Here is a 576,716-nt window from a genome sequence, read left to right on the forward strand (position 1 = left end):
AACCCACAGGGACTCTTTCTGGCCACAAAAGTGATGGAAAAGTTGTTTCAAGGGGACTAACACCTGGACTGTGGCATGCCGGAGGGGGATCCATGGCAAAACTCCCATGGAAAATTACACAGTTGATGCAGAGTCTGGTTTTAATCCATGAAGGGCATAAATCACCTAACATTCCTAAATCACAATGGATATGGATTGACACCTGACATATGACATATTGACACCTTGACATATGGATTGACACCTGTCCTCAGAGACCCTGATACACACTGACATGAGCAGAATAGGGACTGTTCCCCCTACGTAGGGTCACTTGGCAGATATGGATTGACACCTATCCTAGGGATCCCTGATACACACTGACACAGAGCAGAATAGGGACTGTTCCCCCTAGATAGGGTCACTTGGCAGATATGGATTGACACCTGTCCTTAGAGACCATGATACACACTGACACAGAGCAGAACAGAGACTGTTCCTCCTACATAGGGTCACTTGGCAGATATGGATTGACACCTGTCCTCAGAGATCATGATACACACTGACACAGAGCAGAATAGAGACTGTTCCCCCTACATAGGGTCACTTGGCAGATATGGATTGACACCTGTCATCAGAGACCATGATACACACTGAAACAGAGCAGAATAGAGACTGTTCCCCCTACATAGGGTCACTTGGCAGATATGGATTGACACCTGTCCTCAGAGCCCCTGATACACAGAGCAGAATAGAGACTGTTCCCCCTACATAGGGTCACTTGGCAGATATGGATTGACACCTATCCTAATGATCCCTGATACACACTGACACAGAGCAGAATAGGGACTGTTCCCCCTACATAGGGTCACTTGGCAGATATGGATTGACACCTGTCCTCAGAGACCTAATTGTGTAATAATGGTAATACTATTACCTATTATATAATATTGGCAGGGGCAAGGAAATTCCCTCTAAATAGATGGGTATAGGCAGAGAGTATGGAGACCGGAGTGATAAAGTGTCAATAATACAAAGTTAAATGTATCACAGACACACAGCCTCCCTTTCTCTTAGCTAGTTTCCAGAAATGCTGGATAGGTAGAAGGGCTATAAAGACTCAGAGGTCTGAGAAGAATCCTCTAAACTAGCCCTAATCTCCTTAAACACCTTCAAGGGTGATGTAAGCTAAAGCTCAATCTAAACGTTTAGATGACTGCCTGATTTCCCATCACAGATGCTGGCTAGGAATAACAGTGTGCAAGACAAAGAGTGGGTCTAAATGCCCATAGTGCAGTAAAGTGTCCCTAGTGAAGTGAAAAAGAGAATAATGAGCTGGCGCCCAAGAGAATAACGAGCTGGCGCCCTATCAGGGAACGTGTATATGGCATAGATTTTAGGAACCGGGAGATGGAAAAAGATGCTTGGTCGGTCCTCCTACTTCAAATTTGGGGCACTGCGTGTGCAATCCAATGTGCCACCATATAGGAGTGGTGTGTTAAGTAGTACTATTCCTATCAGTTTAATCCCTGTTATGTGCCTTTTTTTTGGTTTGGTTTTCAAAGCCACAGTGCAGCACCAGAGGGCCGAAAAATTAGACATGTACACATGCCTGAAAAATTAGGTATTGTTGCAGCCGCTGCTGTAGCAGTGGCCATAAAAATTGATGTTTGTTTCCCAGGCAGAAAGTGCCCTAAAACATTGCGGCTTGAACCCTAATTGGTGGCGGATAAGTCATGCAAGTCAACCGGCATTCAGAGCTAAAATACAGCAGCGTGTGGACCATTTTTAGCCCAAGGCAACTCATCTCATCAGGCCTTTTTTAGTCGAATGTATCGCCCACTGTCAGTCCCTTTGGGATCCATCCCTCATTCATCTTAATAAAGGTGAGGTAATCTAGACTTTTTTGACCTAGGCGACTTCTCTTCTCAGTGACAATACTTCCTGCTGCACTGAAGGTCCTATCTGACAGGACACTTGAAGCGGGGCAGGCCAGAAGTTCTATCGCAAATTGGGATAGCTCAGGCCACAGGTCAAGCCTGCACACCCAGTAGTCAAGGGGTTAATCGCTCCTCAGAGTGTCGATATCTGCAGTTAAGGCGAGGTAGTCTGCTACCTGTCGGTCGAGTCGTTCTCTGAGGGTGGATCCTGAAGGGCTGTGGCGATGCGTAGGACTTAAAAAGCTCCGCATGTCCTCCATCATCTTTAAAGCGTCCTGTCCTTGCCGGCATGGTCTTGGGAGGAGGAGGATGACTTTCACCTCTTCCCCTGTTAGATTCCCGTTGTGCTGTGGCATCACCCTTATACGCTGTGTAAAGCATACTTTTTAATTTATTTTGCAAATGCTGCATCCTTTCCGACTTGTTGTAATTTGGTAACATTCCCCCCACTTTCTGCTTATACCGGGGGTCTAGTAGCATGGACACCCAGTACAGGTCGTTCTCCTTCAGCCTTTTTATACGAGGGCCCCTCAACAGGCACAACAGCACGAAAGACCCCATTTGCACAAGGTTGGATGCCGAGCTACTCATTTTCCTTTCCTCCTCCTCAGTGATCTCAATGAAGGTATGTTCTTCCCACCAGCCACGTACAACACCACGGGTACCAGATAGGTGACAATGAGCACCCTTGGATGCCTGTTGTGGTTGGTCTTCCTCCTCCTCCTCAAAGCCACATTCCTCCTCTGACTCCTCTTCCTCAAAATCCTCTTCCAGCGTTGCAGCAGGTCCAGCAAGCGATGCTGATAAGGCTGTTTCTGGTGGTGATGATGACCACAACTCTTCCTCTTCACGCTGATCTACGGCCTGATCCAACACTCTTCGCAGGGCACGCTTCAGGAAGAAAACAAATGGTATGATGTTGCTGATGGTGCCTTCGGTTCGACTGACTAGGTTTGTCATCTCCTGAAAAGGACGCATGAGCCTACAGGCATTGCGCATGAGCGTCCAGTAACGTGGCAAAAAAATTCCCAGCTCCCCAGAGGCTGTCCTAGCACCCCGGTCATACAAATATTCATTAACAACTTTTTCTTGTTGGAGCAGGCGGTTGAACATTAGGAGTGTTGAATTCCAACGTGTCGGGCTGTCGCAAATCAAGCGCCTCACTGGCATGTTGTTTCGCCGCTGGATATCTGCAAAGTGCACCATGGCCATGTAGGAACGCCTGAAATGGACACACACCTTCCTGGCCTGCTTCAGGACGTCCTGTAAGCCTGTGTACTTATGCACAAAGCGTTGTACGATCAGATTACAAACATGTGCCATGCACGGCACATGTGTCAACTTGCCCAACTTCAATGCCGCCAACAAATTTGTTCCGTTGCCACGAACCATTTTGCCGATATCCAGTTGCTGCGGAGTCAGCCACTTTTCCACCTGTGCGTTCAGGGCGGACAGGAGTGCTTGTCCGGTGTGACTCTCTGCTTTCAAGCAAGTCAAACCCAAGACGGCGTGACACTGCCGTATCCGGGATGTGGAATAGTACCTGGGGAGCTGGGGGTGTGCCGTTGATGTGGAGCAAGATGCAGCAGCAGAAGAGGACTCAGCCGAGGAAGTTATGGAAGAGGATGGAGTAGGAGGAGTAGAGGAGGTGGCAGCAGGCCTGCCTGCAAGTCGTGGCGGTGTCGCCAACTCCTCTGCAGAGCTACGCATTCCATGCTTGGCAGCCATAAGCAGGTTTACCCAAAGCGCAATGTAGGTGATATACCTGCCCTGACCATGCTTTGCAGACCAGGAATCAGTGGTCAGATGGACCCTTGCCCCAACACTGTGTGCCAGACATGCCATTACTTCCTTTTGCACAATCGAGTACAGGTTGGGGATTGCCTTTTGTGAAAAGAAATTTCGTCCGGGTACCTTCCACTGCGGTGTCCCAATAGCCACAAATTTTTTGAACGCCTCAGACTCCACCAGCTTGTATGGTAAAAGCTGGTGGGCTAATAGTTCAGACAAGCCAGCTGTCAGACACTGGGCAAGGGGGTGACTTTCTGACATTGGCTTCTTACGCTCAAACATATCCTTGACAGACACCTGACTGTGGGCAGATGAGCGGGAACTGCTCAAGGCGAGAGACGGAGTGGCGGATGGTTGAGAGGGGGCAAGGAGGACAGCAGTGGTTGACGTGACTGAAGATGCTGGACCAGGAGGAGGATGGCGCTTTGAGTTTGTGTGCTGCTTGTACTCATGTGTTGATCCCATAGGCGTTTGTGATGTGCGATCATGTGCCTACGCAAAGCAGTTGTACCTAGGTGGATGTTGAACTTCCCACGACAGTTTCTTTTGGCACAGGTTGCAAATTGCATCGCTGTTGTCAGAGGCAGACACACAAAAAAAATGCCACACTGCTGAGCTCTGCAATGATGGCATTCTGGTGGTGGACACAGCATGCGTTGATTGGCGTGCTGTCGGGCTGACCCCGGGTGCCGATGCATGCTGTCTGACTGTGCCACTAGCTCCTTTCAACGACCTCCCCCTGCTTCCTACTCGTCTCCTCCTCCTCCTCTCTGTCTCCCCATCTGAACTTTCGCCCTATTCTTCTTCTTGCCGAGCGGGCACCCACGTGACATCCATGGACGCATCGTCATCATCAACCGCTTCACTTGTATCTGACAACTCAGCAAAGGAAGCAGCAGCGGGTACAACATCATCATCATCACACCGTACGTCCATGTGTGTAATGCTGCCTGCCTGAGATATATCCCTGTTATCTACATCCTCTGGCAATAATGGTTGTGCATCATTCATTTCTTCAAACGGATGTGTAAATAACTCCTCTGACATACCAAGTGAAGCGGCTGTGGTGCTAGTGTTGTTGGTGGCGGCAGGCGGGTGAGTGGTATCTTGAGAGGTGCCCGAAGCTAAGCTGGAGGAGGATGGTGCGTCAAGGTTCCGAGCGGAAGCTGTAGAAGATTGGGTGTCCTGTGTTAGCCAGTCAACTGTCCTCAGAACTTTTCAAGTTCAGGGTACGTGGCTTCTGAAAACTGGGCATTATTCTAGGGCAAAAGGGAATCACAGCACCACAACCACGATGGCCCCTGCGGGGTGGCCTGCCTCTGCCTGTCATTTTTTTTGGATTAGTGGTACTATGCGTGCAAGCTACTGTGCGACCAGATATGAGTGGCACTGTGCAGTGGCAGAGTACACGCTGTAGGCCTGACACACCCGCTTGAAGACAACTAACTGCTATTCAATCTATAATAGTGAGAAAAAAAAATGTTTTTAAATCAACGCTATTGTGACACCAGATATGAGTGGCAATGTGCACTTGCAGAGGTTGGCAGAGCACACGCTGAAGGCCTGACACCCGCTTGAAGGACACTGACTGCTATTAGCTTACAGTGAAAAACTTTTTTTCTTTTTAAAGGCACGCTATTGTGACACCAGATATGAGTTGTAAAGTACACTGGCAGAGGTTGGCAGAGTACACGCTGAAGGCCTGACACCCAGATGCTTGCAGACAACTAACTGCTATTAGCTTACAGTGAAAAACTTTTTTTCTTTTTAAAGGCACGCTATTGTGACACCAGATATGAGTTGTAAAGTACACTTGCAGAGGTTGGCAGAGTACACTCTGAAGGCCTGACACCCAGACGCTTGCAGACAACTAACTACTATTAGCTTTCAGTGAAAAACTTTTTTTCTTTTTAAAGGCACGCTATAGAGACACCAGATATGAGTGGCAAAGTACACTGGCAGAGGTTGGCAGAGTACACACTGAAGGCCTGACACCCAGACGCTTGCAGACAACTAACTGCTATTAGCTTACAGTGAAAAACTTTTTTCTTTTTAAAGGCATGCTATTGTGACACCAGATATGAGTGGCAAAGTGCACTTGCAGAGGTTGGCAGAGTACACGCTGAAGACCTGACACCCGCTTTAAGGACACTGACTGCTATTAGCTTACAGTGAAAAAACTTTTTTCTTTTTAAAGGCACGCTATGGAGACACCAGATATGAGTGGCAAAGTACACTGGCAGAGGTTGGCAGAGTACACGCTGAAGGCCTGACACCCAGACGCTTGCAGACAACTAACTGCTATTCAATCTATTACAGTGAAAAAAAATGTTTTGTTTTTAAATGCAAGCTTAAGCTATTGTGACACTAGATATGAGTGGTGGCACTGGGCAAGTGGGCACAGTATCCACTGTGAGCCTGACACAGAAGCTGGCAGGCAGGCAACTGCAATTACATTACACAGAAAAAAAAAAAGCAGACTGATGTTCTAGCCCTAAAAAGGGCTTTTTGGGGTGCTGTCCTTACAGCAGAGATCAGATGAGTCCTTCAGGACTGTAGTGGACACTGAATACCCTAGCCTAGCTATCAATTTCCCTATCAAATGAGCAGCAGCTACACTTTCCCTCCTCTATCTAAGAATGCAGCTCCAGAATGAATCTAAAATGGATGCGGTACAGGAGGTGGGAGGGTCTGGAAGGGAGGGTCTGCTGCTAATTTGCTGGAATGTGTCTGCTGACCGTGAGGCACAGGGTCAAAGTTTACTCAATGATGACGAATAGGGGGCGGATCGAACCGCGCATGTGTTCGCCCGCCGTGGCGAACGCGAACACGCTATGCTCGCCGGGAACTATTCGCCAGCGAACAGTTTGGTACATCACTACTCAGCAACACCAAAAGACCCGGAAGACCACGGAAAACAACTGTGGTGGATGACCGAAGAATTCTTTCTCTGGTGAAGAAAACACCAAGATCAACTTGTACCAGAGTGATGGGAAGAGAAGAGTATGGAGAAGGAAAGGAACTGCTCATGATCAAAAGCATATCACCTCATGAGTGAAGCATGGTGGTGGTAGCAGGGGCGGACTGACCGGTCGGGCACTTCGGACATGATCCGAGGGCCCGGCCGGGAGGGGGGCCCGCCATCAGGGGGCCCGGCCGCCCCTTTAAATGCTGCAGCCGCCTGAGCGCTCTTTTAAGAGCCTCAGGCGGCTGCAGCTTCTCACCTCCCCTGTAGCGTGACCGAGCTGCACTCCGGTCCGCGGTGCCCGGCCGGAGTAATAGGAAGGTGCACAAACACTGTGCACCTTCCTGTCAGTCCGGCCGGGTACAGGAAACAGAAACTCCTGTTCCGCGCGGGAGGGGAGGGAAGGGAGGGGAGTGGTGGGCAAAAAGAGAAAGGGAGGGGAGGGGTGGGCAAAAAGAGAAAGGGAGGGGAGGGGTGGGCAAAAAGAGAAAGGGAGGGGAGGGGGGCAAAAAGAGAAAGGGAGGGGAGGGGATGGGGGGGGGAAAGAGGGAGGGGAGGGGGGGCAAAAAGAGAAAGGGAGGGGAGGGGGGCAAAAAGAGAAAGGGAGGGGAGGGGGGCAAAAAGAGAAAGGGAGGGGAGGGGGGCAAAAAGAGAAAAGGAGGGGGCAAAAAGAGAAAGGGAGGGGGGGCAAAAAGAGAAAGGGAGGGGGGCAAAAAGAGAAAAGGAGGGGGGGCAAAAAGAGAAAAGGAGGGGAGGGGGGCAAAAAGAGAAGGGGAGGGGGGCAAAAAGAGAAAGGGAGGGGAGGGGGGCAAAAAGAGAAAGGGAGGGGAGGGGGGGGCAAAAAGAGAAAGGGAGGGGAGGAAGGCAAAAAGAAAGGGAGGGGGCAAAAAGAGAAAAGGAGGGGAGGGGGGGAAAAGAGAAAAGGAGGGGAGGGGGGCAAAAAGAGAAAGGGAGGGCAGGGGGGCAAAAAGAGAAAGGGAGGGGGCAAAAAGGGGAGGGGGGGCAAAAAGAGTAAAGGAGGGGAGGGGAGGGGGGGCAAAAAGAGTAAAGGAGGGGAGGGGGGCAAAAAGAGAAAGGGAGGGGGGCAATAAGAGAAAAGGAGGGGAGGGGAGGGGGGGCAAAAAGAGAAAAGGAGGGGACGGGGGACAAAAAGAGGAGGGGAGGGGAGGGGTGGGCAAAAAGAGAAAAGGAGGGGAGGGGGGGCAAAAAGAGAAAAGGAGGGGAGGGGGGGGCAAAAAGAGAAAGGGAGGGGAGGGGGGCAAAAAGAGAAAAGGAGGGGAGGGGGCAAAAAGAGAAAAGGAGGGGAGGGGGGGCAAAAAGAGAAAAGGAGGGGAGGGGGGCAAAAAGAGAAAGGGAGGGGGGGCAAAAAGGGGAGGGGAGGGGGGCAATAAGAGAAAAGGAGGGGAGGGGGGCAAAAAGAGAAAAGGAGGGGGGCAAGAAGAGAAAGGGAAGGGAGGGGAGGGGGGGCAAAAAGAGAAAGGGAGGGGAGGGGGTAAAAAGAAAGGGGGTAAAAAGAGAGGGGGGGTAACGGGGGGGTAAGAAGAGAGAGGGGGGGGTAAGAAGAGAGAGGGAGGGGGTAAGGAGAGGGAGGGGGGTAAGAAGAGAGGGGGAGTAAGAAGGGGGTAAGAAGAGGGGGAGGGGGGAGTAAGAAGGGGGTAAGAAGAGGGGGAGGGGGGAGTAAGAAGAGGGGGGAGGAAAGAGTAAGAAGGGGAGGGAAGAGTAAGAAGAGAGGAGGGGGGTAAGAAGAGGGGGAGGGGGTAAGAAGAGGGGGGGCGGGAGTAAGAAGGGGGTAGCCTGCAGCTCCTCTGGGTCCTTCTTGCGCGAGCACAGATCGTTTCCGCGGTTACCACGGCAACGTTACGGCTCTGGCGAAAGTAAACTCTAGCCCTGGAGCTACGGGCTAGAGTTCACTCTCAACACTGTGACCACCAGGGATTCCTGGTGGTTGCAGTGGTGAGAGTGAACTCTAGCCCCATAAACACACTACCCCCACACACCATACACATTCACACACTGCCCCCACACACACCATACACATTTACACACATTGCCACACACACACACATACACACATACACTGCCCACCCATACACACACAGCCCCCCATACTAACATTGCCACACACATACACAGCCCCCTCATACACACATTGCCCCACACACCCTACACATTCACACACTACACCCCCTCACACACACTACACCCCCTCACACACACTGAACCTTTCACACACACTGCACCCCTTACACATTGCACCACTGCTCCTATACCCTACAACAGCCTCATATCCCAGCAGACCCCAGGTAAGTTGTCAAACTGTTCTTAAACGGTTTGACTACTTACTCTGGGAGGGGGCCCGGCCCTCCTTGCACCATAACGACTACACAGAGCAGTAGTGGTTATTGTGCATGGATTATTTCTTTAAATAATCTCCAAGTGCCCCAGTAGCCAGCAAGCCAGCCAGCCCACAGGCCAGCCAGCCAGCCCACAGGCCGGCCAGCCAGCCCACAGGCCGGCCAGCCAGCCCACAGGCCGGCCAGCCAGCCCACAGGCCGGCCAGCCAGCCCACAGGCTGGCCGCTGGCCAGTAGCCAGCCAGCCAGCCCACAGGCCACCAGTTAGGCTTACAGCCAGCAAGCCCACAGCCTGTATGGCTGCCAATGGAACTGGTTCTCTTGTATTTATTGATGATGTGACTGCTGACAAAAGCAGCAGGATGAATTCTGAAGTGTTTCGGGCAATATTATCTGCTCATTTTCAGCCAAATGCTTCAGAACTCATTGGACGGCAGATGGACTGTACACACAGGCATACTGACATACATACAGACACACTAACACATACAAACATACTGACACACACACACACAGACATATTGACACACACTGACATACTGACACACACACACACACACAGGCATGCTGACACACACACACACAGGCATACTGACATACAAAGACAGGCATACTGACACACACACACAAACTGACATACATACTACATTTAAGCCACTAACCAGGTTCTTACCTTTTTCTGGCGGGTGGTTTCCTTGGGGTCCAGCGGCAGGCTGAAATAAAGATAAGATTTTACTATATTTAGTGTTTTTAGCACTGTTGGGTCAGGAATACACGTCTGTTTTTTCTGAATGTATAGTGTTCCTTTAACAATGTTGCACAGCACTTCCATTTCATTTTCCCTGGACTCACAAATTATTTAAGCAATGGTAATGGGATTCATACAGTGGGATTCCTTGCTAAGAATCACAGTTGCAATTAAACCCTTCACAGACTTTTGCCCATACAAAGGTACATATTTCATAGTTTATTCGCCTCACACACACCTGGTAATGAATTTATCATCACCTTTCCTTAGAAATATAAACCTAAATGATCACTGGATGCATGTCCAAATCAGGGCCGGTGCAAGGATTTTTGCCGCCCTAGGCAAAAGAAAGATTTGCCGCACCCCCCCCCCCCTCCCACCCACCCCCCAGTGACATTGCAATGCCCCACCCATATGATCTGCATATGAACTAACGCCAGTGCTGCACACAGTGTGTGTTTACATTAAAAAGCCTGCAGGGACAAACTATAGACACCAGAACCACTTTATCAAACTGCAGTGGTTCTGGGGACTATAGTGTCCCTTTAATGTGAGGTAAATTGGAGATTGGTGTCACTAATAATATACAATCAGATAAGGATGGTGATGGACTCTGGCTGCAGTCTGGCTCCACTGGTCTGGTGTAGAACAGGATATCTGGAGACTGTTTGTACCTGTGGTCAAAAAATTAAATGTTCTGGGAGAACGGAAGCAGCTCAATTTTTTGGGGCCCCTTACATAGCTCAAGGTCTGGGCCCCAGCGCCTGACGGTGAGTATGCCCATAAGGCCCACCCATAAGTCCACCTACATGTTCCACCCATGAGTTCGCTCGCAGGGAGTGGAGTGTGTAGGGGATGTGTTATGTGTTATTGTAGAGGATCTAATGTGTGTGCTTATGGAATGTAGTGTATAGGGATACCAGTTTGTGTAGGTGATGCAGTGTGTTTGTATGTAGTGGAAGCAGTGTGTTTTTTGTAAGGGATAGAAAGCAGTGTGTGTTTGTGTATAAGGGATGCATTGTGTGTTTCTTGTTGTGTGTAAGGGATGCATTGTGTGAATCTGTGTTTGTATGCATAAGGGATGCAAAGTTTGTTTCTTTGTATGTAAGGAATGATGGTGTGTGTGTCTGTAAGGGTTGCGTTGAGTGTGTGTAAGAGATGCATTGTGTTTCTGTGTGTATGTGCAAAGGATGCATTGTCTTTATGAGTAAGGATTGCATTGTGTGTGTGTAATGGATGCATTGTGTGTTTCTCTGTGTGTAAGGAAAGCATGTTGTGTTTCTGTGTGTATAGGGATGCATTGTGTGTGTGTTTCTGTTTGTGCGTAGAGCTCCCTGTCCTGCCCCCTGTCCTATAGAGCTCTCCCTTCCATCCCTTAGAGATCTCCCCTGCCTTCCATCCCTTAGAGATCTTCCATCCCTTAGAGATCTCCTCTCCCCCCCCCCTCCCTTAGCGGTCTCTCCTCACCCCCTCCCATAGTGGTCTCTCCACCACCCCCTCCCTCCTTTAGTGGTCTCTCCCTCCCCCAAGTTTTCCTCAACCCCCCCTCCCTGTGTTCTCATCTCCCCCCTGTGTTCTCCTCTTCTTCTCCCCCGTGTTCTCCTCCTCTTCTTCCCCCTCCCTGGGTTCTCCTCTTCTTCCCCCCGTCCCTGTGATCTCTTCTACTCCCCCCTGTAATCTTATCTTCTTCTCCCCGCTCCCTCCCTGTAATCTTCTATTCTTCTCCCCCCTCCCTGTAATCTTCTCCCCTCCCCCCTGTAATTTTCTCTTCTTCTCCCCCCTTCCCTCCCTGTAATTTCTTCTTCTCCCCGTAATCTTCTCTTCTCCCCCCCTGTAATCTTCTCTTCTTCTCTCCCCCTCCCTCCAATCGTCTCCACTCCCCCTCCCTGTAATCTTCTCCACTCCCCCCTCATTCCCTGTAATCTTCTCCCCCCTGTAATCTTCTCCACTCCCCCCTGTAATCTTCTCCCCCTCTCCCTCCCTGCAATATTCTCCCACCCTCGCTGTAATCTTCTCCCCCTCCCTCCCTGTAATCTTCTCTTCTTCTCCCCTCCCTCCCTGTAATCTTCACATCTTCTCCCCCCTCACTGTAATCTTCTCCCCTCCCCCCTGTAATTTTTTCTTCTTCTCTCCCTCCCTGTAATTTCTTATTCTCCCCGTAATCTTCTCTTCTCCCCCCTGTAATCTTCTCCCCCCTGTAATATTCTCTTCTTCTCCCCCTCCCTCCAATCTTCTCCACTCCCCCATTCCCTGTAATCTTCTCCACTCCCCCCGTAATCTTCTCCCCCCTCCTTCCCTGTAATCTTCTCCCCCCTGTAATCTTCTCTACTCCCCCCTGTAATCTTCTCCCCCTCTCCCTCCCTGTAATCTTCTCCCCCCTCCCTGTAATCTTCTCCACTCCCCCCTGTAATCTTATCCCCCTCCCCCCCCTGTAATCTTCTCCACTCCCCCTCCCTGTAATCTTCTCCCCCCTCCCTCCCTGTAATCTTCTCCCCCCCCCCTCCCTGTAGTCTTCTTCTCCTCACCTCCCGTCCCATGTAGTGTGGCCGAGCCGAGCTCCTCTCCGGTCCGCAGTACAGGAGTTTCTGTTTCCTGTACCCGGTCGGACTGATAGGAAGTGCACACTTCCTGTTACTCCGGCCGGGTCGCGGACAGGAGAGGGGCTCGGCCACGCTCCAGGGAACGGGAGGTAAGGCAGTGCGGCAGCCGTCTGAGCACTCTCTACAGGTGGCTGCAGCATTCAAAGGGCCGGCGATGGGGACGCAGGGCGCCCCCTCTTATTTGACGCCCTAGGCGGCTGCCTAGTTCGCCTTATAGGAAGCGCCGGCCCTGGTCCAAATACCCGTCATCCAGATTCAACAAGCCGTACATGTTGTAGATCGTGTCACATGGTGGCTATATTTTATTGCTTATTTTTCTTTCTTTTGTGTTGTACTGTGTCTTTCATGATATATTTTAGTGTCTATATGTAACTTATTGATACCAATGGCTACTTATTGTGAATTGTAAGTCTAATAATAAAAATAAAACATATTTAAAAAAAATGCTGTACACAGTAACTAATATAGTTTGTTTTTTATCATCAAATTTACAGCACATTATGTTCACATCCATCACTTTCTCTCAAACACTAAAATGTTTGTGCTCTAACTGTAGATCACTATGTTATCTATTCCCACTTGCTGTTAAACTGATACTCCAAAATGTGGAAATATGATCAAAGAGTGCTGACTGGAGTTGAATGAAAAGTATTACAAGCCTCTAATTATACTGTGTCACGTTACAAGTATTGCTTACACGGAAATATGACTTTGTCAGCACCACAGGTTTGCTAGCCAAATGGCTAATTAGTGTGATAGGCAGTATTGTAGGGGTAAAATCCTTGTCACTGCAAGTTATAGAATCCTCCGTTAGAATTTGTTTGAAGTGCCAGAAGTTGTTGATATAAAATGTTAAATGAAGAAAACAAATTGGTAACATGAAAATAAAGTGAAGTGAACCTGCCATGTGATATTCAACTTAACATAACTCAGTCCCAAGTGCACTGAATACATCTTATATCACAGAGATACACGATGTATTCAATGTAACATTTTTAGATATACTTACTCTTCTGTAACCAGTAATATGCCAAGCAGGGGAAGTGGTCTGCCAGGGATGACAGGAAGGAGAAGGGTGCATAAAGCACCCCATCCCGTGGGTTACTGTTTGTAGTAGTGTGGCAACGCAGGACCCTTCACCCCGTACTAGAAGAAAGTGAGCGGCAACTGCAACAATTAACCCCTTAAGGACCAAACTTCTGGAATAAAAGGGAATTATGACATGTCACACATGCCATGTGTCCTTAAGGGGTTAAACAGGCATCGGGCATACACATGACTAATTGTTTAGATACATTCATATGTAAGTCACTATGTATGTCTGTGTTTGTATGTGAGTGCATATATGATTGCATGTCTATGTATAAAAAGAGAGTAAAGGGTAAAGTAAGGTTAAGAAATGCATACAAAAGTATTTAGTTAAAGGAACACTATAGGGTCAGGAAAACAAACATGTATTCTTGAGGCTAGCCCCCTTAAAAGTTAATAAAATTCACCTTATTTCCAGCTGCGCGGGTCTGCCGGCGCTAGCTCCGCCCCCTTGGTGACATCATCAGAATTGACGATTTCCCCTTAGGAAAGCATTGGATTGGCTAAAATCGTGGCCAATCAGCACCTCCTCATAGAGATGCATTGAATCAATGCATCTCTATGAGGAAAATTCAGCGTCCCCATACAGAGCGTGGAGACATTGAACAAAAGTGCTGCCTACTGTGCAGCACTGAGCCAGTAAGCACCTCCAGTGGCCATCTGAGGAGTGTCCCTAGGGGCAATGTAATCACTGCCTTTTCTCTGAAAAGGCAGTGTTTGCGTGAAAAAATCCTGAAGGAAACTATTATACTCACCAGAACAACTACATTAAGCTGTAGTTGTTCAGGTGACTATAGTGTCCCTTTAAAAGACACTGTTTGAGGGTAAAATTGGCTAAGAAACAGAAATCTGAAAGGTGGGAATAGGGGAAACACACCAGAAGGATCTGGAGAGACACAAAGGGATGAATGGGTATAGTGTGACAGACAAAAGTTTAAAACTGGGAGAACTGTTCTAAAATACATATCTGCCCTGGATGTCAAATGACCGAGGTACAGCTCTGTCTGTAACATTAAATCCAAGTCCACCCGAGTCTTTCATTTGCTCTGCTTGGGGATACTAAGTGTGTGAGGTCTCTTCTGCTCTCTCTTGCCATAGAATCTTCCAAAAACAATTAACTGACAGGTGGGATAAAACTGATTTTAAATATGTTTTTTTCCCCGATCTATACATTTACAAGCAAATCTGCCAGTACAATGTATAGATACAAAGGTATGCTCGTTTAAAAGAGCATAAGTTGTAGGTTCTGTGACATCCTTTAAGGTTCTGTGTATCCTTTAAAGCAGAACTGGCACTATGAACCTCCCAAGATGACATATCTGATCTCCTTAAAGAACACAGTACACGTATCCACCATTTAAATGTTTTTCCTGAAAATCCCCTTTCCTTTTTAATATCTCTCCAATATGCAATCCTTCCACTTTTTAGCATTGTTTTTCATGTTTCTTTCTCAATAACCCTCTCTCCCCTTTTTAATCTATCTATCCATCCTTCTTTTTCAAAATAAACCCTTAGCTATATTGCCACAATGTCCCTCTTCTTTTGTGTCTCTTTCCAATACCTCCTTCTGCCCTTTTTTTGCTTCTTCTTCAGTAGCCCATCTCCCCTTCCTATTTTCCCAGTTTTAATGGCTCCTACCTTTTTTTCTATTGTAGCGTGTCTGTGCACTTCTAAATCTCTAATACTCCTGTTCACCAATCTCCAAATTCTACATTAGTGCTCAGCCATAAAACTGTTCAGCTAGCAGTAGCATGCACCTGGGCCCCTTGCAGTTAGCAGGTTCAAAACAGGAATAACCATAAACTGACCTTAGACGGCCGCCTTGGCCCCAGGAGTGGACTGAGCCCCAGAACATTGAGTTTGCTTGTTCACATTCACAATCCCTACATGAAGAATGAAGAGGAGCCCCAAACTAATAACATGCCTAGGGCCTGTAGGATCTTAATCCTTCTCTTGTTGGGGAGTTCTTAGCACTCTCCTCAACCTATTACTAATTGTAAATATTCTATACAAAAAAATAAATGATATGGCTTAAAATGGATTATAATGTAGGAGCATGAGAAGAAATGACAATGAAAGAAATGTCCTCCATGAAACAGAAGTAGAAAATGTTGCCAGATCCACCATGTTTTATAGGACAGAGGAAGCAAATGATAACTGCTGCTCCCAGGGGCGGACTGACCGGTCGGGCACTTCGGACATGGTTCGAGGGCCCGGCCGGGAGGGGGGCCCGCCATCAGGGGGCCCGGCGGCACACTCTGAGGGGGCCGGCCGCCAAATGCTGCAGCCGCCTGAGCGCTCTCTTAAGAGCCTCAGGCGGCTGCAGCTTCTCACCTCCCCTCCCCTGTAGCGTGGCTGAGCTGCTCTCCGGTCCGCGGTGCCCGGCCGGAGTGATAGGAAGGTGCACACTGAGTGTGCACCTTCCTGTCAGTCCGGCCGGGTACAGGAAACAGAAACTCCTGTTCCGCTGTGCACTTTCCTATCACTCCGGCCGGGCACCGCGGACCGGAGAGCAGCTCGGCCACGCTACAGGGGAGGGGGTAAAAAGAGAGAGGGAGGGGGGTAAAAAGAGAGAGGGAGGGGGGGTGGTAAAAAGAGGGAGGGGGGGTAAAAAGAGAGGGGGGTAAAAAGAGAGAGGGGGTAAAAAGAGAGAGGGAGGGAGGGGGGTAAAGAGAGAGGGAGGGGGGGTAAAAAGAGAGAGGGGGTAAAAAGAGAGAGGGAGGGGGTAAAAAGAGAGAGGGAGGGGGGTAAGAAGAGAGAGGGAGGGGGGTAAAAAGAGAGAGAGAGGGGGTTAAAAATAGAGAGGGAGGGGGGTAAGAAGAGAGAGGGAGGGGGGGTAAGAAGAGAGAGGGAGGGGGGTAAGAAGAGGGAGAGAGGTTAAGAAGAGGGAGGGGGGTAAGAAGAGGGAGGGGGTAAGAAGAGGGGGGAAAGAAGAGGGAGGTGGGGTAAGAAGAGGGAGGGGGTAAGAAGAGAGGGAGGGGGGTAAGAAGAGAGAGGGAGGGGGAGTAAGAAGAGAGAGAGGGGGGTAAGAAGAGAGGAGGGGGGAGTAAGAAGAGAGGGGGGAGTAAGAAGGAGGTAAGAAGAGGGGGAGGGGGGAGTAAGAAAGGGGGTAAGAAGAGGGGGAGGGGGGAGTAAAAAGAGGAAGGGGTGAGTAAGAAGACGGGGAGGGGGGAGTAAGAAGAGGGGGGGAGGGAAGAGTAAGAAGAGGGGGGAGGGGGTAAGAAGAGGAGGGAGTAAGAAGAGAGGGAGCGTGGAGTAAGAAGAGGGGGGTAAGAAGAGGGGGGAGTAAGAAGAGAGGGGGGAGTAAGAAGGGGGTAAGAAGAGGGGGAGGAGGGAGTAAAAAGAGGAAGGGGGAGTAAGAAGAAGGGGGAGGGGGGTAAGAAGAGGGAGGAGTAAGAAGAGGGGGAGGGGGAGTAAGAAGAGGGGGAGAGTAAGAAGGGGGAGTAAGAAGAGGGGGGAGTAAGAAGAGGGGGAGAGTAAGAAGGGGGTAAGAAGTGAGTGAGGGGGGAGTAAGAAGAGGGTGGTAGTAAGAAGGGGGGTAAGAAGAGGGGGAGGGGGGAGTAAGAAGAGGGCAATTGCCCCCTCCCCTGTCCGCAGGCACCGTGCGGGCAGCCGGCAGGGGAGGGAGGAAGAGAGGACCCGGGAGCTCAGCCTGCAGCTCCTCTGGGTCCTTCTTGCGCGAGCACAGATCGTTGCCACGGTTACCATAGCAACGTTACGGCTCTTGCGAGAGTAAACTCTAGCCCTGGAGCTACGGGCTAGAGTTCACTCTCAACACTGTGACCACCAGGGATTCCTGGTGGTCGCAGTGGTGACAGTGAACTCTAGCCCCATAAACACACTGCCCCCACACACCATACACATTCACACACTGCCCCCACACACACCATACACATTTACACACATTGCCTCACACACACACACTGCCCACCCATACACACACAGCCCCCCATACTAACATTGCCACACACATACACAGCCCCCTCATACACACATTGCCCCACACACCCTACACATTCACACACTACACCCCCTCACACACACTGAACCTTTCACACACACACTGCACCCCTTACACATTGCACCACTGCTCCTATACCGTACTACAGCCTCATATCCCAGCAGACCCCAGGTAAGTTGTCAAACTGTTCTTAAACGGTTTGACTACTTACTCTGGGAGGGGGGCCCGGCCCTCCTGGCACCATAACGACTACACAGAGCAGTAGTGGTTATTGTGCATGGATTATTTCTTTAAATAATCTACAAGTGCCCCAGTAGCCAGCAAGCCAGCCAGCCCACAGGCCGGCCAGCCAGCCAGCCAGCCCACAGGCTGGCCAGTAGCCAGCCAGCCAGCCCACAGGCCACCAGTTAGGCTTACAGCCAGCAAGCCCACAGCCTGCCAACCACAGCCAGCAAGCCACAGCCTGCCAGCCAGCAAGCCACAGCCTGCCAGCCGCAGCCAGCAAGCCAACAGCCTGCCAGCCGCAGCCAGCAAGCCAACAGCCTGCCAGCCGCAGCCAGCAAGCCCACAGCCTGCCGGCAGTAGCCAGCAAGCCCACAGCCTGCCAGCAAGCCCACAGCCTGCCAGCAAGCCCACAGCCTGCCAGCCACAGCCAGTAAGCCCACAGCCTTACAGCAAGCCCACAGACTGCCAGCCAGCAACAGTAATTAAGGTAAGAGGAGCCAACTTGGCCTAGGTATCAGCGAGCTATGTTGTGTTGCTATATTGTGAATAGGAACCAGAGTGTTGGAGAGACACCCCTCCAGGCCCCATTAGACTCCATTGTAGTCTCTAATGGAACCTGGAGGAAATTCTTTCTAACACACTCTCTAAAGGACACTGAGATAGAGTAGTGGCCCTCAGAGTACACAAAACACAAAGCTTTGGCGAAAAGCAAACATATTGCCTCCCCTCCAGAACTGCAGGTTCAGCCTGCACTGACTGACACGCCTCAGGCTGTCAAGGATGGCGCGATACCACCGCGCAATAGAGCCCTGGCCGGGCAAAAAAAGGCTAAGAAAGGCTAAGAACAAAAAGAGTGTCAGGATAGAGTAATCCTCCACACCAACACTTACAGTTTGACCAGCAATAATACTCGCCTCCGTGTCATTAATAAAATCATGACTTTACGTCATGTTAATAGTAAAATCTTGGAATTATACACCATATTACATCATAGCCTCGTTTTCTTGATTGAGCCCAGCAATGGCAGGGTGGTTAGGGAACGGATAACATAGGGATACATATAAAATTGGCTCTATGTCGAGTTTCACAGATATGCTTATCTTGCATTGAAAATAATTGGAGTATCAAGAATGGCTAGTGAGAGTTTATGGCAGAAGGAGCAAAACCTGGGTATATACAGTTAATGCAGGATCTTCCAAAGGCGGTTCTCTTTATTTAATCTGATTAAATATTTATTTTTATATATGTATTATCATCCTATGTGTATAAATCGTTACATACTAGGAGGCAATCTCAGCCTGAAATGCAAGGATACACAGATCTACCAATGTGCTAGATAGCCCATGTTGACACATACAGAGTTTTTCGCTAAAGTGAAACTACAAAGTGACTTTTAAATTTTAGGCCAAAGTAGCTGAACTGAAAGCATAGCTGACAGATGATTTTTTTTAAATTTGGAATTAAATTTGAAAATTCACTTTGAATTCTTTAGTGAATAACCCAGTAATTTTTTTTAGTGACCTGATGGCAATATGATAAGACAATGCCATTGGTCCTTAAAGGAATACTATAGTGTCAGGAATACAAACATGGGCCCAGCCCTCCCCTCTCCATGGAGACAAAAGGGTTAAAACGTATGGTTTCTCAAACACTGCGCCGGTCTTGACGCGGCTGGCCCTGCCTCCATGGCTGAGATCAATTTTGATTATTTCCGCCAACACAGTGTGTTCCCATAGGAAAGCATTGGGACGTTATGGCACATGTGTGGAAAAACTGCACCAATCAGAACCTCTTCATAAAATCAATGCATTTTTATGGGAAGCATTCACGCTGAAGATAGGTGATGCACACTGCCTCTAGTGACTGTCACTAGAGGTGTAACTAGGCAGCAAGGTGTGTTTACAGTGCTAAGCCTGCAGGGACAGGCTTATAGACACCACAACCACTATATTATGCTGAAGTGGTTACGGTGACTATAGTGTCCCTCTAAGCAGTTGAGAAAGGCAATATTTAGGTAACAATGTGTGTTTCTCATCTCCCATGTCTGTCCCACACATGTCCGTGTCAGTGCTGAGTATACCATGGTAACACTATCCATACAGAGAGCGAGCCGTTTGCCCAAATCAAACATGTCGGCAGCGCACCGAGCCCAGGGGTTGACTGTGGTAAGAGCAGCGCTCGACCGGCGGGCGGTTTTATTTATGGCCGCATCCAGTGCACCGTGCAGCTATCCGTGAGACCTGCGGTCAGTCTGCCCGCCAGGCAGCGGCTGTACGGGCTGGGTACGGGCGGACGGGGAGGGAGGACACCGGAAGTTCCGCCCCGCCGCAGCGGAAGTGTGCTCGGGTGCTGGGAAGCCGGTCGGTGCGACTTTTCTAGATAGACTGAGAAAGTGCTGTGAGAGCAACATGGCGAACCCCAGCCCGGCCAGCAAGCCCTCCAACCCCGGCAACCCCAGGGTGTTCTTCTTCACTGAGTGTGCACCTTCCTGTCAGTCCGGCCGGGTACAGGAAACAGAAACTCCTGTTCCGCTGTGCACTTTCCTATCACTCCGGCCGGGCACCGCGGACCGGTGAGCAGCTCGGCCACGCTACAGGGGAGGGGGTAAAAAGAGAGAGGGAGGGGGGTAAAAAGAGAGAGGGAGGGGGGGTGGTAAAAAGAGGGAGGGGGGGTAAAAAGAGAGAGGGGGTAAAAAGAGAGAGGGGGTAAAAAGAGAGAGGGAGGGGGGTAAAAAGAGAGGGAGGGGGGTAAAAAGAGAGAGGGGGTAAAAAGAGAGAGGGAGGGGGTAAAAAGAGAGAGGGAGGGGGGTAAGAAGAGAGAGGGAGGGGGGTAAAAAAAGAGAGAGAGGGGGGGTAAAAAGAGAGGGAGGGGGGGTAAGAAGAGAGAGGGAGGGGGGTAAGAAGAGAGAGGGAGGGGGGGTAAGAAGAGAGAGGGAGGGGGGTAAGAAGAGGGAGGGAGGTTAAGAAGAGGGAGGGGGGTAAGAAGAGGGAGGGGGTAAGAAGAGGGAGGGGGTAAGAAGAGGGGGGAAAGAAGAGGGAGGTGGGGTAAGAAGAGGGAGGGGGGTAAGAAGAGAGGGAGGGGGGGTAAGAAGAGAGAGGGAGGGGGAGTAAGAAGAGAGAGAGGGGGGTAAGAAGAGAGGAGGGGGGAGTAAGAAGAGAGGGGGGAGTAAGAAGGAGGTAAGAAGAGGGGGAGGGGGGAGTATGAAAGGGGGTAAGAAGAGGGGGAGGGGGGAGTAAAAAGAGGAAGGGGTGAGTAAGAAGAGGGGGAGGGGGGAGTAAGAAGAGGGGGGAGGGAAGAGTAAGAAGAGGGGGGAGGGGGTAAGAAGAGGAGGGAGTAAGAAGAGAGGGAGCGTGGAGTAAGAAGAGGGGGGTAAGAAGAGGGGGGAGTAAGAAGAGAGGGGGGAGTAAGAAGGGGGTAAGAAGAGGGGGAGGAGGGAGTAAAAAGAGGAAGGGGGAGTAAGAAGAAGGGGGAGGGGGGTAAGAAGAGGGAGGAGTAAGAAGAGGGGGAGGGGGAGTAAGAAGAGGGGGAGAGTAAGAAGGGGGAGTAAGAAGAGGGGGGAGTAAGAAGAGGGGGGAGTAAGAAGAGGGGGAGAGTAAGAAGAGGGGGAGAGTAAGAAGAGGGGGTAAGAAGTGAGTGAGGGGGGAGTAAGAAGAGGGTGGTAGTAAGAAGGGGGGTAAGAAGAGGGGGAGGGGGAAGTAAGAGGAGGGCAATTGCCCCCTCCCCTGTCCGCAGGCACCGTGCGGGCAGCCGGCAGGGGAGGGAGGAAGAGAGGACCCGGGAGCTCAGCCTGCAGCTCCTCTGGGTCCTTCTTGCGCGAGCACAGATCGTTGCCACGGTTACCATAGCAACGTTACGGCTCTTGCGAGAGTAAACTCTAGCCCTGGAGCTACGGGCTAGAGTTCACTCTCAACACTGTGACCACCAGGGATTCCTGGTGGTCGCAGTGGTGACAGTGAACTCTAGCCCCATAAACACACTGCCCCCACACACCATACACATTCACACACTGCCCCCACACACACCATACACATTTACACACATTGCCTCACACACACACACTGCCCACCCATACACACACAGCCCCCCATACTAACATTGCCACACACATACACAGCCCCCTCATACACACATTGCCCCACACACCCTACACATTCACACACTACACCCCCTCACACACACTGAACCTTTCACACACACACTGCACCCCTTACACATTGCACCACTGCTCCTATACCGTACTACAGCCTCATATCCCAGCAGACCCCAGGTAAGTTGTCAAACTGTTCTTAAACGGTTTGACTACTTACTCTGGGAGGGGGGCCCGGCCCTCCTGGCACCATAACGACTACACAGAGCAGTAGTGGTTATTGTGCATGGATTATTTCTTTAAATAATCTACAAGTGCCCCAGTAGCCAGCAAGCCAGCCAGCCCACAGGCCGGCCAGCCAGCCAGCCAGCCCACAGGCTGGCCAGTAGCCAGCCAGCCCACAGGCCACCAGTTAGGCTTACAGCCAGCAAGCCCACAGCCTGCCAACCACAGCCAGCAAGCCACAGCCTGCCAGCCAGCAAGCCACAGCCTGCCAGCCGCAGCCAGCAAGCCAACAGCCTGCCAGCCGCAGCCAGCAAGCCCACAGCCTGCCGGCAGTAGCCAGCAAGCCCACAGCCTGCCGGCAGTAGCCAGCAAGCCCACAGCCTTCCAGCAAGCCCACAGCCTGCCAGCCACAGCCAGTAAGCCCACAGCCTTCCAGCAAGCCCACAGACTGCCAGCCAGCAACAGTAATTAAGGTAAGAGGAGCCAACTTGGCCTAGGTATCAGCGAGCTATGTTGTGTTGCTATATTGTGAATAGGAACCAGAGTGTTGGAGAGACACCCCTCCAGGCCCCATTAGACTCCATTGTAGTCTCTAATGGAACCTGGAGGAAATTCTTTCTAACACACTCTCTAAAGGACACTGAGATAGAGTAGTGGCTCTCAGAGTACACAAAACCCGGGAACCACTAATATGGTACAGCCGGGTCGCAAAGCTTTGGCGAAAAGCAAACATATTGCCTCCCCTCCAGAACTGCAGGTTCAGCCTGCACTGACTGACACGCCTCAGGCTGTCAAGGATGGCGCTGTGGTGGAATCTCGGTAAAAATAAATTTAGTAGGCCGAGATTACCACGTGGCATGTGTACGTGCATATGCTGACGTATCGATCAGTTGGTTGCACGAGGCAAGATACGATCAGTAGTGTACGGAGCATGTGCAAGAATACAGGATATAGTATTCCCCTCCTCCATTGTGCTGGACAAGCCATGCGGTCAAACAGGAAGTTAATTCTTATTTGTGTTGATTGGTTAAGAGAATGTGCGGGTGGAGCTTAATATGGGAGGAGTTATATGCCTATATAAGGAGCCTGCACTATTGTCCGGGGCTCAGAACTTGTGGTATTTTGGTGACGCTAGTCCCTCTGAGTCCCGATCGGTGATCCAATAAAGAATCTCTTCCTTCCTGAAGAAACCTGTGTCCATCTCTCTGTGCTTGGCTTCCGTCAGTTTCTCCGGTATCATTTGGTGCATTGGCCGGGAAGCTCATCGTTCAACGGTAGCTGAGAGGCAGAGGCGTGAGACGGTCTATCTTTGCCCACGTTCTCTACGGCTGCACCCCTGAACTTCTGCGTGGACCTCCCTTCGTCTCGGCGCCACTGGGCCGTTGTCCAGGAGATCATCGGCCTCTACGTGAGAAGTGCTGGGGTGTCCCCGTCGATGAGTGTGAACTCAGGTTCAGGAACGAGGAGGTAAGACAACTGCTGTTTTAGACGGCAGGACCCACTAGGGGTATACCGATTGTGCGGTAGGCCCAAAGGGGTTTTGAATCTGTGTATCTGCCCCCTCTGTCGGAGGGAAGGAGCGAAGGCGCACCGCTCGATCGAACGCTCTTTAGTCAGACCGTTTGATTCTGTTAGTCAGGCGGGGCTCTGGTGTAAATAGCCCTAGCCGGACACCGGTGTCTTGTCTAGACTAGCGTTCTAGGGTGTACATTTTGTTCGCTAGGTCGGAGGGACCGGGAGACTAAGCGGCGTCTGTGTAAATTCGGTTCGCTAGCTCTCATCCTATCTGGGCTAAGTGGGAAGGCGTGTAAATTTGGAACCCACTAGACTTTTGATAGTGCGACTAAGAGGCGTCTGTGTAAATTCGGTCCTCTAGCTCGCTATATATGTGGTGATTGGGCAGTGTGGCTAACCAAAACGTATGTACATTGTTTTTAGGTAGTCCATTCAAGGTACTGGCCAATAGTTTAGTTGGGAATTGTAAATGTGTTAACGATTGTTTTAGTAAAGTGTATATCTTGTTAGATAGCGCGAGCTCAGCCGTCTAGCGAGAGTGTTAATAGTGTGTTGCTGTATTATAGTGCACGGTACCATAACCCTGTATATTTACTGACATTGTATATAAGTACTAATCATTGTCGTCAATTGCATGTTTTAACACCATAACCACTAATAATTGTATTGTGACCTTAACTTGTGCTTTGACCTATGCTAACCGTACTGTAACCGCTATTTGTAAAAGACGATGTTACTGGGGTGTGTTATAGACGGGTAATTCATATATAGAGAATTATAGCGTGGGTGACTGTATAGTTACGCCAAAGGGCATAATATTGATTATATAGTGACTGGTGTAACAGCTGTGTGTGTACGGGAATTCCCTGAGTGTTTATTGTTATTGTGTACGTTTCACTTGGTAACTGTACCACGTGGTGCTGTTGCCAGAGGAAACGGGTGTGACTGTTGAATAGTACGCGTGTATAGTATTCGTTGTCGACGACGTTCCATTGTTAAGTATGGGTACGTCGCAGTCAACGATTCCGGATCCCTTAGGTTGTATGGTGAAGAATTTTAAAAAGGGATTCAAAACTTGTGATTTTGGGGTTAAGATGTCTCCTGTACGTTTGGTTACTTTGTGCACTAGGGAGTGGCCTACTTTGGTTGCGGCATGGCCGCCACGTGGCAGTTTGGATCCAACTCTGGTACAGCGCTTACACGTGGCTGTATCAGGTAGGCCTGAACTTTACGGCCAGTTTCCTTATATTGATTGTTGGAGACAGGCCGTAAATGACTCGCCAAAATGGCTTCAGACATGCCACGAGGAGCAGTGTCGCCTCATGGTAGCTAGGACTTGTTCGTCCACTAGGACTGGTGTTAGTCCCATTTTGGACACGCCCCCTGAGTCCGAGATCCCTTTGCCGCCCCCTTACTTTCCGTTAAGAGGAAGTGACGCAAACGCAGGAAGTCCTGCACCCCTCCCCTCATTACCCTCATCCACTTCCGCTTCCTCCTCCAGTACAGGATCCACCCCCCCTCGTACTAAATCTCCCCTTCCGGAACCAGAACCCACCCCCATTAGAAACGAATATCCTGATTTGGCGCCACTTCAGACTTCCGGTCAAGCTTCATCTAGCTCGACTCGAAGTGTTTTATTTACAACCTTTTCCCAAAACCAACCTCCCACATCCCCATACCCTCTCTCTCCCCGACCGGAATCCATGACTGACGCCCCTCTACGTAGCCCCATCCAAACCCGACAGTTGACTGGTGCCCAACAATTAAAGCACTATCAGATGCCTCTTCGTCTCAATCCCGGGTCAGCTTATATCGATGCCGCAGGTCAAATGGCACACGCTGACCCAGTCTTCGTATATGTCCCATTCACCACAACCGACCTTTTAAACTGGAAGACCCATAATTCCTCGTATACTGAGAAACCACAAGCCATGACTGATCTGTTCACCTCAATAGTACAGACGCATAATCCGACATGGGCTGATTGCCAGCAGTTATTAATGACTTTATTTAACAATGAGGAAAGGACAAGAATAAATCAAGCAGCCATTAAAGCATTAGAAGATAAAGCCCGTACTTTAAACCAAGCCAATCCATCAGCATGGGCCGCAACACATTATCCCAACACTGATCCCGATTGGAACGTAAATGGTGCTGACATGGTTCAACTCAGAGCCTATAGAGACGCTATAATTGCTGGCATGAAAGCAGGAGGAAAGAAAGCCATTAACATGTCGAAGACAGTTGAGGTGATTCAGAAAAGCGATGAAGCGCCCAGTGTCTTTTATGACCGATTATTGGAGGCATACCGCTTGTATACCCCCTTTAATCCGGAAGACGCAGATAATTCCCGAATGGTGAACTCCGCCTTTGTCAGCCAAGCTTACGGAGATATTAAGCGCAAGCTACAAAAGTTAGAAGGGTTTGCAGGTATGTCCATCACCCAACTAATGGAGGTAGCAAATAAGGTTTATATGAATAGGGATACAGAAAGTAAGAAAGAGGAAGAGCGCAAGATGCGTAAAAAGGCTGATATGCTAGCGGTAGCGATCGCAGGCGTAGATAGACGGGGCCCGGATAGAGGCGATAGTAGATGGAATGAGGAACCTCTAAGTAGAAATCAGTGCGCTTACTGTAGGGAAGAAGGGCATTGGAGAAATGAGTGTCCGCGAAGAGAACAGTCTGAGAGAGACAGACCTAGGTCAGGTTACGGAAACTTTAGAGGCAGAGCGAGAGGTAGAGGAGGCCCCGGAGGGAGTAATGGTTATAGAGGGAGTAATGGGAACAGAGGAAGTGTTAGGGAAGACAGATATATTCCAGCAGCGCAAAGGTCCCGCGATAGAGAAGGTAGGGACTTTGTAGGATTGGCTGACACGGTCATGGAGGACTATTGATACCGACCGGGCTCCATCCCCCTTGGTCGAGCGGAGCCTATGGTCGATGTATCAATAGGGGGAAAAAGGAGTGCATTCATGATCGACACTGGTGCTGAACATTCAGTGGTGACTAATCTAGTTGCTCCTCCATCTGGAAGGACTATTACTGTGATAGGAGCAACTGGAAGAAGTGCTGAAAAACCGGTTCTTAAAAGTCGACTCTGTACATTGGGAGGCCACGTAGTAAAACATCAATTCCTTTATATGCCTGAATGTCCAGTCCAATTGCTGGGACGTGATATGCTATCAAAATTACAAGTGCAGATTACGTTCCTACCAAATGGAACAACATCCTTAAAGTTTAATGGACCTTCAGGTATTATGACTTTATCCGTACCAAAGGAAGAAGAGTGGCGACTTTATACAGTGTTGACTAGCCAAAACCCTAGGAGTGATGAGACATTATTCAACATACCAGGAGTTTGGGCAGAGAACAACCCACCAGGACTGGCCCGCAATATTCCACCTATAAAAATTGAACTAAAACTTGGGGTTTATCCAGTAAGCCTAAGACAATACCACATCCCGCAGAAGGCTAAGAAGAACATTCAATCCTATCTGGATAAGTTCATACGGTATGGTATCCTAAAATTCTGTACTTCCCCCTGGAACACCCCATTGCTGCCTGTTCAAAAGCCCGGTACAGATGAGTATCGACCTGTGCAGGACTTGAGAGCAGTCAATGATGCGGTTGTTAGTATACATCCAGTCGTGCCCAATCCATATAACCTGCTTGCTTTAATTCCGGGCGGGGCTACTTACTTCACAGTCTTAGATCTCAAAGATGCCTTCTTTTGCCTCCGAATTGCCGCAGAAAGTCAATGTATTTTCGCTTTCCAATGGGAGAACGCTGTAACGGGCTCAAAACGCCAAATGACCTGGACAAGACTGCCCCAAGGGTTTAAAAATTCACCTACCCTATTTGGTTCAGCTCTAAGTCAAGATCTACTGGATTTCGAGTCCATCCCAGGAGAGTGTGTATTGTTACAATATGTAGATGACTTGTTGATAGCAGCAGTTACAAAAGAAATCTGTCAGCAAGCAACGCACGATCTACTACACATTCTCTGGAAGGCAGGATACAAGGTGTCTAGAAAGAAGGCTCAGTTGTGTTTGCCAACCGTCAAGTATCTGGGATTCCATATCTCTGAAGGCCAAAGGATTATGGGGCCAGAGAGAAAAGAAGCTGTCTGCCAAATACCAATACCCAAGAATAGAAGACAAGTGCGAGAATTCTTGGGGGCAGCAGGCTTCTGTAGGATATGGATTCCCAGCTATGCGATACTGGCAAAACCTCTGTACGCAGCCATCAAAGGTACAGAGCACGACCCCTTCTTATGGACCCAAGAACAGCAAACGGCATTTGAAGATGTGAAGAAGGCTTTGATGAGTGCCCCAGGATTAGGTCTACCTGATCACACACGACCATTCTACCTATATGTACATGAGCAAAGAAGAATGGCTGTGGGAGTATTGACACAGTACTTGGGATCATGGCAAAGACCTGTTGCCTACATGTCTAAGCAACTGGATGCAGTGGCCAGCGGACTTCCACCTTGTCTAAGAGCCGTAGCTGCAGCCGCCCTGCTAGTAGCTGAAGCCGATAAACTCACTCTGGGTCAAGAACTTTATGTACGAGTCCCACATGCAGTACAGACGTTGTTGGATTACAAAGGAAATCATTGGTTTAGTAACAGCCGTATGACCAAGTATCAAGCAATGTTGTGTGAAAACCCAAGAGTGCATTTAGAGACTGTAAATACCTTAAATCCAGCTACCCTTTTGCCACAACCTACTGAAAGTCAACATGATTGTTTGGAAGTAATGGATGAAGTATTCTCAAGTAGACCAGATCTTCGTGATTTTCCCATCCAGAACCCCGATGTTCAATATTACACCGACGGCAGTAGTTATGTGAAAGAAGGGATCCGCTATGCAGGATATGCAGTAACAACAATAGACAAGGTGATAGAAGCTCGGCCACTGGCAAAAGGAACATCAGCACAAAAGGCAGAATTGATAGCACTGACACGAGCGTTACAATTGGCTGAAGGTTTAAGAGTGAACATCTATACGGACTCCAAGTATGCGTTTTTAACCACTCATGCCCACGGAGCTTTGTATAAAGAAAGAGGACTACTGAATTCAGAAGGCAAAGAAATCAAGTACGCAGCTGAAATCCTACAACTATTGGAAGCAGTGTGGGAGCCGAAAGAAGTCGGTATTATACATTGTCGAGCGCATCTGAGAGGAGATGGTGATGTAACCAAAGGAAATCGGATGGCAGATAGTGCAGCTAAGCGTGCTGCTGAATCAGGAAGACAGGAGTATGTGGGGCATATAGCTGCTCTAATACCAACCCCACTGTCTCAATGGACTCCAGTTTATACAACTCAAGAAGAGGAGTGGTTAAAGACTGAACCGGGAAAGTATTTGGAGAACAAGTGGTATCAGCTAGAAGATGGAAGAATAGTTATACCAGCATCACTAGCAGTAGAAATTGTCCAGAACTATCATAACGGGACACATTCTGGGAGAGACAGTACAGAAGAATCTCTCAGGAAACATTTCTACATACCAAGATTGTCCAACTTGACTCAGGCCATTGTACGTAGATGTGTAACGTGTGCTAAAAATAATGCAAGACAAGGACCAGTAAAGCCACCAGGAGTCCAGTTTATGGGGGGACTCCCCATGTCCGATCTACAAATAGACTTTACAGTGATGCCTAAATCGGGTGGACATCGTTACCTGTTGGTAATTGTGTGCACCTATTCAGGCTGGGTAGAAGCATGTCCTACTCGTACAGAGAAAGCAGGAGAAGTTGTGAGATTCCTGCTACGAGAAATAATACCCCGATATGGACTACCCTGTTCTATAGGATCGGACAATGGTCCAGCTTTTGTTCACCAGTGCCTACAACAACTGACTCATATGCTTGGTATAAAGTGGAGGCTTCATACTGCATATAGACCCCAGAGTTCTGGTAAGGTAGAGAGAATGAATAGAACTATTAAGAACCAGTTGGCTAAAATGTGTCAGGAAACCCAACTTAAGTGGAACGTTCTCTTACCTATAGCTCTATTGCGAATCCGCAGTACCCCTACCAGAAGGATGGGCCTCTCTCCTTTTGAAATCATGTATGGGCGACCACCTCCCGTACTTGGTAACTTAAGGGGGGATTTGAGTCAGTTGGGAGAAGGAATTACCCGGCAGCAGGTTGTAGAGTTGGGTAAGACTATGGAGGAGGTACAGAAATGGGTACAAGATAGATTACCTGTGAATATTTATCCCCCTGTTCATAGTTATCATCCAGGAGATCAAGTGTGGATTAAAGAGTGGAATAATGTGCCGTTAGGGCCCAAGTGGAGAGGTCCTTATGTTGTTCTTTTGTCTACCCCTACAGCGATAAAAGTAGCCGAAGTGACTCCGTGGATACATCACTCCAGGGTTAAACCAGCAGCAGTCGATTCTTGGCAAGTTATAGCAGATCCAGAGAATCCCTGCAAGATCCGGTTGAAACGCACTACTCAGTCGGAGTAACGAGGAATTATTGTGGATTACAAATTTTATTATTTTTGGGATTTGGTGTGTGAGTGAGAAGGCCATAATAAAGCCTGTCCGCTTACCAACACATAGTTTATAAGCCAGGAAAGTCTCGAAGGGACACCTGTGAAGACGAGCAGAACTCCATTCCCTGCAGCCCTCACATCCTGGAAGCTGAGGCGCCTTCGCACGGATGAAGACTGAGGATGACGGCGAAAGATGTGCTTTTGATTGTGTTTATTTATATGTGTTTTTATATTCAGGAAGGTAGAGGTACCGACACTCCTAGCTGTGAGGTATGCATTAAGACTACGAGAACAGGTAACCATATTTCCCAAACCCTAATTTGGCATTCACAATACGAGTGTAAAGGAGATGTATCGAGATGTAGATACCTAAATATAGACTATAGTGTGTGCCATTTAGGAGTAGGAGAACCTAAGTGCTTCAGTCCAGAGTATCAACCTCGTACAATTTGGTTGACTCTCAGGAATGGAGATCCTCAGGGGACCCTAATTAATAAGACGGTGTTAGAATCCGTATATTCTTCGGGTGTTCTGCTATTTGATGCATGTAAGGCGATATCAAGTGGTAGAAAGCCGTGGAATGTATGTGGGGATCTTAGATGGGAGAGGACGTATGGATCTAACGATAAATATATTTGTCCCAGTAGTAAAAATAAATATGTGAGTCCTAGATGCCCAAATAAAGACTATAACTTTTGCCCATATTGGTCTTGTGTGGGGTGGGCGACTTGGGGACAGACAGTAGATAAAGACATGATAGTGACTAAGTTGCCGACTAGCCCTTATTGTAAGTCTATGGAATGCAACCCAGTCCATATACTTATAAATAACCCCGACAAGTTCTTAGACAAATATGGAAATTTATTTGGGTTTCAGATATACGGGACGGGTTTAGATCCTGGGACATTATTGTTTATAGGAATAGAGACTGATACGGTATCCTCCCAGACTCATCAAGTATACCATTCCTTTTATGAAGAGATGAGTATAGATAATAAGATCCCCCATAATGCCAAAAACCTGTTCATAGATTTAGCCGAAAGTATTGCCGGTAGTCTTAATGTTACCAACTGCTATGTGTGTGGAGGTACTAACATGGGAGACCAATGGCCTTGGGAAGCAAAGGAGGTAATGTCCGGTTCTGAGGCAGTTGACCAACTAATATCTACACAAGCCGATTATCATTTGAGTGTTAGAGGTAAATCTGAGTGGAGATTAAAGACCTCCATCATAGGTTATGTTTGCATAGCAAGGAAAGGAATAATGTATAATACTTCTGTAGGAGAATTAACTTGTCTAGGGCAAAAAGCTTATGATGATGATACTAAAAATACAACTTGGTGGTCGGCTTCAAATGTCTCAGAACCATCTAACCCGTTTGCTAGATATGCCAGTTTAAAGGATGTGTGGTTTGATCTATCTATCACATCTACCTGGAGAGCCCCAGCAAATTTGTACTGGATCTGTGGTAAGAAAGCCTATTCGGAGCTGCCACAGGACTGGGAAGGGGCATGTGTGTTGGGTATGCTCAAACCATCCTTCTTCTTGTTACCTATTGAAACAGGTGAGACTTTAGGTGTTAAAGTGTATGATGTGAATCATAGGAAGAAAAGGGGACCCCTAGAGATAGGCACCTGGGAAGATAATGAATGGCCTCCCCAGCGTATTATAGATTATTATGGGCCAGCCACGTGGGCAGAAGATGGTACCTTTGGTTATAGAACCCCTATTTATATGCTCAACCGCATTATAAGATTACAGGCGGTGGTTGAGATTATCACTAATGAAACATCACAAGCGCTCAATCTCCTAGTGAAACATAATACCAGGATGAGGACAGCAGTATACCAGAATAGATTAGCCTTGGATTACCTTTTGGCAGTAGAGGGAGGTGTATGTGGGAAGTTTAACCTAAGCAATTGCTGTCTTCAAATAGATGACGAAGGGCAAGCAATAGCTGAGCTTACTAGCCATATGGTTAAACTAGCGCATGTGCCTACTCAGGTATGGAAAGGGTACAATCCAAGTAGTTGGTTTGGTAGCTGGTATGAGTGGTTTGGAGGGCTTAAGGCAGTGGTAGGTGGAGTCCTACTGATTTTACTGTTGTGTCTACTCCTACCGTGTCTTATACCCTTAGTAGTTAGGTCTGTGCAAAGCCTGATAGAAAATATAGCAGAGAGGAAGGCTGCTGCACAGATAATGGCGATATATAAGTATAAGGCTCTAGATCAGGGAGAACCAATGCAGGAAGATGAATGTTGAAGATTCACATCATAAGATAAGTCTGGTCTGGTTCAAGGTAACTTGCGGTGTAAGCAAAACTAAGGTTATGTGATGCCTCAAGTAATTGTAAAATATCAAGAGGCATCAAAGGGGGGAATGTGGTGGAATCTCGGTAAAAATAAATTTAGTAGGCCGAGATTACCACGTGGCATGTGTACGTGCATATGCTGACGTATCGATCAGTTGGTTGCACGAGGCAAGATACGATCAGTAGTGTACGGAGCATGTGCAAGAATACAGGATATAGTATTCCCCTCCTCCATTGTGCTGGACAAGCCATGCGGTCAAAAAGGAAGTTAATTCTTATTTGTGTTGATTGGTTAAGAGAATGTGCGGGTGGAGCTTAATATGGGAGGAGTTATATGCCTATATAAGGAGCCTGCACTATTGTCCGGGGCTCAGAACTTGTGGTATTTTGGTGACGCTAGTCCCTCTGAGTCCCGATCGGTGATCCAATAAAGAATCTCTTCCTTCCTGAAGAAACCTGTGTCCATCTCTCTGTGCTTGGCTTCCGTCAGTTTCTCCGGTATCAGCGCGATACCACCGCGCAATAGAGCCCTGGCCGGGCAAAAAAAGGCTAAGAACAAAAAGAGTGTCAGGATAGAGTAATCCTCCACACCAACACTTACAGTTTGACCAGCAATAATACTCGCCTCCGTGTCATTAATAAAATCATGACTTTACGTCATGTTAATAGTAAAATCTTGGAATTATACACCATATTACATCATAGCCTCGTTTTCTTGATACTATAGTGTCAGGAATACAAACATGGGCCCAGCCCTCCCCTCTCCATGGAGACAAAAGGGTTAAAACGTATGGTTTCTCAAACACTGCGCCGGTCTTGACGCGGCTGGCCCTGCCTCCATGGCTGAGATCAATTTTGATTATTTCCGCCAACACAGTGTGTTCCCATAGGAAAGCATTGGGACGTTATGGCACATGTGTGGAAAAACTGCACCAATCAGAACCTCTTCATAAAATCAATGCATTTTTATGGGAAGCATTCACGCTGAAGATAGGTGATGCACACTGCCTCTAGTGACTGTCACTAGAGGTGTAACTAGGCAGCAAGGTGTGTTTACAGTGCTAAGCCTGCAGGGACACGGCTTATAGACACCACAACCAACCACTATATTATGCTGAAGTGGTTATGGTGACTATAGTGTCCCTGTAAGCAGTTGAGAAAGGCAATATTTAGGTAACAATGTGTGTTTCTCATCTACCATGTCTGTCCCACACATGTCCGTGTCAGTGCTGAGTATACCATGGTAACACTATCCATACAGAGAGCGAGCCGTTTGCCCAAATCAAACATGGCGGCAGCGCACCGAGCCCAGGGGTTGACTGTGGTAAGAGCAGCGCTCGACCGGCGGGCGGTTTTATTTATGGCCGCATCCAGTGCACCGTGCAGCTATCCGTGAGACCTGCGGTCAGTCTGCCCGCCAGGCAGCGGCTGTACGGGCTGACTGAGGGCGGACGGGGAGGGAGGACACCGGAAGTTCCGCCCCGCCGCAGCGGAAGTGTGCTCGGGTGCTGGGAAGCCGGTCGGTGCGACTTTTCTAGATAGACTGAGAAAGTGCTGTGAGAGCAACATGGCGAACCCCAGCCCGGCCAGCAAGCCCTCCAACCCCGGCAACCCCAGGGTGTTCTTCGATGTGGAGGTGGGAGGGGAGTACGGTAAGTGCGAGCCGTGCGGGGTGAGTGGCCATTCATACTCGGAGTGTGCTCAGTCACTGCGAGGCCGGCCGGGGATCCTATCAATGGACCCTCACATCCCATGTGTTCACTGTGTGTGAGGACAATCAGACATTGGACAGTGTATCTCCTAATAACTTCTACATTGGGCACACTGAATATAGGAACAGCATGGTTATCCACTAAATAGAACATTTAGGAACATTTCAGATCATAATAGCCAAACTGGAAATATGTATTAAAAAAAAAAAAAAAAGGTTAGCTATGCTTTCCAGTTAGCCATTCTAGCCTTAAAGGTAAACTATAGTGCCAGGAAAACAAAGTTGTATTCCTAGCGCTAATGTGCTCGCCCAGTATCAGAAAATCTTGTTGTTCCAAATTTCTGATAGTCCAATATAAAAGTTACACAAGATAATTTCACCTATTTTACATCTACATTAATGGACTAATATGGATATATATATATATATATATATATATATATATATATATACACACACAGTGGTGTATCCTGGTTTTGTGCTGCCCTAGGCATCACAAAACTCTGGCACCCCCTCCCCCGCCCGCTTTCTAAATACACATACACACTCACTGACAGACACATATACAATAGCTAACAGACATATACACTAGCTAACACACATGCACACTTACTGACAGACACACATGCACACTCACAATTTGTAAACAAATTTAAAATTCAGTCTCCCCAGCCTCCCTACCTTTATGAGTGCTGGGGTGGATTCTCGTTTTCCAGTGGGGCTGCTGGACGTTTTCCAGTGGGGCTGCTGGACAGTCACTGCAAGCGGCGAGGGAGCCCTGATCCTTCTGTTCAGCTCCCTCACGTGATGCCGGAGTGATGTCATTTTCCGGCTCCGGCATCACTGCGGTGTGCACGAGGGAGCTGAACATGAGGATCAGTGCTCCCTTGCCGCCCACCCGGAAAGTGCTGCAGCTGCGAGTCTCAAGGGACCCTGAGGTGGCCACCTTGCCAGCTCCTGGGCCCCCCCATGACTAGAGGCTGGCAAGGCATTTGCCAGGTTGATTGGGGGGGGGGACGTTTTTTTTTTGCCACCCAAGGCAAATGCCTTGTCGGCCTTGCGGTAAATACACCCCTGTGTGTGTGTGTATATATATATATATATATATATATATATATATAGCCTTGCACTCCTACTTACAGTTATTTGACCTGGTTCTTGATTGCACTAAATGTATGAAAGAAAAAAATCTGCACTTCCAGGTAGCTTTCTTAGGAACTTCTTTTACTAAAAAGCGTAACAGTCAACGTTTCAGTTTCAGGAATTTTTATCAGGACAACCACAAGTGATATACTACAAAACAAACATTTAAATAAGGCAGAAAATCAATTACGTTTCAGCTGTAGGGTGGGCTGGCATTCTGGATACTGAAATCAGCTGTCTGCATAATAAGTCACTGAATCAATTTCAGTGAAGCAATCTATCCCCATAGAAACCTGGATGCGGATGCGCCGTTCAACGCTCCCGTGCTGTCAAAGTTAGACCCACTGCTTTCTTTATGGGAAAGAAACAGTCCTATGGGAAAGCATTGGATTGGCTAAAAACCGGCCATTCTGATGATGTCACCAAGGAAGCGGATTTGGGCGGGGCCAGCGGCTGCAGACCCACGCAGCGCTGGAAATAAGGTACGCAAATGCGCTGGAAGTTCCCCGTACAGATGTATAGTTTCAACACTCAGCACAGCGGTTTCCTACCATGCGCAATATCCTGATAGGAAGCATTGGATAGGCTGAAATCAGCCATGGTGGTGGTGCCAGCAATGAGGAGACCTATGCTGCGCTGGAAAAAGGTGAGTAAAATCACCTTTTTAATTGGGGATGAGAGGGGCCGGCGATTACAAAACTATAGTGTCAGAAATACATGTTTGTATTCCTAACACTGTAGTGTTACTTTATCCCGTTAAGGACACATGACATGTGTGACATGTCATGATTCCCTTTTATTCCAGAAGTTTGGTCCTTAAGGGGTTAAGTAGGAATTAAATGGGTTCTCCAAAAAAATCACTATTTAGTAAATGTATCACCAATGAAAATATGCATTCATTTAATTGTGCATTTCTTTCATTTAGGATCATATGTAGAAACAGCTTGCAAAAGCTGCAGATCTTTTGTTTAAAGCCTTTTCAAGCCCTCCCCTTCAAGCCCAGACTTAATGTAGATGTCTATTGAGCTTAGCATCCTAGTTAACAGAATTGGTTGTCTGACTGCCAGGAGGCTTAACAAGGTTGAAGAGAAACTCCAACCACCAGGACCACTTAAAGTGGCACTGTCACTGTCTAGGGACTTTACGTATTTGCCAAGACCCCCGGCAATGATATCGCTGCTGGGGGTCCGGGGAGCCCAAATGGGGTGGGCAGGCTAAGAGGAGAATTACTTACCTGAACCTGTTTCTTGTGGGTACTGACACCTTCTTCCTTGGAGTCCTCTTCAGAGCGCAACGAGCCAATATCATTGCTTTACTCTTGACCTTGCATGAAAGTACAGCATTCAGGTCTATGGAGGATCCCTCAACACTATGGAATCCTCCATAGATAAAGCCAATTCCATACAGCTGGGGGGAGGGGGTTTTGATTTGATACTATTTACATAGTGATTTGCTGGGCATAAGGAAATCATAAGGACCCATGTCTTTTCTTCTACGGGCCATACACTTTAGCTCTAGGTGACTGCATCTCACTAAGAACCAATTCAGGTTTGGTTTGGGAGTGTGTGCCATTAGTGGCAGTAGTATTTTCATCTTGAAGACCGTTATTCATGATATCGTCTGGCACTTCCAAAAGTTTGCCACAGTAATTTGTAACTGACTATTACAAAATACACAGGGTAATGAATATGTCCTGGCACTGGTAGCAGTATTAAACAGTTGAGTGGTGGGATGGAATTGCTTTTGCCATCATGTCTGAAATATTTGGTTGTGATTACCCCTCGCCCTTCATTACTATAGAATAGTACTTCAAAGCATACTGGAAATGTGTGGTTTGGCCAGTCTTTCGAATCAGGTAAAACTAATCGGATATTTATTCTTATGACAGCGTGACTGTTTCTTTCATTATTTTATTATTATATTAATTTTGAAACATTTGTGGGTGTTTATGAAATCTAGTTGTAGAATAACTAGCAGGTGTATTCCATAGATTTCGACTGTGACTTTAATGCTTCTCTCAAACTAGTATTATTTTTACCATACTCCTTTTAAGTAGTAAATTGATAAGAATGGAAGGACTGATGTCAAAGTAATACATTTCCAAAGAAACTTGTTTGCATAAAAAAATATATTTTTTTTGTCCTTTCCAGCTGGCCGTGTTGTCTTAGAACTGTTTGCTGATGTTGTACCCAAAACTGCAGAGAATTTCCGAGCTCTGTGTACGGGGGAGAAAGGTATAGGACCAACAACCGGAAAACCCCTGCATTTTAAAGGCTGTCCTTTTCATAGAAGTAAGTTATGATTTTATTTGTTGATTTAAAAAAAATAATTATATATATATATATTGAGAAGAATAAGTTTGTAGACCTTTTGTTTCTCTTGTTATGTGTATATAAAGCAGTTTTAAAAATATTAATCGGCTTTTACAGATCAGTGATATTTTTTTTACATTTATTTTATTTTTTATTTTTGCAGTGCAATATAGAATGACATATAGGCCTGAGGTGCCCCAAAGGCAGTCCTCTGGCTGAGCTGTACTGTATATTTGACATGCACAATTTTTTTAATATAGAGAACAGAAGGATAACAGCAGTTACTTCCCTCTATGCCACATTTAGGAAGAGACATTCTACAAGAGGGTTAAAGGACCACTATAGTGCCCTGAGGGTACCCCCTCCCGCCGGGCTCTGGGGAGAGGAAAGGGGTTAAAACTTACCTTTCTCCAGCGCCGGGCGGGGAGCTCTCCTCCTCCGATCCTCCTCCTCTCCTCCCATTCAGCTGAATGCGCACGCGCGGCAAGAGCTGCGCGCGCATTCAGCCGGTCTCATAGGAAAGCATTATCAATGCTTTCCTATGGACGCTTGCGTGCTCTCACTGTGATTTTCACAGTGAGAATCACGCAAGCGCCTCTAGCGGCTGTCAGTGAGACAGCCACTAGAGGCTTTGAGGGCTGGATTAACCCATTTATAAACATAGCAGTTTCTCTGAAACTGCTATGTTTATAAAAAAAAATGGGTTAACCCTAGCTGGACCTGGCACCCGGACCACTTCATTAAGCTGAAGTGGTCTGGGTGCCTATAGTGGTCATTTAAGCATAGAGTGGAGCAACAAATTAACATTAGACTAGCCAAGCTTTAGGTATATGTTTTACAACAGACTATGAAACTGGCAGTGTCAGCATATTGATAAAGTAGGTTTGACAAGCTAGTGATTCAAAGCTAGGTTACGGAATCACTGGGTGCAGATATAATGCAGCTATGCATGGTATGACTCAAAAAGGAAAGTACCAGATTCAGTATAACTATTAGGCATGTGCTTCAGTATAAGGTATAAGGAGTTCACTCTGGTTTGGAGGGCTCAGTGCGTGGTCGTCTGCTTGCTTAGAATCACAGTTCCAGCGGTGGTCCAAAGCCCTGCCATGCTGCGATGTCGTCAGCCAATTCCCTCTGTGGGGTAGTCGCGTGTGCCTTCCAGCAGGTCACGGTAAGCCGTTGTCGCGGTCCCCCTGCGCTTTCTGCATCTTTCACCCGTGCGGGCTTCTGCATACCGCGGCATCTGGGCTGCTAGCTGTTCAGTTTGTTGTTTAGCCCCGTGTTGGCTGAAGTGAGCGTCCAGGCGCCGCAGGCTGTGTTGGGGATGCTTGGTGCATCGGGACTGCGTTCGCTTTTGCCAGCCGCCATCCTCCGCCATCTTGGATGTACCTTGCTGCCTCATGGTGATCGGAGGTAGTGTTGGCCGGCTGCCTGTGGCACCCAGCGAGGACCGGGATAACCCCCGCCGGTCCAGAGGGGGGGGGATTAGAGGTGAGTATGGTGAGGTTTCCATCTGTGAGGTTACCAACCAGGAGAGCGGCCGCCTCTCCCTGGCTCGGTCGCAGCTAGGCTGAGGCTGAGGCTGGAATCGTGGGGACCCGGTGAGTTGCGGGTACAAGATTGGTATTAAAACATTTTCCTGGGTCTCCCCCACTCTGTAGTCACCCTCCCAGCGATGTGCGTGCAATGATTTGGGGTATATCCCCCGTTTTAGTGGCTGGCTTGCAGGAGCTATCGTGCAGCACGTCCACTCTGCTAGGAAGCTAGGCTCCGTCCCCAGATCAGTGATATTTCAGATCGATTGCCAACATTTTTCTAGGTCCATAGAAAGACCTCGAAATAAACTTGTGGATATTTATTTGAATAATCTTAATGCGTCTAGATCAGGGATGTCGAACATGCGGCCCCCCCAGATGTTGCTGAACTACAACTCCCATGATTCCCTGGCTCTCTGTTTCATTGAAAGAATCATGGGAGTTGTAGTTCAGCAACATCTGGGGGGCCGCATGTTCGACATCTCTGGTCTAGATAGTTTTGTTGTTTATAGATCACCATCTTAAATTAACGGTTTGTCACTGATTTACTAGTTATCAAGAAATTCATGATCCAAGGTGGGGATTTCTCAAATCAAAATGGAACTGGTGGAGAGAGTATATATGGAGAAAAATTTGAAGATGAAAACTTCAATTACAAGGTACCATGTTGTTCTGAATCAAATGTAGAAATTCATTTAACATATATTTTTAAAGCACTATTGCAGGTTTTGCGCTGCTGCAAACTCACTGATCAAATATCTGCCATTTAGGATTTAAATCACTTTTATTTCTGTCTGTGCAGCTTTATACACCCCTTCCTGCGTGAGATTTGCAGCACAGTGTGTTTAGTTTTGTTATTTCCTGTTCTGTTAATTGAAATTTAATCATATACAGGAGGCTGTTTCTAGCTGTAACAGGCTATGAACAGAGCAGGAGATGAAACTGATGCATTTATAATGGAAGCTAAAAATTGTTAGACTCTCTTTTTCAGAAATTTGTAGGGTAGCTGTGTGGGTCTTTGCTAGGATAGGTGTGACAAGTACTACATAAACCGGAACAAAAATAATTAGGCAGAAATAACAGAAGTGAGATTGCAAGGGCATAAACTATACACAGATTACTTCATTAAGATCACATTGTTTTGGTGCTTAGTGTCCATTTAAGTTGTATGCATTATCTGTTGTTTACCTGTACACCATTGGTGGCTAACCTTGCTTTGCATATTTTTGTACTTAATTTTCTCAATTTGTTGCTCAACAATTGGCTGCCTCATCAGCTTGCTAATACAGTCCTTACAGTAACATTAATCATCCCCAAATGAAAAAGCTCAATTCACCTTCAGTCCAACACCGCTATGTATTCACGTTCGTGGGTGTTACTCTTATGTAACACTCGTTCTCCCCCCTTTTTTTTGCATTCTTTTTAGGGGGTGAATTTACCCTGCCATGTGACGCCTCCACAAGCAGGGTAAACCTCTATAATGCTGGCTTCGTGGTCAGCATGCTGACTTCTGAACGGAGTGAAATCAGGCACTCTGTTCCTATGCTTCCTAGTCATGCATTGCTAGGGAGTTACCATGGCAACCACAAAGCATGCGCTATGAATTACTATGCTTGGGGAGCAGGAGGACCATCTGTGGGAGTCTGCTGAAGAATTGACTGACCTGTGTGAGAGAGACATATTTTTAAATATGATTTTCTTTCAATCTGTACATTTACTAGCACAATTTATAGATTAAATGTTCTGCTCTTTTCCAAGAGCATAAGTGGTAGGTACCATGACAGATACTCTTTAAACTTCTGCATCAGGATATGCTGCTTTTCTTAAATTGTATTGGCATATCAAACGAAAGGAAACCGTTGATTACTTTGCAATGCTGGTGAAATTCGTGTGTGTGTGTGTGTGTGTGCGCGCGCGCGCTCTCGTTCGTTCGTTCGTTCTCCCCTCTGTTGTATTTTCTTCACTCTTCAAGCAAGCAACCAATACCCAGAAAATCACCCCCTCCCGGTAAAAAAAAATTAAAATAAAAAAAGCCTCAACGCACAATCAAACTACTGCCCTTTTACAATTTCCCTCCAAGGCCCCTGAGAAAGTTTTGTATACAACATGAATTTCTCTGAATCTGACTTTCTATTTGAGCTACTTCAGTCTGGATTTTGCACTGGTCACTATGTCCAAACAGCCTTGACCAAAGTATATAATGACTTAATTTCTTCAAAATCCAATGGTCACTACTCCCTTCTAATTCTTCTTGACCTCTCTGCTTCTTTCAAAACTGTTGATCATCCGTTTCCTCGTTTTTATCCTTCACAACTTCTGTCTTTGAGACTCTGCTCTTTTCTGGTCCTCCTATCTCTCCCAGCGCTCTTTTAGTGTTTTTTTTTCTTGTTCTTCCTCACCTCAGAAACGCCTCTCTGTTTGTGTTCTCCAAGGTTATCTTCCTGTTCTCAATCTACACTGCCACCCTTCGTATACTAATCTGTTTCTTTAGCTTCAAACATGAGTCCTAAGCTGATGATACACAAATCTGTCTTCGCCTGATCTTTTTTCATCCCTCTTAAATTGTGTCTCTAGCTGCCCCTGCTGTTTCTAACTGGAGGGCAGCTCACTTTAATATACCCAATTTCTTCAAAACGTCTCATGCTTCTTCCTTCAAACACTACTACTTCTGTGTCTGTCTCCATCCATGTTAACGGCACTACCATCCGCTCTACCTCACAGGCACATTGTCTTGGAGTTCTCTTTGATTCCAAGTTCTCCTTCACCCGGTACAACCAGTCAATCACCAAATTCTGCTGCCTTCTTCGCAGATGCATGCGTATATATTTTATTTATTTTTCTCTTGAAAGACCCTTTGTGCTCTGTAGATATAATTTTAATTGACTATTCTAAATCGAGGCTGCTTGTCCCAATAGGTATCACAACATTAAAACCTGAGGGTGCACCTTCACTGTAACATATTGTTACATTTTCACTTTATTACCACGCTCAATAGACAGGATAATTGTAACACTTTCTCACTCTTCTAGGCATATACTATATAGCCAAGGGAAAAAGAAATTACACCCTCCTTTGAATTTGAAGGTTTTACATATCAGGGCATAACAATCATCTGTTCCTTAGCAGGTCTTAAATCTAGGTAAATACAATCTCAGATGAACAGCACATTACATATTTTACTGTCATGTTTTATTTAACAAACATAATGCCAAAATGCGAAGCCATGTATGAACAACAAAGTACACATTTACTGCTTCCATATTGGAATTAGGAGGCTAGGTAGCAGACAGGTGCTGCTAATAAAATTATCTTGATTAATCATCAGCAAGTGTGATCATCTCTATAAAAAACAAGTTTTAGTAGTTTGCTGGTCTGGAACATTCAGGTGCGTGTCAACACAATGCCAAGGAGGAATGACATCAGCAATAATCTTACAGCAGCAATTGTTGCTGCCCATCAAGCTGGGAAGAGTTATAAGGCCATTTCCAAACAATTTAAAATAAATGAGTACAGTAAGAAAGATCATTCCACAGTGGGAAAATATTCAAGACAGTTGCCAATCTTCCCAGGAGTGGACATCCCAGGAAATTCACCCCAAGGTCAGACCGTGCAATGCTCAGAGAAATTGCAGAAAACCAGAGAGTTACATCTTAGACTCTAAAGGCCTCAGTTAGCATGTTAAATTACATGACCGTACAATTCGGAAAAGTCTGAAGAAGTATGGTTTTTTGGAAGGGTTGCCACTAGAAAGACTCTTCTGTCTAAAAAGAACATGGTAGCATGGATTTGGCTTGCAAAGTTGCATCTGAACATACCACAAGACTTCTGGAACAATGTCCTTTGGACAGACGAGACCAAACTGGAGATGTTTGGTCATATTGCACAGCACCACGTTTGGTGAAAACCAAACACAGCATATCAGCACAGTGGTGAAGGGGTAATTATTTGGGCTTGTTTTGCAGCATCAGCACCTGGGAACCTTGCCGTCATTGAGTCGACCATGAACTCCTCTGTATACCAAAGTTTTCTCCATTCGGCCATTTGTGTGACAGCTCAAGCTTGAACAAAATTGGGTCTTACAACAGGACAATGATCCAAAGACCACGAGCAAATCTACAACGGAATGCCTGAAAAAGAAAAGACTCAAGGCATTGCAACGGCTCAGTCAAAGTCCAAACCTCCATCCAATTGAAATGCTGCAGGACATTTAGAGAGCTGTGCATAAACAAATGCCAGCAAACCTCAATGAACTGAAGCAACGTTGTAAAGAAGAGTGGGCCAAAATTCCTCCACAATGATGTGAGAGACTAATCAAGTCATACAGACAATGATTACTTAACATTATTGCTGCTAAAGGTGGTTCTAGAAGAAATCATAAGGTGTACTTTGTTTTTCACACATGGCTTCTCCATTTTTGTTTTCTTTGTTAAATAAATCATGACACAGTGTAATATGTCATGTGGTGTTCATCTGAGGTTCTGTTTTTCTAATTTTAAGACCTGCTTAGGAACAGATGATTATGTCCTATATGTAAATCCATAGAATTCAAAGAGGGTGTACTTCCCCATGACTGTACAATTATTTTGTGGATAAAAGGAAACCGCTTATTTCCAGGTAGGGTCAGTACACTTTTGTGTTAATTACACGACTATATTTTTGCCTTATGATTCAATTATTGGGGTAAAGCCTTTAGACATCCCTGTTCTGTCCTTTTGGCACAACTTGTTTCTTACTTTCTTAGGATTTTTTTCTTAAAAAAATTGTTGTTCTATCTGACTCACCTCTTTAAGAATTCTGTAAAACGTCACTGTTCCTACCAAACGTCCTTCCCTGCTCCATTAGACTCTCACCCAATCTCTCTAAAAAAAAAAAAAAATTAAAAGAAGGCTTTAAAGGACCACTATAGGCACCCACACCACTTCAGCTTAATGAAGTGGTCTGGGTGCCAGGTCCAGCTAGGTTTAACCCTTTTTGCTGTAAACATAGCAGTTTCAGAGAAACTGCTATGTTTATCTATGGCTTAATCCACCTCTAGTGGCTGTTTCATTGACAGCCGCTAGAGGCGCTTCCGCGCTTCTCACTGTGATTTTCACAGTGAGAAGACGCCAGCGTCCATAGTAAAGCATTGAGAATGCTTTCCTAAGGACTGGCTGAATGCGCGTGTGGCTCTTGCCGCGCATGCGCATTCAGCCGATGACATCAGAAGAGGGAGTAGAGTCCCAGCTCCGAGGGAGCCCGGCGCTGGAAAAAAGGCAAGGAATTAATCCCCTTTCTCCCCCTTCAGCGCCACGGGAGTGGGACTCTGAGGATGTTGGCACCCTCAGGGCACTATAGTGCCAGGAAAAAGTTTGTTTTCCTGGCACTATAGTGATCCTTTAAGAAGGCTTCCTCTCCGGGCAACTGTGTCACCCAAAAGTCTTCATTATATACTTTCTGTAGCAGCTCACTTTTTTCTCATATATGAAACACATCGTACCGTTACCGCTTGTGTAATTTTTACCATCAGCACCTTATGTTCCTATACATGAACTGGTTTTGTTGCAACTAGTTGTTTGTTAGTCCACCTTTTTTACAGGGCTGTGGAATTTGTTGCCACTTTATGAATAATATGTTATCACCGTAACAGTTTTAACAAATGATTGACATGGTAAATCTTTACATTTTAATTGGGTTGTAACTCCTTATGCAACACAAACATGATGTACCCAGGTTTTGCTTATTTAACAACCCCCTTCCTTTTTGATAAACTGAAACACTCCATAAGACTAATGCTATTTAAGTTGAGCATTTGACAGACACTCAGTTAAACTGGAGTGACCGTACTTTTGTTATTTGAAGCTGATGATACCACTTGTTAAAACATTCCTTTTTTTAAATATATTTTATATCTTTATATACCTGCAGCATGACAAAGAGGGTTTGCTTAGTATGGCCAATGCTGGTCCAAATACTAATGGCTCTCAGTTTTTCATCACAACTGTGCCCACCCCCCATTTGGATGAGAAACACGTGGTATTTGGTCAAGTGCTGAAAGGATATGGCATTGTTAAAATGTTGGAAAACATTGAATCGAAGGAAGAAAAACCAGTGAAGGTAAGTTATTGTACAGGTGTAACATTATACTAGCTTGATGAAGCAATTGTATAAACTCACTTGCTGTTCTCATTTGTCATCTTCATATGCTAGCTATAAAGAGAGACCATAGTTAGAAGTGTAGAAGAAACAGCTTGATTTCCAATCCAATCCAATGTCTTTTTGTTCTATATATAATAAAAAAAGTATATTTTTATTTTTATATATATATACTTTTTTTTATTTCCCCCCTATACAATTCCTTCACTGTAAAGCTATGCATTAAAATACACCTAAGCTGACTCTGGGCTACTACAACCATGCCGCTGCTTTCGTTGGTAATGTAGGTAATGCATTAAAGGAAAATTATAGGCACCCAGAACCACTTAATTTCAATGAACTGATCTCGGTGTCATGTTCTCTCTGCTTTGACACTGTAGCTGAAAACGGACTGTAATGCTTATATTGGAGGGTTTTAAATGTCTATAGTTGCAGAACCACCAGAGCCACGTCTGATGAAATAGCAAGGTATCGTTATCAGATGGTCTCTGAGAAAGTGTTTATAGAAATCTTAAAAATAAACTTTATATATTTGTATTGTAGTTTTTGCGAATCTTTTTGAACAGTACATTTGCAAGCTGCAATAGGCATGTTGACTTGGCCATCTTGTGGTGTGATAGTTAGTATAGGCATTAATTTTGTTCTAGTTTGAAACAAATGTGATTGCAGATCCTTTGAACTGTCAAATGCATGTTCTGCAAACAGAATTTCCCCCTTTTTTCCCCTTGCAGCCCTGTGTTATATCAGAGTGTGGTGAACTGAAAGATGGGGATGATTGTGTGATACCGCCATTGGATGGATCTGGTGACACCCATCCTGACTTCCCAGAGGACTCCGATGTTGAATTAAATGATGTAAGTTCATGGAATCAGATTCCATTTCCATGTACTTGTCTTATTTGTGTTTGCCAAATATTGATTAATAAAATATGTAGTTATTTTGCAACCTGCTTGACTTACTGTCAAGACTATTCACTGAAAGGTAAATTGTCAGAAATTCAAAGTGAATATCAAATTTTAGGTTACTGTACCCAAATTAAAAAAAATAAAATACAAATAAATCTCTAATTCAGCTATGTTCAGCTTGGCTCTTGAGATTCTTAGATTTCCTGATGTTTTACACTTTGAATAACCTTGTCTGTATAAATATGTAGTAAAGCTATGAAGTGTTATGCCTGTACAGAATATAACTTCTATTTTAAAGTGTTTTTACACTTTATGTTTTCATTAAATGTTTGTATTTTAGGTATCCAAAAAAGTTACCTGTTTGAATGAATTAACTAAATTGCCCACCAAGCAGTTTTGTTTTAACCTGTAGTATTTCTCCTCTAATATCAGGTTGGGAGAATTACCTCCATTGCTGAGGACGTAAAGAGCATTGGAAATAACTTTTTCAAATCTCAAAACTGGGAGATGGCAACAAAGAAATACAACAAGGCCCTAAGGTACAAATTATACTGCTGCAAAAATAAAACACAAAACATCATATATGTACATTGCTGGTACCATTAATTTAAATAAAATCTAGAACTACCACATTTTACTTAATACAAGTCATAATCTGTACCATTTTCAGACAAACTGCATCAGTATACAGTGTGTGTTTATAATTGATAGGCCTGGTGAATCTTTTTGTGAAAAGCGAAAAATTGACAGAATAAGCTCAATTGTTATTGATGAAGAAGTCTGTGGAGTGCATCTTTTTTTTTTTTTCTACAGACTGTATGAAAGCCAAGTTAGCCTGTGGCATATTTTACATTTCATTCTTAGAGTTCAGGACTCAGTGAATCAATGATATCCTAGTAAGAGAGAAAACATTTCCTAGACTGAAAATAGCTGCCCTGTATAAAACGTAATCTCCGACACAGCTGAATGTTGTTCGTTTTTTTTTTTTTTTTTTTTTTACTGTAATATTTGAAGCAGTCTTTTGCAGTGGTGATGTAATCGTTTGGTTTTCTCTATTTTAACAGATATGTTGAAAGCTGCAAAGATGTGACAGGTGATGATAATATAGCTAAATTAAATCCAATAGCTGTGAGCTGTAACCTGAATATTGCTGCCTGTAAACTCAAGATATCAGACTTTAGAGCTGCAATTGAAAGCTGCAATGAGGTAAAATACTAGTATGAAAATAGACCTATGCAATGCAGACCTTTTTTGTTTTGGATTGAAAACTGCTCAAAATAATCTATACACAAAGTAGAGACTACAGATGCTCAACTGAGAGGAAGCAGTGCTCAGTACATTTCACCCAGGAATTTGTTAGTACCCAGAAAATATTACCCTTCGGGCCATTTATATCATCCACACTGGAAAACTGTCGTGCAGTACGTTATTTTGGTACCAATGTCACTGAAGTGGTCATGGTGCGTGCTTGGAAGTAACCCTTTAAACTGGAGCTCCTCTTCAAGAGAAATAGACATTTAGTTGCACATTGCCACAATTCTTTTGCGAGTTTATTTTCAATTATTTGAGATAAGCTTGGGCATGTACATAAGAGCTGCAAAGAACATTGTTTTTTAAATTTAATTTTTGCATTGTGTGGTTAGGGTGTGTGCGCTTCTTTCCATTCTGTTCCAAATAAATAAAATGGCATGCCCTTGAACAGCATTGTAAATCGAGAAAAAGGCAGGGGTCTGAAATGCTTGTACTTTCTTTTACACTGATATGGGTTCATACACTAGTTGACCTATGGCCACTGGAGTAATTAAGGTTTTATTTGCACCCTGCATAACTTTTTGGTGCTGCAGTAACCACATCCTGAATCCTACTTCATCCATTTATTTTTGGTGAAGAGCGCATCAATGGAGAAGTTGATGAAGTGGGTTGACGTTGAAGTAAAAAAAGAGGATTTTTATAATTAAATGCATTCTCTTTTTGATATCTCTAAAAGAAGTTGACAAAGAGTGAAATAAACATGTAATCTACTAAATATGTGGATGACACCGACAATTTTAAGCAGGTGAACTTTTAAGCTCATGTTGTACTATTAAAATGATAAATGTATAGTTTTAGAAAGATGCTCTTCCCAGCCATGGAAGCCAGAGGTGAACTGGATGACCATGTAGTCTGCCACTATGCATTCAAGGCATCTCAAAACTCTCTTGAAGGGTTAGCATACTTGGGGATTTTTTTCCAATTCTGCTATTTTAGCCTTAAATTCGAAATTCACTTTGAATTCCGGGTAATTCTTTTTCTAGTTTGGTACCATTTGAAGGGAAACTTGGCTCACGAGAACAACTACAGCTGATTGTAGTTGTTCTGGTGTCTATTGCCTGTCCCTGCAGACTTTTTGCTGTAAACACTGCCTTTTCAGAGAGGCAGTGTTTACATTACTGATTATTAACATCTCTAGTGGCAGTCAGGGCCGCTAGATGTCTTTTCTGGGTCAGTGCTGCACAGCCACTGAGTTTAACGTCTCCACGCTCTGGATGGAAATGCTGATTTAATGCAGCTCTATGAAGAGATGCTGTTTGGCGCAGGGCTGTGTTTCAGTGTGCATGCACAATTGCTCCAAATGCTGAGATTGTCAGAACGGAGATGGGGCCACCTATGGCAAGATCAGCGCAACATGGGAGAAAAAAGTAAATAAAATGACCTCTTTTTAAGAGAGGGGGCCAAGGACCTAAATAGTTATTTTACCACTAGCATCTGTAATACATGTTAGTGTTCCTGTTATTGTAGAGTAGGAAATGTGGGTACCATACTTATGATTTCAAAAGGTCAAAAAGAAAATGTGAACACTTAAATTATCCATATGTTAACATTTCGCCTATACAGTTGGCTAGAGGAATTCCTATCTCCTGTGTAGTGGCACTGCTGTTGGGTAATTGAATCCAGGTCCACATAGCTCTTTAGTGTGAGCATCAGTGTTAATTGTGTCGACTAACCATTTTAGTCGACTAAAATTGAAACTAGACTAAACCTAAAATAATTCAGATGACTAAAATGGCATTTAAGTCAAAAGACTGACGAAAACTAAATTAAAATTTCCAGCCAAAATTAACACTGCACAGTGGGGCTGTGGAAGGGGCAAAAGAGACAGACCAGGACTTGGGAGAGAGACACACAGAGGGGGTGGGGAAAGGACAAAAGAGACAGAGGCTTTAACTAAACAGAACAAATCTACTAGAGATTTAGTAGACTAAAACCTACTGCAGATTTAGTTGACTAAAACAATTCAGGTGACTTAAATGGCAGACTATTCCCCAGGCAATCAGTATTGGCAAGGTCGTTGGGCTGCTGCCATATTTTTTTATTTATTTTTTTGTAACCTACCATCTCAATTTCATTATGCTAAAAAGGATGTTTCTGTGGTTTGCCTTGTGAAAATATTTATATGGACACTAGTATCTTTGATGCATTATCACATGTAATATGAAGCAGATTTGATATGTAATATTTTGTGCTGTTTACTGTAGGCACTTGAATTTGATCCATCGAATACCAAAGCACTTTACAGACGGGCACAGGGCCGGCAAGGCTTGAAAGATTATGAACAAGCACTGGTAAGATGGGTTGGTTTAATCACTTTAAATGTATTTATTGAGATTAGAAAGATTACTTTTTTATTTTTACCTGCTTCCATTTTGTGTTTTAGGAGGATCTTAAAAATGCTCACGAGTTGGCACCGGATGACAAAGGTAAAGTAGTCTACTTGTTGGATGACAACTTAGAATGTGTAGAGTTTAATGCATCTAAACCATTTTGAGCTGTGTATTCCAACTGGAAATCCTCAGGATCCCATTCAACCCGTAAGATCTTTTTTTAGCAGCTATCATGTGTGAAATCCCATTGGACCTTTTATATTGCCTACAAGAAATGTTTTATACAGCCAACCTTTCTTTTATTGGCTGTCATTATCAGGCAGCATAGCCTTGCTAATGATCTATTGGGAGGAATTGGAGGAAGTAATAGAAAAGAGTTTGAACTTTAGCAGGTCATAAAAGGCAAAGTGTGGCTCCCATTAAATTGAGATTTGTTTACCCCTTCATGAAGTATTGGCTCATTGTTTGGGGGATTGGAGAACTACAGTCACTCTAGGGATTGCTATATCACAATATTCCCCTGAGTATAATCACTAGCTCTTATAAATGCTGTTCCGGCTACGCTCTCTGGACTAGGAGAGGTCTACCCACTGGAAGCTGGATCCTGGGTGGGTGGAGGAAGGCAAGACCCCAACCAAGCTGCGGTGGTTCATGAAGTTAACGGTAGTTATCGTGTTCCAGTGCAGTACTTATGGTACTAGGAAGCAGCGATTGACGGAGGTACCCAGTCGGGGTGCCAGGCGGTCTGTCACAGGATGGTTTTGGTACTGCGACATAGTATGGGTGTAGCAGAGTAGAAGTATTAACTGCAATATCTCCGCTGGTAGACTTAATCATCATTCAAGAGAAGCGTAGCGCGGCAATTCCCATCCCATTCCCCAACAACTGGACGATACATGGCTTTGGAAGTCAACTGGTTTTTATTGAGCCACAGCTGGCTTTTATACAATTCCCCATGCAAGGGGTTTCTTTAATGACATTCCAGGGGCTTTCCCCTGGTGGACCTTGTTGGGGACAGGGAACAAAGACATTTCCCATGATCCTTTTCTGTACTTGGAAGATAATTGCGTAAGGACAATTCTTTATTATCTCCCAAGTACATAAAATTAAACAATATTTTAAAACATCATAACTCCCATAATATTATTCAGAACTCCACGAAAGACACTTCATCGAATAGCCGGGATCTGAGCACCCAATCTGTCGAAATACTGCTGATCTGTTTGGTAGAACAGGAACGCCATTCAAGGGAAGTTTAGACTGGTTAGCCATGAGGCAAAGCCCCAAAACAGTTCCATGCGGTTGGATGCTTTGAGTGGTCTTCTTTTGGGAGTCCTCATGATTAAAATAACGAATAAGTGTTCATGAACTGGGTAGCCATGTGCCTGATGTTCGTTCAATTCAGTAGAATGCCGACGAAAGGAAACGAGCGCACGAACAATATGGAAGTTCAGCGGTGTTCGCAAGGTAGAGCGTCCGATTATAGTTCCATGCGCAAAGATGGCAGCCGCCACGTGTTTGGTTATATGAACGGCGGCCACCCATCCGACTACTTAGAACCTTGCAGTTTTAAGGTGCTACAGTACTCAATTGGAGGCACACAACTTCTCTGGGTGGTATCCCTGTTCGGTGGTTGGTTCGACTGACTAACAATATGTCCGTATTCTGTTCATGACATTTAAATAGTCAAATCTATGTAGGATAGGATCTACAGGTGGCAGCCGGGATTGCCACATGCCCCTTTGTTTGTATTTTGGACAGGCGCTCACACCTTTTTCTCTAAACTGGAGGTAATGAATAGCCAATATGCTTGTAGAAAGTACAAGTAATTTACCTTCATTAGTCAATGGAAAATGGTTTATATTCTTTGTTTTTGAGTTTAGCCTCTCCGTCGCAAGTCTTGTTTTTTGTTAGGCTAATTTGGCGATTCGCTCCCCCCCCCCCCCCCCCCCATTTAAATACAAGGACTGAACTAAATAGCAAGATTATGTACAAAGCGTGCTTCAGCAGCATTTACTTGGTGGTTGCCCTAGTTTATAATCGAACCTGTGGTTTAGGGATTAGCCTCCACTGTTTTATTGCCCATGTAATGCCTTCAGGCACTCCAAACTTTGTTTCCAGTCCTTAAGGCATGTTTTTTTCCTCTGTATCCCTGTAGCAACAGAATTGGGAAGGGCCAAAATCTTGGACTGTAGGAGTCCCTTGAGAACTGGGTTTAGAACCGCTGGTCTAGATGCAGGAATAATTTGTCCGGCATAATATACATGACCGTATGCTTTCTTATAAACGTTTTGGCTGGTATTTTAAATATGCGACAATTGAACAACCCTAATTACCAGATTTGTTGTTTCTTGCAGCAATCAGCAGTGAAATGCTACGGGTCAAGCACAGGATCAAGGAACAGAAAGCAAAAGAAAAAGCTGTATATGCAAAAATGTTTGCATAGAATTTTTTTTTTATTGTAAAGTCTGCATGGAACGTATTGACAGGATGGCTTCTGCTGATTTAAGGAGACACTTTTACAAGAAAAGAAGCTGTCGGATAAACCAAAAAAGCAAACTTTTTTGAGCCCAAGAGATGTAGTTTAATGGTTTTCAAACGGTTATAGTTTTTCCTTGTTTGTTTTTTTTCATTGTGACACTGCATGAACTATGCAAATGTAGGATGTGCAGTGTAGCATTTTACTTGGTGTGACTTTTGTTATTCTGCAGACCGTAATACTGTTTTGTTTTTTTTCCCGATTTACTTAAAGGAGCTTATTTTCCTCTGTGCAACTTTTGAAAGCTGCAATTGGTTACTAGCATTTTTTTTCCTTTTTATTTTACATAAGAAATGTTTACCGTTCCTCTTAATAAAGACTGTTAATGCTGCAAATGTCTGTTTTGTGAAAGTAAAAACAAATGAACTACTGATTAAAGTGATGTTTCAGTTTAGGCACCATAACATACCAGTATATTGGTCATGGTGCTATTGTGCTATCCCTGGTCTGATACTTAGTGAAACTGTTTGCTCAAAACTAGTGTCAATGAAGCGCATATCTGGCACCCAGCTAAGCTACAGCTGTAAGCTATTACTAATGTTCTACTTCAGCATTCGCAATGTCAATTTCATCCATATTTTAGAGCCATTCTGGAGGTAATCGCCTGCCACCTAATGGCACCATAATTACTAAATCAACAAGGGTGCCTAGACTTCTTTAGTATGCTGCGTTTTTTGTCTAAAATAGATTTGCCAACCACTATTGGAACATTTCATGTTGGTGGTAAAATGTTTAATCATGTTTGTTAATGATCTAAAGTAATTTAACCCCTTAACGCCGTTACGGCGTGCTATGCCGTCACGGGTTAAGTGGGCTTTAACGCCGTTATGACGGCATAGCACGCCGTAACGGCTTGCAGCCCCAGGAGGTAAGTTATACTTACCTCCGCCGCGATCCGCTTCGGGATGACTGCCTCACAGCCCAGGCAGCCCTCCCACGGAAAATCAGGCCCCCGGGGGCCATGTGATCGCTCTCAAAGAGCGATCACATGGCCCCCTATAGCTGGCTGTGGATATGCCAGCAGGGGGACTGTTTGAAATATCAGACAGTCCCCCTGCTGGTGGGAAGAATTAAAAAAATAAAATTAGACATGTGTAAAAATAAAATAAATGCATTTTTATTTATATATATATATATATATATATATATATATATATATATGTAACGTCATACAAAGTGTATTTTAATATAAGTATATATATTAATATTAAAATACACTTAGAATGACATTACATATATATAATATGTATATATATTATATATATAATAGATGTACATATATATATTATATATAAATACGTATAATTAAAATAATAAATAAATTAAATAATAAAATAAATAAATAAAATATTGAAACAAAATTTAATATAAATTATATATGCATATGTAATTTCATTCTAACTGTATTTTGTTATTAATATATATATATCGGTAACAAAATACACTTAGAATGACATTCTATATATATCTATCTATATATAAAATACAAATAACCGCAAATATATATATATAGATAAATACATATAATTACATAAAAGATTACATCAGTATACACGTAGAATTTAAATACCTATAAATGCATATATATTAAAATTCTACATGTATATTTAAATAATCTTTTAACGTAATTATGTGATTTGATTAATTAAAATTTGATTGACATGCATGACAACACAGGGAGAAAGTGCAGAGAATTTAATTTGCAAGCACTATATTTGACCCTGTAACTCTCCAAGACACCATAAAACCTGTACATAGGGGGTACTGTTTTACCCGGGAGACTTCGCTGAACTCAAATATTCGTGTTTCAAACTGGTAAATTGTATTACAACGATGATATTTTAAGTAAAAGTGACGTTTTTTGCATTTTTTACAAGCGAACTGCACTTTTATGGTCTATATTATTGTTGTAATATGTTTTATTGTTTTAAAACTCTAATATTTGTGTTTAGTGAAGTCTCCCGAGAATAACAGTACCCCCCATGTACAGGTTTTATGGTGTTTTGGAACGTTAGAGAGTCACATATAAGGCTTGCATTTCATTTTTTTCACATTGAAATTTGCCAGATTGGTTATGTTGCCTTTGAGAGCGTATGGTAGCCCAGGAATGAGAATTACCCCCATGATGGCATACCATTTGCAAAAGTAGACAACCCGAGGTATTGCAAGTGGGGTATGTGCAGTCTTTCTTAGTAGCCACTTAGTCACAAACACTGGCCAAATATTCGATTTTTGCTTTTTTCACACAAAAACAAATATGAACGCTAACTTTGGCCAGTGTTTGTGACTAAGTGGCTACTAAAAAAGACTAAACATACCCCACTTTCAATACCTTGGCTTGTCTACTTTTTCAAATGGTATGCCATTATGGGGGTAATTCTCATTCCTGGGCTACCACACCGTCTCAAAGGTAACATTACCAATCTGGCAAATTTCAATTTGAAAATGTAATGTTCTATATTTGACCCTGTAACTTTCCAAAACAACATAAAACCTGATAATGGGGGGTACTGTTGTACTCGTGAGACATCGCTGATTACAAATATGTGCATTTTTTTTGCAGTAAAACCTAACAGTATTATGACATTCACAGTTAAAATGTCAGACGGAAATGCAAATTTAAAAAAAAATCTTATTTTCTCACATTTTTTTTACTTTTATTCATAATAAATGATGTTCCATATATGAATAGTTAATGATAGATTAAAGCCCTGTTTCTCCTGAACAAAATGATATATAATAAGTGTGGGTGCATATAATTTGAAAGAGGGGAACTACGGGTGAACAGACATATAGCGCAAATTCCAGTTTTTGTTTACGTTTTGTTTTGATCAGAACGTGCACTATTGACTCCGTCCTGAAGGGGTTAAAAAGCCAGGAGCATATAATTCTAAAAATTACATAAGTATCACTTACTGGTGTAATGTACATAGTTACATAGCTGAAGAGACTTGCGTCTATCAAGTTCAGCCTTTGCACATTTGTTTTTTTGCTGTTGATCCAAAAGCTGAATGTTCACCAAAGAAATTGCGACAGTGCTGGCATACAACTTTAATCATTTATATCTAAGTAAAGTTTACTATTTACTTGAAGGTCTTTCTTGCAGGTGTTGCCATCTTCGTTGTGGTATCTATCTTTAACTCTGGGCACTTTCTCCAGGAGCAGTGTCAGTCATGCTGTTCTGTATTGTACTTTTGCACATCTACGTAAGATCCTATGAGATTGAAGGAACCTCCATAGATCTACACTCAGAATACACAAGCTGCCTGTTTCAAACTAGCAACGGCTTCGAGAATTGGCAAAGCTGAAACTCTTCTTAAAAAATAAATAAAATTGCTGTTGTAGGATTTGACCATTGGTCAAAGATTACACACTCCACCACCGTCAACTAGTATTTTAGAAAGATTTTTTCTGAAGTACTGAAATAACCTTTTAAGTGTTCACCATAACTAGATATAATGCAGATCAGTCTTGGGGTGATGTCCTCCCACTTTGTGTCAAACGGAGCAAGTTGTGGGGAGGATAAAAAAAAAAAAATACTTACAGTAGCTAAAACCTGCCCCTTCTGTTGTGGCATTGTTAATGCAGAAGTTTGCAGAGTTGTATTATCTCAGTCCAACCATGGATTTCATTGATATAGTGCTGCTTTTGAGACTTAAAATGCCCTTTTATTGACATTCACCTGTCACCTTGGAGGGGGTGTGGGGGGGGGCGCACTACAGGGAGTTCTAGTGCCAAGAAAACAACCTTGCTTTTCTGGCACTATAGTTTCCCTTTAAGTGCTTAGTGTCTCTTTTTTAATGTGAGAAGACTTGGCACAGCTGTTGCAATTAGTTTGAAATTAGACCTATTTTACAAATCCACTTGAACACTGTTAAAATAGTATTTTGGTAATTTAAGTTTACCTGGAGGAATTGAATAGAAGATATCTTAGAAAAGGCATTGGATTATCCATGCTTTGAAACTCCTTTAGTAAAAATCAGACTTTAAAAAAATCTAAATTATGAAATAGGTATATGCCTCTCCTGCAATATTAATTTATTTAAAAGATAAAAAGAATTTAATAAAATCTTTCTGTTGAGAAATAACCACAATAGGCTACACCTGCATTATATTTAAAGCTGACCGCATCTAATGCTAATTATTCTACTTTAATTAAAAATAGCAAGAGGGATTTGGGTAGAGCTTAAAGGGAAAATCCAGTGCCAGGAAAACAATCAGTTTTCCTGGCACTGGAGGGTCCCTCTCCCTCCCACCCCCCAATACCCGGTTACTGAAGGGGTGAAAACCCCTTCAGTCACTTACCTCAGGCAGCGACATGTCCCACGTCGCTGCCTGCTCCTCCCCCGCCGCTCCACCTTCTTCCTCCGTCGGCCGGTGGGCGAGACTGATCCCGCCCACCAGCCGAGGAGACCTAATGCGCATGCGCATTGGCGCACTACATAGGAAAGCATTGAAAATGAATTTCAATGCTTCCCTATGGGGAATAGAGCGACGCTAGAGGTCCTCACACAGCGTGAGGACATCCAGCGACGCTCTAGCACAGATAATCTGTGGTAGGGACCAGGAAGTTCCCTCTAGTGGCTGTCTAGTAGACAGCCACTAGGGGAGGACTTAATCCTGCAAGGTAATTATTGCAGTTTATAAAAAACTGCAATAATTACACTTGCAGGGTTAAGGGTAGTGGGAGTTGGCACCCAGACCACTCCAATGAGCAGAAGTGGTCTGGGTGCATGGAGTGTCCCTTTAATTTTCAATCATTACCATTATAACCAGATGTCGAATTAATAATGAACATGAATTCATTATTTCACAGAAATAACTTCACAAAAACAATTAAGTCTTTAAAAATATCTGTATTCATTTTACATCATCTTAAAAGTAAGAAAAAAAAATGTCGAGCATATAATGCTCCTCAGAATTTTTAAGGCTTTGTAGTAAACTGTATAATACACCTTCCTGAAGCCATTGCCCTGCCCATAAAGCACAGCTGCTAGAAAGCAACAACACGTTTTAAACCAGGAAATCAGACATACACCCCACATTAGTAAGTTAATGCAACTCCGTCATCAAATAGGAAAAATCCTAAAACACTTACAGATTCATTTTGAATTTCATTAGAAATTACATTTCCTTCGAAACAATGATCCCATGACGCAGATTTGTTTAATCAACATTGTTTCTGCGTTTACAGTCCATTGTAAGCCGGACCTCCTCCGCCTTCTGGAACAACCCAGTTAATATTCTGACTTGGATCTTTGATGTCACAGGTCTTGCAGTGGACACAGTTCTGAGCATTGATCTGTAACCGTGACCCTTCACCAGATTCCAGAGGAACATACTCATATACCCCTGAAGAGAAAAGTAAACCACATTAATGATATGGTACAGCAGCTTAATGACGCAATACATCATAAGTATACCTTTAAATATAGTGCATCAAAATGGAACGTCCCTCTTAAATGACTGCAGAGTGACGCTAATGCAAAAAAGCAGAGCATAGTTGCATAGGGTCCTTAGGAACCATATTGTGTTTCTCAAATAATTAGGCATTGTTATGACGTGGCTGCTCCTGTTATAATTTAGTCTCTCGCCTTTAACATGTCAAATACACTATTGTAAAAGGCAGAAAAATTAATACAATGGCCAGTTATATATAGTCTGAGTGCAGGAAAAGCTAATCTTACATTCATGCATTGCACAGACGTACTGTATGTAAACCTTGTAATTCTATAAACATTTAATTTTAATAGAGTCCAACATACAATTGTATTTTTCTCGGTCATAATACTTTCCATTTTTATGCCATGCTTGTACCCTCCCCAACTACCCCTAAACCCCCTCCCAATATAAATAAAGAGACTTGTCTACTACTCACCGGCTGGGCAGAATCTCTGCTCTGGCCCATCATATATGGCAAGATTTCGGTTTACTGGTATGCTGTCGTCCTTTAGCGTTAGATGTGGGGGTTGGTCATGGTCGTGGTTAGTGCCACTGAGAGCCACTGATGACAAGAGGTCAAAACTTAACTTCCCATCAGGCTTTGGATATTCAATTGGTGTGCAGTCCTTAGCAGGTTTTAACTGATCACTGTCCAAACCTTGTCAAGAAATGAGAATATGAAGGAATATTTCACAAATGATTCCTATAATGAGATTTTGACTGAGCAAGTGCTATGATGTTTTACTTACAGAGAGAAAAAGTAATCAAAAAAATGCATCTTGAGAATATTTATTCTGAGCCCTGACTTCTCCCCAATCGGTCTCTTATCTAGTGATAGGCCAATTATTAGGGACGCTATTCAGCATGTTTCCAATAATTGGTATTGGACTTGTTATTTACAGATCTTACCAATAACTTACCAGCCAAAGAGGTGCCAACTTGTGACCTCACGTCACCCCTCCCTGTGAGTCCTTGCATGCGGAGCAGTGAGACCGTAAATAATCAAATATAACTTACTGGGTTGGCTGCCTGAGAGTGATACACTCCTATCAGAAACATAACTGCACATGCTGGGATTTCAGTGATCCAAGCATGTACTGTCTGCCTGACAGGGAAAAGTGATTGCTGTTCGCATGTTCAGTTTTAATGCCAGATTTGTACAGAAAATGTTTTTCTTTTTCAAAAAACTTTAAATGTACAGAATATTGGCACTGGTTATCAGAAATGGTCCTGAAAGCTGACCAATAATCAATCGGCTCTGGAAAAATTATATATGCCGATCCCTACTTTATCCCTCACGAAGGCATCTGCTTTTCTTCTGCAACTGCCCCAACTGCTTTCTCCTAAGCATCTCTCCAGTCGGCCCCTTCTAAAGCAGAAAGACAGAGAATGATTTCTCTATGCATCTACCCAGTTTCCAGAAGCGACTCCCCAATCTGCCTTTTTTTATTTTACAAAATTTAGGCAAATAAATATTGAGATGGAAAAAGCACCTCCTCATTTACCCTGGAAACTCATAAGGTTATTTACTGTACGGAAATTAGATTGTGACAATAATTGTAAAAAAATAAATAAATGAGGGAGATAGGGGGAAATCAAGAAATGTGACTCCATTTAGAATGATACCTTTATGTTTTAGTGTCCAGGGTTCCTTTCCTCTGAGTATCCAGTAGAAGATTCCAGTGTAGATCATTCCACCATACAAACCCAGAGGTCCATGGCAGGAAGGTCTGATATTCCTCACTGAATAAAGTTCCTTCCAAATCCAGGACTTTCTCAGTGCTTCTTCATACTCTGGAACATTCAGGCCTATTTAAAGCAGAATGTAAAAATTAAGCACCAGCTTTGGCAAAGAAAAAAAAAGTATATATATTTATGTATATTTCTGTCTTTACATATGTCGATTTAGAGTTATTAGTTTATAGCCTAATCAAAATGTTTAACAACACAGGTTTTGAAAAGGGATTTTAATGACCATGTTGATACTCAACTACAATGAAAGGCCACTCTAAGCACCATAACCACAACAGCACTCTGCATTAGTGCCCAGAGTCCACTGGTTCGAGTCAAATTCTTTTTAGTTTGACATTTACCTGGGTTCCCAAGGCACCCTCAGTCAGGCACCACTTTACAGAATACTTCTATTTTAGCAATATCAATGTTGTCCCAACTATGGAAAGAACTCATTCAGAGTTTAATTTGCCACTTTGGCCTATGAATTCTATCCAAAGATGGACAGAAAGTTAAAGTTTTACTTACCGTAAATTTATTTTTCCTTAAGATTAGAGGCAGTGCACTAAAACAGGGATTTCCTCTAATCTGGATCGGAAAGGCAAGCAGGTAACCAACTTTTAATCCTGTAGACTCCTCCCAGTATAAAACCACCTGGAACCCCCAAAACCCCAGAAAATACAAAAGCCAAATAACTGCAAAAAATCCTTTAATAAATTAGGGTGGGAAATATATTTCACTGCCTCTAATCTTAAGGAAAACATTTTTTTACAGTAAGTAAAATTTGAACTTTTCCCTCCAGATTAGAGGCAGTGCACTACAACAGGGATAAACAAACAATCCCCTAAGGGTGGGAAATTTCACATCACCCCGGCTTGTAACACCTTACACCCAAAAATAGAATCCTCAGAGGCCTGTACGTCTTACCTATAATGTTTGGAGAAGGTATGTAGAGACGACCAAGTTGCTGTATTGCAAATTTGGGAAGGAGAAGCCGAAGCTCTTGAGGCCCATGAGGTAGCAACAGCTCTGGTAGAATGAGCCCTTAAATTCAGAGCAGACATCTGAGAAGAATGGTATGCTAATACAATAGCTTCTTTAATACATATTGCCAGTGGGCCTTTAGAGGCCATAAGACCTTTTTTTTTTTCCTTGGAAAAGGACGAACAATCTGTTTGATCTCCTAAACGAAGTAGACCTTTCCATGTAAAACTGCAGGCAGCGTTTAACATTCAGGCAATGGAATTAATGTTCCGAAGGATTCTGAGGGTTCCAGCAAAATGTAGGGAGAACAATTTCCTGATTTATATTAGTTGAGGTGGACACCTTAGGAAGAAAAGACGGATGAAGTTTCAGGACCACCGTATCCTGGTGAAATACTAGGAAAGGAAGAGAAGAGGACAAGGCCTGAAGTTCACCCAGACGTTTAGCAGACGTCACTGCAACCAAAAATACTGTCTTCAATGTAAGAATCTTCAGACTGACAGACTCTAAGGGTTCGAACGGTGTCTCACAAAGAGCCGAGAGGACAATAATTAAATCCCAAGGGGGAACCAATTGCCCGATGGTAGGAAGGATTCTAGAAAGTGCTCTAAAAAAAATTATAATCTGGAAATAAGAGCATCCAAAGCCATTCTCGAATACTGAAAAAACGAATAGAGATGTGGACCTTCAGAGTAGCAGGACGAATGCCTTTAGCACACCCTAATTTGCAGAAATGTCAAAATCTGAAGAACAGAAGCCGATAGAGGATTGAACCCCACATTATAGCACCAAGAGCAAAACCTTTTCCTAATTCTAGTGTAAACTAACGAAGTGGAGTCTTTTTTTGCTGCTAATTGCAGGGCTCGAGTCCTGCAGGAACGCGTGGGAACGGCGTTCCTGCACTTTTCCCACAGCAGGAACGCCGTTCCCATTACTAGTCCTGCAGGACCCAGGGCTGGCACAAGCGGCTGCCAGAGCAGGGGGAGCACAAATCCGAATCCCCTGCCTCTGACTGGGGACTCGGATTTTTAACTCACCTCTCCCCCTGCAGTCAGTGGAGTCGTCCGGCCTCTCCTGATGATGTCAGTAGGAGGGGGCGTGACTTTCTCTGCTCTTCTCACAGGACCGCTGGGGAGCAGAGGAAGCCACGCCCCCTCATCCTGACATCATCAGGAGAGGCCGGCTTACTCCACTGACTGCAGGCTGCAGGTTCCAGATCCTGTCCCACCCCTCCTGGCCCAAGGTAAGCCTCAGGGAGGGGGGAAGGCACTTTAGGTTGTTTTTTTTTTGTCCCTTTCCCCAGTCCCTGTCCCCCTCCTCAGGCCCTGTCCCCCTCCTCAGGCCCTGTCTCCCTCCTCAGGCCCTGTCCCCCCTCCTCAGTCCCTGTCCCCCCTCCTCAGTCCCTGTCCCCCCTCCTCAGTCCCTGTCCCCCCTCCTCAGTCCCTGTCTCCCACCTCAGTCCCTGTCCCCCTATTTAAGGCCCTGTCCCCCCTCCTCAGTCCCTGTCTCCCTCCTTAGTCCCTTTCCCCAGTCCCTGTCCCCCTCCTCAAGCCCTATCCCCTTACTCAGTCCCTGTCCCCCCTCCTCAGTCCCTGTCCTCCCTTCTCAGTCTCTGTCCCCCTATTTAAGGTCCTGTCCCCCCTCCTCAGTCCCTGTCTCCCTCCTCAGTCCCTGTCTCCCTCCTAAGGCCCTGCCCCCCCTCCTCAGTCCCTGTCCCCCCTCCTCCAGTCCCTGCTCCCTTCATCAGCCCCTGCCCCCCTCCTCAGCCCCTGCCCCCCTCCTCAGCCCCTGTCCCCCTCCTCAGCCCCTGTCCCCCTCCTCAGCCCCTGTCCCCCTCCTCAGCCCCTGTCCCCCTCCTCAGCCTCTGTCCCCCTCCTCAGCCTCTGTCCCCCTCCTCAGCCTCTGTCCCCCTCCTCAGCCTCTGTCCCCCTCCTCAGCCTCTGTCCCCCTCCTCAGCCTCAGTCCCTTCCCTCAGCCCCTGTCCCCTTCCTCAGCCCATGGCCCCTTCCTCAGCCCATGGCCCCTTCCTCAGCCCATGGCCCCTTCCTCAGCCCATGGCCCCTTCCTCAACCCATGTCCCCCCCCTCCTCCTAAGCTCCTGTCCCTTTTTCCACAGCACTGTCACCTTACTTAGCCCCTGTCCTCCTCCTCAGCCCCTGTCCCCCTACTCAGCCCCTGTCCCCCTACTCAGCCCCTGTCCCCCTACTCAGCCCCTGTCCCCCTACTCAGCCCCTGTCCCCCTTACTCAGTCCCTGCACACGAGCATCAGCCCCTGCCCCTCTTCCTCAGCCCCTGCCCCTCTTCCTCAGCCCCTGCCCCTCTTCCTCAGCCCCTGCCCCTCTTCCTCAGCCCCTGCCCCTCTTCCTCAGCCCCTGCCCCTCTTCCTCAGCCCCTGCCCCTCTTCCTCAGCCCCTGCCCCTCTTCCTCAGCCCCTGCCCCTCTTCCTCAGCCCCTGCCCCTCTTCCTCAGCCCCTGCCCCTCTTCCTCAGCCCCTGCCCCTCTTCCTCAGCCCCTGCCCCTCTTCCTCAGCCCCTGTCCCCCTTCCTCAGCCCCTGTCCCCCTTCCTCAGCCCCTGTCCCCCTTCCTCAGCCCCTGTCCCCCTTCCTCAGCCCCTGTCCCCCTTCCTCAGCCCCTGCCCCTCTTCCTCAGCCCCTGCCCCTCTTCCTCAGCCCCTGCCCCTCTTCCTCAGCCCCTGCCCCTCTTCCTCAGCCCCTGCCCCTCTTCCTCAGCCCCTGCCCCTCTTCCTCAGCCCCTGCCCCTCTTCCTCAGCCCCTGTCCCCCTTCCTCAGCCCCTGTCCCCCTTCCTCAGCCCCTGTCCCCCTTCCTCAGCCCCTGTCCCCCTTCCTCAGCCCCTGTCCCCCTTCCTCAGCCCCTGTCCCCCTTCCTCAGCCCATGCCCCCCCCTCCCCCCTCCTAAGCTCCTGTCCCTCTTCCTCAGCTCCTGTCCCCCTCTTCAGCCCCGTGCCCTTACTCAGCCCCTGCATACAAGCGTTTCATTTTTTTGGGGGTGAGGGGGAGGGGGGGGGGCGGGGAGTGGATCTTGGGTGAGTTCCTGCACTTTTTTACCCAGGACTTGACCCCTGGCTAATTGGACAACCACTATCAATGCCTTGATCTCAGCATCTGGCATTCGGATACCAGGCTGTTAATTGGAATGTTTGAAGGGTGTGAAGCGGAACCAGCTTGTGTTCCAGAATTTTCTGACATAAAAAGAACCAACTTCTTCGAGGCCAGAAGGTAAGGGAAGTATTGCCATCATCCTTGATCTGTCCTGGGCGATTTTTTGTAGAATACGTGGGATGAGGATAACGACATCGCATCCAGGAAGTCGCGTTTACAAAGGCTACTGCGGTTGAATTGTCTGGCCTTATGTGAGTGTGACGACCCATCAGATGTCTTTTGAATAAGAGAAGTGCCAACCAGATGGCTTTTAGTTCCTTGTAGTTTGAAAACTTCCTTGCATCTTGCAGATTCTTAATACCATTTGTCAGCTTTGTACCCATGTGAACAACCCATCCCATACTTACATAGTTACATAGTTAGATAGCTGAAAAGAGACTTGCGTCCATCAAGTTCAGCCTTCCTCACATTTGTTTTTTGCTGTTGATCCAAAAGGCAAAAAAAAAAAACAAAAACCCAGTTTGAAGCACAATTTTGCAACAAGCTAGGAAAAAAATTCCTTATTGACCCCAGAATGGCAGTCAGATTTATCCTTGGATCAAGCAGTTATTACCCTACATTGAAAGATTATATCCTTGAATATTATGTCTTTGCAAGTATGCATCTAGTAGCTGTTTGAACATCTGTATGGACTCTGATAAAACCACTTCTTCAGGCAGAGAATTCCACATCCTGATTGTTCTTACAGTAAAAAAACCTTTCCTTTGCCTTAGACGAAATCTTCTTTCTTCCAGTCTAAACGCATGGCCTCGTGTCCTATGTAAAGTCCGGTTTGTGAATAGATTTCCACACAATGGTTTGTATTGGCCCCGAATATATTTGTATAATGTTATCATATCCCCTCTCAGGCGACGTTTTTCTAAACTAAATAGGTTTAAATTTGTTAACCTTTCTTCATAGCTGATATGTTCCATTCCTTTTATTAATTTTGTAGCCCGCCTCTGCACTTTTTCTAGTGCCATGATATCCTTCTTTAGAACAGGTGCCCAAAATTGCACAGCATATTCAAGATGTGGTCTTACCAGTGATTTATAGAGAGGCAAAATGATATTCTCGTCCCGAGAATGAATGCCCTTTTTCATGCATGACAATACCTTACTGGCCTTGGCCAGTACTACTTGATGCATCTGTAATTATAAAAACAAAATTTTAAAATCTGAACGAAAGATCTTCTGAAAGGAAATGTGAAGTCATCCACCAATGGAAGCCTAGTCGAGTCGAAGAGCTTAAATTTATGGACTGGTCTAGGGAATGCCGTTTTCCTATCCCAGGACGAGAGGATATTCTTCTGCAATGGTCTCATATGTGCCTGGGCCCAGTTTACGGTTGGAATTGTGGCAGTGAACAGACCCAGAAGTCTTATAGCTTCTCTTATAGTGCAAAACTCTTCTTTTGCAAGTTGATAATGGTGACCATGATTTTGTTTATCTTCTCCTCTGGAAGTAAAATCTTCATTTCAATAGAGTCTAAAATGAGACCCAGAAAAAGGACAGAACAAGATGGGGTTAACTCTGACTTGTCTGTGTTTATAATCCAACCATGTTTTTGGAGGGTGATAGTAGACCTTCTGATGTTTTTCAGTAGTTGTAGCTCTAAAGACGCTATGAGTAACCAATCGTCCAGGTGCAGTACGATGTGGAGACCTTTTTTCCGCAATTCTGCTGTGATAACCATGAGTAACTTGGAAAAGACTCATGGAGCCGAAGAAAGGCCAAAGGGCAAGGTTCTGAATTGGAAATGCAGAAGCCGATCCTGATCTTGTATTGCAAATCTTAAAAACCTTCTGCTGTTTGCTGCTATGGGTATGTGTAGATAGGCATCTTGCAGATCGATGGAACATAGCCACGAACCTGGTTGAATGTGAGGTGGAGATGATGTTTTCCATGCAAAAAAAATTCTTAAGCACGAACCGGTTTACTAATTTTAAATCCAGAATTGGATGGAAAGAACCATCTGGCTTTTTTTACCAAAAATATTCTTGAATAAGAACCTCTGAATTCTTCTCCTTTTGGAAGAATTTCTCTCACATTTTTCTGCCATAAGACCCAAATTTCTTGGAGAAGAACTGATGCCATATCTGGGGAATGTACAGTTGAACAAAGGAATGTTCCTGGAGGAAATTTGAGAAGTTCTATACAATAACCTCTCTGAACCACTGACCAGACCCAACTGTCTGTAGTAGTCTTCTGCCATACTGCCTTGAATAACAGAAGTCTGCCACCTACTGTTATAGCGTCATAATCTTTTTTCTTTTTTTTTTCTTGAAATTTCCTCTTTCCCTTATTCTGAAAGGAAAATTGCCTTCTTTGATTCTTCTTATAGGAGAACCTTCGATAGGAATCTCTGTAAGAACGTCTGTTTTTGTTGAAGAATGGTTTGTTCCAATTTTTCTTCTTTTCGTCAGGCAAGGTTTTCCTACATTCCGCCATACATTTTAGCAGGTTGACCAGTTGCAAACCAAACAGCCTACCTTGTTCAAAGGGAAGATCACACAACAAATTTTTAGAAGCAGAGTCAGCAGACAAGCTTATGAGTCATACTGGTTACATTAGAGAGTAACATCATTTTTGCTGAAAATTTCACCGTCTCTGATGAAGAGTCAGCCAAAAAATCCACAGCCATCTTCACATTCCTCAAAAGTTTAACTTGATCGTCTCTGGATTCACCCATATAAACTTTCTCCAAAGTATCCAGCCAACATCTTTGAGCTTTGGCTACCGAGGTGAAGGAAAAAAAAAAAAAAAAAAAAAGCAAAAAAAAAAAAGCTTCTTTATGCTAAATTCTGCTCGTTTGCCCATCGCATCCTGGAGCCCACTGGAATCTCCAATAGGAAGTGTGTTTTTTTCCCCTAGCTGTGCAATTGGTATATCCACTTTAGGTATGACCTCCAGCTGCTTGACAGGTTCTTCTTTAAGTGAAAAAAATTGTTTTGAAAAGCTTGGATACAAAAGCTTTCTTGGCCGGAGATTTCCATTCTCTAAGCATCAACTGCTGTACAGAAGGGTGAATAGAAAAATACGTAAGCTTTCTCTTCACAAACTTAAGTTTTCTTCCTGTGAACCTGAAGGAGATTTTTCCAAATCCATGAGGCTATAGACATCCTTGATGAGTTTATGTAGATACGGTTCCTGAAAGAAATATTCCCCGTCAGAGGAAGCACTGGATTCTTCGGAAGAGTACTCATCAGAAGATGATGATTCAGAGCTCATTTCCAGAATTTCCCATCCCGACTTCTTCCTTTTAAAAGGAGGAGAACCTGGTTTGGCTCTTTTCTTAGGGTTTGACTGAATGGCAGACTAGGCTGATAACAGAGCAGCTTCCTTTATATCCACCAAACTTTTCTGCATGCTATTCTGGAACCATGACATGAGAGACAAAACTTCTGTCTTTTTAGCTTCTTCTGAAGCCTCTTTATAGCAATTGCCACACGCTTTCTTTTTGTAGTCATCTGGTAAAGGCTGTGAACAAGTGGCATACATCAAATGCTTCGTTCTGGCTAAGCTTCTCCCTTTTTCTCCAGGTTTATCTGTCTTCTCTAATTTAAACATACTGGAAGAGAAAAGAGAAAGAAGAATTTGTTTTTTGTTTTTTAAAATTTTTAAATAAAATAGAAATTTAATCAGGCAAGACACATTAATGAAAAAACTAGAGCAGTCTTACCTTAATGGCCTCTGATTGTGCTGGAGGGCAGGTGAGTGCACACTGCAACAGGAATGCGAGAACCTGGCAAGCAGGGAGTTGCTGCTGGGTAATGTAGTTCCCTGGTCCTGAAACACAAGGATTTTCAAATTTTCATGCCTGATTTTTAAGAGATTGCTTCGCGCATGCGGAGCGCTCCGCGATCTCTAGATGGAACGCAACCGGTGGGATGCATTCCATCTCCAGCACAGCGCACCTTCGCCATTTCCGACTGAGGATCCGAGGTATAAAACCCGGTGAAACGCCGGCGCCCGGTTTACGTTCCACCACAAAATAAGGACAGAACTTGCCCTGAGTTGCTAAGGACAGAGCCATCCCTGGAATCTACCAGCTCACCTTCTCCACGTAAGTTGCCTCCTACCATGCCGAAGGCAGGCAGGAAACTGGGGATTTGGGGGTTACAGGTGGTTTTATACCTATAGGAGGAGGAGTCTACGGGATTAAAAATTGGTTGCCTGCCTGCCTTTCCGATCCAGATTTGAGCAAATCCCTGTTGTAGTGCACTGCCTCTAATCTGGAAGGGAAAATGATATTGCTGATGCGGAAGTAGGAATTTCCACTTTAGTGATATGTGTAAAAGGGACAGGACTGCAAGCAGGGGAGCCCAAGTGACTGACAAAGTGTATCTTACTATAGACAAAGTGTGTTCCAAGTACAGTTCTCCATTATTACAGTTTTGCTACAACCATGTTACATTTTCATTTTAAACAAAACCAAATAATGAAAGAACAAAAAGGGATAGATGGGAAGGACAGGTTAACACCATGATAACATCCAATTCACTAATCCAGCCTGTTTGAATTTAAGTTGCAGTCAGTTGATCCATTGGGTTGTTTTCATCAATCTTTGCTCTGACCTCTCTAAGTGTGGGGGTTGATACACTCAACCAAGTTGCTGGTTGTTGCTGCTATGGACCTCCTGGCAGCCAATGTGATTTTATTAAATTTCTGAGCTCTCCTGGTTGAGCACTCTAAGTTGGGATAATAAACATTCAGGGATCAAATTCACAAGGCATGCAAAAAACACTCAACATATTCTCCACTAGCCTATGCCTTTTGTTGTTCCATATGAAGTTATCAATGGTCCCCTGAATGCCCTCAATATCTCTTTTTGTGATTAACACTGGGAATGCCTGGAATACAAAAAGCAATTTCGGAAGAACATTTACCTTTATACTATGCCCATCCAAGATATTGGTCTCTCTCCCTATACTTCCAGGTCCCTCCTGATTTTTTTGAATCAGAACAGAGTAGTTCGCACTAAAAAGTGTCTTCTAGTCACTTTTAACCTTACTTCCCAAGTATCTTACGGACAAGCTAATCTGTAGTTATTTGTTTGACCAAACCAGTTCTGTATCGGCAGCTGACAAATTCATAGGGATAGCACTAGATCTGTTTACATTTACTCTATAACTTGAGACATATCCAAAACTTTGAACCATTCAAACTGTGGATTTAGAGAATGTACAGGGTCAGTAAGGATAATGTCATCAGTATATGGTGCTATCTAAAAATATTCTTGTCCCACCATAATGCCCTTTATTAGAGGATTCGTCAGGTGAAGAAAGGTCTCCAAGGAAAGTGCAAACCGTAAAGTTGAGAGAGGGCACCCCTGCCTCGTCCACCTGGAGTTAGTAAATGGAGTTGAACCTGCCCCTGGGAGAGTGAATTGTGCCCTCAGGTCCATATGTAAAGCTGTGATAGCTCCCATAAATAGTGGGGAAAAGCTCAAGTGCTCTAGCAATCCAAACAGGTATGCCCACTACACTTTGATAAACGCCTTCTTTGCATCAGAGGAGCATAGCAGTTGTATATCATACATTGTAAAATTAAACAAGGAAGAGAAAACCAACTATAAATAAAAATATTTAAACTATGCATACTTATTTGAGATATCCATGTACGGTATATTTGACATTTGCAACTGAGAGATACAAAATCCCAAAGTGTAAGATTAGGTTATGCTGCGAGTTACAAGGATTAAAAAGGTGACAAATGAATCAAAGAACAAAAATTATTTTAGACCTTGAGTACTTGACTGGAGATTGTCATCAGATAGTTGTTTAAAGATGGCTTCTGCGGCCAGCATACCACTCTTCATAGCAGTGTGAGTCCCTTTAATCTTAGGTACATTCATAAAGCCTGGACTGCACCCTACAAAAATTCCACCTGGGAAGGTGAGTTTTGGTAAAGACTGAAAGAGAAGAGCAAATGTACAGCCATGAAACCACTGTGATTAGGCAGAAAGAAAGTAACCAAAAAATGTGCTGGTTTTATGTGGCTCACACTTATGAGTATAAAAACTCAAATATAGACTTGCATTGACGTTGGGTGGCATATTTAAAACATTATAATCAAATCTGAGGTAAAAAAATAAAAATAAAAAATTTAATTTTACTTACTGTAGATTATTTTTTCCTTTGTATAGTGGCAGTACTTGTGGAATGTTCTTGTTTATGTTGGATAAATACTCCCGGAAATAAACTCGAAACAATAAAAAAAAAAAAAAAAAACCTCCTCCCCCTCCTAACTTGATCCCTTACTGAACACTCCAGCCATAGCAAGAAACAACATGGAGACCAAATGCTGCAAAAATATTAAACTTTCATACCAAACATTAAGGGAGATCTGTACTGACACTAAGGAAAACATTTTTACGGTAAGTAAAATTTCTGATTTTCCCAACACATAGCAGCAGTACCTGTAGGATTATAGTAAGATCTTGACTAGCGACTTCAGATAGAGATGTGAGGGAACATTCACAAGCAGATACGTCTGACTGAGAAGACCTGCTTCTCTTACATCTTTTTATAGGTCTGTCCTGGACAGATACAGCCTCATTGGATTTTACAGTTAATTCATTAAAAGACTCAAATGTTTGTAAGAAATTCTCTTGAAACCAGGTTAAGAAAGACTGAATTTCTATGTGCTTGGACTTTTCTAGCAATTCAGCTTCGCATTGATTACAGGTTTTCTTTTTGCATTGATCTGGAAGTGGAGTAGCACATTCAATAAAAAATAAATGCAGTAGGCATTTTGTCTGCTTTTTCTAGTTTGTCAGGTAAGGCAGGGCTAGACATCTGGAAAACACATGCAGAATACCCTGGTGTCAAATATAATCTAGGTAGTATGACCACTGGAAGCTTTTAAGGAAAAAAAAATGACCCCACCTTAAATCCCTCAGAACTGTGTGCAGGGGCTGCTGACATGATTGACCTATTCCCCATCACCCATAACCCTGCAAGTGTAATTATTGCAGTTTTCATAATTTGCAATAATTACCTTGCAGAGTTAAGTCCTTCTCTAGTGGCCATCTACCAGACAGCCACTAGAGGGACTTCCAGCTTCTTAGACAACTTTTGGTCGTCTACATGACCCTGGACGTCCTCATGCTATGCAAGAGAACCTCCAGCGTCGCCGGACTCCCCATAGGAAAGCATTGAATTGCGCATGCCCATTAGGTCTCCCCCGCCGGCGGATGTCAAAGGGGGAGGAGTGTGGGCAAAGCCTGACTCAGCGCCGAGGGACATCGGTGCTGGATTCAGGCAAGTGTCTGAAGGGGTTTGAACATGGGATGGTGGGCACTCCAGGATTCTCTAATGCCAGGAAAATGGGTGTGTTTTCATGGCACTGGAGAATCCCTTTAAATATTTCTATGTATTCTTCTTGCTTAAACGTCATAGTAATGTGAACAATATGCAGGAATGCTGCTTCCGAACATGAATTGTTTACTACCTGTACACATTATTTATTACTATGGCCTACTACAAACCTAATAAGGTTACCTGAAACCCTCCTTCATTGAGGGCTCTAGCTCCATAACCAATCCTGGTTCCACCCTCCAGTGTAGGTATAACACTGGGATGGTGCTTCCATCTCTGAAATTCTCTGAAAGGGTTCACATATGGGTTCTGATAATCTAGTCCAACCTGAAAAGACAAAAAAACAAAACAATGAATGAAGAGGAGCTGCTACCCAATGTACGTAACTTATAAAGTACAGTTCTTTAGTGGGTCAAATGTTATAGTCTTTTTACTGAATGACAATTGCAAGAAAAAAATAAAATACAATTATTCCTGTAACCCAACTTCTACAAGCCGTGAGAAGCTTTGAAGTCATGTCTCTTGCAATTATTATTCCTGCCTTATATTTTGACCAATTTATATAAAAGCTACAAATGTACCCCTCTTGCTAGTCTCTTAAAATAAATATATGGCTCTAAGTTTCCATATTTGTCAGCCCGTGGTTTAACAACATGTGTGATAAGGTTGAAACACACTCTAGAATATCTTACTCCTAAAAGTGTATGACCAGAAACCATGTGGATTTAACATGTTTGATTATAGGCAAATCATAAAAATCTGTTAGTCTACGTTTTAGGTTGTAGATATTCTGCTAAATGTCATTGCTTGTTACATATCTATAATAAATATTTTGCAACCTTTTAAAATCATTTCAAATGAAGGTGTAGCTCTATGAAAATGCTGTTCCATACAAAAAGAAAACATTCTTCAGCAACAGTGAGAAAAACATTGAACATTGAAACCAAAAATAGAGTTCCCTCTACAATGCCAGGAAGGTAAAAACTTGCAAATGCTTCTTCAAGATTAGGGAGATGAAACATGAAATGTTGTCGTGTCAATGTAGGTTTATATTGCTACACAAGTGAATACGTGTCAATGGAGTAGTTAAATCATTATTATTTATAGAGCGCCAACAAATTCCGCAGCACTTTACAGTGGGTGGACTAATAAACATGTAGTTGTAACCAGACAAGTTGGACACACAGGAACAGAGGATTTGAGGGCCCTGCTCAATGAGCTTACATGCTACAAGGAGTGGGGTAAAGTGACACAAAAGGTAAGGATAGTATTAGACTAGTGACAGTTGTAAGAGAGGAATCAGTCAGGTGCTATTAACAGTTTAATTGATACGCTTTTATGAAGTGGGGTTTTAATGATTTTTTGAAGGAGTGGAGACTGGGTGAGCATCTAACGGAGGAGGGAAGTGAGTTCCACAGGGACGGTGCAGCCCTCGAGAAGTCTTGAAGGCGAGCATCTGAGGTGGGAGTATGGACAGAAGATAGAAGTCTTCAGCAAAGCGTAAGGGCCTAGATGGGACATACTTGTGTATTAGGGAGGATAGATCGGTGGGAGCAGCATTATGAAGATTTGAAAGCAAGAACCAGAATTTTAAATTGAGCCCTATATCTTACAGGAATCCAATGTAGGGACTGACAGAAGGATGAGGCGTGGGCGGACAGGAAGAGGAGCCTCTCCGCTGCATTCATTATGGACTGTAACCGGGCAAGTTGGGAGCACATAAGACCACTGAGAAGCGGATTACAGTAGTCAAGGCGAGAAAGGACAGTGCAATTAACCAGCACCTTAGACGAATCTGGCGTTAAGTAGGGTCGGAATTCACAATTTCTTTGAGATGGAAGCAGCAGGATTTGGCGATAGGCTGAACATGACGCGTAAAAGAGAGGTCGGAGTCAAAGAGAACATTTAGGCAGAGAGCCTGTGTAGTGGAGCTGATGTTAGCACAGTTGACTTGGAGGGAGACAGACACAGGTAGCAACACTTGAGGGAGGACCAGAATTTCAGTTTTGGTCAAGTTGAGTTTAAGGAAGTTGGCAGCCATCCAGTTAGGAATAGCAGAGAGGCAGTCAGAGACACTATTCAAGAGGGACGGGGAGAGATCAGAACATATAGATTTGCGTGTCATCCGCATAGAAATATTGGAAGCCAAAGGAGCTAATAAGTTTTCCCAAGAGAGGCAGTATAGATAGAGAACAGTAGGGGACCAAGGACTGAACCTTGGGGGACACCAACAGAGAGGAGTTGGGGAGAAGAAGCAGAGCCAGAGAAAGAAACACTGAAAGAGCGCTGGAAGTGGTAAGAGGAGCACCAGGAGGGAGCAATATCTTGTAGACCGATATTGCGGAGGATGAGAAGAAGCTGTTGATATTCAACAGTGTCAAAAGCCGCAGAAATGTCAAGGAGAATAAGGATAAAGTAGTGACCACGAGATTTTGCAGCAGGTAGATCATTGGATACTTTGGTCAGTGCCGTTTCCACTGAGTGCTTAGCGCGGAAACCAGACTGAAGCAGGTCTAGCAGAGAGTTGGACTTGAGGAAGTCTGTCAATCTTGCATACACAACTCTTTCAAGGATCTTGGATGCAAAAGGCAGTAGCGAGAAAGGACAGTAGTTGGATGGGGAGTTAGGGTCAAGGATGGGCTTCTTTGGAATTGAGGTTATAGTTGCATGTTTGAATGGTGATGGAAATATGCCAGAGGAGAGAGAGAGAGAGAGATTGAGAATTTTAGTGAGAATTAGAGAAAGAGAAAAAGACAGAGTACGGATGAGATGGGAGGGAATTGGATCTAGGGAGCAGGTGGTGGGGAGGGAGGACTGGAACAAAGCAGAAACCTCTTCCACTGTAGCATAGAACAGCAGAGGGAGTGAAGTTACGGGAAGTATTGTAAGGGGAAGAAGAAAGATGAGAGATCTCTTCCCGGATTGTAGAGATCTTGTCAGTGAAGTGAGTTGCAAAGTCTGAGGCGGTCAAGTTAGTAGGTGGAGGAGGAACAATAGGGAGAAAAAGAGAGTTAAATGTGTGAAATAGTCGTTTGGGTTTGTGGGAGAGTGTGGTTATGAGGGTATTGAAGTAATTTACTTTTGCAGAGGAAAGAGCCAAGCTGTATGAGCGCAGCATACATTTATAGTGGAGAAAGTCAGACTTTCTCCAACAGCGTTCAGCAGTTCCGGAGCATTTTTGGAGGTATCGAGTCAGTAATAAAAATATATTATATTCTGTTTGCTTAATATATTGTTCTCTGTCTGCAAATACCTGTTGCCTCAAAATAAATAAATACATTAAAAAAATATATATATATTTTTTTTCATTGAATTTAAAAATAAAATTAAAGTACCGTATATGTAAGAAAATGAGAAAAAACACAAAACAAACATTCCTACATTTCGTACACGACAGGATCATCCATCCAGATACATGCACCTTTAGTCAGGCAGTGTCTGAAATAATCTTCTCTCCTTCAACTCCTGCACTTGAACGTTTTTCACATTTTTCTACACTTTAAGAAAAATTATATTTCCTTTCAATACTTGATAAAAGGATTAAGTTAAAAAATGTCTATTGTTTAGGTGACAATCCTTTACAAATGTCACACTAGGGGGCGCATCTAGCAGCAGAACAGTGCAGATGCTATTACTTGAGCAGCTTGCCATCATAGCTCAAATCTATTATTTTTTAAAGGGAAATAACATTTTTCCATTCCTACTTTGACACACACTGGCTGCAGGAAGCCAAGAGGATCCTGCGGATGCCTTTTGTTTTTAAGTCGTGACCAAAATCTCATGCCGGCAGCCTCAGAAGAGAGGCACTTTCAACAGAAAGCAATAGAGGCTTTGGTGTGTACTCACCTGATTCTACACCAGGCTGTGATGAACAGCCAGTCATGCCAAAAGACAAGCGAGATATCGGTACCCTACTTCACTGTATTCCACAAACTAAAGGAGACTTGCCAAAAGATTATCTCACAACAGTAAGCACTGCCACAGCAGACCTAGATAGTTCAGTCCCCAAACAGGATATCTACAATTTATTTGCACACATTAAAAAAATTGTTTGCAGCCTACACGGCTTTGGTGAAGGTGTAAGTACAGGCCGTTACTACCAGTGTTAAAAGCCTTGGAAGAGAACATCATGTATTTCAAGCAGAGTATAAACACCTTAAGGGAAATGATACAGAGACTGCAAACCCAACATTCTTCAGTCACCATGAATAAAAAAGGTTGTCAAAAGAACATTAAAATAATATTTTTCTACTCTCTTATGATGGAAGAAATGCCACATTTTATTAGGCAATTAGCAGTTACACTGCGACCCACAAAACAAGCCAAACCATTTATCACTGATGGTGCCTTTTGCATCGTAAAGTTTCCCCGTGTGCCAGCTTCTGATCACAAAGACATTACTCTATGCCATTGAACACTTCAAAATAAAAATACATTTAATAGCAGCTCTCCAGACATAAGCACCCTTAGACTTACATTCTTCAATGAACTACATCGTAGAGCTTGGCATTGGCAGAAGTCAATGCAACCCATTACTAAGAAGCTTTGGAAGGTAGGTGTTTTTTGCTGGAATGCTTCCATGTAACTTTCACTCTCGATAGCAGGAAAATTATATAACGCTACCAACCAGACAGAAGCATTCATTGTTTAGCCCTTGGCTTTGGAGATGGAATACAGGAACAACTGGGGCTTTACCCCAACCATACCTAGAAGGTGGATAATGTGACTGCTTTTACACCCAGAAGGTGACAGGACCCTGCAAAGTAATTGTAAATGCCTTGGTTTTCCATATGTATTTGTTATGTTTCACTGTTTTACATCATTTTCAACTTATACCTTCTAAGTAACTAAACGTAATGCTCTGGGAGGCGTCTGTGCTGATATTACTTCATAGGTTCCTATGTGGTGTCACATTACTCATTTGTTTATCATTATCACCTACAAAAATTTAAATTAAAAAGAATCCCACACAAAAGACTTTCAAAACCTACCACAAACCCCAGTGCAACAAGTGGCTCTCCCTCATTAAGGTGATACAGAAACGATCCTCCATAGGTATGTCTATCCAAAGGCCAGCCCACCGTGTGCTCCACCAGACCAGGCTTCCACTTCTTCTCATCAATAATCCACAGCTAAAAAAAGAAGAGCAAAAAACAAACCCAGAAAAATGAAATTTTAAAATTGGAAACATGTACTGTGCAGCACAACACATTTACAATGCTATGAACATCCTGGGAGTCATCTTACCTTATGTGATTAGATTCCAACAGGGTTATTTACTAAAGTGAAAAATCCAAGTGAATTCGGAGCGAAGTTCATATTTTAGGCCATAGTAGAGAAAATGAAAGTATAGCTGACAGAGAATTTTTCCAGTTTGACTATTTTGACCTTAAATGTAAAATTCCCTCAGAATTCTCACTTTAGTGAATAACTCTATAAGTTGTCCTCCCAATGCCATCTACTCTGTTCTTTTGCCTGCTCCTCAAACCCTAGCATGCCAATTTTCACACATACATTCTAAACCATTTCTCTCAAAGAGGACATTAGCGGACGGTCTCATCTTATCTGCGCCCAAAGGAAAAACCTTCTGTACCAGTGCGAAAAGGCCAGAGCAGACCGGTGCCGGGAGGACAACGGAGTGATTAAACCATTTGAAAATGTAAGATGACGCCCAAGACCTCCGACCCCTATAATTACATAATTGAGATGGCATTGTTAGGGGGGGGGGGGGGGGAGAATTCCTTTTAACAAAATGTAACTTTAAAATATATAAAGCAGCAGCTAAACACGGCAATCAATACAAAAAATACAAACATAAAACATACAATTGTTTCAAAATGCAGCCTTATTTGTTTTATGCTATGTATCTTGGTGTAATTGCCCCAAGGAAATGGGGTTATTATAAAAGTTCAATATATATATATATATATATATATATTTTTTTTTTTTTTTGTTAGTAGCAGATGTTCAGCATTATTATGGCTTGACAAGAAGCCTGAAAACTGCAGTTTGGAGGACGTGTTTGACCTCTATTATAATAATAAAAAAATATATAATAAATAATAAAATATATATATATATATATTTTAGTATAATATTCAGTGAATATGCCCATTAACCCCCCCCCCCCCCCATCTCTCTCATATATTGCAACAACACATATTATATACCGTGTTTTAGAGGACAAAACAAAGTTTACTTTGATGTGACATATACATATATAATTTCTCATTTACTATTAAAAAAAACAAAAAAAAACAAACATTTTTTTCCCCCCACACAGTTTTGGCAATAATAGCGTGTGTATAATATGTCCAGCTTATGAAAAGTAATTAAAAAAATAAATTAAGTTTCTGTGTATTGGTTTATGGAGTGCATAATATGTGCAGGATTTAAGTTTACTTTAAAAGTTAGAGGTCACAAAATATAAGACCTACAATAAAATTTCAATGTGAAACAATTTTAGAAGTGGGTATGTTTGTCTTGTAACTTTAATAGCCATCACAGAAAATAAAATTGCCACACAAAAGCATACATTATATAAAGAAGAAATCACAGGCCATTTAGCCAAGATTATTATTTTTTTTAAAATTCTTTATTTTTATTGTGCATGAGATAACATAACAGCTGACGATGCCACAACAGCATGGTACAAGCTCAGTAACGCAGGATTTTCACATAAATGGCATTGAGTTATAGGCACTTTTTGTATTTGTATGAGGATAATCAAGCTGGGTACATACATCTAATTGTAAGTCACCAGAGTGACAAGCGGTAACCTCAGTACGCATATCGTAGTGAGCATTGCGACAGTGACTATGATGTATCGTAATGAGGTGTAAGTGTTGATTGTATGACTTGTCTGGTTAATGCTATACAGCTAACTGGTTTAAGATAGCCATTAGGATGGCATGCTGTGTGTTTCCGAGAGTTATGCTGAGCATATTGTAAGTGAGATACGACAGACATGAGAGTTGGTAATTAGTTAAAACCTTAACTTGCTTGCATATGTGTTTGAGTCTAGTTACTGTTAGCATTAGAGTGATTTAAACTATGAGTGAGACCCCCCCTGTGATCCCCTGTGTGAGCCAACGTGAGAATATAAATTAAAGAAGAGAAATTAAGAGAGTCTTTAGATAAGGTAATTGTGTGAGTTCAATTGGGGCATATAAAGAACTGTTGACAATGGGCACTTTGCCTGGTGTTAGATCTCAGTCACTGTAGGGTCAGCCGATGCCTTGTTGGGGTTGGGTGCTTCCTCTCAGCGTTGTTTGTCGCAGCCCGTGCCGTCTCCCCGGTGTGTGGGAGGTCTGAGCTCCTGTGCCGTGCAGCAGTGTGGTTGTCGGTAAGTATAGTGCCCTCCTGGCCGAATGCTGCGCTGGGGTTACCTGTCTTAGGCTGGGGAAGCGCCATTTTTGCCGTCTTGCTGCAGTTGCCTCTCTGGGTCTTTCGCCCCTCAAGATCGCCTGTTGGGTCAGGCTGGTCTTGCCCCTTTGGTGCTTAGGTCGCTAGTGAGGGTGTCGTGGGGGTCTTCTCTTTGGTATCTTCCGGAACCCAGGCCCCAGTCTGCTGTTGTTCACCCTGTGGCTCGGTTGTGGTCTCAAGGGGGCACTCTGCTGTAGCTTGGCTTTCGTAGGTGTATTGTCAGGGGGAGCTACTGCTTTCCTCTATTGGATACCTCGTGGTGAGGTGCACGGCCCCTCGGCAGTGTTGTGTGCGCCGGAGGCTGCAACTGAGCCGTCAACCGCTGCCAGAAGGAGGTGAAGATGGTATTGAGTCGGTGCTCGGTTTCCAGCCAGGCAAATTGTGTACAGGCTGTGAGGGCGGTATCAGCCATTTTTGGAGGCTTTATGGTGGCAAGTGTAGATCTTATTTTAGTGGTCGCTTTCCAGGGGTATCTTGTGGAGGTAGACCGGGATAACCCCCACCGGTCCAGGCTCAAGGCTTGGAGCTTGGTCGATCGTGGTGTTAGGAGAGCGGCTGTACCTCCTGTGCCCGCCGTCCTTACAGGCCTCACCTTTGTGTCGGGTGAATGGAGGTTTGGTTAGTTGCTTATTCAGTATCAGTGTGTACCCCTCGATGTCACCACACTCTGGGTAGCCTTTCTGGCCCGACTGAGTGCCCGTTTTGCTTGTAAAAGTCAGCTTTTTTGCCGTGGTTGTCAGGCGCTACTGTGGTCTTCTCTGTTCCACGGTCAGGTCCCGCCCCCGAGCCAAGATTATTTTGACACTTTTTATGCCATTTCACCGCCAATCTCTGCTAAATATTGTAGTAAAATAGTTTTTTTGACATAAAAACAAATAAGATTTTTTTAAAATTTGTATTTTGTAAACCTAGTGTGTGCTATTCCTGTACAAAACCCCATATGGTGTTCAGCTATATCTGCTGAGTACAACGATACTCCCATTGTATGCCTTTGGCAGTATTCTATGAAGCTACAATGCCATATAAAAGAGACCAGGCTATTTAAGTTTCTATAGTTGGAATTTTCATAGATGGATTTGGTGGGCCAATGTCTGATTTTGGGGCATTTCATTTCAGAAAGCAGACATTCCTGGGTATCTTATATGACGTATATTGTGCCTTAACTTGCCGCCATGCTTTCACCAATTTATGGCAAAGTTTGTGGTGAGAAAAAAAAAAAAGAAAAAGAAAAAAGGCTTTTAAAAATTTATTTATTTATTTATTTTTACCACACGTTGCATTTTTGCTTTGTACTTTGCAAATTTGATCTGTGCCATTGTCATAAAATCAAATTATGCTCAGTTACATCTTATGAGTAAAACAATATGTCCAATGTATGACACAGACACTATTTTGTGAAGTTTACAGTACTGTAAAAGAGATGTTACAAGTTCAGGTTTTTAACAGTGAATTTTCATAGATGGTTTTGATGAGTTTATGTCCCATTTTGGAGTATGTTAGCAGGTTGCTTATTCCAGCTACCCCATAAATGCATACCACTTCTAAAAGAAGACACCCCAGGGTATTTCAAAAGGCATAATTTGAACCTTAGCGTGGGATAATTATTTGGCTAGGTTGTATTAAGTGTAGCGGTAACATGCTTTCTTTCTGCCTTTTTGACACACACAGTTTGTACTGTATATTTTGCAAACCTTATGTGTGCCATGGCTGTATAATACTTCATATATTGCTCAGCTATGTCATCTGAGTATAGCAATAACCCCACATGTACCTTTGCCATGTAAATGTGGAAGTTGAAGGGGCACATTTGAGACACAGCCATACCAGTTTTTTTTCAAACTTTACATTTTTGCGATGTGTCTATGTCCCATTTTGGAGTATGTCAGCAGGTTGCTTTTTCCCAAATATCCCACAAAGACATACAATTTCTTTAAAAAAAGAAAACAAAAAAAAAAAAAAAACACACAACCTAGGATGTTTCAAAAACGTTTACCAAGTTTAGAGGTAACAAGCATTTTATTTCCTATTTTTTTTTAAATTTAAAACATTTTTTTTTTCTGTTCACCCTTAACTAGCCTAACAATAAATACCCTAATTTCCCCACTAACTTCTACCCACCTAGCTAAATAAATAATTTATAAATATTTTAGGGACTAAATAAATTTAACCCCTGAGGGCTAAATAATAATAATAATAATAAAGTAATAAAAGTTAACCCAGCAGTAAAAAAAAAAAAAAAAAATCAGATCACAGAAACACAGGGTTTTCTACACGATTTGTTTTACAACAGTGCACACTACAAAAAATGTTCCACAAAGTGAGGGCATTCATGGAAAAAGGGATAGTACTGAAAATTAACCCTTCAAATACCTCTTTAAGGCCAATTGCATACGTCTGTGGTTCACAGTTCTCTCTTAGATTGAATTGTTTGTACAACTGTTTGGCAAGGTGCCCGTGGCAGCCTTCACCAAAGATAGTAACTTTTGCATGTAGCTCCAAACCTCGCTCAAACGTACCCTAAAAAATAAGTTAAATGTGTTATTGAGATGAACACAATGTAACAAGCTTAGGCCTACTTTAGTTCCAATTTATTGTATGTGCTGAAACACACAATCATGTCTGCAGTTCAACCTGGAACAGATTATGGTCACATGGGAACAGTCTTTATAGAGCACACAAGACACCTGACTACTCAAGTTTAAATAGAACTGGTGTTGCCAGGTCTGGAAAAGAAAATCAAAATAGTGTTTAGAAGATAACTATAACTAATACATCTATAAAATCGAAGGATGAATTAGAATTCAATGAATTAAGGTCCTAGAGCCTTAAGCCAAAATCAATAACATGGCTTTTAGAATACAGCGAGGATGCTACAGATCTGTATGTGTTTGCTTTATTAACTATATTGAGAACAACAGGCTATATACTAGGAACTTTTCTGACAAATCTTAAGGGAACATAATTGAGGCACCTGGATAGAAGATGTGAGAGCCCACAACAAAATATTTGATATCTAAAATAGAACACTTGTTCCAGGTGCCACACACAAGCTGGTATTACCTTTGGGGAGCCATCTTTCTGGATCCCTACATCATTAGTTGCTATGCCTTTAACGCTTCCATCTTCATGGAAAAGTACCTGAAAAGAAATACAATTAGTCATGTATTAAAAGGATTGATAAAATATAGAACCATAAAAAGCAACAATTATCTGCAGACAGAAACAAACATACCTCTGCTGCAGCATATCCAGGATAAATTTCAACTCCAAGTGATTCAGCTTGTTCTCCAAGCCAGCTAACTAGATGCCCAAGACGCACAATATAATTTCCATGATTATTCATCGGAAGGCCTAAAGATTATGGTGAATAAACCAATTACACAGAAATGTATGCACGTAGAACACAATTTTATCAACAATGTTCTTAAGAAATCTGTAACTGATAAATGGCCAATCATTGACTGGAAGAAAGTGCTTTATTGTTTAGCTGGAGATTAGAAGCAGATGATTTTGTCAGTTTCAAGGACAATATCTTTCAGTGGAAACCAAGTTAAATGGTTTAATACCTGGAAGGATAGGCACAGGTATCCTGTGTTTTTCAGTTAATATCCCAAACTTGTCTCCTGTTACTGGGGTATTGAGTGGAGCCTGATAAGAATAATAAAAATGAAATAATAAAATATCACTTAAGTTTAGCTGATATGATGATCACTTCTAATACAAAAATTGAGGAACAAAAATTTACACAATAATAATAATAAAAAATCATGTGAGAGCCATTTAAGTCTGCCCTAATACACAAAAAGGAGCCTATATATTGCAATGATACCATATATTATATAATGAAAAAAACTCTATGGACTATGATCACTGCATTTACTGGAATAGAAATTGTTCTAACACTAAGGGCACATCGGCAATTATTGCCAAAAGGCCTTTTTAAACAGTATGACAAAACCACAGAGAATCTCCTCCATCATCCTAAGCCCACCCTCTCAGCTGGAGCTTTGCTTCCTCATTGTCTGTCCAAACATTCGTACAGTATGAGAAGGCATTGTGCACTCATGTCATTCAATAAGAGGCAGAGTAAACTGGCATATAGGAAGAATCAGGCACGCTCATGTGACCATCTACCCAGTGATACTGTATCAATCTGACAGTGCTGATGGGACTGCTAAGATTTTTTTTATATGACCAAATTCTCACATGTCCCTTTGCTATCTCTAAATGCTTGGATGTATGGGAGAGGTAACTGCAACCATGTTCAGGACTATTTAATAAAGCCAGCAAAAGTCTATTGTCTATGAGGAACCCAAAACCCTACTGATTACAACAGAGCTTCACATGCCATCTACTGAATAATGTGGGATGTCAAACCGGTATTAATAGTACCAGTCTGCAGCTTCTTGTATTCTTTCGGCATTTTATTGTACCAGTAGACATTCCTGGACACAGTCACATCTGTAGCTGACCTCTAATTTTAGATATTTGTTCTAATGCATATTGATTTGACTTTTTCCATATAGTCATATAAAATGTATATCAGGGGTGCACAAAAGGTAGATTTCCCAGGTGTTGCAGAACTACAGCTGCCATGTATGCCTTTAACATGCTTTTACAATGACAAAGCATCATGGAAGTTGTAGTTTTAAAACATCTGGGGATCACTTCCTTAATTCAATGTCCAACTGAAAACACAACACCATAAACAAAGTTGTGAGAAAAAATAATTTCATTTCAGCGTGTAATTGCTCAATTACGAACAGCTAAAAGCCTGTGTCTGCTCAATGACAAACGACAGCAGCAGGTTACATACAAGATGGACAGATAATTGATAAAAAAAAAACCATTCTTAGACTGTCATTTGCATCTTAAAGTGCTTTTTTTTTTGCCTTTCATTATCAGTGCAAATGTTTTGGAGTTATATCTTTAATTAGTCAGCATGCACAAACATTGTGCAAACAGCAGATTTATTTGCTCAGCCTATAATGTTCACCTTTGCTCACAAGAGATCATGTGAACTCCACATTTAATCACTGAATGTGCACAAGGCCTAAGCAGCCTTCCAGACTGATCATCACAGAGATGGAATGCCTGAAGGTGAATCTTTGTTTGGGATTCAAGGCTCTTTTATGTGCTATGAGTTGATCAACAGTTAATGAAGCACTCCAAGCACCATACAGCCCTCTGTACAAACACTATGACAACTTACCTGGAGTATGCTGGGCCAACATGGCTTTATGTGGCAAGACACAATATAGACAGACACTCCTGTACTATCTAAGCCAGTTTATTAAAACACAGGCAACATTTAATGCCTTATAAAGATAATTTATCAAGCTTTCTCAGGCTTGGACCACCACTTGTGTTTCAATAAATTGCCTTTATCTGGACGTGGAATTCCTGGTCTTTGGAGATTGTCGTTAAATGGAGTGAAGAAGCCCTGGACCATGTGGCACTTGGTTAGTGCCTACATACACATGTGCTTTCTGTGTTTTATTAACAGCAACAGGGTTTGGCTCATAGATATTATGCTTTACACAATTTCTGGTTCACTTTAATTTTGATAATCAGGATCACAACAAATGTCAACATCTTAAACAGGTCATTACATGCCTTCTACAAACTGAAAAACAAAATCAAAACAGCAGTGTGACAGTGTGGACATACCCCTCTTTCCTTCCAATCTGGGAAAAGTTCCTGCAGTGCCCTGGGCTCCAGACAAGCTCCCGACAGTGTGTGTGCCCCAAGCTGGGCTGCTTTCTCCACCAGGCACACGCGCACCTCTTTATTGGATTCGGCTGCAAGCTGTTTCAGGCGTATCGCAGCAGAGAGTCCAGCTGGACCACCTCCCACTATCACCACATCTGCTTCTTCTGCAAACCTTTCCATGTTTACTCCTGCCGGCAAAATATGTCAAATGAAAATTAGTATAATAGTCACCTTGGTTTCATGTAAACTGGAAAATACACTAGACACCATTATAATAAACAAAGAAAAATAAACAAATATAAGAATGCTTTAAAGTAGCATAATTGATTAACAGTTTTAAAGTAAATGGGAGGTCAACACAAACATTTATGTTTCATGCTTCTATTTATCAAAAACAACATGACTGAACTTTTCCAAGCATCAACATGTTATTTTCATTTTTCTTGCTGGAAGTATTTTCAACCTAAACATCTATGATTTCAGATGATTTCCACTTGTATATTAAGCTAACGAAGTGCTAAAAAGCAACAATTAGTACTGTATTCCAATTCTAGATTTGGCACATTGTTTTTGGTTTACCAAATAAATTTGCAGGTTCAGGTTCCTTAGCAAAGCTTTCTTTAATTTATAGCACACATTTTGTGTGCTGAAAAACCCCAACTAGGCTTATACTCGAGTCAATTGTCTGTATTATGGCAATTATGGCGGGGTCATAGTGCGGCTCTCGCGAGACTTACACTGTGAGCTGACAGAGGTGCTGAACGGACCGGCGCGGAGGAGGAGGGAGCTGCAGGAGAGGTAAGTAAACGCTCGGCATCCCCCCCCCCTCCTAAACAGTGCCCATCCACTGGACCACCAGGGAGTGAGAGCCCCCCTCCCTGCCATGTATCAAGCAGGGAGGGGGGACGAAAAAAAATTAAATAATAAAAAATAATAATTAAATGAAATAAAAAATATTTTTTTTTTATTAAAATAATAAAAATAAAAAAAACAATAATAAAATTGCCCACCCCCCACCAAGGCTCTGCAACACACACACACTGCACTCATACACACACACTGTAAATAAATATTCAATTAATATAATTTTTTTAGGATCTAATTTTATTTAGAAATTTACCAGTAGCTGCTGCATTTCCCACCCTAGTCTTATACTCGAGTCAATACGTTTTCCCAGTTTTTTGGGGTAAAATTAGGGGCCTCGGCTTATATTCGGGTCTGCTTATACTTGAGTATATACGGTACTTATTTATAAAATACTTGACTACGAAGGATACATTGAGATTTCTCATGTTTTTAAGTATTTTCCTATGAACTAAGCCTTGGGGTAGGTACCTTCCCATCTTTTGTCATGTTCTCGAGGACAGATGGTGTAGTGTGTGGTAATGCGTGGCACAGAGGACGAAGCCCATCTCTTGACGCAAGAAGTCTGTAGACCATTCTTCAAAGGTGTTAAGTGATGCAGACACTGATGTACTGTGTGGAGGAGGAAAAGTAAAGTCATATTTAGCAATCACTAACATATTAAAAGAAAAAATTACCAATTCCAAATATTATACAATACTCCTATAAAGGAAAGAAACTGGTTAATGTAGCTTGACATTAAACAAACACTCTAAGCACTATAGCCATTACAGCATGCCCCCCTTCTCAAATGAAAGGAATCAAATCACTTTTGAATGGTTTATTTTCTAACCTGGGGCCTGCTAGATGCTGCTAAATGCCTACACTACTAATCGCTGGAACTTCCATCAGCTATCCTGAGCTAAGCCCTGTTGGGCTAACTCATTGTCTGACAACAATCAGTTTACACTCTCAGCCAATGAGAAAAGACCATTACAGGGCTTAGTTCAGGGGAGCTAACAGAAATGAGAAAAATAAAATTAATGAAGCGCTATAGATGTGTTCTGACGTCAAATAAAATCACCATTTTGTTGGAGTGTATTAAATGCAGATGTTATCTAAAAAGTATAAATACATAAAAAAAAAGTATCAAAATGATATGAATATAAAATGCACAAAACATATACAAGATGTATACAACATACACAGAAATTCCTGCAGAGGTGTGAAGCGGAGACAGACAGAGCCCAGGTAAGAAGTCAAAGAAGGGGGGGGAGGGGGAGAGGAGGCAGAGCACTCTTTGCATTAGTGTTAATGGTGCTTGTAGTGTTCCTTAAACAATTACTTCATGGTGTTATTTGCAAAATATTTAATAAAGTGGATCAGTGACTTCTCTGGAAGTAACAGTTCCTTATTCCCTCACCACAGTAAAGGAAATTGACGCATTTACCAGGATAAGGAATGCAGAGGAAGTAAGTGAAACACACATACATTTGTGATCAGAGAGACTTTCCCACCCCATGATCCGTTGTGAGCACTTGCACACTCAAGCATTACTTCAGTAGTATTTGTGCGCACACTACAGGGGTTTACGGAATTTCCATGCAATGCCAGTCAAAGACTGAGATATAGAGACAATTTTTAATTTATTTAGTTTATGTTGAATTAGTATACAACTTATGAACTGACAGAGATAATACTCCAATTATAAAACTTAAAAAAAAATATATATTATATGATGAAAAATGTTCTAAAGTTTATAATTGGAGTATTGTCTCTGTCAGTTCATAAGTTGTATACTAATTCAACATAAACTAAATAATTAAAAAATGTCTATATAACCACCCTTATCCCAAAGAAAACAAAATTAATATACATTAATAGACTGCAATCACTTAGTAAAAGGATTTGTGAAGAAATGACAAGTGGATTGCAAACAGTAAGCCTTGATATCCTAATTATCTTCCATGCCTGTGAGTGGACCGGGCTGCCATTCCCTTCCCTGCCTGTGAGTGGACCGGGCTGCCATTCCCTTCCCTGCCTGTGTATGGACCGGGCTGCCATTCCCTTCCCTGCCTGTGTATGGACCGGGCTGCCATTCCCTTCCCTGCCTGTGTATGGACCGGGCTGCCATTCCCTTCCCTGCCTGTGTATGGACCGGGCTGCCATTCCCTTCCCTGCCTGTGTATGGACCGGGCTGCCATTCCCTTCCCTGCCTGTGTATGGACCGGGCTGCCATTCCCTTCCCTGCCTGTGTATGGACCGGGCTGCCATTCCCTTCCCTGCCTGTGTATGGACCGGGCTGCCATTCCCTTCCCTGCCTGTGTATGGACCGGGCTGCCATTCCCTTCCCTGCCTGTGTATGGACCGGGCTGCCATTCCCTTCCCTGCCTGTGTATGGACCGGGCTGCCATTCCCTTCCCTGCCTGTGTATGGACCGGGCTGCCATTCCCTTCCCTGCCTGTGTATGGACCGGGCTGCCATTCCCTTCCCTGCCTGTGTATGGACCGGGCTGCCATTCCCTTCCCTGCCTGTGTATGGTCCGGGCTGCCATTCCCTTCCCTGCCTGTGTATGGACCGGGCTGCCATTCCCTTCCCTGCCTGTGTATGGACCGGGCTGCCATTCCCTTCCCTGCCTGTGTATGGACCGGGCTGCCATTCCCTTCCCTGCCTGTGTATGGTCCGGGCTGCCATTCCCTTCCCTGCCTGTGTATGGACCGGGCTGCCATTCCCTTCCCTGCCTGTGTATGGACCGGGCTGCCATTCCCTTCCCTGCCTGTGTATGGACCGGGCTGCCATTCCCTTCCCTGCCTGTGTATGGACCGGGTTGCAAGGCTGTCATTCCATACCCTGACTGTATATTGACCAGGCTGTCATTCCATACCCTGACTGTATATTGACCAGGCTGTCATTCCATACCCTGACTGTATATTGACCAGGCTGTCATTCCATACCCTGACTGTATATTGACCAGGCTGTCATTCCATACCCTGACTGTATATTGACCAGGCTGTCATTCCATACCCTGACTGTATATTGACCAGGCTGTCATTCCATACCCTGACTGTATATTGACCAGGCTGTCATTCCATACCCTGACTGTATATTGACCAGGCTGTCATTCCATACCCTGACTGTATATTGACCAGGCTGTCATTCCATACCCTGACTGTATATTGACCAGGCTGTCATTCCATACCCTGACTGTATATTGACCAGGCTGTCATTCCATACCCTGACTGTATATTGACCAGGCTGTCATTCCCTTCCCTGACTGTATATTGACCAGGCTGTCATTCCCTTCCCTGTCTGTTTACAGACATTTGCTGTGAATTAAATCCCACTGCTATTCTTTTTCTACGTGACCTTGCCTTCATAACAACTTTATTACATGCTGTACTGAAAAAGATACTTGTAATAAAAAGGTATATTCTATAATTTAAAAAAAAGAAAATGGGGGGCGTAGCCTGGCAGCCGCACAGAGTGGTCGCACACACTGAGAGCTCCGCACAAACGGGCTCCTAAACGAGAAATAAAAGCAATTCAGCGACTCAAAACCACGATCCCTCGACACCCCAACACCGGGAGGCATCTCCAATTCGCAACAAAGTGGTGTGCCCGACCGTGACCGGTGGAAAAACCCGGAGGATAGTCCGAGGCCTATAAGAGGCCTAACAGCAGCGCATGAGAGGGAGGCGGCCGATCCCTCAGCCTGCAATCAAGCACTCACCCGGGAGGACCTTCCTGCACCTTCTCCCCCCCCCCGGCCGGTGGGGGTTATCCCGGCAAATCTCAGCGGTGTCACACTAGCTAAGCTCCTACTAGCATGCACTCGGGTCTACCCACCTGTGAAGACCAAGATGGCGGACGCCTCGTGCAAATAACTGCTTCAAACTAAGCGACTGACCCTGCAGGAGAAGCTTGAAGCTCTACTCACAAACTTTTGAGCCACATTGGCAGCACGCCAGCACAAGCCTAATGGAGCCCAGCCAGGACTTCCCTTGCCACTCACCACAGAGCAGCCTGCGACTTCTAAACGACGCCCTGGGGCGGCATTACCACTATGAAAGAAAACACAGAGGCCACGGAGCCGGAGAACCCACCGGGCACGACCCAGCAACCACCCTAAATCACTGTTCCAACTGGAAAAAGCACCTGGGCACAATTTACCTCCACGGGTGACCACAACTCTAAGGGGTTGGAAGCAACCACTTACAGGACATCGAGCAGCGACTGGTGAGCCAAGGGGTACCTCATGCACGAGACAATACAGATCTCCCCCTGGAGGACTTATTAGCGGCTTTGATGCAATGCCCAGACAGGGAGTAGGGTGAAAAATCCCTGAGCAGGGAACAGCTTGCCTACCGGATACCGACAACCTGCTATACCAAGGGACTACCCGACAATAATTGACGCTAAAGTAACGCTAATTAATGTCAGAATGATGTACTTTCTAAGTGTCCTAAGCGTTCTCTTTTTTATATTTGTGGCAAGAGCCCTGACGCTAATGAACTTATCTACTGGCCATCACATGTTTTACCGTGATATTCACTCAGCAGACACTAGCTCATGTAATTTGTTCAGCATACGTTTATCAGCTTATGTACTCGTCAAGCATACATATGATATCACTTTGCCAATTGACCCCTATCTAGCAACCATAGTCTACACGGGTACATAGAGATGGGGTCAGCTGCCTGATTAAGCCTATATAATTTTACTCTAGTGTTTTTTTTTTACATTATGCTGTCTACACAACCAAGACCTAGAACACAACTCCTCCATCTACGAGCCAGCACTAGCACTGTGTTTTTCTTACTTGAATAATTAACGCATGTACCTAGCACGATCCATACTGCTAGCCTGTTTAAATTCTCTGTATAATCTATACTACAGGAAATGTCCCACTTAAGCTTATACTCACATGGCTTCCAAATCCTTAAGTCAGCAGTGTCAATATCTCTCAATTCCGACCCTATATTACTTTATAGCTGACACAGAGACTTCTCTTGAACCCATCGTTTCTTATAATATAAAATGTGCACCATTAATGTATGCCTAACACATGTTTATAAATGTTGAATTGACTGGCGAGCAACTGCTGTTGTGGCATTCATTGCATGCCTATTTGTTTTTCCGCAAGCACAATAAAATAAAGAATTTATAAAAAATAAAAAAAAAATGGGCCATAACAAGTCATACGAAAGTTCAAGCTGGTGGTCTACAAATCACAGGAGAATGTTCAGCCCAATCATGCATTGTTCTACAATATAGGCAGAAATGCAAAGTTAAAAAAGTTTAATTCTACTACTGGTAGTTTGTAAACATGTAAGCTGTGATACTGTCTACATAGTGATAGATAGATATATATATACACACACACACACACAATTCCCAGTCCCATGACCTTTCCCCTACATTGAAGTGTGGCCAGCAGGGGCAGAGACTGAATTACTGTTTGCAAGGGCCAGAGAAGGACACATCCTTTGCACACACTGTATTTTTTATTGATGTTTATGCAATATATGTATATAGGAATAAAGCACCCTAATCACACATACACACACTGAAGCTCTGACCACAATTATCCCTTCCATATCCCACCCTGCAAACAGCAGCTGTACATGAATGCCACAAACCAGTGTTACTAACCTGCTACTTACGGTGGGTTTACAGATACTGAGTGACAGGTGCTGGAGCACTTACCTTGCAGTGTGTATTTGGAGAGCGGCAGCATGATGAGCTATGTCCCAGGACAGAGGGCAATGCCTCTACTAACCTCCCACGCTCCCACAGTATTCTATGATCCTGCTGCTGTGCGCACTGAACCTCAGCAACGCATAACCTTCTAGGGAGCTCAGGGCGCATGCGCCGGATAGACTCGCAAAGCTTGACGGGAAATGTAGTGCTGTGACATTCTAATGTCAGTCATTGATCACAGAAAAGGACTTTAACCATAGAGATGCGCTTAGAACCAGGAGACTCAGAGAACACCTTGTTTAGTCAGCTGACACGCTGTCATAATAAAATAAATACACTGACCTCACTGTGCCTTGTTGAAGGCTATAAAAAAAAAACTAGGAGTGTGTATCCTTGTTTATTTGTTCGTGGCACGCAGCACCACCTAGGTTATATAAATAAATTGTATTACTCTGTGCTGTCATTGGCTCTTTTTTTTTTTAAATTGTAACAATAATTGGGTATATGCACAATTGATTCAAGAATCCCAAGTTAAATGTTGCATGTGTTTTTGTGTGCAGTGTACACAAGGGTGTATTGTTAAAATATTCTGGGTCAATCCTTGAGTTTCATGGTGCTGGATGGAAAGTTCTGGTCACGTTCAACGACTGCGTTTTCATTGGTACATCGTGCTCCCTCAAGTCTTTGGTATCATTCAATGCCTCACCATCTTCTCTGTCACCCCTCTAAATAGTACCCTGTTTGGTGGTCCTAGGACCGAGAGCGACCTCAAAGAAGTTTTACTGTATCGCGTCAACTTCGCAATTGGATCTGTTGTTCTAGGTGGTTTGTGGGTTGCTCCTGGTCAGGCGCACCAGGCCTCTGCAAGTACCCAAACTTGTTTCAAATGAGGAACCCAAAGGATGTTGGATAGCCTTTTAAATTCAGAGCTTCTAGTTTAAATTTAAAGGATCACTATAGGGTCAGGAACACAAACATGTATTCCTGACCCTATAGTGTTAACACCACCTTCTAGCCACCACCACCTGGGCCCCTCATGCCTCCATAAATATAGTAAAATCTTACTGTATTCAAGCCTGAAACTGTAAATCTGCATGCTGTTAGACTCAGAAAAACAAGCAGTCTGCTGACATGTGGTAACCTGATCCAATCACAATGCTTCCCCATAGGATTGGCTGACACTGACAAAGAGGCAGATCAGGGTCAGAGTCAGCATGATTCAAACAAGGCCCTGGCCAATTAGCATCTCCTCATAGAGATGAATTGAATCAATGAATCTCTATGAGGAAAGTTCAGTGTCTGCATGCAGAGCGAGGAGATACTGAATCATAGGATGCTGTGCACAGTGCTGCCCTGTGCTCTGCTGACAGCAGATCTGAGTGGATAGAGGCATATTATGCCTCCATCAACTCCGAAGTCCCTCGTGTTCACTCTGAGTGAATGCAACTGGAGGTGTTCCTAGCTTTCAATGTAAACACTATTTTCTCAGAAAATACAGTGTTTACATGAGACAGGCTGCAGGGAGCTATAGTTCTCACCTGAACAACCTCATTAAAACTGTTGCAAATAATGTTAACCTCTCTTGCCTAAGTAGCAACAGTGTATCGGTAGTAGTGACACGTAAGAGAGATCTGTACTTTGAAGTAAATAGAGGTAGGATAAGTGCAATTCTGTTTAGCTCATGCACACAGCACGTATTCCCCCATGAGTTACCCAGACACCTTGAAGGATATTACTCCTGGCTACACTCAAATAAAACTATTGTGGTGGAATCTCGGTAAAAATAAATTTAGTAGGCCGAGATTACCACGTGGCATGTGTACGTGCATATGCTGACGTATCGATCAGTTGGTTGCACGAGGCAAGATACGATCAGTAGTGTACGGAGCATGTGCAAGAATACAGGATGTAGTATTCCCCTCCTCCATTGTGCTGGACAAGCCATGCGGTCAAGCAGGAAGTTAATTCTTATTTGTATTGATTGGTCAAGAGAATGTGCGGGTGGAGCTTAATATGGGAGGAGTTATGTGCCTATATAAGGAGCCTGCACTATTGTCCGGGGCTCAGAACTTGCTGTATTTTGGTGACATTAGTCCCTCTGAGTCCCGATCGGTGATCCAATAAAGAATCTCTTCCTTCCTGAAGAAACCTGTGTCCATCTCTCTGTGCTTGGCTTCCGTCAGTTTCTCCGGTATCATTTGGTGCATTGGCCGGGAAGCTCATCGTTCAACGGTAGCTGAGAGGCAGAGGCGTGAGACGGTCTATCTTTGCCCACGTTCTCTACGGCTGCACCCCTGAACTTCTGCGTGGACCTCCCTTCGTCTCGGCGCCACTGGTCTGTTGTCCAGGAGATCATCGGCCTCTACGTAAGAAGTGCTGGGGTGTCCCCGTCGATGAGTGTGAACTCAGGTTCAGGAACGAGGAGGTAAGACAACTGCTGTTTTAGACGGCAGACCCACTAGGGGTATACCGATTGTGCGGTAGGCCCATAAGGGGTTTGAATTGTGTATGGAATCTGCCCCCTCTGTCGGAGGGAAGGAGCGAAGGCGCACCGCTCAATCGAACGCTCTTTAGTAAGACCGTTTGATTTGGTTAGTCAGGCGGGGTCCTGTGTAAATAGCCCTAGCCGGACACCGGTGTCTTGTCTAGACTAGCGTTCTAGGGTGTATATAACGTTCGCTAGGTCGGAGGGACCGGGAGACTAAGCGGCGCCTGTGTAAATTCGGTTCGCTAGCTCTCAACCTATCTTGGCTAAGTGGGAAGGCGTGTAAATTTGGAACCCACTAGATTTTTGATAGTAATCGACTAAGAGGCGTCTGTGTAAATTCGGTCCTCTAGCTCGCTATATGTGGTGCTTGGGCAGTGTGGCTAACCAAAACGGGTGTACATAGTTTTAGGTAGTCCATTCAAGGTACTGGCCAATAGTTTAGTTGGGATTGTAAATGTGTTAAAGATTGTTAGTAAAGTGTATATCTTGTTAGATAGCGCGAGCTCAGCCGTCTAGCGAGAGTGTTAATAGTGTGTTGCTGTATCATAGTGCACGGTACCATAACCCTGTATATTTACTGACACTGTATATAAGTACTAATCACTGTCGTCCATTGCATGTTTAACACCATAACCACTAATAATTGTATTGTGACCTTAAATTGTGCTTTGACCTATGCTAACCGTACTGTAACCGCTATTTGTAAAAGATGATGTTACTGGGGTGTGTTATAGACGGGTAATTCATATATAGAGAATTATAGCGTGGGTGACTGTATAGTTTCGCCAAAGGGCATAATATTGATTATCTAGTGACTGGTGTAACAGCTGTGTGTGTACGGGAATTCCCTGAGTGTTTATTGTGTTATTGTGTACGTTTCACTTGGTAACCGTACCACGTGGTGCTGTTGCCAGAGGAAACGGGTGTGACTGTTGAATAGTACGCGTGCATAGTATTCGTTGTCAACGACGTTCCATTGATAAGTATGGGCGCGTCGGAGTCAACGATTCCGGATCCCTTAGGTTGTATGGTAAAGAATTTTAAAAAGGGATTCAAAACATGTGATTTGGGGGTTAAAATGTCTCCTGTACGTTTGGTTACTTTGTGCACTAGGGAGTGGCCTACTTTGGTTGCGGCATGGCCGCCACGTGGTAGTTTGGATCCAACCCTGATACAGCGTGTACACGTGGCTGTGTCGGGTAGGCCTGAACTTTACGGGCAGTTTCCATATATTGATTGTTGGAGACAGGCCGTAAACGACTCGCCAAAATGGATTCAGATATGCCACGAGGAGCAATGTCGCCTCATGGTGGCCAGGACTTGTTTGTCCACTAGGACGGTGGTTAGGCCCATTTTGGACACGCCCCCTGAGTCCGAGACCCCTTTGCCGCCCCCTTACTTCCCTACAGGAAGAGGTAACGCGAATGCAGGAAGTTCTATACCCCTCCCCTCATTGCCCTCATCCACTTCCGCTTCCTCCTCTAGTACAGAATCCACCCCCCCTCGTATTAAACCTCCCCTTCCGGAACCAGAACCAACCCCCGTTAGATCTAAATATCCTGATTTGGCGCCACTTCAAACTTCCGGTCAAGCTTCTTCTAGCTCGGCTGGGAGTATTCTATTTACTAACTTTTCCCAAAATCAAGCTCCCACATCCTCATGCCCTATTTCCCCCCGACTGGAACCCATAACTGACGCCCCTCCACGTAGCCCTATACTAACCCGACAACTGACCGGTACCCAACAACTTAGACATTATCAGATGCCTCTTCGTCTGAATCCTGGGTCAGCTTATATCGATGCCGCAGGTCAAATGGCACATGCTGACCCAGTCTTCGTATATGTCCCGTTCACGACTACCGATCTCTTGAATTGGAAGACCCACAATTCCTCGTACACTGAGAAACCACAAGCTATGACCGATCTGTTCACCTCGATAGTTCAGACACATAATCCGACATGGGCTGATTGCCAGCAGTTATTAATGACTTTGTTTAATAATGAGGAAAGGACAAGGATTAATCAAGCGGCCATTAAAGCGCTAGAGGATAGAGCCCGTGCTTTGAATCAAGCCAATCCAGCAGCATGGGCCGCAACACATTATCCTAACACCGATCCCGACTGGAATGTTAATGGCGCAGATTTGGTCCAACTTAAAGCCTATAGAGACGCTATAATTGCTGGCATGAAAGCCGGAGGGAAGAAAGCTATTAACATGTCGAAGACAGTTGAGGTGATTCAGAAAAGTGATGAAGCGCCCAGTGTCTTTTATGACCGATTATTGGAGGCATACCGCTTGTATACCCCCTTTAATCCGGAAGACGCAGATAATTCCCGAATGGTAAACTCCGCCTTTGTCAGCCAAGCTTACGGAGATATTAAGCGCAAGCTACAGAAGTTAGAAGGGTTTGCAGGTATGTCTATTACCCAACTAATGGAGGTAGCGAATAAAGTATATATGAACAGGGAAACAGAGACAAAGAAAGAGGAAGAGCGCAAGATGCGTAAAAAGGCTGATATGCTAGCGGTAGCGATCGCAGGCGTAGATAGACGGGGAACAGATAGAGGCGATAGTAGATGGAATAGGGAGCCTTTGAGTAGGAATCAGTGCGCGTATTGCAAGGAAGAAGGGCATTGGAGAAACGAGTGTCCGCAAAGAGAGCAGTACGAGAGAGACCTACCTAGGGCAGGTTACGGAAACTTTAGAGGCAGAGCGAGAGGTAGAGGAGGCCCCGGAGGGAGCAATGGTAATAGAGGGAGTAATGGGAACAGTGTCATGCCTTAACTATGGTATCCTCTTACTTCCTGGTTCCACGGAGCCTAGCCACACCCCTTTATGACACGGTCTCCTTATTTAATCCGACCGCACCAGCTGATCGACGCTGGATTATTGAACTACGTTCCGTACTCACGAACCGGCTACAACTTCGTTGTGAAAGCCCTCTGTTACCGGACCGGACTGGAAGACTTCAAGTTCCCTTCACCTCTCCTCATCCACGACTAAAGCTGAACTCTCTTCACTCATGATAACCGCCTCTGAGGAGATCTCGGGAACCAGTGTTCTATGTGCCGGAAGCTAAGTAAAACCTCTGTGATAAGCGTTGCATCTCAAAGCCGTTATTTCCTGTCTCCAAAGTCCTTCGATAAAACAAACCAGTTACAGCTAACTTTAACTCATACTCTATATCAGTTAGCTGCATCTGTCTTGCTTCAGTTAAATACTATGGAACAGCTATTGTAACTTCTTATCACCTAATTCATTAATACTACTAAGAGACTCTTTCTGATTCAGTGTCTGCTAATTACTACCGTTTACTACTTAAAGCTACAGTGCCTGTAATTGTGGACTTCAGTTACCGTTTACTACTTAAAGCTACAGTGCCTGTAATTGTGGACTTCAGTTATCGTTTACTACTTAAAGCTACAGTGCCTGTAATTGTGGACTTCAGTTATCGTTTACTACTTAAAGCTACAGTGCCTGTAATTGTGGACTTCAGTTATCGTTTACTACTTAAAGCTACAGTGCCTGTAATTGTGGACTTCAGTTATCGTTTACTACTTAAAGCTACAGTGCCTGTAATTGTGGACTTCAGTTATCGTTTACTAATTAAAGCTACAGTACCTGTAAATTGGACTTAAAGTCAATACCTTTCACTTTTTATAATAAATATTCAAACTATAAGAAATATGCAGTTGTGTTCCTTCATAACAAATGTTTAGACGTGACAAACAGAGGAAGTGTAAGGGAAGATAGGTACTATCCAGCAGCGCAAAGGTCCCGCGATAGAGAAGGTAGGGACTTTGTAGGATTGGCTGACACGGTCATGGAGGACTATTGATACCGACCGGGCTCCATCCCCCTTGGTCGAGCGGAGCCTATGGTCGATGTATCAATAGGGGGAAAAAGGAGTGCGTTCATGATCGACACTGGTGCTGAACATTCGGTGGTGACTGACCTCCATCTGGAAGAACTATTACTGTAATAGGAGCAACTGGAAGAAGTGCTGCAAAACCGGTTCTTAAAAGTCGACTCTGTACATTGGGAGGCCACGTAGTAAAGCATCAATTCCTTTATATGCCTGAATGTCCAGTCCAATTGCTGGGACGTGATATGCTATCTAAGTTACAAGCGCAGATTACGTTACGTTACCAAATGGAACAACATCCTTAAAGTTCAATGGACCTTCAGGTATTATGACATTATCCGTACCAAAGGAAGAAGAGTGGCGACTTTATACAGCGTTGACTAGCCAAAACCCTAGGAGTGATGAGTCCTTATTCAACATACCAGGAGTTTGGGCAGAGAACAACCCACCAGGACTGGCCCGCAATATTCCACCTATTAAAATCGAACTAAAACTTGGGGTTTATCCAGTGAGCCTAAGACAATATCACATCCCGCAGAAGGCTAAGAAGAACATCCAATCTTATCTGGATAAGTTCATACGGTATGGTATCCTAAAATTCTGTACTTCCCCCTGGAACACCCCATTGCTGCCTGTTCAAAAGCCTGGTACAGATGAGTATCGACCTGTGCAGGACTTGAGAGCAGTCAATGATGCGGTTGTTAGTATACATCCAGTTGTGCCCAATCCATATAACCTGCTTGCTTTAATTCCGGGCGGGGCTACTTACTTTACAGTCCTAGACCTCAAAGATGCCTTCTTTTGCCTCCGAATTGCCGCAGAAAGTCAATGTATCTTCGCTTTCCAATGGGAAAACGCTGTAACGGGCACAAAACGCCAAATGACCTGGACAAGACTGCCCCAAGGGTTTAAAAATTCACCTACCCTATTTGGTTCAGCTCTAAGTCAAGATTTATTGGATTTCGAGTCCATCCCAGGAGAGTGTGTATTGTTACAATATGTAGATGACTTGTTGATAGCAGCAGTTACAAAGGAAATATGTCAGCAAGCAACGCACGATCTACTGCACATTCTCTGGAAGGCAGGATACAAGGTGTCTAGAAAGAAGGCTCAGTTGTGTTTGCCAACTGTCAAATATCTGGGATTCCATATCTCTGAAGGTCAAAGAATTATGGGGCCAGAGAGAAAAGAAGCTGTGTGCCAAATACCGATACCCAAGAATAGAAGACAAGTGCGAGAATTCTTGGGGGCAGCAGGCTTCTGTAGGATATGGATTCCCAGCTACGCGATACTGGCAAAAACCTCTGTATGCAGCTATCAAAGGTACAGAGCACGACCCCTTCTTATGGACTCAAGAACAGCAAACGGCATTTGAAGATGTGAAGAAGGCTTTGATGAGTGCCCCAGCATTAGGTCTACCTGATCACACACGACCATTCTACCTGTATGTACATGAGCAAAGAAGAATGACTGTGGGAGTATTGACACAGTACTTGGGATCATGGCAAAGACCTGTCGCCTACATGTCTAAGCAACTGGATGCAGTGGCCACCTTGTCTAAGAGCCGTAGCTGCAGCCGCCCTGCTAGTAGCTGAAGCCGATAAACTCACTCTGGGTCAAGAACTTTATGTACGAGTCCCACATGCAGTACAGACGTTGTTGGATTACAAAGGAAATCATTGGTTTAGTAATAGCCGTATGACCAAGTATCAAGCAATGTTGTGTGAAAACCCAAGAGTGCATTTAGAGACTGTAAACACCTTAAATCCAGCTACCCTTTTGCCACAACCTACTGAAAGTCAACATGATTGTTTGGAAGTAATGGATGAAGTATTTTCAAGTAGACCCGATCTTCGTGATTTTCCCATCCAGAACCCCGATGTTCAATATTACACCGACGGCAGTAGTTATGTGAAAGAAGGGATCCGCTATGCAGGATATGCAGTGACAACAATAGACAAGGTGATAGAAGCTCGGCCACTAGCAAAAGGAACATCAGCACAAAAGGCAGAATTGATAGCACTGACACGAGCGTTACAATTGGCTGAAGGTTTAAGAGTGAACATCTACACGGACTCCAAGTATGCGTTTTTAACCACTCATGCCCACGGAGCTTTGTATAAAGAAAGAGGACTATTGAATTCAGAAGGCAAAGAAATCAAGTACGCAGCTGAAATCCTACAACTATTGGAAGCAGTGTGGGAGCCGAGAGAAGTCGGTATTATACATTGTCGAGCGCATCTGAGAGGAGATGGTGATGTAACCAAAGGAAATCGGATGGCAGACAGTACAGCTAAGCGTGCCGCTGAATCGGGAAGACAGGAGTATGTGGGGCATATAGCTGCTCTTATACCAACTCCACTGTCTCAATGGACTCCAGTTTATACAGCTCAAGAAGAGGAGTGGTTAAAGACTGAACCTGGAAAGTATTTGGAGAACAGCTAGAAGATGGAAGAATAGTCATTCCAGCATCACTAGCGGTAGAAATTGTCCAAAACTATCACAACGGGACACATTCTGGGAGAGACAGCACAGAAGAATCTCTCAGAAAACATTTCTACATACCAAGATTGTCCAACTTGACTCAGGCCATTGTACGAAGATGTGTAACGTGTGCTAAGAATAATGCAAGGCAAGGACCAGTAAAGCCACCAGGAGTCCAGTTTATGGGGGGACTCCCCATGTCCGATTTACAAATTGACTATACAGTAATGCCTAAATCGGGTGGACATCGCTACCTGCTGGTGGTTGTGTGTACCTATTCAGGCTGGGTAGAAGCATGTCCTACTCGTACGGAGAAAGCAGGAGAAGTTGTGAGATTCCTGTTACGAGAAATAATACCCCGATATGGACTACCCTGCTCTATAGGATCGGACAATGGTCCAGCTTTTGTTCATCAGTGCCTACAACAACCGACTCATATGCTTGGTATAAAGTGGAGGCTTCATACGGCATATAGACCCCAGAGTTCTGGTAAGGTAGAGAGAATGAATAGAACTATTAAGAATCAGTTGGCTAAAATGTGTCAGGAAACCCAACTTAAGTGGAACGTTCTCTTGCCCATAGCTCTATTGCGAATCCGCAGTACACCTACCAGAAGGATGGGCCTCTCTCCTTTTGAAATCATGTATGGGCGACCACCTCCCGTACTTGGTAACTTAAGGGGGGATTTGAGTCAGTTGGGAGAAGGAATTACCCGGCAGCAGGTTGTAGAGTTGGGTAAGACTATGGAGGAGGTACAGAAATGGGTACAAGATAGATTACCTGTGAATATTTATCCCCCAGTTCATAGTTACCACCCAGGAGACCAAGTGTGGATTAAAGAGTGGAATAATGTACCGTTAGGGCCCAAGTGGAGAGGTCCTTATGTTGTTCTTTTGTCTACCCCTACAGCGATAAAAGTAGCCAAAGTGACTCCGTGGATACATCACTCCAGGGTTAAACCAGCAGCAGTCGATTCTTGGCAAGTTACAGCAGATCCAGAGAATCCCTAAAACGCACGACTCAGTCGGAGTGACGAGGAACCTTGTGGATTACAAATTTTATTGTTTCAGAGATTTGGTAAGTGAGTGAGAAGGCCATAATAAAGCCTGTCCGCTCACCGACGTATAGTATATAAGCCAGGAAAAGTCTCGAAGGGACCCCTGTGAAGACGAGCAGAACTCCATTCCCTGCAGCCCTTACATCCTGGAAGCTGAGGTGCCTTCGCACGGACGAAGACTGAGGATGACGACGAAAGATGTGTTTATGATAATGTTTTTATATGTGTATTTTTATATTCAGGAAGGTAGAGGTACCGACACTCCTAGCTGTGAGGTATGCATTAAGACTACAAGAACAGGTAACCATATTTCCCAAACCCTAATTTGGCATTCACAATACGAGTGTAAGGGAGATGTATCAAGATGTAGATACTTAAATATAGAATATAGTGTGTGCCATTTAGGAGTAGGAGAACCTAAGTGCTTCAGTCCAGAGTATCAACCCCGTACAATTTGGTTGACTCTCAGGAATGGAGATCCTCAGGGGACCCTAATTAATAAAACAGTATTAGAATCCGTATATTCTTCAGGTGTTCTGCTATTTGATGCGTGTAAGGCGATATCAAGTGGTAGAAAGCCGTGGAATGTATGTGGGGATCTTAGATGGGAGAGGACGTATGGGTCTAACGATAAATATATTTGTCCCAGTAGTAAAAATAAATATGTGAGTCCTAGATGCCCAAATAGAGATTATAACTTTTGCCCATATTGGTCTTGTGTGGGGTGGGCAACTTGGGGACAGACAGTAGACAAGGACATGATTGTGACTAAGTTGCCTACCAGCCCATATTGTAAGTCTATGGAATGCAATCCAGTCCATATACTTATAAATAACCCCAACAAGTTCTTAGATAAATATGGTAATTTATTTGGGTTTCAAATATATGGGACGGGTTTAGATCCTGGGACAGTATTGTTTATAGGGATAGAGACTGATACGGTATCCTCCCAGACTCATCAAGTATACCATTCCTTTTATGAAGAGATGAGCATAGATAATAAGATCCCCCATAATGCTAAAAACCTGTTTATTGATTTAGCCGAGAGTATTGCCAGTAGTCTTAATGTTACCAACTGCTATGTGTGTGGAGGTACTAACATGGGAGACCAATGGCCTTGGGAAGCAAAGGAGGTAATGTCCGGTTCTGAGGCAGTTGACCAATTAATATCTACACAAGCCGATTATCATATGAGTGTTAGAGGTAAATCTGAGTGGAGATTAAAGACCTCCATCATAGGTTATGTTTGCATAGCGAGGAAAGGAATGATGTATAATACTTCTGTAGGAGAATTAACTTGTCTAGGGCAAAAAGCTTATGATGATGATACGAAGAATACAACTTGGTGGTCGGCTTCAAATGTCTCAGAACCATCTAACCCGTTTGCTAGATACGCCAATTTAAAGGATGTGTGGTTTGATCTATCCATCACATCTACCTGGAGAGCCCCAGCAAATTTGTACTGGATCTGTGGTAAGAAAGCATATTCGGAGTTGCCACAGGACTGGGAAGGGGCATGTGTGTTGGGTATGCTCAAACCATCCTTCTTCTTGTGTCCTATTGAAACAGGTGAGACTTTAGGTGTTAAAGTGTATGATGTGAATCATAGGAAGAAAAGGGGACCCATAGAGATAGGCGCCTGGGAAGATAATGAATGGCCTCCCCAGCGTATTATAGATTACTATGGGCCATCCACGTGGGCAGAAGATGGTACCTTTGGTTATAGAACCCCTATTTATATGCTCAACCGTATTATAAGATTACAGGCGGTGGTTGAGATCATTACTATCGAGACATCACAAGCGCTCAATCTTCTAGCGAAGCACAATACCAGGATGAGGACAGCAGTATACCAAAATAGATTAGCCTTGGATTACCTTTTGGCAGTAGAGGGAGGTGTATGTGGGAAGTTTAACCTGAGCAATTGCTGTCTTCAAATAGATGACGAAGGGCAAGCAATAGCTGAGCTTACTAGCCATATGGTTAAACTAGCGCATGTGCCTACTTAGGTATGGAAAGGGTACAATCCAAGCAGTTGGTTTGGTAGCTGGTATGAGTGGTTTGGAGGGCTTAAGGCAGTGGTAGGTGGAGTCCTACTGATTTTAATGTTGTGTCTACTCCTGCCGTGTCTTATACCCTTAGTAGTTAGGTCTGTGCAAAGCCTGATAGAAAATATAGCAGAGAGGAAGGCTGCTGCACAGATAATGGCAATTTATAAATATAAGGCTCTAGATCAGGGAGAACCAATTCAGGAAGATGAGTGTTGAAGATTCACATCATAAGATAAGTCTGGTCTGGTTCAAGGTAACTTGCGGTGTATGCAAACTAAGGTTAAGTGATGCCTCAAGTAATTGTGAAATATCAAGAGGCATCAAAGGGGGGAATGTGGTGGAATCTCGGTAAAAATAAATTTAGTAGGCCGAGATTACCACGTGACATGTGTACGTGCATATGCTGACGTATCGATCAGTTGGTTGCACGAGGCAAGATACGATCAGTAGTGTACGGAGCATGTGCAAGAATACAGGATGTAGTATTCCCCTCCTCCATTGTGCTGGACAAGCCATGCGGTCAAGCAGGAAGTTAATTCTTATTTGTATTGATTGGTCAAGAGAATGTGCGGGTGGAGCTTAATATGGGAGGAGTTATGTGCCTATATAAGGAGCCTGCACTATTGTCCGGGGCTCAGAACTTGTTGTATTTTGGTGACATTAGTCTCTCTGAGTCCCGATCGGTGATCCAATAAAGAATCTCTTCCTTCCTGAAGAAACCTGTGTCCATCTCTCTGTGCTTGGCTTCCGTCAGTTTCTCCGGTATCACTATAACATACTAATAAATCTCAAATGTATAGTTATAAAGTGCAAATCCTTGTAGGTAGTAACCCAAGATATAGCGGTAAAAGAAAAAAAAAATCTGTTGTGGTCATGCACATTACACACGTCTTCAAAGTTCAGAGATAAACTCTTCAGCAAAACTGGAGGCAGCCTTATCGGGTAAGTAATTCCCCATGTAAATAGAGAGTGTACATATAAGATTATGCTAGACTATCCGCACCCCAGAGTGGCCAAGAGTTGCTAGACCTAACGTAAACACAATCACTGGTCCGCAGCCACTAACCGCTAACTGCCTCCTATATCTGAGACTAACTAAATCATTCATCCCTTATCAGGTCCTACATTGATTCACCCAACACCACACCACATAAAAAGTGTGAAAATACCGTGCAAAACGCCCGACGCGCGTTTCGGTGCTGCTAGAGTGCGCCTTCATCTAGGGCTAGTGTAGTGTACTCTGCAAGTACCCTCCTGTACTCTGTTGTCTCCTGGACTGCTGGATAGGGCACAGAACTGGGAGGAACGGTCTGGAGGCGGAATATGTGATTGATTATAGGGGGAGGTGGTGGTTGGGAGCCATGTACAAGTCCTCAGTGACTGGGTTGTCTGTCACATGGTTTGCAATGTATTGCTGCTTGTAGGTAGTAGATTCACTGTGTCAATCAGGGCCGCCATCAGGGCATGACAACCATAACAGTTGTCATGGGCCCGGCGGTCCTGGGGGGCCCCGAGCCCCACATACTGCTGCAGTAAGTAATGGCTGAGCTGGGGAGTTAAACAATCTCCCCAGCCAGCCTGCACTCAGCAAGGGGCCCGCACAGCCGTCCGCGGGCCCCTGCTGCTCCTAATCATGTCCTCCGTGCAGGGCACACTGAGGGACAGCTATAGGGGCCTTCCAAAGACCCCACTAGGCTGCCCCTCAGTGTGCCTGTCTCCAAACACAGCCTCACTGAGCTGCCTGTAACATTGCTCAGGGCAGCTCCGTGCAGCTTGTTCTGCAGGAAGTGACATCATCAGTCACAGTGCAGAGTGAGCTGTGCGGAGCTGCCCTGAGCAGACTTACAGGCAGCGTGTCAGCATTGTGAGGTTCCTTCAGAAGAGGACCACCAGAGAGGTAAGGTTTGGGAGGGTTTTGGGAGCCTCTACCCCCCCTTGCTCCCACTGCATCCCCTACCCCCTTGCTCCCACTGCATCCCCTACCCCCTGCTCCCACTGCATCCCCTATCCCCCTTACCCCCCTTGCTCCCACTGCATCCCCTACCCCCTTGCTCCCACTGCATCCCCTACCCCCTGCTCCCACTGCATCCCCTATCCCCCTTACCCCCCTTGCTCCCACTGCATCCCCTACCCCCCTTGCTCCCACTGCACCCCCTACCCCCCCTGCTCCCACTGCATCCCCTATGCTCACTGCTCCCACTGCATCCCCTATGCCCCCTTGCTCCCACTGCATCCCCTACCCCCCTGCTCCCACTGCATCCCCCTACCCCCCTGCTCCCACTTCATCCCCTACCCCCTGCTCCCACTGCATCCCCTACCCCCTTGTTCCCACTGCATCCCCTACCCCCGTGCTCTCACTGCATCCCCTACCCCCCTGCTCCCACTGCATATCCCCTACCCCTCTGCTCCCACTGCATCCCCTACCCCCTGCTCCCACTGCATCCCCTACCCCCCCTTGCTCCCACTGCATCCCCTACCCCCTTGCTCCCACTGCATCCCCTACCCCCCTTGCTCCCACTGCATCCCCTACCCCCCTGCTCCCACTGCATCCCCTACCCCCCTGCTCCCACTGCATCCCCTACCCCCCCTGCTCCCACTGCACCCCCTACCCCCACTGCATCCCCTACCCCCCTGCTCCCACTGCATCCCCTACCCCCCTGCTCCCACTGCATCCCCTTCCCCCCTGCTCCCCCTGCTCCCACTGCATCCCCTACCCCCGGCTCCCACTGCATCCCCTACCCCCCTGCTCCCACTGCATCCCCTACCCCCCTGCTCCCACTGCATCTCCTACCCCCTGCACTGTGCGCAATGGTAGGGTTTCGCTTTTGGTAGTGGCTAGTGGGCTACCCAACTGCTCCCACTGCAGCTCCTATTACCCTTTGCACCCACTACAGCCTCTATTCCCCCCTGTACACTCTGCAGCCCCTTCCACTCACACCCTTTACAGCCCCTTCCTTTCGGCACCCTCTGCAGTCCCTACCCCTTTGCACGCACAAACATAAAGTAACACTATAGTTACCAGAACAACTACAGCTTAATTTATATTATACAGCTTAATGTAGTTGTTCTGGTGAGTATAGTCTACCACTGCAGGGTTTTTGCTGCAAAGACTGCCTTTTCAGAGAAAATGCAGTGTTTACATTGCTGCCTAGGAACACCTAGGCGCTTCCTGTGTCAGTGTTGCAAAATGTGCAGCACTGACATTCAACATCTCCATGCTCTGCATGTCGACGCTGAACGCTTGTCATAGAGAAGCACATAAATATATATATATATGTGCGCAGAGGGCCCCCTGCTACCTGTACGACGAAGTGGGGGCCCAGCAGCAAACTCTGTCCTCCTTTCCAGCTGCTCTCTGTCTAACTTTCCTGCACCCTGCGGCTGCCAGAGCGTTGCCACGGGTTACTATGGCAACGCTCCGCACAGCACACAGGCCTGTCTCGTGAGATTTAGTCAGAGAGGAGCTGGAAAGGAAGACAATGTGTGCTGCTGGGCCCCCTCTTCAATGTACCGCGGCTGGCTCCCTCCACCATGCCACTGGATCAACAGGAAATGCGATCTCCCCCCTCCCTGGCACAGAAAGAACCAGGGAGGGGGGAATAAAATTGAAATATACACAAATAAATAAATAAAATAATACTCCCCTCCCCCCCTATTTTACACACACACTGAATCCTTACAAGCACACTCTGCACTACACACACACTACATTCACTCAACACACTCTGCACTACACACACTACATTCACTCAACACACTCTGCACTACACACACACTACATTCACTCAACACACTCTGCACTACATTCACTAAATACACTCTGCACTACACATACACTACATTCACTAAAACACTCTGCACTCACTACAAACACTGCATTTACTAAACACACTCTGCACTACACACACACACACACACTACATTCACTAAACACACTTTGCGCTACAGACACACTACATTCACTATACACATTTTGCACTACACACACACACTACATTCACTATACACTCTGCACTACATTCACTATACACTCTGCACTACATTCACTAAACACACTCTGCACTACACACGCACTACATTCACTAAACACACTTTGTACTACACACACACTACATTCACTATACACACGTTTCACTCACTACAAACACACTACATTCACTACAAACACACTACATCCACTACAAAAACACACACTCTGCATTCACTATACACACACCTGCATTCACTACACACACACTCTGCATCTAATGCATGCATACAAACATTACATACATTACACAAACGTACAATCTGCATCCACTATATACACTGCATCCATGACACACATACTGCATCCACTATACACACTGCATCCACTATACACACTGCATCCACTATACACACTGCATCCATGACACACATACCGCATCCACTATACACATTCTACATCCACTATACACACTGCATCCATGACACACATACCGCATCCACTATACACACACACACTTCATCCTTGTGGGCGGACTCGGGGCTGGCCCCGGGGGCCCAGATCTTGAGCTGTGTCAGGGGCCCTAAAATTTCTGATGGCAGCCCTGGTGTCAATGAATGGCACTCATTTCTTTAGCAACCAGAATTCGTAGCAGCTGGATGTAATGTCATCTTGAAATCCATCTGTCGACCCCTGGGACTGTGGGCTGGTATAAGTTCAAGTCCAGTACACAGCTGCACCAATCCAAGGAGCGAGGTCACCAGGAGGGGAGCAGCAAGTAGTATGGCCAAGCAGTTTGCAGGTAGAGGAGCTATCTGCCTCTGTTTCCTCTACCCTGTCTGACAGGAAGTGTTCACTGAGAGCAGTTACTCGCCACATTGGCGAGAGCAGGTACCGAGGTGGATGAAGAAGAGACAGATGGAGGGGCTGAGGGGTGAATTGAGACACATGGAGGGACTTGAGGAGAACAGATACCGATAGATGGGGGATTAAGACACATGGAGGGGCTGGGGGGAATGAAACACATGGAGGGGCTGGTGGAGAATGAGACACATGGGAGAAAATGAGACACATAGAGGGGCAGTGGGGGGTAAATGAGAATCTTGGAAGTGCTGGGGGAGAAGGAGTCACTTGGAGAGGCTGAGGGGGGATGAGACACATGGAAGGGCTGGAATGGGGAAAATGTGACACATGGAGGCGTTGGGGCGGATTAGACACACAGAGGAGCTGGGGAGCATGAGACATAGAGGAGCTGGGGGAGAATGAGACACATGGAAGGACTGGTGGTGCGAAACACATAGAGAGACTGGGGGAATGAGAAACATGGAGGAGCTGGGGGTGAAAATGAGACACCTGGATGGCCTGAAGGTTGAAAACGAGACACATGGAGTGACTGGCGTGTGAGAAAATGAGATACATGGGGGGCTGGGAAGGGCAATTTTTGCACCGGGGCTTGGTGGTTTCTAGTTACGCCTCTGGATGTAAGGGCTACTTTTTTATGTATTTTACTTCTCTTAACCCCTTAAGGACCAAACTTCTGGAATAAAATGGAATCATGACATGTCACACACGTCATGTGTCCTTAAGGGGTTAAAGGATCACTCCAGGCACCCAGACCACTTCAGCTTAATGACGTGGTCTGGGTGCCAGGTCCAGCTAGGGTTAACCCATTTTTTTATAAACATAGCAGTTTCAGAGAAACTGCTATGTTTATAAATGGGTTAAGTCTTCCCCCAAATCCTCTAGTGGCTGTCTCATTGACAGCCGCTAGAGGCGCTTGCGTGATTCTCACTGTGAAAATCACAGTGAGAGCACGCAAGCGTCCATAAGAAAGCATTATAAATGCTTTCCTATGCGACCAGCTGAATGCGCGCTCAGCTTTTGCCGCGCGTGCGCATTCAGCCGACTGGGCGGAACGGAGGAGGATCGGACGCAGAGAGCTCCCCGCCCAGTGCTGGAAAAAGGTAAGTTTTACCCCTTTTCCCCTTTCCAGAGCCGGGCGGGAGGGGGAACCTGGGGGTGGGGGCACCCTCAGGGCACTATAGTGCCAGGAAAACGAGTATGTTTTCCTGGCACTATAGTGGTCCTTTAACAAAACTTGACAAAAGACAGAGCTACTGCTGTCATGTTTTGTCAATACCCTCACTCAAAGGCATTGTCTATGGAGTCTCCAGGGGTCTTGTGGGATTCTCTTTAGATATCAGTGTTCTACTTTCGCAATTCGAAACATGCAATTCAAAGTGATTCAGAAATGTAAGGCCCAACTAGCCAAACTGAAAATAGCATTGACTTGTAGAATTTTCCAATTTTGCTATTTTGGCCTAACATTTTGAAATCCACTTTGAATTGTCAGCAATTCTCTTTTTAGTGAATAACACTGAATGTCACATACACTCTCACTGACACTTCACTGACATATAAACACACACACAGTCACACCAGTTTATACACACACCAATTTAGACACATACACCAAGTCACACACATACACACACTTACACCACTTTTAAGGGATTCTGGTTTACAGGCAGGGGACAGGTGGGATATCAAGTCATGTCATAGCATGCCTACAATGTGCTCAGGTTTATGCTTGGGGACAGGTGGTCATATTACAGTAACTGTGTGCACTGAGCAGCTGAAGTCACTCTCCCTCAGCGCGGAGCAGCCACCAGTAAGTATGATGCACTGAGATGAAGAATAGGGCACTCAGTGGGGAAGATTACTGCACTAGGGGTTGGCTAAAAGGGGGGTGTGCAACGGCCCCGGTCCCAGACAATAGGTGCCCACTAATTATTATTATTATTATTATTATTCACATAGCTCCAACATACACGAATCAGCTACAAAATTAAAACCACTGACAGGTGAAGTAATTAACATTCAAGTGAACAGCCAGTTCTTAAACTTCATGTTTTGGAAGCAGGAAATATAGGCAAGTGATAAGATCTGAGTGACTTTGACATGGGCCAAATAGTGATGGCTAGGCGACTGGGTCAGAGCATCTCTAAAACAGCAAGTCTTGTGGGGTGTTCCCAGTATACAGTGGTTAGTACCTACCAAGAGTGGTGCAAGGAAGAACAATCGGTGAACAGGCGTCGGTGTCAGGCATGTGGGCAGCGAAGGCTAGCCCGTCTGGTCTAATCACACAAAAAAGCTACCGTGGCTTAAATTGCTGAAAAAATGAATGCTGGCCATGATAAAAAGGTGTCAGAACATACAGTGAATTGAAGTTTGCTGAGTATGGGGCTGCGCAGCCACAGACCAGTCAGCGTGCCCATGAGGACCTCTGTCCACCACTGAAAGTGCCTTCAATGGGGATGTGAGCATTAGAACTGGCTAATGAAGCAATAGAAGAGGTTTGCCTAGTCTGATGAATATCGTTTTCTTTTATATTAGATGGATAACCTGGTGTGGGTGCATTGTTTCCCAAGTGAAGAGATGGCAGCAGGATGCACTATGGGAAGTAAGTAGGCCGCCGGAGGAGTGTTATTCTTTGGGCAATGTTCTGCTGGCAAACCTTGGGTTGTAGCATCATGTGGATGATGGTACTTTCACACATACCACCTTCCTAGAGATTATTGCAGATCATGTACACTAACTTCATGGCAATGGTCACAGTACACACTGCACAGCACTTTAATGGGGGCTCTGTCATTCCTTATACAGATACTGAACATGTAAGTTGCCCAAACTACCTTCCCATTTTTATTTTCCATTTACAATATTACGATGTCTCCCACTCTCCACTGACTGAGCTTGGAATATACAGGTTAGCCAATAGTTTGGGCCTACCACAACAGGGTGAGTGTGGAGATGCAGCCCCCCACCTTACATGCTAATCTGGCCCTGGTTGCAGATTTGGAGCCCAGTTGTGGTTAAGCAATACATAAAAAATATATATGTTTTGCCTCCAGCCATGGACATTATTGACCAGAAGTGCAGCTGCAAAAATCTGCTACAATGAGTATGTGTATACCAAACATGCCAAAACAAAACCAAACTGCGGTGGAAGTGTGTAAAAACAACCAGCAGCCACTGCCGGGCACTATGACAACAAACCTACAGAGAGAAAATCCAGAGACAGGCCAGGCAAACAACCATAACCCAGATCAGTCCCAAATACATCTTGTCAGATTACACAACTAGATGAAAGCCCATGCTGTCCATCACGCGATATAAGCCAGCTCAGATTTATAGTCATAGTGTGTGTCAGTGCTATGATAATGTACGCACACATTTCTAGGCAAAGCTGTGACATTTGTGACTTTTCTTTTTTCCTATAACTTTTATTGAGGCATGTGATTATAGGGGTACAGAAAAAAGATAAGGAGACTTTCAAGAGGTGTACAGGATGGGGTCATCATAACAGATTATCAAAGTCTCCTACGCTTATCAACCTCATTTTATTTTATGTATAGGAAAGTTTAGACAGTACGCTTTGTCACTCTATATTCATGCTTGCTATGTCTAATGAAGGTGTATACATGTATAGTTAAACACTACAGTACAACGTGTTGCTTGCAGGCATAATGTACTACTAGTGAGTGTAGTCAGTTCCACACCACGTTTTGTATAACGTTGTTGCTGATCTCATGCTTATCCATATCTGGAGCTGTACAAACAAAGCAAGGTAAACAAAGCAAAACAGAGCCCCCTGACTGCACGTGGCTTACAGACTAGATTTTGAGCCCTCAATGCAGCAACATGTCTTAATGAGAATTGCTCATATTATATAGGGGTTGCAGGGGGAGAGCAGTGTCCTAACAATAATTGTCAGTAGGTTGTTAACCGAGATTATGTGATGATCAGGCTATAGTGACTGGCATAATCACTGCTAGGAGTAACTGTTTACACATAAGGCATATACCGTATAACAGAGTTCAATAGTCAGCGTGTGGTTGTGGGGTAACCTCAGGCAGTCTCTGATAGGCACTCAGCCCACTCCAGACTTCAGAATTCGCCGCTGCATGGCCAGCCGGTCCTCCCTGTCGCAGCGATTCCAGCTATCACCGATGATACAGGATGGCTGCAGAAGTATGAGGCTAATAAGTGCAGGCACAGGAGGGGATTCAGCTGGGCCCCCCGTCGAGGTGTAGGTCGGTCTCATGTCGATGTCGGTCTCATGTTGCGGCCTGGAGAGATGCACTGCTGGGATTTTCTGGCAGTTGGAAGCCGGTGGCAGCTGTGGGGTGTCCGTTTGTTGGTACCTGGTCGTTTTGCCATAAGTCGTGGGCGTCTGGGCTTTGCATGTTCCCCTGCTAGTTGCGATGCACGTGGCGTCCGCCATTTTGGGTAAGGTGCCCAGGCCGCGGATCAGTCTGCAGATGTTGCTGCTGGGCCCGGGTTGCTTTGCTGCCTGCGGGGTCACAGGATGGGGACCGGGATCACCCCCGCCGGTCCAGAGGGGGGGGAACGGGGCCAGGACCTCGCCGGTCCGGTCCTCCGGCCGGGCACTGTCAGGCAGGATAGCGGGGCAGCGGCCGTCCGCCCCGCTCACCGCCGAAGAAGGCCCCATCTGGGGTGGTAGTTTCTCCCCCAGGGGACTGGAACTCGGATAGTCAGCCTCTCCCTGGGTCCAGTGGTCCCAGCACACGGAGGGTCGGTGCTGTCGGTCTTTTATCTCAGGATAAGCCATGTTTTAAAGCTGAAATCGCCGAAAGGTGCAGGAGCGGAAGGTGCTTGCGACCGTCCAGCTCGGCGGTCCGGCCCCGCCCCCTTCCTATAACTTTTAATCTTATGCAAAGCTGAGACTTTTTTTTCTACTGCATTTTTTCCATTCACCAGTTACGATACTTACAACCACTTATCTACACAATACACACTGTGTCCCCCTCCACGGTCTTTTATTAAATATTCACTTCATGTACAATTAAAAATAACACACATGCTAACTTTAAATAAAACTGTGACAAACAGTGACAGATTCAAACAAAGACAGAACATGTACAGCGCTACTGAATTCGTTGGCGCTTAATGAATTGTAATATTAATATTGGGTGGTTGGTTGAACTCTAGATCTACACTACTAATACCTTTTACTTTCTTTTTGTATTTGTAGGGATTCACAAAAATTATATTCATCTAAGCTGGTATACTTGTGTATTAATGGACCCTTGAAATAGCTGTGAAACATGACACCAACAATATTGCTAGATTATGATTTTTTAAATATATATATATATATATATATATATATATATTTTTTTTTTTAAATAAAGTTTGGCAAATAAAAAAAAGTAGCTAAACACAAATAGAAATATCCCATTGGTTGAAAACAGCTCGCGCTGTGATTGGCTACAGTCTGCCCGCGCTGTGATTGGCTGCAGTCTGCCCACGCTGTGATTGGCTGCAGTCTGCCCGCGCTGTGATTGGCTGCAGTCTGCCCGCGCTGTGATTGGCTGCTGTCTGCCCGCGCTGTGATTGGCTGCTGTCTGCCCGCGCTTGTTGTGAAGTCTGTTTTACTTGTGCCCTCCGATGACATGGCCGCTGCTGGCAGGTCCGAGCAGACTGACCCCCAGGAATTGCGGGAGGAGGTGGAGCTGCAGATTGATGATGTGAGGAGCCTTATAGCAGGTTGTTGCCCGGTCTCTCCAGACTGGGTGCAGGGCGGCGCTCCATAGACTCCGGGATAGGACTGAGAATAGACCGGGGATTCTATCTAAACCTTCACAAACCACTGCTCAAAGTATAGCAGCTTCGAGTTACAGCTTCTAATGTGCACACTGCTCTAAACAGGCTATTCATAGGACCATTATATATATATATATATATATATATATATAATTTTTTTGTGTGTGTGTCCCTGCAGTGGTACCCAAACTAATAAACACTGAATTCCATGCATGTATTATACTATTAGAATTTAAGGGCATTTTTTTTAAGGGGGCAGTGAAGGAGAAAGTAAAAATAAGGAGCATTTGAGCTACATCTCTTGTTAAAGTATGCCTTTCCCTATAAGCTTCTTCTGAATGTAGTGACACCCCCATCCCTATAACTCACTGCCGTGTGGGAGGAGGACTTCCTGAGTTTGCTTTCTGATGAGCAGTAAGATGATGTTTCTGTTAGCTTATAGCATATAACATAAGGCCTGCGACTAATGAAAGTATTTAGAAAATTGGGCAGACTAATTGGGCCGAATGGTTCTTATCTGCCGTCACATTCTAGATTTTTCAAATTGACGAGTAGATGGTACATAACTCTGGTGCTCCTAAATTCCATCTATCAGTATTGAGAAAATGCTGGGAGGGGGCCCTTGCTACATTTGTGGTGGAACTACATACAAATAACACCTGTAGATTTGTTCAGGGAGACATAACCAGGATAATGGAGAAAGCATCACCATTCAACCCTGAATCTATGCTACTTCACCACATAACTTGACATTAAAAATGCTGATGCTCTCAGCCTACCACAGAATTCTAATGTTTCATAAATTCACATTATCAATGTGGCTTCCTACCATTTAAAATAAATCATGGGAAGGTGTCTTTAGACTCTAAATTCCTTAACAATACTTTGAGTTATCAGATTTATTGTGCTTAGAGCGCCCATTTCATTTTTGATGTAAAATATTTTTTTTCTTCCTTCCAACTTTAAACACAATGCTTTGTTTAAACCACTTCTCTGCTTTTGTTTCAATAGGTTGCTTTCTCACTTACCAAACTCCTGGAGTCTACTTCAGCAGTTGCATCCCAGGTGGAAGAATTGGCAGAAAAATGTTCAGCAAATGCACGCTTTTTGAAGGCCTGGAAAAATCTTCTGAAAGAGGGTTATCAATCCTTGAATGCAACAAGCTAGTTTAAAATGGAAACTGTGTCACTCTCTTGTACCATGGAAACAAGGGGAAATTAGACTTTGTACATTTTTTTTGTCTCACAGTGATTGTAATTTATTCACTTGTTAACTTTGTGTATCAAGCTACTTAGAACAAACAGTGCACATTGATTGTCTCCATTCTCATTCTGTTTAAAAAAAACTGTATTCACTGTAAAAACTGTATTCACTATATATAATGATACAAATGAAAATTAGGTTCCTGTAATAGTTATGAGATATTAAAGAGTTCAAAGCACCAAAATATGCCGCACCTCCTAAGTGCTAATACAAAATGATCATTTCATAATGATAAAATCTTTATGTAATACTCATACTGGCTGTGTTGTAATTTCAGTGAAATTCCAACCCATTAAAAAGATATACTGAGACAAAGTATATCTGTATTTTTTTCCTACGCCTGACATGTCTTGACACTGGTTGTAGCTATCACCATCTAACCGTGTCCGTCTCCAAGCAAATTATGCAGAGTCCCCAGACGGTGACAGTGCCGCTTTAATATCTTACGTGGAAGAAACAGAACAAGAAAGAACCAATGTCAAGATCCAACAGAGATATGTGGTGAAGAGGATTTGAGTAACGCCATAATGTACATGAGAAAAAGTAGCATGATAAAGAAATGAAAAAAAGAAAGTTTGTGTGTAGGAAGGAAAGAGTGGATGATGAGGTGCAGGTTGTCAAAAGCAGGAGCAGAAATGGCATGACATACTGTCCTTAATGAATGGTATGAAGATGGGTAGAGTAAATACCTACTTATTTAATATCTGGCAAGCAGATGTCATAAATACTGACCAGTAAAGATTGGAAATCTGTAAATCCATAGTGTCTTGTGCCCTTTTTCTATTCAACATGGCAGTATATGTGTTATATGTTTAGCTATATTTTCACTGTAAAACGCATTTGACCTAAGAATTATGTGGTCTCTGTACTTGTAACACTTGAACTGTATGGAAGATTTTAAATTTTAAAATCTAAATGCTGTCTCTCAAATCTTTAACCATATATGACATCAGATGCCGTATGCTATTTCCCATTTTAGGTGATGTGTCTTACGCTGTGTAGTGTGTGGCTCCTAATCACAGGTCAGCTCTGGGACATACTGTGCATTAGGGACGTGCATGGGCAAAATGTTCGGTTCGGCTCAGCACATTGGGAATTAGGCACTTCCGAAAATCTGGATTTTGGCAATTCGGCACTTCGGTTTGGCACTTCTGAAATTCAGGACTTTGGCAATTCCCCTAACCACCACAACCACTTGAACATTTAGGGTTAGATTCCTGTCATCATTCCCGTAATTTTCCCTCCCTCTCCTATTTTGCCACTTTTCAGAAATCCTAAGCACTTCTGAAATTCAGCATTTCGGTTCGGTTCGGCACTTCCGAAATTCAGAAACATCTGAATGTCCGAATTTACATTCGGAACTAAACGAATTGCACAGGTCTACTGTACATATCTCTGTTTGCCTGATAATTGTGTGAGTTACACTCTTAATAGCTGCAAATAACAAGTGCCACCGACTATTGGGGCATATATTTTTTTATAAACTCCTGATATGTGCAGTGTGATTGACTAGTGAAATGAGATAGTCATATCCTTTGCCGCTTTACTCACTCTGCAGGCCACTTTAGAAGATGTACAAACTATAATATATTAACAAAAAGCTTTAGTGTTCCTGTATCTGTCTAGACAGGCACCGCCCCGCCCAGTTTGGTATAAAGTCATTAAAAATGTCTTTCTTTACTTATCTTGTTTCGTGCTTGCCTCTCCTCCTCCCGTGGCATCATGGTGGAGGAATGGCCTTCTCCAGAGTCAATTCAATCCAATGCTCCTCATAGTAGAAAATCAATGGTTTCTTATGGTTTCTGCAGTCACGTGACAGAGTTTTACTGTGTTACTGCGGCAGGAAGTGCCAATGGCGGTGTGTTTAACCCTGCAATGTAAACATTGCAGTTTTCTCAGAAACTGAATGTTTTATATAGCAGTATTAAACCTACGGGCTATTACACACAAGCTACTTCAATGAGATTATCTGGATGGCCTTTAGTGGCCCTTTAAATATGGCTACCCTAGTGAACATAGGTAAGTTAAAATATGTACTTTAACTAGGCATTCATTTATATGTACAGATTATAGCTTAGAATACAAAGAGGCTAGCTAGCTATATTACAATCAATCATTTATTGTAATAAAAATGTATCAAGTTATTATGGTGCCCTGACTGCTTTAATGTTATGCATGCAGGGAAATGAGAGAGGGACTGTCTAAACCAGGGCTTCCCAAACTTTTATGGGCCGAGACCCACTTTTCAAAATGGTAATTTTTCGAGACCCACTTGCTTTTAATGCATATTTTAAAAAGTGAACACCATAGCAATCCGCTTTAGAGGCATACAATTGGCACACCATAGCAATCCGCTTTAGAGGCATACAATTGGCACACCATAGCAATCCGCTTTAGAGGCATACAATTGGCACACCATAGCAATCCGCTTTAGAGGCATACAATTGGCACACCAAAGCAATCAACTTTAGAGGCATACAATTGGCATACCATATCAATCCGCTTTAGAGGCATACAATTGGCACACCATAGCAATCAGCTTTAGAGGCATACAATTGGCACACCAAAGCAATCCGCTTTAGAGGCATACAATTGGCACACCAAAGCAATCAACTTTAGAGGCATACAATTGGCACACCATAGCAATCAACTTTAGAGGCATACAATTGGCACACCATAGCAATCCGCTTTAGAGGCATACAATTGGCACACCATAGCAATCCGCTTTAGAGGCATACAATTGGCACACCATATCAATTCGCTTTAGAGGCATACAATTGGCACACCATATCAATCCGCTTTAGAGGCATACAATTGGCACACCATAGCAATCCGCTTTAGAGGCATACAATTGGCACACCATATCAATTCGCTTTAGAGGCATACAATTGGCACACCATATCAATCCGCTTTAGAGGCATACAATTGGCACACCATAGCAATCCGCTTTAGAGGCATACAATTGGCACACCATAGCAATCTGCTTTAGAGGCATACAATTGGCACACCATAGCAATCCGCTTTAGAGGCATACAATTGGCACACCATAGCAATCCGCTTTAGAGGCATACAATTGGCACACCATAGCAATCCACTTTAGAGGCATACAATTGGCACACCATAGCAATCCGCTTTAGAGGCATACAATTGGCACACCATAGCAATCCGCTTTAGAGGCATACAATTGGCACACCATAGCAATCCGCTTTAGAGGCATACAATTGGCACACCATAGCAATCCGCTTTAGAGGAATACAATTGGCACACCATAGCAATCCGCTTTAGAGGCATACAATTGGCATACCATTGCAATCCGCTTTAGATGCATACAATTGGCACACTATCCGCTTTAGATGCATACAATTGGCACACCGTGGCAATCAGCTTTACAGGCATACAATTGGAACATTATGTCAGCTTTAGATGCATAAAATTGGCCCACTATAGCAATCCGCTTTAGATGCATACAACTGGCATACCATGGCAATCAGCTTTAGATGCATAAAATTGGTACATCATGGCAATCAGTTGTAGATGTATAAACTTGGCACATCATGGCAACTTTAAGTGCATACAATTGGCGCGCCATGGCAATCAGTTTTAGAGGCTTACAATTGGCACACCTTGGCAACCAGCTTTAGAGGCATAAATTCAGAACATCATGGCAATCAGTTTTAGATGCATAAAATTGGAACATCATGGCAGCTTTAAATACATAAACTTGGCACAGCATGGCAATAAGCTTTAAATACATAAACTTGGCATATCATGGCAATCAGCTTCAGAGGCATATGATTGGCATACCATGGCAAACAGTCAGATGCATAAAATTGGCACAACATGGCAATCAGTTTTAAAAGCATAAAATTGGCACACCATGGCAATCAGTTTTAGATGCATAAAATTGGCACTCCATGGCAGTTTTAGAGGCATATTTCTGGGATATTATGGCAGTTTTAGAGGCAGAAACTTTGTGTGCATGTATGGGTGTATTTGTATGTACTGTTGCCATTGGAATGTAGTGGTGTACTTGTTTTTAATGTTTGCGTCTGAATGCAAGGGTGTTTGTATGTAGTGTCGGACTTGAAATGCAGGTGTGCTTTTTGAGTGTTGGTGTTTGAATGAAGGGGTGTTTGTAGATAATTTGCCGGGGTGTGTTTGTATGTAATGTTTGCGTTTGCAGTACGTGTGTAGTAGATGCAGTGTGTGTGTGTGTGTGTGTGTGTGTGTATGTAATGGATGCAGTGTGTGTATTGTGTTTATAAAATATACATATACACAATGTGTGTTTGAATGTAAGCATGTTTTTTTTGTATGGAGTATGTGTGAAGTGTATACACATATACACACACATACAGAGACACACACAGACACACAAATACACACCCTGACAGCAATACACACAATGACACCTAGTTTCCCACACCTAGATAAACAGACACTCATGTACACAGATACACACTGACACACAATACACACACAATGACACAAAAGGACACACAGATACATATACACGCAGAGACAGGAGGTGAGTGTGACAGTGTGTGGGAGAGGTGAGGGTGACAGTGTGGGAGGGAGTGTGTGTGCTGGTAACAGTGTGGGGGGCAGTGTGAGGGCAAAGTGAGAAAGGAGAGAAGGCATGGGCAGGCAGGGGGAGAAGGGATGGCACAGGCGGGGGGAAAGGGTTACAGTGTGGGGGCCAGGGGGAGAAAAGGCTACAGTGGCAGGGGGAGAAAAGCTTACGGGGGGCGGGGGTGAAGGGGGTGACATGGGGGAGGGCAGGGAGTGAAGGGGTGACACATAGGGGAAGGCAGGGAGTGAAGGGGTGACACATAGGGGAAGGCAGGGAGTGAAGGGGTTACATGGGGAGGGCAGGGAGTGAAGGGGTTACATGGGGAGGGCAGGGAGTGAAAGGGTTACATGGGGAGGGCAGGGGGTGAAGTGGTTACATGGGGAGGGCAGGGGGTGAAGTGGTTACATGGGGAGGGCAGGGGGTGAAGGGGTGACACATAGGGGAAGGCAGGGAGTGAAGGGGTGACACATAGGGGAAGGCAGGGAGTGAAGGGGTTACATGGGGAGGGCAGGGAGTGAAGGGGTTACATGGGGAGGGCAGGGAGTGAAAGGGTTACATGGGGAGGGCAGGGGGTGAAGTGGTTACATGGGGAGGGCAGGGGGTGAAGTGGTTACATGGGGAGGGCAGGGGGTGAAGGGGTGACACATAGGGGAAGGCAGGGAGTGAAGGGGTTACATGGGGAGGGCAGGGAGTGAAGGGGTTACATGGGGAGGGCAGGGGGTGAAGGGGTTACATGGGGAGGGCAGGGAGTGAAGGGGTTACATTGGGGAGGGCAGGGGGTGAAGGGGTTACATGGGGGGAGTGCAGGGGGTGAAGGGGTTACATGGGGGGGCAGGGGGTGAAGGGGTTACATGGGGGAGGGCAGGGGGTGAAGTGGTTACATGGGGGGGCAGGGGGTGAAGGGGTTACATGGGGGGAGGGCAGGGGGTGAAGTGGTTACATGGGGGGGGCAGGGGGTGAAGGGGTTACATGGGGGGAGGGAGGACATGGTCTGGGGCTGTGTCCTACCTGTAATAAATTCCCTGGTGGTCACCTCTCCGGTCTGAGCTCCGCCGGGTGCAGAGCTGCAGACAGTGTAATAAAAATCTTGCGAGCTCCCAGAGTGTTGCCATGGTAACGCTCTGGGAGCTCGCGAGACTTCTATCACACAGTCTGCAGCTCTGCACCCGGCGGAGCTGCAGACCGGAGCTGCTGGGCAGACTGACTGGAGGGAGCCCGGCGGCATACAGGGCAAACCGCCGGGATCCCTCCTGGTGTCAGTCTGCTTACCTGACTCCCCGGCGGCCCTGGATGTGTGGGTCAGCGCGACCCACTGGGAATCGCCCTGCGACCCACCAGTGGGTCGCGACCCACACTTTGGGAACCGCTGGTCTAAACAATATATAATAAATTCACTGCTTAGTATATATACCCCCAATGAAAGGCTATATTCATAAACAGCTTGGAAAAGTTGCAGATTTCTTGTCTGAAACCTTTGTAAGCCCTCTCCTAATCCAGTTTAGACTTTCTAATGCTGTCCAATCACAGACTTCCCAATGCAGTTTAATGAGATGTGTTTGCAACAATTGCCTGAACAATTGCCTCTTGAGTTTAACTCCAGTGAGCTAAGGCAGCTACCAGGAAGTAACAGGAGCAGATGTCTGACAGCGAGGTGGTGAAACAATGTTAATTTATAAAACTGGCAATTTGTGTTGAAACCTGCACGTAAAAAAAAAAAAAAATAGAGGAAAAAACAAAGAGGGCACATTCTTCACACATAAAGTTCTTCAGCAAAGGCACTTATCTGAAGTAGTAATTTTTTCCTGTAGTCAATGCAGCATTCCGTAGTGAAACACTGCACATACTGAATTTAACTCCTTTGGTGATGGAGATTGGAGAGACACCACCTCCAGCAGCGCCATGGGTTCTAATCAGCCAGTCAGGAATTTAACGTAAAGGGACACTCCCATTCCAAGTTGCTGAAGGGGTTTAACCCCTTAAGGACACATGCCATGTGTGACATGTCATGATTCCCTTTTATTCCAGAAGTTTGGTCCTTAAGGGGTTAAACCCCTTCAGTGACTTACCGGAGTCCAGAGCCAATGTCCCTCGGCGCTGGTCCAGGGTCCGCCCACGCTCCTCCCCCTCCGTCATCCAGCGGGGGAGACCGATTGCGCATGTGCGGCCGCCAGCGGGGTGAGACCTAATGCGCAAGCGCATAAGACCTCCCCATAGGAAAGCATTGAAAAATGCTTACAATGCTTCCCTATGGGGATTTTAGCGATGCTGGAGGTCCTCACATAGCCAGGAAGTGCCCTCTAGTGGCTGTCTAGTAGACAGCCACTAGAGGAGGACTTAACCCTGTAAGGTAAATATTGCAGTTTATGAAAACTGCAATATTTACAGTTGCAGGATTAAGGGTAGTGGGAGTTGCCACCCACACCACTCCAAAGGGCAGAAGTGGTCTGGGTGCCTGGAGTGTCCCTTTAAAAGATATTCAGGGCATATCACATGACAGCATCACCAAATGGTTACCAAGCTGCTACACCCTACACATTTTGTCCATAAGGGCATGGTATGTTGGCTTAAAACCATTCAGTCATACTTTCATTTGATATGCTGTGAATATCTTTTATCACATTGTACAGCACAGCAGAAAGTTTTGGCACTTTATGAATAATAATTGTTAAGTGCAAAAAAGTTGCATGCGTTTTCCAATCTGCTGCACCATATTTTTATTTTTTTGTATTATAGAGTGTCAAGAACATGCTTTGAGACCACATTGTATCTGGATCAATTGATTTTTTTTCAACACCTGCATTAATTGGTGGTTTCTGAGTGCAGTTCATTCAGCACGTTAGGGGGTTATAGCCTAAACTGTTTTATATGATTTTCTGTTCTTTTGCTATATCTCTATATATTTGTATCAATGTATATTAGGACTGGGAAATCCTTGTAGGACAGTACCTCTAAATGCTGTGTTAAGTACATTTTTATAAATGTTGGTTATTGCACTTTAAGTTAGAGCCAAAAAGTTTAAAGTATATCGGAGCGCCATAGAGAATATATATATATTTTTTTGTAATTCTTTATTTTCAGTGCAAAATGTGAGGATTTCACAAACTTGTGCCGCAATGGCTATGGTAAATTATTAACATTATAAATTGGTACAAAGAAGACATCTGCATGGTACATTAAGCAAATTTTTTGGTTATGACAGGGCTCGTGGGTTGTAACGGTATGTGGTCGCTTGTTAGTAGGAGTGAGTATGTCACTCTATAGTCGCTAGCACCACTAACTTAGCCTGGTTTTATTGGTTGGTAGTGGATGTCGGGTCTAGTGGCTTAGGCTTGGTATTCGTTAGTGTCCTCTACTTGGTGGCATTCTCGGGGTAGACTCCCCGTGAGTTACTAGGCTAATTGTGTGCGTCTATGGCGTAGTTGTGTAGGTTTATGTTGTGTGGTGGCTCGCTAGGCTAGGTCTATTTGTGGGTGGTCTAATTGTATGGCTAAGGTCCACTCTTATAAAGCTACAACTAGGGTGAGTCTATTGACGTCAATGTCAGAGCCTGTAAAGGTGGTCTGTCTGTACTATCTAACGATGTCCTTGTTAATGTGGGTCGTTTGTTAGTGCGGAGTCATTTGGATTGTGTGAAGGCTCCGTTGCTTGCGGTTCCCCTGTGACCCTGGGGCTGGGGGGGCGGGGGATGGAGGGGTAGTAGTAGAGCTCCGGAGTGTGTGTAACCGTTTAGCGGAGTGTGTGTAACAGTTTATCTTAGGTGTTGGGGCAAACTGGAGAACTGGAAATGTCCCATTTCCCCCCAACCGGGGTTGATAGAAGTTGGTATTGAGTCAGGTCGTAGCTTCGTGTGGTCCTCTGTGGTCTGGGGCTTCTCTGCTGCTTCTCGTTGTTCCCTGCCCGGGGCCTGGGGTTACGTTTGTGCATTGGTTCTTTAGTCCCAGTGTTGTTAGCAGTGCCAGTCCCTCTGCAGGGTCTGAGATTTTGTAATGTTTTCCTTCTTTAGTTATCCAGAGGGTCTTCGGTGTCGCCCACCTGTAGTTAATGCCTGCTTCCTGGAGGGTGACTGTGATTGGTCTCATTGTCTTACGCCATATGAGTGTGTCTCTGCTTAGGTCCTGAAATAGGGAGAGTTGACAATTCTCGAACTTGTAGGGGGTCTGTCCTTGAAATGCCGCCATTAGTCCCATCTTATCAGTCATGGTGCAGCAACGCAGGATGAGGTCCCGTGGCGCTGACGCGGGAGCCCAGGGTGATTTTGCTATTCTGTATATGCCATCAAAAATAAACTGCTTGGCCCACTTGGATGGTAGGACTGTCACCACTAGGCGCCTGACGGAATGGGGCAGCTCTTCTAGTTGTATGTTCTCTTGGACTCCCCTTATTTTTACGTTTTTCCTCCTGCCCCTGTCGTCTAGTATATTAAATGTCTGGCCATCGAGGCTTGTGTTGATTTTAGGCTCAGCACAGTTTCCCCCAGGGTTTGGAGATCCTGTTTCAGGTCTGCCAGGCCTGTTTCAGTCGCCTGTGTGCGGGCTGTCACTGACTGTACCTCCATGGTGAGTGCTGCTAGGTCCTCTTCCCACATTTGTTTTAGGTTTTTCTGCAAGCCAGTGAGCATTTCCTGGATGTCTCTTTTGGAGGCTGGTGTGTGGTCCCCTGCTGTCGGCGTTGCCACCGGGGGGGTGAGTATTGGAGAGGAGCGTGTCAGGGTGGTCTCCTGCCATCAGCGTTGCCTCCGGTGGGTGAGTATTGGAAGGGAGAGTGTCTGTGTGATCTCCCTCTGTTGAGGAGGCTGGTGATGTCTCACGGGGCGCCGGAGTCATTGGTGTGGAGGGGGTTTGCAGCATTAGGCTTATGTCTCGCTGCATTTTTCGGGTTGGATGCGGGTGGCTTTTGCGATATTCGCCCCATTTCACTTGCCTCAGGTAGTCCGTAACAGTCCGGTGTGTATCGCGGGCTGAATCCCCAGGCGAGCTCTGACGGCTGTCCGCTCGTGAGGTAGGCCTTGTGGCCTCGTTTTCGAAGTTTTCTGCCCGGGATAGAAAAAAAGGGCATCTGTGGGTTCAGCGGGCTATGCTGGAGCCGACCCACTTGGCAGAAGCTGTGAGTCTTGTAGGATGCTGTGGATTTTTAACAGATTGAGTTGTTTTCCTCCGGAGCTCTGAAAAATGGCGTCTTCTCCGTTCAGGCTCCAAGCTCCGCCCCCTAGAGAATATTTTTAAATGCCATGGGGACTTGTAATACGTCTCTTAAAATTAAAAAACACCCAATTTAGGGAAATTTTTACTCCTTTCGCTGCTACACTTCGATGTATGCCCTTCACCACATCTCAAATACAACTTAGCACAAATAAATCAAGAAGTGGAGCGATATTTAGGTGACAAACCCCATACCACATGCATATAAAATTAATTTATACTGAATTTATTCTCATTATATATGCATGTGGTATGGGGCTTGTCACCTAAATATTGCTCCACTTCTTGATTTATTTTTGCTATGGTACTTTACGTATTCACGTTTTATAGAAACTGTACCAGGAAGAGTGGCTAGAGTAATAAATAAAAAAACAAAAAAATACTGAACAGTTTTAAAGCATGAAATTACAAAAATGCTTAAATAATATTTATTATAAATATTAGATTTGAATGTTGGTTAAGTATAAAGTTTTCAACTTTAAAATCAATGAATTTTCTTTCCAACTTCTATACCCTTTTCCACCAGCAGATGTCGCTTTTACTCTGTCTTTCTTATCTTACTAGCTACTAAACTTTTTCATTTTGATCACTTAACTCTTCCTTCTTTTTCCTTTAGTATTTCTTTAGTGGCTAGCAGATTTGATTAGAGCAACTGTAAGTATAAATCTAAAGTATGTTCAATGAGAATATCAGATTTTAACCAAAATAACCAAACTAAAAACATGGTTGAATTGGGAACATTTTCTAGTTCAGCTCTCTTGACCGAAAATATTAAAGTATACCTATATATGCTCAATCCTCTTCTTATTTGAATCATCCTACTCATCAGAATCATATATATGCTCTTTACAGTTGCAAACATTTGAATATGAATTTATTAAGGCAATTAATAATATATCATTAACATAAGTCTTTAATCCTATTGCATACGTAAAAAAAATAAAAATGAAAAGAACCTGATAAAAATTGCTTTCCACCATTATTCATAATTTGATCCTCAAGATAAATGCAGAAGCTCTTGACCTTTTCTCCGACCAAGCAAAGGACAATCATTTATCCATGTGAAATTGATGAAAATCTCTCAAGTATTCTCATTTGTAATATAGGTCTAAAAACAACAGCAATGAAGTATATAAAGTCTATGGTCACTCAACTTTGAGTGAGCACTGGGTTCGAAACATGAGTACGGTCAAGGGATGCTTCGGAACTGCAGTATGCTTCTACATATATATTTATTTTAACAGTTCTCATATAGACTGTTCTATATTAGATGTAGATTTTTTTTCCTTATGAAATAACTTTATCTACAAAAATGTTAAAAAATATTTTTTAAAATATAATTTTAGAAGAATATCTATAGCTAACATAATGAAATGAACAACGAACGTTTTCAAAACATTCCTTTTAGACCATGGATTTGAAATGTAATAATTTGACGAATAAGTAACAACATTTGACAAAGTAGACGAAAAAATATTTTCTCCACAAACCACACTAAACATTGTTCATTTTACTAAATGTTAGCCATTTCTTTTTATTTTTGTTCCCAGCTTTAATTTTTTTTCTTGTACTTAAATTTTCTTGTGAATGTTTACTGTTTGGCATACAAATGTCATTTGCCAGTACAAAATTAGTCAATGTAAAAAACAATATATTGATATCATTGCCTTAATGCCAATCATGAAGCTCCAGTAACTTGTTTTGAACGTGGCTCATCTTTGAGTGGATTCTTTATTAAGTTCAATATGGACTAACACTTGAATCATCAGCTTCATTTAAAGGTCACTTGCTGCAACCTATCATGGCCTTTGTTCCTTGTAATACATGTTAGGTAAGAAAAGGGGTCCAGCTGCTGAGACATTAAAGAATCAATGTCATTCTTAAAATCCTAAAGGAACACTTTAACTTTAGTAATATAAATGCTTATTCCTAACGCTAAAGTGTTCTCTAGCCGTTTTGTTTACCTCCCACCCAAATGAATTAAATGTTTAATTACTATTCCTCCCACACTAAGGTGCTCTCTCCACAGCTGGTCCCGCCAATATAGCTAAGGAGAAAAAGCATTGGAAAGCTAGTGCACAGCCAATCAGATGTTTTTTTTTTTTTTTAGACCGTCTCATTAAAAGACAAGTTTTACATGGCTACATTAAGATGAAGTGGCCTGGGTGCCAATTAAGTCCCTTAAATATAATTTTAGTTTTAGCATATGCCATCTCTTTGTATTTTGTAATTCATGTGTGTTGTAAAGTTTGAAGAACCCACTTACCTACCTTTCCCAATGCCACTTCATTAAAAAACTGTGATATACTGGGGTTTAATAATAAATACATGATTTTGAATAAGGAACAATGTGCAGGATACCTCACACAAAAGTAGAAACTTCTATAATATAAAATGAATTTTATCACAAGTGTGCACTACATTTATGTTTCCATGTTTAAAAAAAAAAAAAAGAAAAAAAAGAAAAGTAATTATAGAAAGTCGAGGACTTTTGTCATCTTTATTCTGTTATTTTGAACTGAATTCCTTGAATCTAAATCATACCTTTTAGCTTAAAAAAAATGTAAACATTTTGAGTTGAGCAGCGGGCTGTGCGCAGGCTGGCATGAGTAGATCACTCTAAAGTCAATAGGAGTATTTTTTGTATGAAAGAAAAAATTCAAAACTCCTCAAAACCTATTAGGCCTAACTCATGCGCGTCTATACAGGCAAAATTATAAAATAACCAAATCTTAATATATTTGCAATCCTGAAAAATATTTTTTTTCCATTTGTTTTAATTAGAAAAGTATAGAAATTTGCCAACTTTAACTTTCTCCACATATTAAAGTTTAGTCCAGGCTGAACACCAAGTAGTCCATGATGCTTCACTGTCCACCATTTATAATGTGTGAAACCGTCAGACGAGTTCTTGTTTGTGCTTATGTACAACTAAGTCTAGTAGAATGTGTTGAGACTGACACTTCAGAGTCTGTATAATGTCCAGGCTTCCTTATGTCAGGAGAAATGTCTTGCAGTGGCCACATTTCTACCCAGAAGAATGAGGGGGTGTAATCCTTCTGGCTGGTTTTATTTCCACCAGATTGTCTCTGTTTATAGTTATTCCAGATTTGATTGATCATCTCTTTAAAAGGTCGTGTTGTTATAGTGTACAGGATTGGATTTAAAGCACTGTTAATAGGCAATATGAAGATCACTACCCAGGAACTGATCGAACCTAGAAAAAAAAAATGCAGATATTATACAATATGCAACAAGTATATTCATTGAATATACAATATATCCAAATTATTGTATAGAAAAAAAACAAAGCAAAAAATGAAAAATCAGCACTGCTTCTCAAATATATCTACCTAATCTATCGATCGATCGTGTGGAATTTTAAAAATAAAGTCTACTTGTCCAAGGGACTATAGTACTAACCCAATCTACTTGTCCCGAGTCAAATAGTTTCAATTAGAAAGATTGGAGCCCCAGCCAAAACTCCACATCTCTGTATACACACTGTAAATGTAGGAAAAAAAAGCTTTAGCGTATTTCATTATTTTAGGTCATAACTTACCCAAATGCACCTCATCCCTCTGTACTGTGTCTTATTCACAAGTGTACCATTATCCTTCTTTTTCTTCACACTGACTACAATAATTAAACATGCTAAAACACTTGATACGAATGCAATGTAAACTCTGTTGTGACTACAGTGTTACCACCCAATTAGATGTCATTCCAATGTACTTGCATCCCTCTTTCTGTACAATGTTTGTGAGGTGTACCTATGCCCCCTTTCTTTGTTCCACTGATCTTAAATAAGTATGATAAAATACTTGATAGCAATGCAAGGTTGTGCCTAGTGTGCCTATGTCTCTCCATATAGTGTATGGAGGTAATTCTATATTACCTTTATTTTATCCAACTAACCTACAATAATTAAATACATTAACATACTTAATAGAAATGCTATGTTAAAATCAGACTGCAGTGTGCCTATATACCTCCATATAGTGTCTGAGACACTCCCAGGTGTATCTATATCTCCTCTAATTTTTCTGCTGACCTACAATAGTTAATAGGGATGTGCATGGGCAAATAATTTGGTTCGGTTCGGCACTTCAGCAATTCGGGACTTCAGCAATTCGGCACTTCGGTTCGGTTCGGTTTGGCACTTCCAAAATTCAGCACTTCGGTTTGGTTTGGCACTTCCGAAATTCTGGACTTCGGCAATTCCCTTACAATAACCATACCCTAACCCCTAACCCTACCCCTAATCCTAGTAGAGTTAGGGTTAGGGGTTAGGTTAGGGGTAGGGTTAGATTCCTGTCATCATTCCCTTAATACTCTCTCCCTCTCCTGTTTTGCCACTTTTCAGAAATCCAAAGCACTTTGGCACTTCGGCACTTCAGCACTTCGGTTCGATTCGGCACTTACAAAATTCGGCAATTCGGTTTGATTCGGCACTTACGAAATTCGGCACTTACGAATATCCGAATTGCAGATATTCGTCTGAATTGCTAAATGCATATAAAATCTGTACATAGGGGGTACTGTTTTACACGTGAGACATCGCTGAATACAAAAATTTGTATTTTATTGCAGTAAAAGCAAACAGTATTATGACATTCACAGTTAAAATGTTGTGCAGAACTAAAAAAAAAAAAATTCTTAATTTCTCACAAATTTTTTAATATTTTATTCATATTAAATTATGTTTCATAGCTAAATATTTGATGTTAAATGAAAGCTCTATTTCTTCTGAATAAAATGATACATAATAAGTGTGGGCACACTTAATTTGAAAGAGGTGAATTGCGGTTGAACAGACATATAGTCAAATTCCAAGTTTTGTTTTGATCAAAACGTGTACATTTGGCTCAGTCCTTAAGGGGTTAATCTTATGATAAATTGCAAATTGTATTCTGTTTCAATCCAAAGCTAAATATTTATCTAGATGATGGAAAAACTTCAAACAACCTATAAAATAAAGTTGAAAAAACACTGAGAACTTAACATCTGCAAATTAACACCAAACACATGTTAAATGGAACTCAGTGATAACAGTGAGAAACTCTTACTATAACTCTCATAAACTGAACCGTAAATACAGCTTGTTTAAAACTATTTGGTGTCTTAACAAATGGTAATATAGCAGAGAGATAGCAGAAAATTAGGATTAATTAATTGTCAAAAGCAATTTATACCAGATGAGAGGAGGCAAATCATATACAGTGAAAAATCCCAATCTGGACTGGATAAAGTTTCCATTTATTGGGACAGAAAATGCAGCAGAAGGATTTCTCTGCCTCTATTTTTCAGGTACCTGGGAGCTCACACAATCTCTATTCTTTCTCAGAGTGTGCTACTTAGAAAACAGGCTGTCCATCTGTCCTGCCATCCATTCATGTATCTATCAATCCATCCACCCATTCATGTATACATCCATCCACCTATAAATATCAGCCTCTGATTCTCATTCAATGGTAAATAACTGTTTTGCACTAATTGTCAGTATCTTTATTTTAGTGAATACTTTTTTGAATATTTATATACCTGGAATTTCTACTTGAAGCAAGGATAGAAGTTTCAAGATGAAAATCGGAATCCAACATAGAGCATCCGTGAAGACAATGAAGAAGAACCGTTTTGCCAGCGTCATTTCTTTTTTGATATGATTGTGTATTTCCGTTGCCATTATGGCAGTTCGGTGAATACTATAAAACATACTGCTGTATGAAAATACAATGATAATAAAAGCTGCCAAGTTCACTCCTGTTGGAATAATTTTGAGAAGAAAAGTTTAAGGATCCATATATTCAAAAACAAAAAAACTGGCCACAAATGGTGGGCAGATACTTGTAGAATGTACATATTTCACAAAGTGTAGACCATATGTAGGATAGGAGTTACTATACCATTTACTGTACAAGGACTTCAAAGAGTGTTATATAAACTGTTCTAATAATATAGACAATCACTAACATTTTTCAAACGTTTCCTGCTTTAATAATTTTTAGTAAACTTACCCCTAAATAATGTGACAAATTTAATGGATATTCATCACATGGACATGTGAAGGATATTAATAAAATGTTTCCTTTAATTAAGAGACCCATGCCAGACAAAATGTCTGGATGGTTACAATAATAAAGCTAAGAATTCGTAAATCTTTATTTAGGAGACAAAAACTTCACGAAAGGCCAAATATACATGAAACCCAGAAAATACACACCTAAAGTGAATCTCTTTTAGTTTTTAGAACTTGGTTTCAAATTGTTTTAGTTTATCTCCTAATTATCTGTCTAAGGCTTAGATTACTCACTGACTGCACTCTCTAGTCCCCTTTTGTTCTAACTTATTTCCTATATTAGTCTCATATCATATAAGAGTTATTTACTAAAGTGAGAATTGCTGGGAATTCAAAGTTAATTTCAAAAAAAGGACATGGAATGAAATGGAAAGTAACGGAAATGAAATAAATTTATCCTTGTTAGAGTTAAAAATAACCACATTTTCCCCTTATATAATTGATTTTAAATAAACTATGCACTATTTTCTCGAGGGATGATGTTTGTTCATTCTACAGAATACACAAATAATGACCATTATTTTTATAAAAAGAAAGAGGATCTAGATTTGAAAAAGCAAAAGAGATATCTGGTTAAAAATGGATTAATATACAATTATAAAATTACTTGACTCCTTTATATTGGCTAGTTAGCATCCTTACCTAGAAATATAATGACCGAGTATATCTGGGCTGCCGTACTTTCTGGTTTCTCAGAATGAAGTGGAAAGCAGACACCGTTAGTTCCATAATAGTTGTGAAAAAAAGTTTGGTTACTTAAGGGTATGAAGGCAATAACAAACCCAATAATCCATATGAGTACCAGCATAGTAACTGTTCGGAATTTACCGGGCTTCAGACATCGGAAAGGGTACACTATGCAGATGTATTTTTCCAAAGTTAAATACGTAAGAAGCAACACAGATACTTCAGTGGACAAAATAGCTAAGGATCCCACCAGACGGCATTGCATGCTGTCCATCCAAGCTTGAGCATTTTCGTTGTATTCCCCACGATATTTAAGATCATAATATCCAATGACAAATAGGTAAACTCCCATTAAACAGTCAGCACCTAAAATATAAACAATTTCATGTCATTTCCTTTAAGTAATGTCTAAAAATTAGAAATACATTTACATATTAAGATAATATGTAATTATTACTGATTTGCTATTGGTGTGCTATTTTAGTTATTTTATGTTTACCACTATTTAATGTGATCAGAAATATAAAATCATATTATTTCTAATGTAACTGCAGAATGCCTTAAAACATTTTTAGAACCCTTTGTTTAAAATATTACACCCTTTAAAAATGTGTATTATATTTTTGGTTAGAATAAACTATTATACATGCATTTTTTTTTTATTGATGCTCTCACTTCCTAACCTGTTCCTCTGGCACTTGATATTGTGCTCGACCAGTTATTGCTTCCTATAAAAGGGTACCTGTCATGACGAATACAACTTAATTTTAACCCCTTAAAGACACATGACAGAAATATTCCGTCAGGGTTCCCTTTTATTCCAGAAGATGTGTCCTTTACGGGTTAAACGATAGAGAATAAAAATTCCAACTATACATTGGGCCAGCAGAATTGATAGCAAATTTCAAGATTTCTTTAAAAGCAGAGGTTAAGCTGTTTACACTTGTTATGGGAAGCAATTCTGTCCTTCCGAATCAGGGTATGCATGACACACAGCAACTGTAACACCCACTGAAAATATGATTGATGCTCTCAGCAGGAGACATGGGTAATGGAAATAAATTATAATATGAACTTTTAATAGTATTAAGGGAAGAAATTGTATACCATAAGTCAAGCCAGATGGTTATAAAACTGCAAGTGTATATCTGGTATGTGAGCGCTCCAATATAGATAAACAATTAATCATAAAATAAAATAATGATGACCACTATAGCTAGCAACACCACAATAACCACCAAAATGGAAAAAAACAAATAGAAGAACAGGCATATACACCGGGTACATCTATCTAAACAAATATACTGTGAACATATATAAAATATGTAAAAAACCTGATTTATTGTATAAAAAACAAAACGTAATAATAATAAACAACACCTCAAATGTCCAGATCAAATCTCTACAAAGTGGATAGTATGGGGCCCCCTGTTCGTAGTTATTTTCCACAAATAAGCTGATGCTGAGGACTGGAGATGTGCACATGAAAAATATAATTAGTAAATTCAGATATACAAAATGTATTCCACAGAAAAAATAATCAAGTTAGAGATAGTACCCAAATGGATGCACCGTCTCAAGTGGAGGGAGCTCGTGAACCGACCAAAATACCGGGTCAGGACTAAGGGGGTTGCGATTAGGATGTCCCCAAATGTGAAATCATATCCACAAGATATAGAACACTATGGGGATTCACCAAGGCAACTTACCCTGTTCGTCCAACCTTCGGATAAGGTAACGGGAGCACACCAACTCCAAACAGTGGGAGGTGCAAACGATGCCGTTCCCGCCAGGCCAATCGCCGAAAATCAATGTCCGATCGTGAATGAAGGACCGGATGGGAAAACCAAGTCAATCGGCGGTGTGGTGCACATCTCCAGTCCTCAGCATCAGCTTATTTGTGGAAAATAACTACGAACAGGGGGCCCCATACTATCCACTTTGTAGAGATTTGATCTGGACATTTGAGGTGTTGTTTATTATTATTACGTTTTGTTTTTTATACAATAAATCAAGTTTTTTACATATTTTATATATGTTCACAGTATATTTGTTTAGATAGATGTACCCGGTGTATATGCCTGTTCTTCTATTTGTTTTTTTCCATTTTGGTGGTTATTGTGGTGTTGCTAGCTATAGTGGTCATCATTATTTTATTTTATGATTAATTGTTTATCTATATTGGAGCGCTCACATACCAGATATACACTTTTCTAGTTCAATTACACAAGTCGCTCTCCTGTATGTGATGCAGCCCTATTTTTATTGATTTTATTGGGTCGATTCATTACCCCCACCCTCACTGTCAGTTCCTTTATATTTACACTTGTATAAAACTGCAAACCTCTATCTATCATGAGAGGATAACTTTAATATACTTAGGAAAGCAGCATCACAATGTAACCTTTTATTGTACACTGTATTTGTTACTGTGGTTATGCCTTTCCTTACATTTGGAATATATTTCTCTGCTCTGTCCCATCTTTTGGCTTGAAGAATGGCACATGGAACCCATGGGCCCCTGTAAATGATTGCCACTGCCTGAAATCTCTAATAAAAAATAGAATGCACAAATGCCTCATGAGCAATTAGAACCAATCATTTAGCCTCAGCCTAATACACAGGGTTAATTTTATACAGCAATAATTGACAGTATAATGATACAATCACATAATATTAGCCTGTTATGGCACATCATTCAAAATCTTTTGTAGGTTTTGATATAGGGTCTAAAGGGATACTTTGGCACACCCCCTACTGTAAGTAGTCATACCATTTTTCACCAAGGGAATCTTTGCAGGTGAGTTACTTTTTATTTTTATTTTTCCATGCATTATCTTTATAATGAACTAAAATAGGGAGTATATGTTTACCTCATAGTTCCCCATTAATTATACATCAAAACTTTTACATCAGAAATCTATTCTCTAGGACTGGGTCAGGTGGCAGATTGTCTATTGCGGCCAAAAACGGCAACTCTTACAGTTGTCAGGTGAGACTCCTAGAAGGTGCAGTTTTAGCAGCAGTAATTTCTTTAAATCCCTGTTTTTGCACAAGTGAGTTAAACCAGAAGCTTCTTCATTTTTGTTTTTTTTGGACCCAGCAGCAGCAATAACGTTCCTTCTTAGCTTTTAGTGGGACCTAAGCTGCACCATAGAATAGGTAGCTTATCGTGAGAATTGTAATTCAAGCAGAAGTTGGAGAGTGGTATGTGTCCAGTTCCCGTGGTTCATTTGGAAAAGTAGTCTAAGGCTATTGTTTATGTTATGTAGACCTATTAATCAGCATGCTTTGCAGTATTGTATACACTCTGTATGCCAAATGTTTTCTAAATAAACATGTTCTTACTACTTACAGCACAGTGAGATGATGGACGTGGCATGGAGTTTGTTCTCCGATCTGATGTAAGGCCGTGTACAGATGACAAAAATGTTTCCAAAGCAGGTTATCACAGAAACAACCCACACAAACACTCGTTGAACAATACTTGCTAGCAGGTTCTCTAAAGATGAAATGCCATCCGTGTTTGGCTTACAGTTCCGAACATGGGGAGCAAATCCACAGTACTGGAATTTCTTAAAATAACTGCCAAAAACATCAGAACAAAACAGGCTTAATATCATGCAGCTTTATCTTGCCGATCACATTAACTGATAATTTCATGTTTACAATAAACAATATATTAAAGTTGATCTATTACTAGGCAGTTTTCCCTTGTGTTTGGGTATTAAACAAGCATATCTGCTAGAAAGCCATTCACTTACTTCAGCCATCATTCACCGATAAACAAGCAATTGATTCCTATGTAGACTTGCCAGCATGATAATATCTAACTGATTAAACATTTTGTAGGATCATTCATCAAGGAATATTCTGCAGTCTAGTGGCAGTCACAAGTTCAAGGAAACCTACATATTTGTTTTTGAAAAATATAGTTGCAAACATTGGCTTTATTTCTAGACTTTTTGCAGAAGGGACAAGCCGTGAATTGCTATATCAACCCTTAGATATGTATACATATAGTACAGATCATGATAACCTACAATCTAAAGTATTTGTACACACTTATTACTTGTTATAAAGTAGACGTAGTATACATATTAAAAGTAAATACAATGTCCAGCATAATTGACAGGTACTAGGGGAGGGCATAACAGAGAGCAGGATAAATGTGCACAATACACCACCAAGGGTAGAAGATACTTCTAGAGTTCTAGAGTGAGGGTACAGCTGGATACCATCACTGATATACAGGTATACAGGTGCAAAATAGATTGCAGCAGTGGCCCTGGTTCAAGATTTTTTTTTGCCTCCCCCTCTCCCAGAGCAAGGATGGTCAAAAGATCATACATATCCCACGATGCGTTGCCAGCTGGGAATCTACCATTTGCCCATCTTTGCAGGGTGGACATTGTTTGTATGTTTAAATGTAAGCATGTTTTTGTATGGAGTATGTGTGTGCGAATGTGGGGTCGATGTATGTGTAGTGTTGGCATTTCAATGCATTTGTGTTTATATGTACTATTGCCACTTGAAAGCAATTGAATAGTTGTGTATAGTGTGTTTGAATGCAGGGGTGTGTTTGTATGTTGTGTTTGAATGAAGGGGTGTATTTATGTGTAGGGTTTGGTGATGGAATGCAGGGGTGTGTCTGTATATAATGTTGTTTTAATACAAAGGTTTGTATGTAGTGTTGATGTTTGATTGCAACTGTGTGTTTGCATGTAATGTGGATGTTTGATTTCAACGGTGTGTTTGCATGTAGGGCTGGTGTTTGATAGGAGGGGTGTGTTTGTATATAGTTTAAATGCGAATGCAGGGATATATGCACCTATAAACATATGCAATCACACACAGATACACACTAATATACACTCTGACGCACACATATACCCACACACAGATACACATTGACCCAAGCACGTCTCAAAATACATATTTGTAGTCACCCCTCTGCCTCCTTACCTTTTTGGCGCAGGAGGGTGGCTTTCGGATATTATCATGTGACCTTAGGTGTTATACCAGATGCACTTGGCAGGCATCTACCCCTTTATTAAGGACCTTTTTAGACAACCTTTCGGCTCACCCTGAGCCTTTGTAACACAGACGACCTGGCATACCCCAGACTCCTACGGGACTGAATTCTTGAAACCAATCTGTCCCAATGGATGATTTTCTAAACATTTTAGAGGAACTCCACAATAGCGTGCATGGAATCAGAATGGTGTCCTTTTCTCTTTCCTCGTCAGAGGCATCAGAAGTACACTCTGCCCACACACAAATAAGTGCGTATCTCTGCACCTTGATGTCCACTGTGGTGACAAAAGCAGATTTGGCAACTCTTTTGGTGTACTTACATGGTAAAATCTGGTTGATCTGTATATAATAGGGCAGAGGTGGAAGTGGAACATAAGGGTGAAAGGAGTTACCGAAACCCTGGGCACTGAAAATGTGGAGGGGATACTCACTGAACTATTCTGGACAATATTGGGGGAAGAAGCTCCACCATCTTTTGTAGCACATAGAGCATTACACCCACAGTACCTGGAGGATGCCCCTAGGGACATTAAAAGACCTGATAATGAATCATCCCACCTGGAACAGCTGTGTCTCTTTTTCATGATTTGCCCCAATAACGCTAGATGCCAGGAATCCATCATCACCCTGTTACAGGAAAGATGGATCCAATACAAAAGATCAGGCAAAAAAACACTTTGATATGTCTGAGGTGGCCTGAGGAGATAACAAACTTTCTGACTTGACTGGAGCTGACTGAGATCTCAGTCCGAAATTGAAGGGAGGCCTTAATTAAGACCTGCTGCTAGATGCCGACGGAGTGTATCTCTGTCAGGCCCAGGGCCTCAGAGGAGGACAGACTAATCCCATCCGGAGGAGTAGGTCTTTGGGGTCACAGCCCTGATGGTGCTTTAAATCCTAGGCAGCTTAAAGGGAAGCTGCACCTGATACCTGTCTACCACCCATCTCAGATGGAATTTACATGATTCCATTACCCTGTTACCCACCTGGAGTAGTTGACTACTGGAGGGAGTTTTTTCCTGTCAAAAAAAAGACGCCCTAACTCACAAACAGTGAGGCACGTTTACCTCATACACAATAAAGACATATTACCAGGCTTTAGAGTGGCAGGACTTAATGTATATATATAAGGCATAGAGAAAAGTCAGATACAGACCAAGGTCAGGCTTGGGAGACAGATGGATTAATAAGAATAACAGAGCCAAGAGTCAGGGATATCATAATACAGAATATACAATTAAATAAAACCAAGTTACCAGAAATACCATGAAAATAGGAATGCATATACGGAATTTAGATTTAAAACACATACACTTGATCCAACTAATAGATAATTTTAATTCACTTTGTGGTTTTTTTTTTATGTACTGAGATAATGGAATAGGGTCCACGTATAAATATGTTAAGGTAATAGAAATATAATACACAATATAGATAATTAACACTATTAAGATCATAAGATATGTTAAGGTAATAGAAATATAATACACAATATAGATAATTAACACTATTAAGATCATAATAGGGTATTGACTGTGGTGAATGGTGGGAATTAGAGATATATTTTTAAAATTACAATGAAGGTGAATGTCTAAGAAATCAATATAGAAATACTTCTAAAAACCAAAGGGATTGGGATGTGATAGGTTTATCTATATGTACATATGTATATATATATATATATATATATATTTCCTTTTTCCCTTTTTTTTCTTCTCTCCTTCCCCCCCCTTGTTTACTCCCTTCCACACAACCACGTCAGCAACTGTGTTCTAGCTAGTAGCTCTACTTTGGAGTGGCTAGACAATGTATAATCCAGGGGAATATTATCCAAGGATTATTGTAAATTGGCGACCCTGTTTTCCTTTTAGGGACACGGGTTCATTTGTTTGTGTGAATGTGTGCATCAGGGGCATATGGAGAAGGAATGGGAGGGAGGCTTTTAAAACTATTACTGTAGACCATAAAGGACCAGTAATGATCTATGAATATGGTTAGGGTCTTATCTATTAATGCCCAGGGTTTCAATACCCCTCAAAAGAGAGGATATTTATATGATACAATTAGAAAAAATAAAATAGACCTATGTTTCGTCCAGGAGACACATTGGCAGAAACAGAATAGTAAGTACTGGAAATTCTCCAAATTCCCAGTAATCTTCACATCAGATTATAATAAAAAGAAGAGAGGAGTTGCAATAATAATTTCAGCATATACTAAATTTGAACTTATTATGGAAAAAAAAGATAACCAAGGTAGAAGTTTGATCTTGATTTGTAAATTAAATGAAGAAATATATACATTAGTAAACTTATACGCAACAAATATCTACTCCAGTAAATTGTTTAAATCGTTTTCTAATGAAATCGAGAAAATCAAAAAAGGAACTCTATTAATAGCCGGAGATATGAATGTTACACCAGATGTAAAAATGGATAGAACACTAACTAATAAGAACAATCATTATACTAGAAAAATAATTAATAACGCTAGATCATTTAGTAATACTATGATAGAACATGATCTTTATGATATCTGGAGGGTTCACCACCCTAATGACAGGGATTATTCGTATTTTTCTCATGTACATAAAACCTATTCTAGAATAGATATTTATTTAACAAATTCGTATAGTTTACAGAAGTTTGAGAATTCTAATATCGATAATATATCCTGGTCAGATCATGCACCGATAATAACTAATATCAAACAAAAAATTGACACCAAGGTAATTACACCTTGGAGGATGAATGATCAAATTCTAGACTCAGTATCTGGCCTAAAATATTTGAAAGACCAAGCAGAAGAATTTATAAGATTCAATGATAACAAAGAAGTATCTAATAGCACTCTCTGGTGTACATATAAATGTTTTATGAGGGGAAACTATAAAAATTGGAGCAAAACTGAAAAAAGATCAGGGGAAAAATTTAACGGATCTTTATATAGAATTAGCCATATTGGAAAATACTAATAAAAAAGACTTCAATATATTAAGATTAAACAAAATTAAACAAATACAAACTCAAATTAAAACCAGTCTATCAAATAAAGTGAATAATGCAATTATAAGGTTAAAACAACTCATGGAGAAAATAGAATGAGTAACATTTTTTCTGATAAATTAAAATTTAAAAAAAGACAACAAAGGATTACAAAGATCAAATATAATAATAAAGATCACTTATCACCAATTGACATAGGGGAAGTATTTGGTCAATATTATAAGTCATTATATAATCTCCCAAAGATCTCTTTAACGATCTCTTTATCTTTTTATCTACCTGTAAATTACCAAAAATTAATGTAGAACAGACTAAAGATTTACAATCCCCTATATCCATGACAGAGATTACTCACGCTATAAAAACACTCCATAAAGGGAAAGCTCCTGGACCAGATGGCTCAACAGATTCCTTTTATAAAACATGTCTTACTCCTATTGCTTCTCTTCTTTTCAAAGTTTATAATGAAGTGAGAGATCAGAAAAAGTTCCCCAAGGAAATGTTACAAACAATGATTACTCCTATATTAAAACCAGAGAAAGACCCACATTTTGTATCGAATTATAGACCTATTTCGTTATTAAACATTGATATAAAGATCTTCTCAAGGATATTAGCTGATAGAATAAAAAAAATCGTCCCGACTTTAATCCATATTGCATCTGACTGGTTTGATGTAAATAATGGCACATGCCAGGGATGTCCCCTGGCCCCATTGTTATATGCCTTAACTATAGAACCACTTGCCTCAGCCATTAGACTAGATCGAAAAATTCAAGGGATTCATCTGGCCACTAAACAAGTCAAGGTTCTATTATATGCAGATGATATAATTCTAACATTAACTGAATGTGAGGACTCACTATATCAATTTATGAAATTAATTGAGAACTATAGATCTATTTCTAATTATAAAATCAATGTAAATAAAACACAGGTAATATATTCCAACTTACCTGAACAACAACTTCTAACTTTAAAATCTAAATTTCCATTCACTTGGTCGAGTGATAGTATAAAATATTAGGGAGTAAAATTAAGCTTTGACTGGAATCAAATAATTAAAATCAACTACTACCCATTGCTCAAAGATATGAAAGACACGTTACTTAAATGTAATAACTTATACGTATAATGGATAGGGAAATCTAATGCGGTTAGACACTATTTACTACCTAAACTTGAATATATAATGAGAACCATTCCCATGAAAGTCCCAAAAGACATATGAAAAGAATATCAAAAAATATTCTCACAATACCTCTGGGGAAAAAAAAAAATCAAGAATAGCCCTGAGATATATAACTACAAAATTTATGGATGGCGGAATATCATTCCCAGATGTATATCAAGTACATGATGCAATCATGCTCTCTCATATCTTAGAATGGAATAACTATAACAATGTTGACAATTTGTGGATAGACCAAGAACAAATTTCGAGTAATATATCTGATATTAAACTATTATATTGGATTGATCTTCCAACATTTAATAAATTACAAATTAAAAACAAGATAATATTGGATATTTTTTCTAATTTACAGATCCGGAAGAAAAAAATACAGATTATAGAACATCTAACTATAAATTCACCAATTGAAATAATACAAATATATATAGAGGATATTAACATTAAAAAATGGAAGGACAATGGTCTCGTAAAATTAGCTGATATTTTAAAACCAGACCTTCAAATAAAATCGTTTCAACAAATTCTCATAGATACAAAAGGTCTTGATAATGAACAATTTACATATATTAGAATTAAACATTTTATACAATCCAATCCAATACACAATATCTCAGTTATAGATAATATTCTTAACATAGAACATAAGAATAATATGGTCTCAAAAATAAATAAGGTCCTATATCGTAGATACAATAAGAGAAAAATGAAATCTATGTTGAAATGGGAAAACGATATTGGAAATGAGTTTCCATTGGATCAATGGAAGGAATCATTCGATTTGCTTAGGAAAGCGATACATAGTATAAGTTTGTATGAATTACAGATTAAATTGGTTCATAGGTGGTATATGGTTCCAGCGAGAGTGCAAGATTCCACCCTCCCACAGATCCTCTCTGTTGGAGATGCTTAAGATGTAACGGAACGTTTAGACATATATGGTGGGATTGCTATGCCCTCGATCCTTTAAAGCAAGCGACATCTACAATAATCAATACCATTCTTAAAAAAACAATGGACCTCTCTCCACAACTATTCTTGTTACATATGAATATCCCTACTAAAACTAAAATTATAAAATATTTAATAATTCATATTCTAATGGCGGTTAAAATCTGCATCGCCAGATATTGGAAAACTGTAAATATTCCTTCATGGAGAGAGGTGGAATCTCAAATAGGATATCAACGTTTAGTGGAGAAACAGGTATATAGAAATCTTAATATGACAAACAAATACATCAAGATATGGGAACCCTGGGCAACTGAGATATCCACTAACCAATAACGTAGAGTACACTAAAAGAATACTGGTCCTTAAAGTCACAAACTTCCATTATATGTTTCCTAATGACTTTGGTGCACTGTGTGAATGAGTACTTTTTTTTTTTAATGTATGTTTTACACGTTTAGTTCGATAAGATACGACTAAGGGAGCTAGGTATCAATCTATTGGCTAATATAGATTATGATGGGGTAATTGTCCAGATATTGATGCCCCATGGCCGGTCTTACGTTCAATAAAAATAACACAAATAAAATAAATTTCAATGAATCTTTATATAGAACTTTGTTATATATAACAACATATGATGAATTGGCATCTAGACTATTGCTAAGCGGTATAAACTCATGGGACAGAAGCCTTTCTGATGTAAAAAAAAAAAAAAGAAAAAAAAGAAAATAGGAATGCATTCTCTGTATAGCAAATACCATGACAGGGCAATGCAGAGAGGTCACAAGGGCTTAATATAGTCCCTTATGGCCTCTGATTGGTTTGTGTGACTTTGTGTGACCAAAACGAATGCAACACGGTGTGTGGGCAAAGTGGGCAGGGTGTCCACACAAGAGGCAGGCTGCGACTAGGATTAAGGGAGGAAGAGGCGGAGCGTTCTGCATTTTTGCCAATGTCAGAACTGCATCCAATGTCATTGTGTCCAGCATGGGGATCACCAGATTGGAGAAGAGCACCCACGACCTTTAGGAGATGTCCAGAAAGTGCAGCAGGTATGACAGTTCCAAACCATCCATAGGTAGTATGTTTTTTTGGAGAGTGTTGAACCCGGATGGATGGGACTATGCTCACTATTGTGCGCTCTACGGGCACTATGCATGCTCATACATACAATCGGTGGAACACTTTGGGCGGATCTGTAAGGGAATATATCACATAGAGTAATAGTGTAAGAGAAAATAAAATAATAAAGAATCAAGAGTAAATACTCACAAACATGGAGCCAAATATAATCCTAAGGCTCTCATGAATAGCGCAGGAGGACTATTCCAGGACGTCCTCAATCCTGCTTCCTGATGGATTAGATGCAAGTAATGGATGAAAAAAGACGTCTTTTCAAAAGAATATATCTATGTGCTACTGATACATAAAACGATGTATGTAGGATATCTCTATATGGGTACTGTCTAAAGCCAGATCAGACCCAATAATAAAGTCCCAATAAAATTCAGTCCAGTATGTCATAAAAAAAGTCCAAATGGTACCTTTGGTAGCTTCTGTACCAGTGCCGATACGCGTTTCGCCCCTATGGGGGCTTCCTCAGTCGGTGTGATGTTCTAACGGGTCCTCTTCACTTTATGTACCTTGTTGCTGGCGTTCATTTCCGGATTCTGTCTGTCAGCTCGTTACTTCCGGGTTCCGGCGTTGTGCGCACGTGGAACGCAACGTGCGTTCCAACCTGTACGTCGTGCGCTCCACTTCCGGGTCGCACAGAGTGACATCTTAATTGTTGCGACCCTTGCGTCTCTGGAACGCACGACGTATCAAATGTGCGTTCCAATACATAATATCTACCCAGATGGTATATAGTGTAGTCATAGTGGTACATATTACAGTGTCTGGTCTCCAAAGGAAAATAGCAGTATTAAAAAACATATATAAAATGATCGAATTAATATTAGTAAAATATACCCAAGTAACTATTAAATATTGGTATATAAAATAACATTTGTTCTAAACTTAATAATCTTATATATAAAAATATAAATAAAAATAAAATCTAAAGTTTATACTATTTAAAAAAAGTGACACAATTCAAAATCTGAATTAAGACCATGTGGTATTAAAGTATTAAAATTAAAGATAAACTTCATTTCCTCCTTCCCTAGTTTGTTAATATAATCTCCACCTCTCCAATCTTTTTTCACTAATTTAAGGGGACAAAAAAAATAGATTTTCTGGGTTTTGGTTATGGTATATCTTGAAGTGATTAGAGACGCTGTGAGTTTCTAGTCCCTTTTTAATGTTCCTAATGTGTTCTGAAACTCTCACATTAACGCATCTAATGGTCCGTCCTATGTATATCAAGTTACATGGGCACTTCAAAAGATATATAACCCCTTTGGAATAACAGGTTAGTTGATCTTTAATGGAAAAGGTAATATCTGTAAATTCCTTAACTTCTGTTATATGCCCCCTCATGAAGAGGTTCCGTTTTTTGCCATTAAAGCACTTCTATCAAACACTGAACACATAGGGAACAGCCGTGGTTCGAGGATCTGTGCGTGGAGAGTGCCGAAATGAGGGGATCAGTGTTCGAAATATACCAACAACTGCAGAAGCGGAGATAACGAGGAGGACCCCTATTTAAATAGGAGAGGGAAAGACTTTTATGGAACACTTTCTCTGATTCTCAGTGGGAGAAAGCACTGCCTTTTCAGCATAAAATCTCTGTTAGCTCTCTGTTTTAGAAAATTAACTACAACCTAATGTTAGTCTGGTATCATACTCCAGAGTGGGTACATAGGATCTTCCCAGTTCCCACAGTACCAGACAGATACTGGAGATGTGGGAGAGAGGTGTCAAACATCAGGCATATTTGCTGGGAGTCTCCCAAGATAAGACCATACTGGCAAATGGACAAGAGGGTTCTGACCGACGTTTTTGAGAGCCAAGCCCCGTTCGCGTTTGAAAATGTGTTGCTATATATCTCCCCTTTACTCATTTAAAAATATAAGAAATAAATTATGCTAAATGTAGCTAAGTCCATTGTCTCTGCCCTCTAGAAGAGTCCCAATGTACCAAATAAGGAGCTATGGTTCATGAGGAAATTGAGGCTGCAGGAGCTATGAAGGCCAATATCTTGAATACGGAAGCGAAACACATGGAACAATGATATCCTTGGACTGCTTACAATTCTCGCATAATGGGAACTGAGAGGAACAAGGTCTTGCGTAGGGGAGGGTGTGAAGGAAAACCCAAGTGTCCAGCTGGAGAGGGGAGAGAGGAAGGCCAGGGTTTTATTTACAAACCTAGATCATATATATTCTCTTTCCTCTCTTCCAACTCTTCTACCTAAAGCAAATATTGTGATAACGAAGGTGGAGAGGTTGGTGACCTGAGTGAGTAGGGGGTGTGAACAAGAATTTAGAAAAATAAACTGGTTTAGGGAGCAAATTATATTGCTAAAGGAGTGAATAATAAGAATATGGTAGAGCTCAATATAACAAAAGATCACTTAGAACACACGCTACTAAAGCAAGTATTTATAAAATATATCTTACATATGTGTTAGATTTCTTAGTGGCATAAACATTCTTCTTTGAATATTTGGAATCTCAATTCCCTCCAGGCTTCTGCAATAAAGAAAATGAAACAAAGAAAAGTGAAAACTGTCAAAATGTGTAGTATATTGGACAATATATACTGTATAAGGAAATGGGGATGAAAAGAGAGTTGTTATATGCAAGGATTTAAAGTGGAGGAGGCAGTATAATAAAACAGTGCTGAAAGTAGTTGGACCTAGATTACATATGAAGAGGCTTCAATAAATGGAAAGATTACATATTAGTGGCACTTTCTAGGTCATTGTGACCATATATACAATATTGTCAGGCCGGACACTACCATAAGGAAGCACAGGAGCTCCCTTAGGGCACCCTCACAGGGGGCCACAAAATTGTTAAGGGCATATTTACAATGTTGTCACATGCCTACTTTAAAGAAGTAGTGGTTGCTTACAGCCCGTCACATTTCACCAGCAGTAACAAGGTACTACTAGCTGTTGCTATCCTCTGAGGGACAAATATTCACATGTAAAGGCAAAAATCCTCGCACCGGCCCCGAATATTGTGCGTTTCACATTTGGCAATATTTCTATGAGATCAGTAAGTAGGGCCTGGGATTGAGGGCACAATTCCTTATAACAGAGGTCTATTTCTGGACTGCATTCACTGTGGCTTTGGCTATTTGTGCCTTTCAGTGGTAGTGTAATCTTCTTGATTTGCCTCAGTGGATATATTTTGATTCAACTCACCACACATGTTTTTAATACTGCTCTTTAGATTTATTTTCCTATTGTCATACAGTTCATGGTTTATTTAAAAAAAAAATCAGTAGGGATGTCAGACTTTTCACTTTGAATACTTACAAAGATTTGAGTTTAAGAACATAGTCAAACTGATCTGCTTGTATCTTCTGGATGGGGTTATGCGAAATGTTCCTGTGAATATGAAAGAAGAAAAAACTCAATTGCAGTACATTGGTATAAATTCATAATAATGGCTTTATGAAGAACGTCTGTTTTATAAGCTAAGTAAATGTTTTTGTAAACATTCTCAACTTACTGTGCAATATTTAAAGAAGACATACAGGGAGTGCAGAATTATTAGGCAAGTTGTATTTTTGAGGATTAATTTTATTATTGAACAACAACCATGTTCTCAATGAACCCAAAAAACTCATTAATATCAAAGCTGAATATTTTTGGAAGTAGTTTTTAGTTTGTTTTTAGTTTTAGCTATTTTAGGGGGATATCTGTGTGTGCAGGTGACTATTACTGTGCATAATTATTAGGCAACTTAACAAAAAACAAATATATACCCATTTCAATTATTTATTTTTACCAGTGAAACCAATATAACATCTCAACATTCACAAATATACATTTCTGACATTCAAAAACAAAACAAAAACAAATCAGTGACCAATATAGCCACCTTTCTTTGCAAGGACACTCAAAAGCCATCCATCCATGGATTCTGTCAGTGTTTTGATCTGTTCACCATCAACATTGCGTGCAGAAGCAGCCACAGCCTCCCAGACACTGTTCAGAGAGGTGTACTGTTTTCCCTCCTTGTAAATCTCACATTTGATGATGGACCACAGGTTCTCAATGGGGTTCAGATCAGGTGAACAAGGAGGCCATGTCATTAGATTTTCTTCTTTTATACCCTTTCTTGCCAGCCACGCTGTGGAGTACTTGGACGCGTGTGATGGAGCATTGTCCTGCATGAAAATCATGTTTTTCTTGAAGGATGCAGACTTCTTCCTGTACCACTGCTTGAAGAAGGTGTCTTCCAGAAACTGGCAGTAGGACTGGGAGTTGAGCTTGACTCCATCCTCAACCCGAAAAGGCCCCACAAGCTCATCTTTGATGATACCAGCCCAAACCAGTACTCCACCTCCACCTTGCTGGCGTCTGAGTCGGACTGGAGCTCTCTGCCCTTTACCAATCCAGCCACGGGCCCATCCATCTGGCCCATCAAGACTCACTCTCATTTCATCAGTCCATAAAACCTTAGAAAAATCAGTCTTGAGATATTTCTTGGCCCAGTCTTGACGTTTCAGCTTGTGTGTCTTGTTCAGTGGTGGTCGTCTTTCAGCCTTTCTTACCTTGGCCATGTCTCTGAGTATTGCACACCTTGTGCTTTTGGGCACTCCAGTGATGTTGCAGCTCTGAAATATGGCCAAACTGGTGGCAAGTGGCACCTTGGCAGCTGCACGCTTGACTTTTCTCAGTTCATGGGCAGTTATTTTGCGCCTTGGTTTTTCCACACGCTTCTTGCGACCCTGTTGACTATTTTGAATGAAACGCTTGATTGTTCGATGATCACGCTTCAGAAGCTTTGCAATTTTAAGAGTGCTGCATCCCTCTGCAAGATATCTCACTATTTTTGACTTTTCTGAGCCTGTCAAGTCCTTCTTTTGACCCATTTTGCCAAAGGAAAGGAGGTTGCCTAATAATTATGCACACCTGATATAGGGTGTTGATGTCATTAGACCACACCCCTTCTCATTACAGAGATGCACATCACCTAATATGCTTAACTGGTAGTAGGCTTTCGAGCCTATACAGCTTGGAGTAAGACAACATGCATAAAGAGGATGATGTGGTCAAAATACTCATTTGCCTAATAATTCTGCACTCCCTGTAGAGGGTACTTCACTAAACTCTGAATTTCAACATACAAAATGGGACAAAACCATCTGGTGCTGAATGTGGATATTCGAATTGCAATATCCGGACATTGTTCACACTATTTAACAATGTCCAGACTTTGCAGACCAGACTTTGCATGAGCCTAAATATGGTCCAGATTTCAGATGGAGAGAATGCTAACAAATGGTTAAAAAAATCTTTGGTGGTGTGAGGACCATGTAGCTGCTGGCCAGTGGTTGCGAGCCAGCTGCCAAGTTACAAAGTGTAAAAAAAGAAAAAGATAAGCTTATGAAGTCAACAGGACTCCAAATTCCTGTAAGGGAGGTTTTACACCTCCCTTATGCCCCCAGTTATCATGCAGATATCACACAGTGAGCAGCCTGTGGTTGCTTGCTGTAACCAAACACTAATGACTGTGTAGCCATTGCTGCCCAGTCATTAGAAAGGCACATGGGAAGGGGTCTGTAAAATAATAAGGGGGAAGGTAGGGGTTTTAAATTATATAATAGGGGTAGACAGATTATGTCCACCCCCACCTGTGGTAAGCAGGGTATTTAAGAAAAAAGAAAAGCAAAAGGGGGGCATCCTATTAAATTAAGCAAGATGTTTTTTTTTTTATATACCCCCACAGGTTATTAGATTTATTGCTCCCCCTCTCAATTTTATTAGGCTGATGGTGGCTAAGCAGGATTATATATTGGGGGGTGACTAACTTCTAGCCACCATGAGGGTTAGGCTGGGGAGAGGACAATAAGCAAAATGTAGGGGTTTGATAGTGGTAAATAATATTATTAAACCTTGTCCACCATCAATCAGTGGGGACTGAGGTAGACTGGATAATCCCTAAATCCTGGACTGGTAGGCGTGTCTTGAGGACTGATTTTGAAACCACTGCTCTAGACCTTCAGGCCCAATAAGCGTCTCTCTCCTCAGCAGACCCAACTGACAAGACACCTATTACAGACCCAAACTGACATGGTTTAGAAACTTGCAGAATATGACAATAGGCTATATATAAGTTAATATACATCTAATAAGCATTGAATATTTGCTATTGTAATCACAATTTACCCATTTATCATCTTAATATCTGATACCACTGTCCTACATTGTTGTGTCCTTTATATTTCAAAATGTGGATATTTGCTGCTTTCTGCTTCAGCTTTATACTGATTGTACACTTTCACAATATAAATGTATTTTCCTATTACCGAATTCCAAGTTCTTTATCTGCTTATTTAGCTTTGGCGTTTATCTTTTCTAATATCAGGACATTTTAAAATTATGTTATTTTGGGGTCAACATACTTTATAGTGCGTTTCATTTACAAATACATAAACATGGTTAGTAATTACTTTCCTGCAAATGGTGCACGTTTTTCAGTTGAATAAAGTAATCAGCATACAAAATAAATAAATAATCTTACAGTTGTGATAAATCTTTAATATCTTTCAGTAACAAAGGAGGAAAGGTTTCAATTCTGTTATTAGCCAAGTCACTGTAAAGAAAAACATACAATGGTTAATATGATTACTCTATAAGATGGTTAATTCAAAAACAATGAATTACAGTTAATTTCAAACAAAAAGAAATTAGCAAAATGTAAGCCAAAATAGTTGACATGGAAAAACTCTCATGGATTCTCCTGGACATTGTCACAGATTGTATAGTAAATCAATTCTATAGAAGCAGACAGCAGGATTTCCCTGCATTTAACGCTAACGATTTATAATAATGAGCATCTAAGGATAAAGCATCTGTGAATATTGTTATCATAATTTGACGGTTTTTCTTTCTACAAATAATAAAAACCATTCCTTGAATGTTCTATATAACATGTAATGTAGCTTAATCTGCCGTTATTATATTATAACATCTGATTGCATTAACATTTACTATTTGTAGTGCTGCTCCAAGTAAGACTTACAGCTCATCAAGCATAGTGAGTGATGAAAATGTGTTGTCGCTGATTGTTCTGATTCTATTTTTCCTTAGCACTCTGTAGAAACAAAAATAAGGGTTACATAAGGACTGGAACATTGCAGTAATAAGCTCTTCAAAAGACAATGACATCTCCATGATCCAATGCATTTTTCACGTTATGCTCATAGTACATTATAATGCTTAATTAGCATGGCCTGATACAATGTTATCTTTTTAGTAAGAGGGATCGTTGCACCACTGGAACTAGCTGCTGGTTAGTTTATTATAAATGTAAACAGTGCTAAATTAATGCTTTTACAGCACTATGGGCTTAACGCAATAAGATCATATGGGGAACTGATTCTCCATATTTGTTCGCTAAGGTCGGTGAATTTAAGTAACCTTGAAAAATATAAAACTGATTTTTTTTTGGTGTGTGTGCATGTTGTTCCTTTAATTTGTGTTTTGTATGCATTTTGGTATTTATGCATTTTGTGATATCAGATGCTTCAAATGTCCCTGTCAGGATCCCGCGGGCGGCTGCGAGGGGAGGCTGCAGTCCGCTCGCGGCACTCACCCTCTAGCCGTCCGCGGTCCCCTTCCTGTCATGTGTTCGGCGGGCGGCATCCTCCCAGCCACGGATGCCGCCCGCGTCTTCCTCCAAGTCCCCCAGCGGCAGCATGTATGACGCTGCACGCTGGGAGACCGCCCAATTTGTTACACGCCGGGGTCAGTCACCTGACCCGGCGTTAAAGGCACAGTGCCTCAATCACAGTGGGAGGTTTAGATATCTCCCACGTGTGATTGTTAATTCTGATTGGAAATTATCCAATCAGAATTAACCTTCTGGTTTAAATACTTACCTTTCCTGTTCCTCCCTGCCCTGTTGTGGTCTTTGCTTTATAGTATTCATTCTGAACGTGTGCTTTCTGGTTACGTACTCTCTGGCTTGTTATACTGACTTTGTGACTTTCTCCTACCCTTTGACCTCGGCTTGTTTCTCGTTATTCTGTTTTCTGGTTCCCCTTACTCGGCTTGTCTCCTGACTATTCTGTGTGTGCTCAACCCGGCCACTCTAAGGACCAGTACTGCACACTTTCTGTGTGTGTGTCTGTGTGTGTGTTAGCGTGTTGGGTTCCCCGAATCGTGACAGTCCCCAAGTAAAATTTTTGCTGGGAAGCATTCATAGTAGCTGTAAGTGATAGTATTATTATCAGTTGTGATATTTTTATTACATTTGTAAAATTATGTAGCAATGTGTATCTGTGAAGTGATTGTTAGTGGATACTTGATATGATGGAAATGTACCATATTTGTATGCAGTGTATTGTTACAGACTGTGTCACTTCTATCCTACTGCCTCCCATGTCATTTTTAATTGACAGTTGATTGATACAGCTGACAAGAAATAGGTTAATCAAATTACATTAAATGTATATGAGGAGCCAATCTATGAAACGTGATAAGGTAAAGAACGTTCAATTTACATTTATGCAGGTGCATATCAGTTCAACACTAAGCATAAGAAGTGTGCTGATATATGCAGATCCGTTACATTGTACGGGATTACTTGACTATTCCTCATGTGTTATGGAAATATGCAAATTGGATATTTAAATAGAAATATCCAAATTGGTTGTATAAATTATGCATACTATGCTTTAAGGAGTTCCATTGAAGATATACTTAGATTACTTTATTTCTTTTCTACCGGTAAATGTTTCTTTCAACTCTAATTTAGCCTTAAAGAGATAATATCAATATAGCAAGCTTTTGGTGTCCTACTTAGAGCCTAGGGATCTAGGGCATTGGAGCATTGGCCATCTAAAACATAAGTTACACAGAAGGGGGAGCAAGCTTGGAAATGTTTTTGTCAGATAGTTGGTACTAGACAGTGCAGTTTTGATAGTTATGAGGCATTGAGGTGATCATTAACTATTTTGAAGAGATGTGTTTTGAGTTATCATTTGAAAATGGTAAGAGAATGATACAATTGGAGTTTACATGTTAGTGAGTACTAGAAATTAAAATTACTAAACGCCATATTATATCATGTGAAAAGAGGGCTACCCACCTTAAAGTAGCCAACACAAAACCTATTCTAAAGTAGTCTTTAGCTTTCCTACAAATGTTAGGCTAATAGATCACACCCTGATTGTGGGTCTGCTCTGCATTCACCAATCCAGCTTTAGAGCCAAACTTGATAAGACATTGATATAGCAGCACATCTAATGTCAAATAAGTCATTTTACATGTTTTATAGTGCTTAAACAAGTCATTGAATATGTACAATGATAATTCATTGATTGAAAGAAGTGGAGGTAATGTGTGACTGCACAAAAATGGGTCATACAGCCTACCCCATCCTTCTAGCCTTTCTCTATAACCTTCCACTAGCCTTTCCCATCCCCATCCACTTCATAGGCTTATTTAACCCCTTAAGGACCAAACTTCTGGAATAAAAGGGAATCATGACATGTCACACATGTCGTGCCCTTAATTGGTTAAAGTGCATGGATCCTTCCTGTCAATATACTGTATTTAAGTTAGAGGAATATTAAGATATATTTGATGCATTGAAAGCCAGTATACTAGTTTGTTTGGACCATATTCATGAATAAAACCAGTGATTGATTGCCCATTCACCTGTCATTTCTTCCTACTATGATGACCTTCTCTGACATAAAACAGAGTAAAGTATGGTTTGTACACCCGAATCCCAGAGCTCCATTGCAATGTGTATAGTATGCATGAGTGTACCACACAGCCACACTACAAAAAAACTCACAATGATGTATGGGTGATAACCTCTTCTGAGTGACTGGAATGTAGCAGCATTAACCCAGGAAGTAGTTTTCAAAGGCTACTAGTACCTAAATAACCTTTGAGGCACAGCACATTGCATCAACTGCATAGTAAGGAAATTTCAGGCAACGGCACCAACCTATAACTATTATTTTCATCCCTTTACTTATTGCATATTTTTTAATGTATTTTCTTTAAAGGAATTAAAATGTGTGTCACCTTCACCCTGGAACTACCGTTACATTTTACACTCTTTATTTATTTAAGGAGTTATCGGTTTTAATACATATCCAAATAAATGCAGAGTACAGCCATTAAACAGTATAAGAGTATCGTCATTGAAGAGAATATGACCCAAAGACCACATTATCGCCCAATGTATAGAGACGCATTAATATGTACAATGACAGAAAGTATTTAGGGAGGAAGGAAGGGAGAGGAGGATGGGGAACGCCACTTCTAGCACCGCTTCATCGCCTCATCAAAATACCACTGGCGCAAGGACAGACTAAACTAGGAAAATCATGCCCTTAAATTTTATTAAAAAGAAACAGTAGTTTTAATACTATTTTTGATACAATATTATATACTATATACTACTATAAAAATAAACTATGGAATACTATATATACATAGAAAAAGTATAATGCTTTTCTAAGCCAAGTAATTTTACATAATGAGAAATAAATGTTTCATTTTAATAAATTTATATTCATGCAGTCACCAGACACCACGGCCCTAAATCTTATTTACACCCAGAGATATAATTGCATTTTGCAGCGGAATTACTTACAGAACAGTTAAGGTTGCACAAGAATTGAAAGTCGTATTTCTTAAACTGTGGATATTGTTGCCTTCAAAATCTCTGAAATAAAACAGTCAAACACTGAAGAAAGATATATAGTATATGGAATCAAACATTAGCTACAACTCCCATAATTCCCTGTAATTCACAGAACAATGATAGATCAATTGATCCACAGTTTGCCGTATGCATTAGTATTCATTATCTTAAAAAAAAATATCTAGCACAGGAGGCGTGTTCTCGCAATAAGTCATTCTACTGGAATGCTGATGAAAGATGCTCGGCAATGCTTACAGCCACATTTTTCTAAGCATGCAATCAGATTTTAGATTAACAACCTCCAGCTGTTATCGGAATAGAAAAACTTCTATTGCTAACAAAGAGAACAGAACATTACTGCAACTTTTTCCAGATTTGTGTTCAGGAAGCTTAATGTACTATACTTTAATTAAAACCAACATTAGCGTTTTGTTTTATTTTCCCATCATGAGGAAAAGATATACTTCATACCATGAATACTTACAGCCAGTTTAATTTAGGCATGTGTTGACATAAAGGTTTATCAGGCAAACGACCAAGGAAATTGTCAAGCATTACACTACCAGGAAAAAGAAAAGTAAAAACAAAATGTTTTAAACAGTGTACACAGTAAAGCAATAGATTATCTTTAAGGAGGGGTATTTATGCCAAAAGAAAAAAATGAATATGTTCTAATATGCTCTTTATTAATAATAGGGGAGATTTATTAAATTGTCCTGTTGTAACAAGTGGGCTAAACACTTAAAGTGAGATAAATGGAACCAGAAGGCACATTTTTGACACACTTTTTTACAGAACACTTTAATAAATATCTCCGCTAATGCCCTACTAATTGTACCTCTGCTTTTCACACACTCACAAATAATATAGCAATTAAAAAAAGTGTATTAAATACAACTCTTAGTTGATCGTGGGAACTGCCTATCCTTTACAAGTTGCACATGGCGCAATCTCATTGATCGTGGCGTGTACATGCTGTTACTGTCTCACTTCTAAGGTTGTCCAAAAATACCCTCACAAGAAGCTGTCACAGCCATAGGTGCATTGTGACAACTTGTCACAGCAATCCTATATCCTGACTGACTTATTGATAGATGATCTGAGGCCGTGCAGTGCATGCTGGGATAAGTAGTCCAGATCTAATCAACTGAACATCTGTTGCTAATGATAACATATATGGAATGAAATCATCAATATTAGACATTTTTATTGTCCAAAGAAGATTACTTAATTTTGCCTTCAGCATACCATTAGATAAAGGGACACTATAGTCACCAGAACAACTACAGCTTATTGTATTTGTTCTGGTGCGTATATTCATTCCCTTCAGGCTTTTTGCAGTAAACACTGTCTTTTCAGAGAAAATGCAGTGTTTATATTACAGCATAGGGACACCCCCACTGGCCACTTCTCAGATGACTGCTAGAGGTGCTTCCTGGGGAAGTGCTGAACACTGTACAGCACTGCCATTCAGTGTCTCCACCATAGAGATGCATTGATCTGCCTCCTTAACATCCTCAGCCAATCCTATGGGAAAACTTTGTGATTGGCTTAGAGAATCACTTCTGATGATGTCAGCCAAGCAGGCAGATCAGGAGCAGAGCCAGCAGCTGCAGAATTGAACAAAACTAAAATGTAACTATATAAGAGGAGGGGGAAGGTAGGGGGGCTAGATAGTTTTTTTTTTTTTTTTTACACTACAGGATCAGGAATGTTTTGTATTCCTGGCCCTATAGTGTTACTATATTTATTTAAATAATTCTAAGTAATGCCAAATAAGAAGGCATACTGTATGTGCTCTAAAAGAGCCTAGTTTTACTGCACCCAACCGCAGAGAGTCTGCAATGGAGACCATTGGGAACTCGGTGCCCTATGTAAATATAGGCCTCCATTTAATATTTTGGACAATCTTTTCAAATAATCTATCAACAAAAATAGTGACCTGTAGAAATATAATTCTAAAAGTTTATCCAAAAATATTAAATGATCTGAAAATCTTATTTAAATATATTAAATTAGAGAGGATGATTTAAGTCAAATACAAGTTGAATTCTCGTGAATTTCCATTGCACCAGAATTCTCTGCCATTAGCTGTACTAAAGCTGGGCTTTTAGACCACATATGCCTTCTTCTTATTAACAATATTTATCAATAGGGACATAACACTTATTGTTAATAAAGAAGCACTGATTACAGTACAGGAGCAGTTCTCATATTTTTAATTTTTTGCTTCAAAACTTCTATTTAATTCTGTTATTTTACAGCTGGCTGCATCACTTTATTTGAACTACAATGCATAATATATTTTTAAACACATTGCATTTTTAAAGCAAAAGTACCATTTACATATTATCAGTAGACTTGTGCATAAATGGGTTTCAGCTGCTATGAATTAATAAATACCTATTAATCAGTGCCAAACAAATGGATCTATCTGGGATTTACCTATGGAGCCTTATTCATTGAATAAAGACCCAACGTGTAAAACTTGAATGGATCATTTGTGCACAGATTAAAAGGAATTTGCTTATTATTTCATTTGTAGCAGTTGAAACTCATTTGTGCACAAGTCAAATAATTATTAACGCAAGACCCTCACAGTATTTGTTAACTCTTCACTGAGAAAATGTATTTTATTTAAATAAAAAATGTCAAAGATATTCATTACTTACAGAAGAATTAGTGAATTCAGGCCTTGGAATGTTTGTGGAGAGATCCTGGTAATTTTGTTATTTTCTATTATTCTGTTAAAATGTAAAAGCGATAAAAAGGATATTTAAATACAAACAATAATTTTATGCTACTTTTTAATACTAATAGAATAAAATATAACATATATTCAAAATAAAAGTAAAAATTATTTTGTATGCAAATATTCATATGTACTAATGTTAACATGTGCAGGACATAATCTCATTTCTAACATTGATGGTCAGTGGCCTCAGGTCTCAACCAGAAGAGATGAAATTGCTCTCCAGTTAAAGAAAAATATGTCTTTTTTTTTTTTTTTTTAACAAACCTTCAAATTTAAATGACTCTAAATCATAAATAGAGGGTGCAGAATATATTGATCCACTATAGAGAATGTACAGCTGAAAAATAGTTGAAATAACATTCCTTGGTTTAAGTAAAAAAACACTGCTACAATTTTGTTTTTTAATTCATCTGATTGTGTGTGCAACTACAGACTCCTCATTACAGATAGATGCCAATAAGACATTTATTGCTGTCCAGTCCAGCCTCCACATCTCAATGCTGGGCAAACGGAAACACTGTATATTTAAAAAAACCAAATTAATCATTGTGTATTATGTAAAACAGATTCACTATCTTGTATAAAAGTTCTGATGCTTACGTTCATTGGTGCCCCCATATACAGTATAGATTGTCACTTACATGGTTATTCCGACCCTGATAACCATTCCAGTCCACTCTAGTGTTTATGATGGTTGGAGTACCCTGGCTCCATTCCCTTGTAATGGGGAAAACCGTTCTACAACTGTTGGAAGCTCAATTTCACTGTAACAGAAATTACGGCATCTGGCTTCTGCAGAACGGCAGAATCCGGGTGCCAATGCTGCCGCTCATTCATTATCTGAAAACATCAACTAGCAGCTCTCAGGCAATGAATTAGGTTCTGAGCATCAAAATTTGTACAGAGTTGAAATCAACCAGGCCATAACTCTAGTTCTATGATACAGATTAAGGTATGGCGCGCACATAAAAATACACTAATAACTTTATCAGGCTAACTAAAATCGCTAACTAAGAAAACAAATGGGGATTCAGTTCCACCATATGGCCATATTGCGTTAAGCCCACCACTATGTCACAGAACCCCAATAGTATCCTAAATAGTGGTGGGCTTAACACAATATGGCCATATGGTGGAACTGAATCCCTATATTTTGTTTCTTAGATAGGCAACTTTAAGTAGCCTGATAAGATTATTAGTGTATTTTTATGTGTGCGCCGTAACTTAATCTGTATGAATATTGGTCACTAAGGCAGCACTCTTCATGCAGAATGCATGTTTCAGTTGTGCCCTTAATCATTTTTGTCATAACTCTAGTTTTAGGCTGTCTTATGACACCACAATGACCCTGGTAGGGGTGGAGATAAAGGATATCGTTTAAAAATGAAACGCTGCACACACAGACTCTAGGCACCATAACTACTTTGAATTAAGTGGTCACAGTACCTGGAGTAACTCTTTAAAGATATACAGTCATACTCCCAAATAACCACACACATGTACACATTGATGCACCTAGTTACATATGCACACATACATACTCATGCAGTATGCATTTAACACTTATTTACAGAGCCCATTTACAAAATACATACAGCAGGTGGAGTGAAATGAAACTATTGCAGCACATTAGAACATAATGAAAGAAACACAGTTGTGTTAGGAATACAAAGCCGTATTCCTTACTCTATAGGGACTTTCTGTCACCCCTACCCCTGTAAAGGGTTAAAAAAACATGTTTTCACTTACTCAGGGCCAGATTAAGTCTTAAGTGGGCCTGGTGCTGACAATTATGATGGGGCCTAATTACAGAATCCTATCGACCAAAAATACTCCCAAGCGTCATGTATCTGATGGAGATGGTGTTAGAGGGAAACTCAAAGGATGCAGCTATAAGAATACACATACTCTATGCTAATCTCTCTCTAATTTATGATTTCATCTTTCAAGTAAATCCATACCCCCTAACAGCAGTGTCCAGTGAAGCAGGAATTCAATGGGCGGGGTAAAAGGGTGGGCCACTGACGCGAATCACGTGACCAGAACTGCCAAAAGGGGGCGAACATGCCCAAAAAGGGGGCATGTCTGTCCAAAGAATTGGACGCCCAGTCCCCTAGTCTTGCAGTGTCTCAGTGTCCTCATTTCTCCCCATGTCCCCATGTCTCAGTGTTTCCATTGTCACTAGGATACTAGGAGACACTGAGAGACATGTGGACACAGTGAGACATGTGCACACACTGAGACACCAGGGGCCACTGAGACACCAGGGGACACTGAGACACTTGGGGACACTGGGAGACATGGGGGCACTTGTGGATACAGACATGGGGACACTGGGAGACATGGAGACACTGGGAGTCATGGGGACACAGAAACTAGGGACACAGACACTGGGAGACTAGGGGACACTGAGACACTAGGGACACTGGCTGGGAGACATGTGGACCCTGGGAGACAGATATTTGGGGACACTGGGACACATGGGGACAATGAGACTCTAGGGACACTGAGAGACATGGGGACACAGACTGGGGGACTAGGGGACACTGGGAGCTGTGGAGACACTGAGACACTAGGGACATTGACTGGGAGACATGGGGACACTGGGAGACATGGATACACTGTGTCCCTAGTGTCTTCCAATGCTCCTATGTCTCACAGTGTCCCCTAGTGTCTCAGTGTCCCCATGTTTCCTTGCTGCCTTTCCCCCCTCATCCTTCACTTCCCTGAGCTGTTGTCTGTCTGCAGACTGGGAGCTGCTGTCTGAACTCCCTGTGCTGTTTAGCTGCTCCCCCGTGGGTCAGTGAGTAGAGAAAGGCAGGGAGGGATATGCTGTAACTTCCTATCCCTGCTTCTCTCCACACACAGTGACCCCTACTGGCTGGTGCTGGTATTGCAGAGTAATCTCCATTTATACTGAGAAAAATATCTGCATTTGTATTGCCGGGATTACTGCAATACCGGCATGGCCAGGCAGCCCCAAATACCGGCTGTGCTGGTAAAATACCAGTCAGGTGACAAACCCAAGAGTAGTGTGTAAAAAAAAAAAAAAAAAAAAGTAAAAAATATTTTTTTATAATTTTTTAAATGGGCCTATTCCATGGGCCTGGGCCTGGAGCTGCAGCTCCATCAGCCCCTATGTTAATCCGGCCCTGCACTTACTTGATTCCAACACCAATATCCCTCAGCTCTGGGTTAGGTTCCAGCTTTGCTGATGTCAGCCAACGGGGGGAACCTAATACGCATGCGTGGCAAGCATTGCGCATACATTAGATCTTTCCCATAAAAATCATTAACTCGACGCTGTCCTGTGGAGTTTTTGGGCACGCTGGATGTCCTCATGTAAAGCGTGAGGACGTCCAGCTTCTTTTTAGCCAAATTTCGTAAAACTGCAGGAAGTGCCTCTAGCCATTACACAATCAAAAAACACAGCTTGCCTGGTCACATGCTTCACTTGGGAATTACAAAGTTAAAATAGGCAAACTTAAGACAAAGCTTACTTGTATTTTTCTTGTGAATTCCTAAATTTATGGTTTAGTGAATAATCCTGACTGTGCTCGCAGAGGTAAGATACATGTAAACAGCAATATCAAGCTGTGTGTATAGATATATACACTCTACACAATATTGTTAAAATATTTGTATTAGAACCCAATAAAATTTACTTTGGGGCCGATCTACTAAGCGCTTACACTTTCAAATTACTAACAATATAAAGCTGCGCTCAGTAAACCTTCATGTACTCTATTCTGCCTATTCACTAAGGCGGCCCAAAATATTTGTATCACTATTTGCCCTTCCTTAGATGTGGGCAATTGCATACAATGTTACAGTGAAGGTATTGGTTTACTTTTATCTTATGGTCTATATTGCCAAAGTGGATCAGTCTGCATTTTAGCAGTGCTGTGAAAATTTTTTTCTGTTTGGTACAATAATGACCGAAAGAGAAATTCAGACATTGACCCCTTGCTCATTACTCCTAATGAAGTATCAGCTACACATGATTGATGAATAAAATATCATATTTCAACAATACATGTCATCAGGGCTGACCTTAGGCATTTGGGCGCCCTGTGCGAAACATCTTTGCAGCGCCTCCACCCTTCCCCCCCTGTCATCCATGTATAGTGTGTGTATAGAAGTATAGTGATTGTATAGGGGATTTATTAAATTAATAATGATTTAAAAATAAATATTCATTACACACACATACACACACATACACACACACAGAGTTACAGGCAGACAGTCACACACACACACACATTTACAGGCAGACAATTACAAACACACACAGGTACAGATGGACAGTCACGTACATACAGCCACATATACAGTGTCACACATACACCATTACATGCAGACAGTCACACACACAGGCAGACAGCCACGCTAAGCCCTGCCGCATGCTAAGCCCCGCCCCCGCCACTATGATTTTTTTTTTTTATCCCGGGTGGAGAATAATTAAATCCTCCACCCGGGTGGAGAATAATGAAATCCTCCACCAGGGTAGCCGGCAATGTGTGAGTTGTGTTGGCTGTCAGGGCGCCCCCTGCTCCATGGCGCCTGTGCGGCCGCACAGCTTGCACACCCCTAAGGCCGACTCTGCATGTCATTGAGTATTCTTAGAAGCATATTGTATAGAAGCATATTGAAAACCCTGTTCCCAATTATTATGCAAATTCTATTTAAGTGTCACAAAGATTACATTTTTTTTTTAGTTTAACTCATGGATGTCTCAGGACTCTTTTGATCACTGAAAACAATCTCAGACACCTGTGATAATTAGATTGCCAAGTGAGCCCAATTTAAGGAAAAACTACTAAAGGAGGGTGTTCCACATTATTAAGCAGAGCACCATTTTCATGCAATATGGGGAAGAAAAAGGATCTCTCTGCTGCCGAAAAGAGTGAAGTAGTTGAATGCCTTGGATGAGGTATGAAAATATTAGAAATTTCACAAAAACTTAAGCATGATCATTGCACTATTAAGAGATTTGTGGCTGATTCAGAGCACAGACGGGTTCATGCAGATAAAGGCACATTGAGGAAGATTTCTGCCAGATCCACGCATCGGATCAAGAGAGCAGCTGCTAAAATACCATTACATAGCAGCAAACAGATATTTGAAGCTGCTGGTGCCTCTGGAGTCCCACGGACATCAAGGTGTAGAGTCCTCCAGAGTCTTGCAACTGTGCATGAACCTTCTATCCGGCCACCACTAACCAATGCTCACAAGCAGAAACGGCTGCATTGGGCAGAAAAATACATGAAGACTAATTTTCAAACAGTCCTGTTCACTGATGAGTGCCGTGCAACCCTGGATGGTCCAGATGGATGGAATAGTGGATGGTTGGTGGACGGCCACCCTGTTCCAACAAGGCTGCGATGTCAGCAAGGCGGTGGTGGAGTCATGTTTTGGGCCGGAATCATGGGAAGAGAGCTGGTTGGCCCCTTTAGGGTCCCCGAAGGTGTAAAGATGACCTCTGCAAAGTATGTGGAGTTTCTGACTGACCACTTTCTTCCCTGGTACAGAAGGAAGAACTATGCTTTCCGTAATAAAATCATCTTCATGCATGACAATGCACCATCTCATGCTGCAAAGAATACCTCTGCATCAATGGTTTCGTTTGGGGATAAAAGGAGAGAAAGTCATGGTGTGGCCTCCATCCTCCCCTGACCTCAATCCTATTGAGAACCTTTGGAGCATCCTCAAGCAAAAGATCTATGAGGGTGGGAGGCAGTTTGCATCCAAACAGCAGCTCTTGGAGGCTATTCTGACATCTTGCAAACAAATTCAAGCAGAAACTGTCGAAAAACTCACAAGTTCAATGGATGCAAGACTTGTGAAGCTGCTATCAAATAAGGGGTCCTATGTTAAAATATAACGTGACCTGTTAAAATGTTTAAAAAGTTAAAATGTTGTTATAAGTTTAATTGAAGTAGCTTTTGATTTCAGTAAATATGCTGCAAACACAACAAATGACAATTTTTAATTCTTTACAACTTATAAACCTATAAAGTGTTTTGAAACTTACTGTGTGTAATAATTTGGAACAGTGCATTTTAAGTTTTTTTATGTTATCATTAGGAGGTTTGTTCAATAAAATTTGAATTGTACTCTTAATAGTTGATAACATTAGAATTATGCTGACTGTTATTTACATCAATTATTTAGGTAAATTAGAAAAAGAACATTTGCATAATAATTTGGAGCAGGGTGTAAATATGCTCAACAAAACCTAGATGCCAGGTTGCCATGGCAACTAGAAATTTTGTCCTGCACCTGAGTTTGGTTCAGCGGCTGTGCAGAATGGAGATGGCCAGCTGAGGGAGAATGAAGGCAGCAGCGGGGGAGCTGTAGTCTTCCTGCTCTTCTCCCTTATGCACCTTGTATGAGAAAATGTGTGTAAATCTGTTTGCCAGTGAGTGTATGTATGTTTGTCAGTGAGTGTGTGTGTGTCTGTCAGTGTGTGTCAAATCAGTGAATGTCTGTATGTCTGTCAGTAGGTGTGACTGTTTAGGTGACCAGCCCCCCTCTGATCGCATGGGTAAGGTGTTTTTACTCACCTTTTTCCCCCATGCCACGTAGGTCTCGCTGTGGCTGGCCCCTCCTCAGTCTCAATCCAATGCTTTCTAATGCATGTGCCCAATAATCTTGGAGGCTATGATGCCTGACAGAATTTTTCATGTTGTGGGGAGCCAGATGATTGGTCAGTAGTTAGATAGTGTTGTTTCCTTGTGAGGGTCCATGACCAGTATTGTTCTGCCATGTGTTAGCCAGCCAGGTTGGGAGCCTGTTGCTAGTAGCTGGTTCATTTGTGCTGCTAGGCATTCATACAGCATTGTTCATTTCTTTATTCAGTAGATGTTGATTATTGGGGAGGGGAAGAGGCACCTTTCCCCATGGAAGTCACTTTTTAGCATGTCTTTTTGCAGGGCGCATAGTCACAGGGCTGGAGGCTGGCAAGCAGGCCCCTCCAAAAATTTGCTAAAAAAGGGGAGTTTGCCACATTGATCATATCAGGGGGCTTACCAAATCATTGTTGGATATGTCCCACAATAATGGTGACTGACTCATGTTCTGGGAGCATGCAGTCATCTGCTTTCAGGTCTAGTGACCACAGGGCCTTGATATTATGTGATACTTCTTAGCGACTGCTTCTCTAGTGTATCTGTTCAGTTTGGTTACCAGTGCTGTCATTCTTTGCTTAGGTGTTTCTAGTGTATCTGATATGGGCATACTCTTATATTTTCTCAGTAGCCACGACATATCCTTGATCTTTCCACATCTGGGAAGTTGATCCAGCTTACTAACTTCCTCACATGTAGCTTTTATCTTTTCCTCCACTCAATCTCCATAGCAATGTTTCTCCTTCAACTCTTGTAGTTAAGTAGTTGAAAGGACCACTAATGCCGTGGCATATATGAGCTTGTCGGTCTTTGTGATGGGATTGTGGACAGTGCCTCATTAACTGCTGCTGGCATATTCTCTGGTGGCAAATTTACAGTGATCTTTGGTAATCTTGTCCGGTGATTAAGGACTGCTAGTTTTTATGATTATCTTTCTTATATCTGCTGTTATGCCATCTTGGGGCAGAGTTTCAGGTTCGTTCAGTTAACCCTCTACAATTATAGGTGATGGTATGGGAATTTCGTCCTCCCCATTGCTCATACATGTTGTTTTGGGTAGTTCATCTAATTCCAGTTTTGACACAAGCTTCCTCTTGACAATTTTCAAATGTTGTGTGACTAGCTGTTGGTGCCAGTGTACATGAAGGTCTCCTAGTCATCAACATTTCCCACATACGTTCCATTTAGCCCCTCTCATTAGGTCTGTCTGTTGTAGTAACAGTCCAGCAGGTTTAGGTTCTCACCTCTGACTAGGACCTTGTTAATCTCGGCAACATTCAGGCTGGCATGACTCTCTTGGCTCGTGTTACTCTCATAATATTGAGGTGTGCAGGTTCATATCATTAGGTGTTTTGCCGATGGACTGGTATATATATATATATAAATAGCCCCAAGTGGAAGGAGTTCCCAAGTAAAAGGGTTAATCTAATAAAATAGAGAAAAATACTCAAAAAGCTGGAGTAATCCAGACTAGCTGAGTATAGTACTGGATGGGTAGATAGATAATTTACTATAAGATATAGGTACTGAGTAATCTGAATTGAGTAATAGGTATTAACTCAACCTAGTGTAATCCAGCCTTAAATGGCTCACCTCCAGATAGATCCAGTGATACCTTGGTACCTATTCGCTCCAGAGATACCCACTGGGTACTGACTTTATTAGGCAATTGGGTACAGGTCAAGTCCAGTGGTTAGAGCGTATAGAATAGGTGTCTGTCAGACAGCTGACCTAGGTATCTGGAATGGGTCACTAAGAAAGTCTGGATAATAGTTTACGCCGAATTGTTACTGATTAACTCCACTCTACAGGGACTTAGCAGCTATTTCTAGTGTCATATTTGTACCTAGATGCTAAGGGTTTATCTACAGTGGTGAAGATGCATGCCACCCCTAACGCCGATACAGGACTCTGATTTAACCAGTCACTTACAACCATACTATCATAGGTGTGGTGTAGAGTGGAGTTAATCAGTAACAATTCGGCGTAAACTATTATCCAGACTTTCTTAGTGACCCATTCCAGATACCTAGGTCAGCTGTCTGACAGACACCTATTCTATACGCTCTAACCCCTGGACTTGACCTGTACCCAATTGCCTAATAAAGTCAGTACCCAGTGGGTATCTCTGGAGCGAATAGGTACCAAGGTATCACTGGATCTATCTGGAGGTGAGCCATTTAAGGCTGGATTACACTAGGTTGAGTTAATACCTATTACTCAATTCAGATTACTCAGTACCTATATCTTATAGTAAATTATCTATCTACCCATCCAGTACTATACTCAGCTAGTCTTGATTACTCCAGCTTTTTGAGTATTTTTCTCTATTTCTACTATTAGGGGTTAAGCCCCAGGACACCCCTGGAGTGTCCACTAAGGTGCGGTTCCACCGGTGTAGTGGTTCCAATTCTCTGGACCCATTTTCACAAGTGGAACCTTTCTATCTATTAATCTAATAAAAGCAGGCATTAGTTTGCCAGGATAGGGCCTGCCACAAATGGGATATATTGGTGTCGTGGCAGGTTTATGCAAAACATGATCATATAAAGTGACTAAATCCTATTGTTTTTGCCCACTTCAGGTGTTTAATGAATATATTTATATACATTTAACAAAATTATAAAAGCAACACTTTTGTTTTTGCAGCCATTTTGCATGAGCTGAGCTCAAAGATCTGAGACTTTTTCTATGTACACAAAAGGCCTATTTCTCTCAAATATTGTTCACAAATCTGTCTAAATCTGTGTTAGTGTGCTCTTCTCCTTTGCCGAGATAATCCAGCCACCTCACAGGTGTGGCATATCAAGATGCTAATTAGACAGCATGATTATTGCACAGGTGTACCTTAACCCCTTAAGGACACATGACGTGTGTGACACGTCATGATTCCCTTTTATTCCAGAAGTTTGGTCCTTAAGGGGTTAAGCCGGCCACAATAAAATGTGCAGTTTTACTGTATTGGGGAAGTCCAGAGGGGTCCAAAAACCAGTCAGTATCTGATGTGACCACCATTTGCCTCACGCAGTGCTACACATCTCCTTCGCATAGAGTTGTTTAGGTTGTTGATTGTGGCCTGTGGAATGTTGGTCCACTTCTCTTCAATGGCTGTGCAAAGTTGCTGGTTATTGGCAGGACCTGGAACATGCTGTCATATACGCCGATACAGAGCATCCCAAGCATGCTTAATGGGTGACATGTCCGGTGAGTATGCTGGCCATGCAAGAACTGGGATGTTTTCAGCTTTCAGGAATTGTATACAGATCACGCTGCAACATGAGGTGATGGTCGTGGATGAATGGCACAACAATGGGCCTCAAGATCTCGTCATGGTATCTCTGTGCATTCAAAATGCCATCAATAAAATGCACCTGTGTTCGTTGTCCATAATATACGTCTGCCGATACCATAACCCCACCGCCACCATGGGCCACTCGATCCACAAAGTTGACATCAGCAAACCACTCACCCACATGATGCCATACACACTGCCTGCCATCTGCCTTGAAATGCCTTTGGAGACAGCTTATGGTAGAGAAATGAACATTCAATTCACGGGCAGCAGCTCTGGTGGACATTCCTGCAGTCAGCATGCCAATTGCACGCTCAGGGCCGGTGCAAGGATTTTTTGCTACACAGGCGAAGATGCATTTTACCAGCCCCCTTCCCCCCCACCCGCAAAAAAAAGTGCGTCTTCACCTGTGTGTCTTGTAACCGCCCCCCCTTTTGAATTTCTTACTTTCTTACCCTCTTTACTGTTTCATATCCCCTCTTTTGAATGTATTACACCTATTTAGTGCCTCCTGTGTTTGTCTCTTACTTACACCCATTCCCTTTTTGTGTCTCTTACCCCCAACCTCTTTCTTAGTTTTTTTCTCCACCACAGTCCCTCTATGTGGCTATTTCTCCCTTTAGTCCGTTTTGTGTGTCCCTCCCCTCCAGATCCCTTTGTGTGTCTTATCTTCCAAGCCATGTAGACATAGATATGCAGGCAAAAATACATACATACTTACACGATCATAGAGGCACACAGACATTGTTTTTCAGGCACACAATCAAACAATGTCGTACAGGTATACTGTCATACAAACACAGACATAATCATACAGAGACATACAGACAGAGAGATACAGACATACAGAAACAGTCACACAGAGACATACAGACAGTCACATGGAGACATACAGGCAGCGACATGCACACATACAGAGACATACACACATACAGAGACATACACACATACAGAGGAACAGAGACATGCAGGCATACAGAGGCATACATGCATACAGAAACATACATACAAAGACGTAAAGGCATGCAGATACATACATACATACAGACACATACACATACATGCGTACAGAGGCATACATACAGAGACAGACATACAGAGACAGACATACAGAGACAGACATGCACACAGAGACATCCATACAATACATACATACATGCACACAGAGACATCCATACATACAGGCACACAGAGACATACATACAATACATACACAAATGCACACAGAGACACACATACAATACATGCACACAGAGGCATACACACAATACATGCACAGAGAGTCATACATACATACAGGCACACAGAGAAATACATACATACTTACATACAGACACATACACGCGTACAGAGGCATACATACACACATGTGTACAGAGACATACATACAGAGACAGACATCCAGAGACAGACATGCATACAGAGACATCCATACAATACATACATACATACATACAGGCACACAGAGACACACACACAATACATGCACAGAGACACACACACACACACACACAATACATGCACACAGAGACATACACACAATACACGCACAGAGAGGCATACATACATACAGGCACACAGAGAAATACATACATACATACCTGCACACAGAGACATACATAAATGCATACATGCACACAGAGACATACATACATACATGCACACAGAGACATACATACAATACATACATACATGCCCACAGAGACATACATACATACAGGCACACAGAGACATACATACAATACATACACAAATGCACACAGAGACACACATACAATACATGCACACAGAGACATACACACAATACATACATACATGCACACAGAGACATACATACATGTGTGGTACACAGGGAGCAGGGATATGATGTCATTCATATCCCCGCCCCCACAACACAGCCTGCGGCAGACACCAGTGAAGGAGGCTCCTCGGGCGGCAGTAAGCTGGGCGGGTGGTAAGAGGCTGCGTTGAGGGGAGGCGCCTGGGCCGCCTTATGGTAGCTCTGGCCCTGTGCACGCTCCCTCAAAACTTGCAACATCTGTGGCATTGTGCTGTGTGATAAAACTGCACATTTTAGAGTGGCTGATTAGACAGTAATCATGCTGTCTAATCAGCATCTTGATGTGCCACACCTGTGAGGTGGATGGATTAAACTCGGCAAAGGAGAAGTGCTCACTAACACAGATTTAGACAGATTTGTGAACAATATTTGAGAGAAATTGGCCTTTTGTGTACATAGAAAAAGTCTTAGATCTTTGTGTTTAGCTCACGAAAAATGGGGGCAAAACCAAAAGTGTTGCGTTCATAATTTTGTTCAGTGTACAGTGGGACCTCGGTTTACAAACGCCTCGGTTAACATAATTTTCGGTTTCCAAATGAAAATCCATTGAAAATAATGTCTCAGTTTACAATTTTTTTTCGCAATACAAAGCAAGTTTCCCCAGGATGCATTGCACCTGGGAGGTTTATAGCACCTCCCCCTGCATGCTGGAGCCTGTGGGTAGCACGTGGTGTTGTGTATGAAGGTGTTGGAGCGGCTTTTGCATCGAGTTTTGGAGCCATTCTGGAAATTGTTTGCAGTTGTTTTGGGACTTTTTGGTGCATTTCTCAAGCGGTGGAAAGGTACGGAGCTGAGCTTCGTCATTTGCATGCCTTTTATTGTGTTTTCTGCATTGTGGGTTGGTTTCCATGCCAGCTCATTTTGACTTTTTTCTGACCTCCAGAACGGATTAATTGGTTTTCAATGCATTCCTATGGAAAACCGCGTTTCGGTTTACAAATTTTTCGCAATAAGAAACTTCCCTGAGAACACATTAAATTCGTAAACCGAGGTCCCACTGTATATATATATATATATATATATATTCATTAAACACCAACTCCAAAGCTTACAAGATTTTTTATTTTTATCACTACTTCACAGAACCCCAATAGTACTCCAATAGTGGTGGGCTTAGCACCAGTGGCGGATCCAGAGCCTGATCTCGGGAGGGGCACTTGTAGATTATTTAATAAAAATAATCCTAGCACAATAACCACTACAGCTCAGTGTAGTAGTTATGGTGCCAGTAGTGCCAGGATCCCACCCCGGAGTAAGTAGTCATACCGTTTAAGAACAGTTTGACAACTTACCTGGGGTCTGCTGGGATATAGGGCATAGGAGAAGTGGTGTGTGTTAGGGGTGAAGTGTGTGTGAAAGGTGCAGTGTGTGTGTGAGCGGTGAAGTGAGTGTGAGTGCGTAAGGGTGGCAGTGTGTGTGTTAGGGGGCAGTGTGTGTATGGGGGCACTGTATGTCTGTGTGGGGCAGTGTGTGTATGGGGGGCACTGTATGTCTGTGTGGGGCAGTGTGTGTATGGGGGGCACTGTGTGTATGGGGGGGTCGTGTGTGTGTGTTTGGGGCAATGTGTGTATGGGGGGGCAGCAGGGTGTGTAGGGCACTGTGTGTGTATAGGTGTGCAGTGTGTGCGGGGCAGTATGTGTATGGGGCAGTGTTTGTGGGGCAGTGTGTATGGGGACAGTGTTTGTGGGGCAGTGTGTGTATGGAGGCAGTGTTTGTGGGGGCAGTGTGTGTATGGGGTCAGTGTGTGTAGTGTTTGTATGTGGGGCAATGTTTGTGGGTCAGTGTGTGTATGGGGTCAGTGTGTGTAAGGGGGAAGTGTGTGTATGGGGCAGTGTTTGTGGGGCAGTGTGTGTGTGGGGCAGTGTGTGTATGGGGACAGTGTGTATATGGGGACAGTGTGTGTATGGGGACAGTGTGTATATGGGGACAGTGTGTGTATGGGGGCAGTGTTTGTGTGTATGGGGGCAGTGTTTGTGTGTATGGGGGCAGTGTTTGTGTGTATGGGGGCAGTGTTTGTGTGTATGGGGGCAGTGTGTGTATGTATGGGGGCAGTGTGTGTATGTGTGGGGTCAGTGTGTGTGGGGTCAGTGTGTGTAGTGTGTGTATGGGGTCAGTGTGTGTATGGGGTCAGTGTGTGTATGGGGTCAGTGTGTGTATGGGGTCAATGTGTGTAGTGTGTGTATGGGGTCAGTGTGTGTATGGGGTCAGTGTGTGTAGTGTGTATGGGGACAGTGTGTATATGGGGACAGTGTGTGTATGGGGACAGTGTGTGTATGGGGACAGTGTGTGTATGGGGACAGTGTGTGTATGGGGGCAGTGTTTGTGTGTATGGGGCAGTGTTTGTGTGTATGGGGGCAGTGTTTGTGTGTATGGGGGCAGTGTTTGTGTGTATGGGGGCAGTGTGTGTAGTGTGTGTATGGGGTCAGTGTGTGTATTGTGTGTATGGTGTGTGTATGGGGTCAGTGTGTGTATGGGGTCAGTGTGTGTAGTGTGTGTATGGGGTCAGTGTGTGTATGGGGTCAGTGTGTGTAGTGTGTGTATGGGGTCAGTGTTTATATGGGGACAGTGTGTGTATGGGGACAGTGTGTATATGGGGACAGTGTGTGTATGGGGACAGTGTGTGTATGGGGACAGTGTGTGTAGTGTGTGTATGGGGACAGTGTGTGTAGTGTGTGTATGGGGTCAGTGTGTGTAGTGTGTGTATGGGGTCAGTGTGTGTATGGGGTCAGTGTGTGTAGTGTGTGCATGGGGTCAGTGTGTGCATGGGGTCAGTGTGTGTATGGGGTCAGTGTGTGTAGTGTGTGCATGGGGTCAGTGTGTGTATGGGGTCAGTGTGTGTAGTGTGTGCATGGGGTCAGTGTGTGTATGGGGTCAGTGTGTGTATGGGGACAGTGTGTGTAGTGTGTGTATGGGGACAGTGTGTGTAGTGTGTGTATGGGGTCAGTGTGTGTAGTGTGTGTATGGGGTCAGTGTGTGTATGGGGTCAGTGTGTGTATGGGGTCAGTGTGTGTAGTGTGTGCATGGGGTCAGTGTGTGCATGGGGTCAGTGTGTGCATGGGGTCAGTGTGTGTATGGGGTCAGTGTGTGTATGGGGTCAGTGTGTGTATGGGGTCAGTGTGTGTAGTGTGTGCATGGGGTCAGTGTGTGCATGGGGTCAGTGTGTGCATGGGGTCAGTGTGTGTATGGGGTCAGTGTGTGTAGTGTGTGCATGGGGTCAGTGTGTGTATGGGGTCAGTGTGTGTATGGGGTCAGTGTGTGTAGTGTGTGCATGGGGTCAGTGTGTGCATGGGGTCAGTGTGTGCATGGGGTCAGTGTGTGTAGTGTGTGCATGGGGTCAGTGTGTGTATGGGGGCAGTGTATGGTGGGCAGTGTGTATGGGGGCAGTGTATGTTGGGCAGTGTGTATGGGGGCAGTGTGTATGGGGGAGGGGAGGAGGGAAGGGAGGCTTTTTAATAAAAAAAAAAAAAATGTATTTAATAAAATATATTTATGTCCCCCCTCCCTTCTTACCTTTATTGAGGAGGAGGGGGGACATTTCTGGATCCCTGGTGGTCCCAGTGGGGAATCCCTGGTGGTCCAGTGGTTCCAGTGAACTCTAGCCCGCGCTCCAGGGCTAGAGTTCACTCTCGCGAGATTTGGAGCGTTGCCGTGGTAACCGCGGCAACGCTCCAAATCTCGCGAGAGGAGGACCCGGAGGAGCTGCTGGTAACAGCTCCCGGGTCCTCTCTCCCTCCCCTGCCGGTCGGCTGTCAGTAATGTGCCTGCGGACCGGGGAGGGAGATCACTGATCACTGATCTCCCTCCCGGTCCGCAGGCACATTGCAGGGCTGGCGCTTGGGCAATGCCAGCCCTGCACTAGCCGGCAGGGGAGAATCTCGGGGGGGGCAATTGCCCCGTTGCCCCCCCCCTGGATCCGCCAATGCTTAGCACAATATGGCCATATGGTGGAACTGAATCCCCATACTTGTTTTCTTACATAGGAGATTTTAAGCCTGATGTGATTATTAGTGTGTTTTTATGTGTGCGCTGTAACTTAATATGTATCATGTATGAATATTGGTCACTACGGCAGCACTCTTCCTGCAAAATGCATGTATATATATATTCATATATAGTCTGCTTTAACCCCTTATGATCGGAGGGCGTACTATTACGTCCTTTTAAAAGCGTCTCTAAACGCCGCAGGGCGTAATAGTACGCCCTCCGGTTTTTAGTAACTTACCCGGTCGCCGGCGGTCTCACGGTCTTCCTCCTCCGGTCCCTCCCGGTCATGTGAGAGTGAGGTCCTTGCGAGGCCTAGGCCTTGCGAGGTATAGCTGGCTTCTGTATTGCCAGCAGGGGGACCAACTGTAATGACAGTTGGTCCCCCTGCTGGCTGAAAATAAAATCAAATAAAGTTAAAAGTGTAAAAAAAAAAAAATATATATACTTAGATCATATATATATTATATATATATATATGATCTAAGTATATATATACACATATACACACATACACATACACCGTCTAGGTGTATTTTAATATTAATATGTATATAATTATATATATATATTAATATCAAATTACACGTAGATTGATACTGATTAAATATATATATAATTATTGTTATATATATATTTATAAATAATATAAAAAAAAAAATATGTAAATATGTAAAAAAATAAAATTAAAAAAATTATTAAAAATAAAATATAAAAAAATATATAGATGTGTTTTATTTCGTTCTAACTGTATTGTGATATTAATATATATATATTTATATCAAAATACACGTAGAACGAAATAATATATATATCTATATACATATACCTATCACCTATCACTTATATATACCTATATATAAATAAAAATATTAAAAAAAAAAAAAATATATATATATATATACGTATATATACACATATGTATATATACATATATTAATTCTACACATATATTTATGTAATAATTTTACATAATTAGGTATCCTAATTAATTACAATTAGCGGGACCTGCCTGACCGGCCACCCATGCCGAAAGTATAGGGAATTTAATTTGCTAGCACTATATTTAACCCTATAACTTTCCAAGACACCATAAAACCTGTACATGTGGGGTACTGTTTTACTCGGGAGACTTCGCTGAACACAAATATTAGTGTTTCAAAACAGTAAAATGTATTACAACCATGATATCGCCAGTAAAAGTGACGTTTTTTGAATTTTTCACGCACAAACAGCAGTTACACGGACGATATTATTGCTGCAATACTTTTTACTGTTTTGAAACACAAATATTTGTGTTCAGCGAAGTCTCCCGAGTACAACAGTACCCCTCATGTACAGGTTTTATGGTGTTTTCAAAAATTACAGCGTCAAATATAAGGCTTGTGTTTAATTTTTTTCACATTAAAATTCGCCAGATTGCTTACGTTGCCTTTATGACCCTATGGTAGCCCAAAAATAAAAATTACCCCTATGATGGCATACTATTTGCAATAGTAGACAACCAAAGGTATTGCAAATGGGGTATGTCCAGTCTTTTTTAGTAGCCACTTAGTCACAAACACTGGCCAAAATTGGCGTTTTTTGAATTTTTCACACACAAACAAATACTAACGCTAAATTTGGCCAGTGTTTGTGACCAAATGGCTACTAAAAAAGACTGGACATCCCTTATTTGCAATACCTTGGGTCGTCTACTATTGCAAATGGTATGCCATTATGGGTGTAAATTAATTTCCTGGGCTACTATACAGTCTCAAAGGCAACGTAACCAATCTGGCGAATTTCAATTTCAACTGTAACACGCTATATTTGACCCTGTAACTTCCCAAAACACCATAAAACCTGTACATAGGGGGTACTGTTTTACACGTAAGACTTTGCTGAATACAAATATGTGTATTTTATTGCAGTAAAAGCAAACAGTATTATGACATTGACAGTTAAAATGTCATGTAGAACTAAAAAAATCAAAAAAATCTTATTTTCTCCCATTTTTTTCATATTAAATTATGTTTCATAGCTAAATATTTGATATTAAATGAAAGCCCTGTTTCCCCTGAATAAAATGATATATAATAAGGGGGGGTGCATTTAATATGAAAGAGGTGAATTACGGTTGGACAGACATATAGCGCAAATGCCAGGTTTTGTTTACGTTTTGTTTCGTTCACAACTTGTACATTTGGCTGCGGTGTTCAGGGGTTAAATAAACAGATGCTTGCAAACGTCATGAAAAACAAATGCTTGCAAACGTCAGCATTTTCAGTACCTCACTTGTTTATTTTCTATGACATTTTGAAATTCATGATGTAATCCTTCAAAAACACCTGAAATGGATTATGCGCTATTCTGGGGATTAAAGTATTAAATATTTGCAGACTCTATATCATTCAAGAGACATAAGGGATAAACAATATCAGACACTCTGCAATGATGCCTCACATCCCTATCAATTTCTAAGACATGAATAAATTCCACATTTTCTAATTACCCGGAACATGATTTGTGTAACTGATACTTTAAAATATTTAGAATGATACACATAATCCTGTATAGTGTCCAAACGTAGTAGGTCAGAAATATATTTAACTACTTAAGGACGGAGGCAGTTGTACAAGTTCTGACCAAAACAAATCCTGGAATTTGAGCTACATGTCTGATCAACCAGAATTGACTTGTTACGTATTAAATGCACCCACAATTATTATATATCATTTTGTTCAGGAGAAATAGGGCTTTCGTTTCACATCAAATATTTATATATAGAACACAATTTAATATGTTGAAATCTAAAAAAAAAAGTGTGACAAATTAAGAAATATTGCTATTTTCCAAATTCTGCATGGCATTTTAACTGTGAATGTCATAATATTGTTAGCTTTTACTGCAATACAATACACATATTTGTATACTGTGATGTCCCACGGGTACAGGTTTTATGGTGTTTTGGAAAGTTACAGGGTCAAATAAAGAGCTGGTCAATTTCAGTTTTAACACATTGAAATTTGACAGATTGGTTTGCTGGGCTTATGTTGCCTTTGAGACTATATGTCAGCCCAGGAATGGAAATTAACCCCATCATGGCATACCAGTTGCAAACGTAGAAAATCCAGGCTATTCAAAATGAGGTATGTCCAGTATTTTTTCATAGCCAGTTAAAAACCCTGCCCAAAGTTAGAGTTCATATTTTGTTGCATTTTTCACAAAAAAAAAAACAGTTCATCAATACAATATCATCTGCATTATACCCATCTTCATTATAGGTTTTACTGCTCTAAAACACTCATATTTGTATTCAGAGATGTCTCACAAGTACAACAATCGCTCCCATGTCCAGGTTTCATGGTACTATTTGCCCACTGGCAGCACTAGCAGCCAACGGACAAATTGTTAAATAACCCTCTGCAGCAAAAGTGTTAACCATGTAATTGCCGGCCAGTACTTGGTAGTCTCCTCCACATTATTTTTTTATATAGTAAAAAAAATAAGCCTATAAGGGTCAATATGCACCCTATATTAGTATAAGTAAGGCTGATTTAAAAAAAAAAAAAAAATACTGTTTAATTTAGCAGATGGCTAGGCAGCACTGACCAGTAGCCACATGGTTAGTCATGGAGCCACCAAGTTTTTTTTTTTTTTAACTATTAGCCTGCTAGCTGTTAGTGCTCCCTGCGTCCAAATATTTTGAATTTTTAAATTCTGTATTTCAGCCATCTAGCAGCATTTGATTTAGCTTAAATCTGGACCATATTTGGAGTCATATTGAGCCTACTCTGCAATATCTGGACAAGGCTGAATAGAGAGAATAATTGAAACATTGAAAGAGCAACATTTCTGTAAAGTAATAACATAAATATTTATAGACAACGCATTTAGGGAACTTTTGACTAGCGTGTTTATACCCAATTACTGCTTAACAGAGTGCCATTTATCAATGTTATTGGAACAAATGTCTTACCAATGTTAATATTGTTTTGGAAATCTCACTGGAAATTAATGATACAAGAAACAAGCCAATAAAGAGTAAAACAAAACTATTATTTAGAGTGAAGAGGCTGGATTTGTAGCTTGTTGAATATTGTCAATGTTGGCATCTGATCTATACCTCGTGAACGGAGTGTACTCTGCAACTAAGCCTCTCATGTTCAGTTTAAATGTCCCATCTAATGAAAAGGAATACGGAGCATTATATTACTTAGGTCACCTTGGTGATAACATATACTAGTGTTTTCCAACTCCTCAAGGCACTACAACGGTTCAGGAATATATATTTCCTAATTCTTACGGGGTTAATGAAAATGAAAACCTTGAATTGTTGTGCTTTGAGAAATGAGTTGGGAATCAATGGCAATGCCATGCCTCCCAATACAGCATCCAGAGAATTGGGAGCCGATGGGAGGGAGATAAAGGGGGCAGTCAGTGATGTAATTGTGTCACAAGCTCCACCCCAAGAGGGGCGGAAACACTGGAAAAGGGACATGTCCGTCCGGCTTAATGACAGGTCAGCCTGGAATGAATGCAGGCCTACTGAGGGCAGACACAATTTTAGTGCTCCCTGTAGGGTCCTTGTGCCCTAATGATAGCACATGTGCATCTATTGGTACACTCACACTATGATTGTTCAAAAGCTGGACACTAGGGAACTAAGGCTGGACAGGACCCAAAAATCAGGACTGTTCCACTGAATTTCGGATAGTTGGGAGAAATGCAATGCTGATGAATAATGAACATTTTATTTATACTTTTCAAACATAATCTATACCTACAGCCATTCCAGCCGATGAAGGTCTTCAAACACTCCAGGTTTAAGTGTAGTTATCATGTTGTGACTTAAATACCTGCACATGGGTGATGAAACGGGAAGATAAATTGACAAATACTCAGACAATTCATTTTTGTGGATGCTTCCCAAATGCACTTATTTATAGTTGCTAAAGCAGACACGGGCAGCAACACTAATGTGATAATTGCTGAAAATTCAACATGAATTTCAAATTTAAAATGAGAAAAAAACAAGCAGCAAGAGAGGTGAGGACGGGCAACAGCTCAATTAGCCTGCCCTTCGGTGGGTCCCCGCTCAGATCTCAAGCTGGTTTTAGCTCAACTTGTGCCATTACAGAGAGAACATATCTGAAGCATATCAGACTGGTCCCACCCGTACGGGCAGTCCAGATCCGAAATGCCAGCAAGTTCTCTCTGCATGAGAGATACGGCAACTCCAGACGATCGGTTCAACCTTGTTAGGTATCATCCGTGAGGTATAGCCAATATCCCTCTAGGCACCGTGAGCAAGGGGTCCACGTCTGGATTACCATTTAAACTTAAGGAGAGAAAAAACAGGTAGCAAGAGAAGTGAGGACAGGCAACAGCTCAATTAGCCTGCCCTTCGGTGGGTCCCGCTCAGATCTCAAGCTGGATTTAGCTTAACTTGTACCATTACAGAGAGAACATATCTGAAGCATATCAGACTGGTCCCACCCGTACTGGCAGTCCAGATCCGAAATGCCAGCAAGTTCCCCATGCACGAGAGATACAGCAACCCCAGAGGATTGTTTCAACCTTGTAAGGTATCATCAGTGAGGTATAGCCAATATCTCTCTAGGCACTGTGAGCAAGGGGTCCACGTCAATTTGCCCTATAAACTTAAGGAGATAAAAAAAACACTCCTTAATTGTAAAGGGTAATCCAGACGTGGACCCCTTGCTCACGGTGCCTAGAGAGATATCAGCTATGCCTCACTGATGATGCCTTACAAAGTTGAAACGATCGTCTGGGGTTGCTGTATCTCTCGTGCAGAGGGAACTTGCTGGCATTTAGGATCTGGACTGCCCGTATGGGTGGGACCAGTCTGATATGCTTCAGTGATGTTCTCTCTTAAATGGCACAAGTTGAGCTAAAACCAGCTTGAGATCTGAGTTGGGACCCACCGAAGGGCAGGCTATTTGAGCTGTTGTCTGTCCTCACCTCTCTTGCTACCCTTTTTTTCTCTCAAAATTTAAAATAGCTGAACTGAATACAGACTTGATTTGGAGAATTGTTCTAATTTGGCTATCTTGGCCTAATTTTGAAATACATTTTCAATTCACTTTGAATTCCCAGCAATGCTCACTTTAGTGAATAACTGCAAGGTTTTATAACAGTTTTGACCTTTTTAGAAACAAATAAAAAATTTTCAAATATTAAAAGTTATGCGCTAAACTGTGATGATTGGACAGTTATGGTGATTTGAAAGTTGACATTTAGGTCAGAATCACTGAACTGAAGATTTTGTTCCCTCCAAATTGGATTCATTAAGATCAGTTTTACTCAATGGTTATCTAGTCTCCACAATTTTATGTTAAATGAAAAAAAAAACTTCACTTTTTAAAATGCTGCACAAATGTATTGACTTCTATTGAGTTTACTTTTATGCGTAGTTTGTTTTGCTCTCAACGGAGCACGTGTGCATAAAATGATGTTTGTGCTTGTGGACTGTGACTATAAGACTATGTCTAGACATGTTTTTAATAAAATATGAAACTCATTGTTTCCTAGCACTTACAGCTTTGTCAAGTTGTGGAGTCCTCTAAAAGCGTACATGGATACAGTCCTGATTTTATTATGCTGCAGATACCTAGTGGGAATGAAAGACAATGATTAATGTATAGCCCTAGCAATTTGGAGCTGTATATATTTCGCTGAACACTAGGTGGAGCTAGAGAATATGTAAAAGTACACCATGCAGATGGATATATTTAAAAATACATTTAATTTTGTAAATTCCTGCATCAAAAATTATTGCATTTTAAACATAGCTCTGCACAGGTCATGTGCATGATATTCTGTCTGTCTTTGCAAAGTTGTAAATTTGTTTAACATCAGTTTCTTTGGTTTCTCAAAGGTCATGCGAGAACATAAATAAATACTCTGTGAGTATGCAACAGCTGGCGTCAAAGGGGCAGTACTCTTCATGCTTAAATATATGCAATAAGCCTGGGTTTTCTGTTTGTAATCCTATGCTTTAAATGCTTTTCATTTGCTATCTTTTTTTTTTAAATCTAGTATGCCAACAGATTCCACAGCACTAGATTCAGTGAGAGAGGGAGGCAGGGTATTTGGTAATGTGTCTTGTTCTGAAAACTGATGCAAATATGTAGAAGGAGGAATTCACCATAGGAATGTATCTGCTGTGTACACTAGTTTCCATGGTGATTGCCGTACCACTTTACTCTGCCCTTTGCCATTTATATTTGTCAAAACACTTTGACAAATCTGCCCCCTAATGACATTTGTAGATCAGACTCTGGATTGAGATAATATACCACAGAACGTGTCCTAGTTTGTACTTATTTCTTTGATGACACAAAGGCCTCTATTTATAAGTTCCTGATGCAACGTTTTTCTGTTTGTATTGATTAAATTACTGCCGGTAAAAATCTAAATAGAGAGAAATGGCTTCATCTAATTTACAACTAAAAGGGGTTGTTATAGGTTTTTTGCACTAGCAGCCAATAGGAAATGAGTTGCAAAAGTCTATGTGGGTCAATATGATCCCCACATTAGGTTTAACACCTCCCTTATGTCTTTTCCTGCCATGCATTGTTTGAGGGCATGTATACTAAACGGTGAGCATCCACCAGCTGCTAACTGTCATGAATCACTAGCCCCCAGTCAGCAATAAAATATTAGGGGGGGCAGGGTCTGTCTCAGCCAAAAATCATTTGTGAGATCCCTCTCTACTTATCTCAAAACAGAATGCACCTGTAATCATTGTTTATTATATTTCCTACCTTTTCTGTTTTAAATGTATGTATGTGTTGTGTATTAATATTATTTTGTATTTTTAATATTATATTGTAACCTCTTTTGTGACGATGCAGTGTTAGTGTGGCCATGACATACTTGAAAACAAATTAAATCTCAATGTATCCTCCCCAGTAAAAGATTTTATAAGAACAAAAATTAAAGAAACAACTATTACACAGAGATCAAAGAAACTCAACACTTTAATTAAAGTTTATTCAACATTAATTCATAGAACAGAAAGAACAGCCTGTATACCAGGATTCTTTTCATAGTTCAATTTAATTCAGTGTTTTAAGCCTATTATTAATATGCTAAACAAATATGAATAAAGGAGTGTGAGACACACCGTGCCATTTTGTTGGTGGGAAAGAAAAGTGGAACAGCCACACCCAATGTTTTTTTAAGATTCAAGGATTTCAACAATGCCGGAGTTTTGCATTTTAAATACACACACACATGCACGCGCTTTATTTTACTTAATCTACATCGTAGCATTTGCTATGGAGGAGATTACGGAGATATGAACCAAAGGGCCTTATGGCTTCTTCAATTGCACAGGCAGTGGACAGAAGGAATATGATAAAGTGTGTCTGGGGCTCCCCACCTCCTGGGCTATAGCTATGTTTAATGCCATACAGCCCTTCTAAACAACATTCAGGCTGGTAATTCACCCAGTTTCATTCAAAGTGCATATAGTCACAAACAAAGCCTATATGATTAATGAGGTACATATGGGAAAGCTAAGAGTATCACTGCCAGCAATCAAGGAATGCTCCTGGTATAGGTAAGCCCACATTACATTTAATGTTATAAGGTTGGAATGTAATATAATACTAGTACTTACATTTTTCAAAATTCAAAACTAGATTATCTTGCTGATTCTTTACTAATTGATAGAATATTCCACACGGGCCTTATTCTAATTTCTTAGAGTTTGTGCAGGTGCACTAATACAACTTAAAAAATTATGGCAGCGGTGAGGGCGGGGCTTAGCGGGCGCTCAGCACAGGCGCCATTTCTGGAGCTCCACGAGCTGCGCACCGAAAAACGGGACTTACCCGCTAACCCACCGGGCAAACACCGACGGGCACATCTCCATCGGCTGCAGGAACCCGAGAGGCACGCTCCGATGCCTTTTTTTCACCCGACGGGCACAAAATCAAAACGACGGCCTCCCAAGGCCTTTCACACAGTCGGCCTGAGAGCCACGCCGCACACTTCCGCAGCCTGGTGGGACCCGGACTGGCTCACACCCGACCTCCAACAAACAGAGGTACAAGGGACAGGAGAGATGGGCAGAAAATCCCATAAATCACAGGCACATGCCCCCCAAGATACACAGGACATAGGCATGCTGCTCCAACGTCCACGGCCACACAGAGAGCAGGAACAGACTGAAACAGAGGCCTGTGCCCACCAGGGGCAGGAAGGGGTGAGTGATACTGCACAAAAGTCACCCCTAGCGGAGACCCAAACCACGCATACCCCGACTACCTCAGAACCTGCGACCAGGCAGGACATAGACAACTTGTTTGACCGCATCCAAAAGCTCTTTGCTGCCGACATAGCCGCAGTGCGGACTGAAGTACGGGCAGTAACCGCCCGGGTCCAAGCAACAGACGCAACTATAGCCGACTTACAACGCCAAATTGCGGCAGTAGGAGACTCTGTCACTCGGCTGCAGACACAGCACTCTGACACCTCCCACAGAATAGATGCACTTGACGAAAGGACACGCCAGAAAAATAAAAAGATCAGGGGAGTAGCAGAAACCGTGTCAAACGAGGAACTACCACATCTCATCAGGAGAATGGTGACTAAGTTACTCCCAGCGAAACTAGCCAAGCAATTCACACAAGATGGGGCATACCGCATCGCCAAGTCCCCTAGGGCACCACCCACAGCTCCAAGAGACATAATACTGCGCTGTGGCACGAGACAAGACAAACAAGCCTTACTAAGAGCTATGCATAAGCAGTCACCTCTGGACTTTGAGAACCACAAGATCTCACTGTTTCAGGATCTCCACCGCTCCACCCTACTATGGAGAAATTCTATGAAACCCATCACCCAACGGCTACAAGAGGCTGGCATACAGTACCGCTGGACTACGCCCAGAACCCTTACAGCACTCACAGAAGGAGGACAACACAAGGCCACAGACGTGGCAGAGGCGGCCACCTTCCTGGCAGCGGTCGGTATCAGCGATGACCCGCAGGAGCGGAGGGCCCGAACCACTTCTGGGACTTGGAACGTGGACAATATAACCCCTTTTACTCCCCGGAATGGACAGGGAGCAGTTACATAATGTGACACCTTACTCTACTTTACACTTTGTTACAAATTGCTAAGTTCAGATTTCTGTTCCTTTTGTTTTATACTCGCCACCCCGTTCTCACCTGTTCCCAACACCTTGACTGCACTGACCTGACTGGAGCTCCAGAATAACCTGTGCTAAAGATAGTCCAAACCCTAGCGACGACACTCATGGTGTTCACCGCAAAATGATCTCACAACACTTTCCTCCCCCCCAGACATCCCCTGTGGTGGGGCATTATGCAAAAGCCTAAGCACACTGGGACACAATCTAATGCCTTTACACTCTGACAGCAACCATTGCACACTACCGGTGGATATAGGCTTTGGGTTCCCACGCACTCACTAGGTCTCACTAAATACATGCATCCCCCACAGCAGGAGACGTAGACCATAGGATACACACTGGCCCTAAACAGACCGGTCTGGCTCCCAATAGCCGACTATAACACCCCCTCGAGGGCACTACACCTAGTCGCCATACAACCATGGGAGCCCCTCACGCTAGACTTTAATTTAGATAAATAATTTGACTGTTAGTCCAACGGTTAGTTACTCCTGACTCCTCTATTACGCCTAATTACTATTTAAAAATGTGCAATGTTTATACAAGCCATGCTTTGTTCTACTATGTATGTCAATAATTGACTTGCCCGTGCTGTCGTGGCATTGCAAGTGCGCATGTTACTGAGTTGATGCACAAAAAAATAAAGAATTATAAAAAAAAAAAAAATTATGGCAGCAATATCACAATTATACATGCATGATTTCCATGTTTTTTTCATTGGTGTGCTTTCAAAGAAGTGGTGATTCACTTTTAGTGCTTTTTTAGAATACTTTTTTTGCAGCACTATATAAAAAAAAAATAATAATTATGAAATACAAGCCTCATGGTTGAGACTTTGAATTATTAAATTTCTTTGGTGTGCTGAAATGAACCTCTTGTACCATGACTTCTCATATCACCATTTAATATTACGTCAAAGTGGTCTAGATAACTCCATGGAAGCTCTGTAGAAGACAATATATCACTTTTGTATGTGACAGCGTTTCATTGTATTTCTCTCCATTAAATCATAAGAAGTAAAAAAAAAAAAAAAAAAAAAAAGCAGAGAAACATATTTTAAATTGCCTCTCTCATGCTCAACAAAGTTTGATGCACTTCCAATAGTGGCACTGTGAGCAAGGAAGGGATGGGAGAGAAACGGCATAATAGTAACATGCTTGTAAAATGGCCCATGGAGTTTAAAGAGCCTAATTTTCCCATTTCCTTGTGGACATGTGAATGCTGTAGAGCTGCATGAATTATCTTCTCAATTCTAAATCTGACACTTGCAAGTTAGCTGAATTTCTAGAGAGTACTCATTGAAAAACGACTTTTACTGTTTATCCTAATGCTGTCACGATTGTTGCTCATCTGTTATATCTGTAGACCATTGTCTGGGTTTTCTGTAATATTAAAAGCTCATTATGAAAATTTAATAATATAAGTATTATTTTTTCAGGGTTTATTCACTAAACTGCAAATTGTAGTAACATGAATTCAGAATGGCAGAAAGTAAATAGAAGTAGCTGGTGTGGAAAAATCATACATATTACCTATTGTCAAAGCGTGATTATTTTAGCTTTTAATTGTGAAGTCAATTTACTACAGTTCTGAGTTTAGTGAATAAAATCCACAGATTTAATATGTGCCCAGACCTGCAAGTAATATGATATGGAATTCTTTACTGGTAATGTTGTATGTAGCTCTATCTGAGGCCTGTTCTGTGAGTTGTAATATAACAATGACACAGAATATCCTTCAGTGGAGGCACGTTACTATAATGCTTTTGAATAACACTTACCAGCACTCTGAACTTTGATGAAAATGTATAGTTTGATATGAACATTAAAGCCTTTTTACGTCAGGCTAAGTGAGAAGCACATTATAATTGTTATGTTGTTGAAAAAAATAATATATACGTTCTTTTGAAAAACCTCTCTCAGATCTCACACTTCACATTATGACTTTGCAGGCCAGTTATAAAAAAATATATAACTTTTCACATGTTTAAAAGGGCCACTATATTCACCAGAACCATTACAGCTTTGTTCTTGTGTCTATAGCCTGTCCATGCAGTTTTTTTTTATAATGTAAACACTTTTCAGAGAAAAAGATAATACTCAGATGGCCACTAGAGGTGCATCCTAGTACAATGTTGCACAGTGTTCAGCACTGGCGTTCAGTGTCTCCATATTCTACATTTAGGCACTGGACGTTCACAAAAGAGATGCATTGATTCAATGTATCTCTGTGAGGAGGTGCTGATTGGTGCAGTGCTGCATTTTGCTGCTCATGTGCAACAGCCTTCCAATGTTTTTCTATAGTAAAATATTTGAATTGGCTAAGATCATAAAGTTTGGTGAACTTAGCCATTAAGGGGGAGCCAGCCACGGCAAGACAAGGTGTGTAAAAACACCCTTTTAATTTGATGCAAAGTGGGCCAGGGACCTAAATAGTGAGTTTAACAGTATAGTGTCAAGAAAATGTTTGCGATCATGACAATTTAGTGTTCCTTTAAGTTATATGCAATGTATAACGTCTCTATGATAAAAATATGAAGCATACATTAAGAAATATAAAATGATGTTGGAGTGTTCAACAGAAAACAGAAATTCATAAAGTAGTCAGGCACTCAAATAAGTCTTTTAAAACAGCATTGTCACCAAAAATAAACTTTAATTTAATCTGTTTCTTTACAGCTCTCTGTGTCTGATTTTTTTTTCTTTCTCTGCAATTCAGATTTCAACAGATACACAAAGAAAAGTATGGACTACTTTTATTGCGTATAGCAGTCAAAACGAGACAATTAAGCAATGTCCCTTTTCAGCTGCCAATCCAATTTACCCTTAATTAATCAGTAAAATCAACCTCACAGAAGGGCAAACTGCAGACATCCTGGGCAGAGGGGAACAACATGGCTGTGTCCACATCCTGAGATCCAGGAAAATGAGTGGAGCCTTAATAATTCAAAAACAAAAACAAGGTAGAATCATCTAAAGGTCGCTACTGCTGATCTAAGCAAATCAAATTACACAAGTTTCTTTACTTGGGTATATGCATCTACAAAGAACTATATTTCAGACAATAATACAAAGTTTTAAGAAAACACAATCTGGATCTTTTCAAACACTTTGATTTGTAGAATGTATCGTGTGAATGAAGTTTCTATTTTTAACATGTATTCCCCTTTATTATATATTTTTAATTCCGCTTGCTAATGAGCCTATGTACTAAATGTACTGTGTAAATGAACTTGCCCCACGTATTACTCCTACAAACTACTTACCAATTACCATAATCTCTTGCTATAAATTCTCCAAACAGCATTACTTTGTAGTAGATTATTTTAAGTTCTAATCTCACTGCTTAACTATTCCTGTATGACATCTGCGATATGCTCTTTCAATCATTTTGATATGCTGATGTTAAACAGTGAATTTGCCAATTCACAATTCAGAAAACAGTTCAGATATATCATGAGTGTTTCTGGGCTTATTTCAAACATTCTGAAAGGATTACATATTGCTTTGGAGAAACTGCCTAGGTTATAAAGTGAGTTCAAAGACAAATCAGTGGTTAAAACCTTTCTTTATAAGAAATAATCTAAAAAGTTCTTATCAGTGAAAAACTACCAGACAACACACCTTTAAATTACAAGAGCCTGTTAAGCTAGTTAAGCTAGTTTAGAACATCAATCACACGGATATCAACTAATGGACCACATGAAAGTGCCTTCACTGATATACTACCACATGTTTTTAACACAACATCATTTAATAATAAAGATATGTTTAAACTCATGACAAAGGAGTGATTAAACTTCACTTTCCCTTTCTTTCCAGTTTTTGTACAAATTACAACAATATTCAGATTCTCAAAAAATATTGTAAACACATGACTGTTCATTTTTTTTTTTGTCCCTGCAGACGAACCCAGCTAATTTCTCCTGCAAAATCCTTTACTACTTGGTTTATAGCTGATTTTCAATTCCCATGTTGATTAAAAATGGTAAGATTTTTAGCCCATTTGGTGGAATTGCATTTGAGACAAAGCAACACTTCGATAAAGTGTTGGTTGTTAAGGACTACATATTTTATTAACAAATAATGACTTAGAGGTAAAGAGTTAGAATTAAGCACAGATATTACTATTATAGATTTAGGCTACTACTTTTTTTTATTACGTATTATATTAAAATCATATGTATATAAATATATATTTTTGCCAGAAAATGATTTAGGTGTACATAATAGGGTTAGAATAGCACAACAGGGTTGTGGGATTTAAGTCTATAAGTACATTTTTGTAACTGGAAATTATATGAAATGGTTCAGAGATATTTGTAGTAATTTTAAGGCTAAACATTCCATTATTAGGTTAAAAGGATGCTCTAAACTCCATAAACACTACAGCTCATTGCAGAGGCTATGAATCTGAGAGTCAATGGGCTGATTTTCGTCCCCTGGTTTTCCGTAAAAATGCATGCAAATATTAACTTTCTTATAGCTCATTTATAGTAACCAGATATGAAAAGACACAATACTTTGACTTACAGATTGCGCAAATCTGGAAATAGTTGAAATCCATAGCTATCAAGTTTCGTCAGCATGTTATTCTGCAAGGACCTAGGATATAACAGATACATACACAGTGGTAAATTCATTCTCAGGCATAGACAGCACACAGTAGGATAGCGACTGAAGTTAACCCTCTAACAGCAAAAGACAAAAACAAAATGCTTTTGTAATATCTAGTCTTTAAAGATCCATTATCGAACCATAATGTCTGCCTAATTTAATATTAGCTTTATAACTTTACCAGAGCTAATTTAAAATGACATACATGGTTTAAGTGGTCAATGGTCACTTTTGAATTTCGACTTTTTGGAAACAATTTGCAATAATACGCAAAAATGGATAGCTTATTAATGTGTTAAACTTTCAGCATGGAGCTCATCAACACATGCACTTCTAAAGAAGGCATTATAGGTCTTCTTTAACACTTTAACCCAGGAGTGACCAAAAGTTAGATCTCCAGATGTAGAACGGCAGCACGAAGACTGGCTCGGCAAGGGCTAAAATTTAAGTAGTATGAAAATATTTAGATTTTTCATGTGGGATACATTTTTGTATTTCTAATGCTATATGTTTCTATAAGGGCCTATTGCAATTTATGCATCTAATATTTTAAATCACTATGCAGTAAGCTATGTATGTCATTCTAAAATACTGTTAAACGTTTTCACAAGCAAAGTTGGACATCACTAGGTTAAGCCTTTTCTAATTTGGTTTTACTTTGGATTACATTTTAAAAGTCATTATGTAAAGTCAAACAAGAACATGGCATGTGTACATCAATATTAGCTGCTGCTCTATCTTCTAACTGAGGACAATGTGAATATCATACGTTTTTGTTAATTAGGAAGGTGCATTTAGCAGTGAACAGAATGTCCATAGGTTGTATATTTAATTAAATACCCATGTTAATTGCCTTGCCCAGTTCTGATGGTTCTGTTTCTCTGTCCATTTACTCTCATACATTAAACATATAGAGACCTACTATAATATAGTAACATTATATCAAAATAAAAGTTAAAATAATTTGTTCATTAATGTTCAAATTCTCTATTTCATCATTGGTACAGCAAAACAAAACTAGACATTGAAATGCTTTATCCTGACATGTAAAGAAGCATCCACTCAACTGATAGTATTTATTGTATTTGACAACACAACTAGATGTTTATCTTTACTGCTGTTGATGTACAAAACCCGGCTGACAGATATGAAATCCCAGATGATGACACTTTGTTACATGATTATAACGGTGAATGTCTCTACAAGAGGCAGACCCACAATGCTGAGGCAGGAAGAGATAGGACCTGACCGCAACAAAGGAGCCGGGATCTTAATAGAAATGAGCATTTGATAAGCTGAGTTCAAGATTAGGTAACACCCAGTTTCAACCAAAGGCCACTCAAGGTTGACATTAAAAAGGTAAAGTCTTAAAAGAAGTATTGGTTGTGACGAAAGCAACCCATGTTTCTTTTCAACTGAAAAGTAAGAATGTCAAGTAGCAAAGAAATTTTAATAAAATCTTTAAAGGACCACTCTAGTGCCAGGAAAGCATACTCGTTTTCCTGGCACTAGAGTGCCCTGAGGGTGCCCCCACCCTCAGGGACCCCCTCCCGCCCGGCTCTGGAAAGGGGAAAGGGGTAAAAACTTACCTTTTTCCAGCGCTGGGCGGGGAGCTCTCCTCCTCCTCTCCGCCTCCGTTCCTCCCCGTCGGCTGAATGCGCACGCGCGGCAAGAGCTGCGCGCGCATTCAGCCGGTCACATAGGAAAGCATTCATAATGCTTTCCTATGGACGCTTGCGTGCTCTCACTGTGATTTTCACAGTGAGAATCACGCAAGCGCCTCTAGCGGCTGTCAGTGAGACAGCCACTAGAGGAAATAGGGGAAGGCTTAACTAATTGATAAACATAGCAGTTTCTCTGAAACTGCTATGTTTATAAAACAATTAGTTAACCCTAGCTGGACCTGGCACCCAGACCACTTCATTAAGCTGAAGTGGTCTGGGTGCCTAGAGTGGTCCTTTAACACATAAACACATAAAAAAATAAATAGCAACCTTAAAAGGACACTATAGTCACCAAAACAACTTCAGTAGCTTAATGAAGCAGTTTTGGTGTATAGATCATGCCCCTGCAGTCTCACTTCTCAATTATCTACTATTAAGTTACCAGTTATATCACCTTGTTTATGCAACCCTCGGCACACCTCCCTACATGTGACTTGCACAGCCTTCCTAAACACTTCCTGTAAAGAGTCATCTAATGTTTATACTTTCTTTATTGCAAATCTTGTTTAATTTTGAATTTCTTATCTCTTGCTCTGTTATTAGCTTGCTAGACCCCACAGTAGTCTCTAGTATGTAATTAAAGTTCAATTTACAGAGCAGGAGATTAAAACTTTTCAATTAAGTTACATCTGATTGTGTCAGTCACAGCCAGGGGAGGCTGCATAAGAAACAATAGTGATTTAACTCCTTAATGGCAGAAATTTGAGCAGTGGAACTTCAGAGTCATGATCTATACACACTAATCTAAAGTTGTTTTGGTGACTATAGTGTCCCTTTAAAGTACATGGGCCACTAGCTTTGTGTAGGCTTCTTTAAATGACTATGAAACCAAAATACAGGCTGTTTTTTTTAACTGCCCCTTTTGGCTGTCTTGTACTAGGGGCCGCCATCTTGTTGTTGAGCCATCACAGCCTATTTTACCATGTAACCAGGTAAAATAAATGTAGCTTACAAATAAGCAAAGCACATCTTTCTTTGATACTATTTTAATTAGACTAAACTAACAAAAGTATTTTTATAATTCAGACATTAGCTATGATGTACTAATGCAATCCATTTATTTCTGGAAATAACAGACCTTTATTTTATTAACAAAATAAACCCCACAGGGCTATTCAGTAAGTGAGAATGTTTGGAAATTCACTGGAAGCATAACAATGTGGACATTTTTTTCCAATTCTCTCTGTCAGTCTGATTGACAACTAGGGGGTGAACCATAATTTAATTATAAAAGTTATGATTTATCATAATGTTCGCACTTCAGCCTTATTGATGTGGAGTAGTCTTTGAAAAGTTACATCTATGTTTTACATAAATTCTGATTAATAAATGTATAATTCTAATTATTCCAGTGTATTGATTTTAGTTTTTATTTTATGATCAGTTACTTTATATACACATCAGAATCCCTCCTAGAAGTTGAAAATTAGTCATTTCATTTTTTTAAACTTATAATATATATTTCCAGCAAGTTTTTTAGGTTTACTTCTTCCAATTTCAGCCATTGTTTTTCTGGAATTGACTCACTGGAGCGTTAAATTCAAGTTCTAGCAAACTCATAAATCAGCTGGAATAGGGAAGGTGGAATACACAGACGAACAATGTGAAGGTCTAATATTCTGCATTTTCTTTAAACCGTACCTTGTGTGTATTCCCAGAGCAAACTGTACAGTACATTGGGTACATCTCGTGATATATGAGCATTGTCTTTGTAAGCAAATGAGAATCACTTGGCTCTATTATGCTCTTTATTTGACATTAAAAGGTTCCTTTATCCTTTAACCATTTTTTCTTCTCAGTTTGATTTGTTAATGTAATTTAAATAGTGCCAATATATACCTCAGCACTCTACAATTATAGAAAGGGGCTATCTGACAAAAATAAATGGACATAATGAATATTGACAGAAAAAAAAGGTAATGAAGGCCCTGCTCCAACAAACGTATAAGCTATGAGGAAAGGAAAACACAAGAGGAGAAATAGCATTTCAGAGAGGAGGACAGATTGACGTATAAGGACTGGGAAGAGGTACTCTGTCGGAGTACAGGAATCCTGTCACAGAGGGCTATTGAAATGGAGAAGAGCAGGGTGACTAGATTTTGAAAATAAAAACCAGGACAATCGCAAAAAAAACAAAACAGAGAAATACATACACACTAGAAGTTTTTAACGTATTCCTGTCCACATCCGCTTCCTGGTACTCAAATGAGTGTCTTTTTGTGCAATGCACAAAAATATCAATTATCAATAAAATTAAGCTTATATTTACTGGTACCTCCAACTAATACAATATATACACATACACAGACGGCTGAATAAACACACACACACACACACACACACACACAGACTGCTAAAAACATACACACAGACTGCTGAATACACACACGCAGAGACTGTTAAATACACACATACACAGGCTGCTGAATACATACACACATGCTGCTGAATATGCACACAGACTGCTGAATATGCACACAGACTGCTGAATATGCACACAGACTGCTGAAGACACACATACAGACTGCTCAAGACACACAGACTGCTGAATACATACACACAGACTGCTAAATACACACATACTGCTGAATACACACAGACTGCTGAATAAGCACTAACACAGACTGCTGAATACACACACACACTGCTGAATACACACACACAGACTGCAGAATACATACACACACAATCCTGAATACGCACATACACAGACTGATGAATACACACAGACTGCTAATTCATACACACATGCTGCTGAATACACACACACACGTACGCATGTGGAGGGTGCAGTGTGTAGGGGTTCAGGGTGTGGGAGTCAGTGTATGTGGAGGGTGCTGTGTGTGTGTGTCTGGGGAGATAAGGGAGAAAATGTATATATTTAAAAAACAAAAAAAACTTTATATTACCCCTCCTCCCTTCTACTTCTTACATTTGGCAGGGGATTAATGGTCTTTTCAAACACTGGGGGTCAAGTGGTGGTATGTGCAGTTCAGCCTGCAGCTCCTCTGGCCTACCTACTTGCGTTCTGCCTCCCAGAGCCTAGCTCCCTACCTCCCTCTGCTGTGGCAAACTGCCTTTTGGCCAGTGAGGGATATCTTTAATCTCCCTCACCGGCCCAAGAAGGCAGATCACAGGGCCAGCAAAACATTAATGCGTCCTAAGTAAGTTTCACTGGATGCTGGGACATATCGCCAAAAACCATGAAAATCCCAGTAAAACTGGAATTTCTAGTCAACCTGTAGAAGAGTCACTAAGTAAGATGGTAAGCTATCCTAAAGAGGTGTGTTTTCAATTACTTCTTAAAGGACTGTAGGCCGGGGGGGAGGTAGTCAAATCCTGCAGTTGTGAAGGTTACCTACAAAGTGAAGGGAATGAGATGAGTTGTGTTTGTTAAAGGACCATTATAGTGCCAGGAAAACAAACTTGTTTTCCTGGCTCTATAGTGCTCTGAGGGTGCCCCCACTTTCAGGGTCCCACTCCCGCCGGGCTGAAGGGGGTTAGACACTTACCTTTCTCCAGCGCTGGGCTCCCTCGGCGCTGGGGACTGTCCTCCTCCTTCGGTCGTCATCGGCTGAATGCGCATGAGCGGCAAGAGCCGTGCATGCATTTAGCCAGTCCATAGGAAAGCATTCTCAATGCTTTCCTATGGACGCTGGCGTCTTCTCACTGTGAAAATCACAGTGAGAAGCGTGGAAGCGCCTCTAGCGGCTGTCAGTGACACAGCCACTAGAGGCTGGATTAACCCATTTGTAAACATAGCAGTTTCTCTGCTAATCCTAGATGGACCTGGCACCCAGACCACTTCATTGAGCTGAAGTGGTGTGGGTGCCTATAGTGGTCCTTTAAGTAGGCTAGTGTTAACAGTTTAAAGTCAGATCCTGAAGGGTACAGGAAGTCATTTTAATAATTGGGAAGGGGATGAGGTGTGGGAATGGTGGTCAGTCAGAGAGATGAGCCTGGCGGTAGCTTTCATTATAGACTAAAGAGGGGCAATGTGGATGAGTAATGAGTTGCAAAAATCAAGATCAGAAATTATGACTGCATGAACAAGTACCTTTGTTCTGTGTTGCGTTAGAAAAGAGCGAATGAGGGCAACATTTTTACAGTGAAAGGTACAGAATTTGGAGACAGACTTGATGTGAGCAGTGGTGTATCCTGGTTTTGTTCTGCCCTAGGCATGCCAAAACTCAGACACCCCGCCCCCGCCTGCACCACACCCCCGCCATCAGCCCTGCCCAACCTTCTAAATACACAGACACGCATACACTAGCTAACAGACATACACACTCACTAACAGACATACACACTCACTAACAGACACACACAAACTAACAGACACACACATAGTAACACACTCCCTGACATACACTCACACACACACACACACACACACATAGTAACACACTCCCTGACATACACTCACTAACAGACACACACACACACACACACACTAACAGACACACACACACTCACTAATAGACACACACTCTTTAATAGAAACACACTCACTCACTAATAGACACACACACACACACATTAACACACTCACTTTTTCTTTAAAAAATTAAATCCCTCCAGCCTCCTTACCTGTGGGAATGCTGGGGGGGGGGGGGGGGGAGCGGGTTCACCCTCTCCCTGAGGTCTAGTAAGGCTGCTGGTCGGTCGGGCGGCACTGGCGAGGGAGCACTTTCCCCTGAGCTGTCTGCTCAGCTCCCTCGCGTGCCGCAGAGTGATACCAGAAGCCGGAATAACGCTCTGGGGAAAGTGCTGCCTCGCCAGCGCTGCCCGACCGACTGAATTGTCAGTTAGCCTCCAGGCTAACTAGACATTTGCCCTGGGCATTTGGGGTGGCTTTTTTGGCCGCCCCCTGGAAAATGCCGCCCCAAGGCAAATGCCTTGTTTGCCTCGCAGCTAATACGTCCCTGGATGTGAGGAGAAAATGTAAGCTCTGAGTCTAAAGTAGCAAACATGCAGGAAGACAGATGGAGGACTATTTGAGGGATGAAAAATGAGGAGTTCAGTTTTAGAAAGATTTAGTTTTAGAAAATAGGAAGACATCCTGTTAGGAATAGAAAAGTGGTAGTTTCTGATACGTTCCAGGAGGCAGGAGAGAGGTCAGGGAAAGAGAGTTAGATCTGAGTACCATAAGCATATAGATAGTATTGAAATCCAAAAGAGTTACCAATTTACCAAAAGTTACCAATAGAGGCATTCTAAATGGAAAATAAAATAGGACCAAGAACATAGCTTTGGGAAACACCAATTGAGGTGGGTATGCCAGTGGCAGAACTAATACAGAGAGAGAGCCCTGGTGCAAGAAATGTGTTTTCGCCCCTTCTAGTGCAAAGGTGTCCTAAAAGTAGTTTCCCACCTGTCGTACAACTCCCATGATGATACACCAGCTAAGGATCTAGCATTTACCCATCCTTGCCATATTGTATTTATGTTGCAGTTAGTGTGTTTGAATGTATGCATGTTTTTGTTTGCATGTAGTGTTGGTGTATGTTTGCTGGAATGCATGCACATACATTGCGACATACATGCATACTTACATAGATAAACATACACATTGACACACACTGACACATATGCACACTCAGATACATGCATTTACACACACTGTCACATGCACAGAAGGATACACACTATGACACATGCACATACAGACACACATACATACAGACACATAGAAACAGACTTCCCTGTCATTCTTTTATGTTTTTAGCCACCTTCTTTTTAACATACCTTTTGTGTACAGGAGTGTGGGGCTATAGCAGACTCTCTCCTTGTCATTGTCCCCCATCTCTGCCTCCTCCTCTTCTCTGCCTATTGCGCGGACTCTCCCTGAAGCTGGATAGAATCTGCTAAGATTAAAGGAATACCCATCGAATGTCCCTTAGGGCAGTGTTCCCCAACCCCCGGGCCGCGGACCGGTACCGGTCCGTGGATCAAACGGTACCGGGCCGCCCAGGGGTGTGCGAGCCTGCCAGCTAATGCAGGGCTGGCATTGCCCAAGTGCCAGCCCTGCAATGTGCCTGCGGACCGGAGGGGAGATCAGAGATCTCCCTCCCCGGTCCGCAGGCACGGTGCTGGCAGCCGGCAGGGGAGGGAGAGAGGACCCAGGAGCTCTTACCTGCAGCTCCTCCGGGTCCTCCTCTCGCGAGATTTGGAGCGTTGCCGCGGTAACCACGGCAACGCTCCAAATCTCGCGAGAGTGAACTCTAGCCCTGTAACTGGGCTAGAGTTCATCTCACCACCACCGGACCACCAGGGAATCCCCACCGGACCACCAGGGACTAAGAAATGTCCCCCCTCCTCCCAGTAAAGGTAAGAAGGGAGGGGGGACATCAATATATTATATTTAATTAAATAAATTAAAAAAAGCCTCCCTACCCTCCTTACTCCCCATACACACACTACACACACAGCCCTACACACACTGCCCCACAAACACTGCCCCATACACACACTACACACACAGCCCCACAAACACTGCCCCATACACACACTACACACACTGCCCCCATACACACACTACACACACTGCCCCATACACACACTACACACACTGCCCCATACAAACACTACACACACTGCCCCCATACACACACTACACACACTGCCCCACAAACACTGCCCCATACACACACTACACACACTGCCCCACAAACACTGCCCCATAAACACTGCCCCATACACACACTACACACACTGCCCCCATACACACACTGCCCCATAAACACTGCCCCATACACACACTACACACACTGCCCCACAAACACTCCCCCATACACACACTACACACACTGCCCCGCAAACACTGCCCCCCATACACACACCGCCCCAAACACACACACACTGCAACTCTCACACACACTGCCACCCTCACATACACACTGCACCGCTCACACACACATACACACAATTTTGAGTCTATGTCTTTATGTGACTGTGTTTGTGATTTTCTGACTATGTATGTGTCTGCGTGTTTTTTTAATATATGTGACTGTTTTTTTTTTTTGTCTTATTAAATCAAAACAAGTGGGCCACGGAAAAATTATCAAATGTTTACCGGTCCGCGGCGATAAAAAGGTTGGGGAGCACTGCCTTAGGGCATAGTTCACCCATGATTGGCCTCTCAAGCGTGCAGGTAGTAGTTCCGCTGGGGTATGCATTTTCTGCTAACTCTTTGACCCTTGAATAAACTGATAAATAGGAGTCTACTGGCATTTGGGCTACTCCAAACAGTTTTTTTTATGTTGACATTTTGATCCATACTTCAATGTCAAATATGCATGGTGAACGTATAGCAAGCAGCAGCAATGTCGAACCTATGGCACCCATGCCACAATGGACATAGAGAGGTCTCTCTCCTGGCACACTAACAAAAATGAATTACGTCACAAGTATTCAGGTACTCAGGGCTGGCATGAAAGTAAGGCAGCCAGACATTAGGCTGTGGTCTGTTCCACCGCCTGGTGCAGTTCTAGCGCTCATTGAGGGAGTCAGAGAATAATGAGTAACATGGTCTGCACCAGGTGTAAACCTTTCACTCCACTACTAAATCAGAAGGTTATCATTGTTAAGATTACTGGACCACCAAGTATTTGGTGTTAACCCACATGCCCACCATGGATTTATTACTAATCTCCGTGGACCACAAGATAATCATTAACTTCCACTTGACCACCAGGTTGTTATTATTAATACCTACTGGACCACCAAGAAAGAAAGCACATTTCCTTCAAAAAGGTAAGCATGATTGAAAGCAAAACATTTTCCTATTTTTAGTTAAATTAAAATAAACATCCATTATACATATCACCCACAGGGTGACATTTTCATGTTTATTTGCAGTATTGGCACTTTGACATAAATAATCTGGTTTTGAGTTGCAGTTTGAGTGCAAAACAGTTTGTCACTGTTGTACGGTATTCATTTCCAATAAATGATTTTCACCCAAGTATGACTTTGGTGATTTTGTCACTTTTATTGTCTACTATGATACTGGCAAGTCAAATTGCGTAAATTAAGTGTGAAGGATATAAAAGACCACACAAGAGAACACTTGCTAACTAGATCTTGTAGAGTTGGCAGGGTTTCTGAGAGTTTAAGGTGAAGAATTTCCAAGATGACACCTGTCTTACTTTTTCATAATACCAGGGACGTTTTGGTGCCATTTGATTGGCATTCAGCCAAAGTTATGTTCAAATGAATGTCACTGCTAATATTAGATCCATATGTCAACAACTGTGACTCATTCGTGTGGTTTCCATTCGGTCAACAGAGAATACAATGAACCTCAGAGGAATTTTATAACCTGAGCCAAGCGGATACAAATTGAGCCAAATGAAAGTAGCTGAATTTGCTAAAACAGATTTGATGCCAAGTGAATAGACCCCAGAAAGTATATTAATGATTCCTACTTCCAGTACTAGCTCAGACACCTTAATATATTCAGTTCAAACTTTTTAATATATTACTAAGCAGTCTGTAAAACAGTAATCTGCGCATATACCACCTGCAAAATAGCTGCATGTGCACGCATTGCATATTCATTCATTGCAGTGTTTGATGCTGCCTCGGGTTGGGGTGTCTGTGAGCAAGCCGAACCATTAATTTGTGTATGCCAGTTTGTAAGTAGGAAGAAGCAATATTAATGTAAGTATATTTTTTAATGCATACATATGCTGCAGATTTTGCAAGGACAAGTTGTGGAGGAAATGTCTAACTGCCTGAAGGTAATATTGTATTCAATACATTTAGAGTATGAACAGGCGTACTTTGATACTTTGTAGTAATGAAGTACATTTCACATTACTTGTGAACTTTGCAAAATGTATGTTTCTTATTTTATAGTTAACGTATCATTTGCTATCATATTCATTCATTGATCTTTGCCCACTGGGTGCCTTTGCTAACTTTAGTGCCCTGCACTACAATCTACACTCCGATAGGTATCTTGTTCAAAAATATTATTTGTGCAGCAATGGGATATAATTTATTTTATTTTAATGGGATATAATAGAATTTATTTTAGAGGCTGGGAAGCAGATGGTGAATTTAGGATTGTACATTGAGGTCTGGCTGATCATTCTCTATAAAAATATTTTTTCCCTGACTTAATGACTGAGTATTTGTACAGAGTCTGCATGCCATGTCATCCCATTCAATTTCTCCAGCCGTGGCTAATAGCAAATGACAGTCTCAAAATAAATCCATACTAATTGATGGTTCATTGAAAGAATGACTATTACATTTTATTTTAAGCCATTTTATAATGAGCAAGTGAAATATTTAATAAGAAAGCGTCTGAGACAAGTGGTAACCAGTTTTTTTTAACAACCCTAAAGACAATACTCCGGCTTGTGCAACTAAATGTCTAGCACTCATATTCAATTTAACAACTTAAAGGAACACTATAGTCACCAACACCACTACAATTTAATGTAGTGGTTGTGGTCTATAGCAGTGTTAATTTTGTCAACCAGCAATTTTAGTCAGATTTTAGTCGACTAAAATCTTTGAGATTTAGTTGACTAAAACTAGGCTAAAACTAAAACAATTCAGACAATTAAAATACAACTAAAACTAAAATCGCTTGTTAGTCAAAAGACTATGACTAAATTAAAGAAAAACAAGTTACCCGAGCTCTCTCCTTAATCCCTATGTATTTTTAATCAAATGGAGGTTTTTTAGTTACCTCCAATGGCCATGAGAGGATAAGCCCACCTGCCAATGTCAAGGCAGACCCCCCAGGTGGGTCCTAACTCTAACTATTCACCTTGCTTCCTTGAGCTTGTGGCAAAGATCTCCAATGAGACAGAAAGGGGTATTTTTTTATATACACCCCTATATATTAATTAACCCTTAATAGGGAACACATGGGATGGGCGGCTGCATTGTAACAAGGCTGAGTGATACAAAAAATGGATACAAATGCAGAAAGATAACGATATATGACTAAATTAACACTGGCTAATAAGACACATGGAGGAGGGAGGAGAATAAATGAGACACATGGGGGGCTGAGGGAATGAGACACATGTGAGAGCTGGGGGGACAAAAAGAGACACAGAGAAACTGCGAAAGGGGCAAATGAGACAGATAGAGGCTTTAATTAAACCCATTAGATTTTATTCGTGTCAATTAAAATCTACTGGAGATTTAGTCGACTAAGACTATAACTAAAACTAAATTAAAACTTGCCGCTAAAATTAACACTGGTCTAGAGCATAACCCTGCAGCCTCAGGGAGAAAAAACAGTGTTTACATTAGTACCTAGTAAGAACTCAGATGCCCACTAGAGGTGCTTCTAGTCCAGTGCTGCAGAATGCAACACAGGCGTTTAATGTCTCTACACTCAACATTGAGGTGTTGAACATTCCCCATAGAGATGCATGATTCAATGCATCTCTATGAGGAGATGCTGACTGGTACAGTGCAGCATTTTTCTGCGCATGCACAAAAACCTTATGGGAAAGCATTATATTGGCAGAGATCATCAAGATTGATGATCTCAACCATGGAGGTGGAGACAGCATGGCATGTGAAAAAAAGGTGAGTAAATTTACCTTTACCATGCAATTTAAAGATGTATAGTTAGTTAGTTTAACACTATAGTGTCAGGAATATATGTTCGTATTATTGATACTATAGTGTTCCTTTAAGGTTTGGCATAAATGTGTTTTACTTAGGAACTAGCTACTTATACCCCAGGTCTTGGAGGGTTCAATTGCCTCTAGACCACAGGAGATAGGGTGCCATGTAGCTTTGCCCTTACCTAGCCCAACTGCAGTCAGAGCCAGCACATATAGTTGGACTAATCGACCTCTGATTCTATACTTCCAGGACCACTCTTTTCTAATTTTTACAGAAGGAGCTTGGGTGGTCTTGTATGTCAAAACATATAACTGGGTTATGCACATAGGTGGTCAGTCAATCACTAATATGGAATATATACTAATAAAAAGAGGACCATGCGGGAGGCTCATATATCATCAAATAAGAATATAATCTGACCATCCATCTACCTTCACAACAGACTGGAGCGAAAACTGACGTTCAGAAACAACACCACAGCAGCTATAGCCTATATGCCACTATGTCCCTATACACACTGTAGTGTATGGGAAGGTAACTGATAAATGCTGACTCTCATGTTAATTATACATGGCATCATTTCAATACAGAGAGCAGCTCAACATTTGATATATTAGTCTGTTCGTGTATTGTAAACTCTTCTTAACCTAGAAGGAGTTTGTGGCAAACCTAGCCACTGTGGAACTATAATCTGGGAAGGTTGTCTGGAGGCTGTATTATGTGCCATGTATATTTGCTGTGTATGTGTTATGTTAGGGCGATTCGCATGCTGGCAGCCGTAAGCTACCAGCATACAAAGACTTCGTTCGACGAACAGCGGTGACTTAAGCCGTTCGCCGAACGAATAAGGGCTCCCCTGATAGACCACACACTTAGGGTCGTGTGGCAATTGTTAACCGATTGCAACAATGTTGCAATCGGTAATTATAGACTATTCTGGGTGGCCGTCGTTCGACTACCGACCATGCGGCGGTCGGCCATCTTGGATTCGTCTATTTGGCAGCGGTGCTTGGTCGTCGAGTGCCTGGAACCAAAAACGGCTACTCGATGATGCGAGCACCGCTGCACTTCCAAGCCATTCGGGAGCCCGGTTTTTCGGTAGAATCGTTCCCCTGGATATGTTCGACAGATTGAGGGGAACTTCTATGTAAAGTTATATTTGTGCGGCGTTCGGTCAATTCCGCCGGGATCTGAGCGGTATTCTCACGAAAGGTGCGCTCAGACCCCAGCTACCTGCCGAACGTTCGGTCATTTAAATCTACCGAATAAAATGTGAAAACCGTATTTTAATATAGATTGTCAGTTCTGCTGCACGAGGGGATAATCCACTTAATCGTCCATTTTAGTGGGTGTATCCTTCTCGTGCAGCACAGCCTGTTGGGAAAGTTACAATGTATGATGGGAGAAATCCCCTGGATTTACTGTCTGGAAACCCCTTGCATGGGGAACTGTATAAATATGCCAGCTGTGAATAAAACGAGTTAGTTGACTCCCAGACTGTGTTTCGTCCGGTTATTGGGAGGATTTGGGGATTTGTCTTACCCTTCAGCGCTGACTGTGGATGTACTCGTGGAACCAGCGGAGATTGTGGTCTTTAATACCTGCCCTCCGCTACAATTGGTGGCAAGCGACGGGATCCGACCTTACAGCCGAAAGAGCGCAATTCGTGCAAATCGTAACTGCTGAAGGAGGAAAAGGGAATGGCAAGCAGAACCCAACGAAAGAACCGACTACCGAAGTGAATGGAGACGGATTATTCTAAATTAAAGAAACAGACACTAAAAGATCTACTGGAAGCCAGGGGTAAAGTAGCCAGCAGCAAACCTAAGGCTGTACTAATTGCCGAGCTAATGGAGGGAGACCAAGCCCGCAGCGCTACACCCCCAGTAGTCATGGAAGAAACGCTCTATGAGAGAGAAATGAGGACCAGGCTGGCATTTTTACCACAGCCTATATCAGCGGACATGATGAACCTAGTAATGGCGAATGTGCAGGAGTACGTGATGGCACACAGCCCACAGTATGCAACCCCTCGGACCGGGACCACGACCGAGTCATCACACAGCCAGGTACCACCCAAAGTTCCTTATCAAGCATTTAAAGTATTTTGCGAGGAGAAGGAGGAAATCGATGGGTTTTTACAAGATTTTGAGAGGCTGTGTGATTTACATGACTTGGCACGACCCACATGGGTCCCCCTGCTGGCAAGCAGACTAGCAGGGCGGGCAGCCGATGCATACCGCGCTGTACCCAGCGAGGACAGCAAGGACTATGAGAAAGTAAAACGAGCGATACTAGACCGGTACGCCATCACCCCAGAAGCCTACCGGCGAAAATTTAGAGACCTAAAGAAACCAGAGAAAGACTCACATGCCGAGTGGGCACACAAGTTAGACCAAGCATCCAAAGGGTGGATACAAGCGAGCCAAGCCACGACCATGGAAGGATTGCGGCAGTTACTACTGCTGGAGCAATTTTTTGATGGACTAGCTCCAATGACCCAAGAATGGGTAAGAGACAGGAAACCTCTCACCCTAACCGAGGCGGCACAATTGGCCGACCAGCATTTTGACGCAAGGAGACATCAGGTAACCCTCTCCAAGGGCTACCCACGACCCACGGGGTCACCCAGCACTCCCATTACCCCAAGTCCCACTACAACCCCTTTTCGCACGGCCCCAGGGAATGTACCACCGGCTTCCCGGTACAACGGCCGTGCCAATATCCAGTGCCACTCTTGCAAACAGTGGGGGCATATAGCCCGGGAATGCACCCAAAACCGGGGCAGACCCACCTGGAACCAAGCCCGACCAAACCCAGCCCCAAGGGCTGCAGCCCACTATTATCAGCGGGAACCAGCGGCCCAAGAACTGTGGAGTGTACAACCGGAGGAACCACTAGGAGTATTACATGAGGTGATGTCGGTCAGAGCTACTGACAACAGACAACATCATCGGCAGCTGGTAACGCTGGAGGGGAAAGAGTTACAGGGGCTTCGCGATTCCGGAGCCACCCTCACTTTGATTGCACCCCACCTAGTTTCCGGGACCGCTCACACTGGGGGATCAGTGGCCGTGAGGGTAGCAGGGGGAGCAGTGTACCGTTTGCCCACTGCTAAAGTACATTTGAATTGGGGTGTGGGGGAGGGAGTTGTAGAAGTAGGTCTCATGCAAAACCTACCTGCGGATGTGGTACTGGGGAATGACCTAGGACAGATGACCTCTGCTTTTGTTCCCCAAGCTCCCTACCAAGAGGCACAACCAGTCACCACCCGGCAACAAGCCCGCACCACGGCTCCACCTACACACTCTGAGGCTCAGGTAAGAGACCAAGACCCTCACCCGATACGTATGTCCTGGGATACCCCAGCTAAGTTTGAAGCCGAGGTAAAAGCAGATCCCACATTACAGGTGTATAGGGACAGGGTACGCAATGACCAAGCGGGGACAGAGGGGGAGCGGTATACGTGGGAAAAAGGGCTACTATATCGCATTGCAGAACGAGGAGTGGGGGGGTCCGCCACAGTGTCTACCAAACAGTTAGTGGTTCCCCAAAAGTACCGGCCCGAGCTACTTAAGATTGCGCACGATATACCCTTATCCGGACATCTAGGGGTGACTCGCACCCGATATAGATTGACACATGCATTTTTCTGGCCAGGGATTTCTAAAGATGTGAGACACTACTGCACGTCCTGTGATATATGTCAGCGAGTAGGCAAAAGAGGTGACCGCCACAAAGCGAAATTATGTCCCCTCCCGATCATTTCCGAACCGTTCAGTAGAGTGGCCGTAGACATAGTGGGGCCACTATCCAAACCCAGTCCCTCCGGTAAAAAGTATATCTTGACGGTAGTGGACTATGCCACCCGATACCCCGAGGCCGTAGCTATCTCAAATATCCATGCCGAGACAGTAGCCGAGGCATTGATGAAAATATTCTCCCGGGTAGGGTTTCCCCAAGAAATAATATCTGATAGGGGCACCCAATTCACCGCCGAGGTCACTCAGCAACTATGGAAAATATGTGGCATTAAGCCCATAATAAATTCCGCATACCATCCCCAGTCCAATGGTTTATGCGAAAGATTTAATGGTACGTTAAAGCAAATGCTCCGTACGTTTGGGGAGGCACACCGAGACTGGGAACGTTTTCTACCCCATTTACTTTTCGCCTATAGAGAGGTACCCCAAGAGTCCACCGGATTTTCCCCGTTTGAATTGTTATTCGGGAGGAGGGTGCGGGGACCATTAGATCTCATTAGAGAGCATTGGGAGGGAGAGAGTAGCCCAGATGGAACCCCTATCGTATCCTACGTGCTGGAGTTCAGGGACCGTCTGGAGGCGCTGACTCAGGAGGTGCGCACCAACCTTCAGGCGGCCCAGCAACGCCAGCGCCGTTGGTACGATAAGGGAGCCAGGGACCGCAGCTTTCAGGTGGGACAGAAGGTTTTGATTTTAAAACCTGTCCGCACAGACAAGCTGCAGGCCATCTGGCAAGGCCCATACCAGGTGGTGGAACAGAAGTGTGACACCACCTACGTGATTGGCCCCTGCTCAGGGGTAGGGAAGAGACGCATGCTCCATGTGAACATGCTCAAACCCTACCATGAGAGGATAGAGGACGTGGCGGCGATATGCGCCTCAGCCTCGGAGGATCAGGAGAATTTACCCCTACCCGACCTATTGGAACCGGAGGAGCAGACCGAGCCCTCCAAGGGGGTTCAGCTGGGGGAGCGGCTAAGCCCACAGGAGCGTGCCCAGGTACAAGAGTTGATCGTAGCGAAAGGAGCTACCTTCTCCAATTTACCAGGGTACACTCAGCTGGCCACCCACCGAGTTGAAACCCCAGGACAGCTACCCATGCGGCAGACTCCGTACCGCGTTCCTGAAGCCGTCAGGGCTCACATGGAAAAGGAAATAGCGGAAATGTTACAGCTAGGGGTGATCGAGCATTCAGATAGCCCCTGGGCATCGCCGGTAGTGTTGGTACCCAAAAAGGACGGCACGACACGTTTCTGTGTCGACTACCGGAGGCTAAATGACAAAACGGTGTCTGATGCCTACCCGATGCCCCGGATAGACGAGCTGCTGGATAAGATGGCACGGGGTCAGTATCTCACTACCATAGATCTATGCAAAGGATACTGGCAGATTCCACTAGCCGAGGATGCCATCCCTAAGTCGGCGTTTGTCACCCCGTTTGGCTTGTATCAATTTAGGGTCATGCCATTCGGGATGAAAAACGCTCCGGCAACCTTCCAGCGGATGGTAGATCGGCTACTGGATGGATTCCAGGAATACGCCTGTGCCTATTTAGACGATATAGCTATATTCAGTCAGACCTGGGCCGAACATCTACAACACATAGGGGCCATACTCGATCGCATTGGAGAGGCAGGATTGACGCTGAAACCCAGTAAATGCCATATAGGGATGGCAGAGGTGCAGTACTTGGGCCACAGGGTGGGAAGCGGGCGACAGAAACCCGAACCTGCTAAAGTAGAAGCGGTAGCTAAATGGCCAACCCCTAGAACGAAAACCCAGGTGTTAGCATTTCTAGGTACCGCCGGGTACTATAGGAAGTTTGTACCCAATTATAGCGCCCTGGCCAAACCCCTGACTGACTTGACCCGTAAAAATCTTCCTCGACAGGTTATCTGGGCCCCAGAGTGTGACCAGGCCTTCCAACAACTAAAAACGGCACTAATCAATGCTCCAGTACTGAATGCTCCTGATCCAACTAAACGATTTCTTGTCCACACAGACGCTTCAATGTTTGGATTGGGGGCAGTGCTGAGCCAAGTTGGACCTGATGGCGGAGAACACCCCGTAGCATACTTGAGCCGAAAGCTATTACCACGCGAAGTAAGCTACGCCGCCATTGAGAAGGAGTGCCTGGCCGTGGTGTGGGCCCTTAAGAAATTACAGCCCTATTTGTACGGACAACCTTTCTCCCTACTCACAGATCACAACCCGTTGGTGTGGCTTAACCGTGTAGCAGGAGACAACGGCCGGCTGCTGCGCTGGAGTTTGGCGCTGCAGCCCTTTGACTTTACGATACACTATCGCCCAGGGAAGCAAAACGGTAACGCCGACGGGTTATCTAGACAAACTGAACTTGAAAAGTGATCTGTGAGTATTTTCCCGGACCTCCCCAAGCCGATCCGTTGGGATCAGACTGTGTATGCCGGCTTGATTTTGGGGGAGCATTGTGGCAAACCTAGCCACTGTGGAACTATAATCTGGGAAGGTTGTCTGGAGGCTGTATTATGTGCCATGTATATTTGCTGTGTATGTGTTATGTTAGGGCGATTCGCATGCTGGCAGCCGTAAGCTACCAGCATACAAAGACTTCGTTCGACGAACAGCGGTGACTTAAGCCGTTCGCCGAACGAATAAGGGCTCCCCTGATAGACCACACACTTAGGGTCGTGTGGCAATTGTTAACCGATTGCAACAATGTTGCAATCGGTAATTATAGACTATTCTGGGTGGCCGTCGTTCGACTACCGACCATGCGGCGGTCGGCCATCTTGGATTCGTCTATTTGGCAGCGGTGCTTGGTCGTCGAGTGCCTGGAACCAAAAACGGCTACTCGATGATGCGAGCACCGCTGCACTTCCAAGCCATTCGGGAGCCCGGTTTTTCGGTAGAATCGTTCCCCTGGATATGTTCGACAGATTGAGGGGAACTTCTATGTAAAGTTATATTTGTGCGGCGTTCGGTCAATTCCGCCGGGATCTGAGCGGTATTCTCACGAAAGGTGCGCTCAGACCCCAGCTACCTGCCGAACGTTCGGTCATTTAAATCTACCGAATAAAATGTGAAAACCGTATTTTAATATAGATTGTCAGTTCTGCTGCACGAGGGGATAATCCACTTAATCGTCCATTTTAGTGGGTGTATCCTTCTCGTGCAGCACAGCCTGTTGGGAAAGTTACAATGTATGATGGGAGAAATCCCCTGGATTTACTGTCTGGAAACCCCTTGCATGGGGAACTGTATAAATATGCCAGCTGTGAATAAAACGAGTTAGTTGACTCCCAGACTGTGTTTCGTCCGGTTATTGGGAGGATTTGGGGATTTGTCTTACCCTTCAGCGCTGACTGTGGATGTACTCGTGGAACCAGCGGAGATTGTGGTCTTTAATACCTGCCCTCCGCTACAGAGTTAAAAGACTTGCAAATATCAACAACCTGTTTGCCTTGTTCTACTCACATCATGGTCACATTGGAAGAGACAGCAGGGACAGCGCGTAATTTGGCTCCGTCACAATCAAGTTCTAAGCCTCGACACAAACACTGCGCTGGCACCGAACCAAGCACTAAAAAGGAAAAAAGATAGGAAGATTAATCCAGAGGGCAATAATTAAAGGCCACATTGAGCGGAGATAAACAACTTTTCGTATGGATTTTAATAATTAATATTGCCGGTGTATCTTACATTGATATTACTGAATTTATGGCTGGACTGATTTGTTATTGCATTTAATGTGGAATAGGATAATCAGATATAGTTTACTTCTCAATTCATAGATCACGTCACTTAGTAGTCTAGTTCTACATATTTTAGTTACAACTATAGATTAAAATTGATTTTAATTAGGTTTTTAGCTAACAATGTGAAATTAGTATTTTTATTTGTAAAACAAAAGTTAATAAAAAAAAAATTATATTTAAATCTGGATGTTGAGGGGGAAATTCCAAAATGTCTTTGGTTTAAATTTTTTTTTATTTACTAACTAGTGAGCCTTTGGCGAGATACAAATTAGTTATGTCCAGAGCTTGAGCTCCCAATTAGAAACCACTGATAATGGGCATTAAAATCCTGGAAACTGCAAAGCCATTTTTTTTGGCCTAAGTGCCACACCTAGTGAGAACAGGTATACAGTGAACTACTTTCTTACATGCTACTGAAAGTGAAAGTAAAAATAATTTTAGTTAAAAACAAACAAACAAACAAAGGGGTCCCCAGAATCCAATAATACTACATAGGGGCTCAGTGATGTGTGGCTTCACCTCATTGTGGCAGGGTGAAGGCTAGGGGTCCCAGAAGGTGCCAAGTGTCCTGGACTCCTAAAACTGACCACCTATAAGGAACCTAATAATGACCTCTATGGCAGCCTGACATGCATTCATGCCAGGCTATACTTCCAGTTCTTTGAGCAGACACGCCTCCTTTTTGGGCATGTTCGTCCCTTTCGGGAGTTCTGGTTACATGATGCGCATCAGTGGCCCACCCTTTTACACCGCCCATTGACTTCCTGCTTAACTGGACACTGCTGTTTGGGGTTATGGATTTACTTGAAAGATGAAAGCATGAATTAGAGAGAGATTATCATATTTTAAGAGAATCTGAGTTTTCTTAAAGCTGCAAGAAAAGAAGGGGAGCGGTCAAGCATAGGGGTTTAGTGTCCCGTACCTAACCCACAAAAAAAGGTCACCTAGACTGGAAAAATAGGGGATAACCCTCGGGAATATAACTGCATCCTATGAGTTTCCCTCTGGCAACATCACCACCAGATACATAACGCTTGAGAAGTATGACTGTTTTAGTGTTTTTGGTCGATACGATTCTGTACTTAGGCTCCTCATAATTGTCAGCACCAGGCCCACTGGGCTCTTAATCTGGCCCTGCCTCTATACATGGTCCAGCAGATCTATAACCTCCCAGTCCCCTAGTGACCCACAATAAGTGGGCTCCGGAGATCCCCAGTCACATGGGCCTTTAATGTGACCCCCCACAGTGTTGCTGCTTGGAGCTCTGTATTCCCCCACAGATTACTTTTAGTAACCTAGACAGTTAATTCTGCAGATCATTAAAGGACCACTAAAGCCTGAGAGCAGTGGCCCTGTACTTTTAACCCTGGAGTGTAATACTCTGTAGTTTTTTTTAGAAACTGCAATATTTACATTGCAGGGTTAAATCTACCCCTAGGGGCTGTCTTCCAGACAGTCACTAGAAGAGCTTCTGTGGAACTGACCGAGAAAAACTTTGTCACATGACATGGCAGTCCCCATAGAAGAGCAATTATTCAAAATTGTCCTATGTGGCAGCTTGGATGAGCGTGCACCTTTCACCATGCATGTGCACCAGGTCCCCAATGCTTTTTTATTAAAGGGACACTATAGTCACCAGAACAACTACAGCTTAATGTAGTTGTTCAGGTGAGTATAATAGCTCCCTTCGGGCATTTTTATGCAAATACTGCCTTTTCAGAGAACTCTCTCTCGTCCTCTTCTGTTAGCATAAGAGACAAGCCAGGAAATGTTGAACTACACTATTTGGTTTAAAATATTTTTTTATTGCAATTCAGTAGAACTAAAATATAATTCCTGTGGTTTTCTGTAAAATGCACTGTTGACCATTAAAGTATTGACGTAGTGCCACTGAGTGATGTTAAAATTCTCTACGGCTTGTTTACAAATAGCAATAATTCTTTTGCGTAGGTTTAGAAAATTTAATATAATGATAATGTTAATGTTTCCTCCATGTATTACATTGATTAGTGAATCCTAAGTAAATCCTCCAATGAACCTATAACAAAAACAATGTTAAACCCCTGTGTGACATGTCATGATTCCCTTTTATTCCAGAAGTTTGGTCCTTAAGGGGTTAAACAAATAATTTCTAGATGGGGCTATTTGCCCATTATATAAAGCATATCTTTATTTTCAGTGCCACATTAACATAAGACCTATTGAAGCAGATGTTTCATGCCTATGCATCACAATGGGCCAAGTTGGTTTCTTTCTTTCTTTTTTTATGTGCTCTGAAATGCTGGGTGCTGTACTCATAGTGTATTGCCAGGGAAGGATAGATATCATTGTCCTGGTTGATCACCATGCGAAACACAATTCATATGACCAAAAGTGCCAAAATCTCATATGTGTGCCAATTAACTACTAGATGGGGCCAAATGTGACATAAACCCATATATATATATATAGACTCTTAGGAGTGACTGACTTTTCCAAGATAATTGCACACAGACCTTCCTGGACACTTCCTTTGGATGATGACATTCTGAATGTCCCTGTCCAACATGGCTCCTCTAACTTCTGGCACTATCCTCATGATTTGCCATGCTTTGACTAAGGATGATAGTAGTGGAGGAGGTGGTGAGAATCTACAGTCAGTAATACACACTTGTGGTGTCCTTTCAGATGTAGGTTTACACTGGCACTAGCAAGATCACCCAGCATACTTTCACAGAGTGATCCAAAACTTTACATCTGTGAAATACATTACCCTCAAGTCTTTGCCTTGCTGCTGCTAAAGATGTGGGTGAGTAATCATAGGTGGTAGTGGAAACTGTCACAACACTATCCTCTACACCACTGGTCCCCAACCCAGTCCTCATGGACTTCCAACAGTCCAGGATTCATGTATTTCCCTTTTTTTATTCAAATGGAGAAACTGACAAAACCTGGACTAGCACTTGGATGACTAATGGGTGGTGGTGGTGGTAATAAGGACAGAGGATGACCTACTTGTGGCACAGGTAGCAGATGATTTTGTAAATGTCCCCAGTGCATATGGTGCTTCAAAAGCAGATAGAGATGGTCTAACAAAGTGGAGAGTGCACACTAACTAGATAAATGATGGACTGCTCTCTGTCCTTGCCAGACTCTCCTATTGAAATTCCTCTGGCTCATAGTTTGTTTAATACTGTACTAGGATGAACTTGACTATGTTTGCAGTGGTGGGAGAAAGAGTGATATCATCACCAGATTCATCACCACCACCAAGACTAGACAGTGGAGTCTAGTCCCATAATCCCTTAATCCCATAATATAATCCCTTACCTCTTCAGTAAAGGTTGTTTTGATGGTAAGGTATGTCTTTTTGCTGATGATACTAAGATATGTAATAGGGTTGATGTTCCAGGAGGGATAAGCCAAATGGCAAATGATTTAGGTAAACTAGAAAAATGGTCAGAGTTGTGGCAACTGACATTTAATGTGGATAAGTGCAAGATAATGCATATTGAACTTAAAAAACCCAAGGGCAGAGTACAGAATATTTGATACAGTCCTAACCTCAACATCTGAGGAAAGGGATTTAGGGGTAGTTAATTATTTCAGATGACTTAAAGAGAAACTCCAGTGCCAGAAAAACTATCCGTTTTTCTGGCACTGGAGGGTCCCTCTCCCTCCCACCCCCCAATCCCCGGTTACTGAAGGGGTGAAAACCCCTTCAGTCACTTACCTGGGACAGCGGCGATGTCCCTCGCCGCTGTCTCCGCCTCCGCGACGCTCCTCCCAGTGATTGCGTCGGCCGGTGGGCGAGACTGATCTCGCCCACCGGCCGAGGAGACGTAATGCGCATGCGCGGAAATGCCACGCATGCGCATTACGTCTCCCCGTAGGAAAGCATTGAAAAATCATTTCAATGCTTTCCTATTGGGTTTTGAGCGACGCTGGAGGTCCTCACACAGCGTGAGGACGTCCAGCGACGCTCTAGCACAGGAAACCTGTGCTAGAAACTAGGAAGTGACCTCTAGTGGCTGTCTAGTAGACAGCCACTAGAGGTGGAGTTAACCCTGCAAGGTAATTATTGCAGTTTATGAAAAACTGCAATAATTACACTTGCAGGGTTAAGGGTAGTGGGAGTTGGCACCCAGACCACTCCAATGAGCAGAAGTGGTCTGGGTGCCTGGAGTGTCCCTTTAAAGGTAGGCAGACCATGTTATAGATCAGCAGGAAATGCTAGCAGAATGCTTGGTTGTAAAGGAAGAGGTACTAGCAGTAGAAAGAGGGAAGTGCTCATGCCATTGTACAGAACACTGGTGAGACCTCGCTTGGAGTATTGTATGCAGTACTGGAGACCATATCTGCAGAAGGATATTGATACTTTAGAGAGAGTTCAGAGAAGGGCTACTAAACTGGTTCATGGATTACAGGATAAAACTTACCAGGAAAGGTTAACGGATCTTAACATGTATAGCTTGGAGGAAAGATGAGACAGCGGGGTTATGATAGAAACATTTAAATACATAAAGGGAATCAACACAGTAAAGGAGAAGATTATATTTAAAAGAAGAAAAACTACCACAACAAGAGGACATAATCTTAAATTAGAGGGACAGAGGTTTAAAAATGATATTAGGAAGTATTACTTTACTGAGAGGGTAGTGGATGCATGGTATAGCCTTCCAGCTGAAGTGGTAGATGTTAACACAGTGAAGGAGTTTAAGAATGCGTGGGATATGCATAAGGCCTAATGGTTCTGATCTGCCATCACATTCTATGTTTCTATGTTTCTATAGTGGCACAGAAAAACTATACTGATGATCTCTCCCTTAGTCACTTCTTGGGGGCTTATAAAGACTAAGGGGTAACATTGGGAATGGCAACAGGTCCACTGGTTTAACCTATCCCTTGTTTTGATTATAAAACACAGACTGTATATTGCTTGAATTAGCAGTGATAAAAAGTGCTGAAATGCCAGTGGAAGTGGAAGATATTGTGGCGCTGGTGGTCTTCTTCATGAGAGAGAAATCAGAAAACAGCGTGCTTTTACATGATGGGTACTGCTTTCTATTTGAATCCCTATGATACAGCTCTCTTTGCCTTTCATTTTTTGCTGTGTATTGAGGTGACCTAGTACGAGTGGTGGTGGTAGTTCTAGTAGTCCTGCCGCACCTGCTAAAGGTACTTCTTACTATTGCTTCCCCCCCACAATTATTAGGGTGAGGAGGTGTAGATAGGGATATTTCATTTTAATAGGAGGTGGATAGGGAATTGGAGACCCCTACCCATCTGATGGGGCTGGGGCATGTCAATAAATGAAGGAGTGGAGAGCCCCCCCACCTGCCACTAACTCCACCCACTTTAATGTTGAAATGTTGGCCCCCATCTGCTGCCCATGGGTGGGATGGGGGGGACTCCAGGTTTTCTCATTGAACATGAAGAAGGTGCAAACTAACCACTCATGATAGTTGGTGTTTAGGGGAAGAATATTATAATTAGTTCCCCCACGACTTCCCATGTATGGTGGCCCTCACATACAGACCACGGGTGCATGCAAAGGGGGACATAAGGATGTCCCACCTTTTATTTTTTTATGAAACAGTTCCCACCCACTGGCTACAGGTAAGGGCAGTTGGGTGGACAGTGATGTATTCACTTTTTATAATTTTGTTGTCTAATATTTGCAGTTTCCTTAGGGGATTCTCCACAATTCCCAATTTAGTCAATAAACCACAGTGTGAAAATAGGTCCAATTCAGAAGAATTATAGTAATGCAGCACTAGCCAAGTACATGTGCTGCATTGTTCCATAGTTGCAAGATGCTGCCCTTGCCCAGACTATTAATCCCAGTAATTGGTCAGCAATGGCTGCCCAGTTGCTATTTTATTTAGTTATAAATAACTAAATAAATATTTATTTAGTTAAATATTTAGCAGATATTACCCACCTGAATTTACCTTTATGTCTTTTTTTAATGTGGCTGTGTTCTTCAGATCCAGGTTCCGGATATTTGAAAATTTGAACTCGGCTGCACAAGGATTACTTATGCTTGTGCGAGGGTTACTTATGTGGTGACTGCCAACGTTTGCTAGCCAGTCACCACATAAGTAACCCTTGCACAGCAGAGTTTTAATTTTTTTTAAATTTGAAACTGGATTTGAAGGATTCGATTTGGATTTCAGCTGTCTGGCAGTGTTTGATCTGGTTCAAATCTGGACCAAATTCATGCCAGATTGTGGCCTGAATTACAAAATCTGAACATTTTTAAATAACACGAACAATGTTCAGATTTTACAGGCCAGATGCAGACGGATAGTTTTCCCCCCTTCAATACAGGACTTTAGTGAATAACCCAAAAGTGTCTGAAACTCTCCCCCCGCTCTTGGACAGGATTGGGATTGGACAGGAGATACATTCCACATCATTAGGCATACCTATTGTCCATCATAGAACACTAAACTGCTAATTTTCTCCCTCCTCCACCCAAAAAACCCAACTTATTCATTCCATATGGCATTTTTTTGTTGCGGAATTTGGACAAATCGCTGATTGACCTAAATATGGACTTATTGTGATTCGGAGGAAACAAATGCATATGTCTGCTGATAACTATATGTACTGAAGGGGGACAATGATTCCCATTTTAGTACCAGATGCACGGCAAAAGTGGGTTTTATTGATAATATAGGCCAATAAACACTTGTTATGTTAGTCATTACAATAGATAATGCATAGAAAAGAATACTCCTCTATCACAATAATTACACATGAAGGATTTTCAAAGGAGATTGCCTTCTCAAAAAAACAATCAAATTTAAGCAGCAACGAAGGCTTACAGGTTCTGATTACATCTCTTCATTATTTGTGATATAATAACCTTGAATACATGTTGAATTGGATGGCCCTTGTAAGAGTCATGGAGAGATGGTTGTACACTAACTATGTTGAAGACAATGTAATACAGGCCTCGTTGCCACCTCAATGGCTACCCAACCAATGTTATGCATTTCACTAAAAATTAAGTAGACAGCAGAATTTATATGAATTTAAATGAAGCTATGTATTCAAAAACAAATTTAATCAAGTATTATATACTACATCCAAGACTGGGTGCTTGCACAGTCCCAGCTATTAGAAATTCTAACAATAAATCATACTGTACTCATTTATTTGGCTATTGGCTCTGAATTTAACCAAATGATCAGTGGGTAGCAACACTTGGAGATTTGTTTCTGTAAAAAAAAGTGATATAATCAATTAATTACAAATTTGTCAACAAAAAAAATACATTAATAATATACTACACAGTAGCATTCATGTTCAGGGAGTATGGAATGTTGAAGTTTAACCATTTTTCCAAAGAGAAGACACAGGGCAAGGAAATGAGGAGCAGACAGAAAGGTTAAGGTAAGGTTAAGAGAAAGGCATCTACCAGAAACGTTGGGGGTGATGGACTTTATCCTCAGGTCAGTATAGCTTTTGGTCTCTTTGCACACTTGGTGTGCAGTTTATGTTTTTATTCTTGTTATATGCACTTTATCTAAGTCCATTTGGACTATAAAAATAAAATATATATTTTTTGCAGTAAATGGTGTGCTGTGGGTTTCTTTCTTTGGTTCTATGGCATGTATATGTATACAGGGAAGATCCACAGGAGATGTGAGACAAGGCATGGGACAGACACATAGGGTGTGGAAGGGCAAGAGAAGCAAGGCCATAGGTAAGTGGTCATCGGGAGACAGTGGTATAAAATGCAAAAAACATTTGTCAATGGAAAGGTTCTCTTGAAGTTATATGCATTTAGAGATAGGCTTGGGAAATGATACTGGGATGAAAGGGGTGGGGAGGTAGGGTGTACTAGGAAAGGGCAGTAATTATATGCTCTTCATTACCCGTGGGGCACCAGAAAGGGGTAATAGCAACTGGAGGTGTCTTAGAGAACACAGAGGAGTGAGTTATGAACAGGGATCAGTAGAAGGGGCTTGTTGACCATGTGGGTCGGCAGATGCAATGAAATATGTATAGGAATAGAGATACAGTTGCAAGAAAAAGTATGTGAACCCTTTGGAATGATATGGATTTCTGCACAAATTGGTCATAAAATGTGATCTGATCATCATCTAAGTCACAACAATAGACAATCACAGTCTGCTTAAACTAATAACACACAAAGAATGAAATGTTGCAATGTTTTTATTGAACAAACCATGTAAACATTCACAGTGCAGATGGAAAAAGTATGTGAACCCTTGGATTTAATAACTGGTTGAACCTCCGTTGGCAGCAATAACTTCCACCAAACGTTTCCTGTAGTTGCAGATCAGACGTACACAACGGTCAGGAGTAATTCTTGACCATTCCTCTTTACAGAACTGTTTCAGTTCAGCAATATTCTTGGGATGTTGTCAGGGTACCTGTTGTCTCTACCTCAGAGGAGGTGAGATACTTAGACGTTCATCCTCTCAGAGGGGTTGACTCACTCGTTCCTCGCAGTTCTCTCGGCCGTTTACACGCCGGCCGCGAGGGACCCGCTTCCTTTTATGACGCGGCGCTCAGTAGCCGACGTCATGACGACAATCCGTTCCGACCTGTCAATCAAGTCCCGACCACGAATCAGGACTCGTCGGGGGCGTGATTACCTATCTAGAACCAGGGTATAAAGTAGGGCTTTATGCATTTGTTCATTGCCCTGTCGTGGTTCTAGCTTGTCTAGTCACTCAGTGCTCTTGTTATCTATTTGTCTCTTTGGTTTTGACCCGGCTTGTTTGTTCTATCCTGCTTACCTCTATTACCCTTTGACCCGGCTTGTCTCTCGCTTATCTGCTCTCTCGTTCCCTCGACCTCGGCTTGTCTCTAGACCATTCTTTGCTTACTCCTTACGTTAGTCCGGCCATTCTAAGGTCCGGTATACGTACCTTCCTCCTGTTTGTACTTTGCGTGTTGGATCCCTGTCCCGATCCTGACATTACGACAGGGCCAATGGATCCTGCAGGTACAAAAACTCAGGTTGGTTCTTCCGACTCTAGATTTGAGGCCATGGATCATAGAATGGATCAGATGGCTCTAGCGCTGCAGGCTTTATTATCTCGTTCTAATAATCAACCAGAAGAGATGCGTACTACATCCATCTCCCCTGTAAGTTCAGGTCTAGAGGTAGCCACAGTAGGTGCTTCTTCCCGTATTACTCCTCCTGTACGTTATGGTGGCTCTCCGGATAAGTGTCGTGGTTTTTTAAACCAGATAGGTATTCATTTCGAATTACAACCCCGCTCCTACCCTACAGATAGGGCGAAGGTTGGATTCATTATCACACTACTCATTGATAAGGCTCTGAGATGGGCCAATCCATTGTGGGAGAATGATAACCCGTTAGTCTATAATTATAATGCCTTTGTCGCTGCTTTTAGAAGAACTTTTGACCCTCCAGGTAGAAAGGTCAATGCAGCTAGATTATTGTTGCGCCTTAGACAAGATAACCGAACCCTTGTGGATTATGCACTAGAGTTCAGGTCCTTGGCGGCAGAAGTTAAGTGGAATGAACAGGCTTATATAGACGTATTTTTAAACGGATTATCAGATGAAATTCTAGACGAGGTTGCTACAAGAGAGCTTCCTGAAAATTTGGAGGATTTAATTTCTTTTATTTCTCGCATTGATGAACGTTTAAGAGAGAGGCAGAACACTCGAGATAGAACCCGTAGACCTTCCTTTAAACTAGCTCCCTCATTTCAAAGTCCTGAATCCACAACCTCAGCTTTTCCAGAACCTATGCAGATAGGCAATACTCGCCTCTCAGAAGAAGAGAGACAGTACAGGAGAAGGGAGGGGTTGTGTATGTATTGTGGAGTAAGAGGGCACCTACGCCTAAATTGTCCTAATCGCCCGGGAAACGCTCGCACCTAAGTTTCTCTAGAGGACAGGCCTTGGTGTTTCTATTTTGTCCTCTATACATAATTATAAAGATCACAGGGTTCTGCTACCTGTTTCTTTAGCTTGGGAGAAGGGAGTACTAAAAACTATGGCGTTGGTAGATTCCGGAGCTGCTGAGAGCTTTATTGACCAAGTTTTTGTCACTAAACACTCTATTCCATCCCAGCTAAGGGATACACCCTTGGCCGTTGAGGCCATAGATGGTAGACCATTATCTGAACCTGTTATTTTTCGTGAGACCATACCTGTTAACTTAACTGTTGGTATCCTACACGAGGAAGGTATATCTCTTATGCTTATTTCGTCCCCTTCTGTTCCTATAGTCCTGGGGTATCCGTGGTTAAAGAAACATAACCCTATTATTGATTGGGAACTAGGGGAGATAGTCTCATGGGGCCAGGGTTGCCAGAGCAGGTGCTTACAGAAAGTCTCACCGGTTTGCGTAGTTAACGCACCGGCTAATTCTACCCAGTCTACAGACGTACAGATACCGCCTCTGTACCTGGATTTGAAGGCAGTCTTTGACAAGGGGAATGCTGACACTTTACCTCCACACAGGCCCTTTGACTGCAAGATCAGACTCCTGCCTGGGACCATGCCTCCGAGGGGTACGGTATACCCTTTATCCACTAAGGAGAACTTAGTCTTAGAGGAGTATATTCGTGAGAACCTAGACAAAGGATTCATTAGGAGATCCTCCTCTCCTGCCGGGGCCGTTTTTTTTTTGTGAATAAGAAGGATGGTACGTTAAGGCCTTGCATTGATTATCGAGGCTTGAATAAAATAACGATTAGAAATGCCTACCCGATTCCTTTGATTACTGAGCTCTTTGATCGTCTAAAAGGCTCCAAGATTTTCACCAAGTTAGATCTCAGAGGGGCGTATAACTTGGTGAGAATTCAGCAGGGAGACGAGTGGAAAACAGCGTTCAATACCCGATATGGGCACTATGAGTACACGGTAATGCCTTTTGGGCTCTGTAATGCACCGGCAGTATTTCAGGACCTGATCAATGAAGTTCTTAGGGAATTTCAACAGGATTGCGTTATTGTATATTTGGATGATATACTAATACACTCTAGAGAAATTGAGACCCACCACAGACAAGTCAGAAGGGTATTGCGCAAACTTCTACAACATGGCTTGTACTGCAAATTGGAGAAATGTAGTTTTGACCAATCTCAGATAAACTTTCTTGGTTACGTGATTTCTGGGGACGGGTTTAAAATGGATCCGGATAAACTCCAGTCTATTTTAGATTGGCCATTACCCAGGGGTCTCAAAGCCATTCAGAGGTTTATTGGATTCTCCAATTATTATAGGCGTTTCATTAAAGGATACTCTTCCATTATTGCTCCTATTACCAATATGACCAGACAGGGGGGCTGACACTAAGACTTGGTCTACTGAAGCTCTCGTTGCTTTCAAGACACTCAAAGAACTTTTTGCTTCTGCACCAATTTTAGTTCACCCTGATACGACTTTGCCTTTTCTACTCGAGGTAGACGCCTCAGAGACTGGTTTAGGCGCTATCTTGTCTCAAAGGTTAGGTGTGGATAAACCGTTACATCCATGTGGTTTTTTTTCCAAGAAATTATCTGGGCCTGAAAGCAGATATGACATTGGTGACAGGGAACTACTAGCGGTCATCATGGCTTTAAAGGAGTGGAGACATTTATTGGAAGGGACCTTGCATCCTGTTACTATTTTGACGGATCACAAGAACTTGTCCTATATTGGGGAGGCCAAGCGCTTGTCCGCCAGGCAAGCTCGTTGGTCCTTGTTCCTCACTCATTTCAATTACGTGCTCACTTATAGACCTGGTTCTAAGAACTCTAAAGCTGATGCTTTGTCTCGCCAACATGAACCTTCTACTATATCTGAGGCGGTTTTGTCTTCTATAGTTCCCAAGTGCAATATTATCGCCAACACGAGTCTCAGGATTCATTCTCCGTTGCTTGCCGAGATCATGAAGTTACAGCATCTGGCTCCTAGACAGGGTCCTGGGGCAAGGTATTTCGTTCCTCCTGAACTCCAACTGGAACTGTTACAGTGCTTTCACAACAGTAAGGTGGCTGGGCATCCTGGCATTCGCAAGACGTGTGCCTTGATTTCCAAAGATTTCTGGTGGCCTTCACTACGTAAGGATATTAGGGATTTCGTCGGAGCATGTGAGGTCTGTATGAAGACTAAACAACCTCATACGCTTCCATGTGGGCTTTTGCATCCCTTGGAAATTCCCGACTTCATTGTCGATTTGCCTGTTTCTAAAAAACAGACTGTTATCCTCACGGTGGTTGACAGGTTTACTAAGATGGCTCATTTCGTGCCCTTACCTAAACTGCCATCTTCTCCCGAATTGGCTGAGATTTTCGCGAGAGAGATTTTTCGTTTACATGGGATACCCTCCGAAATTGTTTCTGATAGAGGTTCCCAATTTGTTTCCCGTTTTTGGAAATCCTTCTGTTCTCAACTGGGCATCAAATTGAATTTCTCTTCTGCCTATCATCCCCAGTCTAACGGAGCTGCTGAACGCACCAACCAAAAGATTGAACAATATTTGCGCTGTTTTGTTTCAAAACACCAGGACGATTGGGTCGGTCTGATTCCTTGGGCGGAGTTTGCACACAACAATCTCGTTTGTGATTCTACTCGTTCTAGCCCCTTTTTCATGAATTATGGCTTTCATCCTTCCATTCTTCCCTCGGTTTCTCCTTCCCAAGGGGTACCGTCGGTTGATGTTCATGTTGCCAATTTGAGGAAGTTGTGGGATCAAACTCGACAAATTCTCCTGCATAATTCCGCGTTGTTCAAGAAACACGCTGATAAGCGTAGAAGGGCGGCTCCGGTTTTTGTTCCAGGTGATAGGGTATGGCTGAGTACCAGAAACATTCGCTTGAAGGTTCCTTCTATGAAATTCGCCCCTCGTTACATTGGCCCTTACAGGGTTCTGACTCGAATTAACCCAGTTGCGTATCGTCTGGCCCTTCCATCTGCCTTACGCATTCCTAACTCCTTTCATGTTTCCTTGTTGAAGCCTCTAGTATGTAACAAGTTTTCCTCCGCTGTATCCTCTCCTCGCGCTGTTCAGGTTGAGGGTCAGGAGGAGTATGAGATCAACTCCATCCTCGATTCTCGAATCTCTCGGGGGAGGCTACAATATCTTGTTGACTGGAAGGGATATGGTCCTGAGGAGAGGACTTGGGTACCTCAGGAGGATGTGCATGCTCCTCGCCTCCGCAGGGCTTTTCACTCTCGTTTTCCATCTCGCCCCGGTTCCTTCCGCCCGGTGGGCGTTTCTGAGAGGGGGGGTACTGTCAGGGTACCTGTTGTCTCTACCTCAGAGGAGGTGAGATACTTAGACGTTCATCCTCTCAGAGGGGTTGACTCACTCGTTCCTCGCAGTTCTCTCGGCCGTTTACACGCCGGCCGCGAGGGACCCGCTTCCTTTTATGACGCGGCGCTCAGTAGCCGACGTCATGACGACAATCCGTTCCGACCTGTCAATCAAGTCCCGACCACGAATCAGGACTCGTCGGGGGCGTGATTACCTATCTAGAACCAGGGTATAAAGTAGGGCTTTATGCATTTGTTCATTGCCCTGTCATGGTTCTAGCTTGTCTAGTCACTCAGTGCTCTTGTTATCTATTTGTCCCTTTGGTTTTGACCCGGCTTGTTTGTTCTATCCTGCTTACCTCTATTACCCTTTGACCCGGCTTGTCTCTCGCTTATCTGCTCTCTCGTTCCCTCGACCTCGACTTGTCTCTAGACCATTCTTTGCTTACTCCTTACGTTAGTCCGGCCATTCTAAGGTCCGGTATACGTACCTTCCTCCTGTTTGTACTTTGCGTGTTGGATCCCTGTCCCGATCCTGACAGATGTCTGGTGTGAATCACTTTCTTGAGGTCATGCCACAGCATCTCCATCGGGTTGAGGTCAGGACTCTGACTGGGCCACTTCCGAAGGCGTGTTTTCTTCTGTTCAAGCCATTCTGTTGTTTATTTACTTCTGTGCTTTGGGTCATTGTCCTGTTGCAACACCCATCTTCTGTTGAGCTTCAGCTGGTAGACAGATGGCCTTAAGTTCTCCTGCAAAATGTCTTGATAAACTTGGGAATTCATTTTTCCTTCGATGATAGCAATCTGTCCGGGCCCTGACGCAGCAAAGCAGCCCCAAACCATGACGCCCCCACCACTATACTTCACAGTTGGGATGAGGTTTTGATGTTGGTGTGCTGTGCCTCTTTTTCGCCACACATAGTGTTGTGTGTTTCTACCAAACAGCTCAACTTTGGTTTCATCTGTCCACAGAATATTTTGCCAGTACTGCTGTGGAACATCCAGGTGCTCTTGTGCAAACTGTAAACGTGCAGCAATGTTTTGTTTGGACAGCAGTGGCTTCCTCTGTGGTATCCTCCCATGAAATCCATTCTTGTTTAGTGTTTTATGTATTGTAGATTCACTAACAGGGATGTTAGCATTTGCCAGTGACTTTTGTAAGTCTTTAGCTGACACTCTAGGATTCTTCTTCACCTCTTTGAGCAGTCTGCGCTGTGCTCTTGCAGTCATCTTTACAGGACGGCCACTACTAGGGAGAGTAGCAGCAGTGCTAAACTTTCTCCATTTATAGACAATTTGCCTTACCGTGGACTGATGAACAGCAAGGCTTTTGGAGATACTTTTATAACCCTTTCCAGCTTTATGCAAGTCAACAATTCTTAATCGTAGGTCTTCTGAGAGCTCTTTTGTGTGAGGCATCATTCACATCAGGCAATGCTTCTTGTGAAAAGCAAACCCAGAACTAGTGTGTGTTTTTATAGGGCAGGGCAGCTGTAACCAACACCTCCAATCTCATCTCATTGATTGGACTCCAGTTGGCTGACATCTCACTCCAATTAGCTCTTGGAGATGTCATTAGTCTAGGAGTTCACATATCTTTTCCACCTGCACTGTGAATGTTTACATGGTGTGTTCAATAAAAACATGGCAACATTTCATTTTTTGTGTGTTATTAGTTTAAGCAGACTGTGATTGTCTATTGTTGTGAGTTAGATGATGATCAGATCACATTTTATGACCAATTTGTGCAGAAATCCATATCATTCCAAAAGGGTTCACATACTTTTTCTTGCAACTGTAAGTTCCTTCTGTTGTAACACTTGTTGTGACGGGTGTAATTGAAGCTTTATGTGAATTTGTGGTTTTAATATTCTGGGAAAGGGCAGCATCTTGCCACTACGGATCCATGTGGCACACATACTCAGCTAGTGCTGCATTACTATGTATAATCCTTTTGAATAGGAGCTATTTGCACACTGCAGATTATTGAATAAATTGGGAATTGTTGAGAATACACTTGGGGAACTGAAAACTTTAGACAAGAAAAAACCCAAACTTTAAAAAAAAAAAACGCTGAGGTTGGGCTTTTTATCACATTGTCTGTGTTAGGCTGGAAATCACAACAGGGTCTGGAAACCCTTATGCTGCCATAGACTTATGCATTAACAAAGAAGTTTCTGCTTTCCGTTATCTCTATAGTCAGCTGCTGGGAATACTCAATGAAGACACACCACTCAGATGTAGTATCAGTAAGCATTCAAAGGTTTAATGTGTAGTACACTGTATATATAAAACACAGATTGTCTAGGGGTGTATACATTTACGGCAACATTAACCAATCAGGGGAGTCTCAGAACCGAAAGTATAATTTTTCATATAACATTTCGTAATGCTGTTAGTTATTTTCCTGTTCATTGATGCAAGTGACAGTCTTAGATTTAGGAACTCAATTAAAAATGGCAGGGGCTAGAAAGAATGCTATTTCTTTAAGTGCAGGATGTTTATAAAAGATAGTGAAAGCTGATGTCAGGCGCAAGAACACAAGAACATAAAAATATTGTATGTTTAAAAAATGCGAGTTTAACCTTTTTAAAACCCCTTAAGGACACATGAAATGTGTGACGTCATTATTTCCTTTTATTCCAGAAGTTTGGTCCTTAAGGGGTTAAAGCATCAGTATCTTGTATTATAATCAGGCCTACTGACCATCGGGTCTTTCAAGCTATGTATACAGTAATACTTTAGCTACGTAATAATAAATACAGAAGTAGAAAGCAGGACATGACACTGACACCCTGTAACATAAAATGTATAGCTCTGTATGTCTAGGGGAACATTTACTAAAAAAAATTTCCCCAACAATCTGTTTTGCACAACACATACAATTTCCCTAATGCTAAGTTTTGTGCTACACTGAAAAATGTTGTGTGCAAAAGTATGTGCACCAAGAATGTCCTGTTGAAATAATAATTCAGCAATGACCTTACCATCCATGCAGTGTAGTCAGGGCCGGTGCAAGGATTTTTGGACTCCCCCTCCCCCCATTCTCCTCACCCTCCCTCCCACGTTCTCCTCACCACCCACCTCCCTTAGTGGACTCACTCCCCCCCTGTGTTCTCCTCACCTTCGCTTCCCTGTGTAGGGTGGCCAAGCTCCTCTCCGGTCCGCAGTACTGGAGCTTCTGTTTTCTGTACCCGGCCGGACTGACAGGAAGTGCTCACCGAGTGAGCACTTCCTGTCAGTGCGGCCGGGTACAGGAAACAGATGTTTCTTTACCGCGGACCGGAGAGGAGCTCTACCACACTACACAGTGAAGGGGAAGGGGGGAGAGAGGCAGTGCTGCAGCCGCCTGAGGCTCTCTATAGAGTGCTCAGGCGGCTGCAGCATTAGAAAGGCTGGCAACGAGGGTGCAGGAAGTGCCGGCCCTGAGTACAGTGATAGACAGCCATACAGACAACTACACTGAAATTGATGCTACTCTGAAATGTTTCTTTTATTTTTTTTAATATATTTAAAAGCAACATGAAAAGAGGTTGGAAGAAAACTGAGCTGATGCTTTTCGAGTTGGATGCTCTAATTACAAACTTCCAGATTATTGTGCATAGCTATTTCTATTCTAATTAGATCCTATATAGTTATTTAGAAGGTTAATGCTGTATTTGCAGATTTCCAGCACTCTGGAGATATGAAGATCAAGGTAAACTAATTATATTTTTCTTGCAATTTGTAAGTAAAAGAATACATTCTGTGTAGAAGTGTACAAACTGAACAACAATAGGTTGGATGGGGACATCAAACTATCAAACTGCTTTGGCTAAGCAAAAAAACCTTTGATGTGAAAAAAGTCACAGAAAATATACTGGGTTTTAAGTTTAATAGAGGATTATCCCAAAAATTACAGATCTGCTCTCACTATTGTGACTATTATAAAACTCATATAAAGCGGCACTGTCATGGCCGAATCCCTTTTTTTTAAACCCCCCTCCTGACTCCACTACATCTAACTGACCATCTAGTCACCCCCAAATGGCTCTAAGCTCCCCATATTACCTATTTTTGTATCTTTATTTTCTGCCCGACCTTTATTCAGGGCGCTGCCATCTTTGTGTGGGTAAGATGAAGTCCCTGTGGGACACGTCATCTGACCACACTAGATAGCGCATGCGAACGGGAATTTCATCCATTCATTCGTCAGAAAGACGAATGAATGAATAGAAATGTCAGATGAACAAACTAACACTGAATATCAGTGTTCGTTTGTTCATTCAGTTTATTACAAGGAGGGAGCTACTGGCACGCAGCTCCCTCCTTGTAAAATGTAAAGATAGAAGCGTCAGGGAGCACTGCTCCCCACCACTTCCTAAGCCCCCCATGTTCTCCCTCACTCAATATGACCCCCATAATAGCATAAGGGAGATTGAAATATCCCGAATGCTCCTACTTGCTATACCGCGAGTAGGGGCACGTCTAATAAACAGTGAGCAGTCAGTGGCGGGTGGGGGCCCTAAAGGATAATGAGGGGGGGACCTATTGTTGTCGTCCCCAGCCCCCACCCTTGAGCAGTGGGTTATGGCCATAAATGATAATGAGGGGGGAACCTAATGTCCTACCACCCCAGGCCCCCACCCCTGAGCTGTGGGTGGGGGGCCATAAAATACAATGAGGGGGGAAGGACATCATTTGGTGCATTGGCCGGGAATCTCAGTGTTCAACAGTAGCAGAGAGCAGAGGCGTGAGGCGGTCTATCTTTGCCCACGCTCCCTACGGCTGCACCCAGTGGCGTACATACCGGGGTCGCAGGGGTCGCGGCTGCGACCGGGCCCGGCCCACCAGGGGGCCCGGCCGCCCTGCGACCCAGGTATGTACCCACAGGGCCAGCCTCTGCTGCTGGGGGGCCCAGGAGCTGGCCACCTTAGGGCCCCCCGAGGCTGGCCCTGCTGTCACACGGCTGGCGGGCGTGCGAGGGAGCACTGTCCCCTGTTTGCTCCCTCTTCACCTCCCTCGCGCACCGCACTGAAACCGGAGCCGGAAGATGACGTCATCATCCGGCTCCGGTATCAGTATGCGGCGCGCGAGGGAGCTGAAGAGGGAGCACCCAGGGTACAGTGCTCCCTCGCGCGCCCGCAGGACCGGCCAGCCGGGTGACCGCCCCCCCCCCAGGAGCCCAGCAGCACCACTGGACCCCAGGGAATCCCCTCAGATCTCCCACAGGTAAGGAGGCTGGGGGGATTAAATTTCAAACAAAAAAAAAACATGTGAGTGTGTTAGTGAGTGTGTTAGTGTTAGTGAGTGTGTTAGTGAGTGTGTTAGTGAGTGTGTTAGTTTTAGTGAGTGTGTTAGTGAGTGTGTTAGTGAGTGTGTTAGAGTGAGTGTGTTAGAGTGAGTGTGTTAGAGTGAGTGTGTTAGAGTGAGTGTGTTAGAGTGAGTGTGTTAGAGTGAGTGTGTTAGAGTGAGTGTGTTTGAGTGAGTGTGTTAGTGAGTGTTAGTGTGTGTGTGTTAGTGTGTTAGTGAGTGCGTTAGTGTTAGTGAGTGTGTTAGTGTGTGTGTGTGTGTTAGTGAGTGTATTAGTGTGTGTGTTAGTGTGTGTTAGTGAGTGTGTTAGTGGGTTAGTGTTAGTAGGTTAGTGTTAGTGTGTTAGTGTTAGTGAGTGTGTTGGTGTTAGTGAGTGTGTTGGTGTTAGTGAGTGTGTTGGTGTTAGTGAGTGTGTGTTAGTGTGTGTGTGTTGGTGAGTGTGTTAGTGTTAGTGTGTTAGTGAGTGTGTTAGTGAGTGTGTTAGTGTTAGTGTTAGTGAGTGTGTTAGTGTGTGTTAGTGAGTGTGTTAGAGTGAGTCTGTTAGAGTGAGTCTGTTAGAGTGAGTGTGTTAGTGTGAGTGTGTCAGTGAGTGTGTCAGTGAGTGTGTTAGTGAGTGTTAGTGTGTGTGTGTTAGTGAGTGCGTTAGTGTTAGTGAGTGTGTTAGTGTGTTAGTGAGTGTGTTAGTGTGTTAGTGTGTGTGTTAGTGAGTGTGTTAGTGTGAGTGAGTGTGTTAGTGTGAGTGAGTGTGTTAGTGTTAGTGAGTGTGTTAGTGTGTTAGTGTGTTAGTGAGTGTGTTGGTGTTAGTGAGTGTGTTGGTGTTCATGTGTGTGTTAGTGAGTGTGCTAGTGTTAGTGTGTTAGTGTTAGTGAGTGTGTTAGTGAGTGTGTTAGTGTTAGTGAGTGTTTTAGTGAGTGTGTTAGTGAGTGTGTTAGTGAGTGTGTTAGTGAGTGTGTTGGTGTTAGTGCGTGTGTTGGTGTTAGTGAGTGTGTTGGTGTTAGTGAGTGTGTTGGTGTTTGTGTGTGTGTGTTAGTGAGTGTGTTAGTGAGTGTGTTAGTGAGTGTGTTAGTGAGTGTGTTAGTGAGTGTGTTAGTGAGTGTGTTAGTGAGTGTGTTAGTGAGTGTGTTAGTGAGTGTTAGTGAGTGTGTTGGTGTTAGTGCGTGTGTTGGTGTTAGTGAGTGTGTTGGTGTTTGTGTGTGTGTGTTAGTGAGTGTGTTAGTGTTAGTGAGTGTGTTAGTGAGTGTGTTAGTGTGTGTGTGTGTGAGTGTGTGTGTTAGTGTGTGTGTAGAGTGTGTGTTAGTGAGTGTGTTAGTGTTAGTGTGTGTTAGTGTTAGAGTGTGTTAGTGTTAGTGTGTGTTAGTGTTAGAGTGTGTGTGTTTCTGTCACTGAGTGTGTGTCTGTCAGTAAATGTGTGCGTCTGTTCATGAGAGTGTGTGTGTGTCTAAAGCACTTACCTTTCTCCAGCGCCGGACTCCCTTGGCGCTGGGGATCTCTCCGTCCCGATCCGCCTCTCAGCTCCAAATGCACATGCGTGGCAAGAGCCACGTGCGCATTCAAACCACCCATAGGAAAGCATTACTCAATGCTTTCCTATGGACGTTCAGCGTCTTCTCACTGTGATTTTCACAGTGAGAATCGCAGAAAATCCTCTAGCGGCTGTCAATGAGACAGCCACTAGAGGCTGGATTAACCCTCAGTGAAACATAGCAGTTTCTCTGAAACTGCTATGTTTTCAGCTGCAGGGTTAAAACTAGAGAGACCTGGCACCCAGACCACTTCATTGAGCTGATTTGATCTGGGTGTCTGTAGTGGTCCTTTAAGTGTATGTGTTTATGCATGCACTGGCGTACATACCGCGGTCGCACGGGTCGCAGCCCTGCGACCAGGTGCCCGCCGCATGTGTTGCGGCCCCAGCCCGCGCAGAGTAAGCGAAGGGGGGGGGGCCCATGGATCAGTTTTCGCACCGGGGCCCCATGGGTTGTGTGTACGCCACTGGCTGCACCCCTGAACTTTTGCGTGGACCTCCCTTCGTCTCGGCGCCACTGGTCTGTTGTCCAGGAGATCATCGGCCTCTACGTAGTAAGTGCTGGGGTGCCCCCGTCGATGAGTGTGAACTCAGTTTTAGGAACGAGGAGGTAAGACGACTACTGTTTTAGACGGTGGACCCACTAGGGGTATTGGATACCGATTGTGCGGTAGGCCCATAAGGGGTTTGTATTGTGTATGGAATTGGCCCCCTCAGTAGAGGGAAGGAGCGAAGGCGCACCGCTCGTAATTAAACGCCCTGTAGTCAGCCCGTTTAATCTTGGTTTGGAGTCAGGCTGGGTCCTGTGTAAATAGCCCAAGCCGGACACCGGTCTCTTGTCTAGACTAGCGCATCTAGGGTGTATATTTCGTTCGCTAGGTCGGAGGGACCGGGAGACTAAGTGGAGCCTGTTGTATATTCTGTCCGCTAGATCTCAACCTATCTTGGCTAAGTGGGAAGGCGTGTAAATTTGGAACTCACTAGACCAGGGATAGGCAACCTTCGGCTCTCCAGATGTTGTGGACTACATCCCCCATAATGCTCTTACACACATAATGCTGGCAAAGCACCATGGGAGGTGTAGTCCAAAACATCTGCAGAGCCGAAGGTTGTCTATGCCTGCACTAGACTATTGATAGAGTAGATAGACTAAGAGGGTTTTGTGTAAATTCCGCCCTCTAGTTCGCTATATGTGGTGCTAGGGCAGCGACGGCTAACCAAAACGGATGTAAATTGTTTTAGGTAGTCCCTCGAGGTACTGGCCAATAGATTAGTTGGAAGACTGTAAATGTGTTAAAAATTACTGTAGTAGAGTGTATATCTTGCTAGATAGCGTGAGCTCTGCCGTCTAGCGAGAGTGTGAATAGTGTGTAACTGTATCATAGCGCACAGTACCATAACCATGTATTATAATTACTGATACTGTAAATAACCACTAATAACTGTCGTTTATGTTGTATGTTTAACATCATAACCACTACTAACTGAACTGTGACTTTAAAATTGTACTTTAACCAATGCTAACCGTACTATAACTACTGTTTGTAAAGACGATGTTACTAGGGTGTGTTATAGACGGGTAATTTAAATATTGAGAATTATAACGTGAGTGATTGTATAGTTTCGCCAAAAGGTACAGTAATAGTTATTTAGTGACTGGTGTAACAGCTGTGTGTGTACGGGAATTCCCTGTATGTTTTGTTGTGTGCGTTTGGCCTAGTAACCGTACCATGTGGTGCTGTTGCCAAGGGGAACGAGTGTGACTGTTGGAAGTGTGTTTGTTTTGCTTCTGTTGGAGACGACGCTCCGTTGCTAAGTATGGGTGCGTTGGATTCAAAGATCATTGATCCCTTAGAATGTATGTTAAAGAACTTTAAAAAGGGATACTATGTACATGATTTTGGAGTAAAGATGTCCCCAACACGCCTGACTACTTTATGTAGTAGGGAATGGCCTGCCTTGGTGGCTGCATGGCCTCCACGTGGTAGTTTTGATCCTAATCTGGTGCAGCGCGTACACGTGGCTGTATCAGGTAGGCCTGAAATTTACGGCCAGTTTCCGTATATCGATTGTTGGAAGCGGGCCGTAAATGACTTGCCAAAATGGATCAGGGTATGCCACAAAGAGCAATCTCGCCTCATGTTGGCCAGAACTCGTTTGTCCACCAAGGCCGTGATTACGCCCATTCTGGACACGCCCCCTGAGTCAGAGATCCCCTTGCCGCCCCCTTACTCCTCCTCTACAGGAAGAGGAAGAGGAGGTGCTGCTATTTATATTACTCCCCTTGCTCCGTTGTCTCCACCTACCCCCTCCTCTAGCTCAGAGTCTAGCCCACTTGCTTTAAACCCTCCCCTTCTGGTACCTACCCCTATTAACCCCACCTATCCAGATTTGGCATCATTTCTGGTTCCTGGTCAGGCTCCTCCCAGCCCGGCCCGGAATATTCTACTTACTGATCTTCCCTTCAGTAAAGAAAAAGCGTCCCCTTCCCCTCGTCTTACTACCCCTCGACCAGAACCCATAACTGAACTTCCTCAACGAAGCCCCATACTAACCCGACAATTGACCGGTACCCTCCAACCCCGACATTATCAAATGCCTCTCCGACTGACACCGGGCCCGACACATATTAACGGTGAGGGCCAGTTACAACATGCTGATCCCGTATTTGTCTATGTTCCCTTTACCACTACTGACTTATTCAACTGGAAGACCCATAACTCCTCCTACACAGATAAACCTCAAGCCATGACAGATTTGATTACCTCTATAATTCAGACGCATAATCCCACTTGGGCTGATTGCCAGCAATTACTTATGACATTGTTCAATAACGAGGAAAGAACTTGGATAAATATGGCGGCAATTAAAGAGCTTGAAGAAGTGGCCCGTACTCAAAATCAGGCCAACCCGGCAGCATAGGCCGCAGCCCATTATCCAAACGCAGATCCGAATTGGAATGTTAATGGCGCAGATATGGCCCATTTAAGAGCTTACAGGGACGCCATTATTGCTGGCATGAACTGAGAAAAGCGAGAATAAGTGATCTAGGGAGCCTTTAAGTAGGAACCAATGCGCATACTGTAGGGAAGAAGGGCATTGGAGAAGTGAGTGTCCACAGAGGGAACAATATGAGAGACATAGAACAAGGGCAGGATATAGTAATAATTATAGAGGCAGAGCGAGAGGAAGAGGAGGCCCTGGAGGAAATGGTGGGAATAATAGAGGAAGCGTTCATGGGGATAGGTATTACCTAGCAGCGCAGAGACCCAGAGAAAGAGAAGATAGAGACTTTGTGGGTTTGGCTGACACTGTCATGGAGGACTATTGATACCGACCGGGCTCCATACCCCTTGGCCGAGCGGAGCCTATGGTCGATGTAGCAATAGGGGGAAAAAGGAGTTCTTTCATGATCGACACTGGTGCTGAACATTCTGTGGTGACTAACCTAGTCGCTCCTCCTTCAGGAAGAACTATGACTGTAATAGGAGCAACTGGGAGGAGTGCTGCTAAACCGGTTCTTAAAAGTCGACTCTGTACACCGGGAGGTCACGTAGTAAAACATCAGTTCCTTTATATGCCTGAATGTCCAGTCCAACTTCTAGGACGAGATTTGTTGTCGAAGTTACAAGCACAGATAACATTTCTGCCTAACGGAACGACATCCTTGAAGTTTAATGGACCCTCAGGTATAATGACATTATCAATACCGAAGGAAGAAGAGTGGCGACTTCATACAGTGTTGACCAGCCAAAACCCTAAGAGTGATGAATCCTTGTTTAATATACCAGGAGTGTGGGCAGAGAGTAACCCACCAGGACTTGCTCGCAATATCCCACCTATACGGATTGAACTAAAACTTGGGGTTTATCCAGTGAGCCTAAGACAATACCATATTCCCCAAAAGGCAAAGAAGAACATTCAGTCTTATTTGGATAAGTTCATAAGGTATGGTATCCTAAAATTCTGTACTTCCCCCTGGAACACCCCATTGTTGCCTGTTCAAAAGCCTGGGACAGATGAGTATCGCCCTGTGCAGGACTTGAGAGCAGTCAATGATGCGGTAGTAAGTATACATCCAGTTGTGCCCAATCCATTTAACCTGCTTGCCTTAATTCCGGGCGGGGCTACTTACTTTACAGTTTTGGACCTTAAAGATGCTTTCTTTTGCCTACGAATTGCTACAGAAAGCCAGTGTATCTTTGCATTCCAATGGGAAAACGCTGTAACGGGCTCAAAACGCAAGATGACTTGGTTAAGATTGCCCCAAGGGTTTAAAAATTCACCTACCCTATTTGGATCAGCATTAAGTCAGGACTTACTAGACTTCAAGTCCATCCCAGGAGAATGTGTACTACTACAATACGTAGATGATTTGTTGATAGCGGCAGTTACAAAAGAGATATGCCAGCAAGCAACATATGATTTACTGCACATTCTTTGGAAGGCAGGATACAAGGTGTCCAGGAAGAAAGCTCAGTTGTGTCAGCCAACTGTCAAGTATCTGGGATTCCATATCTCTGAAGGTCAAAGGATAATGGGGCCAGAGAGAAAAGAAGCTGTATGCCAAATACCAACACCCAAGAATAGAAGACAAGTGCAAGAGTTCTTGGGGGCAGCAGGCTTCTGCAGCATATGGATTCCCAGTTATGCGATATTGGCGAAACCCCTTTATACAGTTATAAAAGGCACAGAACACGATCCCTTCCTGTGGACCATTGAACAGCAGAAGGCATTTGAGGATGTTAAGAAGGCATTAATGAGCGCCCCAGCATTAGGTCTACCTGATCATACACGTCCATTCTACTTATATGTACACGAGCAAAGAAGGATGGCTGTGGGAGTACTGACACAGTACTTGGGATCATGGCAACGACCTGTTGCATATATGTCTAAATAACTGGATGCAGGGCCAGTGGTCTTCCACCTTGTCTAAGAGCCGTAGCTGCCCCCGCCCTGCTGGTAGCCGAAGCTGATAAGCTCACTCTGGGTCAGGAACTCTACGTGCGAGTTCCGCACGCAGTACAGACGTTGCTAGACTATAAAGGCAATCATTGGTTTAGCAATAGCCGTATGACTAAGTATCAAGCTATGTTATGTGAGAACCCGAGAGTGCATCTTGAAACTTTCAATACCTTGAATCCCGCTACCCTTTTGCCACAACCTACCGAGAGTCAACATGATTGCCTGGATGTGATGGATGAAGTGTTCTCAAGCAGACCGGACCTTCGTGATTTTCCCATCCAGAACCCCGATGTCCAGTACTATACGGACGGCAGTAGTTACGTGAAAGAAGGGATTTGCTATGCAGGATACGCAGTGACAACCATAGACAAGGTGATAGAAGCTTGGCCATTGTCAAAAGGAACATCGGCACAGAAGGCAGAATTAATCGCACTCACAAGAGCATTACAATTGGCTGAAGGATTGAGGGTAAACATCTATACGGACTCAAAGTATGCGTTCTTAACCACTCATGCCCATGGAGCCTTGTATAAAGAAAGAGGACTACTGAACTCAGAGGGTAAAGAAATCAAGTACGCAGCGGAGATATTACAACTATTGGAAGCCGTATGGGAGCCGAAGGAAGTTGGTATCATACATTGTCGAGCGCATCTGAAAGGTGATGGTGATGTGGTGAAAGGAAATCGGATGACAGATAATGCAGCCAAGCGTGCCGCTGAATCGGGACAACAGGAATATGTGGAGTGTATAGCTGCTCTCATACCGACCCCTCTGTCTCAGTGGACTCCAGTTTATACAGCTCAAGAAGAAGAGTGGTTAAAGACTGAAGCTGGAAAATACTTGGAGAATAATTGGTATCAGTTAGAAGATGCAAGGATAGTTATTCCAGCATCGCTTGCTGTAGAAATCGTCCAGAACTATCACAATGGGACACATCCCGGGATAGTATGGGAGAATCTCTTAGGAAGCATTTCTACATACCAAGATTGTTCAACTTGACTCAAGCCATTGTACGAAGATGTGTGTTATGTGCCAAAAACAACGCAAGGCAAGGTCCAGTGAAACCACCGGGAGTCCAGTACATGGGAGGGCTCCCTATGTCCGATCTCCAAATAGATTACACGGTAATGCCTAAACCCGGCGGACATCGTTACCTACTGGTAGCTGTGTGCACCTACTCAGGATGGGTCTAAGCATGTCCCACTCGTACAGAGAAAGCAGGAGAAGTTGTGCGATTTCTGTTGCGGGAAATAATACCCCGATATGGACTACCATGTTCTATAGGATCAGATAATGGTCCAGCCTTTGTTCACCAGTGCCTACAACAACTGACTCATATGCTTGGTATTAAGTGGAAACTTCATACGGCATATAGGCCTCAGAGTTCTGGGAAAGTGGAAAGGATGAACAGAACTATTAAGAGCCAATTGGCAAAAATGTGTCAAGAAACCCAACTCAAGTGGAATGTTCTTTTGCCAATAGCTCTGTTGCGCATTTGTAGTACACCTACCAGAAGGATGGGTCTCTCACCTTTTGAAATTATGTATGGGCGTCCACCTCCTGTACTTGGTAACTTAAGGGGGGATTTAAGTCAGTTGGGAGAAGGAATTACCCGGCAGCAGGTTGTAGAGTTGGGTAAAACTATGGAGGAGGTACAGCAATGGGTACAAGATAGGTTACCTGTGAATATTTATCCACCTGTCCATTCTTATCATCCAGGAGACCAAGTTTGGATAAAGGAATGGAACAGTGTACCGTTGGGACCAAAGTGGAGGGGTCCTTACGTTGTTCTTTTGTCTACCCCAACAGCTATAAAGGTGGCCGAAGTGACTCTGTGGATTCATCACTCCAGGGTTAAACCAGCAGCAGCAGATTCTTGGCAAGCTACACCAGATCCTGAGAATCCCTGCAAGATCCGGTTGAAGCGTGCAGCTCAGTCGGAGTGACGAGGAGATATTGGGACATCTAGAGTAATTATAGAGATCAGCAAGTAGGTGTTTTGACGGCCATAATAAAGCCTGACCACCTGCCTACGTTACATAGTCAGAGTGTCTTGAAGGGATCTCTGTGAAGGAAAGTGAGGATCAGAAGGACTCCATTCCCTGGAGCCCTCACATTCCTGGAAGCTGAGGTGCCATCGCACGGTCGAAGAGTTGGAAAGAAGATGTCAGGAGGAATGTGTTTAATGTATATATGTGTGTTTTTAATTATTCAGGAAGGTAGAGGTACCGACACACCAGGCTGCGAGGTTTGCATTAAGACTACAAAAACAGGCAATCACATTTCCCAGACCCTTATTTGGCATTCACAGTATGAGTGTAAAGGGCATGTATCTAAGTGTAGATACTTAGGCATAGATTATAGTGCATGCCATTTAGGAGCAGGAGAACCTAAGTGTTTTAGCCCTGAGTATCAACCCCGTACAATTTGGTTGACTATTCGGAATGGAGACTCACAGGGGACCCTGATAAATAAGACCATACTAGAAACCGTACATTCTCCAGGTGTTTTGCTATTTGATGCATGTAAGGCGATATCAGGTGGTAGAAAACCGTGGAATGTATGTGGCGATCTTAAATGGGAAAGAACGTATGGGTCTAATGATAGGTATATTTGCCCCAGTAGTAAGTACAAATACATAGATCCAAAATGCCCAAATAAAGAATACAATTATTGTCCGTATTGGTCCTGTGTGGGGTGGGCAACCTGGGGACAGACAGTAGATAAGGATATGATCATCACTAAGTTGACTTCCAAGCCATATTGTAAGTCTAGGGAGTGGAACCCAGTCCATATACTTATCAATGACCCAGTACGATTTATAGATAGGTTTGGGAACTTATTTGGGTTCCAGATATATGGAACAGGTTTGGATCTGGGACAATATTATTTATAGGAATAGAGACCAATACTGTGGCAACCCAGACTCATCAGGTCTTTCATTCCTTCTATGAGGAGATGAGATAAGATCCCCCATAATGCAAAAAACTTATTTATAGATCTAGCCGAGAGCATTGCTGGTAGTCTTAATGTAACCAACTGCTATGTGTGTGGAGGTACTAATATGGGAGACCAATGGCCATGGGAAGCAAAGGAGGTAATGTATTCCGGTTCTGAGACAGTTGAACAGTTAATATCTTCTCAAACTGATTATCAAGTGAGTGTTAGAGGTAAATCTGAGTGGCGATTAAAGACCTCCATTATAGGTTATGTTTGCATAGCAAGGAAAGGAATAATGTTTAATACATCTGTAGGAGAATTGACTTGTCTAGGGCAAAAAGCTTATAATGATAGTTCAAAGGATACAACTTGGTGGTCAGCTTCAAATGTCTCAGAACCACCTAACCCGTTTGCAATTTATACCAGTTTAAAGGATGTGTGGTTTGACCTATCTGCTACATCTAGTTGGAAAGCCCCAGCAAATTTGTACTGGATCTGTGGTAAGAAAGCCTATTCGAAGTTACCACAGGACTGGGAAGGGGCATGTGCATTAGGTATGCTCAAACCATCCTTCTTCTTGTTGCCAATTGAAACAGGAGAGACTTTGGGAGTTAAAGTGTATGATGTAAATCATAGAAAGAAAACGGGACCCCTAGAGATAGGTACCTGGGAAGATAATGAGTGGCCTCCCCAGCGTATTATAGATTATTATGGGCCAGCTACGTGGGCAGAGGATGGTACTTGGATACAGAACCCCAATATACATGCTCAACCGTATCATAAGATTACAGGCAGTGGTTGAGATAATTACCAATGAAACATCACAAGCACTTAATCTCCTAGCAAAGCATAACACTAGGATGAGGACAGCCGTCTACCAGAATAGATTAGCCTTGTGTAAAAACTGGGATTACCTATTGGCAGTAGAGGGAGGTGTATGTGGGAAGTTTAATCTAAGCAATTGTTGTCTTCAAATAGATGATGAAGGACAATCAATAGCTGAGCTTACTAGCCATATGGTTAAACTAGCACATGTGCCTACTCAAGTATGGAAAGGGTATAATCCAAGTAGTTGGTTTCGTAATTGGTACGAGCAGCTTGGAGGACTCAAGGCACTGGTAGGTGGAGTCATGCTAATCTTGATGCTGTGCCTCCTCCTGTCTGATTCCTTTGGTAGTTAGGTCTGTGCAGAGCATTATAGAGAATATAGCAGAAAGAAAGGCTGCTGCACAGATAATGGCTGTTTGCAGGTATGAGGCTTTAAATCAAGGAGAACACGTACAGGAAGAGGAATGCTGAGGGGTTCGTATCTCTAGAGAGTCGCAAAGTCTAGTCTGGTTTATGGCAACTTGAGGTGTAAGCAAACCCCGATTAAGTGATGCATCTGGAATTATGAAATATCAGAAGCATCAAAGGGGGAATGTGGTGGAATCTCTGTAAAAATAAATTTAGTAGGCCGAGATTGCCACGTGGTATGTGCACGTGCATATGCTGATGTGTCGGTCGGTTGGTTGCACGTGGCAACGATACAATCAGTAGTGTACGGAGCATGTGCAGGAATATAGGATATACGAGTATTGCCCTCCTCCATTGTGCTGGGCAAGCCATGTGGTCAAACAGAAATTTAGTCTCTATTCTGTTGATTGGGTAAGAGAACGTGTAGGTGGAACTGATTATAGGAGGAGCTATATGTCTATATAAGGTGCCTACACTGTACAATCAGGGCTCAGATTTTAGCTGTTTTTGGTGACATTAGTCCCTCTGAGTCCTTGTCGGTGAATCGAATAAAGATCTCTTCCTTCCTGAAGAAACCTGTGTCCATCTCTCTGTGCTTGGCTTCCGTCAGTTTCTCCGGTATCAGTTGGACACAGAAAGAAGTAGCGAATACAATTGTACATGATTCACAAATCAGGACTGTCCTGCCAGATACAGGAGTGTTAGGAAGTATGCTACCTGTTCATCATTTTGATATGAAATTGTGCATCCACAGTGCAATTGTTAACCCATTCTCTTTCATTGATAATTTATAGTTTGTAAGTTTTAAAAGTGGAGAAAACATTTTCTTTATTGTAGTATTATCAACCTTCATTTATAAAAATCTCAAATATTGAAGGTTTATTTCGTAATAATTGGTACAGCAAACTTCACTGCTCAGCAGACACTGTCCTTGCAGGCTAGCGCTCACTGTTAGAACTCATGTGGATTTCTATTGGAATCCTTAGATGCAGAAATAGTGAAAAGAAGTAAACAATCTTTTCTGCCAGGCAATGAGGAAAATTTGTCTTTAGGGTAAAATTGTATCTTCATGATGACTGCAAGAAAACCTTTGAATTATTGCCAGTTCTATCTGTTTTACAAATGATCCATTTAAATACAAAGTTCTTCTTAACAATTTAAAATGGACCTGTCACACAAAACATAACATTGGCAGCTCAGAATGTGTTGATAAATTTGTATTCCAATGTCTTGATCTTACCATGTGTATGTAATAGCAATATGTTTTAGAGCAACTTCTATTTTAGAAATACAGTGCCTTGCAAAAGTACTCAGCCCCTTGACTTTTTACCTATTTTGTTCCCTTACAGCCTTAAGTTCAATGTTTTATTAATCTGAATTATATGTAATGGATCAGAACACAATCGTCTAAGTTGGCAAAGTGAAATGAGTCTTATTTTCCAGGATATCTTGGGAGGCAATAAGTAGTAAAACTAGATTGACATCCTTACTTTCCAAGATATCCTTCTAAATATGTGCTGGTACCATATGAGCTGGGTTAATGATGTTAGGGTTTTGTAGTGGACCAATTAATTTACCCGTCAGGGTGCCTGAGAGACCAGTAGGTTCTGGAGTAACCAATACAGATGGTGCCACTGGCCTATCATTAGCATCCAAAGGGCCAAGCCTATCCGTAATGCGTCCCAAAGAGGACAGGACTGATGACAGTATGACCTGGAGGTCGGGTGACTGGGCACTACTGGGGCTCTCGCCAGCCCTGGTATTATCCGTGTTGGTGTTGAGTAATCTATATAACTCTGCTTTCCTGGCAGTGGTAGGGTAAGGAATATTCCTGCGTATTAATTCGGCCGTGATCCTGGGTATCATCCAGGACCTGAGGGAAGACAGGCTGGCATTGTCCCCTCCCTGAGATGGAGAGATGGACCTTGCAGGAGTACTGGGAATGAACAGATCCTCAATAGCTTCTGGTAGTTCAGACATTCAAGAATAGGACAAAAGATTCATAAGTAACCAAAGTGATAGCAATGTACTGGCTAGCTTACCTAATCAGCATGAGAGGCTCTAGCTATGTGTTGGCTTGAGGGGATTTTTGAGGCAACTGACGTGGTGGCCGGCTGGTGGCCTCTCGGTGACCAGTAATGCAAAAAGACAACATGGGAGTGACAGGGGGAGGCCCTCTCTATACCACCATGCGAGGCGACTATGTGTTGGCTGTTTGGGCGTGAGTACCTCAGAGTATGAGGTGGGGTGTTGGCCTCGTGGGACCACTATGAATTGGCAAGAAGGCCAGAAAAAAAGTGGACTCTGAAATCTATCAGCCAGTAGACCAAAGTCTTACCCTAGTAGGTAGTGTCGGATGGGGAGGGAAAAAGTGTAATGACCCCTGGGTACACCTACCTGTAGTTATCAGATAGATAGAGTAGGAACGCATAGATGAATTTGAGTAATACCTACGAGAGTAAATAGCCATCATGTAGTACCCATCATGTGACGGTAAATAGTGATAAGTAAAATGAAAAAATATGTGATGCCTACCAGATAATAGACTAGGCCGGTGGAGCGTAATTGGTAGCATAACCAGTATGGCCTAGCACCTTGTAAAATAAAAGGAACAATTAGATTATCCAAGCAATGAGGGGCATAACGTGGATTTGTAAGACAAATCCAAAACCAGTAACCAATGTAAAATTGCAGGAATCGAAAGAAAGGAGACGATAATGAATATGCAGAGTGACTTCAATCGGTAAAATATAATATGGCCAACATTAGAACTTCAAGAGAGCATAACGGATTACTAACCGACCACAATTAATAGAGCCCACCTAAAGAGTGTGACAATTGAAACCTGAGTCAACCAGAATTCATAAGCCTTGACAACCTCAGCAAAAAGGGTACAGCAAAAAAATGGGTTTTCAGGCTCGACAACCTATAAACCATGTTTCTGATGTATCAACATAGACAGGAAAATAGCAACAAAGTGCTGCTGAAATTAACTTGTGAAACACATTTATTTGATAAATTGTAATTCGTGCAGTACTTCCCTATGACCTCTAGGGGTCAATAGCCTACCAAGCATAATTGTGTAATTTAATTGAATGGCCTCATGCACTCTAGGAATTCCTATAATTTAAAATAGGGCATTCGGCAGTAATCATACGAACGGCACCAAAAGAGGAACAAAGAGTCGCATAACAACAGAATGTTCCAGTACAACGAAACACTATGACATACTTGTTGTGAGAATTCGTGAAAATCGTATGTGCGTGCGAACTAACTTCTGAACGAGTGAGTATAATCCCACGAAAGACAAAGTACACGAACCGATAGAATGATAATGGGCAAACTACCGAACCGTTTGTATGAAAGTTTAACAGAAGACTTATACGAAAGCATAGGAACATAGGTGAGTATGTGAAATTGAGTTGGCCCGTGATGACGCTGTGCGCCTGAGATGGGGTCAACCAACTCACTGTTACTGTAGCTTCGAGACCGTGCAGTAGTGACAGGAGGAGAGGGGAAAAATCCCGGAGGACTTAAACAGTAGAAGAACTTGATCCAGGAACGGGCAGACACTCTGAGAGCAGGTAAGGTCTCCACAAGGAAAGAAAGCAAGATGACGGTCTGCTGCAGCCATAAAGCCAGGTCTGCAAATCGCTAGACCAACAATGGTAATGAAGAGGGGTCTGGCTGTCCTTAAGTAGGGAAATTATGCCCCTCCCACAACTACAGGCTCAGCCTTCCATATATAAATATGCCTGTTAGGCATCTCGCCGAATTGGTGTAAACTAGTGCTGCTTGCCGTCATATAACACTCTGGACCCGTCCCATAAAGCTTGTTTTCAAGCATCCATCTTGCACGACTTCCAGTATGTATGTGTGTATATATATATGTATATCATTCTATATATATATATATATATATATATATATACACACACATACATACTGGAAGACGTGCAAGATGGATGCTTGAAAACAAATATATATATATATATATATATATATATATATATATTTGCACACATACATACTGGAAGTCATTCAAGATGGACGCTTGAAAACAAGTATGTACAGTATTGTATGTGTATATATATATTTTTTCATATAATATATATATATATATATATATATATATATATATATATATAACAGACCAGACTCTGGCACTCAACCCAAAAAAAAAATTATATATGGTATAAAAATATTACCAGGGGGCCTCCAGTCCAGTAGATATGAAGGTAAGAAACAGGAGCACTCGCATGGATTTTTCAAATGTGTATTAACCGTTTAACCACAAATCAACATCAACGTTTCGACCCTTCAGATCTTGATAAAGACCCTGAAGGGTCGAAACGTTGATGTTGATTTGTGGTTAAACGGTTAATACACATTTGAAAAATCCATGCGAGTGCTCCTGTTTCTTACCTTCATATATATATAGATGAAAATGTATCCATACTTAATTTTCCTTTCCTGGTCATGGGCCATGGCAGCACAACAATGGGTAGCTCCTCCCTATCCCTAATTAGACAGGAACAGAATTAAATCAGGGGTATAAATACCCCCTCCCACCAATGATCCCTTAGTCTTGTTAACAGCAAAATCCCAGGGCGAGATCTAAGTGCTGCCATGGCCTATGACCAGGAAAGGAAAATTACGGTAAGTATGGATACATTTTCATCTTTCCTGGCCATATCCATGGCAGCACAACAATGGGTAATACCCAAGCAATAACCCAGGGAGGGAATAAAGAAAAAACACAGACTCAAATTTTTTTTTAAATGCTGGTGTATTAGAAAACATACGTGCAATAGAAATCAATCAAGTAGAGTTGACTGCGGATAAGACTGATTTGCCAAAAAGAGTCTGAGCGGCTGGCTTTAACGTCAATCTGGTAATGCTTTATAAACGTGTTTGGAGAAGACCAAGTGGCTGCTTTGCAAATCAGTTCAGGTGACAAATTAGCTGCTGTTGCCAAAGATGAGGAAAGGGACCTCATGGAGTGAGCCTTGAGCCCATCAGGAATTTTCATCTTTGACGCATGGTAAGCCTGAATCATGGCGGCAACAATCCATCTACTGATGGCCATCTTAGAAGCCTGAAGCCCACTTCTGGGACCGTTGGGGATGACGAATAGCCTTTGAGAGATCCGCCAGGCTGAAGATCTTTGTAGATAGACACGATCTAACGGAGAAGGCAGAGGTTCAGCATCCTCAGTAGAAGACTCCGAATGAAGAGCCGGGAGTACTATTTCTTTGTTAATGTGAAAAGCTGACACCACTTTAGGACGAAATTCGGGAACAGTCCGTAAAATAACTCTGTCCTTATGAAAAGCTGTAAAGGGCTCTTTAGTTGATAAGGCATGGAGTTCAGACACTCGTCTACCAGAGGCTAAGGCCACCAATTGAACTGTCTTAATGGTGAGTAACTGAGGAGAGATGGATTCAAGAGGCTCAAATGGAGAATTGCTCAGAGCTTTTAACACCAAGGGAAGATCCCATGGTGGGACGAAGGGCTTGATAGGAGGCTTGATTTTTAAAACTGCAGCCATAAATCTGATCACGTCTGTGTTCAAGGCCCATCTTTGATCCGTAAGGGCCGAAAGAGCTGAAATATGTACCTTCAGGGTATTGTAGCTTAAACCCTTATCAAGACTGGATTGTAGAAATTCAAGAATCTCCTTGGTGGAGATAGACTGAATATTCCTGTGGTTGGATGCAGCCCAGGAGGAAAAAACCTCCCAGATTCTGTAGTAAGTGGAAGATGTAGAGCGTTTCCTTGCTTGTAGTAGAGTTTCAATGACAGCATGAGAAAATCCCTTGCAGATCAATCTTTCCCTTTCAATTTCCATGCCATCAGCTTGAGGGAGGCAGGGTCTGGGTGGAGGACAGGACCCTGATGTAGAAGGGAAGGAATATTCGGAAGCTGCCAGGGGTCTGCACTGCAAAGGCTCAACAACAGAGGAAACCATGGCCTGCGAGGCCAAAAGGGGGCTATGAGGATGATGGATACCTTCTCCTGCCTCAATCGTCTCAGAAGAGCAAAGATGTGGGGTGTAGGAGGGAATGCGTAACCTAGGTGAAATTCCCAATCGATTGAAAGAGCATCCCTTCCTGATGCTTGGGGATCGAAGTTTTTTTGAAAAGAAGCGCTTCACCTTCCTGTTCTTGTGTGTTGCCATTAGGTCGACTTGTGGCACGCCCCATACTTGAGAGATGTCTTCGAACACCTTGTTTGACAGACTCCATTCCCCTGGATCTAATTTCACTCTGCTCAGGTAATCTGCTATGGAATTCTGGACTCCCGGAAGATGAATCGCCGATAGGCGCGCTAGATGCTTCTGGGAGAAGGACATTAGCGGCCTCATAATGGACATCAGTTTTCGACTCCTTGTTCCCCCTTGATGGTTTAAGTAGGCAACTACTGTGGAATTGTCTGATCTGATCTTGATCCACTTGAAGCGAATGAGGGGAAGGAGAACCTCTAGAGCTTTTAGAACTGCCAAAAGTACTAATTGGTTGGAGGGAGTCTCTGTTACTGGAAAGGACCATTTCCCTTGGATAAACTGATGTTGTAGGTGAGCACCCCATCCCCACTGGCTTGCGTCTGTGGTAATAACTGTCCATGTGACGTTCCCCAATGGAAACCCTCGGAACAGGGATTTCTTCTGTAACCACCAAATCAGAGATTGATGGACGTGAGGGGGAATCTTGATAGGCTGAAGTGGATTTCTCGTTCTGAATTGTAGGATGAAATTCTTCTGGAAAACCCTCATCCTCCATTGGGCCCATCTTGTCAGTCCGATGGTGGAGGACATCGTTCCTAACAGGCTCATGCATCTTTCTGCTGAGGTCACATTGGATGCCAACATGTCTTTGACCTTGTTCATCAACTTCGTACCTCTTTCTGGAGACAGTCGCACTGTGCCTGACAGTGTGTTGAATATGGCCCCCAAATATTTCATCTCCTGAGCCGGCTGTAATTGGCTCTTCTTCTCGTTTATCTTCCAACCATGATGGCGTAGGAAACGTAGACCTGCCCATGGGTCTGAAGGGTATTTGAGTATTCTGCCAGGATGAGGATGTCGTCTAAGTAATGGTAAATGGCTATGCCCATTTTCCTGAGCTCCGCTATTAAAACAACCAAGACCTTGGAGAATGTTCTTGGAGCTGTGCTGAGACCGAACGGCAGGGCTCGGAATGGAAAATGCCCTTGTTCCACCGCAAACCGAAGGAATTTCTGATGTTCTGGAGCAATGGGGATGTGGAAATAAGTGTCTGCCAAGTCTATAGAAATCATCCATTGGTGTGGAAAAACGACCTTTATGATGGATTGAATAGACTCCATCTTGAACTTCCGGATGAGGAGATGCTGATTTAGTCTGCTTAAGTCTAAGTTAGGTCTCCAACCACCTGAAGCTTTTCTGGTGAGAAACAGGTGAGAGTAAAACCCTTGACCTTGCTGTTGCTGAGGAACTGGAATGATGACATTTCCTTCCTGGAGTGTCAAGATGAAATCTTTTAAGGCCTGTCTTTTTTCTTCTTCTCCTGGCCACTTGGTCATTTGAAAGGAATAAGCTGGAGGGGGTCTGAAGAATTCTAAACGATATCCTCTTCTTATGATATCCAACACCCATTTGTCTGTGGTGGATAGTTCCCATGCGTCTTTGAAGAGTAACAGACGTGCCCCCACACCTATTGACTGGGGGGACCAGTCATAAAGATCTGGGGTTCTTGTGGAACGAGGCACCTCTAGACTTACCGCCTCTGGTAGAAGACTGTCCACCTCTCCAAGGCTGGGGTCTTCCATGCTCTCTTCCTGGCTTGTAAGATCTGGCATCTCGAAAGGAGAAATAGTCTGGGTATCGTTTGGATCGAAAGGAACCTCTGGGTTTACGATCCTGCGGGAGAAAAGCTCTTTTGCCTTCGGCAGCTCTCTTAATACAGTCATCCAAGTTTTTCCCAAACAACATGTTGCCGTGGAAAGGTAAGGCACATAAACTAGCTTTAGAAGAGGTATCTGCTATCCAGGACCTTAACAATAATGCCCTTCTGGCTGAAACGGAGAGGGCCATATTTCTGGCAAAGGCCTTAACCAGATCCACTGAAGCGTCAGAAGTAAAGTCTACAGCAAGCTTTATATCGTTTAGACTGTCCAGAAGACTGGATCTGCTCCTGCCTCTTTGGATGTCTGCTTCTAGATTTTCCATCCAGATCTTTAAAGCTGAAGTGGAAACTGAAGTGAGAGCGACTGCTGGATGGAGGCCTGTGCCAGCAGCCACGTAAGCCTTGGCGAGGTTCAGATCCATTTTTCTGTCCATAAGGTCTCTAAATGAGCCTGCGTCATCAACCGGTAGAGTAGTGTGTTTGGCCAGTCTTACTACGGCCGCATCTACCTTAGGAGCCAAATCCCAACAGCTGGAGTCTTTCCTCTCAAATGGATAAAGACGAGCAACTCTGCCTTGAGATGTCAGCTTTCTACGAGTATTAGACCATTCATCTTGAATCAGCTCCTTGATTGTCTCATGAGCTGGAAATGTGGCTCTCTTTTTCTTCAGATCAGTGAAAAATCTACTGGAAGTAGAAGGTTGCTCCGAGGATATTTCCTTGAGACACAAGGATTTGCGAACTCTGGATATTAAATGATCAACTTGAGCAGGCTCCATGAATTCTGGGGCATAAGATTCTTCCTCTGAAGAGGACAGCCCGTCCCTGCAGGAGTCCATGGACTCATCTGAGGATTCCTCTTGAGAAAACCCAAAGGGTTCAGCGAATCTAGGCTTGTCTAGAAGTGGGACTTCCCAGCTTCTCTGATGCCCCGGGAGACCGCCTGCTTGATAAACTCCATCATATCTGGAGTAGGGGCAGTAGTAGAAGCGCTAGCGGCTGTAGACAGGCATTCTGCGCAGAGACGTTTGCCTTCTAGTGGTTTATTGCTGCAGGCTTCGCATCTCTTCTTCATAGGCGACTTGCCTTTGGACGTTCTGGATGCTTTAATTCCCGTAAAGCTGTCATAATAGGGAAATACAATTAAACCAGGCACTCTTTTGTTTGGTATAGATAAAGAGAGAGAGAGAAAAAATAATGATGGCTTACCTATAACCTTTAGATTGTGACCTTTGTTTATGGACGGATGCCTCAGAGTCCGATGAGAAAGATCCCAAAAAAGTATAAAAATTCAATATGTGAAAAAAGGGGATGTGCCTTTAAGAAATAAAACCATACCTGAGTTACAGAAAACTGGAGGCTTGAAAATAAACGAACAAAACTGGAACAAAAGATGCTGCAAGAGCTCCCTGGTGTCCAGGCAACCTGAAACAGGCAAAGAAATTCAAATTTGGCGCCTTTTTAAAGGCAGCGAATGACGTCACCGATGACGTCACCGCGAACCTGGAAGAATGCCCCGCGCATGCGCGCAATTACACCGCGCATGCGCGGAAGTCCGCATCACGCGCCCCCGATCCGCGCATGTGCGGAAACGTCTACAGACGCAGCCACCGTGTCCGCGCATGCGCGGAAGAAGCATGACGCGGCCGCCGGACTGCGCATGCGCCCGCACAGGCGCAGAGCAGCAAGAGGACGCTGCCAAGATGGCGGCAAGCCGGTAAAATTTTAAAATCTTTTAAAGGGGAAAAAAGAGAGAGAAGAAAAAAAAAAATAATACAAAATCCTTATTTGGAAGGAGAATAAATGGCACATACACAAAGAGGTGGAATGGGGAAACCTGACAGCCCATAGTAATTTAATACATAAAAAAAAATGCATTTAAACTTACTGTGCCTGCCAGGTAGAGGTGAGAAGAATTTTCTGAAGATGAGGTTCTTCTGCCACTTCCTGCTACCGCTTGGTTACTGCAGGGAATGTTCCTTATTGCCAATTTTTTCCTTGCTACCCCTAGGGTCACTGCAAGTGGCTCCCGGTCACTAAAGGAGCATCTCCAGGGGGTTATCCTTTGCGCAGGGGCCGGGCCACGCACTGGAGACTTCCCAAGGAAGAGAGGCTGAAACTCCCTTGAGGCCGAAAGTAAAGACCCTCAGGTAAGCCAAAAGAAAAAGTAAGTTCACAGTCTATAATGACTGGAGTCCTATAGGGATAGGACAGGAAAAAAAAGACTAAGGGATCATTGGTGGGAGGGGGTATTTATACCCCTGATTTAATTCTGTTCCTGTCTAATTAGGGATAGGGAGGAGCTACCCATTGTTGTGCTGCCATGGATATGGCCAGGAAATATATATATATGTACATACATATATACATATATATATACATACATACTGGAAGTCGTGCAAGATAGACACTTGAAAACAAGCTTTATGGTGCTGGTCCAGAGCACGACTTCCAGTATGTATATGTGTATATATATATATATATATATATATATACACACACATACATACATACTGGAAGTTGTATGGACGCTTGAAAAAAAAGCTTCATGATGCAGGTCCAGAGTGTTATATAACGGCAAGCAGCATTAGTTTACACCAATTCAGCGAGATGCCTAAGAGCAAAATTAAGAGTCAGCAAGAAAAGGCAGATCACATGAATTTGTTTGGCCAAAAGGACTCCAAAACAAAACCTCACATGTGGAGCCTTGAGATGGTGGAGAAGGCTTGGGATGCAACAGCTCAGTGCACGCTAATGGAATAATATCACCTTGAGAGGTGTTCCAGAATTGGTAAAACCAGCGGATCTGCCAGAATTTGTCCATGGTCTTTTCAAGGCCTTAGCCCCTATCTTACCAACAGACCTACTCCTCAGAGTACACAGGCCATACAGGCCCAAGCATTTACCTGACACAGTGCCCAGTGATGTGCTCCTCAGAGCACACTATTTCCATGCTAAAGATCTGCTAGAAAATAACCATACAAAGCAAAATTTGCCACCAGAAAGCTTCTCTATAAAGAACAAACTCAAAAGGCACAGAACCTACCAACAAGTAACAGAATCACACCAGATTCAATATCAGTGGGGGTATCCTACTTATCTTCTAGTGACCTGGAATGCTATAACCATCATGATACAATCACCAGATGAAGGTATCTGCTTGCTACAACAGTGGAAGTTAATCGGACGAATTCTATCGCCCACTTCACACTCACCCGTGAAGCAAGTGTGATACTATACTGGACATCACATCTTAATGGCATAGCTGTAAACTATTAATTTATGCAGATGATCATGCCAGCTGAATTATCAAGGTTCATGCACTGTTGGGTGGTCATCGAGGAAATGAATGTCTTCGCAGGGCCAAAAAGGCGAGGAAGGAATGGGAAAGCAGGAATCAAAGGGGAGAAATATATATATATATATATTTTTTGCCAATTATTAAGGAAAGTTACCCTCACAAGGGGATTTGTCTATAGGTTAAAAACAAACAAACAAATAAACAGAATGTGAGAAAACCCATCATTGAGTCCCTCTAGATTCAAATTTATAAATCCAACATTTTTTGCAACATTGTAGATAACGGTCCGATCTTACTTCCTTTGGATAAATATTACAAGCTCAATGCCACAAAAGTGTTATATCCCAAAGAACCCAGAGTAATAATGGAAATTAATGTTTATTTTGGCATTGCCGCGCATGCGCATTAGGTCTCCTCGGCCGGCGGGCGGGATCAGTCTCGCCCACCGGCCGACGTAAGCAGAAGGAGGAGCGGCAGGGGAGGAGCAGGCAGCGACGTGGGACATGTCGCTGCCTCTGGTAAGTCACTGAAGAGGTTTTCACCCCTTCAGCAATTGGGGATTGGGGGGTGGGAGGGAGAGGGACCCTCCAGTGCCAGGAAAACGGATCGTTTTCCTGGCACTGGAGTTTCCCTTTAATATAAGGGAGCCCTAAATTACGGTATGCCACTCTAGGTGGCTTTCGTTTCCACACAAAATGGGGGGGGGGGGTTAGGTTCACATTGATATTGCTTATGCAACAGTTCTTCTGACACATACCCTGGCCTTAGAACCCTAGAGCCTGGCCAGACATTCAAGTCACACAAAAGTGGTGCCCTATAAGCTATTTATTCCCATCAGTTTCCTCATTTTTAGCGTTGCTGACCTGTGCCTTTCCAATATTTGTGATCCAGCATTCCCAATCTCTCACATACCTACTTACACAACCCTGTGTTTTGCTAACCATTCTCTCGTAAATTCTTATCGTATTCAACCTCTGTATGAGAGTATCTAACAAGGGGATCGTCGTGCTCTTCCAGTGGAACGCCAAGTTTATCTTAGCTACTGTGAGAATGATGAGTAATACTTTGTGGTTGGGGTGGTGTATCAGCCCGGGGATGATATGCAGAAGGTAGCCGGTTGGCTTCTTTGGTATTCTATAGAGTGTGGTATTATAGATAAATTTCCCCACCCGGTCCCAGTATTTTCCCAGGGCCGGACAATACCAAAATGTGTGTAGCGTAGTGCCTATCTGTGTTTTGCATCTCCAGCACAGCTCTGATGCCTCCTTATAGATTCGCGATAACTTGTATGGCACCAGGTACCATCTCATGGTGATTTTACAGAAGGCTTCCCAGAGTGATAAGCTCCTTGAGGCTCGTTTAGTAATTGACATAGCTTCGTGCCAATGTGATAGAGGTATCTCATACCCCTGCTCTTTCTCCCATTGGATAATATAGGGCATTTTGTCTTTTGCAGGCCCCTGGAGAAGAGCAATGTAACATAGAGAGAGAGGTTTCAAGTGTTTGGCTGAAAGCAGTGAGGGTACATTCACTACCGCTTCGGGAAGTACATCGTGTGTTGTGTCTAACCTGGAAAACAAGAGGTTTTTACTCTCATTTACAATTACCGGAGGACAACAGCACAATACGTTTAACTAAAGCTTTGATGTCAATCTAGGAAAAATAGTTGTAAATTGTCATATAGCAATTGTTTACTCTGTTATATGAAAATGTTACAGTTTTGATATTATATGCATTGATAACATTCTCTAATAAAAATGATATATGGAAAAATCATTGATGACCAACATATTTCATATTAAACACAACCCTTACACATCACATATTTTATACATCTGTTAAACTGGAACAATCTATTTATTTTTCATGTTGATATGTAGAATACACTGTCTCTTACTCACTCTACAAAATCTCTTTCAGCTATTTTTTAAAATAATTGTTAAGTGTTATTTCTCCTTCTTCAAATTGGAAATTGAGAAACAGAAGCCTTCAGCATTTCTGCAAAGCAACCTGCCTTAAACAACTTGAGAATTACATTTTATTAGAAAGAACAGATGAAACCTCTGGAAATAATTGCTATTGGCAAATATAATCAAATTGAAAAAACAAATAAATAACAACATAACAAAGGTAACTAATAGTGATGTCGCGAACATAACATTTTCGGTTCGCGAATGGCGAACGCGAATTTCCGCAAATGTTCGCGTACGGGCGAACCGGGCGTACCGCCATAGACTTCAATAGGCAGGTGAATTTTAAAACCCACAGGGACTCTTTCTGGCCACAATAGTGATGGAAAAGTTGTTTCAAGGGGACTAACACCTGGACTGTGGCATGCTGGAGGGGGATCCATGGCAAAACTCCCATGGAAAATGTCATAGTTGATGCAGAGTCTGGTTTTAATCCATAAAGGGCATAAATCACCTAACATTCCTAAATTGTTTGGAATAACGTGCTTTAAAACATCAGGTATGATGTTGTATCGATCAGGTAGTGTAAGGGTTACGCCCGCTTCACAGTGACAGACCAAGCTCCCCGTTTAACGCACCGCAAACAACCGCAAACAGTCCATTTGCACAACCGCAAACTCCCCATTTGCACAACCGCAAACTCCCCATTTGCACAAGGTTGAATACCAAGCTAGCCATGTCCCGTTCCTTGTCCTCACTGATGTCATTGAAGGTCTCTTCTTCCACCCAGCCACGTACAACACCAAGGGTCCCCGAAAGGTGACAACAAGCCCCCTGTATTTTTTTTAAAATGTACACTACTGTTACACCAGATATGAGTTGCACTGGTGTGACACTGTGCCCTGGCAGGCCCTGAAACGCACACGTGTGAAGGAAACTGACTGCTATTATTTCACAGTCAAGTTTCTAGTTTTGTTTTTTTAATGTACACTACTGTTACACCAGTGATTGGCCTACATCATGCCTACGCCCCCAAAACGTTCGTGTGTGGGGGTGCTGGAATGACGTGGGCCAATGGGAGCCTTGTAGCGGAGCGGCAGGGGTTAAGCCAAGGGCTCTCCGCTGGTACTCAGGATTCATCATACAGAAGGCAGGACACACAGCATAATTCCCATTCCCAAGGACCACCTGGGAGTCAACTGACAATTTTTATTCACGGCTCCAGGAGTTAACTGTCAACTTTTCAACTGTCAACTTTTAAATGTTCTGCAATGCAGTAATAGCATGACATACACAAGGGAAAACCATCACAGTACATATTGGAGACACAATATAAAACCAAACCTCTGAATACTCAGGGGACATGGCACTTAGTGGCGATGTCCTGCCACATATCTCCCCCTTGTCCACTCCCAGCAGCCCCAGCCTGACTCACACGGGTCAGCTGGCTGCTGCCCGGAGTGGACACAGTCTTTCAGTGCCATGTCCCTCTCCATGTCTTCCTCCATGAATTCTATTATATTACATTTACTGCCCCCCTCTCCATGTCTTCCTCCATTAATTCTATTATATTACATTTACTGCCCCTCTCCAATAGTCCTTGTATTACACACAGTATCCCTGTATTACACACAGTATTCCTGTATTACACACTGTATCCCTGTATTACACACTGTATCCCTGTATTACACTCAGTATCTCTGTATTACACTCAGTATCTCTATATTAGACACAGTATCTCTATATTAGACACTGTATCCCTGTATTACACTCTGTATCCCTGTATTACACACTGTATCCCTGTATTACACTCAGTATCTTTGTATTACACACAGTATCTCTATATTACACACAGTATCTCTATATTACACACAGTATCTCTCTATTAAACACAGTATCTATATATTACACTCAGTATCCCTGTATTACACTCAGTATCTCTGTATTACACTCAGTATATCTGTATTACACACAGTATCTCTATATTACACTCAGGTTACTGGCTATGGGGGGATAATGTATAATAAACACAGGTTACTGGCTATGGGGGATAATGTATAATAAACACAGGTTACTGGCTATGGGGGATAATGTATAATAAACACAGGTTACTGGCTATGGGGGATAATGTATAATAAACACAGGTTACTGGCTATGGGGGGATAATGTATAATAAACACAAACACAAAAAAAATACAAAAAAAAAAATGCAGCTTCAGAATTAATCTAAATTGTATGCTGTCTAGGAGGTGGGAGGGTCTGGGAGGGAGGGTCTGCTGCTTATTGGCTGGAATGTGTCTGCTGACTGTGAGGTACAGGGTCAAAGTTTACTCAATGATGACGAATAGGGGGAGGACCGAACATCGCATATGTTCGCTGTCCGTGGCGAACGCGAACAAGCTATGTTCGCCGGCAAACCGTTCAGGACATCACTAGTAACTAATGCAATACCACCATACGGAAAATAATGACTCTATCCAATCTTTTGCAATCAACTCACGACACCTGAGCCGGTTATAGTCAAGTATGATACAATAAAAAAAAAACACATCTGGAAGTATCTGGAAGTATTAAACTAGCCGTCTAAAAATATTTATATACTTTACCAGCAGTTAAAGTATATAAAAAAGCTGTTAAGGCATTTAAAGAGATCCTTGCAGAGAAATGTGTAAGTTAACAGTAAGGGAGGGTTCACTTTCTAAATTTTGCTTTGCAGTTTTTTGCTGTGCAAAGTTCAATCTAGTTTTGCAGAGGGGGAAGGGATTAAAAGAATGTTGGTGTCAGTTTCATATTTTTGGATAAAAGTTTATGTTTTTCAAAATACTAAAATATCAAAAATGAATTATATATAAAAATATCAATATATCAAAATATTAAATCACTGTAAATGTTTATGCTAAAAATATTAAATATGAGAAGCTTATCCGTAAATTTGAAATCGAGTCCGATATTGTAAGAAATGTTAACTTTGCTTTAAACAACAGAATAGATCATTTTTGAGTACTTACAACATTCTGCTGCTTTTGTGTCGAAGTCCAAAAAATTAATTCCTATTTTTTCATAATGCTTTTCATAAAGTTTATCAAGCTGCTGGGACCAACCGTTGTTGTCTCCTAAAAATGGAATAAGAAAATATTTCAGAAATGATGTGGGTAATATTTTTTTAAAAAGTAGCGCAACAGAACAAGTTTATAAAACTGGAGCAATCACCATGCAAACCAATAGAATCAGATAGAAAATCTGAAAGGTTTTTATGGAAATTATATCATGTTCATCTACCCTTTCTATCAGGACCGGTGCTAGGATTTTTAGTTACACAGGCGAAGATGCATTTTGGTGCCCCCTACCCTCGTTCAAAATAAGGTTCATACAAACACAGAAATAATCATACAGACATACAGACACAGACAGAGACATACATGCAGGCATATAGACATCATGGCGGCGGGCACCTGGTCGCAGGGATGTGACCCCTGTGACCGCGGTATGTACGCCAGTGCATGCAGATGCACACACAATTAAAGGACCACTACAGACACCCAGATCACATCAGCTCAATGAAGTGGTCTGGGTGTCAGGTCCCTCTAGTTTTAACCCTGCAGCTGAAAACATAGCAGTTTCAGAGAAACTGCTATGTTTCACCGAGGGTTAATCCAGCCTCTAGTGGATGTCTCACTGACAGCCGCTAGAGGAACTTCCGCTATTCTAAAACACTGAACGTCCATAGGAAAGCATTGAGTAATGCTTTCCTATGGGCGGTTTGAATGCATGCGCGGCAAGAGCATTCGGAGCTGAGAGGCGGAGGGATCCCCAGCGCCAAGGGAGTCCGGCGCTAGAGAAAGGTAAGTGCTGAAGACACACACACACTCTCACGAACAGATGCATACACACCAGCTAACAGACACACACATTTACTGACAGACACACTCAGCGACAGACATACATCCACACTCACTTACAAAACATACACTCTCACTTACAAACACACACTCACTAACAGACATCAAACAGACTCACTAATACACACACAAACACACTCAGTAAGAGACACACAGTAACACACTTACTGACACTCACTAGCAGACACACTCACTGACACTCACTAGCAGACACACTCACTGACACTCACTAGCAGACACACACTGACACTCACTAGCAGACACACACTGACACTCACTAGCAGGCACACACACTGACACTAGCAGACACACTCACTGACACTCACTAGCAGACACACACACTGACACTCACTAGCAGACACTCATTGACACTCACTGACACTCACTAGCAGACACACACACTGACACTCACTAGCAGACACACTCACTGACACTCACTAGCAGACACACACACTGACACTCACTAGCAGACACACACACACACACTAACACTAACACATGTTTTTTTTTTAAAAAAAATTTAATCCCCCAGCCTCCTTACCTTTTTGGAGTGCTGAAGGGATTCCCTGGGGTCCAGTGGTGCTGCAAGGCTCCTGGGCTCCTTGGCTGGCTGGCTCCCTGGCTGGCTGTCTCCCTTGGTGGCTGTCTGGCTGTCTCCCGGGCTGGCTGTCTCCCGGGCTGGCGGGCTGGCGGGCGGGCGCGAGGGAGCACTCTCCCATGTGTGCTTCCTCTTCAGCTCCCTCGCGCACCGCGTAGGGATGCCGGCGCCGGAAGATGACGTCATCTTCCGGCTCCGGTATCAGTATGCGGCGCGCGAGGGAGCTGAAGAGGAAGCACACATGGGAGAGTGCTCCCTCGCGCGCCCGCAGAACCGGGCGCTCGGCCACGCTACAAAAGGTCGTCGGTTGGAGGGGAGCGCAGTGCGCTTCCCTCCTTCCGGTCAGCCTGATTTTGCGCCCCCAGGGCCGGTGCGCCCTAAGGCGGCCGCCTGGGCCGCCTTATGGTAGCGCCGGCCCTGCTTTCTATATATAACACTCAATGATTATAGAATATTTTAGGTCCACATCAAACTGTAGAAACACCGTCACCTTAACTACTTAAATATTCAGTTTGTAGGTATGTTTTTGCTACACTTAAAGGGCAGACTGGGCAGGGGTATCTCAGTACATCAAGATGTTATAGGTTACTGAACAACCCTTTTCAGTGAAGCATTTCAATTCATAGGTAACAGAGCTCACATATTTAAAAAAAAAAAAAAAAAAAGAAAAATAAAACAATTATATAAGACAATATACATAAAATGTGACATTTCTGGAATACAAAGCAAATTCAAACTAAATTTCAAATTGTAGGTCACAGCCAAAAACAGGAAACAAACTGACTTGGATAATGTTTATACTGAAACGTGATATTCACTTTGATTTCGGTTTGTTACAGTCCACACTTTAGTAAATAACCGTATTGAGGTAGGTCTCAAAACTGGTTAAAGCTTAGGTACTATAATGTCTTTTACTTCCGAATGATAAATATGTCTGTTTGAATCTACAGTCAGACATAAGTCCACAAACTAACACTAATTTATACTCTAATGCAATACAGTTTCATCTATATATTAAATAGCTTTCAACAAGTAAAAATATAAAAAAATGTTAGCTCTTCATTTACATGTTTTATTTTTACCAGTCCCATGTTAATGGATATAAATCCATATATAAATATAAAACCTTATGATTTAAATGTCATTTAACAGGGAACTCCATGATCATCTTGTTTAAACTGCTACAGTATAATCATACATTGCCTGCTGTCCAGAACCCGACCTAACATAAATTGCTTTTCCTGTCTTTTAACAACCATATCTTATCCAAGCCAATCCACACCCATTCTAATGCTTATTTATTTATTTTTCAGAAATCATTCCCATTTGATTTAGCCTACAAATATACGCAATATGCTTCTTGGTAATGACCTCTGCTCCTTTCATCATAATTTGGTATATAAGCCTGTTATAAAACCTGTTTTCTTTTTATGTTAAAGCAATGTGAGCAGAGTGCCTGTCACTTTGATATTTATTTACCAAAGCAGGCCAATCAATGTTGTGATTGATGAACACCTCTTCTTATCTTGTATGTTCTAAATATAATTCACACTTTACCCAACACCATACATCCACATATCACTTTTTGTATTCTCATTTCTACCTTAAAGTGAGCATGCCTTCTGAAATTGTCAATGCACATGCTAGCTAGCAATAAGTATTTCCCATCTGTAATGTGAAAGTATGAACACAACCTCCATTCGAACATATTTCCAACACTTATTAATGTTTTTCGATCACACACTAGCTGTTTAGTTTAGAATCTGGAAGTGTATTTTTGATTGGCAAGAAAACTATAAAAAAAAAACCACGTATGATTCATTTTATTGGTTTATTTATATCTTTGGAAGGTACATTGTAAATTGTTAAACACTTCAAGAGAACAGCTGCTAACAATAACCAACTATATGAAATATGCCTCAGGCTTCTTTGTTGATAACTGCCGACTTCTTCTAAAAATCTGTCTCGTTGAGGTTGAATCATTCCATGTAAAGCCCATATGGTTCAAGGACACGTTCCTAACTCGGTTTCGACACAGTAACTTGTCTAATGAAGAAGACATGATCATAGCGCTTATATTTGAAGAAATAGAGCTGGACAATATCATAAAAGCATGATATGATAAAAAAAAAAAATGAAATATGAAAAAAAATTACAAAACAGAGCACAAAGGAAAAATAGGCAGATTGTGGACCTGTTGGAAATCACTTGCTCCACAAAGTAGATATGGTATGTTTTGTACATATTTTTTAAAAATATTTACACCTAAGACGGCTAATTACATTTTAATAATGAATCAAACCCTCTATTATTAGTCTGTAGTCACGGCCACTTTCCAGATTTTTTTATATTTCAAATTAGTATAATTATATGCGTTGAAGGAACTCCATATGTTTATAGTTATAGGGTCAGCATGATTAATATATTAAGAAAAATAAAATAAATATTAAGAAAAAATAAAAATTTTATATAACTGCATCAGCATAATAGAATATTAAATGGTCAAACAAGAAGTGCAGCAATCTCTACATGTGTAACACAATTTTTTTGGACACTGTATAATGCTCTCTCTTGACATGTTTCTGTCTATCTATGAACTTAACAATGTACTACTAAAAATAAAAAATAAGGGCAGAGTGTGACAGAGGTGCAAGGTGACCGCTTGTTTGGATCCCGGAGAGTGAGCATCACGTGTAACCATGATTCTTCAGCGCTTGTTTAGTTTCTCATCTGTCTTACGGAGCGCAGTCTCTATCCATCTACGTAGGAATATTGGATTGACGGCTGTTGCATTCAACAAGACCAGAGAGCTAGATCCTGTCCAAAAGCTGTTTGTGGAAAAGATTCGGGAATACAACACTAAGAGCCAGAAACTCAATGGCCCAGTTGATGCTGGTGCTGAATACCAGAAAGATCTGAGTGAAGATATCAGCAAACTTAATAGGCTATTCGGTGGAGGGGACATGTCCAAATTCCCAGATTTCAAGTTTGAAGAACCTAAATTTGAGGAATCTTCAAAATAACCGCTTCTGGCCTGTAAGAAGAAATGTTTCTTGTACTTCTGTTGCATTGCCCACACCGATAATTTAATAAAACATCTTGCTGATCCAAAAAAAAAAAAAAAATAAAAAAAAAAAAAAAAAAAAAAAAAAGTAAACAAAAAAAGAGACCTATTCAACTTTACTTCATAGATCTGTGTTTTATTTTATGGAGAAGGTCACAAAGCAAGTAACTATTAAAAGAACAAGCTACCTGCTTACATAATTGACACAGCAAGACGTAATATTTCACATTTGTTCTGATTGAAAGCTCATATATGAGCATAGCTTGGTGTTATACAGAACACATGTAGTAATTGGTGTATTCAATGAACACTGAATTCCATAGAGGGCTCTGCTTTCAAACATTGTTACACTTTAATGATTTAGAAATATTGTCAATACTTTGTATTTAATTATTTATGATTTTAAGTTTCTAGAATTAAGTTTCATTTTATGTTTTGCTTTTTGTTTTTATCTGTGTGCATTTCTCAATTTAGAATGTGTATTTACCAAAATTGAGAAATCTATTCATGTGAGATTTTTCCATGCAACAAGTGGGGCATATCTAGCAATTGTTTAAAACTTGCAAATGGGTATTCATTGCTGACCAGTAACTAGAGAGGTTCCATTCCATACAATGGAACCTGTAAATTATTTGTGATACATAATCCAATCCATGGGCATCCGGTGGGGGACATGAAATGAAATAATGTGGAGTGGACAGATCACTGTCCAACCCCCTTCCCCTAACTGTGGTAAGCGGGTGGGGGCTAATCAATTTAAAAAAAAATGGATGAACATCTTATACCGGTGGGGGCTACTTATTTTATGCCAGGAAGACCTAATGTCCCAACTCCAGCCGCCCCCCACTCGCAGTGGCTTTGGATCTATTAATAATATTTAGGGGGGACCTAATGTCCCCCTCCAAGCCCCTACCCATGTAAGTAACTAAACAAGGGGGGATGGGCATGCCATTGTCCATCCCAACCAATACGTGGCAAGGTTCATACCCTATATTTCTAGGGATCCCATTCTCTAAATGGCAAACAACACCCCTTAAATTCAATAAACTCCATTGGTCCCTGTAAACAAAAATAAATTATACTTTTATTATACTATTATACTATATACAGTCTTTTTTCTTCTAAATCTTCTTATCTTTAGCCCCATTAAAAAGGCCAAATTAAAATCCATTATACGTGATGTAATGTAATAACACAAAAAAACACACAAAAAAAAATACGATGGAGAAATGAAAAAGTTTGACACAAAACAAAAATCCATCTCTGCCTCATGAGTGCTCCATGCCAAATTAGGCTTCAGGCTGGCAAAAACCTTTTTAAAAGCTTACCCACACTTTTAATTCTCATTACAATTCTCTGCTTTTATTATTAACCCATATAGGGCTTATAATTAATTAAAAAAACATTTTTTAAATGTGTATATGATAGCTAGAAAGCATAGGCCAGTCGCCGCATAACTCTCACAGTGTTAAGGGTTTTTATGATTTTCCTGTTAGCTGCTAGTGCTGGAAGCAGACAAATAGTTTGGATTTTTAAAATGCACTCTCATATTTGAAGCATCCAGGCCCAGATTCAGTATTCAGGGCTAGATTCCTGATGGTGTTTGGCCTTACAATTGAGCAACAGAGAGGTCCCGAATAGTTCGCTGGCGAATAGTTCCTGGTGAACATAGCTTGTTCGCGTTCGCCACGGATGGCAAACATATGCGATGTTCGGTCCACCCCCTATTCATCATCATTGAGTAAACTTTGACCCTGTACCTCACAGTCAGCAGACACATTCCAGCCAATCAGCAGCAGACCCTCCCTCCCAGACCCTCCCACCTCCTGGACAGCATCCATTTTAGATTCATTCAGAAGCTGCATTCATTTTTTTTTTTTTTTTTTTAGACAGAAGTGTGTTATATTTGAGCATGCTAGGCTGAATGTGCGTATATCATGGCTAGTTGCACTGAGGGTATGATTATATAGCAGTACATTGTTGTGAAAGATGGCTGTCATGTTTAGGGTGTAGCTTGCACGTTATCAACTGTGTATTGATATCAGCAGCTCCACCACTTGTTATAAATTAAGTGTGAGTCGCCCCATGAGATAAGACTAGTGAATAACATAATACATGAACGGTTAAGGTAAAGGCATGTAAGGAACTACGACAATAAACTCTTTAGGGGGTGAAATAATGACATGTTTAAACGCTTGCTACTTTACGATTAGTTAATGTGCAGAGAGCAGTTCATGTGATCAATGGCATGGTGTGGAGGATCGGCTATAGTGGGACATGCTTGGCAGGCTGCTGTTTACTGCTTCTGCTCATCCGATCCCTTCTGGGCGCCAGGTGCAGACCCTGGGAGTCCCTGATACCTGGAACAACAAAGGCAAGTCTCTGGCTGAGTGCCGGGTTCGCGGCTTGAGGTGGTGGAAGCTTGTTTTGTCGGGTGGTCGGATCTGTCCCGGTGGTGCTTCACGTCCGGTGCGGGATTGTGGTAGCTTAAGGTGGAGGCGAGTGCTTGACGTGGGGCAGGCTCTGCATTTCTGTTTGTGCCTCCGGTCCCGTCTTCGACTCCTTTTGCGTTGGTGGATTTTAATGGGGAATGATTCGCTTAGCTGTGGTGGAGCTTGTTGGGGCTGTGGTGGAGCTTGTTGGGGCTTCCTGCTTGTTATTTGCTTCCAAAATTGATTAAAGAGTCTGTCCAGCTTAGACTCAATATCCTGCCATGCTTTGCTGGTACCAGGAGGAAATGCGGCTGCCGCCATATTGGGAGAGTCGCAGATGAGTATGTCAGCCTGGGCGGCTGTGCTCTGTGCGTCCATTAGCTCCAGAAAACCTCTCAGGGGTGGACCGGGATAACCCCCACCGGTCTGAGAGGGAGGGGGTAACGGAGCTCCTGCCGGGAAGTAGCTGCTCCTGGACATCCCACGATCGGGAGATCGGCCGCCTCTCCCGCCCGGTGAGCACCAGGCCACACTTGCCACGTGGAGGTAAGTAAGACTCTGTCGAGTTGCTGACCACTATTAAGCATGTCGGGTCAGTCAGGTAGGAGCAACATTGCTGGGTCATCCCCTTCTGGGGTGAAATTCGCTTGTTGATAGCTGCTTAAAGTGAGATATTGAGGGAGCTCACACGAAGTGCCTCTTTCCTCCATGACAGCTAGGCCCCGCACCCCGGAAGCTGCATTCTTAGTGAGAGGAGGGACAGTGTAGCTGCTGCTGATTTAATAGGGAAATCGATAGCTAGGCTAGTGTATTCAGTGTCCACTACAGTCCTGAAGGACTCATCTGATCTCTGCTGTAAGGACAGCACCCCAAAAAGCCCTTTTTAGGGCTAGAACATCAGTCTGCTTCTTTTTTTTTTCCTGTGTAATCTAATTGCAGTTGCCTGCCTGCCAGCATGTGTGTCAGGCTCACAGCGTATACTGTGCCCACTTGCCCAGTGCCACCACTCATATCTGGTGTCACAATAGCTTGCATTTAAAAAAAACCAAAACTTTTTTTACTGTAATATAATAGCAGTCAGTTTCCTTCACACGTGTGCGTTTCAGGACCTGCCAGGGCACAGTGTCAAACCAGTGCAACTCATATCTGGTGTAACAGTAGTGTACATTTAAAAAAGAAAATACAATTTTGACTGTAATAGATTGAATAGCAGTTAGTTGTCTGCAAGCGTGTGTGTCAGGCCTACAGCGTCTACTCTGCCAACTTCTGCCAGTGCACAGTGCCACTCATATCTATTGTCACAGTAGCTTGCACGCATAGTATCACTAATCGAAAAAAAAATGACAGGCAGAGGCAGGCCACCCCGCAGGGGCCGTCGTGGTCGTGGTGCTGTGATTCCCTTTGGCCCTAGAATAATGCCCAGTGTTCAGAGGCCATGTACCCTGAACTCGAAAAGTTCTGAGGACATAGTTGACTGGCTAACACAGGACACCCAATCTTCTACAGCTTCCGCTCGGAACCTTGACGCACCATCCTCCTCCTGCCGCCACCACCAACACTAGCACCACAGCCGCTTCACTTGATCTGTCAGAGGAGTTATTTACACATCAGTTGGAAGAAATGAATGATGCACAACCATTATGCCATAGGATGTAGATAACAGGGATATGTCTCAGTCAGGCAGTCATTACACACATGGACGTACGGTGTGATGATGATGATGTTGTACCCGCTGCTGCTTCCTTTGCTGAGTTGTCAGATACAAGTGAAGCGGTTGATGATGATGATGCGTCCGTGGATGTCACGTGGGTGCCCGCTAGAAGAGAAGAAGAACAGGGGGAAAGTTCAGATGGGGAGACAGAGAGGAGGAGGAGGAGGAGACGAGTTGGAAGCAGGGGCAGGTCATCGCAAGGAGCTAGTGGCACAGTCAGACAGCATGCATCGGCACCCGGGTTCAGCCAGACAGCACGCCAATCAACGCATGCTGTTGCCACCACCAGAATGCCGTCATTGCAGAGCTCAGCAGTGTGGCATTTTTTTTTTCGTGTCTGCCTCTGACAACAGTTTGCGGTGTTTGCGGTGCGTTAAACGGGGAGTTTGGTATGTCACTGTGAAGCGGGCGTAACCCTTACACTTACAGAAATTCGGGTGTAATACAGCGTATCAGTCAAAAAGGGATTATGGTGTCGACATCCTTCCTCCCAAGGCTGATGAAAAATCACCGAATTAAGAACACATGAAAATAAAATAAAAGTTCAAATATAAATAAAGTCCAAAGGTGCTGTTGTGGTCCCTCCGCCCTACGCGTTTCGTCCAAATTTGGACTTCCTCAGGGGCATAAACGAAGGTCTGCAAACAGAAAAGGTCTCCGTCCGTCTTTTAAATCTTGGGTTTCAAAATCCCGCCATCTGTACGGCCAATCCCATCGTGCCGTCATTTGCGTTCCACTTTCGCTATTCAAGCCTCTCTTTCATGTCCGTACGAAGTGTGTATACTTCCGGTATTGTGTGGAACGCAAATATGCGTTCCACGCTCGTGAATTGAGCAAATAGTCCCAGAAGGTAAAAAACGGGCATGAAAGAAAGAGGGAGAAGTGTATATCAGATTCTTAGCCAGAAGTAACAAATTAATTGTAGTTAAAACAATTCAGTATCATTATTTGAAATGTAAAAATACATAAATAGAAAATATAATAGTACTTAATGTCAAAGTCCACTATTAATAATATACATAAAAGGTGATTATACAGCTATATGAAAAATATAAAAAATAAAAACGTGAATATTAAGATTTATATCTTAAAAAAGAGACTATTGGATGACATAATGAAATTTATATAAAAATTAGTAGAAAAATATATATTTCAAATTCTATAAAGAGATAATTATAAAAAATTATTATAAAATTAATTTATAAAAAGCATACCATATCAAAATCAACATTAAGTCCTCTTGGACTAAAAGTCTTCAAATTAAAAATCCAAAAACCTTCTCTTTGTCTTAATTTTTTAATTAGATCTCCTCCTCTGTCATCCAAGGTCACTTTTTCCAATCCCGTGCATAAAAAGGTTTCCAGTTTAAAATCAGGACAATTGTTACAGTGTACAGGTACCGAGTGAGTGGTTAATTTTTTCTTTATGTTATTACAGTGTTCCATAAACCTAACTTTCAAGGCCCTGCTAGTCCTCCCTACGTACTGGATGCCACAACCACAAGTTAAAAGATATACTACATTAGTGGTGTTACAATCGATGTGACAATTTATCTTAAAAGTTTCTCCTGTTGACCAACTGTTAAAAGATTGTGTTTTTTTTGGTAAAAATTTGCACCCTTTACATCTCCCACATTTAAAAAAACCCTTTGATGCCGTTGATCCGATTTCTGTTCCTTTCAATCTAAAGGTACTGGGAGCTAGAGTATTTTTAAGGTTTTTACTTCTCTTGAAAATTATTTTTGGTGCAGGTGGAATTTGTTTTTTTAGGAGGTCATCTTCTAAGAGGAGAGGCCAGTGTCTTTGTAAAATCTTTTTAATTTTAAAAGCTTGGGCATTATACTGGGTGACAAAAGACAAAGTAAAATCGTTGTTAGAATTCCCATTTTTGACTTGGTTTGTTAAAAGATCACTTCTAGCGTTATTTTTACACTTATGTATTTCTTGGTCTAGGAATTCGGGACAATAGCCTTTTTCAATAAATTTGTTTTTTAAAAGTTTTGATTGGTCCAAGAAACACTTTTCTTCTGTGCAATTTCTTTTTATTCTGGTAAACTGGCTTCTTGGAACTCCTTTCAGCCAGTTAGGATGATGTGCACTTTTAATATTTATAAAAGAATTAGAGTCCGTAGGTTTAAAAAATGTTTTTGTTTTAATAGTTAAATTTTCTATGTATAGAGTAAGATCTAAAAAGTTGATAATGCATGGATCTGTGTGGGGAGTAAAAGTCAAAGACTGATTGTTTGTATTAATATATTTGAAAAATTCCTGAAATAAATTAAAAGAACCATCCCATATAATTAAAATGTCATCAATATATCTCCGCCATAGTACCAAATTCGCGCCAAAGGGATTATTATTCCAGATCTTGGAAATTTCCCAATTGTCCATGAAGATATTAGCGTAACTTGGCGCGAATTTGGTACCCATGGCGGTGCCTTTCGTTTGTAAATAGAAATTCCCATTAAAACCAAAAAAGTTATGAGTTAAAATAAATTTAATACCATCTAAAAGGAAGCTTCTTAAAAGGGGGGATAAATCAGTGTCTAAGTCTAGTACTCGTTTTACGGCCTCCAATCCCATATTATGGTCAATAATTGTATAAAGTGAAGTGACATCGAGAGTGGCCCACATGTAGTTTTCTCTCCATTCTACACACTCTAAAACCTGAATCAAATTTTTCGTGTCCTTCAGGTATGATCTAGCGCCTTGGGCGTATTTTTGGAGAGAGAAGTCTACATACTCTGATAATCTGGATGTCAGAGAGTCGATGCCACTAATAATGGGGCGGCCTGGTGGATGTGTCGTAGACTTATGCACTTTAGGGAGAAAATAAAAAGTTGGAATTCTGGGAAAGTCTAAATGTAAAAAGAGAAATAATTTATCGTCTATAACATTTTGGGTTTTATAATCTAAAAGTAGTTCTTTAAATTTTTGATTAAAGTCTTTATTGGGATTGTTTTTCAATTTAGTGTATGTTTCTTTATCTCCCAATAGACGATGAGATTCAGTTAAATAGTATTGAGTGGACATAACCACCGTACCTCCCCCTTTATCTGCATTCTTGATTATTATATCTTCTCTTTTTTTAAGATTTTTTAAAATATCATTTTCTTTTTTGGTCAAATTAAAAGTCTTTATCTTTGGATTCAATTTTTCTATGTCTTTTATCACCATTTTAGAAAAGGCCTCTATCTGGCTTCCTTTATCGTTGGGGTAAAAAGTGGACTTAGGTTTAAAAATGGCATGTTCAGATCCTGAACAAATGGTATTTAATTGTGGTCTGTCATTTGTTCTCTTGGCAAAAAATCTTTTTAAAGAAAGTTTTCGTATAAATTTATTTACATCTATGAAGAGATTAAAAGGGTTCACTGGAATATTTGGGGCAAATTTGAGTCCTTTTTCAAGTATTAGAATTTCATCAGGGTTAATATTAATGTCACCTATAATAAAAATGCCCTTATTTAGTGCAAATTCTTTTACTCTTCCTCTGTTTCTTCTCCACTTAGCCTCCTCCTCTTCCCTGGGATATTCCAATTCCCTAATGGGGCAAATCGATTGGTGAGGTCTATTTTCGGCATTTTGGGGGAGAAGAACTGAGTTATTTCTCTCTTTTTTCTGTGGTTTGGGCCCTGTTCTAAAAAATCATGGGATTGATTTTGATTATTCTTATATTTTACCGCCTGGTCTTTTGGTCTGTATGGTTCTTTCCTGGTCTCTTGAGAATAGTTAGAAGGTCTCCCTTGATTACTATTCCTAAATGGTGGTTGTTTAGTTCTTTGTATTGAAACCCCTTTCGTGGGTTTTCTAACAGGTGAGAGATTAATGGACGATCTTCTGAAGTTACCACTCAATACTATTTAACTGAATCTCATCGTCTATTGGGAGATAAAGAAACATACACTAAATTGAAAAACAATCCCAATAAAGACTTTAATCAAAAATTTAAAGAACTACTTTTAGATTATAAAACCCAAAATGTTATAGACGATAAATTATTTCTCTTTTTACATTTAGACTTTCCCAGAATTCCAACTTTTTATTTTCTCCCTAAAGTGCATAAGTCTACGACACATCCACCAGGCCGCCCCATTATTAGTGGCATCGACTCTCTGACATCCAGATTATCAGAGTATGTAGACTTCTCTCTCCAAAAATACGCCCAAGGCGCTAGATCATACCTGAAGGACACGAAAAATTTGATTCAGGTTTTAGAGTGTGTAGAATGGAGAGAAAACTACATGTGGGCCACTCTCGATGTCACTTCACTTTATACAATTATTGACCATAATATGGGATTGGAGGCCGTAAAACGAGTACTAGACTTAGACACTGATTTATCCCCCCTTTTAAGAAGCTTCCTTTTAGATGGTATTAAATTTATTTTAACTCATAACTTTTTTGGTTTTAATGGGAATTTCTATTTACAAACGAAAGGCACCGCCATGGGTACCAAATTCGCGCCAAGTTACGCTAATATCTTCATGGACAATTGGGAAATTTCCAAGATCTGGAATAATAATCCCTTTGGCGCGAATTTGGTACTATGGCGGAGATATATTGATGACATTTTAATTATATGGGATGGTTCTTTTAATTTATTTCAGGAATTTTTCAAATATATTAATACAAACAATCAGTCTTTGACTTTTACTCCCCACACAGATCCATGCATTATCAACTTTTTAGATCTTACTCTATACATAGAAAATTTAACTATTAAAACAAAAACATTTTTTAAACCTACGGACTCTAATTCTTTTATAAATATTAAAAGTGCACATCATCCTAACTGGCTGAAAGGAGTTCCAAGAAGCCAGTTTACCAGAATAAAAAGAAATTGCACAGAAGAAAAGTGTTTCTTGGACCAATCAAAACTTTTAAAAAACAAATTTATTGAAAAAGGCTATTGTCCCGAATTCCTAGACCAAGAAATACATAAGTGTAAAAATAACGCTAGAAGTGATCTTTTAACAAACAAAGTCAAAAATGGGAATTCTAACAACGATTTTACTTTGTCTTTTGTCACCCAGTATAATGCCCAAGCTTTTAAAATTAAAAAGATTTTACAAAGACACTGGCCTCTCCTCTTAGAAGATGACCTCCTAAAAAAACAAATTCCACCTGCACCAAAAATAATTTTCAAGAGAAGTAAAAACCTTAAAAATACTCTAGCTCCCAGTACCTTTAGATTGAAAGGAACAGAAATCGGATCAACGGCATCAAAGGGTTTTTTTAAATGTGGGAGATGTAAAGGGTGCAAATTTTTACCAAAAAAACACACAATCTTTTAACAGTTGGTCAACAGGAGAAACTTTTAAGATAAATTGTCACATCGATTGTAACACCACTAATGTAGTATATCTTTTAACTTGTGGTTGTGGCATCCAGTACGTAGGGAGGACTAGCAGGGCCTTGAAAGTTAGGTTTATGGAACACTGTAATAACATAAAGAAAAAATTAACCACTCACTCGGTACCTGTACACTGTAACAATTGTCCTGATTTTAAACTGGAAACCTTTTTATGCACGGGATTGGAAAAAGTGACCTTGGATGACAGAGGAGGAGATCTAATTAAAAAATTAAGACAAAGAGAAGGTTTTTGGATTTTTAATTTGAAGACTTTTAGTCCAAGAGGACTTAATGTTGATTTTGATATGGTATGCTTTTTATAAATTAATTTTATAATAATTTTTTATAATTATCTCTTTATAGAATTTGAAATATATATTTTTCTACTAATTTTTATATAAATTTCATTATGTCATCCAATAGTCTCTTTTTTAAGATATAAATCTTAATATTCACGTTTTTATTTTTTATATTTTTCATATAGCTGTATAATCACCTTTTATGTATATTATTAATAGTGGACTTTGACATTAAGTACTTTTATATTTTCTATTTATGTATTTTTACATTTCAAATAATGATACTGAATTGTTTTAACTACAATTAATTTGTTACTTCTGGCTAAGAATCTGATATACACTTCTCCCTCTTTCTTTCATGCCCGTTTTTTACCTTCTGGGACTATTTGCTCAATTCACGAGCGTGGAACGCATATTTGCGTTCCACACAATACCGGAAGTATACACACTTCGTACGGACATGAAAGAGAGGCTTGAATAGCGAAAGTGGAACGCAAATGACGGCACGATGGGATTGGCCGTACAGATGGCGGGATTTTGAAACCCAAGATTTAAAAGACGGACGGAGACCTTTTCTGTTTGCAGACCTTCGTTTATGCCCCTGAGGAAGTCCAAATTTGGACGAAACGCGTAGGGCGGAGGGACCACAACAGCACCTTTGGACTTTATTTATATTTGAACTTTTATTTTATTTTCATGTGTTCTTAATTCGGTGATTTTTCATCAGCCTTGGGAGGAAGGATGTCGACACCATAATCCCTTTTTGACTGATACGCTGTATTACACCCGAATTTCTGTAAGTGTAACTTAATAAAACCATTTTGTTATATATTATATCGGTGCACTATGGTTTGTGTGTCTCCCCTTTTCCAATAAGGTCTTAAAGAAGATAACAGAGACTCCGTCAAGCCCTTAAAAGATTGTTATACGCCTACACTGCGCTTCCATTCTGTGAGTGCAATCCTATTAGCGCATTATATGGTGTTTTAAACCAACTACACTATGTTCTTTTATGTTTATTTGTAGATTGTATTTTTTTGCATTTGTATAAAGAAGAATAGAAGGTTCTTCTTACATTTCTACATTCTGGTAATTTAATTTTATATTTTTTACCACTGGAGAGCACGTGTGTTATATATATATTCCTTTTTTCCTTTGTAACCCTTACACTACCTGATCGATACAACATCATACCTGATGTTTTAAAGCACGTTATTCCAAACTATTTAGGAATGTTAGGTGATTTATGCCCTTTATGGATTAAAACCAGACTCTGCATCAACTATGTAATTTTCCATGGGAGTTTTGCCATGGATCCCCCTCCAGCATGCCACAGTCCATGTGTTAGTCCCCTTGAAACAACTTTTCCACCACTATTGTGGCCAGAAAGAGTCCCTGTTTGTTTTAAAATTTGCCTGCCTATTGAAGTCTATGGCGGTTCGCCCGGTTCGCCCGTTCGCGAACATTTGCGGAAATTCGCGTTTGCCGTTCGTGAACGGAAAATTTTATGTTCGCGACATCTCTATTGAGCAATAATTGAGTGTCAGAGTGTCAGGGTTTCTTTGCTGTTTTAAACAGCAACCCTTTCTGTTTCAGTGATTGAGTTTTCAGCTGCAATTACTATGAGCTGCTTCTGCTTGTTGCCACGGTTACTCACCTGTGAGTAGTAATCAACCCTGCTGCTAATCAGTTCTGCCTATTTAAGCAGCTAAGCCCAGAACCTCCTTGCCCTTGCGTGGTTTCCTGTTTCCCAGAAGTCTCCTTGTTCCTGTGTTTCCTGTTTGCTCCTGGTTCCTGACTCCGGCCTTGTTCCTGACTCTGCTGCTCTCCGTGCTCCTGATCCTGGCTTGTCTGACTACCCACTCTGGTGACTGACCCCTGCTTGATTTCTGGACTTTGCTTTTGTTATTTATTTGTTATTTATTAATAAAGGTGTGTTTGCATCTACTTCTGTCTCTGTCTGGTTCCTGGTCCCTGACATTACGCAAGGGCCATGAATACAGATGGTACAGGCAAGACACCTATACCTAACCTGCTTACCCAGTGGGACCAGCAGAACCACCATTTGGACCAGTATGCCCATCTGGATCCAGTACCCGGCCAGCCTGCGATTGCGGCCGCCTCTGCCTCACTTCCTGTTCTAGCACCGGTTGTAGCCTCCAACCCTGTAGCGGCTAGAGAAATGACTGGGTCTGTCCCGCTCCCTCAATATTTTGGGGGCAACCCAGCTCAGTGCAGATAATTTATAAATCAGGTTAAAGGATACCTTGAAACCCTGCCCCAGGCATATCCTACAGACAGTGACAAAGTTCACTTCATGATTTCTTTGCTGTCTGAAAAGGCCCTAGCTTGGGCAAAACCTCTCTGGGAGGCAGAGAAGCCTATTATTTAAATTAACCCTGAATTTGTTGCATCCTTCAAAAGGGTTTTTGATATTCCAGCTCGCTCCACCCCTACTGCCGAACTACTCATGTCTAATGCTCAGGGCACAAAAACTATTGTCGAGTATGCCAGTGAATTCCGTACCATGGCAGCAGAGGGTGGCTGGAACAACGAGACTCTCGTGGCTGCCTTTGCACAGGGTCTCTCCGATGTGTTTAAAAATGAGATTGCAGCCAGAGAATTACCTAAAGATCTCGAGGAACTGATATCATTTGTCACCCTCATTGACATCAGACTCCGAGAGAGATCCTCATCCAAGGAGCGCCTGCGGAGGCCTCTTGTAAATTTGGCACCGAGCTTTTCTTGCCCACCCGAACCTCCCTCACCTCCCATGCCTCCTGGTCCTGAGTCCTCTGTCTGTGTGGAGACAAGGCGGTTAGGCTTCTCACGCCTCTCGGTCGAGGAGAGAGCCTTTAGGAGGAGGGAGGGTCTGTGCCTATACTGCGGACACCACGGTCACGTGTTAAAGTTTTGCCCGATTCGTCCAGCAAAGGGCCCGCACCCAAGATACTGTCAGGGGCAGATCTTGGGTGGTCTTTCTGCAGACCCAGAGATATGTGTGCGCAAACCCTTGGTGCCTGTTATCCTCTCCTGGCCTGATTCATCCATTGAAACCCGGGCATTTCTTGATTCTGGGGCCGCAGGCTTGTTTATAGATTGTGCATTTGCAGCAAAGCACTCTATACCCTTACAGTCTCGCAACTTCCCACTAGCCTTCGAAGCCATCGATGGCAGACCAATACAGCCAACCCACGTGACCCAAGAAACCGTGCCCATATCTCTGGCTGTAGGGGCTCTACATCATGAGACGGTCCAATTCCAGGTCATTTCCTCTCCATATTACCAGGTTGTTTTGGGATACCCTTGGTTACAGAAGCATAACCCCACAATTGATTGGCGCGAAGCTGAGATATTATCATGGTCCCAGCAATGCACATTGTCCTGTCTCCAGAAACCGGTCAAAGTTTTGGGCGCATGTTCTGCCTCTTCCTTACCCGCTGAGTACCAAGAATTCCAAGATGTATTTGACAAGGGTCAAGCCAGCGTTCTGCCACCACACCGTCCGTATGACTGTGGTATCGAACTCCAACCGGGTACCAATCCTCCCCGGGGCCGGATTTACCCACTGTCTGTAGCAGAGAATCGAGCCATGGAGGAGTATGTTACCGATGCACTGTCTAAGGGTTTTATTCGGAAGTCATCTTCTCCTGCCGGGGCCGGCTTTTTCTTTGTAAAGAAAAAAGATGGCGAGTTGAGACCCTGTATCGACTATAGGGGTCTCAATCGCATTACTATTAAGAATGCCTACCCCATTCCATTAATCACGGAATTATTTGACCGCCTCAAGGGAGCAACGGTCTTCACCAAACTTGATCTGAGAGGGGCATATAATCTCGTCCGGATAAAAGAGGACCACGAATGGAAAACCGCATTTAACACCAGGAGCGGCCATTACGAATACCTAGTAATGCCCTTTGGTCTTTGCAATGCTCCGGCGGTTTTCCAAGAATTTATAAATGACGTCCTGCGAGATATGCTGCAGCAATGTGTGGTGGTTTATCTTGATGATATTCTGATCCATTCCACATCTCTCGAGAACCATCACGCAGACGTTTCTCGTGTATTACAGAGACTTAGAGAAAATAATCTGTTCTGCAAATTGGAGAAATGTGAGTTTCACTGCAAACAGGTTACATTCTTGGGATATGTTATCTCAGATGCTGGATTCTCTATGGATCCGGAGAAACTTTCGGCTGTACTAAAATGGCCTCGACCTACGGGTATTCGCTCTATACAACGGTTTCTGGGCTTCGCCAATTATTATCGGAAGTTCATACGCAACTTTTCTTCCTTGGTTAAACCTCTCACGGACATGACCAGGAGAGATGCTGATCCACAGCATTGGTCACAGGAAGCCATTACTGCCTTTGAGTCTCTCAAAGTCGCCTTTGCTGCTGCTCCTATACTGGCACACCCTAACCCTGCCTTACCATTCATTCTTGAGGTCGATGCATCTGAGACAGGAGTGGGCGCCCTCCTGTCTCAACGTCCTAACCCAGAGAGCTCCAGGCATCCGTGCGGGTATTTCTCGAGGAAATTGAACCCGGCGGAATGCAATTACCAGATTGGTGATAGAGAACTTCTAGCCATAATTTTAGCTCTCAAAGAATGGAGGCACCTTCTTGAGGGTACTTCAGTGCCAATCCTCATACTCACAGACCACAAGAATCTAACATATCTTTCTGAAGCTAAGCGACTTTCCCCCCGGCAAGCTAGATGGGCTCTCTTCCTATCAAGATTCAATTATGTGGTTTCTTACTTGCCCGGTACAAAAAACATTCGGGCTGATGCCTTGTCTCGACAGTTCTCCCCTCCATCTAGAGAGGAGATCACCCCTACTCCTGTGATTCCTCCGGACCATATACCATATACCCCTAGGCGAGGAGATTCTGGCTGCACAAAGTAATGCTCCTCCAGAGAAACCTAATGGCCGTTGTTTTGTACCTATTAACCTCCGTACGAAACTATTGAGTACATACCACGACCACAAAGCAGCTGGACATCCAGGCAAAAACCAGTTAATCTGGTCCGTATCCCGGCAATTTTGGTGGCCTAGTCTCCGCTCGGATGTCACCGCTTTTGTAGCTGCCTGTCCTGTGTGCGCTCAAAATAAAACCCCACGACGCCCTCCAGTGGGTCTCCTGCAAACCATACCTAATGGTGAACGACCCTGGACCCACTTGTCCATGGATTTTATCGTAGATCTTCCGGTCTCCCGTGGCAATACAGTCGTTCTCATGGTTGTTGACCGATTCTCGAAGATGTCGCATTGCATTCCCTTGAAAAAACTACTAACTTCCCAGGAACTTGCAACAATTTTTGGTCGGGAGATCTTTCGTTTGCATGGGTTACCCAAAGTGATAGTCTCAGATAGGGGTAGCCAGTTCGTGTCCAGATTTTGGAGAGCTTTTTGTACGCAAATGGGAATTCAGCTTTCCTTCTCCTCGGCCTACCACCCGCAATCCAATGGTGCAGCGGAACGAGCTAACCAAACACTGGAACAGTTTCTGCGTTGCTACATTTCTGACCACCAGAACAACTGGTCTGATCTGCTACCCTGGGCGGAGTTTGCCCACAATAGTGCGATTAATGCCTCCTCCCGGCTATCCCCATTCCTGGCAAACTATGGGTTTCAACCGTCCATGTTGCCTGATACGTTCTTGCCACAGGAGATACCGGCATTGGAGGAACATCTCAGGGAACTCCGTTCCACTTGGGTGCAGGTTCAGAGTTCTTTGCAACGTGCCATGCAGAACTACAAACTCCAGGCCGACCGCAGACGCCTTCCTGCACCTACCTATCAGGTCGGAGAGAGGGTCTGGCTGTCTTCCCGCAACCTACGCCTCCGTGTTCCCTCACAAAAACTGGCACCCCGATACGTTGGGCCATTTCGTATACTTCGAAGGGTTAACCCTGTAGCTTACGCACTTGACCTTCCTGCTAACATGCGCATCTCAAATGTTTTCCATGTTTCCCTCTTGAAACCGTTGGTTTGTAATCGCTACACCACCTCAGTACCACGTCCACGTCCTGTTCTGATTGACAATCATGAGGAATATGAAATACGCAGCATCATTGACTCACGGGTCTTCAGAGGACAGATCAAATACTTGGTGCACTGGAAAGGATACGGTCCAGAGGAACGCTCCTGGGTTCCAGCCTCTGATGTCCATGCACCATCCCTCCTTCGTTCCTATCACGCCCGCTTCCCCATGAAGCCCGGACCCACCAACAGAGATGGGGGGAGTCGTTGAGGGGGAGGTACTGTCAGGGTTTCTTTGCTGTTTTAAACAGCAACCCTTTCTGTTTCAGTGATTGAGTTTTCAGCTGCAATTACTATGAGCTGCTTCTGCTTGTTGCCACGGTTACTCACCTGTGAGTAGTAATCAACCCTGCTGCTAATCAGTTCTGCCTATTTAAGCAGCTAAGCCCAGAACCTCCTTGCCCTTGCGTGGTTTCCTGTTTCCCAGAAGTCTCCTTGTTCCTGTGTTTCCTGTTTGCTCCTGGTTCCTGACTCCGGCCTTGTTCCTGACTCCGCTGCTCTCCGTGCTCCTGATCCTGGCTTGTCTGACTACCCACTCTGGTTACTGACCCCTGCTTGATTTCTGGACTTTGCTTTTGTTATTTATTTGTTATTTATTAATAAAGGTGTGTTTGCATCTACTTCTGTCTCTGTCTGGTTCCTGGTCCCTGACACAGAGTACTTATCACTCTCACTGACAAGTGTCACGTTTTTTCTAGGTTTAACCATGAAATTAATAGTTATACAGGTAAGGATTAATTAATCTAACACATTAAAGTACACAGTGGTTTAAGTATACGATAAGGTTATGCAAGACAAATACATGTAATTGGTTTATTATCTTTTTAGATTCACTAAAATCATTAAATGGCTAAACATTTTCACACTTCAGCACCACTGTAATTAAAATACATTACATAGACATCAGTTTGAACCTTGAAAAATGCATTTTTGGCAATTACCTGTTTAATTATCTTTGGTTCAACGGGGAACTCAAGGATGACAAGCTAAAATATTTGTTAGTGAGCTTGAATATAGGAATAATGTTAAAAAAAACTCACAGGATTTAATAATAGAGTGGACAACTATTGCAACTCAGTTGATTGTTTATCTCACCATATAGATATGGAGAAGGAACTGGGTGTGGGGGATAAAATATAATTTCTTTCTGCTTAGATTCTAGATCTCAGAAATGTAAGTATTTCTCGCTCATAGGCTTAAATAGAAACATAGACACATAGAATGTGATGGCAGATAAGAACCATTCGGCCCATCTAGTCTGCCCAATTTTTTAAAAATACTTTCATTAGTCCCTGGCCTTATCTTATAGTTAGGATAGCCTTATGCCTATCCCACACATGCTTAAACTCCTTTACTGTGTCAACCTGTGTCTACCACTTCAGCTTGAAGGCTATTCCATGCATCCACTACCCTCTCAGTAAAGTAATACTTGCGGATATTATTTTTATACCTTGACCCTCTAATTTAAGACTATGTCCTCTTGTTGTGGTAGTTTTTCTTCTTTTAAATATAGTGTCCTCCTTTACTGTGTTGATTCCCTTTATGCATTTAAATGTTTCTATCATATCCCCCCTGTCTCGTCTTTCCTCCAAGCTATACATGCTAAGATACTTTAACCTTTCTTGGTAAGTTTTATCCTGCAATCCATAAACCAGTTTAGTAGCCCTTCTCTGAACTCTCTCTAAGGTACCAATATCCTTCTGAAGATACGGTCTCCAGTACTGCGTACACTACTCCAAGTGAGGTCTCACCAGTGTTCTGTACAATGGCATGAGCACTTCCCTCATTCTACTGCTAATACCTCTCCCTATACAACCAAGTATTATGCTAGCATATCCTGCTGCTCTATTACATTGTCTGCCTACCTTTAAGTCATCAGAAATAATTACCCCTAAATCCCTTTCCTCAGATGTTGAGGTTAGGACTCTATCAAATATTCTGTACTCTGCCCTTGGGTTTTTACGTCCAAGATGCATTATCTTGCACTTATGTCATTTATTTTTAGTTCTATATAGAAGCATTTATCAGCGTAAATAATCATGCTATATTCTTAGCTAATTTATTCTAGACCATCCTTTCAGTCTACAAAACGTTGTTATATTTAACCACAGTATATGCCGATTAATATATTCTGCTAGTTAATATATTGCAGAGTGCTGTATTCTTGTATAGAATTATTTTGTATATTATGTATTATACTATCTATATATCTATTGTGCCTAGGGGGAATCAGTTGGGTATCACTATACTTTCACATAGTTTTTGTCACTTAATTTAATATATTTTGATTGTTTTTCTCCCACTTTTATCACTTACACATTCTCTTTTGATCCCATTCCTCCATATGGACATTTTATAGTATACTATTCAATGCATCCACTACCTACCCTCTCAGTAATGTAATACTTCCTGATATTATTTTTAAACCTTTGGCCCTCTAATTTAAGACTATATTCTCTTGTTATGGCAGTTTTTATTTTTTTAAATATAGTCACCTCCTTTACTGTGTTAATTCCCTTTATGTATTTGAATGTTTCTATCATATCCCCCCTGTCTTGTCTTTCCTTTACAGTATACATGTTAACACCATACATTTTTACACCATTTCTCTAGTGGTTGCAAAATTTAGAGAGAGGCTTTGAAACCATGTAGGGTAATTAAAGGGACGCTCCAGGCACCCAGACCACTTCTGCTCATTTTTTTAAAACTGCAATAATTACCTTGCAGGGTTAAGTCCTCCCCTAGTGGCTGTCTATTAGACAGCCACTAAAGGGAACTTCCTGCTCTTTAGCACAGGTTTTGTGTGAGGACCTCCAGCGTCGCTCTATTCCCCATAGGGAAGCATTGAAATTCATTTTCAATGCTTTCCTATGGGGTGCGCTAATGCGTATGCGCGGCATTGCCGCGCATGTGCATTAGGTTTCCTCGTCCGGCGGGCGGGATCAGTCTCGCCCACCGGCCGACGTAAGCAGAAGGAGGAGCGGCTGGGAAGGAGGAAGCAGCGACGTGGGATATGTCGCTGCCTCTGGTAAGTCACTGAAGGGGTTTTCACCCCTTCAGCAACTGGGGATTGTGGGGTGGGAGGGAGAGGGACCTTCCAGTGCCAGGAAAACGGATCGTTTTCCTGGCACTGGAGTTTCCCTTTAAGGACTCCTTTATTAATCTCTTATGGAGCCGTGAAGCTTTCAATTTACAGAAATCTAAACAGATCAAGTTTTACCCACATATGATTTGCAATCAAATCCTGAATGGTAAGTAACTGACCCTCAGAATACAATAGATAAACAGTCTGAATACTAGAATTTTCTATATTTCCCAAACAGGGCCGTTTGAAGGAATTTGGGGGCCCCAAGCAAAATAGACATGGAGGACCCCCCCTCCACGCCCTCCCCACCTACAGGAACCACAATAATTAACATACACCACTCATAATTAATACACCCCCATAATATACACCCCCCATAATTAATCCACCCCCCATAATTAATCCACCCCCCATAATTAATACACTCCCCCATAATTAATATACACCACCCCATTATTAATACACCCCCATAATTAATATACACCCCCCATACTTAATACACCCCCCATAATTAATATACACCCCCCATAATTAATATACCCCCCATAATTAATCCACCCCCCATAATTAATCCACCCCCCATAATTAATACACTCCCCCATAAATAATATACACCACCCCATTATTAATACACCCCCATAATTAATCCACCCCCCCATAATTAATATACACCACCCCATTATTAATACACCCCCATAATTAATCCACTCCCCCATAATTAATATACACCCCCCATACTTAATATACACCCCCCATACTTAATATACACCCCCCATAATTAATATACACCCCCCCTAATTAATCCACCCCCCATAATTAATATACACCCCCATAATTAATACACCCCCATAATTAATATACACCCCCCATAATTAATATACACCCCCCCATAATTAATACACCCCCTTTAATTAATTAAATAACATTACATAAATTACAAAAACACATAAATTACTACTCACGTTTTGATGATGCCTTCCCTCCGAGACCGACCACTGGATCCTTGCGCTGAAGATCTGTGAAGGCGGATTGACGGCGGTGCTGCATACGGCGTCATCACGCCGCGTCCCAAAGACTCCTCCCCCTTCTCAAAGGTGCGGCTGAGGCTGAGCGCAGCGTGATGATTGGGGCCGGGGGGGCGACACATGACACGTGAAGTCATGGCACCCCCCTGGACAGTGGCACCCGGGGCGGGCCGCCCCCCCTGCCCCCCGCCCCCCCTTAGTACGCCACTGACGAGAAAGGAGTGCTGCAGCCGCCTGAGGCTCTCTATAGAGCGCTCAGGCGGCTGCAGCCTTATAGGAAGCACCGGCTCTGCTTGGGGCCCCAGGCCAGCTCGGGGCCCCAAGCAGTTGCTTGGTTTGCCTGTCGGGTAGCGACGGGCCTGTTCCCAAAACACTTTCCATTATGTGGGTGGGATAGGAAAGATCAGGTGGGATAAGTTAACATTTCATTTTGAGTTAGATTATTTGACCAGTTCAGCTATCATAGTTGTGCCATTTAAACTAGTATTTGCTCTGTAGATATGTAGATGCTGTATGTATTGCTCATTGTGTAGAAAGTACACAGAAAGATGACAAAAATACCTTTAAAATATATGCCGCCTTGATCAACAAAATTTTTTTCATTGCATGTTTTGTGAATACAACAGCTTTTTTTTTAGAAGTAAGGTCATTTAGGCAGGGCTCTCTTCACCTAGTGTTCCCATATGTCAAACATGTTTTGTTAAAATGAATTATTTGTCTTTTTTCTCTATTGTACTGCGGAATATGTTGTCTGTATATAATTTATTGTAATTCAGTAATTGTGATTCCTAGAAATACCAAGACGGCAATCAAGTCCAAGGATTTTGTAAGAGTGAAATCAGCTCAGGGTAAAAGTGGATAGCACACCAGGCTTAAATAAGACATACTGATGATAAAACCATAAGTAATAAAAGTTACAGAATGTCTGCATCTATCACTCCGCTTTAAATGCAATGCCACTTTACTGAATTGCAGAAGTTTAGCATGAATTTATAGTGAAGATAGCCAGATGTCGAGCAAGACACTTAAGTTGTGCTGTTTAGTAAACAATTTATTTTATGTACCACTATTGATGTTATAGTTAAAAACAAAACAAACAAAAAAAAACAACAAAAAAGAAAAACAACAACTTAGAATGAATCCAAACCAGAGGACAAATTAAATGGCAAAACAAGACCTGATTAAAGAATTATTTTCAAGCAGACCAACCATCTTCATTATCATATTGTTTGAATGTCCTAATTAATCTACATGTTCTACTCATGTTTATGCTAGTTATTTCGCTAATGAAAATGGAACATGTTAAACAAATCATATTGTTCTAACTTCTCTACATCACTTTAGTTCATTAATGTATTTAGCGATCTTTGGACCTGCAGCCAATCCTTTAGACTGTGATTTAGCATGCTTTACATGAATGCCTCCCTAATGAAACATCTGTGACAAAGGAAGCAAGCCTCATTACAATCCTTTTATCTTTAAAACATCGGGAACTCAGCAGTATACATTCCCACTTTCATTGCCAGAAATCAATTTTCTAAATTACGGGGACATTGGCTTCACAACCGCTTTACAAACACTGAGAAGATTGTTCTCTTAATTTTGGAAGTTATTCAATTTAGACGTCTAGTTTGATTATAAAAAAAATCAACAAAAAAGCCCAACATATTTATTAATGAAAATGTTATTCTGTAAATAGTCCCATTCATGTTTACATTAGCCATAGGAAATTTACATGATAAATGAATAGGACAATTGGGCCTTTCCCATTTTTCAAATGATCTCACTATCACCCAGCCATTATTTTATGCCTAATTGCTGCAATTCCTCAGCCTTGGTTATATAAGTACATCTAATTATGATACATTACATGGTCCATATCTCAATTATGGAATATTATGCTTGCATTACAAGATCTGGAGAGCTTTTGTGATTCATGCTTCTGCTTTGACTGACAGAGTATATTAATCTCTTAGTAGCTGGAAGAGTCTGAGAAATATTTCTGATCTGTGCCCTTAGTGAGTGAGAAAATGTTGTAGATTACTGGATAATGTAAACCTTGGTTGTGACACACCCAAAAACTTCATTCACCCTAATAACTATAAGTAAATTAATTTATATAAACTCCTGTTCATAAAAAAGTATTTTAATTTCAATGTTATACCAATGTTTCATAAAATCTCATGAAAAAAAGAAACCCTTCCATTATGCTTCTCTACATAAATTCAATGGTTGCTTTCTGCAAAAGCGCTGTAAACATGTATTAATAAAACATAAATATTCCATTTACTTGCTTTAAGGAACTTTTGGGTACAGAAGATTCCATTTGCTTGCTTTAAGGAACTTTTGGGTACAGAAGATTCCATTTGCTTACTTTAAGGTCCTTTTGAGTACAGAAGATTCCATTTGCTTACTTTAAGGTCCCTTTGAGTACGGAAGATTCCATTTACTTGCTTTAAGGTCCCTTTGAGTACGGAAGATTCAATTTACTTGCTTTAAGGTCCTTTTGAGTACGGAAGATTCCATTTACTTGCTTTAAGGTCCCTTTGAGTACAGAAGATTCAATTTACTTGCTTTAAGGTCCTTTTGAGTACAAAATATTCCATTTACTTGCTTTAAGGTCCTTTTGAATATGGAAGATTCCATTTACTTGCTTTAAGGTCCTTTTGAGTACGGAAGATTCCATTTACTTGCTTTAAGGTCCCTTTGAGTACAGAAGATTCAATTTACTTGCTTTAAGGTCCTTTTGAGTACAAAATATTCCATTTACTTGCTTTAAGGTCCTTTTGAATATGGAAGATTCCATTTACTTGCTTTAAGGTCCTTTTGAGTACGGAAGATTCCATTTACTTGCTTTAAGGTCCCTTTGAGTACAGAAGATTCAATTTACTTGCTTTAAGGTCCTTTTGAGTACAAAATATTCAATTTACTTGCTTTAAGGTCCTTTTGAATATGGAAGATTCCATTTACTTGCTTTAAGGTCCTTTTGAGTACGGAAGATTCTATTTACTTGCTTCAAGGTCCCTTTGAGTACAGAAGATTCAATTTACTTGCTTTAAGGTCCTTTTGAGTACAAAATATTCCATTTACTTGCTTTAAGGTCCTTTTGAGTACAGAAGATTCCATTTACTTGCTTTAAGGTCCTTTTGAGTACAGAAGATTCCATTTACTTGTTTTAAGGTCCTTTAGAGTACAGAAGATTCCATTTACTTGCTTTAAGGTCCTTTTGAGTACAGAAAATTCCATTTGCTTACTTTAAGGTCCTTTTGAGTACGGAAGATTCCATTTGCTTACTTTAAGGTCCTTTTGAATATGGAAGACTCCATTTACTTGCTTTAAGGTCCTTTTGAGTACGGAAGATTCCATTTACTTGCTTTAAGGTCCTTTTGAGTACAGAAGATTCAATTTACTTGCTTTAAGGTCCTTTTGAGTACAAAATATTCCATTTACTTGCTTTAAGGTCCTTTTGAGTACAGAAGATTCCATTTACTTGCTTTAAGGTCCTTTTGAGTACAGAAGATTCCATTTACTTGCTTTAAGGTCCTTTTGAGTACAGAAGATTCCATTTACTTGCTTTAAGGTCCTTTTGAGTACAGAAGATTCCATTTACGTGCTTTAAGGTCCTTTTGAGTATGGAAGATTCCATTTACTTGCTTTAAGGTCCTTTTGAGTACAGAAGATTCCATTTGTTTACTTTAAGGTCCTTTTGAGTACAGAAGATTCCATTTGCTTACTTTAAGGTCCTTTTGAGTACGGAAGATTCCATTTGCTTACTTTAAGGTCCTTTTGAGTACGGAAGATTCCATTTACTTGCTTTAAGGTCCCTTTGAGTACGGAAGATTCAATTTACTTGCTTTAAGGTCCTTTTGAGTACGGAAGATTCCATTTACTTGCTTTAAGGTCCCTTTGAGTACAGAAGATTCAATTTACTTGCTTTAAGGTCCTTTTGAATATGGAAGATTCCATTTACTTGCTTTAAGGTCCTTTTGAGTACGGAAGATTCCATTTACTTGCTTTAAGGTCCTTTTGAGTACAGAAGATTCAATTTACTTGCTTTAAGGTCCTTTTGAGTACAAAATATTCCATTTACTTGCTTTAAGGTCCTTTTGAGTACAGAAGATTCAATTTACTTGCTTTAAGGTCCTTTTGAGTATGGAAGATTCCATTTACTTGCTTTAAGGTCCTTTTGAGTACAGAAGATTCCATTTACTTGCTTTAAGGTCCTTTTGAGTACAGAAGATTCCATTTGCTTACTTTAAGGTCCTTTTGAGTACGGAAGATTCCATTTGCTTACTTTAAGGTCCTTTTGAGTACGGAAGATTCCATTTACTTTCTTTAAGGTCCCTTTGAGTACGGAAGATTCAGTTTACTTGCTTTAAGGTCCTTTTGAGTACGGAAGATTCCATTTGCTTACTTTAAGGTCCTTGTGAGTACAAAAGATTCAATTTACTTGCTTTAAGGTCCTTTTGAATCTACTTACAAGAACATCAGTTAAATCAACATACTTTAAAGTGGGACATTTTGTTAACCATTTTTCATGTGCGGCTGGATTTGCTTTTAAAGAAATATTAAAGCTTTAGGGCTTGTTTCCAGCATGATGGCTAAATAACAGCTGTTAGGTATTTGTAGCCAAAAATACTGACAAGTTTCCAAGCTCTAGGCCACTATTAACCACTAATAAGGTTCACTCTTCCAGATACCATCTGTGTCTGAATAGTAAGTTCACCCATTAAGGACTTGATCAAAAAGCCGTAAAAGGCATGTTTTCTAAGTCATTGTCATAGCAATCACAATTGAATAGTATGAAAGGTTCATCCTATGCATGAGCACTTCACCTGTGAAAGTTGGAGCAGATAGCGGCAGTGGTTGGAATTTTGCATAACTCCTTATGAACTATTGTTTGTAACAGCTCACTCCTTGATACTATCAAGGATACTGACTGCACTGTATATGTCCTCTATTACATTATTTTACAGCGTTGGGCATGTTATGGCTGCAAACAGTGATAAACTTTGGTCTCTTCGGCTAACAATTTCTGCATGCACAATTTTTTTTCCCAGTGGATATGTGCAAACTTTGCACCTACACTGAGAAAATAGATTTACTTCAAGTGCTGTTTTACATTGATAAGTCAGCCCAAGAGACATGCTACTAAATAGCTCAGATTTAATTTTCTGACTTAGGAGCATAAAACAATTCTTGGCGACAGCGGTTTTACTGCTGATTAGCAAATGGACGGGTTGTTATTAAAGTATAAAAATAGTACAATTAGTAAATGCAGCTTAGTTATACTTCAAAATCTACAAAAATAATCATTATTAAATTAAAACATTTATGTATTGAAGTAGTCAAATTAGAATAGATTTTTATACTTCTTTTACAATTATTTTCTTAAACCATTATTGTAACCATCATCGTAAAAAAACACTATAAATTGCTGAAATACAATAAAATAAATATGGTGTGCGGGATTTAATTGATGCAGTGGGAAGAAGTTATTTTAATCCTGTGTAGATGTGAGTCATAATTTTGCTCAATCTAAAGACGCAAAAGGTTTTTATTTTAAGGCTCATCTTTCTTTTAAATAATAAAGGTATTCTTTCTAAATATTGAAAATGAACCAAGCCTTTTTAGTTCCAACATGTTTTTTTGACCACACATGCTAGTCTTACCTAACTTGTATTATATACAAAAATATATAGAATGTAAAAAAGATGGCAACACGAAACATCCATGCGTGTGTATTGTCCAAGTTGTGTTTGACATGTGTGAGTGAGTAATGTTATATGTATACATTCTAAGATCTCCTTTATCAAGTGCCCTAGAGTGCTATCTGACTAATGACGAGTAAGAGGTTATGTTATGGTTACTCTGTGTGAAATAAACAGCAATATGCTAGATTAACCCCTTAAGGACCAAGCTTCTGGAATAAAATGGAATCATGACATGTCACACACGTCATGTGTCCTTAAGGGGTTAAAAGAAATACAGTATAGTGCGGTATATTGTGTATTCCAGTGTTTGTATTAATACGTTCTTCATACACCGGATTAGAGCCAGATAAGGACAGGCTCAGATCTCACAGGTGGATGTGTTCTTAGGGGACACATGCCCTCTTCTGTCTTTATCCTTGTAAAATAAAAGGTAAATATAAAAACAAAGTATTTTTTTTGACTCTGTGTGAAATATCCAAGAAACGTAAGCATTGAGAAATGTTACATAAAAAATGTTGAAGCGAATTGTAATATCAAGTTTTTTATTATGAAGATGTGTCATTAATACTATTTCTCTCAATGGGTGACCACCAGTAACAGGTTGAGAACTTCAGTCGGAGTCCCAACTTAAACCATAACTTCCAAGTGTCCCTATTTTGTGTCCAGATCCCTCTGTCGCTCGTTTCTATCCTAACAACCCTCTTTCTAGGAGATTCATATTGTTTGTGTGATTGAGTGTATAACAGTGATTCACAGCAATAGTAACTACAATATGTGTGTTTAGAAATCAGTTTGTGTAAATAAGACACATTGTTCTTGTTTTAAATTAAACTTTTTTAGTTGCATAAATAATTTTTAGTGAGTCACCTAAAATTTCTCAGAACAACTCGATCCATGGCCACACCGTTACTCACACCCCAAAAAGTAAAGTGTCTCTCCTCGTCCATTTGAAATGTTGGAAGGTGTGAGTTAAATTGTTTCAAAACAAGCTGAAGTTGTTATGCCGGTGGGAGTGTTTTTTTTAAATCTTTTTTTAAACCCTTAACCCCTTAAGGACACATGACATGTGTGACATGTCATGATTCCCTTTTATTCCAGAAGTTTGGTCCTTAAGGGGTTAAAGACAGAGGCAATTGTACATGTTCTGATCAAAACAAAGCTGAGAATTTGAGCTATATATTGTTCAATATTGTTATATGTCATAGGGTTTTCATTTCGCATTAAATATTTATACATGGGACAGTATTTAATATGAATACAATCGAAAAAACTTTGAGAAATTAAGGCAATTTATTTTTTTCAATTCAACATGGCATTTTGACTGTGAATGTCATAATACTGTTTGCTTTTGCTGCAATAAAACACACATATTTGTTTTCAGCAATTTCTCACGAGTACAACAGTACACCCAATTTCCACGTTTTATGGAGTTTTGAAAAGTTACAAAGTCAAATGTAAGACTTGCCCATTTCCGTTTTTACACAATTAAACTTGGCAGATTGGTTATGGTGCCTTTGAGACCTTTTGGACTTATGTTGCCATTATGGCATACCGTTTGCAAAAGAAGACAACCCAGGTATTCAGAATTGGGTATGCCAAGTCTTTTTTAGTAGCCACTTAGTCACAAATCCTCACCAAAGTTAGCATCCATATTTATTTTTTTGCATTTTTCACAGTTAAATGGCTTGTTCCAAGGATAAATCTGACTGCCATTCTGGGGTCAAGAAGGAATTTTTTTCCTAGTTTGTTGCAAAATTGGAAGTGCTTCAAACTGTTTTTTTTTGCTTTCTTTTGGATCATCAGCAAAATACAAATGTGAGGAAGGCTGAACCTTGATGGACGCAAGTCTCTTTTCAGCTATGTAGCTATGTAATTCACTGATGATATCATTGTCAAGATATGTTTTATTGGTTTTAAACACTTATATTTGTGTTCAGGGATATCTCCCGAGTACAACAGTACATCATATGTACATGTTTTATGGTGTTTTGGAAAGTGACAGGATCAAATTTAGGGCTATGAAATACAATCACATAATTATGTAAAAACAATACATATATATTGAATTAAATATAAATATATATATATTTTTTACATTTATTTTTATTTATATATATATATATATATATATAAATAATTTAATTCTAAGGAAGTTTCCCAGCAGACATCGTAATCACATGGCCCAAAAGGGTCAGACTGATGGCAGGTAGACTGCCTGGATTGTCATGCAGTCTCTCCAATCGAGATCAACACGGTAGGTAAGTGTAATGAGCCATAGGAAGTTTCCCAGCAGACATCGTGATCACATGGCCCAGAAGGGTCAGACTGATGGCAGGTGGACTGCCTGGATTGTCATGCAGTCTCCCCGATCGAGATCAACACGGTAGGTAAGTGTAACGAGCCATAGGCGCTGCAAACTGTTATGGCATACTACGCTGCCATGAAGGAGTTTAAGGCCAGTTTGTGCTGGACGGCATAGTACGTGATTTACCGTCACTGATTGGTTTGTAAAAAATGTGTTTCTCTTGGTACTGAAAGCCCAGCAACACTGCTGTCACTTGGACAATGTGCAAATGAACTTCTACACGAGCCAACCAATGTTCAGTAAGCACTTCAATAAGCAATAGTGTTTATGGTGTAAATAGTGCCCCTTAAATATTTACATTATTCACTTAATGTTAAATGCCCCTTTGCCCACATTAACAAATCAATACATAAATAAATTGATATGCAGTGTGTGTTGTGTCAGTGTATGCAGTGTGTGTTGTGTCAGTGTATGTGTTGTGTCAGTGTATGCAGTGTGTGTGTTGTGTCAGTGTATGTGTTGTGTCAGTGTATGCAGTGTGTGTGTTGTGTCAGTGTTTGCAGTGTGTGTTGTGTCCATGTATGTGTTGTGTCAGTGTATGCAGTGTGTGTTGTGTCAGTGTATGTAGTGTGTGTGTGTTGTGTCAGTGTATGCAGTGTGTGTTGTGTCAGTGTATGTAGTGTGTGTGTGTTGTGTCAGTGTATGCAGTGTGTGTTGTGTCAGTGTATGTAGTGTGTGTGTGTGTGTTGTGTCAGTGTATGCAGTGTGTGTGTAAATGTGCAATCTGGGGGAGGGGGAGGGGGAGGGGCAGGGGGAGGAAGGGGCATTTTCACATACATTTAAAAAAAAAATGTAATTTAATTAAATGGTTTCTCCCCCCTCCCTGCTTACCTTTGTCCAGGGTGGGGGGAGATTCCATGATCCCTGGTGGTCCGGTGGGGGGGGGGGGAGATTCCATCCCTGGTGGTCCGGTGGGGCCCCCCCCGGCTCCCTGTTACCGCAGAGGGGGCCCAGGCAGCACACAGCTTCTTCTCTTCTCTCCTCCAATAACTCTCGCGAGACCCGCGGAGCGTTGCCATGGCAACCGGGTCTCGCGACAGTTATTAGCAGAGAGGAGAAGAGAAGAGGCTGTGTGCTGCCTGGGCCCCCTCTGCGGTAACAGGGAGCCGGGGGCCCGCGGCTGCACACATAGATCGCGATATTCGCTATCTATGTGTGCAGAGAGGGAAAGTGGGGCCCAGGACTGCCAGAGCAGTCCGGGCCCCCCAGGGCCGCCGGGCCCGTGACAACAGTCATGGTTGTCACCCCCTGATGGCGGCCCTGTCCTGTACCTTCATCAAGTCTTGTAAGATCATGAAGCTCCTTCGCAATCTCCTCCTCCATTCTCCCCCAGCCACCCATCTCTGGGTGTACCCCCATCCTTTGGTGCACATGCCATGGGTTGAGAAACTACACATTATGCTATAGTGCCCTCTCCGATGGAATTTTTTTTTTAACCTACTTTTTCTTGGCGGCAATCTCAGTGCTACCGTCCTGCCTCATTGGCTGAGATAATCAAGACTGATCATGTAAGCTAGACACGCTGCGTCAATCAGATGGTGTCTGAGTTTTACTACGCTATTATGCAGGAGGTGCCTCTAGTGACTGTCAGCCACTAGAGGTATTAAACCCCAGCAAAATATTGCTGTTTATGCAGAACGGCAATTGTTTACATTGCAGGGTTAAACAGACAGGAACATGGCACCAAGACCACTTCATTGCCCTTTAAAATGGCCCTGCCATTTTACATTTCAGTTTTCCTTTCCATATGCCCCTTGTATCTTATAAATTATAACTCCCATTACCAGTTACATCTAATATATTTATTATGTTTCTTTTCTTGCACTGGGCCAGGGTTCCCATGTTCATCCATTTTGTTCTCCTCTATTCTTGATATCCCCTGTTACCCCTCCTGCAGGATTCTTTTGATTTGTGTTTGCCAGGTACCATATTCTCATGAAACAAGTCAAGGAATGCTTTCTAAGTTTGATGGCAGTGCTTAACCCTAGTATATATTGCTAATTGCAGGTGCATAGCTTAGTAGATATTTCTGATAGCAGGTGCACAGCTTAGACTATTTATTGACTCCCATGAGCAATTAACTCTGAACCAATTACCTGACTGATTTAATTGGTATGCTTTACTTTGTCAAATGCAATTTGGATTTGATTTCAAAGTTGTAAATACTAGCAGTTTGTGTAACCAGATCACATGTTTAGTAATCATTTTTTAAATTTCTGCAAGGTTCTACTCCACAAAATGCACTACTCCTGGTCTGGTTTATCATTTTTATTCAGGTTTCAGGCTCAGTGCACAGGGTTGATTTAGAAACTCCTTTCGAACGCAGTACATTTTCCCAAAGCATAATCTGTTTGAGAGAATATGCTATTTGTTATAGTCAGTATTCCACTATTTAATCCCTTGTCGACCTTATGTTTTGTCAGGGGTGGCATGATTTTGGTTCTCAAGAGGTTAAGGATAGTGATGTCGCGAACATAAAATTTTCCGTTCGCGAATGGCGAACGTGAACATCCGCAAATGTTTGCGAACGTGTGAACCGGGCGAACCGCCATAGACTTCAATAGGCAGGCGAATTTTAAAACCCACAGGGCCACAATAGTGAAGGAAAAGTTGTTTCAAGGGGACTAACACCTGGACTGTGGCATGCCGGAGGGGGATCCATGGCAAAACTCCCATGGGAAATTACATAGTTGATGCAGAGTCTGGTTTTAATCCATAAAGGGCATAAATCACCTAACATTCCTAAATTGTTTGGAATAACGTGCTTTAAAACATCAGGTATGATGTTGTATCGATCAGGTAGTGTAAGGTTTACGCCTGCTTCACAGTGACAGACCAAACTCCCCGTTTAACGCACCGCAAACAACCGCAAACAGTCCATTTGCACAACCGCAAACTCCCCATTTGCTCAAGGTTGGATACCAAGCTAGCCATGTCCCGTTCCTTGTCCTCACTGATGTCATTGAAGGTCTCTTCCTCCACCCAGCCACGTACAACACCAAGGGTCCCCGAAAGGTGACAACTAGCTCCTGTATTTTTTTTTTTTATTGTACACTACTGTTACACCAGGTATGAGTTGCACTGGTGTGACACTGTGCCCTGGCAGGCCCTGAAACACACACGTGTGAAGGAAACTGACTGCTATTATTTCACAGTCAAATTTCTAGTTTTTTTTTTTTTTAATGTACACTACTGTTACACCAGTGATTGGCCCACGTCATGCCTACGCCCCCAAAACGTTCGTGTGTGGGGGTGCTGGAATGACGTGGGCCAATGGGAGCCTGAATAAACTTTTGGCTCCCACTGCCCCTTTAAGAGCGAGCTCGTGACTCGAGCAGTGCTCCTAGTGCCAGGCGGGCCACATGACCGATCACTGCGGTCAGTGCACGTGGCTAAGTCAGAAGAGGAGATCAAGCCGCATGCGGCTCGTGTGGAGGCAGGAATGATCCAGCCACGCGCGGCTCAAGCTTAGGAGCCAGGTCGGTCCCATGATAAGGTAAATACAGCCACAACCACTTATCCCAATCACACACCTTTCCTAACGTCCTATCCCATTAAAAGCATATCACCGCGTATTTAATAAAACAGATAGACCCCCTACTTCATCCAGGTTACCGATCGTTGGTACTGTACGCGACTATTCGATATTCCCACACATTTTATATAGCATTTTATGTTTGTTTGAGACCACCTTATAAATATTGGATATCGCTAAAAATCATGATCACTATATACTTTCTCTACAAACCTCTAAAACGAATAAAACTACTCATCCATCCGCTATACCACTTTATCCCACCTAGAACTAGTGCCCAGTTAAAATACTTGACTCTTACTTACCCACACTCAGTCATGCCACACACATTTCACCACTACTCTCACTGAATCCCTCTGACTACGGCTAAATTCATCTTCTACATCAGAACACTACTCCTAAGATTGGGTTGTATCCATGTCTCGGGTCTTTCATTTAGAATCGGGGCAGCTTTGGTCTCCTTCAACACTGACACTCCAGTGCATATTATTAAAAGATTGGGCAGATGGAAATCCTCAGTCTACAACCGATATATTCCTCATCCCGAGAAAGAAATGAGGAAAGCTTTTAAAAGTTTGGTTTGTAAATTTGATGCAATAAGTGTGTTTTTCTTTAATACCTTTTCACCCTCTTTGCATTAACCCGATTTACATATATTACTAATATGTTTCTGAACATATATTATATTATTCACTCACTCACTCACTCACTCTCTGGGCTGGCCTAAGACATCATGCTGCCTAGGTCCAACGATAAATGACTATGGGGGATAATGTATAATAAACACAGGCTACTGGCTATGGGGGGGGGGGGGGTAATGTATAATAAACACAGGTTACTGGCTATGGGAGGGATAATGTATAATAAACACAGGTTACTGGCTATGGGGGGATAATGTATAATAAACACAGGTTACTGGCTATGGGAGGATAATGTATAATAAACACAGGTTACTGGCTATGGGGGTGATAATGTATAATAAGAACAGGTTACTGGCTATAGGGGGGATAATGTATAATAAACACAGGTTACTGGCTATTGGAGGGATAATGTATAATAAACACAGGTTACTGGCTATGGGAGGATAATGTATAATAAGCACAGGTTACTGGCTATGGGGGGATAATGTATAATAAACACAGGTTACTGGCTATTGGAGGATAATGTATAATAAACACAGGTTACTGGTTATGGGGGGGATAATGTATAATAAACACAGGTTACTGGCTATGGGAGGGATAATGTATAATAAACACAGGTTACTGGCTATGGGGGGGATAATGTATAATAAACACAGGTTACTAGCTATGGGGAGGATAATGTATAATAAACACAGGTTACTTGCTATGGGGGATAATGTATAATAAACACAGGTTACTGGCTATGGGGGAGATAATGTATAATAAACACAGGTTACTGGCTATGGGGAGGATAATGTATAATAAACACAGGTTACTGGCTATGGGGGAGATAATGTATAATAAACACAGGTTACTGGCTATGGGAGGATAATGTATATTAAACACAGGTTACTGGTTGTGGGGGGATAATGTATAATAAACACAGGTTACTTGCTATGGGGGAGATAATGTATAATAAGCACAGGTTACTGGCTATGGGGGGATTATGTATAATAAACACAGGTTACTGGCTATGGGAGGATAATGTATAATAAACACAGGTTACTGGCTATGGGAGGATTATGAAAAATAAACACAGGTTACTGGCTATGGGAGGGATAATGTATAATAAACACAGGTTACTGGCTATGGGAGGATAATGTATAATAAACACAGGTTATGGGCTATGAGGAGGATAATGTATAATAAACACAGGTTACTGGCTATGGGAGGATAATGTATAATAAACACTGGTTACTGGCTATGGGGAGGAATAATGTATAATAAAAACAGGTTACGGCTATGGGGAGATAATGTATAATAAACACAGGTTACTGGCTATTGGGGGGGATAATGTATAATAAACACAGGTTACTGGATATGGGAGGGACAATGTATAATAAACACTGGTTACTGGCTATGGGAGGATGATGCACAGGTTACTGGCTATGGGAGGATAATGTATAATAAACACAGGTTACTGGCTATGGGGAGGATAATGTATAATAAACACAGGTTACTGGCTATGGGCGATAATGTATAATAAACACAGGTTACTGGCTATGGGGGGATGGGAACACACACAAAAAAAAGAATGCAGCTTTCAAATTAATCTAAATTGTATGCTGTCTAGGAGGTGGGAGAGTCTGGGATGGCAGGTCTGCTGCTGATTGGCTCGAATGTGTCTGCTGACTGTGAGGTACAGGGTCAAAGTTTACTCAATGATGATGAATAGGGGGCGGACCAAACATCGCATATGTTCGCCATCCGTGGCGAACGCAAACAAGCTATGTTCGCCAGGAACTATTCACCAGCGAACCGTTCGGGACATCACTAGTTAAGGATCATAATTTCTCATGGATTCAGTTGTTGTAAGTTTAACATTTACAATTTATTTTGTGTAATAAAATTTAGTCTCTTAGGCTTATATTCTCCGTGTAATATTAATGCTTGGTATTGCAAGTGTTTTAATTGCTAGTGGAAGATTTCTTTAGTTCCAGACCATTCTACCAGGTTTAATCTTTCATCTGATTTCATTTGGTAGCAGAGCAATAAGGGAAATCCCTGAACATGAAGTCCCAGTACATCTATCAGGTTCTGGTGCTTAAGGGTATTCTTGTTGTTGTCCTACTATCTGGACTTTCCAGCCATTATGTGGCTTTAACCCAGGGGTGAGGTACGTCCGGCCCGCACACTGTATAAGGCCCACAAGATCATTTAGTCAGGCCCTGCCAAGGCTACCGCAGATTTGGAATCTAAATTCAATAGCCCTAATGAGGTGCTGGATGCTGGTGCAGCCACATTATGACTGCTGGTGGCTGGGGGGAGCACTGTAGTGAGGGAGCTTTCTGTGCCTCTCCTGCTCTACTCTGCATTCATGCTCTGCCCCTGACACAAGCAGCTGAACTCTCCAACAGGAATAGTGCTTCCACAGCATTCAGTGCTAGGTAGGCTTACTCAGCATCACATGAGAGTGAGCATGTTTGTGTCAGTGAGCTTGTCTGTATTGAGCATGTGTGTGTGTGTCAGTGAGCTTGTCTGTAAAATGTGTGTCAGTAAACTTGTGTGTCAGTGAGCTTGTTATTAGTGAGCATGTGTTTGTCAGTGAGTTTGTCTGTAGGGGGCATGTGTGTCAGTGATCTTGTTAGTAGTGAGCATCTCTTTGTCAGTGAGCTTGTCTGTATTGAGCATGTGTGTGTGTGTGTGTCAGTGAGCTTGTCTGTAAAATGTGTGTCAGTAAACTTGTGTGTCAGTGAGCTTGTTATTAGTGAGCATGTGTTTGTCAGTGAGTTTGTCTGTAGGGGGCATGTGTGTCAGTGATCTTGTTAGTAGTGAGCATCTCTTTGTCAGTGAGCTTGTCTGTAGTGAACTTCGCAAAGACTTGACTGCACTCCAGACTGACTGATGCAAACATGGAAAAGACATTGCGAGTAGCCACATCATCAATACCAGCTAACATCACACACCTCACAAAAAAAGAAGCAGTTCCAGCATTCACATTAGGGTTGTTAATGAAATGTTTGACCAAATAGAACAGGCTAATTTTTAAGTTACTAATTTTCTATGGCTTGCGAATTATGTTAGAAATATCCAAAAGGCCCTGGGCAGAAAAAAAGGTTTCCCATCCCTGTTTTAAGTGGTGGGGTCATCCTGTATAATATAATATTGTATCTTGTTTGTGACAAACATTTGGCTGATATTTTTCACATGGTCTCTGTACTTAGATCCGTGTAAGTGACGTTCATTCCTGACATTCCATTGTAATAATTTTGAATTATATTCTTGAACTTGTGTTAATATCTTTGCAGATAAAACAAGGTGTCTACCTCTCCTGTAATGTATCATTACTTTATCAAACAGTCTATTTATAGTGTGAGATGCAGTTGAGGGTCTGATTTTTGCAATATTTAACAATTGTTGCAGTGTTTTAACAACAAACTATTTCTCTACAAGGCCCTGCCTTTTCTTACAGTTAGTTATTGTTTGGTTTCCTGTAACGGCGGGGAAGTAGCTCACACGGCAGGATGAAGCAGTGAGAATTCTGTCCATAATAAATACATACTTCCAGAGAATGGAACAGGTCGCCACGTATTAGAGGCAGACCGGGAGCACCCGATCGCTCTGCCCCTGCACATGTGCTGCAGGGACTTACCATCCGCCTCCCTGCACTTCCGGGTTCTGTGTGAAGTGCAGGGAGACAGACCAGCAGTGATCTTCTCCCTGTGTAAAAAAAAAAATAAGTTAAATTAAAATCCCACCCCCTTTTACCAATTTTAAATAAATATTAACCCCTTCCCTGCTAATTGATCACTGACTACAACAAAAAATGCAAAAATTGCTTGTGTCATTAAGCGTAAAACAAGCTTCTGAAGCTTTGTCCCTAAGGGGTTAACTTACCGCCTCCATGTCTGAGATCATCAATCTGGATTGTAAAGCACTGCAAAATGTGTTGTTGCTTAAATATAAAAATAATAATAATAATCTCAGCCAATCCAATACTTTCTTATAGGAATTGTGCATGCACGTCAAAATGCTGAGCTGCACCAATCAGCATCTCCTGATAAAGATACATTGACTTCCTAGACCAGGAAGTACCTCTAGTATCTGGTTGACTGACTGCCACTATTGGTGTTAATAAACAGCAATGTAGACACTACCTTTTCTCTAAAGAGGCGGCATTTACATTGCTGAGCCTACAGGGACATGCTATAGACACCAGATCCACCATATTAAGCTGTAGTGGTTCTGGTGACTATAGTGTCCCTTCAAGTTAGAAGTTGACATAGTACTTGATTACCTATGTATGACATTTTGTTTGACTAATTTACCTTATTAAGAACTTCAGACAGACAGATTGACATATCTGAAACAGTATACTGAGTGATTGGAGAGCTAATCCTTAGTAGTCTATTTTATATAAATGGAAGCCATTACAGCAATGCCACTGCATATATTAATGGATATTATGGGTAGTGCCAATTTCTGTTTTTTCTTTACAAAAACTGGCATACATAATAATGTGGCTGACAGCCATAATAGTGTCTAGCTGGCAGGCACAGGAGTGTGGTTGGCAGACACAGGAGAGTCTAGCTGGCAAATAATTGTCTAACTGGCAGACAGAGGAGCATGGCTACCAAACATAAAAAGGTACCTGGCAGACACCTGGGTGCATCATGCAGACACATGCTGGGTCAGATCCTGGCAGTCATAGCAGGAATGGTGGCATACAACGGGTGGCTGAGAGACATTGGGAGAGTGTAGGGTCAAACAATCATGTATTGATTTGCACTAAGCAATACATTTCTAGTGTGTAGTTAATGCTGGATGCATTATATTATTGCTAATGTGAGCATAGCCATTAAAACAAAGCAAGCACCTAGATGGAGTGTATAGAAATGACTTATTTCAGTTTGATTTTGGAATTTTTTTTTTTTTAGAAATGATCTACTGTGAAAACTAACAAAGGATAGTGGAATGTTTCATCTGCTAATGTTATAACAAAATGCTATTGTGCAGAAGAAACTGCAATTATGATAACTATGCCAGCTTCACCAGTAATTTATTCACAGCAGGGCACACAAATAAGTTATTTTCATATTTCTTTTTTTTTTGCTGGGGGAATAACATTTTTGCAACACGGTTCTTAAATTGGAAATATAGCCCCTTAAGGACCCTTCCATCCTTCAAGGGATTTTTTTTTATTTCTTGTTTTTTTTTGTTTTTTTTACTTATTTTTGTGTTTAATTTAATTAGAATATATAATGTGCCAAGTATTCTGTTGCAAATGTGCATACTGTAATTAACTTGGTAAAGATATCACAAGCTCCTGCAAATGTGCATACTGTAATTAACTTGGTAAAGATATCACAAACTCCTCATACAGGTTTTAAAAATGTTCAGTATGTGGATCTGACTATTCAGCCAGCGTGATTACTCATTCGTCAATAGCCCACTCAGGAGACTAGTGTTCTATAAATACCCATGCCAGTGCTACAACAATCAGCACAACATAAAACTCTATAAAAATTGTAGAACACAAATCACAAAAGAAAGTTCCAAAGGAATCATGTCTTAAGCACGCTTGAAACATTTTACTTAGAATTCGTTATAAAAAGAATAAAAGCAGCAAATCTAGTTTCAAAACAAACGAAAATTCCGAAAACATAGTTTAACATAATAATATTGCAAATGTAATCACCAGGTTAATGGAGTGGCTTTGTGGGAGACTGGTGATTTGTGCAACTGCCAATTATAACCTAACTGTAAGCCATTCTTTCTGTAATGTATTAATTCCATCCATTTTATGGTCCTATCGTTTAGGTAGACAATTGGATGAATTCTATATTTACGTTAGCAATGCTAGGACTTGTGTAGTGAAATTTTATCCACAATTATCCACTCATCTATTCCAAGCTCATCTCCCTTGTTACGTCTTGCTGCTCCTTAATGAGCACTCTGAGGACCTCTTGGCCTTAGTCCAAAAGGACATAACAAATGATAACTATGGGGGTCTTACCTTTATAATGGTACAGATAAAGAGGTGAATACAAAGGATTTCTGAAGTAATTACATAAACCATAGCACATTGAAAGAGCATAATTAATACACTGAAGGTAAGATGACATCACCAAGAAAGAAGCTCATCAGAGTGCCAATGTGCCAAGGGCAACCTTAAAGGGACACTCCACTGCCCAAGTTAAAAAAAATAAAATTAAAAAAAATAAGCAAAACAAAAATCATGTTTTAGTAGATATATCACAAATGAAAACATGCTTGTGTTTAATAATGCATAATTTAATTGGGGTATATCGACAAACAGATTGCAAAAGCTGTAGATCTCGTGTCTGCTGCCTTTGCAAGACCTCCCTTTCTAACTCAGCCCAGACTTTCTGTGGCTGTCCACTAATGCAGCTCTGCCACTAATGCAGCTTTGCCTTGCAAAGCCAAGAGAAGTCTTTGCAAGGCAGCTGCTTTGAGCAACTGTCTGCCTCTCAAGTTTAGCTCCACTCAGCTAAACAAACCTGGAAATATCAGGACCGGTTGTCTGATTGACATAGAAACATAGAAACATAGAAACATAGAATGTGACGGCAGATAAGAACCATTCGGCCCATCTAGTCTGCCCAGTTTTCTAAATACTTTCATTAGTCCCTGGCCTTATCTTATAGTTAGGATAGCCTTATGCCTATCCCACGCATGCTTAAACTCCTTTACTGTGTTAACCTCTACCACTTCAGCTGGAAGGCTATTCCATGCATCCACTACCCTCTCAGTAAAGTAATACTTCCTGATATTATTTTTAAACCTTTGTCCCTCTAATTTAAGACTATGTCCTCTTGTTGTGGTAGTTTTTCTTCTTTTAAATATAGTCTCCTCCTTTACTGTGTTGATTCCCTTTATGTATTTAAATGTTTCTATCATATCCCCCCTGTCTCGTCTTTCCTCCAAGCTATACATGTTAAGATCCTTTAACCTTTCCTGGTAAGTTTTATCCTGCAATCCATGAACCAGTTTAGTAGCCCTTCTTTGAACATAAGAAGAAGTACCCATAAGAGCTGCATACATTGAGACCTTATAGCTGCCGATGAGCAGGAGGCGTGATGACGGAGGCCACGTGAGGAGGACGTGCACGCGCACGCTGTGAGGGGAGGAGACAATGCCCGCGGGGGGGATCTGGCGGAGTGTTTGGCGGGAGAGGAAAGCAGCGAGAGCAGCGAGAGAGAGCCGCTAATTACATCGCCTGACTGAGTACAGACGGTGTACGAGTGCTTCAAAGCACTTTGGTATTTTGGCAGCTTTAAGGTACATTTGAGGGGGTGAGGACAGACTTCGAAGCAATCACAATCACAAATGCAAAAGCAAGACAGACCTTGAAGCAAGCGCTGGCAGCCAACGAGACACATACTACACTTGGACATACACTGAATATACCGCTGAATATCCTGCCCAGGAAAGACCGGACCAGACCGGACCGAAAAAAATAAAGGCAACAGAAATCAGGTACAGGCACAAATGTATTACAAGCTAGCTTAAAGCTAGATATTCTGTTGTTTTAAATATCTTATCTGGCTATCTCATCTGGCGATCAAGCATATAGTGTCCCTATCTAATTGCTATTTATTTACTATCTATTATCTTCCGGTTATCTTCCGGTTTAAAATTTTATTTACCATCTTTGGGCTTAAAACCCACAAGCTAAAAAAAAAAAAAAAAGCCGCAATTGATATTGACACTGAAGATACTGTTAGTGTGCAATCTTGCAAGCAGTACGGCATGCCGATTGGCAATGAATAAGTCGCCCCATGTATGGACTACCAGACGAGGAAGTGTAAGGATATGACTAAAGGCTACATAGGTATGCTGGTGGGAATTTAACCGGCGGCTTTATAGTGGCAATATAGTAGCAATACCAAATTAGGACACGATTAAGAGCTTAACAGCCAGGAGCCTAAAGGCTAAATAGAAAAGAGTAGAAAAAACAAAAGAAGAAGAAGATTAATCAACAAATATAAAAGGGAAGGAAAGCGAGAACCTAAAAAAAAAAAAAAAGGGGAGAAAGGTCGCAAAGGTAAAAAATGGCAGCAAAAAAAAAGACACATGATCAAAAAATGTCAGCCAAATCTGAGAAAGTGCAAAAATCGGAAAAGAGGCTCTCAACGTTTTTTTCCCCACAGTCAACTCAAGAAATATCAGAGATTTCAACAATGGAACTTTCTCATTCATCCTTACCCCCCTCCCCAAAACCAACTAAAGAAAAAGAGTCTGTCTCACTGCAAGAATTAAAAGTTTGCCTGGAAGAAGCGGTATCGGACATTAAAAGAGAACTGAATGATAAATTCTCAGAAATAAAAACGGATATTGCAACACTAAATGAAAGAATTCAAAATATAGAGAACAGAGAAGAAACAAGAGATTTCCAGATAAAAGAATTGAAAGAATTATACAAAAAATCAATAATAAATTTAAAAGAAATGGAAGACAAGGTCTGTATAATGGAAGACAGATCAAGACGATGCAATCTAAGGATTAGAAATATACCAGAGGAAGTAACAGATAGCAACTTAAAAGAATTTTTTGAAGCTTTTATGGAGCATATAGGAATACAGAGGAGACAAACAGAGCTACAAGTTATAAGGATACACAGATTAATGCAAAAAAAAAACAAGATCACAACTATCCAAGAGATGTGATAGTTGCCTTATACTCACAAGATCTCAAACTACAGATATTCTACACGGCAAAAAAAACCTCAATTACAGATGAAAAATTCAAAAACTTAAGAATTCTGAATGATCTGTCAGCCACTACAAGATCTAGAAGAGCTGTCTTCACACCAATCTTTACTATTCTGAAAAAACATCACTTAAAATTCAAATGGAATCCCCAATTCAAACTCTCAATTTTATATAAAGAAGAATGGAGAGGATTTAATTCATTGGAATTGGCACTAGAATGGCTTGGCTCTAACGATCTGATGTAAAGGAGGAAATAAGAGAAATTGTGAAAGTAGGGAAGGAGAAGGAAGAGAGGAGTAAAAGGAAAAGGAAAAGGAGTGAAAGAAGAGAGAGATAAAGGGAACAAGAGAGACAATGTGGAGTCGCAAAGGACTCTTTTTTTTTTTTTTTTATTCCTCACATTAGACACGAATAGTTGTATAAGTTATGTATATATATAATAATGCACGCGAGTTGTGGTAAACAAGAGGATAATCAAATGTATAGCACGGAAATTTGATAAGTTCAAAACAATGGAGGGAAAAACAAGGGGGGTATAGAGGCCTAAAATGAAATAGGAAATGCAGTGCTGGTTATAATATTTGATAATAGTAGGCATTAAATCGACACAAGAATGTGAAAGTGAATAGGCACAGGATGTACACATGATATTCAGATAAATTCAGTGAACACACAGATAACATAGACACTCAACCTAAATAATATTAGTAATGGGAATTGTTGATAGCATGCACCGAATCTGCACAATAATTTAGGGAAATAAAGTAACTAAATGGATAGAATGAAATCCCAAACAGACAAGTGGGATGCATCGGTATGGGAATAAGTTATGGTATATGTTAATGTATGTATTAATTATTTAACCCCTTAAGGACCAAACTTCTGGAATAAAAGGGAATCATGACATGTCACACACGTCATGTGTCCTTAAGGGGTTAAAGGTATAGATATTTTTTTTTTTTTTACCTTTCTTCTCCCTTATTTGACACAAACAGTTGTATAAGTAATGTATATACATAATAACATACGAGGTCCTGTGGTAGTCACGATGATAAGTATTTGAATACATGGAAATTTGTTAAGTTTAAATCAATATGGAAGTAGAAGGGGAGGGGGAGGAAAGAGAAAAAAAGAAAAGGAAAGAAAGGAGGCAAAATGGGGATAAAGTGGCCCAGAACCATATGGGAATTGAAGTATTGGCTATAACGAGGGATAATACTAGGCACTAAAATAATACACGAATTGTGCAATAGAACAGGCACAGGAGGCACATAAGATACTCAGACAAGTTTGGTTAATACACAGATAACATAGGCTTTCAATATAAATTGTATTGGTAACTGTAAATGCTAAAAATAGGTAATGAATTTGTACAACAATTTTGGAATTCTAAAGAAATTAAACAGGTATAAAGGAAGCCCAATGGGCAATAGGGATGAAATGGCTATGGGAACAAGCCATGGTATTTGTCAAATGTATGTACTAACCAACTAAAGGTTTATATATTTTAAATTCGCAAATACACACTATAAAGGCTGATATCCCTAAACTCCTAAGCTAGGGAAATAAATGAAGAAAAACACCTAATAACAAGTTATACAAACATAAAACACTGATAGAAGCAGTAAATAAACACAGTCCCCTCTTGCTCCCAATAAAATATAGGCTAAAAGATAGGGAACCTAGACAATTGAAAATTGATAAAACAGCAGAGAAAATAATAACTGCTAGCAACTTCCTTCCCCCAACCCCTGGCTAGACACAGAGCAAATAATTAACTCAAGAGAGAGGCAGTGCAGTCTCTGTTATCTTTTCTTACTTTTCTCTCCTCTTCTCTGCGGGCTGGGTTGTCTCCCCCCACAGGGTACTGAAGGATAGTACCCAGACCTTGGATCACGCACGGTTATCCAAGAGATGGATGAATGAGTATGGGGTAATGAATGGAATAAATGTTTTTGTGTATTCAGCATATGTCTTAAAAAATGGGGTAAAATTCTCAGGTTGTTCCAAAACTCTAAAGGAATCATGGTTAGATTAATCTCAATAAATGCTCAAGGTCTAAACTCCCACGTTAAAAGAGGTTTTCTATATGACACATTGATTAGAGAGAAAGCTAATGTGGGATTTATCCAGGAGACGCACTGGCTAGCAAAAAATAAAGGCTTATGGCACTATAAAAAATTTCCAATACTATATAATGCATCCCAACAAAGGATAAAAAAAAAGTGGTGTTTCTATAATTTTTTCCAAAGACACAATATTTGAGCCCCAATACCAAAAGGCCGACTTAGAAGGAAGATTTATAATACTGATCGGTTTGCTTAATGGGGTGATGTATACACTCGTGAATGTATATTTGCCAAATAAACATCCAACTAGAAAATTAATTGAGATCTTGAGACTGGTGGAACAGGTAAAAAAAGGAAAAGTAATAGTGGCTGGGGATTTCAACTGCATACTTGACCCCTCTATGGATAAACAACTGAGTGGGAATCAAAAAATTAACCAAAACTTAGTAAAACAGGCCAAAGAAATGAGCAAAACAGTAAATAAATATGATTTAATTGATTGCTGGAGATTGATGCATCCCAACGATAAAAACTATACTCATAGGTCTGCCCCCCATGGATCAGCTGCAAGAATTGATTTAATACTTGGAAACCTAAATTTTTCTAAATTATTGACCTCAGTTAAGATACTAGGTAACACATGGTCAGATCATGATTTAATAATAGCTGAAGTGGCGGAAGACATAAAAAGAATTCCCCCACTGTGGAGATTAGATGATAGTCTCTTGGAAGAAAAGAAAAATATAGATTATATGAGTAATATGATGGAATTTTTCTTTAAAGAAAACACAATGGTAGAGACCACCAAAGATTGTCTTTGGTGTACCTTTAAAGCGGTAATAAGAGGGTACTGGATTAAGCTGGCAAGTCAACAAAAAACAAAAAGAGAGGCAAATATATCAGATATGTACATTGAATATTACAACTTAGTAACTTTGAATTAAAATAATTTTTCAATAGAAAGACAAAAAATGATCAAGACCTGCGAAGCAAATATAAACAAGTTAATCAAGGTCAGAATTCAACGAAATCTTAAAAAATTGAAAAAAAATTTTTATTACAAAAATAATAAAGTAGATTCCATACTAACAAACAGACTAAAAAAACAAAAAACTAGAAAGAAAAATCTACAAGTTAATAGTAGGAGATGAGAATATTATAAAACCGGAGGACATAGCCGAGGCTTTTAAGAAATTCTAAGGCAAATTATATAATCTACATTTAAACCCTCCAATAAAAGATATGGAAAGATACCTAGCAAAGATAAAAATGCCAAAAATTACTATAGACCAAAAAAGGAAGTTAAATAAACCATTTTCCACAGAAGAATTAGAATGGGCAATAAAGAACTTAGCAAAAAATAAGGCCCCGGGCCGGACGGATACACTAATCAATTTTATAAGAAATTCAAATCTCAAATCATTCCAGTGCTAACAGACACATTCAATGAAATATCAAACAAAGGCCAAGCTTCTATTGATTTCTTGAGAGCACATATTACTCCAATACTAAAACCGGGTAAATCCCCGACAGAAATATCAAATTACCGCCCAATATCATTAATAAACGCTGACGTAAAACTCTACTCAGCAATTTTGGCGAAGAGACTTCAACTAGTAATGCCAGAAATTATACACAAAGACCAGATAGGCTTTGTGGCCGGAAGACAATCTAATAATAACACCAGAAGAATGATAGAGATACTGGACTGGGCTCAGAATAGTGGGATGCCCCAGCTGACCCTGTCTATTGACGCCGAAAAAGCGTTTGACAGGGTCAGCTGGGATTTCCTAAAACAAACTATGCATAAAATGGGTTTTGAAGGCTGGTTCACGGGGGCAGTGGAGGCCCTGTACTCAGTGCCGTCTGCAAGAATTGTAGGTAGAGACTTAAGATCAGAATGGTTTACAATTCTCAACGGCACGAGACAGGGCTGTCCACTCTCTCCGCTGCTATACGTCATTTCTGTGGAACCCCTGGCATGCAGTATTAGACAAAATACAGGCATAATAGGAATTAAAATTCCCGATGAACAACTCAAAATATGTCTCTACGCAGATGACGTAATACTGACCATTACAGACCCAGAAAACTCGTTACCACAGTTGTTATATGAGATAACGCAATATGGAGAGGTCTCGAATTTTAAAATGAACATCAATAAAACCTCAGCTCTAACCACAAACATAAATAAAACACAGTTACAAAGATTAAGACAAAACTATCAGTTTAACTGGTCAATTACAAAGTTACCATATTTAGGTATTCTGTTAACATCAGACGTAGACAGTTTAATGGAAATTAATTTTATGAATCAATTAAAAGAAATGAATAGACTTTTGAGGGAATGGAGACGCTACGAAATCTCATGGTGGGGCCGGATAAACACGATTAGAGCCTATATAGTCCCAAAATGGATTTACCTGTTCCGTATGATACCTCTCAAGATCTCAATTCATTGGCTAAATATAATACAAAAATGCTTCACAGACTTCATATGGAGGGGCAAGAAACCCAGAATTAATTCATTAACATTAGCGAACAAAACTCATCGGGGGGGCCTGGGGTACCCATTAATAATTAATATCTATCATGCAATTATGATAACACATGCCCTAAATTTACAAGCTATAGATTGCAAAGAACAAGCATGGTACAAAATAGAAGAATACAGAGAGGAGGTTACAAATTTAGAAACATTACTTTGGGCTAACATAAACAAAAGGGTATGCTTACCAGAAACCAAAAGTAAAATTATTTCACAAACAATAAATGAATGGTATATAATAAAAAAAAAATTGGGAATAGCGGATCAAATCCCAGACACTATATCTATAAATATGGTAGAAAATATTATGGAGGATATAAATATGGAAAACTGGTATAAAAATTTCGACATATGTATTAAGGATTTATATAGAAATGATCAGATAGAAGATTACCCGGCCATAAAAACAAGATTAGACCTACCATCTAGGGAAATTTTTAGCTATTTACGCATCAAAAGCTTCTTAAAGAAGCACCTGATAAAATACAATGGGGATATAGGAAAATTAACTAGAAAGATCTTAACTAAAGACACCACGAATAAAAAATACTCCACAATAATAGAGCTACTTAATCTCATAAATCAACCAAATATTCCTGTGATCTTCAAAAAATAGGAAAGAGAATTGAATAGCAAAATTGACTTTATTTCATGGTGCAAAGCTTTCCAAAAAATTTAAAAAAATCTCCATTCCCTAAACATATTGGAAAACTTTATAAAAGTCTGCTATAGATGGTACATGGTTCCAAAGAGACTAAACAAAATCTGCCATACTAACCCTCCAAATTGTTGGAGATGCTTTAATTTAGACGGCTCTATGCTACATATATGGTGGAGCTGCCCAAGAATTCAACCAATATGGGAGCTTATATATAATATAATAACACAGATAAGTAATATACAGTTAAACTTTACACCAGAAACTGCCTTACTACATATATATATATAATAACGAATTAAACAAAAAAAATGAAATACTAGTCATTCACTGTTTTATGGCTCTAAAGCTGTTGATTGCAAGATCATGGAAAAATACGGATATCCCTGACCTACAACATATAAAAGAACAAATTCTGAACCAACTAGAGATAGAAAAAGGAACAACCTGGTATAACGATAACAAAAAACAAAACCTACTAAGAGAAACATATAACTCTCTCATAACAGACATAACACGAATAGAATAGACGTGGTCCATTGTCATAATGAAATAGAGATTACCCATTCTACACGGGAGATATTAAGATATTTAAATATATGCTGGTTGGTATGAATGTAGATAAACTAACCATAGTTAAGAGACAACAAATATAATTAGCAATAACTTATTTTTTTCAATATTTTCTATTATAGTCTCTTTTTGTGTATATAGATGAAAAAATTCTATGGCTAAGATATAATTGTATGGTAATGTAATGCATGTTGGATTCATAACAGAATCATGTTTTATTGATTAAGTATAATTGTTAATACTTAATGTTTTGTAAAAATAAGAAAAACTCAATAAAAAGGAATTCAAAGAGACCTTATAGCTGCCATGCTGGGTACTTTCTCTGGGGCTCTGCTGGGCTTAGGAATTCTTAATATGCCATCAAATGAGATATGCGTGTCTTTCTCAAGGCCACCAATAATCTCCTCAAGAGGTGTGGAAGCTCAGCCGCTGGTAAATCCTCCGGTATGCCTTGCATCTTCATATTATTGCAGAGCCTCATGTATACCAGGGGGTTTGACAAAGTATGGCTACAGAGAAAAGCCATTTCTGACAATATATATATATTTTTACTGTGCCCTCTATTTTTTAGGTAGATGAGGTATGCTATTTTTCAAGACCTTAAATTGGAGTGTTTTTGTCGCTTTCAAAAGTTTTAACATTCTTTCCATACAATGGTAGGAGACCTTACTACTATATGGGTTGTTAGCCCATGTTGATATAAATACAAATACATTGATATAAAAAGACTGTGATGGGATACTCTTTCCTTTTTATATAACAATTTGTCTTTTGGCATAATAGCTGAGAACAAATTGTTATACTGTTGTTAGGGAAACCCATATAAATGAGTGATACAAATCAGTAAAAGTAAAACTGTGTGCATATTCCAATATTGTTACACAGCATTCTGTGAGTATTAAATAATTATCTTATATCCCATGTTGCTGATATTGTTGTGTGTTTTTTGTTTTAAATTCTTTATTTTGTTGTGCATAGACTGACAAACAGAGTTGCCGAGCCACAACAGCCTTAGCAAGCATTTCAAAAGGCATAAAGATACAACTGTATGGCATAAATGTCAGACTGCACATTTTGGGTTTAACAGCTAAGTATCATGGGTTAAAGCAAGAATACTGTGTCTAGAGATAATAATAACAAAGTAACCCTTTGAGAGTAAAAATAATGATATTTGTGTTTGATAAATGAATAAGTTGCCCCTGATAAAAAACATAGCTGTTACTGGCTGGCTAGATTATTCAAACAGAGTAAGGAAAAATCCCACTAGCCATAATATGGCAAATCTAGGCCCTGTCAGATGGGAACAGCCAGTGAATTGGGAAAAGGGATAGGCCCTATAGTATGCTATAAGTTGACCCAAACACCTCCAAGTCAGGAGAAAAATTTGCAATTTGATATGTGTAATTGGGTCTGGAGGTAGAGAATTAGCAAGCAGATTGACAGGGAGCGATCACTGATCAGACACAATAATGAGGCTGGAGGGAAGGTTAAGAAAGGCAACCAGAGAACTATTACATTGTGAGCAGGGAGCGCTCTATGCATATACAGTATGAACCCAAACAGAAATAAAAACATTGGAAGGAAATGAAAGTAACAGGAAGACTATCTACAGTCCTGGGCACGAGAACCACAGATTTGATACTAGAAAGCCTCAGGTTGTGGCTGCTGCATAGGCATCCTGTGTGGCCTTCTATGGAATGAACAAAGAGAGTCTCTCAGGGTCCCAAATGTGACTTTTTACAGCAGCCCCTCATGGCCAAGTAGTGTGCATAGCATCCAAGTGTCATGGACGGGGAGAGTTGAATTGTTTCTAGCATGTCCAGGACGGGGAGGGTGGAATTGTTTCTAGCATGTCCTGGACGGGGAGTGTGGAATTGTTTCTAGCATGTCGTGGATGGGGAGTGTGGAATTGTTTCTAGCATGTCCAGGACGGGGAGTGTGGAATTGTTTCTAGCATTTTGTGGACGGGAAGTGTAGAATTGTTTCTAGCACTTTGTGGACGGGAAGTGTGGAATTGTTTCTAGCATGTCGTGGATGGGGAGGGTGGAATTGTTTCTAGCATGTCGTGGACGGGGAGTGTGGAATTGTTTCTAGCATGTCCAGGACGGGGAGTGTGGAATTGTTTCTAGCATTTTGTGGACGGGAAGTGTAGAATTGTTTCTAGCATGTCGTGGGTGGGGAGGGTGGAATTTTTTCTAGCATGTCCAGGACAGGGAGTTTGGTATTGTTTCTAGCATGTACTGGACGGGGAGGGTGGAATTGTTTCTAGCATGTCCAAGATGGGGAGTGTGGAATTGTTTCTAGCATTTTGTGGACAGTGAGTGTGGAATTGTTTCTAGCATGTTGTGTATGGGGAGTCTGGAATTGTTTCTAGCATGTCATGGACGGGGAGTGTGAAATTGTTTCTAGCATTTTGTGGATGGGGAGTGTGGAATTGTTTCTAGCATGTCATGGACGGGGAGTGTGGAATTGTTTCTGGCATTTTGTGGATGGGGAGTGTGGAATTGTTTCTAGCATGTCGTGGACGGGGAGTGTGGAATTGTTTCTGGCATTTTGTGGATGGGGAGTGTGGAATTGTTTCTAGCATGTCGTGGACGGGGAGTGTGGAATTGTTTCTAGCATGTCATGGACGGGGAGTGTGGAATTGTTTCTAGCATTTAATCTTAGTAAAATCCTTATACATTAAAAACCTTACAGCTTTAGTACTGGTAAGTCCTTAATGTTGTAGAAATAAGTTGGAAGCTAATCTAATATACAGAAAAGGGAGTGGGACCCTCTACATCCCACAAAGCTGAAAGTCTGAGCCTAATAGTTATTGTCTCCACACTTGTAAGAGCAAATTATTTCACTTTGGCACTTTAATTCATATTACAGACACTATTGCACTATTATTTGTATTCTCTTTCTATGTTTCATTGTAGGATAATACCTACTGTAAAGACGTACTTCTGAATGTGCATGTAAAATACTCCACTTTGTATACATTTGTGATTTCTATATTACGTTTCTGTTTGCAAATTGTTAAACAGGAATATCTTGTGTTTCTGACTGCACATTTATGAAATATCTGTTGCTTTACAAACACCCCGACTAGCCTATAGTGAAAAGAATACCATCCCCACTGTGAAGTATTGTGGTGGCTCACTGATGTTTTGGGGGGATGTGAGCTCCAAAGGCACGGGAAATCTTGTGAAAGTTGATGGCAAGATGAATGCAGCATGTTATCAGAAAATACTATCAGACAATTTGCATTCTTCTGCTGGAGGCCAAGTTGACCTTCCAGTGGTTACAGCAGAAAAAGGGTTCTGGAGTGGCCAACACAGTTCTTTATATCATCGAGCCACTCTGGGAAGATCCCAAACGTGTGGTTCATTCAAGACAACCAAAGACTTTGCATGACCTGGAGGCATTTTTCTAAGACAAACGAGCAGCTATACCCCCTGCAAGAATTAGAGGCCTCATAGACAACTATTACAAAATACTTCACATGGTCATTGATGCTAAAGGGGGAAATACACAGTATTAAGTACAAAGTGTATGCAGACTTTTGAACAGTAGTCATATTATTTTTTTCTTTGTTTTGTTTTATGATTGTGCCATTCTGTTATAACCTACAGTTGAATATGAATCCCATAAGAAATAAAATAAATGTGTTTTGCCTGCTCGTGTTTTCTTTAAAAATGGTACAAATATTGCCAATTCTACAAATGTATGTAAACCTTGAGCACAAATGTATGTTTATACGAGAGTATTTTAATATATCCTGATTTTTGTATTGTGCATTTTTCCTTTGCCTATGATATACATATGATCTTGTAATGATGTATTTATCTTAGCTTCAAAGTCTTTCTGTACACTGTAATTTTAGAAATGTGTTTCAATTAACTTGAACTCAATGTGTGATTCACTCGAGGACATGCTGCATTCATTTTGTATGGATCTAGTTAGAATTAAATACAATTTAGGTTATTTTCTACAAACACAGTTAATACTGCCACTGATTTTTTTTCAGTTTTAGAAACCACATGCAGTTTACAAAAAATCTTCATTTAATATTCAGATTTTATTTTTGGCTTTATTTTCTTGTTAGTGATTTCTATATACACCCTTTAACTTGGCTAGTTGGACTTGGCAAACTACCGGAGTATTTATTAATATGTTGCTCACTGAGTGGGATAAAGCTTTAACGGCTATGCAGTCACCACAGAAGCAGTGCAGAAGCAGTCCAAAACAATGTACAAAGTGACTCACTTCTATAGCGCTGTACAATGGGTGGATTAACAGACAGGTAATTGTAACCAGAAAAATGGACGGACAGGGACAGAGGGGTTGAGGGCCCTGCTCAATGAGCTTACATGCTAGAGGGAATGAGGTATAGTGACACAAAAGGTATAAGTAGTGGTAATGAAATAGGTTGCTAGAAAAGTATTCACTGGGACTTATTTTTGACAGTTGCAGGAGAGGAGTCATGAGGAGGAGGGGGTGGGGGGAATGAAAACCAGCTCACAGTTTAAATGATATGCTTTCCTGAAGAAGTGTGTATTCAAAGATTTTTGAAGGAGTGGAGATTGGGTGAAAGTCTAATGGAGAAGGGAAGGTGCAGCCCTGGAGAAGTCTTGGAGGTGAGCATCAGATGTGGGAGTACGGGCAGAAGATAGATGTAAGTCTTCGGCAGAGCGCAGGGGCCTCAACGCGACATACTTGTGTATTAGGGAGGGTAGGTAGGTTGGAGCAGCATTATGTAGGGACTTGTAAGCAAGCACCAGAATCTTGTAAGCAAGCACTTATCTATTAGTGACAAATTTATAAATCTTCTATTTGTCTTTTTCTAGACTATATCATTGCCTTTTCCTTAACAAAAATAAACCCCACAGCATGTATTGGCCAGTATGGTGCAAAGTGTCAAAACTGCAGTGTCTATTATGGCTGCCAAGGTCGCTGTATTAAAAAACAACAATTAAATAACGCACTCATATGCATCATTGTATGCATGAAAAAATAATAAGAGAGTTTCTATTTGATATGCAAAAAAAAGTGAAATTGATTTATTATACACTAATTATCTAAATTAATTCATCTTCAACATATGTACACTATTGCATTCTGATGATCTCCTTCATAATGTACTACTTCATCAAAATTGATAAATCCCTTATCCATTGGATACTACATATATGGTACACAAATAGAAAATAAATCATAAGCTCCTGCATAATTAATCTATGATACAAATATTCATATATATATATATATACACACATCCTAGGCCAATGATGGCGAACCTTTTTGAGCCCGAGTGCCCAAACCGCAATACATGCCAACTTTTTTTCCCTCAAAGTACCAACACGGCAATTAAACCTGAATACTGATGTTTACGTTTATAACAAACAACTCATATAGTTGCCCGAGCTAATTAACAACTTTTGTTTTAAAAGAAGAACACAACAGAGAGTTCAATGATACAAATTTTAAATAATGATATAAATAGATAAAATTAAGCTTATATTTATTAGTATCTCCAACAAATGCAATGCATACACACAGACTGCTGAACACATACACACACAGTCCGCTAAATACATACACACACCCCGTCCGCTAAATACATACACACACACAGACACACCGTCCGCTAAATACATACACACACACACCGTCCGCTAAATGCACACACACCGTCCGCTAAATACACACACACCATCCGCTAAATACACACACACACAGTCCGCAAAAATACACACACACAGTCCGCAAAAATACACACACAGTCCGCTGAGTACACATACAGACAGACTGCTGAATACACACACATACTGCATTGGGGTGCAGTGTATGTGTTTGTGTGTAAGGGTGTGGAGTGGTGTGTGTGTGGGCAGGTACGGGTGCTGTGTGGGGGTAGGGGCGCAGCAGGAGTAAGGGGTGCTGTGGGTGGTAGGGGTAAAAATACAAAACAAAAAATATATTAGTACTGTATCCCCCCCTCCCTCTTACCTTCGGTGAAGGGGGGTGGGGGGGGGGGGACACAGCCATCCCTGGTGGTCCGGTGGTAAGTTTGTTTCTGGCAGCTATGAAGCAGCTCCCCTGTCCTCCTGCGCGATGCTGTGTGGAGCGTTGCCATGGTAACGTGCGGCAACGCTCCACACAGCATCGCGCGGTAGGACAGGGGAGCTGCTTCCTAGAGCCCTCCCCCTGCCTCCCGACCCGGAAGCAGAGTAGGCGCCTGCCGTTTCGGGCAGGCAGGTGCCTACTCTGCAGACAGCCGGCGGCCCCCTCTCCCGGCGCCCTATGGCCGCGTGCCAACAGAGCAGGCCCGGCGTGCCACCTGTGGCACGCGTGCCATAGGTTCGCCATCACTGTCCTAGGCTATGTACAATGATCTACATTGACAAATGTTCAGATGGATCCATTCCTTAGTAATCTTCATTGGAAAAAAGGTGTATATACAAAATGTGGAAAAATAGAAAAAATGAATATAAAAATATGTACAAAAATGAAAAAAATGAGAAAAAATAAAAATAAAAAAGGGAAAATAGTAAAAAAGGAAAAAAAGGAAAAAAAGAACATACGAAAAAATTATAAGTCCTTTGAAAGTTCACTATATATATATATATATATATAGTATAAGTGTGGTTGGATCTCACCAAAATGAAAGTTTCAATCATAGGATCAGGTAATCACTGTAAGCAATCCAGTAGTTCTCAAATGTGTAGAAAATGACAAAACTCGTTCATAGGAGTCAAGGAGTGTGCTGGACGTGTGTATCCAATACGTATCCTGTGCAGTAGAGTGTAAATTATCATCGGGCATGGGTTATGTTCGGGCTGCGCGCTCGGGACAAAATGTCCCTTCAATGGCCCCGCTGTATTAAAGTCCGATATTGAGATTGTGATTTAAGCATCAATTTAGTGTCAAGGCTCACACACAAATGTGAAAGTGACAATTACATATTCTGCATTGCTATTGGATACTGGGGTTTCACCATGCATCACCTAGGAAACAGAGGAGTACCCTTATCATAAATGCATCATGTCATGACTCTGAATATGAAACCCCAAAGCTCTTCTTAGTTATTCACATGCTCAAGTTATACTATGCTAAATGACCCTCAGCAAAGTGAACAGAAATTAAGTTCTTCTTTTTAATGGCTGCCATCTTTGCACATTTCAATCCCTACAGAAATATATAGCACAGATGGCATTTGTCGAACAAGATAGACACTTGAAGGAAGAGCACCTTACAGTTAGTAGGCTACAGCTACAACTAACCATGCTTCTGGTCTTAAATTTAAAATGTTATGCATCAACACCATGGCCCATGATCTGCTGCCACCAGTCACTAGACATACAGTTACACATACATACACAAATGGCAACAAACAGATACACATAGAGACACATACATAGACACACAGACACACATACATATACCCATGCACATACATACACACATACATACAGACACATATACATACAGACACAAACACACACACACACACACACACACACACACACACATACTGTAGCGGAGCTCAAATACCTAACATAGGTATCTCTGCTGTTCAGTCCTCGTAGATGAAATAAGCAGTAAAATATTCCAAGATCCTTCCCCCCCAGTAACTGGATGACACACCGTTCTGGGAGTCAACTGATTTTATTTTGGCCATGCATGGCTTTTATGTACTGACTGGCGATGGTGTTGCTGGTTGTCAGTAGCAGCCTGCACTGGGTCAGCCTCGCGTAGGATACCCCATTGTTCTTCAGAGGCTTCGGATGCATGGGGCGGCCTCTGTGTGGTAATAATGAGCCACTGCCCATGCTGGAGGAGGTGCCCCTGTCGAACCTACGCAGCTCGGTTCCTGCTCTGGGTACAGTCCCACTGGTAGTGCCTGAATTTCTTGCACAGATGGCACTGTATTCTGCTGCGCACTAGGTATCGAGTTGCATGGGGATTGTTGATGAGTCCTTGTTGTTGTTGTGCTGGTAGCCCAGGGTTAGTGTACAGAGGTCTGGGCGTTGGCCTGAAGCTAGGCCGTTACTGCCTGAGAGCATCTTGATATTCATCAGCCTGCCTGGCAGCTTCTGTGAGGGTGCTGGGTTTCCGGTCGCATACTGAGTCCTGCAACTCTGGATTCAACTCATTAAAAAATTGTTCTAGCAGGACTAGCTGGGTGATCTCTTCCCCCATGTTCGCTTGACTGGCTTGGAACCAGGCTAGGGCTGCCCGCTGCATAAGGCAAGCCCATTCGGTGTTGGAGTAATTCTCTTGTTTCTTGGTATTCCTGAAGTGTCGCTTGTAAGCTTCTGGTGTGATGGCATATCTTGCCCAAATCACTTCCTTCAACCGGGCATAATCTGTGATTTCTTAATCCGGTATGGCTCGGTAGGCTTCTGCTGCTCAGCCTAAAAGGTTACCAGACAGAATTTGCACCCAATCTGCATGGGGTAATTGGTACTGTCGGCATTGCCGCTCAAAATCTTGTAGGAAGCTGTCGATCTTCTGCTTCCTCAAACTTGGAACTTTTGTTTTGCCTCTGGTGCCTGTGTGGTAGCTGGCAGTTGCTCAAAGGCGCACTGTTCATCCAGCCGGAGTTAGTTCTCCCAGTCGGCCTGTGCTCTGATGAAAGCATCCACTTGGGCATCTTTATCAAACTCTGTCTTCATGTTTTCTGTTGTTATACTGTGGGCCCGGTCTCCCTCTGTGAGCTCTGCAATCAGCATGACTTTAATTTTGTTGCTGACTTTCTGCCCTCTTGCTTCCAGCAACTCCTTCAAAGTTGTTCGCTTTAATCCAGCATAGTTCGTCTCTGTAACGGATCGCCTGGCACCCCGACTGAGTACCTCCGTTAATGGATGCTCCTAGTGCTTCCTGAGGACTCCAAGCACTCTGACAGACACCACAATCACCGAATCAGAGAAGCCTTTAAATTCTCCCAAGCATATGAATGCTGTAGACCATTGAATAGGAACCATACGGATAGGCTTGTACTCCTAGCAGTCAACTGGAACAGCATGCAATAAATCCTTCCCCCAATAATGAGACGACACATCACTTTGAGGGTAAAACAGGAACTCTGGACTGGCTCATCCAGCCTGGCTTTTATTACACTTGTACACTTACAGGCCACACCCAGGGGGAGGCATAAAATCACCAATCACACATCTGGTGCAGCCCACACATTCCCTCCCCTCAGATAAACAGTTAAACCAATTATTACATACAATAAAAATACAGTTTTCACATACACACTGTAACTTTACATCCAATTTCAATAAAAGTTGCATATTCAGACTCAGCATACATCAAACATAAACACTTCCAAAAATCAGCCAAATCCCTCCAGTGGATCAAAAGTTAGCTGGAAGTCCTTTATGACCGGCCGCAAGCACAATTTCCTGCCCAAAACAGTTCCATAGATTTGGGCTGTGCGGTCGGTCAATTTCATGCGAAAAAACGACCATTTCGAACGGGACTTAGTCTCTGGAGCTGCAAGTTCAGTATGGGAGAAGGTAAGGGTCAGCGGTGTTCGGCAGAATGTGTAGCCGATTTTAGTTCCACAGAATCTTTAACATACACCGCTGACCGCATTCGAATGACCAAAATGGCCGCCGCCACGTGTTCGGATGCCGAATGGCGGCCACCCAGCGCTCGGCAATTAACCTGCAGTAACCTCACAGCCTGGGAGGTAAATTGCCTGCACACTTTAACTTCTGGGTGGTCCGCCTGTGTGGTACTTGGTTCAGTAAGCCCTATTTACTGAACCAAGTGGGGGAAAGCCAGGAACAAGTTATTTTACAGGTCTGGGGACATAGTCTTAAAGGGACATTGTTCACCAAAGTTACAAGATGTCCCCAGCCGGTTCTTAAAGGGCCATACACACCAAATAAAAGTCCATACGTTTTCAGGGGCCATAGTCTTAAAGGGTATTGTTACCCAAAGTCTCAATATGTCCCCAGACAGTTCTTAAAGGGCCAGCAGCAGTACAATAAAATACCATTCACTGTGCTTAAAGGGCCAGTAGCCGCCATATAAAGTACAATATGCCCCAAATAACCCAGGGGCCATAGTCAGTAGGTAGGAGGCTAGCAAACAGGCTTCTCCAGGGCCCAGTGGCGAGGTTGGTTTCGCCACAGTCTCCATTCCCAATTCCATTTGTATAATTGAACCCATACGGAGCTCCAGTGCCTAGCATAGGTATCTCCGCTGTTCAGTCCTCGTAGCTGAAATAAGTAGTAAAATATTCGAAGACACTTTCCTCCTAGTAACTGGACGACACACAGCTTTGGAAGTCAACTGATTATGTTTTGGCGACACACGGCTTTTATGCACTGACCCCTACATGGGGTCTCTCACACAAAAATGCAGGGCTTTTCCTCCCTGGATCCTCTGTGCCTGAGAGATAATTGCGTGAGAAAAATCTATAACTCCATTATCTCTCAGGTACAGAAAAATCTACAATCATTTAAAATACCCCAAAAATGCATTTTCATACTTCAAAACTCCACAAAAGTCACATCACTGAATAGCTTGGATCTGAGCACACACTTTGACGAAATACCACTCAGATCCCTTCAGTGGTTCGGGAACGTCATTCGAATGAAGTTTTGACTGGTCGGCCACGAGGTGATGCCCCAAAACAGTTCCAGAGAAAACACAGCAACTACTGGTCACCTTTCAGGGGTTCTCGCACTAACACCGACGAATGCTCCCCCTGGCTGCTAGTGTATGAATGCTCATCCATTTGGTAGTTTATGCCTCCCCAACGCCATTCTCATAACTGTTCGGGAAGTTGGATGGGCAGTGGTACCAGTTTACCGGGTGTTCGCGGGGTCGTGTACTTGAAAATAGTTCCACGCCGTCGATGACCATGTACTGCTGCCTGCATTCGGGAGATAAAGTGGCCACCATTTGTTTTCACCCGTGCATTCAGTTACACGAATGGCGGCCACACAGGGGAAACACTTTCATTAACGAGCAATTTGTGGTTAATAGCCAGGGGTGGTCGGTTGTTAGAAGGTGCGAACAAGGGGACCACACAGATGGGTGTTTGGTAAATGAACTGGGGTGTATGGACAGCCGAACAACAGGGGATAAAAGTTTATAAAGAGCGTCCATTCCACTACACATACATACACACATACAGACACACACACACATACATACAGACACACATACATACATACATACACACACATACAAAATGGTTTTGTCACCCCCCTGTTTCTTACCTCTTAGGTGCAGGAGGGTGACATCCCTGGGGTTCAGTGGTGGCTCAGGCTGATGGCAGTCAGAGTTCCCACTCTGACTCCATCCTTTCCTTCCTCCTTCCGCATGGCTCGGTTGTTGCTGGGAGAAAGTGACCAGGCTGTCACGTCCTCCCTGCTCTGACCTTGTCACTGGGACCCGGTCATGCTGTTAAAGCCCTACAGCACTGACTGGGCTCCTGGCAATACTTTTCAATCGGGTGGCCCTAACAGCATGGCCCCGGAATGTGCAGCCCCGGCAGTTATACAGCACGTGCCGGGGCCAAACCACATAGACGAGCCCCCTGGAGTGACGAGCAGGTCGCAGCTGCGACTCTTGCAGCCATGGTAGTTCCACCACTGCTGGCCATTTATGCATGGGGGTAGTACATGATGATTATCATCTGCTTCTAATACTCTGTCTGATTTCCCAGTCATCGGGTACAGTCATGCTCCAGTCAAAATGCCAGCTGTATAAAATGTTCCAAAACCTTTGCTTAATGATACAGGGGGATTCGGGAGTACTGCATACAATCTGCACAAGGAAGTGGGAACACATACAGAGCAGGAAGAGTCTAAAAAGGACAAGACACACAATATGCTGGTGAAGTACCTTTCCAAGTTGAATGTAAATCACAAGGTAATGGAGAAGTTGTCCAACATGGAGGACTTTGCAAGAATGAAAAATGTAGAGGTGAGGGGCAACCCCGAGGTAGTAGTCTGTTTATCACTTTACCTACAGGGCGTTTTTTTTTAAATATTTCCAAATCAGATATGCTGTTTGATATAGTGCATGGTTTCCCTAAACCAAGATGCCTACTTTCTACAACATAAAGGAATGTAAATGCATGTAAATGCATAAAGCAAGTTTCGAAAAATGCCCTAAGTTTCCAGATCCTTGTAGCTATGCAGATTTACCAGCTTTAATAATGACAAAATCGAAGATCATTGAGATCACCAAGGAGCTAGAAGAGCACAGAATACAGTAGAAATAGTGCTATCTTAGTTAGTGTAGCGGTCAATACTGATTTAGTACACATACCGTATATACTCGAGTATAAGCCGACCCGAATATAAGCCGAGGCCCCTAATTTTATCCCAAAAAACTGGGAAAACTTATTGACTCGAGTATAAGACTAGGGTGGGAAATGCAGCAGCTACTGGTAAATTTCTAAATAAAATTAGATCCTAAAAAAAATATATTAATTGAATATTTATTTACAGTGTGTGTATAATGAATGCAGTGTGTGCGTATGTGTGTGTGTATGAGTGCAGCGTGTGTGTATGAGTGCAGTGTGTGTATGAGTGCAGTGTGTGTGTGCATGAATGCAGTGTGTGTGTGTATGAATGCAGTGTGTGAATGCAGTGTGTGCAGGGCGGGTGCAAGGATATTTGCCGCCGTAGGCAAAAAAAAATTTGCCGCCCCCTCCCCCCCCATATGTCCTGACTTCCCCTCCTCCTCCCTCAGTGGTCCTTACCTCCCCACCCCCGTGTTCCTTCACCCCCCCCCAGTGGTCCTTACCCTCCCCTCCCCTAGTGGTCCTTACTTCCCCCTCCCCTCCCATAGTGGTCCTTATCCCACCCCCTCCCTCTCATAGTGGTCCTTATCCCCCTTCTCCCTCCCTTAGTGTTCCTTATACCCCCCCATCCCTCCCATAGTGGTCCATGTACCCCCCCCCCTCCCTCCCATAGTGGTCCTTATACCCCCCTCCCTCCCATAGTGGTCCTTATCCCTCCCCCTCCCATAGTGGTCCTTATACCCCCCCTCCCTCCCATAGTGGTCCTTATACCCCCCTCCCTCCAATAGTGGTCCTTATCCCCCCCTCCCTCCCATAGTGGTCCTTATCCCCCCCTCCCTCCCATAGTGGTCCTTATCCCCCCCCCTCCCTCCCATAGTGGTCCTTATACCCCCTCCCTCCAATAGTGGTCCTTATGCCCCCCTCCCTCCCATAGTGGTCCTTATCCCCCCCTCCCTCCCATAGTGGTCCTTATCCCCACCCCTCCCTCCCATAGTGGTCCTTATCCCCCCCTCCCTCCCATAGCGGTCCTTATACCCCCCTCCCTCCCATAGTGGTCCTTAACCCACCCCCTCCCTCCCATAGTGGTCCTTATACCCCCCCCCATAGTGGTCCTTATACCCCCCTCCCTCCCATAGTGGTCCTTATCCCCCCCTCCCTCCCATAGTGGTCCTTATCCCCCCCTCCCTCCCTCCCATAGTGGTCCTTATACCCCCCCTCCCTCCCATAGCGGTCCTTATACCCCCCTCCCTCCCATAGTGGTCCTTAACCCACCCCCTCCCTCCCATAGTGGTCCTTATACCCCCCCCCATAGTGGTCCTTATACCCCTTTTTTTTGTTATTATTAATTTTTTTATTTATTATTATTAGTTTTTTATTATTATTTCTTATTTTATTTATATATTTTTATTTTCGTCCCCCCTCCCTGCTTGATACATGGCAGGGAGGGGGGCTCCTTCCCTGGTGGTCCAGTGGCAGTTCAGTGGGGGGGCTGGCAGAGCTGTAACTTACCTGTTCTGCAGCTCCTGTCAGCTCTCTCCTCCTCTGCGCCGTCCGGTCAGCACCTCGGTCAGCTCCCAGTGTAAATCTCGCGAGAGCCGCGGCTCTCGCGAGATTTACACTGGGAGCTGACAGAAGAGCAGAACGGACGGCGCAGAGGAGGAGAGAGCTGACAGGAGCTGCAGAACAGGTAAGTTACAGCTCTGCCAGCCCCCCTCTCCCCCCAGTCTGTATTATGGCAATGCAAATTGCCATAATACAGACCTTGACTCGAGTATAAGCCGAGTTGGGGTTTTTCAGCCCAAAAAATGGGCTGAAAAACTCGGCTTATACTCGAGTATATACGGTATATATGTTTGAATTCAAACATTCCAGCTCAATCCCAATTTGTGCTGGAATGTCAGAATTCAGCAATACAAAATGCCTTCTTAATCTTCTTTGGTTGCAGCAATGCCATTATACCCCATGTCTTCTCTTGACACAAAATATATATTGACAGATTATATATGTTGACTGTTTAACATAAGATCCAAATTACAGAGTAATTATACAAACTGTTCCAAATTATTATGCAAATTATATTTTTCTCATTTACCTAAATAATTTATGTAAATAACAGTCAGAATAATTCTCATGTTACCAACTATTAAGAGTACAATTACAATTTTATTGAACAAACCTCCTACTGAAAACAGTATTTTTTCAAACATAAAAAACTTACAATGCACTGTTCCAAATTATTACGCGCAGTAAGTTTCAAAACACTTTATAGGTTGTAAAGAACTGAACATTGTCATTTGTTGTGTTTGCAGCATATTTACTGAAATCAAAAGCTATTTCAATCAAACATAACAACATTTTAACTTTTTAAACATTTTAACAGGTCACGTTACAGTTTAACATAGGGCCCCTTATTTGATAGCAGCTTCACAAGTCTTGCATCCATTGAACTTGTGAATTTGTTTGCAACATGTCAGAATAGCCTCCCAGAGCTGCTGTTTGGATGTAAACTGCCTCCCACCCTCATAGATCTTTTGCTTGAGGATGCTCCAAAGGTTCTCAATAGGATTGAGGTCAGGGGAGGATGGAGGCCAGACCATGACTTTCTCTCCTTTTATCCCCATAGCAGCCATTGATGCAGAGGTATTCTTTGCAGCATGAGATAGTGCATTGTCATGCATGAAGATGATTTTATTACGGAAAGCATAGTTCTTCCTTCTGTACCAGGGAAGAAAGTGGTCAGTCAGAAACTCCACATACTTTGCAGAGGTCATCTTTACACCTTCGGGACCCTAGAGGGGCCGACCAGCTCTCTTCCCATGGTTCCGGCCCAAAACATGACGTTTTAGCCTTGGGTGGCCGTCCACCAACCATCCACTACTCCATCCATCTGGACCATCCAGGGTTGCACGGCACTCATCAGTGAACAGGACTGTTTGAAAATTAGTCTTTATGTATTTTTCTGCCCAATGCAGCCGTTTCTGCTTGTGAGCATTGGTTAGTGGTGGCCGAATAGAAGGTTTATGCACAGTTGCAAGACTCTGGAGGACTCTACACCTTGATGTCCATGGGACTCCAGAAGCACCAGCAGCTTCAAATATCTGTTTGCTGCTATGTAATGGTATTTTAGCAGCTGCTCTCTTGAACCAATGCATGGATCTGGCAGAAATCTTCCTCAATGTGACTTTATCTGCACAAACCCGTCTGTGCTCTGAATCAGCCACAAATCTATTAATAGTGCGATGATCACGCTTAAGTTTTTGTGAAATAGCTAATGTCTAATATCTAATGTCTAATATCTAATGTTTTCATACCTCGTCCAATGCATTGAACTATTTCACTCTTTTTGGCAGCAGAGAGATCCTTTTTCTTCCCCATATTGAATGAAAATGGTGCTCTGCTTAATAATGTGGAGCACCCTCCTTTAGTAGTTTTTCCTTAAATTGGGCTCACCTTGCAATCTAATTATCACAGGTGTCCGAGATTGTTTTCAGTGATCAAAAGAGCCCTGAGACACAATGCCATCCGAGTTAAGCTGAAAAACAAAATATTTAATCTTTGTGACACTTAAATAGAATTTGCATAATAATTTGGAACAGGGTGTAGGTTTCCTGGAATATCAAAATCCTAATGAGATCGCAATACACTTGAGATACCCTGCACAAGCAAGAAAACTCTTACCCTGACTCATTCAGTTTTTATTGTATTCCTCAAATACATCCCATGAGATATCACTGACCATACCCTTGATCCATTGCTGCCATTTCTTTGTAGCTATTAAACTTCTGTAGCACCCACTTCTGGTCTCACCTTTGATTTGTCCCACTTGGGGAAGCCAGCATGCCGGTGTCTGAACATCACTCCACTCCTATACTACCTAGCTAACACTAGCAGCATTGGCTAGAAAGTTACCGTGCTCTCTCTTATCAGTCAATTCTTTAGCATAGAGTCTATGCTGAAGAGTCGACTGACATGTGGGAGAAAGATCCATTTTAAATAGGTTTTTCTCCCAATCTAAACATTTGCTAGCAAATCTTCTAGTTCGATGTATAGATGAAATGTTATACTCTTTAAAATGAGCATATGTTGTAGATACCATGACATGTACCATTTAAGTGTTGTAGAAGATTTTCTTGTCCAAAACTCAGAAGTCAACTTACTTACAGTTTAATTTTTTACAATATTGGGTTAGACATATTCTTCAGATATCACATCACACTCTATTAATGCCCGCTTTTTAGCAAAAGTAGATTTATATTACTCCAGAAGCACAACAGTCTGATTCGAGTTCCCTTCTTAAACATAGAAACAAAATCCTCATAAACAAAGACTGGCATGGCAGGAGACTTCAATATTTCAATGCTACATATGTCAAAACTTGATATCCCATTACCAATTTACTGATGAACATTGATTGTTAAACTTAATATGAGAGAAAATATATTTCATTCAATATGTTATGAAAGCCTGTTCTCCAGTGACGGTTACTCTTTGAAAAACATACCCAACAAGAGACAGATGTAACTGAAAGGTAAATTACTGTGTTTTAGATAGTCTTTAAGGAGTAGCAAGTATGTGATGACACACACAGGTCAAGCTTTTCGGGATCTGCAGGACACAGAAAAAGAACAACGCAATGAGTGAGCATAGAATGAGCCTCTGGAATGCAGGAAAAATGACAGCCACTAAGCTGATGAATTGGTAGATCCTGACGGCAGTCAAACACTGAGAGAATTGCAAGCCACGAGTAACTTCTCATGAAGGAATCAACCTATAAATATATAAGGCCTGAAAAATAGCATGATACACATGGAGTAAACCAACGACAGCTAAACCAGCTATAACAAAAAAATAGCAGAGACATCTAAGTCATACGCTAAGTCATTTGATACACCTACATGGACACCGTAAGAAACTAAATGAAAAACGAAAGGTGCTGTGGATACAGGTGTATTTTTTCTCTCCCCCCCCCCCCCCCCTACATTTTCTCTTTTTTCCTTCTGGCATTCCCAGATGATAATTTAAAAGATTTATTTTTTCCTCTGGTGGTAACAAAAACCACAACACTGCAAAGAAAATATACAGTAAACAATATGCTTGAGTCTAATTGCAACTTAAAGGGACTCTATAGTCACTTGAACTACTTTAGCTTTATGCAGCAGTTTTGGTGTACAGAACATGCCCCTGCAGCCTCACTGCTCAATCCTCTGCCATTTAGGAGTTAAATCCCTTTGTTTATGAACCCTAGTCACACCTCCCTGCATGTGACTTGCACAGCCTTGCATAAACACTTCCTGTAAAGAGAGCCCTATTTAGGCTTTCTTTATTGCAAGTTCTGTTTAATTAAGATTTTCTTATCCCCTGCTATGGTAATAGCTTTCTAGACCCTGCAAGAGCCTCCTGTATGTGATTAAAGTTCAATTTAGAGATTGAGATACAATTATTTAAGGTAAATTACATCTGTTTGAAAGTGAAACCAGTTTTTTTTTTCATGCAGGCTCTGTCAATCATAGCCAGGGGAGGTGTGGCTAGGGCTGCATAAAACAGAAACAAAGTGATCTAACTCCTAAATGACAGTGAATTGAGCAGCGAAATAGCAGGGGAATGATCTGTACACTAAAACTGCATTATTTAGCTAAAGTAATTTAGGTGACTATAGTGTTCCTTTAAGATCTGAAAACATTAGAAAAAATAAGATCATTGAAACAATTAAAATCTGTTGCTCCTCTTGGATTCTGATTGCCCCCTAGTTTGCAAAAGGTGACTCCCTTTATTTGTTTGTGTTAGGGAAAGGAGGGAGGAAGGAAAAGAGAAAGTGAAGGAAATTTTGAGTTGTCCGAGGCAAAATGCCCACTAAAATATATAACTCCAAACAAGGAGTTAAGAAGGAGAGAGAAAAAAAATCATCATAAAACTGAAAAGTATCTTTCTAATTTTTTTTTCTCCACAACCGGATAAATCAGAAAGGAGAATAAGTTAGCATGATTTAAAAAGGCAGCATTGAGACAATAGTCATATACAAACAGAAAATTACTAAGAGTTAAATAAAGATGCCTCATATATCCACAAGAGAACCACATACTATTCATATGCAACAACTAAGTGCATGCTTTGATACACAACCAGAGAAAACAAAAATTGAAATGCACAATATCACAGACGACTTCAAAAAAGAATTGATAAAAATGACAAATAAAATAAAATCTTTGGAAGATAAAATGGATAGTTCAGTATTGCAGTTTAACCAAAAGCAGGAGAAAATATAATCTTTAGAGTGAAGAATTGAAGAATTGGAAGCAATAATCACAGAAATACAGGGCACACATAAATAATATAGGAATTAGGATACCTGAGTGTGTAAACCATTCCGGTCTGGAGAAATATCTAGAAGAATTAATTCAATTTCTAGGATTACAACTTGACAAAACAGTCAACTTTATAAAGCAGTGTTTCCCAAACCAGTTCTCAAGTAATTTTTTTGTCAGTATCCACTGGAATAATAGAGGGAACTACATAATTCCTGACCTGTTGGTGGGCCATGAGGACTGGTTTGGGAAACACTGTTATAGAGAGGTTCCATGGGACATTCAAATCTAACAATGTTTCAGACCATGTCCTCAGGCATGATAGTATATGCCTGCATTGCTATGAATTTAAATCTGCAATTATAACTGCTGTCAGAGAGAAATCCTTGAAGGACTCAAGATATGAATCCGTAAAAATCTTTATGGATTCATATCTTAAAGGCACACTATAGTCACCAAACAACTTAATCTTAATAAAGCAGTTATGGTGTTTAGATAATAGTCTCACTGTTGCATGATAGTCTCACTGTTGCATTCTCTGCCATTTAGGAGTTGAATCACTTTGTTTATGCAGCCATAGTCACACCTCCCTGCATGTGACTTACACAGCCGTCCTAAACACTTCCTGTAAAGTCATCTAATGTTTACACTTACTTTATTGCAAAATCTGTTTTATTTAGAATTTCATATCTCCTGCTCTGTTAATAGCTTGCTACACCCTGCAGGACTCCCCTGTGTGGAATTAAAGTTCAATTTACAGAGCAGGAGATAAAACCATCTGATTGAAAATGAAACCATTTTGTTTTCATGCAGGCTGTGTGAGTCACAGCCAGGGGAGGTGTGACTGGGGCTACATAAACAGAAACAAAAGTAATTTAACTCCTAAATTGCAGAGGATTCAGCAGTGAGACTGCAGGAGCATGCTCAATACAGCAAAACTGCTTCATTAAGCAAAAGTTGTTTTGGTAAATATAGTGTCCCTTTAAGTCCTTCAAGATCCACTGGCAACCAGAAATGCGAGAAAGTATTTTGCTGCTCAAACCATAGTGTTGAGGAATAATGATCTAAAATACATGTGATCTGATGTTAAAAATCTGGCAAGATGGCAAAATCAATTTTTTAAAGATCCACATAGTCTCCAGCAATGGGAATAGAGAATAAATTAAAATAAAGAAGAAACAAGGAGACTATAATATAAGGGCTAGACTTTTTTTTTCTCTTCAAAGCACATGTTTTTTTCTTTAACCCATTAAGGACCAGGGCTGTAATATTCCTCTTCTCATTTACTGTACCCACACATATTATATACCGTTTTTCTCTCCATTAAATGGTCTTTCTAAAGATATAATTATTTTCATCATATCATATAATTTACTAAAGAAATTATAAAATATGATGAAAGAATTAAAAAAACAAAACTTTTTCTAACTTTGACCCCCAAAATCTGTTACGCATCTACAACCGTCAAAAACACCCATGCTAAATAGTTTCGAAATTTTGTCCTGAGTTTAGAAATACCCAATGTTAACATGTTCTTAGCTTTTTTTTTTTTGAAAGTTATAGGGCTTTAAGTACCAGTAGGATATTGCTGTTTCAAAATATATATTTTCAAAAATGTATTAATAGTGACGTTGTAACACTGTTATCTGTCATAAATCTCTGAATCACACCTCACATGTAATTTTTTTTTTTTTTTAAGTAGACAACCCAGGGTATTCAATATGGGGTATGTCCAGTCTTTTTTAGTAGCCACTTAGTTACAAACACTGGCAAAAGTTAGCATTTATATTTGTTTGTGTGTTAAAAATGCAAAAAACAATTATGAACTCTAACTTTGGCCAGTGTTTGTGACTAAGTGGCTACTAAAAAAGACCGAAAATACCCCATTGCAATACCTTGGATTGCCTTCTTTTGCAAATGGTATGCCATCATGGGGTAATTCTCATTACTGGGATACTCAAAGGCAACAAAACCAATCTGGCAATGCTCTCAAAGGCAACAAAACCAATCTGGCAAATTCAATGTGAAAAAACGGGAAACCAAGCCTTATATTTGACCATGTAACTTTCAAAAACACTATAACCTGTACATTGGGGGTACTATTATATACTTGAGACTTCGCTGAACACAAATATTAGTGTTTTTAAAACAGTAAAATGTATCACAACAATGATATCATCAGTGAAAGTGCCGTTTGTGTGTGAAAAATGCAAAAAACTTCACTTTTACTTTCACTGACAATATCATTGATGTGATATGTTTTACTGTTTTGAAACACTAATATTTGTATTCAGCAAAGTCTACCGAGTAAAAACAGTACCCCCATGTACAAGTTTCAGGGTGTCTTGGAAAGTTACAGGGTTAAATACAGTGCTAGCAAATTAAAATTCTCTGGACTTTTGGCCTGGGTTGTCAGGCAGGTCCCCAAATTGCAATCTATAAAATTACTTAATTATGTAAAAATATTACATAAATATGCACGTACAATTGAAATATATATAAATATTTATATATTTGAAGTCTACATGTATGTTTATGAAATTATTTATGCAATTATGTATATGGAGATATGTATATTTCATATTATTTTTATTTATTTATATATACATAGATTATATATATAATTTCATTCTAAGTTTATTTTGATATAAATATAGATATATTAATATCAAAATACAGTTTGAATAAAATTATATATATATATATATATATATATATATATATAATTAAAAACATTTTTTATTTATTTTGAATTAATTATTATTTATAATTAATATATATATATACACACATATATATATATATATATATACACACACGTGTGTAATTTTACTCTAAGTGTATTTTATTTTAATATATATATATATACTGTATTAATAAAAAATACACTTGGTATGACATTATATATAAGATATATATATATATACACACACACACACACACACATCTTATATATAGATATAATATATGTATGTATATATATATATATTTTTTTTTTTAATATAATAACTTTATTTTTTATTTTAAAACTTTTTTTTTTTTTTTACTTTTTTCACCAGCAGGAGGACTGCCTATCAGTTCAGGCAGTCCCCGTGCAGGCAACACTATGGACACGATCACATGGCCCTTGCGGTCCTATTTTGCCTGGGCTGTTAGTCACTAGGGGGTCACTAGTGGGGTTGATAAGGGGTTAATATGCACAGTTTTGCTAAATATAGCATAGTTCTAGATTTAATAATATAAATTGATCATTTATTTTTTACAGTTATGGATCACTAACACATGATAGCTAGTATTTTAATAAATGGTGTAACTTAAGATGACTATGATGAATGATGGTTACCACTTATGGGTTTTCACTAAGGGTCTTTTTTTTTTGTTATTTAAGAAATATAATCACTAATTAACAATGTGTGATGTTTTCTCTATATATGATGAATGATGTTTACACTTTACTTTTTTTTTTAGCTTTAGGGAATATAATCACAGATTAACAATTTAGGATGCTTTTTTGTATATGAACAATGGTGACTACTCATCACCGTAGGCAGTTTCAGCTTTTGTATAGTAAAACGTACACATTAATATTGTATTCAAACAGCAAACAAAGGGTTAGGATATTCACCAAACAAATTAGGTGAACAGTTTTTTTTCTCCCTGTTATTTAGGGAAATTAATCATAGATTAGAGTCTGAAAAGTTGGAAACCTTCCCAGAAAGTAGGGATCGATCACTCTAAAACTTCAGCAATGCCATTGACTTATTTTTCTGCCAAGACAGGAACACCACCATTTCAACCATGCTTGGGAAACAAAATCACTGAGACAAAATGTCGTTCAGGGCTTACTCTGCCCGTTTAGTGGTGGAACAAAGGTTTTATACAGAGTCTTGGCTGATCCCAGGCACACCTTTAAAAACAGTAATACTTATCAATAAATTAATACATTAATACATTAATTATTCCTTGTGAAAGGGAGCTGTCTTAGTGCATGAACCAGTAGAAAGTGAATATGTGATGTAGAAATGCATGTCAGGCTTATGTTTTGATTACGTCAATTGATGTTAGAAACAGATTAGGGCACTGTGCGTCATTACCAAGAAAAGTTGGAACATTCTAAAAAAACACTGGCCTGGTAAAGTACAAGATAGTAGGTAATACATTAACCCTTTCGTGATGGAATATTAGTCAGTCTCACATTAAATCTTTCAGTGATGGAATGTTAGTTAAGCTCATATTGAACTGTATAATTAGCAACTGGTGTATTTTATGGGTTCGATTATATTATTATGATAACACTTGTATCATACAACTTTCTTGTATGGGAATCTTTGCTGACATATCAATCTATTCCTGCATTATAATTGCTGATTAGGGGTTATGGAATGCTTTGGTGTTGGCCTTAAAGAAAGGTGTCACACTTTCTGGAGGGAGTATCGATCTCAACCTGGAACTTGGGGAGGGTATGGTCATATGTTGGATGTCTGTGTACTTATGTACAGTATGTTCCATGTATTTTAGGTATGTGTTTTCGTTGTAACGTGTTAGGGAAGGAGAGAATTTCCTAGCAGTCTCTAGAGAGATAAGAGGTTTATAATTACATTTGCATAATTAAATGTTAGGGGGTTCTATTCTCCAGAAAACATAATTATTCTTCTAGATTTCCTCAGAAAAGAAAAAACTCAAATCTGTGAGATTCTGGAGACTCATTGGAAGGCAGAAGATAAAGATTGGATTAAATCTAAAGAGTTTTCCCATGTGTTTAAGTCATAAATGTTGAAAAAAATGGTTAATATCTAATATTACTTCTGGCATGTTAGTATTTAGATTGATTCATCAAGAAACAGATAATGAGGGAAGGGCCCGTAAACTGATTTCTGAATTTAATAAATAAAAATACATGATAGCCAATATCTATACACCGAATCAATAACCAATATGTTTTATAGACAAAACCATGCTTACGATCTAAATAATGAATTAAGGGATCGTAGTACTTTTAGGTGATTTTAAACCTAACTTTAGATATGAATGGTTTAAGTAAAAAAAGATAATAAATCAAACTTAATAAATATGGCCAAACACTTTTTGATATTTTAAGGAAAAATAGGTTGCTAGACCTTTGGCAAATTTGGCATTAACAGGAGAGAGATTAGTGATGTTTCTCTAGATCACATCAAGTATACTCAAGGATAGATTATATCCTGGGAGAGTCAGCTATTACAAGACTAATTAAGAAAATATTAATTACTAGTATCTCATGGTCAGTTCATAATGCGATTGTTATGGAGATTAAGGATGGATTTAGCAAGCAAGATTTAACTAGAGACTAACTGATTGGCTTCTACAAAGAAAAACAAAAACAAAACTTAGATTTTATTAACGAAATTACAAATCTCTTTTTTTTTAAAGAAAACAATAATAGAATCTATGATTTGGTGAGAGCATAAATGTATGATTAGGTAACATCTAATTAAAACGGGCTATCAAGAAAAAAAAAAAGGAAATGTAAAATTTCGCTGAGTTATATATTGATATGGATAAAATGGAAAAAGAAAATAAAGAAAATTAAATCAAACCATCAGAAAAACATAAGCAATAGGCTGAGAGAAATCAGAAGGCAAATTTTACACTAGAAAGGCTTAAAAGAGACTGGAACAATAAAGGAAATATCTATAAATAGATATTGTTCACTCACAGCTCCCTCGCGCGCCCTTTGTGGTGATTGTGGGAGTCAGAATATGATGTCACTTTAGCCCTTGATCACTAAACAGCGTGAAGGTGCAGTGAGGAATTGGAAGATTACAGGCCCTCTGGACCCCAGGTAGAGGACGCACACCAGCTCTCCCTAAGGTAGGGAGGCTGGAATGGTTGAACAAAAATAAAGCCACAAGAGGGTCTTAGAATTAAGCATTTGGCTTTGATGGTCAGCCAGGGAGGTTTGGGATCACCATGAATTAAAGACTACTGGAAGGCATATATGATGGCACAAGCCATTATGACACAAATGGAGAGATTAAAGGAGGGCAAGCATTGTACAAAATAGAACAAAGCCTGGCTTTAAGTAATGAATCTGGTAATGCGCTGAGTGCATTATTCTAGCGAGCAAAAGAGAAACATATCTCTCGCAAAAGATTTGATCAAAGCAATACTGTAATAAATAATTTACCAAAAGGTTTGGTAAAAATATAAGGATAATTCCTTAGAGATAAAATTATAGCTAGGTTACCTCTGAGTCAACTGACCTTTATCATTCCAGATTTAAATGTGAGTAGTTGGTATAAAGCAGGATTAACTAAAATAGACAACATATTAAAAATTAACAAAAAAATTTAAGATTTTACACTTATGTGATGACAACTTAAATAAAAGAGAGATGTTTACTAATTTAAAAAGAAAATGGTATTTATGTGACCATCTAGTAACAGAACGATTGATGAAACTGGATAAACTAGAAAAACTACTTAGAAAAACAGATTTAAAGAATATGGTGGCTGGCTGCTTGGAACTAGACGTGGGAGATCCTTATGAAACACTACAGCCAACTGTTAGAAAATGGGAGACTAATCTGAATATTAAACTTGACTTTAGGAACTGGAGGGCTACAAAAATGAACGCTAACTAAATCGAGCAGAAATTCATTATAAACATTTTAAATAGATGGTACATGGTTCCATGCAGACTAGCAAAAATATCTCCAGGAAACTCCAACAGATGTGCCAACCTATCCGAGTTTAAATTATTAACTATATTGGAGCTAGAACTTAGACCTGGGTTTTTCTGTTACATTTTAACAGAAAACACTCTGAAAGACATTTAGTTATGCAGATATTGGTTGCAGTTAAAGTGATGATAAGAAATTGGAAAAGTTCTGCAGAACCACATTGATTTATGTTTACAGAACAGCTCATGATTCAAAAATGGAGAGAGGCAAAAAAAATCAATGAAAAAAAAATGGGATTCCTGGTTAAAGAAAATAATAGAAATGTAATCTCCCCCCCCCTTTTTTTATCACAGGAACATACAATGGAAACTTAAAGAGCCACTATAGGCACCCATACCACTTCAGCTCATTGAATTTGGAGTGACCCAGCAATGTTAGTTGGATCAGCCTGTAGTGTGTTTTCCACTTTCATTTTGAGTGTGACTCCAAATCCAGACCTCTATGGGTTGAAAAATGTGATTTCCATTTTTAAATTTTTGTGTGATTTTGTTGTCAGCACATTCAACTATGTAAATAACAAAGTATTTCAGGAGAATATTTAATTCATTCAGATCTAGGATGTGTTATTTTTGTGTTCCCTTTATTTTTTTTTGAGCAGTGTATATTTGGATGGGCATTCAGTTGCAAGAAGACTGAAAATGAACAGCTTTAGTTTACCATATCAGTGTAGTAAAATACTTCATCAAGTTTCAAATGAGATTTAAATGGTATTAAAAAACAACAGATATTGCAGTGTGTGTGCACTTAGAGCCATTTAATTGTGAGCCAAAACCTACTGCCAGAAATGAATTAACATCTTTTTTGGAAGCAGGTAATCCTTGTAAAGTTAAATTAGTCATATAACCTTCCTTAACACTGTTTATGTGCCACCAAAAAAATTATACAAAGAAAGAATCTAGAGATTTAAATATAGTTTTATATATTACAAATATTAGCTGCTTAAAACATTAAATTTCATATACAAGAGGTGATCTGCCAGAAAGCAATGAGTAATAGATGAAAGCAATAAGAGTTTTATCAGATACAGTTCAAAGCTCTACTTGCAACAGAAAAAAATGTTTTTAAACAAAGCACTTACAAAGATCTAAGGGAATAATTATAACCTAATTTTAAAAATTGCAATGGGGTACGTGGGATTGGACACTATGCCCCTGTAAATAAATAGACTATACTGAAACTTATCATCTGGTTTATACACAGGAGCAGAGGACAACCTAACAGCCATTCAACAGGATGCTGCATTCTCAAGCGCAAAGGTTTATTATATTTATTTGAGTGGCTGTAAAATACCCATAAGACAACAACAGCGCTTGCTCTGTGGATGCTTTGGAGTCTCCCTAGCCAGCACTTCTAGTATCTCCCAACATCAAAACAAGGGTTCAATATACAGGGAATTTATGAAGGCCAAATCTGGGAGGGCAGCCACAGAATGAATGGGTCTACCAACTGGAGCAACTGGTTCAGATGGAGATAGAGCTTGATGACAGGTATCAGGCTCTACAGTTGCATGCACAGCAGGAATATTTATGTGCTATCAGTGACTGTTCCCTTGAGAGCTATGACTTCAGTGGTCCTGGATTATTATGGGAATGCATCCATGAGGACATCGATTTTGGACATGTTGAGGACTTTGCTTTGTGGGACATTAAAGAACACCGAGAGGATATGCTGAACATCTCAGATGTACCAGAACAGGGAACTGATCTGGAATATCTGGTCACCGGAGAATACGCTTTTGAAATATACCTATAGATAACTGCTCAATGCTGTAAAGCAGTATTATTGAGGATCAAATGAATGCTGCAACCCCAGCTGAAGTGCTGGCATTGAGATTGAGTGCTGCTGGTCTCTGCCCAGAACTTGCTGTTGGTCCTGCAGGTGTGAGAGTGGAACCCAAAGACGCTCACTGCACATCTAACTAAAGTGCTGCTGTTTCGGCAGGTGTTGGAGTGGAGGAGAGCTCTGTATTGGTGGATGAGCCTGAGGAGCTCACAATACTTCCAGCAGAAGAGCTTGCATCGGGACCGGGTGCGGCTGGCCTCTGCCCTCAACTACTAAAAGAGAAGGCTATTTGTTCTGTATTGGTGGAGGGGAATACAATCTCCACCAGTATAATCCCAGGATGATGGGCAGCTGGTCTAGATACCCAACCCGTTGTCTAAGATAAGTGAAATGTAAATGCCGATAGGGTTTAGTTCTGAGTGTAAATAAGAGGATGATACCAGCCTTGGAAGAGGCAGCACAGACATAGGGGATGATACCTGCCTTGGAGGAGGCGGCATAGGCAAAGAGGACAATACCTGTCAGGGAGGACAAGCCCTTCCGAAGGCTAGTCCAGCTCGGCTACCTGTAGCTGCAGGCTTCACCCCTGGTCTGAGTATTGTCTTCGCTGGTAGACCCCGGTGGAGTTTCGTCACGGTAGGTTTTTCTGTATCTCCCATCCTGAGTCCAGCAATTAACATCTGTTGTTGAATAACCATTATCTTGTAACATCCTTTATTTTATACTATTATGTATACGATATATAGATATATATGTACATGTGTATATAGATATATATGTAGGTGTGGAGATAGATACAGTGCCTTGCAAAATTATTCACCCCCGTTGGCATTTTTTGTGTTTTGTTGCCTCACAACCTGAAATTAACATGGATTGTCTGAGGATTTGCATCATTTAATTTACAGAATATGCCCATAACTTTGAAGATTTTTTTTTATTGTGAAACAAACAACAAATATGACAAAATAACAGAAAAAGTCAATGTGCATAACTATTCACCCCCCTAAAGTCAATGCTTTGTAGAGCCACCTTTTGCAGCAATCACAGCTCCAAGTCACTTTGGATAAGTCTCTATGAGCTTGCCACATCTTACCACTTGGAGTTTTGCCCATTCCTCCTTGCAAAACTTCTCCAGCTCCTTCAAGTTGGATGCTTTGTGCTTTTGAACAGCAATCTTTAAGTCTGATCACAGATTTTCTATTGAATTGAGGTCTGGGCTTTGACTAGGCCATTTCAACACATTTACATGTTTCCCCTTAAACCACTCAAGTGTTGCTTTAGCAGTGTGTTTGGGGTCATTGTCCTGCTGGAAGGTGAACCTCCATCCTAGCCTCAAATCACGCACAGAGTGGTACAGGATTTGCTCAAGAATATCCCCGTATTTAGCACCATCCATCTTTCCCTCAACTCTGACCAGTTTCCCAGTCCCGGCTGCTGAAAAACATCCCCACAGCATGATGCTGTCACCACCATGTTTCACTTTGGGTGATTTGTTGGGTTTGCGCCAGACATGGCGAAAAGTTAAATTTTAGTCTCATCAGACCAGAGCACCTTCCTCCATACATCTTGGGAGTCTCCCACGTGCCTTTTCGCAAACTCAAAATGTGCCATTTTGTTTTTTGCTGAAAGTAATGGCTTTCTTCTGGCCACTCTTCCATAAAGCCCAACTCTATGGAGAATCCGGCTTATTGTCGTCCTGTGTACAGATACTCCAGTCTCTGCTGTGGAACTCTGCAGCTCCTCCAGGGTTACCTTAGGTCTCTGTGCTGCCTCTCTGATTAATGCCCTCCTTGCCCGGTCCGTGAGTTTTGGTGGGTGGCCGTCTCTTGGCAGGTTTGCTGTTGTGCCATGTTCTTTTCATTTGGTTATGATAGATTTGATGATGCTCCTGGGGATCATCAAAGATTTGGATTTTTTTTTTTTTTTTAAACCTAACCCTGACTTGTACTTCTCAACAACATTGTCCCTTACTTGTTTGGAGAGTTCCTTGGTCTTCATGGCAGTGTTTGGTTAGTGGTGCCTCTTGCTTAGTTGTTGCAGCCTCTGGGGCCTTTCAAAAAAGGTGTGTATATGTAATGACAGATCATGTGACATTATGATTGCACACAGGTGGACATCATTTCACTAATTATGTGACTTCTGAAGGTAATTGGGTGCCCCAGATCTTTTTATGGGCTTCATAACAAAGGGGGTGAATACATACGCACATGCCAATTTTCTGTTTTCTATTTCTAAAAAATAGTTTTATGTATATATTTTTCTCATTTCACTTCACCAACTTAGACTATTGTGTTCTGATCCATCACATAAAATACAGATTAATAAAACATTGAACTTAAGGCTGTATGTAATGTAACAAAATAGGTAAAAGGTCAAGGGGTGAGTACTTTTGCAAGGCACTGTAGATAGGTAGGTAGGTAGATATAGATATATAATTATATATTCGTAAATGGCAGCAGCAAAACCTACAGAAAACATATGTCTGGTACATCTTGGCATTTATATTATAACTGACACACTGAGGATTTATAACATATAAGTATATTAACATCACAGTGAGCCACCAAACAGGAAGATAAAGAAGAGAAATACATTATAAGAAGTGTTTTCCTGCATCCCTATAGTTAATTTCTATTATGGATTATAAAGGGTTCAATCTTGAACCCAGCATTCCTAAGCTTGCACACTGATAATGTGAGACAAGGAGATTTATTTTTGATGAATGGCTCCCTCAATGAACTCTTGACATTAAAGGAAAGAGCAGTAAGTATAATAGCAGTGTTTATGAATGAGAATATGTTCTAAATTAAAAATCAATGGTTCAGTAAATCAAATCATGGGTTGCATTGCTTTTCTTAGAGTGAGTTAGAGAAACATTACCATATACTGCCAATTTAGCGGGTGGACTTGATGGCCCTTCATACTCCAAAATTGTATCTTGTTATAATTGACGTTACTATACTATTTGTATACATTTATCATGCTTTAAAGAATAACATACGCACATAGTATTATATCATGAATAGTAAGAGTCGTTGTGTCTGTCATCATTGCACTTAATGCTGTATCTACATATATAAAAATTGTAGTTATATCTACAGAACCAACAGACATCTGCTGATAAAACAGGAACATGTATCTCTGGGTGTTTGCGACTTGAGTGTATGCTACCTGCATATATACAGCATGCATGACATTTTGAAATATATAAAGATACATGCAAGGTGATAAACAATAAATCACTGCTGAAGTTAAAGGTGATCTTTACAATGTTGATATATTGCATGCTGTTCTAATAAATAAAAGATGCAAATATCCTCTGAAAGGATGAATGTTCTCCTTTTGTTATAATCTTCTATCATTTCCACTATAGGTCACCTTTTTCCAGTATTTTTCCACATTTTTAACACAAATGTTTTAGCCATAATTATCTCTGGAAATATCGCATAATTAACTAAGGAGACTGTGCAGGTAAGTGGTAGATTAATCGAATATAGATAAGTGCAAAGCATTAAACCTTAATGGGGTGGAGTTAAGTTTAATAATATTAAATAAGAATAATTTAGTCTCCTTTTTGGCAAAGTTAAAAATCATTTCAGAATTAGAACAGGGATTAAACTGATAAGAATAGTACTACTTAACACACCACTCCTATCTGGTGGCACATTAGATTGCACGCGCAAGTAGGAGGACCGACCAAGCATCTTTTTCCATCTCCCGCTTCCTAAAATCGATGCCTTATATACACGTCCCCTGATAGGGAACGTAACAGGGATTAAACTGATAGGAATAGTACTACCTAACACACCACTCCTTTCTGGTGGCACATTAGATTGCACGCGCAGTGCCCCAAATTTGAAGTAGGAGGACCGACCAAGCATGTTTTTCCATCTCCCGCTTCCTAAAATCGATGCCTTATATACACGTCCCCTGATAGGGGACGTAACAGGGATTAAACTGATAGGAATAGTACTACTTAACACACCTTATAATAACGCAGAGAGAGGCAACGCAGAGAGAGGAGTCTGAAGAAGAGGAGTCAGAGGAGGAAGGTGGCTTTGAGGAGGTGGAAGACCAAACACAGCAGGCGTCCCAGGGGGCTTGTGGTCACAATGGGATGCTAGCCATAAATAACGTAAAAAGGACTTTTGCCGGAAGAATCATGAGTAGCGTTATTCCGAGCAAATTCAGCCCAAGGAAGGAGGTCAGACCAATTATTCTGATGGTGGGACACGAAACAACGAAGGTATTGCTCCAGAGATTGATTGGCACGTTCAGCAGCTCCATTAGATTGGGGGTGGTATGCGGAAGAAAATGAGAGCGTAATGCCCATTTCTGAACAAAAGGCTTTCCAAAACCTGGAAATAAACTGGCTACCCCTATCAGACACAATAGATATGGGAATGCCATGCAACCGAAACACCTCTCTAGCAAAGATAAGTGCCAGTTCCCTAGATGTGGGCAGCTTGCGAAGAGTCACAAAGTGGGCCATCTTGGAAAACCGATCAACTATCATTAGGATAACAGTGTTACCATTCGAAGGAGGTAATTCCACAATAAAATCCATGGACAGGTTAGACCAAGGCCTCTCTGGAACGGGTAACGGATGCAACAGCCCACAAGGAACCCTACGAGAAGATTTCATACAGGCACAAGTGGTACAGGCACCTATATAGTCAGTGACATCCTTGCGCAAGGAATCCCACCAGAAATACAGAGAAACAGCCAACACCGTTTTGGAAATACCAGGATGTCCAGCAGTCTTAGTGTCATGATACAACGACAGAATATCCCGCCTCTCGGGAACATCAACGAATAGTTTATCAGTAGGCCTCTCGCTAGGAGCCATGCTTTGTTTCGCTTGTATGGCCTGCAAGAGGGACGAGGAAATAGACAAAATAGTAGTAGCTATTATCCTTTCTGGGGGTATGACGGAAGTAACATCAATCTCCTGTTTGTCAGTAGTTTCGAACTGTCTGGACAGAGCGTCCGCTTTAGTGTTGCGATCACCCGGCCTATAGGTGATGATATAATTAAAGTGGGACAAAAACAGTGACCACCTAGCCTGCCTAGAAGACAATCTTTTAGCCTCACTAAGGTAGGATAGGTTCTTGTGATCCGTAAATATGAGGATAGGATCCTTGGTTCCTTCTAGCAAATGCCTCCATTCTTTAAGTGCTAAAATAATAGCAAGGAGTTCGCGATTACCCACATCATAATTCTTTTCCGCTTTGGACATCTGTTTGGAAAAGAAGCCACAAGGATGCAATGGCTTTTCAGGCGACTCTCTTTGGGATAAGACAGCACCTACCCCGATATCGGAAGCATCAACTTCAAGGATATAGGGCAGTGAGGGGACAGGATGCTGTAAGATAGGTGCAGAGGCAAACGTAGTTTTTAGAAATTCAAAAGCCTGAAGTGCCTCGGAAGACCAGACACGAGTATTGCCTTCCTTTTTTGTCATACGGGTAATAGGTGCTACAATAGACGAAAAACCTTTGATAAAACGTCTATGATAATTAGAGAAACCAAGAAAATGCTGAATGGCTTTCAGACCTTGTGGTAGAGACCATTCTATGACAGCAGCAAGCTTCTGGGGATCCATACGAAAACCTTTAGCAGAAATCAAATACCCCAAAAACTGGACTTCGGATTGGTCAAATAGACATTTTTCCAGTTTACAATAAAGACCATTAGCAAGAAGGGTCTTCAGAACTGTCGTAACATGTCTGTGACGAGTGTGTAAGTCTGTAGAATATATTAAAATGTCATCCAAGTACACAATTACAAAAGTGTGAATAAAGTCTCTTAAGACGTCATTAATAAATTCTTGAAATACTGCTGGGGCATTGCAAAGTCCAAATGGCATAACAGTATACTCATAATGGCCTGATCTAGTGTTGAATGCTGTCTTCCATTCATGATCTTTCTTGATACGTATTAAATTGTATGCTCCTCTAAGATCCAATTTGGTGAATACCGTAGCATGTTTGAGCCTGTCAAACAATTCTGTGATTAATGGTATAGGGTATGCATTTTTGATGGTGATTTTATTTAGACCTCTATAATCGATGCACGGTCTTAAATCACCTTCTTTCTTCGATACAAAGAAGAACCCCACTCCAGCTGGAGAAGAGGATCTCCTAATAAATCCCTTGTCTAATGATTCCTTAATATATTCCTCCATGACACGGTTTTCTTGAACCGATAAAGGGTACACCCTGCCCTTTGGAGGTATAGTGCCAGGCAACAAGTCAATAGCACAATCGTAGGGTCTGTGAGGCGGTAATTTGTCAGCCTCCCTTTTGTCGAAGACAGTCTTGAGAAATAAGTACTGAGAGGGTATAGCTGTAGACAAACGAGGAATGGTAGGAACATTAATGGAATTCAAAGGTGAGACTTCAATAGTACAAGACTCGTGGCAGGCTTCGCTCCATGATTTTATTTGCCCTGACTCCCAGTCGAAAATGGGATTGTGAGCACGTAGCCATGGGTACCCTAACACGAGGTGTGAAGAGGGAGAGGTGATGACCTGGAACCGAATGGTTTCATAGTGTAAAACCCCTGTGTACATGTGTAACGGTACAGTCTCATGAGTAACAACTGGAGAACTTAATGGTCTACCATCTATGGCCTCAACGGCCAAGGGTATCTCCTTCTCTCTGATGGGAATGTTGTTTTTCTTTACAAAACCAGAGTCTATAAAATTTTCAGCTGCCCTGGAGTCAACCAGAGTGTATATGTGTTCAGCTATACAACTCTCTCCCATATGTAAAGAAACAGGGAGAAGCAAGCGGTTAGGAGGCAATTTAGGAGACTTAGATATCACACCCAAGGCCAGTCCCCTATAAGGTCTTAGGTGCGAGAGTTTTCCGGAAGCAAAGGACATTCCTTTACCATATGGTCTCTCTTACCACAGTATAGGCAGAGTCCATCCCTTCTCCTATGTAATTTCTCAGTATCAGAGAGTTTGGCAACCCCTAATTGCATTGGTTCCTCATTAGATACTTTAACACTCTCCGGTATATTAACTCTGGGGTTAATAGGTGTAACAAAACGTCTTTTCCTGTTCTTAGTATAGAGCCTGTCACGAATCCTATTATCTATATCAATGAGGTAGTCAATAAGGTCCTCTAAGGCGATAGGAAGCTCCTTAGCTGCTACCTCATCCAATATAGAGTCTGATAAACCTTCCATGAAGGCAGTAGTTAACCCATTGTTGGTCCAATCTACCTGTGAAGCAAGGGTACAAAACTGAATGGCATAGTCAGCCACAGACCTAGAACCCTGTTTAATTCTCATTAATGCTCTTGCGGCATTCTTTGACCTTTTCATTGTGTCAAAAGTGCTGCGAAAAGCCATAAGAAAACTGTTGAAATCATGCACCACAGGTCCATTAGCTTCCCAAATAGGATTTGCCCACTCAAGTGCTTTATCGGTAAGTTGGTGCATAAATAACCCAACCTTAGACCTCTCTGTGAGAAATGAACGTGGATACATCTCAAAGTGGAATTCTATTTGATTAATGAACCCTCTGCATGTCTTAGAGTCCCCTCCATACCTAGGAGGAGGTGTTAAATGGGCCAAAGTATTAGGCAAAGTAGATACTTCAGGAAGAAGGGGTGTAGGAGGGTAAGGTGTGGTTGCTGGAATGGTTCTAGCTAAGAGCGTCTGGAGAGCCTGGGCTATCTGATCCATACGGTGATCCTGCTCTACAAATCTAGCCTCATGGGACGCCATCTGTTGAGCTAAATCTGCGGGGTCCATGGCCCTATCGTAATGTAACAAGATTATACCCCAACACACAGGATCTAGCAAAACAGAAGACAACACAGAGGGAAGATACGTCTACCGGTCCTTAGAGTGGCCAGACTCAACGTATATTGGAGAAGTACAGAGTCAGGAACGATCCGAGGTCAAGGGCACAAAGAGACAGCGTAAACTAGGACTAGCCGGGGTCTGGTACACAGTAAACAGCAAGCCGGCAAACAGAACAGATAAGAATAAAGCGAAAACGAAGTCAGAATACAAAGCCAAGGTCAAAACGAAGAAACACAACTGAACACCACAAGCGCTAAAGGGAACTGTAGCAGAAACCACGATAGGGCAAGGAACAAAGGGAAAGAGGTAAGTATAAATAGCCAAACCTCTGTTATGATTGGTCCCTGTCATATCCACACCCCCAGCAGGTAATTGTATGGGGAGTGTGGCATGACAGGGACCAATGGGAGACCTTTTCTAATTAGGCTCCCACTGTCCCTTTAAGAGCGCACCTGAGACTCGCGACACGCTCTTAGTGTCAGGCGGGACACGTGACCGCTTCTCGCGGTCACTGCCCGCCTTCCATCTCCAGCCGTCGGATGAGCGTGCGCGGCTCGTGCAGCAGCTGCGCCGTGCGCGGCTTGAATTGAGGACCCCGGCCGGCACCCGGAAGGGTAAGTACCGCTGCATATCCTCAATCAAGGCTCACCCTGTCTAGCTTGAAAAGCTATCCACCTCCCCCCAAAAAATCCTAAATACTGAGGAACCTAAAAAATAAATAAATAATGATACCAATAGTAATGGCCAAAAAAATAAAACTGGATGCTAGATGCTAATGCTGTATCTGGATTGAATCGTAATGATGTGTTAGTGATAACTAAAGTTGCCCTGACGCGCGTTTCGCTTGTCAGCTCATCAGAGGGGTAGCTGACAAAATATTTTGCCGGTTTTAAAAGGAGGTGCTTGAATTTGATTGGAACAGAGAAGTTTGAATTAGCCAATAGGCTGTCAGTTTGGCCTGAGAATATGACTTCACTAGATTGATAGTAACGAGATCATATAGATTCGGGAAAGTTAACCCCTTAGGTTATTAAACCTTAGCTCACTTTATAATTGACATACAGGGGCTCAACGATGGTTATAAGCAGGGGATAAAAAAAAGGAAGGAGAGAGATCAAGATTATGAGGTTGACATTTTACTCTCATATATACAGGACACTGCTGTTGTTGGAAGACCTACTGACAAGCCTAGATGTGGTATCCCTTTATAATATCCCTCATAAAATGGGTCTGAAAGTCACTACATATTTTTTGAACAAATCTGAGTCATTTTCAAATTCTCAAAAAGAGTTCATACTGGAATTACTCCATTTTGTTTTAACACATTCTTTTGTGTTTAACGGCAACAATATTTTACAAATCAAAGATACAACCATGGGCACAGCCTGTGCTCTGAGTTATGCCAACCTCTATCTGGGGTGGTGGGAAGAGACGATTTTAACTCAGGTCTTAGCTCCACAATATGGGCAATTTGCTCAACATTGCAGGGAGGGAATTGCAAATTTTGGCTCCAATCTTTTATCTCTTTTTTTCTCCTCTTTTTCTCTAATCACATTATATAAATATTTAGTTTATTAAATAAGGGCATTAATTATCTGGATGAAAATATGATTTTCCCATTTTATACATCAGTGGTAAGACCACACCCTGAATATACAGTGCAATATTGGGCACCTGTTTTAACCCCTTAAGGACACATGACATGTGTGACATGTCATGATTCCCTTTTATTCCAGAAGTTTGGTCCTTAAGGGGTTAAAGGATATCAAGGCACTAGAAAAAGTGTAGACGGTATAGAAAATTAATAAAAGGATTGGAACATTTTAGTTATGAAGAGAGGTTAACAAATTTAAATCTCTTACGTTTGGAAAAACAGCACCTTAGAGGGGATATAGTAGCACTCACATTCAATACTTCTCTAGGGCTGCACCGTTGCAGTGGAACTCCCTTCCCTTTTCTGTTAGACGCTCAACCAGTCTCCACTCCTTCAAAAAAATGATTAAAAACTCACTTTTTCACAAAAGCATATCAATTAAACTGCTAATGGCTCCAAAAAAAAAACCCACACTAAGTCTTCATTGACTACTATTCTGCCAATCTACTTCCCTAATACCTCCCTAACCTATTGTGGCACTATACCCCACTCCCTCTAGCATTTAAGCTCATTGAGCAGGGCCCTCAACCCCTCTGTTTGTGCGTCAAACCTGTCTGGTTGCAATTACATACTTGTTAGTCCACCCATTGTAAAGCGCTACAGAATTTGTTGGCGCTATATAAAAATAATAATAATACAAATATATTTGGGACCACTACAAATCATTGTCTGGAAATCTATTCAGAAAGAGGACTATACATAGGACACGAGGTCACACATTTAGACTGGAAGACAAGAGATTTAGTCTAAGACACAGGTAAAGAACAATAAGGATGTGGAATACCTGCCTGAAAAGGTGGTTTTATCAGAGTCTACACAGATGTTTAAACAGCAGTCGGATAAATACTTGCAAAAACATAATATACAGGGATATAAATTTGAATTAGTGGAATAATAGTTTCTTGATCCAAGGAGATATCTGAGTGCCATTGGGGTCAAGAAGGAATTTTCCACCCTAGTTTTTTGCAAAATTGGAAGTGCTTCAAACTAGGTTTTTTCCCTTCTTTTTTAACAACAGTAAAAACAAATGTGAAAAAGGCCTACCTTGACCGACGCATGTAACTATGTAATATAAAATTGAAGTAATGTAGAATGTTGAATTAGCTTATAGGTTAGTGAGCATAACTCTTGTACCTATTTAGTGGCAGAACTAATGTAGACTGCATGTGTGTATCTGTGTGTGTTTATCTGTTTATCTGAATGTGTGTCAGTGAGTGTTTATGTTTACATATGTGTGGCAGTGTATGTGTATATACATATACCTCAGCATTCAAACGCCAACTCGTCACACAAATACATGCTGGCTGAGGCTGTTGGGAGTTAATGACTGCCTCTAGCTGTTCTCATCCCCTCCTTTCTGTTTTCTCTTCCTCTGTCTCTACGCAGGCTTGTTGTTTGTAATCTGAAAGGAAGGGACCACCTCTTCCTTCCTCCCAGTGCGGTGATATTACAGGGGCCTGTTCACGCTGTTAAAGTGTTGCAGTGCACTGCCAGGCCCCTGATGACACATGTCCGTAGGGTGGCCATAAGTGCATTGGCCACCCAATGGGCCCCCTCAGCTTGTGGGCCCTGGAGCAGCAGGACCGGTCACAGTTCCGCCTCGGTCTCCCAACATTTATATTTACAACATGTATTTAACTACTTGCAATGCCTATAACAATCCTCTTGCACAGAAGGGGTTAATAAGACATTAATAACTCGATTTTTCTTTTTTGCACTGTTTTTTAAAATCTTTTTCATCTTACAGTGACACTGGAAGTTCTTTGTATGGAACACAGAGTTTCAGGACTGTATGTAACAACTTTTTTGGAAAGTTGTCCTACCACTTGGCACATTTTCCATTTCTGACAATAGATCAAGATATTTGTAAAAGTGATAAGCCTTCACACCTGTTTCATGTCAGTTTTATACTCTTTCTCTTTAGAAACATGCAATGAAAAATATCAAGATCCATAAATTAAATATATCATAAAGCACTGAATTTATTTTTGTCCTCCCATATTTTAAAGGGACGCTAAAGTCACCAGAACAATTGCAGCTTAATGTAGCTGTTCTAATGTCTATAGTCAGTCCGTGCAGGCTCAGACAGTGGTCAGTCTGTGCAGTAAACGCAGTCTCTTTAGAGAAAATGAAGTGTTTACATTACAGCATAGGGACACCTCCAATGGCCACTCTTCAGATGGCAACTAGAGTTGCTTCCTAGGGGACACTAGGGGAGCTTTCCCCATAGAGATGCATTGATTCCATGCAACTCTACGAGGAGGTGCTGATTGGCCTGGGTGGCGTTTGGCTCTGCCTCCAGCCTGCCTCCTTGGTTGAGATGATCAGAATTGACAATCTCTGCCAATCCACTGCTTTCGTATGGCATTGTGATTGACTAAGATCATTACTACTAATGATGTCGGCCAAGGAGCCAGATGAGGGGCAGAGCCAGCACCAGCATACTGGAATAAAGGTAAGATTTTACTATTTTTACATGGGAAAGGGGAGAATAGGAGGGATAGATGGTGGTTTTTGACACTATAGAGTAATGAATACATGTTCCTTTAATGTATAGTTCTCTTCTATATGTTTTAAGACATGCTAAATAGCATCTCAGATTGTAAAAAACATAGAATAAAACATAATTTAAATGATCATTGACAACAAAAATTAGATCTGCAACTGTAGCTAGCAATATCTAGAATACAACTGCAAAAAAGGAAATCAAACTATGTTCAAAGGCAACTACAAGTAATGACTGTGAGCAACAAGGAAAATCAAGCCGCAATAATGAAATAATCTCTAAATTTTTAAATTAAGATTGTACAACCAACATATATTTTTGCAACTTTAATACAGTTTTCATAAATGTCAATCATATATATATATATATATATATATATATATACACACACACATATCATTTAAATATTTATTTAGCATGGGAGTCTGAGGGTCCTGAGCTTCAGTACAGAGATCTTGTATGTCCAACTTGGATTCTGCTGTAGCCACTCTACCAACCTGTGGGTTACAGCCCCAAGAGTCCCTATCATAACTGACACTACTATTGCCTTCATTCTTCACATCCAATTTTAGCTCCTCTTTCAGTGCTTAGAATTTGGTCAACCATCTTATATTTTCAACTTGTTTATTATGTTATGGTCACTGGGTATTGCCTCATCCTCCACCACTGCAGTATTCCTTTCCCTGTCTACCATCACAATGTCAGGTTGGTTGGCCAGCACTTGCTTGTCTGTCTGGGTCTTGAAATCCAACAGGATCTAAGCCCTGTCATTCTTAACTATGCTTTGTAGGCAGGTCCAGTATTTGGTGCAAATGTTTTGGTACACAACCCCAGCAACTTGGTTGTGCCTCTTAATGTATGTTGTCCTTTTTGGAATCTGTCCTCTGTCTATCTATTTTATTTTTATTGACAACATTTTAGTAAGAATGTTTATTCAAATAGTAATGAAAAACGATTGCATGACTAAATTTATGCTGCAGTCAACTTTAGTCACTTGCACAGATTCTGTCCCATCATTTATTAGTTTAATGAGTCTGTCACCCATAATTCCAATGATATAGATATGGGTGGAAAAATCTACCCTTTTCTCGCACACCACAGAGAAAAGTAGAGAACCATCGAAGGAAAGAGTATGGGGATCAGGTGCAACATTCGAGAAATACAACTAGAAATCAGGATGACTCACCCACTAGAAGGCCACCTTCTCCTAGGAGAATCGACAAAGGGTTTGATTCCAAGCTAAACAGCCACAAATCCGGTACCACAACAGTCAGCTCCTCCCTTAATCCACATGCCTCCAATCACCCTATTCTGACTGATTTTTTAGGCCAGCGGAGGGAGAAACTGTTCTCCCCCAAACGAGCCTGGCAAGAAAGAGATCCAAATCACTCTCCAATTCTAAGAAAAAGAATAAGAAGAGAACAAGAAGAAGAACACGTAGGAAAACTCCAGAGTCCGGACAGACGGAACCCATAGGAGTTTTCAACTTATCAGATAGGGCACTAACCGGAGAGGAATTACAACTACTACAAAAAGGATTAAAGTTTGCTCCAAACTCCAACAATTCAAAATTCAACATGTTCATAGATTTGCACAAATTTGTGAGGAAGTTAACCATCAAGAAATTCTTCAACGAGTGCACCTTTGAAACTAGAGAACATCACTCATCTTACTCACATACTGAGCTACATCCGAGATCAACCTTCTATCCTCAACAAGTCAAAAATGATCATATTAAGGTATTTGAGAAACAGATGGTTAAAGATCTGAGAGCTCTAAAAGAGAAACCAACCATTAGAGACAATTTGACGAAAAAGGAGAGAAAAGCTATGAAGACTCTTATGGAGGATGATCTAATAATAATTAGACCAGCAGACAAAGGCGGGGGCCTAGTAGTCATGAACTTTTGTGACTATAAAACTGAGAGTGAGAGATTATTAAGTGATTCCACAACCTATGCAATTTTACCAGAAGATCCCTGTGAGGACTATAAAAAAGAATTATTCATCCTGTTAGAAGATGGCAGATCTAGGGGGATCCTTGACAAAAAAGAATTTGATTATGTCAAATGTGAACATCCAAGATTGGCGGTGTATTATCACCTCCCTAAAATCCATAAAAGGCTAGACAACCCCCCAGGAAGACCCATAATTTCGGGCATAGGATCTTTGACATCTAACCTTTCCGAGTATGTCGATCAATTTCTTCAAAAGCCAGTAACCTTGTTAAAGTCATATCTAAGAGACACTACACAAATCATCAACATTTTGTCGCAGACCACATGGCAGGATGGATATACCCTCGTTACAGCCGATGTGACATCACTATACACTGTGATCGAGCATTTACAAGGCTGCGAGGCCATCCAATATTCCCTGGCGACCTACACTGAATTACAAAACGACCAGATCGACTTCTTGGTTAGATGTGTGGGGTTTATCCTTAGCCACAACTTCTTCTGGGCAAACGATACGTTTTATCTCCAAATTGAAGGTACAGCTATGGGGACCAGATTTGCGCCAAGCTATGCCAACCTCTTTATGGGAAAATGGGAGGACGAATTCATCTGGTCCCCATCCCAGTTTGGCGCAAGTCTGGTCCTCTGGCAAAGATACATAGATGACGTCATCTTTATATGGAAGGGGGATTTAGCTTCGCTGAATCTTTTTAAGGAATATCTGAACCATAATCCATATCATCTAAAATTTACCTTCAACCAATCCAATGACCATGTCGAGTTCCTTGATCTAGACATCTATATAAAAGAGAATATGATCCATACAAAAACTTTCAAGAAAGCAGTCGACTGCAATAGCTTTATTCCGGCTAACAGCTACCATAGGAAGACATGGCTGGATAATATACCGTTTAACCAATACAGGAGAATTAGACGCAACTGCTCCGAAAAAAATGTAGCCAAGATACAGATGGAAGAAATGACAAAGAGATTTGCAGCCAAGGGATACTCTACAGATTTACTTGACAGAGCATCCCAACAAGCTCTCGATCTACCAAGAGAAGTGATCCTGAGTACAAAGAAAAAAGATTCAACTGACTCCTTTACACAACCTGCATTTATCACGAATTACAGCAATCAAGCATCCCAAATCAAAAAGATCTTTAATAAGAATTGGACCATTTTAAAAGGAGATCCGAGTCTGGAGAAAATTCTGGGAGAGAAACCAAGAGTAATATACTCTAAGGCTCCCAATCTCAAGACGTTGTTAGCCCCTACAGTCAAGAACATGAAGAAGAAAAATTGCAAAGATACAGAATGTGGATTCACCTATTGCGGCAAATGCATAGGCTGCAAACTCAATACTGACATAAGACACAATATAAAAGAGTTCCAGCATAAAGAAACTAAAGAGACGTTCAAGATAAAGACAATGTTAAACTGTGACTCTATAGGGGTCATCTACCTACTCAGTTGCCCATGCAACAAACAGTATATAGGTAGGACAAAAAGAAAATTCAAGATCCGCCTATATGAACATATTAGAAATATTAAAAGAGGATTTCAGAACCATAACCTATCAAGACATTTCAGCGAACACCACCACAGTGATCCCATCGGCCTCGAATTCTTAGCAATTGAGAAAGTCGAGGTCCACTGGAGAGGAGGCAACTTAGAAAAAGAACTGGACAAAGTGGAAGCGAAATGGATTTTTAATTTAGACACACTAGAACCGAAAGGCCTCAACAAAGATTTTGAGCTGAATGCTTTTCTATAAGCAACCTCTACAAGACAAATGTAGACCCTTTTTTTTTTTTTTTGGCTATGTTTCTTCTAAGCAAGACTCATCCTGTCACACACCGATATATGAGTCATCTATTATCGGGTGTCATCAAGATGGACCATCTCTTGTGACTATATCCATTTATCGATTCAACTTCATTTTTTCTGATATGTCAACCTGTTTTATTTATTTCCATCTTTCCATATTTTATATCCAATTTTGCTTCTATGTATTAATTTATTTTATTATTATTATTTTTATTTTCATTTTCATTCTTATTCCTATTTCATTCCTATTTCCATTTTATTTCATGTTTATGTTTATGTATATTCTCACCTTTGATTTTCATTTTATCGTTATTCTTAAGTCTATTTTCATTTTCATTTTTACTTTTATTTTTATTTTTACTTTTATTTTTATTTTTATTTTTATTTTTACTTTTATTTTTATTTTATTTTTATTTCTATTTCTATTTTTATTTTTATTTTTATTTTTAATTTTATTTTTATTTTTATTTTCATTTTATTTTATTTTATTTTATTTTTAATTTTATTTCTATTTTTATTTTTATTTTTATTTCTATTTCTATTTTTATTTTATTTTTATCTTTATTTTTATTTTTATTTTTATTTTTATTTTTACTTTTATTTTTATTTTATTTTTATTTTTGTTTTATTATGATTTATTTTTACCATATTGATATAGATTTATACTTATATTTTCAATTTCAAAATTGTCCTATTTCCATTACATCATTTCATCTATTTTATTTATTTATTATATAGTGCTTCTGTCAATTCCACAGATACATTCAATGTGTTTGTAGGGTGAGGTTATTCCACCTATTTGCATGTTTATTTTCATTTCTAGAATTACTCCCATTTCTATGTCCATTTGCAATTATTCAGTAGATTTGATGTATTTCCACCGCAATTCATTTCAGCGGGACTTTTAAATTTGAGATCTACTATATTCCTGTTATCTGTAGTCCATCCCCAGAATAATTTATCCTCTCAAAGTGTTGATCTGTCATCTAGCGCTATGTCTTATCACAATTGTTTCTGTACGATAGCATATATGAATGTTTCCAGTCCAAAGTATGAGAAACTGGTAGTCAGAAACACCTACTTATAGATTAAGATGAATCCTATCTAGATAAACAAATTAACAGTAATCCAGTATTCTGTTAGCACCTTGACAAAACTTGTAAATCACACTGGAAAATTCCTCCCCTAAATTTTCTGCATCCGTTTACAATTTGGTGGAATTTCACTCGATTATGAAATTGTATCGTTTATGTATGCATGCAGACTCCACTCCTGAATGAGAATTATTATCCTCATAGAGCAAGTGTAACTATTTACGCTCGAAAGTTTATATGCTCTAATTGGACACATTCCGATTTAAAACGGTGTGGTCCTATAACATAAACCGTTCCCCAGTTACACATTTACGTAGTGAGTAACTTGCCACATTTTAGACGTGCATGTTTTATGTATTGCAGTATATAACAACATTTTTTGCTTCCCCCCTCTGTTTTGCCTTGACTCATCCATTAAGGTTAATTTTCTGTTATCCCAAACAGTGTAAGGATCACAGATAAAGTGATTAATTGATTCTAGAGAGCTCAAAGCTGCACAAGATATCCCAATAAATGGAGGGTATATAAGAACATCCACTGCTCTCTGAAGACTACAAGCCTCTGATGAAGTGACATCAGTCACGAAACGCGTAAGGCATTTTCGGCACCAGCCGCAACTGTACAGAGACCCAGGAGAAAGCAGACCAACATAGAGTGAGACGCACGAGACGATTTTCAAAACTATCTTCCCGTTTTTTTTCCCACTGTTACCTCTTGACCGGCCAGAGGCTCAGCGAGGAACCACTCCATTTGGAATTTGCCTATCCCAAAGGACTCTGTAACTATACCCATAGACTTTTTTTATGTAGACTTTTTTATGTACACTTTCTAAATATACTATGTACTACGTTTTTTGATATTTTTTACCACTGATGATGTTGTGAAAATAAATTTTAAAGTTTCTTACTGAAAACAACGGAGTGTTTTTGAAGCTTAAACACTAGGGGCCACTTACCTCTATTATTACAGATTCTGACAAGTTATTTAATGTCTGAGCAGTAGCTAACACAGCTAAACTAATAGATCACATTTAGGTGTTTGATCGCTATTACACAGGTTCAGTCCGACAGACAGTATCCTAGTCCGGCAGAACGTATAAACACATTGCTGCTGGGATTATTATATCCTGTTATATCCAAGTGCTTCAGCTTGTATTCAACACATGAATTGAAAAGAAGTTTAAGTAATTCATTTTTTATTCTATATTAGCTGTTTCTCCTTTTGGATAGAAGACCTCCTGGTACGTTTAGGGTCAATTCCCCTTATACTAAGTTTTACCCATAATTCCAAACCAGAATAACGCTAATGCTAGCTGCTTTAAATTTTCACAGTCCACAACAGCTTTAAAGTCAAAGGCTCCTCAGCATTGAACGCAAACATGCAATGTCTCTCTCACATTTTTGAATTGGCAATTTAAGTTAAAATGGATGCTGAAAGGGGTTCCCCCCCACCAAGTAACACTTTGAAATGAAATAAGCATTTTGTACCAACGTGTGATATACCGTATGTTCTTATTAAAGCTAAATACATATTTATTTATATATCTAAGGGAGACTTGGAGTGGAGTTGCTGTGTTTGGGATTTTTACTCATTACATTTTGTTTCAGAAGCTTCCTAAATGTGTATTTTTTTTAGATTGTGGTATTTTTGCAGACATTATTGCTGTTATTAAATGTGGATCTGTTATGATTTAAGTTATTAGAGCTTGTTTAAGTAAATTCCATTTTTTTAACTAGCACGTCAAAATGCATTTTATGCAAATGAGCGGCATTTTAATAAAATGTTCTATTGTGCCAGTCAAAAAACACCAAAAGTCAAAAACTAAACAAATAGGCAAAACTCAAGGCATGATAGATCCACAAGGAGAAATATTCTAGCTCTGGAAATATAAATTGTTGTACCTTTTACTTCACTTGTTCTAAGTTTACCAGTTTTCCCCTCGCTCACCCAGGTGAAGCTATCAGGGCATATTTGCTGTCATTAAATAAAATAAATTCATGAGGAAGAATAATTGGGTATGGGACGAATACATGCAAACATTTTCATAAGGTGCGGCTGATTCTGTTCTAACACATTAGTACATAGCATAGCACACTTCCTGCCTATTGCATTTATTGCAGCCTACAATGCGGTGTGACATTTGGAAATCTGTTTTGTAGAAGTTCCAACATTATTTATCATATATAATGAATGTGAAGCTGTAGCGTGGTTATAGAATGAACTGCAGTTTGTACCTTTATCTGCATTTCTCTGGTTCTAAATGACAATTTGTTGTTCAGTTACTCTGATATCATCCCGTAGTTTAGTTTTATTTAGTTCTTTTTGCTGCTTAAGCTTTATCAGCATGCATAACTAATATTTTTTACCTAGGTAAAATGCCTTTACCATGTAAGGGAATCATATAGACATATAGCAGTTATGTATGTTTTCTTCTTGCATTATGGGAATTTCCATTCCCCAAAATACTAGAATATTCTTTACAAATACCCACAAACTAAATATATTGTCATTTCAATATTGATAATTGCTAATATGTATTCATATTACTAAAAGATGAAGAATAAAAAAATATACATATAATTTAAGCTTCTTATTATCATTAGGATTTATATTGCACCAGCTAATTCCGCAGTGCTTTACAATATTATGAAAGGGAAAAAATTTACAATAAATGAGACAATGACACAGGAACAATTGGTAGATGCGGACCCTTCTCAAGCGAGCTTACAGTCTAGATGAGGTGGAGTAAAAAAACACAATAAGGCAGTAAGGGTGACAGCCACCAAACAAGGTAGAAAAGTAGCATAACTGGAGGTGAGAGTGGAGTATGGCTCTTTAGGAGAGCAAAAGACAGATATGGGTAAGTATAGATAAGTTACTCTGGGAATCCATTAGCATTTCTGAACAGATGTTTTTTGAGGGACTTCTTAAACAATTGCTTTTAAAATATACATTTGGGTATCAATGAATGGCAATGCATACATGACATCCTTCACTTGTTCCTATTTATGTGGTACATTTGCTACTGTGATCTCAAGTAAATGTTATACTTTTGAACCTGGTCTACCATTTTTAAATGAAACTAATGGTTAATTAAGGCATTAAAGAGGAGGTGTGGTCTAATGTTTAACCAGGAGAGATGTGAAGCCTAAACTCTGCTAAATAAGCCCACATTTGCAGCTGCAGCATGGTGGACAAAGGGAAAGTCTAGTGGGACGGGAACACCCTAGGGGCCCCCAGGAGCGTCTGTGAAGACCATGGTTGTTCAGATAGATGATTTGTATCCATTTATCTTTATTTTTACCGTCAGACTTGAGAGGTCGGCATGGTGCAGACAATATGGCCGCCAGCAGCTCCTCTGTCTCAATCTCTTCAAAGGAAACACAATCTCTCAGTCTGCTGATAACCGCTCATTGGCTCTGATCAGACAATATTTGAAGGTGATTGCTGATTCAATGATAAGGAAAGAAGATACTTTTTTCTGTTAGTAGAAGTTACAGAAATTGTGCATGGAGCTAGTAGGCCTAAAAGGCCGAGTATTACAACTCAGGTCTACAACTGAGACATTGGGCAGGCAACATATAACAGAACAGATGATTTTATTTTTATAACTGAGGAACCACATTGAGGACCTTGATAACAAAGGATGCTAGGATAAAATCCGTGTGCTCCTTGAAATTGGAGGTAGATAAGTCATTACAGACCATGTTGGAGGCCCTTTTTAACCTGATGTTACTCTCTTAGACACCAATCTCAATTGATATGGATCACTTGATATGTGTAATTTATTCTCATTTGCACAGGGACTAAAGACAAGACTCTCAGCTGTCATTTGTTGCTGAGTACATATTTTGGTATAACTCATAGCTTTATATATTTGGAACCCATAATGTTTAAATCCACAAGTTGCTTGAAGATCCCTCTGAAACTGGGGTTGATCCGTGATGAGTACCTTCCTCCTCCAAACCTCCATTTGCTCCCTCCCTACCCCTATAGGCCCTGGGTCCCCCTTCCCTGCTCCTCCTATCAAAGTCCCATTTCATTGAAGTTTCTGGGTAGTGCTGTACCTGAAAGAGCCTTTTCTGGATCCCTAAGATTCTTGGGGTGGATGTTTGGGCTCTCTAGTTGTGAAAAAATAGCTCTGTTGTGGAGGAGGAGACTAGAGTCTGGCACCATTTTTTAAAAGCAATTGTACAATCCATCACAAGGGGGATTTTATATTGCTGTACAGTGGGGAAGTATTTTTCAAACTCTCTCTACACATTTTGTTTTTCTTTCATGGAGAGGGTGTGATAAGACCCCAAAACATATGCATATTGGCATTTGCACTCAAACTGTTCTTTCTTTTAAGGACTATGAAGTGGCGTTAATGCTGTTTTAATACATTGTGATACATGTTCATTTTCTGGTGTAAGAAGGTGTTAACACTTTTTTTTTATAAACATTAAAACAAATGGGTTACTTATTTGCATGAATGCTCCTAAGTAAGCAACGGTTATATCAAATTTCTAAAAAGTCAGGAGGAGTGACATTTTGCCCCGAAGATATTTCTTCAGTTTCATTCTGACAAAAAAATAAATAAATAAACAAAAATTTCTTCACTCAGCTGTTTTATGTTTTTATATTTGAGCAATATAATTCATAATACAACATACCGTATTGGTTGTAACGTGATATTTCTTACTATCGTAAGAGTGGTATCACTGGCATATATTTTTTATTCTTACTATTCCTCCCGATATAATTTTCAGGGTTCCCTGTCTGCTTCACAGTTAGAATCTAGGAGGGAGAGGATCCATCTATATCAGGACAATTTTTTTTAAATCAGTGAGTGCAGAGCTGGATTCTGGTTTGAATGGATAGATTACAAAGGAGGAAACTGAGTCTGCAGTCAAGTTGCCACATTCTAGTAAAGCCCTGTGCTGAGCTGGCCTGTCCCTCCATTATGACATTCAAATACATTTTATACCTATATATGCCACAATTGTTCCCAAAGAGGGGATGGACCCTGACAATTGCCAGACCTAAGGTGGATTTCTCTGCTTATTGAGGACCTGAAGTTATTTGCTAAAACCCTGGCTCTGAGGGTTTGCCAGGTTTTCCCCTTCCTTGTCTGCTTGGATCAATTGGGATTATAGTACTTTTTTTCAATGAAACTCCCTTTCTACTTTTTCAAAGATAGCTCCAGATTATTTGGACATTGAAAATCATGAAATGATTCTGAATGGATGTTTATTATACTAATAGGGAATATATAGAGACAACATATATCACCTGTTGTCTTGATTTTTAGGATCACTATATCTAATTAGTATATAGATACAACTGTCAGTTTTATGTTTATTTTTAGCAATTTATAATAACATAATATAACCTCACATGAGGTTTCCCTGATCTATTTATTTACTATAAGGGTGGAATTGGTACCACCCCCACTGACCAACCAGCATCCGGGATATTCTTGGTATAGGGGTGATTTAGTCTACTAATTTTGTCACAATAAGTATAGTTACAGTATTTAGATGGCAAAATCACCTCTCAGCCTAGATCTAGCTATCAAAGTGCTGCGGTATAAGCATGCGCTATATAAATACCAATAATAATAACAATAACCTCGGGGCAATAGAAGCACGTTGGTATTCCCAGATAAAATGAATAATGTTTTTCTGTAAGTTAACAATATTGCCAAAGACCAGTGGTATTGGGAGGCAGTAAAACAGATAAATACAATATTTTAGTAAGTTTCACAATTTTTAAAGTGAAATGCAAGCTATTAGCATTATATTGTTTTGCTTCCATGCTTTTAAGAGATGTACACACAAGAGGGAGGAGTTACAACAATAGTTGTTCCTTATCGAATACTTCTTACGGGCTGAAGAAATGGCCATCAGCAAATCCACTACATAATACTTAAACTTGCAAAAAATATAGCATTCGTGGTCTCCCCATTTGAGTTAGTCTTGAAGTAGAAACTGATCTTCAAAATTTTGCACCATACCTCCTGAGGTCACAGAGCAATGAATATTTCAGACACCTAATTCTGTTTTTACTAGCCATATGGATCACTGAACAACACATTTTGACAGCCAAGTGGTCAACTTGGACCTGTTAGTGTCACATGTGGGCAATTATAATTGGGGGAAAATGTTTTTATTAATAAAAAATATTATTAAAGCAAGATTGCCAATAGCAAGTGAATTTAATTCAACAGTGCCAAGGCAACAAGGCTCCTCATGCAGAGACCTACTCGGATGAGGACAATAGGTAAAGCCCTTCCTAGGGTAATCTCTAGAGTAATCATTTGTACAGGAATCAGAGCCCTTTATTGGAGAAGTCATAGCCTGGGTTTGTATAGGCATCAGCACTCTCCATACCAGATAGAGGTGCACGTGGTGTAGATGGATTCTGAATCCCAAGTTGTCTCTTGAAGGAGAAGTAATAGCATAAAAGACTTCTCCTTCAAGAGACAACTTCTCCCCACAATCCACAACAAGGTAAATTGGGAAACCCCAGTGGTATCTTATTGAGTGGGAAATAGATTGCGCAGTGATGGGTTTCAGTATTTGCTTCTTTGCCAAAGTAATTGGAGAGAGATCGCTGAAAAACTAGCCACCAATAATTTGATTTAATAAGTTTTTATGTTGGGCAGCAATTTGACTTTGGTATTATAAAAGTGGAGTCTAACCTACAGGGATGGTACTGCTATATCTATATTATTTAAAGGGACACTATAGTCACCTGAACAACTACAGCTTAATGTAGTTGTTCAGGTGAGATCTATAGCTCCCTGCAGGCAATCTAATGTAAACACTGTATTTTCAGAGAAAATACAGTGTTTACATTGATTGATAGGAATACCTCCAGTGGCTGTAACTCAGATGGCCACCAGAGGGACTTCCTATCATGTATGGCCCTAAAAAGGCCATGTACACGTCAGACGTATTAAAATATGTCTGACGTGTGCAGGAGAGAGAAGGCACTGTGTGCGTGCCTTCTCTCTCCAGCCTGTCAGAGAGGAGAGGGGGCGGGCAAAGACCGCGAGCTGAGCTGTCAGCTCAGCTCAGCTCGCGGCCGCGCACAACGCGCGTATGCGTGGTAAGACGCTCAGGACTTCATAGGGCGGCATGAATGCAGCCCTATGAAGTATGTGCGCATGTGCGGCAAAGCCGCGCATGCACACATGGTAGCAATGACGCTTCCGAATGGAAGCGTCTGATTGCTTCCTGCTCGCGCCCGCCTATTTCGTCATTTTGACAAAATAGGGTGCGCGGCTTCACGAGGCTCCCGGCGCTGGAACGAGGTGAGTAAAAAGGGCTGCTTGGAGTGTCCCTTTAAGTATTATCTGTAATACCCTCACTGTATAACACTGCAAAATATGTTGGCACTAAACTAACATAATAATAATATTGGCAATAATAATGTTCTCACAGATAGAGCTAGAATATAAAATCCCCCTGAAGTATTTGTAAACCAGTGAACCCATCTGTAGATCTCTTTTCACATTTTATATACAACATATCAAATTGTGCTGAAAACCATCAACATTTTCTAGATCATCTACTTTTATCCACCTTATGACTTTCAAGATCAAACGTGGTATTACAGAATATTAACTTCATTTTAACATAGTCAGAATTACAGGTGTTAGCTTTCATGTGAATAGAAGTCATTTAAAAAAGCTTCAGCTTACCACAATTATCTTCATCTGCTTGGTTTCCACATTCATCCACACCATTACAGTGCATGTACTGCGGGAGACACTTTGTCATGTTGCCGCATGGGAAGTACCCAAGAGGACAAACTGGGTCTAAGAGTTGACTTTCTGAAGAGGTAGATCCAACTGCTTGGAAAGAAAGATAACATAATCTCTGAATTATTCCAACATTAGGATAGATATACACAGAGCAATGAGCAAAATGTAACACATTTGGTCATATGACTTACCAGCTTTTTTAAAATAATTTAAGAAAAGATATTAGACAGAATATAGTATATGTAAAGGTTTTAGTTTTACAACAATACGTAGCAGTACACGTTTTGCTGTCAATGTATATTTAATAAATAGCAGAAAAATAGGCATTCATTATTCATTGTAATATTTGTGGCCTCTGATTTCCACTGTTAGTCAGAGTTGTCAAATTCCAGCCCCCCAAGATATTGATGGTCTACAAATTCCATTTTATTTTGGAACACAATTGAGGTGCAGTGAAGTATGGTGGTTGCAGTAAACCAACATAAAGGGTGTCGAGATTTGATAACATTGTGATTAGAAAACAATGTATTCTATTTTTAAAGAAATAAAATATATGATATGTAAAATCGGAGCTAACATAAAATGGTATGGAAATAAATAAAACATCTCAACTGGATTTTTTGCAGACTATCCAGTAAGGGAGCAATGTCAACAAGGAAGGGGAAAGCTGCCCGGTGCTTTGTAAGTGCTTGTACTTCAGCTTCAGGACATTCTGTCTATATGCTCTTTCAGCCAGATAAGCCACGTCTTGTGGTAATTAAACAACAAGATTTAGCAATAACTTCAAATAATACATTAAGACTTCTAAAGTGATGATTCATACATTGACACCGTGTATATTACATGACCTGCCTGCTATTCTAAAAGCAGAGCACATTGTTGTATCTTGTCTTTCACAGTGTGACATTGCTTTAAGTGATGCCCCTGCTGAGCATTCTCAAAGTACTTTCTTAAGCACATTTCAAATTATGATCTTATAATTATTGATTGATGATAATAATAACCATCTACAACCCCTACTGTGACTTTAACTGTCTGAAGAGTTCAATTTAATTTCCTGTTGACACATGGCTCATTCTTGGACAGCTATGTTATATCACTCTCCTTATCAATTCATATCCTCTGAATTACACTGTCTGTAATCTGTACTAACATCTGGATAATACTATGTTGCATGTCCATTACACTGCAGGAAAAACACCTCAGAGTCAGCTCTTTGCTGTATATTTTTCAGTGATATGCAACTCTAGGAATCCTTCTGATGCAGGATTTATGGGTGGAATTAATGGATGGGATTAGGGGCAAGATTAAGGGTTGGATTATGGGTAGGATAATAGGTAGGTTTTTGTGTAGGATAATTGTGTTATGGGTAGTCTTCTTCACTGACTGACCTGGATTCTACTTGACTCCTGTATCCTCTACATCAGTGTTGTGAACCCACAAGGTTTCTTTATCTTTGTGTATATATTTCTATATTTGTTTTTTACTCTCGAGTGAAGTGTTCCAACCTAAGACCAGTAGGTAAACAAATCTAGATATTTGGAAAAATTATTCAATCATATTGAGAGCGCTACTAAAATAATTTCTAATATGTTTAACAAATCCCTGATATTTGCCTAGAAATTCTTTGTGGTTTTTTTTTTTTTTCTAGAGGTAAAAGTGTTTCATTGTAGTATTTACATTTTTTTGTGTGTCTTCTAGTTTACCTTCTCTCTTTCTTCTTTGTGGTATAGATGTTTATTAATTATAGGAGCTGTGATGAATTATACAAGCAAAATTTAGCCCCCATACCAGAATCTAGAGTAATTGACTCAGCAGTCTTCATCTACTTCAGAAAGACTTTTCTACATCCAGTTAGTATTTCATAACATGCTGCAATTTTGCCAAGTAGGGATACTAGTTTATTTAATCAACAAACATGCATAAAGAGATTGGAATATAGCATATTGAGAGTAGCTGTAACTTGTTTTTAATGTTAAAATTACATTTACAGTCAAATGGATATATACAGCATGGATATCCAATGTCCTAGAATAACTCTCTCAACTGCATTATGTTCCATAACATTTGACCCATAGGGGAAAAACGTGATGGCACCAGCACCAGAAGTTCTAGTGATAGAACCCACTGTTGTTCAATTTGTGACCTTTAGGAATTTATTGTATGTCCACTACACTGCATGACAAACACCTGAGATTCAGCCCTTTGCTATATACTTTTCGCTGATATGAAACTCTAGCAATAAATACCTCTTCTGATATTATTACTGAAGTCATCAAAGGGAATCCCAATGAGGCTGTTGAGATAGGATTAGGAGGTGGGATTACGGGGATGGATTAGGGGCTGGATTAAGAGTTGGATTATGGGTTGGATTATGAGTAGGGTAATATTTTATATTATGGGTTGGTTTAGGTGTAGGATTGTGAGTTGGATAATCGGTATGAAAATGGGTAACCCAAGGGTTTGATGTAGGACTGGATTATGGGTTGGGTTAGGGGTAGGATTAGGGATTGGATTATATTGAATTATTGGAAATATTAATGGTAGGATAAGGGGAAAATGAATATGTGTGGATATCATTATACTGCAGAACAGTAGCAGAATACAATATGTGGTGTTTAGTAGATCGACACTGGTGGTCTGTGAATTTCATTCACAATAAAACACATATGAAAAACCATAAAAAAAACCATAAAACATTAATCATTTTGATAGAATTTTGTGATAAAATGGTTAAATGAAAAGTTTCAAGTTTTGTTAAATGGCCTGTAGAATGTACTTTCTACAAATATATACATTGGGTAGCAGTTTTTGATGCTTTGATTGATAAAAAAAAGTTTAATCCTAGCATGCCAATTTTTGCAAAAGTTTTAGCTTTAAAAGCATAAATCACACCTTGCAATATATGTTTTAGAAAGTAAAACATTAATTGAAATTCTAGACATATTCTGCATTTTAATGATCAGAACTAATCAGTCAGTCTATTTTGAGTTAGTTTTCTTTAGTTGCACTTGTGTAGAAATTATTACATGTCAAACAGATTATTTTTTTAAATTTCTTTCAATGTATTAATATTTTTCCTTTGTTTAATATTTTAATTTGCAAACATATAGGGTTTTAAAGGAACACTCTATTTTCCTTATATATATATATATATATATATATATATATATATATATATATATATATATATATATATGATATGTATAGGTGCACTTAAACAAAAATTAACAAATGTGAAATTGTGGTAGAATAAACACATGGCAAAAGTGTCAGAAAGGCATTGGTCATAAACATGTCGCCTCTCTAAAAAGCCTCGGTCCTTAAGGATTAAGCATTCACAAGGCTTAATTTGTAAACATACAATGTATGCATAAGCCTCAGGTTGGGTAAGCTGATACTTAATAATACTGATACTTTTAGATAACACTTTTAGCATTCGTGGAATGGTGAAAATGTTCCTTATAACGTTTGATAAGCGTAAGGAGGAGACTATATTTAAAAGAAGAAAAACTACCACAACAAGAGGACATAGTCTTAAATTAGAGGGGCAAAGGTTTTAAAAAAAATGATCAGGAAGTATTACTTTACTGAGAGCGTAGTGGATGCATGGAATAGCCTTCCAGCTGAAGTGGTAGAGGTTGACACAGTAAAGGAGTTTAAGCATGTGTGGGATAGGCATAAGGCTATCCTAACTATAAGATAAGGCCAGGGACTAATTAAAGTATTTAGAAAATTGGGCAGACTAGATGGGACGAATGGTTCTTATCTGCCATCACATTCTATGTTTCTATGTAAGATAACTTTTGACAAAACTTATTTTAAAGAAGTGTTATCAACACTTTAACAGATCCATCAGACACATGTAACACCTAAAAGGACTTGAAATTTCACGAAAATGACTGTAATAACATTTGACCAATAAAGCCGCCAGGTATTTTTGTCATTACCCCTTCACTACTAAGCACTTTTTGTTTGAAAACAATATCAGCAAAAATATATATTTGCAACATGGGATACATTCAAAATCATCGATTTTGTGTATAGCTTGCTTTTCAGGCAAAATTAACGTGATGTAAATGTTTTTTTTATATTTAATTTATTCATCCTTAATAGATTTTGTTGGGGAAAGAAATATAGGATACAGTATCCTTTTTGTTGCAATATTTCACAAGGTCTGAAATGTTATTATAAAAGCTAAAAATACTAATCTAAATAAATAAATGAAATGGTTAAATCTTATATGTATTTGTAAAGACCCCAACAGCAGTACTAGCTGTACAACTTGTTAACACGGCAAAAGGATGTAAAAACAATGTCTGCATTTGAGCATAATGCCCATATACAGTGAAGAAACATTTAAATTATATATTTTATAAATACAGCTATCTTAAATTGCAGTAGCAATAGTTATTAATCTCCCGAATGCTAATTCTAACAGAGAGTGAGTGTAGGAATGGTTTGACCCATTGAAAGCTCCTGTCCATTTGGAGGAGTGGGGCTAGCTGACATTTTGAGCAAAAGTGGAGATATTAATGCGTGGAGTAAGCTTATGTGAGGGACATTAATTCCTCTAAAGGCTAGTAAACATTCTTGAAGTAGAAATGAAGGTGAGCTTGGCATTATGGACTAACTTTTGTTTTGCAGTGAAGTGATTAACCTTTTAATCTGGTCTTTGCGATATTAACAAGCATTTCACAAGTTATGTATTGTTTAAACTTGAAAATGTTTTCTGCCTTTGGCGGCATTACAAGCAGTAAAAATTATTTTGGACAGTGAACACTTTATAAACTGTCTCATGGTTCAGGCTGAAAGTCACCATATTTGGGTCACTCTGAGGTAATCATTTAGCACGAGGGACAGAAGGGGGGAAATGCTAAAAAGAGAAATGGCAGAACATAGGCAGAACATAGGCACCAAATATAAGATACATGAACATATATATCACCTGTGAAAAGTTGTGAAAGATCAGTATACAATGGAACAAAATTAAAAATAGAGGTAAAATAACAAGAGAAATATGTCAGAATGATGGAGAAACAAAATAGAAACAGAAAAACCCCCAGAGAGAATGATTGGATTAAAATAGGCACATTTTATGCTTGTACTATTAGGTGGTTATATACAGAGATTAATTAATATTGCTCAACATTGAAAACATTTACAGTTTTATTTTTTTTATTTAATCCCAGAAACATTACTGTTCCTATGAGTTCTCTCAGACACTTTTCCCTTCATTTTCCCTTCAAGTAGCCACCTTACTCTTTATTTTAATGGACTTTAAACATAATCCCTAATTAGCTATGATTTTCCAACAATGGAAGGACTGTATAGAGTAGCAAGCCATGGGTGGGAAATTGTTCTCTTGTACACAATAAAGGTATATAGGTACAACATACCATTGGAACTGCACAAAGCAAGTGATCTGGGATTGGGTAATACTAGTTAATCAGATACAGATGCCAATTATTATTATTATTATGTTGTTATTATTTATATAGCGGCAACAAATTCCGCAGCGCTTTACAATGGGTGGATGTACATACATGTAGTTGTAACTAGACAAATTGGACACACAGGAACCGAGGGGTTGAGGGCCCTGCTCAATGAGCTTACATGCTAGAGGGAGTAGGGTAAAGTGACACAAAAGGTAAGGATAGTATTAGACTAATGATAGTTGCAAGAGCGGAATTAGTCGGGAGCTACTAACAGTTTAATTGATACGCTTTTATGAAAAAGTGGGTTTTTAATGATTTTTTTGAAGGAGTGGAGACTGGGTGAGCATATAATGGAGGAGGGGAGTGAGTTCCACAGGAACGGTGCAGCCCTCAAGAAGTCTTGAAGGCGAGCATCAGTGGTGGGAGTATGGACAGAAGATAGACGTAAGTCTTCAGTAAAGCGTAAGGGCCTAGACGGGACATACTTGTGTATTAGGGAGGATAGAAAGGTGGGAGCAACATTATGTAGAGATTTAAAAGCAAGAATCAGAATTTTAAATTGAGCCCTATATCTTACAGGAATCCAATGTAGGGACTGACAGAAGGGTGAGGCGTGGAAGGTGCGGGCGGACAGGAAGATGAGCCTCGCCGCCGCATTCAGTATGTACTGTAATGGTGCAAGTTGGGAGCACGTAAGACCACTGAGAAGTGGATTACAGTAGTCAAGGTGAGAAAGGACAGTGGAATGGACCAGCACCATAGTCGCATCTGGCGTTAAGTAGGGTCGGATGCGCGCAATGTTTTTGAGATGGAAACTACAGGATTTGGTGATAGACTGAACATGAGGCATGATGGAGAGGTCGGAGTCAAAGGGAACACCTAGGCAGCGAGCCTGCATGGTGGAGCTGATGGTAGCACTGTTGACTTGGAGGGAGGGAGACACAGGAGTAGCAACACTTGAGGGAGGAAAGACGAGAATTTCAGTTTTGGTCAAGTTTAAGGAAGTGGGCAGCCATCCAGTTAGAAATAGCAGAGAGGCAGAGACACTAGTCAAGAGGAATGGGGAGAGATCAGGAGAGGACAGGTAGATTTGCATGGAAATTACATTGGAAGCCAAAGGAGCTAATGAGCTTACCAACAGTAGGGGACCAAGGACTGAACCTTGGGGGACACCAACAGAGAGGAGTTGGGGAGAAGAAGCAGAGCCAGAGAAAGAAACACTGAAAGAGTGCTGGGAGAGGTAGGAGGAGCACCAGGAGATCGCAATATCTTGTAGACCGATATTGCGAAGGATGAGAAGAAGCTGTTGATGATCAACAGTGTCAAAAGCCGTAGACAGGTCAAGGAGAATTAGGATAGAGTAGTGACTATGAGATTTTGCAGCGAGTAGATCATTGGATACTTTGTTCAGTGCCGTTTCCACAGAGTGCATAGCGCGGAAACCAGACTGAAGCGGGTCTAGCAGAGAGTTGGACTCCAGGAAGTCTGTCAATCTCGCATACACAACTCTTTCAAGGATCTTGGATGCAAAAGGCAGTAGCGAGATAGGACGGTAGTTGGATGGGGAGTTAGGTTCAAGGTTGGACTTCTTTAGGGGGTTACAGTTGCAGGTTTGAAGGGTGATGGAAATATGCCAGAGGAGAGAGAGGGATTGAGAATTTTAGTGAGAGGTGGAGAAAATAGGCGGACAGTGTGAACTTCAAAAGAAGAAAAGGATAGGGCAGGGGGAGTTATGATTGGTTGAAAGGTACAATTATAAGTGCATTTAAGCTCACAGAAAATGTGTTAGTGCATGTTGAACTCCTGCTGTCACTATCTGATGATGTTTGTCCTCCTATGTTCCATTTTGTGGGGATCCCTGCACTTGCATCCAGCACTGCTACAGAATAGGGCTGATTCCTTCTAGGTTATTCTAGATTCCTTCTGTTTTAAAATGCAAAATCTCTCACTCCAAGTCCAACGTCATCAAGGTGACTGTTCCTTACATAATTTTATGTGGCATGTAGAGTATGTTATTCCATTGGGGGTAGGTATCAAATGTAATTTGTTGTGTGGTATCCATCAGTCTACAAGCAAATCATGCAATGCATGCATTGCTAAAAAAAACAAAAAAAAACAAAAAGTTTTCAGGCCAGATGTTTCTATGTCTAATTAACCAAGGCCAAAACCAATCAGGATGTATTGTAGAAAGGGAAGACAAATATGGATGCATATAGACATTTTCCTGGAGAATAAGGTTATAATAAAATCTGTCAATTTGAACATTTATTTGACATTGAGATATGCTGAACATTTAATTCTAATCATAAATATGTATGTAACAGTGCAAGTAATAATGGTCAACCCTTGGAGATTTGTAGCCTCTTATAATGAGGCATAATAAAATTACTATATGGCATTTGTAAAGAGAATAAATGTAAAATACATATTAATTTGTCTGTGATCATGATCTTTGAAGACCATATGATGGAGTTCACAATCTGTATGATAACGACTCTTATTTGGATCCAAATTAAAGCTTATATCTGTCTCATTTGAGATGAGAGTATTTTGAATCCAGCATATAAAAGCAGCTTTTACTTGTGTTTTTTTTTTTTTTTTTTATATAGGGTTCTGCTCTTTAGATATTGAGATCCATACATTTTCACTTTAGCATCTCATCTTTCATCTGAAACACAAAGCCAAGCTTCTTAATGCAAATGGACTTCCACTCTCCTTAACTCCTATTTCACCTTAGGGAATGAGCCCACACATGGGCCAAACTATTGCTGCAAAAATGGTACTGTAGGTAACTATGTAAATGAAAAATCTAAAAATTTGACAGTTAATCATTTAACATATCAACATTTAAATAGATCACTCATTATACATCTCTACTCTGGTGGGCAAAACTTAACTTTCAATATTTGCATCACGTTTATTTTTAATAAGAGTCATGTTTATAAAATCCACTGCACTACAAGTGAGAAGCATTTACAACACATGCAGACTTGAACAAGAAAAATATTAAAACAAAATTTGAAGCAATTGGAAAAATAAAGACTATTATATGATTAAGCATCTTCTGGCTTACCAATCTAAGATGAGTGAGCAAACTGATGATTTTATCATTCTATAAAAAGCATGGAAAAAAAAATTCTTAGAATAAGTCCGTACAAAATCATTTTGGTAATGAGCATTTTTGTGCATGATTTATGAATAATAAAAATAGACACAATATGAATTCCTCACTCTGTGAGATCCAAAATTGACAGCATTCGGAGAAGTAAAATATAGTCCCAAGCAGCTGACTGATTCTGCTTTGTATCAGTTACTGAAGAGAGGACAGAATTAATGTCACACTCCTAAATAGGAGGATGACAATATTTTCCAGTGATATATATGTTATACAGCAGCATAGTCTAGTCCTGTCTGCTCAATCAATGCATTAAGGTTGATTTAGTCACATGGAAGTGTTTTATTTTTTCCTCTGTTGATGCTGGATTCTGTCACAGTTTGATTTACTAACAGGTGCAAGACAAATACAGCTGCACTGCCAGAAATACAGAACCTCCAGGCTGAGTAAAACAACTCCATAGGAGTCCAGAGGAAGTGTAGTGCCAGAACCTATTTACTTGGTGTTATGGTTATCTGGGCAAAAACAATATGACCAATTTTCTTGTATACATTCTACAGCAAAAGGAACCATGCACAAGAACTTTCAAGTCACATGCAGCCAGACAGGCAACTTAATATAGTTTGATTTGGAAGTAAAATGAAACCTTCCAGTGCTACAGCAGAAAATAACATAATACTTTGTTCCTAGATCTATTACAGCCCCAAAATGAACAAAATTTGGTGGATTAAAAAAAACAAAACATCTTGTAGAGTCGACCGGACACCATGATTAACTGGGAAACCAGAAAAAAATACAATGTTCCCACTCTTCCTAATCCAATGTGTAGGTGGGCAGAGGTAAGTTAAAGGACACTCTAGGCACTAAAACAACTTCATCTAAATGAAGACAGAGTGGAGTAAAGATGGCCGTTGGAGAAAATTGGAGTAAAACTGTTCAAGAACGGTGTAACCCCTCAAGGTAAAAGTGCCTCTGGGGGCCTCCTGGCCTTGTAACAATGCCATTTAGATCAAGTTGTTCTGGTGCCTAGATTGACCCTTTAACTTATCTCTGTCTCCCTGCATGTGGGATGAAGGAAGAGTGGGGCCATTTTATTTTTCCTAGTTTCCTAGTTAATCTTGGTGTCCTTTATAGAGATGTAATTTAGATGAAGTTGCTTTGGTGCCTGGAGTGACCCTTTAATAACAGGTAGGGACCTGGATAAGAGCCTCATTCATTCATTTGCTAGAGACAATAATAATAATCAACCATGTTAGGGGTGTGTATGTTTCCTAGTCCAATGGTAAATGGACCAAGGTAAGTACTAGTCTGAATACCCATCAGCCTGTCCTTGCAAAACAGAGTTTGATGGATTCAAACTTGATAACTTTGAGTTATCATTTCCACATTACAACTGTGGCTGCAGTGGAAGGCGATATGGCCATTTCAAATTTGTTTTGCAGAAGACTATTGGATAGTGTCCACAGGATGATAAATCCATACGTACTACAATGAGTTGTAATAGTTATGGTGCTTAGAGTACCTGCTAGTGTTAATGAAACCATTGACTGGCAATGCTAAACTATATATACCCACCAACTCCACCCGTGCAAACTCATATGGCATATGACGGGTACTAAAACTAAGAATAAATGTCCAGTAATCCCTGGATACATCTAATGGATCATTGCCTTGTTTCTCCTTCAAGAATATGGCATGAGATCACTACAAAAGGTTCCCATTCGATCATCTATAGACTCTCTCAAAATAGATAGGACACCTGCAAACACCTTGTTCTTTACTTAAATTAAGTTATAACATTCTGTTGTTTTCTTATACGTTTACTTTTTACCAATACCTTACTGCCCTAATTCCTTTTTGGCATCACACACCAGCAGAACTTGTATGCGCTACAATCTATCATCTAATCTAACAACCCAATCCCCTGTGATTACCGTATATACTCGAGTATAAGCCGAGTTTTTCAGCCCATTTTTTGGGCTGAAAAACCCCAACTCGGCTTATACTCGAGTCAGAGTCTGTATTATGGCAATTTGCATTGCCATAATACAGACTGGGGGGAGAGGGGGGCTGGCAGAGCTGTACTTACCTTTCCTGCAGCTCCTGTCAGCTCTCTCCTCCTCCGCCGGTCCGTTCAGCACCTCGGTCAGCTCCCAGTGTAAATCTCGCGAGAGCCGCGGCTCTCGCGAGATTTACACTGGGAGCTGACAGAAGAGCAGAACGGACGGCGCAGAGGAGGAGAGAGCTGACAGGAGCTGCAGGAAAGGTAAGTTACAGCTCTGCCAGCCCCCCTCTCCCCCCCACTGAACTGCCACTGGACCACCAGGGAAGGAGAGCCCCCCTCCCTGCCATATATCAAGCAGGGAGGGGGGACGAAAAAAAAAAAAATAAGAAATAAAATAATAAAAAAAAATTAATAATAATAAAAAAAAAAAAGGGGTATAAGGACCACTATGGGAGGGGGGGGGGGTATAAGGACCACTATGGGAGGGAGGGGGTGGGTTAAGGACCACTATGGGAGGGAGGGGGGTATAAGGACCGCTATGGGAGGGAGGGGGGTATAAGGACCACTATGGGAGGGGGGGGGGGGGTAAGGACCACTATGGGAGGGAGGGGGGGATAAGGACCACTATGGGAGGGAGGGGGGGATAAGGACCACTATGGGAGGGAGGGGGGGTATAAGGACCACTATGGGAGGGAGGGGGGTATAAGGACCACTATGGGAGGGAGGGGGGGTATAAGGACCACTATGGGAGGGAGGGGGGTATAAGGACCACTATGGGAGGGAGGGGGGGATAAGGACCACTATGGGAGGGAGGGGGGGATAAGGACCACTATGGGAGGGAGGGAGGGGGGATAAGGACCACTATTGGAGGGAGGGGGGTATAAGGATCACTATGGGAGGGAGGGGGGTATAAGGACCACTATGGGAGGGAGGGGGGGTATAAGGACCACTATGGGAGGGGGTGGGATAAGGACCACTATGGGAGGGAGGGGGGTATAAGGACCGCTATGGGAGGGAGGGGGGGTATAAGGACCACTATGGGAGGGAGGGGGGGGGGTAAGGACCACTATGGGAGGGAGGGGGGGGGATAAGGACCACTATGGGAGGGAGGGGGGGGATAAGGACCACTATGGGAGGGAGGGGGGGTATAAGGACCACTATGGGAGGGAGGGGGGTATAAGGACCACTATGGGAGGGAGGGGGGGTATAAGGACCACTATGGGAGGGAGGGGGGTATAAGGACCACTATGGGAGGGAGGGGGGGATAAGGACCACTATGGGAGGGAGGGAGGGGGGATAAGGACCACTATTGGAGGGAGGGGGGTATAAGGACCACTATGGGAGGGAGGGGGGGTATAAGGACCACTATGGGAGGGAGGGGGGTATAAGGACCACTATGGGAGGGATGGGGGGGGGATAAGGAACACTATGGGAGGGATGGGGGGGGATAAGGAACACTATGGGAGGGAGAAGGGGGATAAGGACCACTATGAGAGGGAGGGGGTGGGATAAGGACCACTATGGGAGGGGAGGGGGAAGTAAGGACCACTAGGGGAGGGGAGGGTAAGGACCACTAGGGGAGGGGTGAGTCAGGACCACTGGGGGGGGGGAGTGAAGGAACACGGGGGTGGGGAGGTAAGGACCACTGAGGGAGGAGGAGGGGAAGTCAGGACATATGGGGGGGAGGGGGCGGCAAAATTTTTTTTGCCTACGGCGGCAAATATCCTTGCACCGGCCCTGCACACACTGCATTCACACACTGCATTCATGCACACACACACTGCATTCATGCACACACACACTGCACTCATACACACACTGCACTCATACACACACGCTGCACTCACACACACACACATACGCACACACTGCATTCATTATACACACACTGTAAATAAATATTCAATTAATATATTTTTTTTAGGATCTAATTTTATTTAGAAATTTACCAGTAGCTGCTGCATTTCCCACCCTAGTCTTATACTCGAGTCAATAAGTTTTCCCAGTTTTTTGGGATAAAATTAGGGGCCTCGGCTTATATTCGGGTCGGCTTATACTCGAGTATATACGGTAAATCAAATGTATTAAATATCTTTTCAGTAGCAGAAGAAATTAAAGTGCACCTATTTTTGGATGAACAAAGTATATACCTGTACAGTTTTTAAACTTTTAAAACTACATTCGATCTAAACTCTGCTTTATATTTGCAAACTTTGTGAAGTTTGTATACACTGCAGACGTATATATCTAAAATGAAAATCTTAAAGTAATCAGGTGTTCATATATACATAACATATTCTATTGCACTAGACTAGACCAATACATATGATTTTATTTACAAGACTATACAATTACATGTGTGATTCTATTATGATTTAATTATATAGACTACAGTAGCAAGAAAAAGTTTGTGAACCCGTTGGAATTACCAATATTTATGTTGATATCAGAACACACATCCTGATCTTCATCTAAGTCACATTTATAGACAAACACAATCTGCTGAAACTAATAACACACAAACAGATGTACTCAGATATACTTTTCAAAATTTTATTGAAGATGTGGGGTAATCTTTCACAGTGCAGCCTGGAAAATGATACTGAACCTCTGTGTTAAAGATGTATTTTCCACTTTTTCTTGGAACTGTATTTCCAAATGTAACTGCTATAAAACTGAAAGGTTTACGCACATAAATTGTTCTAGTTAAAGGTAATAATCTTAAAAACAGAATGACAGACTGTTTCATGGCTGGCTTGACAATAACATATTCCTGGTGTAATCCTCTAACCTTCCTTAGTGATAGCTCCTACTAGATAAGAAATGTGCCCAATATGTCACTGTGTTATATAAAAGTTTACCATGATATATGAGAGTGACATCATAAAGGCCTTGTTACAATTTATATGTCAATGTTGCTATTTGCTCACTTTAAAAAAAATAAAAAAAAATTTCTCTATTTTTTCCAATGTTATTTTCTTCTCAAATTAGGGAAGATGCTTAAATTGTTCTCTATGTGTCTGGCTTTTTTGGGAACCATATGACCATTACAAGACCCCATTAAGACCTGATGGTAGTCTACTATTACAAAATATATTAGGAAATTGGAAAGCAACTAGAAAAAAAAAACTTCATTAAAATTTGAAATGTGCCTTTAATTTCTATTTCTTACTTAACAGATAATTTAGATTCATCAGGGTGGGCTAAAAAAGGGGTGACTTTCATAGGGGGCCTATTGAAAGGTAATAAAGTAATTAACAAAGCTACAAATATAATATAGGCTGAACCAGAACGATACTTAAATATTTTTAGAGTAAAATGGATTCTTGGGAAATATTTGTATAGAAGCGAGAATGATGGATCCATTCAATTGCTGAATTCTATGCTTCTGCAATTGAATTATAAAAAAATGAATGACTAATTAACACCAATTACTGAGGATGCTAAAGCATGACTTTTTACCACTGGCAATCAAAAATGGGAACAAGAGCTACATTGCTCTACGCAGAAATCAGAATGGAATCACTGAAATTAACATACTGTATAAGACGATTCATTGCCTAAACGTTAATTAATTACACTTCAAGTTGATGAATAGGTGGCACTTAGTAACTTTTAGTATTGTCAGAATGTACCCAAATAGTACCGATAGATGCTGCAGGTGTAATATTATGAGGGGGGACCAGACGTATATATGGCTGCTAAGAGTGATTTGGTATATGGTGGAGGAGTTTTTCCTTTGAATTCGCTACGACGGAAATTTCGTTTTACCCCAATTAGGATCCTCCTCCATATATGGTGAGACAGTTTGAATCATTTAGAGATTAACTTTTTTTTACATTTGGTGACAGCAGTTAAAATACATATAATCAGGAGTTGGAAATCTAGTATAATTAACTGGACAATGGTCAAATCACAATTGATTTTCCAATGTAAAATGGAAAGATGTATTGGGCAGTATGTTAATAAAGTCAACTCAAAAACAGCTTTTTCTTTCTGGAATAATGTTCTTAAAGAATTAGAAGAAGACAGCCTATAAGGGCCAGCAATGAATACGAATTTGACAAGAGAAATAACCACATTAGGTAAAAAACAAAGAACCTGAATCTCAAGATATTATATTTTGATTAGAATACGCCTGAATCTATGCTAACATTGATAGATTTCAAGTGAAGTTGTAATTTTATGAAACCCCTCCCTCAGCACCACGTCCTAAGAATGTAATGTATTGTACTGTCTAGCCTGTTGCACGTTGTGCATATTATTGCTAAATAAAAAACTATTTTATTGATTTCATTTAATTTCACATAGAGAAAAAAAAATGTTTTCTCTATGTGAAATTAAATGAAATCAATAAAATAGTTTAATTCACTTTAAAACTCAACATCAGTTGCATTACCACACTACCTATAAAAAATATTGCAATTAGGAGCTTCTTGTATGATTCTTAAATAAAAGCTTATTTTGTTTCTCTATGTGAAATTAAATGAAATCAATAAATTAGTTTAATTCACTTTAAAACTCAACATCAGTTGCTTTACCACACTACCTATCAAAATGATTGCATTTAGGAGCTTCTTGTATGCTTTCAAATTTATAAGCAAAAATACATTATTTTTTCTTCTAGTGGAATTAAAAAAAATCTGTGCTTCATGAATAAATTGGAATCTGAAAAGATTAAATCAAAACACATAATAGAATCCCATATAGGAGTTAAAAGAACACTCCAAGTACCATAACCACTAGATGTATCCACTACTCATGCTGGAGCTGGAAGCTCCTAAGCAGGAAATTCCATTAACTCTCTTAAACTCTGCATGGCAAGCTGTCGTTTTCATAATGCTTGGAGGGTTCCTCTAACCATGTCTCTGGAAACTGAAGAGCAATTCCCCATATTTGTCAATGGGACAACTGCTACTCAGTTACCAGCCCCTCCTCATAAAGTACACTCTCTTTGAATTCTATTCTTTACATGTCAGGACATAATAACAATCATTTGCTCCTTAGCAGGTCTTAAAAGTGGCTAAATACAACCTCAGATGAACATCAGACATAACATATTGCACAGTGTCAGGATTTATTTAACAAAAATAAAGCCAAAATGGAGAAGCCATGTGTGGAAACAGCTCTTTTAAGGTGCCACCAGTCGGGTTGAGGTTTGGACTTTGACTCGGCCGTTGCAACACCTTGATTTTATTCTTTCTCAGCCATTCGGTTATAGAATTTCTGGTTTGCTTGGGATCATTGTCCTATTGCATGAGCTAAGCTGTATCTGCTGGACAAATGGCCTCACGTTTGACGCTAGAATACTTTGGTGTACATAGTAGTTCATGGTCGACTCAATGACTGCAAGGTTCCCAGTTCCTGTGGCTGTAAAACAAGCATAAATCATCACCCCTCCACTGCCGTGATTGGCAGTTGGTATAATAGTTTATATAGGTGGTCACACTTGCTGATAATCAATTAATCATGGGCATTTGATTAGCAGCACCTGTCTTCTACGTAGTCTCTTAATTCCTATCAAAGCAGTAAGGGTATACTTAGTTTTTCACACATGGCTTCTCCAATGTGGCTTTATTTTTGTTAATTATATCATGACACAATGTAATATGTCATGACTGTTGTTCATCTGGGTTTGTATCTACTTAATTTTAAGACCTGTTAAGGAACAGATGGTTGCTATTATGTCATGATATGCAATACCACAGAATTCAAAGAGGGTGTGCTTTCTTTTTCCTATGACTATATGTAGATACATCTATATCACATTTATATGCAGTGGTATTGACAAGAAACATGCACGTTCTATTTTCACTTGATGTAATATTTATCTTAGGAGGGATGTGCTGTCTCATTAGGATTGATCTAGGGATTCTACAAATTTTATCCAATTAACTCTAGCTATGTAGCACCGTTGTGAGCTGTGTTGTTAAAGGCTAAACTCATTTGGAACTTCTTTCTCCCCAGGAGCCCAGATATATCTTCCCCAAAGCTCATTACATAAAATCATAGTATTCATAATTATTATAGATTTTGCTGCATTTTGAATATTTTATTATTTTGGATTTTGGTGTTTGGAGTTGTTGAAATATAACATACAAAAAAGTTATATATTTTTTTAAAATGAGAAATATTAGAGAAATGTTTGTTTCTGGATACCAGTACTACTTTAATGTATTTGATAGGTTTTGGTTATTTATAGTTTATGCATAAAATAAATAAATGTATTGCATGATGCTGCACTATAAATTGGCCTATTTAGCCACACCCACTCACTTCATAAAAAAATACTTCCTTATCAAATGTATGCACACAGCTCAACTAGTGAAAGTACTGAATGATCTGACTGCAAAATATCCTGCATTAGAAGTACAGGACACCCAGGAGACAAATAGAGGAGATATCACTACCTGTTTGCAGTTTCTCTGACTGTCTGCAGCCAGGTTGTGAATTAAAAGCAGCCAGCTCACTCACTGCTGTTGAGGCTGAGCTGTGTGCATACTTCTGATAAGGAAGTGTTTCTGGCAATAAGGGACGGGGCTAAAAAGGCAGGCTTGTGGTGCAAAACATTTATTTTTTTTCTGCAAAACTATAATGATATGAGCATGCAAAAAAAAACAAACAAAAAAAAACCAAATACAGCATTAAAATTGTATTGGTGCCAGGAGTGTTCTTTGAGTGTTTGCATTAATATATGCTGTTTGTACTTACAATAAATATCAGAGTAATGAAATTATAGCTATGCTTTCATGCTTAAAGCATCAAAAAATGTTGTCATCACCAAATATATATATATATTTTTTGGTGCATAAAGAGTAATTTTCATTGTACATGAATTTCTTTAATGAAGAGATGCTAAAATCTTCTCAACGAGAAAAATAATCAAGTACAATACAGTGAATGTACGTTGTACTTCTCAAAGTTAGACACCTGCTTTTCTAGAGGAGGAAAAGAGTGAAAAATGATAAGCATTACTGATTACTTAGCAGATAGGTAACATGGCTCAGAAGTTAGACCTACGGTTTAAAAATGATCATTACTGATCACATATGGTAGACTGTAGCCACCTTAACTCCATTCTTAAACATGGTAGCACCAGGCATTTAAACCGGATAATACAGATAGCAGTAGAAAGAAATGATGCTTAATAAAACATTAGAAAGGGGCATTTAACACAACCTGTAAAAAGCAAAACAAACATAAAAATCCCCTCAAAAAACTATTATGGTAAAACTTAAAGAAACCAACTGAACATACTTGGCTGATTCTTTAATTGCTTTATTGTTAACACTGAATGCTTGATTTTTTACCAATCAATTTTTGTTTGATTTTGGAATTGTTCATATTCGTAATAAATCTCCACAACTTGTTGTACACAAATATTGAACACTAGTTTAACTAAACGTAACAATTGTAATGATGAGTACATGGGTTTTAAATAGCTGGGCTTTAAAGGGACATTATAGTCACCAAAACAACTACAGCTCAATGTAATGGTTCTGGTGTCTATAGACCTGTCCCTGCAGTGTTAACACTGTAAACACTGCCTTTTCACAGAAAAGGCAGTGTTTACATTGTTGGCTAGTAAAACTTTAGTGGCAGTCACTCAGACGGCCACTAGAGGTGCTTTCTGTATCAGTGCTGCGCAGTGTGATGCTGAAAGTTTCGCATAGAGATGCACTGATTCAATGCATCTCTATCAGGTGGTGCTGATTGGTGCAGTGCGACATTTTGTTGCACTTGCCCAAAAGACTGGCTGAACTCACCAAAATGTATGATCTTAGCCATGGAGCAAAGACCATCTGTGGCAAGACCAGTGCGGTATGGGAATATAGGTTAGTAAATTTACCTTTTCAGGGCGATCAGCGTGGTACCGGCCTCCTAACAGCATGACAATATTTGTATTCCTCATTATTGGGTCCTCTACCATTGAGGCCTGGTGGTTTGAGGGATCTGTGCAGTATCTTAGCTGTTCCTAGAACTGCACTCTTCTGGACAGCGTTCTCAGATGTCCCACCTGGAATCTGTTGAAGCCACTCCCCCAACTTGGGAATCACAGCCCCGAGTGCTTCTATCACAACTGGGACTACTACTGCCTTCACTTTCCACATCCTTTCTAGTTCTTCTTTCACTCTTTGGTATTTGTCCACCTTCTCATGTTCCTTCTTCCTGATGTTATTGCCACATCCACCACGACTGCAGTCTTTTGTTCCTTGTCTTCCACCACAATGTCTGGTTGGTTGGTCAGCACTTGCTTGTCTGTCTGGATCTTGAAGTCCCACAGGATCTTAGCCCTGTAAATCTCAACTACCCTTTGTGGTATCTCCCATCTGGACTTAGGCAGGTCCAATCCATATTCTGTGCAGATGTTTTGGTACACAATCCTAGCAACTTGGCTGTGTCTCTCCGTGTATGCTGTTCCTGCTAACATCTTGCATCCAGCTACTAGGTGCTGGACTGTCTCAGAGGCCTCTTTGCACAGTCTGCACCATGGGTCTTGCCTGGTGTGGTAGACTCCAGCTTCTATTGATCTGGTGCTCAGTGTCTGCTCCTGTGCTGCTAGGATTAGTGCCTCAGTGCTGTCTTTCAGTCCTGCCTTTTACAACCACTGGTAAGATTTTGTCATGTGAGCCACATCCACTATCTGCCAGTAGTACACCCCATGGAGACGTTTCTCTTGCCAAGGAACCTTCTTTTTTTTTTCTTTGGAGACTTACACAGATCGAGGATGCATATACATATATACATATTTGGTGATCTTGTTCTGTAAAGTTTTTATAGACTCACCTGTTCTCAGGATTACAGTATGATCCAGCACATAGAATTGCGTAACACAGAGGACTGCTAGGTAACATATACCGGACCTTAGAATGGCCAGACTAACGTACCAAAGAATAGTCAGGAATAGCCGAGGTCAAGGGATACAGAAAGAGACACAACGATAAGGAAAAGCCAGGAGTCAGGGATACCAGAAACCAGGGAAGTCAAAAACAATGCCAAAGTCAAATAACCAGATCTACCAGAATAAATAACGTGCTCTCGGACAACCACAAGGGAAACCACAACAGGGCACTGAGCAGGATGAGAACTGGGCCTAAATACCCCTCCTCTAGATCTGATAGGCTGTAACCGGCATTTGACCCCAAAGTCAGTTACCAGGTCCCATTTGCTGCTCAGCATTAACCCTTCTGTGGATTAGGTTGCTGCTCGGCACAACTTTTCCTGTGTGGACAGTAAATGTCATTAACCACATTTTTATAAGCGGATGAATAGATGACACCTGTCATGGGTGAGCTATTGTTAATTTTAGACAGTTCCCCTTCATCATAATGCCAAATAGTTAACAGGGGCAGATATTAAGCAACAAAACCAAAAAAAAAAAAATCACACACAGAAGAGAAAATAGCAGTCAGTACAAAAAAGGGGACAAAACATTTTTTAGATACATACATGAGAAAAGGAAAGTAAAACAAGGATTAGTTAGATTAAAAACAAAAGAAGGAGAGTATGTAGAAGAGGATAAAGGTGTAGCTGACTGCCTCAATGAATATTTTTGTTCAGTATTTACAGATGAAAATGAAGGAAAGGGGCCTCAGTTAGGAAAAAGGACAAATGAGTTTACAGAGGAAGAAGTTCTATTTCAACTGTCAAAGGTAAAGACAAATAAGTCAATATGACCTGATGGAATACGTCCAAAGTTATTAAAAGAGCTTTGTGGTGTACTAGCAAAACCATTAACAGGTTTATTTAGCCGATCATCGTTAAAGGAATAGTCCCAGAAGATTGGTAGTTAGCAAATGTTGTGCCCATTCACAAGAAAGGTAGTAGGGAGGTGTCGGGCAACTATAGGCCAGTAAGCCTTACTTCAGTAGTGGGGAAAGTAATGGAAGTCATGTTAAAGGATAGGATTGTTGAACATGTAAAATCACATGGATTTCAAGATCAGAGACAACATGGGTTTACTTCAGGGAGATCATGCCAAACTAATTTTATTGATTTTTTTGATTGGGTAACTAAAATAATAAATCAGGGTGGTGCAGTAAACATTGCTTACCTAGATTTCAGTAAGGCTTTTGACACGGTTGCACATAGAAGGCTTATCAATAAACTTCAATATTTAAGTTTGGATTGAAATATTGTTGAATGGGTAAGGCAGTGGCTGAGTGACAGGCAACAGAGGGTTGCAGTCAATGGAGCATATTCAAAGCATGGTCTTGTCACCAATGGTGTACCTCAGGGATCTGTACTTGGACCCATTCATTTTAATATTTTTATTAGTGATATTGCAGAAGGTCTTGATGGTAAGATATGTCTGTTTGCTGATGATACTAAGATATGTAACAGGGTGGATGTTCCAGGAGGCATAGGCCAAATGGCAAATGATTTAGTTAAACTAGAAAAATGGTCAGAGTTGTGGCAACTGACATTTAATGTGGATAAGTGCAAGATAATGCATCTTGCAAAAACCCAAGGGCAGAGTATTTGATAGAGTCCTAACCTCAACATCTGAGGAAAGGTATTTAGGGGAACTTATTTCTGATGACTTAAAGGTAGGCAGACAATGTAATTGAGCAGCAGGAAATGCTAGCAGAATGCTTGGTTGTATAGGGAGAGAGTATTAGCAGTAGAAAGAGGGAAGTGCTCATGCCATTGTACAGAACACTGGTGAGACCTCACTTGGAGTATTGTACGCAGTACTGGAGACCGTATCTCCAGAAGGATATTGATACTTTAGAGAGAGTTCAGAGAAGGGCTACTAAACTGGTTCATGGATTGCAGGATAAAACTTACAAGGAAAGTTTAAAGGATCTTAACATGAATAGCTTGGAGGAAAGACCAAACATGGGGATATGATAGAAACATTTAAATACATAAAGGGAATCGACACAGTAAAGGAGGAGACTACCACAACAAGAGGACATAGTCTTAAATTAGATGGGCAAAGGTTTAAAAATAATATCAGGCAGTATTACTTTACTGAGAGGGTAGTGGATGCATGGAATATCCTTTCCTGCTGAAGTGGTAGAGGTTAACACAGTAAAGGAGTTTAAGCATGCATGGGATATGCATAGGGGTGAACTGTCCTAGCTATAAGATAAGGCCAGGGACTAATCGAAGTATTTAGAAAATTGGGCAGACTAGATGGGCCGAATGGTTCTTATCTGCTGTCACATTCTATGTTTCTGTTTCTATATGTTTCTATGTAACTCTACAGAAATATGATGTTAGAAGTCACTAAGCCCTGCTTTAAAAAGGTTATTGTACAACCAATGTTTAACTGTGGGGATTTCATGGTTGTGTACTTGTTTTTAAACATATGTCAACAATAAATACAGTTGAAATAGTCAAATCACTTAACTAGAAAAAGGTGACCTTATCTTGAATCCACTAACTAGAAAGTTTGGACAACTTTAACTATTATTAACCTATTCAATGCTGTCCAACTCCAACAATACATGTCTCGATACACTGTCTAGTATTTTTCTCCTATATCGAGATGCTTTTCACTTAGAGGAATCAGACCCACTAGTAGAGGTAGGGACTTATTAACCGACCGCTAACAAGGGGTCTGGATCCTGGCAGTGGGTATAAAATTATGTTGGTGGGACTCAGGTGCAGACATTGCAGTTAGCTAAGTCTGATGTTCATGGGAAATGGTTGAGGCAGTAATACTCAAGCACAGTCTATGGATGAATGAGTACAACTAAATAAAGATAACTTTTTCTGGGGGACAGATATAGAAGACAGCTTTACTCAAATCACAGTTTATTTCAAACAAATAGTGTTCAAACACAGGCAAAAGGAGAGCCATGCAAAAAAAGGCCATCACAGGATTACATATGTTTTACCTTATCCAAGAGAAAAATGCTATTTATTTTTAACTGTTTAAAAAAAAAAAATTATACAGATCAAAAATCTGAAGAAGAGAAAACATAAATCAATTAAAAAAAATAAATTGTATTTTATTTAATTTTGTTCATAATAGCAGACATTCATATCAGGGTATGGTGATTAAAAAATAAAACAACATAACATAACACAACACATTTTTCATCTCTGTGTGGTTACTCTGTGTGTGTTAACATGTGTTTGGTGGAGTTCTGTAGTAAGTATGTGTCTGGTTTGTTTTGTCTCCTCAATCTAAGGCTAAAGGGTGCTGGCCTCTTGGTGTGGCAGCAGTTGTACCAGGTGCACAGGTGTATGGGCACAGTGTCATGGGTTGCGACATTGGGTCGGGAGGCTGGGGCGCCATAGGGACTGGGCCTATGCTACTGGCTCATGTGTAAGTCACCCTATTCTGCCCTACATAGGTTTAAAGTCTACGGACGCCAAGTCTGGGAATCTTGAGCTGGGACATTGATTTGCCTTCCCCAGAGGCTTTCCATGCCTCCCCTTTGGTGTGACCGCTCATGCCTGCTCCAGTTGGTGTGGAGTAGTTTCTCTGGGTCGTTGTCAGAGGTAAGTGTGGTAGTCTGGTCGCCAGTTGTCACAATCAGGGCTTCATCCGCTCCCCATCGATACCGCACTTAGTGGTCTCTTAGCTTCTTGGCCACGCTCATGCGCAATGCCTGTAGGCTCATGCGTCCTTTTGAGGAGGTGACAAACCTAGTCAGTCGCACCGAAGGCACCATCAGCGACATCATACCATTTGTTTTCTTCCTGGAGCGTGCCCTGCGAAGAGTGCTGGATCAGGCCGTAGATGAATGTGAAGAGTTGTGGTCACCATCACCACCAGAAACAGCCTTATCAGCATCGCTTGCTGGACCTGCGGCAATGCTGGAAGAGGATTGTGAGGAAGAGGAGTCAGAGGAGGAACGTGGCTTTGAGGAGGAGGAGGAAGACCAACCACAACAGGCATCCCAGGGTGCTCGTTGTCACCTATCTGGTACCTGTGGTGTTGTACGTGGCTGGGGGGAAGAACATACCTTCAGTGAGAACACTGAGGACGAGGAACGGGACATGAGTAGCTCGGCATCCAACCTTGTGCAAATGGGGTCTTTCATGCTGTTGTGCCTGTTGAGGGACCCTCGTATAAAAAGGCTGAAGGAGAACGACCTGTACTGGTTGTCCATGCTACTAGACCCCCGGTATAAGCACCTGAAATGTTACCGAATTACTGCAAGTCGGAAAGGATGCAGCAGTTCCAAAATAAATTAAAAAGTATGCTTTACCCAGCGTATAAGGGTGATGTCACAGCACAATGGGAATCTAACAGGGGAAGAGGTGAAAGTAATCCTCCTCCTCCCACGACCACGCCGGCAAGGACAGGACGCTTTACAGACGTGTTGTTGATGGAGGACATGTGGAGCTTTTTAAGTCCTACGCATCGCCACAGCCCTTAGGGGTCCACCCTCAGAGAACGACTCGACCGACAGGTAGCAGACTACCTCGCCTTAACTGCAGATATCGACACTCTGAGGAGCGATGAACCCCTTGACTACTGGGTGTGCAGGCTTGACCAGTGGCCTGAGCTATCCCAATTTGCGATAGAACTTCTGGCCTGCCCCGCTTCAAGTGTCCTGTCAGAAAGGACCTTCAGTGCAGCAGGAGGTATTGAGGTATTGAGGTCACTGAGAAGAGAAGTCGCCTAGGTCAAAAAAGTCTAGATTACCTCACCTTTATTAAGATGAATGAGGGATGGATCCCGAAGGGACTGACAGTGGGCGATACATTCGACTAAAAAAGGCCTGATGAGGGGGCGTAACAGGGATTAAACTGATAAGAAGATACTACTTAACACACCACTCCTATCTGGTGGCACATTAGATTGCACGCACAGTGCCCCAAGTTTGAAGTAGGAGGACTGACCAAGCATCTTTTTCCATCTCCCGGTTCCTAAAATCGATGCCATATACACTTCCCCTGATAGGGGACATAACAGGGATTAAACTGATAAGAATAGTACTACTTAGCACACCACTCCTATCTGGTGGCACATTAGATTACACGCGCAGTGCCCCAAATTTGAAGTAGGAGGACCAACCAAGCATCTTTTTCCATCTCCCGGTTCCTAAAATCGATGTCATATACACGTCCCCTGATAGGGGATGTAACAGGGATTAAACTGATAAGAATAGTACTACTTAACACACCACTCCTATCTGGTGGCACATTAGATTACACGCGCAGTGCCCCAAATTTGAAGTAGGAGGACCAACCAAGCATCTTTTTCCATCTCCCGGTTCCTAAAATCGATGCCATATACACTTGCCTGATAGGGGACGTAACAGGGATTAAACTGATAGGAATAGTACTACTTAACACACCTTATAATAACGCAGAGAGAGGCAACCCAGAGAGAGGAGTATGAAGAAGAGGAGTCAGAGGAGGAAGGTGGCTTTGAGGAGGTGGAAGACCAAACACAGCAGGCGTCCTAGGGGGCTTGTTGTCACCTTTCGGGGACCCTTGGTGTTGTACGTGGCTGGGTGGAGGAAGAGACCTTCAATGACATCAGTGAGGACAAGGATCAGGACATGGCTAGCTTGGTATCAAACCTTGTGCAAATGGGGAGTTTGCGGTTGTGCAAATGGACTGTTTGCGGTTGTTTGAGGTGCGTTAAACAGGGAGTTTGGTCTGTCACTGTGAAGCGGGCGTAACCCTTACACTACCTGATCGATACAACATCATACCTGATGTTTTAAAGCACGATATTCCAAACAATTTAGGAATGTTAGGTGATTTATGCCCTTTATGGATTAAAACCAGACTCTGCATCAACTATGTAATTTTCCATGGGAGTTTTGCCATGGATCCCCCTCCGGCATGCCACAGTCCAGGTGTTAGTCCCCTTGAAACAACTTTTCCATCACTATTGTGGCCAGAAAGAGTCCCTGTGGGTTTTAAAATTCGCCTGCCTATTGAAGTCTATGGCGGTTCGCCCGGTTCGCACGTTCGCGAACATTTGCGGAAATTCGCGTTTGCCGTTTGCGAACGGAAAATTTTATGTTCGCGACATCTCTATCTATGATTAAAGTAGATTTGTCACCATATGAGTTTGTTCAGGTTCTCATTTTTGCCTAAAATAGAACATTTTTTTCTTCTTGCCTTGGACCATGAGCACGAGTTGGGCAGTAATGCAGAAAGAAGTTAATTTACATGTATGTGGATGTCAACATTATAAAGATGAGAGTGTTTACAAACCAACATTGATTCAATTAAAAGTATTTAGGTAGCTTTTTATATAATAAAAAGACTTCTGATTTGTATTCTATGAAGAGTTTCTGTTCTAATAACTATGCAGGAAGCACAACACTGCAGTTTTACACAAGAGTGAAATTCAACTTTATAAAAGCACCCATCTCTCAATTTCCAAGTAATCCTCCCCTATAGTAAAAAAGGTAAAAGCGTGCACACTAAATCAGGCCTTCAAAATCCATATCTCGAGAAGAGTAGTTCTCTTTTGTGCCCATAAATTAAAACTCCCAGCATGCTTAGCTGCTCTTTGGCTGTAGGACTGCTGTCAAAATTTACACTAGCCTATTCTGTAAAACAAAATAAAAACAGACATAATCCAGAAAATAGAAATAGTCTAGTTCATTCTATGAATCACTCAAAGTAGTATAGTTTTGATGTACATAGATGTATGAGTTATCAGAATGTCAAAGTACATGTACAACGGTTTTTCTTTTTCTTTTTTTTGCATAGCACTTAGTGATTATGTATAGCACTGAGCCTATATTTTTGTCTAAGCTTATGAAACAGTTTTTGTCTAACAGCGGAAACATAAGTATTGGAATTGAGATGCTGGTGTCTTTTTTGAACTTACTTCCACTTATTTGAGGACAAAAGGGTGATAACTACCTGCCACAAACAACAAACTTGCTTTCTGAAAGGTATTACTGTGCTTTCTTGGTATAAAAAAAGCCTTTTTAATGAAATAATTTCCGTTTTAAATAATTATAGCAATTTTACCATGGCAAATGAACCCTTTAATCACTGGCCACCATAACACTAACATTCGTTAATAGACGCACAGTTTGTATTACTGATATATCAAAAAGACACTTTCTCAAAGCGTGCAGAAGACAGGTCGGGAGAAGGAACAATCCTGGAGGTAGTTACGTGTTTATGAAAGTACTGTGCAAAAGAAGATGAGATGACAGATAGGTTCACTGTAATCTCAATGATAGCTCAAACAAACATCTGAAGAGATTATTAAGGTTTCAGTATAACTTGGAAATGTTTTAAAGAAAATATTTTCCATTGTGTGCTGACTTTTGCTTAGGGTGGACAAATTATCCATCTGAGAAAAAAAAAGTAAAGAAAAAAGTACTGCTCATTATATTCCCCATGTACAGTTCAGTACATGTGATTGGTTGTACTCAGTTAAAGGAATATTGTTGAACCAGGACCACAACAACTTCACGCACTGGTTTTGCAGCAAAGAGACTGTCACTGCAGGATGAGCATTATTAGCGATGCCTTTTCTGAGATGCCGAACGCTCCCCATAAAGATGTTTTGACTCACTTGAATTTCCATCAATTGTAACTTTAATGACAGATCTCAACTTTGCACATATTCAGAAACGAACTATTTTCCATTTCAGAAGCACAATTAGAAATTTTCTCAATCTGGTGTTGCCACCTTGAATCAACAGTAACAACGGTGATGAGTAAACTGGATGCACTTGATGTACTTGAAATAATTTTCTACTAAGGTATTTTAAAGATTTGATCTTGATGGACTTTTATATTTTTACCTTGCTAACTATATAAGAATGTAAATATATAATTTATCCAAAGCTGATAAGCATCCAGCTGATAAAAAATAGACATATGGGGATTATAAACCTGTCTTTGAAACTGTGTAATTGTGATAGGCTAAAGTTATTTCAGAAAAATATAGCAGGAAGTGTTTTGAAGTTGTGTTTTTTTCTGTCACTTTCAGATAAAATGTTATATTGCCTAAATTGAAAACCGTTTAACACATATGTATTCCAGAGATATTTTTGCTCACATTTCTCATGTTAATCAAAGTTCAAAACAGTACTTTAAAGTATTCTGGACAGGTGTAAGCATATGATATCAAGCCATGTGCTAAAATGAGATTATATATGTCTGATAAAACCTCCCAATTCTTTCGACACCTCCTTTAATTAATTTATTCCATCACCTGTCTTTTTTATTTAATTAAAAAAAATTATGCCATTCCGACATCTACCGCCTTATCATTTCCTTTTTATGTCTAGTTATCATTATATCACTTTCTCAATTTGCTTTCTAATTTTTATGTTCCCACAAAACATCTAATATAATACAGCAGGTATGATTGGTTCCACAAATATAGAGAGCCCCAACTTTTTCTAAGTAGGTATGGAGGTACCCCATGTAGTCGTTTTAAAGAATACCATTTAGTCAGTTAAAAGGTATGGTGAACAAGAGCTTTAGTATGTGTATCTAATGACTTTATGTAGGGCCGACAATGTTGAATAAAGTATGAGACCTTATTTTCTTTAAATTGGGAAACTCACCCCTCAGTCCAATCTAAACCTGGAGGCTAATTTGGTTTGGGTTAATTCCAGGCTTGGTTTATCAGATGAAACCCAGGCATTGAGATCAGTTTTCCTAGCAATTGCCAATATAATCTAAATAAATCTGTAGAATAAATTTACATGAATGTAATTACAAATGTAATGAAGGAAATGTTTTGAGAGGGGGAGGGAGGAGGCACTAATCTATACAACCACTCTTGGGCACCATTTAAATTTTAAAAAGGGCTATTTTCAGTGGGAGGGCACTTGCAGGGCCGGCGCGTCCATAAGGTGGGGGCGCCAGATTCCAGTGACCGGCAGGAGGGAAGCGCTCCCTCCTGCCGGCCACCATCTCGACCACCGGCGGGCGGCAGTGTTCTAATGAGAGGCGGCGAGGGAGCTCTAACCTGTCTGCTCTGCTCCCTCGCGCGCTGTCTGCTGATTCTGCAGAAGCCGGAATATGATGTCATATTCCGGCTCTCGGCATCAGTAGACAGCCCGCGAGGGAGCAGAGCAGACAGGTTAGAGCTCCCTCGCCGCCTCTCATTAGAACACTGCGGCCCGCCGCACTGAAGCCCCACTGGACCCCAGGGACAGATCCACGCCAGCTCTCCAGGTAGGGAGGTTGGGTGGATATCATTAATAATTTGTGTGTGTCTGAAAGTGTATGTGTGAGTGTGTGTGTGTCTGTGAGTGTGTGTGTCTTTGTATGTGTTTGTCTGTGAGTGTCTGTGTATGTGTGTGTCTGTGTGTGTGTCTGTGTTTGTGAGTGTGTGTCTGTGTATGTGTTTGTCTGTGAGTGTGTGTCTGTGTATGTGTTTGTCTGTGAGTGTGTCTGTCTGTGTATGTGTTTGTCTGCGAGTGTGTGTCTGTGTGTGTATGTGTCTGTGTGTGTATGTGTTTGTCTGTGAGTGTGTGTCTGTAAGTGTGTGTGTTTATGCATTTCTGAGTGAGTGTGTGTGTGTCTGTGAATGATTGTATGAATGTGTGTGTCTGTCAGTGTATGAGTGTGTTTTGTCAGTGTGAGTGTGTCTTTCAGTGTGTGTTTGTGAGTGTCTGTCAAATCAGTGAGAGTATGTTTGTGATTGAGTGTGTGTCTGTCAATGAATGAGTGTGTGTCAGATCAGTGAGTCTGTGTCTGTCAGTGACGTCTGTGTGTTTGTCATTGAGTGTGTGTGGATGTTAGTGTGTATACACCACTGAGTGTAGCGTGGCGGAGCGGAGCACAGTACAGGAGCTTCTGTTTCCTGTACCCGGCCAGACTGACAGAAAGTGCTCACTGAGAGAGCACTTCCTGTCAGTCCAGACAGGTACAGAAAACTGAAGCTCCTGTAGAAGATCTGCTCCGCAACGCTACAAGACAGGTAGGAGGCACACCAGGAAGGGGAGTGTGACCGCTAAGAGGGTGGGGGGTGCACCAAGGGACAGAGAGGGGAGGGGAGAGAAACACCAAGGGACAGGGAAAAGAGGGGGGAGGGGAGAGGAACACTAAGGGACGGGGAAGAGGGAGGGGCTGGTTAGGAGGCACATAGGTGAAGATGTTAATTTTAGAGGGGGGGGGGCGGAAAAATGCATCTTCGCCTATGTACTCAAAAATACTTGCACCGGCCCTGGGCACTTGCCTGCTCTTGCCTTATGCAACGTATTCCAATTGGCTGGTAATGAGAGCTAGCATGAACAAGATACAACTGGGGTCTATGAACTAAATATCAAATGACAACTGTACAGTTTTGACAGTTCTTGTTTTAACTCATTCAAATATTCATAAAAGGCAAATTTGTTATTTCACTCAAATTTGCACTTCATTCAGTGCAGCATGGTTGTATGTTGAAATCCGCTAAATATCCATAATAACACTGGAGGAGGTGCCATGTATACAAAGCCCTAAACTTTACTAGTCTCAAATCACACTAACCCATATTACCCCAAACCCTACTTAACCCTATAATGATTCCACCAACCCTAAATTCCCCACAAAAAATTCTCGTGACAGAATTATTTGTTTTGTAGCAGGGAAATTCAGTTACAAGACAGCTTGTAATTTGTTTGGCCTTCATTTGTTATTGACGACAGTGAACCACAAAGGAATTTTACCAACTGAATGCAGTGCAGCTGAGCAAAATGAAATCAGGCAGATTTGCAATAAGCCATTTTGGTGTTTAGTGAATAGACCCTAAATGGGACTTTAATAAAATATGCATAAATAGATAACTAGAAACAACTAAAATTTATACAAAACCAAAAATCCAAACCTGTTAGGGTTCTGGGAACAATATGGAGTTATTTACCGTATTTATCCATGTATAAGACTATGTTTTTAGTCTAAAATTGGGGGTCATCTTATACACGGAATGTCACTACAGGGGTTAAAAAACGCTTGGCGCGCCGCGTTTCAGTGTGGCACAGCCACACATATACTGGGCCTCCTTCCCACTGATCCATTACTGAATGCTGTGACAAGGAGGAAGTGGTCCCTATATGCATGGGAGGTGCAGCAGACATCAGCACTTACCACCGACGGAGCTCCAGAGACATAAAAGGTGCAGCCATATTAAGGTTTGTTCCATCTCAGGTAGTTCTTGCTTTCTGATTTATATTTATTGGGGAGGAAATGGGGATCTGGGAGCAGAGGGAATACTGCTGTGATGTCCCAGAAGGCCCTCACATCACCTGCTGTATTGTGGGACTGTAGTCTCCAAGCATGCACTTTAGAGCCATTAACTTCACAGAGAACTGTAGCACAGGGGATGCATGAAAATCAGAAGTGTGTTGTCTTCCTCAGAAGTCTCCCCTAAAATATCAAAGTTGTTCTATTTGATGTTTAAAATATTGATTTCTTAATTTAGGCTCAAAAAATAGGGGTCGTCTTATACATTGGGGCATCTTATACATTGAAAAATACTTTATTTTCAATTAAAGATTTATAGATTTTCTCAAAAATAGAAAAAAGGTGGAAGTGTACAGAATATAAAAATGGAAAGACATTAAGAGAATAATAAACATAACAAAAAGTATATACATTCTTTCTTTTCTTCATCCGCAGAACAACAAGAACAACTGCAATAAACAAAAGTGAATACATAAACAATACATCGCTTTATGAGATGATTTCAGTTGAGGACTAAATAATACAATAACATTGGCAGCGGTTTGTCAATCCCAAGTAGCATCATAGAAAATACAAGAAAACATAGATAAAGCATGCCAAAGCACCATAGAAACTCACAAACCCTGATCAGCAAGTTCTCCTAGATGAACTAATCTCAGTGATGTATCTTTTGTGGTTTTTGGAATGCTTTGGCAACTTTTCAAATTTAATTATGACTCTTTTTTAATTCTTCCAAATTTGGGCAGTTCAGGATTTCCATTGAGAGTTAATCAAGCTTTTGGCAGCCATCAGTATATGTATAACCAAACCCTTTGCATCAAGATATCTTTTTTTTTTTTAAAATGTTTTATTTTTGACGAGCAGTTTCACAAATATACATGGCAGTATACAGGCAAGTTCACCACAAATATGTACCACTAGAACAACCTGACACAGGACACCAAATAAAAAAATGAGAATAAGCTGTCTATGAGAGAAAGAAGATACTATGGCTAATATTTAATATATGTAAAATGGTGAGCTCTCACATTGGTTGGATATCATTTTAGTAGCTAAATATTCAATGAGTAAACTACCTTACCAGTCAAGAATCTTGCAATCTTGCAATATTTTATCTCCTGCTCTGTAAATTGAACTTTAATTACATACAGGAAGCTCCTGTAGGGTCTAGCAAGCTGTTAACAGATCAGGAGATAAGAAATTATAAATTAAACAGAATTTGCAATGAAGGAAGTGTAAACATAGATGACTCTTCACAGGAAGTGTTTAGGAAGGCTGTGCATTTCACATGCAGGGAGATGTGCCTAGGGCTGCATAAAGAAAGTAATTTAACTCATAGATGTTAGAGAATTGAGCAGTGAAACTTCTACACCAAAACAGCTTGTTGCGGACCGTTTCAGCATAAAAGGGAATAAAATCAGTTTAGGCGATAATCCCCTTTCCTAGAGACAGACACAGCTACTGCAGAACACCAAACTCCCGATCTGGATACGAAATAACACTCCGAACTGGAACAGCTGAACAAGAAAAGCATACAATCCGCTTACACTCCTGGCAGTCATCTTACAATCCAATTCCCCCCAAGAACGAGACGACACTTCATTTTGAGGGTTAAACAGGAACTCTGGACTGGCTCATCCAGCCTGGCTTTTATTTCCAACTCACACATACAGGCCAAACCCAGGGGGAGGCATAAAAGAACCAATGACATAGATGTTACCTCCCACACATCCCCTCCCCTTAGTGTGACATATAATCCCATTATGCATACAGTGTAAAATATACTTTTACACAACTTTCATAACTTTAAAACCATACATCACATTCACATAAAAATACATATCCACAATCAATCCATTCAGGGGAACAACATATAAAAAAATGGCATGAATCCGACCAGGGGTTCAAAAGTTACTAAAAGTATCTTTTGTTCCTTTCTGGCTGGCAGAAAAACATCCCCACAATGCACCCTGGTTTCCTCCCTTCTGCCCTGGAGTTAATTGGAGAAGTAATCCAATTACCCAGGACTAAAGGCAGACTCCATTAACCACATGGTTGCAAAACAACATAAAACACTTTAAAATACATAAAGTCACATTTACACATAACACACAGACATTTCACCTATCCCCAGATAGCTGGGATCTGCACGCACAAAACTACCGAATAGCGTGCAGATCCTACTCACACAGTACAATTGCCATGGAGCTAAAGTCTTTCCCATAGTCTTTCATTATATGAATAGGCTCCATGGTATGGCTATCTGGGGTATCACATTCCCATAAAGTCTGGTCCATAGTGCAAAGGCAAGAGGCGGGCAATCAGCCCCCTCCAAGGACACGTGGCGAGGTCGGTTTCGCCACACTTCTCCCCTTTTCCAAATAGACTAACAGGGTATCTGACCTCCTGCCGGTCAGTGCCCTGGTTAGTCCAGCAGCCCACCCACAAAACAGAAACAGCAGTACAGCCCACCCACAATAAACGGTTACTACACCTGGGTAAGGGAGAATCTGGTCCATGTCCAGGTGCCTTACCACGGCTGTGTGGGGGACTGGTAGGCTGCCTTGGTGGGTTGCTGAGGGGGCAGAGACCAGCGGTACTCTGTCCTGGTGCCCGCACTACCACGGGAGTAGTCTGGTTGGAGCCTGGTTGCTGGAGACTGACTGTCTCCCCTTTAGGTGCATAGCTCGGCTGCCGGAGGGAGAGACCGACTGTCTCCCCTTTGGATACACCGCTCTGTGGCTGGGGGACAGGACCGACCGTCCCTACCCCTTGTGCTGTAAGTGCAGAGACTACGGTCCCATCTGCACAGTTGTGGGGCTTAACATCTCCCCTTGGTGGGTTAGGCTGCCGTTGGGGAGAGGGTGTAACAAGCTCCTCTCTCTGGACGGTGAACTGCCGCTGGGGAGAGGGGTTAGCAGGCTCCTCTCCCTGCCACTTTCTCTGCTGGTGGAAAGGGAGACCAGCTGTCTCCCCTTTCATTCTCTTGTCCTGCTGCTGGGGTGCGAGACTGACTGTCTCTGCTCCCTGCAGGACACACTGCCGCTGGGGAGGATGGACGACACCATCAGCTCCCTGGGGTACACACTGCCGCTGGGGAGGAAGGACGGCACCATCAGCTCCCTGGGGTACACACTGCCGCTTGGGAGGAAGGACGGCACCTTCTGCTCCCTGGGTTACACACTGCCGCTGGGGAGGAAGGACTGCACCTTCTGCTCCCTGGGACACACACTGCCGCTGGGGAGGAAGGACGACACCTTCGGCTCCCTGGGTTACACACTGCCGCTGGGGAGGACGGACGACACCATCAGCTCCCTGGGTTACACACTGCCGCTGGGGAGGAAGGACTGCACCTTCTGCTCCCTGGGACACACACTGCCGCTGGGGAGGACGGACGACACCATCAGCTCCCTGGGGTACACACTGCCACTGGGGAGGAAGGACTACACCTTCTGCTCCCTGGGGCACACACTGCCGCTGGGGAGGATGGACGACACCATCAGCTCCCTGGGGTACACACTGCCGCTGGGGAGGAAGGACTGCACCTTCTGCTCCTTGGGGCACACACTGCCGCTGGGGAGGGAGGACGCTGCTCTCCGCTCCCTTCACTTCACACTGCCTTCTTGGCGTCTCACTTTGCTGCTGGGGGGCAGGAACAACTACCTCTGCCCCCTGTAACTCAGCCTGCCGCTGGGGAGGATGGACGACACCATCAGCTCCCTGGGGTACACACTGCCGCTGGGGAGGATGGACGACACCATCAGCTCCCTGGGGTACACACTGCTGTTGGGGATCTGGGCCGACTGCCCAGCATCCCTGTAGGGCCGGTAGAGAGACCTCGGCCCCATCTCCACCTGCCTGCTGGGGGCCTTTCCAGTACCACTCCATGCAGTCCTCTACTTTGGGTTTCTCTGGTTTGTGTTGGAGGAGGATATCGGCTACCTCATCTTCTTGACCATGACTCACCATTAACAGGATGAAATCGTGCTCGAGATCACGTGACCTCTGGTTCTCTTCAAGCAGTTGCTGTATAGCTGCATCAACAATCTCCTTCCGGGGATTCGGGCCATATTTGGCTATTCTCCTCATTACCTCAGTAGCAAACTCTACGCCTTCATATCGATAGAACATGACTGCTGGTGGGGACGCTGTACGAGTACTGGCGTTGCCCTTACGTTGTAATCCAGGAATGGTGTTGTCTGTAGCTGTCCCTCTGGTTGTAGGAACGATCCCGCCGCTTGCCGCCAATTGTTGCGGACCGTTTCAGCATAAAATGGAATAAAATCCGTTTAGGCGATAATCCCCTTTCCTAGAGACAGACACAGCTACTGCAGAACACCAAACTCCCGATCTGGATACGAAATAACACTCCGAACTGGAACAGCTGAACAAGAAAAGCATACAATCCGCTTACACTCCTGGCAGTCAGCTTACAATCCAATTCCCCCCAAGAACGAGACGACACTTCATTTTGAGGGTTAAACAGGAACTCTGGACTGGCTCATCCAGCCTGGCTTTTATTTCCAACTCACACATACAGGCCACACCCAGGGGGAGGCATAAAAGAACCAATGACATAGATGTTACCTCCCACACATCCCCTCCCCTTAGTGTGACACATAATCCCATTATGCATACAGTGTAAAATATACTTTTACACAACTTTCATAACTTTAAAACCATACATCACATTCACATAAAAATACATATCCACAATCAATCCATTCAGGGGAACAACATAATAAAAAATGGCATGAATCCGACCAGGGGTTCAAAAGTTACTAAAAGTATCTTTTGTTCCTTTCTGGCTGGCAGAAAAACATCCCCACAATGCACCCTGGTTTCCTCCCTTCTGCCCTGGAGTTAATTGGAGAAGTAATCCAATTACCCAGGACTAAAGGCAGACTCCATTAACCACATGGTTGCAAAACAACATAAAACACTTTAAAATACATAAAGTCACATTTACACATAACACACAGACATTTCACCTATCCCCAGATAGCTGTGATCTGCACGCACAAAACTACCGAATAGCGCACAGATCCTACTCACACAGTACAATTGCCATGGAGCTAAAGTCTTTCCCATAGTCTTTCATTATATGAATAGGCTCCATGGTATGGCTATCTGGGGTATCACATTCCCATAAAGTCTGGTCCATAGTCCAAAGGCAAGAGGCGGGCAATCAGCCCCCTCCAAGGACACGTGGCGAGGTCGGTTTCGCCACACAGCTTAATTAAGCTATAGTGATTTTGATGACTATAGTGTGCCTTTAATTCTATTCAGAAGTTGAATCTCCACTCTTTATTTGTTATTTTCAGATTTACATTTTGTAGTCTATTAGCATTGCTCTCTTAATACACAACATATCATGTATGACAGTATAAACATGTTTTAAGGCTTTTATGTGCACTAGTCAATCTAAAAATAAATCCTGTGATATATTATTATTTGCTTGCATAAAAACAAGTGAACAATAATTTTTGAATGTGCATCCTAAAGAATGCATTCAGTCCCTATGCAGTTTAAAATTGGTGCTTTGGGAATCTTCTGAAACCTACACTTTGTATAGGAGTTGGATGCGAAAGCACTGATTTTAATCTGGGCACCGAATGCATCTGGATTATTGCTGCAGGTTCCCTCGGGCCGATGGTATTTGACTTTAGTAAATATGAGGCTTGCCATTCGGTCGAAATTATGTAATGTTTAGTGAATAACTCCATATGTTCTGAATGTTATTTAAAATTACTGAATGAATTGCACTGATAAGCCACAAAATTAAACCACCTGCCTAATATCATGTAGCTCCCCTTACTGCTGCCAGAACAGCTATGTTGTGTAAAGGCATGGACTCCACAAGACCTCTGAATGTGTGCTGTGGTATCTGGGACCTATTTTCCAACAAAACATTGCCCAAAGCATAACACTGCCTACACCGGTCTACCTTCGTCCTACAGTGCATGCTCTTGTCATCTCTTCCCCATGTAAATGACACACATGCACCCAATGATCCACCTGATCTAAAAGAAAGCGTGAATCATCAGAACAGCTAACCTTCTTCCATTGCTCCATGGTACAGTTCTTAATCTCACATCCCTATTGAAGGAGCTTTCAGCAGTGGATAGGTGTCATCACTGACACTCTCACCGGTCTGCATCTATGCAGCAACACATACAGCAAACTGCATTGCACTGTGTATTCTGACACCTTTGTATCATTGCCAGCATTATGTTTTTCAGCAATCTGAGCTCTTCTGTGTAATTGGACGAGACAAGCTAGGCTTTGCAGCAATCGAGCCTTAGGCTCTGGTTCACCCAGTGTCCTTCTTTGCACAACTTTTGGTAGGAACACCCTACAAAACTTGCCATTTTGGAGATGCTCTGACCCGGCCCTTGTTAAAATCACTCAGATCTTTTCACTTGTCCTACTTCCAACATATAAAATCCACATTAGACTATTTACTTGCTGCCTAATGCATCCCACCACATGACAGGTTCTATTGTAAGAATATAATAAATGTTATTTACTTAACCTGACAGTGATTTTAATGTTGTGGCTGATCAGTGTAAGTCATACCTGTCAGGATTACTAGTTGATCCAGCACGCAGAATTCTGACACACCTAGGACTAATGGTAACGTCTTACCGGGCCTTAGAATGGCCGAACTTAACGTACCAGAGAATAGTCAGAATACTTGCCGAGGTCAGGGACACAGAAGGAGACACAACAATGAGGGAAAGACAGAAGTCAAGGATACCAGAATTCAAGGAAGTCAAAATGAATCCAAAGTCAATAACCAGAAATAAACAATCAGGAACACACTCTCGGATAACCAACTAAGGGAAACCACGACAGAGCACTGATCAAAAGGTAATTTGGGTTTTAATAACCCTCCTAGAGCTGTAATGGGCTATATGTGACCTCTGACCCCAAAACATGCGTGCACGTCCATGACGCGACGCCGCACACATGTAAGCACCATCTTTAATATGGGCAAGGGGTATTTCTTTATTAGAAATGGAACCGCAGAGGGCCGGCGTCTCTGATAACACTGCACACGCCGGAAACCGAGATGGAAGGAGGTCGGGTCTTGATCTGCTGGGGGTAAAATGAGTGTTTGTTATTTCTGTCAACGTAACCGCTGGTTTTCAGTGCAGTCACGCTGGCAGAAACCTGCGGCACCGTGACAATACCTTAACACTGCAATACTATTAGCACTGGGAATGGAGAGTGTCAAATAAAAACATCTATACTGAGGGCACTGATGTATTTAGCCCAAGGCAAACCAGGCATTTGCCTTGGGCGGCACTTACCAGGGGCAGGCAAAAAATGCCACCCCAAACGCCCACTTGGGCTTCTCTGGTGTTCCTTTTGTCCCGCCTCGAAGCAGGTCCACTCGACCCCCAACGACAGATCCACGCCAGCTCTCCAGGTAGGGAGGCTGGGTGATAAATGTTATGTGTGTAAGTATGAGTGTATGTTTGTGTACGATTGTATGTGTGTGTATGAGTGTGTGAGTGTGTGTGCATGTGAGTGTTTGTCAAATCAGTGAGAGTCTGTTTGTCATTGAGTGTGGTTGTTTGTGTGACTATCAGTGTGTATGTCAGTGTTCTCAGAAAATGCAATAATTAATTTGAGGGGTTAACTCCACCTCTAGTCTACCAGAGGGCCTACTGATGTTGGACTTCCTCACGCTGTGTATGAGGACATCCTGCGTCTGCTATGGGGAAGCCTAATGCAAGCACAGAGGAGGAGCCTGATCCAGTGCCAAGGGACACCAGCGCTTTATTCAGGTAAGTGACTGAAGGGGTTTTAACACCTTCAGTGCCTAGTGAGTGGAAAGGGGGGGGGGCATTATAGGGAACTATAGTGACAGGAAAACAGCTTTTCTTTCCTGGCACTATAGTATACCTTTAAAAGGAGTAGGAAAATGGGGAGTTTAAAGAGGAAGGGGTGGCTTAATCAGGTAGAGACAGGGCCAGATTAAGAGCCCAGTGGGTCTGGTGCTGACAATTATGATGGGCCTAATTACAAAATCTTATTGACCAAAAACACTAAAACAGTCCTACCTCCTAAGCGTCATGTATCTGATGGAGATGGTGCTGGAGGGAAACTCATAGGATGCAGCTATGAGAAAATACATACTCTATGCTAATCTCATGCTTTCATTTTTCAAGTAAACCCATACCCCCTAACAGCAGTGTCCAGTAAAGCAGGAAGTCTATGGATGGGGTAAGAGGGTGGGCCACTGACACAAATCACATAACAGGAACTGCCGAAAGGGACGGACATACTCAAAAAGGGGCATGTCTGTGTCCCCATGTCTCCCAGTCCCTTAGTGTCTGTGTCCCCATGTCACTAGGACACTAGGAGACATTGGGAGACATTGGGACACTGGGAGACATGGGGACACTGAGATACTAGGGAACACTGGGAGACCTGGGGACACCGAGACTCTTAGGGACACTGGGAGACATGGAGAAATGGGGACACTGGGTGACTTTGGGACACAAGGGGACACTGGGAGGCATGGGGCACTGAGACACTGTGATACATAGGGGACACTGTGATATATAGGGGACACTGGAGACTTGATAAAGACCTGGGTACAGGTCAAAACATTGCGTTGTCCAATAAACCTGCTTAAATCTATCACAGTGCGTGCCTGAGATGTTTTTCTTCTATACTAGGGGACACTGAGACACTTGGGGGCACTGTGAGACATGGGGACATTGAGAGACTAGGGGATTCTGAGAGACTATGGGACACTGAGACACTAAGGACACTGAGACACTACGGACACTACGGACACTGAGAGACACCAGGGACACTGGGAGACATGGGGCACTGAGATACTCTGATACATAGGGGACACTGTGATACATAGGGGACACTGTAGACTTGATAAAGAATTGGGTACAGGTCGAAATATTGCGGTGTCCAATAAAGCTGCTTAAATCTATCACAGTGAGTGCCTGAGATTTTTTTATTTTGCACTAGAGGACACTGAGACACTGGGAGACATGGGGACACTGGGAGACTAGGGGACTTTGGGAGACTAGGAAACACTGAAACACTAGGGACACTGGCACACTATGGATATTGAGAGACACCAGGGACACTGGGAGACATGGGGATAATGAGATACTGGGGACACTGGCTGGGAGACATGGGGACATTGGGAGAGTGTCCCCATGTCTCCCTGTGTCCCCATGTCTCCCTGTGTTCCCATGTCTCTCAGTGGCCCCTAGTGTCTCAGTGTCCCCATGTCGCCCAGTGCCCCCTAGTCCTTGTATCCCCATGTCTCCCAAGGTCCCTCAGAGTCTGTGTCCCCATGGTTCCCAGTGTCCCAATGTCACTAGGACACTAGGGGACACTTAGAGACACTGGGACACTGTGAGACATGGGGACACTGAGACACTGGGAGATACATGGGGACACTGAGATACATAGGGACACTGGGAGAATAGGGGACTCTGGGAGACTAGGTACCCAGACACTAGGGACACTGAGATACACTAGGGACATGGGGAAAATGAGAGACTAGGGGCCACTGAGAGACATGGGGCCACTGTGTCACTAGTGTATCAGGGTCCCCATGTTCCCCAGTGTCCCTATGTCTCCCAATGTCTCAGCGTCCCCAAGTCTCTCACTGTCCCCATGTCTCGCAGGCTCAGAGCTGCTGTCTGCACTCTCAGTGCAGAGCTGCTCCCCGGCAGATCAGTGAGTAGAGAGAGGCAGGGAGGGAGATGCTGTAACTCCTTATTCCTGCCTCTCTCCACACAAACAGCGACCCCTACTGGCCGGCGCTGGTATTGCAGAATAATCTCTGTTTATACTGAGACAGTCATTTGTATTGCCGGTATTACTGCAATACCGGCACCGGCTAGGCAGCCTTAAATACCTAAGAAATACTTCTGAGAAATACCTGGCAACCATAAGAAATACATGAAAAATACCTGGCAACCCTAAGAGTAGTGTGTGTAAAAAAAAAAAATATATATATATATATTTTTTTTTTTTTTAAATCAATGGGCCTATTCCACGGGCCTGTGCCTGGGCCTGGGCCTGGAGCTGCAGCTCCATCAGTCCCTATGTTAATCCGGCCCTGGGTAGAGGTGCATCCTTGACAGGAAGGGGTGGGGCAAATTTAGATTAGGAGGGTGCCCAGGTTTAGTCATGCCTAGGGCAGCACAAAACCAAAATACACCACTGACTGAGGGGAGAAAGTAATCCACTTTGTGGATGTCTTTCCTGTTTTGTAGATTGATAGATATTTACTTGGAACATATTGTATGCTATTTCTACACATAGAAAGTTATATTTTTGACAATAAAACATTTAACCTTTAGACTTTAAACCTCTGAATTCTGATATCAGTCACATTGTAGACTTTAAGTAATGAGATCCCTGAATATTAGATTCACTCTTTGGTTTACTCCTTGTCTTTAACCGTGTAACAATGAACAATGTTGCTTTGAGTGTGTTTACTTATTTATATGCAGCTGTGTCTTAATAATTTTTAGTAGCACTCTTGAAAAAATTAATTGAGGAATTATTATGAGAATTAATTATGAGAACAGATAGGTATTTATGATCTGGAACCGTAGACTGCAAAGTTGTGTATGACAATGAAAAGAATGAATAAATATTTTGCAAACTTTAACAGTCATTGGTAACTTTCTGATATAAGGATACCTGCGTATGCAGCATCTCCGTGAACCTGCTTCAGTAAAATCCCCAAACACCAAACTCTAATTGTAAAATGATGAAACAATCATACCATTGTTTATTGCTAGTTTCTTTGGTGTTTATGGGGTTTTCTTTGCAAATGTTAAATAAGAAAATAGTAGGGATTTAAAGGGGAAGTGTTGCTTAGATGTACATTCTACTATTCAATAAAATCTGTGTTTTATTTATTACTGGCATTTGTGTGTTGACCTATAATTTGTATTGATGTTCTTCACAAGATGCTCTTTTAAATTTATATTAAAGATTTAGCAAATTGCATAACAATTCAGTTGAAACAAGGCACAATCTTGTTGGAAATCAGCACAACTCATTCAAAATTAGTTGCGGTGATAACCAAGATTCATACAATGTGGGACTGAAGAGTGTAATTTTAAGAAAAATATTACCTTGAGTTTCTAGGTTAATTTGTTAAGACATTTGTCACCTTTGCACAATTCACATGTATGAAATTGATGGGAAAGATCAGTCATCCACATACAATAGTATCTGAAGTACTTCCAAGATTTAAATGCGTTTATTGATCAAATGTTTTGACAAAGGTCATTACGTGGATTGAAAAATAGATTTTTTTTTTCTTAACCTATATCTCAATCAGCACAGTGCCCTGCAATACAGATATGCCTAAAATGTTATGCTCATGTCTTTTTTAGATTTTTGGGGTATTTTAAACTGTGCTTAAATTACCTCTTAAAGGAAAATACTTTACCCCCCTTAACTTCAACTATGCTTATATTTATTCTGCTCTTAGTTAAGCTACTTATATGGCTTTTAGAACTGTAGATTAACGAAACACCACTATACAGCTGTTCCGATGTGTTATAAAAAAAAAACCTTCTATGTACCTTTTACCAAAGCTGAGACTTGCTTGGCACAACTGGCCTCTTCTTCTCCCACAAATACATTTTGAAAGTATGGCTTCCTCTGGCAATTGTCCAATCCAATGCTTCTCATGCAGGAGCATTGTGGACATGATGCTCACGCACGCGAGTGCACATGCAACCTTCCTCATAGGAAAGCATTGAATCCACTTCCTAGGAGCTGCAATGTCACACGACCCATTTTTTATGGGTCAATGCAGTAAAAGGTCCTGTTCAAGGTAATCTTTAATGGGTTAAACATACACGGCCACTGCACCAAGACCATTTCATTGGGATGAAGTGATTTGGGTGACTTTAGAGGGGATCTACAATTGTTCAAATTTGGGCCAACGGATGATCATGTAAATTCTCAAAATCCGATCTGAAATGTATCAGAATCACAAACATAACCTACTGCGCAATGGATGAGAATATTTGTTTGATTTGTGATTCAGAATTCAGAATTACAGAAAAAGAGATAATTGATGGGAAGAGAGATGATTGATGGCTAGGGCAGAGCAACTAAATGTTGTTTTTATACTATCCGAGCAACCTACTTTCCTACCCTACCCTTACCTTTTGTGTCACTGTACCACACTCCCTCGATCATGTCAGCTTATTGAGCAGGGCCCTCAATCTCTCTCTTCCTGCGCATCAAGCATGTCTGGTTACAAATACGTGTCTGTTAGTCCACCCATTGTGCAGTGCTACAAAACTTGTTGGTGCTTTATAAATAATAATAATAATTCTCAGTCAAGTGATAAGTGACCAATAGATCAATATATTTAACAAATATATAAATTTTAATTCATTTTTTATTTTTTTTTTACTGCTCCTCCTCTTTTTCCCTCTGCTGTGAGAGGGCTGCTACTTTTTCTCATTTGATCTGTGAGACAAATGGCAGGAAAATGCAACTATCATTATATATTTATATTATGTGTATATTTTGCAGTGCATTAATTGGCCCATTTTGTGCTCTTTTGATTTATCTCATTCATTTTCCCAAATAATTTTTTGCTAATGGAATTTGGATGACATTTTTATTCTGATGAAGTAGTCCAAAACATTTTTTTTTCATTGTGCACGAGTCTCATGGCTACAGAGAATATACAGTTGGGTTCAAACATATTTGGACACTGACACAGTTTTCACAATGTTGTCTCTGTACACCACCACAATGGATTTGAAATGAAACAACTGAGATGCAATTGAAGTGCAGACTTAAATTCAAGTGGTAGAACAAAAAATATTATAAGAAATGTTTAGGATTTGCAACCATTTTCATACACATTCCCCTTATTTCAATGGCTCAAATGTAATTAGACAACTGAATAGAATCATAAATAAAATGTACATTTTTAATACTTTGTCGAGAAACCTTTGCAAGCAATGACTTCTTGAAGTCTAGTATTCATGGACATAACCAAACACTGTGTTCCTCCTTTATGATGCTTTGCCAGGCCTTTATTGCAGCTTTCTTCAGTTGTTGTTTGTTCATGGGTCTTTCTGCCCAAAGTTTTGTCTTCAGCAAGTGAAATGCATGCAATTGACTCAGCCATTGCAGAATATTGTACTTCTTTGCCTTAAAAAACTCCTGCGCTGTTGGGCGGGGCTTGAACGCTGAAGAAACCAGACGCATGTAAACGGAGCTCCGAGCCCCAAACAGCGGAAAAAGCCTGAAATTACCCCAGTATCCCTCTAATTTCACTGACACACACCAAGCAACATAATGGGGAAAAAAGGGAAAAGACCGGTACCACACAAGCCCACCCCGGGACTAACAATCGGGGAAATGTGGATGCACGCACGAGGAGCCACAGAGGCCAACATGGCGGCCCAACACGGAGGGTGCTCGGACTTCTCCGAGGAATTATCCGAGGAGGAGGAAGGGGAATACCTGCCACACCCTGACCCACCGCGGCAGACTAAATGCCAGAGTAAAAGGGCTGAACCAGAACAGCTCACCGTGGCGATCATGAAAGGAATAATGGCGGACCTGAAAAACAGCTTCCGCGAGGAGGTCTCAGCGCTTCGCGCGGACCTACAAGGCCTGACAGGCCGCATCTCCACGCTTGAAGGCTCATCGCTAGCCCAAGCCCAGGAAATCTCCGCGCTACACCACACGGTGCAAGACCTGGAGCACCAAAACCGGCAGTACGAACAACGCCTCGCGGCCCTGGAGGACGCCAGGCGCGCCTCTAATGTAAAAATCAGGGGAATCCCAGAGGCCATCGCCGACGCTGAACTACCAAAACTAGTTGACCACATATTACTCTCAACCCTGCCACATGGACGGCATGAGACGATCACCCCAGTGGGGGTCTTCCGAATCCCCAAGCCCTCAAAGGCACCAAACACGGCTACGAGGGATGTTATCTTGAACCTCCGCAACAGCGGACACAAAGCGATGATCCTCGCTGCCTTCAGGGGCAAGACTCCCTTCAGGTTTGAGAACATGGAAATCTCTCTGTACCCGGATCTATCCAGCAGCACCCTGGCGTGGCGCCGAACGCTCAGACCCCTCACCTTACTCCTCCGGGCCCACAAACAGGACTACGGGTGGCGACCTCCCAGGACTCTATCGGTCACAAGAGGGTCGACCACACACAGCATCCAAGACATACGGGACGCCCCGGCCTTTCTCCGGCTACTGAACCTACCCCACGATCTGCTAACTCCGACGGAGTCAGCCACAACGGGCAACGCCAACACCTGCTCCCCAGAACATACCCATACCTGGGATCCGGATCGGAGCGCTCCGTTTGTACCCCAGAATTCCACTCCAGAGGCCTATGCAACTGTCACGTCGTAGGGACTTTGGGACACTCAGAGGCTCAGCCCAGACGCATTCACCTCGTACATGTTACACCGGGACCACCGGGCCTTGAAACATATGCCGTCAGGACTGGTAAATTACAAAATATCCCACACTGTGACAGTACACCGTTGAACTGCTGGGAGCTATTCAGCTTCACTGTCCAGAACTGGAACACCATTGTTAAGGACAGTTGCCGATGCCCCTAACATGTATTTATTGCATTGTTGCCTAGGCCGCTACCTACGAATAGCGCTATATTACTTGTTTAGTGACAGTGTGTATCACAGCTTTATTATTATTATTTCATTCTGTTATGTCATCCTTTCTTCCTTTTTTTTTTTTTTTGTGTGTGTGTTGTCACCCAAGCTGACTTAACTCTTAAAGCCCTAAAAGGTTGCTAGCACTACTATTACTTGAGTACATTCATGGCATAGCTCATAGAATTGTTATTGCGCTGACCCCACTGAAATTTATGCTCAAAATTATTTTATTACATGCCTTACTAGCGCTTTCCTTTTCTGTCCAGCGCCTAAAAGCACCACATGACAGCTAATACAGAGAGCTACTTACACACCAATTCTCTACTACTCACTGATTCTTGTCCGCACACTAACATACTACGCTCTATGCACAAGTAGTAAAGAGCCCATACAATTAATTGCGACCCAGTGGTTTTATACAATATGCAACTTATATCCAAACGTTAAGCATTGCCGGTTTGTCTAGTTCCAATTACTGGCTAAGACATACTTGTCTGTCTAATTACCACTCCTGGAAAATGTGATGATTCTCTAAAGGCCATGTAGTTGCTATGTTGACTCAGACTTGCTTGCTACTGCTGTCATGGCATTGCCGGCTTCACTGCACCAATCTGCACGACTAACCTAGATACTAGCATTGCATGTTAAGCCCTATTTGCATTTACGTTACCAATTTAAGCTATAATGTTTGATGTTACTATGTCTAAGACCCGGTTACCTCACCATAACGGGACCAACCAAGTGTTAACTCTAGGGCAGTAGGGCACTAATCTTACACTCCCACATATCCTAAGCCGTTACTATAGTCTAACTATGTCCTTCATTATCTACAATGTGCCTATAACCTACCGCTCTACCGCACCAGTATAGCATTGTTCCTCCTGGCACGTAAATGTTAAACTCCTGCTTGATATTACGCGTATGTCTAATCACTTTTTAATGTTATCTTGTTAAACTCGTTAGTAACACTATGAAACTCCAAATTACCAAAAAATGTGCAAGTTATCTATGTACCACATTCTATATATTGCCTAATCAGTGTGATTTAAGCGTGTTCATATACATATAAAAACAGTGCACCGTACTACCATACCCCTCTGCCCTCTAAGCTATGTACTCTTTGTTTTGCAATTTGCATGTGGATTGCCCTTGGGGTACCATGTGCCTGTCTGTTACCCTCATATGCACTACCAAAATAAAGAATTTAAAAAAAAAAAAAAAACTCCTGCGCTGCTTTCACGGTATATTTTGGGTCATTGTCCATCTGTAAAGTGCTGCGTCATCCAAATAAACTTCACTTAATTCCAATCAACTTTGCTTAATTCGGCTGAATCTGAGCAGACAAAATATCCCTATACACTTCAGAATATATCCAGCTTCTTCTGTCACATCATCAATAAACATTAGTGACCCAGTGCCATTGGAAGCCATGCCCAGGTCATTACACTGCCTCCTCTGTGGTTTACAGATGATGTGGTACGTCTCGGATCATGAACTGTTTTAAGCCTTCTCTATAGTTCTTCATTCCCATCATTTTGCTACAGGATAATCTTAGCTGTATCTGTCCAAAGGATGTTGTTCCAGAACTGGAATGGCTTTTTAAGATGTTTTTTTGGCAACATCTAACCTGGTCTTTCTATTCTTGAGGCTTATGAATGATTTGCACCTTATGGTGAACCCTCTGTATTCGCTCTTTATGGTAGGCTTGGATAATGATATAGAATAATGAAGTGTATCCCAGAAGGGAATTAGCCAATAGCTAATGATTAGTATTAACATACAGGTAGTATAGAAAATTAACCCGATATATGTTCTTCTTGTAAATACATACTGAATAGAACTACAAAGGTTTTCATAAGATGTAATTACAACAATAGGAACAATAGTTTCATGCACCAATGCTTTTTTAACACATATAAGTAGCCAGTATACTACATGTAATGATACCGAATATCTATCTTGTTGAGCAACTCTAGCTATACTTATTCACCCTCACCACTTTGATATTTTTAAATATATTTTGTCGTTTTTTTTAACAATTGATATTATTGAACCTTAGAGAATTAAAGCTTTTTTTATTTTTGATCTTGATTTTATGAATATATATTGGGTTAATTTTCTATACTACCTGTATATTAATACTAATCATTAGTTATTGACTAATTCCCATCCGGGATACATTATTCTATCTCAGTTTTTGCTTTTAGGGGTTACTCCCCATTAAATTGTGTTCCCGAAATATTTGGCTTTGTTTTTCTCTGGATAATGATATGCCTACCTCCTGGTGAGTGTTCTTCACTTTGCCGAATGTTGTGAGAGGGTTTTTCTACCATGGAAAGGATCCTATGGTCATCCAGTTTTTTTCCGTAGATATCCAGGCTTTTTTGTGTTGTGGTTCACCAGTGTGTTCTTTTTTTTCTCAGAATGTATCAAACTGTTCATTTTACCATACCTAAGTTTCCAACTATCTCTCAGATGGCTTTTTTTTCTTTTTTTTTTTTGCTGCCTAAGGAATAGCTTGTTTTACTTGCTTGAAGAGCTCCTATAACCGCATGTTGTGGGTTCAGAGCAAGAGCTAATTCAAATGCCACATCTGGAATCGACTGCAGACCTTTTACCTGCTTAAATTGATTAAGAAATAATGGAGGAATAGCCCACACCTGTCCATACAGCTTTTGAGTCCATTCTCCAATTACTTTTGGTACCTTGAAATAGGGGAGGCTACATATTAAAGAGTAGTGATTCCTAAACCCTTCCTCCAATTTGGAGGTGAATACCCTCAAATTAAGGCTAAGAGACTGCCCTTTAGGTCCACATTCATTATATAATTGTAAGCTGATTTTATATTGGTAAACAGCTGAAATAAACAGTAACATATTGATTAACTGAACAATTTTAGAGATACTTTGACAAACTGATACTATTCTAGCTTTGTATTATTGAAAATAAATGCAATTGTATCATGTTGATAAAGTTGATGTATTTTCCCTATTTTCCACTTCTCCAAGAGGAAGCATATGTTGTAAACTCAGAAAATGTTTTAATCGGAGTATAATAAATTATATATGCATTTACACAAACAAAGAAAGAAAGAAAAAAACAAACAAACCCATCTGTGGTTAACAGAGCAGAGTGTTGTATGGAATTTCAGTATGTTAGTCAGATTGGCGGTGTCATTGAGCCTTTGCAATAAAAGCCACATTAATGCGCAGGATCAATCTTAAACGTAAAGTGACTAGTTCACAGATACACCTTATATGACAGCTAAGTATGAACCTGTTTAGCAACAAACACCAATCTGTGTCACAAACACTAGGGGTTATCAAAGTAATATAAGTAGATATCACTTGCAATTACTTGTGATAACACTTCAGGTCCACAAAGTTATATCAGTTGTGAGGACCCATTGCCAAAAATTATCCAGATCAGAGATGTGATATCAGTAGACATTAAATTTCAATACTCCAGGTCAACAATTTAATATCAATAAACAGGACTTAAAAGTATGAGAAAAGAACAGCCAATAACTTGAAACCACCAAACAAGAGTAGGCAATATTTGAGTTCAGGAGAAGCCAAGTCTGTAATATGATAAAGGCAAACAGAACAAGGCAAGATTCATCATCTGAAAAATACAGATCGTGGAAACAGTGTATACACAAAAATACAGCTCCAAATCCTACAAGGCTACTCAAAATCATTAGCAAATCACTTAGCAAATAAATATAGGTATTTAATCACATCATATGACCAGACCACAATGTTTAAGCCAATGACTATATCAAAATACTCCAGTGTTGGTGGGTCCTACAATAATTTTAACATGGGAGATAAAAAAAAAAGCTAACTGCAATACTTACTGCTTATACTGCTTGAAGAGACTCTCTTCAAATTAATGATTTCCTATGGTACCTTCTAAAGAAGCACCTGGGGTGGAGAAGCGGAAGCAGGTACGGTCAGAAACGTAATAACACATGAACTTGTAAAGCTGTGTGAAGCCAACAGCCTCAGTAGTCCCACAAGACAAACCACCTTGCATTGTGACATGAGGTTCAAGAAGAGGCAATTAGAGAATATGGAATAAGCTATGTGAGGGTGAAAATAGAAAGGCAACATTGTCTTCAAATAAGTAGAACATTACTTTTATTGGGCACTTATTACATTTATTCTTTGTTTGACCTCTTCCCGACATTAGAACATTTTACTCTGTCTTCCACAAAGAGGGCTTTAACACTGGTAGGATGGCATGGAATGACCTCCAGTTTTGGTGTGAGCATGGTTGAGCTTACACCAGGAAGTCCCAGGTTCCTCCCCGCACGTCGTCAAGCCAATTGTGATTCGTGTTGAGCAGTGTAATTGGCTGGGAAAGCATGCATGAAAATATTCCTTTAATACTGAAAACAGCCAAGATGGCAGAAACTGCTCTCTACTGTTTCAACTAAGAAAGCCATCTGCTAACACGAGTATTAGAGTATTTCCTTACGATTAGGGTTAGTGGTAGAGTTAGGTCTAGGGATATGTGTGAATCTATTTTGAGTAATTTTTATTTACTTGCACTAAATGTGCAAACATTATTATAAGCAAACATATGAAAAAAACAATATGTATGGTGGCACTTAAAGGAAAACCTTAAATTAAGGTGGAACAAACATAGCACAAATTCTAGGCTTTCGTTTGGTTCAGCACTTTGACCTTCATCCTTTAGGGGTTGAGCAATAATTCATAACAGAGATCCTGTTTCTGTGAGAGATCAGTTGGGTTTGTTTGTTTCCAGTTTATATTGAATGAGGATTTGCAGACCTAGGAACACACACACACACACACACACATATATATATATATGTATATAGAAAAAATTCCAAAGCCAGGCACTCCTCCTTTCAAATAGCTTTCAAGTATTATAAGCCTAGGTGCAGTCCCGCGTTATATATATAGAAAAGTAATGAAGGGAGCACACTAGGTCTTAAAAGATAGTGCAAAATTATTTACTGCATTCCAAAGAATACATCGCTGTGGTATACAAACAAATCAACGTTTCGACCCTGCTGGGTCTTTATCAAGATCACGATCTTGATAAAGACCCAGCAGGGTCGAAACGTTGATTTGTTTGTATACCACAGCGATGTATTCTTTGGAATGCAGTAAATTATTTTGCACTATCTTTTAAGACCTAGTGTGCTCCCTTCATTTCTTTTCTATATATATGTATATATATAAATATATATAGTATCTTACAAAAGTGAGTACACCCCTCACATTTTTGTAAATATTTTATTAAATCTTTTCATGTGACAACACTGAAGAAATTACACTCTGCTACAATGTAAAGTAATAAGTGTACAGACTGTATAACAGTGTAAATTTGCTGACCCCTCAAAATAACTCAACACACAGCCATTAATGTCTAAACCGTTGGCAACAAAAGTGAGTACACCCCTAAGTGGAAATGTCCAACTTAGGTCCAATTAGCCATTACATCCCCGGTGTCATGTGACTCGTTAGTGTTACAAGTTCTCAGGTGTGAATGGGGAGCAGGTGTGTTAAATTTGGTGTTATCGCTCTCACACTCTCTCATACTGGTTACTGGAAGTTCAACATGGCACCTCATGGCAAAGAACTCACTGAGAATTTCAAAAAAAGAAATGATGCCCCAAATAAAGATGGCCTAGGCTATAAGAAGATTGCCAAGACCCTGAAACTGAGCTGCAGCATGGTGGGCAAGACCATACAGCGGTTTCAAAGGACAGGTTCCACTCAGAACAGGCCTTGCCATGGTCGACCAAACAAGTTGAGTGCACATGCTCAGCTTCATATCCAGAGGTTGTCTTTGGGAAATAAACATACGAGTGCTGCCAGCATTGCTGCAGAGGTTGAAGGTGTGGGGGAGTCAGCATTTCAGTGCTCAGACCATACACCGCACAGTGCATCAAATTGGTCTGCATAGCTGTTGTCCCAGAAGGAAGCCTCTTCTAAAGATGATACACAAGAAAGCCTGCAAACAGTTTGCTGGAGACAAGCAGACTTAGGATATGGGCCCAATTTGGACATTTCCACTTAGGGGTGGTTTAGACATTAATGGCTGTGTGTTGAGTTATTTTGAGTAGACAGCAAATGTACACTGTTATACAGCCTGTACACTTACTACTTTACATTGTAGCAGAGTGTAATTTCTTTAGTGTTGTCACATGAAAAGATATAAAATATTTACTAAAATGTGAAGAGTGTACTCACTTTTGTGATATATATATACTGGACTCTCTTCTATGCAAGGGCACTCTATTAATAGAAGGATTTCAGGGAATAAAATGAAAGACTGAAGGATCACATGCAGATATTATTTTTATATGAATGTTATTCAAGCATCAGTATTTGCGGTTATAAGGCATGATGTAGTGATATGCTTCATAAATCTCTATAATCACTTTCAGAGATTCTAAGCAGAATGAAGAACATGCATTTAACCACAAATGAACTCCAAACTTTGAAGTCCCATATTTTCATAAACGATTCATGATCTATGCATATTTTTTTACAGTACATAACATGTGTGAGCAGGAAAAAATTCAAAATGTTCTCACAACTAAAATAACAAATACTCATGATTTCATTTCTACATGGTAGGATGAATATCCAGCTTAGAAGCAAACAACGGTTTTACACTGTTGTGTTAATTGCATATGACTGATAACTGTGAATGGACTATTCGTTTAGACTTGATAAATATTTATAATATTTGGACTTAACCAGTAGAAGAATATCTAGCACAGGTATTTTATTGGCTGATTTAATACATATGAAAGTGAGAAGTACATGCAATGTTGACATACCGCATACACAAGTATTTTTTACATGGAATACATGAATCACACTATGCATGCAGATATTCACATATTAATTTATAGACACATGTATTAACACATCACAAGCACACATTTACAATTTAGAAGCACTGCAAACAGAAACATGCACAGGCATTTACACATACATTTCACAACACACAGGAATATATATTTAGACATGCATAAATGTTCAAATTACTTGTACACATGAGATGGTTTTACATATGCAAGCATGTTCATTTTACACACTGATCAGAGACAACAATAAAGCAGCACTGTCACTGTAAAATCTCATATTGACTGTGCTGGGATTTCACTTAAATTCCAACCTAGTCAAAAGATATACTGAACAAGGGACTCAGTCTCACTCCATAGACCACAATGCTGTACTCTCACACATGCACGAGAGTACATTAATGATGTCATCTCCTGAAGCTGCAGAAGAGGATTGGCTAGAAGAAGATGGAGGCGCTCGCAAGATACAGGTTTAGGTAAGTTAAACTCACAAATTATGCAAAGTCCCCAGACAATGACAGTGCTGCTTTTAAACCACTGACAGGTGAAGTGAATAAAATTGATTATATCATTACAATGGCACCTGCGATATATTAGGCAGCAAGTTAACAGTCAGTTCTTGAATTTCATGTGTTGGGACCAGGAAAAATGGGCAAATGAAAAGATCTGAGTAACTGTGGCAAGGGCCAAATAGTGATGGCTAGATGACTGGGTCAGAGAATCTCTAAAATGGCAAGTATTGTGGGGTATTTCTAGTATGGGTGCAAAGAAGGACAACTGGTGAGTCAGCCTCAGGGTCATAGGCACCCAAAGCTCAAGACTGTACATTGGCTAGCTTGTCTCGTCCAATCACACAGAAAAAGCTTCTGCAGCTCAAATTGCTGAAAAACCTAATGGTGGTCATGACTGAAAGGTGCAGAACACAGAATGCATAGCAGAGCTCTTGACAAAGGCGCACGTCTGTGCCGAAACACACTATTTAATTTTTATCTGGGGTATATGTACATCGCTCTAGGGCTTACTATACAAGCCTGGCTATATACTATGTAGGGGTTTTTGTAGAAAGAGGCTAGAGAATTATTGGATACGTCCTAGGAACTTCAGTTAGTTTCCTCCTGATATTTAGGACTTTCTTTCAGATATCTCTAAACTTGCTTTGAATTCTACCATCTATTGACCCTGTGAGGGACCCAATGGGGGTGTCTTAATTGGGACCATTGATATCGTGTCGGTTAGCATTTAGACTTATGTAAAGTTCAATTTTCACTGCTGACCACTGTTCCCAGATACCCAACTGTTTATTACCCACTTATCAATGTCCTAGTGCAGACATAGGCAACCTTCGGCACTGCAGATGTTTTGGACTACACCTCCCTTGATGCTTTGCCAGCATTATGGGTGTAAAAGCATTATGGGGGATGTAGTCCACAACATATGGAGTGCCGAAGGTTGCCTAGCCGACCTAGTGACTATTTGTTACCTTTCTATCCTGCTGACATAATGTTGCACATAAACTGTCAGTAACTGTTACTAAATAGCAGGCAACGATTATTATTTTTATCAATTATTGTTACATACATATATATGGTCACAATACCTGACTTTATCAACATCTTCATACAATATTAGATGATCCTATTTTATTCTGTATATACACTTAGTTTTTTTCTTAAAATTACTTTCTTTTTCATTACAATTCTTATTTTTGGGAGTTTATTTTATTTCTCCCTATTCCCCAAGAGGGACCAATACAGTCTATTTATTATTTTTAGTTCTGCTCACGCTCCATGATTTAGCAATTTACGGCTTTACATTAAACGGAGCATTACAATTTAGAGTATAGAGACTGTAAGTGGGAGCACTGTTTAGTTAACCCATTCCAGCCTCTACTTTATCTTCTATTATGCCCTTAATACCCGTCAACCACTACACCCTCGATGAGTGACTGTTCTGATCACTCACCACAGCTGTATTATTTCTAGGTTCCCAAAACATCACACATCAATATGTGTAAAACAAAATGTGTAGTAAATAGTGAAAAAAATGGAAAGCTGATAGTTATAACCCCAAAAAAGCTGAAAGAAAAACCCCACATAAATGTATTGAAATAATGTAGAGCTATTTTAAATACAAAGTGCTGAAGTTTATACGATTTCACTCACATAAATAGAGGTGATTATGGTTGGTTCTAAACTGAAATGTTTCTGCACTTTTATTGGCAGTACAACACCTTTCTTCTTTTGTCGATGCTCCCATGTAACCAAAATAGAAAGATAAAGGAAAACATACTATATTGTAGTATGCCAGCAAATACAATACAATGTAAAAATAAATGAAAAGCAATAACACATAAAATCCTCTGCACCAAAACGCATTTGAGCAGGTTCTTCATCTACCTATTGTTTCTTTATAATACAGATTAAGAAACAGTGTCCACATAAAAATACAGTTTTACATTTGATAAGTCTACTTAAAATCACCTACCTCAGCAAACAGATATGGGGATTTAGTTCTACCATATGGTCTCCTGCCCACCAACTATGGTCCAGGCAGTGGCGTACACACAATCCATGGGGCCCCGGTGCAAAACTGATCTGTGGGCCCCCCAGACAGACACACACACATACGGACACACATACATACATACACACACATAGACACATACAGACAGACAGATACACACATGCAGACACATACACATGTACAGACACATACATACAAACAGACAGGCATGTATACATACATACATACTGACACACAGACACATACATACAGACCGACACACACAGACACATACATACATACAGACCGACACACACACAGGCACAGACAAGCACACACATACAAAGACACATACATACATACAAACAGACAGGCACACATACATACATACAGACAGACAGACACACACACAAGACACACATATATACATACAAAGACACATACATACAAACAGACAGGCACACATACATACATACAGACACACACAGACATGCACAGACAGGCACACATACATACAAAGACACATACATAAGACACACATACATACAAAGACACATACACACATACATACATACACACACACACACACACAAGACACACATACATACAAAGACACATACACACATACATACAGACACACACACACACGACATACATACAAAGACACATACACACAAGACACACATAAAACACATACATACAGACACACACACACACACACACACACACACACACACACACAAGACACACAATCATACAAAGACACAAACACACATACAGACAGACAGACACACACACACACACAGACATACATACAAAGACACATACATAAGACACACATACACATACACACAAGACACACATACATACAAACACACATACACACATACAGACAGACACACACACACACGACACACATACATACAAAGACACATACACATACATACAGACACACACACACAAGACACACATACATACAAAGACACATACACACATACATACAGACAGACACACACACACACACACAAAGACACATACACACATACATACAGACACACAGACACATACATACAAACAAACACAACATATTTTAGTCACCCTCCTGTTTCCTACCTTTTAGGTGCAGGAGAGTGACTTTCCCTGGGTTTCAGTGGTGGCTCAGGTTGATGGGAGTCAGAGTTCCCACCCTGACTCCCTCCTCCTTCCTCCCGCGTGGCTCTCTGATAGCTGGGAGGAGTGACGTGCAGTGACACTGACTGCATGGGGCCGCAAAAGATGGCAGCGGGTACTCGGTCGCAGCTGCGACTGGGCCCGTCACTCCAGGGGGCCTGGCCACCCTGCAGACCCCTGCGACTGGTATGTACGCCACTGGGTCCAGGTCTGGGACACCGTTTGGGAGTTAATGTGCCCAGACGCCATTAGTAGCTTTCCCTGGGTGCTCCTGGGTCGGTACTTTCTCTTCATTCGCATGGAACCGAACACTAGCTCTCTGATGGCCGTTCGCATGAACCAAACCCAAGAATAGTCCTCAGCGGTACTTAGCCGTGACCGCTATGGAACTAATTTCGACACAAGGACTTTGTGGGTTCCCGGTCACCTCAGTGGTACCGCAAATGTTATGGAACTGTTTTTGGCATGAAAAAAAACCACTTTTATTGGAAGGTGCCTGAGAATAAGGGGAATAAACGCTACCTAAAAGCCAGGCGGAGCACCCCGTATTGCGGCAGCAGGAGCTCCCGAAATTTGACCGGCAAAAGCACCAAATGCCCTGAAACTATTTTGGGCATAGGACCAGGTGTGCAGCCAGTCAGAACTTTAACATGGTGGTGTTTCCCCTATGCTGCAGGGATCTTAGCGCTATTTGGAGAACTTTTTGGCGCTCAGATGTTTTGGGGTACTTTTATTTTTGGATATTTTGTGTTGGGCTCTCTGTTCCTGGAAGATAATTAGCTTACCAGTCTTTAATGCAATTATTTCCCAGGCCCAGAGATTCCTGGGGCTTGTGCTCAATACAATGGTGACAGAAATAGAGGACACAGAGGTAGTGGTTAATGGTAAAAGTGTGAGTGACCCATTACCTCTGTGTCCTCTCTTTCTGTATGTCTAAAAAGTATTCTGCTGTGTAGCTTTTCTATTTTGTGCAGATTGATCAGGGGTATACCATATATATCATCAGGATTTTCCTGTAATAAGTATATCTCACTGTGTGTTTGTGGTTATTATTGTGCACCCTGTATTCTGTATTATTGTATATTATGTAGAAACCTTTTTGAGGGGTCTGAGGAAAATATAATTTTGCAAGTTTCGTAAGTTTTAAAGTGTATCTTTGCACCTTTTTCCTAGTGCTAAATAAGATGTGTATTTTAATAATCTATTGTAAAAGCATTGTGAAGGTTTTTAATGCAAAATTAATGTGATAAATGCAATAAAAAAAAAGCTCTGGCTAAGCTCAACAATTAAAGTGAGAGTGTTTTGATGTGTATACTCACAATGCATATCATATATCTGCTCTATGAAAATTACAATTAAAGTGACATTACTATCCAAATCCTCCTAAAATGTATACTTTCATGAGGTCACCTCCAAAGTGGCCTCCTACTGTTTCTGTAAAATGTTGTAATTGTCTTATTCATGGTTAAATTTCTTTCTTTTTAATATTGTAAAGCGCTGCAGAATAAGTTGGAACTATATAAATGTCAATAATAATATTCAGCTTCATCAGTTGTTAATGGTGGTGTTCATGGCAGTCCTTTATAAAGTGCCTGTAATTTAAAACACTGCCACATCTCCCTAATTTTCCTCAATCGACTTATAGGGACACTCTAGGCACAAAGACGACTTCAGCTAATTGAAGTGGTCTGGGTGCATTGTCCACTTTGCACTTCGTGCTGCAATGTAAAACATTGCAGTACCAGATGTAACGGAGCTCCGTGCACTCTGACCGAGTACCCTCCGTTGATGGATGCTCCTAGCGCTCTCAGAGGACTCCAAGCACTGCAGACGACACCACAACCACCGCAGGTTCCACAACCGCCGTAGCTTAACTGGAGCCGCGCCGTCTTCCTTCCACCCTGGATCGGCTTCTGTCCTCCAGGACCGTGTGGGGAAGATCTCTCCTCCAGGAGAGCGTAACAGGAACAAGCTCTTAAAAGATCTAAGTGATTGAAAGCTCAGGGGAATATGCAGAGCATAGCAATCCCCAGTGTGATATAGCAGTTCCCTCCAATAACGAGACAAGACTACATATTGAGGGTCAGAAGAGGTCTGAGATGCTGGAACACCCAGCCTGGCTTTTATTGAGGTTACATGCAAATAGGACACTCCCAGGGGGAGGCATACAATCACCAATCACACATCTGGTGCAACCCACACATCCCCTCCCCTCAGATACACAGTTAAACCAATTATTACATACAATAAAAATACAGTTTTTACACACACACTGTAACTTTAAAACCATACATTCAATTTCAATAAAAGTTGCATATTCAGACTCAGCATACATCAAACATAAACACTTCCAAAAATCAGCCAAATCCCTCCAGTGGATCAAAAGTTAGCTGGAAGTCCTTTATGACCGACCGCAAGCACAATTTCCTGCCCAAAACAGTTCCATACATTTGGGCTGTGCGGCCGGTCAATTTCATGGCGAAAAAACGACTAAGTCCCATTTCGAACGGGACTTAGTCTCTGGAGCTGCAAGTTCCGTATGGGAGAAGGTAAGGGTCAGCGGTGTTCGGCAAAATGTGTAGCCGATTTTGGTTCCACAGAATCTTTAGCATACACCGCTGACCGCATTCGAATGACTAAAATGGCCGCCGCCACGTGTTCGGCTGCCGAATGGCGGCCACCCAGCGCTCGGCAATTAACCTGCAGTAACCTCACAGCCTGGGAGGTAAATTGCCTGCATACTTTAACTTCTGGGTGGTCCGCCTGTGTGGTACTTGGTTCAGTAAGCCCTATTTACTGAACCAAGTGGGAGAAAGCCAGGGGCAAGTTATTTTACAGGTCTGGGGACATAGTCTTAAAGGGGCATTGTTCAGCAAAGTCACAATATGTCCCCAGACGGTTCTTAAAGGGCCATACACACCCAATAAAAGTTAATACATTTTCAGGGGCACAATCTTCCAGGGGCCATAGTCATGAGGCAGGAGGCTGGCAAACATGCTTCTCCACAATCCAGGGAAGCAGGGCAATTTCTCATTTAAAGGGCCAGTTACAAATAGCAATTTGTAACACCAGAGAAACTGCAATGTTTACATTTCAGCTCTAAGTCTGCCCTCCGTGGCTGTCTACCAGACAGCCACAAGAGGGCTTCTTGAATTGAAACTGACCTTTTGTCCTGTATCTGATGCTGAATGTCCTCATACTCTGCATGAGGGCCTCCAGCATCAGATTTTACCCCTGGTTGGGTACCCCCGCCAAGGACTGCTTCCTAGCTGGAACAGGGGACAAACCACAGCACATCTGCCCACAGTTGCCGTGGCTTGACTGGGATCCTGGAACTGCTTCCTCCTGGAGATAAATTGGGAACTCGCTCTATCCACCCCAGGCACTAGATGACACTCAGTCCTGGGAGCTCTAGTCCTTACAAGGACTTTCCCTGTTGAATCCTCCACAGTGGAACAGTGGTTAGCCCTTTTCCCTCCCAGTAACCAGACAATCCATTGTTCTGGGAGTACAAGCTGGAACGTTTTAATCAGTCCAAATGGCCTGCTTTTATACAATTCTGAACACAGTTAAGCACACCCCTGACACTCCCACACAAACAAGATAATCCCTCTTCTGGACCTGAGAGGGGACTAGTTACCAGTCCCAAACTCCTCCCCTGTGCCTGAGAGATAATTGAGTCAGGAACTGAACTAACCCAATTATCTCCACACACAAAAAAAAAACACAATTCACAGACATCCCAAAAATACCTTTTAAAAAAACTAAAAGTTATCCCCTGTTACATAAGATCAGGGCTTGCGGTCAGTCTAGTTTGGTAGTTAAAACCAAAACCTGGAGCTTGTTTTCCTTGTTCGTGGGAATGTCCACCTATGTGTTGTAGAACGGAACGTGCTGAACTGAAAGTCCAGCGGTGTTCGGACGTTTCTGTGTCTGTTTTTAGTTCCATGTACTCGACGACCAAACACTGCTGCCTGCGTTCATGCGAACTAGATAGTCGCCACCTCGTGATCGTCCATAAGAAATGCGGCCACTCAGATGAACACTTAGAACACTCCAGTGGAAATTGCTACAAAGTAGCAACTAGGCTCAACAAGCTCCCGGGTGGTATCTGGTTCATGCGGCTGTTCGGTTCCTGAACCTTGTAGTCCAAATACACGTACGGAGACTTTTACAGTGTATATAACATGGCCAATAGTCTGTGGGCAGGAGACTGGCAAGCACGTGGGAAGTGAAGTTTGTCACAAAACTTAAGGGATAGGCTGTGTTTTTTAAATTTATATTTCCAATATGTTTTTGGAGCCGTACCTGGGGCGAGTCATCTTCCCAACATAAAAGGTTCCACAGGGACATATTATTACATATAGATATTTAGAATAACAAGTAAAAAATTTTTAGACGTGATTTTCCTGTGGGTGTTTAACCCCTTAGTGACCAGAATGTTTTTGAATTTTTTTACCGTTTGGAACCAGGGCTGTTTTTACATTTCTGCGGTGTTTGTTTTTAGCTGTAATTTTCCTCTTACTCGTTTACTGTACCCACACATATTATATACAGTTTTTCTTGCCATTAAATGTTCTTTCTAAAGATACCATTATTTTTTATCATATATATAATTTATTATGAAATAAATTATAAAATGATGAAAAACAAAAACAATTCTAACTTTGACCCCCAAAATCTGTTACGCATCTACAACCGCCAAAAAAACACCCATGCTAAACAGTTTCTAAATGTTGTCTTGAGTTTAGAAATACTCAATGTTAACATATTATTACATATAGATATTTAGAATAACAAGTAAAATTTTTTTAGACTGTTACATTTTTTTTAGACTTAATTTTCCTGTGGGTGTTTAACCCCTTAGTAACCAGAATGTTTTTGAATTTTTTTACCGTTTGGAACCAGGGCTGTTTTTACATTTCTGCGGTGTTTGTTTTTAGCTGTAATTTTCCTCTTACTCGTTTACTGTACCCACACATATTATATACAGTTTTTCTTGCCATTAAATGTTCTTTCTAAAGATACCATTATTTTTAAAAAAACACCCATTTTTTAAAAAAAACACCCATGCTAAATAGTTTCTAAATTTTGTCCTGAGTTAAGAAATACTCAATGTTAACATAATCTTAGCTTTTTTTGGAAAGTTATAGGGCTATAAGTACAAGTAGGAAATTTATATTATATACTGTTATCTGTCATAAATCTCTGAATCACAACTCACATGTACATATTTTTTAAAGTAGACAACCCAGGGTATTCAATATGAAGTATGTCCAGTCTTTTTTAATAGCCACTTAGTCACAAACACTGGCCAAAGTTAGCATTTATATTTGTTTGTGTGGTAAAAATGCAAAAAACAATTATAAACGCTAACTTTGGCTACTGTTTGGGACTAAGTGGCTACTAAAAAAGACTGAACATACCCCATTTGCAATACCTTGGGTTGTCTTCTTTTGCAAATGGAATGCCATCATGGGGGTAATTCTCATTCCTGGGCTACCAAACACTCTCAATGACAACATAACCAATTTGGAGGATTTCAATGTGAAAAAACAGAAAATCAAGCCTTATATATGACCCTGTAACGTTCAAAAACACCACAAAACCTGTACATGGGGTGTACTGTTACACTCAGGAGACTTTGCTGAACACAAATATTAGTGTTTCAAAACAGTAAAATGTATCACAACAATGATATCATCAGTGAAAGTGCCGTTTGTGTGTAAAAAAAACAAAAAAAAAACTTCACTTTCACTGACAATATCATCGCTGTGATACGTTTTACTGTTTTGAAACACTAATATTTGTATTCAGTGAAGTCTACTGAGTAACAGAGTACTCCGATGTACAGGTTTTAGGGTGTCTTGGAAAGTTACAGGGTTAAATATATTGCAAGCAAAACAGGCAGGTCCCCCAAATTGGAATCAATAACATTACTTAATTATGTAAAAATAGTACATAAATATTCATGTACAATTTAAATATATATACATATTTATATATTTGAAGTCTATGTGTATATTTATGAAATTATTTATGTAAATATGCATATTTCCTATTATTTTTTATTTATATATATATACATAGAAAAATTTATAATTTCATTCTAAGTGTATTTTAATATATATATATATATATATATATATATTAATATCAAAATACAGTTAGAATAATATGACATATATATATATATATATAAAATTAAAAAAAATGTCTTTATTGTTTTTAAAGTTTTACATTTATTTTTAATTAATTATTATTTATTTTTTATTATATATATATATATATATATATATATATATATATATATATATATATATACACATTATATATAGGTACTATATATATTATATTTATATATGTGTAATTTTATTCCAAGTGTATTTTTATATTAATATATGTATATATTAATAAAAAATACACGTAGTATGATAATATATATATATATATATATATATATATATATATATATATATATATACATTCAGGTCCATAAATATCGGGACATCGACACAATTCTAATCTTTTTGGCTCTATACACCCCCACAATGGATTTGAAATGAAATGAACAAGATGTGCTTTAACTGCATACTTTCAGCTTTAATTTGAGGGTATTTACATCCAAATCAGATGAACGGTGTAGTAATTACAACAGTTTGTATATGTGCCTCCCACTTTTCAAGGGACCAGAAGTAATGGGACAATTGACTGCTCAGCTGTTCCATGGCCAGGTGTGTGTTATTCCCTCATCATCCCATTTACAAGCAGATAAAAGGTCCAGAGTTCATTTCAAGTGTGCTATTTGCATTTGGAATCTGTTGCTGTCAACTTTCAATATGAGATCCAGAGCTGTCACTATTAGTGAAGCAAGCCATCATTAGGCTGAAAAAAACAAAACAAACCCATCAGAGAGATAGCAAAAACATTAGGTGTGGCCAAATCAACTGTTTGGAACATCCTTAAAAAGAAAGAACGCACCGGTGAGCTCAGCAACACCAAAAGACCCAGAAGACCACGGAAAACAACTGTGGTGGATGACCGAAGAATTCTTTCCCTGGTGAAGAAAACACCCTTCACAACCGTTGGCCAGATCAAGAACACTCTCCAGGAGGTAGGTGTATGTGTGTTCGAAGTAAAAAATCAAGAGAAGACTTCACTAGCGTGAATACAGAGGGTTCACCACAAGATGTAAACCATTGGTGAGCCTCAAAAACAGGAAGGCCAGATTAGAGTTTGCCAAACAACATCTAAAAAAGCCGTCACAGTTCTGGAACAACATCCTATGGACAGATGAGACCAAGATCAACTTGTACCAGAGTGATGGGAAGAGAAGAGTATGGAGAAGGAAAGGAACTGCTCATGATCCAAAGCATACCACCTCATCAGTGAAGCATGGCGGTGGTAGTGTCATGGCGTGGGCATGTATGGCTGCCAATGGAACTGGTTCTCTTGTATTTATTGATGATGTGACTGCTGACAAAAGCAGCAGGATGAATTCTGAAGTGTCACGATTCCGGGAACCCAACACGCTAACAGACACACACACACAGAAAAGGTGCCGTACCGGACCTTAGAGTGGCTGGGCTAAGCACACACAGAATAGTCAGGAGACAAGCAGAGTCAGGGGAACCAGAAAACAGGATAACGATAAACAAGCCAAGGTCAAAGGGTAGGAGAAAGTCACAAAGTCAGATTAACAAGCCAGAGAGTAACCAGAAATCACAAGTTCAGAATCAATACTATACAGCAAAGACCACAACAGGGCAGGGAGGAACAGGAAAGGTGAGTATAAATACCCTAGGTTAAATTCTGATTGGATAACTTCCAATCAGTATTAACAATCACACGTGGGAGATATCTAAGCCTCCCACTGTGATTGTGGTACTGTTGCTGTAACGCCGGGTCACTCACGTGACCCCGGCGTTTGCATAAATCAACGACCTTCCAGCGTGCAGCGTTATACATGCTGGCGCTGGGAGGCATGACGGATGCGAGCGGCGAGCGGCGGAGAGGAGACGCCGCTCGCCGACAGGTAGGAGGAGGGGAGACCGTGGGCGGCGATGGACTGAGGGTGAGTGCTGCGAGCTGCGAGCAGCCTCCCCTACTAGCCGCCCGCGGACCCCTGACATGAAGTGTTTCGGGCAATATTATCTGCTCATATTCAGCCTAATGCTTCAGGACTGTCAGGGTACCTGAGGCCTCTACCTCCGAGAGAGGTAGAGACTTAGTCGTTCATCCATCCGGACGGCCTGATTTCCCTCTTTCTCGCGGTCCATCCGGTCATGCAAAGCCGGCCGCGAGGGAGTGGCTCCCTTTTATAGCATGACGCCCGGAAGTCGACGTCAGGACGTCAACCCGGAACGACCTGTCACTCAATTGGTTCAGGACCAATCAGGACTCGCTGGAGGTGTGTCTACTTATCTGAACAGGGCATTTAACAGTGCTTCTTTCATTAGCTCATTGCCCTGTCGTGGTTCTAGCTTGTTCTAGTCACTCAGTGCTCGTGTTTTCTAGTTATCCCTTTTGGTTTTGACCCGGCTTGTTTGCTCTTCTCTGCTTATCTCTGTTACCCTTGATTCGGCTTGTCTACCGCTTACCTGTCTTCTGTTACCCTCGACCTCGGCTTGTCTTTGACCATTCTCTACTGTACTACTTACGTTAGTCCGGCCATTCTAAGGTCCGGTATACGTATCTGGCTACTGTTTGTACTCTGCGTGTTGGATCCCTGTCCCGATCCTGACAAGGACTCATTGGACGGCACTTCACAGTGCAGATGGACAATGACCCAAAGCATACTGCAAAAGCAACCAAAGAGTTTTTTAAGGGAAAGAAGTGGAATGTTATGCAATGGCCTAGTCAATCACCTGACCTAAATCCGATTGAGCATGCATTGCACTTGATGAAGACAAAACTGAAGGGAAAATGCCCCGAGAACAAGCAGGAACTGAAGACAGTTGCAGTAGAGGCCTGGCAGAGCATCACCAGGGATGAAACCCAGCGTCTGGTGATGTCTATGCGTTCCAGAGTTCAGGCTGTAATTGACTGCAAAGGATTTGCAACCATGTATTAAAAAGTGAAAGTTTGATTTATGACTGTTAATCTGTCCCATTACTTTTGGTCCCTTAAAAAGTAGAGGGGAACATTTACAAACTGTTGTAATTCCTACACCGTTCACCTGATTTGGATGTAAATACCCTCAAATTAAAGCTGAAAGTCTGCAGTTAAAGCACATTTTGTTCATTAGATTACCCAAGGACCCCATTATATGTGCAAAAGGAAACATAATGTTATTTGGAGGTTATGGGTACCACCAAACTTTATTTCAATTACAATTACCTGAATGTACTTTGATGAATTTCCAGGAGAACATTCTCCATGAAAATTGCCAGAAGATGGTAGCTGTGTGGGTTTATTTGATGGTTTAATTTCCCCCTATTTCATTGTTATTGTTATCATTAGCATTTATATAACATCAGCTTTTTTCCCAGTGCTTTACGATATTAGAAAGGGGAAAATGTAATAATAAATGAGACAATTACAAAATGTTGCAGGAATAATAGGCTGATGAGGACACAGCTCAAATGAGCTTACAATCTTTTCTAGAGGATAGTTTTTAATATCTTAACTGACACTTTTCTGGATTATTCTGGATATAGAAAATAAAATAGGAGTTAAACAATAAAATGAAAAAAATGAAAATGCCTGGCAAAAATGTTAAATCTGATCTAGTCAGAAGAACAAAATGGAGGAGAATGTTGTCTTTCCTTGTTTCTGTCCTGACTTGTAAAGAGCTCTTTGCTCTTTTTTAATGGTCTTTTTAGATCTTCTTGCATACATGTAACAAGGATGCCATCTACACACTCATTATTTTCGAAATTACATTTCCCCTCAGGTACAACTCACATTGACTCATGTGAAAAAGGCAGAGCAGTTGAAAATTAATCAACATGAACTTTTTTAATTCCATGTAGTTTAGTGTAAATTTCTGCAGGAATGGAAGGGTGACAATTCTTAACTTTTTTTGAACTTTTGAGCAGGAATGTCATTAATCGCTGGTCCTAACTAGCAGTTTGACAAAAAAGATTTCCCAGCACCCTAAGCTAACTCTCAACAGCCTAAACTAAGTCTCCTCTGAGCACTTACCGTATATACTCGAGTATAAGCCGAGTTTTTCAGCACATTTTTTGTGCTGAAAAACCCCAACTCGGCTTATACTCGAGTCAGAGTCTGTATTATGGCAATTTGCATTGCCATAATACAGACTGGGGGGAGAGGGGTGCTGGCAGAGCTGTAACTTACCTTTCCTGCAGCTCCTGTCAGCTCTCTCCTCCTCCGTGCCGTCCGTTCAGCACCTCGGTCAGCTCCCAGTGTAAGTCTCGCGAGAGCCGCGGCTCTCGCGAGACTTACACTGGGAGCTGACAGAGGGAGCTGCACAGACCGCGCGGAGGAGGAGAGAGCTGACAGGAGCTGCAGGAAAGGTAAGTTACAGCTCTGCCAGCACCCCTCTCCCCCCACTGAACTACCAATGACACTGGACCACCAGGGAAGGAGCCCCCCTCCCTGGCCAGCTAGCAAGCAGGGAGGGGGGACGAAAAAAAAAAATAATAAAAAAATAATAATAATAATAATAATAAAAAAAATAATATAAAAAAAATAAAAAAAAATAATAATAATATATCAAATGCCCACCCCCACCAACACATACACAAACACACACTGCACTCACACACACACTGCACTCACACACACACTGCACTCACACACACACTGCACTCACACACACACTGCACTCACACACGCACTGCACTCACACACACTGCACTCACACACGCACTGCACTCATTATATACACACACTGGAAATAAATATTCAATTAATATATACACACACACTGCACTCATACATACACACACACGCACTGCACTCATACGCGCACTGCACTCATACGCACACTGCACTCATATGCACACTGCACTCATACACACACTGCACCCATACGCACACTGCACTCATTATATACACACACTGAAAATAAATATTCAATTAATATATACGCACACACACTGCACTCATACACACACACACACTGCACTCATACACACACACACTGCACTCATACACTGCACTCATACACGCACTGCACTCATACGCGCACTGCACTCATACGCGCACTGCACTCATACGCGCACTGCACTCATAAGCGCACTGCACTCATACGCGCACTGCACTCATACGCACACTGCACTCATATGCACACTGCACTCATACGCACACTGCACTCATACCCACACTGCACTCATACGCGCACTGCACTCATACGCGCACTGCACTCATACGCGCACTGCACTCATTATATACACACACTGTAAATAAATATTCAATTAATATAATTTTTTTAGGATCTAATTTTATTTAGAAATTTACCAGTAGCTGCTGCATTTCCCACCCTAGTCTTATACTCGAGTCAATAAGTTTTCCCAGTTTTTTGGGGTAAAATTAGGGGTCTCGGCTTATATTCGGGTCGGCTTATACTCGAGTATATACGGTAGTTCCTTATTATCTTTCCAAAATATTTGTACATGCTATCAGAGACTGTGAGCACTGCGTCTTCTGAGCCAAATCAACGCTAACCATTATGACATGGCCAAATTGCTATTAATTTATCTGTGACTCTAGAATCATGCAAGACATATGTATCAGTTGGACACTGCTGAAAGGAATACCAGTGGTTTGGCTGTGCGTGAAGAACTGTGGAGATTCAGTGTGCCCAAATCCGACATGTCCCTGTGCTTAATGGCTTTCACTGCATGGATTCATCTGTTATATTATACAAATATGTTGGATGGATAATAAGGAAATGAACTCTCTTGTGATATTGCTAGAAGATGGGGTGGGAATAGGTTGCTGAGATGCCTCATTTTTGTCAAAGTTCTTGAATACTGTTAGACAAAAATTGGAGGGACTTTACAATAGTCTCTAAGCACCATAACCACTACCATAAACCAATGTAGTCATATTATTTGGTCTGTTCATTTACGTTAATTTGAAATAATGCTGATAACTTTCAGTTAAGCCATTTGCAGGCTTACAGTGGGAAAACAGTTAAACATGTACAACTAGGCATAAAATGAAATGAGTTGTGGTTCTGTCGAATAACTCCTAAATCACAAGGCAGCAGCATTGGTGAGAAAAAGGCAGTAGTTGGGAGTTGGGGAAACGTACAGTGATTCATTGGCTCCTCATTATCTAGCAGAGCAAAGGAAAGGCTCCCCATTGCCTTATGCAGTATTATAAAGTTCAATAACATGTGGGATCATACAGGCTACCCTATTAAAAAGAAAGAAAGGCATACCTCTGACGTGTTTACTCAATAACGGTTTGATAAAGTCCTAACAGTGGACTTGGAGGACACTTTGACCCTATGTAGGGGTTGCACATGCCTATGACAACCACACAGTTTTAAGATGGTGCATCACTATCAAGTATGTTTCAAATAAAATTAAAACATTGCCACTTTTAATATACAAATGTATGTGGATATATAAACTTTATGTGAATTCTAAGAAATAAGTAGGCATACGCAAAACAAAATAATTATACTCCTCCGATCTATCTGAACTTCCAGAGCATTACCCATTCTCAACACATCAGCCAGAGTACCAAATAAACTCTAAAAACCTTCCCAAGCGTCTAAATATATACAGGAATTAAGAAGCATTTTACCTAATTATACCTGTATTGAATATATCATAGTTACCAAATTTAGCAAAGTGCTAATGCCCAATGACATACAGAAATAAAATATCCCTCAAAATAAGATAAAACCATTTAAAGAACAGTCAAGACCCATTAAGTACCTACTTGACATGACTCTTTTATAAATGAACCTTGTTCCCCCCTCCCCCCCACCGTCAATCAGACAACAGGTTCTGTTACTTCTTGGTTTGAAGCAGACATTTGCCCAAACCGCCTGCTTTTCAAATACTTCTCATTAAGCTACCATGCTTGAAATGATCTTTTCCAAATTTGCAATTTGTTTAAAATAACTTTATATTTTTTGCCTAGATGGCACAGTTCAAAGCTGCCCACAAAACAGTGAATGCACAGTACCTAAATTAACGGGATCAATGATGAGTGTAAAAACATGAAATCAGCTAGTGGAAAGAGAATAGGAACAGCTTGAAAGAAATATAGTCTCTGTCAACCACAAAAAAAAAGCAAACATAGCTTCTACCTACCACACAGAAATAAAGGAATGATAGGAAAGAAAAACAAGAATCAAGAATAACATTTAATTTCTGCATCTACTAGTGATTTGGCAATAATCTATAAAATTCTACTATGAAATAGGTGCATAAATAGGTGCATTGTCTTTCACATATATGGTGGCACTGTGCAAAATTGCAGCCTATTCAAAAGATAGATCCGTCAATTATAACATTCTCTCCAGAGGTGATTTTATTAAAAACCTTCCCTAAGACATCAAGTAAATTAGATAGAATCATGGTAGGCCAAATTCTTATTGCGGCCACGCCGATCATACCTTGTTATTGGAAGTTTACTATTTTACCATCAATTAAGGAAGCACTGATGTTAGTGCTCGATAACAAAAGGTATGAACTGGCGTTGCGACAACCCTCATCTCCAAAAGTGAATTTGCAGTTTCACTGGGATGCCTGGGTAAATGATATAAGTAAAGAGTTTCTCCTGCAAACAATTCCACACGCCCTGTTACATTTTGATATACAATATATTTTGACATACAATTGGTTATATTACGCTTTGTTTTATATTTTGACAGGAACAAATCCACTATTTTATTATTATACATTTGGATAGTACCCGTCCCCTCCTTTTTGTTTTCAATTCTTTTTGGTCATTATTTTTTCACCTTCCTTCTTATTTCTACTTTTTTTTATTGTTACATGTTGATTTCTTTATATACCAAATTAAAATAGTTTGAAAAGACAAAAAAAAAAAAAAAAAAAATAAAAATAGGAGCATAACATGTACACGGTTAGCCAGTCAGGTTGCAAAACTAAAAGAAACGTCACTTCATGAAGTTTAGCGGAACCAAACAACTACCTAAATGTTAACTACTTGATTGTGCCAAAAGTTTTAAGAAATTATTTTTCTTTCTTTATTTTTTAGAAGTTGGACAGTTTGTAAATTAGTTAACTCTTGAAGTGCCGTATACATGGCAGAATTCCAAACAATCATGTGCATGTATGGAATTTCTCTGTAAGATGCCTGAGAGTGCATGCGCATACATGATACATCATCGAGCTGTGAAGCCTTCTACGAGGATCTATCATAATCATGGAGTATACTGTTGTACACTGGTATATGTTGTTCTGACTTATTGTGTTTGTTTTATTATTATTACTGCTTACAGCCCTCTTTCTTTGAAACATTACAAAATGTTTATGGATCTTTTGTTTTTGTCAACTGGTTATATATTCTGAATTAAAAAAAGGATATTAGTAAATGCACAGAAATGTCCAAGAATATTCCAAAATATAAATAAAATACCGCACTCTTAATATAGTATCAGAAGTGAATTTTTTTTTTCACTTCTGATACTATATTAAGAGTGCGGTATTTTATTTATATTTTGGATTTCACATTTTGGAGGTTATAGTAGGGGGATACCTCTTAAATACCAGCACCACCGAGTAACTGAGTGCAAACACTACCCAGTATGTTGTATACAAGAATATTCCAACTCCAGACACATCTTCTATAAGAATCCTTCCTTGGTCTTCTAAAATATTGGAGTTAAACTTTTACTCCTTCATGCTCAGGGTTAGGTTAACGTCTTGTTGTTTTGTCAGGCTTTGATCCTGGGCTAGTTAGGATTTAATATAAGAGCTCCTTCGAAACCCATTACTACCAACATTGTAAAGTATGAACTTAGGACAGGGGGTGAGAATAATGTGAAGAGACACTAGATCCATCCAAAAAAGGGTCCACCCAAAAAAAACCCTGTTGAAGTGTTTTGCACATGATCTTGATGCCCTGAGGGCACTCTGCACGGCACAAGCAAATGATACACAAGAACATTTCTCTAGTGTTTCCAGAGGCGGAACTTTAGGGAACAAAACCAGGACTGCAAGAAAGAATACCAAAAATGGGCCTGGTCTGCCTAAGTTGAGAATATTAGGAGTCATGGTGGCTCTCTTGTGTTTAAACATTCCACAGATTCCACAGGCATATAATTGAAAAAATTACCTGCTGTTTAATACTAACACTAGTATTGTGTATTTTAAAGGAGAACACACTGTAGTGGTTATAGTGCCAATAGCTCCCTGGTGCCATATTACAGTAAGGAATCAAATTGTTATTGAACAGTTTTCTATTAAATGGGACCAACAGTTCACAGGTCCGGCACGGCAACCTTTAAAATTTTCTGTAATATAATTAAGGGGGAATACATATTCCTCTTTAGCAATATCAATCTTACCCTGTTAGAACTTCATTAGTAATAATGGAAATTGACACTCTCATCCTCCAAAGTTGGACAAAACCGATATTGCTGAACTGGTATAGGAGCTTCCACTTTATGGATTTTACAGAAGAATGGACGTTGCAGGTATCTTAGGGACCCATGTAATTGTTAAATTGCTCAACACCTCTTTGGTTCCTTTTTTGGTCATGGAGTGTGCAGACTGACCCTTTAAAACAGTGTTAAAAACAGCAGGCCTAGTTTTTCATTGCAGAGATGACCTTATGTAGAAAGAAAAATCTGTGCTTCTCTCTAAACAATGTTTTTAACTTTAAAAATGTCCTACAGCATTTGCAATCTCCCAAAATGTATACTGAGTCATTGTAAAACATGGTATAATCTTCCTTAATAAAGAATAATCAATGCGGGAATGTTAGAAAATATTTCAATAACAAGTTAAGAGAACCAAACTTAAACTAAACATCTCATGCTTGTCTTTGAAATGTCAAAAATGATATCACGCCTTTGCAGACTTCCATTAGTGACTGTTTCCAACTGTGCAACAATTTCAACATTTTTAAACTGTCATCTCTGTTAAAAAAGGCAGAAGAACAAATGGTAAGCACATTTAGCAGTGTTTTAGATTAGCAATACAGCAGGCAAGACAAATTGCACAAACATTCTGAAGGTTCTATTCACTAAAGGTAGACGTGCACAAACTTTGAACCTGAAATCCTTTGGTGTTGTTGCGTAAAATGGCCATCTTTGGCAAAAATCTCCACATTGGCAAGTGAACTAAAAATGTATCTACTTCAATTATATCATCACGAGCAGGTCTGTTTCAGCTGGGTACAGCTTGGAAAATAATTACAAGTAAAGCAAGTTGGTTACTTACAAAGCGTGGATTTGAAGCAACTTTTAGAATAGAGCCATGCTTCTTGTTTGAGTTCAACTTGATTTTTATGTTCTAGTTAAAAAGGATAAAGCCAAGCAAATAAAAAATTGGAGTGGGGGGGAGGGAGGAGGGGGGCGGAGGCTAGCAACTGTGCTGCACAGACGTAATCTTAGACAGCTACGGCTGACCGTCTCGCCCATATCTGAGTCCACTCACACAATTGGACAGCCAAAAACCCTCCAAAAGACGCTAGAGCTATACCTGCACTGACTGATGCCCTTCTTTCTCCCTAAAAATGCGCCTACACCACATGAGAGACCCCGGACTTGGGGACCCTCTGCGGTGGAGTTTATGACCACTGGGAGCCTGCATGCCTGGCCTGAACACCGCCAGAACTTGAGCCAGTGGCTAGATGCCATGGGACATCGCTCCCAAAAGCCAAACCCTCCGTCCGATCACTGAGACATTGGAGCCCTGCTCCAGAAACAAGCGCAGCCCAAGATGGCGCCAGCAGAGAACATCCCTGCCGCCCCACCGGCCACATCACCTGAGCAATGGGATTTACAAGAGAGGGCCAATACACTCACCAAGCGCTATTGCTACAGCTGACCTCCCTAGAGGATAAATACAGATGCAACAACGTCAAAATACGTGGCATACCGGCTACTGTCTCACCCGACAAACTGCCTCATTATCTGAGACGCCTGTTGGCCCCGGCCGTGGCAAAGGAAATAGCTACGGACGGAGTGTATAGAATCACAGTCCCTACCAGGACCTCACCAAATACGGACCGAGATGTCATACTGTGCTGCACCACATCCCAAGATAAGGGACGTATCATGGCAGCCCTGACAGGTAAAACACCGCTCTCATTTTACAAGAACCTGACAAGATCAACTCTGCAATGGCACAGGACACTCGCACCGCTTCCAGTACAACTAAGAGCGGCCGGCGTGAGGTACCGATGGGGTGCACCGGGATCCCTCTTAGTGATCCATCATGGACAAGCTCATACCCTCACCTCTCTGGTCGAGGCACTGTCACTCCTCACATCCCTAGGACTGGCTAAACAACGTCTGCTCCAATGACACTCACTCCTATTAGGAGCTGGAACCCCGCTAATGTCACACCATTCATCCCAAGAGCGGGAGCTGACGATCGCCCCACCACCTGACTACACCTGGAAGTCGTGCTGGCTCTATTGATCCTACCTGAGAGAAGCTGGAAACATACCGCTGCAGTCATTGCTCAAGTTTATGTTACGTCTTCTATTAATACCATGTTTCTAACACTGTTAACACTTCTGACTTGTTCCCCATAAACCTTAATAGGGGTCTACCACATAAGCTCTTCTACCTAAAATAGTAATGCACTTAGGCGAGACACCTCCCCCCCCCCCTTGGCGCTACCTCCCTAGGTTAGGGGTACCTAACGAAGCAAAGTGTATAAGCTATTCTAAACACACAGCACCATCTGTATTACCACCTCCAAGATTACCTATCAAAGTCAATAGTTCTCCCTGAACACTTTGCTCCACTTCTCCTCAGTGATTTAATTATAACCTGTAAACTCCCTGGCTCACAACCACCCAGTATAACTGGCACCCCCCAACAGTGAGTTTCATTTTCTAGTCTCAACTCTATACTACTAACACTAAGCTTTACCTTTTGACTTTATACCGATCCTTCTGTAATACCCCACAACGTATCAATCTCTGTGAAAACCTCATAGGCCCCCACAAACTTTCCTCTTGATATACGTTGTTTAAACATATCTAATGTTAAACATTTATGCCATTTCATCATGTCACGTGAAAATCCAAGTTGCAAAACCGCATTTTGCTGTTGTGTCATAGCCGGTATATTTGTTTTATTTCTCTGGCATGGAAAAATAAAGAATTTTAAAAAATTGGAGTATGGTCGCAAATCAGGATCCTTAGCATTGCTTTCCATTTTCCTTACTCATGATGTCTGCTTAACCACCCTTCCACCTTTTAATGCATGAAATAAGCTAATAATAATGAACAAAGAAATGAGAATATATCCCAAGTTCCTTTCATCATGTAGAGGTCTCCTGGATCCCAATTCTCTAATGGCTAGATGAAAATGAATGTATGGCCTTGCCTGTCCCCTATATTGTGAGCTATGAGTGTATTCTTTAAAGGACTGGAAAGCCCCTAATCCTCTAGCCCTTAATTATCATATAAGGCCAAATGTATGTGGACACCTGACTATCACACCTATATAACCCATGGAAATGAATATGGAGTCCTCTCCTTAACAGCTGTAAGAGCTGCTACTCTTCTAGGAAACTCTTTCCACGCAATTTTGATTAGTCTACAGGACATTCAGCAAAAAGAACATTTGTGATATCAGTCACTGTTGTTGGAAGAGAAAGTCTACGTCACAATAACTTGTGACCCAACACACAGAGTAAATAGATAGGATAATAGATTAGACAATGTTTTACCGGTCCTTATTATGGCCGGGTTATATGCTGTTAGAACAAGAATAGTCATGGACAAGCCGAGTCAGGGAAGCCAGAAATCAGGGAAGCGAAAAAAACAACAGCCGAGTCAGGGAGAATAGAACGTTGTGGCGAAACCAACTTCGCCACTGTGGGCTGGAGAAGCCTGGCTGCTAGCCTCCTGCCCGCTGACTATGGCCCCTGGACATATTGCACTTTAAAGACTATATTTGGGCATGTACTAATTTATATTGCTGCTACTGGCCCTTTAAATACAGTGGGGCCATTCGGTACTTGCCCTGTGTGAGCAGTGATACCCCCCAGATAGCTATGCCATGGAGCCTATTCATATAATGAAAGACTATGGGAAAGACTTTGGCTCCATGGCAATTAAACTGTATTTGTGTGGTCTGCGTGCCATTCACCTAATAATGTGCACGCAGACCTGAGCTATCTGGGGATATGTTAAATGTCTGTGTTTAATGTATAAAAAGTGACTTTATGTATTTTAAAGAGTTTTATGTTGTTTTGCAACCATGTGGTTAATGGAGTCTGCCTCTAGTCCTGGATAATTAGATTTCCTCTCCAATTATCTCCAGGGCAGAAGGGAGGAAGCCAGGATGCATTGTGGGGATGTTTTACTTTTACTGTTTGAGCCAGAAGGAACAAAAGATACTTTTAGTAACTTTTTAACCCCTGGTCGGATTCATGCCATTTTTTAATATGTTGTTCCCCTGAATGGATTGATTGTGGATATGTATTTTTATGTGAATGTGATGTATGGTTTTAAAGTTATGAAAGTTGTGTAAAAGTATATTTTGAACTGTATGCATAATGGGATTATGTGTCACACTAAGGGGAGGGGATGTGTGGGAGGTAACATCTATGTCATTGGTTATTTTATGCCTCCCCCTGGGAGTGTCCTGTATGTACTTGTTGGTAATAAAAGCCAGACTGGGTGTCCCAGTCTAGAGTTCCTGCTTAACCCTCAAAATGAAGTGTCGTCTCGTTCTTGGGGGGGATTGGATTGTAAGCTGACTGCCAAGAGTGTAAGCCGATTGTATGCTTTTCTTGTTCAGCTGTTCCAGTTCGGAGTGTTATTTCGTATCCAGCTCGGGAGTTCTGATGTTCTGCAGTAGCTGTGCCTGTATCCAGAAAAGGGGATTATCGCCTAAACGGATTTTTCCCCTTTTATGCTGAAACGGTCCGTTACAAACGTAGACTAGTTAGGAGAAAGCCAAGATCAATATACCAGAATAGACACAGGATATAACTCTTGGGAACTGAAAACAGAAACCAGAACAGGGCAATGATCCATTCCCTGAGTGCTCCTTTTATACCCTATGTCTTTAAATTATAGCCATGCCCCCAAACCGTTAGAATTTAAACGTTTTGGCGGGCCATGATGTCATGGGTGTCATGACGTTGGTGCGCACGTGCCGCATCATAAAAAGGGGCGGAGCTATAGCGACTGCAGTTTGAACCGCTGAATACATGAGAAGGACCATGGGAAGGGTCCCTCTCCTCTTCCTGGACCTTCCCAGGCTGTTTCAGAGCAAAAGGTAAAGTAACAGTCTAGCTCTCAGTTGGAGGTCAATTTTTTCAGGGCAGTTGAGGTCACCTCTCTGAGACCCTCAAGTTCCTCCACATCAAATTCATAAAACCATGTCTTCACGGAGCTTGCTAACAGGTACACAGCTATGCAAGAACAGAAAAGGACCTTCCTCGAACAACTGTCACAAAGTTAGAAACACCTAACTAATATGTTTAAAATGTCTTTAACCTGAAACATTAAGATGACCTTTCCCTGGAAATAAGAGGCCCAAAACCTGAATTGTATCTGATTTACTGAACATTACATTGCACTGTGAATTCTAGTTGGCAGCATTCTACTGTTTCAAAATCTGCAGTGATGATGTAGTGATTACACAGTATCGTCAGTGAAGAAAGAGACTAGGCTATTTCAACCATTCACATTGCTCTAGTCATTACACATTCAATTCAATGTGCTTATTGACACAACTGCCCATTATTCCTCATTATTATGTTCTTCTAGTTAACCCTGCAATCTATAGGACCTCCATTGATTCCTGGTTCTTTATCACCATACACAGTCTGGTAAACTGGGGGTCAAATGTTGCTCCCTCCTTACTTCAGGATTCCAATAAATACCCATTAGATTTTCTTTAAATTTTATGTCCATTAATGACATTTTTACATATTCTCTTTCTCTCTCTCTCATGTTTCCATAACTCTCCCAGAGATCCCAGCTTGACACGCAAATAAGCACAGACAGGCATCATGTCTCGGACTTCATACTGCATTTCTGCAGATACCCTTAGCAATGGACTCTGTAAACTTTGCTACTTTAAACCAGAGCATTGGCAATGATCCATAAGGATCAGTGACCAGTTATCAGCCATGAGCTGCAGTTTCAACCTTGTGGGTCGCATCAGCATGGCACCAGTCCTATTCTGGAATTTTAAGTTTCTCTGAGAGCATATAGCTAGGTACCAAAAAGATTGCGGTGACACCAAACATGATACAGCACCCTATAATGCAAATACAAAATATTACTGTTACAGATCACCTGCATATCTCAAGTTGGATTTTTAAGGGCACTTGTGATGTGATTATCTCGTGACACCTTTTTTTTCCAAGTAACTGCAAATGAGCATTACTTAGCAGTCACTCTGCATCATGAGAGATCTTAGAATGTTTTTTTTTTTTCACAGAGCTTCAGTAGGGGCATCTAAGTTATCAGCTTCCAGTGGTTTGATCTCTCAAAGTAAACTGTATAGTTCCTTAGCAAAGACCTTAAAGTGAAGTCTTACAAGAAACTATTTTAAGCTTGACAAATTTTATATGTTCTCTACATCACTGGTCTCTTCAAACTGTGTAAAAATGCCATCTGATGTGACAACTAAACAGAATAATAACCCTTCTGTTAATTTTATTGTGAATTAATACTATGGACCTATTTGTTCTGAAAAATGTATTGTGTTATATGAATTGCATTAAAACTCCTTCACCTTGCTCTGGATTTCTATTCTATTTCCCTTTTTCTTTTATTCCTCATTCTTAGTTTGATCCCTAAATAGTAATTAGGACACAGTACCCAAATTAAACCGAATTGTAGATATTTTTTCCTGCTTGATACTTTTGGCTTACATTTTACAATTTAGTTTTCAATTCACCACATTTCACTGTTTAGTGAACAAAGCATTCTGTGTTCATTAGGAGAGCTAGAATTAATTGTTCTACAGGCAGATCAGCAGAAAATCTAATTGATGCCTAAACCATTTCATGGTAAATTGAGTTTCAATTTATTACATTTATAATTATTTTAAACCATAATTAATAACATATAATTCTTTTTTTTTTCCCAACAAAATTATATTTTGTTCTATATTTTTGGGCTTTTACTTTCTACACACTAATGTAATTATTCTCTTTTTCAGGGAATGTTAAATTCCAAATCTCACCTTGTCACGGGACTAACAATCCAACATATCAGAAGCATGGACAAATGTTCAATCAAGTGACTGTCAAACCTGCAATTAACAGTCTGTCTACTGCTGGAAGACCAGTATTTGATTAGTGATACAGAAATGTTTTTTAAAAATGAAAATGTTGAATTTCCTGATGACTGTTTAAAATGAATGCCTTTCTTTTTATATAGTTTACTTGAATAGTAAATGCATGGTTGTGCAATAGAAAACAAACACAAAATGACAAAGAAAACAAACACAAAATGAGAAATGTTTTTTATTTCTTACCCTTCCTACATTGTCCCTCACCCAGTATACATAAACAATATGCTTGGTTTTAGGTATCATGAAATCATACGTTTAACTGAAATGTTGTAATATTTTGACTCAGGAAACACAATACATCACTTGTTTCATTTCCAATTTAAAATCCCAAAATACACTAAGTCCAAACCTCACACTCACTTTAAATGTTTTAATTGGATTGTGCATTTAAAATCTAATCTAAAAATCTAATTTCTGTTTTATAAATATTGCAAGAGTGAGTTTACATAAAATAAGATGTAAAAACGATACCATAAAACTTATACCATGTTACCGGTGAGTTATTGTGAATTAACATTCAAGTTGGCTGAGTGGAATATTTTGTAGCTTGACTATTTTGGCAATGTATGTCAACTCACCACAATCTCGATTTTAGACACACTTAGGCTATATTTTATTCCCAATCACACAATAAAACAACTGGAATTGGGTGAATCGGATCTGCATTATTCTGTTTAGAAAATGAATGCAAATCCATGTATCCATCTAATTTCAGAACTTGTTTTCATGAAGGATGCATAAAGCAATTCTGTCCTGCAGCATAACTGATAATGTTCACAAAAAGAACGAGTTGATTAATACGCTAACTGGCAGCTCAACAAAGGATTATAGAATATATATGATTTACTTCCATTCATTAAACAGCAAGTTGTGGAGCGTTGATAGCCGGCTGTCACCGCTGTGATGATTTTTGATTTGTATACGTATATATAGACAGAGAGAGAATGAAAGAGACTATAAATTAGACATTAGATCAAGCAGTTTATGAATGTCTCCAGAAATCACAGTGGCCTCATTTTAAAACATGCTTTACATTTATGTATGTTTTATATTGGAATTAATTATAGATTTAGAACTAGGGTTAGCGATAGCGCTAGGATTAGGACTTTGCTTATGGTTAGGTCCAGGGTTTATTACTTTTATCATGCATGTCCCAGTCTTCCAGAGATTTGTGGGAGTTATGATCCCAGGTAGAAGAGGCTATTTGCAGCTGCTGCCACTAATTCTTACTTTCTTTTGATGATATGACAGGAGAGGAGCTGTAGAGTCAACGATAGTGCTTTTCCTTTCAGAGTTTTACTAACCGAAGAGGGTCTGAATAAAGCCAGCTCTGTAACTCCCCTCCGAAATGAATATTTCATCAAGATAAAACCTTTATAAAACACTCATGATGGCCGAGTTGGAATTTCGCTGAAATTCTATTGCAGTCAAAACATATATTGGGGCAAAGTAGGGACTTGATAAATGACGCAAAACTCGATAAAAGATGGAGCTACGGCCGTCAGGTTTTATCATTTCAGGCAGCCGTCACTAGTGACAGCTGTAGGGAGAAAAGGCTCTGCCTATGGAGGACCCCACGGGCTAGTTAACCAATCTAGGACCACAGTAATTTCTGCTGTGTCATTGACTACCGTGCAGTTTTGGTTTAGTGAACAGCAGATATCGAGTTTTTCGGTACATGACTGGATATATTCAAGGCTCCTTTTGAGTTTTCACTGGGTGTTGAAAGCTGATACAAGAAGCGAAAGACCCCTGCTACACAGAAAGAGAGGCCTGGGATTGAATCCTTTTTGATCCAATGCTCAAAGGAGTGCTGAAACATCCTAGAAGAGCGTTCCAGCAGACAGCTGGCTCTAACCAGCCCAAGATACAGAGCTGTTTGTAGGAGAGAATGCAGTGAACAGTCAAAGGAGCAGGTACTCTCCTTTCTGAACCAATCCGATTGCAGTTTATGAAGTGGTAAGCTTAAAACCTCTCTCCCTCTTTCACAAAAGGGCACCCTAAAACTTTACACTATTTTACAGACCTGGGGAGGATTTCAGTATAGCCCAATCCATATTCTGGATTACACTATGTGCACCAACTAATGCCCCCAGGGAGAAGCCTAGAGTGGGCCACAGTATTGGTTGTGGGTGAAGTTCATTCTCTTTTGGATTTGTAACTATTTTATGGTATTTATTTACCTGTTATATCCTTGCAAATTATTTTACTGTGCAATACAAAGTTATATTTAAGTTAGTGTCAGTTTTTATTGCTCACCTATATATATTCTCTGTGCCCTGGATGCCCTGCAGTGTGTAGGCTGCAGTCATGTACCCCATGTCCCAAGTACTCAGGATCTTGCGACTCAGGATCGCCCTGCAGAGAGCAAGACGTAACTGACATAAAGGACCAGATGGGTATAGGTAGGTCTATGCAAAACCCCATTACACATGGAGGCAGTGCTGAGCTGAATTGGGGGTACAACTAGTGAGGAGAGGGAGAGGCCCCCCTTGAAACAGAGTAGGCTAACCAACAGAAGGTACCATTACCTCATGCCGTGATGATATGCCAAGTCGTGATGATATGATGATATGCTGGCAGTGAGACCTTACATGTAACCAAATGTTTAGAGATCATATTAGAGACATCATGCAGGATTCAGACTGTCAAACATACATACTGCATATTCCCATGCAGATTTTAGAGGCCATATAAGGGCTATGGACCTACACTTTCTTGGTGCAGCACCTGAAGGATGCCTCTTAGTGTACGCTTTCCCTGACAAGGGGGAATGGGTTACCAGTACAGCATTTTCTTTTAGAGGACTCTCTTCTTCCGTTATCTCAAGTTGAAGCAATTGTAGAGAGTATATCATTTATCCTGACCCATAATTATTTTTGTTTTAATGGGCAATTTTACCTTCAGGTAAAAGGGACAGCAATGGGGGCGAATTTTGCCCCAGCATATGCCAACATCTTTATGGGTCTGTCCACATTTTTAACAACCCCACCTGGAAGGGACATCTAAAATTCTACAAGCGCTTCATAGATGATATTCTGATTATTTGGGAGGGTGATTTAAATGAAGCTGAGGAATTTGTCCAAGACAATACTTAATTCAGATTACTCAGTACCCATATCGTATGGTTATTTATCTATCTACCCATTAATTTATTATTTTTTCCAGTACTATACTCAGCCAGTCTGGATTACTCCAGCTTTTTGAGTATCTTTTTCTATATTTGTCCAAGATCTTAATAACAATGAATGGGGACTTTCCTTTACGAGTAATACGTTTAGAATCACCATTGAATTTCTTGACCTAGTTCTTTGTGGTAGACCAAGTTATGTTCTCACCAAAACTTACAAAAAACAGGTGGATGTTAATGGATTTCTACATTCAACCATCATTTTGGGTCCATTGCTATATGCCCATGTGTCGTCCATCCTTTGCATGGACACTCCAATCGTTATTTTGGGGAGATATTTTATTGTTATATGGTTATGTTTTATTATATCCATCATATTCTAACATCTCTGTCTCTTCGCATGCCCCCTTATTGAGAGTGTGGAGTTTTCCCTCTCTAAGCCACTTATTGGCATTTATTAATATTCTTAATTTTAGAGGCCATGCTTATGACAGGAGGAAAGGAAGTAGTTATTTAACACATATGTGTAATTTTATTTTTCATTTGTTTTTCGATATCTTGTTGAAATAGTAATGATCTAATCGTACTTTTTTTCATTTTGATTGGAATGTTGCTAGAACTAATTTGTTAATTGATCAATTATAACCACTTTAAGAGAGAGAGGGGGTGCATATATACCCTGCCCCTGGATAGCTGAACTTTGTCTTGAGAAAGTCCTCTAGTAAGGATGAAACGCGTAGACGTGTTTCTATCCCATCTTCTTTGCTGTATTTCCAACCTGTTCCTTCATTTACGGTCCTGGAGTGATTTTTGGCTGCTGTTTTGGCGGGATCGGCATCCTCTGCACTTCTCGCATCTAGGAGTTGGTGTGCTCCCATCACCTTACTCGAAGGTCGGACGAACAGGGTAAGTTGCTCTGGCTGACCCCCAGAGCATTTTCTACTCGGGGATATTCTCACTGCAACTCCCTTAGTCCTGACCAGGTGGTTTGGCTGGTTTATGAGCTCCCTCCAGTAGAGATAGTGTATGAATCTGGGTTCGGTTTTTCTATTTTACATCTTACATTTGTTTTTATACATTATTTTTTTACATGTGCACATTTCTAGTTCCAGTTGCTATTTAACCCCTTAAGGACCAAACTTCTGGAATAAAAAGGAATCATGACATGTCACACATGTCATGTGTCCTTAAGGGGTTAAACAGTGTAAGGGGCCCCACGCTGTGTTTACTTCTTTGACATTTGCTCTGGACTGTCAGGATCCCGCGGGCGGTTGCAAGGGGAAGCTGCAGTCCGCTCGCGGCACTCACCCTCCAGCCGTCCGCGGTCCCCTTCCCGGCGTACGCTCGGTGGGCGGCATCCTCCCAGCCTCGGATGCCTCCCGCGTCTTCCTCTCCGTCCCCCAGCGGCAGCATGCATGACGCTGCACGCTGGGAGACCACCCAGTTTTATAAACGCCGGAGTCAGCCACCTGACCCGGCGTTAAAGGCACAGTGCCTCAATCACAGTGGGAGGTATAGATATCTCCCACGTGTGATTGTTAATTCTGATTGGAAATTATCCAATCAGAATTAATCTAGGGGTTTATATACTTACCTTTCCTGACTCTCTCTGCCCTGTTGTGGTCTTTGCTTGCTAGTATTGCTACTGAACTTGTGTTTCTCTCTGGTTACGTACTCTCTGGCTTGTGTATCCGACTTTGCGACTTTCTCCTACCCTTTGACCTCGGCTTGTCTCTCGTTATTCTGTCTTCTGGTTCCCCTTACTCAGCTTGTTTCCTGACTATTCTTTCTGTGCTTAGCCCTGCCACTCTAAGGTCCGGTACTGCACCTTTTCTGTGTGTGTGTGTTAGCGTGTTTTGGTTCCCAGAATCGTGACATGGACTTTTTGGTGTTTTTATTTATGTGATCAATTTTACTGCTACAATATTGATTCATATGTTATTATTTTTTCTTATGTTCAATAAATGATGTTTTATATATTTTGTATATATTTTTAGTAATTTTCATTCACTTGTATTAACCCAGTGTTGGTACTAGATTTAGTCTGATCCCCAATTGGTGTACAGTGTTACAGTGGTCATTATTTTATTTTTGGAGCGCTTACATACCATTTTTTATTATTTTTTATATGTATGATTAAGTCGCTCTCCTGTATGTGATGCAACCCTGTTTTTAGTGATTAAATTTATCATTTTATTTTTTTGTTCTCATTGTCAGTTACCTTACATCTGTGTTGTCATTAACCCTCCAGTTTAGGCCTAAGAGACTCTAACACATCAAGTTATTCCCATTTTCAGACCCCTGTTTCAGAGGAAACCTTTTGGAGATTATTGGTTACACTCTTAGAAACTGGGGCCATCCCCAAACAAACTGTCCACTCTTCCTGAGAGCAAGGAACAACAACCCACAACCCAACAATGACCCTGGATCCTGTGTTTTCTTGTACCACAAATTCAGGGGTTAGTGACATAACCAATATACTGCAAAATCTTTCAGAGGCCACAGTAATGGCCACCCACACCCACAGCTCCCATAAGCTGAAGGTGTTTTCCTTGAACCAGCGGGAGAGGAAACCTTTGAGGCCTGGATAGAAAGTGCCATACACAAAAGAAACAACAATTAGTGGAGAATCTTCATTTCCCAACTACAGACATGTAAAGACTGTTCAAGAGAGTGAATGGACAAGCTACCACACAGAATTACCTGCAAATGTTGCAAGATGCTTATGGAAAATCAGAGGACTCAGGCAATCTAGCCACCAAGCAGAAGGAACATGAGAAAGCTTCTGACTACATTAATCAATTAAAATTGTCACTATCAAAATTCTTTCATGAATGAGCAGTCATCGCATCAGAGTTGGATGTTCTGCTATCAAAACAAATTCAGAAGGGAAGCCTTAGCAATGACCCACTCATGATTATGTTAACAGTTAAGTTAGATAATCAATTCTTGTCCTATTCCACACTGATCAACAAAACAAAAAGATTGGAAGACCAAATATCTCCTCCATTAGAAGGGAATACTTTTAAAGCAGCAAAGAAAGAAATATGGAAATATCAGCCCTTAAAAAAGGGTAGCTAAACTGGAGTTATTTTCCAAACCATTGTTAAGAAGGACAGAGTATTCTCCTACCAGGAGGGAACACCACAGGGAGACCCAGGAAAGGTTTTTCTATGAGGGTTTGTTCCCCTGAGAAAATTGTTATAAGTGCAGATCAAGTGTGAGTGTTCCTTCAATTCACTAGAGATAGATGTGGAAGTACTAGCTACTGAGCTGGTGTAAATCCAAGTTACCAATTCCCCTCAGAAAAGAAAAAAAGACCCATACGCTGTGGGGGCCAAGAGTGGGACTAAATCCTTGGTACACTTACAAGTGGAGGGAATTAATGCTTCAGCCTTGTTAGTCCCAGGTCACCACCATCTATAAAGACTTCTATGATCGTTACCTAAAACACATTCCTCTGGAGCCTACACAAGAGTTGCAGTTATGGGAGTGGGATCTAGGCCCAATCTATGGAGGGATGTATAAGAGTGACTATAACCATTCCCTAGCCAAATACAGGAATGATCTGCCTTTTGGAACTGGAAGCTTTTTTATGCCCTGCGGCTAAAAAAGTTTGCACCTCAATAATCTTGGGTACCAATGCAAGAATGTGCAGGACATATTTAGGGCCTACCTAACAGAAGTCGGAGATGTATTTCTAGCCCAGCTGATGAAAGTCAGCCCCGCTCTAAGGAAAGAGTGTCATCGACTTGGTCTAGAAACTGAACCATGGTTATGCCACTACTCAGGGAGAGATCTCTATTTGTGAAGCTTGGTGAGACCGAGACTCTATGAGTCATAGCTACTACGCACAATGAAATCTCAGCAGGAGTCAGACAATACCTTGTTGAGTCCATGCCTGAGAAAGATAAAAAATAAGGGTGGATCCTTACACCTGAGATGAAAGACTGGTGGAAACACTGCAGTTTTGCAAGCTGTTTTTAGATATACAACCCCGACCCCACAGATAAAAAAGCAAAAATAAATGCGTTCATGATTTATTAAGGGTATACCTACTAAAGTGTTTAAAATTTTCAATGAAGGGTTATATTATCTATAAGTGGTTTGAGTTCTTATGTTTTGTTATGCTAATTTCCTTTTATTATTACTAAGCCTGTTGAATTTAACTTGTCAATCCTATTTGTTTAACTCATTAATGCATGCAATCTTTTGCTCTGGCTAAGCCCTTACACCTGCGTCCCCTTCCCATCCCCCGCTGGCCCCTTGATTATGGGTATAATTAGAGGACAGCCGGATTATAACTTCCCAATTGGACAAACAGGCTGATCTCCCCGCGCAGTTAAACCTTCAAGTGAAATTGTCAATGTTACGTTATTTCATCCATGATTCATAGGTGTCACTCTGGCTAATGTTAGCTCTTGTAACAAAATTCATGCTCATACATGCCATTGTTCTTTTGTAACTAACTATGCACTGATGTGTAAAAACAAGAAATAAAAAAATTCCAATAAACATTTACTGTAAAATAATAAAAAAAAAAGATTTAGTGCTGCTTAACTTTGCTTTACGCATACAGCTGCCTGACGCATTTATCCCTTTCCTGATGACCACAGATATCTGCCATGTGACTACTGTTACAATAAGCAAGGCGCACTCACACACTTACCAAAGTTGCATTTCCATTTTTCAATGGTTTGTAAGTAATTGGAAATTTTGAGGCCAAATAGAAAAGCTGTCCCAAATGCTGCTTGTAACTTGATTTCTTTTATTGCTAATAATCATAAAATGGGAGATTAGAAAATATTTGTATGAAATGTTAGCGTGAAGTCAGCCACTAAGTCCTTCAGAGTATACATGGAAGATAACATATTTAAAATATATATGGTCTTTTTTAATATCCACTGTTTAAATTACCCATATAATTTTTCAGTCGCTTAATATTGTTTTTCAGCATTGTACTCTGCACCCTCAGCTCAAGATTAGACTAATATAATTCAAATCACTACACTTTACATTAATATCAGCTACAGCATGCAGTGCATGACTTTCATTATGCCTGCAATGCCATTTATTCTCCTTGTTTTCATACTGAAACAGATGTTCACATTAATGTCACAGTTATTTATAGTTACAAAATATAGTTACAAAAAACAAGGAAAGTAGTATATCGTGTTCACCCTTTTCAAGAGTCCATCAAACACAATTCTAAATATTTCCATGAGTGTTCATTCAAGTTTTCTAAAAAAGATTCTAAAAAAAGACTGCGGTTGAGCCTGAACAATAACTAGGTGACCCCTACCTTAACAAAGAGGTGGGGATGTGTCATGACATATTTACACCTCTCTATATAATTCCCCTTGTCTCTAGAGATGCTCAAGCTGGGCACAACACAAAGATGTCTATAAAATGAACAGAATTAAGTGAAATACGTGAGATAACCATACCACAGACAGAGCTGAGATAAAAAAAAAAAATCAGAGATATAATACACAGAGCAGGCATAACACAAAGAAACCTATACAACACACATAGCTGGGTAGACTACAGATATACCATACAACAGGCACAGCTAAGTAAAATACAGAGAAATAACACAGAGCTGGGCACAATAAGGAGATAATTTAATTATCCAACACAGCCAGGGTCACTGTGATGAATTACACAGAGTTGCAAAACAGTGATACCCACGCAGTATATGTATAATGCTCCAGCTCTCTCTCTCTCTCTTTCTAGCCCTCTCTTTGCTCTCCATCCCAATAACTCATTTTCAGCAGTGCTCCTGCTATGACAACTTTAGCATTCTATTAAATATTGCTGATGTTACAAAACATGTGAGGTACTCCATTAGCTCTCAGCACACAGTATGCCGTTGGTTAATGCATCAAGATAGACTTCAGACATTTCAACAACTCCTGACTTACTATTAGCTCTCAGTTAAAGCAGCAGGATGCTGATAGACTCCTTATTACCTTTGCAGCTTGCAATATAATTAATATGAAGTCATAATATGGACCAAAGAAGTACCTGGCACGGTTAACTCAAGCAACTAGATGCATACTTGCAAAAACAGAATTTTCAAGGATATAATTTTTCAATGTAGTGTAAAAGCTTCTTGATCGAAGGATAAATCTGACTGCCATTTTGGGTACAATAGGTAATTTTTTTTTGAGTTTGTTGCAAAATTTGGAAGTGCTTCAAACTGAGTTTTTTTTTGCCTTCTTTTGGATCAACAGCAAAAAACGAATGTGAGGAAGGCTGAACTTGATGGACACATGTCTCTTTTCAGCCTATGTAACTATGTAACTATGTAACAATCATAACAGAGTGAAATCAGAATTAAGTCAGTAATCAGAGTCACAGCCTCAGTCATGTAGTTTTAAGCTTCACAACTAACCCCAGCTCATGTCTCAGGTCTCAGTTTCTGTAGAGTGAAATTGAATGATCTGTTTTTCAGCAAGGTACAAACAAAACACATGCCTAATATACACAATACATACTACATAATCAAGCAAACATCAAATATATAACCATACCCTCCCCAAATTACAAGTAGGTGTAACAACTTTCTTTCAAACCAACACTAAAGCAATCAGGCCCGGACTGGCCATCGGGCAAACCGGGCAAATGCCCGGTGGGCCGCGATGGCCACGGGCCGGGGAGATCCAGCCGGTCTATGCAGGGCCGGCGCTATCCGAGCGCCGGCCCCGCTGTGTTGCATGAAGGGCCGGTGGGGAGATCAAAGATCTCCCTCACCGGCCCACATGCAATCAAACGCGGCCGCCAGCGGGGGAGAGAGGGAGGGAGACAACTTGCCTGGAGAGAGGACCCGGCGGAGCTCTAACTTGCAGCTCCGCCGGGTTTCTCTCGCGAGATCCGCCCGTTGCCATGGCAACCGGCCGGGTCTCGCGAGAGTGAACTCTAGCCCCAAGGGGTTAGAGTTCACTTACCACGAGGACCACCAGGGATGGATGTCAGCAGCCCCCCCCCCCTCCCCTCCAGGCTATAGGTAGGAAATTAAGGGTGGAGGTATAATGTCTGTTGTTTTTTTTTTTACTTTTATTATAAAAAAACACATCAGTATTGGCATTTACCTGCCTCCCCCAACACATTAGTAATACTAATGATTTAACTACTGGAGGGGTTAAAATATATGTTTATTATTATCATTGTATGAGGGTGATGTGTGTTAGGGTATTATTTAGGGTACACCACCCTCATACAGCATCCTAACACACATCACCCTCATACGGCATCCTAACACACATCACCCTCATACATCACCCTCATACAGCATCCTAACACACACCACCCTCATACAGCATCCTAACACACATCACCCTCATACAGCATCCTAACACACACCACCCTCATACAGCATCCTAACACACACCACCCTCATACAGCATCCTAACACACACCACCCTCATACAGCATCCTAACACACATCACCCTCATACATCACCCTAACACACATCACCCTCATACAGCACCCTAACACACACTGCGTCCTCACACAGCACGCTAACACACACAGCGCCTTAACACACACAGCGCCCTAACACACACAGCGCCCTAACACACACACCACCCTAATACCCAACACACAGCACCCTCACTCACACACACAGAACCTTCACACAGCACCCTAAAACACATCACCCTCACACAGCACCCTAACACACACACACCACCCTCACACAGCATCCTAACACACACAGCACACACACACACACACACACACACACACACTGCACACCTCACACACACACACACAGCAGCCCCCAAACACGCTGCACCACTCTCACACACACACACACACACACACACACACACACACACTACACACCAAACATATGTATATATACTACAGAACCCCTCACACACATACTGCACCCCTAAACACATTAAATTCCAGAAAAACCATAGATTCCTACCCAACTCTGGATATCTACAGATATACACACACTAAATCTCTATATACACTCTGAATCCTCTATACACGCACACACACACTCACTAGATCTCCTATACACACTCCTGAGTCCTTCAAACACACACTAGATCCCCTACACACAGACGCTGCACCACCTACACACACACTACATTTCTGACATACACACTCTGGATCCCCTATGCACACACTAGATTCCATGTAAGCAAACACATAGTATCTCCATAAATGGGATACAGTGAGTATCCCAATTATGGAAACCCCTGAGACAAGTTTCAAGCAAACAATGCAAGCATGTTATTAAATTTGCTTGCACTGTGCAGAACAAATACAGGGCCTTTTTCTCATGCCCTGGAAGAGCATTGAACCAACATGCTCACTTTGAGATGGGGCGTGCTTGTCATTGGGGATAACAAAACACACCCTATCTGGCCCCGCCCCCTTTTCAGTGGGCCGCTGTGAACAAAAAATGCCCGGGCTGAATTTTTTTCCCAGTCCGGCCCTGAAAGCAATCCTTACCCACTAATCAGCAGTTAGAGTGCAGGACTAGACTGAAATATTGAAGAGAAATCAACAAACCCCAGAATCTAGCCAGTAATTTACCCAGTGAGTAGCCTAAAACTCGGTTTCCTGTTTAAATACCATACTAATGCATAAGGATTCCAATAAAAACAAAAAAACAAAAACTGAAACAGCCTACAATAAAGCATATCCATGGTTAATTATACACATTAAATACATAATAAATTGTTAATCTATGGTTGTTTCCTAAATAACTTTAAAAAAGCCCTGCACAAAAAGTCGAAAGTAACTAATATAAGGGTCTAACCATCATTAGTGGCAGCATCATTTCAAATTGCACCTTTTATAAGAATGACCGTCTGCTCCTGTACATAAACTTGTCTTGTTGCAACTATTTGTTTATTAGTCAACCTATTGTACAGTACTGCAGATTTTTTTTATTAATAATAATATTAATAATAATTGGTGACTTCCTCTTTTTACATTTTTGTATCACTTTCTACTTTAGAATACTTTGATAACTCTCTCCAGTGTCTATAGGGAACAAAATCTTGTTTACTATCTGTCTATTTCTGCTCCCAATACTCTTTTGACACTTTAATTTTATGGGTGTGTGTAGGGGTGTAGTCAGGGGGCAGGGGGCAGGGGGCAGGGGGCAGGTCCTGAGATAATTCAAGGTTACTTACTAATAACAATTTATACAACTAAATTGTAGTTTAGAACAATGTATCTTTTTTACACAGACTTATTTCTAAAAACATCTATTGTAGTTCAATTTCACATTTCTGTATCATTGCTGTGGAGCTTTGGTATACCAAAAATTTAGAGCACATAGAAAATGTGACTTTAAGAGAGAAAAAGAGGGACATGGTTATTTGTGCCCAAAATAGGGACTGTCCTTTTAAATAGGAACACTTGTCCATGCTAAGCTGCTATGGGTGACCTGCAGTTTCAGGGTGTAACATGCTCTTAGCTGCCAGGTATGAAGTCGGCAATAGTCAGCAGATAGACAGGGCCGGACTGGCCCACCGGGAAACCGGGAAATTTCCCGGTGGGCCGCGGCATCTGGGGGCTGCGCAAGTATGTGCCACCGGGTGGCCGGTCCGGTGGCATACTCAGAGGGGGGCCGGCGGCCGCGTTCCACACTGCAGCCTCGCCGGTCCGGCTGCACTCCTACTGCTGAGGGCTGAAGGGGGAGGGAGCATATCTTTACCATGCTCCCTCGCGGTGTGGGAACCGCGAGGGAGCATGGTAAAGATATGCTCCCTCCCCCTTAAGCCCTCAGCAGTAGGAGTGCAGCCGGACCGGCGAGGCTGCAGTGTGGAACGCGGCCGGCCCCCTGACTCCTCGACTCCTCTAAGGTGGGTGGGGGGGGGGTGAATAGAGAGAGATACAGAGGGGGGGGGGTGAATAGAGAGAGATACAGAGGGGGGGGTTAATAGAGAGAGATACAGAGGGGGGGTTAATAGAGAGAGATACAGGGGGGTTAATAGAGAGAGATACAGAGGGGGGGTAATAGAGAGAGAGATACAGGGGGGGTTAATAGAGAGAGATACAGAGGGGGGGTTAATAGAGAGAGATACCAAGGGGGGGGTTAATAGAGAGAGATACAGAGGGGGGGGGTTAATAGAGAGAGATACAGAGGGGGGTTAATAGAGAGAGATACAGAGGGGGGGTTAATAGAGAGAGATACAGGGGGGTTAATAGAGAGAGATACAGAGGGGGGGTTAATAGAGAGAGATACAGTGGAGGGGTTAATAGAGAGAGATACGGGGGGGTTAATAGAGAGAGATACAGAGGGGGGTAATAGAGAGAGATACGGGGGGGGTTAATAGAGAGAGATACAGAGGGGGGTTAATAGAGAGAGATACAGGGGGGGTTAATAGAGAGAGATACAGAGGGGGGGTTAATAGAGAGAGATATAGAGGGGGGTAATAGAGAGAGAGATACAGAGGGGGGTTAATAGAGAGAGATACAGAGGGGGGGTTAATAGAGAGAGACAGAGGGGATGGGGGGTTAATAGAGAGAGAGACAGAGGGGATGGGGGGTGAATAGAGAGAGAGACAGAGGGGATGGGGGGGTGAATAGTGAGAGAGACAGAGGGGATGGGGGGGTGAATAGAGAGAGACAGAGGGGATGGGGGTGAATAGAGAGAGACACAGAGGGGATGGGGGTGAATAGAGAGAGAGACAGAGGGGATGGGGGGGGGGGTGAATAGAGAGAGAGACAGAGGGGGGGAGTGCCACAGGGAGAGGGGGGAGAGTGAGACACAAGGGGAGAAAGAGGGGCGAATAGAGAGAGACAGAGGGGGAGGGAGAGTTCCACAGGGAAAGGAGGGAGAAAGAGACAGAGGGGGGAGGGTGAGACACAAGGGGAGAAAGAGGGGCAAATAGAGAGAGACAGAGGGGGAGGGAGAGTGCCACAGGGAAACTCTAGCCCTGGAGCTACGGGCTAGAGTTCACTCTCACCACTGCGACCACCAGGGATTCCTGGTGTTCCCAGTGGTGAGAGTGAACTCTAGCCCCATACAAACACTGCCCACACTCACACCATACACATTCACACACTGCCCCCCCATACACACACACAGACCCCCATACACACATTTCCCTACACACACACACAGCCACCCATACACACATTGCCCCACACACCCTACACACTGAACCTTTCACACACATTGCACCCCTCACACATTGCACCACTGCTCCTATACTCTACTACAGCCCCATATCCCAACGGTTTGACTATTTACTCTGGGAGCGGGTCCCGGCACTCCTGGCACCATAACCACTACACAGAGCTGTAGTGGTTATTGTGCATGGATTATTTCTTTAAATAATCTATAAGTGCCCCTCCTGAGATCAGGCTCTGGATCCGCCACTGATTTTATATGTATATATATATGTATATATGTAATTATATATATAATTCTGCCTATAATATTTACACATATATTAATGTACATTTATATATGCATAATACACTAAGAAATGTCGTTAATATGTACCATATGTAATGAGCAGATATTGGCCCAGTCTTGTTTCTAGGTGCATACTCCAGCACAATAACATATTTAAAGTGAAGAGCGCACCCACAGGACTTCAAAATAAACAAGATAACGTAATTTTTTACAGTTGTGCCCTACATACATTCACCATTTCAGTCCCATTACCAAGCTTTCCTTAATATGTCATGGTAGTTGGACTGAAACATTGGTTATATGCAAAGGCACCTCTGCTTAAAATAAATCTGCACTCTTTTTTTTAAGCCTATATGTGCTTTTTTTCACGTTGTAGTAATAATTTTAATTTTAAGTTATCTTTTCTAACTCTGTATCTGAACATTATGCTGGCGCGACGCATTATGGGGCTGGTAAATAATTTTTTTCCAGGGCTGCTTTTAATTCCCAGTCCGGCCCTGCAGATAGAGCAACTGTCTCCTCCTTGTCTTCTTCTATGTTTTACCCTGTTGAAAATTTGCCAGGTGCTTCCTTGAACTCTGGTATTCCCAGCTGATTTTGAGAGAAGGACATGAAACTACGCAAGGTGCAGACCAAGTTCCCTGGATCATTATTACCTCTCAGCATTTGCACAATGGCTAGTCCAAGCCTGCTTCCATGGCATGAGAATGGGCTGGCCAGCATGGAAAAATTTCCCATCGGCCATGGCGCTCCTCTCCTGCCAGCTTAGCCTCGATGGCCTTGTGGGAAATCCAGCCCTGCAAGCAGGATTCTTATTTCTGAAGATGCATTGACCTATTTATATCATTATTACAAGCTCTTTGTTTTCAAATATTCTTAGTCTGTCAAAGTAGTATTGCAATTGTTACACCTGTGATTCATTGCTGTGTTTGCCTTCATTCTGTGCCATGTTGAAAAAATTAAATAAACTGTCCTGTATTCTTACAAAGGTGACCCTAAGCACTTTATTATAAAAAAAACTGGTAATTCTAAATTATCTGTTTTGAATGTCATCTTCCAATTGTGTTTAATAAAATTTTGCTAAAAACAAGATCCATAAATTACATTATAGCACCTGACTCCATATATTCCATCACACCACTGACCATTGTGTAACGCTTAGTAATTATAGCAATTGCCCATTTACTACTACCTATTTCCCCACAAAATGTGAGCTAAATACAAAAAATGATAGCTGAAAGCATGGTAGCCCACAACTTGGGTGCAAAATGCTTACCCCGTTACCCATATGCAGCTTATGAGAGTTTAATAATAGTTGTTTAAAGCATAATTCTCTGGGCTGAGAGTGAACAATAACCAATCATGCAGTGGTCGCCCTTCCACATGCAATTCAATTATACCACTAAGAAGATATGAAATATTAATAGTAAGTAGAAAATATTACTATTGTCTTCTCTGACTTCTCCCAATATAATACAGGATTTTTAGTGTCTATCTTCACAATGTTTATGTCAAAGCTGTGTTGGTGTTACAAATATCAAGGTCTTCATATTGTTGATTGCTATCAAAACTACATTTTGTAAAATAAAAAATATAAACTGAATTAATCTTGTTTCAAACAACCACACTTTTCTTTGATTATGTCACTACAAACATTCACATCGATATGCCACTTCCTGCTCGCAGTTAATGGATATGGGGAACTTTTATCATTATTATTGCATGATTTATTTATTTATATATTTTGTATTACTTATAAATATTTATTGTTCACTTTAAATTACATCTTGACAAAGACCTGAAAGGTCGAAACATTGCTTCTATGCTGTGCTTTTGATTGATAAAATACACATTATTTTTCTGCTCTGTTTGTCGGATATATACAGTGCCTTGCAAAAGTATTCATCCCACTTGGCATTTTTCGTGTTTTGTTGCCTCACAACCTGGAATTAACATGGATTGTTTGAGGATTTGCATCATTTAATTTGCAGAACATGCCCACAACTTTGAAGATGTTTTTTGTTTTTTTTTATTATTGTGAAGCAAACAACAAATAGGACAAAATAACAGAAAAAGTCAATGTGCATAACTATTCACTCCCCTAAAGTCAATACTTTGTAGAAACACCTTTTGTGGCAATCACAGCTCCAAGTCACTTTGGATAAGTCTCTATGAGTTTGCCACATCTTGCCACTGAGATTTTTGCCCATTCCTCCTTGCAAAACTGCTCCAGCTCCTTCAAGTTGGATGGTTTGCGCTTGTGAACAGCAATCTTTAAGTGTTACTACAGATTTTCTATTGGATTGAGGTCTATTCTTAGAATAGGCCATTCCAACATATTTACATGTTTCCCCTTAAACCACTCAAGTGTTGCTTTAGCAGTGTGTTTGCGGTCATTGTCCTGCTGGAAGGTGAACCTCTGTCCTAGCCTCAAATCACGTACAGAGTGGTACAGGTTTTGCTCAAGAATATCCCTGTATTTAGCACCATCCATCTTTCCCTCAACTCTGACCAGTTTCCCAGTCCTGGCTGCTGAAAAACATCCCCACAGCATGATGCTGCCACCACCATGTTTCACTGTGGGGATTGTGTTCTTTGGGTGATGTGATGTGTTGGGTTTGCGCCAGACATAGCGTTGGGGATTGTGGGGATTGTGTTCTTTGGGTGATGTGATGTGTTGGGTTTGCGCCAGACATTGCGCCTCCCACCTCCTGCATCCATTTTACATTCATTGTGAAGCTGCATTCTTAGTGAGAGTAGGGACAGTGTAGCTGCTGCTGATTTGATAGGGAAATTGATAGCTAGGCTAGTGTATTCAGTGTCCACTACAGTCCTGAAGGACTCATCTGATCTCTGCTGTAAGGACAGCACCCCAAAAAGCCCTTTTTAGGGCTAGAACATCAGTCTGCTTTTTTTTTTCTGTGTAATGTTATTGCAGTTGCCTGCCTGCCAGCCAGCCTGTGTGTCATATACTGTGCCCACTTGGACAGTGCCACCACTCACTCACTGGTGTCACAATAGCTTGCATTTAAACAAAAAAAACAATGTTTTTTAATGTAGTATAATAGCAGTCAGTTTCCTTCACTAGTGTGTGTTTCAGGGCCTGCCCAGTGCCACCACTCACTCACTGCTGTCACAATAGCTTGCATTTAACAAAAAAACAACTTTTTGGACTGTAATATAATAGCAGTCAGTTTCCTTCACTAGTGTGCATTTCAGGGTCTGCCAGGGCACAGTGTCACACCAGTGCAACTCATATCTGGTGTAACAGTAGTGTACATTTTAAAAAAAAAATACAATTTTGACTGTAATAGATTGAATAGCAGTTAGTTGTCTGCCAGCGTGTGTGTCAGGCTTGCAGTGTATACTGTGCCCACTTGCCCAGTGCCACCACTCATATCTGGTGTCACAATAGCTTGCATTTAACAAAAAAACAACTTTTTGGACTGTAATATAATAGCAGACAGTTTCCTTCACTAGTGTGTGTTTCAGGGCCTGCCAGGGCACAGTGTCACGCCAGTGCAACTCATATCTGGTGTAACAGTAGTGTACATTTTTTTTAAAAAAATAGAATTTTGACTGTAATAGATTGAATAGCAGTTAGTTGTCTGCCAGCGTGTGTGTCAGGCTTGCAGTGTATACTGTGCCCACTTGCCCAGTGCCACCACTCATATCTGGTGTCACAATAGCTTGCATTTAACAAAAAAAAACTTTTTGGACTGTAATATAATAGCAATCAGTTTCCTTCACGAGTGTGCATTTCAGGGCCTGCTCAGTGCCACCACTCACTCATATCTGGTGTCCCAATAGCTTGCATTTAAAAAAAACAACTTTTTGGACTGTAATATAATAGCAGTCAGTTTCCTTCATGAGTGTGCATTTCAGGGCCTGCCAGGGCACAGTGTCACACCAGTGCAACTCATATCTGGTGTAACAGTAGTGTACATTTAAAAAAAAAATAATAAAATTTTGACTGTAATAGATTGAATAGCAGTTAGTTGTCTGCCAGCGTGTGTGTCAGGCTCGCAGCGTATACTGTGCCCACTTGCCCAGTGCCACCACTCATATCTGGTGTCACAATAGCTTGCATTTAACAAAAAAAAACTTTTTGGACTGTAATATAATAGCAGTCAGTTTCCTTCACGAGTGTGCGTTTCAGGGCCTGCCCAGTGCCACCACTCACTCATATCTGGTGTCCCAATAGCTTGCATTTAAAAAAAACTAAACTTTGTGACTGTAATATAATAGCAGTCAGTTTCCTTCACTAGTGTGCGTTTCAGGGCCTGCCCAGTGCCACCACTCACTCATATCTGGTGGTCCAATAGCTTGCATTTAATAAAAAGTAAACTTTTTGGACTGTAATATAATAGCAGTCAGTTTCCTTCACAAGTGTGCGTTTCAGGGCCTGCCAGGGCACAGTGGCACACCAGTGCCACTCATATCTGTTGTCACAGTAGCTTGCACGCATAGTACCACTAATCGAAAAAAAAAAACACAGGCAGAGGCAGGCCACCCCGCAGGGGCCATCGTGGTCATGGTTCTGTGATTCCCTTTGGCCCTAGAATAATGCCCAGTGTTCAGAGGCCACGTACCCTGAACTTGAAAAGTTCTGAGGACATAGTTGACTGGCTAACACAGGACACCCAATCTTCTACAGCTTCCGCTCGGAACCTCGATGCACCATCCTCCTCCAGCTTAGCTTCAGCACCTCTCAAGTTACCACTCGCCCACCTGCCGCCACCACCAACACTAGCACCACAGCCACTTCACTTGGTATGTCAGAGGAGTTATTTACACATCAGTTGGAAGAAATGAGTGATGCGCAACCATTATTGCCAGAGGATGTAGATAACAGGGATATGTCTCAGTCAGGCAGCATTACACACGTACGGTGTTGTACCCACTGCTGCTTCCTTTGCTGAGTTGTCAGATACAAGTGAAGCGGTTAATGATGACGATGCGTCCATGGATGTCACGTGGGTGCCCGCTAGAAGAGAAGAAGAACAGGGGGAAAGTTCAGATTGGGAGACAGAGAGGAGGAGGAGGAGACGTGTTGGAAGCAGGGGGAGGTTGTCGCAAGGAGCTAGTGGCACAGTCAGACAGCATGCATCGGCACCTGGGGTCAGCCAGACAGCACGCCAATCAACGCATGCTGTTGCCACCACCAGAATGCCGTCATTGCAGAGCTCAGCAGTGTGGCATTTTTTGTGTGTGTCTGCCTCTGACAACAGCGATGCCATTTGCAACCTGTGCCAAAAGAAACTGAGTCGTGTTAAGTCCAACACCCACCTAGATACAACTGCTTTGCAAAGGCACATGATCGCACATCACAAACGCCAATGGGATCAACACATGAGTACAAGCAGCACACAAACTCAAAGCCGCCATCCTCCTCCTAGTCCAGCATCTTCAGCCACGTTAACCACTGCTGTCCTCCTTACCCCCTCTCAACCATCCGCCCCTCCGTCTCTCGCCTTGAGCAGTTCCTGCTCATCTGCCCACAGTCAGGTGTCTGTCAAGGACATGTTTGAGCGTAAGAAGCCAATGTCACAAAGTCACCCCCTTGCCTGGCGTCTGACAGCTGGCTTGACTGAACTCTTATCCCGCCAGCTTTTACCATACAAGCTGGTGGAGTCTGAGGCGTTCAAAAAATTTGTAGCTATTGGGACACCGCAGTGGAAGGTACCCGGACAAAAAATTTTTGCACAAAAGAAAATCCCCAACCTGTACTCGATTGTGCAAAAGGAAGTAATGGCATGTCTGGCACACAGTGTTGGGGCAAGGGTCCATCTGACCACTGATACCTGGTCTGCAAAGCATGGTCAGGGAAGGTATATCACCTACACTGCACATTGGGTAAACCTGCTAATGGCTGCCAAGCATGGAATGCGTGGCTCTGCAGAGGAGTTGGTGACACCGCCACGACTTGCAGGCAGGCATGCTGCCACCTTCTCTACTCCTCCTACTCCATCCTCTTCCATAACCTCCTCGGCTTAGTCCTCTTCTGCTGCTGCATCTTTCTCCACACCAACGGCACCCCCCCAGCTCCCCAGGTACTGTTCCACATCCCGGATATGGCAGTGTCACGCCGTCTTGGGGTTGACTTGCCTGAAAGCAGAGAGTCACACCGGACCAGCACTCCTGTCCGCCCTGAATGCACAGGGGGATCAGTGGCTGACTCCACACCAACTGGAGATCGGCAAAGTGGTTTGTGACAAGGAACGGGACATGGCTAGCTTAGTATCCAACCTTCTGCAAATAGGGAGTTTGCGGTTGTGCAAATGGACTGTTTGCGGTTGTTTGCGTTGCGTTAAATGGGGAGTTTGGTCTGTCACTGTGAAGCGGGCGTAACCCTTACACTAATAGAAAAACAAAGAGAAGAGTCTGCGCTCAATAACAGAAAAAGCTGCAACCCTAATTAGGGAATCCCACAAAACCCTAAAAACAGACTGGAGATAAAAAAACGGGGGGAAAGGGCTGCGCTAAAAAGTAAGATACAGTAAAATACAGTGTATACCAGACCAAATAGTCACAATCCAATAGTAACGGAAAACGTAAGTCTCTTGAACCAGGTGAAAAAATTATCTATGAAAAAATATATCTTTGAAGAGAGTCTTTGCGGATAATAAAAAATATATACAATGAAAAAATTGATAAAAATGAATAAAATAGTCTCACTGATATAGCTTGGTGGGATATCTGTACAGTCCTCAGGAGTTGATCCGTCCGGGTAGTAGAATAATCCGTATATGTGGAGACAAAATAGGAGACACGACAAACTGCCAATAGTGAAGAATTGCGGCTCCAAGGATAAAATGAGAAAATAATATGATAATACACTCACATTTGTAGGAGCTTTGGACCAGCTCTAGACTTATAGGCGTTGCAGCGGTATGATCCCCGCTACCAGGATATACTGGAGAAAACGTCTGTCGATCCAACCTTGGTACTCCGGAATATATAGAAAACAACAATAGTGCTCTCAGTAGGTAGGGTATGTAAAGTAACAGTAAATAAAATATACTTACAAATATAGAGCAGGAAATACTGCTCTATTAATAGGGCGCTGGTGGAATAATCCCCACCTGGGATTTCTTTGGCTCAGGATCCGAGTATGAGAGGTAAAAATAGTAGTGGTTATAGAATAAAATAATAATAAATAATAATGGGAAAAAATAATATGTATATAAAAATAAATATAAAAAATATATATATATATAAAAAAAAAGGAAAATTAAATTATAAAAATTATAAAAATGCCAGGAATAATAAAATAGTTTATCAAATAAAGTAGGAGTTGGTCCTATAAAAAAGGTAACCAAAATCACTTTTATTATTAAAATACACAATTTAAAACCATTAACGCGTTTCACCTAAACAGGCTTTTTCAAAATGGTAATATAGCATTATACCTGGCAAGATACAGTATATATAAGACAATGTAGATTGTTAAAATTTGCGCCAAAAAATAATTGGCCAATCAAAAAAACACTTAGATTAAAACACTGTTATACACTAAATAAGTTGAAAACAAATATACATATAAATGGTCATAAGTAATATATACACAATGGAACACAAAAATATAAAAAACGAGGCTTATAACACATATTTAAAATTGTTGAACTTGTGTCACATGACCGGACTTGGGGAGTATGGGAAATGTAGTACCAGAGCGCTGGGCGCGTGAGGTATGAGCCCCTCCCCGTGAAACTTTACCCCGCCGGCACTACTATAGAGCTAAGCCCCATGGGGCTTGTAGTAGTGCCGGTCAGATGTGCGCACGCACGGGGGGGCGGAGACCGGGAGGCAGCTCGCTGAGCAAATTAACAGCGAGCTGCTTCCTCAAGGGCACAGTACGGTTGCCTATAAGGATCATAATACTTGACGGCGAAAATAGCCGTCAAAGTGGGAATATAGTAAGGGAAGGGGAGAAGGAGTAGTAAATATTGGCAATAAATAGAATGAATCCCATAGTAGTAAAACTATAGGTAAAAATAATAACAATAAAAGAATAAAAGGATGATAAAAGTAATAGAAATATAACCAACTGATACCAAAAAAAAAAATTAAAAGTAAAACAGTATAATCATAATCATAAAAAATTATGCAGATCAAAGTCTGCATTTAGACCATGAGGTGAGAGGGTCTGTAACTTATAGACCCACTCCATTTCTGTTCTTCCTAAGACATTTTTAATATCTCCCCCTCTCCAGGGTAAAGTGCATTTTTTTATCCCCATACATTTTAACAGTTTAGGGTCTTTGTTATGGTTAATAAAATGTTTGGATACTGTATGATTTAAGTATCCATTTTTAATGTTTCTACAATGTTCGCTCAACCTGATTTTCAGGCACCTTGTGGTCATTCCAACGTACTGGAAGCCACATGGGCATTCGAGCAAATAAATTACATTTTTGGTATTACAGGTAATAAACTCTTTGATATTATACACAGTGTTAGTCTTATTTGAAACAAATTGAGTCACCTTAGATGCAAATGTGGGATCTGTGGTTTTGCATACAATGCATGTTTTACATTTGTAGAACCCTTTAGTTTGCGGAAAGAAGGATGCAGGATTTTTCTGTACAATAGTTTTAGTAAAATTTGTAGTTAAAATCGATCTAAAGTTAGGAGCTCCTCTAAAAACTATATTTGGTTTATCGGGAATAATTTTGTTAAGTTTGTCGTCTTGTTTTAAAATATGCCAGTGTTTTTTAATGATTTTTTTAATTTCACTGCTTTTGTTATTGTAGTTAAAAGTTATAGGGAGGGATATAGATTCGTTTGTATTTTTTGTTTTATATGTTAAAAGTTCACTCCTATTTTTGTGTTTGATCGTATTAATATTTTCTAATAAGTCGGTCTCTGAGTAATTTTTTTCGATACATTTATCTTTTAAAATATTTGCTTGTTCATTAAAATCATCTAATTCGGTACAGTTTCTGCGTAGCCTCAAAAATTGGCTTCTAGGAGCACTGTCGAGCCAGGGTTTGTAATGGCAGCTGTTTCTATCAATTGCTGTATTTACGCAGACTTTTTTGAAAAAAGTTTTCGTATGGATCTGCCCGTTTTTGACAAATATATTTAAATCTAAAAAGTTAATTTGTACTTTGCTAAATTCATGGGTTAAAATTATGCCTCTATCATTTTTGTTAAGATCATGAATAAAAGAGATAAGACTATCTTCGGATCCATTCCAGATAAAAAAAAGGTCATCAATATATCTAAAATATGAGACCAGGTTTGCCCTTAGCTTGTCTCCATCGTATATAGCTGTGGACTCCCAGTCTGCCATAAATAAATTGGCATAGCTAGGGGCAAACCTGGTACCCATAGCGGTTCCTCTTTTTTGGAGATAAAACGAGTCGAGGAACCAAAAATAGTTGTTTTTTAAAATAATATTAATACCATCTAGTATAAAATCAATTTGTATTTCAGAGATCCTTTTTTCTTTTGTTAAAATGTTTTTTATCGCTTGACATCCTATATTGTGTGGTATGATTGTATATAATGATTGCACATCACAAGTTACTAAAATAAAATTAGGGTCCCATTTAAAATGACTTAAAAAGTTTAAAAGAGACATAGAATCTTGTAAATAGGATTTCATTTGTTTAACAGCAGGTTGAAGAAGAGTGTCTAAGTATTGAGAAAGATTGCAAAGGACAGAACCTATACCCGATACTATTGGTCTCCCTGGGGGTTTATTTATGTTTTTATGTATCTTGGGGAGAAAATAAATAACTGGAATAATTGGAAATTTTTTGTTTAAAAAATTGTACTCTTGTTTAGTTATGATGTCTTGAGCCTGTCCTCTATTTAAAAAATCACATAAAATATTTTTAATAGTTGTAGTGGGGTCTGATGTGAGTTTTTCATAAACAGCAGTGTCATTAAGTTGTCTATGTGCTTCCTCAATATACATAGTGCTTGATAAAATAACCAGGCCACCTCCTTTGTCTGCTGGTTTTATTACAATGTCATTGTCGTCTTGTAATTCTTTAAGTGCTTTTTTTTCTGCATTTGTCAAATTGTGTGTGTCAAATTTGTTTGTTTGTATTTTATCGAGATCTTTAGTGACCATTTTTTCAAATACTGTGAGTGGTGCTGATTTCATAAAAGCAGGATAAAATTTAGATTTTTCTTTAAAATGTGTATTGATGATATGATTATCTTGAGAGGGGGAAGGGCATGAGGTAGGAATATATGCAGTCTTATCACTAAAAAATCGTTTTAGGGTAGCCTTCCTAACAAATTTGTTGACATCAATAAAAGCTTCAAAGGGTTTAAAAGGATTGGTTGGGGCAAATTTAAGTCCTTTTCTTAAAACCGATAATTGGGCAATAGTGAGAGTTTTTTGAGAGAGGTTAAAAATCCCATTGGATTCTTCACTTAGGGGAATTACTGTCTTTCTAATCTTTCTCTCTTGTTCACGTCTACCACTTCTTCGTCCTCTAGGCTTAGTGTTCGTTTTTGAGATCTTGACTGGTGAGGTGTTGGAACGAATGTGCTGGGGTGGGTACGGATTTCTAAAAAATGATCTTCGTTTTCAAATTCGGAATCGATGGACAATAATTGATATCGGTTGTGATGGTGGGGGATAGTGGGTGATATGGGATGTTCGTTGCGTTCATTTATATATCTGGATCTTTGGGGTTTTGGTGAGAGTGGTCTTCTATGGGAGTAGGTGGTGTGGTGATGTGGTCTGGATGGTGAAGGGTAGGAGTGTCTATGAATATGGAGCGGTTTGGCTTGTGTGTAGGGTAGTGAGGAAGGGCCTGAATAGAAATTGTTTTGGACTTTATGTGGTCGCTGTTTGTAAGGTGAATGTAAAGATTGTCTGGTGGCATAATTTTGGTATTGTCGTGGATGGTGATCATAGTGACGAGTAGTGGTACTGTGTTTGTTGGTTGTTGTTTGTGAAGGTTTCTCTGTCCCTACATAGTGATTGCTTGTTTGGAAATGGTCTTTTTGGACATGATTATATGTGGTATGCCTCTTATTTAGATGATATGTTCGTACTTGCTTGTTTGAATAGTCTGTCTTGTCTCTAATGTACTTCTTGATTTTAATGTGTTTGGTGTCTGTTTCAACCTTTTCAATTTTGCTCTGAATTAATATGCAATTTTGGGTGTATGCTTTGGTTTCTGTGAATGGCATAAGCTTATCCCTGAGATTGTTAATTTCGGAATCTAGTATTGATAATTTTTTACTTTTTTTAATTATCAGTGTCTCCATTAGACCAAGAGTACATGATTCTAATTTGTTATTCCATTCCTCCATGAATTCAAGATCGTCTTGGTCGGAGGTCGGTAATTTAAGTAATCTTAACTCTCGTGGTGTGATTCTTTCATCGATGTATTTTTTTAAAGTGGCTATTTCCCATTTAAGTTTTATCTCAGAGGTAAGAGATCTTTCCAATTTAGTAAACAGTTCTTGTTGGCTTGTTGTTTCCAAGTTTAAGCCAACAAGAACTGTTTACTAAATTGGAAAGATCTCTTACCTCTGAGATAAAACTTAAATGGGAAATAGCCACTTTAAAAAAATACATCGATGAAAGAATCACACCACGAGGGTTAAGATTACTTAAATTACCGACCTCCGACCAAGACGATCTTGAATTCATGGAGGAATGGAATAACAAATTAGAATCATGTACTCTTGGTCTAATGGAGACACTGATAATTAAAAAAAGTAAAAAATTATCAATACTAGATTCCGAAATTAACAATCTCAGGGATAAGCTTATGCCATTCACAGAAACCAAAGCATACAACCAAAATTGCATATTAATTCAGAGCAAAATTGAAAAGGTTGAAACAGACACCAAACACATTAAAATCAAGAAGTACATTAGAGACAAGACAGACTATTCAAACAAGCAAGTACGAACATATCATCTAAATAAGAGGCATACCACATATAATCATGTCCAAAAAGACCATTTCCAAACAAGCAATCACTATGTAGGGACAGAGAAACCTTCACAAACAACAACCAACAAACACAGTACCACTACTCGTCACTATGATCACCATCCACGACAATACCAAAATTATGCCACCAGACAATCTTTACATTCCAAAGAAAAGAAAATGTTACTTGCGCTTTTTCCTTAATCCCTATGTATATTTAGACAAATGGAGGTCATTTAGTTGCTCCAATGGCCATTGGAGGGATGCCCGCCTGCCAACGTCAAGGCAGACCCCCCCTAAGCGGGTCCTAACACTGACCCTTCAGCCTGCTTCCTTGAGCTTCTGGCAAAGATATCTCTAATGAGACAGAAAGGGGTATTTTTTATATACACCCCTTTACTTATTAACCCTTAATAGGGAACACATGGGATGGGTAGCAGCATTGTAACCAGGCTGTGTGATACAAAGTAAATACAAATACAAAAAGAGAAGTCCTGCGCTTAAGCTGCAAGGACTACAACACACATCAGCCCCAATATATAGTAAAAACCAAAGAAAAGAAAATGTTACTTGCGCTTTTTCCTTAATCCCTATGTATATTTAGACAAATGGAGGTCATTTAGTTGCTCCAATGGCCATTGGAGGGATGCCCGCCTGCCAACGTCAAGGCAGACCCCCCCTAAGCGGGTCCTAACACTGACCCTTCAGCCTGCTTCCTTGAGCTTCTGGCAAAGATATCTCTAATGAGACAGAAAGGGGTATTTTTTATATACACCCCTTTACTTATTAACCCTTAATAGGGAACACATGGGATGGGTAGCAGCATTGTAACCAGGCTGTGTGATACAAAGTAAATACAAATACAAAAAGAGAAGTCCTGCGCTTAAGCTGCAAGGACTACAACACACATCAGCCCCAATATATAGTAAAAACCAAAGAAAAGAAAATGTTACTTGCGCTTTTTCCTTAATCCCTATGTATATTTAGACAAATGGAGGTCATTTAGTTGCTCCAATGGCCATTGGAGGGATGCCCGCCTGCCAACGTCAAGGCAGACCCCCCCTAAGCGGGTCCTAACACTGACCCTTCAGCCTGCTTCCTTGAGCTTCTGGCAAAGATATCTCTAATGAGACAGAAAGGGGTATTTTTTATATACACCCCTTTACTTATTAACCCTTAATAGGGAACACATGGGTTAATAAGTAAAGGGGTGTATATAAAAAATACCCCTTTCTGTCTCATTAGAGATATCTTTGCCAGAAGCTCAAGGAAGCAGGCTGAAGGGTCAGTGTTAGGACCCGCTTAGGGGGGGTCTGCCTTGACGTTGGCAGGCGGGCATCCCTCCAATGGCCATTGGAGCAACTAAATGACCTCCATTTGTCTAAATATACATAGGGATTAAGGAAAAAGCGCAAGTAACATTTTCTTTTCTTTGGTTTTTACTATATATTGGGGCTGATGTGTGTTGTAGTCCTTGCAGCTTAAGCGCAGGACTTCTCTTTTTGTATTTGTATTTACTTTGTATCACACAGCCTGGTTACAATGCTGCTACCCATCCCATGTGTTCCCTATTAAGGGTTAATAAGTAAAGGGGTGTATATAAAAAATACCCCTTTCTGTCTCATTAGAGATATCTTTGCCAGAAGCTCAAGGAAGCAGGCTGAAGGGTCAGTGTTAGGACCCGCTTAGGGGGGGTCTGCCTTGACGTTGGCAGGCGGGCATCCCTCCAATGGCCATTGGAGCAACTAAATGACCTCCATTTGTCTAAATATACATAGGGATTAAGGAAAAAGCGCAAGTAACATTTTCTTTTCTTTGGTTTTTACTATATATTGGGGCTGATGTGTGTTGTAGTCCTTGCAGCTTAAGCGCAGGACTTCTCTTTTTGTATTTGTATTTACTTTGTATCACACAGCCTGGTTACAATGCTGCTACCCATCCCATGTGTTCCCTATTAAGGGTTAATAAGTAAAGGGGTGTATATAAAAAATACCCCTTTCTGTCTCATTAGAGATATCTTTGCCAGAAGCTCAAGGAAGCAGGCTGAAGGGTCAGTGTTAGGACCCGCTTAGGGGGGGTCTGCCTTGACGTTGGCAGGCGGGCATCCCTCCAATGGCCATTGGAGCAACTAAATGACCTCCATTTGTCTAAATATACATAGGGATTAAGGAAAAAGCGCAAGTAACATTTTCTTTTCTTTGGTTTTTACTATATATTGGGGCTGATGTGTGTTGTAGTCCTTGCAGCTTAAGCGCAGGACTTCTCTTTTTGTATTTGTATTTACTTTGTATCACACAGCCTGGTTACAATGCTGCTACCCATCCCATGTGTTCCCTATTAAGGGTTAATAAGTAAAGGGGTGTATATAAAAAATACCCCTTTCTGTCTCATTAGAGATATCTTTGCCAGAAGCTCAAGGAAGCAGGCTGAAGGGTCAGTGTTAGGACCCGCTTAGGGGGGGTCTGCCTTGACGTTGGCAGGCGGGCATCCCTCCAATGGCCATTGGAGCAACTAAATGACCTCCATTTGTCTAAATATACATAGGGATTAAGGAAAAAGCGCAAGTAACATTTTCTTTTCTTTGGTTTTTACTATATATTGGGGCTGATGTGTGTTGTAGTCCTTGCAGCTTAAGCGCAGGACTTCTCTTTTTGTAATCTTTACATTCACCTTACAAACAGCGACCACATAAAGTCCAAAACAATTTCTATTCAGGCCCTTCCTCACTACCCTACACACAAGCCAAACCGCTCCATATTCATAGACACTCCTACCCTTCACCATCCAGACCACATCACCACACCACCTACTCCCATAGAAGACCACTCTCACCAAAACCCCAAAGATCCAGATATATAAATGAACGCAACGAACATCCCATATCACCCACTATCCCCCACCATCACAACCGATATCAATTATTGTCCATCGATTCCGAATTTGAAAACGAAGATCATTTTTTAGAAATCCGTACCCACCCCAGCACATTCGTTCCAACACCTCACCAGTCAAGATCTCAAAAACGAACACTAAGCCTAGAGGACGAAGAAGTGGTAGACGTGAACAAGAGAGAAAGATTAGAAAGACAGTAATTCCCCTAAGTGAAGAATCCAATGGGATTTTTAACCTCTCTCAAAAAACTCTCACTATTGCCCAATTATCGGTTTTAAGAAAAGGACTTAAATTTGCCCCAACCAATCCTTTTAAACCCTTTGAAGCTTTTATTGATGTCAACAAATTTGTTAGGAAGGCTACCCTAAAACGATTTTTTAGTGATAAGACTGCATATATTCCTACCTCATGCCCTTCCCCCTCTCAAGATAATCATATCATCAATACACATTTTAAAGAAAAATCTAAATTTTATCCTGCTTTTATGAAATCAGCACCACTCACAGTATTTGAAAAAATGGTCACTAAAGATCTCGATAAAATACAAACAAACAAATTTGACACACACAATTTGACAAATGCAGAAAAAAAAGCACTTAAAGAATTACAAGACGACAATGACATTGTAATAAAACCAGGAGACAAAGGAGGTGGCCTGGTTATTTTATCAAGCACTATGTATATTGAGGAAGCACATAGACAACTTAATGACACTGCTGTTTATGAAAAACTCACATCAGACCCCACTACAACTATTAAAAATATTTTATGTGATTTTTTAAATAGAGGACAGGCTCAAGACATCATAACTAAACAAGAGTACAATTTTTTAAACAAAAAATTTCCAATTATTCCAGTTATTTATTTTCTCCCCAAGATACATAAAAACATAAATAAACCCCCAGGGAGACCAATAGTATCGGGTATAGGTTCTGTCCTTTGCAATCTTTCTCAATACTTAGACACTCTTCTTCAACCTGCTGTTAAACAAATGAAATCCTATTTACAAGATTCTATGTCTCTTTTAAACTTTTTAAGTCATTTTAAATGGGACCCTAATTTTATTTTAGTAACTTGTGATGTGCAATCATTATATACAATCATACCACACAATATAGGATGTCAAGCGATAAAAAACATTTTAACAAAAGAAAAAAGGATCTCTGAAATACAAATTGATTTTATACTAGATGGTATTAATATTATTTTAAAAAACAACTATTTTTGGTTCCTCGACTCGTTTTATCTCCAAAAAAGAGGAACCGCTATGGGTACCAGGTTTGCCCCTAGCTATGCCAATTTATTTATGGCAGACTGGGAGTCCACAGCTATATACGATGGAGACAAGCTAAGGGCAAACCTGGTCTCATATTTTAGATATATTGATGACCTTTTTTTTATCTGGAATGGATCCGAAGATAGTCTTATCTCTTTTATTCATGATCTTAACAAAAATGATAGAGGCATAATTTTAACCCATGAATTTAGCAAAGTACAAATTAATTTTTTAGATTTAAATATATTTGTCAAAAACGGGCAGATCCATACGAAAACTTTTTTCAAAAAAGTCTGCGTAAATACAGCAATTGATAGAAACAGCTGCCATTACAAACCCTGGCTCGACAGTGCTCCTAGAAGCCAATTTTTGAGGCTACGCAGAAACTGTACCGAATTAGATGATTTTAATGAACAAGCAAATATTTTAAAAGATAAATGTATCGAAAAAAATTACTCAGAGACCGACTTATTAGAAAATATTAATACGATCAAACACAAAAATAGGAGTGAACTTTTAACATATAAAACAAAAAATACAAACGAATCTATATCCCTCCCTATAACTTTTAACAACAATAACAAAAGCAGTGAAATTAAAAAAATCATTAAAAAACACTGGCATATTTTAAAACAAGACGACAAACTTAACAAAATTATTCCCGATAAACCAAATATAGTTTTTAGAGGAGCTCCTAACTTTAGATCGATTTTAACTACAAATTTTACTAAAACTATTGTACAGAAAAATCCTGCATCCTTCTTTCCGCAAACTAAAGGGTTCTACAAATGTAAAACATGCATTGTATGCAAAACCACAGATCCCACATTTGCATCTAAGGTGACTCAATTTGTTTCAAATAAGACTAACACTGTGTATAATATCAAAGAGTTTATTACCTGTAATACCAAAAATGTAATTTATTTGCTCGAATGCCCATGTGGCTTCCAGTACGTTGGAATGACCACAAGGTGCCTGAAAATCAGGTTGAGCGAACATTGTAGAAACATTAAAAATGGATACTTAAATCATACAGTATCCAAACATTTTATTAACCATAACAAAGACCCTAAACTGTTAAAATGTATGGGGATAAAAAAATGCACTTTACCCTGGAGAGGGGGAGATATTAAAAATGTCTTAGGAAGAACAGAAATGGAGTGGGTCTATAAGTTACAGACCCTCTCACCTCATGGTCTAAATGCAGACTTTGATCTGCATAATTTTTTATGATTATGATTATACTGTTTTACTTTTAATTTTTTTTTTTTGGTATCAGTTGGTTATATTTCTATTACTTTTATCATCCTTTTATTCTTTTATTGTTATTATTTTTACCTATAGTTTTACTACTATGGGATTCATTCTATTTATTGCCAATATTTACTACTCCTTCTCCCCTTCCCTTACTATATTCCCACTTTGACGGCTATTTTCGCCGTCAAGTATTATGATCCTTATAGGCAACCGTACTGTGCCCTTGAGGAAGCAGCTCGCTGTTAATTTGCTCAGCGAGCTGCCTCCCGGTCTCCGCCCCCCCGTGCGTGCGCACATCTGACCGGCACTACTACAAGCCCCATGGGGCTTAGCTCTATAGTAGTGCCGGCGGGGTAAAGTTTCACGGGGAGGGGCTCATACCTCACGCGCCCAGCGCTCTGGTACTACATTTCCCATACTCCCCAAGTCCGGTCATGTGACACAAGTTCAACTATTTTAAATATGTGTTATAAGCCTCGTTTTTTATATTTTTGTGTTCCATTGTGTATATATTACTTATGACCATTTATATGTATATTTGTTTTCAACTTATTTAGTGTATAACAGTGTTTTAATCTAAGTGTTTTTTTGATTGGCCATTTATTTTTTGGCGCAAATTTTAACAATCTACATTGTCTTATATATACTGTATCTTGCCAGGTATAATGCTATATTACCATTTTGAAAAAGCCTGTTTAGGTGAAACGCGTTAATGGTTTTAATTTGTGTATTTTAATAATAAAAGTGATTTTGGTTACCTTTTTTATAGGACCAACTCCTACTTTATTTGATAAACTATTTTATTATTCCTGGCATTTTTATAATTTTTATAATTTAATTTTCCTTTTTTTTTTATATATATATATATTTTTTATATTTATTTTTATATACATATTATTTTTTCCCATTATTATTTATTATTATTTTATTCTATAACCACTACTATTTTTACCTCTCATACTCGGATCCTGAGCCAAAGAAATCCCAGGTGGGGATTATTCCACCAGCGCCCTATTAATAGAGCAGTATTTCCTGCTCTATATTTGTAAGTATATTTTATTTACTGTTACTTTACATACCCTACCTACTGAGAGCACTATTGTTGTTTTCTATATATTCCGGAGTACCAAGGTTGGATCGACAGACGTTTTCTCCAGTATATCCTGGTAGCGGGGATCATACCGCTGCAACGCCTATAAGTCTAGAGCTGGTCCAAAGCTCCTACAAATGTGAGTGTATTATCATATTATTTTCTCATTTTATCCTTGGAGCCGCAATTCTTCACTATTGGCAGTTTGTCGTGTCTCCTATTTTGTCTCCACATATACGGATTATTCTACTACCCGGACGGATCAACTCCTGAGGACTGTACAGATATCCCACCAAGCTATATCAGTGAGACTATTTTATTCATTTTTATAAATTTTTTCATTGTATATATTTTTTATTATCCGCAAAGACTCTCTTCAAAGATATATTTTTTCATAGATAATTTTTTCACCTGGTTCAAGAGACTTACGTTTTCCGTTACTATTGGATTGTGACTATTTGGTCTGGTATACACTGTATTTTACTGTATCTTACTTTTTAGCGCAGCCCTTTCCCCCCGTTTTTTTTGTAACCCTTACACTACCTGATCGATACAACATCATACCTGATGTTTTAAAAGCACATTATTCCAAACAATTTAGGAATGTTAGGTGATTTATGCCCTTTATGGATTAAAACAAGACTCTGCATCAACTATGTAATTTTCCATGGGAGTTTTGCCATGGATCCCCCTCCGGCATGCCACAGTCCAGGTGTTAGTCCCCTTGAAATAACTTTTCCATCACTATTGTGGCCAGAAAGAGTCCCTGTGGGTCTTAAAATTTGCTTGCCCATTGAAGTCTATGGGCCTTGCGGAAGTTCACGTTCGCCGTTCGTGAACCGAAAATTTTATGTTCGCAACTTCACTAATCTATAGTTGTGAGATAGTGTAATATCTGTGTAAAGCAGGTTCTGTACTCATATCCTTACTCAATTCATGTTGTTTTTTTGCTTTTAAAATCAGAAGAATCAGAATAATTTCATTTGAGCACATAATGTAAAACCAAATGTTTCTGGTCTGTTTCATGCAGCTGTTCAGATGTGATATGCTATTATACCACTTTAGAGGGGTAGAAGTATAAAAACATTATCATTCCCATGATCTCTGAGTCATATGAACTATGAAAAAAAATAAGAATGCCTACAGCAACTTATTTGCAATCAAACCGCTTTTAGCAGCATCTAAAACAGCAACCCAACACACATCACATGGAACTAGGTTAATTGTAAGCACCGCACAATGCTATGCACATATCATAACCAGTCAATGCAAGTTTTCAGTTTTGATATTCATTCAAATTAAATATACACTAAGAGGTCCATACTAGTCCAAAGTAACTCATTATTGCAGTTGCTTAAAACATTGTTTATCCAAACAATATTTTGTAGTTGTATTTAATGTATTAACGTATTAATATAGTCATGTATTAATGTATTACAATAATGATTTAGGCAGCTGCCAACCAAATCATGCCATGTGTCATATTATTATTTACTAAAGGAGAATTCAAGGTGAATTTGAAATATTTTCTTTTTTTTCAAATTTACAATTTTTATTGGTTCACATATTGTCATACCATACATTACATAAGGCAATGGAAGCATTGTAGTATACAAGGAAGAGTAATCATGGCTGCCATTCTTTGAGCGTTTAGACCCGATATGATACATAGATGGGTCAAAGTTACACTCAATACATAATTTGAACCAAACCTTTACAATTGTGTATAGAGAAAGAAAAAGTAAAAGTAAAGATCAGGGATAGAAAAAGCAGATATATAGAAGTTGGGTTATAACATTAGATATACATCCATGTGTACGTTATTAAAGGTTTCATCATCATCAAAGCTTCCACCTAATGTAGGCTTTAGAGGGTTAGTTATTGTTAGTTATGTGTGAACAGGGCAGGATAGGCATCGGCAGGATATATGCACTTTTTATCTGGAAATGTATGTACAAGAGGTGGCTATCCCATACTAAAGGTCATGTTGTGTAGTGGTTCAGATACATTTAAGTTTGTTCGAGTGGGAGTGAGCAAGGCTACCTATGAAGTTTGGAAAACGTAGTTGTTATAAATCTCTAAAGAGGTGTGTGGGCCGTATGCTGGGCAGGAATGTATACCCAGCGGGTTAGCCAATTAGTTAATATTGTGGCAGCAAGATTATTCATATTGTGGGACCCGACCCTGGTGTTGGAATGGGCACATATTTTTCTGGCCTGTATTGCGATTCGTTTATAGTCAAATTGTTGGTAAAACATAGACTAATAGGTCCAGTTTAAATAGATTTGGTTTATTAGGTGGGTGAAACACAGAGGGGTCGAGTTTTTCACAATCTGGCGATCAATAGGTTAGCAGATATTAATATATAGTACATAGACAGTTCTTTAACCTTCACTTTCTAGATACACACTTGCCTGTAAGTTTTATGGAATGTTTGCAAAATACATATTCTTAAGTTGAAGATTTACATTAAATCAATACATTATGCATACTCCTCAACATTGGCTGAAGCGGGATGCTGCTGGGAGGGGGCTAAAGGGGTGGACCAGCGACACAGATCTGCCCTGAAAAAAAATCAGTACTATCCCAAGTTGGGTTGGTTGGGAGGCATGTGTATATTTTGATGAAAGGTTTTTGTATTAGAAATACAGCCGACCAAGATGGTTTGAATGGTGCTGGAGCACCTCAGGAGAATATACTTATTAAGTTACAAACTGGCCATAATTTCTTCATATGTGGCCTAAATCCTGCATATAACTCTGGGGAGCACCCTTCCGATCATCTGTCAATTTTAAGCCTGAAGCTGGAGGTTCCAGCAAGTGCCTGACTTACCTGTGGCCTGCGGCTACACTCGAGGTGGAGGAGGCGGCTGATCCTCAGCCTTGACTTGGGGCTTGCTTGCTTAAGGCCCTGTTCCCTCTCTGGACCAGCAGGGGATATCCCAGTCCAGACTGGAATATTGATGCAGTCTCCTGGAAAAGCACTCCAGTCTACTGCTGAATCTGAGGGCTATTTCCTGATAAGGCTGTTGGGGCCTATGACCATGGGCGTCTGCCCACAGTCATCCCTACATATAGAACCAATACTCTTGGGTTTGATCAGATCTGTGCGGCCTTCTGGGCAAAGCCTATGGACTTACCTCCTCTCCTGCTGGCCAAGTTGCAACTCCTCGGATCCATCCTGCAGGCCGAGGGCGCTTGAATGGGTATCACCCACGTGTTCCCAGAGAGGCACTACAACTCGCTCCGAATCCAGGCCAGCAAGCACATTCACTCTCCACATGGCCAACCTGCTACAGAGGCCTTTTACTCATGGCAACGGCAGTGCAACATTCATCAGCTACAAGCTCCAGCAGAAGGCAGAGATGGCACCCTGAGGCATATACTGATGAATTGTAAGAGTTCTTGGACTGGGTGGAAGGGGACCAGCGGAGAGGCTGACGGTGGCACAGGCTGGGCTGTCCAACACTGGGCATCTGCTGAATTCCCACAGATCTCACTAACAGCCAGACTGTCTGTTTCATAATCTTGATGGACACCATGACTGCAATATTTTGGCTGTTTAGCAATGCTATAGTACTCTATTATGTTTTACCATGGTACCATGTTGAGCATCTATCATGGATTATTCATCCAGTGGTTTATATATCTTGAACCTATACATAGTTTTATGTTACAGCTTCTCTAATTATATCTCCGTTATTCCGAAATAGATCTTTGATCCTGCTGTATATTCAATATTCCACGATGTGGCATTTATTCTCATGTGAAATGTCTACATAATCATGATTGTTATGCTTTGTACTTCCAAAAAAAAGAATGTAAAAAAAATATATATATATAGTAAAAATAATAATATATGGTAAATAACCGGAAGGTGCAGTTTTAGCTGGTTTGATGGTAGCATGAATAAAATGCACTCCTCTGATGTAGATGTAAAATGGGATTGTAAAACCTCTGATATTAGTTTTGCCACTTTAAGCCAGAAGGGCTGAATTACTGTGCAATTGTGCAAGCTAATCATATTTGCAACATAAAACCAATTTCACCATTACACCTCCAACACTTGTTGGAGAAGATTGGCCAGATAGAGTGGATTATTTTCGGTACTAGGTACTATCTGTAGAGGATTTTTTTTGTAGTTCCAGGTGGAAAGCACAGGACGTGAGACCTTTATAAATCACAAAAGCTGGTTGCTCTATTTACCATGTTATAGCAGAGAGAGATACCTTTTGCGGAAAGGTTTCAGTATACTCCCCTGGTGTAGTTGAGAGATGGTTGTTATTCCATGTTGTAGCCAAGCTTTTAGATTTAGTGAGGGATGAATAGGGCTACTGATTTTGTTGCGGTCGCCAGTAGTACCTGTGAGAATTTCATTAGGTCTATTCCGGTTAGGTCCCGGACATGTAATAATAGGCGGGTAGGTGGCAGCAAGTCATGCTGTCGTGGGCACATATGGTTGCACTGGATATTATTATTATTATTATTTTATTATTTATATAGCACCAACAAATTCCATAGCGCTGTACAATGGGTGGACTAACAGACACATAATTGAGATCAGACCACTGGACGTACAGGAACAGAGGGGGTTGAGGGAGCTGCTCAATGAGCTTACATGCTAGAGGGAGTGGGGTATAGTGACACAAAGGGTTAAAGTAGGGGAATTAAATAGTTTGTTAGAGAAGGGTTTATCGAGTGCTTGGTAGGTCATTTTTGACAGTTGCAGGAGAGGAGTCATGGGGTGGGGGATGAGAAGCCTGCTGATAGTTTAACTGATACGCTTTAATGAAGAAGTGAGTTTTCAAAGATTTTTTGAAGGAGTGGAGGCTGGGTGAAAGTCTGATTGAGGAGGGAAGGGAGTTCCACAGAATAGGTGCAGCCCTAGAGACGTCTTGAAGGCGAGCGTCAGAGGTGGGGATCCGGCCAGAGGATAGGCGTAGGTCTTGGGCTGAGCGCAGGGGTCTCGATGGGACATATTTGTGTATGAGGGAGGATAGGTATGTTGGAGCAGCATTATGTAGGGATTTGTAAGCAAGCGCCAGAATTTTGAATTGGGCCCTATATCTAACTGGAAGCCAATGCAGGGACTGACAGAGCGTGGAGGCGTGGGAGGTGCGACCGGACAGGAAAATAAGCCTCGCAGCCGCATTCATTATAGATTGCAGCGGTGCAAGCTGGGAACATGTAAGACCGGTGAGAAGGGGATTGCAGTAGTCGAGGCGTGAGAGAACAACAGCATGAACCAGTATCTTAGCCGCGTCCGGCGTTAGATATGGGGGGATGCGCGCTATGTTCTTGAGTTTGAAGCGACAGGATTTGACTATCGATTGGACATGGGGAGTAAAAGAGAGGTCAGAATCGAAAAAAAACCCTAGGCAGCGAGCCTGTGAGGTAGAGGTGATAGTAGCACCGTTGACTTGGATGGAGACAGACACAGGAGTAGCAGCACTTGAGGGAGGAAAAACTAGAAGTTCTGTTTTGGACAGGTTGAGTTTAAGGAAGTGAGCAGCCATCCAGTTGGAAATAGCAGAGAGGCAGTCAGAAACACAAGTCAAGGTGGGCAGAGAGAGATCAGGGGAGGACAGGTAGATTTGCGTGTCATCTGCATATAGATGATATTGGAAGCCAAAGGAGCTGATGAGTTTACCAAGGGAGGCAGTATAGATAGAGAATAATAGGGGGCCAAGGACAGAACCTTGGGGGACGCCGACAGAGAGGGGTTTGGGAGAAGAGACAGAACCAGAGAAAGAAACACTGAAAGAGAAGAAGAAGGAGCACCAGGAGAGAGCAGTATCCCGTAGACCAAAGTTATGAAGAATGTGAAGAAGCTGTTGATGATCAACAGTGTCAAAGGCGGCAGAAAGATCAAGGAGAATTAGGATAGAGTATTGGCCGTGAGATTTAGCAGCAATTAAATCGTTGGATACTTTGGATATGACCACGATGCCTCAATTGGCGTCCATTGCGGAGCATTAGGTGATGAATGGCCGCTGTAGTAGTTAACAATGTGGCTCTAGATTATGCTAGTAGGTTTGGGAATCCAAGACCGCCAGAGGTAACTGTCCTCTATAAAATCTCTGTTGCTACTCTGACTTTTTTGCGTTACCAAGTGAATTGTGTGAGTAAATGACACATATTTCTCAGAAATTACTTGGGCAGTTGTATTTGTATTGTATGGAATAGGTAGTAAATCATTGGTAAACTACAATACGACCTATCCTAGAATGGAATTTCCCCTCCCAAGTCTTAAGGATGTCTGTAAATTATTTGATAAATTTCATATAGTTTGCTTTATAGGTTTTCTACATTTTTCTTTAGTTTGATACCTAAAAATATTAAGTAATCTGTTCTTCAGTCCAAGGGGAATGCATCTTTGAGTCTGTCCGTCTCCCCTCCCGACAGGCCCATACTTAGGGCTTGAGAAGGTGAATTTTAACTTTAATGTCAAAATAGCTATGCTTTCAATTCGGCTACTCTGCCTTAAATCTGAAGTTCACTTTGAATTCTCAATTAAGTAAATAACCCTGTAAATGCCAGTTCATGGTGATATAGGCAAACACAAGCACAGGAATGATTGCTTACTTTGCAGTAACGTTTTTTGGCAAAATATTAGAAATAAGCGAGTGTACGAATGCCAGATATTTAATTGATACTTTGGGAGGTGTGCAAAAGTGAAAAGGTATTAAGAAATGATTTTCTTGTTTAAACCCACATAAGATTATCGCCTGTGATAAATTATGTAAATTTATGTTAACATTAGACATACTATTATATTTATATTGTGTTTATTTCCCTAGCATCTAATTCTTTGGCTTCATTGTCTCTCATATCCATGTTGGCTGCCTATTCACCCACATTTGGCCAAATTACTCATTTTGAATTTCAGTCTCTCTTCATCGCTATCCAATTAAGCCTTCTTAATCCAGTCAGCTTTCTTCTATATGTACACCCAGGGCCGGATTGACATGTCAGGTGCTCGTAGGCACAGAAATCTAAGGCCTCCCTGCTCCCCAACCTTAAAGTAAGGCAGATAAAGTTTAATACATGTATTAACTGGACATTGCAGGCCTAAAAACATCAGAAAACATATTCATATTTGACAAGTGCATATGTATATATGTGTGTGTGTGCTTATTTCTACTTGTAATATATTGTGTTTCTCTCTGTGAGTAGAGTGAGTGTATGCAGCTCTGTAAATGTGGTTATGGTAAAGGGGGTTTAAGGCTAGAGAGTGGTTAATGTCACAGTTATATTTATTACATAAGGTTTTTAGTGTTAACATGAGTAACAGCTCGAGAGGGGTTAACGTTGAAGTACAAGGGCTATTTAGGATTATTGACTTTAGGACTGGAGTAGGGTCACATTTAGTATTGGGGTACACGAGAGGTTGTGAAGATGATTTAAACATAGGATTAGGGGTTTATTTTCAGGTTTAGGCTTTGAGTGCTCTAGATTGCATGGTTATTTGCTTATGTCTTCTGTAAACCAGTCAGATTGATATCAGAACTGCAGAAGTTGTTATACAGTGAGCATCACTGAGAGCATTTTCTCTACGGTGATCGGGTGAGTACTTCATACCTGAGCCTGTGCCTTGTGCGTGCTACATCTCCTTCTGGAGACTGACACTTCAGGACAAGAGTACAGCATTTAGATGTATGGAGGGTCCCATGAGACCAAGGTTTCCTTTGTAGATAAAGCCAATTTGCTGCAGTCAATGGTGATGGATGGGGGGGATATATGCTTCTAAATTATGTCTAAATGTCTAAAAGTGTCAAGTGTAGGAAAAATTCAGAACAAAGTCTTAGTATATCTCTTGTCTTGGTTAGAATTTCAGTGAAATTCCAACACTGCAATAAGAGTATTTCATCAAGATTCTATCTTGATGAAATAGTAATTTTTTAGGATGTGAAGCTGTGTGTCTGGAGCAAGGGGGGAGGAGGGCCACAGTGCTGCCTTTAGCTCACAATGGCATATTATAAAAGTGTTGAAAACAGATGCCCCTAGTGGTCAGGTGCCTGTGCCTCTGCCTAGTGGCAAATCTGGCCCTGTGTTCACCCTCTTTTTTCTTAATTGTTTCCCAATCTGTGAATAGATCAATATCAGTTCTATATGTATAGCAATACATTACTATCCCTATTTCCTATGAAATTCTTATGCCTTTCCCAAACTCCACTCCCTACTTCATTGCTATAACATCAGCTCATCCCTTGTAGTTTACCTATGATCAACTTGTCACATTGCAATGAGCTTGGGTTAATTTTAGGGTACTGGCAAAGCACCAATATACCAGTGTGGTTATACCTCACACAATCTAGCCACATGGTCCCAACATCAGTATGTTATTTGCTTAGGAGAGAATGTAAAGGTAAAGATCTAGAGATATTTAACCTTTTCTTGCTTCGAAACTCTGCATCCTATTCGATGTGATAAGTATAGCCATACCCTGCACATGTTTTTAAAAGGGGAACTTTGGGCACCAATAGAACATTAATGTATATGATAAGTGTTTGTCTCGTTAACTGGCTGTGGTTTTTCTGTGATCAGATCTTCATAGCTTGAAAAAACCCTCAATGTATTGCAGAATGCTGCTCTGTATGTCCTGTACCCCAAGTCAAAAAGACTTCCTTATTAAATTAATGCACACAGTTTAGCTCCTAAGAGCACTAAGTGAGCTGCATTTAATTCACAAACCTGGCCGCAGACCTTCAGAGAAACTACAAACAGGTTCTACAGGTATTGATATCCTTACTATAAATCCCCTTGGGTGTCCTGCTCTTCTAATATAGGTTGTTTTGTAGTTCAGATTAAACATTGTTGTCATTGGCTGAGCCGTGTGCAAACATTTGATAAGGAAGTCTTTTTATGGGCTATGGGGGTGTTGCTAAAGAGGCAGGCTTATGGTGCATGATTCTTCAAAACATTATTTTTTTTATGCAAAAACTATAAATATTAGAGCATGCAAAAAATATTTATGAGGCCAAAACCTCAAACCTCACACTGCTGCTTGGAGTGTGCCTTTTAAATTAAAATTTTCAGACCATCAACTTGCATCGACCTGATCAGAATCTGGACAGAAACAACCAGTGCGTCTGAACATCTCAGCATAGCTTTACCTCAAATATTATCTACACTTAGATATCAGTTAAAATGTCTTCAACTTTTTTTTAGTAACATTAAAGGATCAATAGGTTCAGGAACACAAACATGTATTCCTGACCCTATAGTGAAAACCCACCATTTAGGTGGCTTGCCCCCCACTCCCCCCTCAGTCCCCTCAGAATGGGTTAAAACTCACCTTATTTTCAGCACTCTATGGGTCTGCCGGCGCTGGACCCGCTCCCTTGGTGTCATCATCAAAATCCCATGGTGAAAGCATTGAATTGGCTAAAATTGGCAAGCGGCAGAGCCAAACACAATTTTGGCCAATCAGCACCTCCTCATAGAGATGCATTGAATCAATGCATCTCTATGAGGAAAATTCAGCATCCCCATGCAGAGCAGTGCTGAGCCAGGAAGGGCCTTCAGTGGCAGGAACGGCAGGGCTGAGCCAGGAAGCCCCTCCAGTAGCCATCTGAGGAGTGGCCACTTGGAGGTGTCTCTAGGGGCAATGTAAACACTGCATTTTCTCTGAAAAGACAGTGTTTGCATGGAAATGCTTGAAGGGAGCTGTTATACTGTCCCTTTAACTACTTGGTAGTTTTAAACTAAATTGTTAGCTTTGTTTCGCTATGTAACATATACAAACTATGTTTGTATAACAATCTTCCCAAGTACATTTTAGTCACATGTAGATGTTTAAGAGTATCACACCAAAACATTATTTAATAGTCAAGAAAGCAATTTTTCCCTAAAATGTATTTTACATTTTATATAAATGCCCACATATGCAGCAATCTGGATATTTGTACATTTTGCACGGCTGTACTTTTATTTATTTGGACAAAGAAACAGTATCCTATTTAATGTGTAGCAGGTCACTAAGCGTGTAATTGGGGAAATTGCAATCAAGTCAACGAACATTCATCTGGATTATAAATCTGAATGCCCATCTGTATGTAAAGAGTTTTGGTACATATAAACGTACATATAGTTTGTCTTGTGTAGAAACACACATACACATGCATCAGAGAAACAAGCAACTCTAACATAAATATATGCATATATGAAAATATAGGACACATTCTATTAAAGGAACAGTACGCCCAACCTTCATGACATAAAATATAATTGAAGTACTCTATATTACTTGTAAGGAATCCCTGTTTGCCCTGTACTATTTGTTATAAATGAGGCTATTCTCCAGTGAAGCATGGTCGTTAAGCTTGTAAATTATTAGTGTATAAAAAGAGCAAGTGTTCAAAATATCGGCAGCTAAAGAACATAAATACCAAGAAAGAAAATTAGTTCTTAAGTGACAAAGTGTTCTTTATTTGCTAATCTATAATACCATACATTAAACGTGTTTTATTTTACTGCTTACCAAGCTCAGAGAACATTAATCAATATATCATAAAACAGTTGGGTTGCCTTATTTGGGAATCATTTGACATATATAGTACAATGAGATATAGCAGTTGGAATTAAGCAGCAGAACTAATGCAGATTACAATGTTCTCTCTACATGACCCATTCCCTGGTTTTAAGTTTGTCCCCAAAGTATGTTGTTGATGGTTATTTTGCTGTCCATCATCTTATGTTAATTATAGTGTACTTGCAAGAAGAAAGCTAATGCAACACATTCATTTTTTAATGCCTTTTCTCTGCTTCTTGATAGCACTCAGGCATTAATATGTGACTAATCAAGTAGAAATATCCTAATTTAAAAATCCGAAAGAAATAAAAGGGGATTACCAGCTTGATTTATGTTTGATGCTGGTTCTATGTGTGCTACTTTTATTGATCTAATTTCAACTCCCAAACAAAGGCTGTATTCAGAGATTGATTCTTATTTATGAGCCAATTTAATAGTAAAAACTTGGGGTACTACAAATTAAGTGGCATTTAATATAAAGAAATAAAGCTTTTGCATTATTTGAAAATGTACAAACTAGGGCTAGATCTTGGACTTTATTTGCTGCCAAAATCTGGTTTAGCTTTAGATAGATAGATAGATAGATGGGTAGATAGATGGATGGATAGATAGATAGATAGATAGATAGATAATGTGGAGAGATGGATGGATTTCATCCCTAAATTACATCATCTAAAAGATATTTAAATAACCCATGTTGATACTTTGCATAATATTGTATTTATAATTTATTTTCACAGTATTATATTTTGTTTTAGCTAAAATCTCTGCTAAACTAAATATCTTACAAAACAACTTTGCAATTGTTCTGGAGATGAAGTAGATTGTTTACTACATTTAAAACTAAAATAGCTCAACTACAATTAATACTGACAGCTTGCAACTAACGAAACGGTCTTGAGAGCTCACACTTCAAACCATTCCATTTAACACATAGAATACATTAGATGTTGATCAATGCCCTGTTACATTTGTAAAGCAGCATGGAACCTATCTACAACTGTGTCTGTTATGTGAGCATCAACATTTAAACACACAAAGAAAAATAGGAAACATATATTTTATTAAAAAGCAAAAAATGTCCACTTCTTGCTGTTCTAGTGAGAGCCACTGAATCCAGATATTCCCAACTCATTGGATTCCTGTATCTGTGATGCATTCAGTAGTTCATTCTACTTAACTACTGCAATTATTTAATTTCACTTGTATATTTTACAAAGGCCAGCCCTTACGTTCTCTATTAGAGGATGGACCTTTTACCTCAACATAGGATAGAATGAACATAGAATATACCACTGCTACACAAATGAATACACCCCAACAAGCAAAGTAGTTACTTGATTAGCTGTACAAATGTTGGTTACATGTTGAATAAGGTGATTGTAGCTTCATGGTATAATACTGTACTTATGGTAGTTGTTACAGCTGTGATATTGATACACATGAAAGAGTAATGCTTCTAGCATGGATGTGATGTGAACAGCATTAGCCACAGAGACAGCAGAGAACCTATTTATTATCAAACAAAATTCAGTTTTATTGGGATTGGGTAGAATTTATTGCACAATGTGTTTTTGCCACGGCATTTGATCTGTAGGTGGAATTGTTGGGGAGAATGTTCAATTAACATAAGCAGACTCATCACACTCCTATAAATAATAAAATGAATTCCCAATACAACGAATAATAAACACGTAGCAATGCTGGGCATTCCAGTCTAACCCTGCAGCAACTTTCACTAACTCCTCCATTGCCACTGATAACATCCAACGTCTTTCTCAAATTCTCACAAACTGATCAGAAATGTTTACACAGAATGATTGGTAACTATACCACTACCTCTGGCGGTCTGTATAATAAGCCATATTATAGAACAATTATACAGGTGGTTAATATGGCAACGTGAGTCACTTATTATAAAAATTCCAGGTGAAATAACTATAGTAATAATATTCACACACAAAAATAATAATAATAAATAAATCAGACTCCAACAGGTCTAGTAGTGTTGTACTTACAGTTGATTCCAATGATCCAGGAGAGGTAAATACATAATCCAGGTAACATATCTGCCTGCCAGCAGTTCCTCTATTGACTGGAGTCTCAGTGTCCTGCAGACAGATTTTTCTCAGTTGTCGGATATACCAAGCTATACCAGGCTGCTGATATTGAAGTACACCACTCCCTCCCTCTGTATCTGGCTTCTCCTGATTCTTTGATTTTTTTTCTGTGCTCCTTTTATCACCGATCCCTGATGCTCTCAGCAAAGTGAATGTGTGAAAGAGGGCTGAAATAGAGGGGAGGAGTGAAGGTGAAAGAACAGTAATGGGAGGGTAAGAGGCTCATGTGCTGAGCAAGTTTCAGAGAGAACAGAAACTGTGACTGTCACTTGTTGTTTATACATTAATGACACTGAGTTTGGTAAAAATCATCATGTGTGCTTTACAATATAGAAATCAGCATAGAAGATGTCAGTGTTAGGGTTTACATTGTATTGAGAGTTTCTCTTGCAGTTTATCAGTGAGAAGAATGTGTAATAAACTAGAAGCAGGGTTTGTGACAAGATTGTATAGCTAGAGCGAATGTAATCCCTATAGGCTGAAATGCAGGATATCCAGACCATACATTTAGAATCACATTAACTGGAGCAGCCAGAACATGATACATTCTGTAATTAGAGTGACACCCAGTAGATGGTCTTCCAATGAAGCAGCTTATAATGTAACAGGTGCTTTATGAGTTACCTATAAGATTCAGCCTGTCTCAATACAGAATAGAAAAATATATACAACATATTTGAGATGTAACTGCTAGATTCCTTTCTTTCTTTCTTTCTTTCTTTTCTTTCCCAGAACAATTCATTTTTCCTTCCTTCCTTCCTTCCTTCCTTCCTTCCTTCCTTCCTTTCTTCCTTCCTTCCTCCCTTCCTTTTCTTTTCTTTTCTTTACCAGAACAATTCACATTATTGGTACATAATATTAGGCAAAATTGTCAAAAAAAAAATTCAAATCTTCCAGACTTTGAAAGCCCAATCATGTCTAAGAATAAGTTATATGGCAAAAGGAAAAAACACATGTTCTCCGCAATATTCCTATATAAAAGTGAGGATATGACATCTTATACTTTTCACTTTCCAGAAAAAAACCTAATCATGAAAGTACAGCTATAAAGTAATGAGTGCTCACGGGGTAGGACCCCCACTGGCACATTGGGTAGAGATCAAGAGAAAAAAATATATATTGTAGAACCGGGATAGGGACAAGGGAGGATTCAAAGGGACTTCCAGGCAACTCCTAGCTGGAGTAGCAGACTTCAGTTAGATTACAGCGTAGATGTATAACGTATGAGAATTGTGCCCGAGTTATAGCTAGAGAACTGGTGTGTGACATACATACAAACGTCTCTGGGATCTAGTGTCAGCAAATCTCCCTCAATTAAATTCATTGCTTTGTAATCCAACTTGTGAAACCAAAATAATTGGAGACCTTGCAGAGGACTGATATAGACATAAAATCTATGTTTTGTTTTTATGTACTTTAAACATTTTCCCTAGAATCAAAAATAAAGCTTACCAAAACCAAAAGTATTTACACAGCAATATGAGATACAAAGGTCTCGGAACTAAAGTTTCTAATAAGAAATGATAGCTAACCTAGGCCTTAATTCAATATTTTTTGGATGAATGTTTCAAATGATCACAGCCTGTTAGAAAAACGTTCCAAATGATTTATCTACAAAAATTGACACATTTGTTAATGGAAACTTCTGTAGATAAATAATTTGCAAAGCTTTTCTAACAGATGTAGTATGTGAACTAAACAAATTGTTTGGTTTAACACTGCATTGCTGGAAAGAAGCTAGCCCTGTCTACTAAACTTTAAATCACAGTCACATACTACGGTATGTCCCGAGATATCATCACCTGATTATCTAACAGACAGTTGGAGAAATGTGTGTTTGGAGTTTTATCAGTTTGATAGATGATGTGAATTTGAAATAGAGAAATATCTTAGGATATACTGTGTGTGACTGTGATATAAAGTGTTATAAAGCGGACAAGCTTATTTTCTTAGGTTACTTTGTATACCAGCAATGCAGGGCTTTACTAAGCAATTTGTGTTTTTCTTGTACTAGATTACCTTTCATTTCTTATTAGAAACTTTAGCTCTCAGTGGTGGGTGGACATTTTTCTAGTGGCTACTTGAGTGGCTACTCAATATATTATATGCACAGGCATGAGCAGGGCTGTTTTTAACCCCTTAAGGACTGAGCCAAATGTACACGTTGTGAACAGAACAAAACGTAAACAAAACCTGGCATTTGCGCTATATGTCTGTCCAACCGTAATTCACCTCTTTCATATTAAATGCACCCCCCCCTTATTATATATCATTTTATTCAGGGGAAACAGGGCTTTCATTTAATGTCAAATATTTAGCTATGAAACATAATTTAATATGAAAAAATGGGAGAAAATAAGAAATGTTGTTATTTTTATAGTTTTACATGACATTTTAACTGTCAATGTCATAATACTGTTTGCTTTTACTGCAATAAAATACACATATTTGTATTCAGCAAAGTCTCACGTGTAAAACAGTACCCCCTATGTACAGGTTTTATGGTGTTTTGGGAAGTTACAGGGTCAAATATAGCGTGTTACATTTTAAATTGAAATTCGCCAGATTGGTTACGTTGCCTTTGAGACTGTATAGTAGCCCAGGAAATGAATTTCCACCCATAATGGCATACCATTTGCAATAGTAGACAACCCAAGGTATTGCAAATGGGGTATGTCCAGTCTTTTTTAGTAACCTTTTTTGTCGTAAACACTGGCCAAAATTAGCGTTAGTATTTGTTTGTGTGTGAAAAATGCAAAAAACGCCAATTTTGGCCAGTGTTTGTGACTAAGTGGCTACTAAAAAAGACTGGACATACCCCATTTGCAATACCTTGGGTTGTCTACTATTGCAAATGGTATGCCATCATAGGAGTAATTTTCATTCTTGGGCTACCATAGGATCACAAAGGCAACTTAAGCAATCTGGCGAATTTTAATGTGAAAAAAATGAAACACAAGCCTTATATTTGACGCTGTAACTTTTGAAAACACCATAAAACCTGTACATGAGGGGTACTTTTGTACTCGGGAGACGTCGCTGAACACAAATATTTGTGTTTCAGAACAGTAAAAAGTATCACAGCAATAATATCGTCCATGTAAGTGCTGTTTGTGCGTGAAAAACATCACTTTTACTGGCGATATCATCATTGTAATATATTTTACTGTTTTGAAACACTAATATTTGTGTTCAGCGAAATCTCCCGAGTAAAACAGTACCCCCCATGTACAGGTTTTATGGTGTCTTGGAAAGTTATAGGGTTAAATATAGTGCTAGCAAATTAAATTCCCTATACTTTCGGCATGGGTTGTCAGGCAGGTCCCGCTAATTGTAATTAATTAAGATACCTAATTATGTAAAAATATTACATAAATATATGTGTAGAATTAATATATGTATATATATATACACATATGTGTATATATATGTATATATATATATAATTTTTTTTAAATATTTTTATTTATATATAGGTATATATATAGTGATATATGCATATATATTTATGTATATAGATATATATATATATTATTTCGTTCTACGTGTATTTTGATATAAATATATATATATATATATATATATTAATATCACAATACAGTTAGAATGAAATAACACACATCTATATATTTTTTTAATTATTTATTTTTCATTATTTTTTAAATGTTATTTTTTTACGTATTTACATTTTTTTATATTATATATAAATATATATATAACAATAATTATATATATATTTAATCAGTATCAGTCTACGTATAATTTGATATTAATATATATATATATATATATATATATATATATATAATTATATATATATTAATAGTAAAATACACCTAGACAGTGTATGTGTGGGTATGCATATGTGTATATATATATATATATATATATATATATATATATACTTAGATCATATATATATATATAATATATATATGATCTAAGTATATAATTTTTTTTTACACTTATTTTAATTCTTTTTATTTGATTTCCAGCCAGCAGGGGGACTACCTGTCATTACAATCGCAATGGTGGCCAAACGATAGATCCCCATCTGTCTTGCAACTCCAACAGTGCTTTGACAACTTGGGCTCTAACATTTTCCCATGCTTGCAGGGTTGTATTTGGTACTGAGCAGTGTTTGTGTGTTTAAATGTAAGCATGTTTTTGTATGGCGTATGTTTGTTTAAATGTTGGGGTGAGTTTATATGTGGTGTTAGTGTTTGAATATAAGCATGCATTTATGTGTAGTGTTTGTTTTTGAATGCAGGGGTGTGTTTATATATATTTTTGGTGTACACAGAGGTGTATTTGAATGTAGTTTTGAGGTTTCAATGCAGAACTGTGCTTGAATGTAGTGTTGAAGTTTGAATGCAGGGTTGTACATGTGTGTAGTGTTGGTGTTTTGAATGCTGAGATGTATGCACATGTACACATACACTGCCACACACACTGTGATACACACACACAGATATACTCAAACACACACACACTCTGACACATGCAAACTTTGCATTTTTAAAGCCATCCTTCCATTTCCTACCTTATGGGTTCAGGAGGTAGTTGGGAGTGAGTGACTCCAGCACCCTCCTGACAGCCTCCTCCTCCCTCCCATGTGGCTTCACTCTCTCTGGGAGGAAGTGACTCACGGCAATCACTTCCTCCCAGCCGTGTGCCGTTGTTAAAGGGCCACAGCGCCCGACCGGGCCTCTGCTCAGAAATTCCCACATTGATGGCCCTGAATGCATGGGCCAGCCAATGGGCCCCCTTAGTGTGTGGGCCCCGGTGCAGCACCAGTGGGCCCATGGGGTAGATACATTTTTTTTGCGGACAGCGGGGCCCACGGGGCAGCTGCTTTGGGCCCCCCAGGAGTAACTGGGCCTGGGGCAGCTGCCCTGTTTGCCCCTCGTTAAAGACGGCCCTGGGCATGACAGAGGCAGTGTCTTACTTATTGTATAGCGGATGAGTCAATACAAGGCTTTCTTACTATATACACTATAGAGCTCCCTAACATAACCAGTATCTCTGTGTCTTACCAGGTTGGCTGAATAAGATGGCTGCTGACAAGATGGCTGCTGCTTACTAATGATCAGTACATCCTCCTTCTCCCAGCATGCACTGCAGCAAGAAAAAGGGGAGGGGCATAATGCCACTTCCAACCTGGGAAAACTCTGAGACAGACAGTGAGTCTTTCTAAACATCACACCTTAACCTCTTAACCCCTTAAGGACACAGCTTCAGAAGCTTGTTTTACGCTTAATGACACAAGCAATTTTTGCATTTTCTGGCTGTTTGCGTTCAACTGCAATTTGCATCTCTCTCGTTTATTGCACCGACACATATTATATACTGTTTTTTAAAGGACAGAAGGGGCTTTAATTTGATGTAACATATATATATATATATATATATATATATATATATATATAAATGCTTATTTATTATCAAAAAAATACAGAAAAATGCAAAAAAAAAATTGTTTTTTTTTACAGTTTTTGCATTAATAATGTGTACATAATTAGTGCAGGTTAAAGAAAGCAATTAAAAATAAATTCATTTAGTTGTTCTGATTTACAGAATATATAATGTGTCTGGGATTTTAAGTTTTTTTTGGTAGTTACAGGTCACAAAGCACAAGGAGTAAAATAAACTTTTAATGTTGAGCAATTTTAGAATTTAGTATGTTTGTCTTGTAAGCTTAATAGCCATAAAAGAAAACAAAATTGCCACACAAAAGTATATATTTATATAAAGTAGACATCACAGGCTATTTACCTAAGGTTGCTTTGACACTTTCTACGTAGTCATTTCACCGCCAACCTCTGCTAAATATTGGAGAAAAATTGTTTTTTGGCACACACACTTATAACAAAGAACTTCTCATGTGTATTTTGTAAAGTTGGTGTGTGCTATTCCTTTACAAAGTTTTATTTTGTGTTCAGTTACACCTGCTGAGTAAAATGACACCCCCTTTGCATGTCTTTGGCACTATTTCGTGAAGCTACAGTGCCATATACGAGACCTGTCCTTTTCAGTATTCACAGTAGATTTTTGAGAGACGGATTTAATGAGCCACTGCTTCCATTTGGGGTATTATAACAGTTTGACTGTTCAAAAAAAAACCACAAGTCCCACCATTTGTAAAAGTAGACACTACAGGGTATCTCATATAGTGCATATTGTGCCTTAACATGCCCCCATTTCTTCACCAATATATGCCAAAGTATGTGGTAAAAAATTATTTTGGGCATTTTTTACAAACGGATTACATTGTAAAAGTCTTCTGAGTAAAATGACACCCCCATTGTATGTCTTTGGCAATATTTTGTGAAGTTACAGTGCTGTAAAAGAGACGTGACAAGTTTAAGTTTTTAAGTGTGAATTTTCATGTAGGGTTTTGATGTGTCCGTGTTCCACTTTGGAGCACTTGAGCAGGCTACATATTACAACTACACCATAAAGGCATACCATTTCTTAAAGAACACATCCCAGGGTATTTCAAAAGGCATATTTTGAACCTTAGCGTGGGATCATTTTTCCGCTAGCTTGTACCAAGTGTAGTGGTAATAAGCATGTTTTCTGCCTTTTTGACACACAAAGTGAGTTTGCATAGTATATTTTGCAAACCTTATGTGTGCTACGACTGTAAAATACTTCATATGTTGCTCAGCTATGTTGGCTGAGTACAGCAATACCCCCGTATGTACCTTTGCCAGGTATATGTAAACGTTGAAGGGGCACATTTGAGACGCAGCCATTCAGTTTTTTTCTAACTTTGAAGTTTTACGCTGTGTCCATGTTCCATTTTGGAGTAGTTTAGATGGTTGGTTATTGAAACTTCCCCCCAAACACATACTATTTATTAAAGAATACACCCTGGGGTAATTCAAAAGGCATATTTTGAACCTTAGCGTGGGATCATTTTTTTCTCTAGTTTGTTCCAGGTGTAGTGGTAATGAGTATTTTTTTATGTCTTTTTTTACATTTTTAAACTTTTTTAACTTTTTAACCCCTTAAGGACGGAGGACGGTTCAGGACCGTCATCGGCATTTTTGCGTTGCCGACCGGTGACGGTCCTGAACCGTCCTAACCGTCCAATGTACTTACCCGATCACCGTCGTTCCCCCGGCGGCGATCGGCGGTGCTCCCGGTGTGGGGAGACTGCCTGCAGCCCAGACAGTCTCCCCATGGCGGTTTAGGACCCCTGTGGCCATGTGATCGCCCAACAGGGCGACCACATGGTCACAATAGGTGTCCTAGTCTCTGCCTGCAGGGGGACTGTCTGTGCTGACAGGCAGTCTCCCTGCAACTGTAAAATCCCCCAAAAAATTAAAGTGAAAGTTAAAAAAATATATATTATTATATATGTGTATATATATGATATATAGACATATATTATACCTATATAATATATGTCTATATATCATATATATAATGTCATGCTAAGTGTACTTTTATATTAATATGTACATATATTAATATAAAAATACACTTATAATTAATTTACACACGTATATATATAATATATATAATAACTATATATATTGTATATATATATATATTATTATAAAATACGAATAATAAATAATTTAAATTAAATAAAAAAAATAAAAAATAATAATAAAAATTAAAAAAAAAATTATATATCTATACGAAATTTTATTCTAACTGTATTTTGATATTAATATATATATATTTATATCAAAATACACTTAGAATGAAATTGTATATATCTATGTATATATAAATAAATAAAAAGAATGCAAACTATTCATATGTCCATATACAAAATTACATAAATAATTATATAAATATACACGTAGACTTCAAATATATAAATATGCATATATATTTAAATTCTACATGCGTATTTATGTAATATTTTTACATAATTAAGTTATTTTATTGATTGCAATTTAAGGGACCTGCCTGCCAACCCAGGCCGAAAGTCCAGAGAATTTAATTTGCTATCACTGTATTTTACCCTGTAACGTTCTACGACACCCTAAAACCTGTACATGGGGGGTACTGTTTTACTCGGGAGACTTCGCTGAACACAAATATTAGTGATTCAAAACAGTAAAACATATCACAGCGATGATATTGTCAGTGAAAGTGACTTTTTTTGCATTGTTCACACACAAACAGCACTTTTACTGATGATATAATTGTTGTGATACATTTTCCAGTTTTGAAACACTAATATTTGTGTTCAGCAAAGTCTCCTGAGTATAACAGTACCCCCCATGTACAGGTTTTATAGCGTTTTTGAAAGTTACAGGGTCAAATATCTTTACATTGAAAATGGCCAGATTGGTTACGTTGCCTTTGAGAGCGTATAGTAGCCCAGGAATGAGAATTACCCCCATGATGGCATACCATTTGCAAAAGAAGACAACCCAAGGTATTGCAAATGGGGTATGTCCAGTCTTTTTTAGTAACCACTTAGTCACAAACACTGGCCAAAATTAGCGTTCAATTTAGTTTTTTACTTTTTTCACACACAAACAAATATGAACGCTAACTTTGGCCAGTGTTTGCGACTAAGTGGCTACTAAAAAAGTCTGGACATACCCCATATTGAATACCCTGGGTTGTCTACTTTTTAAAAAATATGTACATGTGGGGTGTTATGACAGATAATAGTGTTACAATGTCACTATTGATACATTTTAAAAATTTATGTTTTGAAACCGCAATATCCTACTTGTACTTATAGCCCTATAACATGCAAAAAAATAGCAAAAAGCATGTAAACACTGGGTATTTTTGAACTCAGGACAACATTTTGAATCTATTTAGCAGTTTTTTTCATTCGCTTTTGTAGATGAGTAAAAGATTTTTCACATAAAAGTAAAAAAACATGTATTTTTTTAAAATTTTTCATCATATTTTTTCATTTTTTTAAAAATTAAATTACATGAGATTATATAAATAATGGTATGTAAAGAAAGCCCCTTTTGTCCTGAAAAAAACAATATATAATTTGTATGGGAACAGTAAATGAGAGAGCGGAAAATTACAGCTAAATACAAACACCACAAAAGTGTCAAAAAGATGCCTGGTCGCAAATGTACAACATTGCAAAAAAAGTCCGGTCCTTAAGGGGTTAAAACTAGTTTTTAAACTTTTGTTTTGCTTATTATTATTTTTATTTTTTTTAATTCTTTATTTTTGTTGTGCACAAAAGTAACAGTAAGCTTTGGTGCGCCACAACAGCGACATCAGAGTATGGTAGTAAACATTTGCTGTACAGGTTGTGGTAAACGATAGTCAGGCACAGTTTTTAGGTTAGAGAGAGCAAAATTGCGACAATATAGGTTGTCGATTAGGGTAAACATTGGATTAATCAGCACAATTTTATATAAACAGTTTTAGCTTAGCGATGCATCGGCAGTAAAGGTAAGGTAAACATGTCAACAAGCGTATTCATACATGTCGTTAAACCATCGAGAGTGCTAGCAAATTCTAAATTAGCTGCATCATATGTTTTTCATGCGTGTCCTATGAGTTTGTTACTACAGATTAGCTGGTCAAAATGAGTTGATGGGACATGTAGGGCTGTATACAAACAGGGCAGATTACATGTTTGTGAGATGCGAGTAGCTGGGGAGTGGAGGGAACAAGTGGCTTGCTAGGCAGGCGGGCTCGTCGGCTTGAGATTGGCCGGTGGTAGGCTATCTAGGCACACAGCTAGTGGGTGTCATAAGACCGTGAGTTATTGTGTAACGTGTATTAATACGAACATCGATCAAAAAACGTTGAAGCATTGCAGATATTCATTCTGCATGCAAGAAACATAGCAAGTGGGCTACCGCCCTATCAGTTAAGCAGACATTTAGTATTAAGTTTTATCTTGCTTAGCTAAACGGTGATATTGTCATAATAAAAGTATATTAAACAGGTGAGAACAATTGAGTACGTGAGATAAGCACTAGTTAAGTAAGGTCATGCATATAGATTAAACAAGTAGTAGTTCCCTCAGACATGTATAAGATTGTAACTGAGCTGGTTTACAAGTAATACGGGAATAAACAGGGTTAACTTTTCGTGCATATGGTATAAACAAAGCATTATGTTGCATGTCTAGTTTTCTGTGACAGTAGAGTGATCGTGGGTCTTACTTGTATAGGACCTGCTGGGCTAGTGATAGATATGGTATGCTTTACCTACATAGGTCGCCGGGCTCTGAAGCACAAGAAACATTGCCATGTCAGGCTGGTTAATAAAGTAGCATGGCTTTGTGATCTAACAGGGCATATGAGCTTAACTGGTAATCTGTTAGGTCGTGTTTTCGTCCTAGGTAATTGTAAGCGCTGAGTTAGGTGGTCTAATGCCTTACCATGCTCCCTGCATTTTCCTATCTCTTAATTGGTCTGAACCGGCTTCTCGTGGGCTTACATTTCACTATGGACCGGAGCTGTAGGGAGATGGCCATATTTTAGCAGTGCTGGAGCCTTAAAACAGTGTATGAAGATAACAGTTAAACACAGAACATATTGCTGGCCTGTCAACATTAACCCCCTAGGAGGCCCCCCTGGAGTGGTAAGGAAAGGCATTATTAATCGAGGGCCGAATATTGGTATATCGGCTATCAAGGCTGCTGGGAACATCATATGAAAGGGAAAAATAATAATGTGGAAGGAAAGAAAAAAAAAATCCTAAGCAATCATAAGGAAATCACTCTTTGGTCAGTAGTCCTAGAGAGTCCCACTTGTCAGCTCAGTTTATCCGATGCCCTCGAGGGGTAGAGGACAGTCCAGCCCAAGGGAGAGATTCAGGGATGTGGGGGTTCATCCGATGCCGACTTTCCACGTGTATCTCTCATATTCTGGTGGTGCAGCAGTTTCCCCCTGCGCCATCTTGGTGGTCTGCGGTTGATGCTGGGTCTCGTGTGGGTGGGTGTCCTTCATCCGCTCTGTCTCCGGTTTGGGCTGCTGTGAGAAGCTGTTGGTTATTTGGTATGCCGTGTGTGGCTTTAGACGGCTGCTCCTCCGGTCTGTTGTGGCGGGACTGATGGCACCTTGGGCAGGTGACATCTTGCGGTTTGAGGGGGGTCTGTTTAACCCTCTCGTGTGCAGCTTCGACGCTGTTACTCGGGCATCGTTTGTCGGCTGTGGGCGAGCAGTGCTCTTTCGTCGCTTCTGCCGCCTTATTTGTGCCCTGATTCTCCGCTCCTGTGGCTTTCTTGCTTTACTAGAGAGCTCCGGCTGCCCGCGAGGGGGTGCATGGAGACGCACTGGCTGTGTGGCTGGCCTCGTAGCAGGAGGTGAGTGTTTCGCTTCTAGTCGCTCCCAGAATTTCTGGCATACCGCATCAAATTTTGCACGGAAGGCTGCTGCCCATTCTTCATCGGTCTGTTTCTTTGCGTTGGCTGCCTCCCCGTCGGCCATCTTAGCTTGACCTCGTGGAGTCGGCTGGTCAGAGTTTTTCTGAAGGGTGCCCCAGAGATAGGCTGTCTCCTTGGGCTGGCGGACCGGGATTACCCCCACCGGTCCAAAGGGGGGGGGACAGTGGCCCTCCTTCACCGAGGCGTCCACTATTGGCGGGGGGAGAGCGGCCGTCTCTCCCACATCCGCCTCCCGAGTAGGCCTCAGGAGCCTGTCCGGCAAGTACTGCTCATTTTGTTGCTTGAGGGGTCTCATTTTGTTCTTTTTAGTGTCCTCTTTCTGTTACTGGCCTTAGTGGCCCGATTAGTTGCCGTTTGGGTCACTAAAATAGGTTTTCTTTGCAGTTTAGTGCAGGAGCTCCCAAGGTTGTCAGCCGCTCGGCTCTGCGGTCAGGCCCCGCCCCTGCTTATTATTTTTTTTAAACTTTCTAAAAACTTTCTTAAAACTTTTTTTTACAGATTTAAAATTTTTCTAAGCTTTTTTTTTACTATTAACCCCTACCTAGCAGTAAGCAGCACTAACCGTAAATTCCCCATTTGCCCATAACTCCCACCCACCCCAGCTAGCAAAATATTTAATTATAAATATTTAAATTAATTAATTAATTAAATAAATTGAACCCCTGAGAGTTAATAAATACATAAAAGTTAATCCTCAGGGGTTAAAACAAATTAGATCACAGTATAATACTGTGATCTGTATTTTGATCACTGTCGGCAGTGATCGACTGGCAGGGAAGGGGTTAAGTTTTATTTGGACTGGGTAAAGGCGGGTGTCTGTTTTATTTTTTACTTAAACGTTATTAAAACTTTTTTAAAAAAAGTAGAGTTTAACTTTTTAAAGCATATTTTAAAACTTTTTTTTTACGTTAACCCCTAGTTAGCTCAAAATCCCCAAATTCCCCACTAACTTCCACCCACCCCAGTTAGCTAAATATATCATTTTAAAATATTTAAATGAATTAATAAAATAAATTTAACCCCTGAGGGTTAAAAAAAATAATAATTAACCCTCAGGGGTTAAAAAATAAAATCAGATGACAGTAAAATGTAATCCCTGCCAATTGATCACTGTAGTCAGTGATCAATTGGCAGGGAAGGGGTTAATTTTTTATTAAAATGGGTAAAGGGGAGTGGGATTTTATTAAAACTTAATTTTTTTACACAGTGGGCAGGATCAGCACTGATCCGTCTCCCTGCACTTCACACTGAACCCGGAAGTGCAGGGAGGCGGAAGGTGAGTATACACAGCACATGTGCCTGCTCTGACATGCTGTCAGAGCAGGCACATGTGCTGGGACAGCCCGATCCGGTGCTCCCGGTCTGCCTCTAATACAGAGGCAGACCGGAGCACCATTAACTCCGCGATCGCTGCGATCGCCGCGATCTGGGGTTAATTTTACCGCGTGACGGACGAGGTCCGTCACCCATCATTAAGGGTATCCCCAGGATGACGGACCTCGTCCGTCACCCGTCCTGAAGGGGTTAAGGACGGAGTCAATTATACACGTTCTGATCAAAACAAAACGTAAACAAAACCTGGAATTTGCGCTGTATGTTTGTTCAATTATAATTTATCTCATTCATATTAAGTGCATCCACACTTATATATCATTTTGTTCAGGAGAACCTGGGCTTTCATTTCATATCAAATGATTATATTTGGAAAATAATTTATTATGAACAAAATTTAAAGAACTTTGAGAAATTAAGACATTTTGCTATTTTTCAAGTTCTGCATGGCATTTTAACTGTGAATGTCATAATAGTGTTAGTTTTTGCTGCAATAAAGTACACATATTTGTGTTCAGCGATGTCTTACGAGTACAACAGTACCCCTCCATGTACAGGTTTTATGGGGTATTGGAAAGTTACAGGGTCAAATATAGGGCTTTTCCCTTTTTAATTTTTACACATATAAATTTGCCAGATTGGTTTGCTGGGCCTATGCTAGCTTTGAGACCATATGGCAGCCCAGAAATGAAAATTAACCCCATCATGGCATACCATTTGCAAAAGTAGACAACCCAGGGTATTCAAATTGGGGTATGTCTAGTCTTTTTTTAGTAGCAACCTAGTCACAAACCGTGGTCAAATGTAGCATTATTTTTTTTGTGTGTGTATTTTTCACACAAAAACTGCAAAAAAAGTCCTCCTCCTCCCTCCCATTGTTGTGTTCAAAGATGTCCCATGAGTAAAACAATACCATGCATGTACAGGTTTTATGGGGTTTTGGAAAGTTACAGGGTCAAATACAGGGCTTGCCCATTTAATTTTTACACATTGAAATTTGACACATTGGTTATGGTGCATTTGAGACTATATGGCAGCTAAAGAATGAGAAATACCCCCATTGTGGCATACCATTTGCGAAAGTAGACAACCCAAGGTATTCAAAATGGGGTATGTCCATTCTTTTTTAGTAGCCACTTAGTCGCAAACCCTTGCCACAATTAGCGTTCATATTCGTTTTTCCATTATTTTGTAAAAAAATGAAAAGATTTCTTTGATATGAATAGCATTATAAGTTTTACTGCTTTAAAACACTCATATTTGAGTTCAACGATGTCTCCCGAGTAAAACAGTACCCACCTGTGAAGGTTTTATAGGATTTTGGAAAGTGACAGGGACAAATATAGGGTGTTCCCATTTCTGTTTGTTAGATTGGTTAGGTGGCCTATGCTGCCTTTCAGACTATATGGCAGCCCAGGAATGAGAATTACCCCCATCATGGCATACCATTCACAAATGAAGACAATCCAAGGTATTCAGAATGGGGTAAGCCCGGTCTTTTGTAGTAGCCACTTAGTCACAAACCCTTGCTAAAGTCAGCGACCATATTTCTGTTTTTTCGCATTTTTTAAACAAAAACTGTGCTTTTACTGATGATATCATCATCATTACAAGATTTAGTGTTGTAAAACACTCATATTTGTGTTCAACGAAGTCTTACGAGTACAACAGTACCACATATGTGTAGGTTTCATAGGGTTTTGGAAAGTAACAGGAAAAACTTTAGGGCTTTCCAATTTCTGTTTGCCTGATTGGTTTACTGGGCCCACGCTGCCTTTGAGACTGTATGGCAGCGAGGAATGAGAATTACCCCCATCATGGCATACTATTCATAAAAGTAGACAACCCAGGGTATTCAGAATTGTTAAGTCTGGTCTTTGTAGTAGCCACTTAGTCACACACCTTAGCCAAGTGGTAGTACTCTAAAACACTCATATTTGTGTTCAACAAAGTCTTACAAGTACAACAGTACCCAATGTGTACAGGTTTCATGGGGTTTTGGAAAGTTAAAGGGACAAATTTAGGGCTTTCCCATTTCTGTTTGCCCGATTGGTTTACTGGGCCCACATTGCTTTTGAGACCATATGTAAGTCTAAATAGAGACTCGATCTGAAATGCTGAATAGAGGAGACTAAATAAAATGTATAAGACCAGAAACAAAGAATGCCGATATGTGGATAAGGCATGACAAGTGGAGTGTATGAGCTGTGTGAGCTAAGTAAAAGATACAGAAAAATAACTAAGAGAGTAGAGAGGAAAAGAATGGACATGAGGAAATATGTGAGAATGAATGTGTGAGAGAGAATGCAAAAAAGGAAAATACTGTGTGAGGTGATAGTGGGCGAAAAATGTGGTAGCAAAAAAATGTGAAGTGCCAGTGAAAAAAGGCAAAACGATGACATGCAAAGAAAATTTGAAAAAACTGAATGAAAGTGATGAACAAGTGACATGATGTAATGTGAAGGTCTATATACATATATACAGAATAATATCATATATTTGTCATCCCCACAAATTATACATCCCTGGATAGCCCTTATATGGGTGAACAACATATCCAAAAATCACCCAGAACAGAGCAGGGGTTCAAAAGTTTGATGGAAGTCATATTTGGCCGACCGCAAGCATGGCTTTCATGCCCAAAACAGTTCCACAGATTTAGGCTGTGCGGCCGGTCTATCTTCTCCTCTATCCTGGAGATAATTGGCTTAAGTGGCTGTGGTAACCTAATTATCTCCAGTAACAGGAAATATCTTAAGTCAAAAACTGTTAAAAAAACACATAAAAATACATAACTCTTATAATACAATGTTTAACCTATATGTCCAACATATCCCCAGATAGCTTGGATCTGAGCACTCAATATGTCCGAAAAGCGCTTAGCTCTCACGAATACAGTTGGATCGCCATGTGGTTAAACAATAGCAAGGGCTGATGGGAGATTGGGGAGGACAAAGCAGCCAGTTTAAACTGGTCTGGCAGTGTCCCTGGGACAACACCCTGCTGGAGAAACAATAGGACATGAAAAAGGGGGAGGGGAGGAGGCACATTTTCCCATGGATTTAAAGGGGCAGAAAAAGATTGTTACAATCCAATAAGCCCAAATAAAGCTTTTAAAGGGCAATACATCCCAGGGGCGATAGTCACAGGGCTAGAGGCTGGCAGGCAGGCCTCTCCAAATCCCAGTGACGAAGGTGCTTTCATCACACCAACTTTCTTGCGGACAAAATTCCATCTGGGGCTCTCTGCAGTACAAGGCTAAATAGGACCCTGGGATGAGCCACCTGTGACAGGGAGGGGTGCAAAACCAAGGAGTTGGCTAGACTCCCAAATATATATATATATGAAATCGGGGGGCTGCAGTCACCTGAACATGCACAAATGGTGTGCTGCTGGGGGCAAATTTATACAATACACAATATCCAGCACACTCACTTATCTACCAAACAACAACTTTAATGTTGACAGATTTTATTCGTTTTTTTTTTAAAACAGGAGTTGGCTAGACTCCCGAAAATATGTATATATAAAACCAGGGGGATGCACTCACCTGAACATGCACAAATGGGGTGCTGCTGGGGGCCAATTTATACAATACACAAGATCCAGCGCACTCACTTGTCTACCAAACAGCAACTGCAATGTTGACAGTGTTATGGGCAAATGCAAATATTGTATTTCTCAAACGGTGTACTTTGTCTTTAAGAGATATTGCAAACTGACAAGGTTTTACCTACTTTCAGTGCATAATTTGTTTACGCCATTGTGTCCCAGATGAAATACAATAACAATAATGCATAAACAAGCTTCAAGGCTATGCTACTACTCTTTCAGTACATAATATACTGTGGTAAACCTAAATAGATAAAGATGTTCAGACTTTAACCCCTTAAGGACACATGACGTGTGTGACATGTCATGATTCCCTTTTATTCCAGAAGTTTGGTCCTTAAGGGGTTAAGGTGCCATCTTGTCCCAAGTCAGGGAATTTCCCATGACGTGTGCAGCCTTACATTTTAGTTATGGCCTTGTATTTTTGCCAAGTTAAGGGAAGTCCCTAGAAGTGTTACTTTTTCATATATGAACCACAGTAACCCTAAAACAAAGACACCAAAGATATAAATATGTGTACCTTTTAAATGTTAACACACAGAGGAGAGATTTGGAGACAGAGACACTGTTGCTCCACATTATAATGACTGAGAGATGTTGATATGTTCAAGAGGGTATATTATTCTATTTAAAATAATATTGCAAGCATATAGTTTAATCTTATAAACCCTGCTATAAATTATTTTAATGGATTTTATGTCTATATTTATATTTTTTATTTAATAAAATATCTGAAAGACAAATCTTTATTGCTTCCAAGACAATCCTTATTTTATATTGTATTCTCAATTATTTATATATTGTAAATAGAGGATATCTTGCTAACTATACAATCTATGGCTAAAGATATCTATATGGTTATCCCTGTTAAGTTCTATGCTTTAAAAAGTTATGGTGGTAAATAAGGAAATAGCTGCTGTTGCAATTGGCGCCCAACGTGGGGCTAGTACTTGGAAGCTTTAACTATAAAATAATAAATACCTAGGTATAACCTCTTATATTTATAAGAGAAGACACAATATTTTGTCATGGCACAGGTCTTGAAATATCAAGAATTTATTGAGCTATTTTTAGCCCAGACTCAGAGAGAGATCTTCATCAAGAGATGATTTCATTTGAACTTGTACAAGGCACTTGGAGTTCAGGCGCCAGATGCATTGTAATTAGCATACAATGCTGAAAAGGTGGATCTTAATTAATATCGTAAGAGAACATATATACATATTTGGTAAACTCCCTAATATGCCTAATCCACCAGCACAGAATGGTCTCTTAGTTCCAGGACAGTGGGTTGTAGGCAGGGGCAGCCATGTTCTCTCTGTAGCTGCATAAGTTTGCATGCACAGAAAAAAAATGTATGCAAGATATTGTCAAGAGAAAAGTAATAAGACAAAGCGGTGAAAGCAACACTTGATATTATATTACTGATAGATTTCGAAGTCTACTTCCAAGAATGCAAAAAAATTGCATTATGGCTTAATGAAACTATTCATGCCACAGAAGCGACAGACAGACAGGATTTTTAATTATTGCATTACTACCTTCTGGATTGTACTATCCACTATATATGAAAAGTTTTATAAAACAGTGATAATATCCATATTGTCAGTTACACTTGCTGTTGATTAAAAAAATCCGGAATTATAACAGCATAACTATTTTTGGTGTCTGAGATTTTCAGACAAAGTCGCAGAGTTAGAAACAAATAAACAATTTCAAGGAATTGAGAAGTATTTTTTTTTATATTCCAAATTATGAACAACTTTATTACATACAGTCATAAAGAGAAAGACATGGCTTTTAAAAACATTCATTGCAGTACAATGCAGTACACTGCAGCATATATTTTATATAATATATGCTAACTATCTTATATATTTACATAAACAAAGTTTAAATTATACTCCCCCCCAGAATCTGTTAATATAAAAAAATATAACAAGGGCAACATGTTGCTATACATCCTTTGCGTCTCTAAATACTCTGTAAAAATAAATTTTTATAAAATAATTAAAAATAATATCTATGTAAGATAAAATCAGGGCAAAATAAAATTGTAAATATACAGGATCTCTGATAACCTTTAAACTGAAATTATTGAAAGGTTTATTTAAATGAAATGTTAAATACATTTACAGCTTTAAATGTGACCAAAAGATACTAAATGATGTGTTATGCCTCGGTGACCCAATTCATTAGAATAGCATAAGTATTCTATTATTTAAAGTGCACATTTCCTTCACATAATAGCTTTGCTTACTCAGGTACAGACTTTAGTCCATTGCAATGGCAGAAGGATTAAAGTCCACCAATATTAAAAGGGAAAGCTTAATTAAATCAGTGGTACTATCCCACTGTACCTGCAGTGGTAGCAGTAAGGAAATTAGAACGATGATATTGTACTGACTTTAATCAGATCAGAGACGTAATCCCAGTTAATTTCATAAACTAGGTTTTCATAATATAACATAAAATAAGATTAAATATCAATGTTGTTTATATATAAATATATCAATGTTGTTTATAAATAAAACAAGTATATAGACTAGGCAATAAGAGCATTTACATGCTGTACCAGGTAGCATTCAGCGGCCTGCTGCCTCAGAGCCAGGAACTGATTTAAAAAAAAAAAAAAAAAAAAAAGTTTTAAAAGAAACACAGTCAAACCATACATGATGGGTGAAATAATTGCTTATATAAAAGCTATGTGCTGGTACTGTTACATACATATAAATACAGATTAAGGAACAGCATAGAAATAAAAATACAGTTTTACATCTCATAAATGGAGATTCAGTTCCACCACATGGCCATATTCTACAGTACCCCAATATGTTTGCATCCTTCACTTATTCCAGTGGGAGATAGTGCTAATGCTGAAAGAGGCTAATTTTAATGATAATGTGTTGTAAGAGCATAGTGAATATATATAATGCAAAATTAATGTGATATTGCAAAGTCTGGAATATTCTAAACAGACATTCAAAATAATAATAATAATAATGATAATGCATTATATTTTTTAAGAAAAAAAATGCAGTGTCAAAGTGATAATGCTCTGATATATAAAATCACATTGCATATCACAAATCTGCTATATGAAAAGTATAATTAAAGTGACATTGCTGTCCAAAGCCCCCTCACATCTATTTTATAGAATCTATACTTTTCTCTGGTCACCTCCAAAGGGGCCTCTGAAACTGGGGTGCTGAGAGAGTTGCTCATCCCCAAAAAAACAGATTCCAGACTTACTAAATAAATAAATAAATAAATAAATAAAAATGATAAAAAAGATATTGTATGCATTTTTGTATATAATCCTAATTTGCAGAGGATATATGCCTCAAAGACATATACCGGATATTTAAAACAATATGCAGGTATCTTTTAAAATAAATCAATGTAAAATAAATAAATAATTATTTTTAATTTTTTTATTTTTAACCCCCATATAAACAGTTTTGTTAAACAGATTCAAGTACAAGTACTTATGGCATGAACGTTACAGAATCTGTTTACAACAGGCAAGTTTAGTTTTTTGTTTTGTTTTTTGCATTGATTATTTCCCAAGAAATACAAACAAACATAGTTGTGAAAACGCTATTCACCCTGGCTTCATGTGATAATGACTATGCTCCTCCCCTTCATGACACTGTCAAAAAGAGGCCAAGCATAGATGTCATTACAATTATGCCCCCTCCCCCCCCCCCCCCCCCCCCCCGGAAAAATTCCTGTGGACACCCATGTGCACATTTTAGCTATGACAAAATAATATACAGGGTAAAAATGCTATTTCACTGTTTAATAGACTTACCCAGTGTTTAAGGATGACATGTTTCTTGCAAAGTCATTGGGACTTTGAAGGAGGTTCTAACTACGTTTAATTAATTAATTTACTAAGAAGAAAAAAAAAAGATTTTTTTGGTTTTTACAAGTGAATTTCAGTGCAAGGTCATTTTGTGTAAACACTCTGTTCATTTTTAAAAAGCTGTTCTATTTGTCTCACGTTATTAACAGCCTTGTGATTAATATGCACATGAAAGAAATTGGCTTTTAGATGCACATTGTTTTACTTTAAAATGCCATTGTTAATACATGAAATAAAGTAATTTAAAGAAAGTATATTAATTGTAAAATATTTCATTTATCTATCTCGGTCCACTGTTCACTGATCTCTCAAGTCTCAGTCTGGTGTTAAAACAGTTTTTCTTACGATACGTCGTGAGTTTATAGCCACAACTGCATATTGCTTTGTGGAAACAATTTGAAAGCCTGGCATTGTAATACGTGTATGGACATGCTTATAATTGCTTATAATAAAGCTTGGTCCCTCTCCTCATATAGTTGGTCATTAACAGGCACTTTGAAGCAATGTGTCTACCAACGGTTTTCTGTTAAAGTGGTCATTGGATCACAAAAACGTACCCTATCTCTCAGCCATGATGCAGAGTTTTTGCATGCAAGCATAACCAGACCTAAACCTGGTTATCCGCATAAATACTCCTATCCTTTAGAGGGGTTAATTATATAATAACCATTGAAGGTAATAAGTTGGTTGTTCTTCCTGTAAAGGAAAGAGAGACTTGTACTAAAAGCCTATTCATGGCTAGGACAAGCTGATGTAGATTGATGTAATGTACTTCTAACTCGTGAAAAGAATATTGGTGCACCAATATGGAAAATACTGTAGTTTATGTGTTTAGTAATTGTAATCACTTGCTTATTAATAACTAGGCCACATTACTGATGTACTGTTTATTGAAATAGTAATATCTAACATACTTTTTGAATTACCGTATTTTTCGCTCCATAAGACGCACTTTTTTTCCCCTCAAAAGTGAGGGAAAATGTCTGTGCGTCTTATGGAGCGAATATGAAGCTTTACTTACCTGTCTTGCAGCGTTGGCCGGCAGCACAGGGCGCACCGCGGTAGTGGAACTTGAATTTCATGTTCCGGTTTCCGGCGGGACTGAAAGGAAGTGCGCACAAGCTGAGTGCGCACTTCCTTTCAGTCCCGCCGGAAACCGGAACATGAAATTCAAGTTCCACTACCGCGGTGCGCCCTGTGCTGCCGGTCAACGCTGCAAGACAGGTAAGTAATTATAGGACAAGGGGAGGGGGACAGTATGGGAGGGGGATGAAGTCTGTGGGGAGGGAGGGGGGGTGGAAGTCTGTGGGGAGGGGGGGAGATGAAGTCTGTGGGGAGGGGGGGAGATGAAGTCTGTGGGGAGGGGGGGAGATGAAGTCTGTGGGGAGGGGGGAGATGAAGTCTATGGGAGAGAGGAGAAGACTATGGAAGGGGGGGACACTATGGGACAGGGGAGAAAAAAAATATTCTGTACAAACTGTCCCATAGTAAGAAACACTATGGGACAGTTTGTTCAGAATATTTTTTTTCTGGGTTTCTTCCTCTAAAAACTAGGTGCGTCTTATGGTGAGGTGCGTCTTATGGAGCGAAAAATACGGTACTTTATATTGGACATTTGCCAACATCTCATGGTTATAAATATGTTTTTATATGTGTTGATGCATGTACCAGGTTTACTTGGATATATCCTGTGCCAAGTGCAACCTCTGATACCACGATTGCTAGTCTCACTTCCTTAGTATGCATTTGGTAGTCCCAGGACCATCCACTTGGAGGATGGTCCTGCTGATACTGCAAAGGAAATCCAAAACTGGGCAACCACATTTGGGTTACATTGAGAAATCAGTGCACCCAACCACCCCAAAGTAGTGGGATTGTGGAACAGAAAAATGCTGAAGTGAAATTACTATTAACTAAGTTACTAGTTACTTACTCCCACACAGTGGTATCTACTTATTCCTATGGTACAGATGAGCATTAACAACATACCTGATGATACCAATGGTCAGACTCCATATGAAATATTACACATTTTTCACTGACAATCATATTTCTGTACCAGGAAGAGCTTAGAGAATTAGAGAAATTGAGGGATTATTAGAGAAATTGAGGGATTATTTTTTTTCCAGCCCACCACACCATGCACCACCACCTACTTTGTACAGTTGGCCAGTTTGTCCTGGAGAGGGTGACTCCAAGAACTTTTACTATAGAGAACAATCAGAGCCAACCGAGAAAAGTAAGTTTTGATATTTTAAAACCTGCTAAATACTTCCAAGATGTTCACAGAACTACTGACTGACACAATGGATGCTGTTAAAACAGGCAAGATAAAACAAACAGAGGATGACAGAAATGCCACCTAAACAGAGCCACTAGAATCATAGCCATGTAGCAGACTAAATCATGATCTGACATCTGAACCTGGAAATGTGAAGGAGAAGCATGAACAGACAGATGTGAGACATTCACAGTTAACATCGAATATATGAAAAATGAATCATCAACATCATTATCAGAAAGACTCTGGAGAAAACAGACTATACCTGAATTATCTTATACAGTAAAAGAAATGCAAAGATGGAAGCAAAAGGATACTAGAAAATTGGTTATGGTGTCTCCTTCTTACAATCTGCAACATTATCATAACATCAACCCTAGCTGTCGTTTTAAAACTGCATTGGGATTATGTTAACAAGCAAGAAGCACCTGAACTGAATTGAACTGCACATAATACAAGTTCTATGATTGTGAGGACAACCTCCAAGAACCATCTCAAAAGGAGAGACACAGCTCACAGTGAAATAATTGCTAATGTGACCTACACTGGTATTTCACAAGTAACCTATTGAAGATCATTCCAAAAAAAAACGATTATACATGAGAAAGATGTGATTGGACTATTTCAAATCCTAATAATGCACTCAACAATGATGGCAAAGCATGCTGGAATCAGAAAAAAAACGGGACAGATGCTTGTGAAAGACTTGGGATGCACCTATGAAGGTGATGCAAGAAAATACTTTTCCATATGGATTATCGTTAAATGACTACCACAAACAGCCTTCTAATGCTGAAAAGAAGTGCTATGCTAATTCTGGACATTGCTATAATGTTTCCAGACAGAAGATGACCGGAAAAAGAAATATTGGCTGATAACTGTCAACACCCAGCTATTTCTCAAGATGAAACATAGTACTGAGAATACCTGATTGACTATCAAAGCACCTCACAGTACAAGACACAGATTGTTACCTACAACTCAAGGAGCAGAAAAGAGGAATATAGATTTCCTACTGGAGTGAGTAACCATACTGGAACAATATTCTGTAGTAATGAACTTTACAATGACATTTGGTGGTGGCATGTGAATTTGAATTCGGTAGAAACACATCAATTAACGAAAGAAACCTTGATGCAATTAATAAATAATAACAAGAGCTGCCTACTAAGAGCAGATGCCCTGCCAAGAGAATGGTATATAAAAGGCCAGCAAAACCTTTCAGAAACTTGACATCATGGGACACTTGTACTAAAGCACGATTTGCAGCTTTTCTTAAACTCTACATATTATGTACATACCTGCAAAGCAAGGAACTCCTGTAAACAAAAACACAGAACCATTGGTACAACAAGGAATCTGTAATGGTTCTATTGCAAATGTGGTCTACCGATGTACTCCTTGCTCTTTTGGTATAACTGTACCAATCAAAATGTTAAATGGCTCCATAAAACCACAGACAAAGGATTCTTGCTATATTTTGAACTTCCAGGAATGTGGTGCATGGACAAAAAAAAATTATAATTACTAAAGCAATCATGCTATTTTTTTTCCTGCATCAGAAATGTGTCAGTGACAATATGTAATATAATACAGATACTATAATTAATGGTATTAAAAACAAAACAAAAACACATAATGTGTTAATTGCAAAGGTGGGCAGACTTTGTGAATATCTGAAATGTAATTAAAAATATTGCTAAAATGCCATATGCAGCTGTGGTCTGGCCTACAAAAAATATCTATTAGACATAAAGTATAAGAGCATGCCAGCTGATTATCCAGATGAATGTATATTAATGCCTTTGTCTTGCAGCAAAAGGAAATAGCTAAACAATGCAGATTCCTTTATATCTACTGGACATTTACTTGTAAATTAAATTAAAGCAGTGGCCAGATTATCTGATTGTAACAATGTATCTTTACATAATTGAATCATGATAGTTAACCCCTTAACGACCGCTGACGGTTCAGGACCGTCAGCGGTAAAACGTGCGTTTGGACCGCTGACGGTCCTGAACCGTCATAACGGTTTTGGGCTACTTACCTGATCGCCGTCGGTCCCACGGCGGCGATCAGTGCTCCACCCGGTCCAGGGGGGTTGCCTGTCTGCCCAGGCAGTCCCCCTTCGGCAGATCAGGACCCCACGGCCATGTGATCACTCGATCACATGACCGCAATAGGTGTCCATGTGTCTGCCTGCAGGGGGACTGTCTGTGCTGACAGGCAGTCTCCCTGCAAGTGAAAAATCCAAAATAAAGTGTAAAAAAGAAATCTGTGTAAAAAAAAAAAAAAATATGTGTATATATATGCTATATATACATGTATTATATCTATATATACCTATATATAATATATGTATATATATCATATATATAATGTCACACTAAGTGTATTTTTATATTTATATATACGTATATAATTATAAAAATACACTTATATTTAAATTACACACGAATATATACAATATATATAATAACTATATATATGGTATATATATATTATTATAAAATACAAATAATATGTTAATAAAAATAAATAACAAAAAATAAAAATAATTTTTAATAATTAAAAAAAAATTATATATATATATTCAGTTTTATTCTAACAGTATTTTGATATTGATATATATATATTTATATCAAAATATACTTAGAATGTAATGATATATATATCTATGTATAAATAAATAAATAAAAATAATACGAAATATACATATGTCCACATACATAATTACATAAATAATTTCATAAATATACACGTAGACGTCAAATATATAAATATGTATATATATTAAAATTCTACGTGCATATTTATGTAATATTTTTACCTAATTAAGTAATTTTAATGATTGCAATTTGAGGGACCTGCCTGCCAACCCAGGCCAAAAGTACAGATAATTTAATTTGCTAGCACTGTGTTTAACCCTGTAACTTTCTATGACACCCTAAATCCTGTACATGGGGGTACTGTTTTACTCGGGAGACTTCGCTGAACACAAATATTAGTGTTTCAAAACAGTAAAACATATCACAGCGATGATATTGTCAGTGAAAGTGAAGTTTTTTGCATTTTTCACACACAAACAGCTCTTTCACTGAGGATATTATTGCTGTGATATATTTTACTGTTCTGATACACTAATATTTGTGTTCAGCGAAGTCTCCTGAGTATAACAGTACCCCACATGTAGAGGTTTTATAGTGTTTGTGAAAGTTACAGGGTCAAATATAAGGCTTGATTTTACTTTTTTTTTTTTTATTGAAATTTGTCAGATTGGTTAGGTTGCCTTTGAGAGCGTATGGTAGCCAAGGAATGAGAATTAGCCCCATGATGGCATACCATTTGCGAAAGAAGACAACCCAAGGTATTGCAAATGGGGTATGTTCAGCTTTTTTTAGTAGCCACTTAGTCACAAACACCGGCCAAAGTTAGCGTTTTTTGCATTTTTAACACACAAACAAATATAAATGCTAACTTTGGCCAGTGTTTGTGACTAGGTGGCTACTAAAAAAAACTGGACATACCCCATTTTGAATACCCTGGGTTGTCTACTTTAAAAAATATGTACATGTTAGGTGTGTTTCGGGGATTTATGACAGATAACGGTGTAACAATGTCACTATTGATACATTTAAAATATATATATATTGAAACAGCAATTTCCTACTTGTATTTATAGGCCTATAACTTGCAAAAAAAAGCAATAAAGCATGTAAACACTGGGTGTTTTTAAACTCGGGACAAAATTTTGAATCTATTTAGCAGTTTTTTTCATTAGCTTTTGTAGATAAGTAAAAGATTTTTCAAGTAAAAGTCCAAAAACATGTTTTTTTTTTATTTTTCACCATATTTTATTATTTTTTTTAAATACAATATATGACATAATATATATACTGGTATGTAAAGAAAGCCCTTCTTGTCGTGAAAAAAACAGTATATAACTTGTATGGGAACCGTAAATGAGAGAGCGGAAAATTACAGCTAAACACAAACACCACAAAAGTGTTAAAACTGCTCTGGTCCTTAACGTACAAACATCGCAAAAACAGGCCGGTCCTGAAGGGGTTAAAGATCATATGATTACAATAACAACTGCAATAATGAATAATGTTTAAACTTTAGAAGAAAATTTAAAAGGTTTTTATAAAATCAGAAACTACTTGATATTTGTTTACATTTGCAGTGGTATGATTAATATAATCTAATTATTATAAGTGAAGTACTTCAACAGTTAAAATTTAACTGAAAGACAGGCAGAAACTTTACTTCACGCATCACATTTATTTATAATGATAAACATGTTCAGTCTGCCAGAGCTAAGGTCAGTCAAAGGAAGGTAAAATAGTATTATGGATTAACCCTTCCAGGTGATATACATGATAAATTGTAGAAATTGATAACTTAGGTCACCTATCGCAAACAGGTGAAAAGATTTTAAAAGATGTCAAAGATATAAATTCAACATCCATACTACTATATGTATATATTAAAATACATTTGATCAAAACATTTTTTTATTAAAAGTACATATACCTTGTGGTAATGATCCTGCCACATCTATTGATTGTTTAATCAATATATCATACATATGATTATTAATTAATATTCATATGTTCTGATTGTAACATACCCCCACTTCAACCAGTTATAGTTACAACAGATCCTGATATCTATTATTATTAAAAACAAACATGTTGGGGCGTGGCTTGAGCGCCGAGCGGAATGGCGGCGTGAACCAGGAGCTTCCTGCAGGCTGAAATAAAAAACCCGTCTCACCAGCCTTAGCCCGCGGAAAATGGGGAAAAACAACCGGTCCCAACACGCTACCACGACCACCGACACCCCGAGGGGGTCACAGGCGACAAACATGCGAAAATTCCTCACGGCCCAAGCAGACCAGGCCGTTCAGGCCTCTGGGGATATGGAAGCCTCAGGCACTACCCACACGGCCTTGCCATGCGGTGGACACCATGAGCAGGTACCTATACCACCCGACCTGCCCCCTTCCCAGCTGGACTGGGCGACTATACTGAGTAACCTGCCCACGAAAACAGACCTCAAAGAGGCCAATGATGCCCTCCACAAATCCATAACTGGGGAATTACACGCCCTGAGGGAGGACATGCAGGGGATTCACAACAAACTGGCACAACTAGAAGCTGACTGCGACCACGTCACATCGGCGCAGAATGCAGCCGCAGGCATAATAAAACGACAAGAAACACAGCTACGCCAAATGGCCCTCCACATGGAAGACCTAGATAACAGGGGGCGACGACAGAACCTCAGAATCCGGGGTTTACCCGAAGATCTGGACCAGACCACACCGATCCGCGACACTCTCACGGAAATATTTAATGCCCTCCTGCAGAGGCCGCCCAATACGCCCGTTGAGTTTGTCAGGGCACACAGGGCACTCAGGCCCAGAGGCCCGCCGGAGTCCCCACCACGGGACGTCATCTGTTGCTTAATGCACTTCCAAGTCAAGGAAGACATCTTGAAAAGCGCCAGAGACCAACGGCAAATCCAACACAAAGGTGCAGAAATACAACTTTATCCAGATTTATCTCCGGCGACCCTAGCATACCGCAGGGCCATGCGCCCCCTCACGAGAGTGCTACAAACCAACAAAATTAGGTACCGCTGGAGCTTCCCTAATGGATTACAAATCACTACGAGCACAGGCCCCTTAACTGTGAAGAGCGAGGAAGACCTTAGAGACATTACGCGGGAACTCCAATTGCCACAGATACATCTGCCTTGGCCAGACCCGATGGCCTTTTACACCTTCTCACCTGAGACACAAAACAGGCCGCAGCAACCATCGAGGCCTCGGAGAACGAGACAACAAACCACGCGCCCCTCGGGCGCCAACATGTAAAGAGCCGAACACTTTGAGCCCCCCCAACCCGAAGTCCCCCACCGGCACCACTGACGGACTGAGTGGTCGATTCCATCTCTGGCCCGAGAAACTAGAGACTATGGACACATCAAATAGACCTCGCTTTGCAGCAACTAACCACTCCAAAGAGAGACAAGAGCCCCTACGATGACAAAGAAGTGGCGGAGACTGAGCGCACAACGTGAGCTCCACAATTCTGTGGAGCAGGGTAACCTATCGGACTAAAAGGGCACTAACGGGGTTCCCACCTGGTGGGTGGGGGGTGGCGGGATGGGAACGTAATCAATGTTATTCATTTATCATCATATCAAATGTGCTGTTTAATAAGATCTGAAGGGGGCCCTCCGCACTGATGGGGTTCCCACTTGGCGGGAGGGGGGTAGCGGGATGGGAACGTAACCACTGTTATTTATTATTATAACAAATGTGCTGTTTAATGAGAACTGAGGGGGGCCCTTCGCGCCGGCTGGGCCCGGCTGCTGTCACCCACCTGCCCTGTGACGAACTTCGGGGAGCAGGCGGGCGGTGGCGCCGGCGGGGCCCACCTGGGGCGGGGACCCCAACCAATAGGGGTGCCTGAGAGGCAATAGTCAGGAGGAAACCACTCGGCCCGGAACCGCCAACACGGCGGACACCACGGGGCGCGGGGGAGGCGGGAACCTGGGCCCTGGGGAGCCCGCTACCCTAGCTACGTCCAAAACGCTCATAGTGAGCCTAACAGCTTCAAGGGGAATAGGACTGACCCAGAACTGACCCCAACCTCGGGGGCCCTAGCACTTAATCAGGACCTATGCATGCGGCCCAAAGGAAAAGGGATCTAGACACTACTCACCAGCTAGCTTAGCCGGGGAGACCAAGGGGGAGGGGGAAAGAGACATGTTTGATGTTTTTTCTTTAAAATGTTTGAACTGCCAGTTAATCGTATATACTTGTTGTGATGAATAACTCACTGTTATTAATGTTGTTTATGCCACACCTAACAGTAGCGACCGGACATAATACACACGCGAGATGACCAACACGCACAAACCCATGGAAAGACACACCATGAGACGGGGAAGACGAACACATCCCATTATACCACCTCATAAGAGCCGCACAGGGACACCTGGAGACATGTCACTAAGACGCCGACACTGACGCCCGGACACCCGACCTACGCCTAGTAGGGGAGACGCCGACCAAACGGTGAGCAACCCACGGGCACCACAGGTGGTGCCGCGGACTGTGACTCCCCGACGTCTACACCTAGCGGTCGCGAGACCGAGACGCAACCTACACGTTATCCTACCCCCCCTTGTATACCCTACTACCACCCTTACTGGACACCGGACACCCCGAACCGACCGAGACACACGACCTACTTTTGAACCGCCCATATAGCAGAGACTAGGAACTAGAAGTGACACCCGCCCGAGACACACAGGACGATAGACATGGCCCTGACACCAGCTCCCCTACACGTTATCACTATCAATGCGAAGGGACTTAACAAACCGGAGAAAAGATCCGGGGCGCTGAGGGACTTTCACGAGCGGAGGGCCTCAGTAGTTATGATACAGGAAACACATTTCAAGAAAGGGGCTAGACCCAAACTGACTAATCACCGCTACACGCAAGGCTACTACAGTGATTACCACGGGGGAAAGGCTAGGGGAACAGCGATACTACTTCACAAGAGCGTGCCGTTCCAGGGGGGAGAATGCATGACGGATGACGAGGGCAGATACTTGTTCCTCAAAGGGAAAATAGCAGAGCACCAATACACGTTCGCGACAGTATATACCCCCAACACACGACACTACCGCTTCCTCAAGCAAACACTCCGTAAACTCATGGAGTTTAGGGAGGGAACCCTCATACTAGGAGGGGACTTCAACATGGCATTAGACCCAACATGGGACACATCGTCAGGCACCTCCCACATTCCCACGCAACAACGGCAAAACATTAAATCGCTACTACGCAGTCACCGCCTGGTTGACTGCTGGAGAGCCCATCACCCAGATACAAGAGATTACACCTTTTTTTCCCACCCACACAACTCATACTCCCGAATAGACCACATATACACTACACACTACGATCTCTCACTGGTCACCGAAGCCATGATTGGAACGGCGACGTGGTCAGACCACGCGCCAGTCACCCTCAAACTAAAATCGCCACTTTTTCGCCCCACTACCCAGAAATGGAGATTAAACGAATATCTTCTTACTAATCCGGAGGTCGTAACCCTCATAGGCGACAAAATCAGAGACTACCTATCCCTCAATACAGCCGAACACACATCCCCGACAGTACGATGGGAAGCGCACAAATCAGTAATAAGGGGACACTACATTCAACAAGGGGCGATCATAAAGAAACAAACTGAATTAAGACTAGCAAGCCTCCTAGAGGAAATACACCACACAGACGACCAAAACAAACTCGACCCGAACCACACACTCCAATCCCGACTCCTACAATTGAGGAAGGATTTAGCTACGTTAATCCACTCTAAACACCATAGAGACGCCGCTAGACATAAAGCCTTCTTTACCCTACACGGGAACAAGAGCGGCAAGCTTCTGGCTGCTATGCTGCGGAAACGAAGGCAACACACGTATATTGACAAGATCAGAGATAAAAAGGGTACCCTACACCGCCTCCCATCGGACATCATGAACGCAATCCGCGCATACTACACGGAGCTATACACACTCCCGCAACCACAGACCGAACCAGCGAAGGCCCGCCTTCGCCACTCGATCCAAACATACTTGACAAAGTACCCAATGCCGACCCTAGACGCAGAAACCGCCGATGTGCTTGACGAACCCATCACAATATAGGAGCTGTCGGCAGCAGTTAAGAGCACCAAACCCGCTAAAAGCCCAGGGCCGGACGGCCTGCCGGTGAAATACTATAAGACGTACGCGGAGGAGCTACTGCCACCAATGGTGGAAGCGTTCAACGCAGTGAGGGAAGGGGAACATATCCCCAAGCAAGCCCTGACGGCCCACATAACTGTCATACCCAAAGACGGCAAAGACAGGGAATATTGTGGGAACTATAGACCAATCTCGCTAATTAACTGCAACGTCAAACTCCTAGCTAAGGTCCTCGCCTCGCGCCTCACGAAGCACATCCCATCTCTGATCCATCCTGATCAGGTGGGGTTTGTGACGGGGCGCGAGGCCCGCGACAACACCATCAGAGCACTTACCCTTATGCACGGCAACGGGAAGGCGATCGGAGGCCTTCTCCTGCTGTCCACAGACGCGGAGAAGGCCTTCGATAGGGTAAGATGGGAGTACCTCTTCGAAACGCTCGCCCACATGGGACTGGGCCCCCACTTAAGACAATGGATAGAGGCACTATATCGAGAACCTACTGCCCAGGTACTAGTTAACGGGGCGCTAACTAATGCCTTCACCATCCACAATGGCACCAGGTAGGGGTGTCCCCTGTCGCCGCTCCTATTCGCTCTGGCCCTGGAGCCGTTCCTCACACACATCAGACACAACGCAGACGTGACAGGCCTGACGACGGGCCCAGTACACCATAAGGTAGCGGCATATGCCGATGACCTGCTTTTCGTGGTGACCAACCCAGTAATTACCCTACCGAATATAATGAAAGAACTACAAATATTTGGGGACATATCCAATATGAAAATTAACTATGGAAAATCGTACATCCTAAACGTTAGCGTACCCCACACGAGAGCGGAATCCCTGAGACGCAGCCTTCCCTTTCAATGGGCCGAAAACAAGATTAAATATCTAGGAATTTGGCTGACCAAACGCACGGGAGACTTGTTCAGGGACAACTTCACGGTCATATTACAGATGTTCCAGCGGGACATGCGGGAATGGTCATATCCCCATATCTCGTGGCTAGGGAGAGTACAGGTCATAAAAATGAACTTCCTCCCGCGCCTCCTGTACCTTCTCCAGGCCATCCCCATTGTAATTCCGAGACCCTTCTTTATAACACTCAGGAAGGAGATGACCAGATACATATGGGGCGGGGGGAAACCCAGAATAAAATTCTCCACACTGACCAGACCTAAGGACAAAGGGGGATTAGCCCTCCCGGATTTTCAGCTATACTATGTGGCCACGCACCTACAGAGGGTTGTAGAATGGTCCAAGGACGGGGTACATAAACTGTGGAAAACGGTAGAGGAGACGGAGGCAGGTAGACCAATCGCAGGACTCCCATGGAGTCGCGACTCGACGGAAGGACATGACATGTCCATATACACGAAAAACACCCTGGGAGTATGGCGGAAGGTCAAGCGACAGGGAAACCTTTCACCCTACCCCTCACCCTTATGCCACTGACACATAATGAGGACTTTCTCCCAGGACTAGACCCACGAGCCCTCAGAGACATCATCCCGAACACGTCCCCACGATTGCATCACACCCTCCAGGGAGGGACCTGCAAACGGCTAACGGACATGCTAGAGGAAACACCCCCAACATTTATGCATCGTTTTCGCTATGCCCAACTTATAAACTTCATACACACCCTACCACAGGGACCAGCACTCGCCAGGGAATGTACCACAATAGAGAGGATCAGCGCGCACCCAGACCCACTCCCACACGGGATATCCTCCTTGTACTCCATGTTACAGTCGGAACTCCCGACTGAGTCGCCCCGTTTCATGGGTAAATGGGAAGCGACCCTAGGTATCACACTCACGGAAGCGGACTGGGAATCAATATGCTACCTCACACACCACTGTTCCACACACAGTAAAACGCAGGAAACGGCCTACAAACTCCTGACGCACTGGTACAAGACGCCACACCTCCTACACCAAATGAACCCAAGCCTATCCAGTCTGTGTTGGAGATGCGAAAGGGAGGAAGGCACACTGAAACATATCTGGTGGGACTGCGCACTGGTCACCCCGTACTGGCGGGGAATACACAAGATGTTAGGGAAATTCACAGAACGTCCACCCCCCCTGGAACCGGCAGCGATGCTCTTACACCATACACCAGTTCCCCACTCCAAATATAAAAAATCCATGACTATCAGAATACTAAATGTAGCCAAACGAGTTCTCCCTCAATACTGGAAGAAACCTGTGACACCATCAATGCTGTCCTGGTTCAACCAAATGGAGGAACTAAGGACAATAGAGGAACTGACAATGACGACAAACACTACCCCGACGACATACACTGACATATGGACATACTGGATCCTAGAGACGGCAAAACCGAAATTCCAACTAGACCTTAGGACAATCACTGATGCCCACCTCCCAACCACTTGATAGAACACGGAAACTGAACACCCAAGGCGACAGAGGACTACTGACAGAGGACCAACCCGACCACCCCACCCCCTCCTGCCTACCCTTCCCCAATTCCCAAAGAGAAAGCACCGACAGACCCCACTCGACTCTATAAACATACAGTAGGTCAATGTTACCCGAAATAAAGACACCCTAGTGGCCACTTGAAAGCTGTAGACAACTAGTGACTACACCCCTAGACAATTAAGGGTAGGACATAGGGTGGAACCCACCAAGTTCAATCAGCTGGGACATGACCTACCTAACTCAGCATTCTACTGTTAAGGATAGAGGGGGTAGAATCTTAGAATTTTAGGATGTTGAAATTTACACTTGAAATTTAAATGTGAACATATACGACCCCAGTCGAGAGCCACACGGCTCATGACCACTATACATATTTGAAGTCGTAAATGGCAACAATTGGATCTGCGCATCCACGAACCTCCAAAAAACAAAAACAAAAAAAAAACAAAGAGACCTGCGAGTCTCACCTTCACGACTGATACTGAACAATGACTCCATAAAATCAATACTGTCGACAAGAACAAGCGGGACCTGCGAGTCCATATGGTTTATTGGGGCCTGCGAGCCCACCTGCAAATTATTTTTGTTACTATTCCCAGGGACCTGCGAGTCCCATTGCTACTTGCCTATTTCTTGTTGGAGTGACATCGCAAATACGTTAATAAAAATCAAATTTACAAAAAAAAAAATAAAACGAAAAAAAAAAAAAAAAAAAAAAAACATGTTAAAACCACTTATACAATGGTAGCGTTAAACTATAAATACCTTCAATACTGTATCTTAGTGCTTTCTTAACTCACTTTTAAGAAATAATAAAAAAATAAAATAATCTATCCAAAGAGAAATCACCTCACTGCAGGAATCCTTCCTCCAACTACAACACAATCAACAAAACTTAGAGGTTGAACTGGCAGCTCAAGAGGACAAACACCAATGCAACCACATTAAAATCCGGCATTCCTGTCTCTGTCACCAAGGAGGATTTACCTCACTACGTGAGATGTCTCATGCAATCAATACTACCCCCCGCGGTGGCAAGGAAACTCACCTTTGCCGGCATATACCGACTACCCACTCCAACTATGGCAACTACAACCCTTGCAGGAGATGTCATTGTCCTCTGCATCCTTCCCCAAGATAGGGGGCACATAATGTTGGTGCTCAAGGGCAAGACGCCACTCAATTTCGAGGAGTCTCAATTGACTTTTTACCAGGACTTAACTAAAGAAACTCTCCAATGGAGAAAAACCCTCAGCGACTTCACCAGTCAGTTACGCTCAGCGGAAATGCCATATCGGTGGGGAAATCCACGCCACCTACTGGTCACACATCAAGGAAACACAAACAAAATCACCACAGGATCCGACACTACTGCGCTACTACCAAAACTGTGTCTGCCGACCATGAACAACCAGAACGCCACCCCCGCCTGGGACCCAGTGGCGATCGAGCCATTCACCCCGAGGACACAGAGAATGGACACTCAGGCTACCTGGTGGGTATGGGGGGGGAAAAGTCTCCTACCCCAACCTGCTCAAAGGCTAAAAACTGCAAATTGTCTTGTATTTACATTTTTTCTCTTCTTACTTTCTATTATTTAAGTTTCTGTTGATGACTCACAAGTTAAAAACCTGGTCCAAATGTCTCTCTAAGAGCTTGCCAGAGATGGCACTGGCACACTAGTGCATTAAAAGAATGTGTACTGTGACACAGAGTGCAACGTCCCACCCCGACATCCCCTAGGTTAGGGTCACTACCCCTGAAGAGCAGCTTACACGGACCACGGAAAAGACACCTCCGCTGAGAAGAAAGGCCTCCTGACAAGCTACTCTCATGACTAACCGACCGACTCCACAAACCACTTGAAACTATTAAAAATTCACAAAGGGGACAAACCGTCCATACGATACTCACTCTACCAGCTTAAAGCTGACTTAGCACAATAGCACCCACAATGGATCACACCTCAATCACCACCCCATGACCCAGGTAACGACATTCATAAACCAACTAGCGTAACCACACCCAATACTATACAAAACTACTTCCTAGGACCCCATAATGGATTAAAAATATAGAAATTGTGCGTTGATAAACAGATGTTGATATATATGATAATGTTCACTATTGCTAATGGTAACTATACCTTCTGTTATGCAGCACACAAAAATAAAGAATTTAAAAAAATAAATAAAAAAAAAATTAAAATAATCTTAAGCTTCCACAGCTGCTGGAAAATATACTTAAACAAATAAGATTCACATTGTTAAGCATCCAATCTCACGAATGTGACTTTCCACAAAAGCTGTCAGATCCTGGTAAAAAATGTTTTTAAGACTTTTTTTTAGGTGTTTCTGGTATTTTAAGCCACTAATAACTGTAGTTATTATATTTGCTAATTGTAACTTAGGGAATAAGTTGTATTCTCCCTAACAGGACAAAGAAAGATGAATAATGTAATGTTTCCAATTATCAACTATTCTAAATAGATTGAGAGATTTTGAATAAAACAGTATTTTTCACATTTAAAGAGAATGTAATTTTACATACCATTGTGAACAAGGCGGTAAATATTTTGCTGCTTCAAATTATCCTTATATATCTAAATCATATACAAGAGTGTTTATATCTAAAACAAAACACTAGAAAGATTAACTATGTTACCATTTCATCTATTATTATTATACAAAGTATAACAAATATAAAGATTTTTTCCACAGATTTCACCTAACATTTTTAGCACAACAGCACCTGATGTCGTTATATGTCTATCAGTGAGATGTAGAGGTGTTACCAAGATTCCAATACTGAAAAAAAGAGGCTTTCTTGAGAAACCACTTTGATTGCTGTATCAACATAACATTTACTATAATGGGATCCGTATCACTTAAGACAATGTCTTGGAAATGCTATCAATTAATTTATTCCATAAAAGAATATCTGAGAGTATCCAATCTATACACATCATAAACTGTGTAAAAATGTTTCATGGAAAAACAAAAAACAAAAAAACAAGCATACTGTAATCAGATCAGAGACGCAATCTCAGTTAATTACATAAACTAGGTTTTCATAAAATAAGATAAAATAAGATAAAATATCAATGTTGTTTATAACTAAAAAAAATAAAAATATATATAGACTAGGTTATAACAGCATTTACATGCTGTACCAGGCTGCATTCAGCAGTCTGCTGTCTCAGAGCCAGGAACTGGTTTCATTTAAAAAAAAAAAAGTAAAAAAAAAAAAACCACAGTCAATCATACATGATGGGTTAAATAATTGCTTCAGATTAGGGAACAGCATAGAAATAAAAATACAGTTTTAGATCTCATATATGGAAATTTAGTTTCACCACATGGCCATATTCTACAGTACCTTAAAAAAATAATAATAAATAAAAATGATAATAATAGAAACGTATTGTAGGAACACCCAGAACATGCATTTTAATTTTTTTTTTATATAATCCTAATTTGCAGAAGATAAATGCCTCAAAGACATGAAATGGATATTTAAAACAATATACAGGTATCTTTTAAAATAAATCAATGTAAAAAAAAATCAACATATTTTTTACAGTACAAGGTTAAATAGTGCCCTGGGATGAGGCACCTGTGACAGGGAGGGGTGCAAAACCAAGGAGTTGGCTAGACTCCCAATTATATATATATGAAACCAGGGGGCTGCACTCACCTGAACATGCACACATGGGGTGCTGCTGGGGGCCAATTTATACAATACACAAGATCCAGAGCACTCACTTATCTTCCAAACAGCAACTTTAATGTTGACAGATTGTATTACTTTTTTAAAAACACCTAATCTAGGCAAAAATAATGGGGATTTAGTTACATTATATGATCATACATTGCATAAGCCTGCCACAACGTCAATGTACCCCATCTTTGGCAGATCCTACTCTCACAGTCTAATGTCTGCTCTTATGAGATTAACCCACTTAGTTGGGGCAGACAACGCGCACCGGACCACCAATAAAAAGAAAAGTCACCCATATAAAAGAGAGACTCAGGGGGGACAGATTACACTGCTTGTTTGTTGATTTTCTGATTTTATTTGCTGCCATCATTTTGGTGGCTTAAAATATCAGGAGATCCCTGAGGAAGTCCTTATAGGACGGAACGCATAGGACCAGGTATAGGACTACCGTTTATATATATTCATAATAAAGCAGCATTGTTATATCCATCTATCCTGAGTCCAATTCCATCATCATTGGAGACAGAGGAGTGGATTTGGCCCCCCATTTGTTTCGGGGGAGGCACGCTCGGGCAATATATTTTCATCTATCTTGTGAGTGTTACTCATCACTGCACAATTTTTAACAATGTTACACTATTATCTGCTTTTTATGTTGTAGATCTACAGCTGTATTTTCCTTTTTGTTTGCATCCATTTGGTATTTAAAGGGTTAATTGCTGGGATATCCCTGGATGAAGTTGTTACTACTATCTACTGAGATAAGTGTCTTTTTCACCACTTTTATAACAATACAGTAGCACACACAGATACGCTCTTTATTTAATTTATTATCTAAAAGTTTACAATTGCTGTTGCTTTAATAATAATAATATATTTTTAAAAAACGTTTACTTCACTTATTTAACATTTTGCAGATATTTCCACTTAAAAATGAGCAATATGTCTCTATCTACAGAACAATCTGTCTCTTTCCCTATTTTTATTGGTGAAAAGTGTCCCCCATCTTGCAGCAAAATAAATTAGAGTAGGAAGATGGCCGATGCAAGTATTTTCTCTCTTGGTGTGGAGGGATTAAAAGTTCTCTGCTGCTCTCTCTTTCGATGGCTCTTCAAGTAGGAACATTATTTGAGCTGATATTCACTACTGGAAATATCTGGCTGCTCTGTAACAGACTCTGTAAACCACCTTCACATGATTATATATCTATTATAATTGTGATCAATCCACCTAAACACCAGTGAATTGTGTAATATAAAGATACTTAGGTATACAGCCTTCCAAGGTTACTTCCCAGGTATTAATCAATCAATACACAGATATATACACAAATATTTATTATATCATATTTCATTGGTATAGACACCTAATAGGTATGTAAGAGAAAGAAAAAAACTATTTTATAAATTATATTACTCATCATAAGTCATCATAAGTTATAGCGAAAATTAAAAGGGAAAGGGAATTAATAAGGTTTCATTAGTATTTTATGCTTCAATAAAGGATTTATAATTATTATATATGAATTCTATATGGAAAGTTATTCATCACCCCCCTTTTCTTGTAACATTCACTTAAGTAATGAAAAAAGTACCGGTACATTTGAAGAAATCAATGTAAAATATATGTGTATTTAAAGATGGGTATATTGTGCATGCTTACATTATTCACATATGGGTTAAAAGAGACACATATGGGTTAAAGAGTTAAAACAAACACTTTATTTGTTTATTTTTTGTATTTGTTTTTATACAATTCAATATAATCAAATTGTAAGGACATAAGATTAATACACATTTTTGTTTAGGTAAATATTGACTATTTTCCTTTGGAGAACATTAGGGGGAGCTCGTTTTTTCATTTTCACTCCCCATTGTTGACACGCCCGACCATGTTGACTGAAGTTCGTGGTGGAACATTCAGAAGTGTGTCACGCAAACACAGGAACACCGATCGTAATGCCAATGAAATAACAGAACAGAGGCAGCAGGAAAAGGAAAGCGCTGAACCAATCCGGAGAAAAAAAAAGAAGAAAACACCCACAACACCACCAATGAACACTTTTTGGGTTAGCCCTATTTAAGGGGGACTGTGGGAGAGGTTTATTAGGCTGTAAATTTGCACTGTACTATTTTGTATATTGTTTTAATTATGAGGGTCCCTGCTGAAGTCCTCGGACGAGGATGAAATGCATAGGACCATTATTTTAACTGTATTTGTGCATTTTACAAAATTTCGTATCAAATAAATATCCTTTTATAGAAAATACATCTTAGGAGCGTTTTTCAGTGTGCTGGAACTTCATTCTACTGGCTTGGTGGATAGCCCCCTATTTGATATCGTGGGTGGCACCCATAAGGCGTTTGTTACATCAGAAATTTGTGAGTGCAACTGTATAATAGTTTTATACATATACATCAAATAATGTTTGCACTATGTTACGTCCTTAATTTTAGGTACAGCAGCAGGATCTCTACATTTTGTCTGTGTATATATCTATATATATCTATTAGACTTGCACGGTTAAAAAAAAAATGGTTTATGTGAATTGATTTAGACAAAAACTTGTTTTGCCCAATTTGGAGTTTCTCAATGTGGCTTTTTGGTTTCGATTAATTTCATCCATGTATGCATTTCAGGAAAAACTATTTGGACAAGAAGGGGCAAAAATGCGTATATTAGTATATTGCAAAGTAAATACATTATATAAACGTTATGCATGTATTTTGCCTAGGAGAGTGTTTTTCCAACATTATGCAACCTAGTCGATTGTGATTTGCCGAATTAGGTTGTATGCCTCTTCTCTCATATATACTAACTAAAGATTCCACAATTGTGCAGTCAGATTTTTATTCTTTTTTTCTGGCATAGCCAGTGTAACGGACCGTTTCGCTCATCAGAGGATAAAAAACGTTTAGACAATATTCCCCTTCCAGATAGACAAGCAGCTACTGCAAGTACCAACCTCCCGAACTGCAAACTACACAAATCTTCCAACTCCCGAACTGCACACACTTGAATTCCCCAATCTCCCGAACTGGAAACACACGAACCCTGGAATAGCTGAACAGGAAAAGCATACAATCCGCTTACACTCCTGGCAATCAGCATACAATCCAATTCCCCCCAAAACGAGACGACACTTCGGTTTGAGGGTCAAGCAGAATCTGAGGTCCTGGCACACCCAGCCTGGTTTTTATTACAGTCTTTTCAAATACAGGACCGCCCACAGGGAGGTATAAAACAACCAATCAAATCACAGTTACATCCCACATATTCCCTCCCCTTATCTTGAGAGGAAACTCAATTACACATACAGTTAGAACATACTTTTTACCCAACTTTCATAACTCTAAAACCATACATCCAATTCACATAAAAATACATATTCACAATCAATCCATTCAGGGGAACAACATATCAAAAAAATCAGACCAGGGGTTCAGAAGTTAGTAAAATATCTTTTGGGCCCTGGCTGCCACATGGCTATCTGGCCCAGACCGGTTTCAGAGTCTTCTATCCTGGAGATAATTGAGAAGTAATTCAATTATCTCCCAGGACAGAGACAAGACTCCATTATTCACATGGTGAGCACAAAGCATTAAAATACACAAAGTCACATTTTATACATAAAACACAGACATGTCACATAGCTGGGATCTGAGCGCACAAAACTACCGAATAACGCTCAGATCCTATTCACACAGTTCAATTGCCATGGAGCCGAAGTCTTTAACTACACGAATGGGCTCCATGGCATAGCTATCTGGGTTAACACATTCACATAAAGTCGGGTCCATAGTCCAAAGGCAAGAGGCGGGCAACCAGGCTTCTCCAGTTCACAGTGGCGAGGTTGGTTTCGCCACAGCCAGCTAGTAAATATTATTTTGTTGTAACTTTTATGCAGCTTTTAAGTTTATTTTGGGACAGGGCTGTAACAAGGTTATGTTTACATTTTGTCATTACTTTGTGAACCTGCATTATCAAATATGCCAGCAGATTCCAAATAAAATACTGTTAATCGGGATGTACAGTTTTTGTTTATTTATGTTTCTATAACTGCAGTATGCAGTAAAATATGATATGCGTGCTTCAAGTCGTCTGATGTAATGCAATACAAAAGATATAGTATAATCTCTAACACTCTAATAATCTCCAGATAACATTTACATAATATAATTTTTTCAAGTACTGCAGCAATCTGCAATCATAATAACAATTGTATCCCTCTCATACGCTAGCTATAATGCTAGATTTCATGTTTCTAATAAAAGTTAACAAAGCACCCGTACTAAAACTACATATTTCCAATAATTATCAATTTGTATGTGAATAGACCACAAATTAACCCCTTAACGCCGTTACGGCGTTCTATGCCGTCGCGGCTTTAAAGGGCATTAAAGCCGTTGCGGAGGCATAGAACGCCGTAACGGCTTAAGCCCCCAGGACCTCGGCGGTACTTACTATCCTCTTCTGGAGGGCTGCCTGAAAGCCCAGGCAGCCCTCCTCCGGCAAGTGAGGCCCCCGGGGGCCATGTGATCGCTCTCAAAGAGCGATCACATGGCCCCCTATAGCTGGCTGTGGATCTGCCAGCAGGGGGGCTGTCTGAAATATCTGGTGGGATCTGTAAAAAAAAATAGACATGTTAAAAATAGACATGTTAAAAAATAAAATAAAGGTAATTTTATATATATATATATATATATATAAAATATATGTATATATATTATATATACGTATAATTACAATAATACATAAATAAAATAATAAAATTAATGAAAATATTGAAACAATATTTAAAATAAATTATAAATTATATATAATGTAATTTCATTCTAACTGTATTTTGTTATTAATATATATATATATATATATATATATATATATATATATATTGGTAACAAAATACACTTAGAATGACATTCTCTATATATCTATCTATATATAAAATACAAATAACCGCAAATATATATAGAGAGATAAATACATATAATTACATAAAAGATTACATTAGTATACACGTAGAATTTAAATACCTATAAATGCATATATATTAAAATTCTACGTGTATATTTAAGTAATCTTTTAACATAATTATGTGATTTGATTAATTAAAATTTGATTGACATGCCTGACAAAACAGGGAGAAAGTGCAGAGAATTTAATTTGCAAGCACTATATTTGACCCTGTAACTCTCCAAGACACCATAAAACCTGTACATAGGGGGTACTGTTTTACTTGGGAGACTTCGCTGAACTCAAATATTAGTGTTTAAAACTGCTAAATTGTATTACAATGATGATATTTTAAGTAAATGTTAAGTTGTTGTAATATGTTTTACTGTTAAAACACTAATATTTGTGTTTAGTGAAGTCTCCCGAGAATAACAGTACCCCCATGTACAGGTTTAATGGTGTTTTGGAAAGTTAGAGAGTCACATATAAGGCTTGCATTTAATTTTTTTGACATTGAAATTTGCCAAATTAGTTATGTTGCATTTGAGACCGTATGGTAGCCCAGGAATAAGAATTACCCCCATGATGGCATATCATTTGCAAAAGTAGACAACCTAAGGTATTGAAAATGGGGTATGTCGAGTCATTTTTCGTAGCCACTTAGTCACAAACACTGGCCAAATATTAGTTTTTTGCTTTTTTTACACAAAAACAAATATGAACGCTAAAATTTGGCCAGTGTTTGTGATTAAGTGGCTACTTAAAAAGACTAAACATACCCCAAGTTCAAAACCTTGGGTTGTCTACTTTTTCAAATGGTATGCCATCATGGGGGTAATTCTCATTCCTGGGCTACCACACCGTCTCAAAGGTAACATTACTAACCTGGCAAATTTCAATTTGAAAATGGAACGTTCTATATTTGACCCTGTAACTTTCCAAAACACCATAAAACCTGTTAATGGGGGGTACTGTTGTACTCGTGAGACATCGCTGATTACAAATATGTGCATTTTTTTGCACTAAAACCTAACAGTATTATGGCATTTACAGCTAAAATGTGAGGCGGAACTACAAATGTTAATTTTTTTAAAAAAATTCTCACAGTTTTTTTAATTTTATTCATAATAATCTTTCATATATAAATATTTGATACGAAATGAAAGCCCTGTTTCTCCTGAACAAAATGATATATAATAAGTGTGGGTGCATTTAATATGAAAGAGGTGAATTACGGTTGAACAGACATATAGCGCAAATTCCAGTTTTTGTTTACGTTTTGTTTTGATCCTCTGTCCTGAAGGGGTTAATAATGTTTAATATTTTTTTCAATGCCTAGCAACTTATCCTTGAAACACAAAGCTTGTAAAGTTGCAAATGTATTTCACCATTCTTCTTAATTTTCATTATTTTTTTAATAAACATGAATCTTTTAAATAAAACCATAATTGTATCTATTAAAAACCGTAATACAAACAAAATAATACTATTGCAATTTTAGCTTTATTCAACTGTATTTCTATATGTTTAGAACTCATTGAATAAAGGCAACTGCTACAGCAAATTGTTTCTATTCTGGAAGTATTTCTAATAAACAATTCAAAAATACCAATTTTAATTGTTTATTTATATTTTACCCAAGGCAGATACACTGATCAGCTACAACAATAAAACCACTTACAGGTGAAGTGAATAACATTGATTATATCATTAAAATGGCACTTGTAAATGGGTGGGATATATTAGACAGCAAGTGAACAGTCAGTTCTTGAATTTCATTTTTTCGAAGCAGGAAAATAGGTAGGCTAGCCCATCTGGACCGATCATACAGATGGCTCAAATTGCTAAAAAAATTAATGCTGGCCATGATAGAGTGTCAAAACATAATGTGCATTTCAGTTTGCTGTGAATGGTCCTCTACATCCACAGACCGGACAGAGTTCCGATGATGACCGCTGTCCATTGCCAAAGCGCCTTCAGCAGGGAACTAGACCATCGAGCAATGGATGAAGACTGCCTGGTCTGATGAATTATTTTTTCTTTTAGATTAGCTGGATGGCTGGGTGCATGTGTGTTATTTATGGCAGCAGGATGCACTGTGGGAAGAAGGCAGGTTAGAGGAGGCAGTGCTAGCTCTGGGCAATTTTCTGCTGGTAAACCTTGGGTCCTAGCATTCAGGGGGTTGTTACGTTGGCACATACCACCTACATTGACTTTGTACACCGCATCATGGCATTGGTGTTTGATGAAGGCAGTGGCCTTTTTCAGAAAGATAACACACCCTGCCACACTGTTGACATTGTTCATTGTTGGTTTGAGGAGAATGACAGAGTTCAAGGTGTTGCCTTGGCCTCCATATTTTCTAGATCAATGCAATTAAGCATATGTGGGATGTTCTGGAAAAATTTGATCCATGGAGGCCCCACCTCGCAACTTGCAGGACCTAAAGTATTTGCTGCTAATGTCTTGGTGCCAGATACCACAGGACATTTTCAGAGGACTTGTTGAAGCCATGCCTTGATGCTGTTTGGCCGCACGAGCAGGACCTACACATTTTTAGGCAGGTGGTTTTAATGTTGTAGCTGGTCAGTGTATAATTTAGAGATAAATGTAAAGGACTGAGTGGAACCCTGGAAGAGAAATTCATCTTAGTGTCAAATGAAGAATAGAAGATTCGATGGGAAAATAAGTGGAGTTAATTTCAATGTCCTTTTCGCAACACAGGGTTAGGAGGAAAACCGTAATGTAATCCTATTCAAAGAGGCTAGTCAGTGCCACCCTTGCCAATTTTTTTAAAAATATATTTGCTTACTGGCTGCTAATGCTGCCATGGGATAAATATTCATGATTTTTATCATTAGTTTGCAGAAATCTACATTTGGTACCGATTTTGTTTAAAATTGGTGCTTTGTAAATAGCTGGATCCTATATTTTATATAGGATTCAATATGAAATCCACTAATTTTAAAGTTGACACCGAATGTAACCTGTCAGGTGGCATAGATGCAGTCAGACTAACACAAAACCTGGCTATTTCGGGGGGCAGTGGTCTCTCTCTGTCAAGAACTCTCCTTATTTATCCTCAATAGAATTGACACTGCAAGCAGTTACTGCTGAGCTGTGGAATTAAAGAACCCGTTATAGATAAGGCTTTCCCTTAGTCTTTTGATTCAAATGGGAAGTGAATGGCACACTGTGAGAAAACCTGGAAATGTGCTAGCTTTCCTGTGGGGCTTGCAGTTGCCAGACATCACAGCCTAGAATTGGATCCTGTACACTACCCTGCAGAATTTGAGTGACCCCCCCTCCCCCCGTCACCAAATGCCATACTTAACCTTATCCAGGATCATTGTCTCCGATGGGGATGCCTCCACATTGTCACAGTCGGTATCCAACATAAATGCCCATTGTCAACGTTCCTTTTTATTCTAACACTTGAGTTGCTATTAGAAGCAATGAGGTTCAATAGGGACATTGAGCATAAGGCAGCCATGTATGCGGATGATATGTTGTCCCTGGAGAGATTCCTAAGATTCCAGAGATTTTTATTCCAACTCTAATGAAATTATTTCAACACTATGAAGTGTTAGCTAATTTGAAATTGAACTTGGAAAAATGCAAAATTTTAACCATAATGCTCCTGACTACCATTGCCAATAGATTGGGTAGTACATTTCCATTCAAGTGATCCTAAAGTGCTTTAAATACCTAGACAAAATGATCCATAGCCTAACTTTATGCATATAACTTTCTCCCATTTCTTGGAACCATACAATTAAATCTTAGGTTTTGGAGTAAACTTTATGTTTCCTGGTGTGGCTACCTTAATAATCCAGTATTATCATAATTCACACCCAGAGAAAGAAAAGCTGCATAGGGAATTAACCCAATATAAGTCTTTTTGTACAGACAATAGTCATCTACAGACGGGTATATCCATTGATTATCAGATGCTGATCTCACTTCCACTCACCCAAACTGAGCCCTTTCCTCTCAAATGTATGGAAAAGTGAGAGGATGACTTGAGGCCAGTCTTCAAAGAGGAACAGTGGTCTAAAATGTCTATTCTCCTTCACCACTGCTCTGGTAGATGCTCTGTATGCCTGTACACTATAGAGTGTCTAGTTTTTCATGGTAACATCTAACATGTCATGTGCTTTGTATTCAGCAAAGTTCTCCTCCACTGGACTACGGAATTAATATGAACTTGCCAACTATTGTACTTTTGTTTCCTCAGTTGTTCTCTGTAATGGACCTTTTGCATAAACATATAAATAAAGATAGCCAAAAAAAAATTGTTTGTCTTGTATTACCTATTGTCAGTTCATCAAAAATAATAAAAAACACAAATAAGAGCTGCCATCTATCAAACCAAAGGGTCCAAAAAGGGACCAAACTCCAAAAGGGTTTGAATATGCACAACCAACAACAAAAAAAAGAGGGCGTAAATACATTGTGAAATTAAACAAAAAATAATAATTATTATTTAAAAAAGTGTGAAACACATCCCATGTAAATACATCTTAAAAGATTTTGTGGTATCAATGGGGGCTTATAAAAGTAGAAAATATTATAGCAGGCACAATACATTTATTGCAAAAGAGAATTAAAACCAAATAAAATACACACTCACAAAATATGTGCACTTAAAACAATTGAGCAGCAATTGAAAAGAAGGTGTTTTTTGAGTGTTTCTGGAAGTGGGGAGACCCCAAAGGTCCCCTGGATTCTCAACGTAGAGAGCCAGCTGTTGGGGTCATCTTCATAAGGCAAGCGGACATTGGAAAAAGCAGGTCCTCTTCTTTGGTGTTGGTTGTTTTATCTGTTGTGCACTGCTGCAGAATATGTTGGCAATATATAAAAAAAAATTATTCGATTGTATTGTACAGTTAAAAGTTAGCTTTGTTTTTTGTTTTCCCTATTTTTTTAAAATTATTTTATTCATACTTAAAGGAAAACTATAGGCTAGGAATACAAACTTTCCTATATTTTCCCTCCTCTGCCCCACCCCCATCCTCCCCGGAGCAGAACCCTTTGTCACTTACCTTAATCCAGCACTGATGTCCCTCAGCACTGGGTCAGACTCCACCTTGTCACATCCTTCCCCGACCTCAGCCGATGCGGTGAGTGCCGTAAGGTTATTAGGATAGCTCCATAGGAGAGCATAGGAAACCAAAAGTTGACTAACAATCCCTCTAGAGGTGGAGTTAACCCTGAAAAGTAATTATTACAGGTTCTCAATAACTGCAATAATTACTAGTACAGGGTTAAGGGGACTGGGACAGCGCACCCAGACCACTTCAATGAGCTGAAGTGGTCTGGGTGCCTATAGTGTTCCTTTAACCCCTTAAGGACCAAACTTCTGGAATCAAAAGGGAATCATGACATGTCACACATGTCATGTGTCCTTAAGGGGTTAATGTATGGTATTGATGCATCATATCTCAATCCCAATTCCATCTGTGTCTTTACCTCATATGAATTTTTTTTTAAAAAAATGCATATTAGGTGTAAACAGGATGTTTTCCTTGATGGGTCTTCTGTTGATTAATGCCCTCAGACTCTTAGCCACATAGCTTTCCAGCACTGGGTGCAGATAACACTGTAATTATACAATATCTAACAATTTCCATTACAATATAGTGCATCCATTCCATCTCAAAAGTACGTAATAGTATATGAACAGTATATAGACTCCTTGTGTTTTTATAGATCTTTACAATCTAGCGCTGGATTTAAAGCCACATGAGATAATTTTTTTTTTTTTATAAAAAATGTGCATCTAAAATGGATGTGCATCTAAAACTTAATATTTTTATTTGTCACCTTTCAGAGTGTTCATGCATCCCCACTGCTCCAAATCTGTTCTGTGAGAAATACCTTAATGTTTCTATTCAACATAAAGGATAAAAGAAACTGGATCGTCAGTGCAATGTCTAATTTTGTTGCACAAAGCAGAATGTTGTTTAATGAAATTTGTTGTAAGCATCTATCCTAGCAGGTCTTTTATTGAGAGATTTATCTATCACTTGTATAATTATTTTTAGCTTCACTCATTCTTGTGTTCCAGAAATAATTATCCCACAATGGAGCCTTTTTAAAAATATATAGTCTGCTGTCGACGCTCTCTGTGTTTCTTTTCATTTATCTGTTACCAACACTAACAGAACTGCAGGAAATGCTTTGATGTTAAAACATAAACCAGTTTAAGTAACTATACAGGGAGTGCAGAATTATTAGGCAAGTTGTATTTTTGAGGATTAATTTTATTATTGAACAACAACAACCATGTTCTCAATGAACCCAAAAAACTAATTAACCCCTTAAGGACCGGACTTTTTTTGCGATGTTGTACATTTGCGACCAGGCATCTTTTTGACACTTTTGTGGTGGTTGTGTTTAGCTGTAATTTTCCGCTCTCTCATTTACTGTTCCCATACAAATTATATATTGTTTTTTTCAGGACAAAATGGGCTTTCTTTACATACCATTATTTATATAATCTCATGTAATTTAATTTTTAAAAAATGAAAAAATATGATGAAAAATTGAAAAAAATACATGTTTTTTGACTTTTATGTAAAAAATCTTTTACTCATCTACAAAAGCGAATGAAAAAAACTGCTAAATAGATTCAAAATTTTGTCCTGAGTTTAAAAATACCCAGTGTTTACATGCTTTTTGCTATTTTTTTGCATGTTATAGGGCTATAGGTACAAGTAGGATATTGAGGTTTCAAAACCTATATTTTTAAAATGTATCAATAGTGACATTGTAACACTATTATCTGTCATAAATCGCTAAATAACACCCCACATGTACATATTTTTTTTAAAGTAGACAACCCAGGGTATTCAATATGGGGTATGTCCAGACTTTTTTAGTAGCCACTTAGTCGCAAACACTGGCCAAAGTTGGCGTTCATATTTGTTTGTGTGTGAAAAAAGTAAAAAACTAAATTGAACGCTAATTTTGGCCAGTGTTTGTGACTAAGTGGTTACTAAAAAAGACTGGACATACCCCATTTGCAATACCTTGGGTTGTCTACTTTTGCAAATGGTATGCCATCATGGGGGTAATTCTCATTCCTGGGCTACCATACGCTCTCAAAGGCAACGTAACCAACCTGGCCATTTTCAATGTAAAAATATGACCCATATATTTGACCCTGTAACTTTCAAAAACGCTATAAAACCTGTACATGGGGGGTACTGTTCTACTCAGGAGACTTTGCTGAACTCAAATATTAGTGTTTCAAAACTGGAAAATGTATCACAACAATTATATCATCAGTAAAAGTGCTGTTTGTGTGTGAAAAATGCAAAAAAAGTCACTTTCACTGACAATATCATCGCTGTGATATGTTTTACTGTTTTGAATAACTAATATTTGTGTTCAGCCAAGTCTCCCGAGTAAAACAGTACCCCCCATGTACAGGTTTTAGGGTGTCGTAGAACGTTACAGGGTAAAATACAGTGATAGCAAATTAAATTCTCTGTACTCTCGGCCTGGGTTGGCAGGCAGGTCCCTTAAATTGCAATCAATAAAATAACTTAATTATGTAAAAATATTACATAAATACGCACGTAGAATTTAAATATATATGCATATTTATATATTTGAAGTCTACGTGTATATTTATATAATTATTTATGTAATTTTGTATATGGACATATGAATAGTTCGTATTCTTTTTATTTATTTATATATACATAGATATATATACAATTTCATTCTAAGTGTATTTTGATATAAATATATATATATATTAATATCAAAATACAGTTAGAATAAAATTTCGTATAGATATATAATTTTTTTTTAAATTTTTATTATTATTTTTAATTTTTTTAGTTTAATTTAAATTACTTATTATTTGTAGTTTATAATAATATATACACAATATATATAGTTATTATATATATTATATATATACACGTGTGTAATTTAATTATAAGTGTATTTTTATATTAATATATGTACATATTAATATAAAAATACACTTCGTATGACATTATATATATGATATTTAGACGTATATTATATATATATAATATACGTCTATATATCATATATATATACACACATATATAATTATAATTTTTATTTATTAACTTTAAACTTTATTTTTTTTATGATTTTACACTAAGCAGGGAGACTGCCTGTCAGCACAGACAGTCCCCCTGCAGGCAGAGACATGGACACCTATTGTGACCATGTGGTCGCCCTGTTGGGCGATCACATGGTCACAGGGGTCCTAATCCGCCATGGGGAGACTGTCTGGGCTGCAGGCAGTCTCCCCACACCGGGAGCACCGCCGATCGCCGCCGGGGGAACGACGGCGATCGGGTAAGTACATTGCACCGTTAGGACGGTTCAGGACCGTCCTCGGTCGGCAATGCAAAAATGCCGATGACGGTCCTGAACCGTCCTCGGTCCTTAAGGGGTTAATATCAAAGCTGAATATTTTTGGAAGTAGTTTTTAGTTTGTTTTTAGTTTTAGCTATTTTAGGGGGATATCTGTGTGTGCAGGTGACTATTACTGTGCATAATTATTAGGCAACTTAACAAAAAACAAATATATACCCATTTCAATTATTTATTTTTACCAGTGAAACCAATATAACATCTCAACATTCACAAATATACATTTCTGACATTCAAAAACAAAACAAAAACAAATCAGTGACCAATATAGCCACCTTTCTTTGCAAGGACACTCAAAAGCCTGCCATCCATGGATTCTGTCAGTGTTTTGATCTGTTCACCATCAACATTGCGTGCAGAAGCAACCAGAGCCTCCCAGACACTGTTCAGAGAGGTGTACTGTTTTCCCTCCTTGTAAATCTCACATTTGATGATGGACCACAGGTTCTCAATGGGGTTCAGATCAGGTGAACAAGGAGGCCATGTCATTAGATTTTCTTCTTTTATACCCTTTCTTGCCAGCCACGCTGTGGAGTACTTGGACGCGTGTGATGGAGCATTGTCCTGCATGAAAATCATGTTTTTCTTGAAGGATGCAGACTTATTCCTGTACCACTGCTTGAAGAAGGTGTCTTCCAGAAACTGGCAGTAGGACTGGGAGTTGAGCTTGACTCCATCCTCAACCCGAAAAGGCCCCACAAGCTCATCTTTGATGATACCAGCCCAAACCAGTACTCCACCTCCACCTTGCTGGCGTCTGAGTCGGACTGGAGCTCTCTGCCCTTTACCAATCCAGCCACGGGCCCATCCATCTGGCCCATCAAGACTCACTCTCATTTCATCAGTCCATAAAACCTCAGAAAAATCAGTCTTGAGATATTTCTTGGCCCAGTCTTGACGTTTCAGCTTGTTCAGTGGTGGTCGTCTTTCAGCCTTTCTTACCTTGGCCATGTCTCTGAGTATTGCACACCTTGTGCTTTTGGGCACTCCAGTGATGTTGCAGCTCTGAAATATGGGCAAACTGGTGGCAAGTGGCATCTTGGCAGCTGCACGCTTGACTTTTCTCAGTTCATGGGCAGTTATTTTGCGCCTTGGTTTTTCCACACGCTTCTTGCGACCCTGTTGACTATTTTGAATGAAACGCTTGATTGTTCGATGATCACGCTTCAGAAGCTTTGCAATTTTAAGAGTGCTGCATCCCTCTGCAAGATATCTCACTATTTTTGACTTTTCTGAGCCTGTCAAGTCCTTCTTTTGACCCATTTTGCCAAAGGAAAGGAAGTTGCCTAATAATTATGCACACCTGATATAGGGTGTTGATGTCATTAGACCACACCCCTTCTCATTACAGAGATGCACATCACCTAATATGCTTAATTGGTAGTAGGCTTTCGAGCCTATACAGCTTGGAGTAAGACAACATGCATAAAGAGGATGATGTGGTCAAAATACTAATTTGCCTAATAATTCTGCACTCCCTGTATAAAAGAGAGAGATAACAACTACATAAAGATAGGGAAAAAGCCCATCCCTCGCGTTTATAAGAATGGTTATAGAGGTAGTTAGGGCTTAACCCTTTACAATTGTGAAAATAGATGAGTATGGTTCGCCCCTAAAGATAAGGGGAGCAACCAGCCACATAGAAAACCTCCAAGTGAAATTACAATATAGGGTAATAAACTTTATTGAAAAATAATCACATACTAAAAAGCTCACCACAACTAGTGTCAAAAAACGTGAAGTGAAAGGTTAAAAAAAAAAAAAAAGGTAATGGGAGAAATCTAGGAACTAGATCACTGTTATTTACTCAATAGACTGAAATTGTATCATATTCAGTAAATAATTCAATTGTAGCAAATTTCTGATACAAAATGTATTTCTCTCTAGACTCTAAAGTATAACTATAAGAATAGCTTAACCTCATAGGTAATGTTCACACTGCCATATAGCCCCCTATTCGTCTATTAAGTATATGTAAGGCTATATTAATCCCCAGTGTAATATTATCTTTTTTAACCTTTCACTTCACATTTTTTGACACTAGTTGTGGTGAGCTTTTTGGTAAGTGATGATTTTTCAATAAAGTTTATTACCCTATATTGTAATTTCACTTGGAGGTTTTCTATGTGGCATTTTGCTCCCCTTATCTTTAGGTGCGAACCATCCTCATCTATTTTCAGTTTAAATAACTATACCCCCTGTTCCATCATTTTTTACAACTCAGTTTATTTCTATAATAATTATAGCGTTCTAGAACACAGCACATATGAATGTGTTTCATTCTGCTGAAATGGCAGTAACATTTCAAAATGCTATTCTAAATACCTCTTTCCCGGTTACCCTGTGATGCCACTTATGGCTCTTATATGTAGCAACTTATCTAAATTGACAAAAATGTCTCAGAAGGTTAGAGTGCTGGCTGGGTCAGATAGGATAACCAAATAAGGATACGCAACTCTCCCAAAACAGCCTTATTTCACTGTTTCATTTATCATGAGATCCATAAATAAAATGATTGAAGTGATACTCATGGCCTCTTAGAAGCATTAAACAAGATAAAGTAAGGGTAGTGAGAAAATACATTCAAACTCGTTAATCCCTCATGTTGCAAACCCTCTTAGGAGACATGGTATTTAATAACCCATCACCCCATAATCCTAGTATGATAAATGGAACACTTGCTGTCCTGACATTTTCTTAATCCATCATCTCCTGCACATTATATGTAAAAATATTTATCCACTAGAGGCATTGTTGGGTGAAGTTTACAGGAACTGAAACCCAGGGTCCAAATTTTGGACCATTTCGTTGTTTGCCCCAAGTCTTACCTTAATGCACCATGTTTGAAGTAAAGTGAATGTTTGAAGTTAATTGTGTAGCACAGTGTGGTGTTGCTGTGCTTCAATGTTTTAACACAGTGTAAAGATTTGTTGTCACAATAATAACAAAGTATATAACCAGGACAGGTACATTCAGATTACTCTGGTTTTCAAGGACATCCTGGGAATGTTACCTTAGCCCAACATCCAGGGGTTGTTACTATTACCCAATTTAATGGTACTCATTTTACCTACCTCGGAAGGATGAAGTGCTGAGTCAACCTGCGACCCAAGGATTGAACAGATTCTACTGATGATTAATTAGCCCACTGAGCTCTCACTGGCCACAATGTGATTTATAATCAAAATAATGGTGTGGTACAGGTCAGGTTTTAGGAGGGGTTTTCATCAATATATGTGGGAAGATCCATAACATTTACTCTCTGGCTGAAATCCCTCCTCTTGCCATCTCACAAATCCCTTGTTGTCCAAGGTCTGGCCTCATTTTAGAGAGTCCAGTAGACAATATAAATATATATATATATATATTTTTTTTTTAAATCTGCATTATTATGGGTGTAAGTATAGGGAAATTTATCCCAAATAAAAAGCCTGAAGTGTCCTGAATTACCCCGAATGCTTCTCAAGAATAAGCTTTGATATATGACCGCTTAGAATATGACCTATATGCATGTGCGGAAGGTTTTAAAATACCCTTGCAGATGAGTGTGGAGTGTGATAGTGTTCTATGTGAATTTCTCAGTTTTGAAGATGTGTTTACTTTCTATGTTACATGCCTGGGAGGCTTACAAGTTGGAATCCGCATATTGATTGCTAATGTTATAGAAGGACATAATAACCTTTCCAAAATAAAAACTGAAACTATTAGTAACTGCTCCTTAATAATCTGTTGGCAAATGCATGCTGCTGTCTTTAAGATATTTTTTTTAATACTAAAATTATAATAAAATGTAAAATGTTTAATTCCTTGTGAGATTGTATTCGTTATTCATTTGTATCAATAGTTTGTGTCATAATAATACTTTTATTATTAAAATAAATATTGATAAAAAGGTATTTTACTGTTTTAAGCTATATATTTATTTTGTAGTTTCTCCTATTGGATTTATTGTTTCTGAATACATTTACACTGAGAATTAATAGTTCCATGAACCGGACTGTCTACTCTCTTTAATTGTTCTAATAACTTAAATACTCCAAGCGCCATAAACACTGAAGTGATATGAAGAGGTCATGGTGCCAGGAGTGGCCTGGTGCTCACCTAATGGAAGTAATCATACAGTTTGCAGATGGTTTAAGTTCACTGAGAATTAATAGTTCCATGAACCAGGCTGTCTACTCACTGTAATTGTTGTAGTAATTATAGAACATTCCAAGTACCATAAACACTACAGTGGTATTTAGTGGCTATGGTGCCAGGAGTGGCCTGGTGCCCACCTAATGGAAGTAAACAGTTTGCCAATGATTTAACTTCTTACCCTGGGTCCACTGGGCACTGGTCTCTGCCTCCATGTCTTACTGGTTGAAAGGAATCATCTGACACACTGAGCCAATGAGCCAGACTTGGTTTAGGAGCAAATGGAAACTTCTAGCAGGAGTTTACAGCTATTAAAACTGGTAGAATATTAAAATATAGTAGTACAATATGTCATCATACTCAGCTTGTACTAATTTGTGTTGTCTTCCTGTTACCTTAGCTTTCCATCTAATTGTGATTAATCTCCCTCAGCAAAATGTGTTTTATTGTTACCAACACTATACAAACCTCTTAGCTTACATTTCTGTCTTTTAACGGGAAACTTATATGAGCAGAAATGAGTTCGCAAACTAAACTAGCTAATAAATGACTTTTTCTTTTGCTGACTTCTCATTATTTGTAATCCACGTGTAACTGTCCAAAATCTCACCAGAGAGGTAGAGTATTTATAGTGACCTTGACTTTTGTCTTTAGTTTTTATATCATTTTTATTTCTTTCTAGTTTTTATAGTATAACTAAAACCATTCTTCCTCTTAACGCCAATGGCTAATGATAGAAGTCTATAATTTTAACTCTTTTATGATACCTTATGTGCCAGGAAAATGATAAGAGTGGAATTCCCCTAATGCCAAAGCTACAAACAAGAAATGTGTTTTAACAAAAATGACAAAATTTATTTTCAAATATTTGTATTTACACTTTGATCTTTATACCAATGTGTTTTTATAAAGCTTGGCTACTGATAGAAGTCTGCTATTTTTTTTCTTCAGTGTATACTTTTTATTGACATTTCAACAGACAGATAAAGAAGCCATCTTGATACAGGTTTAAGAAGATGAGAGAATGCATTACAAATCACTTAAAGTATTGCCATGACATTACAACATAACTCAAAACGTAAACAAAGAATGTAGACATTATTGTGTAAGTACATTCGACAAATAGTGTCGGTGTACCGCACAAACACAAAATGGTGTAAAATAGTTGCCATTAAAAATGGTACAATGTTGTGTAAGCCAGATTAAGACACATCGTTCTATTGTCAAAAACTATCAACCTTAGTGCAATGCAATCCATAAATATAAAGAATAAGGAAGAAAGGAGTACAAGGGATAAATAGAAAGAATGAGAGGAGAAGTAGTAATGATCCCAAAGGGGGGAGTAGAACTAAAACAAGAGAAGGGAAAGATGATAACATTGATCACGACATCCATTAATTATACAATGGTAATACCAGAAGACATTGTAGTCCCACAACTTCTCACTCATCCCCAACATCAACTTAACTGTATTTCAACTTAACTGTATTTCAGTAGTGGTATATCATTAGGACCCAGCTGGGATTATTTGTTTAGTAAAGAAATATAGGAATTAATAATGTATGGTAATAATATACCAGGTGGGATTATTGGCGGAGGTCCAAGTAGCGTATCTGTAAATATCTAGCTTGCCTTGTAGTTGGAAAGCCATCTGTTCTTATGGTATGTTGCTTCTCCTCTAAGTAGGACTTACTTCTTTTACATTAGGCGCTACAGTACTTTTGTAGTGGTAGGCTATACTTGTCATTGCTGCTACTGAGAAATTAAGCTCTACTACCTTATGGGGGAGAGAGTCGAGGTCCGGGAATAGGTGCAGTAGATAGTATTCTGGTGTCAGGGATTTTACCTGGAGTGGGAGTCCAACACACAGAGTTAAAGCACCCTTTGCATTATGACCCAAGCCAAGGGGACTGAAGGCAGAATTCCCCAGGCTGTGAAACAGTGCATTGGGGCTGATAATAACCAGTGCTTCCAGGAACGCAGTACAGGCAAGGGCAAATCCAAAGAGAGTAGTCAAGGTCAATATCAGTAGTCAGGACAGGTGGCAATCAGGCATAAACAGAAGACGAGCAGAGGATCAAAACCAGGAGTCAGATGAATAGCAGTGAAACCAAACAGGAACAACAACAAACTGACATGAGACACCAGCCAGACAGGGTTTATATAGGGGAATATCAGCATCATCAGGAACAGGTGTGCAAAGGCCAGGCATACAAGCTCAGACTACAGGATACCAGGAACAACAAGAACCAGTCAAAGATGCGTGGTGCCCAAGGTAAGAATACTGACTGGGATGCAGGAAACTCCGGTTTGATTCCAGCCAAATACACAATATTGTATATAGCATGATGATGATCCTGACATTACCCTCCTTTCAAAGACACAGTAGGCGAGAAGTGGAAAGCAACTTATGGCCCAGAAGATTACTTTTTGGATTTCTTGGTTTTGGTGTTACTAGCAGGAGCGGAGGTCATAGCTTGTAGAGCCCTTTCAAAGACTTGTAAGTCCTCTTTACGGACTAGAGTCCCATTAGAGGCATAAGTACAGCCAGAAGGAGGGTCTTCCTCGACAGGACTTGCAGTGGTTGTGGTACTAACCTTTTTAGAAGCAGAATCTTTCGTAGAAATAGGGATCTCAGCTTTCTTTGTGACAGATTCCTGAAAGGAGCAACAACCATAGGTGGGTGAGGATTGGTCAGAGTAGCCAAGCAAGGACAGGCAACATGTTGGCAGACAGGCCGCATAGGATATGTAAGGGTAGTACCCAGTCAGAGAACCTGAGGCCTAGATGGGCGAATAGGACAAAATTATATTAAATGTCCCCTCTCCCCACAGTAAAAACATAGTCCATGTGCCCTCCTTCTTGCCCTTTCTTGGGATGACTAATGGAATGAGACCAGTCCAATCTCCATAGGTTCCTTGACCTCCCTGCCAGACGAATACGATGTCTCATGCGCTTCAGGAGACTTGGAAGCGGTAGAGCTTGCTTTAACACCAGTCCGAATGGAAGGGGCAGTATAGTCTATCTCCAGTCCGGGTTGCAATATATGTGAAGCAACAGGTGGTGATCTAGGAACATAGGACTTTTGTGTCCTGTTGCATTGTAAACCCAGGGACCGAATAAAGGACTCCCAGGAATCCAGGACTTGGCTTTTGGTGAGCAACAGCTGGTGGGCCCAAATCTTAGGGTGCCCCAACAACAAGGTAATAGCTGTCCTCACTTTAATGAAGTCCGTGGCATAGGTAAGTGGTCTCAGGGAGAACAGGACCTCGCAATCCACTTTGATGGTATCATACTTGGACCGGATCCCAGAAAATTTCTCAGGTAAAGCAACCAGCTGTTCAGAATCATAGGGTACTCTCCCTTTAAGGGAAGCCAGCTCCTGCTGTAAGCCCTGCAAAGCCTGAGTAAGCTGGGAAACTTGCTGGGTCAAGTCTGTAATGGTAGTCTTCAACTCTGCGGACTCCATGTGGTCAGATCGTTATGTCAGGGATCTTACCTGGAGTGGGAGTCCGACATACAGACTTATGGCACCCTTTGCATTACGACACAAGCCAAGGGGACTCAAGGCAGAAATCCCCAAGGCTCTGAAACAGTGCACTGGGGCTTATAATAACCAGTGCTTCTAGGAACACAGTAGAGGCAAGGGCAAATCCAAAGAGAGTAGTCAAGGTCAATATCAGTAGTCAGGACAGGCGGCAATCAGGCATAAACGGAAGACGAGCAGAGGATCAAAACCAGGAGTCAGATGAATAGCAGTGAAACCAAACAGGAACAACAACGATCTGACAACGAGAAACCAGCAAGACAGGGTTTATATAGGGGAATATCAGCATCATCAGGTCAGGTGTGCAAAGTCCAGGCATACAGGCTCAGACTACAGGATACCAGGAACAACTGAAAACAGTTAAAGATGTGTGGAGCACAAGGTAAGTATGCTGACTGGGATGCAGGAAACTCTGGTTTGATCCCAGCCAGACCCAAATACACAATATTGTGTATAGCATGATGGTGATCCTGACATCTGGTTGGTGGAAATATTCAACCCAACTACCTTGTTTGTAATGTCTCACATATTTTGCTAAAATTGTTTTAAAACATTGCATTTTTATATGTTTGGAACAATTTGTGGGGTACTAAGTACCATCAGCAGCATTTTAATGTAGGCTTCCCAAAGGGAAAGGCTTTTTGAGGAGGATTAGTATAGAGTAAGGCTAATAGCCAAAGCGACATAGGGAATGACCTTCCCAACTCCTTTTCCCAGTTGAGTGTATAGGGTAATTAATTCTCTCCATCTGAGTTGGTTATAGTGTTGTAACATAAGGAGAGTGATTTCACCTTTATTTTAGCTGATGTACAACTTCTATAGAAGGTGGAGAATTGTGAGGCATTGTGTTTGAGTATTGTCACAAGTGTAGGATGCTTTTCATTCTAAGAAAGGCAAACAGTTCCCACGGTGGGAGGGAGAATTCTTCTTCCGGCGGTGTTGGGAATTGTTTGATTTCATGTATATCATGCAAGGAGGATACCTTGAAACCACCTTGTCTAAGCCATGGTTCCAATGGGAGATCCAGAGGTAATGCTGTGAGCACCTGCAGAGGGGCTATGGTCAATAAAGATTTTGGGTCTATTAGCAATTTGCTCCATTTTCTTCATGACGCTATAAGGAATTTAGTACAGAGCCCATTGTAGGTGTTGGGTTCATCCAAAATAAGTTAACTATGTCATATGAGTTTTGCCTGCCTTGTCAGTGCATAACTACCTTGTAATAGAATTGGGGCTCTGTAATAATTACGAACGTTTGGGATGTTAGGTAGAGATTATAGGAGTTGTGCAATTCTGGGTGGTTTCCTACCAGATATGAACATTAATTATCAATTGGAAATGTTTAAGAAGGTTCTTCTGTACAGCTATGTGGATTGTTCTGAACAAATATAGAAGGTGTGGGATAACTATCTTCATGATGGTGTTGATCCATCCCAGCCACAACACCTCCAGGTCCCTCCACTGGTCTAATTGTTTACCTTGTTTTTTGTTAGAGATCTGCAATTTTCCTGAAGGAGATGTTGTGTTGACTTAGCTAGCTTAATTCCTAAGTAAGTGTGTGGTTTATTGCACCAGTCAAATGTATACGTTATAAGTTTTGCCTAGTTATCTGGGATACGTATATAGGGAGTTTTATTGTATTGTTACTATGAAAGGAAAGTTTTCCATAACCATTGATAGTGAATTAAGACATAAAGATTTGGTTAAAAAAAAAAAAAAAGAAAAGAAAATTAGCAGCAAAAAGAGAGTTTTTGTTTCCTATTTGTTGTATTCAAATATTTGGGCACTGTTTGAGGTAGCAAATTAATGGATTCAAGCAAAAGATAAAAATAATGGGGAGAGTGACCTTGGTGAATGCCATTTGACATAGAGAATGCTGAAAAGAAGAAGCCAGTATTAAAAGACTCTAGCCATTGGGAATGAGTGGAGTGTGATTATACTTTTAAGAATGGTTTGTGAAAAATCCAATTTAGAGAGGGTCAATTCCATATATAAGCAATTTAAACAAACACGTTTTCTGCGTCAAAAGGCAAAATTGCCTTGTGGTTGTTAGCTAGTGTTTGCCTATTCAGTTAGATTGATAAAAAAAAAAAAATCTAGTATTGCCCCCAACTTGTCTTCACAGGACAAATCCTGCCTGTTCTGTGGAAATTATGTCTTGCAACAGTGGTTTAATGCGTACAGCTAGACATTTGACATAGAGCTTAATGTCTGTGTTTAGAAAGAGATATGGATTGTAGGTTGGTGCAGACATTGGGGGGTTTGTTGGGTTGAGGAAAAATGACTACATGCGTCTCCAGCATTTTGTGGTATGATTCCTATAGTTTTGAAATAAATTGGTGAAATGGGGGGTTAAGTTTGAAATAATTATTGTAGAGCCCATCTGGTCCTGGTGGTTTGAGTTTTGATAAAGAGAAAACAGCTTAGTGCACCTCTTCCTCTGTGAAGGGAGCATCTAAAGTTTGATTTTAGTGGTGAATGGTCGCTAGATGTAGACCTTCCAAAAAAGCGTTTGTATCTTCCTTATTTGGAAGATGAGTACTGTCGTCATCACCTAGGTTGTATACATTTTTGTAATATGACGACAATTCCTCTACTATGTCAGTCGTGTTGTAAAGTTTGCCATGACTGCTAGATAATATAGAGAATTTCAGTCTGGAGATATTTTGTTTTTCATTTTTGGCTGAAAGCTTTCCTGCTTTGTTCCCAAATGTATAATAAAGCTGCTTAAGAGACATCACAAGCCTCTCTGTTCCGTGGAGAGACAATGAGTCTACACATTTTATTCCTTCTATTTTTTGGATATAGATTTATGTGGTCTAAGTTTGTTTGTGAATCTAGGTCTCTTAGATCCTAGAGGAGCCATAACCAGGTCTCGAACACACTTTTTTTCATAGATGAACCTAATTGTGCCAAAATATCTCTGAACACTGCATTAAGGGCCAGCCACTGCATATTAATAGAGGTGACAGAAGCGAGGTTGCAGTGAAATAGTTCTTCATTTCTGTTCCTAATTTATCAATATGCTCTGGATCCTCTAGGATCATTAAATCTCCACTTGCCTCTGCCTCGTGCCGAACACAGGAATCTGAAGGTTATAATAACCGGGCATGGTCAGACCATGTATTTGGTCTAATGGAAATATTGGAAACATTTGATAGAGTTCATTTGTATACCAGACAAATGTCTATGCAGAAGTATGTCACATGCACTTGGGAGAAATATGAGTAATCCTTGGAAGAAGGGTATAAGCTACACCATGAGTCATATAAGTAATGAGAATAGAGTAGTTTGGTAAGGTGCTGACTGAGAAGGAAATACATGGGTAGTGGCCTTTTATTCTGTTCTCTTATTAAAACTAATGTAGGGTTAGGAGTTCAGTGGAAATCTCCAGAGATAATGATATGGTCTCTTAGTTTTCATAATTTTCTTACTAGCTTTGCTTAAGAATGCCTGTTGTGGATCATTGGAGGCATATAGTGTAGCAATGTTAAGTAGCATTCCATTCAGAGTTCCTGTTAAAATTAGTAATCTACTTTCTTGCTCTATATATTGTTTCTCAAGGTTAAATACCTAGCATGAAAGAAAATGGACACTCCCTTCAATTTATGAGGATAGTAAGCATGGTATATTTGCGAGATTTAAGCAAAGGGGGTTTTCGTTTGGAAAAATGCGTTTGCTCAAAACAGATGATAGCAGCTCCAGATTTGTTTATATCCCTAATGCTAGTCACCTATTATGAGGATTATTTAATCCCTGAAAGTTAAGGGAGTATACTTTTGAAAGGTCAGTCACAACTAGATCTATTTGTACCTGCCTATATTGCTGGATGATAGCGTGAACGTTGCCAATAAACATATGTTGCAATCTTCCAATAGGACATAGCTACGGACAATCACAGGTGTAGAAGGTGCATTCCAAAACCCTCTCATTCTATTGCCACATAGGTTTTGTGGTTGTAGGAGTTGCCTCAGAAGCCATTGTTAATGGATAGAGTAAAGGTAAAGGTTAAAAAAGGGAACGAGATAGAAAATAAACAAGAAAAATAAACAGAAGTATTTACATGTCACTCTTAGTGCAAAGAGTAGATGATATGACAGAATTGTGAGCCCGTGGGGCAAAAGACCAGCTCCCAAACATACAGCCTCGGGGGTAAACTTATACAAACCCAATTTCAAGCCCGATATAAGTTCCTTATAAACAATGTTGCAATTTACTCTATGCACAAAATTGTTCACATTCACTATGCTGCAAGATCAGTAAACTCTTAAGTTAGGAAGTCTTGCTCCCACATGCTGGAGTTACTGCAGGATGTTAAATGCAGAGCATCACAATCGCTGTTCCTATGAGTGAGTATGAGTGTGAGATGAGGCCTTGGAGTTGTTGGAGTATTGTCAGTATTAGCACTAGATGTCCATACAGCAATATAAGCAGCTATAAAAAGATGGGATAAAAGATATACTGTATTACCCTCTGTGTGGGAAAGGCTATGTCCCTTATAACCACGTCATCACAGTTATGACCCAAGGGTACATAGTGAATATCTTAGTATGGCTGAGAGCACAGTAAGTATATGTAAACAATAAAAGTATATCATGGTGAATTTTACGGTCATATGAGTTTAAAGAGAGACTCTACATTCAAGGTAAGCACAATCAGTTAATCTTAGCTGAAACAGTTAACGATTAGTGATCAGTTGGCGATGAGTGATCTCTGAGTCTCTGTAGTTCCCACTACCAACTGTCCTCCTCTGGTTATAAGATTACTTGGGTTCTATTGTTCTGCCAAATAAGAAGCTTCATTGGGTATCCCTACCTGTGTAACACCTTATTATTGCACAAGGTTTTAGTTATATTGATGAATACTCATCTTCTGGCCATAGTTGTGGCAAATAAATCCACAAACAGATTGATGTTTTGATATGGAGCTGGAAGCATGGATAATTTTCTGGCTTCATTTAGGAGCATGTTCTTGTAATGAAAATAGTGGAACCGAACCACCACGTCCCGTGGCGTCACTTGTAAATGGTCATGGGAGATTGGTCGAATGTCTAGGCTTTGTCAGTCATATCAGGGAGAATCGTTGAGCAGAGAGCTTTAATATAGTCAGGCAAGGCTTCTTTGGAGGCACTGTCTGCCATTCCTCTACATCTGACACTATTCTGCATAGACCCATCCTCCATATTTAGTTTTAATCACTTATTTTTCTTCTGAGATCCTTTGGATCTTATCCACAACTTCATTGTGTGCCACGCACAATTACTCTGTGCAGTTCTCAATATGGCTGGCCCACTTACTATATGCAGATAACTCTTTCTCCAAGTGTGCCGCTGTCTTCTTAAAATCTTTTTACTGGGGCATAGTATAGGGCTCCTCTCCATGACTGGATTGTCTGCATATTTAGAAGTACGTGCTTCTTGGTCTTTGGTAGAGACGGCTTGCATATCGCCACCATCTTGTTAGGGCTTATGGTTGTCTCTTTTTGGCTGACGGATCTAATCTGTTAATTTTGTTTGTTTGGAGGATGCCATAAAGCTTATCACCAATATCAGCAGTCTAAATTGCCTTTTGTAGCTGATTTAGGTTAATTAAGGCTATTTGGGCTAAAAGGCGGTTCTGAGCTCTTACTCCATACATCCATTCTAACAGGAAATTGGGCACGCCCCCAGAAGATGTCTTCTATTTTAACTCTTATGGCACCTGATGTGCCAGGACAATAATGATAGAGTGGAATTCCCCTAATGCCTTATAATAAAGGGGTTCTACAAATCTATAAGCAACAAATAGTTTGAACAAAAATAGAGAAAATACTTTTTAAATATGTGTATTTATTTTTGTGGTTTAGACAACTTATCTATTGTTATATTTTTCTGAGTACTCATATGTACTCACAAGAAGGTTGTATGCTTAAATGCAATGGCCTCTTACATACATTAGAGGCAAACTGCAACCCTAATAAAGATTTTGAACCTTAACAGAATTTATGGATTAGGAGTCAAGTTTGTATTGACCATGAAAACATGTAAAAAGAAGGAATACATGACTACTACTACTACTATTACACAGTAAGGGTCAGTGAGCTTGTTGACTTCAACAAATTTTACAAGATGACAATATTTTTTATTTATTAATGAACACTGGCTGTTTATGGAGGGTTACAGGAAATGGGGTATATTTTTATGGTTGCATCATTTTACTACTTCCATTAACATACTTCCCAAGAGCACAGTACTTTTCTGATAGTCAAATTCTTACTACCCTCTTTTTCATTTTTAAGACATTAACACACACCAAAATTTGTGAGAGGAAGTAGAACAAAGTGATTTAAAACATGGATAAGAGAAAACCACAGTGGAAGATAAAAGTGCACTGGTAGGTTATACCTGGAAATCTATTTCAACTGATGCATATTCCTGAAAGCTATATTTATTTTACTAGCCTGGGCTTGATAAACATATGTTAAATGAACCCAGATTTAATTACACATTGTGCATGCCAAGTACAGAATGTAAAACTTAATTACAAGTTAACAACTGAAGCCTAATAACATTTTAGTAACAACTAAAGTTGTATATAAAAAAAAAGTGCATGTGAGGTCCAGGGAGGGCAGCATATTGAACAAAAAAAAAACACGAGAAATAAAAACAAATGCAAAAATTTTATATATATATATATATATATATGTATATATATATATATATAAACAAGGTCAGGAGGGCTGCACTCACCTAAACATGCATTTATTCATGGATTTATTACAGGGTGCTACTGGGACCAAAATACAAAATACACAAACCAGTGCACTCGCTTATTAACTAAACAGTGATTTCAAATCCTACATAATACTATTTAAAAACACCTCACCTAGGTAACAAATAATGGGGGCAAGCAAGCATTAGGCTGCTAGAGTAGGACCTGCCAAGAATGGGGTACTTTGATGCAGTTGGCAGGCTTATGCAATGTATGATCATATAATGTAACCAAACCCCCATTATTTGTTGCCTAGGTGAGGTGTTTTTAAATAGTACTATGTAGGATTTGAAATCACTGTTTAGTTAATAAGCGAGTGCACTGGTTTGTGTATTTTTTATTTTATATATATATATATATAGAATTTTTGCATTTGTTTTTATTTCTCGTGTTATTTTATATATATATATATATATATACGGTTTCAAATTGATATTTGAAAGTTATATTTTTCTCATTTACCTAAATAATTGATGTAAAGAACAGTCAGCATAATTCTCATGTTGAAAACAGAGTGTACTAGCGCTAATATGGGAAGATGGGTAGTTGTTATATAACACCGCAAAAAACAGCCGCTATAACACCAAAATCTTATCTTAAAACATTGGGTAGAAAGGTGAAGGTGAAGCGCTGATAATATGTATCCCGTGATATAAAGTGCGGAATATAGAGCAATACCTCTACCTTTTAATATTTATCAATATAGAAATCGCAATGGAGGTATGCAGTACCTTAAAGACAAAAAACAAAATAACCACACATAGTGTATACTGTGATATAAATAAGCAGTGTACAAAAATAGGGAAAATATGCCCACTCACACTTTCAGGAGCTAAAAATATATAGCTCACTGTAATCGCTTGTAGGGTCCGTGGAGGCGACCCTATCCCTTCTTGGATGGTTGTTCTTTTTATCTCTTGTTCTCTAAATCAAACACAAACATATATGGTGCAATATTGTGGGTCCCAGTAGTGATATCAAAACAGTAAAGTATGTACTTACAAACCCAGAGCCCACCACATCGGCTCTGGTCTAAGGGTATATGTAGTTAAGGACTACAAGCCTTCTTTGTAAAATAGCAGGAGATGCCAACAGTGGTATGGAAGTAGTAAATTATTTATTATAACATATATATTAAAAAATAATAAAATAATGTATATACATAAAATACCACTAAAATGGCAAAAAAGTCCAATATATAAAAGTCTCTTTCCTCACAAGGTCCCCAGGACGCGTTTCGCCGCTCTGGCTTCTTCAACGGTGGTTGGAGAAAAATCTTTGTTTCTTCTTTGGACCGACTCCTGCTATAAGTACCCCTTCATGGGTACTGTAATTAATTTCCGGCTTGTTGAATCGCGGGCGTTCACCATGGAAGCGGTGACGCCCTGCGTTCCAAGCCTCGCTTTCAGTGCGTCTTCTTATCCGCTCGTCACTTCCGGTTTCGTCTATGTGCCGATACGTCATCTTCATGCGCTCGCCACTCACGTTCTCTATGTTGTTGGTTGACATGGCAACGAGAAAGTTGATACACATAATAAAACACGATTACATTCTCATATTGGATAAATTCCTTTTACATCATTAGAATAAATAATCTGTCTCTCATAAAACCCAGATATGGTACACTAATCATCTAAAACCCAGCTTCTTCCATAAGCTTATTGAAACCGAATATATTAAGTGTACTAATGTACAAAGAGGAAAAGTTTCAACCAGGGGATAATAAAACCCATAAAATAAAAAATAATAAATAGATAAAACAATTATGTTTATATAAAAATTCTACCCAATGTTTTAAGATAATTCTCATGTTATCAACTATTAAGAGTACAATTCAAATTTTATTGAACAAACCTCCTAATGATAACAGTATTTTGTTTTTTAACAAAAGACTTACAATGCACTGTTCCAAATTATTACGTACAGTAAGTTCCAAAACACTTTATAGGTTGTAAAGAACTGAAAATTGTAATTTGTTGTGTTTGCAGCATATTTACTGAAATCAAAAGCTATTTCAATCAAACATAACAACATTTTAACTTTTTAAACATTTTAACAGGTCACGTTACAGTTTAACATAGGGCCCCTTATTTGATAGCAGATTCACAAGTCTTGCATCCATTGAACTTGTGAATTTGTTTGCAACATGTCAGAATAGCCTCCCAGAGCTGCAGTTTGGATGTAAACTGCCTCCCACACTCATAGATCTTTTGCTTGAGGATGCTCCAAAGGTTCTCAATAGGATTGAGGTCAGGGGAGGATGGAGGCCACACCATCCCTTTCTCTCCTTTTATCCCCATAGCAGCCATTAATGCAGAGGTATTCTTTGCAGCATGAGATGGTGCATTGTCATGTATGAAGATGATTTTATTACAGAAAGCATAGTTCTTCCTTCTGTACCAAGGAGAAAGTGGTCAGTCAGAAACTCCACATACTTTGCAGAGGTCATCTTTACACCTTCGGGGACCCTAAAGGGGCCGACCAGCTCTCTTCCCATGATTCCGGCCCAAAACATGACTCCACCACCGCCTTTTTGATGATGCAGCCTTGTTGGAACCATCCAGGATTGCACAGCACTCATCAGTGAACAGGACTGTTTGAAAATTAGTCTTCATGTATTTTTCTGCCCAATGCAGCCGTTTCTGCTTGTGAGCATTGGTTAGTGGTGGCCGAACAGAAGGTTTATGCACAGTTGCAAGACTCTGGAGGACTCTACACCTTGATGTCCGTGGGACTCCAGAGGCACCAGCAGCTTCAAAAATATGTTTGCTGCTATGTTATGGTATTTTAGCAGCTGCTTTCTTGATCAGCCCCGTTACAAATTATTATGCAAATTCTATTTAAGTGTCACAAAGATTAAATATTTAGTTTTTCAGTTAAACTCATGGATGGCATTGTGTCTCAGGGCTCTTTTGATCACTGAAAACAATCTAGGACACCTGTGATAATTAGATTGCCAGGTGAGCCCAATTTAAGGAAAAACTACTAAAGGAGGGTGTTTCCCATTATTAAGCAGAGCACCATTTTCATGCAATACGGGGAAGAAAAAGCATCTCTCTGCTGCCAAAAAGAGTGAAATAGTTCAATGCCTTGGACGAGGTATGAAAACATTAGATATTTCATGAAAACTTAAGCGTGATCATCGCACTATTAAGAGATTTTTGGCTGATTCAGAGCACAGACGGGTTCGTGCAGATAAAGGCACATTGAGGAAGATTTCTGCCAGATCCATGCAATACCATAACATAGCAGAATGTGAAAAAAATTTTATAAATAAAAAAAACAAAAAACCACATCTTCAGTATTTCTATTGATTTTGTATTGGAGAAATTTGATGAATTTTAGGATAAAAAAGTAATTATATTAAAAATAAATAACCACACTTCCAATATTTTTTAAAATTTATTTTGTGTTTAAATTATGTATTATTAATATATTCCCCCAAACTCTTTTAACCCCTTAAGGACCGGACTGTTTTTGCGATGTTGTACATTTGCGACCAGGCATCTTTTTACACTTTTGTGGTGTTTGTGTTTAGCTGTAATTTTCCGCTCTCTCCTTTACTGTTCCCATACAAATTATATATTGTTTTTTCAGGACAAAAGGGGCTTTCTTTACATACCATTATTTATATAATCTCATGTAATTTAATTTAAAAAAAATGAAAAAATATGATGAAAAATTGAAAAAAAAATTTTTTTTTACTTTTATGTGAAAAATCTTTTACTCATCTACAAAAGCGAATAAAAAAAACTGCTAAATAGATTCAAAATTTTGTCCTGAGTTTAAAAATACCAAGTTTTTACATGCTTTTTGCAATTTGTTTGCATGTTATAAGGCTATAAGTACAAGTAGGATATTGCGGTTTCAAAACATACATTTTTAAAATGTATCAATACATTACATTGTACATTACATTACATTACATTGTTACATTGTAACACTATTATCTGTCATAAATCGCTGAATAACACCCCACATGTACATATTTTTTTTTAAAGTAGACAACCCAGGGTATTAAATATGGGGTATGTCCAGACTTTTTTAGTAGCCAGTTAGTCGCAAACACTGGCCAAAGTTAGCGTTCATATTTGTTTGTGTGTGAAAAAAGTAAAAAACTAAATTGAACGCTAATTTTGGCCAGTGTTTGTGACTAAGTGGTTACTAAAAAAGACTGGACATACCCCATTTGCAATACCTTGGGTTGTCTTCTTTTGCAAATGGTACGCCATCATGGGGGTAATTCTCATTCCTGGGCTACCATACGCTCTCAAAGGCAACGTAACCAATCTGGCCATTTTCAATGTAAAAATATTTGACCCATATATTTGACCCTGTAACTTTCAAAAACGCTATAAAACCTGTACATGGGGGTACTGTTATACTCAGGAGACTTTGCTGAACACAAATATTAGTGTTTCGAAACTGGAAAATGTATCACAACAATTCTATCATCAGTAAAAGTGCTGTTTGTGTGTGAAAAATGCAAAAAAAGTCACTTTCACTGACAATATCATCGCTGTGATATGTTTTACATCACTAATATTTGTGTTCAGCGAAGTCTCCCGAGTAAAACAGTACCCCCCATGTACAGGTTTTAGGGTGTCGTAGAACGTTACAGGGTAAAATACAGTGATAGCAAATTAAATTCTCTGGACTTTCGGCCTGGGTTGGCAGGCAGGTCCCTTAAATTGCAATCAATAAAATAACTTAATTATGTAAAAATATTACATAAATATGCACGTAGAATTTAAATATATATGCATATTTATATACTTGAAGTCTACGTGTATATTTATATAATTATTTATGTAATTTTGTATATGGACATGTATAGTTCGTATTCTTTTTATTTATTTATATATACATAGATATATATACAATTTCATTCTAAGTGTATTTTGATATAAATATATATATATATTAATATCAAAATACAGTTAGAATAAAATTTTGTATAGATATATAATTTTTTTTAAATTTTTATTATTATTTTTACATGTTTAATTTAATTTAAATGACTTATTATTTGTATTTTATAATATATATATATATATATACACAATATATATATATAGTTATTATATACAGTATATTATATATATATATATATACACACATGTGTAATTTAATTATAAGTGTATTTTTATATTAATATATTTACATATTAATATAAAAATACACTTAGTATGACATTATATATATATATATATATATATATATATGATATATAGACGTATATTATATAGGTATAATATATGTCTATATATCATATATATATTCACATATATAATAATTTTTTTTTATTAACTTTAACTTTAATTTTTTTTATGATTTTACACTAGCAGGGAGACTGCCTGTCAGCACAGACAGTCCCCCTGCAGGCAGACACATGGACACCTATTGTGACCATGTGGTCGCCCTCTTGGGCGATCACATGGCCCCAGGGGTCCTAATCCGCCATGGGGAGACTGTCTGGGCTGCAGGCAGTCTCCCCACAACGGGAGCACCGCCGATTGCCGCCGGGGGAACGACGGCGATCGGGTAAGTACATTGGACGGTTAGGACGGTTCAGGACCGTCACCGGTCGGCAACGCAAAAATGCCGATGACGGTCCTGAACCGTCCTCCGTCCTTAAGGGGTTAATATGATAATGCAATTAGTCTGGTTTTTAATAGAGACCATGTTTATTAATACATTGCATCCATTCAACACAGCACAGATTGACAGTGCATTCCGTTCTTAAGAATATTTTTTCATTTTTAATTACTGCCATGTATAGATTTTGCTCTCTCGTGGACACAATATTAAACCTTTCAATATTAAGTGCTTTTTGATAAAAAAAAATAAATAAATATTAGAATAACATATATTTGCATCAAGGGATGTTTTATGTATAGATTGCTTTGCAGACTAATGTAAACATTAAAATTATGAAACTTTACTCAGTCCAATTTCTCTTTTTTTCTTTTTTGTCCAGCCTTTCTAAAAAATATTTATCAGGAAATTAAAGCCACAACTTAATGTAGTTATTCTGGCATATAAAGTATGTTCCTGTAGGCTTTTTGCTGTAAACACTGCTTTTTCAAAGAAAATGCAGTGTTTACATTTCTGCCTAGGGACACCTCCAGTGGCAGTTACTAGACAGTGACTAGAGGTGCTTCTTTGATTGGTGCTGCACAATGTGCAGAACTGACATTCAGCATCACCACTCTCTGCATTAAGGTAAATGCATCTCTATGAGGAGATGCTGATTGGTGCAGTGCGGTGTTTGGCCGTGCATGTGTGATAGCCTCTCAATGCTTTCCTTAGGGAAAGCATTGGATTGGCTGATATTGCCAATTATGATGGTCTCATCCAAGGAGTTGGGTCAGAGGTGGGGCCAGAATAAATGTATGTTTTCTACTTAAGAGAGGCAAGGGGGGCTGGGAAACAAAATAGTGTTTTTAATTATTTGTATTATTGTATTATTTGTATTTCTGACCTTATAGTGTTCATTTAAGGCAATATTTCACACAAAAAGGGTCTAAAATGGTAGTATAAAAGCAAAATTGCAATTTCTGATCTGTATAATAGGTGTAACTGTAATGAGTCTTACCTGATCGGGAGTCCAGCTCGCAGAGTTATACGCACACCCTTGCAAAGTAGACACAGACCAGGGTGACCAGGTAAGTCGCCACCTGGCCTGTGAGTCTGTGCACGGGGGCTTTCCTGGAAAAGTGCTCCAAGACGCTGTACAGTAGGGATTAGCAGAAGCGTAGTCAAGGGAAGCCAAAATCAGGGAAGGCAGAGATACAAGTAGTCCAGGAGGAAATCCAAGGTCAGAAGCCGGAAATAGACAGGAAACACTGGAACGCAGATACAGAGAAACAGGAACCAAACAAGGGAACCAGAGTCAATGAACTGACACCCCTCCCAGGGTGAGGCAGGCTTTTATATCCAGCCAATTAATATGGGATACAGGTGTGCATACCAGCCATGGGTATGTTCAGCTCCCAGTGCTGGAAACAAGGCGAGGACACCTATTAAAGGAATACATGAATGGCTGGATAGCACAGTGGCAAAAGAGCAGGATTCACAAAGTCCAGGGTTCAAATCTCCTGCTGGGCACTCCTGGGGTGACCTCGTCTGGCAGACTTGATGTCATGGTGAGAACTGTGACAGTAACACACATGTTCACATGAGTAAATAAAATTAAATCATATAATTCTAAAATTAAAGTATTTAAAACTTCTATCATAATCTTTGTTAATCTCAGGAATGCGAATGTAATGCCAACTGAGAGTCCATTCAATCCTCACCCCTCCCTGACTGTAGAAATTACATGACCCATTGACACTTCCTTTACAGTATAATGTTTGAACATGGTGAAAATATGTTTCTTGAAATTTAGAGGTATAGAATGATAATTAATGTACACAAAATACATGTTAAACAATTTGTTATGTGCACAGATTCAACAGAATTATCCAAAATCTGCCTGCACATTCAAGTACATTGCAGAAATATGAATTAAAATCATTTAGATAACTCCCATTGATTAAATCAGCTCAGTCTCCTCCTTCCGCCTCCAAAATTAGTATTTCATACCAATGACATCTTTATAACTGTGTTGGAATTTCAATGAAATTCCAATGCAGTCAAATAAGATCAAATTTGTCTTTGTATATTACCTATGCTTGATAAAACTTGGCAAAATGTGGAGCTACCACCTTCATGTTTTGTAATTTACACCAGCCATCCCTAGTGCCAAGGATGAAAAAGCATTGTCTATAGAGGATCCTTTAGTCTTTTGCATGTGCAAGAGTACAACAGTGATGCCGGCACCTGGCAGATGAAGCACCAGGAATTGAAGAGGACTGACAGGAAGACAATGTGTGTGCCTGGACTTAAATTGTATCAAGTACGAATATTGGTCACTACAGCAGCACCATTCCTGAAGAATTAAAGGACCACTCTAGGCACCCAGACCACTTCAGCTTAATGAAGTGGTCTGGGAGACAGGTCCATCTAGGGTTAACCCTGCCTGCTGTAAACATAGCAGTTTCAGAGAAACTTCTATGTTTACATATGGGTTAATCCAGCCTCTAGTGGCTGTCTCATTGAGAGCCGCTAGAGGCGCTTCTACACTTCTCACTGTGATTTTCACAGTGAGAAAACGCCAGCGTCCATAGGAAAACATTGAGAATTCTTTCCTATGGACTGACTGAATGCGTGCGCGGCTCTCGCCGCACATATGCTTTCGTCGGAAGAGGGAGGGGAGTCCCCGGTGCTGGAGAAAGGTAAGTGAAACCACTGTGGTACTCCACAGATGTGGCCAAAATAGTAAAAAACTAAAAGTTAGCATTTAGTAATTATAAAAAAAAACAGAGTGAGGAAGACAGAATGATCTATAAGATTAGGCAGAAAGAAGCTTAGCAAATTATAAGAGCTTCCAAATCACACACAGAAGAGAAAATAGCACAGTCAGTAAAAAAAGGGGACAAAATATTTTTTAGATATATAAATGTGAAAAGGAAAGTAAAACAAGGATTAGTTAGATTAAAAACAAAAGAAGGAAGGTATGTAGAAGAGGATAAAGGTCTAGCTGCCTGCCTCAATGAATATTTTTGTTCAGTATTTACAGATGGAAATAAAGGAAACGGCCTCAGTTAGGAAAATGTACAAATGAGTCATTTGTTATATGTGAGTTTACAGAGGAAGAGGTTCTATTTCAACTGTCAAAAGTAAAGACTAATAAGTCAATGGGACCTGATGGAATACACCAAAAGTTATTTAAAAAAAAAAAAAAAAGCTTAGTGGTATACTAGCAAAACCATTAACAGATTTATTAAACCAATCATTGTTAACAGGAGTAGTCCCAGAAGATTGGAAGTTAGCGAATGTTGTACCCATTCACAAGAAAGGTAGTAGGGAGGAGTCAGGCAACTATAGGCCAGTAAGCCTTACTACAGTAGTGGGGAAAGTAATGGAAACCATGTTAAAGGATAAGATTGTTGAGCATCTAAAATCACATGGATTTCAAGATCAGAGACAACATGGGTTTACTTCAGTGAGATCATGCCAAACTAATCTTATTGATTTTTTTGATTGGGTAACTAAAATAATAGCTCAGGGTGGTGCAGTAGACATTGCTTACCTAGATTTCAGTGAGGCTTTAACACAGTTGTACATAGAAGGCTTATCAATAAACTGCAATATTTAAGTTTGGATTCCAATATTGTTGAATGAGTAATGCAGTGGCTGAAGAGAGTGACGAGGGAGCGGGGGAGAAGAGAGTGACAAGGGAGGGGGGAGTGATTGACATCCACCACACACATCACACACACACACACACACACAATCACACACAATGCACCCCTTACACACAGAGACAATGCACCCCTTTGCACACAGAAAAACACACAATGCATTACACACACAATGCATTACACACACAGACACACACACACAAGCAATGCAACTCTTACACACAATGCATCCCTTACACACACAGAAACACACAATGCATTCCTTACACACACTCAATGCACCCCTTACACACACTCAATGCACCCCTTACAGACGCACACACGGCATCCCGTACATACACAGAAACACACCTTGCTGCCCTTACACAGATTCACACAATGCATTCCTTACACACATATCAGGACATCCCCTACACACTCCACCCCCTGTGAACAAACTCATTGGTGGAACATGAAGGTGGACCCTGGGACCCAGACCTTGAGCTGTGTAAAGGGCCCCCAAAAAATGGAGCTGCTTCCCGTTCTCCCAGAACATTGATTTTTGTGACCACAGTTACAAACAGCCTCCAGGGAGCCTGTTCTACACCAGACCAGTGGAGCCAGACTGCAGCTAGAGCCCATCATCATCCTCATCTGGTTGTAAGTAGGCAATCTAGTATATTATTCGTGGCACTTATCTCTAATTTACCTCACATTAAAGAAACACTATAGTCCCCAGAACCACTGCAGCTTAATATAGTGGTTCTGGTATCTATAGCCTGTCCCTGTAGGCCTTTTAATGTAAACTCGGCGGCACTGCAGCACTGGTGTTAGTTAACATGGCAGATCATATGGGTGGGGCATTGTGATGTCACATGGAGGGGCGGCAAACTTTACTTTTGCCTAGGGCGGCAAAAATCCTTGCACCGGCCCTGATTGCACCTCCATGTTCTCCCACCTGCCATGCCACTAGGTCAGGGGTAAGCAACCTTTGGCACTCTAGACATTGTGGACTACATCTCCCTTGATGCTTTGCCAGCATTATGGGTGTAAGAGGATTATAAGGATTGCAATCCACAACATCTGTAGTGGCAAAGTTTGCCTACCAGTGCACTAATTACTCCCCCCTTTGTTGTTACTATTACAGCCCATACTTGTTGTCCATGGGTGGGGTCCTAAGGGGGGACACTGATCACAAGTTATTTCGGTAAAACAATTCAGATTTATTCATTTATTTTTGTGTCCAGGCCAATATTTGAAGATTTGTGAAATCTAGACAGTGTTGAATCCCACGAACAGCAAATAGCCGCAAAATAACCCTATTGCTGATTTTAAAGCAGACAATGGATGTTAATTCAACTGAACTTCAACTGGATCTGCCTTTAGTAAATATATAAATCACAAATATGGCAGAAATTAATTAATGTTAACTAACATTTGTACAACTAAACTCAAATTTTAGTGAAAAACCCCATATATATTGTTTAAGAACCTATCCTCACATATCACCGCAAAATACATTTGGGTTTACAAACAAAAAACAACATAACCACTGTTAGCTAGAACATACAACACCTACTTATAAAAGTGTGCCCTCTAAACACCAACTAAGAAAAACCAAAAACATACACATAAGTAGGGTTGGAAAATTAGAAATCTCTCCAAATAGGAGATAATACCACCTTGAGTAGGTACAGAAAATATAATTCCAGAGATCTGGGGAGGTGAATAAAAATAGGACATAGGGTAATAATGTCAAATATAGGTCACCCCGCAATATATAAATTGCACTCACAGGAATATGGATAACTTCAAGTCCATCATACATGTATCATTCTTCGTGATGAATCTGTTCCAGATTTCTAATTTTTCAACCCTTCTTATGTGTATGTTTTTGTTTTTTTACATTTGGTTTTAAACTTAATATAGTCTGTAGGGTTAACGTTTAACAAATAAAATAACTAAATCTGGCTGGGTGTCTGACACATTCAGATCTGTAGTAATCTCTTCTGAATAGCCCATCAGCTAACATATAAAGTAAAGAAAGCAATCCTAGATATTTATTATAAGCCATATTATAAAAATATGAATAGAATGCATAGGAAAAGATACATTTCACAAATCCATCCAAACAGCATTTTCAAGGATGCATTAATGCATTGAAGTGCATTAATATTTCATGCTGAGAAAATCATTTTTGAAATGTCATGATTTATTTTTCATGCTTGCTCTTCTTGCAGGGAAAAATAAATCACAACATATAACTTTAAAAACCTACAAAAGGTAAATAAATCATATCACACTACAGATGAAGACAGACTAGAAGAAGGGATAAATTGAAGTATTTTTTTTGTAAAACTTGTAACTCAAATTTGCCTTAAATTATGGGAAATAGATTTCTCATTTTTATCTAATTTGGAAATGACAAACTTGTCTGTTCGCCTCCTTTAATTTACATCAGATTTAACATAAAATAAATATTGAATAATTATTAGTCTGTCACTTTCCAAGCTGTCTTCCAATGAAATGATGATTTTTGTAATCTTAAGTAACCAAATATTATACAAACAGAAATCCTAAAATGTATTAGAATGGCTGGATTTAATGTTAATAGAGATGTCACGAACAGTTCGCCGGGAACTGTTCGCCGGCGAACATAGCCTGATCGCGGTCGTCACGGCGGGCGAACATAAGCGATGTTCGGTCCGCCCCCTATTCGTCATGGAGTTGGGAGGGTCTGGGAGGGAGGGTCTGCTGCTGATTGGCTGGAATGTGTCTGCTGACTGTGAGGTACAGGGTCAAAGTTTACTCAATGATGACGAATAGGGGGCAGACCGAACATCGCATATGTTCGCCCGCCGCGGCGACCGCGAACAAGCTATGTTCGCCGGCGAACAGCTCCCGGCGAACTGTTCGGGACATCTCTAAATGTTAATAATAAAATAAACTGGGAAAGCCGGGGTCATGAAAACAGAGTGGAGGTAAACGGTAAGACAAGCCAATGGTCAAGGAATATAGATGTCAGAATAGCGAAGATACAAGCCTATAGTCAAAACACAATAGAATCAATAGAATAAATGCACTCTCAGATTATCAGAATGGAAAACACTACTGGGCACAGTACAAATGTCAAAATGAGTTTAAATAGCCCTAAAAAGGACTGTGATTTGCCAGTAGTGAATATGTGATGTCAGAACGTGCGTGCGCAATGTATGCACAATGGCACACACGTCCGCATCACAATCAGGGTGTGGACAGGCAGAGCATTTAAGAGTGGCGTCTGCAGCAGTCTGCTCTGCTGCAGGAAAAGGAGTAAGAAGTTTCTTCCCTCAAACTCCGGTTAGACGCACAACGCGACCCCCGACTGCTGTGACACTAAGTTTACTTACTTACTCCATGTTAGACAAATGTTTTTTCATTTATTTTCCTCAATTCCGAGGTATTCGAAAAATATTTTCAAAATATTTACTCTTTTAAGGCAGATTAACCAATTTACTTCTAATTGTCTCAGTTGTTAATAATGTAAAATCCAGTGCACATTTGCTAAGAATAGCATTGTGTTTCTCAATAATTGCTACATTCTCCTTGCTTGATGATGGGTTCTTACAAAATTCTCAACCCCTCGGGGTATAAGACTGCTTCCAAAACAAAGAAAGTTATTGTAAAGCTGCATTGCTGTAACTTGTATATTGTGACGAAATGCCTTCACTGAGTGCCATGCCTATATATGGGCCCTGTAAAAAGCACGTGAAAAGACTCGGTTTGTGTGATTTCCCCGGTTTATTTTTGGGGTTCCTAAACGTATGGGATTTATATTTAATAATTTATGTTTTGTGATCTGTAACACTAGTTCCTGGGGGGATAATGGGGTTAAGAAAATGTCTCTTTTGGATATGGTATTGAGTCAAGTGTTTCCTGTTACTGGAAGGCTTGATCATTACCATATCAAAGGACTTCATATTTTAGAGGCAAGAAAGACATATGGCAAATGTGAGCTCAGACTTCCAGGACACTGCTGTGTGACTTCCCACACCCAAAAAAATAGCTCTGCTGGAGTCCAAGCTTCAAAGAGGAATTGGGGTTGTAAGCTAAGACATCCCATGCAATCAATTAACCACTTTTGAAATATTAAAATGTGTATGTGGGGGGTTGGAAATTGTAGATTTGCTGCACCTGAGAGGGGACTGAACTCTCTCTCAGACACAGAGGATCCTGGGATATGACCCCTGTCTGTTTGGGATGAAGACCCCTATGCATAAAAGCTATGATTTTCAATAAAGATGGTCAGAATTGTGCCCTTCATCTAATCTCAACTGGTGTTTGGGGAAGGGATTGCTGAATCGCTGAATTTACTTGTATGCTGTACTTTGATTCCTGAGAATGTAGGAATCAGTGTCCAAACTGCAAGGAGCTATAACCACGAAATACCTAGCAGTTCGGGAGGAACCAAACGAACAGGGAATGGAATACCAGAGTTCGTTACATATATTATGTAATATTTATATTTGTTTGAAACATTTTGGTTTTCCCATTCCAATGCATATGCCTTGTTTTCTTGCGTATGTAAATGACTAAATGCATTTTTTTAACACTTCAATCAAATCTTTCTATTCAATTGACTTACATGTTAACAGTGTAAAGAGTAAGGTTTTGAAAAATGATGAATTAAAGTCAAAATATGCACATCAACCTTTCTTCCATAAGATAGTTAATCAATAAAATATGTGGGACCAGAACAAAAACAAAACAAAACAAACTACACCAGAACCAGAAAATATCTTGTGTATATACATATCTAAACAGTTTACATCAAGTTAATGTGTACAAATAAAAGTTGTGAGATGTTTGATCTCCAGAAAGTCCTTAACCAGTTCCCATGAAAAAAAACAAACAAACAAACAAACAACCTTTTCACATGGGTACACATTTACATATACATGTTGACAGCAGTGCATCCCTTCCCTAATGAATGATTCAGAAATGATATAACCCTTACACACTGTGATGGGAGTTACACACAATAGTACTTTAAAAGGATACTCTAGGCATCATAATCACGTCATCTCATTGTAGTGGTTATGGTGCCTTGAATCCTCTAGCACTGTCGCACTATTCAGTGCTAAACTGTGTTTTTGCTTTAATGATTTAACCTGGGACTGGGAGCTCTCATTATGTTACTCCATTAAAACATTTTAAAGGGTTACTTTAACTCTATGGAGGTTTTCTTCACAGGTTCTTAGTTAAAGGTCCCCCCCCTCATTATTTTTAGGGTGAGGGGGGTAGGTAGGGGGATACTTTTTTGGGGGGGAGGGGGTGACTAGGGGTTTGGGGACCCCTAGTCACCTGGGGGGACATTTTTTTAGGGCCCCCACCCACTGCTCAGGGGTGGGGGCCAGGGGGAGGACATTAGGTCACCCCCTTATTAGTATTTAGGGCCCCCACCCACTGCTCAGGGGTGGGGGCCAGGGGGGAGGACCTTAGGTCCCCCTTTTTAGTATTTAGGGCCCCCACCCACCTCTCAGGGGTGGGGGCCAGGGGGAGAACATTAGGTCCCCTCCTTATTAGTATTTAGGGCCCCCACCCACCGCTCAGGGGTGGGGGCCAGGGGGGGAGGACTTTAGGTCCCCCCCTTATTAGTATTTAGGGCCCCCACCCACCGTTTAGGGGGGGCAGGGGGGAGGACCTTAGGTCCCCCCCTTTTTAGTATTTAGGGCCCCCACCCACCTCTCAGGGGTGGGGGCCAGGGGGAGGACATTAGGTCCCCTCCTTATTAGTATTTAGGGCCCCCACCCACCGCTCAGGGGTGGGGGCCAGGGGGGGAGGACTTTAGGTCCCCCCCTTATTAGTATTTAGGGCCCCCACCCACCGTTTAGGGGGGGCAGGGGGGAGGACCTTAGGTCCCCCCCTTTTTAGTATTTAGGGCCCCCACCCGCCGCTCAGGGGTGGGGGCCAGGGGGGAGGACATTAGCCCCCCTTATACTGTGTGTAATATAGAGATACTGAGTGTAATACAGGGATACTGTGTGTAATATAGAGATACTGAGTGTAATACAGGGATACAGTGTGTAATACAGAGATACTGAGAGTAATACAGGGATACTGTGTGTAATATAGAGATACAGGGTGTAATACAGGGATACGGTGTGTAATACAAAGATACTGAGTGTAATACAGGGATACTGTGTGTAATATAGAGATACTGAGTGTAATACAGGGATAATGTGTGTAATATAGAGATACTGAGTGTAATACAGGGATACAGTGTGTAATACAGGGATACTGAGTGTAATACAGGGATACTGTGTGTAATATAGAGATACTGAGTGCAATACAGGGATACAGTGTGTAATATAGAGATACTGAGTGTAATACAGGGATACAGTGTGTAATACAGAGATACTGAGTGTAATATAGTGATACTGTGTGTAATATAGAGATACTGAGTGTAATACAGGGATAATGTGTGTAATACAGGGATACAGTGAGTAATACAGGGATACAGTGTGTAATACAGAGATACTGAGTGTAATACAGGGATAATGTGTGTAATATAGAGATACTGAGTGTAATACAGGGATACAGTGTGTAATACAGAGATACTGAGTGTAATACAGGGATACCGTGTGTAATATAGAGATACTGAGTGTAATACAGGGATACAGTGTGTAATACAGGGATACAGGGTGTAATACAGAGATACTGAGTGTAATACAGTGATACTGTGTGTAATATAGAGATACTGAGTGTAATACAGGGATGCAGTGTGTAATACAGGAATACAGTGTGTAATACAGGGATACTGTGTGTAATGCAGGGATACTGTGTGTAATATAGAGATACTGAGTGTAATACAGAGATACATGCCACAGTCCAGGTGTTAGTCCACTTGAAACAACTTTTCCATCACTATTGTGGCCAGAAAGAGTCCCTGTGGGTTTTAAAATTTGCCTGCCTATTGAAGTCTATGGTGGTTCGCCGGGTTCGCCCGTTCGCGAACATTTGCGGAAATTCGCGTTCGCCGTTCGCGAACCGAAAATTTTATGTTCGCGACATCACTACTTCTAATGTCTAAAGTCCCTTTAATTACAATCTGTTTCATTTAGAATTTCGTATCTCCTGCAGTTTGTCCAAATCTATTTGCCATCCATTTTTTTTTGTATGGTTCTCACTGCATATATCATATTTATATATAATATTCAAATATAGGCCTAAACAAAAACAAGGTGACTTATTTTTTGTGTGACTAGTGTGTGCAGAAGCATTACTGCCATAATCCCGAAGTATGACTATGGACCTGATTTAAAAGACATTAAATATTCTGGATATACCTCTGTTTGCAAACATGTATTTTCTTGTCAATAAATCTTCTGTTGGGCTTAACCTCAATCAAACCTTTCAAACGTTTTTCCTGATATGTTAAAATGTATCTGGGCTCTCAATGTCCAGTGATTTAATGTGAGCACTAGATGAGAACATGGTAACCCAGATGCTCATCTGGCTTTGTGATGCTATAGGGTAGTGTTGACCTTTCATTTGTCATCCAGCTAGCAAAATGTCACTTTATCTAAATATAGTTCATCTTATTTTGTTCTAGAACACGACATGCTATACTTTAGGTGACACTTGATAAACGTAATCTCACTAATAAAGTCACACATGAGTAACATGTATAAGAAAATATTCACAAATATTACAGCAGTCAGATTAGTGAGATAATTATACACTTATTCAATCCTCCACTATCTTGACCTACAACAATTTTCCACCAACCTCCATACTCTCCTTTTGCCCATCTTAATCCTCGGTTTTTATGTTGTTGTTGTTTATCTCTGAACACAGTGTCCAGGTACTAAATTATAAAAAAAATGAAATAAATTATTATAAAATGTTTTAGTTGTAATCATGAAAAGAAAAAAAAAAAGCTGATCTGCACCTACATAAAAATAATTAATGAAACGATAAAGAAAATATATACATTTGAAACCATAATAATTATATACCTTAATTATCTTTAGAAGCAAGTAATTGCATTTCATTTTATTCTAAATATAAAGAAGGACCACATACAGATCAAAATTGATATTATGAAATCATTACTATTAATTTTGTAGCAATTATAATGTTTATTTATTGATTTTAGGGACTTGTCCTTAAACTAAGAAGTATTGATTTAACATTTCCAAAACAATTTACATTTAACATATGGAGTTTATCAGTTTGCCTTTTCCAATACTGAACACAAACACATAAAAAGTAGTGATGTCGCGAAAATAAAATTTTTGGTTCGCGAACCGCGAACGTGAATTTCCGCAAATGTTCGCGAACCGGTTGAACCGGGCGAACCGCCATAGACTTCAATAGGCAGGCAAATTTTAAAACCCACAGGGACTCTTTCTGGCCACAATAGTGATTGAAGGGGGGGGGGGGAGACCTACACTCCTTCCCCCACCCCTGGGCGGCGGGTGGGGGCCATAATGATAATGAGGGGGGGGGACCTACTGTCCTCCCCTCCGGCCCCCACCCCTGGGCGGCGGGTGGGGGCCCTAAAAAAACAATAAGGGGGGGACCTACTTTCCCCCCTGGCCCCCACCCCTAAGTGGTGGGTTGGGGCCCTAAAAAAAACAATAAGGGGGGGACCTACTGTCCCCCCCAGCCCCCACCCCTGAGCGGTGGGTGGGGGCCATAAATACTAATAAGGGGGGGGACCTAATGTCCTCTCCCCTGGCCCCCACCCCTGAGCGGCAGGTTGGGGCCCTAAATACAAATGGGGGGGACCCTAGTTACCCCCTCCCCCCCCAAATAAATATCCCCCTACCTACCCCCCTTACCCTAAAAATAATGAGGGGGGGACCTTTAACTAAGAACCTGTCAAAAAAAAAAAACTTACCGTTCAATGTTTTCTTTCTTCTAAAATTTTCTTTTTTCAGCCAAATAAAAAAAACATAATAACCGACGCAATAAAAAAAAAAATCCATCTTCACCCATGGAGGGCTCCGCGCAGACTGAGCTCTGCAGGGCGGGGGAAGGCTTATAAAGCCTTGCCACGCCCTGCAATTAGGCTAAGAACACTCTGATTGGCCAGTTTAAGCCAATCAGAGTGCTCTTTGTCATTTTACACAGCGTGGGAAAATTCCAAAGAACTTTCCCACGCTGTGTAAAATGACACAGAGCACTGTGATTGGATGGATTTCAAGCCATCCAATCACAGTGCTCTGTGTCATTTTACACAGCGTGGGAAAGTTCTTTGGAATTTTCGCACGCTGTGTAAAATGATAAAGATCACTCTGATTGGCTTAAACCAGCCAATCAGAGTGTTCTTAGCCTAATTGCAGGGCGTGGCAAGGCTTTATAAGCCTTCCCCCGCCATGCAGAGCTCAGTCTGCGCCGAGCTCTCCATGGGTGAAGATGGATTTTTTTATTTAATCTTTTTTTTTATTGCGTCGGTTATTATGGGTTTTTATTTGGCCTTTTTTGGAGATGAAAAAAAGAATATTTTAGAAGAAAGAAAACATCGAATGGTAAGTTTTTTTTTTTGACAGGTTCTTAGTTAAAGGTCCCCCCCTCATTATTTTTAGGATGAGGGGGGTAGGTAGGAGGATAATTTTTTTTTTGGGTGGAGGGCGTGACTAGGGTCCACCCCCATTTGTATTTAGGGCCCCACCCACCGCTTAGGGGTGGGAGCCGGGGGGGACGGTAGGTCCCCCCCTTATTGTTTTTTTTAGGGCCCCCACCCACCGCTCAGGGCTGGGGGCCGGGGGGGCAGTAGGTCCCCCCATTGTGATTTATGGCCCCCACCCACCCACCTCGCAGGGGTGGGGGCCGGGGGGTACAGTAGGTCCCCCTTATTGTTTTTTTAGGGCCCCCACCCACCACTCAGGGGTGGGGGCTGGGGGGACAGTAGGTCCCCCCCATTGTGATTTATGGCCCCCACCCACCGCGCAGGGGTGGGGGCCGGGGGGGGCAGTAGGTCCCCCCCATTGTGATTGATGGCCCCCACTAACCGCGCAGGGGTGGGGGCTGGGAGGAGGACAGTAGGTCCCCCCCTCATTATTTTTATGGCCCCCACCCACCGCACAGGGTTGGGGTTCGGGGGGGAGGACAGTAGGTCCCCCCTCATTATTTTTATGGCCCCCACTAAATGCTCACGGGTGGGGGAGGGGGGAGGACAGTAGGTCACCCCCATTGTGATTTATGGCCCCTACCCACCGCGCAGTGGTGGGGGCCGGGGGGGAGGACAGTAGGTCCCCGGGGCGGATCGAACATCACATGTGTTCGCCCGCGGTGGCGAACGCAAACATGCTATGCTCGCCAGGAACTATTCGCCAGCGAATAGTTCGGGACATCAGTAATAAAAAGCTTCATGTTAATACTTTTATATAAAAAATGTTGTACAAATTATTATTAAATACTTATGTACTGTAAGTTGTAAGGTTCTGAATTACCTAGTACTTGAGTGATCTTTATTTCCATGTGTGGAAGAAGACAGGGTCTGAAAGCAAATTATCTCTCCTACTACCTGAATCCATGTAAACATTGATGGTGGGGTATCTTTATGCCATGTCAGGGGTATTGCTATTTTGACTGCCTTTAGGATGCTGTAAGGCAATGGATTTGATACATTTTGAGGGGAATATGATGCAATAACATTGCAGCAGATGTAAGCATCAATAGATTGTAAATTTATATACCCTGCCGCTTTAGGGGAATTCCCATCAAATATAAAGAAATATCAGAGAGACTCAATATTAATATGGAGAGCTTTAGATATTTGATACCACTGTTTAAACTACTTGTATAATGTTTCCTGAACACATGTCAAGGTATGAGATATAGCTGTAAGTAGCAATCCCATCCCACTACTCCTCTGCAGGGTTAAAGTCATGTTTCTCCTCCCATTTGCTGGCATCTGCAGGTTATAGAATATCTATTCTTAACTACCATGGTTTAGTTAATATGCATTTTGGAGGGCAGGGGATTGCTGCCCCCTCAAACTGTGAAGTTTCTTGGAGGAGCAGTACTGACTCTGGAAGGAAGAAAGGTAATGTGACATTTTTGACCTAATTAAAGCATGCAATAATGTCACCTGGTGTTCCAACATAAGACTAATCAAAGGAGTAATTACTTTGTGACCATATAAGGTATGGCATACAATTCCATGTATATAATAAGGACGACGTGTGGTAAGAAAAGTAAGAAAAGAGAAAAAAAATAAAAGATATTCAAAAGAACACAAAATAATGGGCATTCAAGAAATTGCACATGTAGTAGTTAGCAATAGAAATTATAGCCTCCATATAGAAATATCTAATCTATGTAGTACATATGCATCACAAAACAAAGATAAACAAGTTAATAAATAAAAGGCAACTTCCCTGTAGAGCTAAACACGGGAACCCATATTATTTGAAATGTTAATACTGTGTTATGTACTCAGTGAGCCATGTGTTTCAATGCATCATTCATGGTATTTATAGCGCTCAGATGATTGTAAACTAGTAAGATTTGGGCCAAGAGGCTTTTAACCCCTTAAGGACCAAACTTCTGGAATAAAAGGGAATCATGACATGTCACACATGTCATGTGTCCTTAAGGGATTAAAGCAATATCCCATCGTTTAGACATCTTAAAACCAGAATATTTTTCTAGACCTGACAATTCATGCCTCCTTCTGAGCACAATTATATGGGAATTATTATTGATCAATACGAAATTATTTCTTGACAAATATCCTTAACAAATCAAAGAGAAATATTGATTGGAATTATTTATAAGGAATATGAAAGTTTTAGTAGCAATATAATTTTAAATTAACTGTGCTTACTCTTAGAGACAACAAAGATTTAGTCATAAAACCTTTGGATAAAAAGGGGGGAATATTGTGGTAATGGATCAAGAAATCTATATTGAGATGTGCATGCAACACCTTAGAGACACCTCTCAATATAGTATACTATCCCAAGACCCCACTACTCCATTCCTAACTGAACTTAGAATTCTTCTAACTCAAGCTTTAGAGAATGATATAATCAGTAAAGACGAATATCACGTCATGATTCCTAATCACAACCCTACCATCCCTACGTTCTATTGTCTCCCTAAAGTCCACAAGTGCCTTAACAAACCTCCAGGGAGACCGATTATCTCCGGCAATAATTCTCTGACTGAAAGGGCCAGTAAATTCTTAGAGAAACTATTCCATCCATTTGTAATCAATTTAGACTCTTATGTCCAGGATACAAAACAAACTCTGTTAACGCTCAAAAACCTTGTGGTCCCGCCATATACAATCCTTGCAAGTTTAGATGTTGTGTCTTTATACAACAACATTCCCCATGAAAAGGGGCTATGTGCCACATCGTACTTTCTCAACAAGTCCACTAAGTACAGTTCAGAACAAACAGCACTAATACTATCACTACTTGAATTTGTCCTTACCCACAACTATTTTGTCTTTGATGGCATCCATTACCTCCAATTATGGGGCACAACAATGGGCACGACATGTGCCCCAAGCTATGCCAACTTATATCTTGGTTGGTGGGAAGAAACCATTTTGAAAGACACTATCTCAAATCAATATCAGGAATATATCCACAAATGGTTAAGATATATCGACGATATCCTGATATTTTGGACTAGTTCCTGTACCAACTTTACGGATATGGTTAAAGATCTGAAAAACAATCAGATAGGATTGAAACTTACACATGTTATCCACGAATCTCGATTGGAATTCTTAGATCTCAGAATCCTACTAAATATGGATGGCACGATAGATACTGAACTGTACAGGAAGAGTACGGCATCAAATAGCCTTCTGCGTTGGCGGAGTTTCCATCCATATCGTCTCCAGGCATGGTAGATACTGAACTGTACAGGAAGAGTACGGCATCAAATGGCCTTCTGCATTGGCGGAGTTTCCATCCATATCGTCTTAAGGCAGGAATACCATATGGACAGTACCTAAGGGCAAGGAGGAACTGCTCCAGTGATGAATCCTTCCAAGCAGAGGCAAACAAACTATGTATCAGATTCAAAAACAAAGGATATCCTAACAGAATCCTAAAAAGAGCGTATCAGAGAGCCATTAATCAAGATAGGAGCAATAGTCTTCGGTCAACTAGACCTGTTTCCACCAACAAGATGATATGATGTATCGGCACCTTCGACAAACAGTGGCAACCTATCAAGGACATCTTCACCCAACATTGGCCTATCTTACAATATGACACAGATTTGAATCCTAAATCAATTGCCTATCCGAACATCACAGCACGCAGGTCCAAAAATCTCCGTGACCTTCTGGTAGATAGTCATTTAGAAAGAAAACCGTCCCCAAAAAGTTGGCTCACTGCACCAATAGGGATTCACAGATGTGGATTTTGCAAGGCCTGTCCATTTGTTAAAACCTCTAAAACGGTCAAATGTCAAAATACTAAAAAAGAATTCAAAATTAATCATTTTATTAACTGCAGCACCACCCGAGTAATTTATGTTATAACTTGCATATGTGGTAAGCAGTACATTGGCAAGACATATCAAGAATTCAGAAGACGTATCCTACAGCATATCAATTATGTGAACAATCCCAATTTTGGGATTAAGAGTCACTCTTAATTCCAGAAAAGGAAATTTCAATCGGATATCACTACAGAAAGAGTCCAGATGGATTTACGAGTTTCAAACCTTAACTCCCAATGGCCTCAACGAGGAATTGAATTTTACTCCCTTCATACATTAAACTCAGAAAGATCCAAAGATGTACAAACGACAACAATATCACAATAATATCAAACTTATGTTTACGATATATCTATGAATATCACTACCACGCTTGTAACATTTACATCGAGCAAATGCATTTGCATGATATAATATAAGCAAAGTTTTTTTTGGGAACCCCTCTGTACCATTCAGTGTACATAGTTGCCGTTATGGGGCACTGTATATTTCTGCCACTATGAAGTTTAATCCTTTAGAACTTATATTCAAAACTCTGATGAAATAGCTTGATTTATGATTGGTATAAATCTTCATTTCTTATATAACTATACTGAGTGTCAGAATAATACAAAAAACAAGGGGAGTTATCATATCACACCATTCTCATCTCCTACTACACAGGTAGCCCCATTTCCTTAGTCAGCGCCTACAAACCTTTATCGGTGATTATATGACAACTTAGTGTGCTCACTCCATCACCGCAGGATATCTGCATTGGTAATCTATGAGTCAGCCATTATCTAAAAACCCCCCTTTCTCTCTTTTTTTCTCCATGTAACATTGTCTTCATCTCATCATAACAAGCCTAACATTAAGTGTCATATTAATTTGTAACCTTTGTAATTTATGTTAAGCCATGCACATTTGAACCACGGACTGTCTTAGGCTTTCTATTTTGTGTGATGTGTATTTTTGACTTTCTATTTCTATATGATTATCCAATATTTGGTCACCCTGTGTGACAATCATCTGGCGAATCAATTGACAATCATCTGGCAAATTGACAGGTCTAACGGAACTACCATGTATGATTACATTTAGTCATACATACGTAGTGAGAGTTATATCACAATAATGCATGTTCTTATTCCCCCCCCCCCCTTTTTTTTTCTGTGTATGTGACTACTAGTATACTATAAACGCATTGCCGGACTCATGACATTTCTCATGAGTCTGCAATATATTCGGTGGCTTATACTGGGGTTTAGGCTATAGCCTTTGATTTGTTTTACTGTCACTAATGTCTCCTTACTATAGGCAACATCGGTTTGAAAAAACGTAAGTACTCACAATAAAAATTATTTGCGAGCCGGCAACACCTTGCCGACAATTTCCTAGAACACAGATTAAATCTCATATTAATATTCTTAAGTTAGGAATAGGTTTATATTATATTATGTTTTTTAATACAGTACAGTAGTGCAAACTCTGATACTTAATCATTCAGCTCACTAAGGGTTAAAATCCCTTTCAATGACAATGTTTAGGGTTAACTTTGACAATCCTCCACGTCACTGCCTATTACGTTTTCTATTGGTTTACTAGATGATGACGATTTTTGAACCTACCTATCAGAATCGCTACCTTCCTTTATAACTTTGTTTTTTTTCCCGCACATCGGTTCCCCTCTGATGAGTTGTGGGTGAAACGCGCGCGTCAGGGGCACTTGGGGACCTGGAGACTTTAGAGGGGCACTTGGGGACCTAGAGACTTTAGACAAATTGAATTTCTATTTAGAACTGATACTTATTAGTCTCGGCTCCCGAGTATTTTTTCACCGCTATTGCACCCTATAGGAACTTGGGCTATATTAACAATTGGAGTCATCTCTTTAGTCTTTGCTATTTGCACAGTACGAGTAGCTCCTATTGTTCCCACAGCAATAACGGTCTCTTTTTTCCACAGAGGCGGTTTCACTGTGCTTCCCTCTATATTATGTATAGCAATTGACCATTCAACAAAGAGCGCTCTGGCTGATATACATCGCTCTACACACTTTATTCCAGACCATCCATCAGAGTTACAGTTCTAGTAGGGAAGCCAGTATTTACTCCTGTTTCTTTCTAGCTGCTACAAAATTGTTATATTCTGTTCAATTACAGACAGGTTACATTTATAACATTGTGATTATTTCTGTATCATTTTCATAGCTAGAGCTATTTGATCTGGCCCCTGTGGATTGCATAACTTTGTTTTGCACACTTTACTGGGAATAGGTTTCTGAAAACTTTTGAACAGAACCTCCCAATGATTGAATATATCATCACTTAGTACCTATTATTTTATCTAGTACTAATTATTTCTCTTGCAGAAATTATGCTGAAGACTGTATATTTGCATTAGTTCTTTGAGTTACAATATATTCTATTGCCTTGTATATACTCTTTGACCTCTGCCGACAAATATGATTATCATTAGATAAGGGTTTGGGACATTCTGCAATAGGACTTATCTCAGCTCTGTTTATTTTCTGATTGACAAGTTATCAATCAGACTACCAATACATTGGTTTATCACCATACCTATAAATATTGGTTTGCACATATTTTAGAAACTGGATATTTCATCCCCATAAATTTATTTTTAAACATTACCATTAAAAGTTATATTTTATTAGTTAGGGCACGCATTTCTTTGTTTGTTTGTTGCTTAAGCTTATGGTTTAACCCCTTCACGAGTGTTCCTTAAGCTTCCTTTCGTTCAGTCTTGTGCTTACTCTTAGTTTTCACACCTGCAGATCAGATCTCGGCTGAAAGTTTGATCAGTTGTCAAATGTGTGCAGGGTTCCTAGATATTTTAACTTGGCACTACCAAAAGGGAAAAGCTTTCCTTAGAGAAATTGTCACCACATCTGGGATGCATATAGTTAATATATCAGAATCTTTAAAATTAATATTTAGATTCTATAAAACTTAATTTGAAAATTCTGACATTATAGCAATGTTCTACAGCTGTGACATTTTGATGCTCATTCTTCATTCTGATGCCTTTAAAAGATATGTGTCTTTGTCTTTATAGGGAGCACTATAAAACAATATACTCACTAAAGAAAATGTGGCATAAATCCTGATTGTCAGAGTTGCCAGTGTAAAACCATATTCCATCTTGTCTTCTCACTTTTTCATGTCTGTAGCCAGGACAGCCAGGGTTCCAGTTGTTTTAACATATTGGGTGAAATTGAAAACATGTATGAGGTTATCTTAGACTTTGTGGTCAGGTGTCTATCCAGTGACTGTCAAAAACAGTGTCAACTTATGAACCAAAAAAGAGTTTGATGTCAAAATTGAGTAACATTATGGGTCTGTAACAGTATGTTGGAGTAAGGTTATGGCCTCTGCAAATCTCTCTTCAGACAGTAATGTATTAAAATATTGTAGTATGAGACCACCAGGTGCTGTTTTGAAAGTATTGAGAGTTTGACTCAGCTCATCCTACATTCAAGGGGAATTCAAAGCTTTATTTGACAGTTCCACAGTTGCTTTAGAGATGTGGTATTGCTGACCTACATTATTATCTGCCTTTTAAATGTACAACTGGCATTTTCTATGATGGAGTGATCAAGCAAGCATTTGGCCACATGTATTGCCCTGTTAAAAAAAAACAAAAAAAAAACATATGGTGGCAGTAAAGGTATGAGCGTTTAAGAGAATCATCGCATAGGTCGACCAACCACGCTCTCACCAATATCAGCCTTGCATAGAACTAACTAGACAAGACTTGCAGTTTTACTATATCATGCTCACAGCTTTGTTTTTTGATTGCATGCTCTTAATGCTATAAAGTGGCCTCACAATGCAGGGATAACATTCTTTAAATGTTATCCCTGAAGTCTCAGAGAGTTTTCTAAAAAAAAAATGTTGCAGTGCTGTTTTTGTTTTCTGAACAGAATTTATTTGTTTAATTTCCAGGAGCCCTGCCTGTAACAGCAAGTAAGAGAGGTAAAAGAGCCGTATTGTCAATGTATAGTGATCTGTCCAAGTCATTGGTGAGATTTTGAATGTTAAGTAGGGGTGCAAATAATTATTCAATGCAAGTGTAGTCTCTGTGGAATAGACTCATAATCTTAGGTTGTCTGTCATAGAGATTTGAGTTTGTGGCACTGAAGGTGTCCTGTGATAGATGCAGTGAAGAGTTGAGGTCTTCTTTCAGATGGATCCCTTCTGGACAAAGCAGATAACGTGCAGCAAAGGAAGGGAAATTGATGTGTGTTAGAGCATAAATATGTACAAGTGTTTATTGTCTCACTTATCAAACCTTTAGTGAAGACATATTTTATATTGACCTTAGTTCCCTCTCAAGATAAGGAATTAAATTAGAAAACAATATGTGAGCCCCTCCCCCCCCCCCCCCCCCGACTTTTCTTCCCAATTATTGCTAACAAGGCACATCAGAAAATACAGTACCTGGTTCTTAAGGCTGGAGCTCCCTCACCTCTACAGTGCATCTACAGGCCAGTCTTGATCAAAACCCTCTCAATAACGTTGGTTTATTTTCTGTACATTTAACTCTCTAGCATTAATCATAATTATCATCAGGTCTTCCAGCACATTTCTGGTTCAACATGTGGGAGAACCTTAATATGGTTATGAGCTAACTTGCCTCTCCATATTTGTAGGAGCTAAACAAGCTACCAGTTGTTCTAAATTAAATGGAATAGAAGAGTATGGTACAAAATGATATTATGTTCTATGATATTATGTTCTAAGGTATCATCATATTTTATCTTATGTGCTATTATTGAAGATGGTAACCAAGCAAAAAACAAATTTAATTGTGTTCTGTTTTTTCTTTCCAGGCACAAAATATATTTAATTTCCATTATTTTTCGAATGTGCCTGTCAGAGACTTATTACAACCATGTTAAAATGCCTCCACAAACCACCATTGCATTTACTGGTATACAGTTCAATGTTCTACAATGACATTGTTTATTAGACTTACTGCTGGAACACTTGACTCAGATGTCAGTTAACACAAATCTTTAAACAACTTAAATCGCCAAAACTAATGACAATAGTAGAGGGTTTATGTATGTGGTTAGTAAGTTGTGGATCTGTGGATCTGTAGACAGAGGCAGAATAATTGGCAAACTGAGATTAAACAGCATAAGTTACACATTTTGTCCCAATAGGATAGGCTAAACATTAATTTCTTGACGAGTTGAAGAATTCTCCAAATTAAAATCAATACAAACACAGTTAGTCAGTAGCTTCAAAATGCAATTTCCTGAAAGCAAACAGTCACTGTCGCAGCAAATCTTTTATTTATTTATATTCCTTCATGATATAGCTGTATAAGAATGTATTTTATCATTGCAAATGAAGCCTTTTTTTAAGTTAGCTAGTAAAGAAATACACATATAACATGGTTTCAAGCAGATCAACATGTACTAGCTACATACTAGGTAGGAATATATAGTAAGAGAAAAACCCTTTATACAATAAATGTGACAATCAGAGCAGCTTTTAACGCCTGGGGGACACTTTCTCGCGTGATTGCACACTTTTATGATCTACTTACCATGCTCTGTATCTTCCATAGTGTTTCATTCATTAAATGCCCATCAGTGCCAATTTTTTAAGCCATTTTTAATTAAAGAGACTTCAGTCTTTCTGATGTTTGTTTTAGATGAATAAATGTACCAATCCATCAGGTAACGTGTAAACATCTAACGATATGCCTGTATTACTGAAGCATGCACACTTTGGCTATGTCACCTCAATGAGTTGCTTATTGTGTGAATTTCACAAAGTCACCTGTTGTAGTTAATTTAGAGTTTGGAATCATTTTTTTTTTGTTTTGTTTTTAATCACAGTAATGTTTTCCTTTCTTTTGTTATTGTATTTCTCTATATTTTGAGCTTAACATTCTATATTAAATGTATTTATTGTGCTTCCCAAGACTATAAGATGTAGGTAGTAACATGTTTGATTTAGATTTCAATTGTAGAATATTCAATAAAGACGGAAGTAGAGTACTTCAAATTTCCATTAATCCGTGATCTCCAAGCATTGCTGAAACTAATCCATGGATATTTCTTTGAACATAAAAGATCAAATTTTTTTTTTTATTATTCTTTATTTTTGTTGTGCAGGTGAGTACAAAACATAGTCATGCGCCACAACAGCGTAGAATAATACGGAAACAAAGACATGTAGAGCAGTGGCTCTGAGAACTTGCACATTTTTTAAAGGTTATATTAGTTACATAGGTATGTCTAATGAACTAGGCAGGTCTTGTGTTAAGAAAAGTAGAAGATAATAAAACAGGCAAACTTTTTACACTTTATTGTTTGGGCTGAAAACACCATAGTTCACAGTATTCATAGTAATGATCAAGCTAGACTTGGGTTATACCCTGCCAGGAAGAGAGTACAAGCAGGTATGGAGTGCCTTTCTAGCCTTCTACAAGCCTTTCACCACATATAACACAACATTTTGGCTATCTGCAAATACGTGCACCTTTTTATAAACAGGTTTGCGCTGCCCCATCATCTGGTGCAAGACATACATATATACATCATTATAACACTTGTAGGGCATAGAGAAATAACAATGCACATTGTTTGTTTGACATAAAGATTATGTGGCGAATTGGTTGTAAAACATTGAAACATTGAAAACGCTTATTACAGGCTAGCTTAGTATGTCTGCAGTAATGGGTCATTGTGGGGTTTCCTTGCTAAAAACAGTGTACATATAGCGGTTCTAGCGTTTATAACATGAATTAAACATTGATTAACAGTTACACAGTATAGTTTGTGTTTGGGTGAGGTAAGTTTGTGCTTCTGTGTACAGTTGTGTACTACCGCTGCATATTAGAGGCTTGGGTATACTAGACTGGGTGAAAAACAGGACTGGCTGAGCAATCACAGGGTACAGCAGGCCTATGAAGTGTTAATTGCGTCTGTTAGGCAGACAGGTGAGTAGTCAGAAAAACTAAATGACTAGTGTAATGAGCCCCCCATGTTTTCCTCTCTCAAGAAAGCTACAAGTTGTGTAGGATTGGTATGGTAAGCAGTATGAGAGGTCTGAGAAAAGGTAAAATACAATAAGACATCAAAAGGAAGCATACAATACTGTGCGTCTTATTCTCAAGCATGTTGGTGTTGGAATAAGGATGGCTGTTTAGAGAGTCCAGCTTCAGCCGATACCCCGATGTGGGGGGGGGGGGTACTGGCTGTCCATGAGTTGTGTCAGATAGGGGCTAGGCACGGGGGCCCTCCGGCCCTGGGTCGTAGCGAAAATCATCTTTGGGAGGCCACAGGATCGGGCCCTCTGTTTCGTGGCTAAGTCCCTCTGGGGTAAGGGATGGCTGGTGCTCCCTTTGTTTCGTCGCCGCCGGCTGCGGTGGGTTCCCAGCCTCCATGGCATACGTCTGGTTAGTAGCTTGGGGGCAGTTACTTTGCCTGGGGTGGAGGATCTCTTTCCCCCGCTCACACCGCCAGTCTTGCGCTTTGCCTGCCTGTGCGGTGGTACCTGTCTTCTTTCCCCTTGGGGATGATGCAGCCTACTCGTTCTTGGTAAGGTTTGCAGTGTTGCTCGGGGTGCTTGCAGCCTTTCGTTTAGGTTGTGCCAGAAGCGGGCAAAGGCAGCTTCTATACGCCGCATAACATCGCTGTGGGTCTCCATTTCAGGAACGCAGCTCAGTGTGCTTGTCGCCGCCATTTTGGATGTGCCATGTGCTTGGCTTCCCGTGTGCTGCAGTGAGTCAAGCTGTGGGTTCAGCCTGTGACTGCTCCTCCTGTCGTTTAGAGCAGACTGAGATGACCCCCATCGGTCCAGAGGGGGGGGGGGGTAGGAAATGGTAACCCTGAGGAATTACTGTCCAGGTCAGTCAGCGCGGGGAGCGTCCGTCTCCCCGCTGCTCGATCTCCGGCAGGTCTCAGGGTATCATGTCGGGTACCCGAAGGGTTACAGGCTTGGGTTTGGGAGCTGAGGTTCAGCACAACCACTCAGTCTGGCTGCTAGGCTCCGCCCCCCAAAAGATCACATTTTTAAATCCATTTTGTGCACTAACTTTTGTTAGAAAGACAGACTTATTAGGAACGGTTTCTCATATTATGGCTTTCATAAGATAATTTTACTTTGAAAAATGTATTACATATTTTGTACCAAGTATGTAAATATAATTATCATTATGGACCTTTTGGGGATTGTAAATGACTTGTAAAAATTAGGTTTCAATATTGATGTGGAGGTTGCATCCAGCTCAGCTATACTTTATTTTACAAGTAATTTCTAGTCAAGCAACAGCTCCCTGTTTAGTGAAAAGATCATAAAGAGGGAGAGGGGATGTAAATTAAAATATAGTATTTCAGCATTTAAAGTTCCTTTTGCACCTTCAGTGACCTGGCATGTTCTCCTACAGGTGAGCTGTGCTGCCTTTGCCTCGGTTAGAGCAGTGGTAATATCCCTGCCTTAGAACCAAGGTTTGAACCCTGGTCAGACCACCTTACCAGTAAGATTCCTTGGGCAAGAAACCTAATGATATACATCCACCTAACTCAAATCCTTATAGATTGCAAGATTGTTTGAGTGGTACCTTCTTACCTCTTAATATCCCATTTATATATGTAAAGCAATGTGGAATAAGTTGGTGCTAAATATTTGCTAATAATAGTTTCTGGAAAAAAAAAGTCCTAGACCCACTCTTCTTGTTTCCTGATATTTAGGACGTCCCTTAGTATTTGTTGATACTGGGCAAAAAATTATTTGTGCTACCCCTTTTATTATAAAATCTCAGTTTTCCCTTTATGTTTTTTTTTTTTTTAATTTACATAACACTTTTAAAAATGTGAATGCCCATCCAACATTCTTGGAGGGAGCAGCATAGACCGCAATTGGCAAACACAGCCTTCCAAGACTTCCCTCATGGTATCTGGAGTGACCAGACCAGTGGGAACCGGATGTGGGCTTTTGCTGAGGCCTAGGTCCAGTGAAATAGCTGGGATCTGGAGAGTCCGAATTTTGCCTCACTATGAAACTCTAATAGCCAGCAAGGGAATTGGGTGAGGGCATGATTTGATACTGCTATCCCTAGCTATTTCCCTCCATATTTATGTAACTGTTTAATACTATTGGTTTAGACATGTATTCCTAGCCTGATCTTAGCTTTATCCGCCTGCTCTTAATGTCTAGGCACCAATCTTAGGTAATGAATCTCATAGGGAATAACCTTCTAGACATGTCAATTTTGCATGATGTTACCTTTAAAAAAGTGCAGACTAATCGGATAACATGTCAATGTCTTATTATGCCTATTTTTGAATAGCTTGCTAATATTGTCGTGGTATAGCAAGCATGTTTGTTATCGCACACACTCCAAAAATAAAGATTTAAAAATAAATGTCAATCATTCAGCTCATCTTACTAGAATAGTAGAGTTTCACAGCTGTGGAGTGGTCTGCTCTGGTTCCAGTTGGAGATTTAAGATCAAGTGGTTTGTTGCAGTATAGACCCCTTTACCACTACATAGAAATACTTTTATTGGCTGGAGGTTTTGCATTGTGTTTGAGTACAATTTGGAAAGAGTTTCATGTATTCCTCAAATAATAATCCTGCCATCCCAGACAGGATCAACCACACTACATTCAAATTTATCCAGAAGACAGCTCCTCTTTTTATTCATGATGTTTACTCTTCTGAGAGTATTAAATCTCTGTCAACTCTTATTACCGGCAGGCAACTTACACTCCTGTAAAATGATTGGCTTTTACCAATTGACCCATTTTTTAAAAGTAAATCTCTTGTAGGATTAATCTTTTTTGATCACGTAGTTTGAGCAATACCGAATGGGTATTTTATTTTTTAAACTGGTTACTCCTTGTTTTGCAGAGCTTTAGGAGAAATAATTGGGTAGAATTGTATCAAGCATAAAGTCCTATCAAGATGGAATCTCACTCTATCCTGACTTCTCGGTATTTCTTCCGAGCACTCAGATAATTGCTGGAGATGCCAAGGAGGGGTCAGTATTATGTTCCACATGTGGTTTGATTGCCCAGTATTGATACCCTACTAGAAAACAGATTATGATGCCTCACCTGGGTTGCTGATGAAGAGAAGTGAATCTAAAGACTGACAATATCTAACTATAAAAAGTCTCTATTTCAGCATCTATTGACAATGGAGTGGTCAAGTCCCTAATCCTTTGGAGAAAGAGCATTGTTCCAACTGTTGGCTTGAACATATTGAAGAAATTAGAGCCATAGGAGGAGCTTACTGCTGTTTTACTGGACCATTCTGCTAAGTATTTGGAGATCTGGTATATAATGGCACATAGATTCTATGTCCAGCTTCAGAAATTATGCCAGATTGAGGCAAGGTGCAAAAATGATGCAGGGGAGACAGAAATAAACCAGGTACAGTGACAGTGACAAATATTGATGTCTAGATGACTGGGTCAGAGCATCTCTAAAATGGCAAGTGCTTTGGGGTGTTCCCGGTATGCAGTGGTTAGTACCTACCAAACGTGGTGCAGGGAAGGACAACCAATGAACAGGTGTCAAGGTCATGGGTTCCAAGGCTCATTGATGCACATGGGAAACAAAGGCTAGCCAGTTAAGTTTGATCACACAGAAGAGCTATTGTAGCTGAATTTGTGGAAAATCTTAATGCTGGCCA

General features: G+C 40.9%; 5 protein-coding genes across 5 annotated transcripts; 3 read left to right on the forward strand and 2 right to left on the reverse strand.

Annotated features, from left to right (window-relative positions):
- Nucleotides 1–33,781: 33,781 nt before the first annotated feature.
- PPID (peptidylprolyl isomerase D) lies at nt 33,782–52,550 on the forward strand. Its single transcript, XM_063458211.1, has 10 exons — nt 33,782–33,949; nt 37,302–37,442; nt 39,551–39,657; nt 44,903–45,091; nt 45,862–45,984; nt 46,468–46,574; nt 47,100–47,241; nt 49,551–49,637; nt 49,730–49,772; nt 52,034–52,550. The coding sequence occupies exons 1-10, from the start codon at nt 33,865–33,867 to the stop codon at nt 52,120–52,122; spliced, it is 1,113 nt and encodes a 370-aa protein (XP_063314281.1). The 5' UTR covers nt 33,782–33,864; the 3' UTR covers nt 52,123–52,550.
- Nucleotides 52,551–57,263: 4,713 nt separating this feature from the next.
- Nucleotides 57,264–90,694, reverse strand: ETFDH (electron transfer flavoprotein dehydrogenase). Its single transcript, XM_063458229.1, has 13 exons — nt 90,538–90,694; nt 85,324–85,464; nt 83,947–84,176; nt 81,843–81,924; nt 81,509–81,627; nt 81,337–81,414; nt 80,647–80,793; nt 75,843–75,983; nt 71,035–71,178; nt 69,275–69,443; nt 59,284–59,466; nt 58,094–58,315; nt 57,264–57,567 (listed from the first exon to the last, which is right to left on the reverse strand). Exons 1-13 carry the CDS (start codon nt 90,566–90,568, stop codon nt 57,404–57,406), a joined length of 1,851 nt encoding a protein of 616 aa, XP_063314299.1. The 5' UTR covers nt 90,569–90,694; the 3' UTR covers nt 57,264–57,403.
- A 22,165-nt stretch (nt 90,695–112,859) lies between these two features.
- On the forward strand, nt 112,860–114,405 carry C6H4orf46 (chromosome 6 C4orf46 homolog). Its single transcript, XM_063460035.1, has 2 exons — nt 112,860–112,998; nt 114,086–114,405. Exons 1-2 carry the CDS (start codon nt 112,924–112,926, stop codon nt 114,239–114,241), a joined length of 231 nt encoding a protein of 76 aa, XP_063316105.1. The 5' UTR covers nt 112,860–112,923; the 3' UTR covers nt 114,242–114,405.
- Nucleotides 114,406–126,562: 12,157 nt separating this feature from the next.
- RXFP1 (relaxin family peptide receptor 1) lies at nt 126,563–478,111 on the reverse strand. Its single transcript, XM_063458232.1, has 18 exons — nt 478,045–478,111; nt 354,212–354,364; nt 251,276–251,380; nt 205,691–205,796; nt 186,058–186,129; nt 177,899–177,970; nt 176,124–176,195; nt 155,527–155,598; nt 153,339–153,413; nt 152,804–152,875; nt 149,210–149,281; nt 148,709–148,780; nt 145,492–145,563; nt 144,626–144,697; nt 134,230–134,459; nt 130,830–131,240; nt 129,653–129,871; nt 126,563–127,325 (listed from the first exon to the last, which is right to left on the reverse strand). Exons 1-18 carry the CDS (start codon nt 478,091–478,093, stop codon nt 127,030–127,032), a joined length of 2,292 nt encoding a protein of 763 aa, XP_063314302.1. The 5' UTR covers nt 478,094–478,111; the 3' UTR covers nt 126,563–127,029.
- On the forward strand, nt 255,401–255,882 carry LOC134614442 (ATP synthase-coupling factor 6, mitochondrial-like). Its single transcript, XM_063458230.1, has one exon. The coding sequence runs from the start codon at nt 255,464–255,466 to the stop codon at nt 255,785–255,787; it is 324 nt and encodes a 107-aa protein (XP_063314300.1). The 5' UTR covers nt 255,401–255,463; the 3' UTR covers nt 255,788–255,882.
- Nucleotides 478,112–576,716: the final 98,605 nt, after the last annotated feature.

The sequence above is a fragment of the Pelobates fuscus genome, chromosome 6 (genome assembly GCF_036172605.1).
Source record: "Pelobates fuscus isolate aPelFus1 chromosome 6, aPelFus1.pri, whole genome shotgun sequence".
Lineage (NCBI taxonomy): Eukaryota > Metazoa > Chordata > Amphibia > Anura > Pelobatidae > Pelobates > Pelobates fuscus.

Excerpts from the sequence above, each read along its gene's own strand:
- PPID (XM_063458211.1), top strand. The coding sequence starts at position 33,865 with ATGGCGAACCCCAGCCCGGCCAGCAAGCCCTCCAACCCCGGCAACCCC. Across the intron at positions 39,658-44,902 it reads ATGAAAACTTCAATTACAAG|CATGACAAAGAGGGTTTGCT; the intron begins GTACCATGTTGT and ends ATATACCTGCAG. Across the intron at positions 47,242-49,550 it reads CAATTGAAAGCTGCAATGAG|GCACTTGAATTTGATCCATC; the intron begins GTAAAATACTAG and ends TGTTTACTGTAG.
- C6H4orf46 (XM_063460035.1), top strand. The coding sequence starts at position 112,924 with ATGGCCGCTGCTGGCAGGTCCGAGCAGACTGACCCCCAGGAATTGCGG. Across the intron at positions 112,999-114,085 it reads TGGAGCTGCAGATTGATGAT|GTTGCTTTCTCACTTACCAA; the intron begins GTGAGGAGCCTT and ends TTGTTTCAATAG.
- LOC134614442 (XM_063458230.1), top strand. The coding sequence starts at position 255,464 with ATGATTCTTCAGCGCTTGTTTAGTTTCTCATCTGTCTTACGGAGCGCA.
- ETFDH (XM_063458229.1), bottom strand. The coding sequence starts at position 90,568 with ATGCTGCCGCTCTCCAAATACACACTGCAAG. Across the intron at positions 71,179-75,842 it reads TTGTTGCACTGGGGTTTGTG|GTTGGACTAGATTATCAGAA; the intron begins GTAGGTTTTGAA and ends TTGTCTTTTCAG. Across the intron at positions 59,467-69,274 it reads TCTCCAGTCAAGTACTCAAG|GCCTGAATGTTCCAGAGTAT; the intron begins GTCTAAAATAAT and ends TGCTTTAAATAG.
- RXFP1 (XM_063458232.1), bottom strand. The coding sequence starts at position 478,093 with ATGTTACCTGGATTATGTATTTACCTCTCCTGGATCATTGGAATCAAC. Across the intron at positions 145,564-148,708 it reads ATTAAAGATTTATCACAACT|GAACATTTCGCATAACCCCA; the intron begins GTAAGATTATTT and ends TCATATTCACAG. Across the intron at positions 131,241-134,229 it reads GTCCATCATCTCACTGTGCT|GTGCTGACTGTTTAATGGGA; the intron begins GTAAGTAGTAAG and ends TTTATATTTTAG.